Here is a 576,716-nt window from a genome sequence, read left to right as displayed (position 1 = left end):
GTTGAACCTCAGATGCCAGCGGGGTTATCGTCATCTGAGGGCCTAACAGAGCCTGGAGGACCCATCCCCAAGGTGGCCCGCCCACGTGGCTGACGGTGGCTGCTGTTGTTGCTTCCTCTCCAGGTGAACATTTGTCAGGCTGGTGCTGACTGCCTTCCTGACGTGGCAGCTGGCTTCCCCTAGAGCCTACAATCCAGGAGACCATGAAGGAAGCTGAAAAGGCCTCTATGATCAAATCTAACTCCAGGGCATCAGAGTCCCACATCCTCCTGCCACGCTCTGTCGGTCACACAGGCCAGTCTCAATTCACTTGGGAGGAAACCATACGAAGGTGTGAATACCAGGAAATAAGGACCATTGGAGCCATCTTGGAGACTGGCTACCACAGGGGTAGTTTGTCAATGTGACACCCGTGCCTGGATACCTGGTTGGCATTCAAAAAGCATGAGTTGAATCTGAATGGACATGTATGTTGCAGTGCTAAGTATCACAAAGAACTCAGACCCTGCCTTCAAGGAGCTGGCCTCCTAGTGGAGGAGGTAAGATACATAAAGAGACCTTTATGAGTCTGTGTTCCATAGTGGGAGATGGTCTAAAAATTCCTGGAAGGTGTCTTAGTCTGCTGCAGGCTGAGATGAGGGAAGAGTTCCTGGAGTGGGCGACGTGGGCAGAGTTCTGAAGCATGAGTTGAAGTACGCAGGGGAGAAGGAAAGGAAATTCCAAAGAAACAAAGGGAGACGGAAGGAGGGTGAAAACAGATGTATCAGCAGCATCGTGTTTATCCCCCTTTTATATCCATCAGACTTTCATTTAGTTCCCTTGCCCATAGTAATAATATACAGCATTGTGTGTGCGCTTCTCATCAAGACATGTGAAGCACCACCCAGGGAGCAGGATCTGTGCTAAGTGCAGGGAATGCAAAGACTAATCGTGTGGATGGCTCTAAGAATGTGAGAGGATGGGGCAAAGGCACGTGCCTTTGAAAGTACAGTAGTTTGTAAGGATTATGATGTGTTTCAGAATAGGATAAATTCCTCGAGGCGTGTGGCAAGGACTTGGAGTGCTAAAAGGAGTTGCTACTATAAACATTTGAAGGAAGAACCCGCTGAGAAAATCTGAGACCAACCTGATCCCATGGTCAAGAAAGATGCCATTTTTTTTTCCAGACTGATTCAGTCTCTTGCAACACCTCTCCTGCATGCCTTCACCACCCCCAGCCCCTGAGGGGTTCAGGGGAAAGATGGGCTGGGAAGGTAGTGTGTGGCAGGGGAGTTGTGTGGGGGTCTGGACATCCCATTGTATTTCCCAGGTGGCACTAATGGTATAGAACACGCCTGCTAACATAGGAAACTTAAGAGACCTGGGTTCAATCCTTGAGGTGGGAAGATTACCTGGAGTAGGGCATGGCAGCCCACTCCATTGTTCTTGCCTGGAGAACAATGACACAGATAGAGAAGCCTGGCAGGCTACAGTCCTGGGTTGAAAAGACTGTAGGGTTGAAAAGAGTCAGACATGACTGAAGGGACTTAACACGGGTGTCCCATATGGTATGTCCCACTGCATCTTGGACAGGTTCTAGTCTCACAAGACTCTAGAGGATTCAAGGAGTTTATATCCTTATTTTGAATATTTCTTCATTTTGCTTCTCCAGTCTTAGTTGTGGCATATGGGACCTTTAGTCTTTACGTGTAGCATGTGGAATCTTAGTTCCTAGACCAGGCATTGAACCCAGGCCCCTTGCATTGGAGGCTCAGTCTTAGCCACTGGACCATGAGGGAAGACCCCACAAGGAATTTAGAACCCAGAGGACTGCAGCTAGTTCTTCCCACCTCCCCTGAGCTCCCCATGGTCTCAGGGCAGCCACTCCCCAGGCTCTGAGGCTGCCCCCCACCCCTTGCACAGCCCAAGGATATCAGCTGACCATCCATGAACTCTTCTTTACACTAAGGGACATTAACTTCACCCTAACCATGATGGCCAACACCTCCAAGACACTGAGAAACCTCCTTTCCAGGCCGCATGAATCAGTCAAGCCACAGCCCACACAGTGATAATCTCCATAGAGCACATTCTGTCCCTGCCCTCACCCCTGGTGACAAACAGGACCAGGCATCAGCAAAGCATGAGGAGGAAGTCAGTTCTCCGAGAGGTGGGAGCAAGATCACTCTGGAAAGGCTTCATGGCAGAGGTGTCCTTTAAGTTGAACCTTGGGAGATGTGTCTGCCAGACAGAGTGGATGGGGAAGGGTCTTGGGGAAGGAAAAAAGCTTGAACAAAGAGCAGCGAGACCCACCGGCACCTTTGAATAGCTATGGGAGCCTCTGGGGTGGGTCAGAGGGGAGCACGGGTAGTGGTAAATGCAGCGGGAGGCAGAGCCTGAGTCACAGAGGACCCCGTGGCCAATACGAAAGTGTGCACACTGCCCGAAAGGTCAAGATTCGCGAAGTTATTTTAGGGTTCTGAACCAGAGAGTTATCACTGGAGCAGGCTTTCCCTTTCAATGACATGTGACTCCAGATAAGATACTTAACCTCTTCGTGCCTCAGTTTCCACATCTGTGAAATGGGGATAATGTGAGTATCTTTTTTTTGTTGTTATTTTTTAACTTTTGGAGTTAAAAAACAAAACCCCTGTCTGGGCCCTTCCCTTCCTGGAGCTGTCGGCATTCCTGGGGAGACATGCTGTGAGGCCAGGATGGAGAGTCACCAGGGACCTCACCTAACTGTCCTGGTCACTGATCCCTGGGGTGGTAACAGCACCACAGAGCCTGGTAGTGAAGGGCAACTCCGTCTCCAGCCCCATGGCGGGCCCTCAGTGGCCAGCTGTAGCTCCATTTGCCAGGCTGGATGGAGCTGGCTCTTGTTAGGTCTCCGCATGTTTTCTAGACCACTGCTGTCTGAAATTGCGTGGAAAAGGGCTATGAACTCAAGTCTCCGCTCCTCCTTATCCCAGATCATATCCTGCTATGACGGAAACCTCTCAGGAATTCTCCTTCTGACTATAGTGTCCCTCTGGTGGACTTTGCCGAATGAGCCTCTAGCACTTCCTTCTACCTTGCTGGTAGTTTTCCTGCTCTCCCCTTGTCACTATTGACATTTTGGGCCGGATCAGTCTTTGCTGTCGGGACTGACCTGTGCATTATAGGCTATTTAGCAGCATTTCTGCCTCTACCCAGTAGATGCCAGTGGTACCATCCCCTCCAGTTATGACAACCAAAAATAACTGCTGCCATTGCCTGATGTCCCCTGGGCAGTCTCCACTGCTTGTGAGTCTTTGAGGGTGGGGTTCATGTCTAGGTTGGCTTCTTATCTCTTCCAGCGCCTTGCACAGTGCCTGGCACCTGATCAGTGTTTATTTGGTGACTGTGAGGGAACTTATGTGTGATTGTTCACGTTTGTGGATTCAGGGGATGGAGAGCTCGTGAGATGGGGATGTAGAATGTCTCCCTCTACTTGTCTTTCTTCCTCCCACACAAGTGTGTAGCAGGCCCTGGGCTTCTCTGTCGCTGCAAAGACTTGTGCCCAAACCCTCGTTTCCAAAGTCCATGAAGGTGAACAGGATTTGAGAATAAAATGATTTTCCTCTGGATTTCCTTTTTTTTCATTATTTGACTGCAGTGGGTCTTAGTTGTGGCAGGTGGGCTCTTCGGTGCCTCCTGCGGGCTCTTTTCATGGGGGCGCATGGACTTTCTAGTTGTGGGACACAGGTAGTTGGAGCCTGTGGGCTTAGTTGCTCCTCAGCCTGTGGGATCTTAGTTCCCCCATCAGAGGCAGAACCCACACCCCTGGCATGGCAAGGCAGATCCTTCTGCACTGGACCACCGGGGAGGTCCCTTTCCTCTGGTTTTAGAAGAGATTTCCAGAGGCTCGGACAGGAGGTAAGAGAAAAGTCTGTGAGTCCCAAGGCTGTGGCTGGAAATTGTGAACCAAGAGATGTGATCGTAGGCAGGGACCCATGGGCTCGGCCACGACTTTGGGTTCCAGGTGTGGGCACAGAAGTGGCAGAGCCCACCTGGCCCGAGATAATGGACATCTGAGGGAGATCTGGGGGTGCTGGTGACTGGTGGGACCCTCTGGAAACCTGAGCATTGTGTAAGATCTCAGATCCCTGGCACGAACTCTGGAGGACTCAGGGAACAGAAACTCTGAGAATGACTGAGGCAGTGTGAAACTGGAGATGAAATCAAGTTGATTTATTGAAAACAAAAAGATGCCACTATTTCTGACACACCGGACCTTCTAGCTTGGTTTTTGTACTAAGTGTGAAGGGATAAAATTAATAATAGCTAATATTTATTGAGTGCTTAATATGTACCAGACACGGTTCTTTCAGGTTTTGGTGAATTGTCTCTTTTTAATTTTCGGGGCATCCCAGATGGTTCTAGTAGTAGAGAACCTGCCTGCTAATGCAGGAGACAGAGATGCGGGTTCGATCCCTGAGTCTGGAAGATCCCCTGGAGGAAGGCATGCAGCCCGCTCCTGTATTTGCCTGGAGAATTCCATGGACAGAGGAGCCTGGCGGGCTACAGTGCATAGGGTCCCAAAGAGTCGTACGCGACTGAAGCGACCTAGCACGCATGCATGCGTCCTCTCTTAATTTTCACAGTATTCCTATAGTCGGTCCCACTGTAATCACCAATTGAGGGATGAGGCACTGCTGATATAGTCTAGCTGGACAACTTGCTCCAAGGTTTAGCTCTACCTGGTGGAGGCAGAATATTTAGTAACAATAGCAAACACACGTAACACTTATTGTGTCAGGCACCATGTCCTGAGCTTTACATGAGATGATTTACTTAATCTTTACAACAACCTAGTGAGGTAGGTGTTACCACCACTCCCATTGTATAGAGAAACAAATGGAGAAATAAGAGATTAATTTGCTCACGTCTCCCAGCTCATATTTGGCAGACTTTGAATTTGAACTTGGAAAGTGTGGGTGCAGAGTTGTGTGTCCAATCCTAATACAGTGCTTCTGAAACTTGCAGAAGAATGCAAGCCCTTAACTCTTAACTGTACTCTGTTGGGTGGGCACCTGGATATTCACAAATGATGAAGTATTTAAACAGGCTTTTGGGGAGGAACCAGAGGGTGGTTAGAATCAATATGTCTTATGTTCCAACGAGAAGAATCAAGCGAAGCTTTGAGTTATTGGCTGAGCTCTGGAATTTTCAAATAATACTGAACTGGAGATCGTAGCACCCAACCATCAAGTCATTGGCTGTCTTTATACAGAATGGCCATGATATTCTTTAGACTCTGGAGAAAATTGGTTAAAATGAAATATTTTTTTTTTCCTTTGAAACTGCAAAACCAGTTGTTTTTACATATGCAATTAAAAACAGCTAGCTTGTTAAAATGGGCTTTCCTGGTAGCCCAGATGGTAAAGAATCTGCCTGCAATGTAGATTTGGGATACCTGGGTTGGGAAGATCACCTGGAGAAGGAAATGGCAACCCACTCCAGTATTCTTGCCTGGAGAATCCCATGGACAGAGGAGCCTGTTAAAAATGCCTGCCTAGGAAAAAACTTGAAGTTAACCTTTGCCAGGGCTTCTCTCGTGGCTCAGATGGTAAAGAATCCGCCTGCAATGCGTGAGACCTGGTTCGATCCCTGGGTTGGTTGGGAAGATCCCCTGAAGGATTCTGTGGACAGAGAAGCCTGGCAGGATACAGTCCATGGGGTCACAGAGTCGGAGACAAAGCAATTTGACACATAATAGGGACATCAGTGCTGATTTGAGGCTTAGTAATTGAGCTTAGCAACTCCTTGTAATATGTCTACCAGAGACATTAGCCATCTATAGTATTATAAGAGGAGAATCCAAGTCACAGAGGAACAACGGAACGAATTGAGAATGTTCACCTTGGAGAAATCTGAAGGGAACACAGATGTTTTCAACAACCCTGAGGACCTGGGGTCAAACCAACCAGGAGTCAGGCTATCCTGATACTTGCTGGTTTGTTCTCAGCCACCCAGAGTGCTTTGGGTCATGCCTGATCAGTTCATGTCCCATAGCAGGTTCCCCCAGATACAATGGGCAGACTTTGTTTAGTCCCTGATTTTGAACTAACAGTAAACACAGTCATTGGGATCTTTTTTCTGTTTGTTTTTGTTTAAGATAACCAGAAAAATATAAACTTAGGAATGATATTGGGTAATAACAAATTCATCTTATTGTTTAATAGGTGTGATAATAACATTGCAGTTATGTGAGAAAATGCTCTGTCAAACCCCACCTACTTTTTTTTTTTTAGTGTACTTTTAAAAAAATTGAGATAACTTACTACGTGGAGTTTGCTTTAAAATACTTCTGAAAAAATAGGTCGGCTGGATGAAACAAGTGTGGCAGAATGCTGATGGTTGTTGAAACTGGGTGATGACTCATAATGCCCTGTAGTCTATATGTCTTAATTTGGAAGCTTTTTATAATAAAAAGGAACAACTGTATTCATGTGTAAGTTTTACCCATAGATATTTTGACAGTTAAGGAAGATGGGTCAAGTGGCTAAATTTGATGCTGAGGTTTCTTAATGCTTCATTTAATAGACTCCAATTACCAACAAAGGTAAAAGGCAGAGGTTTGGGTCTATCTCACTCCTACACTCATTTCTACAGTACTTGCTTAAACCTCACTTGAGGCATTTTATGAACACATCCCAGGCAGGTCAAGGAGCATTCTCTAAAGGAACTTTGTCTCAAGCAAACTGCCCCACCCATTATTTCCTTATCAAGTACATCTCATTCTTGGTGACATGAAGGCTTCTTGGCAGATACATTATCCCCTGAGATAACGCTTTCATCAGAAATCAAATTTAGGATGGCCCTCAGTCACATGGGAGAAGTCAGCCATAGGACTGGAGACCTTGAAAACTTAGCGTTGAGTCATGTCTTACAGTGGTCTTTATTATCTTTGAGGGCAGACATTCTTAGTGCCTTCAACAGAACTTTGTGTGTAATAGTCACTCAGACACCCCAGTTACTGCAGATGAAGTCCTTGATTTTAGATATACACAACAGTGTTTATAGTATGGCAACTTTTGTATAATAAACAGGGTAATAAATATTAGTAAATATATATATATATAAACATGTATAAACACAAATATATTTTCAAAGAGAATGAAAGGATAACCCCCAAACTAATGAAAATGGTTATCGCAGAGGGAGGGAACAGGATGGAGGGATGAAACTGAGACCTCTTTGGCAGTACCAGCTACTCAGTATTATGTTTTATTACATGATTAAGAAACAAAATTAAAGTTTGGAGTTTGCTCAGACTCACGTCCTTTGGGTCGGTGATGCTATCTAACCATCTCATCCTCTCCCAGCCTCTTCTCCTTTTACCTTCTGTCTTTCCCAGCATCAGGGTCAGTCTTTTCCAATTTACACAAGTCTAAAAACTTTTGAGTAAAAAGCAGTCTCTAGGCTGCAGTCCGTGGGGTCGCTAGGGGTCGGACATGACTGAGCGACTTCACTTTCACTTTCCACTTTCACACATTGGAGAAGGAAATGGCAACCCACTCCATTATTCTTGCCTGGAGAATCCCAGGGACGGGGGAGCCTGGTGGGCTTCCGTCTATGGGGTCACACAGAGTCGGACACGACTGAAGTGACTTAGCAGCAGCAGCAGCAGCAAAACCTGAAAACCACTGAAATAAACAATCCTAACTATATACCAAGTTGGTGACATAGTCACAGAGAGAAAAGAATCTAACTTGAAAAGATGTTAAACTCAGTGTTTTGACTGTGTATCCCACGAACAGCAGTCTTTAGCCTAAGGTAATTACGCCCTTCCCCAGTGGATATTTGGCTCCATCTGGGGGCATTTCTTGTTGTCAGAACTGGAAGGTTTCTACTGGCCTCTTGAGGGGATAGAAAGTAGAAGCTACAATGCACAGGGATATTCCTAAATAAAGAATATATCATAAAGGCAAGAAGAACCAAAAGTTTCCTTTTCAAGATCACACTGTCAATGTTCTACTGACAATATAGGCATTGAAATGATTATAGGTACCTTCTAAAGGTACCTATAAAGCACGTAACTGATTATGTCATTTGTCATTAGGATTCAAGATTTTGAGCATAAAAGAGATACAAGTACAAAATCAAAGATATTAAGTTAAAACCCTGTAGCCTTAAAACATATATATTTAATTTAGAGTGTTACTTGTGGCACACGGAATACGACATGTGAGATCTAGTTCTCTGACCAGGGAAGGATCCCAGACTTCCTGCAGTGGGAGCAGGGTAGTCTTATCCACTGGACTACCAGGGGAGCCCCCAAATTCTGTAATCTTCCATGTTCCTATGTATGTTGGCTCAGTGGTCCTTGGCCTCTCTCTCTCCACTGGTCAGTTCATCCTGCAAAGTGGGTTTTGGGCTGCTCACAGCAGAGTGGTCTCAGGGTGTAGATGAGCTTCTTACAAAGTGGCTGGCATCCAAGAGGCAGAAAGCAAGGCCCCCAGGCCAGTTAAGGACTGTGTCTGAGCATGGCATAGCATTGCTTCCACTGTGTTCTAGTAGTCAAAGCAGTCCCCAAGGCTCCTGGCTTCAAAGGGGTGGGTGGTGAAACACGCCCCACCTTTTGATGGGGGGGGTGGCATGATGGTGGCACAGAAGAGTGTGCAGGATGGCAGATGCTGCGTGGCCAACTTTGAAAACCATGATCAGTCATAGTAAGTTGGTGGATGATGACCCGCAGGGCTCAGACTCCCCCCACTGGTGGCTACAGACAGGGCTTCTGGGTCCAGGCACCTCAAGGAATATCAGGTTCCCAACCCATTTGACCAGTTCCTTCACCTCCAAAAGCTGCCAGGACTCTCTAATCTAGGAATGCTGGTGAAACTTGCCTGAGTTAGAATGAACCCAGAGGGCTGCAGAACCGACTGATGGAGAGGGACTGGGGGAGAGGGATTTGACAACAACATGTGTGAGTGCCTAGTGCGGCCCTGAGTAGCTTTAGCAAAACACTCAGACTTTGTCCCAAGCCTGTCCCAGGCCCCACTGTTCAGAGTTCTCTGCCAGAACTAAAGATGTTGCCTTTCCACTTAAGCCTGTTTATCTGGCTGGGCTGCAGACAGCCACACTGAGGTTTGAGACCCAAGGGCTAGGCAGAGCGTTGGGGTTTGTAGGCTAAACCTAGGCCAGACCAGATTGTGGCTGTAGTTCTTTGCACATGAAATGAATTGGAAGGAATTAGACAAAAGCCTACTTGTGGTTTCCTGGGGAATTTTATTGCCTGGAAAACTACCATTCTGCCCTTTTAAAGCCCTTGACCTTCCAGCCTAGACCTGCAGGAGGGAACTGTGTCTCCAAGAGGGGTATGACCTTGAACGCTATTTGAGATGAACCAGGCAGAACCTTCCAAAGGGAAATGTCAGAAGCCACAGTGTGTCAGCCAAGGGTGGTTCCCCTGGAGGGCAGAGCCGGGGTGGCCAGATGGAACCACCAAGCAGTTTACTGACAGAGACAAAAAGTCTTTCCAGTCCTTGCCTTGTACGATTTGATCATTGCTGCAGCCCAGCGACTTGTGTGTTTTCTTTTCACCCGCCTTCTGAATGGAACTTAATACTGCACTTTTCCTGTTTCTATGCAGCTGTTGTATATTGGGTGTAGAAGGGCTGGGGGGTGGGGACCACTTGTCTCTTTAAGTGGTAGTACCATGAGCTACACCTGGCTCTCACTGTTTGTTGGATCAGAAGCTCCTGGTCTTTGAGCTGAATCAAAGCACTTGGGATTTGGGGCTTGTCTTTCTTGGACCATGGGGGAGATGTGTCTGTATGTGAGGAGTGCCTGCAAACATTTGGTGGCCCAAAACTTGGATGATGGCAGACATCCTTGGACCAGGTCTAGATCTTAGACTAAGACCTAGACCAGTGCTAGGTCTCCCCTTCTTTTAGACTATAAGGCACTTAATTCTTGTCTGGGCGCCTGGCCAGCATGTTTCCAGCCTCTCTTGCTGCTAGATACAGGCAAGTTCCCGAATGAAAATGAGTGGAGCAACCTTGGGGTCATGCCCTTAAAAGGAAGGGGCGTATCTCTGCTTCCCTCCCCTCCCCCCGCCCTGCTACTGGCATTCAGAAGTGTCTGGGAACCATTTTGGACCATGCAATCTAAGGGTGATCCTAGGAGTGGCCAATCTGTGTCAAAACCTCAGAACCTGTCAAAACTCAGCTGACCAGAAGTCATATTCTTTTCAGTTTTGAGGCTTTTATAAATGCAGTAACTCTTAAAGTACAGAAATTGTATCCTATAAACATTACTGTGGGGGTAATGGATACATGTTGGGGAGAGTGGATGCATGTCTGTGTGTGGCTGAGTCCCTTCTCTGTCCACCGGAAACTATCACAGCGCGGTTAATATACTGAATCCCAATACAAAATTGTTTTGGTGTTAAAAGAAATTAAGTTTTTAAAAAATTACTGTAATACTGGAAAGGTATAAAAGTGTTAACCTTGGGAAGTTATAAAATTAAAAGATGAAATGAAGAAAGTAAAGAAAACTTAAATTCCTGGTATTAGCTCTTTTACAGCTGATTTTAATAATGCAAGTGTATTAGCTTTTCAGGTGGGCTGCACTGATGGGCGACCAGTGAAAGTGAAAGTTGCTCAGTCATGTCCAACTCTTTGCGACCCCATGGACTATACAGACCATGGAATTTTCCAGGCCAGAATACTGGAGCGGGTAGCCTTTCCCTTTTCCAGGGGATCTTCCCAACCCAGGGATCGAACCCAGGTCTCCCGCATTGCGGGCGGGTTCTTTACCAGCTGAGCCACCAGGGAGACCTAGGAGACCTTTCCTGTTCTCACTCTTGTTGCCCGTCTCTAAAGTTCCTCATAGAGTTAGCCAAAGATGCAGCACGTTATTGGAAGTCTGGGGTCATAAAGAGTTGGATACATATCTAAACACATCTGTCATGCAGCTCTTACCACCACCACCCCACCCCCCAAAAAAACACGTGTCCCTCTGGAAATCCTGTGTTCAGGGTAGGAGACTAACAGAGTTGAGGTCACTTCCATAGTCTCTGCTGTGGGAATATCTTGCTATGGAATTGTATAATTATTTCCAGAAGAATCTGTGCCAGCCACCTATGCACTCAGTTGAAAATATGCTCATGCGTGCCTGTGTGCTAAGTCGCCCCAGCCTTGCCCGACTCTTTGCAACTCTATGAACTGTGGCCCGCCAGGCTCCTATGTACATGGGATTCTCCAGGCAAGAATACTGGAGTGGGTAGCCGTGCCCTCCTCGAGGGGATCTTCCCAACCCAGGAATCGAACTTGGGTCTCTTAAGTCCTCCTGAATTGGCAGGCAGGTTCTTTACCCCTAGTGCCACCTGTACTAGTACGTGCATGCTAAGTCTTGTTCAACACTTTGCAACCCCATGGACTGTAGCCCACCAGACCCCTCTGTCCATGGGATTGTCCAGACAAGAATACTAGAGTGGGTTGCCATTTCCTTCTCCAGGGGATCTGCCCAACCCAGGAGATGGAACCCGAGTCTCCTGCGTTGCAGGTAGATACTTTATCATTAGTGCCACCTGGGAAGTCACAGATACGTTCATAGACCTCCTAAGCTTCTGAGCTGTACATCACCAGCACGTCCTCTCCTCACACAGAGGAGAAAGCAGAGTAGTTTCCCTCACATCTATGACCAGTATCTGTCCCTTGGCTTCCCTGTATCTCAGGAAACATTCCCTGGAGTATAGTCATTTCTGTAATCAAAGCGACATGCTGTGCATGTGTTGTCTCCTACGTAAGGTGTTTAGAGCATGTGAAAGAATCTCATTTATTAGATTCACAGTCTTAATCATCTGTTTATATAACAGCTTGATTACAAGTTTGTAGTCAGTGTTTAAAAGTCCGGGGAAGTGTAATGTTAAGTTTTTAGGTTTTGGTTATGTGTAAATAGTGAATAAATATTTAGAAATGTGAATGCTGAATATTAAATGTTGTTTTAGAGGTTAATGAGTTAGTACATGCACTAAATAAAAGGTGAAATTTTCTGTTAATAATCACTTAACACGGCTGAGCGACTGAACTGAACTGAACTGAATCACTTAAGACATTAATGCTATGCGTAGTCAAGAATAAGGTATATAAAAGTTAATTTGTTAACTTTTATGAGTTTCAGTTTCCTTATCTATACAGACAAGGGGTTGGATTCCCATCATTGCTAAGGTTTTATCCATCTCTAAGATACTGGATTATTAAAATTCAGAAACTCTTTTGCTCATGTTTATACCAGATTTTTTTGCCATCTCAGAACAATCAACAACACAGGTAAATGGAAGTCAGATCCTCCATATAACAGCTTATAACGCCAGCATGCTTTTCATTCTTTTATATCACGGCTGCCTCTGTGTAAAAAGACTGTCAGCATTTCATCAAGGCACATGTCTCATTGATAGGTTTGCCAGGCACTCTTACACTCAAAACCCAGCCCATCTCACAGATAATTACCAGCTTCAGCACATCTTGGCTGCTTTCAGTTTTCTTATGCTGTGCACCAGCTCCGCACAGCAGTGGAAGAGAACAAACACTACTACCCACTTCTTATGACATTTTCCATTAAATTTTTGCAAAGGTCAAACATTTGAATAGTGCTTGGCTGTTTACAGAGCAACTTCCATTTCTCACAATTACCCTTGTTTTATAGATTTAGAACTAAAACTTGGAGAAGGCCAAATGACTCCTCAAAATCACGTGGCTAGTAAGTAGCAGGGCAGAGCTCACACCCGGGTATGTCTGACTTTAAGCACAATGGCTTTTCCATAAAAGTATTCCCAAGTGAGAGCAATATCTGTGTACCACACAGGGTGGTCACGAAAGTTGTTTTCCCACTTGGGAAAATAGAAACACTGAGTAACATTGATTCCACAACCTCCTCTCCACTATATTTGTTCTTAGCCAAGGTTGACTTTAAAGGCTGGATAGAAGGGAAAAAATGCCCATGGTTTCCATTAAAATGAATCAATAAAGAGAACTAAGAGGAGCTCCAAAAAATGTCGATGCCTTTCTTCCTTCTGTCTGTGCCTGGCGCTTAACTCTGGTATAATTCCGTGGAGGAGTGTGTTTTTCCCTCCCAACTGTTAACTGCCAGCTGTTAACTGATAACTGACCAAGGTTGCCTTGCTGATGTCACGCCTGGTCATGTGACTTGCTTTGGCCAATGAAATGTGAGCAGAATTGACATGTACCTGGTACCAACAGAAGCTTTGAAGAGCTAGCTACTCTGTTATTTCCACTCTCTCTTTTTTCCCCCGTGTCATGAGATCAGCATCTTCTAGATACAGGCTAGTCCTACTAACTTGGTTCCTTAATGAAGAAATGGAGTAGAGTTTCAGGGAACCTGTAGAGATTCAAGTAATGTGATAAACCTTCATTGTTGTCAACTACTGGGATTTTGGGCACCATTTGTTATTGCAGCATAGTTTACACTAAGCCAACAGGTTCAAGCATTTATGCCATTGTATTGCAAATAATTGTCACCTCCAAGGGACACTAGGCTGCTCCAGCAGATGCTATTCATTAACCATCTTTCAATCTCAGAGCCCAGCAGAGTGCCTGATGTATGACAGGTGATAAATGAATCTTTGATGACGGATGAATGGGTGGAAAGAGGGATGGATGACCAGTAGGATCATACCCTAAGAGTTCAAAATGGAGCACAGATTCCTTAGGCCAGACCACTCACTAATAAAACTCACATGGATACTGATGTGAGCTCTGATTTCATCAATTCCACTGCTATCCAAAATAATAATGTAGGACATAGCTGATTACCTTGAATTGTAATATTCTAGCTCTTACTATCCAAATCTGCATTTCCTAAAACTTCATCTCTAGATCGTGCCATCTGTGACTCCATGAGTTAGCAACTTCTGTTGACTAAGCAGTAAAACTCAATAGGAAACATGACAAAGTAGCTATCTGCCCTGACCTCCCCCCTACCATGCCACTGTGAGTGCGAGACAGGCAGGTTCAGGCAGCAGCTCTTGGCCCAAGTACTCGCCAAGTAGACAGTGATGGTCCCTGTTTCTTTCACTCCCTGCTGTTTTCTGCATGACTCCATGCTAACAATAGAGCACAGTCATTCAGAGAATAGTCTTGATAGAATCAGAAAGGCCTTGATTAAACCTGAATTACACTATTCACATGGCATTGATGCCATTCAGAACTCTGGAAGTAGAATGACCCTTCAGGGTTGTCCCGAGTTCAACCAGGATGAGCAGACTAGTGTAGAGAGACCCATTTCTTGAACCCTTTCTTTCCCCTCCAAAACTCATTGTCACATTTGCAGCCATTCAGCCTGTTTGCCGTGACTCTGAGCTCAGAAATGTGGCTGCACCATAGTCTGAGAGCCTAAATATGCGAGCTGAAAGAACTTTCTAGGAGACTTCTCTTCTTGCTCCTCCTCTAGTTCTGACAATAGACCAATGCATTTCTCCAGAATCTGCTGTAAAAAACCTGACCTGAAGCTGTCAGGATATGTTAGCTGTCACCTGCTGTATTATAGTCCTTTAAAGTCCTGTCAAAGTCCTTTAGAGTCATCAGGAGTTTTTCTTCCCTGACACCTGCCTCCTAAATTACAACCCAGACAACTCTGCTATTCCCAGGGGACGGAGAAGCAACTATTCACCCAGTTCGTTTCCTTCCCACCCCCACATGATCAATTTCCAGCATGCTTTTCTCCTCTGGAGCTGTTCCAGGTCAGGGCCAACACCTGTGCATTCATCCACCCCTTTGCTCTGAGGAATCTTTTTGACAGAATGTACAAGACGATGCGCCCTGATGCACAGTGACTAGGTGTTCCTCATGGTTGACACTTTGACCTAAAGTTGGCATCAAGTTCCTCAGACTGCCTTTGTTCTTTGATGGCTCCACAGAGTTGTATGAGGAAGCTGTTCGTGCAAAGCCCCTCAGAGGTTGCCCTCTACTGGAGCTGGTGTCTCTCTGGACCCCTCTCAACTGCTGCATCTACTGCAGGCGGACTTTCTAGCAGCTGGATGAGGGAGAGGCGCAAGCCTCACCGGGGACCACCACCCTCCCTGGAAGCCACAAGGAATCATGTCCCGTGTTAATAAGTGGCAGTGGGGTTGGGCTGGTAAAAAGTAGGGAAGCATAGAAGGTAATGACCACTGGCCTAAAACAAGTCTGTTTTTTAAGAGAGATATATATATATATATGTATGTATATTTATTTTTAGCTGCATTGGCTCTTGGACTTCCCAGGTGGCTCTAGTGGTAAAGAACCTGCCTGCCAATGCAGGAGATGTAAGAGATGCAGGTTCGATCCCTGGAAAGATTCCCTGGTGGAGAAAATGGCAGCCCACCCAAGTATTCCTGCCTGGAGAATCCTACGGGCAGAGAAGCCTGGCGGGCTATAGTCCATGGGGTCACAAAGAGTCAGACACGACTGAGCGACTAAGCACAGCACACACAGGTTGAGTCTTAGTTGCAGCACACAGGATCTTTCATTGCGGTGCACGGACTTCTCTCTTTAGTTGAGGTATGTGGGCTTAGTTGCCCTGTGACCTGTGAGATCTCACTTTCCTGACCGGGGATTGAACCTGCAAGCCCTGCGTTGGAAGACGAAGTCTTAACCACTGGACCACCAGGGAAATCCCCACAAGACTATTCTTATAAAGTTTGTTCAACTTAAATGTTCAGGAACTTCATTGGAAATTCTGACAATGACCATGTTTTTCTAAGAAACAGAAACACACATCCAAGAGGCAATTGTCAGGATGGGAATTCCACGACTTGTTTCTACCTGAACATTTTCAGGTGGTTTCATTCTTAGAAACATGGGGAAGTCCCAACGTGGATGCTAAAGTGGGTGCAGGAGGAGGAAACCTAACACGTATGTGCCAGACCATTCTCCGCACTTTCCCCATGTTAATTCCTTGAAATCTCCCAACACCATATGAGATAGCTTTTATTTGATCATTCCCCCACATGGCTAGTGGGGAAACGGAGGCACATGGTATTTTAAATAGCTTGCCCAGGTGATTGCAGAGTGGCCAAGATGGGTGTCACATGCTATCACTATTTTTCTGTGTGCAAAATACATTGTCAGTTGAGTACCTTCTCAAAATCCTAGGTAAGAGTTATCACCTTCTGTTTTACAGAGAAGAAAGCTGAGACTCAAAAAAAAAAAAAATTAAAAAATTCAGTGTCACAATGTCACAGAACTAGCAAGCCAGGATTTGAATGCTGAGGTGGAATTCCACCTTTTAAGGTGGCTAAACAACAGAAAGATCCTACTTTCCAAAGGCGATAGGAGGCAGTGGCTGTTTTCTGCACTGTCGTTCTAGGACAGGCTTGTGGCCAGAAGTGGGAGGTGGGCACTGCCTGGTACCCCAGCAGATGGCTGCACTTGGGCTCCAGAGCTTTGGCCAGCAGCCCGTCCATCTTCATGCCATGACCTGTTTTTGTTCACCCACTGAATTCTCTGGCCTATTTCTTTCCTGAAGAATAATTTCATAACCTCCACTGAGTAAGTGTCACATGCTGAGCATCAGTTCAGTTCAGTTCAGTCGCTCAGTCGTGTCTGACTCTTTGCGACCCCATGAATCACAGCACGCCAGGCCTCCCTGTCCATCACCAACTCCCAGAGTTCACGCAAACTCATGTCCATCGAGTCGGTGATGCCATCCAGCCATCTCATTCTCTGTTGTCCCCTTCTCCTCCCACCCCCAATCCCTCCCAGCATCAGACTCTTTTCCAGTGAGTCAACTCATCACATGAGGTGGCCAAAGTATTGGAGTTTCAGCTTTAGCATCAGTCCTTCCAATGAACACCCAGGACTGATCTCCTTTAGAATGGACTGGTTGGATCTCCTTGCAGTCCAAGGGACTCTCAAGAGTCTTCTCCAGCACCACAGTTCAAAAGCATCAATTCTTCTGCAGTCAGCTTTCTTCACAGTCCAACTCTCACATCCATACATGACCACAGGAAAAACCATAGCCTTGACTAGATGGACCTTGGTTGGCAAAGTAATGTCTCTTCTTTTTAATACACTATCCAGGTTGGTCATAACCTTCCTTCCAAGGAGCAAGCGTCTTTTAATTTCATGGCTGCAATCAGCATCCTCAGTGATTTTGGAACCCCAAAAAATAAAGTCTGACACTCTTTCCCCTGTTTCCCCATCTATTTGCCATGAAGTGATGGGACCAGATGCCATGATCTTTGTTTTCTGAATGTTGAGCTTCAAGCCAACCTTTTCACTCTCCTCTTTCACTTTCATCAAGAGGCTTTTGAGTTCCTCTTCACTTTTCTGCCATAAGGGTGGTGTCATCTGCATATCTGAGGTTATTGATATTTCTCCTGGCAATCTGGATTCCAGCTTGTGCTTCTTCCAGCCCAGCGTTTTTCATGATGTACTCTGCATACAAGTTAAATAAGCAGGGTAACAATATACAGCCTTGACGTACACCTTTTCCTATTTGGAACCAGTCTGTTGTTCCATGTCCAGTTCTAACTGTTGCTTCCTGACCTGCATACAGGTTTCTCAAGAGGCAGGTCAGGTGGTCTGGTATTCTCATCTCTTTCAGAATTTTCCACAGCTTATTGTGATCCACACAGTCAAAGGCTTTGGCATAGTCAATAAAGCAGAAATAGATATTTTTCTGGAACTATTTTGCTTTTTCCATGATCCAGTGGATGTTGGCAATTTGATCTCTGGTGCCTCTGCCTTTTCTAAAACATCTTGAACATCTGGAAGTTCACGGTTTGCTGGGAGCCAGCGAGGGAAATCCTATCCGTGGCGAAGGTCAATTGGGGAAGAGGCCTGACGGGCAAAGGCTAATCAGGACTCGAGAAACCCCCTGGACTTACCTGAGCATCTACCCCAAAGAAAACCGGAGTCTGACTGCCTTACTATCTTACGCCTCTTACCAAGTCTTCTAATACTTACGGGGGCTTCCCCCCAACCATCTTTCTCTGAAAACATTAATTCAGAGCTGTAGTTAAAAAGTTCTCCTCGGCTTAATAGGAGTGTTCCAATCCAAGCCCCTCTGATAGCTTTCTAACTTGCATGACAAGTTTGTCCGGGCTCTTACAACTACGAATGTGACTGTTTACAGCCTCCCAGCCATGCAAGGACAGAAAGCCTAATATTCTAAAATACAGGAATTTGTTGAAGAAGTTAAAATCATTAGAATAGTACTAAAAAAGATTTCATTGTTGAATCAATGCTTGCTGCAAAGTTTCCATATTTTCTATCTATTGTATCCTTGGAAATATATTAATCACATATAGAGAAAATAAGTAGTAGCCTTTGATTTAACCATATCAGATCTAAGTTGTTAAATTCCTTTCTTGTAGCTCACTACACCCTTGCCTTAAAGGAATGTAACTTTGTCATGTATCTTTGGAGAATAGCACCTGACTTTAGGAAAATCACCTTAAAAGAATATAAAACTTTTTCTAGATAACTAACCTTTGTTAGGAGAGAGGGCCATAAACTGTTAGCAGGCCTCCTGGCCAGAAGATGATGTAAACCACCTAAAACTTTTGTATATCACGAGACATACAAAAATAAGCCCTGATCCTGATAAGGGTCAAGACTGCTGACCCCGCGTGATTTTGGCATGACTCTGTACCTCCCTTTCTCTTTTTTTACGTGCACAACTTAGGGTATAAAAACAGCACTGGAAAATGAAGTTTTGGGCCTTGCTCACTGAAGCTTGGTCTCCCCGTGTCGTTCTTTCTCTTTTTCTGTCCTTTACTCTATTCTCCTTTTTCTGGTTGAGATCCTTAGAGTGCTGGGCCCTCTGCGTTTACTTATCTGCCTGGGCTTCTAAGACCCACTCGAGGGGGTGCCCTGGTGGGGTGCCTCCAGTGATTCGAGAGGGCGCCTGCGGCCTACGTAAACAGAGCACACCCCGTGCTGGGGTTTTATTGGTTTCCTGCATAAACCAAGGAGTCATCAGCCCGTCTCTCTCTCTCTCTCTCTCTCTCTCTCGCTGACACCGATGCCATTCATCCCGAGGATACCCTGGGCCATATCGAGGCTGGTCCCTGATAACAGTTCACATATTGCTGAAGCCTGGCTTGGAGAATTTTGAGCATGACTTTACTAGCGTGTGAGATGAGTGCAATTGTGCAGTAGTTTGAGCATTCTTTGGCATTGCCTTTCTTTGGGATTGGAATGAAGACTGACCTTTTCCAGTCCTGTGGCCACTGCTGAGTTTTCCAAATTTGCTGAGCATAGCATTCATGAACTTGGAGATGAAAACAAAATGTGCCTTCAGAGGACACGGAGTAATATTCACAATCCAGGCCGAAAAACCAGTAGGAAAATTGAGAAGACTCGAACCTTGCCCTTTCCCTTGCATCCAGGTTGGTTCCCTTTTTATACCAACCGACCCAAGTCATCAGCGACTGGGGGCCTGGCTTGCTCGACCCACTTTTCAGCTGGTCCCTCTGCATTCAGAAATCTCCACAACCTATTAGGATAAATTCATTCTCCACTTTGGTTTTCAGCACTACATTTTAAGTACCTCAAGTTGGTTCCCTGTCACCAATAAAACCCGCTGCCCCTGTCAGATCCTGCTGCCAAAATGAAGCGAAGAGTCAAATGTGAGCAGGTGACGTAGAGGTGTTAATCTGACAGTGTGATCGGATACTATCGGAAGAGCTGGGCTAAGGTGCTCTGACAAAAGGGCTGCCTATACAATTAAGTGGGTGTAATTAGATAGTGAAAGTTCCCTTTTTGTCTCCTTGCCTTTCTGTTTCTCAAGCCCAGACCTGCTGGTTCTGGTGTTTCCTTTTTTTTTTTTTGACTGCAGACTCTGGGGCCTTAGCTGCTTTTCCTCCCCTTGGCTAGCTGCCTGCTACTCCATTCCTCAAGATATCTTATCTCCAGCTCCACCTTATTGCCTCACTCTCCAAAGAGAAATCCATGAGTCTTAGGATTTTATGGAACGTGGGGTTACAAAAACAGCAAGCACAGGGAGTTAAGAATCCCACAGAGTCCTTATGGACGTGACTCCTTGTCATTAGCTCCTGGCTCCCTCGCAAATGTGGACTGGAAGCCCCAATGAAACAGGACTCTGCTCTGAAGCTGGGGCTCACCTATAGTCTCTCCTGGCCTGACTCCCACCCTGGGATTTCAACATTCATATCGGAATGTCTTACTCCTCCTGCTGGAAACTCTCCCCTGGATTACCTGTGCTTAGAGCAAGCTCTCTGCTCCTTTACCTGCACCTCCTGGCCCTTCATGATTTTGGCTCTGTTTCTCCACCCTCCTCTTTACTACTCTCCTCTTCATCCTGTGCTCCAGCCCAGTCTGGTTGTCTAGCTGTGCTTTGAACACTTCCAAGTCTGTCCATGGCAGGAGCTTTGCACTGGCCAGTGCTTGTCCTTGGAACCCCTCCTTATCTGTGGGCCTCAGCTAAATGCAGCTTGTGATTCTGAACTGGGTTCTTTTGTTGGCATCACTGACACGACTTGAGTAGAGTTTTGAGAATTAGATAGTTGCTGTCATCAAATGTTAATGTCCTGATTTAAACACCTATATTTTGCTTATGTAGAAAATTACTAAAGAGTCGTCCTGACAAGGAGAGGTGATTACGGCAGCTTGTCTCCAACATGGCTGACCACCATGCTTTCCTTCTCCCCTCTACACACAAGCCAGAGTTGCAGCCTGTTCCACTGCCCCCTCACACGTGGCCTGACTTATGACTGCTGTGATGAACAGAATACTACTGAAGTCAGGCTGTGCGAGTTCTGAGGCTAGGTCCCAAGGAGCCTTGCAGCCTCTGCTTGTGTCTCTCAGAGTGCTTGCTCATAGAGAAGCCAACTGCTGCGTAAGAAGTGCAAGTACCCTGAAACCACCATGCTGCGAGGAAACCCACGCTAGTCACATGGAAGGATCAGGAAGGAAAAGATGTCCTCTGACCATCAGTATCTGGGGCACACCAAGAACTGCTGCACTGAGCCCTTCAGGCCCAGAACTCTGAAAAATAATGATAAATTGTTTTAGCCACTGTATTGTTCAGTTCAGTTCAGTCGCTCAGTCGTGTCCGACTCTCTGCGACCCCATGAATCACAGCACGCCAGGCCTCCCTGTCCATCACCTATTGTAGATTTGTTATAAATTTTTTTTAAAGGTTTATTTAAAGAAACGTGAAGAACTGATGCCACAAAATACAAATCTTCTTCAGCACAGTTTCCAACCAGATGCTTATATGATAAAGCAAGATTAAAACTTTAGATCAATTTTAGGATCACCTCCATCAACGTAAGTCAGATTAGGGTCTAAAAACTAAACTGCAGGTGCCAGCAGTTCAAAAACAGTAGCTTTTAAAAATAACGAAAAAGGAATATCTCTTCTATCTTTATATTTCTTGAAAAAAGGAGAAGGTGGTGTTCTTCATGTTTCTTTTTTATGTGTTTAAAATCAATCATTAACTTCCAAATGAATGGAGAATTTACTGTTTTTGAGCTATATAGAGGGCAAGTGTGCTTGATTAGAGCATGAACTGTACTTTCACAGTAGCTGATGTGCTTTGCACTCTGCTCTTGCAGATTTATTCTGTTTACAGTAGACTGATATCAAGTTTTTGTAAATAATTTTTACTTAGCACTTCAACTATGATTGTACAAACTGATTTTAAATGTAGCGATTGTATGTTTTGGTTATAAATTGGAAATTTGTAATAAAAATTAAATGATTTGTTCTCTAAAAAAAATAATAAAGGTTTGTTTATTTTTTGCTGTGCCGGGCTTCTGTTGCTGCTGCAGGAGGGGCTGCTCTTCTGTGGCTGACGAGGAGGGGCTGCTCTTCGCTGCGTCACCCGGGCTTCTCACTGTGCTGCTTCTGTCGTGGAGCCACGGGCTCTAGGCTCGCAGGTCTCAGTGGTTGCGTCGTTTCAGCTCAGTCATCCTGTGGCATGTGGGATCTTCCCAAACCAGGAATTGAGCCCCTGTTCCATACATTGTCAGGGAGAGTCTTCACCACTGAGCCCCCAGGGAAGCCTATTACATGTTTATATAGAACAAGAACAGTAGTTACATTTGAATGGTAATGGAACCATGATGGATGTAAGTTTCTTATGTTTCTCTCTCTTTTGCATTAAGCATATGTTAATTTTGTAATTAAAGAAACAACTCATTTCCCCCAGCACTGTAGGTTAAGAATAGCATTACTTAGTGAACATCCCAAGACAGTGGCGGCAGCTGCTAGACAGTGGCTTCCTCCCCGTGATAGCCATAGCATCTAACACAAATGGTTGGATACATTAGGTTCTTTACATTTATTGAATAATTTATGTATGGGAGTATATTGAATAAATTCCTCCAGGATGAAAAACTATTTATTCATCCATTTATTTACTTAGAGACATTTATGTTAGTTTGGCAACATGCTTTTTTTTTTTTTTTTAATAACTAGCTGTATGCTCTCTTTAAAAGACCCTTTTAAAGGAGCTTGCTGCTGCTAAGTCACTTCAGTCGTGTCCGACTCTGTGTGACCCCATAGACGGAAGCCCACCCGGCTCCCCCATCCCTGGGATTCTTAAAGACACCAAAATTTGAGGCATGCGTTTAAGATATGATCTATTCTCTTCTCCACAGTACATTTGTCTCCATGTGATTTTCTCATCTGCTTCCTTCTGTAACTTCCCCATTCTGTGTGGACATTTTGCCACCATACCTCTCCCTTTGTACATGTCTAAGAAAAGATACCGCAAAAATAAAATTATAAACAAATCTCTTTTGGAATAAAACTGAGATGAAATACCAACAGCTCAACTATTATTAGTATATAAGCAGACTAATACTTATGATCCAGTAGGATTAATTTCAAGAATAAAAAGGTAACATAGCACTGGAATTGGTTAGGGGGCGGGAGGAGACGGGGATGACAGAGAATGAGATGGCTGGATGGCATCACCGACTCGATGGACATGAGTTTGAGTGAACTCCGGGAGTTGGTGATGGATTGGGAGGCCTGGTGTGCTGTGATTCATGAGGTCGCAAAGAGTCGGACACGACTGAGCGACTGAACTGAACTGAATGTTTTGTAGATCACAGAAGAAAATATGATCTCCTAATTAAAAAAAATTTCTTAGTAAACTGTATCTTGAGGAATGCTTCCTTAACATGATAAAAAATTAATATTAAATGAACACTTACTGAGATATTGTGTATGCAAGGCACTGCATTAAGTTTTATGGACCATAAAACATTAAATAAGGCAAGTTTCTGCTTTCAGGAACCTAAAGCATATACTATTTGATCACAAAACATTACCAGTCTCCTCTTCTACAAGTGAAACTTTGATTTCACAACTGAGAATTAATCTAAAAAATGTATTTCAACTTAAGATATTTGCATAATATTCATTGCAGTATAACTTTTTAGTAGCAAAACTTCTTAACCTTAATGTCCAATAATAGGGGGATAGTTATGGAAATTTCTTCATATTGACTCAGTGGAACATTACTCATTCATTAACGTCTTATTCAGTACCCACAATGTGCCAAAAACCTAACACATAGACTAAATTAGTTCAGAGACAAGGCAGTAATATTGAACACTGTATATACAGTAAAACTAGGTTTATAAAGTATGAGAGAGTTTCTCAACGTTTGTATCAGAGAGTACTTTGCTGGGGGGTGTGGTTTTGTCCTGTGCATTGCAGCGTGTTTAGCAGCATCCCTGGCCTGTACCAGTGGGCCTGAAGCACACCCTCCCTCCTGCCTTGTTTTGACAACCAACAGAGACACACAGTGCCACATGTCTCCCAGGGAACAAATTTGTCTGTGGTCAAGTATAATACATTTTCAACACAGAACACAATTTACCTTATACAGTTTTGTCTACAACTGTATAAAAACCTGGGCTTCCCTTGTGGCTCAGTGGTAAAGAATCCACCTGCCAGTACAGGAGACATCAGTTCAATCCCTAGGTTGGGAAGATCCCCTGGCGAAGAAAATGGCAACCTGCTCCAGTATTCTTGCCTGGGAAATCCCATGGACAGAGGAGTCTGGTGGGCTACAGTCCATGGGGTCACAAAAGAGTCAGACACAACTTAGTGACTCAACAACAACAATATACAGAAACCTATATGTTAAAAACCCTCTAAATAAGCGAATAAAAAATGGAAGAAACAATGAAGGTTTAATATTTGCTATGATTATTGGTGGAATTCTGATTGCAATTTCTTTTCTCAGATTTTCTAATTATTATAGCAGTAAATATAGCCCATTTTTAAGATGAGCCTTTTAAACAGATTTAAGAAGAACTTTCAGCTCAGGAACGTCAGCAGTTCTCTGTGGCAGTGCTAGTTCCCTTGGTGGGCTGATGTGTGGTCCTCATTTCCCTTACGTATCCCCTGAGTTCTAGCCCTCCACAAAAAGGCCTTGGCTAGCTATAGGTTTCCCTGCATGTGTGTTTCAGGAGCAATGATTTCTGCCTAGAGCAGTTCCCAAATGACTCTCTTTGTAGTTTCTGGCATATCTATAATACCAACTGTGATGGATGGTTTTACCTGTAACTTGATTGCACTACCGGGTGCCTAGATATTTAGCCAAACTTTATTCTGGGTATTTCTGTTAGGGTGATTTGGATAAGTTTCACATTTAAATCAATAGACTGAGTGAAGCAGATTTTTCTCTGTACTATGTGTAGGCCTCATCCAATCAGTTGAAGGCCTGAAGAGAACAGGGCTGACCCTCACTTGAGTACGAGTTCTCTCTTCTGGGACTTCCTTGGTGGTCCAGTGGTTTAGAATCCAGCTTCCAATTCAGGGGACCGTGGGTTCAATCCCTGATCAGGGAACTAAGATCCCACATGCTGCTGGAAAACTCAGCCCATACGCCACAACTAGAGAGCCCATGTGTCACAAGTACTGATACCCATGCGCTCCAGAGCCTGTGCTGTGCAACAAGAGACTCTCACACACCACAGTGAAGACACAGCACAAAAAAAAAAGAAGAGAGAATTCTTCTACCTGACAGCCTTGCACTAGGACAGTGGTGCTTTTTCCCATCTTGGACCCGAACTGAAACTTGGACCCAGACTTCACTGTTCCTATGTTCCAGGACTTTAGACTGAGACTGAAACTAAATCATTGGCTCTTCTGGGTCTCCAGCTTGCTGAATCTGTTTGCAGATCTTGGGACCTGTCAGCCTTTAGGACCAACAGGAGATAGGTAGATAGATAGATACATACATACATATATAGTTATTATAATAAAAGGAATGTGTGTGTGTATATATCAGTTCAGTTCAGTTCAGTCGCTCAGTCATGTCCGACTCTCCGCGACCCCATGAATCACAGCACGCCAGGCCTCCCTGTCCATCACCAACTCCCGGAGTACACTCAAACTCATGTCCACAGAGTCGGTGATGCCATCCAGCCATCTCATTCTCGGTCGTCCCCTTTTCCTCCCGCCCCCAACCCTTCCCAGCATCAGAGTCTTTTCCAGTGAGTCAACTCGTCACATGAGGTGGCCCAAGTATTGCAGTTTCAGCTCTAGCATCAGTGCTTTCAGTGAACACCCAGGATCGATCTCCCTTAGAATGGACTGGTTGGATCTCCTTGCGGTACAAGGGACTCTCAAGAGTCTTCTCCAACACCACAGTTCAAAAGCATCAATTCTTCGGCGATCAGCCTTCTTCACAGTCCAACTCTCACATCCATACATGATCACGGGAAAAACCATAGCCTTGACTAGATGGACCTTTGTTGGCAAAGTAATGTCTCTGCCTTTTAACATATTATCAAGGTTGTTCATAACTTTCCTTCCAAGAAGTAAGCGTCTTTTAATTTCATGGCTGCAATCAGCATCTGCAGTGATCTTAGAGCCCAAAAAAATAAAGTCTGACACTGTTTCCACTGTTTCCCCATCTATTTGCCATGAAGTGATGGGACCAGATGCCATGATCTTTGTTTTCTGAATGTTGAGCTTCAAGCCAACCTTTTCACTCTCCTCTTTCACTTTCATCAAGAGGCTTTTGAGTTCCTCTTCCCTTTCTGCAATAAGGGTAGTGTCATCTGCATATCTGAGGTTATTGATATTTCTCCCAGCAATCTTGATTCCAGCTTGTGCTTCTTCCAGCCCAGCATTCCTCATGATGTACTCTGCATATAAGTTAAATAAGCAAGGTGACAATATACAGCCTTGACGCACTCCCTTTCCTATTTGGAACCAGTCTGTTGTTCCATGTACAGTTCTGACTGTTGCTTCCTGACCTGCATACAAGTTTCTCAAGAGGCAGGTCAGGTGGTCTGGGATTCCCATCTCTTTCAGAATTTTCCACAGTTTATTGTGATCCACACAGTCAAAGGCTTTGGCATAGTCAATGAAGCAGAAATAGATGTTTTTCTGGAACTCTCTTGCTTTCTCCATGATCCAGCGGATGTTGGCAATTTGATCTCTGGTGCCTCTGCCTTTTCTACTGGAGATCAGTGGAGGAGTAACTCTAGAAGGAATAAAGGGATGGAGCAAAAGCAAAGCCAATACCCAGTTGTGGATGTGACTGGTGATAGAAGCAAGGTCCGGTGCTGTAAAGAGCAATATTGCATAGGAACCTGGAGTGTTAGGTCCATGAATCAAGGCAAATTGGAAGTGGTCAAACAGGAGATGGCAAGAGTGAACATAGACATTCTAGGAATCAGTGAATTAAAATGGACTGGAATGGGTGAATTTAACTCAGATGACCATTATATCTACTACTGTGGGCAGGAATCCCTTAGAAGAAATGGAGTAGCCATCATGGTCAGCAAAAGAGTCCGAAATGCAGTACTTGGATGCAATCTTAAAAACGACAGAATGATTTCTGTTCATTTCCAAGGCAAACCATTCAATATTACAGTAATCCAGGCTTATGTCCCAACCAGTAACGCTGAAGAAGCCGAAGTTGAACAGTTCAATGAAGACCTACAAGACCTTTTAGAACTAACACCCAAAAAAGATGTCCTTTTCATTATAGGGGACTGGAATGCAAAAGTAGGAAGTCAAGAAACACCTAGAGCACGGAATGAAGCAGGGCAAAGGCTAGTAGAGTGTGTGTGTATATATATATATATGTATGTATGTATGTATATATATGGTCTTCCCTGGTGTTTCAGTGGTAAAGAATCCACGTGCTAATGCAGGAGACACAGGTTTGATTCCTGGGTTGGGAAGATCCCCTGGAGAAGGAAATGGCAACCCATTCCAGTACTCTTGCTTGCTTGGGAAGTTCCATGGACAGAGGAGCTGGTGGGCTGCAGTCCATGGGGTCGCAAAGAGTCAGACATGACTTAGCGATCAAACAACAACAACATGCATATATATACACACTGTTTATTCTGTTCCTCTGGAAAACCCTAAGACACTGGCAAAGTTTCACCTCCAGGTCCAAACTGTACCTTTCCAGAGAAGCCCACAACAAGATATCACCAGCCTTGTAAATTCATCAGAATCAAACATGAGACCCCGCTAGTCTGCTTTCCATGTCTAACTCTCAAGGCTTTGATCTTGGGCTCGCCCTCCGTATTGCTTATCCCTACTCAGATGTGACCTCTCTCAAGGGGTGCACCCACACTGAGCCTTTGTGCTCAATGAAAGGTGACCTTTCCCTTTGCTTTTCCGTTTACTCTAAAGACAGACTATTGGTAAACTGTCTCCGTATACCCCAGAAACAACTTCAGTTTGCTTTTGTTTGATTTCACTTCTTCATCTCCACTTTCAGTGTTGGGAAATGATAGACATCAGGACTCAGCAAGAGACTGCAGTGCGCTCCTGTGTGACTGAGAGAGGACAAACCTTTCCTAGCCCATGGAGTATTTTTTTTTTTTTTTTTTAAGAAATGCAGCAGGAATGTGTTCTGACAGATGCCTTTGGTTCCCTTTGCAAACACAGCTACGGAGAGTGGGCCCAAAACGGTGATGGGGTTTTTGCTTTCACTGCACTGGTGATGGAGAGTGAGTTAGGCTGCAGTGCACACTGACACGGCCAGTCACCCCATCACATCGTGGCCTCAGGATGCCCCTGAGCTTTTGAGGGCAGGCAAGCTTGCTTCAAGGTTCCAAATAGCTAAGCGTCCCCAGGGTATGTTACTTTGGGAAACAGGAGGGAGTTGTTACTGAACCAGGCTCCTTTGCCCACCTCACAGCAAGCCAAACCCTGAGATTTCTAGCTGAAAAAGAGTTTATTCACAAGGCAGCCAAGCAAGGAGACAGGAGAAGGAGTCACAGATCCACCTCCTGAAAGGTGAGGAGCTTGAGATTTTTATGGGCTAAAGAAGCAGGCTGGTCTTTGACATAAGGAGAGTGGGTTGGAGGAAGGGAAAGGGGAGGTAATTGGTGTTCTGTGTAGACATACCTGGTTACAGCTTTCTTTCTGGGATGCATGTTCAAAAATAGAGACACTTAGCACTATCTGAGGGTGGAGTTTTAAGCCCTCTGATGTCAAAAGTTCACTCATGGGACGACTATTAACCCCCCATTGTGGGGTTGGTGGTCCCAACGAATCTTAGCTGGCTTGAGCTGGGGCAGAAGGTGACTCCAGTTTCTTGGAAAACAACTTAAGCCTTCTCCTGTCCACTATTACAGTGAACCATTTGTCAAGAGGCCTTGTCTATAAGGGTGGTAAGAAGTCTGGTGATATACTACCTGGGCTACATGAAGCTTGGAGGGTGTGCAGTTTAAGAAAGGAAAAACAACTAAAGCAGGCTCGACTAAAGACAGGTTACAAGCAGAGGGGTTTTAACATGCTGTTCCATTATCTGCTATTCTGTAAGACACAGGCAAGGACTTCTATTAAGGCACCAGCTTCTGTTAACCCTATGGGGTACGGTTTCAGAGTCTGTACTTGTATGCTAAAATTATGGGCTCAGAGGACGGAAGATACTGTTCTTAGCTGAACCCAAAGAATTCTGACAAGGGTCATGCTGTTGAAACTGATAGGCTGGGTAACAGTGGAAAATAAACTTAGCCAAGCCGTGCTTAATTTTCTTCTCTGTCATATCTGGCCAAACTATTTTGTAGGGTGTTTGTGAAAATCAAATGAAATAGTAATGACAATGATAAAAGAAAATACTTACATAGTATTTATTACGTCCTAGACATTGTTTAGGAGAAGGAAATGGCAACCCACTCCAGTGTTCTTGCCTGGAGAATCCCAGGGATGGGGGAGCCTGGTGGGCTGCCATCTATGGGGTCGCACAGAGTTGGACACGACTGAAGTGACTTAGCAGCAGCAGCAGCAGACATTGTTTTAAGCACTTTTACATGTATGAACTTAAAATAGTAGTAAAAAGTGTAAAAATTATAAAAGCATTCAGCCAAGGGTATGTGTGTGTTGGTATTAGAAATGTAATTGCTAATCACTGTTATCATGTACTTTAAGAATTATTTATTTGGCTACACCAGGTCTTAGTTGTAACAGGCAGGGTCTTTAGTTGCAGCAATCAAGCTCTTAGTTGTGGCATGTGGGATCTAGTTCCCTGATGGGATCCAACTCAGGCCCCTTGCATTGGGAGTGCAGAGTCTTAGCCACTGGACTACCAGCGAAGTCCTTGTCATACACTTTTGTATAAGTAACTATATCCGGAAGCAAGTTGTTGCCATAACAGATATTGCAGTGACCACTGAGATATTGATGGTGACCAGCAATCAAATGATCTAGCCAGCCAGATGGGGCAGTCTGTGCTCACTCTAGGAAGCCCCATGGTCTTATCCATATGACAGAACCTGCCTTTCCCAGTCGAAGGACATGGACACTGATAATACCCAAGCTGCTCGCTCACAGCTCTCACACTGTCCACGCTGTCCTCTTTTTTCATCAGCCTCTTACTCTGTCCCGCAGAAGCCGTATCATCTATTTGTTTCTTCCTTCTCCATTGCATCTTCCAAGTACTGATTACATTTCTTGAGCTTTGGGGTCCAAACTGATTAGACACAGTGGCATAAAACAGGAGAGAACTGGTTCCTCATTACTTGACCCAACCAGGTCTGTTTTTTTCTTTTTTTGTGAACTGTATTTTTCTGAACTGAAAACAAGTTTTTTGAACTTGTGTTCAGAAAAAGAGATGAAGATTTATGTCTCCTGACAAAGAAAAAAGATGAGTAGGGCAATGTCCAGGGTACTCTGCACAGGAAGAGGAGTCTGCCTCTCCCTATGATTAAGGCCACCATTCACCCAAGTATTCTTGAGACAGTCCTGGTTTCCAGTTTTGTCTCAGAATAATCCTTCATAGAACTGCTTTCACTTGCTGAAGCGTGCGGGTTTGGGTGATAAATCATATGGTTACTTTATTTATGCTGCTTCCTGAAGCAGTGCAAGACACACGAAGAGTGGGGGCTGGAAGACCAGAGTTCTAGACCCACCTACACCCCTGGGCCATGGGCCCAGGCAACTTCCCTTACCCTCTCAGAACCTCAGTTTTCCTGTCTGCAAAATAGACGTGGTTCCTGCTCTGTTCTCTTCGTAAACTTGTAATGAGGAATAAATGACATACTGGTTTAATAGCACTTGATCAGCTTTGCACTAGCACACAGCTGAAAGTTCTTTTTATGATGACAGTATAGATCAGTTCAGTCGCTCAGTCGTGTCTGACTCTTTGCGACCCCAAGGACTGCAGCACGCCAGGCCTCCCTGTCCATTACCAACTCCCTACTCAAACTCATGTCCATTGAGGCACTGATGCCATCCAACCATCTCATCCTCTTCCATTCCCCTTCTCCTGCCTTCAATCTTTCCCAGCATCAGGATCTTTTCCAATGAATCAGTTCTTCGCATCAGGTGGCCAAGGTATTGGATTTTCAGCTTTAGCATCAGTCCTTCCTTTAGGATGGACTGGTTGGATCTCCTTGCTGTCCAAGGGACTCTCAAGAGTCTTCTTCAACACTACAGTTCAAAAGCATCAATTCTTTGGTGCTCAGCTTTCTTTATAGTCCAACTCTCACATCCATACATGACTGATGGAAAAACCATATCTTTGACTAGACAGACAAAGTAATGTTTCTGCTTTTTGTTGGCAAAGCAATGTCTCTGCTTTTTAATAAGCTGTCTAGGTTGGTCATAACTTTTTTTCCAAGGAGCAAGTGTCTTAATTTCTTGACTGCAGTCACCATCTGCAGTGATTTTGGAGTCCCCCAAAATAAAGTCTTTCACTGTTTCCCCATCTATTTGCCATGAAGTTATGGGACTGGATGCCATGATCTAGTTGTCTGAATGATGAGTTTTAAGCCAACTTTTTCACTCTCCTCTTTCACTTTCATCAAGAGGCTCTTTTTTCTTCTCTTTCGGCCATAAGGGTGGTGTCATCTACATATCTGAGGTTATTGATAATTTTCCTGCCAATTTTGATTCCAGATTGTGCTTCATCCAGTCCAGCATTTCTCATGATGTACTCTGCATGTAAGTTGAACAGGCAGGGTGACAATATACAGCCTTGACGTACTCCTTTGCCGATTTGGAGCCAGTCTGTTGTTCCATGTCCGGTTCTAACTATTGCTTCTTGACCTGCATACAGATTTCTCAGGAAGCAGATCAGGTGGTCTGGCATTCCCATCTATTGAAGAATTTTCCACAGTTTGTTGTGATCCACATAGTCAAAGGCTTTGGCATAGTCAATAAAGCAGAAGTAGTGATTTTCTGGAACCCTCTTGCTTTTCTGATGATCTAGTGGGTGTTGGCAATTTGATCTCGGGTTCTTCTGACTTTTCTCAATCCAGCTTGAACATTTGGATGTTCACGGTTCACATACTGTAGAAGCCTGGCTTGGAGAATTTTGAGCGTTACTTTGCTAGCGTGTGAGATGAGTGCAATTGTGCAGTAGTTTGGGCATTGCCTTTCTTTGGGATTGGAATGAAGACTGACCTTTTCCAATCCTGAGGCCACTGCAGAGCTAATATCGATCTGGAACAATTATTTCATCCTATTTTCTAGTACCTCACTAGGAAGTCTCTCCTTTATGCAGGTGAAGAGAATCCATTTTAGAACAAGGACTGTCTTAGGTAACAAATGACTTGTTCCGCACATGATCTTGATATTATGCAGATGTCATATGGTAAGGGGCCACACCCTTTGTGGATCTTCCCTCCTTTCTTCCCTCTCCCATCCTGATAAATAATCTCCACTGAATTCATCCCAAAGGATCATGATTGATTTTTCTGGCTACTAATAAACAAAGAATCTGATCATCCACATGCTTTGTCTGAATCCACATTCTTGATCATTAGGCCTGGTGTCTCCTAAAACATTTATTCTTTGTGGCAAAGAAAAGTCCCAGCACTCGTTGCCCAAAATTGGTGATCTGAACACAGGATTTCGTGATAAAATTGCTTTCTAGTTCAGAATCCTAACTTCATCTTTTTACTCATACATGCTCCCCACAGAGGTGATGGAAAAGGAGGTGTGATGTCCTTCAGGGATGTGACATGATTCTCTGGGCAGCTCCACTAGGATTTAGGACCCATGAGGTTCCATTACTGAGAAAGGAAACCTTTCATCATTCATGGAAAATATCCCCAGGTTTGCTTGCCAGAAACAGGCAGGCATCTAGGGCATCAGCTTTTTTTTAATGTGTACATTCTGAACAATTAGTGGCCCAGTGCCATTAGAGATGTCATTTGTCACAGTATAAACTTTGCAAAGGAAGACAAGGAAGCAGAATGAAGAGAGGAACAAAGAGCTGTTAGGAGACGCTTCTTCTTTCGATCTTTACGTATGCAGTTTTATGAAGTTCTCATGATTTCCTCAGCAAGCAGAGCAATTCAGTGAATGAATTCAAAAGCTTTAAAAAATATCCTCTAAAATTATTTATTCTTCTCTCTCTTTGGATGTGAAATGGAGATGAAGAGAAAAGAAGACACATTCATTCCATTCAGTAAATAGTTATTGAGCGGCCAGGTACGTTTCTGATGCTTGGAATACAGCAGTAGTGAAATAGACAAAGAACTGCCTCTTGCAGTTGACATTCTAATCATAGAGAAAAATGATAAGCAAAGAAACAAGTACAGAACAGAATGATCATAAGTGACTGGGGTGCAATTTTTAGATGGGAGGTTGGGCCAGGAAAGGACAGAGTGGGTAATAACTCCCTGCTTCTAGTGTGACTCTTTTCAAACTAAAGTTCTTGGTCTTCAGCCAATGGGCTTCATATTCTTTCTAGAACTTCCAAGGAAGAACTCCTTTGCCTGAGTCCCAGACCAGGCCCTTGATACACTAAAGGACTTTAAAAAAATCCTCTCTCAAGACAAGAGCTTAGCAAGGAACGCAATTGTTGTCTTGCAGCAAAATCTTATTTTTGAATGTCAAAAGCTAAATGTTATCCCAGTCTATCTTTTTAGTCTCTCAATAATAAGTTGTATATCACCCTCAAGCAGAAGAATGGCTCAGGTGAACTGGAATAAAGAAAGGTAAAACGCATAAGCACATGAATAATTTGAAAGATATCACACCCTCATGATTACTAAGATCCTACTGAGTGCCAGACACTGTGCCAACACCTGACGGAACAATGTAAATAAAACAAGGTGCTTTGCCTCAAAGACAAGTCTAATGGAGTCATCTGTAAGATGAACAGTTGGGACCAGATTGGTGTTTCTCAGTGTTATTTGCATTTGAGACAGGACAATATTTTACTATGTCAGTTTAGTCGCTCACTTGTGTCCTACTGTTTGTGACCCCAAGACTGAAGTATGCCAGGTTTCCCTGTCCATCACCAACTCCCAGAGCTTACTCAAACTCATGCCCATCGAGTTGGTGATGTCATCCAACCATCTCATCCTCTGTCGTCCCCTTCTCCTCCTGCCTTCAATCTTTCCCAGCTTCAGGGTCTTTTCCAATGAGTCAGTTCTTCACATCAGGTCACCAAAATATTGGAGTTTCAGCTTCAGCATCCATCTTTCCAATGAGTATTCAGGACTGATTTCCTTTAGGATGGACTGGTTGGATCTCCTTGCAGTCCAAGGGACTCTCAAGAGTCTTCTCCAACACCACAGTTCAAAAACATCAATTCTTTGGTGCTCAGCTTTCTTTGTAGTCCAACTTTCACATCCATACATGACTGCTGGAAAAACCATAGTTTTGACTAGATGGACCTTTGTCGGCAAAGTAGTGTCTCTGCTTTTTAATATGCTGTCTAGGTAATACCAAGCCATCCTGCACTTGGTAGGGAATTTAGCATTCCTGTTCCTTGCTGTCTTAGTTTGCTAACAAAATCTCTCAGGCTGGATGGCCTAAACATCAGAAATGTAATTCTCAGCATTCTAGAGTCTAGAAGTCCAACACCACAGTGTCGACAGTATGATTTAGCCTGAGGCCCTTCTCCTTAGCTTACAGATGGTCGTCTTCTTGCTGGGTCCTCCCATGGCCTTTTCTTTGTATGCCCACATCCCTGGTGTTTGTCCCTTCTTGTAAGGACCCTGGTGTTTGTCCCTTCTTGTAAGGACATCAGTCTTATTGAATCAGGACACCACCTTAATGAGCTCATTTAACCCAAATTACCTACTTAAAGCTCTGTATTCAAATATAGTCACACTGGGGGGTTAAGATTTCAACATATGAACTTCGAGGGGAGACAATTCAGTTCATAACACTTGCCCAACTAACTACTGGTAGCGCCAATCAAAGATAACCAAAGATATTCGGATCTATTCACAAATGGATCCTAAGAGGATGGTCTACAATATTGAGTATTTTCATAGCTACTTTACTTGATTACAAATGCCTGTTTACCTACCAGTTTTCGCTATCATCTGATGACAGGTGAGATGATTCTTTGCAAAAAGTGCTTTTTAGTTTTTGGCCATGCTACATGGCTTCTGGGATATTAGTTCACCAAGCAGGGATCAAACCTAGGCCCTTGACAATGAAAACACTGAGTCCTAACCACTGGACCACCAGGGAAATCCCAAAAAGTACTTTCTGGACCAACTCCCAGAGAAATCCAGTGTGGTACTTCTTTCATGAGGTAAAGCTGATAATATCACCTCTCTTTCAGAGTTTGCTTATCCTAAATTAATACACTGTGAAGCATAGGCAGAGAGACTTAGAGTTATCTATATAGTCCTCCCTAGATTGAATAGACTTTTTTTGACAAATGAATATCATAAAAGTCAATAGCATCTGTTCTGAGATCTAAAATGAATAGGATTTTGGAGCAGGAAATGGCAACCCACTCCAGTATTCTTGCCTGGAGAATCCCATGGACAGAAGAGCCTGGTGGGCTACAGTCTGAACAACTATAGTGCTATAATCTCTCTTTGGATTAGCAGTTAACAAATCTTTCACACATGTCAGCCTAAATTCAGAACCCAAGCTTCTCAGGTAACTGAATCTTTGTTTTTCGGAGCATTGAATTCTGCAGGGGTTTTTGATGAATTGCATCCTGATTCATTCTTTTAAAAAAATGATTACCATACGACCCAGCAATCCCACTGCTGGGCATACACACCGAGGAAACCATGATTGAAAGAGATACCTGGACCCCAATGTTCATCACAGCCCTGTTTACAATAGCCAGGACATGGAAGCAACCTAGATGCCCATCAGCAGATGAATGGATAAGGAATCCGTGGTCCATATACACAATGGAATATTACGCAGCCATTAAAAAGAGTACATTTGAATCAGTTCTCATGAGGTGGATGAAACTGGAGCCTATTACACAGAGTGAAGTAAGTCAGAAAGAAAAACACCAATACAGTATCCTAATGCGCATATATGGAATTTAGAAAGATGGTAATGATAACCCTATATGCAAGACAGCAAAAGAGACACAGATGTATAGAACAGTCCTTTGGACTCTGTGGGAAAAGGCAAGGAGATCTGGGAGAATGGCATTGAAACATGTATATTATCATATGTGAAACAGATTGCCAGTCCAGATTTGATGCATGAGACAGGGCGCTCAGGGCTGGTGCACTGGGATGACCCTGAGGGATGGGATGGGGAGGGAGGTGGGAGAGGGGATTCAGGATGGGGAACACATGTACACCCATGGCTGATTCATGTCAATGTATGGCAAAAACCACTACAATATTGTAAAGTCATTAGCCTCCAATTAAAATTAATTAAAAAAAATAAAATAAAATGAATAGGACTTAATGAAGAATGTAGAGGGAAGAAGTCTCAGGGGGATTAAAAAGTGATTTCTAGATAGAGGGAGAAGACAAGGCATGACCCTCCAGCTGAGCTGCAGTTAAGATATTAAACATGGTAACCGGGAAGTCTTTTGCATGTGATTTCCATATTAATACCATGTATTGGAGTAGGAAATGGCAACCCACTCCAGTATTCTAGCCTGGAGAATTCCATGGACAGAGGAACCTGTAGGGCTACAGTCCCTGGGGTCGCAGAGTCCTGAGTGACTGAATACACACCTCCCCACACACTCACACACTGAGTAGTTATAGTGCCAAGTATGGTAATATGAGCATTTCACATATGCTATTATTTGGTTTAATATTGTTAAAAATCAACTAACATAGGATATTTCTACAGCCTCAACTTTTTCTCAGCCTCCCCCCTTCACCTTCCACACACATACCTCTTGAGCCAACTAGGAGTCAGAGATACCGAGAATAAGAAATGATGATGCCCTGGCCTAGGGAAGTGATGGTGGGAGAGCTGAGGCGTGGACACGTTTGAGAGCTGTTCAGGAGGCAAGATCAGCAGAATTTAGTGACTTTGAATTGGTTATGGGCTAAGGGAAATGAATAGTCTTAAGTTGGTGCTGGGACCAACTTTCTGCCTGGGGATGGCATTCACTGCAGAAGAATATCCAGGAGAAGGCATGGGTTCATGACTTCGAAAGAGATCTATAGGGTTGCCATTGGGCAGGACAGGTTTTGTTGAGGGCCTCCACTCCCTCAGCTTCTTTTTTTCTTAAGCTCTTTGTGTCAGTTTCCTCAAAATGCAAAAAGCTGGACAACTCACCCCTTCATCGTGCAGGATGGCTGTGAGGATCAGGTGAGAGAATGGATATGCCAGTGTCTGGGCCACAGAAAGCCTTGCACAAATATTATTCTCCACCTTCCTTCCTCCTGCCAACTCTGGGTCTGTGATTCTACAGATGCTACTCATCCTGACCCGTGAGTACATCAGCACCTCTAGGGATGGGCTGAGAAACAAAGAGTAAAATGAAGAGGCTGGAGGAGGTAACATCTCGTAGGTGGTTATTGTTTATTCAGTAAGTCGTATCTAACTCTTTGTGACCCCATGGACAGTAGCCTACCAGGCTCCTCTGTTTCCCAGGCAGGAATGCTAGAGTGGGTTGCCATTTCCTTCTCCAGGGGATCTTCTTGACCCAGGGACCAAACCCATGTCTCCTGTATTGGCAGGCGGATTCTTTACCATCTGAGCCACCAAGGAAGCCCCAATATCTAGGAGGGGTGCTGACTATTGGTAGATTGGTCTGAAGTTAAGATGGCAGGTGCACAGTTGGAGACAGGAGTCTGGCATCCAAGAGAGCAAGTGGAAAGATGTCCTGAAGAAATTCCCCTGCTTTCATAGTTCTGACTGGTAATCACTCTGCCTTCCAGCATTTGGTGTATTTAGAAATGAATCAAGTGCCCTTTGCCATAGTCCAGGCTTCATAATGTGTACTTACACCTCTGGTTTCAAGATGGTGTCCTTCTGGGTTCCTGAAAATTTTGAGACCAGTTTTGCAATTTTCTACATCATTCAGCTCTGTGGCTGTAAAATAGAACTGGCCCTAAGAACTGGCATTCTCATCTACATCCAGATTGAGGCCTGCTTCATCTTGATCCTCTGTCTGCTAGAGGGTGACTAGCTTGCAGTAGGGTAGGAGCCAGAATGGGAACATTGGGGACAACTAACCATAGAGAAACTCTGGCCAAAGAGAAGGGACCCTTAATATTCTGGAGACTGGTGTTTTGCACCCAGCAAAATTCTCTCTGTCTCTGTCTCGTATTTAATTCCATATGGTTCCTGTTAGAGAATATCCATGCTTATACTCCTTTATTACATTCAGATTTTACTTTTGTTAAATCACATTGCTACAAATGTCATGTTTGTTTTAAGATTATACTGGGATGTGTTAATCTGCAGCATAATTTTCATTTTGTGGCAGTCTCACCAAACAGCTGCCTCTGGAGCCACCTGCTGACACAGTTTAGAATTCTGAGCATTTAATGTGACTAAGAAAAGAGCATTCCAGGTTTTTATGAGAAAGGGCCAATCTAGACTCTGAGCTATTGATGCCCTTTACTTGCTGTACCAGAATAAAATCCATACAGACATTTCTTTTCCTTCCCAACCCAAACACCCATCCCTCCCACCCACTTTGAAAAAAGATGTTGCAGTTTCTTTGGCACCTGTTTCAATAAAATGGTCCTCTGCCTTGGAAATTTATGGTTTTTGGTTTCTGATATCTTTGGCGCTCTGTGCCAGCTCATATATATTCCTTAAACTGAATCTGTATTCCATTAGAATCCACCCTGGAGGTGCTGAGTCATGGGCACTTGGAGCAGGGATTATTTCAGTAGAAATTCTTGGCACATATTCTCAGGCCAAATAATGCAGGGAGAAGTGGGAGGAGAGATGATGAAAAAAAAAAAAGAAGCCAAAGATCTGCTGAAAGCATTGGAAAGCCCACCACTAAAAATAAGTAATCTCAGACCTGGGAAGATGCATATCATCATACCCAAGTCACTGTGGCTGAGGTTTGATCTGTTTCCCTGGTGGCTCAGAGGTTAAAGCGTCTGCCTCCAATGCGGGAGACCTGGGTTCGATCCCTGGGTCGGGAAGATCCCCTGGAGAAGGAAATGGTAACCCACTCCAGTATTCTTGCCTGGAGAATCCCATGGACGGAGAAGCCTGGTAGGCTACAGTCCATGCGGTCGCAAAGAGTCGGACACGACTGAGCGACTGAACGGAACGGAACGGAAGAGTCACAAATCTTGTACGTGAGGCAAAGAACTTGCCGATTAGGACATCATGCTGCTTCTCATGACATGGCCTTGCCCCATCTGCCAATCAGGGATTCCATCTTTTAAACCACCTTCTGGTTTAAATATCCCTGCAAAGGATAAAACCGGACAGTGGACAATTTAGTATGAGCTGCTCTGCTCATATAATCAGATCAAAAAAATACCATATATCCTGGGTGGCTTAAACAACAGAAATTTACTTCTTTATGGTTCTGAAAGTTGAAAGTCTGAGTTCAGGGTGCCAATTTGTGGCTGCCTTCTGTGCCCTCACATGGTATGGAGAGAGAGGATGCAATGAGGGGAGAGGGGAATATCAGTCTTTGGTGTCTTTTCTTATAAAGGCATTAATCCCATCATGAGGCACCCATTCTCATGACCTCATCTAGACCTAATTACTTCCCAAAGGCCCCACCTCCTAATACCATCACATTGGGTGTTTAGGGTTTCAACATATGAATTGGTGGGGAGGGGCACAATTCATGCCATAGCAAATACCAAGTTTATCTCTCAGACACATGAGTATTCCTGGGCTGTGGAAAAGAGCAGAGAGGAGTTTCTTCCTCTGGTGGTTGTGGTGGTGGTGATGGTAATAGTGGCAGAGAATCAGCAGTGGTGGGGGGGGCACTTTTCACCATCTGAGGCGATTGGAAGGATGCAGGAAAGAAGGACTGGATTGGTTCCTGTTGTATAACAAGAATTTGGCTGGTCTTTGTCCCTGGGTCCTGGAAGTGAGGGGCTTCCCAGGTGTCTCAGTGGTGAAGAATCCACCTACCAATGAAAGAGACTCGGGAGACATGGGTTCAGTTCCTGGGTTGGGAAGGTACCCTGGAGAAGGAAATGGCAACCCACTTCAGTATTCTTGCCTGGAAATCCCATGGAGAGAGGAGCCTGGCAGGCTACCATCCATGGGGCTGCAGAGTCAGTCATGACTGAGCACACACACACACACACAAAGGCTTGTAAAAGACAGGACTGACTAGAGTTGTTGGAGGACAGTGAGGAGAGTGCAGTGTCCCCTCAAAAGAGTGTTTCTAGAATAAAGCAGTGTCAAAACTCCTGAAAGAGGACTTGGGAACCAAAAAATACTAATGTGCTCAGAATGCAGATTTTATTTAGGTCATATCTGAGTGGTCTAGTGGTTTTCCCTACTTTTTTCAATTTCAGTCTGAATTTGGCAATAAGGAGTTCATGATCTGAGCCACAGTCAGCTCCTGGTCTTGTTTTTGCTAACTGTATAGAGCTTCTCTATCTTTGGCTGCAAAGAATATAATCAATCTGATTTCGGTGTTGACCATCTGGTGATGTCCATGTGTAGAGTCTTCTCTTGTGTTGTTGGAAGAGGGTGTTTGCTATGACCAGTGCATTCTCTTGGCAAAACTCTATTAGCCTTTGCCCTGCTTCATTCCGTGCTCCAAGGGCCTGTGTGGATCACAATAAACTGTGGAAAATTCTGAAAGAGATGGGAATACCAGACCACCTGACCTGCCTCTTGAGAAACCTGTATGCAGGTCAGGAAGCAACAGTTAGAACTGGACATGGAACAACAGACTGGTTCCAAATAGGAAAAGGAGTACGTCAAGGTTGTATATTGTCACCCTGCTTATTTAACTTATATGCAGAGTACATCATGAGGAATGCTGGGCTGGAAGAAGCACAAGCTGGAATCAAGATTGCCGGGAGAAATATCAATAACCTCAGATATGCAGGGAGAAGGAAATGGCAACCCACTCCAGTGTTCTTGCCTGGAGAATCCCAGGGATGGGGGAGCCTGGTGGGCTTCCGTCTATGGGGTCACACAGAGTCGGACACGACTGAAGTGACTTAGCAGCAGCAGCAGCAGATATACAGATGACACCACCCTTATGGCAGAAAGTGAAGAGGAACTCAAAAGCCTCTTGATGAAAGTGAAAGAGGAGAGTGAAAAGGTTGGCTTGAAGCTCAACATTCAGAAAACAAAGATCATGGCATCTGGTCCCATCACTTCATGGCAAATAGATGGGGAAACAGTGGAAACAGTGTCAGACTTTATTTTTTTGGGCTCCAAAATCACTGCAGATGCTGATTGCAGCCATGAAATTAAAAGACGCTTGCTCCTTGGAAGGAAAGTTATGACCAACCTAGATAGTATATTAAAAAGCAGAGACATTACTTTGCCAACAAATGTCCATCTAGTCAAGGCTATGGTTTTTCCCGTGGTCATGTATGGATGTGAGAGTTGGACTGTGAAATAAGCTGATCGCCGAAGAATTGAAGCTTTTGAACTGTGGTGCTGGAGAAGACTCTTGAGAGTCCCTTGGACTGCAAGGAGATCCAGCCAGTCCATTCTAAAGGAGATCAATCCTGGGTGTTCATTGGAAGGACTGATGCTAAAGCTGAAACTGCAATACTTTGGCCACCTCATGCGATGAGTTGACTCACTGGAAAAGACTCTGATGCTGAGAGGGATTGGGGGCGGGAGGAGACGGGGACGACAGAGAATGAGATGGCTTGATGGCATCACCGACTCGATGGACATGAGTTTGAGTGAACTCCGGGAGTTGGTGATGGACAGGGAGGCCTGGCGTGCTGTGATTCATGGTGTCGCAAAGAGTTGGACACTACTGAGCGACTGAACTGAAGAACGCAGAGTTCATTGATGATCTTAGTGATTTATTGTTTTTTACTACAGGAGAAATGAGTTAAAAGATGAGTGGGAAATGATAAAATGGAAACGTCAGGCGTTAATAAAAAAGAAAAACTGAAGGACTATATGGGGATGGTGGTGGGAGAGTCAGGAGTTCAGCTGATAGTGTAAGGATTCCATGAAGGTAGGAAGTGACCGGCAGTGCAGGGCTCCTTTAAAAAGCGAACTACCAATCCGCTGTTGTAATTGGAGGGAAGAGATGGTTGCAGTGCAGACTTAGATTGATGTGGGGAGATGAAGGGATTGATTTCTAGTTTCTCTGTAATGAAAGAGGAGAGTTTGTTTCACCAAATATTATTCATAAGGTTGCCTCGTAAACTAGTTGTTTTATATGTGGATGGATGCCTTCGCTCCCTGTTTCACAGATGGCTAAATATACCTCCCAGTTCACAGCGGTGGGAACAGAGTCTGCGCTTAACAAATACTCGCTTCATTTTAATTCCAGTGATGATGAGAAATCTGATGATGCCCCGATGGCAAGGAAAAGCATCAGCTCCAACTGGTCCCCTATTATAAGGTACTTGATAAATGTGAGGGATGAGAATCAGAGTCGGCAAACGTGTCCACAAGGAAGAGGAATACCACCGGCACACTCCTGCTTGTCCGGGACCCTAAGGGTTAAGATCAACGAGAGCCAGCCATCCTGTTTTCTAGAGAGGCTCCATCAAGCCCACTGTGGGAGAAGGGGGAACTTCCTGTTTCTGACTTCCGGGTTTGAGAGGTTAGGACCCTCGGTTGGTGGGGTCAGAAGTAGAGTGGGCTCCTAATCCCGGGCCTGCTGGGGGTGCCGGGCGCCTAGTATGTAGCCCCCTGAACAGTGAGTTCCTTCTCGGGGAGGGGGACGGAGCCGAGGGTTTCGGGCAGGAGGAGCGGAAGCTGCGTCCCCCAGGCTGCAATGTTTTTCCTGCAAAGGACTGCCGCTTCTGGGAAGGGCCAAGGCCCAGCGTCTCCAGCAGCTCAGGCCACCGCGCCTCCCTCCCCTGCGACGTCCCTGGAAGGACCGTGTCGACTGGAGACGATCCGTTCCCCTGGAACTTACCCGCAGTGTACCCGACCTGTGCTCCCTGCCGGCGCTTTTTAAAGCTAAGCTTCAGGCAGTGCATTTTCTTTGGGAGTCTTTAAGCCGAAGCACTGCCCCGTTCCTAATCACCTTTTTGCTCTAGGCAGTAAAAACAGCCTTTCTCGGTGGCGTGACATCTTAGCGACAGCTTTTTAATACCGACTGTGGCCTTAAGTTTGCTACCGTTTTGCTGAGCCAGTGTTCCTGAGAGCTCCTCTGTTACCAAAATTAGTAAGTTTCTTAGCAGGGAAAATGGTAGCACGGGTATCTTACGTGGACTAATGCTTCTTTTGTAAGGGCTGTGATAGAAGTATGTAACTCCGATGGTAAAACATATTACTCCATTTGAACAACTTTTTTTTCCCGTTCAGGTGTATGTTTTTTTCCCTACACAAACATTGGGCATACTTGTAATTTAGACAAATTTCATATATATTGAAGGTACTTAGAGAATGCCAGCTTCTTTTGATAGAAAGTCTAGGGATATAAATTGGTTTTCTAAAAATGCAGTCAGTATAGGAATTCTCTGGCAAGCCAGTGATTAGGGCTCGGCACTCTCATTGCAGGGCCTGGGGTTCAATCCCTGTTTGGAGAATTAAGATCCCACAAAGGCTTGTGGTGCAGGCAGTAGGGGAGGTGCTGGTGATGGAAGTCAATATATTACAAAATAAAAGTCCTGATCATTTGCTGGTTGGAATTTTGCCCAGTTTCTGCTTTCTTCTCTAGTTGTTTACTATAATAGACAAGAGTATTACATTCAGTGTTCAACATATATGGGACTGAATCCTGCTCTACTGCGTTCTGGTTGTTTGACCTTGGGCAAGTTTCTGAATGTCTGTTTTGTTCACCTATAACGTGCTGGTACCTGTTTATACAAGGCTTTCCTGAGGGCTCAGTGGTAAAGAATCTACTTGCTAATGGAGGAGATGCATGTTCTATCCCTGGTTTGGGAAGATCCCCTATAGAAGGAAATGGCAACCCACTCCAGTATTCTTGCTTGGGAAATCCCATGGACAGAGGACCATGGTTGGCTAACAGTCCATGGGGTTGCAAAAGAGTTGGACGTGACTTAGGAACTAAACAACAGCAACAATATTTTTATACACTTCAGGGAGCTCTTATAAGAATTACGTGAGAAATGTTATGTGTAAGGTATCTGGTTCACTGCATGACACATAATAGGCAGTAACAGATTGAAAAGTATTAGTCTTTTATTTTCTATGTGTGTGCTTTTTAAGCTCTCATTTTTCTTGAATTGTGCTATTTTTTTATATCCTGAAATGGATGCCAAGTCCATATATAATTGCCTTCCAGTCCCTCAAGTAGGTTAGGGGTTGTAATTGGGTCCAGAAGATAAAGCTTAGGCTGAAAGGAATATTGTGATTATGATAGTAAGAGACAAGGAAGAGGTCACTTGTTAGCCTCCCTTTTATATTTAGAAATTATTGGCTGTGATGATTTTAGCTCTACTTTGTCTTAATTTATTGTTACTAGTCAAGTAAATCCTAACTTTTGTTTGAAATTAACTTCAAAGGTTTCGTCCTTCTGTCAAGGATCCACGTATTTTAAACAGTTTCTCTTTAGCTGCTTCTTATACCTGCATGTCGATTCCTAAAGTCTTACTATTGATGCCTTTTCCAAAAAAACTACTTCAGTTTTTCAACCAAAAGTGTTTCTGAGTTCCAAGTGGACAGTATTAATGTTTATTCTATTTTTAAACCTTGATCCTCAGACTTTGTTGCAAAGGTTTAATTTTTAAATTATTTCCCTGGGAAAGGTAAATTGGGTTAATGCTTAATCCTAAATAACTTGAATCTAAGGTTAGATGTTCCGAAGGATTTCAAAATCCCATGTTTCTTATGTTCAGTATGGTCCGCAGAACATTGAGTGCTTAACAGTTGTTGTGTTGCAGTGGTTGGAAGGAAGGAAGGAGAAATGTTAACAAATGCCTTTAAACATAACTTGTTTCCTTCTGCAGGATTTCTGATCCCGAATCTGACTGATCATTGTGATGGAACAAGAGCAAAAATTATTGGTCTCAGATTCTAATGGCTTCACAAAGAAGGAGCGTTTGAAAAGCACTATTACAGGTGAGAGATCTGAATCCTTTGGGAATTTGTTTTAAGACATGCTGTAGAATGTATAGAAAGATCAGGGCATTAGAATGAGACAGACTTTTAATTTGATTTCCCCGGTCTGTCACAAGCTATGAAAACTCTTTTAGCCTCAGTTTTCTCATCTTTAAGAAAGGTGAATGAGAATATGTCTCACATATTTTTTTAAGATACTGATACACTGTATGCAAAACTACCATTCTTAATAAGTAGTGGGTATCATTGCTATTTCTTTGTTTGCTAAGATTTTAACTAATATTTTTGTCTAGTTTTTACCTCAGATGGTGTTCTATTCACTTTCTCTCTTACTTTTTAAAGTCTTCTAGAGTAAAATTCAGTGAACTTATTTTTATTAATATTTTGATATCCACCATGGCAATTGGTGAGAACTGACCAGACACTTCATTACTGTTGTTATAAATACAGAAAATTCACCTGCTTCTGATGAACACATTGAGTAAAAGAAGTAAAACTAACTGTAAACACATTTTCCCCCCCAACTAATAATTGTTTAATATTCTTCTGGAAACACTTTAAAAATCTAAAACATTTTACAAGGTTTGAGTTTGTTATTCCCTGTCTTCCACTGTAATTGAGAATTTCTTCCCCCTGGCAGAGACTAGGGAATGTTTAGAGTATTTGTTTATTCCTGCAGGAGATGAAGGTAAGAATAATTTGAAAACTGTTCAATACAGTAACTCCAAGGCAGATAAAGAGAGAGCCTCAAAATGGTCTAGAAGTGATGACCCAGAAAATTGTAAGGATGAAGACACAAAAGAAATACTGTTGACAGGGTCCCAAAGAGGTAAAACTGAATGTGATGATTCCTATGAGAATGATAGCAACTTGGAGAATCAGGAAAATTGTACAGAAAAAAAGGAGGAACAACCCAATCACTGGGGATGGAGCCCAGGAGAACATACCAGGCCTGCTGGCCAGCAGAACCCATCCTTTGGGGACAAACCCTACAAATGTTCTGATTGTTGGAAAAGCTTCAGTAATAGTTCTCACCTTCGAACTCACAAGAGGACCCACTCAGGAGAAAAACCTTACAGATGTTCTGAGTGTGGGAAGTGCTTCAGTAACAGCTCTCACTTGATTCAGCACCTGAGGACGCACACAGGCGAGAAGCCCTACCAGTGTGGTGAATGTGGGAAAAGCTTCAGCAACTCTTCCCATCTTATTATCCATGAAAGAACTCACACGGGGGAGAAACCCTATAAATGTCCCGAGTGTGCGAAGAGTCTCAGCAGCAGCTCTCATCTTATTCAGCATTACCGGTCGCACACAGGTGAAAAACCATATGAATGTCCAGTTTGTGGGAAATGCTTCAGCCATAGTTACGTGCTCGTAGAACATCAGAGAACCCACACTGGAGAAAAACCATACAAGTGCCCCGACTGTGGGAAGAGTTTTAGTCAGAGCTCAAGTCTGATTCGTCACCAGCGGACCCACACTGGTGAGAAGCCCTATAAATGTCCTGAATGTGGAAAAAGCTTTGGTTGTAATTCTACTCTAATCAAGCATCAGAGAATACATACAGGAGAAAAACCCTATCAGTGTATGAAATGTGGGAAGAATTTCAGTCGAAGTTCAAACCTGGTTACACATCAGAAAATGCACACAGATGACAAAACCTATCAAAGTTCTGAATATGGAGAAAGTTTGAGTCAGAACTATAGCCTGATAGAAGAATGCAGAATCCAGCCAGGAGAGAAGCCATATAAATGTTGTGAATGTGGAAAGAGTTTTGGCCTCAGCTCTCATCTCATAAGACATCAGAGAACACATACAGGAGAAAAACCTTACAGATGTTCTGAGTGTTGGAAAACTTTTAGTCAGAGTTCCACCCTGGTGATTCACCAAAGGACACACACGGGAGAGAAACCTTATAAATGTCCTGACTGTGGTGAGTGCTTCAGTCAGAGCTTTAACCTTATCAGACACCGGAGGACCCACATGGGAGAAAAACCTTACAAATGTACTGACTGTGAGAAATGCTTCAGCCGAAGTGCCTACCTCAGTCAGCATCGGAAAATTCATGTAGGAAAATCTTTTGAGTTTCCTGAAGTGGAAGATTTTCCTCATGAATGGACTTGGAAAAACTATTCTGGGGAAATAGCACTCATCCCTTCATTTTCGATCCCAAGTTCATCTCCCTCCTGAGTCCTAAAGTCTGTTTCTTTTTCTTTTCTTATCAAAAATTACAATTAAGATGTTCTCAGATCACACTGTTGCAAAATTTGTTTGGTTTGTTTGCCAAAACATGTGGGAAAAGTCAACTTCCCAGCTTAAAGGTTGGGAAGACCCAGATTATCAGGTCACCAAATTTGCCCAGTGAGAGATACTGCCAGTGATGGAGAGAAAGAATATTTTTTATTTAAGGTAAGACAGTAATAGTTTTAAAGGAAAACCTGGAGAGAAATCCTGGGAGACTAAAGATGAGATTGTCATTGAATCTTTTTTCCTGTTGCCTGACTGGGTGGTGACAGATCATTGCTGTCCTATGGGTTTGCCCAGAGAGAGATTTTTTTGAACAGATAATGTGATTTCCTGGCTGTTTTGTTGAGTCTTAAGGAAGAGAAGACTACTTTTTTTCAAATATGTTATTTGCTGAAAATTAACTTTTAGAACTGCATTGTTTGGTGCAACAGCCACTCACCACACATAGATAGTTAAGTTTAAATTGATTAAGATGAAATTTAAAATGGAGTTCTTTAGTCAGGTAAACCCCTTGCTGAATGCTCAGTAGCCACTGGGGGCTGCTGTTTTAAATAACACAAAAAATTCTTTCGAGATCATCGTTCTTGACGGTTCTTATAAGACTGTAGGAAATGTGCTCTGGGGATTCTGTTCTCCAAGAGGAATTACAATATAGTCTAGGAGTAGATAGAGTTTTGAAGGCACTAGGTCTAACAGTTCACTATTTTGATGATTGTGTGTGTTAGATTCAACCGTCTCAGTTATCTAGAGATATGATCCCATTGTCTTGGTCAAAGTCAGATTAAGAGGTAGGATTCATAATTCTGTTTTGAATTTTTCTGTCAAGTGGTCCTTTTCCCTCAGTTTTCCTATTATATAATTCTTCATCAGATCAAAGACACTGGGTTCTTTTTCTATTAGTTAACTCACTGAGTCTGAGCCAGTGTCCAGGGACAGTTTGCCACTGGAGCTCCAGATTCCTAAGTTCCAGTCTCGGCAGTTTGCTTTTGCCTCTTGACGTACATGGTGTGTGGATCTGGTAACCAAGACACTATTCTCCCTGTTCATTTGTCCAATGGGAATGGTGTGTTGTAAAGGATTAAGATATTTCCTCTGTCCCCACCTCCATTTTTTCCTGCCACTGTAAAAAGGTAGATGTGTAGGAAGGTCAGGACTTACCCAGGATTTCATCTTCTTTTTTTTGAGTCAAAAATATACTTTTTGAAGAATAAGTAGAGATGTATATTAGGAATGTGGAGCCAGAAGGGGCCAATTACAGCTTGGGCAGAGGGCTCTCTGTAGCTGGTGGGTAACTGAAGTCCATGGGGATTTTCTTTTGTGACTGTGGTGCACCTGATACTGGCAAGGCAATTGTGTCTTTTTATATTGTTTTGGGATTTCAAAATGAATCAAAGCTGATAATTAATGGTATTCAAGAAGTCTTTGGGGGTGATTTTATGCTTTCAGAAAGGGGGAAAACCTTATGGGCATCTTTGGCTTTAGTGTGACTCTTACTCAAGCATCCTGTTGCCTTTGTATGTTAGGCAGTGTTACCCCAATTGTCCTAACTGTCGTATCTGAGGATAAGTGTTTCAGTTCAGTTCAGTCGCTCAGTCGTGTCCGACTCTTTGCGACCCCATGAATCACAGTACGCCAGGCCTCCCTGTCCATCACCAACTCCCGGAGTTCAGTCAGACTCATGTCCATAGAGTCGGTGATGCCATTCAGCCATCTCATTCTCTGTCGTCCCCGTCTCCTTCCGCCCCCAATCCTTCCCAGCATCAGAGTCTTTTCCATTGAGTCAACTCATCGCATGAGGTGGCCAAAGTATTGGAGTTTCAGCTTTAGTGTCAGTCCTTCCAATGAACACCCAGGATTGATCTCCTTTAGAATGGACTGGTTGGATCTCCTTGCAGTCCAAGGGACTCTCAAGAGTCTTCTCCAGCACCACAGTTCAAAAGCATCAATTCTTCGGCGATCAGTTTTCTTCACAGTCCAACTCTCACATCCATACATGACCACGGGAAAAACCATAGCCTTGACTAGACGGATAAGTGTTTACAGTACTCTTTTTTTTTATTTTTTAATTAATTTATTTTTTAATGGAAGGATAATTGCTTTACAGAATTTTGTTATTTTCTGTCAAACCTCAACATGAATCAGCCATAGGTATACATACAATATTCTTTATTGCAGACAACTGAGAGTTTGATGTTTGATGAGCGTCTGATTAATGATCATTTGCAAAGAAGCAGCTGTTGGGGTGGTTCACAATCGTGGAGCCCATTATGTGTGGCAAGTAACCACTCTGAACTTGGTTCCTCATCTGTAAAACAGAGATGATGTCTACATTGCACGGTTTTGGTAAGGGTTAAATGAATGTTTGCAAAGCAGCTAGCACAGTGCTTAAAATATGGGTCTAAATAAATGGTAATTAGTTATTATTAATTTAAACAAATTGAAAAATATCCTTCATTTTCAGAAGCAACAGTACAGTTCCAAACTTTCCTACTTGTGGATTCTTTATGATCAGCCTCAGGAACCCCAAGGAATAAGGTATTATAAAAGCACAAGACTAATGTGTTTTAGTCTGCAGACTGTCGAAAGCACTTTTATTTCATTTGGCTTATTGAATTTTGTTGTTGTTCATGAAAGAAAGGACTCAGTTTAAGTCAAGAAAGAACAAAACTGCAAGTTCAATTTTAGTTAACTTGCATCTGAAGAGATTAACAACTGTATAACTTGTGTCCTATTACTGTCCCTGCACTGTGTTTTATGACTGCCCACAATTATATAAAACCTACTTCACAAACCTTAATACCTGTAGAGGCATATATGTTCACATTTTAGATGGATTTAGATGGGCTTCATTAGTAAAATAATTTGGCAAGAATCTGTTTGAGTTGAAAATTCAGAAAACCGAAGAGAGATTTGTCATTTAACAAAGGAGAATTTAATGTAGTCAGATGTAATCCTGTTTGATGCCTTTGCCTCACTTTAATGAGTCAGCAAATAGGTTCTTTGTTTAGCTCCCCCAAAAGTAAGTATTCTCTGTATTCTGTTTTTCTTGCCAGCACAAAGGATTTAGCACCTGAATAAATAAAGCATTCTTACTAACAAGTGATGTGTTTCATAGTTTCTTCTTAATTAAAGAGAAGACTCCTTCCTGTATTCATTTTTTCCTACTCAAAGTAGGGGCTTAGATATTTTAGCCCTAACAGTGAAATGGGGAAATTAATGTTAATGCTTATGTTCACAGATGTAGCAGGGAAGTCACTCCCCAGTTGCATTATAGCTTACCAGAAGTATGCAAGCATAAATATCTGTTATAGTACCTGAGATAAAACTTTGCTTTCATTGTTCTAAGCCATTCAAGTTTAATCTACCAGATGGTCTTCTCCTTGGTGCTGTAGAAGTTTCCTTACTGATGATGAGAAAGAGAGGATTATAGTCTGTGTGACAATTGCTCCTATACATTAGTCCCCACCTTTGCCAGTAACCATTGTAATGACAAACTTATTGGTTTTTACTCTGTATTTGAGTTTGTGTAATTCCTTTCAAGCAGCATAATCATTTGTTCAACAAAAATTTACCTGATACCTAATATGTGTTTATCAGAGGTCATATAGCAGTGGGAAGCAGAGGTAAGGATAGACTAATAGAAGGAAAATGTATAGCCTTTCGGATAACTCCTTTCTCCTTGGCAGTTCTTTATGTTTATTATGTTGACCCCTCCATCATCAGATTTAATAATTGGATAGTCTGATGACCTTGAGATAACTGTACATCAAAGTGGGTTAGATTTGCTGTGAAAATACAAGCTTGGTGAAGTTTGACACAATACTTGTTTTGCACGTAGTAGTGCTTATTACTGAGTAGTTGTCATGTGCTTTTATGTTTTATGCTAATGTCCTAGAGTATGTCCTTCCAGGATATGTGTTTCTACTAGACTGAATTCCTTGAATCAGAGAATGGATTTCATTTTTGTAATCCTAAACCCTGACACAAAACCTGGCATATGAAGTGTTTATTGATTGGTTTCGGTTGAGGGATAAACGTCAACCAAACCTTTACCAATGGATAAAGTCTACTGAGTTAGGCTGTATATGCTCAGCATGCCCCCAGGTCCCTTTAACACCATTGTTTATCCAGTCCACAGAAACTGGGCTGACTTGGAAATGAAAGTGACTGCCTTGAAAGGCTGGATCTGTCATCACGCTAACCCTCAGTTCAGTTCAGTTCAGTTCAGTTCAGTCGCTCAGTCGTGTCCGACTCTTTGCGACCCCATGAATCACAGCACGCCAGGCCTCCCTGTCCATCGAGTTGGTGATGCCATCCAGCCATCTCATTCTCTGTCGTCCCCTTCTCCTCCCGCCCCCAATCACTCCCAGCATCAGAGTCTTTTCCAGTGAGTCAACTCATCGCATGAGGTGGCCAAAGTATTGGAGTTTCAGCTTTAGCATCAATCCTTCCAATGAACACCCAGGACTGATCTCCTTTAGGATGGACTGGTTGGATCTCCTTGCAGTCCAAGGGCCTCTCAAGAGTCTTCTCCAACATTCCTGTTCCTAAGTATACTCTAATGACTGTGTAACAGTACTCACGGATGTACATAGTTTACTTAACCTTCAACTGTCATCATTTACATTTTTACATAAAACAACTTTAAATAACTATCTTTATGCATAAATTTGCAGGCTTCTCCAATTATTTCCTTTACATAGATTCCTCAGTTCAGTTCAGTCACTCAGTCGTGTCCGACTCTCTGCGACCCCATGAATCACAGCACGCCAGCCCTCCCTGTCCATCACCAACTCCCAGAGTTCACTCAAACACATGTCCACAGAGTTGGTGATGCCATCCAGCCATCTCATTCTCTGTCGTCCCCTTCTCCTCCCGCCCCCAACCTTTCCCAGCATCAGAGTCTTTTCCAGTGAGTCAGCTCGTTGCATGAGGTGGCCAAACTACTGCAGTTTCAGCTTTAGCATCAGTCCCTCCAATGAACACCCAGGACTGATCTCCTTTAGAATGGACTGGTTGGATCTCCTTGCAGTATAAGGGACTCTCAAGAGTCTTCTCCAGCACCACAGTTCAAAAGCATTGATTCTTCGGCGATCGGCTTTCTTCACAGTCCAACTCTCACATCCATACATGACCACGGGAAAAACCATTGCCTTGACTAGATGGACCTTGGTTGGCAAAGTAATGTCTCTGCTTTTTAATATACTATCAAGGTTGGTCATAACTTTCCTTCCAAGGGGCAAGCGTCTTTTAATTTCCTGGCTGCAATCAGCATCCGCAGTGATTTTGGAGCCCCCCAAAAATAAAGTCTGACACTGTTTCCACTGTTTCCCCATCTATTTGCCATGAAGTGATGGGACCAGATGCCATGATCTTTGTTTTCTGAATGTTGAGCGTCAAGCCAACCTTTTCACTCTCTTTTTTCACTTTCATCAAGAGGCTTTTTAGTTCCTCTTCACTTTCAGCCATAAGGGTGGTGTCATCTGCATACCTGAGGTTACTGATATTTCTCCCAGCAATCTTGATTCCAGCTTGTGCTTCTTCCAGCCCAGCGTTCCTCATGATGTACTCTGTATATAAGTTAAATTAGCAGGGTGACAATATACAACCTTGACGTACTCCTTTTCCTATTTGGAACCAGTCTGTTGTTCCATGTCCAGTTCTAACTGTTGCTTCCTGACCTGCATACAGGTTTCTCAAGAGGCAGGTCAGGTGGTCTGGTATTCCCATCTCTTTCAGAATGTTCCACAGTTTATTGTGATCCACACAGTCAAAGGCTTTGGCATAGTCAATAAAGCAGAAATAGATGTTTTTCTGGAACTCTCTTGCTTTTTCCATGATCCGGCGGATGTTGGCAATTTGATCTCTGGTTCCTCTGCCTTTTCTAAAACCTGCTTGAACATCTGGAAGTTCATGGTTCACGTATTGCTGAAGCCTGGCTTGGAGAGTTTTGAGCATGACTTTACTAAAGTGGGAGATGAGTGCAATTGTGTGGTAGTTTGAGCATTCTTTGGCATTGCCTTTCTTTGGGATTGGAATGAAGACTGACCTTTTCCAGTCCTATGGCCACTGCTGAGTTTTCCAAGTTTGCTGGCATATTGCATGCAGTACTTTCACAGCATCATCTTTTAGGATTTGAAATAGCTCAACTGGAATTCCATCACCTCCACTCTCTTTGTTCGTAGTGATGCTTTCTAAGGCCCACTTGACTTCACATGCTATGATGACTGGCTCTAGGTCAGTGATCACGCCATCATGATTATCTTGGTCGTGAAGATCTTTTTTGTACAGTTCTTCTGTGTATTCTTGCCACCTCTTCTTAATATCTTTTGCTTCTGTTAGGTCCATACCATTTCTGTCCTTTGTCGACCCCATCTTTGCATGAAATGTTCCCTTGGTATCTCTAATTTTCTTGAAGAGATCTCATCTTTGCTATTCTGTTGTTTTCCTCTATTTCTTTACATTGATCACTGAGGAAGGCTTTCATATCTCTCCTTGCTATTCTTTGGACCTCTGCATTCAAATGGGTATATCTTTCCTTTTCTCCTTTGCCTTTTGCATCTTTTTTTTCTCAGCTATTTGTAAGGCCTCCTCAGACAGCCATTTGCTTTTTTGCATTTCTTTTCCATGGGGATGGTCTTGGTCCCTCTTTCCTTTACAATGTCATGAACCTCCGTCCATAGTTCGTCAGGCACTCTTTCAGATCTAGTCCCTTAAATCTATTTCTCACTTCCACTGTATAATCATAAGGGATTTGATTTAGGTCATAGCTGAATGGTCTAGTGGTTTTCCCTATTTTCTTCAATTTCAGTCTGAATTTGGCAATAAGGAGTTCATGATCTGAGCCACAGTCAGCTCCTGGTCTTGTTTTTGCTAACTGTATAGAGCTTCTCCATCTTTGGCTGCAAAGAATATAATCAATCTGATTTCGGTGTTGACCATCTGGTGATGTCCATGTGTAGAGTCTTCTCTTGTGTTGTTGGAAGAGGGTGTTTGCTATGACCAGTGCGTTCTCTTGGCAAAACTCTATTAGCCTTTGCCCTGCTTCATTTCATGCTCCAAGGCCAAATTTGCCTGTTATTCCAGGTGTTTCTTGACTTCCTACTTTTGAATTCCAGTCCCCTATAATGAAAAGACATCTTTTTTGGGTGTTAGTTGTAAAAGATCTTGTAGGTCTTCATAGAACCGTTCAACTTTGGCTTCTTCAGCGTTATTGGTTGGGGCACAGGCTTGGAGTTTCCTGGCTGTGGGTGAGGTTGGACGGGTGGCTTGTCAAGGTTCCCTGGTTAGGGAAGCTTGTGTCTTTGTTCTGGTGTGTGGAGCTGGATTTCTTCTCTCTGGAGTGCAATGAAGTGTCCAGTAATGAGTTATGAGATGTCAATGGGTTTGGAGTGACTTTGGGTAGCCTGTATATTGAAGCTCAGGGCTATTTTCCTGTGTTGCTGGAGAATTTGCGTGGTATGTCTTGCTCTGGAACTTGTTGACCCTTGGGTAGTGCTTGGTTTCAGTGTAGGTATGGAGGCATTTGATGAGCTCCTATCGATTAATGTTCCCTGGAGTCAGGAGTTCTCTGGTGTTCTTAGGATTTGGACTTAAATCTCCTGCCTCTGGTTTTCAGTCTTATTCTTGCAGTAGCCTCTAGACTTCTCCATCTGTCACTTCCAAGGTGGTTCCCTCTGTTTTAGCTTCTGTTTGCTGGTCTCTTCAGTGTCTAATTTCCTCCCTGACACTAGGGGGTGGTGGTGGTGGACACTTTTTAAGGCTCACTTGTTCAGTCCTGTTCTGGGAAGGAAGGAACGCTGTAGACAAATATCTCTGGCGTCTGTGGGGAGTGCTCGCAGTGTCTCGGCTACACTGGGTTTGCCCCTGCTCACGGCATGTGTGCTGTCCCAGTCTACACTGAACAGGGTCTAGGTTAGTCTGCCGGGAACTGTCTGAGGCCGGCGCTGGGTTGCATGCACATCCCAGGTCTAAGCTGCTCAGGTTCAGGTACTCGGGTACTCCACAAAGGCTCAGACTCGGTTGGGCCTGCGTTTTGTGCCTTCCCCGGTCCGAGCAGCTCAGGTGACCAGGTGTTTGGTGAGCGTGGTCACTGCGACTTATTGCCTCCCCGGTCCCTGCTGCTCGGTTTTCTTGGTGTACAGCTGGCGCACCTTCTCAGGAGGACGTTGACCAACCAGAAACCCAAGAAGTTTTGGTTAGCGACGAAGCCTGCCTGCAGTTTGGTATCGGATGCCTCTCTGGGGCTGCGGTTGCCCCCTTCCGCCTCTGGCTTCCCTCCCTGCCTGTCCCGGCAGGGGATGGGCAGTCCACAGCCAGCTGGACCTGCTCAGTCCTTTGTTGTGTGAGCAGGGCTGGCGGAGTCTTAGGTTAGGGTTTTTCACCTTTTCGTGGGTTAGTTATCCCACAGTCTGCCCCGCTATCCCCAGTTAGTTCTCTCAGATTGCCCTCGCGGCATTCAGGCCCAGTCCTTTCTCTAAGCAGTTCTGCCAGCTCCTCCCTGCCCGGCCCCCGCTTGCTAATGGCAGATGCGGGCGTCTGCGCTGCTTCTCCCCTGGGAGTTACCGTTGGGCGCGTAATCTGTGGGTTTTAATTATTTCTTTCTTTTTCTCCCGGTTGTGTTGCCCTCTGAGGTTCCAAGGCTCGCCACAAACTCGCCAGTGAGAGTGTTTCCTCGTGTTTGGAAACTTCTCTCTTTTTTAAGCCTCCCTTCCACTTACTCCTTGGAAGGAAAGTTATGACCAACCTAGATAGCATATTAAAAAGCAGAGACATTACTTTGCCAACCAAGGTCCGTCTAGTTAAGGCTATGGTTTTTCCCCTGGTCATGTATGGATGTGAGAGCTGGACTGTGAAGAAAGCTGATCGCCAAAGAATTGATGCTTTTGAACTGTGGTGCTGGAGAAGACTCTTGAGAGTCCCTTGGGCTGCAAGGAGATCCAACCAGTCCATTCTAAAAGAGATCGATCCTGGGTGTTCATTGGAAGGACTGATGCTAAAGCTGAAACTCCAATACTTTGGCCACCTCATGCGATGAGTTGACTCACTGGAAAAGACTCTGATGCTGGGAGGGATTGGGGGTGGGAGGAGAAGGGGATGACAGAGAATGAGATGGCTGGATGGCATCACCTACTCTATGGACATGAGTTTGAGTGTACTCCGGGAGTTGGTGATGGACAGGGAGGCCTGGAATGCTGTGATTCATGGGGTTGCAAAGAGTCGGAGACGACTGAGCGACTGAACTGAACTGAGTTAAATTCACCCATTCCAGTCCATTTTAGTTCACTGATTCCTAGAATGTCAACGTTCACTCTTGCCATCTCCTGTTTGACCACTTCCAATTTGCCTTGATTCATGGACCTAACATTCTAGGTTCCTATGCAATATTGCTTTTTACAGCACTGGACCTTGCTTCTATCACCAGTCACATCCACAACTGGGTATTGTTTTTGCTTTGGCTCTGTCCCTTCATTCATTCTGGATTGATTTCTCCACTGATCTCCAGTAGCATACTGGGCACCTACCGACCTAGGGAATTCCTCATTCAGTATCCTATCGTTTTGCCTTTTCATACTGTTTATGGGGTTCTCAGGGCAAGTATACTGAAGTGATTTGCCGTTCCCTTCTCCAGTGGACCACATTCTGTCAGCCCTTGCTGCTGCTGCTGCTAAGTAACTTCAGTTGTGTCCGACTCTGTGCGACCCCATAGACGTCAGCCCACCAGACTCCCCTGTCCCTGGGATCCTCCAGGCAAGAACACTGGAGTGGGTTTTCATTTCCTTCTCCAATGCATGAAAGTGAAAAGTGAAAGTGAAGTTGCTCAGTCGTGTCCGACTCAGCGACCCCATGGACTGCAGCACAAGAGGCTCCTCCGTCCATGGGATTTTCCAGGCAAGAGTACTGGAGTGGGGTGCCATTGCCTTCACTGTCAGCTCTTCAGTTCAGTTCGGTTCAGTTCAGTCGCTCAGTCGTGTCCGACTCTTTGCAACCCCATGAATCACAGCACGCCAGGCCTCCCTGTCCATCACCAACTCCCGGAGTTCACTCAAATTCTGCCAGGTATAGGCTCTGATCATGGAAATGTTTAATCATTTCTTGGATTGATTGTTTCTTGGCTTCTAAAATAAAGATATTAAGAACATTTAGTTCATGGGTTTGTTAGGATCTGAGATAATGGATGTAATATGCTTGGTGGTGGTTTAGTCGCTAAGGCATTTCCAACTCTTGTGACCCCGTGGACTATAGCCAGCCAGGCTCCTGTGTCCATCAGATTTCCCAGGCAAGAATACTGGAGTGGGTTGCCATTTCCTTCTTAGCATTGCTGATACATAGTAATCACTCAACGTTAGCTGTTGTTACCTTCATAAAGTAACATAAAGAGACCACCGTGGATCTTTGGATTATCTTTGAAAGATTATCTCAGAGACATGGGTGTCCCCTTGAGCCAGTAAAATGGTGCAGTCCTTTTGGTTTTGTTTACCTCATGAACATGAGGGGGCAAATTGGGAGTGTATATAGTAAGCTCAGTATGTAGGCTAATAAAGTAGCACATCATTATTACCAGTTTAGTTCAGTTCAGTTGCTTATTGTGTCTTAACTCTTTGTGACCCCGTGGACTGCAGCACGCCAGGCCTCCCTGTCCATCACCATCTCCTGGAGTTTGCTCAGACTCATGCCCATCGAGTCAGTGATGCCATCCAACCATCTCACCCTCTGTCATCCCCTTCTCTCTCCTTCAGTCTTCCCCAGCATCGGAGTCTTTTCAAATGAGTCATTTCTTCGCATCAGGTGGCGAAAGGATTGGAGTTTCAGCTTCAGCATCAGTCCTTCCAATGAACACTCAGGACTGATTTCCTTTAGGATGGACTGGTTGGATCCCCTTCCAGTCCAAGGGACTCTCAAGAGTCTTCTCCAACACCACAGTTCAAAAGCATCAATTCTTTGGCACTCAGCTTTCTTTATAGTCCAGCTGTCACATCCATACATGACTATTGGAAAAACCATAGCTTTGCCTAGACCTTTGTTGGCAAAGTAATGTCTCTGCTTTTTAATATGCTGTCTAGGGTGGTTATAACTTTTTTTTCCATGGAGCAAGCGTCTTTTAATTTCATGGCTGCAGTCACCATCTGCAGTGATTTCAGAGCCCAAGAATATAAAGTCTGTTACTGTTTCCACTGTTTCCCCATCTATTTGCCACGAAGTGATGGGGCTAGATGCTGTGATCTTAGTTTTCCAAATGTTGAGTTTTAAGTCAACTTTTCACTCTCCTCTTTCACTTTCATCAAGAGGCTCTTCAGTTCTTCGCTTCCTGCCATAAGGGTGGTGTCATCTACATATCTGATGTTATTGATTTTTTTTTGGCAATCTTGATTCCAGCTTGTGCTTCATCCAGCCCAGCATTTCTCATGATGTACTCTGCATATAAGTTAAATAAGCAGGGTGACAGTATACAGCCTTGATGTACTCCTTTCCCTATTTGGAACCAGTCTGTTGTTCCATGTTCAGTTCTAACTGTTTTTTCTTGACCTGCATACAGATTTCTTAGGAGGCAAGTCAGGTGGTCTGGTATTCTCATCTCTTGAAGAATTTTCCAGTTTGCTGTGATCCACACTGTCAAAGGCTTTGTTGTAGTCAATAAAGCAGTAGTAGATGTTTTTCTGGAATGCTCTTGCTTTCTTAATGATCCAGCAGATGTTGGCAATTTGATCTCTGGTTCCTCTGCCTTTTCTAAACCCAGCTTGAACATCTGGAAGGTCACCGTTGAAGACTGGCTTCGAGAGTTTTAAGCCAACTTCATGTACTGTTGAAGACTGGCTTGGAGAATTTTGAGCATTACTTTGCTAGCATGTGAGATGAGTGCAATTGTGTGGTAGTTTGAGCATTCTTTGGCATTGCCTTTCTTTGGGATTGGAATGAAAACTGACCTTTTCCAGTCCTGTGGCCACTGCTGAGTTTTCCAGATTTGCTGGCATATTAAGTGCAGCACTTTCACATCTTCATCTTTTAGAATTTGAAGTAGCTCAACTGGACTTCCATCACCTCCACTAGCTTTGTTCGTAGTGATACTTCCTAAGGCCCACTTGACTTCACATTCCAGGACATCTGGCTCTAGGTGAGTGATCACACCATTGTGGTTATGTGGGTCATGAAGATCTTTTTTGTACAGTTCTTCTGTGTATTCTTGCCACCTCTTCTTAAGATCTTCTGCTAGGTCCATACCATTTCCGTCCTTTATGGAGCCCATCACTGCATGAACTGTTCCCTTGGTGTCTCTAATTTTCTTGAAGTGATCACTAGTCTTTCTCATTCTGTTGTTTTCCTCTATTTCTTTGCACTGATCCCTGAGGAAGGCTTTTTTTTTTTTTATCTCTCCTTGCTATTCTTTGGAACTCTGCATTCAAATGGGTATATCCTTCCTTTTCTCCTTTGCCTTTTGCATCTTTTTTTTTTCTCAGCTATTTGTAAGGCCTCCTCAGACAACCATTTTGCCTTTTCGCATTTCTTTTTCTTGGGGATGGTCTTGACCACTGCGTCCTGTACAGTGTCATGAACCTCCATCCATAGTTCTTCAGGCACTCTATCAGATCTACCCTTGAGTTTATTTTTCACTTCCACTGTATAATTGTAAGGGATTTGACTTAGATCATACCTGAATGGTCTAGTGGTTTTCCCTACTTTCTTCAATTTAAGTCTGAATTTGGCAATAAGGGAGTTCATGATCTGAGCCACATTCAGCTCCCGGTCTTGTTTTTGCTGTCTCTATAGAGCTTCTCCATCTTCGGCTGCAAAAGAATATCAATCTGATTTCGTTATTGACCATCTGGTGATGTCCGTGTGTAGAGTCTTCTCTTGTGTTGTTGGAAGAGGGTGTTTGCTATGACCAGTGTGTTCTCTCGGCCAAACTCTGTTAGCCTGCTTCGTTTTGTACTCCCAAGACCAAATTTGCCTGTTACTCCAGGTATCTCTTGACTTCCTACTTTTGCATTCTGGTCCCCTATAATGAAAAGGACATCTTTTTTTGGTGTTAGTTCTAGAAGGTCTTGTAGGTCTTCATAGAACCGTTCAACTTCAGCTTCTTCAGCATTCCTGGTCAGGGCATAGACTTGGATTACTGTGATATTGAATGGTTTGCCTTTGAATGAACAGAGATCATTCTGTCAGTTTTGATACTGCATCCAAGTACTGCATTTCGGACTCTCTTGCTGTGATGGCTACTCCATTTCCTCTAAGGGATTCTTGCCCACAGTAGTAGATATAATGATCATCTGAGTTAAATTCACCCTTTCCAGTCCACTTTAGTTCGCTGATTCCTAAAATGTCAGTGATCCCTAAAACTCTTGCCATCTCCTGTTTGACCGTTTCCAATTTGCCTTGATTCATGGACCTAACATTCCACGTTCCTATGCAATATTGCTCTTTACGGCATCAGACTTGACTTTTATCACCAGTTACATCCACAACTGGGTGTTTTTGCTTTGGCTCTGTTTCTTCATTCTTTCTGGAATTATTTATCCACTGATCTCCAGTAGCATATTGGGCACCTACTGACCTGAGGAGTTCATCTTTCAGTGTCCTATCTTTTTGCCTTTCCATACTGTTCATGGGGTTCTCAAGGCAAGAATACTGAAGTGGTTTGCCATTCCCTTCTCCAGTGGATCACATTTTGTCAGAACTGTATTAACTAAAAAAGATGTACAACTTGAGAGTTGTGAGTTAAGTTTTATTTGGGGCACAATGAGGACGCAGCCCAGGAGGCAGCATCTCAGCTAGCTCTGAGAGACTGTTCCAAAGTGGCAGTGGGGAAAGTCAATATACAAGGTTTTGGTGAAGGAGGAGTTCAATACCATGAAGCACTCAATTTATAAAAGGTTTTTTGTTAGTCATGAGGGTCTGATATCACCATGAAGGGATGTTAATGCTTCTCTAGATATGAAAAGATGCAAGGATTGAGATCATAAAATCTGTTCCTAAAAACATCTAAAGGCCTGTCCCACCAGATTCCCTGGAGCATAGAGTGCCTCACTCCACCCTGAACTCCCTCAGGGATTGTTGAAGGTCACCAGCTATGGCAGCATGGTGTTCAGTCTCCATAGAGGCAGGTGGCTAATGCCTTTGTTGTTCAGTCATTGGCAATGCTCTTGGTAAGTGCCAATTTGTAGTTGACATCTCCATCATGACCCATCTGTCTTAGGTGGCCCTACATGGCATGGCTCAGAGTTTCATTGAGTTAGACATGGCTGTGGTCCTTGTGATCAGATTGGGGGCACTGAGTGCAGCAGTGCGTGCATGGGACCTTTTGAAGGAGGTCACCATTACCTTCATTGCCTCCACCATAGTTTGGTCTCAGGTCAAACAACAGGGAGGGAACACATCCCTGCCCATCAACAGAAAATTGGATTAAAGATTTACTGAGCATGGCCCCACCCATCAGAATAAGACCCAGTTTCCCCCTCAGTCTCTCCCATCAGGAAGCTTCCATAAGCTTCTTCCCTGATGGTTCAGTTGGTAAAGAATCGGCCTGCAAGGCAGGAGACCCCAGTTCAATTCCTAGGTCTGGAAGATGCCCTGGAGAAGGGATAGGCTACCCACTCCAGTATTCTTGGGCTTCCCTGGTGGTTCAGCTGGTAAAGAATCCACCTGCAATGCGGGAGATCTGGGTTTGACCCCTGGGTTGGGAAGATCCCGTGGAGAAGGGAAAGGCTACCCACTCCAGTGTTCTGGCCTGGAGAATTCCATGGACTATATGGACTCGCAAAGAGTTGGACATGACTGAGCGACTTTCACTTTACATAAGCCTCTTATCCTTCTCCATCATTCTTATAATATGGCAGATACTTGGGCAACTGCTGCCTTTTCTGTTTAAAAATTATCCTTCCTTTCACTCCCCTATCTCTTTCACTTCATCTTTGTTCTCTTTTACCTCTCTCTGGCCCTAATCTCTCCTGCTTTGTCCATCGGTATTCTAACTCAGGCTTTTTCCTGCCCTTTATTTTCTTCCCCTTCCTTTTTCCTCCTTCCCTTCCTAGTGAAGTAGGAATCAAGTCAAGACTAAGGGTGGTTGAAATGTTTGGTTATAAAGATAACAGAATCTTATATTCTGGCAACATAATCTTGTTATGGAAACAGAATCTTGGTAATCATGACATTGTGGACATGTAGTCACTTACAAACAGAGATAGCTTATGGGTTCTGAGACAGGTAAGTTGCTGATCTAATATTGCTTGACTGGTAAAATCAGTACATATTCTAGGATTTGACACAGTGAAGGATTAAGTGGAAGCCTTGGGTGCAAATTGATCATGATTAATTTTGACCCATGCTAAGTCATACAAATATATGGTTAAAGAAAATATTAGCTGGTGAGACTGGTAAACACTGATAAAAAAATTTCCTGTTAAAAAGTAGCTTACCTTCTGATCATTAAATTAATACTTGCTAATTGTAAAATATACAAAGAACTATGGACTTCCCTTATAGCTCAGTTGGTAAAGAATCTGCCTGCAACGCAGGAGACTGGGGTTCGTCTCATGGGTTGGGAAGATTCCCTGGAGAAGGAGATGGCAACCCACTCCAGTATTCTTGCCTGGAGAATCCCATGGATTCAGAGGAGCCTGGCAGGCTACAGTCCATGAAGCCACAAGAGTTGGACACAACTGAGAGACTAAACCACCAGCATGAAGCAGGAATGTGCAGTGTAGGGAATATAGTCAGTAACATTGTAGTAACTTTGTACGGTGACCGATGGTAACTAGACTTATGATGATTGTTCCATTGTAGGTTGTACACCTGAAGCTAATATTATATGAGAAGTATAATTCAATAGTAAAAGAACGATCTGATTTTTCCCTTGTGCAGCGCTAGGCACAATTCCAGTACTTGTTACTGGCAGCTGTTATAAGAACTAGGCCCAGAGCCTGGAAGTAAGTCCCATGGTTGAGGAAAAGACTGGCGCAGTTAGTTCCCTATTTTCCCCTGATTCAGAAAATGAAGTGCATTCCAGATCCAGTATGCTAAGGTCAATTCAGTTTCGGCACATTGATGAGGATTCCTTTGTTTCTAAAATTGATATTGAGGAAAAAACAGAATGGAGGCTTATGAAGATATCCAGTCAGACTGTTCAGAAGAATAGACTCCTCCTCTTTACCATCCTACTGCTGTCAACCAATCAGTGAAAAACTTGTATTGTCTGCTGCAGGCATTAGTGTTTTACTAAGAGAAGAAAAGGGGGAAAAAGTGTGAGAAAAGGAGAAAAGAAATGTAAGGTGTGGTTATTGCCACTTACAGTTAGAGGTCATACCTGGTTATTCCTGCTAACCATTCTTTATTTCTTATGTTTATTTGGCTGTGTCAAGTATAAGTTGTGACATATGGGATCTTCATAGCGTCATGGGCAATCTTTCCTTGCGTCGCCTGGGCTTAGTTGTTCCACAGCATGTGGGATCTTAGTCTCTGGACCAGAAATCAAACCCACGTCCCCTGCACTGCATGGTGGATTCTTAACCACTGGATCACAGGGAAATCCCATTCTTACTTTCAACCTTCAGCTTAAAAGTAACTTCTGTCAGACCTTCCTTGACCCCTAGGTTAGTTTATATCTTCTTACCCTCCAGAGCAACATGTACTTCCCTTTTTTTTGGACATATATGACACTCATCTCACACGCTAGTAAAGTCATGCTCAAAATTCTCCAAGCCAGGCTTCAGCAATATGTGAACCATGAACTTCCAGATGGTCAAGCAGGTTTTAGAAAAGGCAGAGGAACCAGAGATCAAATTGCCAACATCCGCTGGATCATGGAAAAAGCAAGAGAGTTCCAGAAAAACATCTATTTCTGCTTCATTGACTATGCCAAAGCCTTTGACTGTGTGGATCACAACAAACTGTGGAAAATTCTGAAAGAGATGGGAATACCAGACCACCTGACCTGCCTCTTGAGAAACCTGTATGCAGGTCAGGAAGCAACAGTTAGAACTGGACATGGAACAAGAGACTGGTTCCAAATAGGAAAAGGAGTACGTCAAGGTTGTATATTGTCACCCTGCTTATTTAACTTATATGCAGAGTACATCATGAGGAACGCTGGGCTGGAAGAAGCACAAGATGGAATCAAGATTGCTGGGAGAAATATCAGTAACCTCAGGTATGCAGATGACACCACCCTTAAGGCTGAAAGTGAAGAGGAACTAAAAAGCCTCTTGATGAAAGTGAAAGAGGAGAGTGAAAAGGTTGGCTTGAAGCTCAACATTCAGAAGACAAAGATCATGGCGTCTGGTCCCATCACTTCATGGCAAATAGATGGGGAAACAGTGGAAACAGTGTCAGACTTTATTTTTTGGGGCTCCAAAATCACTGTGGATGCTGATTGCAGCCAGGAAATTAAGACGTGTACTCCTTGGAAGGAAAGTTTTGACCAACCTAGATAGTATATTAAAAAGCAGAGACGTTACTTTGCCAACAAAGGTCCGTCTAGTCCAGGCTATGGTTTTTCCCGTGGTCATGTATGGATGTGAGAGCTGGACTGTGAAGAAAGCTGATCGCCGAAGAATTGATGCTTTTGAACTGTGGTGCTGGAGAAGACTCTTGAGAGTCCCTTGTACTGCAAGGAGATCCAACCAGTCCATTCTAAAGGAGATCGATCTTGGGTGTTCATTGGAAGGACTGATGCTAAAGCTGAAACTACAATACTTTGGCCACCTCATGCGAAGAGTTGACTCACTGGAAAAGACTCTGATGCTGGGAAGGATTGGGGGCGGGAGGAGAAGGGGACGACAGAGAATGAGATGGCTGGATGGCATCACCGACCTGATGGACATGAGTTTGAGTGAGCTCCGGGAGTTGGTGATGGACAGGGAGGCCTGGCGTGCTGTGATTCTTGGGGTCGCAAAGAGTCAGTCACGACTGAGAGTCTGAACTAAACTGAACTGAACGACATCTTTAAGCCACCCTGAGGTGGCTCAGTGTTTACAAATCCTTCGGCAAGGAAGGAGATGCAGGAGAGGCAGGTTCAGTCCCTGAGTCAGGAAGATCCCCTGGAGGAGGAAATGGCAATCCATTCCAATATTCCTGCCGCAACAATCCCATGGATAGAGGAGCCTGGTGGGCTATACAATCCATGGAGTTGCAAAAGAGTCAGACATGACTGAGCATGCACACATGCCTGACATCTTTTATTACCTGTTTGCTGCTGTCATCACCATTAAATCCTGTGCTGTGCTCACCACTTTACTCACATCAAGCATAGTGCCTGACATAAGTTAGCTACTTGATACATATTACCTACACTGAATTGGCTTGACCTGTACTCTAATTATGGCTGGATGAGCTGTATTCAAGGAGAGAAAAAAGGTGGAGGCAAAATTCCAAATTAATATAATTGGCTCCATCATTTGCAACTAGAATTTGCAAAAGATTACCTAAGTGCTGAGGGAATGTAGAACAGTTAAGTGAGTGGCCGAAGTCTTTTTGGACAAGGTGCATGGTGAGCAAGAAAGTTTTGATCTTATGTGTTTCTAATGTGTTACAAACCATTAGTGAAAAGGGAGTTGTTCAGTTTGGTACAAAAAAAAAAAAGATGGAGTAAGGAAAGGTTGTATTCAATACATTGAAAAATGTGTATTATATACCATGTGCAGAGAATACAGCTGTGAATAAGACGGTCCTTGCCTTAAGAACTAAATCTCTTGAAAAGGTGTAAGTCAATAATTGCAATACAAATTATTGACTGTTATGACAAACAGGTAATTATGAAAACTTGAAGAATAAGAGATATTAATTAATTTGGGTCTTAAACAATGGATAATTGAAGAGAGGAGGAAAAGGCTTTTTCCTGCAATAAGAATAGCATTTGAAAAGGCAAAAGTGTAATAAGCCTGTCAGGCCAGATGGCGCCAACGGAGATTCCAGAGGTGATTAAGCAATGAAATGAAAAGACCAAGTGTGCTTTTTGTTTGTTTTAAAGATTAAATCTTTACCTTAAAGGAGAAAAAATTACATTCTGGTCAGACATCGGTAGGTTCTTGAGGCAGACTTCCTGGGCTTGGTTTCAGGCTGTGCTTTCTATTAGCTGTGTGACCACTTCTTTGTACCTCAGTTTGCTTGTTTGTAAAATAGGGTTAAAAATAGCACCTGCCTGATAGTGTGGTTGTGAGGACAAAATTAGCTACTATATGAAAAAAATAATTGTAGAATGCTGCCCAGACTGTAAAAGTGTCTCTGGTGATTTTGAAAGTAGTATTACTTTCTGCCAGTCAGGGTGTGATTTTGTCATATTTCATTGCCTTCGCCTCAGGCTTGAGTGACAAATTTTTGTTTCTGAATAAGTGCAGCCAGGCCAAGGACTTCCCTGGCAGCTCAGTGGTAGAGAACCTGTGGGTGAATGTAGGAGATGTGACTTCGATCCCTGGGTCAGGAAGATCTCCTAGAAAAGGAAATGCAACCCACTGCAGTATCTTGCCTGGGAAATCCCAAGGACAGAAGAGCCTGGTGGGCTGCAGTCCATGGGGTTGCAAAAGAGTTGGATACGACTTGGCGACTAAACAAGCAGCAGCAGCCAGGCCAAGATGCAAACATACCTAAGTGATGGTTATGTAACATTAAATTTGGAAAGCACTGTTTTTCAGAATGTGCCCTATGTGAGGATCACAAATGCTCTTTTTGCCTCCAGGTTGAAAGTGGATTTTGGACTGTACACATATGGATAAGGTGACTTTCAAAAGATTAAAAAATTACCTACTTAAAAAAATTTTTACTTAATAAGGAAAAAAAATCCTCATGATAATTTCTAATTAAGTAGCAATCATTCTGGTGATAACTGTATTTGCTTCTACAAGAGTCAGCTGACCAAGCCTTCTGTCATTTTAGCAGTATAGGAACTCATAGTTACCAATAAGCAGTTAAGTGAAGAATTATCTTCAGGAAAGCAATTTCCCACGTTAAACTGATTTTCTTGAGTTCTTTCTAATTCCATGTGTCTTTCAAGCAGCTGAATTTGTTGATAGCAGAGAGGAATTGTCAAGGAAAGTCTTGGTTTTATAATGGAAGAAAGGTAAAGTATATTTACCTTGTATATTTACTCTGATCTTTCAGAGTATTGGGGAAACAAGATTTGGAGACCAGGAGTTTAGCTTTTGGTTTCATCACTTATAAACTGTGATTTGGCCAAGCCACTTAAACCTCTTTAAGTTTCATGTTTGTTATTTTTACAATCCAGGTAGTGAAGAAGGAATTCATAGGGCTTGGACTCTTAGGCCTGTTCATGCTGATCATGCTCGGCCACCTTTCCAATGGACTCTCAACTCTTGTGTTTAGTGCCTAGAAAACGACAACAGAAGGATAAGACCCCCTCCAGAGAGGGGAACCTTGAAGATCGTATCTAGGTTACTCATCGCCTAAGAGAAAACATACACTAATCACCCCTTCCTCCAGACAGGCGGTAAATTTTTCTGTATCTATCGGAGTGTAACCTTGGGCTTATTATTGGCTGACTGTTTGTTTGAGCACATGAGCACATAGAACGTGAATGATGGGGTTATTACTGGGGTTGTATTTTCCTTGGCTTATGTAAGTCTCAAGGAATTTGTAGTGGTGGGTTCAGACACATACACATGAGGTATAAAAGATTTTCACAAATGTTGGTTGGGGTCCTTGGCTAAGAGGAGACTCTCCCTTGGGCCTGCATGTGTAATAAACTGCACTTTACTATCTGCATTGTCCTTCTGAGTGAGTTTCTTTCCTGGAACGTGTGGCTACAACATTAGTTTTGAGTGTCAAATGATCCCCGTGAAAGTGTTTTGACACATAATTATTTCATTAACAGATAAAACATATTTGGGTTGAAAAATGGTGACAAGTACTATACTTGTATAAACTCAGCAAACTGCCAGGAACTTTAAATTTCATGAAGATATTGCCCTATCCCTTCAGAGATTTGACTGACTTTTGACTTCTTCAAGGTCCCGAGCCTGGTTAGTGGCAGTCAGAGTCTAGGTCTTCTGATTTCTAATCACCTAGTCTTTCCACTGTCATTCACCGTTCATTCAATATAGCTTTATGGACGATAAATGCAAAAACATTGTGCTAGCTGCTGTGGGTGATTGATTTATCAGATGTAGATTCTCCTCTCAAAGAACACAGAAACTAGTGGGGTAATAGCCATAAATGTATAGTCAGAAGCTGGGACGATAAGGTATGAATAAACTATTATGTGATATGGTGAGGATCAGTGGACCCTTGGTAGAAGAGGTGACAATTCAATTCTGCTCCAAAAGGCAGAAAGGATTTGTACATGTCTTAGGGTTTAAAATAGGCAATCCAGGGTAAGGTGAACAAAGGCACTGATCTTAGCCCTCAATAAATTCTAATAATTTTTTTTTTTTTATCGTAACAAGGTCCGTCTCTCACCTGTGAATCTTGCAGACTTTCTACTGTTCCCTCTAGAATGCCTGTCCTGGACAGACTTCATGTAATTTGCCAGAAGGCCTTGCTTCACTCCAGGCAGCGTGAAGGTCTGCCTCGCGTTTCCATGGTTCCCTCCCCGCCCACCCACTTTTTCAGGGCACTTCTGACACATCTCTGTTTATTTTACTTCTTTACCCCGCACCCTTCACCGTTTCTGATTTTGAGGAAAAAAAGGGCAGCGCGCATAAGTGTATCTTCAGCCTGGGTACAGTGATAAAGTGCAAGTTGCCTCACAATTTGGGGTAAAGGAAAGGAACACCTGGCATATGGCATATCCTCTCCTTTCTTCCTCTGCCAGACGCCTGCCCACACCTTCTTGCAGATTCAGCCGTGAACGTCACGATCTCCATGTACCTGTAGCTTTTTCTACCGCCCACTCCCACACGGCAGGCACAGGCCAGAAAGGCTGTGTCTGATTCCTCTCTATGACACCTGCGCCCGGCACGTAGCGACCCGTCCACAGAGCGGCCAGATGAATGGAGACTTGCCGAGGCGGCGAAAGCACCGCGGGGTTTCCTCGGAACCAGCTCCACCTCTTTCTGGGTAGGATCCCAGCGGCTGGGCCCGTGACTCTCCGGGCATGACGCCCACCAGCCCCACTCCCTCCAGAGCCAGCCCGTGGCTTCCCATCCGCCCATCCGGCGGCCGGCCGCCATCCCCACGCCCCCGCCCGACACCACGCAACCTCGTCCCAGCGCCTCTCTGGGCGTCACCGCGCGAGCCGCGCCGCCTGCGATTGGCCAAACACGACATAGCGCCATCTCGGCCTACAGCGCGGCGCTCGCTCTCATTGGCTGGCGGCGGCAGGGGCCGGGGACGGTGGGCGGAGCCCCGCCCTCTGGTTCCTCGGCGGGGTAGAGCCCAAACGCCGGCGAGGCTCACGCGGCCGGGCAAGTGATAAGGCGCCAGACGGTTACTCTGGTTACTGTGGAAGCGCTGCGCTGCCGCCGCCCGCTGGAGATGCTGGCGATGAGTCGGTCGGGAGCCGCCGCCGCAGCTGCTCTCTGACGGGGGAGCGCCCTGGAAAGTGCCGTTCAGCTGGGTGAAGGTTCGGGGACCGGTGCCTCGGGAGCCGCGGGGAGGAGGAAGTCTGGGCTACGCTTCCCAGTCCTGGAGCCGCAGACTCGAGTCCAAGGCCGTCTTTGGTGGGTAAAGGCTGCCCCGTCCGACCTTTCCTTCTGAGCGCGGAGGTCCCGGGCAGGAGAAGGAGCTCTCTCCGCGCTGTCTCAGCCCTCGAGCTTTCGGACCCGGTGAGGCCGCAGTTGCCCAGCGCAAGATATTTCTTTGATGTTTGTCTCCCTGTTGCTCTTCCGAAAGGACACCTGCTGCTCGTGAGCGCGAAGAGCAATTTCAGTGCACTACAAGCCAACAACAAAATTAATACATTATCCGGAATTCACCCCCCAGGACCCCCAGCACCCCCCACCCCCCATAGGTGGATTGTTTGAAAGGGGAGAGTCTGATCGGGAGCTGTTGGAGATTTTTAAATACTCTTCTTTAAATCCTGGAGAACGTTCCCGTCTTCACGTACTTTTATACCAACTTTATATGATTTTTGTAAATTTCTCTGATTTGAATTGTAATCCCACGACGGTGTTTCCTGGACTTTAACCGGTCCCCCGCGCTCCTTTTTGGCAACACATTTTGGGGAGAGCATCTAAACATCAAAACCCTACCAGGGGGAAAAAAAGGGATCCCCTAACGTTGATCCGGAGTCACCAAAGAAGCCTTTAAACCATGTGGACTTTTCTCGGCATCGCCACTTTCACCTATTTTTATAAGAAATGCGGAGACTTCGTCTCTCTGGCCAACAAGGAGCTGTTACTGTGCGTCGCTGGGGCTCGTGCTGTCTTATCACTACCGGAGCGGGGCCCTCCTCGGGCGCCGGCAGAGCGGCTCCCAGTTGGTGGGCTTCTCCTATATTCTGTCAGCCTTGCCTTTCATTGGCTTCTTCTGGGCCAAATCCCCCGCTGGATCAGAAAATAAAGAGCACCTGGGGTCTAGGAGGGTAGGTTGAATTCGAAGTGGGCACATGTATGAGTGTCTTGTATTAAAATTAGGACTGCGATCACCCAGATGTGATTTAAAGGGAGAAAGGCTGCAAGTTAGATATTCTGGTACGAATTCTGACATAGATGATTTTGGTATTTTTGTTTTGTGTAAGCCCTTGACTGTTCTTGACTGCATCCTTGGCTGTCTTAGAAATGATGGAAAACCTTTGTTTAATTTAGTGTGGTGGTGCCAGAGCTAAACGAACTCGGTTTGATTAAGGAAAGGTGAAATGTTCAAGTCAGTAGGACAGAATCACTATCTGTGATGGAAAAATAGTTTTATTTAAATCCTTTGGTAAGGATTATGTTTGAACCTGGGAAGAAAGAAGAAAGCTGCTGCTGCAGGTAAGCCCGTTGCTAATAAGAAGGGACAGCTGCCTGGGGAAAGTCACAGAACAGCTGGAAGAACTGGCAGAGTAAAAATGCTCAGTGTTTTAAAGTCTGGGGCAAAACACCCTCCTCTCCCCACATCAGTGGAGCCTTGAGTAAATCAGTGTCCTAGGTTAGGTGTGAATAATTAATGTTTGGTCCCTGCAGAGACAGTAGAGGAGGACAATGGTGAGAGATATGAGAGGCGGGAAAGATCGTTGAGGCCAGAATATTTAGGGCCTGTTGGCCTTGGGTGTTTATACTTTTCCCCAAGAGCATTGGAGGATTAAAGTATGCGAGTAATGGTATTTGATTTTTACTTTTTATTTTTTATTATTTTTTTAAGTCTTTATCGAATCTATTACAATATTGCTTCCATATTGTGTTCTGGTTTTTTTGGCCACAAGGCACGTGGAATTTAGCTCCCCGACCAGGGATCAAACCCACATCCCCTGCATCGATCGGAAGGAGAAGTCTTAACCGCTGGACTGCCAGGAAAGTCCCTGACTTTCACTTTTTAGAAAGAACATTCTGTGTCTGTGTGGAGAATGGATTGTAGGAGGACAAAAATGGAAGCAGGGATGTGGGCTGAGAGACTCTCGCAGCAGGCCAAATAAGGGATGATGGCGACTTGACATAAGTGAGTGTGACCTGCACAGTAATTCACTCCTTCAGGGTTCCGGAGCCATTTCTTCTTCCCCGTATCTGCAGCAGAGATCAACACAGTTTAAGAAGAGAGGGGGTTTGGTTTAGAAGTTTTGCTCCATCACTGCTGCCTGTGAGACTCTGGGCAAGTTACTTACTTTCTGGAAGATCAGTTACCTCTTCTGTTAGGTGGAAACGGCGCTAACCTTGCTGGTAGTTAGCGAATTAATTGATTGATTTAATGTTTGCAAAATGCCTGGTACATAACTGTCTGGTAAATAGTAGTTATCCGTATTAGTCTAGGGGTAGTCTCCATCTGTTAGGAACTTTTGGAATGTTGCTGAATTCAGTGATGGGGTGGATCTGGGTTGGAGGAATCGGAGGGTAAGGGAATCTTTAATCTTCAGTTAGAAGTCTTTGCTACTGTTACCTGAGATGATGTCCCTCAGGGCCACTGAGCACTAGTCCAGGAGGCTAGAATGCCATCACACTGAAGAGAAATTTGGCGGTTGGAAGTTGAATTACAGCAGTCAGTATTGGTTCCATTTTGCAAATACCCTTGGCTCTCTGCTTGTTTCCTTAATACCTGGGAGTTGGTAGACTGTATTAAGTTCCCATTAGTGCTTCACCTACTGACCAGGCTCTGAAAGGCAACTTTCTCCAGAGTTCTCCTTCCAGGATTGTGTATGTGTATTTGTGTGTAACAGGGAACATTTAGAAAGAAAGACTAATAAACAATGGCTAAAATGACATGTGAAAGTGGCTCAGGTGTGTCTGACTCTTTGTGACTCTGGGGACTGTAGACCACCAGGCTCTTCTGTCCAGGGAATTCTCCAGGTAAGAATACTAGAGTGAGTTGACATTTCCTTCTCCAGGGGGTCTTCCTGACACAGGGATCAAACCTGGGTCTTCTGCATTGCAGGTAGATTCTTTACCATCTGAGCCACCAAAATGACAGAAGGGGTTTTAAATATAGTCAGTTGTTCTGGCTGTTAATACTGAGAGAAAGAGTAGGTTCTGTTGTGAAAGTGTAATTTTTCTAAGAGAAATGATTAAAAAAAAAATAGTGGATAGGGCCCAGGTCATTATAGAGGCCAGATGAATATTAGATCACAGAGATTTAAAATTCTAAATGATTTTAGGTTTTATCTCCTTCCTTTTTGCCTGACAAAAATGTTTGTTCTTTTCCCTAAACTGGAGGGCCACTTGTTTGACCAGGTTCCTTTAACAGTATCGGGATGGGGGAAAAGGAAGGTAAATGTGTTCTTATATGTCAAGGACTAAAACTGCGAACAGGTTGAACTCCAAGGGACAGGATGAGTTATTCTCTTGGAATTGTAAGGTATGTATTCTCAATTAATAGATCCCTGGCCAGAATTTGACAGTCTTTTTGTTATATAAAAAGTGATTTTAGATTAAGATAGATTTTTCAGATGAAAATCAAGAGGGAGAAAATGAAGACGAATAGTGGAAATATCTAAAGGGTGCATGAAATCATAGCAGAAACTGTACATGGTTTGTATCTGGTGGATGCTCAGAATGTATATGAAGAATTGAGTAAATAAGATAGAATTTTCCCTGTAAGACTTAGAAGTCCCTTGTAAACATATCTTATAATTGGCCTATTGTATATTTCTAAATATGTGACAGCTTTTTCTAAATATATTTGGAAGATGGAACGTAAGTTTAATTTTACTGGGGTATTGTTATCCATTTTTGTTTAACCAGTATTTAGATATTATTGTTTTTTATATATGATCTGGATTTAAAAATATAACCGTTCATTTGGTTTAATAATATTTAAGGTATAGTTTTTACCTAAGATGCAAGCATTCACTGTGCCTGTATAGTAGTAGTAGTATGATTTAAAGACAACAAATGTGGCTACATAATTCATTTTTTTTTTTTAAACAGTGCAAAAAAGGGACCAGTATTTCGGAAACAACTTTAGTAGGAACAGCTGCCTCTACACTGACCTCCTCTCAAAATGATCCAGAAGTTATCATCGTGGGATCTGGCGTCCTTGGTTCTGCTTTGGCCACAGTGCTTTCCAGAGATGGAAGAAAGGTGACGGTAATTGAGAGAGATTTAAAAGAGCCTGACCGGATCCTTGGAGAATTTCTGCAGCCAGGTGGTTATTATGTCCTGAAAGACCTCGGTCTTGGAGGTAGGTTCATAGTGATTTTTAGGAGTTAATGTGGCATAAGCAAGCACTCTTTGCTATGACTGGTAAAAGGGTATTCCATTTTATTTTCATGTATAAAGGTTACACATTTATCAACAAACTTTCATGAAAATGAAAGCAAAGGAGAAGATAAGCATGAGGAAACATGAAGTAGCCTTTGTGAGATAAAAGTGGCTAAAAAATTGTAATGGTCAAAGTTGAAGACTGGAAAACTTCAACTTGGAGTGAGGAATGAAATTTAGTGAAAGGTGAAGTGAACTATCATTTGTAGAGTGCCTGTGATGTACCTGTTTTAGAACCTTTTGTTTAAGGATCATTCATCCATTAATCCAGTGCTTTTTAAATACTCTTCATTTAGGAAGTATTTTTGCTGTTTGCTTTGTATGAGGTGCTATACTGGGTGCTAAGGATAAAATGGCAAATAAGATCAGCGATCCAGTTGTGGGGTTCGGAGTGCAAAATAGGTCTGGAAATTGAGAGAGAGCTTGCTTGTCATTTAGGGTGGGCATGATGTTGTAATTACCAGCATTGATTCTGGCACTAGATTGCCTGGGTTTGAATACAGCTTAGGCATTTAAAAAGCTGTGTAATCTTGGCTAAGTTACTTAACCACCTGTGTGTTTGTTGCTGTTGTTTAGTCTTTAAATCTGACTGTTCATGACTCCATGGACTGTAGCCCACCAGGCTCCTTTATCCATGGGATTTCCCAGGCGAGAGTACCACAGTGAGTTGCCATTTCCTCCTCTAGGGGATCTTCCTGACCCAGGGACTGAACATGTGTCTCCTGTTTTGGCAGGTAGATTCTTTACCTCTGAGCCACCAGGGAAATCTGTATTAGTTTACTTATGTGTGAAAGAGGCACATTTAGAGTTCTTGACTTATAGGTTATTAAGAGGATTAATTGAATTCAAGCATAAAGATAAAGCAGTCAGAACAATCCCTGGTATGTAGCAAGCACTATGTAAATGTTTGCTGTGTTACTCGGTGTACTGAAGAGAAGCCCAGTGTGGTCAACAAGTAGTGGGTAATGGGGACAGGAGTGGAGCTTGAGATTGAGATTGGAGAGTTAGGACTTTGAAGGCAGTGGAACAGGAGTATGACAGGATCCTGTTTATGCCTCTAAAGGCTTCAGACCTTTGAGAAGTCTTCACAATGACGAACACTTCTTATATCCTGACTCAGTACCTATGTGTGTGCATGCTCAGACACGTCCAACTCTTTGCGACAATGTGGACTGTAGCCCGCCAGGCTCCTCTGTCTATGGGATTCTCCAGGGAAGAATACTAGAGTGGGTTGCCATTTCCTGTTCCAAGGGATCTTCCTGACCCAGGGATTGAACCCACGTCTCCTACATTGCAGGCGGATTCTTTACCCACTGAGCCACCTGAGAAGCTGCTCAGTACCTACATACATTCCTAAATCTGACTGAGATTTATTTTACTTTTTAAATACTTGCATGATTTTACCCAGGTCTACAATTCGCAGCTTGAAATTTCATTTCACAGTTTTTTCATCCTGCACTTAAAAGTACTTAAAAGCCACAGCAGTGATAGAGACCAGCTCAGGAGTGTGTGCACTTTTCTAGGATGCTATTTTGAAAGAATATGTGGATATTGTGTGGTGAATACACTGCAAGGCTGTGGTGGTGGGATAGCAAGAGTCAGTGTAAGGAGTCTAGTGGGATCTTACTGCCAAGTCCAAATGGCGTCTGATGGTGGTTTGGACTAGCACGCTAGCAGAGGATGTAAAGAAGTGGACAGGTTCGTGACCAAGTTAAGAGACAGGAATGGCTTGACTTAGTAAAGGATTGGTGTGAGGTATGAGAAGACAGGGTATTGAAAAATGATTCTTAACGTTTTGATTTGAACAGCAGGTAGATGCAATGCCATTTGTTGATAAGAACACCTAAAGAGGACCAGCTCTGGGAGGAAGTCGGGGGACCATGGAGATAGACAAGTGGACTGTTTAGTTGAGAATATGACTCTCAAGTGCAGAGGAATGAGTGCTTTGAGCTGGCTGGGGGAGGTATTTCAGAGATGTCAGCGTGTTTGTAGTACTTAAAAACCACAGAATGATGGAGACCAGCTGAGAGTGTGCAGAGAAAAAAGAGAAGACGGAATAAACCAAGTCCTGGGAAACTGACGTTTAGAATTTCGGTGGAAGCAGAGAAGCTTGCTGGAGGACTGAGAAGGAGCCTGTAGAATGACAGGAAAGAGCTGGGAGCGTTTGGTGTCCTTAATCCAACAGAGGAAAGTGTTTCTTGCAGGATGGGATGGGTACATATCAAGAAAGGAAAGCAGCCACATCATGGTTTGTTAATGAAGGGTCATGTCAGAACAGTGGATAGAAAGTGCCGTGGGATTCGGCCATTTGGAGGTTGCTATGAGACTGACAACTTGTTTCGGTGGAGTTTAGACGAAACCTGGACTGAAGTGAATGGGAGATGAAAAAATTTGAGGCTAGAAAACTACTTTCGCGGAGTTTCTCTCTAACAGAAAACAGAAATGGGGCAGAGGTGACATGTAGGTGTGAGGATACGAGAGGGGTGTTTTGATACTAGATAGAGCGTGTTTGGGGGGTAACGGAGAAGATCAGGTAGGGAGGGAGGTGACTAAAGGGGTGACATTTATTCTTTCATTTAACATACTTATTAAGCATCGGCTATATTGTAAGTACTGTTCTAGGTGCTGAGGCTACAGTAGTGAACAGAACAGGTTCCAGCCCTCACAGAGCATACATTCTAGGTACTCGTGTAGAAGATGGCGATAAAAGCTGAATGAATAAAATTTAGAGTATATATTATGGTTATAAGTGCCTCAGAGAAGAATCAGAAAAGAGAGACAGGGAGTGTACTTCTAAATGACGCAGTCGGGGGCGGGGGAAGGGAAAGCCTTACTGAGAAGGTGCTGTTTGAGGAAAGGACTGGAGGGAAGGGGAAGGAGAGCCCCAGGGCTGTCTGGAGAAAGAGAAGCTCTTTCCAGGCAGAGAGCGCGTCATGGGGTGAAGCCTGATGGGGAGGAGTGAGCCTGTGGCCTCTCTGAAGAGCAGGAAAGGAGAATTGTGTTGAATTGAGTGGTTTGAATTGGAGAAAAGGTCAGATGGAGAATGGAGATTGGATTCCCTGGTGGCCCACTAAATGGATTAGATATTTATTCCAAAGGGAAGCCATTGGGGAATTTCAAGAAGAGGAAGTTACTAGATTTCACTTCATAAAAGTATCAATTTAATGTATTCTTGTTAATGTGTAGAAGAAAAAGTCTAGATCATGAAGTGCAAGTCAGAAGCAGGGAGACCTGTTAGGAAGTTACTGCGGAAACTGTGAGAGTTAATGGCTTGGACCAGGGTCATGGCTGTAGTGGTGGGGGACGTGGTCACATTCTGGGAATACGTTTGGAAGGAAGAGTCTGTAGGACCTGCTGCTGCTGAAGGAGATGTGAGGGGTGTGAGAAAGAGAGGAGTCATGGTATTTAAAGAAGGCTGGATGGCTTTGCCAAGAAGAGGCCCAGGACAACGCCGGGGGGACTCTGAGGTAGAGAGGTCAGTGAGAGCAGGAGCCGAATAAGAGGATTGAGACTGAGAAGGGGTAGATAGAGAGGAAAAGCTAGAGACAGCAGGGCCCCGGGCCCCAGTGGAGAGGGTGGATTGTGAAGAAGGGAGACCCGCTGCCTCTGTCCTTTTACGTTCCCTGACCACCACCCTCCCTGAGAGGGTCACCAGAGACAGGTAGGACAGTACCCTGAGGCAGGATTTTGTCAGCTTTATCATTGAACATCAGGTGTGAATTTGATTGAGGTTTAGGATGCCATCTTCCTGCCTGCCTGCTTAAGAAAGTGAAAGTGCCAAAGTCTATCATATTTGATTTTACCAATCAAATTGTGAGAGGCAGGTGTTTCAAATCTTAAATTAGACCTTATTTATATACTTTGTCTTAAGATAACTTACCCAAGGAAAAATTTTACTGTGCCACTACTGTATACTTTTTACATGTTCTGGTGTGTTCTAAATTGGCCAGTTTTAGCACTGAGAAGTTCTTCCATAATATGAGTTAAGAAAAATAAGTTTATTTCAGTAGCTGGACAAAACAAAAGTGGAAATAGTAGGTGGGTTTCAAACGTGGAGGCCAGTAAAGATTGGCAGTTTGCCGAGATCCAAATTGAACACACTACTAATTGGCAGCTTCTATGGTATCTGTGTACTTTTCTCTGATTGAATTTTAGCTGGAATAATTTAGAAGTCAAACCAAAAAACTAACTTATTTGGATCCTTGGTGGGACGTTTGACAAGTATTTATCCAGCTTGTCCCTGACTGGACTTTAAGTGTAACTAAAAAGCATATCAGAAAAAAAATGATTTATTTTGATCTTAGCATAGATGTGTGGTAAAATTGTTTATTATAAAGTTTTCCATTCATCAGAAATGAAATCATTTTAATAGACTTAATCCTCAATATTATATTTTAATGTATTTAAATATATTTATAGCATGTGACTTTTAAAATACATGCTAAAGTCAACTTGCTCACAGAAACATTTCTAATACTGTTATCCATTCTTTATCATAATTTTAAGCCTGTTCATAGTATTTTCTCAGTTAATACTTTGTACTTTACCTAACTTATATTCATATTTAGGTTATTTGCAATTTTTTTTACATTTATTCTTTATTAGAGGTAACATGACTTTTTGTATATAGTTTCAATAATTACTAAAAATATGAATTGTATCTTTAGGATGAATATCTTAGATGGATAAAAAGACTAATATTACATTAAAAGGTGCTAATTTCTTCTTGGTTCTTGATAGTTATTGCTGTACTTATTTTCTAAAATGTTATTAGTTTATGATATGACCAGTAATATATATTTATCCATTTTATCATCATTTCACCAGCAACTTTGATAGATTTGGTGTCTTCTTATTTCAGTTTTATTTCATTGATTTTTTAAAAAAGTCAAGTTTTGAACATTGTTTTCCTGACATGTTCAATGTTTCTTTGTAGTATGAATCAACATTTTCCCTGTTAGGGTCTGAATATGTTTCCTATGAATTTTAATGAATAAAGTTTATATGTAAATATTTACCTTTTATGATATGACAAATTTGCTAAGACTACTGTCTTCCAGAAGCATTAAGGTTTCTGAAATAGTTATGTTAACATCCAGTCCCCAAGATGGTTTCGTAGCTTTATGAACACAGAAACTCATTTTCCACATCCGCGTCCGCTTGGTGCTTAGTGTAACTCTGGGCATATTACAAAAAACTGACTTTTTTTTATAAACTGTATTGTTTTGCAGATGCAGTGGAAGGTATTGATGCCCAGGTTGTAAATGGCTACATAATTCATGATCAGGAGAGCAAAACAGAGGTTCAGATTCCTTTCCCTCTGTCAGAGAACAACCACGTGCACAGTGGAAGAGCTTTCCATCATGGAAGGTTCATCATGCGTCTCCGGAAGGCAGCCATGGCGGAGCCCAAGTAAGGCTCAGCTTCCGACACTTGATGTTAAACATGTTTAACTTGGCCTTTGTACAAATACTGTTTTATCCATTTTCATAAGTGTTTTGGTATAGGTTAGAGCATAGCTGTTGTACTAGAATAAACCATAAGTTAGAAGAATGTCATTCTTTGTTAAGAATATCATATAGATCGTTTGAATGATTAGAACTATTGAGAATTTTCCTATGACTTCAATGTGTGATTTTTATGTGGTTCGAATTGAGAGGATGCAGTCACTGTAATTAAGGTTTAAGTTCATATGTGCCCATTTGGGAGTTGGAGTTTGTGGTTATGGGGCTTTTTATTAAAAGTCTGGACAGAGGAGTTCAAAGAGAAAATCCCTGTTGCATTCATACTAAGGACCTGGACTGACAGGACTGCCTGGGTGTCCCTGTCTCTTTTTTTGAGTTATAATTGATGTACAATAGTATGTAAATTACAGATGTACAGTATAGTGATTGACAGTTTTGGAGGGCTTCTTTTAATTATTAACTTATGTTTACTTCTAGCTCTGTACACTATAATTGCAGTTTAAATTTTAAACATGAGAACCCTCATGTCATTGACAAAGGCTTGAAAGTGCAAGTACAAGTTGCTCAGTCGTGTCCGACTTTTTGTGACCCCATGGACTGTATAGTCCATGGAATTCTCCAGGCCAGAATACTGGAGTGGGTAGCCTTACCCTTCTCCAGGGGATCTTTTCAACCCAGGGATTGAACCGAGGTCTTCCACATTGCAGGCAGATTCTTTACCATCTGAGCCACAAGGGAAGCCCAAGAATACTGAAGTGGGTAGCCTATCCCTTCTCTAGCAGATCTTCTGACCCAGGAATTGAACTGGGGTCTCCTGCATTGCAGGCAGATTCTTTACCAACTGAGCTATCGGGGAGACCCTGATAAACGCTTAAATGCTTAATGTTGGCTTTAATGTTGACAAAGCAAAAGGAGAAATGAATTGATTATTTTAGAACTTGAAGAATTTGCTATCTATGAAAGTAGAATATATTCATGTTAGAAAAATAGAAAAAGGAGATTGTAAAAATTATCCATGATCCTTCTAACAAATTCTGTGTATAAACTTTTGTTGGTATGTGAAATTTTTCTGCATGTATTTTATTTTTTAATGGATTGAGATAAAACCTCATGTTACTTTTTAAAATGCTTTTCTGAAAAGTCATTACATTAGTTACATATATTCCATCTTAAAAAATTAGAAAATTATAATCCCACCTAATTCTAGAACCCATTGATGTTTTTGCTTTTCGTCATTCCAGCCCTTTCTCTATGTACATGTGTGTCCAGTTTAGGGTAAACTGGAGATAGGAAAAAGGAGTTTTTCATTCCTTGTTTAAATTTTTCAGTTATGCTACCAGAAATTTGTTTATCTTTTAGTGCAAAGTTTATCGAGGGCACTGTGCTGCAGTTACTAGAAGAAGATGATGCTGTGATAGGAGTTCAGTACAAGGATAAAGAGACTGGAGACATCAAGGTGAGAAGTAGCAGATATTAGCTTTTCCTGAGAGTTTTTTTATTTTCTTTTTCTTCTACTCCTTTAAGAAAAGTAGGCCTACAAATTTATTATTCATCAAATGCACTGAGATCCCTCCAAACTCTGCCCTAGATTGCAACACATTGTTCTTTAGAGCACTGCAGAATGCTGTTCAAATAACTTTGGAAACAAACTCCATGATGTTAACTGTATTAAAAACTCAAATGAGAAATGTAGCCTAGCGGAGAGAGAGAGGGGAACTGGAAGATGGAAAAAGGAAGGATTCAGCATGAAAGAAATAATTAGAATAAAATGAACTATTGTTGAAATAAGAAAGGCAAAAACTAAGAGACTCTCTGGGGAAATAGCTGAATAAAATAGTTTCCAGTATTTGCTCATGTTGGTTTAGAACAGAGGAGAAAGTCAAAAGCCTATCCGTTGATTCTTTAATAGGGTCACTACCTCCTAGGAATTACACTCTAATGGGGGCGATTGCAAGGTAATATAAGTATATACGTCCGTGTGTACAAAAATTCTTCTGAGCCATAGCCATTGATTGAAAGCACTATGTGGGGTTAAAAAATTCTAGAATAATAGAATGTGGCTAGTCCTTGGGATTTGTAATGTGTCAGTTTTCTGTGGGCTGTGCTTGCTTGTCACAGTTTCCCCCGGTGTCCATCGAAGTGACTTAATCCCAGGTGGTTTGGAATGGTAGGACTTTGGTGAAAGGTGATCTCAAGGGGAAGTGTCTCTAAAAATGGGTCATTCATTAACCTCAGCCCATATGAGAGCTCCTTCACGAGAGCATTATCTCCAGGTACTCTGTGATGTCCAATAATGTGTTTAAATTTGTTTATGTACACTTTAAAAGAACAGTCTTTTCACTGTGTATTTCTCAACACTTAGCTGAGTGTTCTTTGTTTTTATTGTAGGAACTCCATGCTCCATTGACTGTTGTTGCAGATGGACTTTTCTCCAAGTTCAGGAAAAACCTCATCTCCAATAAAGTTTCCATTTCTTCACATTTTGTTGGCTTCCTTATGGAGGTATGGTAGAAATGCAATTGTAGAAGATAAAAGCAACTTGAAATTTGCAAGTTATTAAAAATATTGTATTTATTTATTTTCCTAGGATGCACCGCAGTTTAAAGCAAATCATGCCGAACTTATTTTAGCTAACCCAAGTCCAGTTCTCATCTACCAAATTTCACCCAACGAAACTCGAGTACTTGTGGACATCCGAGGAGACATGCCAAGGAACTTGAGAGAATACATGAGTGAAAATATCTACCCACAGTTACCTGGTAAGAAGTAGTGTTTTACTGCCATTGTAATCTAGTCTGTAAATAAGTCTCACAAAAGACTCTCCATCTCCAATTCTCACTAAAGCTTTGTCTAAACTAGGCTGAAAGATGAGAATGGCAGCTGAAAAATTTCATCTAATCAGTCAGATACAGTGGAGCTGAATAAACTATTTAAACTGCACATAAAAAAATCTCCACAGAAAATAAAGAAAATAGTTTCAGTGTATTTTTTCATAGTAATAATGAAAGTGTAGTTTTGTGAATAGTCATTAATAGTGGCATATATGGTATTTTTTTTTAAGGTAGTCTGGCTAGCAGTCTAGATATCTGAATTCTTGAAATAGCTCTTATACATAATTACTTTTTGCTTGGTTTTTGTAGAAATGATAGCTGCTATCTATCGATTGTCTACTATGTAAGAGGTGTTTTACAAACATAATTTAATCTACACAACCACCCGAGGTAGGCATTATCATGATCCTCATTTAGCAGATGAGGAGACTAAGATTCAGAGGAGTTAATTAGCCTCTCCAAACATACACCTTTAGTAAGCGGCAGAGCCAAGGTCGAGAGCAGGTCTGGGTGCTCACGCGTCCCTGCCCTGGGAACACAGGGCTCTAAGGGGTCTTAGAGAGCTTTTAGTTTTGAGTTGAGTACAGAAAGGCTTCATGAGATTTCAGACATCTTTGTTAAACCCTCATTAAAACTATTTTTTGAGAATGGGAAGATGTAAGAAGGACAGGTAACAGAAATTATTAAGAGTACTGATAAAATTGAAAGGAAAACTCTGCTCACCAATTATGATTATAGTAATAGCAGATTATCCTGCATGTGAGTACATTTGTTTAAATATTCTGGTTTTTCAAGTTAGTTTTTAAACTAAGGAACATTATTTTTTAAACTAAGCAACAGCACTGTTTACTGACAGTATCAATAGAAATTAAGGTAGACATGGACCAATTTAGATTTTTAATAATGACATTTTCAGTACTTCAATACATTTTCACTCAGTTAAGCCATTTTGAAGCTTTTAGATGAAAAGAATGAGTTATGTATATTTAGGAAGAGGATAATTAATAATGTGGTATTTTTAGCATTTTTTTTTCTTTTAGATTGTTTTTTTCCCCCAGTCCAAAGCATGGCTGGAGAAGACTGCCCTGTGATCAGAGAGAGAAACGTTTGTAGGTTTATGTTCATATTAGTTAGGTTATGGAAATTCTGTTCATTGGAGGAAGGAAGTAGTTTCAACACAGTCATATTCCCAGAATACAGTGGGAATTGTATGAAAAGCAAGTTCATTTTCTATAAAGTGGAAGCATGAAACTTTGAAATTGGGAAATGTCACAGAGATGAACTAATCTGTTTCATTCTAGGTGAAGAAACTAAAGCTCCTCAGAGAGAGAGCACTGTCTACATCTAACCCCCCCCCTTTTTTTTTTAACTGTACACATACCCTCCTGTTGTTTGTGAATTGGTGGTATATTCCGCCTGTTCTTATAGAATATGGTGGTGACAGTAAAATAGGTGTTAAATATATACCTGTTGGTAATCATTTGGAAGAAAGGTGGGTGGTTTTTCTCCTTGTCTTATCATCTCATCTGGATTTCTTCTTCTAGGTTTTTGTTCATACAGCTCTGTATCTATTTACATTAATTTTTGCTTAAATTCCTTCCCATCCCTTAGCAGGAACAACTATCTGCTTAATGAACAGTTCGTTAATAATTAGTTCTCGATTTTTCACAAGGGATGTTTGTAACAACCGTCACAGATGTGTAGTATGTATTTGTGTATACTTCATAAGAAAATGTGATAATTTGAAATTGGAATGTTATACACCATTTATTTGGTGGGGTGGGCTTTATTGCAGATCACCTGAAAGAACCATTCCTAGAAGCCTCTCAGAATTCGCACTTGAGATCGATGCCAGCAAGCTTCCTCCCTTCTTCACCAGTAAACAAACGAGGTATTATCTTATTGAACCAGTTTTATAAAAGATATTCCAAATATTCTAATTCAGTATTCCAAATGACATGTATGTGGTACAGTTTATAATGTGGTACAGAAAATAGATTATTATAATTAGTGCATACCAAAATTAGTTTTATGATATTTATTATTTAGTATTGAGTATACATAGGTCACTGTTTGAGTTATTGAAAATAAAAGTTAATTAAATACAATCCTTAACCTGGAGAAGGCAGTTTTCCAGTGAGAGATATAAATAATTTCAGAACACTGCTGATAAATGCTGTAATGAAAGCCCACTCTTGGTACCCCAGATTCAGTGTGAAGGCGTGGGGTGTACAAGGCAGGAGCGAGCCTGTGAACTGGGAAGGGTAATTAGGGAAGACGTTGCTCTGAAGACAAAGCTGGACAGTGAGATGAGGGACTTCTGAGTAGGCAGAACAACATCTGCAGAAACCGGGATAGCTGAGAAATGGTGGCACTTGTAAGTGAACTCAAGTAGTTTCCTAGATCCCTGGAGCATAGGAGAGCTGGCAGAGTGGTAGAAAGGTAAGATATTTAGTTTTAATCCTCTAGACAGTGCAAAGTCATTGAAAAGTTCTTTTTTGTTATAATATCTTTATTGAGAGAGAATTCATAGATCACACAGTTCACCCATTTAAAGTGTACAGTTCATTGGTTTTTAGTATGTTCATAGGTCTGTGGAACCATCACCACAGTCAATTTTAGAATGTTTTTATCATGCTGGAATGAAACCGTGTAACCATGTCACTGCTCATTTCCTCCCAAACCCCAGACCACCGTTTATTCACTTTCTGTCTATAAACTTGCCTGTTCTGGACATTTCCTATAGATGCAATCATACCGTGTGACCCTTTGAAACTGGCTTCTTTGAGGCGTGTTCGTGTCGTAACATGTGTCAGTCTTTCATTTAGTTTTACGGCCAACTGCTCCATGCTCTTGACTATCAACTGATAGACATTTGGATTATTTCCACGTTGGTTCATACCTGTGTATGGGTTACTGTGTGGACATTTATTTTCATTTTTCTTGGTTATATTCCTAGGAATAGAATTGCTGGGTCCTAACTCTCTCTAATGCTTTGAGCAACTGCCAAACTGTTTTCCAAAGGGGCTGATCCATCTTCCATTTCCATTAACAATATATGAGGGTTCCAATTTCTCCACATCCTCGACAACATTTATTAGTATCTGTCCTTTTGCCGTAGCCATCCTCGAAGGTATAAAGTAACAATAAAAGCAGAAGGCAGTAAAAGGATTTTAGTGACATCTAGGATGTAGAATACATGAGACTGAGTGATTAATGGTAATAAGAGAGCGAGGTCTCTTGAAGGATTCCGGGTTTCAGGCTTAGGTATTCTGCCATCTATTTGCTGACATTGGACTTCGGGAAGTGTGGGGAGATAATGAGTTCATTTTTGGACACAGTGATGTGGTGGCTGGGAGGTCATTTGAGTGGCCAAGTGGAGGCCCATTGAAAACAGGAGCGTGGAGCCTGGAGAAGTGGAGGCCCATTGAAAACAGGAGCGTGGAGCCTGGAGGAGAGGTGTGAACGAGAGCTATTGATATTCTGTGGCTCCCGAACATAAACAGCTGTTGTTTGCTATGGAGAGAGATGCATCATAATGTGCCAGTCATAGAAATAAACTATAATACAAAGCACAATGAAAGCCAGTGCCGAACTGATGCAAAGAGCATGCTTTGGGAACATATCCCCATTGGTGGAATTGGGGATGTTCTGTGGAGGAGGAATAAAAGCTGATTATAGCCAGTGGTTTCTAGTGAAGGTATTACACTAATACATAAAAAAACTTGGATTAAAATTTACAAGCTGCTTTGTCATAAATAAAGGTGTATTCTATAATTTTATAGTGTGACATTACAGAAAAAAATGATCCATAATTTTGCCACCTTACCACTTTTATTATGATTGTTTTATTCCCCTAAGAGAGAAAATTAAATACATGCTTTGTTTAACTGTTCTCTAAGTCATGGGTCATGAGCCAGGCTGACAATGGGCGGGAATCTTAAAAGAGTCGGGGCCGCAGTCAGGAGGTGCTGTACCTCGAGTCAGATTGCAGAGCTTTCTGCTTCTGTGGTTTTGATGCAAGGGGCCAGTTCAATCAAGGTTTATTCTTCTAAATTAACTTCTGATGTGCTTGTAATATCTGCATATTCCCATAGAACCACATAGATCTCTATAATATGCAGGCAGCAATTACTGTAAAATGCCAACAGATGCTTGATATTTTTCCCTTGTAAAAGACTTGCTTTTTATGCATGGATGCCTGTACATTGTTTTTTTTTTTTTTTCATGGAAGAGGCCTTACACATATTTTGACATTGTCTGACTGAACCTTAGATTTGCATGTGAGTTTTTTAAGGGCAGGGATCGCATCCCTGTTTTCACTATATCCCTAGCATCTGGCACATATTAGTTACCCAATAAATAGTAATTGAATCAACTCTTGAATTTTTTGCCTGAGTAAATTTTAGTCGTGGTTTAGTACTAGTATTTTAATTGGTTTAGTATTTTAGTATTCTAATTTACTAGCTGACGTAATGTTTATAAATTATTAATAGAGTAGGTTTTTTTGAGGGGTGTTGTTTTTTGTTTTCTTTGGATCTTAAAGGATGCTCCAGAATGACGTCATGATCTCAGTTCTCTTTTTACAGGTGTTCTTCTTTTGGGAGATGCATATAATATGAGGCATCCTCTTACTGGTGGAGGAATGAGTGTAGTTTTTAATGATATAAAACTGTGGAGAAAATTGCTGAAGGGTATCCCTGACCTTTATGATGATGCAGCTCTTTTCCAGGTAAGATATTCTTTGACAAAAATATCTCAAAATAGATTTCTTTCTGGGGTCTAAGATGAATGGGCCTTTGCGGAGGAGATCTGTACTTGGGAGCAATGGTCCTTAGTAGTGATTCTTAAACAGTCTTGTTCAGGATTAAGAACATGACTTGCAACCTGTGAATCTTCTAGAATTTCTGGTTTGGAGATTACATGGGCCACTCGTTCCTCTGGAGATTTTTATTTTTTTGATGGGAGTATAAATGTTGAACAAGACATAATTTCTAGTAGATAGTCCTCAGGGTATCAGTTTAGGGGATTATAAACATTAGTTTGTGCTTTTTTTTTTTTTTTAAACCCTTACCATATAATAGGTGATCTTTCTCTTTTTAGGCCAAAAAATCATTTTATTGGACAAGAAAAAGGTCTCACTCCTTTGTTGTGAATGTCCTTGCTCAGGCTCTTTATGAATTATTTTCTGCCACAGATGGTAAGTACAGCTATGTTTGAATGACTGTTACTAAATTATAGGTTTTTAGCACAGGAAGGGAACTGAATTACAAAAAGTTAGTAATTAGGCCAGAAATAGAAATGTTTCCTGAGTTTGCCAACTTCCAAGTCAATAAGTCCTTTACAATTTTGGCTAATCATCATGTATCCACCACTGTATGTGGGAAACCGTTCCTGTTACTGAGGTAACAGTACCTCAATCATGTGTCATTATTCATTCCTCTGGTCCACATCACATCACACATTCCCCAAATGCAGAAGATTGTGATGGAAGATCTTTCTGACCGTGAATTAAAGGCCAAGGTAGTGTTAATCCTTTTTCTTCCCAGACCGTAGTTTCTTTTCGATACGGTATTTTGTAAAATGAAAATAAGCTTTGTGTCAAACCTAGATTTTTGTCTCTTATTAAAATGCGCAAGCAGAAGGTATCCACCTTTTACTTATGTGAAATATTCCCACTTTACTACTATAAGGCTTTTGTTTCTGTTTCCGTATGGTAGAGGGTGATGGTCAGTCTAACATGAAGGAAAACATGACTTAGCAGAAACAGGGCTAGAGATGGAGGAAAAGTCACCCATGCCACTTCCCAGCCATGGCCATATACACATTAGTGAGCGGTGGGTTAGTGAAACGAGACCTTTAGGTTTTCAAGAATAAATGTAAGTCCCAATACAAAACAAAAAGTTGTGTTTTTTTTTTTTTAAAGAACATAACTCTAATCCCATTACCTTGGGTATTTATAATACAAGAAAGCTATTTCTGTGACCTGGCTGGGGTGCTAGTGATCCTTGCTTTGGTGATCTGATTACCAAGGATGACACAGTACAAATACTTCATGCAGCCCCTCTAATCGTCATTCGTGCAGGCCCTCTAATCATCATTCTTGCTAAAAGACAGTGTGTTGTGATTTGCCAAGCAAATCTCTCTTGCTAGTTGAGCATGGAAGTTACAGTGGCTGGTTGGGCAAGAAGAGAACTAAATTTGGAGTTTTTCTAAGCTCTTCTTTCTAAGTTTTTCTCAGCTTTTGAGTTTCTTAGAGTTTGAATCTACCTGCAAAACAACAGAGCTGTGAGATAATGAAGGAGGAATGGGCTTTATTGGAGTAAAAGTTTACCTGTTGTAATCTTTTTTATCTGTTGTAAAGAATAATCGAGGTATACTTGAACATTAATTCTATACTATTAAAAAAAGGTTTCTGATTATACTGTGTTGTGAGGGTTTAATGAATCATTTTGAAAAGTATAATAAAATTGTACAGATATAAGTAAGGCATTATTATTCACTTGATAACTTACTGCTCAGAGATATGCCCCAGGCATCTTAGAGACCATGATTCTGGTTTCTAGAATTGTGTTTTTGTAAGAAAAGAATGTACAAAATATTTGGCATCACTTAAATGAATTGGCAGCACAGTCAAGGAGATAGCTTTTAAGGAACTCGTAACTTCCGAGGCCTACGTGTTCAGTGATTATTTACTAGCAGAAAAAAGTTTATTCACTTGTGAAACTATGTAGTATTCATTATGAAATTTAAAAGAAATCTTGGGTGGCTAAAATGCTAACACTAGATTTTTAAGAAATCTATAAGGTGTATGTTACATATTCATTTTTTTCTGACATATCATTAGCACCCCACGTAAATGTGTGAGTATTTTGATTGAGAGTAATTTTAAACTTTTATTTTAGATTCCCTACATCAACTGAGAAAAGCCTGTTTTTTTTATTTCAAACTTGGTGGAAAATGTGTTGCAGGTCCGGTTGGGCTGCTTTCCATGTAAGTTGTTCTGATGACACAGAGGAAACAGATACTCCAGATTTTCTTAGGACTGTTTGGTTTATGCTGTGCTGCTTAGTCACTCAGTTATGTCCGACTCTCTGAAACCCCATGGACTGTAGCCCACCAGGCACCTCTGTCCGTGGGGATTCTCCAGGCAAGAATACTGGAGTGGGTTGCCACTTCCTTCTCCAGGGGATCTTCCCGACCCAGGGATCGAACCTGCATATGTCTCCTGCATTGGCAGGCGTGTTCTTTACCACTAGTGCCACCTGGGAAGTTTGATTTATGAATCACTGCTAATCGCTTTACCTGCCGCATGTCATCATTTTATTATTGATTAGTATCCCAATCAAAATGTTCCCAGAGAAATTAAAAAAGGCAGTGTTCAATCCTGCGTTTTAGTTCTGGGCAACAGTGTTGATCCTGAGTTGTTGAGTAGATGAGCCTTAAAGCCTTGATTAAAAGAGCAGCTTGTATTTTTGCCTGTGGGTTTATGGCTCTGACCTGATATATGGGAACCATGAATAACAGAGAAGTTTATGTTTAACATTGAATTCTGTTGACGTGTGGGACTCATGAAACTCAGTTCTGACAGTGCAGACACATGTAGAATTATTCTTAGAAAGTCTGTAAAGTGAAATTCCTTAAGGCTTTTCTCCTTTGTCCACTTTCTGAGTGTCAGCACTGTTACCTTTTGAAAAATCTAGACTCCATAGGCCAGGCTACTTCAGGCTGAGATCTCAAGATTAATGAAAGAAAACAGCTCAGGACGTACAATTCATATAAACTAAGATAAGTGACTGGCTTCTCTGACAGGAGTAAAGTCTAAGTAGTTTCTTGTAAGAAAACATTCTTTAATTTGTCCCTTGACCAGCAGATACAAGCTTGTTAAGCCCCCTATAATTTTGAGTGTATATTTACCTTTATAGATGATACACAATTGGAGTCTCTTTTATGAGTCAGTTTTCATTTTGGGGTCTTAATTATATGTATATGTATTTTTTCCCATTACAGATTATCTCCCAATCCTCTGGTTTTAATCGGACACTTTTTTGGCGTCGCATTGTATGCCACCTATTATTGCTTTAAATCAGAACCTTGGATTACAAAACCCCGAGCCATTTTCAGAAGTGGTGCTGTATTGTACAGAGCGTGTTCTGTAATATTTCCTCTGATTTACTCAGAAATGAAGTACTTGGTTCATTAAGCTTAAAGGGGAACCATTTGTGAATGAATACTGGGAATTCGCCAGGTCTGCAGTGACTTGGAAGACAGTGTATATAGCACAGTACTCCTCCTGCTTCTAAAGTGGGAATTCTCGGACCAAGATTGGGATTATTTGTTTTTGAAGTTATTTTGTATATAAACATACATGTAAATATATACCTTAGTTTGCAATTTCAAATGAAGGGTAAAATAAGATAGATATTTAAAAGAAATGATTGTTACCATAAATTAGTGCTAACATTGAGGAGCTGAGGTTTGTCTTTTGAATTCAGTATTTGGGATGAGTCACTGTGGGACATGGAAATAAAATGAAGAATGAACTCTCATGTCTTTCTGGTTTTTTTTTTGGCCACACCCTGAGGCATGTGGTATCTTAAATCCCTGACCAGGGATCCAACCTGAGCCCCCTCCATTGGAAACAGAGTCTTAACCACTGAACCACCAGGGAAGTCCTCTTCTTTTTGTCTGTTGCTGTGGGCTTCTTTATATAACTTCATGAAAAAGAAAACCAAAGTGGGATGGAGAAATGCAGAGGGAAGCCTTTTCTGTTAAACAGCTCTTGACATTGGGAAAGTTGCCTTAATATATCTGCACCTCATTTTCCTCATGTATCCCTCTATCTCCTCTCACTTATCCAATTGGATAAGGTTCTGAGTTCCTGGAAAATGTCACATTCATATAAAAAGGGAATCAAGGGCTTTATATTAATTCCACTGTGTAACATTAATAAGCCAGGCTAGGCTTATTTCAAGGAACAGCGAACAGGGATGTACATTGGAGTGTATAACTAGACTGTACATTGGCCTGTACACTGGGCTGTACATTGGCCTGTACACTGGATGTACACGAGTGTATATTGGACTATACCCTGGAGTATAAACTAGACTGTACACTGGGGTGTATACTATACACTGGGCTGTACACTGGACGTACACAAGTGTATACTGGATTGTACACAGGACATACATGAGTGTATACTGGATTGTATGTGACATTCAAGAGTGTTCACTGAACTGTACACGGGATTGTACATGGGCTGTACACGTGACAGTACCCTCAACTGTACATAGGATGGATGGGGCACAGGTTGTGCACTGGATGGTAGACTGCACTGAATACTGGGAGGTCCCCTTGGACTACCCCAGGTGTGCATTGGACTGTACACTAGATGTGTCCAGCTGTGTTCCAGATGCGCGCCAGCTGTGCATGTGGACCATACACTAGATGTGTCCAGCTGTATATTGGACTGTACACTATACTGTACACTGGACATAGACTGGTGTATATTAGACTATGTACTGGATGTACACTGGACTATAAACTGGATTGTAAAGAAAAACAAGTACCAGCATGATGTTTTCTGGTACATCATGGGCACACATCCTTTAAACATACATATGCAAAATGCCAAGCTCTAATGATTTTGGGATTTAGTTTCTTCTGACTTTTCTTTGAAGTCCAGGTAGACAACATCAATTTCAAGATGCCAAAAAAATTTAAAGGTTAACTTGCTTTCATTTTATTACAACCAAAAAGTGACTAATTCTAAATTATATAATGTATGGCTCAAAACCCAAATACCCCACAACTGAATTTGGTACAGATGTACGTTTTCTACCCATAACTAATATTTTCCAAGGAGAGAGTTTAAACAGTTGTAAAGAGGTTCTCACACAAGTAACAATGCTTTTGAATCCCTTGTGTTTCTATCAAATTTCCAATACATGGCCCCAAACTAAAGCCATTGGGAAACAGATGATGTCAAAACTAGTGAACAATGAAGAGATACTTTCTGTTCATCTAAACAAAAGAAACAGTGAACAAACCAATAAGCACTTCCAATAAGGGGGGGCATTGTGGGGACTTGGGGTGGGGTTCCTCAGGGGTGTTGAGGGAGGAGCAGCTGAAGTTGGCGAGTCCTACAGAAGGGAAGCAGGGAACCCCTGAGGTATCTGGGGTTGGAAGAGGACATTGAGCCTCAGACATTAGTAAACTTTCATGGTATGTAGCCCATGGATTGTGTGATCTCTTCCCCTGGTACCAGTCTTGCTGTCACCATGTGCCTGCCAGCCTGTCATGGATGTGACCATGGATACAACATCGGACCTACCAGGCTCCTTTCTTACCTTCCAGGCAAGGTTTTTTGCTGGGTGAATATGTTGTTTCTGAATAACAGGCAGAAAAATGACTTCGGGTACTGGCAATACTATTTTACTGAAAATCTGGAGTTGCACAAATAGTTCTTTAGAACATAAAACTAAGTGGATTTATACATAACAATTATAGTCAGCATTTATACGAGGCAGTATGAAAATGTGTTCTGCTTCTGCATGATATAAATTGTACATAATACCACGATTTAAACAATATTAATTATATTAACTCGTTCAGTGGATACATCTTACTCAGAATGTCTGATGTTTCCCACAAGAAAGGGAAAAAATGCAGTTCTCCGAGCAGGTGGGTTTCTTTTCATTTCCAAGTTCATTTTAGTAATGGTGGGAAGATTTAAGGATAATCTTTTCATTGAAGAAGCAGAAGTCAAGAAAAGTTACAGGACTGTTCTGAACTCATCAAAAATGAAATTAGGCACATGTGCTTCAGCAACCTAAAAAATGAAAACAAAAGAGTTAACGGTTTCATAGTGTAAGAAGACCAAATTCAGCAGTGGTCCCTGGTAATCTGTCCTAGACAAAATAACATGGAGTGGCGTAGTTTTAAAATGAAAATGAAATGCAGAGTAACATGAATATATTAACCTATGATATCTATTATATGCTATTATATTGGTATGTATTAAAAAAATTCAAAATTTTCCATATGAAAATTAAAGAGAAGACATCCTTTGGAGCAAGGTGAATCACTGGGAAATATTGAACCACTAATTGAAACCACCACCTTCTTTTTCTGGCATTTCTACCACTGATATTTAATTTCTTGATGCTGCTGACATCTGAAGGGGTGCAGTACAGTCCCTTCCCCAGCCCTCCACTGCCCTGCCCCTAGATGAGAAGACCCCCTGGCTCTTAAAGGCACTTGGATCTGCAAAAATGGACATGCCTCTGGGAAGTACTAAGATTGGTTTCAGGTCATCTCATAATTAACTAATAACCAACTAGGAAGAACAGGACATCTAGTGCTGGAAATTGGTAGTCTTTAAAAGCAATGTTTAATTTTTTTCTGACTATAAAGTTCAGTTAAGTAGCTCAGTCCTGTCCGACTCTTTGTGACCCCATGGACTGCAGCATGCCAGGCCTCCCTGTCCATCACCAACTCCAGGAGTTTACTCAAGCTCATGTCCATTGAGTCGGTGATGCCATCCAACAATCTCATCCTCTGTCGTCCCCTTCTCCTCCTGCCTTCAATCTTTCCCAGCATCAGTGTCTTTTCAAACAAGTCAGTTCTTCGCATCATGTGGCCAAAGTATTGGAGTTTCAGCTTCAGCATCAGTCCTTGCAATAAATATTCAGGACTATTTCCTTTAGGATGGACCGGCTGGATCTCCTTGCAGTCCAAGGGACTCTCAAGAGTCTTCTCCAACACCACAGTTCAAAAGCATCAATTCTTCGGTGCTCAGCTTTCTTTATAGCCCACCTCTCACATCCATACATGACTACTGGAAAAACCATAGCTTTGACTAGATAGACCTTTTTATCACTTGCTAATTTGAGGAAAATTAGAAAATGGAGAGGGGTATAAAAAGGAATAGTATCTGATCTTAATTCCCTAAAGGAAACTAAAAGTGATAATTATTTTGTATTAAATTCTTACAATTCATACATACACACACTTAAAACTAGGACCACGTAATCTTGTGTCCTTTGCCTCTGCTAAATGTTATGTTCTGAACATCCTTACACAGGTATCTTGATGAACTTTTGTCATTTTTGGAAACCATGGTTGTACACTTCAACCATGGAGGGAACTTAGCCAAATGGGCTGCAGGAACTGGGTTATTTTGGAGATGAAGAAACAAACCACACAATCATTCGCTACCCTGGCCTCTTAAGGAATTCTCTCCTGGAGTGCCCATTTTATCTCCTGAACAGGGTGACCTGCAGACTGGAGGAGGACATGGTAGTGGGTGAGATGAGGAGGGAAGTTGTGTTCAATCATGCCTTCTCACAAAGCACTGAGCATGCAGAAGAGGAAGGAACATCTCCGAGCCGAGCCCTGGGGCAAAGCAGGGCGAGGTGCTCAGAGGTGTCCACAGGGAATGAGCTTCTGGACTTCATTCCTCATGAGTCCAGGGCCTTTCTTCAAACCATCTTCCTACAAAAAGGGCATAAATTTTTTTTGTTTTTTTTTTTTGGCCACACTGTGTACCATGCGGAATCTTAGTCTCCCAACCAAGGATGGAACCCATGGCTCCTCCTGTGAAAGAAGTGCGGAGTCTTAACCACTGATTCTCAAGGGAGGTCCCAAAGGGGCATCAATAGTGTTCTTTATCTATTGCTTACCCTCCGGGGTAGCTTTGTGTACCGAACATAATCCTCCAGAAACAGAAGGGCGCCCACAACATCGGCAGGCATTTCTGGTATCTTCTGGCTGCAACACAGAACAATCTGGATCAATAAACTGCTTTCGTATGTAGACCCTTAGTCAAAACAGTGAAAGACTGAAGAAAAACGACAGATGACGAAATGAAGCCAAAGAAGAGACACACATCTACAGACTCTCCTCTGGATTATTGCACTGAGCCGTATCTTGCTGGCTGATCTTCAGCACACAGCCTGGAGCAGGGAATCGAAACTTCTCTGAATGGTCTACATGGCCCCTTTACGACGTAGCCCCTGCTGACCCTTTAGGGTAACAGAGGAGACTCAGGACCCAGCATCCCATGCAAATACATAACTTGTTCTATCCCAGAAAAGCCGCACTTGGGGTGGAGGGGAGGAAAAACTAAAGGTTTACAAGCTTTGTATCAAGTAGGAGCTTCAGTGTTTCATTTGTTTGATTTCACACCAGGACCTTGGGCTGTGCTGACAGTGGGGTGGCTCCCCGCCTCCCACTGAAGGGTGGAGCCGCCCCTGGGCAAGGGGCCCAGGGGGAGGACAACGGGCTCACTGAGGTCCGAGCACAGCACCCACGATGGCAGAGGGGCCGGCCTCTACTTTCTCCCCGTGGGGCTCGCGCATGGTGCTCGTGACTCATTCACAGAGGCGCTCCCAGGGGACTCCCAGCGACTCCTGTGGTGTGACTAAGGATGGGCACGCCTTTAACTGCCCCAAACAGTAGATGTGCCCAGACCTGCTGTAAGGGCAGGGTGAGCAGCCAGTCCCCGGCTCTACTGGGGGATACTAAGCGGAGGAATCTGGCATGTGCGGTTCCCGGCCCATTCTGGAACATCAAGTCCACTGTTTCCTGGCTGGCCTTCTGTACCTTGTGCACTGCTCCACTGTGGAGCGGATAAACTGGCCGATCAGCGCCAGGAACTGCTCCGTGTACCGGGAATGAAACTGCTTCAGCAGGGTGAGGAGCCCCAGCACCAGGGGTGGCCAGTCCACGGGGTCGGCGGGCTTTCGGCAGACCATTCCTGCGAGAACAGACAGACCACAGATTACACCACGGAGGGACGTGCTGGCCTTTTGCAATGTTCATACAGGATGAATGTTCACGAATGTCAAGATGCTGGGGCCCATGTGATCTCTGGCAGATGATTATCTGGAGGGAATGACAATCCAGGACTAGATTTCGAACTGATCCAGGATTGGTGGAGTCTTCTAGTGGTCTGAAGGATTCAACACCCTAAAACGGGTACTAAATTTTATAATTCCCATCATTGTTTCTTTAGGATTTTGTAATTAATGGATGCAATGGTAGAAAGTATTATAGAGAGTAGCATTTAAACATACACATTACCATATGTAAAATAGATAGCTAATGGGAAGCTGCTGTATAATATAAGGAGCTCAACGTGGTACTTTGTGATGACCTAGTGGGGCTGGGAGGAGGTTCAATCAAGAGGGAGGGTCATATGTCTACTTAGGGCTGATTCATGTTGTTGTATGGCAGAAGTCAACACAATGTTGTAAAGCAATTATCCTCCAATTAAAAAGAAACAAAATCGAGACAGATAAAATGTTACACAACAAAAGAATGTGCAGAAGTCAGGACAGTGGAAGAAGGAACTATGCCAAGTGAGTGAGTGAGTGCCAAAGCTGGCCTTGTCACTAAGGGTTTCTGCCCCAGTATGGAGACCTTGACCTGCCTGAATGGCTGCTTGGGGAACAGGAGACAGAGCACAGTGCTGGGGAAAAAAAAACCCCACAAAGTTGGAAACTTTCGTTGCCAGATTTCAAGACTTATTATAAAGTTACAGTAATCAAGACAGTACTGGCATACGGACAGGTAAACAGATCAATGGAACAGACAAGAAAATACAGAAACAGTCATACCCTTAAAGGATCAACTGAATTTCCATGGATATCCACACTATTTAATGGAGAAAAGAGAAATCTTCTCAATAACTGATGCTAAAAATAGATATTTTTATGGGGGGGAAAAATGAACCTTGAGCCCTATTTCACATAAAAAGTAATTTGAAATAGACCACAGACATCAATATAAAAGCTACAAGTACAAAGTTTCTAGAAAAAAAAAAAAGGACAATCTGTGCCTTTGGGATAGGCAAAGATTTATTAGAGGATAGAAAGGACTAATGATAAAGGAAAAAAATGGATAAATTGGACATCATCAGCAATAAAACTTCTCCTCATTATGGTCACAAGTAAGAAAATGAATAGGTAAACCATTTCGCGAGAAAAAAAATTTACAGCATTTATATCAAAAAAAGGACTTGTATCCATAAAATAAATAACTCCTACAACTCTGTGATAAAACAGCTATCAACTCAATTTAAAAACAGGCAAACCAGCTGAACAGATATTTAGCAAAGAAAGATAAACAAACAAAAACTATACAAAGAATGGCCAAAAAGCATTTGAAAAAGTGCTCAACATCATAACTCATCAGGGAAAGGCAAGTTAAAACTATAATGAGATACCCTACATATGCATTATAATGTTTAAAAAGACTGAGATGGCCAAATGATGGTGAGTTGTAAAAATGGAACAACCACTTTGGGAAAGGACTGGCAGTTGATTAGAAAGTTAATCAACCCCCACATTTGGGTTCTTGTGAAGAGTGAGAAAACTTATCTAAGATGCCAAAACAAGCTATCGTGATTTACATAACCTGCTGCTTATTTACATAAGTTGCTTCAGTCCTGTCTGATTCTTAGCGACCCCACGGACTGCAGCCCACCAGGCTCCTCTGTCCATGGGATTTTCCAGGCAAGAGTACTGGAGTGGGGTGCCATTGCCTTCTCCATTACATAACCTAGGCCTTGGCAATTCCAAATTATTCAATGCCCACTGTAAGACACTAGCTGTATTCAGAACATGGAGAGAGAATCCTTCCCAGGTAGACAGCAAAAGTGATGTTTACAACAAAGACTTCTCTGAATGGAGCACCACAGAGATTCCTTTTTAAAAGACTGACCAAAGCAGCTGTGCGTTTCTTAGATCAGTCTTGATAACAATGCTCACAAGGTTATTATAAAAGCTTTCAGGTATACTACATGCTGATGCTCCTTTTGAGGGTCTGCTTTTTCTTTAGTTTAATCCCCAACTTAACACACTGACCTGATTTATGAAAAGGACTGTAGTCAGGTACAGGAACTTTCTAAGACATTTCACAGTTTTATTTCAAGATCTGGGAATTCTGTGGCATAGTGACATGCTTCTCATAAGCAGCTGTACAATCAAGGAGCCTGACCTTAACCCCATGCAATGAAATGGTAACAAAGGATGAGACCAGTGAGCAAACAGTCTTAATGAAAAAACGGTATCTTCATGTGCTGAGCACGCCTTATTATAAAGAAGCATACATTCTTATTTAGTCATAAGAGAGAGAGGTCATGGATCTCAATCTTGAGATGAACTTTTAAGTCCATCTTGGGATAGTTCTTTACACTGATTCTGACCAACATCCAGAAAAGGATTTAGCATCAGGTAAGCACTTGCTCCGGAGAAGGCAATGGCAAGCCACTCCAGTACTATTGCCTAGAAAATCCCATGGATGGAGGAGCCTGGTGGGCTGCAGTCCATGGGGTCGCTAAGGGTCAGACATGACTGAGCGACTTCACTTTCACTTTTCACTTTCACACGTTGGAGAAGGAAATGGCAACCCACTCCGGTGTTCTTGCCTGGAGAATCCCAGGGACGGGGGAGCCTGGTGGGCTTCCGTCTATGGGGTCACACAGAGTCGGACACGACTGAAGTGACTTAGCAGCAGCAGCAGCAGCAAGCACTTGCTCTGTGAGAGGTACCGTCACAGGTATTTTAAAATTCTAATTGGCCCACAAGTTTAAGTATCTTGGCCAAAGTCACACAGGTGGTAAGTTGTGAAGTCAGAATCCAAACACACATTTGTTCCCTCCATCCTACAGCCAAGGTTTACTGGGTGCCACCATGCCCTGCATTGGAGGAGGAAATGACAACCCATTCTAGTATTCTTGCTGGCAGAATCTCATGGACAGAGGAGACTGGTGGGTCACCGTCCATGGGGTCACAAAGAGTTAGACACGACTAAGTGACTGAGCTTCCCTGGTGGCTCAGATGGTAAAGAATCCGCCTGTAATGCAGGAGACTTGGATTCAATCCCTGGGTTGGAAAGATCCCCTGGAGAAGGGAATTGCAACGCACTCTGGTATTCTTCCTTGGAAATCCATGGACAGAGACTATAGTCCATGGGGTTGCAAAGAGTCGGACACAAGTGAGTGACGAACACTAAGTGACCGAGAACCATGCCCTGCACTCTGCGGCTGTGACAAATACTGTTATGGGGGCTGTGTCTGGAATAAAGGAACTTTTTTGAATGAGGAAATTAAAAACCTTAAAAAGAATGCACATCTTTATCCTAAAAAACTTTTGAAATAGGAAGGGAAATACTTCAAATAAGAAATACATTTTGGAACTGCTGGTTAAAAAAAATATATGGTTACATTTATAGAAAATACTTTTAAAGTATATTAAACTCTATAACAGACTTTAAAAAACTCTACTTAGATATAAAGTTTGGAGACAGAGGAAATACCTGGGAATCTTATAAAAATGTTTAAGATAAAGTCAATGACACATAAAAAATTGGGTTACAATGCTGGATAGGACAAATATACTGATAGCCTTTGGAAACTATTGTTTGCATCAAGTATTTTCAGAACTAAAGTAACAGATATCCCAGGGTAAAGTACCAGAGGACTAGTCTCCTCTCTGCAACTATATTGTTACTCTTCATACCAAAGCTCCACAGTAAGCACATGACAATTACTGAAAGAATAGGACATTAACCAAAAGAAGTTTCTTTCCCACCAAAATCAGCTCCTTTAAAGAAAAGAGAGAAGCAAAGGTCCCACACATTTTACAAGTTGGATAATCAACCACTGTAAATTAAAGATGGATTATATTTGGTTGATATTAAATCCACTGTCTTCATGATATTTCAGAGGCCCAAGGACATGAATTTTTATAAACATGTAATTACCAAGAAAGACCTCATATGTGACATAGCATTCTCTACCAAGGGATGTTTGGTTAGATGTTAATCTACCACCATTGTTCCTTATTGTAAAGAATAAATGTCATATAGTACCTAGATTTTTGTTGTACTGAAGTTTTGGCAGCTGGGCGATCAAAAACAGAAAGTTGACCACAGGGAAGTAGGGTAAGCGCTTTGTCGTTATGTATATCTGGAAAGAGAAAGAACACAGTTTCACATGGAAAGCTGCCACTTAATTTCAGTTTGCTCTTCTGACTACTGAAAACGAGGGTGGTTCCATTAATTCGCTGCCTTCAGAGTTTTATTTAACACCACCAACCCCCTCTCCCTCCAAACACAGACACCTACTTGACAATTAGCCCTCTCGGGGAAGGAACAATTTTGCTTAGAGATTAGCAGTTACTCCCCTCTACCCCCAACCCTCTTTTTCTCCCTCCAATCCTCTTAATGTCAGTAACAAAATGAGGGGGCGGGGGGGAGGAAGATGAGCAAGAAGGTCAAGGCCAAGCCGGAAGGAGGGCAAAGAGAGGGAAAGAGAAAAGAGGCAGAAAGAAAGGACGATCCACACAGCACTGCATGGCAGTGCGTAAGCAGAAGGCAAGCACGGGTCCCACTGCCATTTCCTTTCCCCCGAGCAATGTCACAGAGCAGTCTCCTGCCCAGTTCACAAGGCAGAAAGCACAGATAGGCCACACCCAGCCATCTCCCCGCTGCTAGTCATCCTGATTCCCTGGGAGGCAGGGTGGCATCCTGGCCAGCAGCACCAACTCTGGTCAGACTGCCTGGCTCCATCGCTGGCTACTGTGGGGCCCTGGGAAGCTAACAACCTCTACACCTCAGGTTCCTCCCCCAACAAGGGCACATTTCATGCGGCTGCTGTGAGATTAAGCGATAGCACCCATGGTCAGGATTAACACAGTGCAGGAGGAGAAGGGGACGACAGAGAATGAGATGGCTGGATGGCATCACCGACTCTGTGGACATGAGTTTGAGTGAACTCCCGGAGTTGGTGATGGACAGGGAGGCCTGGCGTGCTGTGATTCATGGGGTCGCGGAGAGTTGGACACGACTGAGCGACTGAACTGAACTGGCACATAACTCCTCGTAAAATGTTAGGTGCTATTTATGTTCATCATCTTACCGCAAACCCAGGGGATCATATCGATTTCAGAATTTCATATTCCAATAAAGATCTTAGGTAGGCAATACAGTGTAGGGTAACAGACTATAAGCAAAGTTATCTGTATTTCTGCAAAAACATGACAATTCACAGGAGTATAAATAGCCTCAAGTCAGTCTGGGATAGGTTCTGGCACTACATGCGATCTGGCACTAACTTGTGACTGGCACTAACCAGTTCTCAGAGGTTTATGGAGATGAGAACAGCAGAAGAGAGCCTGTCTCCCCAGATTCTGACTGTGATTACTGTTAGCCAAGGAGGGAAGGGTCTTTGGGCAAGAAGGATCAATGCCACCATTTAGCAGCAGTTCAAATACCAAACCCCAGAGGAACCTAAAACTCATCTCTTACTGATACAGCACTTGTCACTCAGTTCTGACAAACACTGTTATCACTCTTAACTCCCACAGCCCTGAGTCAGGCAGGGGAGGCGTGATCATCTTCATATTACACATAGGGAATGGGAACTCAGAAAGGGTGGAGGATCACGAGAACAGAGGTTCTGGGGTTGGAACCAGGGTCTTCCAATATCAGACAGAGCGTGGGGATCTGCTACCTGGGCCAGATGGCCTTTGGTCCTACCCTGTCTCCCCTGACACCATTACACTATATGTTAGTAATCATAAACCTTGTTCAGTGGGTTGTGGATGCCAGCTGCCTCCAGGTAGGCAGTGATTTCATATAAGAGTGTGTTATCTTCTTTGGGGTAAGGAAGTGAAGGGTCCTGATAGTGGGCTTCGATATCTGCTAGGAGAGCCCTGAATGAAGAAAAACAACAATAGTGATAAACGTTAGAGATAAACTGAATACAAACAACAGTGAACACAAGTTATGATACAATCTTCCAGGGATTCAGTGTACTCATCTGTACAACAAAGGCTTGCTCCCTTCAAATTCCCAATTTCCATACCTGTGATTGGTGATAAGTGGGAAATCTAAACTTGAATTACGTTTTCTTTTATAGTTCACTCAAATCAAATGCTTTCACCACTTAAATTTTTATGAGTTGACTGAACTAGTTTCAATACCTACTTTGTCAAAAGCACACTGACTTTGTGACCAAGAAGCAGGAGGCTCGAAATGAGAGCAAGCTGCTGGTCAGGTGGAGAGTGTGACTGGATGCTAGGATATGTGTCCACAGCCACGCCTGGTCATCAAGGTGCTTCTAATTCCCCTCAGGAGAATCAGGGTTTCAGTTCTGTGGAAAGTCAAGTGTGGATTCTGGTGATAATTGCTTTCTCAGTCTGGGCAAGAATCTAGCAAACTGTCTGATGTGTATTAAGTGATGAATACACGTTGGCTGAAATGATTCCATCAAAAAAAAGAGACAATACTGAAGTGAGAGGCTTCTGAAGATCGATTTGATTACCTATGGGAAGGAAGCCTATAAATTCAGAGAGTGTTCTCACTCAAAAAGTGCTTAAAAGAGTAGGTGCCTGCATGCATGCTCAGTTGCTTCAGGACTGTCTGACTCTTTGCAACCCTATGGACTGTAGCCCACCAGGCTTCTCTGTCTGTGGGGTTCTCCAGGCAAGGATACTGGAGTGGGTTGCCATGCCCTCTTCCAGACGATCTTCCTGACCCAGGAATTGGACATGTCTCCTGCCTTGCCGGTGGATTCTTTACCACTCAGCCACCTAAACACTGAATGTATAAAACAGATAACTAATGAAAACTTACTCTAGAGCACAGGGAACTCTACTCAATGCTCTGTGGCGACCTAAATGGGAAAGAAATCCAAAAAGGAGGGGCTATAGGTATTACGTGCAGTTGCTTCACTGTGCTGGACAGGAGAAACTAACACAACATTGTAAAGCAACTATACTCCAAAAAAAAAAAAAAAAAGAGTATGTACTGAAGACACTGGGAAGTTAGCTGACAATGAACAATCTAGGCCCAGAGGTGGTTGCTTCAAACGCCAGCACTTACTTATTGAGATTCTCCAGAGCAGCTGCCAGGTGTTTGGAGTCAAACCGACAGGCATAATTTAATTCATTGGCGATCTGTTGTCTCAGAATCTGCATCTGCCCAACCTGTGAACAAGCAAGAGAAAGAACAGGGAAAAGCTGATGAACAAAAAGATGACAAGTTTTTACTGAAACGTTCACAACATTCTACAGAAAAATTCAAGGATTTCCTGGACTTGTTTAATGCCTAAGACCAGCATCACCCCTGATGGAGCACAAGGGACCCTTCAAAAAATGCCTTCAGAAATTCTGTATGCCAACCTCAACAGAACCCTGAAGTCTAATACTGAACCTAATAGTCTAAAAGTGAACCATTAATGTTCTTGTTGTCCGTGGATTGAAGTCATGTGTTCTGAAGCTCTATTTTTGATCTTTTAGAAGAAGTTCTCATGTTCAGTAACCACTAATGAGAAGCCCTACTTTCTTTATCTGTCCTAAATTGAACTTTCTCAAGCCCTAAGGGTGCCAATTCATCTAATGGTCAGTATCAGTCTGTCTACATCCCTCAGGATTACAGATCATGAAATAATCAAGGTGATAAAATAACCTACATACAATCTTCCAAGAAGGTCCTTCTAACAATGATAGCCCTGGAAACAGGGGTTCTTCATGTTTTGTTGGCACTTTGGACCTCTTTAGAGAGTTGGAGAAGTCTATGGATGCTGTCTCAGAATAGTTCTTTTGAATGTATGAAATAAAACACAGGATAACAATGGAAGCCAATTGTAACAAAGTGTAATTCTCAAGTAATTAAAAGAACAGATTTATAACTTGCTTCCCTTGTTATTCTGGCTTAGGGCAAGTCAGACCTATATAACAAGAGGCCATCTAGCAGAGCCAAAGGCTTTTATTCAATTTTAAGTTTCCAAATTAGAACAAAAACTCAATGAAATGATGAGAAATATACTGTGAATTGGGCTGAGACACCAACAACTCCTGTGAGCAACTTACATAATTGGGAACAAGAGAACGGGACTGCTCCAAATTCTGTGAGGAGTCTAGACTTCTCCTTTGGTATCTGATACTTTTAATAATCAGTCAGTTTTCCACCAGGAAATCTACTCTTTCCTACTGTACTGTGAGTAGGCTTTCCAGGGAGACAGCCAGCTTCCTTGAACTCTGTCTTACAGCAACTGAACATGTTCTGCACCCACAAAAGGGTGTTCAACAAAGGGTTACTGAATGTCTCAGATCATCAAGTGATGAGAGAAAAATATGCAGAAGATACAAGGTGTCTCTGGAAGCCAACACCACAGTGTAAAGGCAGATACGTGGATTCTAAAGTAACCTGGATTTCCATCTGACAAATCACAGGCACACCTTGTAAATTCTGGGTTTGGCTCCAGATCACCATAATAAAGCAAATATTGCAATAAAGTGAGTCACATGAATTTCCTGGTTTTCCGGTGCATATAAAAGTTATGTTTACATTATGTTATAGTCTATTAAGTGTATAAAAGCATTATGTCTAAAAAATAATTTGAAAATACTTTATTGCCAAAAAAGCTACACGTCCTTCAGAGTGGCGACAAAGGTCACTAATCCCAGATCATTGCCACAAATATAACAATAATGAAAAAATTTGCAGTACTGCGAGAATTCCTGAAATGTGACACAGAAACATAAAGAGAGCAAAAGCTGTTGGAGAAATGGTGTTGAGAGACTTGCTCGACACAGGGTTGTCACAAATTTTCAATCTGTACAAAATGCGATACCTGCAAAGTGCAGCAAAGTGAAGCGCAGTAAGATGACATGTTCCTACAATCTCCCCATCTGACTTTCTCACTCATTTCCAAAGACACACGTTCTAGTCACAGTGTAAGGATAACATGTCCAAAGGCACCTGGACATGTTAAAAACCTTTCTAGTTTTTGTGCAGACACTTAACTACTCTAAAGGCTGAGATCAGGGCGGCAAACTGACAGCAGTTCATTAATGAACCTGTCACATAAGGATGGGGGATGACTGAGGAAGGAAAACTCCTATTTCCTTGAGTGAAAGCACCTCTTGCTTAAAGGAATTTCAAAATGAAAGTTTTCTTCAGTGAAAGAAGCACAATAAATGGGCCAATGAAAAGCGCAGTCCAGAACAGTCAAAGAACAGACTCATTTAGAAATAACGATAAACCTGAAGTGATGTATTTTTGGTTTGATGGCCAAAGAAAGAAGAGTGGCTTTCTTGGGGTAACCAAGTTACAAGAAATAATTTAAAAAACCATAGTGTTGCTTCTCTCACAACGTACCTTCATGATAGCCTCGAGATAAGCGGTCCAAATCTTCTGGGTTTTGGCAATGGCGGAAAAATAAATTTTATTCGAATTTGCTGAAAAGTTAAAATATGAGTTTCTATTTAGTAAATTTGGAAAGACTACAGTGTTCTCTTTACCTCAGGCTCATTTTAGAACACTTACCTACAATGCTTTTTAGGGGGCTGACGGCATTCATGAGGGTTTTTAAAGTCTCCTGCACAGTTCTGTCTCTCAAGATAATTTTCTGAAACATGCTGAGGAAATTCTAAAACGAGAAAGCATGATCAAAGAACAGAATATAATGAATAAAATGAAGAAACGCTCCAGTTAACTCAAAGGCTACACAGAACACAGACAAGCCTCATTCACACAAAGCTACAAATAAGACGATGGGAAGACACAACTTCCAGTTCCCATCAGAAACATCCCCTGCTGGGAGGAGCTGCTGGTTTCCAAGATGAAATTCACAAAAACTGTCTACTGGTAAAAATACTATGCTGGCCAAAGAGATTCTAGTTTATTCTCAGTTCTTCTATATTTAACAGGAATTATATACATATGCCTGATGTCAGTATAGGAAAGCATGAAAGAAAAGCTAATCTACTCCCTTCTTCCCCAGGATAGCAGAATACACACGTGGACACCCAAAGGCTCACCTGTAACTCTTTGACAATCATAAAGCACAGAAGCCTGTCTAACCCGTTCAGACCGAAAGTCCCCAAGGTGTTTTGGATTTCTGAGAAAAGGCGGCTGCTGGTCACTTCTTGATGGGTTTTCATATCATACCAAGTGTTCAGCTGGTCAATGTGACACGTCATTCTAAAACATAAACAAAACAAACTCAAAACCCAAAAGCAGCTCAGAATTCACCCTGAAAGGATGAGGGATGCAATAGGATTAGGGGCATCGGATAGGAAGAACAATGGTTTCATGATCTGTGTTTTAATAACCCCTGCCTCTGGGCACCCAAGACATCTCACGGTAAATGTCCAATAGGCCAGGAAGGCAAAATTCAGTTCAGTCACCTCTTCCTGCCCTTGCTATGTCACCAGTTTGAATGATGCATTTCTACTGGGTTGGGTAGCTGAGTCATGTCTCAAGGACAAGGCTAGATTCAGTCATCAGCCTGGAAGACTTCAGAGCCCCATTGCCTCTCTGCAGGGTCTTTCTATAAATATCCAGAGACTGTGGATGAAACAATCTCTTGTGCCATTTCCACCTGGGTAAGAAAGGAACTTTGAATCCTCATGCCCTCATGTCTGAGGCCATGATGACAGAGCCATTTCCTCTTTCCTCCTAGTCCTTGTCATCGACCAACGATTCCCTTTTAGACTCAATAGTGTGACGATGGCGATGATAAAAACTGACAACATTTACTGAGGACTGCCTATGTGTCAGGCACTGGGCCAGACCTTTCCGAGCGCTCTCTCTTCATCCTCAGAACAGCGCTGTGATGTCCAAGCTGCTTGACTTTCATTTTATACATGAAATAACTGAGTCTTAGACAGGCCTGATTCTAACACCACACCCACAACCACCAAGATTCTCAAATGTTTGCGTGGGGACCTTAAAGCAATGGTGCAAGTATGTGTTTTCAGTTGCTTCAGTCATGTCAGACTCTTTGAGACCCTATGGACTGTAGTCCGTCAGGCTCCTCTGCCCATGGGATTTCCCAGGCAAGAATACCATGGGTTACCATGTCCTCTTCCAGGGGTTCTTCCCGACCCAGGGATCAAACCCCCACCTCCTGTGTCTTTTGCATTGCAGGCGGATTCTTTACCCACTGAGCCACCTGGGAAGCCCTAAGTCAATGGTAGAACATGTTTAAAAAAACAGATGTCGAGATCCCATTTCTGGAGGGTTGGATTGGGTATGTCTGGGGTAGAAGCCTAGCCTCTACTTTCAACAGCCCCCACAAAATGATATGGCCCCAATCCTAAGAGACAATACATATCTTTACTGAAATGAAGCTTGGGAGGGAATTAAGAGACTCAGGAGCTAGGGAATTTTAAATTTGGAACTAAATGAAAGAACAGGATGGCTTCCAGAGCGGCAGTCTACTTTCAGGCTTCAAAGCGTCCTGCTTCTGCCATTCAGTGTGGGCACTTTGAATGTGTCGCCTGAGAGGCTCCCAGTTTTGATGACATACAGGACATGGAAATTCCAGTCATGCTTAATCCTGTCTGCCAGAATTAAGCTGGCCCTAGGTGAGTGCGGCGGACAGGTTTCTAGGAGGGCTTCCGAGACCAACCCATGGGGACTGAGAAAGGAGAAGTCCCAAAACGTTTTGGATCGTTTAATCTTTTTGGCCCATAAGTCACAGACCAAACTCATTTCTGCCGAAGGTGACATAAGGTTTGTCAAGTTTCTTAAGCTGTGACAGACAAAATCAGCCTCACTGTGAAGGCAGTGTAGAGAAGACATGTCATGAGGACATTTACTTGCACAAGTCAACATCACCCACACAACTGGACTAAGAAAGAAGAGACACCACCTTTCCCTGGGTAACCATACTGGTCATTCCACTGAGCAGGCACAGGCCCAGGGGTGAACACGAGAACAGACAGGAGCCTGCTCTCCCCTTAGTAGGGCTTAGTACCAGCTGTTTCATCAGAGGCTCAACTGAAGAAAAATGAGGACTCAGCTGGTCTTACGGAGACAGACAGCGTGCAAGTCCCCACTGTGGTGCCCACCTGTAATATTCTCAGTGGTCATTTTGATTACGTGAGGGTTTCACCCACATGACTGTATACACAATCTGTAAGTCACTGTTGCCCTTGAATGACACAGGCTTTAAGAGTTGGGGTCCAGAGTCAGAGGGCCTGGTATATACACTGGGGCCACCATTTATTAACTTCTGGGCAAGTGCTGAGCTTTTCTGTGGCTCGGTTATTTTGAGAGGCACAGGGGATGAATAACAGTGCCTACCCCTTTAGACTGTTGTGATGGGTAAGCGAAGGAATATGTGTCAGGGCCCAGGGGGAGCGCACAAGGCAAGGGCTCAAGAAAAGCTGGGTCTTCCGCATGAATGCCTGAGGGTGGGGCTGAGAAACAAGAAGGTCATCTTAGAAGTGCAAGGTGTGAGCTGGCAAGTGCAAGGCCAGTGACTGCAATGCAGGACTAGGTAGACCCACAGGAGCAATTTGGAATTTAAAGTTTTAATAAACTAGGTAGTTCACAGACCCAAGCAATGTTAGCTTGAAAGAAACAGAGGCATAGACTAAAATAAGAGGTGGCTGAATGGACCTTCTAATTGTTTTCATTTATATGTCTTTGGACTGGGGTGACCTCAGTCACACTCAGGAAAACATGCAGTCCCAGAAAAAGTAAACTTAATCAACCCACGAGAAAGGCTCCAACGATGGCAGGAACAAGGATATGATCTGAGTAGAGGTCAAGGATATATGATTGATATGTTTAGAGACTTGCTGTCCATGATGTTCAAGGCCCAGTGGGATTGAGGTACACCTACTTTGGGTCTGTGATTCGCAAGATTTCTCTGCAGAGTCGACCAATAAATGTTACAGATTCGTCCACAGGGGTAAACTTTGGTATTGGAATATGAGTGGACTGGTACATACTTTGCCAATCTTGAATCTAGAAAAAAAAAAAAGTACCCCAAGGACATAAATATTTAGTGCATCTCTGATAACTTAACCTAGTTATCCTTTTCTTACATAGTTTTACAAAGATAATGTTGCATGAATAGTGAATATAAACGGCTCCTCGATTTTTGAGAAGAAATTTTAAAAACTGTAGTAACAGCCTCCCAGAAACACCACATAATATTTATTAAAAAAAAAGAAATAACTGTGAAAAAGTGAAGTGATTGCGGAGAAGTGGAAAAAGACAGGAATTGCTTACTTTCTGTCTTATAAGTTGACATGTATCGATGTAATAATAAACATTAAAAATATAGGGCTGGGAGATACATAATCTTTTGAAAATGTTACCTGAATCACGGTCAGTTCCCTCATTAAAAACGTGTGAGTGACTCCTTGTTAATTACTAAGATCAGTCTTCTCAGCTGTGACACTTAAGAATGTGCTCAATTAATCCAATAAAAAATAGGCAAAGGACTTGACATTTCTCCAAAGAAGATATAACATGGTCGATAAGCACATGAAAAGACGATCAACACCATTAGTCATGCTGCTGCTGCTGCTAAGTCACCTCAGTCGTGTCCGACTCTGTGCGACCCCATAGACGGCAGCCCACCAGGTACCCCCGTCCCTGGGATTCTCCAGGCAAGAACACTGGAGTGGGTTGCCATTTCCTTCTCCAATGCATGAAAGTGAAAGTGAAGTCTCTCAGTCGTGTCCGACTCCTAGCGATCCCATGGACTGCAGCCTACCAGGCTCCTCCGTCCATGGGATTTTCCAGGCAAGAGTACTGGAGTGGCTTGCCATACCATTCAGACTCACTAGGATGGTTACAATTAAAAAGAAAAAAAGAGGGAATTAACAAGTGTTGGCCAGGATGTGGAAAACTCAGAACCCTCAGACACTGCTGGTAGGAATGAACAAATGGTTCAGGCACTGTGGGAAACAGTTTGGTGGTTTGTAAGTTAAATGTAGAATGACTAAATGACCCAGCAATTCTGCTCTTAGGTATATACTCTGATCAAACCCAGATGAGCTCTTAAGTCTTTGGAACTCCTGAGTACCTGTTTTATAATGACTATACCAGACGGTTTCATTCTGTAGCCATGTAATTAAGTCTGCTTTCTCCTAAGGACAGTAAACTTGGAGAGGTCAGGTGTCACCGAAACCTTTCTGCAATTCTCACAGCTCCTAAAGTTACTCTGAAGGTATTTCTGCCTCTGCAGTGGTTACGGAATTTTAGTAATTGTTTAAACAAACTTTGTTGTTGGCATTTCTGAGGTTGGGGGCATGTCAGAAGTGATATATAGTCAAGAATATTAAAATCTGTTTAGATACCTTTGTTCTTAAGAAGTTATTACACTCTTGTTCCACATTGTAATTTATGATACGAGATACTTCTTCCTGCCAGATCTTCAGACCATAAATGTTGACATAGTCCTGAATATATTCAAAAGAACGATGGAATCCATCCATGGTGGCTCCCAGCTCTTTCAGCTTGGGCATCAGTTCACTCGGCTGCATCAAAGAAGAAACAGAAACCTGTTAGACTGGCATGTCTGCCAACTGCTAATGCCTACATGCGACTGTCAAGGAAATCCCAGTGACAGTGGAAGACAGCTCTGGAAATACTTATTCCTACCTCATTTAGAGTGAGTGGTAATTTATGCCAGGCCTCCAATAAAGAATATATTTCATTCATTTGGGAAGAAAGCCTCATATAAAAGAATATAAAAAATGAGTATCAATGATTTCTCTCATCATTTGACGACTCTAACCTCAATTTTTAAATTGAATTTACTGATATGATTTCAGATGTAAATTTCAGGCCTGCTCTTTCTGTTTTGAGAAAAGTGATCATGTTCTCTAGAATATGACCAAGCAAAAGAAAAAAACTACAGCCTTTGTAGTTTCTGTCTGCTTTAGGCTTAACAAATTCTTTTCACTATGAGAAGGAATCTGGAATCATAAACATCAGTTTAATTCTTAAACTTGAAGTGAAGGAAAGGGCTGATTTTAAAAAGGGTTTTCCTATAATATGAATGCTTATAAGATAGGATCAAGGGTGGGATGGGGTGGGAGGTAGGAGGGAGGTTCAACAGGGAGGGGACATATATCTATCTATGGCTATTTATGGTTGATGTTTGGAAACCAACACAATTCTGTAAAGCAATTATCCTTCAATTAAATAAATTAGTAAAAAACCCCACGGGGTGGGGGGAGATAGGATCAAAAGCGTATCAGCTGATTGTACTGCACATGATACAGTAGATATATGGTAGATAGGAAGAAAGGTCTTGCTCGTGTTCAAAATGACATTCTAGAACATTCTGCAAGCTGAGTCGAGGGCAAGGACAGACTCATTCTGGTGATCGGGTACCTTGGCTCGGGGGTTGAAGATCAAACCCCTATGAAGGGCAAAAGCAACACGCTTAACCAGCTCCTTCCTGATTCCATCCTCCAGCAGTTGTTTCGGATCCACCTAAATGCAAATTGAAAAGCATTAAATGTCAGTCAGGAAAACCTCAGTCTAGAAGAAACACAGAGGAAAGACAGTCTCCAGAATCTGTAGGGGAGCACTTCCCTACCTCAATCCTAAATTTTTTTCCCCCTGTCCTGCCCCTCTTTGATCTTGTGCAGCTTGGATAGAATTATTAAAACCTGTTACCTCAGTAGGACTTAGTTTATCTCAGCAACATTCATGATAATTTTACATGTCACTTCAAAGATGGTGGGTATGGAAAGTTTTAAATGGCCTCTCATTTTGGTCATTTCATTAAAAGTGCCTTTTCTTATCACCAGGAGGAGGTAGTGGAATGAATGGCTTGCATTGAAATTTAGTGCACATCTCTCATCTGGAAGTTATCTATAGATGCTCTCATCTATAATCATATGAGCAAAATCAAGCTTGGGGTTGGACCTCTGCAGATTCAACAATTCTTTTTTCTTTCAGCATTCTCAGGATGCTGTTTGTAATTAGGGAGATAAAATAGGAAAGAAATCTGCTATTTAACTCTATAGCTTATTTTGCTGATTCTTTTTCTCTATAGTGAGAAAGTTTTTGTTATTCCCTAAAAGTCTGCTAACCAAATCCGCCTAGTCAAGGCTATGGTTTTTCCCGTGGTCATGTATGGATGTGAGAGTGGGGTGTGAAGAAAGCTGATCGCCAAAGAATTGATGCTTTTGAACTGTGGTGCTGGAGAAGACTCTTGAGAGTCCCTTGGACTGCAAGGAGGTCAAACCAGTCCATTCTAAAGGAGATCAATCCTGGGTGTTCATTGGAAGGACTGATGCTAAAGCTGAAACTCCAATCCTTTGGCCACCTCATGCGATGAATTGACTCACTGGAAAAGACTCTGATGCTGGGAGGGATTGGGGGCAGGAGGAGACGGGGACAACAGAGAATGAGATGGCTAGATGGCATCACCGACTCGATGGACATGAGTTTGAGTGAACTCCGGGAGTTGGTGATGGACAGGGAGGCCTGGAGTGCTGTGATTCATGGGGTCGCAAAGAGTCAGACACGACTGAGCGACTGAACTGAACTGAAAAGTCTGTCAAGTCTATAAAACATGAAATAGTTTTAATATAGTCCTTTGAATTCTCTAAGACATGTTTCTTTTAATTTCTCAAGACTTATTATTTAAAAAAGTCATAAAGACAATTGACGGGTTCCATCTGGATTTGAGGATATTTAAACTTTAAGGAAGATAACTGCAATGAAAAAGTTCCTGAAAATACAGAAGCCAGAGGAACTTGTTGGACTACACTGTGATCAGGCAGTCATCGAAAGCCAGACCGAGGAGAAACAACAGGTCAAGACCTTGAGTTCTTTAACAGACAAACTGTAAGGAAAGAAAGGAATGAAGGAGGAATCTGAGGAGTAAATCAGTCTTAAAAGACATACATTTTTAAAAAATGGGCAAATCTGAACTAACATGTCTAGAGATTTACTTCTGGATAATAAAACTACAGAGACTGGGATGAGGTCAGGGCCCACAAGGAGGATCCTAGGGTGGGAGCTGGCTGAACTGTATCTCTGGGCTTGAGAGGTGGTGAGGATGAGTGGTTTATCTCACACTAACCTATCAAGCTAACCTATAGCTTTAGGCATCTATGCTGTATTTCACAAGAAAAGGGTAAATTATAAATAAATACAGTCAATGAAAACAAATTCAAGCAGGTAAAATGGAATTTCCAAAGAAACAGCCCTTATAAAAACAGATTTCATAAAGAGTTTAATGTTTCCATGAATCTCATGGTCTTAAAGGGCCATTCCCAGTCTCCCCAGACTTCCACCAACCAAGCTGTGGAGTGCTCACAGGGAAGGGAAAGACCCTTCCGCACAGCTCCTTCCTTGCAGCTGTCTACCTCCTGCGGTTAACAACAGTTACCAGTTTGCACACAGGACCTCCAGACCCTCCTCTATTAATTTATCTATGTATTTGTTCTTAAATGTATTAATTCAAAAATCTAAATGGCCACGTAGCAGTTCCATTTCTAACGTTTTACAGGATCTCCATAATGTTCTCCATGGCTGCATGGCCTACATATCTGCAGGGAAGCAATGAAGAGCAGATGTGGAGAACAGACTTGGGACACAGCGCAGCAAGGAGGGGTGGAAGGAATGGAGAGAATAGTCTGGAAACATACCATATCTAAAATAGCAAGAGGGAATTAGCTGTGTGACACTGGGAGCTCAACCCATGGCTCTGTGACAACCTAAAGGGGTGGGAGATGGGAAGGCAGTTCAGAAGGGAGGGGACAGATGCATATCTGTGGCTGATTCATGATGATGTATGGCAGAAACCAACACAATATTGTAAAGCAATTATCCTCCAAGAAAAAGTCTAAATGGGATCAAAATATTGGGTTGGCTATAAAGTTCATCTGGACCAATCTAGTCCTAGGATTTATTTGTAAGAGGTTATGAAAAATTTGAATGAAATTTTTGGTTAATCCAATATGAACATATATATACTACATGTTGTTCTGCAATTGCGTTTCCACCTTACATTTTGGAAATTTCCTAGTGGTAAGTTATTTTTGAAAGGCAGGAAAGTAATCCACAGTGTGACTGCACAATGATATATTCAGTCATTCTTTCACTCATAAAATGCTTAGGCTATTTCTATTACTTTGGCTACATCTAACAATGGGCATTATATGTGCATCTGTGTATCTCTCACTTGTTTTAACTCATATTAACTGAAATGAATTAAAACTCTTTGAAAGGGTTTGAAATAGATCCATAGCATTCAAAGATTACAGATTACTGAAGGCCATGGGATCCCACATAAAGTTCTGAGTTGTTAAACCGTCAGAGACAATGTTAGCTTAAAGGATGTCAAGATGACATTCCTTTTGCACTTATTGGTGCTTCTCTGGTGACTCAGATGATAAAGAATCTGCCTGTCCTGCGGGAGACCTGGGCTCGACCCTTGAGGAACGGCAACCCACTCCAGTATTCTCACCTGGGAAAACCCATGGACAGAGGAACCTGGCGGACTACAGTCCATAGGCTGCAAAGAGTCCGACATGACTGAGTAACTAACACTAACATACTTGTGCTTATTAAATGAAAGATTCTGGTAAGAGATTTACATTTTTCTTAAGCAGTCCTTCCTTTGATAATTATTGCTAATTACTAGGTTTTATTACATCTAACTAGTCACTTTGCATTTAAGACTAATCTGGTCCTAGGATGTATCATCACATAAAGATGAGTGAGAAGTGATAACCTGTCTATGTACTCTCTGAATATCAACTGACTTAAACTCGCATCAGGCCTAAAGCAAGTTTAATAGAGTCCATTAATACTACAGGGCTAGAATGGTATTTCTTTACTACATTTCTAGAAACAACATAGTAAAGTTCTGTTTCTGTTTAGGTTCAGTTCCTATATTTTCTTGGATTTCATTAACACAAATGTTATATCCAGCAATTCAATGAAAATTCTTTAGAAAATTGAAAATGTTAAGATTCTACTGATGTCAGATAAATGGAAAAATAAATAACAGCACCACGAACTGAGTGGGTGCATCACTAGTCATTCTAGGATTACAAATTATTATAAAACAGCAATGATATACCACTTTAGACCCGTTTAGAGAACAAAAATTAGGAAGCGGATCATGGGTAGTGTTGGCCAAAATGGGGGTAGATACACAGGAAATAAGTCATGTGAGGAGGCAATCTGGCTGTACCGAGACAAATTAAGTACAAATGTGCCCTAAGACTCTGACCCACTCCTGGCCAGGCAGACTTCAGCGCAATTCTTGCACTGGCCTACGTGGGGACATGCTCAGAGATGCTCATCTAGACATTGCTGATGATATCAGGAAGCACAGGTTTGAAAATGAGCAGCATCTGTGCCCTGGGGAACAGCTAAGGAAAATGTGGAATTCTCTGCAGCAGTAAGTGGTAACCAACTACCTCACTACAACATAAATAAATCCTGAAAGCAATAACTAGTTAGAAATGTTAGAAAAAGAATGAGGCTTTGAAGCAGAATATGATTTAGAGAAATAAAAAATGTGTACACATAAAATACTGCTGCTGCTGCTGCTAAGTCACTTCGGTCGTGTCCGACTCTGTGTGACCCCATAGACGGAAGCCCACCGGGCTCCCCCGTCCCTGGGATTCTCCAGGCAAAAACACTGGAGTGGGTTGCCATTTCCTTCTCCAATGTGTGAAAGTGAAGTCGCTCAGTCGTGTCCGACCCTTAGCGACCCCACGGACTGCAGCCCACCAGGCTCCTCCATCCACTACTTGCTAAAAATGAGGAGACTTGCATATTTATGGACAGAGAGCAAACAGAGTGGGTGCCATGGGGTCTGGGGGTGGGTATCAGGAGAAGAGAAAGAAAAAAATAAGAGAGGAGCTTGCATGTACTGGTGATGGCAATGGCCTGTGGTCAGAGGTTTACCATGCTCTCAGCTCTCTGCACCTGGGGTGTGGTATAAAAACATTAAAGACAAAGAAAGGTTGCAGGCAAGGAGGAAAGAGACAGTAAGTGATCAAGCAAGCAAGCTACTTTGCCTAAGGGAACTGAATTATTGTTTTGTTATTACAAAAATTCAACAAAGTTTTTTTCTTAGCATTTAGGAATTCCTGGGTGTTATGAAAAATGAGGATAGTAATGCTTTCTCTCTCTCTGTTCATAAGTGAGTAAAATGAAAATCAAACGCTGCAAGTGAAATAGTGAGGGGCATAAGATGATGACACTACCCCCACAGGGTAAATTCCACAACAATCCAAATGACGGAGAGGCTTACTACGAGGCCACAGAGACCAGCATTAAGACCATTACCTTGATGATGCCGACCAAAGTTGTCTTCATCATTAAGATGCCTTCAGTAAAAATGGAAATAGCATGAGTAAGCTTGGCAACCTTCAACAAAGAAAAAGAGGTTAATGAAGTACTTCTCATAAAAGACCCATCACTTCTACGGGAAGCTAAAATAATTGGTAATAGTTCTGAAAAGGCAAAGCCAAGAGAACAAGCATGTAGCTTGAAGGCACCTGCGTGTACATGCCCTGGTCAGAAATGAGGCTCTGCGGTGTTGACCACTGTCAGACCTACCGGGTGACTGAGTCAGAAGATGTTCAATCATTCCTTACCCTCTGATCAGTCACTTCCCCTTCTTTGGGCCTCAGTATTTCACACGTTAGATGAAAGCAGGACTCAGTGATATAGATGACACCTTCCAAAATCAAAAGGCTCATGGAGACACTGGAAAGGTAATCTCCCTTTTACTGCAGTCCACATTCTTTGCAAACAATGCTGGGAGACGCTGAAAAGGCTGACTGAGGCTATATTCTTGAGTTAGAATCAATGTGGAAATCCTGAGCTTGATGCGGCTCAATGCCTAATGAAACTTCTGGAGTTGTGTCAAAGGATGTGAAATTGATGCTGGTTATCACATTTTCACATTTTACTTGATTTTATTTTTCAGGTCTCTAAGTTCAGGGAGAAAGAAAAGCAGAGGCATTTGGGAAGAACTACTTCTGAGACTGTTTAATTATGGAATGGCCTTAAATATCTGCCTACTTGAAGTGGTTTATGGAATATGGATTACTTTGTTCATGGAATATGGATTATTTTGAACCACAGAGTCATGAACCAAGAGAACGTTCAGGCAAGTGAGGCCTTGAATGATACCAGGACATTGTAAAGAATGAAGGTAAGATTGCACTAAAATAACAAAATCTGGTTATCATTAAGCGTGTAGAAAAATAAATCAGAACTGATCCGGGGGTCTTGCGGATATGGCAGGTGACACAGTTGTGCTATTTCATGGTTTTGGGGGTTAAAAATCAAAAGGCAGATGTTAAAGGGACACACCACCTCATATCGTGGGCCAAGCTGAGCGTATTCCCTCAGCTTGTCTTTGTCCAGCCGGGTGGGCACTTCAATGATATCGTGGGTCTGAAGCTTTATGATCTTCAGAAGGGAAGTAAACATGCTTTCTGGAATAATCTGCAACACCTTTAGTGAAGAGGGAAAAGAGGAAAAACAAGTGAACCTCCTGTTTTCTCTTAGTTGACAGATGCTAGGACAACAGTAAAAAGGGTGTCCATTTATTAAAAAAAAAAAAAAGCCCTCCACCTGCAGGAAAGGATGCTGGGGGCTCTCACAAGCATCATTTTAGTAACTTCTCCCAGGCACAGGGCTATGTTCCTTCAAACACGAATTGCTCACAGGAGATAAAGCTAATTCTCCTAGAAATGCTGTAAAAGATGTATCACTCCCACATCATAAATTTTTCAAAAGCTGAGATTCAGAGATGTTAAGTTACATGGCTGTAGAGCCCTCAGCTAGAATGTGACACAGGACAATTTTGAATCCAGGCTTGTGTGGCTCTAAGTTACACTATAAGTTATTGAAACAAGGACCAAAATTCTCCTGAAAACTTTAAGTTCCAATTAGTCACAGTTACCAACGGTGACTTTGAAGAAGCTACCAAGATCTATGTTTCTCAATCTCTACACCTATAAAAAAAAAGAAGAAAAGAAGAAAGTGAAGTCACTCAGTCGTGTCCGACTCTTTGCGACCCCATGGACTGTAGCCTACCAGGCTCCTCCATCCACGGAGTTTTCCAGGCAAGAGTACTGGAGTGGGTTGCCATTTCCTTCTCCAGGGGATCTTCCCAACCCAGGGATCAAACCCAGGTCTCCTGCATTGTAGGCAGACACTTTACCGTCTGAGCCACCAGGGAAGTCACCTATAAAATGGGGGTTAATTACCATCATCATTTAAAAAATAAGTATAAAAGTTCTTTGAAAGTAAGAACATATCTGCACACCCACAGTGCCAGTAAGAATAAATTTATTTTCAGGTATTGAAAATTTCTGGAATCAAATTAAGAATTAAAGAAAAGTATTTACAACTACTATGATTACAACAGATAAACAACAGGACCTGCTACAGAACATGGTCTTGTAATAAGCTATGCAAATGTATAACTGAATCACTCTGTTGCACACTGGAAGCTAATGCATCAGAAATTAAGTACACTTCAATAAAAAAAACGGAGTAAGGAAAAGGAATAACAGGTGTACTTTTTTTTCAGGGCCACAAGCACATTATTTGTATTTAAAATAGCAGTTAGTTTGCCATTAAAATAAGTATTACCTTGATGCATTTCTTACCTTTCTCACATAGGACACCAATTCACCAGAATAGTATTGAGACACGCTGAGAAGGTCAGGGCTATTTGCTTGATTAATACGGAGAAGGGGCAGGTCAAGGGCAGAGGCAAGCTGGAAGGAAAGTAAGACACCACTGTTTCTGTTTCAAAAGTCCTAGAAATCTCTCTTTCTAGAAGCAGTAACATACAACGAAGCTCCTAGGCTTCGCTCTAAAGACAGCAACAATGACTGAACTTCATCAGTTCACAGTTTCTGACAAGGACATAATGTAGAATGATAGGTATCAGCTACGGCAGTGGCTCTCAAGTTGTGGTCGCTGGACCAGCAGCGTCAGCATCACCTGAGATCTTGTTAGAGATGCTGATTCTCGAGCCCCACGTAGGTTTACTTCATCAGAAGCTCCGGGGGTGGGGACCGGCAATCTGGGCTGTGACACATCTTCCAGGTGATTCTCCTGCACGCTCAAGTCTGAGCCACTGAGCTATAGCAGGCAGCTACTTCTCTATGGAGATCGGACATTCTGATTGATAGACTACTACATTGGGTCTAATCTAAGATGGCATGGCTTGTAAGAAGTGCCATTATTTGATGCACTGCTAAAAAAAAAATGCCCCTCAGACTTGATATATATGGTAATTTCATCAGAAGACATTGAGTAAATTATTTGTTCATTTATCACTAAATGAAATTACCTTGAGAGAAGGGTCAATTCATGCCTGTTTTGTTCACCATTATTACCTAACCTTTTTATTTTTATTTCTTGGCTTTTTAAATTTTATTTTGTGGCATGTGAGATCTTAGTTCCCTGACCAGGGATTGAACCCATGTCCCCTTCAGTGGAAGCTTGGAGTCTTAACCACTGAATCACCAAGTAAGTCCCCTTCCCTAACCTTTAGAGGAGATCCTAGAATATAGCAGAAGCTCAACAAGAACTTTTTTAACTGAATAAATAAAAGGATTTTATTCATGTCTAGGGAATAAAGGATGTACATTTTTAGTATATTGGTAAAACTTATAAAAATCAATTTCTTCATTAAAAACAATTTTTGTAAGACATTCCAACATCTATTTTGAATTTAAACTTTATTTCTCACATCTTTTGCCAACTACACTCTTATGAAAAATTTGCTAAAAGTTTGCTATAAAATTTTGCTATAAAAATACTTTAAATTGTCCAACTTTCTAAAAGGATAAGATCTTGGACTGAATTAATGAATGAGGTAAAAATGAAGGTCAACGCTTGCTCGGAAACTGCAAATGTGATCTTACTGTTACTTGCTTACCTTGAGGAATGTAGCTCTGAGTTTAGTGACCATCGATGGGTTCACCTTTATGCTCTCCTGCATGATAGACGTGAAACTGCAAAAAGATGTCAGTGGTAAGATGATGTTTACAGTGGCTCCCATCAAGGACTACTGTCAGGTTGTCCACATTACCTGTCAATTAACTGCCAAGCAAAAGAAAGGTCCCCAATGATCTGCATTGTGATCAGGACCTCCTCTTTGATGTTAATGGTTCGGATCATTTGGTGGAGAAACTTGCGAGTATCAGCAAGAAACTGACACACTTGGAGATTTGATTCGAGCTGGTGAAATTCTTGAACCTGAGGTACATAAACACACTGGATTTTAACATTCTTTACGGCCTGCATGGTGTTCATTTTTCTTTGAAAACACTTCAAATAAAACATACTACTTAACTAACATTCTTGGAAAAATTTTAATTTCAAATTGTAATTTCAGAAATGTACAAGCCAAGTCAGAAAACAATGCATATATTTCTAGAATTAGAAAATGTTCCACTATTTCTCATTCCATACATATATAACATAACAAGCCAATACTCCCATTTTCCACTTTAATATCAATAAATATATATTGGAAAATTCTAATTCTGCAGATTTGCTGGCTTGCTAAAAAACAAGTCATGCCACAACCAAGGAGTGGGCAATTGTACATTTTTAAGTTCTTTTGATGAACTCTTTAATAAATAATGATTCCACAGTGTTCTGACATTTTAAAGTGTATAATTCAATGGGCACGGGCTACATGCCAAAAGAAATAATGCAAAAGAGAAAAAGCACCCCAGATTTATAAAGTTGTTTATAGTTGTACTATCGACTAGAAAATCCAAAAACAACCAAAATAGAAACAGCACAAGTGAGCAATTGTTCCGGAATGGTTATGGAAACTGGCATGCTAACAATGGAGCATTATACTGTGCTGCCGTAATAGTGGCCATCCTAAAACCCTTGCAAAAATAAGAAAGAGCTTATAAGAAAAGGATTAATGCATACATATCAATTGGACAGGGTTCCAGGTGAGGATGGATGATTTTTTTTTTAGATAATAGACTATATGCTTATTGTTCTGATGCTTTTGTTTATTTTTCTGGTTAAACATACAAGTTTTAAGAGTGTGGAGGTAAGATTTTCTTGACAATCATTTTTCAGTAGATAAAAAACAAACTTTTCTTTTCCAGAAAACAAAACACATTATTTTTAAGCATATGATCATTATACAACTATTTTTATTTTTGTGTACCTTTTTCTAGGTTTTCCCCCAAGGCACACATTTTTTACAAACCTAAAAATGGCGCATATAATGGAAATTTGCTTTTGCTTTTACCTCCTTATCATAGTTTTCCCAGTGTCTCTATACTGTCTTCATGATTAGTTTTTCAAGACTACATACATGTTTCTGCAAGTTGAAATATCATAAATTTCACTAAAATTCTCTTTATTATTATCATTTAGTTATTTTCCCAACTTTAGGGCACTGTATATAACAGTGAACATATTCACTTACATTGCTTTTAGTTTGATGAAACAGTCTCTTAAATATGTTTCCAGGACTGCTGTGTAGGTCAAAAGTATGGTTCATGATCCAAGAATTGTCATTTAAAGACTTTCCTTACCTCTTCCAAAGCCTGTATTAGCTGCACAGTTTTTCTGCCCGCAGCAGTAGAATCATCATAATTTAGTGATAATATTTGTTTTGAAATCTCTCTGAACCAAGCTTGAAGATTTTCTATTAATATAGAAACAAGAAAAGACTACTGAAATCCCAGAACACCTGTAGCAGTGGCCATGACTTTAACAATCTTTCACAAGTCCAGTTCTTACAAAGCTTTTACTATGTATCTATCAATTTTTCTCAGGAATTCTCCAAATTGTAACAACAAAAATGCCTGGGGCATGTGACCTAGTAAAAATGATGAAACATTCTACACAAAGAGTTTATAACACCTGGCAGAAAGGGTACATGTAAACTGATGTGTGCAAAGATGGCAGTGGGAGAGGCGAGGAGTCGGGGAGGAACTGAAGGATTTTCACAGAGCTGGATGGGTGAAGGTCTGCAGGGGCAGAGCGGGGAGAGGGATTATTTGTCTCTAGACGAAGAGACAGATACAGCAGAAACTTTGGGGCAAAAGGGCAATGGCACATTTTGGAGGGCAAAATGGGACCAATGTGTAGGAGAGTGACGTGTGAGTGGTGAGCTGTGGGGAGTCTGAATGGATTAGGGAGCACTATTTGCACTCACACACCAGTTGGCATTTCTTAAGGCAGAGATGGTGAGTACTGTTAACATACTCTGAGACCCTCAGTGTATCAGGCAAGGGTTTAAGCTTCGTTTCATCTTACCTTCACAAAAATCTATGGAGTGGAATTAAAAGCCGTTTCTCAGATAAGAATGCTGATACCTGGAGATATTAAGAGCCTCTGTGGCTTAGAGTCACTTAATGGAAGAGCCAGGGTATGCAAACTGTTCAGAGTCAAAGCCTTTGCTCTTCTCACCTCACCAAGTTAAAGAAGCTAAAGGTTTTTCTGTGTGTCATCAATGGAATAATTTCACTTTAATAAAAGCACTAAAAGCTTATATTCTATGTTATTTTAAGAACTGACATCTGGGTTCCCTGGTGGCTCAGTGGTTAAGGATCCACCTGCCAATGCTGGAGACGTGAGTTTGATCCTTGATCAGGGAAGATCTCACATACTGAGCAACTAAGCCCACGCACCACAGCTACTAGAGAGTAGCCTCCACTCGCCAAACTAGAGAAAAGCCTGTGCAGCAATGAAGACCCAGCATAGTCAAAAATAAGTAAATAAAAGTATTAAAAAAAAAAGAATTGACACAGGGTGGGAGGGAGGTCACCAAGGGAGGGGATACAGGGACACATAGAGCTGATTCACTTTGTTGTATAGCATAAACTAACACAACATTGTAAAGAAATTACACCCAATAAAAAAAACTGACATGAAGAAAACTAGTTGCAATTTTAAACTTTTTTTTTTTGTAGGACCAAAGGACAGCTATGCTATAGAAGAAAGAAGAAAGAATTTGGAGTCTGCGGTGATGGTTGAGATCCAGGCTTTGTACCTTTGTTACTCTGGGCTAGTGATTGCTTTTTAAAGCTTTGGTCTGTGTATATATAAAATAAGGATAAAGATGTTTATCTCACAGGGTTGTAAGGATCAAACAAGAAATATTTGTGAAAATACTTCCTACGCTGAAGTAAGCTATACAGCCAGAAAAAGTACAGTATATTGTTTTGAATGATCTTTGAAACAATGCTTATATTTATAAGAACCTAAAAGAGACTAAAATAGAGATAAATGTGCCTGATTTTAGACAACTTATCTGGTTAGATTGGTACCGGAGGTTCTTTTTTAAGATACAGTATGGTGATCTGTGAAACCTGTTGCCAATTTATATCATATCATCAAAAACTGGCCAACTTTTTTCAATAAGAGGGAATAACTTTCATGATCTCAGAAGGCTACTTCTCCCAAGAATATTAATAACCACTAACACAGATGATATCTAAGAGTCTTGTGTTCCAATCCTGGTTGGTTCTTCTTCACTAACACACCTGCCATCTAGTGGCACAAGAGGGGACCTGCAGACTGCTTTGAAACAACCTGTGTGGGTGTGAACTCATTGCTTAATCTTCGTGACCCCATGGATTGTAGCCTGCTAGGCTCCTCTGTCCATAAAGTTTTTCAGGGACGAATACTGGAGTCAGTTGCCATTTCCTGCTCCTTGGGATCTTCCTGACCCAGGGATTGAAGCCAGGTCTCCTGCACTGCAGGCAGATTCTTTAACATCTGAGTCACCAGGGAAGCTTCAGTAGGAATAATAACATAATTTGGAAATATACTTTGGATTGATCATTCAGCATAAATAAATCAACAAGAGCCAAATACAGTAATCACAAGTTTATACTGACTATGAACAGCAGAGTTATATTTTTTTAATAAAAATCTATACTACTAACCAATCTACTGTATAATTAACTTTATCAGAAATAAATTTGACAGTTGTGACTCAAAGCTCCAATTTAGCCCCCAATTTCTTATTTCATATGTAAGAAACATGAAGTTGAGAGAGAATATGAGATTTCCCAAGGGAGCACAGGGCTAGGGCAGCCAAAATGAAACTTCTGATCTTCATCAGCAACACCCCAGCCCACAGTGATGACATAATAATGACTTTTACTCAGCTGGTTTCTAATAAACTGTGAACACCTTTCAAATACACTGATGTTTCCTCTCCAGCAATTACCATTTTTCTCCACTCTGGTTAGGGGTTTGACTCCTGAAAAGACATCAGCAAGCTCCGTCATCCGCTCTGAGCCCTCCTTCTTGTAATGCTCCCATTTGGCCTGCTTTTCTGAAAGCATGTGCTTGAACATCTGTTGAAGAGACAGATGAGATTTACTGATTTTAAGAGAAAATCCAGCTTAGGCAGTTTACTAAGAAAGCCTGAGTGAAACCCGGTTTATTATAAAAATAGGTACCTAAAATCAACATCATTCTGATGCCACTCTTAAGCATCACTACTTTATACAAATTGGGGGATAAAAAAGCTAGACCTTCTCTCAGATGGTGGCTCTCAGACTAATTAAGGCAAAGTGAGTGTTGGTTCTGAATGAGCTTCAAGGTCTGCGGCTAGTTCCAGAGGCCACCTGATCCAAACCCCCCAAAGTTTCTGTAGAACCTGGACACCCCCAGGTGTCTGCCATTTTTATCATGCCCATGTGCTGTGCTCAGTCGCTCAGTCATGTCTAACTGTTTGCAACCCCAAGGACTGTAGCCCATCAGGCCCCTCGATTCTCCAGATAAGAATACTGGAGTGGACTGCCATGCCCTCCTCCAGGGGATCTTCCCAACCCAGGGGTTGAACCCAGGTCTTCTGTATTGCAGGCAGATTCTTTACCATCTGAGCCACCAGGGAAGCCCAATTATGCCCATGGAGCCTTTTTAAGGAGTAAAACCAGCACAGAATTTCCTTTTGTGAACTCAAATCCCTTAAAGTCCTTCAGTCAACCTTGTTTAAATGTAAACGACCATCTTATTTAGGCCTTTCCAATAGGTTTTCATGGCTTTTAAGATGAGACTAATATCCTGCAAGGCCCAGCACAGGCGGGCCTCTGCCCACCTGTCAGTCTCGCTTCCTAACACCTTTCTGTTGTATTCTCTCCCCTCCAGCCAGCAGATCTTTCAGGCCCTTGAACTGGCCAGGCTCTTCCCCACCTGAGAGGACTGAGACAGTCAGTCCTCCCTGTGCTATGTTCTCCATCAAGCTCCCCATCTTTGCCTTACCTAACTCTGGCAGGTCCCTTTCTCAGCTTCCTTCAAAAGCTCCTGCTGCCCTTCTCAGGGAAGACATGAAAGCTAGGACAGGATCCTTTCTTTTAGGTGGAGAACTATGTTCCTCTCCTTTAGAGCATACACCTCAGCTTTTATTTACATTTTCATTTGTGTAATTCTCTCTTTACTATCCACATTCCCCATTAGACCATAATCTCCATAATCTGGGGCATTTTTTTCCCCATCACTGTATCCCTAAATGACAGTAGAGACTAAATGCCTGTGAAATGCTTAATCCTATCCTTTTAATATAAGAATTCTCTCAGACAGCTAGAATCTTTAGCTTGAATCAAAGACACTAACACAGTTAGTTACAAAATCCTAATTTCTAAAAAAAAAAAAAAAATTTAAGCATTAAGAAAAGATTTTGGTGGTTACTTATTCAGTATTTTTACCTCTTTGAGTATAAACTCAAATTGTGCAGTATCCAACAGCAATTGAAAGAGGATCTTGGGATTGTACCTACAGTCTGTTAGAATCTGGTCCTTGATTTGACGAAGGCGTTTGTTGTTTGGGTCACAGGCTAGACACGGGGAGAAAAGAGTTTCCAATTTACTAAATGTGTAGAAAATACCTATAATAAGTAAGATGGATTCTGAAATACTTTCATTTCCCTTCTTTTAAGCATTTAAAAAGTAATGAGCAAAATGTATATCAATGATGGATGGTAAAATAAATTATATTACATCTATGCTAGAGGAAGTACAATTGAACTGCTAAATATAACATTGAATCTGACATAGAATGTCATCATGATATACTGTTGAATGAAAAAAAGCAAAGTGAGAATAGTGTTTCCAAATTTTGTAAGTATCCTGTGGTTGGTTTATTATTGACTGTCCATGGGTCAGTGCCTTTGTCACAATGATGGGTGGAGCCTTTTGGCACTATTCCCTAAGTAGGTGGCCTCCTTGTGTCCTGTCTGTTTGAAGTTGCTTTCTGTTGGGCACTGATCTCTGCCATTCAGCTATGGACAGGTGTGCAGAAAAGATTTAACACAGCAGGCCTGAAACCGCCATCTTCAAAAAGGCCTGTTTGCAAGGTTGGCTCTTGGCTGGCATTTGGGAATTTGGCTTTTGGAAGGGTTCCCACCATTTTGAGAACTGATAAGAGTGGCCCACTATGCTTTAACTCTTCGTACAAACAATGTGCTTTCTTATGTGCACCTGCTTTCCTTCTGGGAGTCTGGAATGTTGGTACCTGCCAGGTAGAGGCTGTCTTGATGAGCATCCCCTGCCCCCAGTAAAAACCATGGACACACAGTTTCTAATGGGCTTCCCTGGTTGACATTTTACACATGCTGTCACAACTCATTGCGAGGGGAACTAAATGGACCCTGTGTGACTCCACTTGGAGAGAACTCTTAAAAGCTTGTTCCTCGTTTCCTCTAGACTCCACCCCATGCACCTCTGCCCTGTGCCGATTGTGCTTTCTCTCTTTCTCCTGTTGCAAATCACATCCTTAAGTTCAGACGCTGAGCCTAGTAAGCAGTGAACTTGGGATGTCCTCGGGGACCACCGACACAACAAGGGGAGCAAGGTCACCACACAAAGATGCGGCACTTTCAGACCAGAAGAACCAGGCCTGACACCATCCTCATGCTCTTTGTAAAGGCATGACTGATACTCAGAGCTTCCTGGATTATCTACCACCTAGACCTGGAGAGTGTATGGCTACTAGGCTAAGGTCACAAAATTAGGCAGTGATTGACCCAGGCATAAGTCACGAGATGTTTTGATTTCCTGGTCAGTGTATCAGTTGCCAAAATAAATAATTTCAAATAAAATAAACATATTAAAAATATATAGAATAAAAAATAATGATATCTGTTGAAAGTGATTTATGGGGTCAATTATTTACGCAAGAAAGAAAAAGAAAAATAGGATAGGGCAAAATATTTACATGTAAAAACTACTTAGACTGCAAATAAAGTCAAAATAAAGTCTTTAAGACAATAAACACTGTCAGAAAGTTCATAGCTATTAAGGTACCAGGTCCCTCATAGTTGCTCTGGTATCACCGTGCTTGTTCAGGCTTTCTGAGCCCTCCTACCGGCACCTTAGGAGGTCCAGCACGTACAGAATGACCACACTTTACAAGCACATATCACGGGTGTTTTTGGTGCTTCAGTTATGGTAAAGCTTGAGCAAGGTTATTTTATATATTGATTTCCAAGTTACTCTATCAGGAAGAGACTCATGACAACCTGGAGAAGGGCTCAGTTTTCACGGGAAACTGCAGAGTTCTGATTTACCAAACATTCTCCAGAACTCCCTAGGAAGAAATATATCGGAACTGATGACATTGATCACACAGAGACCATTTTTCAGCTTCAGGTTTGCCTAACTTAAAAAACAAAAACAAAACAGGAAAAAAAACAAAAACAACAACCCAACCTGTAAGGAGTTCCATTTGTTTTTATATTAATTCTAATTCAACATGAAATCTGATATTAATTTCCTTTCATTTCTGGAAGGGAACATTACTGAGCATTAACAATTAGCTCCAGTGGGTTACCAGGAGGGAATATGAGAAATATGCCTTCCTTTCTGCAAACCGTGACCAAAACAGCATAAAAGCTAAATAAGCAGTTACTTTTCCCACATATGACTCACAACCAGACAGGCAAATCATTTGTTTCTGGTAAATTCTGACCTTGTGCAATCAGATCAGATAATTGCCAGCTCAGAAATGGAAAACAGATGTGGCTGAAGATAAAATCATAGAACTCTGGCAAGCTGAGCCGGTTCCTGGCAGGGGCACAAATCCAGGAGACCACTGGCTTCCAGAACACAGGCATGGCTATTAGGCACAGTCGTCCGGAAGACGAAGAGGAGGCTGAGTCACTAGAAACCCACAGTTGGCTTTACGATGGGATAAAGTGAGGGCTTGAGTTGTTTACATGTTTCTGAATGTAAGACTTATGGTAAAGAAGATTATAAGCTGAGTCAATGTAGTGAAATTCTCAAATTAGGACTGGATTTTAAGTAAAACATAAACTTGACTAGTTAAAGATTAGTCCATGAGATGATTAAAAACTTTGGCCCTGATATTCATGCTGTGATTAAATGGTAAATGGAGAGAGGTCTAGGCCTAGAAGCAAAATGATGAAAAACAAAAACAAAACTGGAAAGCAGCACTCGTGTGAAGGATTTAAGAAGCTGGTCATTTCTAGTGTGAAGAGGGAAGGCCGAGGAGAAACTTCCCATGTTTTCAAAGAGCTGAAGGATGAGGAAGTCCACCTGCTATTCTCACTGCTTACCACTCACAGGAAGCAGAGACAGGTGGCAGTTAGAGGTAGTGTCAAGAGCATCTTGCCTGGAGGGCTTGGGAGACAGATCTACCGTGTTACCCAGGGAGGATGCAGGAGGGCTTGGGAGACAGATCTACCGTGTTACCCAGGGAGGATGCAGGATTATCTGGTGTGGATGGTTTTTTTTTTTGAGAGACAATCTCACCTGAAAAAAAGTACAAGAAGGTATTGAAAGTAGGACTAGGGTAGATGCTCTACAAAAATTTGTTGAGTGAAAAACAAAAATGAGAGCTCTGGCTTTCCAGGACTGCTGAATGACATCACTCTTAGGTGAAGGAGTGTGCAATTCCAGATGAGGGAACTTATTAGTAATTAATATTGATCAAGCATTTATTCATACTAAGTATAAGGAACTGTGTCGGCTCTGAATAAGCTCAGGTGTTGATCCAACGTAAGTAGGACTAGTAAACCAGCGGTTTCAAAGTTGTGGGCTTATGGATTCTGTGGAAGTGTTTTACATGATCTGTGAAACTCCCTTGACAGACAAAAGGATATCAAACAGGACTAACCATGACCCAGAAAAAATTAAAATCTCATCTATCTTAATTAAGCACCCTGATCTAGCCAGTTCCTCAGCAAAGTGGGCCCACATTTTTCTGTCCTTCCTTCTGTCCTTTCTTTGGTCATTTCTCCAGTCTAGAATTTCTCCTGCTTTTTACTGTGAAATCGTACCAAGGGCTGGTCAGCTCCTGCCTTCCATGAAGAGCCTGCCTCCACTCCTCCACCCCAAGCAATGTTTCTCTCCTGGTCTGGACTCTGGACTCAAATCCCACCAACTGTCTGTTTTACACATCTGACCCTTAGGTGCTGGCCTGGCCCTTTAGCTGTGTTAGCTTCTTATCGCTGCTGTAACAAATTACCATAAACTTAGTGGTTTAATATGATACAAATTTACTCTCTTATAGTTCCATAGGTGAGAAATCTGACTGGGTTTCACTGGGCTAAAATCAAGGTATCAGCGGGGCTGTGTGATTTCTGGAGGCTCCAGGGGGAAATTGTTTCCTGGTCTTTTTCAGCATCTAGAAGCTGCCTATACTCCTTGGCTTGTGGCCCTTTCCATCTTGAAAGCCAGCAGGGACCTACTGAGTCTTTTTCATGGTGCCATTTGTCTAGTTCTGACTCTTCTGCTTCGCTCTTCCCAATTTAAGGATACCTGTAATTATGCTGGGCCCACTGGGATAATCTCCTTACTTGAGGGTCAGCTGAATATAGAAACATCAATTCCATTTGCAACTTGAATCTACTTTGCCTTGTAATAAAACATGCCCACAGGGTCCAGGGACTAGGCCATGGACATCTTTGGAAGGGTGAGGTGGGAAGGCTTTATTCTACCTGTACCCGCAGCTACACTTTTTCACGGGGAGACACCTTATCTCAGTCTGACCAGTGACGAGCTCCTCGAGCCTGGGAGACAGGTGTCCTCATATTCCCAAGCACCTAACAGGACCTGCCTGGCACAGGGGCTGTTCAGGTGGGCCACTGCTCTGTCCAAACTGGCACAAAAAAGACCATTTTACAAAAGCAACTTGATTCTCACTCAAGGGCTAAACCACTTGGCATCACACGGCAGAGCAGGGTTTGGCATGTCTATGTACGGAGCGACACATATGGTCACGCCTTTTGTGTTACCTGAGTCCGCAGTATGAAGCATCAGCCATCGGATGGCGACGTTGCCATCTCTCAGGCAGTTCAGAAGCCTCGGGATGTTGTCCAGAACCAGCTCCTCCCTCAAGTAACCTTCTTTCAGGAATTGCTGCACTTGTGTATGCACCCTTTCACTGACAGTAGCGTACCTGCTTGCCTGTGAAAAGGAAAAGAAAACTTGAATAGCATTTCAAAGAAAGAATCACCTTGAAAGTGAATCATATTCAAATGAATCCCTCGATGAATAATAATATTTCTATATGAGACAAAAAACATACAGGCTCCAAAATCACTGCAGATGGTGACTGCAGCCATGAAATTAAAAGGTACTTGCTCCTTGGAAGAAAAGCTATGACCAACCTAGACAGTGTATTAAAAAGCAGAGACATCACTTTGCCAACAAAGGTCCGTCTAGTTAAAGCTATGGTTTTTCCAGTAGTTATGTACAGATGTGAGAGTTGGACCATAAAGAAGGCTGAGCGCTGAAGAATTGATACTTCTGAACTGTGGTGTTAGAGATGACACTTGAGAGTCCCGTGGACAGCAAGGAGATCAAACCAATCAATCCTACAGGAAATCAATCCTTAATATTCACTGGAAGGACTGACGCTGAAAATGAAGCTCCAATACTTTGGCCACCTGATGTGAAGAGCTGACTCATTAGAAAAGATCCTGATGCTGGGAAAGACTGAAGGCAGGAGAAGGGGACGACAGAGGATGAGATGATTGGATGGCATCACCGACTCAATGGACATGAGTCTGAGCAAGCTCTGGTGATAGTGAAGGACAGGGAAGCCTGGTGTGCTGCAGTCCATGGGGTCGCAAAGAGTCAGACATGACTGAGCGAATGAACAATAACAACAAAGGCAAGTGGTTTATTGAACACCTGGGGTTTCTTTCTTATTTTTTTTTTTTAAATTTGTTTTTATTTGGCTGCACTGGGTCTTATTTATGGCACACTGTAGCGTGGGGCAAGCACGATCTAGTTCCGAGACCAGGCCTCTGATATTGGGAGCCACCAGGACCACCAGGAAAGTTCCCATTGGAAGTTTTTGAAAAAAGCCCTGGACTTAGAATTGAGAGGCAAACATCTAGAAATACTGGTGTGACTTTGGATTTAATCTCTGAGCACTGGCTTCTTCAAATGTAAATTAGAAAACTGGAACATTTTTTTCCTGGCGTTGCTTCTCTTAACTTGGATGTGGAGAGACACAAAGGCAGAAGTTAAATTACTTGTTCTACCATTATTATTGACGAAGGAGCTAGAGCAGAGCAGAAACACTCAAAAGATGAGTCTGTACACACAAGAGCTTAATAAAATACACCTCAGCGCATCAAAATTGACCGGCCTTGTGTGGAAATCTGTTCACTCTGCCTTCCTGAAGCAAGAGTTGAATGGCAAACACCATCAACCTAAAATTAGCACAAGATGTGTCATTAGAAGCCTCTTAAGAACTCGCAATGTCATGGGTGAGAAGATGCGATTTTGGAAAGGAAGTTTAGTCATGAAAAATTAATGCTCTGAGGCCGGAAATCATGGAAGCGCCACTTTCTCTAATATATTTCTGGGAAAAATATGCCAAAATTGAAATTATTTTGTGCATTATTTATGGAATTCGATTTGTCTGAATAAAACATGCTGAAGTTCCTTGAGTCAGTGTCATTCTATCCATACTTGGAAACTCAAAAACTCAGACAGCCAGGTTGAGGAAGACATCACTGTTGAGAAGTATCAAGTATGTGCCCCAAGAAAAAGATTTTGATTCTTCTGTTTACTTAGGTTCCTCCTTCTGCCTTGGTTCTCATCAGAGAGACAGAAGGTAGCCATTTCAAATTTAAGGAGATAACTGTCTCTATTTTGGTTTTGGTGCTTACTTCACACACCAGAAATGATGACTATAAATTACAGTGAAAGGGTTGACTGTCTACATCCAGTTACCATCTTCAACACTCAACCCTACTGATGAAAATATTAAAATGCCAGCTTCTGGGGAAGGGAGCTCTGTCCACGAGGACACAGTCTTTAAGAAGAGTACATGAAGTCACCTGGGGCCAGATGTCACACTAGCTCATCTTAGAGTGTTGAATCTTCCTTAGGACCCAAATCTCCCATTTATACAGCTCACATAAGTTAAAAATCTGTTACTTCAATGTTCAAAATTCCCCTTTCATTAATCATTGCACTAAAATGTCTATGCAGGCATCTTCCAAATTGTTTTGGAAATCTACTTAGCTCATTTCCCACCCCATTACATCAAGCATGTAGTTGAGAACCCTCCTGATTAATCAGAACCTACCTGTTCTCTGACATTTGAAAGGTCCAGGGTGTTGTTTAAAGCAGTTTTTGCAGCTTTGTAAGGTTCCCAAGCATCTGCTAGATTAACCGTGATCCCCATGTAAATACTAATTACCTGAAAGAGGAGACCTTTATTCAGTATTTGTTAAATACCTACTCACTCCAAGGCAAGGGGCTGGGAAAATACAAAGTGATAAGCGACACCAACCAATCCTTCAAGTTTAAATGCCATTCCAGTGAAAAACCAAGTCTTTTCAAATATACAGGGAAGTGATTTTACTTATGAGTAAAGCACTTATGAGTGCTTGGAAACAAGAGTGACTATTACATGCTACTATTCATGGGAAAATAACGAAAACAAGGTTTTCTTTTCAAACTGCTATTTGTAAGATTCCTAGATGAAGAAAAATGAAAGGGGAGAGAAAAACAGAGACTCTGACCAGAGTAGTGGTTTTCCCAATTATTTTCATCTCACCTTTATACTCTTACAAATCGAACTAAACTTGTCTCAAAAATTTTTGTGAGAAGAGTGGCATTATGTTTCACATTTCTTTTAAAAATTATATACAATCCCTCTTTATCCCTATTAATATTTTTGTTTAAAATTCTTTGCAGTATAGTGTTAAACTTTTTGGCTTTTTATGGGCATTATTTTTAAAAAATGCTTTATTTTCAGTGTGCCAGGGTGTCTTCTCAGGAATGTATCTTATAAATATCATGTAATTGGACTTTGACCTTCTTTAATGCTAAAAGTGTTTCTGAGTATAGTATTACAGTCAGAACTTCTTTGTTAACACTTAGGCAAATGAAGCCAGACTCTCTCAAAAGTTTTCCTCTTGGCTACTCATCTCCCAGCTCGTGGGTATGATTCATTTGTGGACAGGAAGCATCATCTTCTAATTGTAGGCTGTTCTTCTCGACAGTAAAACTCCTCAATCAGGTCCCTCATTACAGCCTGTGGCTCAATAGTTGGTAAGGAGTGAAATAAAACCTGGTCCCTGAAAATGTGATCCAACTCACTACGCTTTGTTCAAACCTCTATGAGGAGAGATAATATTTCATACATATTAAGTACACTTAGTTTTAAACTTTTAGGAATTATTATTTTGAAGTGAAACATGTTTAAAAAGTTATAAGCTCATCCCTACAGTTAACGTGAACCTTAAGGGCCCACATTAGCTTACAGATAAAACTTATAAAAGCGCAATCCCTATTCACAAAATGACATTAGATAAATTCGGCTGGTTTAGATTTGTAAGACAAACGCTTATGTAACTTAGTTGCACTCTCCATAGCTAAAGGAAGATCCATCTTAACACATGGTTGTTCTACCTTGAGAGTATTCATTTAAGGAAAAAAACACATATAAATAGGTGCTTCAGGAAATTTTACTGATTCATTCCTTCATGCTATGATTTGTAATATTCTCAGCATACTTAAAGTAACTTTACTTAAGGGAGTTTATGTCTCATTATTTCAACATTAGGTTTATAGGCAAAAGAATGGGAAAAAAATCAGTTCTCCAATAAGTGTATTATAGAGAACAAAAGACTAACAGCAATACTTGCCCAATTATCTGGAAAGTATTTGTCCACTATCTCTCTCATTTTTGCTTGATGGGTATGGAGAATGGAAGGTTCAAAGTAGAGAATCACGTACAGCATGGCAGCCTGATTCGCCAGAGCTGTGCTGCGATGTTCCGGCAATGGGTATGCTGAGACCTGCAAGGCAGAGACCAGAACCAGGAGAGGCAGATGTTAGTGACGCTGAGTTTACATGTGCCGAGTAAACGACCCAGTGCTAACACACATGAACCTCTCAAAAGTCCACCTCTTTGAGGATCCTGGGCAATCTGGAAGCAATTCTCAGATTAAGGCATCAGTAACCAGGACCTTCTTCCTATTTCTAGCCACATGACATTCTCTTGACTGTCCTTGACTTTGCTGCAATTCTCTTTTCCCTTAAAAAAAAAAAAAAAGTAATAATCCTGTATCTCTTACTGTCCAATTTGGAGTCTCTTCCATCACAGAGAAGCTCTTATAGAACTGACCGATTCTGCACTCACTGGTGCTTTTACTTCCTGTTTATTTTTCAGCTCAGGGCTTCCCTGGTGGCTCAGAGGTTAAAGTGTCTGCCTGGAATGCAGGAGACCTGGGTTCGATTGCTGGGTCGGAAAGATCCCCTGGAGAAGGAAATGGCAACCCACTCCAGTATTCTTGCTTGGAGAATCCCATGGAGGGAGGAGCCTGGGCATTTGACCTCCACCATCACCTCAATGGAGTTAAAGACCCTGATGCTGGGAAAGACTGAAGATTAAAGGAGAAGGGGGTGGCAGAAGATGAGATGGTTAGATGCCATCACTGACTCAATGGACATGAATGCCGGAGACAGCAGAGGACAGAGGAACCTGGTGAGCTAGTCCATGGGGTCACAAAGAGTTGGACATGACTTAGTGACTGAACAACAACAACACCTATCACCTCAATGGAATTTCCTCAGGTCACACATAACCTCACAGTCATCCATTTCAATGACCTTTCTAGCACTCTCACTTAAATTTCCTGAGGACTGAAATTCTCTCCTTTGGTTTCCCAGACATCAGTCTCTCTTCTCAGTCTGCTTTGCTGGGTGTTCTCCTCCCTGCCTTTGAAATGCTGCCAAGTTGCAGGGCTCCACTGCCTCAAGTATTAGAAATCTTTGGCTGCACATAGTAACATCACCTTGTGGACCGGGAGCAGAAAGGGAGGCAATTATTAAGGATAGACATAGCAATGTTGCATGGAATCTGGAGGCAGGAATGTGGTCAGGTCTCAGGAAGGGCCTGGAGCTGTGAACCAGAAAGCCTTCATTATTTCTCCCCTGGATGTGAAGCTCAACTGTTTCTTCAGCTGTTTTCCATAAGACGGGACTGAGGTGGCCCCAAACTCCAAGTTTTGCATGCTGTGGGTAAATACATGTCCAGAAATTGTTTTTCAGGCCCAATTCCATATTACCTGGAGACAGAGAATCTGATCTATCTTGGGTCAAGTGACCTGCCCTGGTCCAATCAGCCGGGCACAAGGGAGGTGCAGGGCAGGGAGAGGGGTGGATTCACAGCACAACCACAGCTTAATCCCTGTGTTAATAAAAGTCACAGGGCAGGGAGAAAATAGAAATACACTGCCTTGAGACATCGACAAAATGGACCATCTAGGAGGCAGAAGCCTTAACAGAAGGATTAATAAGAGACAGTTAAAGAAACAGCATGGGCTTTGAAGTCATACAGGCCTAAATTAAAATTATGGTTCTGCCACCTACTTATGTGACCTTGTGAAAAATTATTTAAGCTCTCTAAACCTTATTTTTCTCCATAGCACCATAAGGATAATGCTCTTTTGCAAGATTATGAAAAACAGAGAAAATCATATACGGAAAAAACCTCCTACGATTCTGGCTCATACTGAATTCTCAATGCTGCTGCTGCTGCTGCTAACTCGCTTCAGTCGCATCCGACTCTGTGCGACCCCATAGACGGCAGCCCACCAGGCTCCCCCGTCCCTGGGATTCTCCAGGCAAGAACACTAGAGTGGGTTGCCATTTCCTTCTCCAGTGCATGAAAGTGAAAAGTGAAAGTGAAGTCGCTCAGTCGTGTACGACTCTTCGCGACCCCATGGACTGCAGACCACCAGGCTCCTCCGTCCATGGGATTTTCCAGGCAAGAGTACTGGAGTGGGGTGCCATCGCCTTCTCCGGAATTCTCAATAAATGGCATCAAATATTATGGAGACCTGGCATCTGCAGGTAGCTCCTGATTTGAGCTGTCTTAAGAAAAACAAACTAAAAACTCTTTATGGACACTTAACATATTCATACAAAAAACTAGCAGTCTACCTAGGAACTGTATAGAACAGGTGGGCTCTGTAATAGACGATATCCAGTCATTACAGGTCCAACTCTTCACTCTCTTCTAGTAAAAAAAGAAACAGATAATATATAAAATTGTGTTTTCTTCAGGAAAAAGAAGTCAAATGGTAACTTTCAGTTGTATCCTTTTAGGTACGTGAATAACACACATACTGGAGAGGAAAGTGAGACTTTTCAACCCTGCTCATGCTCCTTCCTTTACCTGGGTGGCCCAAACACCCCTTAGTCATCTGGTGCAATCTTGCTGCCTATTAGCATGCTTCGTGGCACTCTGTGCTTCCCCTAATACCCATCTTGCTTTACTCTAATTCATTTGTCTGCCTTCTTTCCTCAGCTACAAACTCATTATGAGTAGGGACCATGGCCTGCCTTCATCAGCAGTGGATCCCTGAACACACGACAGCCACAAAGTGCATACTCAGCAATCATTTCTGAACTGACGCCTGAAACAATGCATCTTCTTTCCAAATATAGTTCAGATCTCATTTCCTTCTTGAAATCTCTATTTCAAGAGATATTAATCTCTTAATCCCAAATTAATATCCCTCTTTTCTGTACAATTCCAAAGCACAGCCTAGAGGTTTTAAAAGGTTTCTTGCTGTTTTTACTCTTCTGAGCAAGAAGGAAAGAAATAATTGAGGAGGAAGGTAAAATCTATAAAGATAAACTAAACTACACTTTTAAACTATTAAGATAGGTTTAATAATAGATTAAATTCCTACCTGGTTGTAAATATCATCAGATCTCAGCCGACCAATGACCATGCTGATGAAGGTCTCGTTGATAGGTACCCTCTGGAAGTAACTCTCAGGATAGTTGGGTGGTCTTTTGGCCCCTGGTTGGCTGGAATAACCTGTACTTCGAAGCAGCTTACAAATATCATCCATATTCGAATCAGCAGAAGATCGGGCAGCACTGAGCCATGTTCACAATGGGAAATAAAGGGCCAAACAAACCATATATATTACAAATAAGAAGTCCAGCAAAGCAGAATTTCAGTATAAATTGACTTTATAGTTTTAGATATGAGTGGATCAATTTATATCCTTAAGATTCAAAACTATAATTTCAAAAAGCCTGTAATATAGCAAACTTTTAAGATGGGTTCTTGTATGTATGTACAGTTTTATGTAAAGGTCCATGACCCCTTTCCCAAAATCCTTGGGGCAGGATTTGTTTTGGAAGACAGCAATTCTCAAATATAAGGAAGTAACATGATACATACATCATATATAATACTTCAGCAGGGTGGCAGATGGCATTCCATGATCAAGACACATTAATGTTTCTACAGTAAAATCTATGAACATTCACACAAATGAGATAAATAAAGACTGTCCATAGCCTCATATATGTGCCAATCAGGTTCTGACTCCAAATTTCAGATTAGTTTAAGTCTTGCTGCCAAAGTAGTTACTCTGTGTGCGTGTGTGTATATGCATATATTTCTGTTGGAGCTCTTTGGATTTCAGAATTGTGGATAAAGAATGTGAACCTACACCAACATTTCATATATTTAAAAACAATTTAAAAGATAAAGTCAATTTCAAGTGGGATATACCAACTGTTTTTTCTTGGCAAGGTGTACCTTCTACAGAGATTTAATCAAAACATCTGTGATTTTTCTGGTGGTTTGAAGGAGTAAATCTCCAAAGAGACTCAATCTTAGACTTGAAGATGACCTCCTATCTGATGTGAGAATCTCCTTTACTTTAGCTCTGACTTGAAATTGTCTGGTGTCTCTTCAATAATGGATCATCACATTCTCATCAATTAGCTGTTGTACCCAAAGGGACAAAGCTGGATTGTCAAAGCTGGACTTGATGAGCAAACCTTTTTCTTCTTCTTCATGTTACTGTTTTTGTTTTTTCAGGTACTTTCAGGAACAGAGTCAAGACCATTTGAAGCTCATTTAAAAAAATATGGATAGTAAAGGAGCTCATGGTTAAACTGATGTGAATGAATTATGCAGCCTCACGCCCTGATAGAGCTGAAAGGGAACAGGTGAGCTGAGTAGCCTGATTTACTGCTGAGAAGGCAGAGTACCAAGTGTGGCTGCAAATACAACACTGCCCAGACAATCCCTCTCTGTTGAGGATCTAACTCTCTGCCCTGTTTATTCTGTCCTGATTTGTAAGTTTGAAAATGTTCATTCTAGCCCACGCTTCTGTAGCCCAAGTTCCTAAATGATTCCTGCTTCTCGGCTATTTCTTTCCTGAATCTTAACTATTTCTAACATTGACCTGGTGTCCAGATTTTGACTCATTATTTCAACAAACTGAAAAACGTGTGTTAGGGACTGAAATCACAATTAGTTAAGGTAGGTCCTGTTTTTAAGCCCTTACTTTTTGAAGTCACATCTCACTGAAAAACCCAAATGAACTTTTTGGCCAACCCAATACAGTATTTATGAGTGAGAATTCACTTTCAACCTGGCCCTGAATGATAACTTTTCAAAATGAATCAATCTGAAAATGACAACAGAAGGTTCATTTGTATCCTTATATCTACCAAGGACTAATGTTTGAAAACTTAAAAAAAAAATTCATTAGACTTCCCAAATTTTATCTTTAAGGTAACAGAAATTCAGATTGCTCTTTTAAAAAACTGAGTACCATCACAGACATGATAATCCATATATCTCTAATAATCTATAATAAATTATTCCATACATAATACATAGATTATATGATGTATAATCTATTATGATGATATAAAACACAGATTTTTATATTTCCACATTATGTATTATGTTCAGCAGTGATAAGAATCTTATCTTCTGCATTCTATATGATATTGCTGCTGTTCATAATAAAAGGAGGATAGGAAATCTACACTGCTCTTTACCAAGAGCAGTGCTTTTGGAGGGCATGGGCTTAGCTCAGGGATACCTGTATCGATAGTAAGAGACCAGCATTCTCTCTCTAGTTTCTCCTTCAATCTTTTGGTCGATGACCAGAAGCATAACTCCGTATAAGTACAGCGCTTCACACTATAAGAGAAAAAGAGAGGAGCCATGTCCACGGGAGTACACAAGCTTATGCAGTACAGTTAATGATGGGTAAAACGAGCCCTTCGCTCTCATTTCTCCTAAAAGCTTTAGATTGCAAGGAGAAAGCAGGATCCTCCCCCAAAGGGTCTCATTCTGTACAGAATGGGCTTGAAAACATTTATGCAAAGTTTAATTTACAATGACTATCTTTCAGCTGGTCTATTTTTCATATTTTGCTTGGGATACCAAAATAGAATCCCAAGATTATGAATACCTCTAGATCATTCATCTATTTTACAAACATTTCCTAAGTGATTACCATGTACTAGGTACCAGGCTAGATGTCTAGAATGCAAAAGATAAAGAAGATAGGACTGTTACACTGAGGAAGTGCACATCGTTCACATAATTTTCTTTTACTTGAAATTCTGTTCAAAGTCTACTCTAAGTTCAGACAAAGACCTGCCAGTTAGATGACGGTTATCAGTTTATTTAGCTTCTCTTTAAAGAAGGATACACTGTATGTATTTGTGACTCACAGGGAAAAAAGTAAGTTTGACATTCTTGAATTTTTTATTTTAAATGGTCACTACTTACTAGAAGTTGTTTGCCATCTTCATTGAGAAGCACTGTTTCTAAGGTTTGCTGAATATAAACACCTTCATTGAGATCATCTAGATACCTAGAAAAGAAACCCCAGAGCAAGTTATCCATTGAAAATGAAAGGTTAATATCATTGAAGAAGGCCAGTAAAGATGTTTAAAAGATTAGGCAATATACCAGGTATTCTGGCCTTCAAATCATTTGTTTCCATTCACGTGCTTTGAGAATAGGTTTGTGAGTAGGAACTCATGATTAGGGCCACAGGTTATTTATGGCCACTCCAAGTAAAAGGAAACTCCTTAGTCCTGATTTATGAATTACAGAAATCTTGGAAATAATGGCATAAGAACATGGACTAGTTAGCTTAAAAGCTAATGAGTAATGAACACTGAAGGGCTAGAAGGAAGACAATATTGTATGGTCACAGATAAGAAGGAAGGTTATGGGTACCAATGCTACAAAAATAAAGTTTTTTTTTTTCCCACTTCTCATATTCAATAAACTAAATTAGCATCAAGACTGAAAGCCAAAGATATGGTATAAAGCAAGATGATTAAATACTACACAAGAGCAGGAAATGATAATGAAATTCTACAATACTTAAGATGACTAGTGCCACAGGAAGGAAAAGAAAATTGCCTAGGGTATAAGTTAGTAAATTTCTTAGTAACTCAGAAAGATATACATGTTCTAGTATGTCCCTTCTCCCTCTCCACTATTTACTATCAAAATTAGCTATTACTAAATTAGTCAATACCTGTTTAAGTCTACAATATATTTATGCACACTTTGAAATGCTAAATAAAATCTGGTCACAATTTCTATGTTGTTTTCCCGAAATTCTTCATCTAAATCCTGTAGCTCTGGCTTAGATTCCAGTTTGCTTTCACATAATTCTGGACCCTAAGAAGAAAAACACATCAAAGAAAGAGTCAAAAGAACAATACAATTGCGGGTAACAATTTCTAAAGAATCTTTGAAAAATGTATTCTTATTTATGCCTCTAAAGGGATATCAAAAATTGAAAGCAGAGGAACAGAAAGTAAAGAAGATAACAGAAGCCTAGAAATAAAATCAATCCCCTTGAAGGAGATGGCCTTGAACTGAACCCAAAATTTGCATGCTTTTAAGTGTGGGGGATTTCAATGTGAAATACATCATACCAAAGTTATCTTTTAAAAATTTGATTATATTGTGTTATATTAGGGCTTCTGCACAGTACGTTTATATCACTTTTCAAATTAGCTGATATTAAATTTTGTTGAAAAGCTTTTCTTTTTAACTCTTTCTCCATAATTACTTAACATCTCAGAGTCTCCTGATTTCCAGAGAAAGCACACTTTTGTAGAAAAGATTGGTAAGAAAAGCTTCGAGGAAGATTACCTTAAAATAGCTGAAATCAAATATGATATCTCCATATTTCTGTTGATCAGCTCGGTCTTTTAATCTGAATACTGCAGGAATAAACTCAGAGAGCCTCAAAAGTTCAGCAATGATGGCGTTGCCACAGGAAACAATCCTTAAGATTGCTTGGCCACACAGGTTATTCTCAGCCAAAAAATCTACCATTTTGAGGAAAATCAACTACTCTGGGCCTGGCCACAGGGAATGTGTGACTAGCTTCAGAGCTGGGGTCTGTAAGTCATCAAATGAAACCAGGTCTGTTGACACATTGGCCACTCCATTAAAGGACCTGCAACCAAAAAAAAAAAAAAGTATGAAAAATCTCCAGTCCTTTGAAGGAAGGATGTGAAACACATACACAGTATTTTTTTTCCAAATTCACTGAAAAAAACTATAATACATAATGACTTCTGATATGGAGGAAGAGCATTTATTTTCCACTCTACATGTTTTCCTTGTGGAGGGACTTCGCTAAATTATTACTCTTGGCCTCTTTCTCAACACTTTATTCATTTCTCTCCATGAGAAAAGATGTGATGCAGCCGATCCCAGAGCTTGGGAGAAGGTATCATAGGGTATGCGTGGGTCCAAGGGAAAAGGTAACTATGTCCTAAAATTTACTAGAATTAGGTGAGGGAACAATCTTTAAAAATGCTTTTTTTCATATGTCAAGTTTGGGAGGTCCCACTATTGAGACTAATACATGCCTGAGAATTGTGATAGGGTGATTCTAAAGGAAGGACAAATATTTCACACTAAGCAGTGGAGAGGTTCTGATTAGCAATGTATCTTGAAATGATATCATCAAAACTTATGAAAGTTAAGTTTTATGCCCAACAAAATTGAAAGTGAAACTGCAGTAACTCTGTACTCAATGGACAAACCAAGAATGAGTGCAAAGTTGACCAAGTGCTGGGGAAGGAAAGAAGCTAAATTCTTATTGATGTTACTGATTCCTTGATTCAACTGTGGCATTACCTCTTGTAATCCTTGTTAAATGGACTGCTTTTATGGCTTACCTACTGTTAACTGGGTTTTGTATTATTTGTAGATGAAAGCATTCTTAATAATATAGATTCACTTGTTCAACAAATATTTATCCAGTGCCTTCTATGTGCGAAACACTGTTTTAGGACCTGCGGCTATGGTAGTGAACACAACTAAGTTCCTGCTCTCATGAAGCCTACATACTACTGGGAGTGGGAAAGAGATAAATAAATTATGTATCAGGCTGTGACAATGCGTAAAGAAAAGCATGGCAAAGGGATGGAGTGTGTGTGATGTTACACAGTTTGTAAAAGTGTCTTTGGTAAGATGATATTTGAGCAGAGATCAGAAGCAAGTGAGGGAGCAAGCTGCAAGGGTATCTGAGGTCTCTAAGATGGTCCTCCCTGTTCATGCCCTGTGTAGGCCTCTTTCCCTGAGTGTGACTTACTGATTCCCTTCTAAAGAAGAGAATATGGAGGATGTGAAAGATGCCATTTCTGAGATCAGACAGAAAAAAAGACTGTGACTTCTGGCTTGAGAACCCTTTTCAGCTTATGTGTCCTGGGAGAAGCAAGTTGCCAGGGTGTTTGAGAGCCCTGTGGAGGGAGCCCATAGGATGATGGAGAAGTCTGCCACTCACCACTTGAGTAAGCTGCCACACACCATGTGCCATCCCCCCACCTCCCACCCTCCATCCCATCTCAGTTTGTGTTCACAGCTTGACTGCAACCTCCCAAGAGCCCCTGAGCCAAAGGCACCAGCTAAGTCACACAACTGACTCCTGACCACAAACATTAATTAGACAATAAATGCTTACTTTTTTTTTTAACTCTGTAATGGCTTATATGGGAAAAGAACAGAAAAAAAGAGTGGATATATGTATTTGTATAACAGATTCACTTTGCTATACACCTGCAATGAATACAACATTATAAATCAATTACACACCAATAAAATTAAAAAAGAAAAAAAATGTTTAAAAATGTTTATACTGTTTTAAAGCCACTAAGTTTAAAGGTAATTTTAGATGATGATCTATGAGAAGGGCATTCCAGGAAGGAGTTACAAGGAAGTACAAGTAAGGCCCCGGGGTAGGAATGTGCAAGGAAGAACAAGTAGCTGATGTGCCTGGTGGGGAGTAAGCTGGGGACAGAAGCAGAGAGATAGGAGAGGTGGAGCTGGGGCCCATAGCAGGGATTACAGAGGAGCCACTACAGTTATCCAGAACTCTCTCACGCAAGGGTTGTCTATAATTTACATTAAGGCAAAAATTATTAACATGTCCCTTCAGTTTTCTTGGTGAAGCTTGCTTGTAGAGTCACACTGATCCCTAGTAGGCTGAATTTAAGATAATTTCATTCCACTTCTCCTACTGAAATGGTCTGGCTTGGAAAATGAGACAAGCAGAAAATAAAGGAAAATGGGAACAAAAGTCACTTGAAGTCCTCTGAAGAACACCAAACTAACTCAGGTTTCAGCAGGATGAAATTCTAGACTCAATTCAGAAGCGGGGAGCCTACAATGAACAGGCCTAACTGCTACCATTTGGATACCAAGATAGGACAGTGTGGCCAAGAGAAAACAGCTTAAAGCAAAGCAACATAACCCGCCTTCTTTCCCAACAAACAGACACACTGGGCACATGCATTCACGTGGTCAAGGAGGCTTAGCTTAGACCTGGGATGACGTAAGTCAAACCTTCAGTGTGCCTGTGTCTTATTTAAATCCTTTTTACCCAGTGAGTTACACTGTAGGCAACTTCATATTTGACTAAAGTTTTTGGTAGGCCTCCCTGGTGGCTCAGTGGTAAAGAACCCATCTGCCAAGATAGGAGACATGGGTTCAATCCCTGAGGTGGAAAGATCCCCTGGAGAAGGAAATGGCAACCCACTTCAGTATTCTTGCCTGGGAAATCCCATGGACAGAGGAGCCGGGCGGGCTACAGTCCATGGGGCCTCAAAGAGTCAGATTTGACTTTGCGACTAAACGACAACAGTCTTTGGTAAATAGCCCCATTGTTGGCTGAAAAACTGTCCTAAAGAACAGAATTTAAGAAGCATCATTAAATATGCCTAATCATGTTGCAGTGATCTCAGAGGTAGGTGGCTTTACAGATGTTAAGATTTAGTTGAGACAAAAAAAAAATCACTCTAGAATGAGGTGTGAATAAGCAGGTAGAAGAAACTACAATATATTAAATCTTCCTTTTAGAGGTTCTCCTGGTGCTAGGAATGAAGACAATTCATAATGACCACTTATCTCAATGTAGGCTGTCTTATTATTTGCCATGAAATGAAACCAGAAATTCCACTCAATTTTCTGTTTCTTTTTATAAGGCACCCAGAAAAGTGGCTGTAACCTCATTTTAATGAAGCGATATGGACCTGTGATTTTTAGTTTGGAAAGTAATTCTAGACAAAAGACAACACGCTTTCAAGAATGAAGCATGGCAGCATTATACCAACTGCCCAAGGAGTACAGAACTGAATTACGAAAATTAAAGTGCCCTGGGAAGGATCATTCTTTATCCTACACAGAGGACAAAAGAAGATTGATCTAGTTTAATCCTTTCATACCTCAGTTACATAAAGAATGGAGCACTAGTCTCCACCCATCCATTATCAGGAATAAACTGTAGCGGTTGTTGATCAAGATAAAAGCCACGGGCGCATCTCTTACAGGAAAGTTCTACAATGAGCCTAATCACTTTAGTTTGATTCATGGATCCTGAAACAGAATAAAAAAAATCGGAAGGTGTTCCTTGCAGCGGACAAAGGCAGTGAAGACTCTCCCTCCTCCCAGCAACCATCCAGGTTGGAGGAAGCTCCACGCACTTAGAATCTATCCGGAGACCCAGTTCCCTTATCAGCTCTGTGTTTTCTATTTTTCTAACTGTACCCACTCTGGTATTCTTGGGCTTCCCTTGTGGGTCAGTTAGTAAAGAATCCGCCTGCAATGCGGGAGACCTGGTTGGATCCCTGGGTTGAGAAGGCCACCTGTAGAAAGGAAAGGCTACCCAGTCCAGTATTCTGGCCGGGAGAATTCCATGTACTGTATAGTCCATGGGGTCGCAAAGAGTCGGACATGAGTGAGCGACTTTCACTTCACTACTTTACTACCACAGACAAATTAGGACCCTCAGAATTTTTTTTTTTAATGCAAAGGACTTTGGCGTGTCACAGGTGAGGCAATTAAGGTGCAGAGAGCAGCAATGATTTGCCCAAACTCAGCCCATGCCAAAACTAGAATTCAAACCGAGGTCCGTCAGACTGTAAAAGCTTCCACCAACCACTCAGATTTCTCGAGAGTAAATGGAGGAATCACGATGTCCACAAAGCTTTACTCCCGGAAACCTGGAAGGATCAAATGCGGACCAAGCAGCTGAACATCATCACTTCTTAAAGCGCCAAAGCAGCGTGGAAAACTGTTTCCAACCTGAGTGGAGACGCGGAGTCTGAACTGCCGCCGCGGCTCCAGGAAAACCCCCAGCCCTCTTACGCCAGGCTCCCCCATCCAGACCCCACTCCACGCCGCAAACTGCCCCCCGCCCCGAGGCTGGGCCAGCGCGGCCCAGCCCCGGGGCGGGGGAGGGGACGGGCGACGTGAAGGAGGCGGCGCGCGCACCCTGCCCCGACTCACCTGGCACCCGGGCCGCGCCAGAGCGCACGCGCAGGGCCCGCGGTCGTGCGCGGAGTCTGCACGCCGGCCCCCACCCCTCCGTCTCCTTGCTCTTCTATCCCCAGCTCTTCTCCTGAGCCGGCCAGACCCCGGCTTCCGCCCCCGGGCCCTCGGCCGTCACATGACAGGGGGGCGGGGAGCGGCGGGGCGTCATGTGACCGCTCGCCGGCGACGACTGATGACGTCTGAGCCCGCGCTGGCCGTTTCAGCGACAGGGGAAGGGAGCGAAGGAAGGAGTTGGGGTCACGGCCTGGGGAATCCGGGCGCCGCCGGACTAGAGCTGCATCCTGCAGCCAGGTAAGGCAGGAGCGAGGGATGGCGATGGGGAGGGTGACGGGGGGTGTCGCTTCCGTCCCAGGCTCTCCGCGGGTGCCCGGACCTGCGATCTGAGGACCTGGGTTATGGTCGTGGTTCTTTTAACGGTCCCAGCGGGTAGGCTGGGGCCCGTGGACCTCACTCTCCAAGACGCCATCTCTCCATCCTTTGGCTCTAAAGGTGTGGATAATGAATTATTTTTTATTGAGATATTGTTCGCTTACAGTGTGTTAGTTTCAGTTGTACAACAGAGTGATTCAGATATATATGTGTATATTTATATATTTCAGGTTCTTTTCCATTATAGATTATTAAGATATTGAATATAGTTCCCTGTGCTTTACAGTAGGACTCTATTGTTTATGCTTTTATATAGTAGTGTGAGGTTCCTAATTCTTGATCTAAGTAAATCTGGTTTGAGCTGGCTTTCAAAGCAGGGCCTGGGGCAGACAGTTGAAATAAACTCTCCGGGCGTCAGTTTCCTTTTCTCTTCTCGCCTGTAAATGGTTGTGAGGATTAACTATAATGAGAACAAAGCTTAGGGACACCAGTTCATGGCATGCTATAGGGGACATAGAAATGGTTTCTGTTATTGATGTAACTCTTCCAGATTTTTATTGGTCGCCTATTTTGTGTAATGGGCTGTTTTATGTAGTGTGGAATATGTCAGAATTCTAGTTTAAGTTGCTGGGAAGGTGAAAGAGTGGCAGACATGTGAGCAAGTAGTTGTGATGAGTTTTAAGGTAGAATATGTGCGTGTGGTTGGGGGAGGGGAATAGTAGTAGCATGAAGAAGAAAACAAGCAATTGCTTGCATGGATAAGAGAACGCTTCATAAGGATGTAACCTTGCATATTGAAAAAGAAGGTACAGCTCTGGTGGCTGAACTTGTATAGGGCCCTGTGGATTTAAAGGTGGTCAGCACAGTATCTAGGTTATTTGGGTGCTTACCACTTGCTCGACACAAAGATGAGAGGAGTATTTTTATTTTCACATTAGCTAATTATTGGCCACCCCATCTACAGAGAATCTTAAAGACCTGCTGTGGTCTGAATGTTTATATCCTCTCTCACCCCACCCCCAGTTCGTATGTCGAATTCCCAAAGCCAAGATGATGGTAATTAGGCGCTAGAGCCTTTGGGGAGTGCTTAGATCATGAGGATGGAGCCATCCAAGTAGGCTTGATACCTTTATAAAAGAGGGTCTGGAAAGGTCCCTTACTCCTTCTACCGTGTAAAGACACAGAACTCGAAGGCCTTGGCCATGAACCATAGGAAGAGGGCCTTCAGTAGAACGCGACTGTGCTGGTGCCTTGACCTTGAACTTCATAATCTCCAGAACTGTAGAAATGTTGTTTATATGTTACTGTGTCTGTGGTATTTTGTTAGAGCAGCACCAACTGATAAAGATAAGGCCTGTTAGGGAAGGCAACATAATATGCTAGGGGGAAAAACTCAGAAAGTGGGTAACTGTGTTTTAAGCTTTCTTTGAGACAATAGGTATAGAGAACAAAATAATCACTGTTCCCTGAGGAAGGCTTCAAGAAGTGGTTAGTTTACACCAAGGTTTCTCAACTACTGCACTGACATTTGGGACCAAATAATTCTTTGTTGTGGCAGGCTGCCCTGTGACTTATGTATGTATGACTTAGCTGTACTTGCATGCTAAGTCACTTCAGTCGTGTCCAACTCTGCGACCCTATGAACTATTGCCTACCAGGCTCCTTTGTCAGAGATAGGGAAAAGCCACTTCTCTTTGCTTTTGGATCTGAATCATTCCTCTTGGTAGTTCAGAATTACAGAAAGATGTTTTCCTCACCTGTCTGCAAGTGTAAAGTTTCACTAGAGTAATGTGAATTTTGCATTCATATAATAAGGATGGCTGATGCTAAAGCTGAAACTGCAATACTTTGGCCACCTCATGCGACGAGTTGACTCACTGGAAAAGACTCTGATGCTGGGAAAGGTTGGGGGCGGGAGGAGAAGGGGACGACGGAGAATGAGATGGCTGGATGGCATCACTGACTCTGTGAACATGAGTTTGAGTGAGCTCCGGGAGTTGGTGATGGACAGGGAGGCCTGGCGTGCTGTGATTCATGGGGTCGCGGAGAGTCGGACACGACTGAGCGACTGAACTGAACTGAACTGAATTGAACGTGTAGTAGATGCTTTCTGTTTGTCCTGGATTATATTAATCCTTGTGAAGGTGAAAAAGTGAAAGTGAAAGTCGCTCAGTTGTGTCCAACTCTTTGCGACCCCGTGGACTATACAGCCCATGGAATTCTTCAGGTCAGAATATTGGAGTGGGTAGCTTTTCCCTTCTTCAGGGGATCTTCCCAACCCAGCAATTGAACCTGAGTCTCCTGCATTGCAGGCGGATTCTTTACCAGCTGAGCCACAAGGGAAGCCCAAGAGTACTTGAGTGGGTAGCCTATCCCTTCTCCAACAGATCTTCCAGGTCCCGGAATCGAACCTGGGTCTCCTGCATTGTGGATTCTTCACCACCTGAGCTATCAGGGAAGCCCTTAATCCTTACATACATTGTGTCTTACTTCAGGCTCCTGTTAAAAATTATCATAGCCTGATGGTTTAAGCAACAAATTTATTTCTCACAGTTTTGAAGACTAAAAGTTGCTGGTGTGGTTGAGTACTGGTGAGGGCTCTCCTCCTTGTTTGCAGATGGCCACCTTCCTGTATCTTTACATGAAGGACAGAGAGGCGAGCCCTGTGTCTCTTCCTCTTCTAATGATGCCAATCCCATCGTGAGGGCTCCCCCCTCATTTAAACCTAGTCATCTCCCAAAGGCTCTATCTCCATATGTCATCACATTGGAAGTTAGGGTAAACATGAATTTTGGAGGGCACAATTATATCAGTGTTCACCATACCTGAATTATTTAGGGTGCTTCATAAAAATATCGTTTCCTCAGAGTGTTCCCTAGAGACTGATTCCGTAGGTCTGAGATAGTATCCATTAATCTGTATTTTTAGAAAGTATTTCAACTGATTCTTAAGATCAGACAAGTTTGAGAAAACTACAAAATGTAATTTATCCTTACAATAATGCTGTAAGATAGATGTGTTTATCTCCTTACACGGGGGGCAGGGTGGGGGGAACCGAAGACGGAGAAGTTAAGCTGTTCAACCAGAGTGATGCAGTTTTGAGTGGTGTGGACAGGTAGAGTTTCCAGGCATTGGTGTCCAGGGTCCGTTTCACTTATGCACTATTCTGTATTGTTGCTCACAGTGATGATTAAGTCAGTGGTGATATTTGTTCTCATTTTAAAAGATGATTTGTCAGGCATTGTTCTGAGTGTTTTGTTAAACAAGTGAACTCATTTAGTCCTCCCAGTAACCCTTGATACTGGCACTGGATCATCCTCCTGTTACAGAAAGGAAAAGGAAAGCATTGACAGGTTAAATAATTTGTCGCAAGTTATTCAGCTACTTTAATGGCAAAATCAGGCTTTGAACTCACACAGTCTGGCTCCAGAGGCTACATGTTGAACCCCTGCTGGAGTTTTTAGTAGTTTACTCCTACTAGTATTGCCCCCATGTTTTACTCTATAACGTAACTAATGTTTGTTTTAATATAAATGTGTTTCATGTTTTCTTTAAGTAAAATTGATATTCCAGGAAGATATGTCCTGTTCATCCTGTGACTAGCCTAACCCCTAGTATGTGTGTATGTGTGTGATATTATATTATACTTTGATAATTGTATTTCTAGAACGGTGCTGTCCAGTGCAGTAGCCACTAGACACATGTGGTTGTTTAATTTTTTTTTTTTGCATTATTTCTACATAACAGAGCATTGACAAAAATAATAATAGGTAACTTACTTGATAAGTTTGGTTTTATAAAAGATATTTTTTGAACAGAGATCCTCTGAATAGAGGCAGAAATAGGTAAAAATATTAGTGATGAAATATTTACATATATCTATTTGAAAATTGAGAATAGAATAGAAAACATTCTCCATTTAGAAGTATTACTTCTGAGCTTCACAGGTTACTTGTAATATTTTACAGTTAAAAAAAATTGTCTTCAGAAAAGACTCATTTGAAGGTGTCAACGGCTTCACATTCATAGCATGACATGCAGTTTTGAAGAGAATTTCAGGAAATCCTATGAAAAATTAAAATAATAAGAGCACATTGAGATAATACATCTTCAAAAACACACATGTCATAGTATTAAAGACAGATATGGCTAATAAACTGATTAAAGAATGTGACTGTGTACCAAGAATAATTTTATTTTTTTTTAAATTTTGGTATTGATATAAAAAGACTTCTAAATCTGTTTCAATGTGGATATGTTACTATTTTTTTTAAAAGTATAGTTGACTTACGGTATGGCTATTTAAATTTAAATTGATTATAATGAAATAAAATTTAAAACTCAATTCTTCTGTCAGGCTACTGATGCTATTATGACCATCAGTAATCACTGCTAAATAATAATCACACCGCATGGTGGCTTCCGTATTGGACAATGCAGACTATAGGAGGAACATTTTTGTCTTTGAAGAAAGAAGTGTTTTTAGATAGTGCTGTTCTAGACAATTTAGACTTACACTAGAATCAAGATTGACCCCCCCAGATAACTGAATACTTGAACTATATCATTTGATCCTTGCAGGGTTGTGTTTTTTGAACAACAGTTGGTGTTATAATAATAGATGTACCCCCAAATCTAAATGGCTTTGCAAAACTGAAGTTCTTTTCAATTTCTTTCATGCATGGAACCTGACTGGTGGGCAGTTTTCCTCCAAGCAGTGATGTGGGAACCTAGGCTCCTTCCATTTGGTGATTCTCCATCTTCAGTATGTGACTTCTAAGGTCATTGCTTGTCTGTTTCAAGCTGTAAAATTGGATGGTGTATATTCGTTTTTTATGCCAGGGCCTGGAGGTGGCTTCTAATTCATGAATGCTTCTAATTCTAATGCCTTGAAATCAGTACTCATATGTCAGATAAGTTAAAAATTGCAGGTTTTGAAAATTCCTCCTTATTAAACTGTTTTTTTGCTACTATTTTCTTTTTTTGGAAAAATGCATCATATGAGCAGTCGACTGCTCAGCAGGTTTTTAGGAACTGAGCTCTTGTTGAATTCTTTAGAGAATCAGGGAATCTTTTGGAAGAGGGTATTATCCTTCCTTTAAAAAATGAGAACACTTACCTTCCCTGTATATTAAAGGGCAGATATTGTGTTTGGTGGCCCAAATGATGGCACAATGCTTTGATATCCTTTCAAGGGATATAGAATAGTGTAGCATTTGTAGAGATACTGGATACAGTGTTATGGATATTTCTAGTGGTTCTGTTTTCCTGTGCAGTTATTATTCTTATTCATATATCTCATTTCACTGTGTTTGAAAACTTAGGTAATACTTTCAAGATGTCGGGGCGTTCCTCTTCAAGTTCAGGTTCAGGTTCAACTGGTTTTATGTCCTTCAGTGGTATAGAATCTGCACTCTCCTCCTTGAAAAACTTCCAATCGTGTATCAACTCCGGAATGGACACAGCTTATAGTGTGGCTTTGGATCTCGTGGAAACTCAGAGTAAGTAATCATTAAAACTTCTTTCTTTTGTGTCTGTTTTGAGGTAACCCTGTGCGGTGGCATTGCTCTAGGCATGTGAGATACCACTCACCTTTTGGGTGAGCTTGGGACACTCATTTAAGCCTCTGGGCATCTGTTTTCTCATTTGTTGTGTGTATCCCGCGTAGTAATGTACCGAGGATGAGATGAGATTGACCCATGTGTATGTGTTCAGACCCTTATGTTCAAACCACTAGAAACTGCATTAGAAATTTTTGTGCTGAAACATGAAGATTTCTGATCTCAAGGAGCATACAATCAAAAGTATGTGATATTTGTGAACTGTATGGTATACAGCATTGTGATAGTTATTTTTCAGTAATTTAACTATATTTTGTTCGTGCTTAATTACTCAGTAGACAGACTAACCTGATGCTAGGGGTACTGGTAAAGGAAGGCCTCTACAATAAAATGAGAAAAGTTCAGTTTTCCTGAACTTGACCACAATTTTTTGATCAGAAGATCTAGGAAGATGTTATTTGCTTTGTTTGGTTTAGATTTATTTTTATTTTATATCTCTCACATATAGAAGCAGGGGAGCAACATAATGTTTCTTCTTTCTTTTTACTATCACTGTTTTTCAGCAATTTGATTGTGATATGCCTTGATGTGATTTTCTTTGTTTATTCTCTCTGGTGTTCTTTGAGCTTTATGGATTTGTAGACTTATGGTTTTGATCAAATTTGGAAAAAAATTTCTGCTACTATTTCTCTCCTTTCTCCTTCTGGGGCTCCAGTCACATGTATGTTAGACTGCTTGGTAATGTCCCATAAATCAACTGAGGCTTGGGTGATTTTTTTTCAAGCCTTTTTTTTCTCCTTGGCTTCAGTATGAATAGTTTCTTTTACTGTGTCTTCAAGTTCATTAGTCCTGTCTTTTCAAGGGTCTAATATACTAAGTCTGTCCAGGGGACTTTTAATTTCAGACGTTTTTGAGCTTTCAGTTCAGTTCAGTTCAGTTCAGTCGCTCAGTCGTGTCCGACTCTCCGCGACCCCATGAATCACAGCACGCCAGGCCTCCCTGTCCATCACCAACTCCCGGAGCTCACTCAAACTCATGTCCACAGAGTCGGTGATGCCATCCAGCCATCTCATTCTCCGTCGTCCCCTTCTCCTCCCGCCCCCAACCTTTCCCAGCATCAGAGTCTTTTCCAGTGAGTCAACTCGTCGCATGAGGTGGCCAAAGTATTGCAGTTTCAGCTTTAGCATCAGTCCTTCCAATGAACATCCAGGATTGATCTCCTTTAGAATGGACTGGTTGGATCTCCTTGCAGTATAAGGGACTCTCAAGAGTCTTCTCCAACACCACAGTTCAAAAGCATCGATTTTTCGGCGATCAGCTTTCTTTACAGTCCAACTCAGCTTTAGAAGACATAAAATAGAATTAAACGGAATCTTATTTTTCTCTTCATTATGCTCATGTTTTCTTTTGTATTCTTGAGCACATGAAGTGTATTTGTAATATCCTTGCCTGTTTTTATATCCTTGTCTGCTGATTCTGTCAGCTCTGTCCATTGCTGCTTAAGTACATTATGTTGTTGAGTTTCTGGATTTTATCATCTTCCTTTGAAGAGTTTGACCTTTGTTTTGGTTGGCAGCTAAGTAATTTGTGGATTAGGTTGATTCATTCCAGACTTGTTATTTAACTTCATTAGGACAGGTCTAGTGTAGTTTTCTCTTCTTGAGTGGCTCAGTGGTAAAGAATCTGCCTACAATGCAGGAGACACAGGTTCAGTCCTTAGGTGGGGAAGGTCCTCTGGAGAAGGAAATGGCACACTGCTCCTATATTCTTGCCAGGGAAATCCCATGGACAGAGGAGCCTGGTAGGCTAGAGTTCATGGATTCTGAAAGAGTTGGACATGACTTAGTGACTGAGCATACAGAGTGTAGCTTCACTTAGGGTTAATTTAGCTTTTAGGAGGAATCTCTGTATAGATTCCTGAAGGGCTTTCTCTGTATACCTCCCTCACTGTGCTCTGTCTTGCAAAACCCCTAATGCTCAGCAACTTGAACTCCAGTCTAGTCCTTCCAGACTGCTGTGCCCACTTAAATTCTTCCTCCTTTCTGCAGGGAGGAGAGCAATAGAGGACTTACCTCACTTGAAATCACAGGAATCCCAGTTCTGCTCTGCCTGTTGTCTCAATGCCTGAAAGCAGTTGTTCCCTATGTTTTGCCCAGCCTTATGGTCACTCATGGCAGGAAGGTGAGCTCCATACTAGATATTCATTCACAGAAGGCAGCAGAAGTCACCCATCTTTAGTGGGTATTCTCTAAAGGTCTTAGCCCTGTCCAACCTGATTTGTAGTCTCTTTTTGACGCTGATGGAGATTTGGCTTTGGTAGGTAGTCCTGGGGAAACTCATAATAAAATCTTAAACCATGAGAGAAGAGGTGTTACATAACCTCCTGGAGGGTTGTATCAGTTTTTGTTTCAGGATTTGGTTTGAAGATTTCTGAGTGTTTTTAATGCAAACTTCATTTTTGTTCTGTTTTTTTTAATAAGATGTATATTTTGAAGCAAAATGCAGCATCTTCTGTGTCATTTAAGAAGAAACATAAGCATCACTTTTTGAAAGATTCATGCTCTAAAGCAGAAATTGGCAAAGTTTTTCCATCAGGGGTCAGATAACAAATACCTTAAACTCTGTGGGCCATGTGGTCTCTGCTGCAGCTACTCCGTTGCAGGTCTGACAGTTATTATGAAAATAGTTTTGATCCTGTGGATCTTATGGAAGGGTCTCGGGGACCACACCCTGAGAACAACTGGTTATGAACCTGAACTGGAGTGCCTGTGAGCAGGATTTAGGTGGCGGGAGAAACTCCATACAGAGAGGAGGCCAAGAATGACCCCCACTGGAGTAATTGAGCAAACACTTGTTAGGAGAGCAGTCTTCATGTGGCACCAGACTGAGGTGCTGTCCAAGGACCCAGAGAGTAGAAGAACACCTAGCATTTAAGTAAATTTGATGCTAACTCAGTCTCCAACAGTAGATGAAAGATTTGTAAGAGACAGAGCCAAAATTGCCACTTAAATGAAGGACTTAAAATCAGCCTGATATGGGCTTTAGTCCCAGTTACAGCCTTAGTTCTGTAACTTGCTCAAAGATAGGTAATTTTCTTTGAATTTTGAACTTATAATTTTTTATCTGCGAAATATCTGATTCTTACTGAATATGTCAGGAACATTTGGAAGAAAAGAATAAAAAGATGCATATTTATATTGCCCAAGCGTTGAATAGATGAGAAAATTTTGATGGAGAGCTTTTGGATTTTACTGCTCTATACTGCTTTCTTTCTGTGCCTTGCTGAAAGAAGCAGAGTAGAAAGACTTTAGTTATTAAGGTCAGGCAGGTAACTGGATGTCTGTTGAATTATGCCAAGGTACAGTGGTGATGGTGATGGCCATACTGCTCTTAAAGATAAGAGCTGGATTTGGTACATGCATCAAACGTGTGCAGGTGCTGTGCGGTTTCTACAGGTGCTGTCTCACTTGGTCCAACCTGCAGTCCTGCAAAGTAAGGACTGTTGTTATCCCCACTCTGAGCCACTGAGGCTTAGTGAAGCTGAGTACCTTCCTAAGCTCACACAGTTTCAGCAGGGGGAGTTGAGATTTGAGCATAAGCGATTTGACTGCAGTTTCTGTGCTTAACCATTACACTTTATTGAAAATTGATTTTGTCCTTCAAGTGGCATTTGTAGCAGTTGGATAATATTAAAGTAACATTTAGTGATATTTAGCTCAGAAAGTTTTGGTTATTTTGTTGAGGTTTACAGTATCTGATTTTCCTTTCTTCTCCCTCTCCCTTTTCCTCTTCTTTTCCTTCTCTCTTTGAAATTCCAAAGTGAGGTTGCACCTTTTTCTGAAACAGCCCATCAGTTTTTGTCCTTTTCTGCAAGTGGAGTTTTCAACAACTTCCCTTGGACATTTGTGCATTTCCTGGGCTTTAGCGTCTTCTGTTTACAAAGGCAGAGTTGAGTCTGGTTTCGGAAGGAAGAAGCTGGGATCTTTTGGGGTCATTGTGCTGACACTGGACTGTCTATTTCTGGACTCATAATGGCAGGAAAATCAGTTCCTTTTTGGTTAAACGATGGTGGACAGGTTTCCTCCCCTTGCAGCCAGTGCATCCTGACTGATGGAAGTGACACGGTGAATTGGCTGAATGATAGTCGATTTTCTTTCTTGTATCCAGAATTTGTATTCCAGCTAAGAATCATCACCTTTTAAAACCTGATTCCTTTTCTTTTTCACAGCTTACTCCTTCCAGGCAAGAAACAGAGTTTTCACTTTGTGACAGTTTCTTTAGAGTTAATGATGAATAAAGAACAGTGGTCAGAGTTAAAAAATTGCGTGGTCTTGGAAGTCTGTGCTCTTCATGATTAACTGAAGTTTTGCAAACATTAAGCATTTAGTTGAGTGCATATTTCTCAATTTGAATGCTTTTGGGGGTAGTATTCTAGTTTTCCTCCTGAAATAAGGCATTCCTAAATCTAAAAATTGGACGAATAGAAAGAAAAAGAAAATTATGACCACCTATAACCCTCTCACTCATCATCTAATTTTGTGAAAAAGGAGTGATTATTTTACTTAAATCCTTTATGTTAAATTTATTTTCAGAATTACTTAATGGTTTGAGAAGCCAGCACATACTGACGTTACATTCTCAAGACTTATTTTCTTAGGAAGATCTGAATTTTCATTATATTGTAATAAATTTCTCTGTCTAAAGAACAGCTTCTTACAGCCAGGAGTCTAGTTATGGGGAAGGTTTCTTTTGGGCCTCACTCTTATACTTTATTCCATAATTATGTTATTGAGTAGAAGCAGTAATTAGAAGAAAGTAAAGATGGTGGGGTGGTGGCCAAAAGACAGTAGAAATTACAATAACCATAAGAAGCCAACGTTTGTATGTTTTACATCGCTTTTGTAACTGAAGCCAATTATACAAGCAAGAGATTATTATAACTTAAATAAATGAAGACTATTGAAAATTATGGTTTCTGTAGTGTTAAAAGTATAAAGGTGTGGCGTACAGAATATTAAAAATCCAGGTCTCTAAAAGACCTCTGTTATTTTGCCTGTGTCTTCATATTTCCCAGGTGTAGGGAAAACTGCACTGTCTCTACTCTGTTACTCAACGCTTCTGACACTTCTAGCTATCAAATGTCTGTGTGTTTTCCCCACTCTAAGCAGTTCTCCAAATCTCTGCAGCCACCAGCTGGGTGTCCTAAAGTTCAGTTCGGTTCTAACACTATACCTGGAGTTAGTGTCAGATCTTACAAGCTATGGACTCAGTCCTGTAAGTCTGCCCTTCAGGTTCTATTGATATAATTAGCTGGAGCAGCTCACAGAACTCAGGAAAGTAGTTTACGTCCTTGATTGCTAATTCATTATAAAAGGGTACATCTCAGGAACAGCCAGGTGGAAGAGATGCCAAGGGCAAGGTGAGTGGGAAAGGGCACTTTTCTGTGCCCTCCCCAAACCTGCCACCCTCCCAGCACCTCTGTGTGTTTACCAACCCGGAAGCTCTCTGAACCCCACCCTTTTGGGTTTTTACAGAGGCTTCATTACATACCCAACAAAGGCCTGTAGAATCAAATGCTATGGTTTTTCCAGTAGTCATGTACGGATGTGAGAGTTGGACCATAGAGAAGGGTGAGCACTGAAGAACTGATGCTTTTGAACTGTGATACTGGAGAAGACTCTTGAGAGTTCCTTGGACTGTATGGAGATCAAACCAGTCAATCCTAAAGGAAATCAACCCCGAATATGCATTGAAAGGACTGATGCTGAAGCTGAAGCACCAACACTTTGGTCACCAGATGCAAAGAACTGACTCATTGAAAAAGATCCTGATGCTGGGGGAAAGATTGAAGGCAAAAGAAAAAGAGCACAACCGAGGATGAGATGGTTGGATAGTATCACTGACTCAGTGGACATGAATTTGCACAAACTCTGGGGGAGCATACTTTTATCACTGGAATAGTCACTTTATTTGTTATCTGTCTGTCCTGTATGTAAGCCTTTCTCTCAGCTGGTAAAATTCCATTTACTGTGACTTGTGTCTTGGAGATACATATGAGATACTATTAAATGTATCACCACCATTATTGTATTGTTTAGTCTTGATCTGGGAACATGCCTCACCTCCTGATGTAAGAGTTGAAGTTGAAGAAAAGGAAGCTGGGAGAGCTGACTGTGGGCCGATACTATTAAATAAAGGTGCGTGCAGTGAAAATCCCACGCGGTGCAGTGGTAAAGAACCTGTCCTGCCAATGCAGGAGATGCCGGTTTGATCCCTGGGTCTGGAAGGTCTCCTGGAGGAGGAAATGACAACCCTCTCTAGTATTCTTGCCTGGGAAATCCCATAGACAGAGGAGCCTGGCAGGCTACAGTCCATAGGGTTGTAAAGAGTTGGACACGACTGAGAAGGCATGCAGACAGGCAAGGTGGTGAAAATCACTGAACGGGGTAGTCTTATCCTCAGTCTATAGATGGGGAAATGAGGCTTACTGAGTTGAAGTAACTTACCACAGGGCACACACGTAAGTGACAGCTAGGGTATTTGAATTTAAAACCAATTTGGCCTGATTTCAGCCCCTTGACCTAGATTTTCTGGTGCCGCTTTCTGATGACCCTCAGTGGATGGCAGTAATTCTTACCAGCCGTTAAGTGATGTCAGAGGCATTTGGGGGGTGTATTTTCTCTGTCTCTTGTTGCAGTTCCTTTATATTTTATGCCATCGATATTAATGTCTGTGATGTTACCTGTCGTATTTGAGGCTTGGTTTTGCATGGTTAACCTTTCAAGAGTTGATTTTTTTCTTTTAAGTGATAGATTTGTCATTTAAGCCATGGAGTGAAGGATGGTATATATACTTAATTGTGACTCTGTGGACCAGTAGTCATATTGGACATATATCTCTTGATCCAGTTTTTTTACTTCAAGCATATTACTTTTAAATTATAAATAAACAGATACTTATTAAAGATTAGTTCCCCCCAGCAAAGAAGAGCATAATATCAAGCTGAATTTAAGGGAATGCAAACAACTAGATGCATTGTGGAACTTCTCTTAATGAATCCCAGTTGTTTTAAGTTTAAAGTAACCAAGTTCTCCTCTAAGACCTGCATAGAAAATAAAGGTTCAGCAAGGCTTTCTCTTGATTCCTTTGTAACGTTGCGTAGGAGCAGATATAAACAGTGGACCTTTTTTGCAGTGTCTGTTGTTATCGGGGTGTCATCATCAGTGTGCTCTCCGTCACTCAGTCATGTCCGACTCTTTATATCCCCACAGACTGTAGCATGCCAGGCTTCTCTGTTCATGGAATTTTCCAGGCAGTAATACTGGAGCAGGTTGCCATTCCCTTCTCCAAGGGATCTTCTCAACCCAGGGATGGAATCTGTGTCTCTTGCATCTCCTGCATTGGCAGGTGGGTTCTTTACCACTGTGCCACTTGGGAAGCCCTTTAAATGACTCTTTATTTAAAAATCAGCAGTGTTCTACCACCTTGGCTTTTCAGGTGGGCCCCCTTACGAGGCCATAACCTGATATCCTGATAACAATTAATGCTTTTTCTTAAGGTGGCTCATGTGGTGAAGACTCTGCCTGCAATACAGATCTGGGTTTGATCCCTGAATTGGGATGATCCCCTGGAGGAGGGAATTGCAGCTGACTCCAGTGTTCTTGCCTGGAGAATTCCATGGACTAAGGAGCCTGGTGGGCTACAGTCCATGAGATTGCAGAGAGCCTGAGCGACTAACACTTTGACTTTCTTGGGCTTGGCTTCCTTGGTAGCTCATCTGGTAAAGAATCCACCTAAAATGCAGGAGACCCCGATTTGTTTCATGGGTCGGGAAGATATGATGGAGAAGGAATAGGTTACCCTCTCCAGTATTCTTGGGTTTCCCTGATGGCTCAGCCGGTAAAGAATCCACCTGCGGTGCGGGAGATCTTGGTTCGATCTCTGGGTTGGGAAGATCCCCTTGAAAAGGGAACAGCTATCCACTCCAGTATTCTGGCCTGGAGAATTCCATATACTATATAGTCCACAGGGTAGCAAAGAGTAGGACACGACTGAGCAACTTTCACTTTCATTGTATTTTTGTTTTGTTATGTGTTTGGCCTTTCCTTTGTACTGGATTTCCTTGGGACATAGACCTCAGGGTTCATTTAGGATATTTTCAGAGACTGGGGCTATCAAATTTTGGATGTATATTAATGTGTTAGTAAATGGCTTTTAATGCAGTTCCTTAAATATAGATATTTGGATTCAAAATACAGAAAAGGAAATTTCTTTCCAAAATTGGAAATTGAGCACTTTTGTTTATTTTTGAGAACCTAATTTTTTTGACTCTGCACTTAATTTTTGTGTCAGTACTGATTAATCCAGTTGTGCTCACACATGGGAGGAATTACCTTAGAGGGCTTGTTAAAACAGATTCCTGGGCCCTAGTACTAAAGTTTCAGTAGGTCTAGGATACGCTGATGTTGCTCCTGCATCGGCCAAGAACCCTAGTCTAATCATTATTTCCCCTTTGATGGGAAGCATACACCACTAGGTGGCACCAGAACACTTGTTAATCAGGTAGCCATTGGGCCCCTACTGTGTGTGTTAATTGCAGTTTCAAGACTGTTTAAAAGGTATAATCACTAAGTTACTGAAATTTCATAACTTGGAACCTGAGTTAGTCTATATATATAAGGATACAAAAAATGTGTTGATTCTATCAGAACAACAGACAGGTAGGGCTATTAAGGTTAAAGGTCACCTCTTCCAGGAAGGAATGAGGACTGTAGCTCTCCTTTCCACTGGTTTTATTTCTGTTTATACAGGTTACTCAGTTCATTTACCAGAGATAGATGCTGGCCCTGTCACAAAATAGAAGAGTACATCTCATATTTACCATTCTACCTTACCATTCTACCTTAGTGAATCTTGTTGTTGAAGATAACATTTAAAAACCACTTTTAAAAAGTTTATCTGTACTGTTTATACAAATATGAACAGTGTGAACAGTTCTGTCAGTGGGCCACCTGTAGTGGGGACAGTTTGGGGACGTTAGAAAGAGTGAAATGTGTTTTCCTCTCCTATTGCTTTCCTTAGTCAGAAGGCGGGTTGTTTCCTTTTTGAGACCCACAGAGGAAAGTCTGGGCAGTCGCTGGCCTCACCTCACCTCGTCTTACTGTGCAGTCTCACTCCATAAATTTCCAGCCATTTCAACACCTCCAGATTCTCTTTCTTCCCCTGACTCCAACAACCTGAGAGTTGGCATGGTTTCTACACATGGTGGAATGTGTGGAAATAATTGCTTGCTGTGCTCTCCTGTTTGCTAAGCTCTCCCATCCACATTGGGATGTTACTTTTTGAAATAGTAAATGAGTCATATTTTAGTTTTTAAAGCAGTTTGTATAGTACCTCAGTATTGCCTGGGTTTTTCTAGATGCTGGAGAACAGTCATTGTGTTGATTCTACTTTTTAAAAAATCTCTGAAGCAAAAGCATGGGTTTGGTTTCAAAGACCTAACAGGTGTGAAAATGGCTATCACAGAAAAAACTGAAATGGAGTCACTCGATCAGATTTAAAAATTAGATTGGCACTTTATCATGTATCTTTGATCACTGAAAAGAAGGAAGTAAGACTATTTTAATTTTAGGAAAAGGAGACAGTTCATAGCAGAAGTAGAACAGACTTTAGAATCATTTTTGAAACATCAGGTCCTTTTTAAAAGACATAAAAGTTTGTCTTTCAGTAACCAGAAAGGAGGTTTTATTAGATTGGTGATTAAAAGATGAAACCAGTTTGATTATTCTACAGAAGATATTTATTATCCAGATCCATTTCTCCCTCTTTCTCTACTTTACACCTGAAATTACGTATGTGTGCGCTACATAAATGTGTTATTTATATGGAGTAGCACTGTCCAGTAAAAATATGTGAGCCACATGTTTAATTAAAAATTTTCTAGTATCCTCATTATAAAAAGTAAGAAAAAAGAGGAGGCAATAATTTTAGTAATATTTTATTTAATCTAAGGTTGTCTAAAATATTACCTCAACATATAATCAATATGACAATTGAGTTATTTTTGTACCCACATTCTTTTCTTAGTCTGGACTAGCCATGTTTCAGATGCTTAATAGTTCCATGTTAGAAATGGCAGTTGTCATAGCAGCAAGTACAGAGGGCATTTTAGTTTCCAGTGACTCTCAGAGGAGGGCAGGAAATTGTAATGGGACTTGAATCAGTTAGTTTTGCAGAGTTTTTAAAGTAGTTCTGATGAATATTCACATTAAACCAGTTGGTAAAATAAGGTAATATATTATGTGTTGATTTTTTTTCTCTTTTTTTATTCTTATCAGTACTCTACTACTGGTGGGATTGGTATTTTAGGTTTTTCCCAAAATTGTTTAACTAGCTTAAAATTACTTACTTCTGCAGATCCTATTAATATTTGTTTCTGTTTGGAATATCATATGCTGATTTGACTCCACACCTACAATATTTTCATATTTTGTAGTTGATGTGTTAAATTAGTTTCTTGCTGGTGTTGAGTGAGCTTGAGAGGCTAAGCCTCTTAACTTCAGCAGCCAGAATATCCTGGTTGCTGTAAACCATTAGGCCTGTCAGCAATTGACCTTGGAAATGCTAATTTGCTTGTCCCTGGGTGCTGCTCCAGGCACTGACTTTCTCTCTGTGGGTGGGAGTTATGAACCCAATTTGGAGAGGAACTAGAGGCCCTTGGGGCAAACAGATGTGCTTCTTGCTTCACTTTTGCATGTGACCAGCTCTCAAAGAGGCATTCCTTGCATGAATTTCTTTAAAGGCATTTTTGAGTTGGCACTTACGCCTAGACTGAAGTTGAGAGGAGGCTTCATTACCATTTGGATCTGCTCTTTCCCTGATTCAAGCAGCATCTGGGCCATAATGAGGTTGATTAAAAATGATCTCATTGCTGTTTCATTATTGCTCTTGATGGGATTTTACTTAGGATAACCTAGCTTTCTTTTAGTCCCCTCCCAGTTAATTGCCCTATTTTTTTATGGCTAAATAGTATTCCACTCTTTGGATATACATTTTCTGTGCGCACTGATAGACATTGCTTTGTGGTTATTAATTGTTATTTGTATATTATTAAGAAATGCTGTTCTGCACATTTGATTTGCATTTCCCTGATAAGCAGTGATACGAAACTTCTTTTCATGTTCTTTCTGGACGTTTGTGCATCTTCTTTGGAGAAATGTCTACTCACATCCATTCCCCATTTTTGTATTGAGTTATTTGTTTCTGAGTTTTAAGAGTTCTTTATGTTTTCTAGGTATCAGTCCATTATCAATTAAATGATTTGTAATTTTTTTCCCATTCTGCACGTTGTCTTTTTACTTTCTTGATAGTAGTCTTTGAAGCATAGAAGTTTATTTGATGAAGTGCAATTATCTGTTTTTTCTTTTGTTGCCTGTGGTTTTGATGTCATACCTAAGAATTCATTGCCAAATCTAAGGTCTTGCAAATTTATTCCTAGTTTTTTCCCAGGAGTTTTAAAGTTCTAGCTATTACATTAAATTTTGAGTGAATTTTGTATATGGTTTGAGTTAGTGGTCCAGTTTCATTCTTTCGCATGTAACTGTCCAGTTGTCCTAGCACCATTCCTTCTCTACTGAATAGTCTTCGTTCCTCTTTGTTGAAATTCAGTTGACCATTGGCATACATGATTATTTTTGTTCTCTCAATTAATTCTGTTCCATTGATAGAATTCTGTAGTCCTTTCCTTATGCCTGTACCGCAGCGTCTTGTAGCTTTGTAGTAAGAGTTGCAGTTGGGAAGTATAGTCCTCCAACTTTGCTCTTCTTTTTCAAAATTGTTTTGGATCTTTGGGATCGCTTGTAATTCTATACGAATTTAAGGATCAGCCTATCAGTTTCTACAAAGATGACAGCTGGGATTCTGATGGGATTGCATTTATTTAAATCTTATTTAATTTCTGTCAACAGTGTTCTCAGAGCATTAGTTTTACATTTCTTTTTTTGATTTATTCTAAAGCATTTTATTCTTTTTGGTGCTATTGTAAATGGAATTATCTTCTTAATTTCATTTTCAAATTGTTCATTGCAAATTGTGAAAATACGATTGATTTTTATTTGTTGCTCTTATATCCTGCAACCTTGCTGAACTCACTTATTAGTTTATATATATATATATGTATATTGTGTGTATATGTGTGTATTTTTAATGGATGTGGTAGGATTTTCTTTATGCAAGATCATGTCATCTGTGAATAGAGATAGTTTTATGTCTTCCTTTCCAGTCTTTTTATTTCTTTTTCTTCCCTGATGCTAGAAGCTGCGGTAAATACAGTGTTGAATAGAAGTGTCAGGAACAGGCATCCTTGTTGTTTAGGCAACCCCATGGACTCTAGCTCGTCAGGCTCCTCTGTCCCTGGAATTTTCCAGGCAAGAATACTGGAGTGGGTTGCCATTTCCTTCTCCAGGGGATCTTCCTGACCTAGGGCTCGAACCCGCATCTCCAGCATTGGCATGTGGATTCTTTACGACTGAGCCATTTGGGAAGCGCAACAGGCATTTTTATTGTGTTCCTTATCTTAGGACAGAAACATTCAGTCTTTCATCATTAAGTGTGATGTTCTCTGCAGAGCTCCTTTCCTCCTGCAGTGTCCTCCATCACTACCCCCATTGAGAAAGTTTAACATTCTGCTCACTGTAAGGAGAAATGCTTAAAGCAACTTCATTGATTACCACAGAGCATGTATAAAAAGATAAGCTTTGAGCTGGGAGAGGCAATAAATTGATAACTGGCACAGAACACAAATGAGTAAGTAGAATAAAACTTTAAAAGCGCTGTGAGAATACAGTATGTTCAGTAAACAATGGGGGCACTATGTGGTTAGTAGTAAATTCTAGCTGAGGACCTTAGGAGGAATTTCATGTAGAAGATGATGACCAAAAGATGAACAGTGGCTTCTGTAGAGTGGGAGAGGGTATCTCTGAGGAAAGCAAAGGTGAGAGGTGGTCCAAAGAGTTTGGTGTCAAGATCTGTGGAGGGTCTGGGGTTTTACCCTAAGTGGATGCTATCAAGTTAGCCTGCCACGGTTGGATGGATGCTGGCAGAGAGCAGGAGACTCCTGAGTCTGAGACAAAGGCCTTTTCTGTGGTACATCAAGCTTTATGATTCTACCTACCTCCTGTAGGTTCACTCCCAATCTGAGTCCTTTCAGGGTTGATAGGGAAGAGCTCCAGGGGGATACTGCAGTGGGCTTGTGTTGGAGTCGAGGAACCTTAAGCTTGGGGAACTCAGATGTTTTTAGTAGGCAGTAAACCTGTCTGACTTTTGCTCTGGAGTGAGACTCTTGCTCTGTCTCCAAAGCTTTGTTCATTATACAAACATCTTTGAAAGATAGTCTGGGACAAAAGGGCAGTTCATGCTTCCAAACATTGTGCAGAGATGTGTGAGGCACATGAAGAATTGCTTCCCAACACCTGACAGATCCAGGGAGGTGCAAGTAGTTCACCTTGAAGACGGGCTGCAGTTTGGCCCTTCTCAGATTTTTAGCACCATGTATTAGAGCTTTAGTACCATTACATCAAGATGATGTAGTACATTTCATCTTGCAGTAGTAAGGCCTTGGTTACTGCCACTTTTCCTTTTTGCCCTATGGGGCAGCAAAATACCTTGGTTGGCTAGGTAGAATAATTTAGGACTTTTAAGAACCAGGTCTGAAAGTTAATAGCATGGAGACTTGAGGTTTTGGCTTCCTCATCTGTAAAATAGGATAATATTGTCCTCATATCTAATGAGTATTTGATTGTGGACCCACAAACAGCTCCTTTATTCCCACCTTTATTTAGGGTTGATGTGAGAATTGAATATATATAAAATGCCCTCCACAATACTTGGCACAAAGCACTCACATTTTATTGGTCAATTACCTTTTTTTCCAAATTTTTGAACACATCCTTTCATTTATTTGTTTGCTTGTTTTACTGTTAGTTATAGTTTTTATTCAATCTCCAGAGTCCACAGAGCTGTTTTCATTAGATTTTTTTTTTAATTGAATAATCATTGTTTCACAATGTTATGTTATTTTCAGGTCAATTACTTTTTGGCCACTGCAGGTAAAAAAAAAAAATTTTTTTTGTTAATAGTTATTTGGGCCCTTTGCAGAGGGGAATGATCGTTTGGAGCTCTTGGTTGAGAATTAGTATTGTATAAAGTAAATGCTGTACAAATTTCATATTGTACAAATAGCCCTGAGTTAAAATGCAAGTTCTGTTATCTGTGTAACTTTAAACCAGTTATTTCAGTTCTTTGCGCTGCTTTTTCTTTGTGGGTAAAATACGGCCAATATCTCCTTTTCACAGTTGTTCCTAGTTCGAAACAATTTATGCACTTTGTCATGCCAGATGACAAAGTAGCTTGGCTTGTCAGCCTGTAAACACTTACCTTGATAATAAAGAGGATTAGTGAATAAACAGCTGTAAAGTATATACCTTCCCATTGGAATGAAGAATGACACTGAGAAAATGTGTTGTGATGGCCAAGTGTATGTGGGGGAAGGGGCCTGGGAATGGACATCATCTTCTCAGTAGGAACAAAATGACGTCTGTGACACTTGCTGAAGCAGAAACGTGTTCTAGTTTCAGAAAAATTAGTATGGGGTTTAATTTCAAGCACAGAGGATTGGAGTGCCTTTGGGACAGACTGAAATAGATATTTAAACTGGTTGCAAAAAAAAGATTATGTGGTCTATTACACAGAAGATGCTGCTGCTGTTAGTACTCTCTACTCTCTTAGAATGGAGCCTTCCAGAGTCCTTGGTTATTTTGGAGTTTGTTGAATTTCAAAGAATTACCCTGTATCTGCCTTATTTTTCTAAGGTACACTATGCACCTGTGTTTAGATACTTAATAACTGGGAAGGAAAATACCAATAATAGTTTACTAATGAACCCTACTAAATTCATATATCAAATCCCTAATAATACCCAGAAGCCTTTTCATAGATCCAGATGAACTCAAGAGATTATCATGCGAGTCCAAGAGTTGCTTCATATGACTGACTGTGAAACAGTTTCTCTTCTTCATTCTTTTCCCTTTTGATTAACTGATGGCATGTTCGTGTAATTTTTTGTTCATCCAGTTATTTAATGATATTAATATTTGCATTTTCACTCCAGTGATCTTGTTTTTGCTTCTTATCCTTACTGTTCTCACCAGTGGAGGAACTTTGCAGAACATAAGCAAATTCCTTCACATTCTAATACAGTTAGAGCACAAGTGAAGCAGATGACTGCCTTGTGAACAAGGATTTTAATAAACTTTTGTTCTGGGTTTCTTTAATGGATTTCATTGGTCCCAACCAATGAGCACCATGGGAATGGATTTCTCAAGAACCTTTACAAAGGATCCTTGCCAAAATTTGAATTTCCTGTCAGTGTTTAAGAGGTGACTGATTTAACTTCTCTTTTTCATTAAGACTGCATTTTAACTGGATCTGGAAAAGAAATTAGGTTTTAAGAGCTAGGATAGGTACTCATACGTTTATTAGAGGTGTTGAGTATTATAATTGGTATTTGCTTTAATTAGTATTTGCTTTAATTCTTTGGCTATATTGTGGGAAGTGGTTTCCTAGGAATGAGCTGAGGGTAGACCAACCATCAGGAGACTGTTTGGTCCCAGGCATTAGGTAGCAGTGACTTGGACTAGAAAGGTGGTATGAGGTTGGTGAGAAGTAGACAGATTCATAAGAGACAAAGGGGGGATAGTTGATGATACTCAGTGATCTACTGAATATGGAAATTGAGGGAAAAGGAAGAAGTCAGCACTGATACTCGTTTCTGACTGAAGCATTCCCCGTTAAGAGCCAGGGGTATCATTTTGCTGTTTCTGTGGAACAGCTTACCAGAGACTTAGTGGCTTAAAACAACACAGTTTTATTCTCAGACAGAGCTGGAGGTCAGGGGTCTGAAGGTTAAATCCCTGGGCTAAAATCTGCGTGTCAGAAGGGCCGTGTTCCTTGGTGGAGGCTCTGGGGGAGAGTTGTTCTCTTGCCTTTCTCAGCTTCTGGGGGCTGTCACATTCCTTCCATCTTCCTGTGTAGCGGTGGCCAGTCCGGTCTTTCTCATCCTGCATCACTGTGACATTGACCCTCTTGCTCTCCTTCACTAATAGAGGCCCTCGTGATTGTATTGTTAATAGGTGTACCCAGAGTAACCCAGGATAATTTATCTTCCCTTCTCAAGGTCAGTTGCAACCTTAATTCCCTCTCTCCATGGAATGTCCCTACTCACAGGTTCTGCAGATTAGGAAATGGAACCTTTGCGGGGGGGCCTTTATTCTGCCTACCACAAATGGGAACTCAAGGACTAGTGTTTTGAGGGAAATGAATTCAGTTTTAGATATGTCTCCAAGTGGAGACGACCACTAAGCAGTTGGTCTTTGAGTTCGGGATAAAAAAGGTAAGTATTTGGGAACAGCGTACCCAAGGGAATTGAAGCCATGCAATGTGTATTTGTTACTTAGAATATGTGAAATGAGCAGAGGGTCTGGGCCAGCATCCTGGGTTCTGGGTAAAGCTACAGACAGATGAGATAGAGGAGGGGCTGAGCACATCTAGCAGGATTTGGTTTCAGGGAGGTGGTTCTGTCTTCACCCAGAAAGGATCCTAAAGCATCTTTTTAAACCTCCTTCTATTACAGATCAGGAAACTGAGGCCCAGAAAGATGAAATAACTTGTCTAAGATAGTTGAACTAGTTAACAGATGTACTTCTTGATTTCTTCTTCAGTTTGTCTGCCACACTGCATCCAAGTCCATTTAATCTTTTCAGTTTGAAGATGGTGTTGAGAAGAGATTTCATATGTGTGTGTGTGTTTCGTAGGTGTTCTGAATACCAAGAAAGTAAGTTGTAGTAATAATGTTATCTGGCTAATGCCTTACTTACATGCAAGTAAAATTCTTTACACCAAATAGCAGTTAAGAATTATTTTTTTTTTAATCATGTAGACTTTTCTAAATGCAGCTTCATCTCTTTTTTCTGTCTCCCTTTCTGCTCATTTGGTTGTTCTGTGCTCTCTGTCTCTCTCTTTTAAATAAACTTTTTATTATTAGTTTTACAGAAAGTTGTAGAAAACTCAGAGTTTCCATGTACGCTCACACAGATCCCCTACTTGTTGAGATATTGCATTCCCATGGTATGTTTGTCAGAACTAAGAATCAACATTGGTGCTTTACTATTGACTAAAGCAAATGGTACACTGGAGACCTTTCAGATTTCACTGGTGTCTTTTTTCACGACAGTGTCCACGATCCAGCCCTGGCTGTCACGCTGCATTCAGTCACCATCTCTTGTCGCATCTTAGTTTGTTTCTGTTCTTCTCCATTTTTTTTTTCTTGGTTTTTATAACCTTGGCAGCTTTGAGGAATCCTGGTTAGATATTCTGTAGAATGTCCCTGAGTTTGGGTTTGTCATAGTTAGAGTGAGATTATGTGGTTTTGGCAGGAAGACCATGAAAGTCAAGAGCCCTTCTCATCACATGTTACCGGGGGTACCCATCATCAACACATCAACATGTTTGCTGTGATACAGATTTTTGGCACCTGGCCCCAGGAGTGTTTATCAGGTTTGTATACTGTAAAGTTACTTTTTTCTCCCTCTACATACTGTTCTTTGGAAACAAGTCATTAAATCTACCCACACAAGTGAGGAGAGTTAAGCTCCGCCTCTTAGAGGGACAAATATCAACATACACAGTTGGGAATTCTTTGGTAAAGAATTGTGTTTCCCCTGTCCCAGTTCCTAAATCATCTGTTTCTCCAAGGCGTTCTGGTTCCATTTATCAGAAATTGATATTTAGAAACTAAGATCTGGGCTCTCGGTATGCTTATCGGTGGCACTCGTGGTAAAGAATCCGCCTTTCAGTGCTGAAGACTCGGGTTTGATCCCTAGGTTGGGAAGATCCCCTGGATGAGGCATGGCAACGCACTTCAGTATCCTTGCCTGGAGAATCCAATGGACAGAGGAGCCTGGTAGGGTACAGTCTGTGGGGTCGCAAAAGACTCTGACACAACTGAAGAGACTTAGCATGCAGCAGAATGTCACTGCTTCTAGGCCCTTTCAGTAGTCAGAGATAGGAAGTGTATGCATGAATACTAACAGATATGAACACATAGCTGTCATTGTTTCTGTATCTGTCCATCTGTATCTGCATTAAGGTATCCGTGTGTTCATGCTGATGTCTTGAACTCTTATCTAGTATCACATGCTAAAATTGTAGTCTTCTTCCTTTGCTTATCTGTAACTTCCCTCTTCAACATTAAGAGACTTGGTTCCCACTGTCCACCATCCAGATACTTTTTTTTGTAAAGCAGTTTCATAATTGTTAGCCCATACCTCCATGATGGACAACATTATAAGCTAGCATACAGTGTTTATGTACAGTTCTTTTTTGTCTGTAGTATTAAACAGTTTTCAGTTAAAACACCATTCAGGGTTGCTTAAGTCAGCTCCCTTTCCCTCCAGCTTCCTTCAATGAGCTTATGTCAGATATCTGTAATGCAGGTAAATTCCTCTGTCATAATCTACATTCCATCCCGGGATCCATCAGGTCCCTGATTGTTGCTGTGTTGTGGTTCACGTTGTTTTGTATACATGAAGGTTTTGTGAGTTAAATTTGTATGGGTTTTGACATTCCAATCTCTGTCTGAAAATGTGTACTATACTGAAGACATGTTTACTAGCAGCAGTGTTGGAAGTGTTATTCTGAGAGCAAGACTGTGAATGAGACCATAGTCAGTTTTGTAGGTCGGCAGTCAGGGTTAATGAATCTTCTGTGTTCAGAGGTCAGAAATAGTTCATGAATCAGGAGCCTTCAGTCATCGCATGTTTGGAGGTGTTGGGGTTTAGAGGATTAGGCATATTTCAAATACAAGGTAAAGAGTTATGTTATATCACTCAATCAGGACACAGGTATTGGAACTTAAAAGTGACAGCAAATGAAATCTACATAAAAGGACATAGGTGTATGTGGTACACAGCCAACAGGAGCAACATGGCAGTAGCTGCAGTAAGTTCTGAAGTGGAAAAAATGCTTGGGGATTGTTAGTACTTGAAGGGAAAGGTTCTGTCTCTTCGAAACCCCTATAGAAATGTTTCTCAAACTGCCGTCCTCAACAGCTTGTCATAGAAACAACTGGAATGCTTATTTAAAATTTCAGAAGCCAAGCCCAGGAATCTGTGTTTTAAAAAAGCAGCCCAAGTAGTTCTGATTCCTCCTGAAGTTTGAAAACCTCTGCGCATTGTAGTGAGAGTGGGATGCCTTGAAGGAAGTAGCTGTACGCTTGTGTTTACTAAGTGAGTTCCACATATGCCTTCTGATCAGAAAGCTGATTTTGCAAATACTATTAGAAAAATACCTAATGCTTATTGAGTGTCCATTCCGTGCTGAGTGCTTTTAGTAGAGCAGCTCATTTAGTTTCTGTGGAGAAGATACTATTATTATCCTCTTAACAGAAGATTAATAAAATTAAGGTTTAAGAAGTTTGGATAATTTTGACAAATAATTCTTTACTGGTAGGTTCAATTCAAACCCGGGCATTCTACCCACAGAGCCCATGTTGTTAATTATGTTTGAAATCTTTGCTTTTGGGGGTTCATGCCATGCATCTTTATAGTTTCGGAGATAAATTAGCCCATCTAAGACAGAAGAAGAGACTGTTAAAGTCACACTGCTATTTTGGTGCTTCAACAACTAAAAGTTTACATATGTTCATATTTTATTGTTCATATTCAGCTCTCAAGGAAGTGGTGTTATAGTGATATTCCTGAACCCTAAGAAGAGGCATGTATCCTAAAACAATTTTAAAACTGTTAAATGGTACTTAAAATAATATGACAATGTCACATTAACGTAAAAGTACAGTACATGGAGCATTAGAGTAAGATCACAGATGTACAGACCGTTAGAACTGAAATGGACTTTAAGGTCATCAGTTCCCTCTTACAACAAGGGAACTGAGACCCAGAAGATGAATTTATTAACTCCAAGTCTCTGAGCGAATTACCAAGAGCCCGTTGTCCTGATTGAGTTGAAGACCATTTCTACTTTTGTTCTGTTTCTTAACTATCTTTATGAAACAATTAAAAAATTTCTAACTGGAATTGTTTTTAAAATCCATTCCACTTAGTTGGACCTGATTAAAAGTTGCGTAGATGTTCACTGGGGGATGACAATCTATGGCTGAAATTAGAAGCAAATATAGTAAATTTGGAAGGAACATTGGATACATTTACAAAAATAGATATTTGAGTAAATGACTAGGATACTTAAGCCGGAAAGTTTGTTTTAAAACAAAGGCTTTTGTAGAAGGTATTATTTATGTGATCTTATATTCAGTTCTGGTTTTCTAGTCTAATAAAGAGGCCTAAAATAATTCAGGAGTATAAAAATAGGAAAACAGCTGGCTGAGTTCTAGATTTGTTGAAAACATAGATTTGAAGTAACAGTTCCTTTTTTGTCTTAAAATTCTTTGAATTCAGAAAGTCTCTCAGAGAAAAGCAACTTACGTTTTAACTGTAAAACATATATTAGAACTGTGCACCTCTGGGACTTCCCTGGTAGTCGAGTGGTTAAGACTCTGCTTCCACTGCCAGAGGTGTGGGTTCAATCCCTGGTCAGGGACCTAAGATCCTACATGCTGCTCTGTGCAGCCAAAAAAAGATTTCTGAGAACAAGGCCCCTCACAGTTTACTGGGCTTCAGAATCCCCTTTGAGTATAGTGTTAATCACACAGTTGTGTCCAACACTTTGCGACTCCAAGGACTGTAACCTGCCAGGCTGCTCTGTCCATGGAGTTTTGCAGGCAAGAATACTAGAGTGGGTTGCCATGCCCTCCTCCAGGGGATCTTCATGACCCAGTGAAGCCACCTTCACCGCTGAGCCACCAGGGAAGCCTGAGGACTTGTTAAAATACAGATTGCTGGTCCCCACCTCAGCATTTCCAATTCTGCTAGTTATTTGGTGTCGGACCTGAGAGTTTGCATTTCTAGCAAGTTTTCTGGGGAATTGCTGATGCTGCTTCTCAGACAACCACACTTTGAGAACACGGAATTCGAGAAAACGGTTTATAATGAAAAGCAATCATACTCTGGTGAGGTAATTATAGACTAAAAGCTGGTTTCTTTGGTATCTGTTACATAAAAGATTTCTGTTGATTCATGTTTCCATACTTTACTAGTAAAACCATAATGATGACAGTGAGAGACATTAAAATGTTGTGAAGTCCCATCTGAGTCACTGTGATTAAATTAAATTAAATGTGGTTTAAATTATATGGTTAAATGTACTTTTTTGGTAATGTAGTTGTCTGAAAATTAGGAATTTGTGTGTGGAGTCCATTAAGGGGATATTTACATTTATTTATTTTGGGGTACACTGGGTTTCGTTGCTTTGCTTGGGCTTCCTCTAGTTGCAGAGAGTGGGGCCTTCCCATTGTGGTGGCTTCTCGTTGTGGAGCACAGGCTGTCAGCACATGGGCTCTCAGTAGTTGTTACTCTCAGGCCCTTTCAGCAAGAGGACTCAATAGTCGTGGCACGTGGGCTTAGTTGTTCTGAGCCATGTGGGATCTTCCTGGACCAGAGATCGAATCTATGTCCTCTGCATGTGTATTCTTATCCACTGTGCTATCAACAGTGTTTCAGTTTGCATTTCCTGGATGACCAATACTGTCAAGTACCTGTTCATGTGCTTTTTTTGGCATGCATCTCTCATGAAAGTGAAAGTTGCTTAGTCGTGTCCAACTCTTTGCAACCCCATGGACTATACAGTCCATGGAATTCTCCAGGCCAGAATATTGGAGTGGGTAGCCTTTCCCTTCTCCAGGGCATCTTCCCAACCCAGGGATCGAACCTAGGTCTCCTGCATTACAAGTGCATCCTTGACCAGCTGAGCCACAAGGGAAGCCCAGGAATACTGGAGTGGGTAGCCTATCCCTTCTTCAGCGGATCTTCCCGACCCAGGAATCGAACCGGGGTCTCCTGCATTGCAGGCATATTCTTTACTAACTGAGCTATTAGGGAAGTCCTACCTCTCCTGAAATATCTATTCAAATATTGTTTCCAGTTGTTTGGGGCTGTGTTCGTTTGTTTGAGAGTTCTTTTTATATTCTGAGTACAGTTCTTTATCAGATATATGATTTGTGAATATCTTCTCCCCATCTGCACTCCTAGCATTATTTCAAGAGTGGAAGTTGTACATTTTGATGACTCCAACTTATCCACTTGCTCCTTTATGGATTGTGTTTTTGGTTTTGTATCCAAGAAATCTTGGATACAAAATCCAAGTCTAACCCAAGTTTGCAAAAATTTTCTAATTTTTTCTGGAAGATTTATGGTTTTATGTTTTACATTTAAGTCTGCAATCCATTCTGATTAAATTTTTGTGTTTGGTGCAAGGTAGGAGGTATAGCGGAGAAGGCACTGGCAAGCCACTCCAGTACTCTTGCCTAGAAAATCCCATGGATGGAGGAGCCTGGTAGGCTGCAGTCCGTGGGGTCGCTAAGGGTCGGACACGACTGAGCGAGTTCACTTCCACTTTTCACTTTCACACATTGGAGAAGGAAATGGCAACCCACTCCAGTGTTCTTGCCTGGAGAATCCCAGGGACGGGGGAGCCTGGTGGGCTTCCGTCTATGGGGTCACACAGAGTCGGACACGACTGAAGTGACTTAGCAACAGCAGTAGCAGCAGCAGGAGGTATAGATCAAAAACAAAGATTATTGTTTTTTTCTTTTTGCATATGATAGACAGTTGTCCCAGCATCACTTGTTGAAATGACTGTCCTTTCTCCATTTCTCTTTGCTTCTTTGTCAGATCAATTGTGCATATATGTTGTGTGTTGTTACTTCTTGACTCTATTTTGTTCTTTGGGCCTGTCTTTATCCCAGTACCATGCTATCTGGATTACTAAGGCTTTATTACAAGTCTTGAAATTGGGTAGTGTCAGTCCTCCATCCTTGTCATTTTCACAGTTCTTTCAGCAGTTCTAGGTCCTTTGTATTTCCATTTAAATTTTAGAATCAGTTTCTACAAAAGGTCAGTTCAGTGCAGTCACTCAGTCGTGTCCAACTCGTGTCATGTGACCCCATGGACTGCAGTGTGCCAGGCCTCCCTGTCCATCCATCACCAACTCCCAGAGCATGCTCGAACTCATGTCCATCAAGTCGGTGATGTCATCCAACCATCTGATCCTCTGTTGTCCCCTTCTCCTCGTGCCTTCAATCTTTCCCAGTGTCAGGGTCTTTTCCAATGAGTCAGTTCTTCGCATCAGGTGGTGAAAGGATTGGAGTTGCAGCTTCATCATCAGTCCTTCCAGTGAATATTCAGGACTGATCTCCTTTGGGATGGACTGGTTGGATCTCCTTGCAGTCCAAGGGACTCTCAAGAGTCTTCTCCAACACCACAGTTCAAAAGCATCAGTTCTTTGACTTTCTCAGCTTTCTTTCCAGTCCAACTCTTACATCCATACATGGCTACTGGAAAAACCATGGCTTTGACTAGATGGACCTTTGTTGGGAAAGTAATATCTCTGCTTTTTAATATGCTGTCTAGGTTGGTCATAGCTTTTCTTCCAGTGAGCAAGTGTCTTTTAATTTCATGGCTGCAATCACCATCTGAACTGAATTTGGAGCCCAAGAAAATAAAATCTCTCACTGTTTCCATTGTTTCCCCATCTCTTTGCCATGAAGTGATGGGACCGGATGCCAGGATCTTAGTTTTTTGAATGTTGAGTTTTAAACCAGCTTTTTCACTCTTTTCTTTAACTTTCATCAAGAGGCTCTTCAGTTCCTCTTCACTTTCTGCCATAAGGGTGGTGTCATTTGCATATCTGAGGTTATTGATATTTCTCCCAGCAGTCTTGATTCCAGCTTGTGCTTCATCCGGCCCAGCGTTTATGTACTCTGCATATAAGTTAAATAAGCAGGCTGAGAATATATAGCCTGATGTACTCCTTTCCTGATTTGGAACCAGTCCATTGTTCCATGTCCGGTTCTAACTGTTGCTTCTTGACCTGCATACAGATTTCTTAGGAGGCAGGTCAGGTGGTCTGGTGTTCCCATCTCTTTAAGAATTTTCCACAGTTTGTCGTGATCCACACAGTCAAAGGCTTTGGTATAGTCAATAGAGCAGAAATAGATGTTTTTTGGGGACTTTCTTGCTTTTTCTATGATCAACGGATGTTGGCCATTTGATCTCTGGTTCCTGTGCCTTTTCTAAATCCAGTTTGAACATCTGGAAGTTCTCACTTCACATACTGTTAAAGCCTTGCTTGGAGAATTTTGAGCATTACTTTGCTAGTGTGTGAGATGAGTGCAATCGTGAGGTAGTTTGAATATTCTTTGGCATTGCCTTTCTTTGGGATTGAAATGAAAACTGACCTTTTCCAGTCCTTGGCCACTGGTGAGTTTTCCAAATTTGCTGGCATACTGAGTGTAGCACTTTCACAGCATCATCTTTTAGGACTTGAAATAGCTCAACTGGAATTACATCACCTCCACTAGCTTTGTTCATAATAATGCTTCCTAAGGCCCTCTTGACTTTGGACTCCAGGATGTCTGGCTCTAGGTGAGTGATCACACCATCGTGGTTATCTGGTTCATTAAGCTCTTTTTTGTATACTTCTGTAGTTTTATATACAAAATGAGCAAGGCAAAGGCTAACAGAGTTTTGCCAAGAGATTTCACAGAGAAGACTCTGCACATGGAAATCACCAGATGGTCAACACTGAAATCAGATTAATTCTATTCTTTGCAGCCAAAGATGGAGAAGCTCTATACAGTCAGGAAAAACAAGACTGAGAACTGACTGTGGCTCAGATCATGAACTTCCTTATTGCCAAATTCAGACTTGAATTGAAGAAAGTAGGGGAAACCACTAGACTATTCAGGTATGACTTAAATCAAATCCGTTATGATTATACCGTGGAAGTGACAAATAGATTCAAGGGTTAGATCTGATAGAGTGCCTGAAGAGCTGTGGCCGGAGGTTTGTGACATTGTTTAGGAGGCCATCCCCAAGAAAAAGAAATGCAGAAAGGCAAAATAGTTGTCTGAGGAGGTCTTACAAATAGCTGAGAAAAGAAGAGAAGGTAAAGGCGAAAGAGAAAAAGATATACTCATCTGAATGCAGAGTTCCAAAGAATAGCAAGGAGAGATAAGAAAGCCTTCCTCAGTGATCAATGCAAAGAAATAGACGAAAACAATAGAATGGGAAAGACTAGAGATCTCTTCACAAAAATTAAAGATACCAAGGGAACATTTCATGCAAAGATGGGCGCAGTAAAGGACAGAAATGGTATGGACCTAACAGAATCAGAAGATATTAAGAAAAGGTGGCAAGAATACACAGAAGAACTATACAATTTCTGTAAAATGTCTGCTGAAAATTTTTGTTTGTTTGTTTGTTTTGATTGGTATTGTGTGCCCTGCAGCCCGGAAACTCCCTCATGATAGTAAGATGGGCTGTTACAGGACCTTATGTGTTTTCAGTCACTGTCCTTCCTTCCTTCTTGCATATGTCTGTTGTCTTGCAAACAGCTTTTCATTTATTTCACTTTGAATTTTTGGGGTGTCATAGGCAGAATAATATATGTGGTTCTCATGATTCTGTCTTGGCCAGAAGTGGAAGTACTATGGTAGGCTTTTGAAAAACAAGAGTAACATCTCTTGAGAAGGAGAATTGATACCAACATAGAAGGTGGATTGGAGCAGAAAAGATATTGAAAAGGGACGTCATTAAGGAAGCAAACTGCTAATGTGAGAAAGAAACAAGAAAGATTGAAATTAAGGCAGCTGTAATTGGGAAGGAGATAAAAGTTGAGTTAATCAGGCAGAGCTGATAGAACTCGGTAACTAGTTCAGTGTGTGTGTGTTAGTTGCTCAATTGTGTGCAACTGTTTGTGACTGGAGCCCACCAGGCTCCTCTGTCCGTGGAATTCTCTAGGCAAGAATATAGGAGTGGGTTGCCATTCTCTTCTCCAGGGGATCTTCCTGACCCAGGGATCAACCTGGGGTCTCTCGCATTGCAGGCAGATTCTTTACCAGCTGAGCCACCAGGGAAGCCCAATATGAAAGTTCAGTGTGGAGGATGCTAAAGGGAGAAGTCAAGATGACGTCAGGGGTTAGGTCTTGAATAACGTTTATTTCTGTTGCGGTGCAGAGACTGGGTGCCTGTGTGTGGGATGTGATTGATTGGGCCCTGCCATTTTATAAATACTACTGCAGTGTTCCAGAACCGGTTAGTTACTCATTTAATATTAATAGTTCTTTATTTCTTACTTTGCAGTTCACTGTTGTTGTCATCCAGAAATTGATACAGTAGTGGGTGATAATTCCTATTACAGAAGTAGTCTACTTCATCCAGCAAAGCGTTCTCTGAGACACTTCCAGTCAGTTTAAGTGTTTATAGATGATCCTTTCTTTGATAAAGAAGCTTTTAAGAAGGCACGACAGAGACAGTATTCGGAGTCACTACTGATTTAAGTCTGGTAAAGTGAAGTCAAAGAAAACAAATGTTAGAAATGATGAGATAAGTAGTGAGAAAAATAGGAATCATAGTATAAAATCTCAGAGACATCTTTTCAGGATCTTGCACTATTCGGAGTTACAGACCTAAGGAAAGATGCTGATTAGCTAGTACAGTTACTAAAATGTGTATGGTAAGTTGTGATAGATTTATTTTTTGGAGCTGTCAATGATTGAAGTTTAACAGATTGATTTGCCATTGTTTTTACGAAATCAAATATATTTTTATTTTCTGAAAGTAAATAGCATAGAATTTATCCTCCAACAGATAGGATTATGGAATATAGTTGTTCCCTCCTTCTGTAGTGGTGGCCCTTCCACTCTTGAAGAAATGTTTCTCAGAAGAAAATACTTCTCATTTAGACCAACACTTGATAGGTAAATGAGAGAGATTATAGTCCCTGTCTCCATAGGTCTTATGATCTAATAACTTCTTATCTCCTCAAACTTACCTTTATAGTTTTTGTGGACTTAATTTTTATTTAATTAAAGTGTTCCTTAATTAACTTTCTGTTTTAAAGTAGGCTGACCCCATTTGTATTTTTTTTCTTGGTTTAAATTTATTTGGAGTGAGTATGGTGATAGGCTGGTCTGAGGTAGTTGCTGTTCATTAACATCATTTTGAGTAGCCATCTCATTTTATGAACTTACTAGATGTTTTTGTTCTTGATCGTTATAGTTTTTCTCCACTCCTCCGTCCCCTGTGGGTTTTTTTTTTTTTTTGGACTAGAGTGACTGCCTTGGTATGGTAGGGATGGTTTCTAATCTAGTGTGCATAGATCTTAGGAAGACATTAGACAAAGTCTTCAGTTCAGTTCAGTTGCTCAGTCGTGTCCGACTCTTTGCGACCCCACAGCACGCCAGGCCTCCCTGTCCATCACCAACTCCCGGAGTTCACTCAAACTCATGTCCATCGAGTCAGTGATGCCATCCAGCCATCTCACTCTCTGTCATACCCGTCTCCTCCCATCCCCAATCCTTCCCAGCATCAGAGTCTTTTCCAGTGAGTCAACTCGTCGCATGAGGTGGCCAAAGTATTGGAGTTTCAGCTTTAGCATCAGTCCTTCCAATGAACACCTGGGATTGATCTCCTTCAGAATGGACTGGTTGGATCTCCTTGCAGTCCAAGGGACTCTCAAGAGTCTTCTCCAGCACCACAGTTCAAAAGCATCAATTCTTCGGTGATCAGGTTTCTTCACAGTCCAACTCTCACATCCATACATGACCACGGGAAGTCTTATGACTTGGAACATAGGTTATGCCCAAAGGTTGATGATTATTGAGGTAGTTAGCAAAATGGACTCTGTTGCTTAATCAACCCTGATTTGAGTCTTCTCTTTGCAGTTTGTTATTTGTATGATATTGGCTCAAGGTTCTTTACCTCTTGAGCTCATTTTTTTTTTTAAAGTTTTTTCCTTCCATCGAAAGAGGAATGACAGTGTCTTCTCCACAGTTATTGCAAGGGTTGAATGAAATGATGCATGTAAGTTGCTTAGCATAATGTCTGACATAGACAGTGCTCAATAAATGTTAGCTATTATTTCATTTAACTTCTTGAAAAAATAGAAAGAAAGAGGGGTTGGATTTATGGATCATAGAAGATAGGGGACGCTACCTGTTACTTAGATGACATTTTAAAATTCAGAAAGACCTCCACCTCCTGAATGAAATAGAATGCCAGATTTCAGAAACATAAAATCTGACATCTTAAATTTTGAATATTAGATTGAAAAATTCAGTGGTACTAATGTAGGAAGGGAGAGGTCTACTTTAATAGCAGTTCCTGTTGAAGTTTTTTTTTTTTTTTTGACAAAGTCAACCCAGGATCACAGTGGTACACATGGAATAATTGTATTATCATAGTCTCAATTGGTTAATGTGTCATTGTAATTACTGTTTTTTTTTTTTTTTATTCTGGAGTCCATCTTTAAAAAGGAACATGGGTACATGAAGGCAGGAACTTGAGGCTCAATTATTTATTCTGATGAAGCAAAGACTTGCAGAGTGGGAGACACTGAGCAGCCACCTTAAGTAGTCCTTCCTGTCTTTGAAGGACTGTAATCTGGGAGAGTTGACTCTGTGTGTCCCCAGCAGGTGCTCTTCTGCAGCTCTGGAGTTGAGGACCAGGGTTTAAGTTCTACATCTGACACTGAGGCATGACTTCAGTGGCATCACTTAACCTCTCTGAGCCTCAATTTCCTCAACCATATAAAACAGAGAGTAAAATCACTCCATAAGGAGGTTATGAGGTGTCAGTGAGTTAATGTGTGTGAAAGAGCAATTCAGATTTATGGTTGTCATTGCCTCGAGTTGTTCTAGAAGGCGCTGAGTCAGCTCTTTCTTTGGAATGATTCTAATAATTAGAGCCATTTGATGGAGAAATGAGCTTTCACCTAATGCCAAGGCCACATCATCATATGAGGGCTTTTTAGAAACTTCTGTGTAGAATGGAAATTTGTAAGCATCCTTTGAGCGGATATAGGGTGTTTACCTTGTTTATTGCTCTCTCCAGGGCACCCAGCACCGCGCCAGGCACATGGTCTGTGTTTGGTAGGTGTTTGTTCACTGAGTGAATGGAAATTTCCCCCTAACACTCACATTGTGTTCTTTGTTTAGCATCACTCTTTCCTGGTATTTAATGTTCATGTTCTTCTCCCAGATGTTCTTGTTTACCTTTACATATTTTAAAATGGATATTTTGACAGTAAACTGAAGCAGCCACTCATAGTTCTTTCTATTCAGGCACATTTACTGAAGACTAGGGCAGAGAGACGGAGAGGGCAGTGGCACCCCACTCTGGTGCTCTTGCCTGGAAAATCCCATGGGCAGAGCAGCCTGGTAGGCTGCAGTCCATGGGGTCATGGCTGAGTGACTTCACTTTCACTTTCATGCACTGGAGAAGGAAATTGCAACCCACTCCAGCGTTCTTGCCTGGAGAATCCCAGGAACGGGGGAGCCTGGTGGGCTGCCGTCTATGGGATCGCACAGAGTCGGACATGACTGAAGCGACTTAGCAGCAGCAGCAGCAGGGCAGAGAGAAAATATTTATGCAGTTGTCAGTGTGAGGCATTGTGAGAGCTGTTTTTCTAAAGTTTGGCCATTTAATAAAATTTCTTGTTTCTCTACTTCTGTATGTGTTTTCTGTAAGTATCTGCTTCTGTAAGTATATATAGACACTTTTAAGAGAGGACGCCTTATACATCTTCTCTTAAGAATCCACAACCTTATACATAAAATATTTCCATGGGATTACATTCCCAAGAACCTCATAGCAATGGTTGCCTCTGAGGAGGGAATTTGGAGATTGGAGACACCACGTTACGGTACTGGTTGAATTTTTCAACTATGTTTAGTTAATTTCTTAACTATATACTTTATTACTTTGAAAAAGTGGGATGACCCAGAGAGAGAGAGAGAGAGAGTCACTCAGTCATGCCTAACTCTTTGCGACCCCATGGACTGTAGCCTACCAGGCTCCTCCGTCCATGGGATCTTTCAGGCAGGAGTACTGGAGTGGGTTGCCATTTCCTTTTCCAGGGGATCTTCCCAACCCAGGGATCGAACCCAGGTCTCCCTCATTGCAGGCAGACACTTTACCATCTGAGCCACCAGGTAAGCCAGGAGATAACCTAATGATGGATAATTCAGTAGATACTAGGCCATTTGAATAAGCTTTTCAGAGAATTTCTGCTTATATCTGTTTGCTGAGTTTTTCATGGGACAGTTTGTCTTTTTCTTGCCACATTGTATTTAAAAAAATTTTTTTTGTTTCTTTCAAATAGATACTGGTTTAAGTGAAATAGAAAGATTTTACTTGGGGAATATTGCAAAGTACACAAAAGTTAACTGTAAATTAACCTTTGTTTATTTAGAGTCCACTATGTTTAAGACATCCTGTGGGGTGCTTTACCTACATTTTTTCAGTGGTTACGTGAGGTTTAAGCCTCGCTGCCTTTTTTGTCTTTGCTACCATAAATTCATGTGAGAGCTTTGATGTTGAACCAGAACTCAAAGCCAGGCTTTGTTCTTTAAGCCTCCTGAGCTTTCTTCAGCCCCCAAACTATTATCTAAAACTTGGGCACAGCCAGGGACTTGAAAACCAGTGAGAAATGGCAGTCACTGAAACTATGTTGACTGGGATGCTGCTGTAAATATTACATAGTGCCTTGAATTAACTGTTTCTTTCCAGTCTGCTGGGGATTAGATAGGAACAAATGGACAGGAAGGGTATAAGAAAAGGATCTCAATCATATAAAAGACAGACTTAAGGACCTTATAATAGCTAGCCAAAAGACGTCTATGGATATGTTTTAAAATGATAGATACCCGTAGCCTGGGGTTCATAGTGCTTTTGTTGACTGGTAAAGATTAAGATTGTATCCAGAGGTTGAGTTCTAAGTTTTATTCTCCATAGAATGTACTTCAAGCAATATTTTGGGTTATGCCTTTATCATGGTGGTTTATAGATACTGACTACACATCCTAAGGAATATTTATCTATATAATGAAAGGTGGTCGCCATTGCTTTGGGGTAGAATAAGTTAGGCTCTCTTTGACTTTCTCTCACTCTTAGAAGAAGGTAATGTTTAGGAGAATTTCTTAGACCAGAGAACCAATGTATCTTTATTCCATGACTTTTGCATCAAGTGTATTTTACTTATTTGTATGTAATAGTTCAGACACTATTGCACATGCCTTCCATGCTCTTAGTCAGACCTGAGGTCAGATCCTAACTCTACCGTTTATTAACTGTGTGACTTGGGACAAATGATTTAGCCTGAGTGAGCATCAGTTTCCTTGTCTTGAAATGATATTTACCAAGACCTCATTTACTCTGTTGTGACAGAGGATGAGGAGTTTGTTCAAAGTGCCTGGCACGTGGTCAGTGGTCAGTGAAGAGTTAATCTATGTCTTCTCTGTTCATTCTCAGGGTTTTTGTGTGACCATTTAAACACTATAGAGGTGGAGAGGACTGAGGGCATTTGTTTAGCCTCTACACAAACTGGTGAACATCTGATGCACACTAACGCTTCCAGACACAAGTCACATTTACCCCCTTGCCTGTTAAACCTTTCCTCCCTGACGTGGGCAGTGATAGCCACTCCTTCTTGCTTCAGAGTGTATCCACCTCTGCCTGGCTTGTAGTAAGTGCTTGATAAGCATTTGCTAGGTGAGTGAGTTTTCTGGACAGTAGTGTGTGAGTGGTGGGTGTGTGGGGATGGGGGTTTGTTGGTAAAGCTTCTCATAGCACGTTGTAGTCTTGTGGGTTTATATTAGTGCTTTGGTCTCATGTTGTCCGAAACCTCTGCGAGAGTTGAAACAGTGAACTTCACTGGATACTTTTTAGTTCTAAAGGCAAAGTGCTTTCAGCATTTAGGCTAACTACATTTGTAGTGTAGTTACCCATTCTGTAATTATTATAATGATAGATAATATTTTGTGAGTGCATACTGTGGGCCAGGCCCTGTGCTAATCAGTTTAGCTACATTTTCCCACATAGTCCTCATATTAGCTTTGTGAGTTAGGTACTGTTATCGTACCCATTAGACAGAAGAGGAAACTGAGACTCAGAGTTATGTGCCAAAGACTCACAGATAGCAAGCAACATAACCTGGATTTGAGTGTAAAGTGACTCCAGAACTGTCTCTTTGAGTTACTGTATTATACAACTTCCCTCTTCGGTATTACTATGATAAGAAAATTGTATAGATGGGTATAGATGATTGTAAAGGTCAATATTTCACAAAGATTTCCCCAATATTCCCTAAGCTTGTGAAAGAAGCAGTTGCTTACCAGTTGATATCATAAACAGTTAACACTCTTCACTATAATTTCTGGTGGGAAGCAGTTATGTAATGTGGATTCCATTTTAATTTTACCACAGGAATATCTGTGAGGAGGAATAATGGTGTTTAAGGTACAGTGCAGTGAGAAGTAACCAAATTTCTATTAAATATTGCTCAAGCAGTGAGTAAGTCATTAAATTCGACTTTTGATGAATATATAATGATTGCTTAATACTAGCCTGCCAGGAAACAAACACACACACACCCACTCATAGAGGTAGGTGTGTGTGTAATATATTAATATGTTGCTGGAGATAGTTGGAGCTGTATTTTGAAAGAGGAAGGGGCTTTTTTTTTTTTCCCAAAGAGGGAGGAAGAGGCAGTCTGGTTTATACTGTCATTTATTTGAGTTTATCCAAAAAGAAGATATTTCTTGCTTACAAAATAATGGAAGGATCAATTTTAATTTGAAGAGATTAGGAAATATTTATTCCCTATTTCCTGTTTCAGAAAGTAAAATCTCTCTATGTACCACCTGTTCTAGGAAATTTAAAACATAAACCAGGCCATTCTCTGCCTCCTTTTCTTCCTTCCTCCTTGCCAAATGGACACATGTACTTTATGGCACTGAACGATTATCAGATCCTTCTGAGTGTGTGGTTCATGTTGAACTGGAGTCAGCAACCCCCGTAAAACACTGAATGGCTGCTTTGTCTTGGTATTTTACTAATAAAATGCATGGCGTTGAATTTTATTCAACTCTATATAATTGGTCTTGTTCCTGTTCAGACATGCCTATACATGACTTGATAGAATAAAAAAACACCTGATGCTGCAGTATTTGTTTGTTTAGGACAAAATTTCAGGAAACAACTTGAGCATGGGCAAAAGTGCTGTTGAATCATGGCAGAACGTTGGAAGGGATAAGTAGGTGAAACTTGTCTTGAGGGTGTGCCTCCCAAGCCCACCCGCTGCTCCCCTACACACACCCACATGTGTCCTTGTTGTAAAGGTAAAGGGGTCTCATGGACCAAGAAGGCATGAAGCATTTGGTCCTGTTCTGGAAGAGGACCCTAGGGCTGGAATCATAGAAGAGATATCTGGTGGTGTGGGGAGGTGGCCTAGAGATGAGCTGGGATGGATGTGCTAGGGGAGGGAGGAGGGCAGGAGTCTGCTTTTTCATGTCTGTTTTCACTGAAGGCAGTTCTACTGAAGACTTGAAGGACAGTGAGGGAACTTATTTGACTCTGGGTGCTGTGTGCTATCAGACTTTTTTCAGCTGTGCTTCCCAAACCTTGGGGCTAGGCCTCTGGGAAGAGAACTTACTTCTCTTCAGTACGTTCCTTAGGCTGCTGCTGAGGACGGCTGTGGCTTGGGAGGGGCCTTGTTTAGACCGTGAAGCTGCATCTCTTAGTGGCATCACTTCACCTTCCATTCTTGCTGAACTGGTCACTGGTGTGGAAGGAAAGCTTGACCGGTCTGTTGACCATGCACATCTGGACCTGGGGAAGCCAAGACAGAGAATCTTCTCTATCCCTGTTTTTTCACCAGTGGCCAAGAAAGTGGTATTATATGGAGGAATAAGGTGGGAATAGACACCAGACAATCTTGGAACTCACCCTGGATAAACTCTCATGAGTCTGTATTGTGCTGCATCCAGAATTACCATATTGTTAAAGGCTTACAACCTACATTGTTTAGCCACAGAGGACCTGGAATTTGTCTCACCTGAGTCTGCTGACATCTGTAAAAATAGCCAGTCGGTCTCCTCCCTTCCTGTCCTCCCTGAGACCTCTCTGTTCTCCCTCATTTTGCCCCAGTCTTTCACTTTTGAGACAACCCTCACTGATTGCTGGTTTTCATACAATTATTTTGCTTGGATACTTGGTTCCCATCTCGGCCGTCATCTTCTCATTGAAATTTCATGAATTTTAAGTTGAATTTGATTGCAATACTACATCACCCATTTCTGCTTCATGTACTTTATGTAGCATGTAACTTCAATGCCTTATCCATCACTTCGAGAGAGAATAGTATGGTGATAGTGTTGCTGTTAGTGCATTCTGACATTGGGTAACAGGTGACGTGTCTAATGATTAGCGCGGCTGCTGAGATTGCATAATTACAGGTTTGTTTGACTTTAGGGGAATCATATACAGGGCAACTGCCTCCATTCAGATAAACATTAGATAGATATCAGAGCTCTTCAGCCTAAAAAGAAGCCCTCATTCAGCAATTGTCACTATTTTTCTAGGGTTTGCCAATGAACCGGAAAATGAAACAGAAACTGTCTTTAAAGAATGGACTTCATCCTGTGGTCCTTCCTGGTCTGCATAACACTTGGTCAGTTCTTCGAGTTCTATTAGCAGTCCATAGGACTTAATTAGTTGTCCATAGTGATTGGGATTGTGCTGAGCCGGATCACTGGGTATGAACAAGGCTGATTTGCAGGAGGCCAGCCACTGTACTGGTGTACTTACAGGAACAGTTATAATTATCTGTGCCCTCTGGACTTAATTTGCAGGGGCAGGAGTAGGGGGACAAATTTCAGCTAGTTCTTGAAGTAATTTCTTGGAGTAGTTTCTTAATTGGTATGCCAGAAGTGTTACATGGGACTCACCAAGTCTCCAGGAGACCTCCCCACCTATTTATTGGCTTGTAAATGAATGTTCAAGTGTATTGCTTAGGTTCACTTGATTAACACAAGCACGAGTTGATTTTAATACATTAATGCTCTTTCAGTGGCACATCTAAGAAATGTTAGACTCCCAGACCCCCGCTTGGCTAGGGAGGACGGTGGCAAGAGTAACGGAGCAGAACGGGTTGCAATTTCCTCTTCCAGGGGATCTTCCTGACCCAGGGATCAAACCCAGGTCTCCTGCATTGCAGTCAGATGCTTTACTGTCTGAGCCACCAGGGAATCCCCATCAAAGACTTGGAGTAGAAATAGTTTTGACCCTGGGCTTCACTCAGAAGTATGCCTGCATGTTAAGCCTTCCCAGGTTCTTCCCTCCCCGAAACAGTTCTCTGCTGCTGCCGCTTCCTGCTGTGTTGCTGCTGGTGCTCTTGGCCTGGTTCTGGTGGACTTAGCAGCTGCTAGAAGAGCTGACTTAGGTACTCTCTGAGCATTCAGTGGGTGACTTGGTTGCTTTTATAAAGCCCCTCCAATTAGCCTTGCTGTTGGGAAAGATCACTCTCTTCACCAGTGTTAAAACTTCGTAAGGGGAGGATCATTTTCTCTTTGTTACCGATTTCCTCTTCCAAGGAGTTTGGGAAAGCTTTTCCCTGACCAGGCCCAGTCACATTTGAATGACCTTGGCCAGTGTCCTACTTGGAACAGGCCACCCAGAGCTGAGATGAAGCTAGCTGGGGGCCATGACTTTCTCCCCAGTCCCTCCGCCCCCAGGATTTGTTCCCCAGATATTCATGGAGAGGTTAGAGGTGCTTGGTCCTTCTCATGTTGAAGCACCTTTTAGCACAGGAAGGCTAGTGTACATACTTTGCAGCTGGAAGGTCTGCGTGCCGAGGCCTGACCGTCACTCACTACCATGTGTCCTGGAGTGAGTTATTACTTCAACTGCATGGTGCTTCAGTTTTCTCATACAAAGTGGAGATAAAACTACCTTTCTCTTAATATTGCTGTGAGGTTTAATATAAACACAGTGTGCTGAGTGCATCTTGGCTCATAATGTAAGTGCTTACTAATTATTAGCTACAGCTATTATTATTACATATATTTTTATCATTGTAGTTACTTTCCAGGCTTGCAGAGGTGTGGTACAGTAATATTTTCCTCTCTGAGCTATGTCATTTAGTGAATTTTAACATCATTTTTGTAATGCCCCTGCTCCCCACCCTGCTTTGGGGCCAGCCTTTTTCCTATGGAAAAATCACAATGAAAATAGAATAGGCAAATACATTTATATTACCTATCTTTCCATTTGAATTCAATTGAATATCAGGGCAGGAAACTTTTTAGTTTGGTGAAAGTTTTAATTTTCAAATTTATTATATGATGGTTGTATAAGAACATTGTTATATTTCTTTGTTGGATCCCAAGAACACTAAGGCTTTGTTCGTACCCTCACATGGTTTAAAATCTGTTTGGAAAAATGAGACAAATTCATATAGGAAGACAAGATTGCTCATGGTTCAAAGTGCCAAAATATCAAGTACAGTTGTGAAGATAAACGAGATCCTTCTAGGCTGGTAGAGTTCAAAAGTAGGCAGGGCTTGAGCTCAGCCCTTGAAGGGTGGGTTGGATTTGGTTGGTGTCGGTTTTTAGGAAGGGCAGTCCCTGTAAGAGTGGGAGAATTTGGATAGCGGAATTATATACTGTGGAATAAAGGATCAAGGGACTTCTAGCTATTCAGTCCTTCTGCCCCTCTCCATTCCCCAGCCACTTTTTAGTACACAGCCCACTCCCTGTCCTGTGTTTATCCCTCTTTTCCTCCTGAGTTCTTCGGGGCTTTATTTAGTCTTTTTCATACAACACTATGCTTTTTCCCCACCTCAGTTCTTTAGTAGAACAAGACACATTCTGTATACCTTTCTTTGCCTGGTATTTCTGAAGCATGAACACAAAAAAGAGGTTATTATTGTAATAATAAGGAAAATGGGGGTTAACAACTGCTTGATATGGATGTTTCTCATGGCCTCCCTTCCAGATGCTGTTGTGGGAGTCTCTTCTAGTTCTTATCTACTGTCTCTGGTCTCTCCAAGCCCTTTTCTCCGGCAGGTCAAAACATTGACTTGAGGCTGAAGTTATCTGACTGAGCATCACTTCCAGGTGTGGCGTGGTTCTCAGCTCTTTTCAGGAGTAGCTTCCTGCTCTCTTCCGGTGTTTTCTCTTTGTTGCCTCGGGCTGCATTCATCACTTAGGTTCTTTAGCTTGTCCCAACATTCTTGAGCCTTAGTGGAGGTGCGTGTGCCCAGTTGGCCTCCTTAGATGCTTCCCCTAGGCTTTATGCCATCAAATCCTGGCCTAGTCATCATCACTTAGGTTCTCCTTTGCAGGGAAGGTCTCCTTGGCCTTATGTTTTAAATTGTTATCTAATTCATCTTACTATTATCCATGGGCCCTTGATAATAAGAGCATCATCCTGCTTACTTTGCAAACTTGAATGTCAAAAGCACATTTCTAAGTGCTTTCAAAAATTAACTCAATTCCAGAGGAAGGTTGCCAACGTTATGTCAATTCCTGCTGCTTTAAGCCCCTGACAGATTTTTATTTCTTGTATTTGTCCCCGATACATTCTTTAGAGAGTTTCTATTTAGGTTGAAATTTCCATTAATTGTTGAATTTTTTTAGAAAGCAGTTTATGCTGTTAGTCTTTGCTCAGGTTACCAGCTTTACCCACTTTTTTCAGTGGTCCCAAAATAAGAATCCATTACACATAAAATACACTGATTTCTTTAAGAAAACAAACAAAAATCCTGCACCATTATTTCCTTTAATTAGATAAAGCTTGTATGAAACCAGGGGCCTATTTCTCTCTTTTTAAAAAGATTTTCTTTTTTTGTATTTTTCATTACTTTAAATGAGAAAAAACTAAAAAAAGAAATTTAAAAACTGAAAAAAAACCTAAATTATAGATCAATTCTAAACTCCTAACCAATTTGCTGAAATGTAAATATATACAGTAAAATACTTATGTAAGTCACAACCCATCATCATTAGGATGTAGATTGTTTAAAATTCTCTTTCTGATCATCAAGCAATTAATATGATTTTTTAATAAACAGTTGCTATATTATGGCAATAGAGACACGTTGGTACCAGCAACAGCTAAGCAACATGTCTCTTTCATTGATGTTTGGACATTTTTGAATAGTCTTACAATTTTATTTGGTATATGACTTGAGACCTTTCTCTTATACCATTTGTTTAAAATTTGTATTTAATTTTGTGAATGTAAATACAATTTTTTTCTTATATAAACCCTGCTCCTTCCCACTCCTCAAAAAAGAAAAACAAAAAACTTATGTAGAGGTATACATATATTCTGTGAAGTCTGGGTGTTAACAAGCCAAGAGATACTCTACTAAAAGCATGTTAACCCAGGAGATATTTTAAGGAATGTGTTTATTATTGACTATTGTAAAACCAAAGCATAATTTAGAAGTCTAGGAAATAATTTCTTAAAAGCCAAATGTAAGTGGGTTTTACATTATTTTATAACTTTGAGCTAGACAGTTGTATTGTTCTTCAGGGGAGACAAGGAATACTGACATTGGTCTGAGTTACTGTATTTGAATGAAGAATCTTTGAGTGTGTGCGTCCCCAAATATGATTTAAGGACACCAGTTTTATTTGCATTTCTTTCAGGTTTTTAAATGCTAACATTTTTATTATCCTGTGTTCTCTATCTTTTCCTCATCTGTTAAATTGTGTGTCTAGAGCTTGGGGAAATTTTTTCTTTTAAGCACTTTTAATATTATCTCACTTTTGTAGTCGACTAGTCACTTTTTGTAACCCTCTTGTTCCCTGAGGGTTTTTTAATTTTTAAATACAGTAAGCACAGTTGTTTCATGCTCTGACCGATTCCTGAAACATTTGGGAATCTATTTCTGCTGTGGCTTGTTGTTACAGTTTTTCAGAAAACGTTTGTTGTTTCTCTCTCTCTGCCCTCTGTTCGGCTCAGTGGCCAAGGCCAGCCTCCCTATAGCCTGGAGGAGCAGGGTGGGCTTATTACTCTAGTTCATCTTTATTCTGAGGAGTGGGGACCCTCAAGTTACTAGGGGAATGTATGCAACTTTGGTATCCTGCATTCTGCTTCTGATTTGGCCCTGGTTTTTCTTACTATCTTGTGACTTTTGTTTTTAAGATCTCTTTTTTTCCTGTTTTATCCAATCATCTTAGTTGTCTTCAGTAGGAGGATTGGTCTGCATAACCTAGCCTACCATTACTAGAAGTGAAAAATCTTCCTTATTTGATCTTTAGCGATACTGTGAGGTTCATGTGCAGATATATAACTGGGCTGCTTTAATGGATGATGGAACTGAGGCTGAGAAAAGTGTAGTGGTTGATTTCAGACTCTCCAGGTAGGTGGCATAGCCTGAGGCTCGTGTGTCTGAGTCTACATTTCCACCTTCGAGCCTTTTTCTGTTGGCCATCTTCTTCAAATTTTGAATGAACCAGGTGTATATTGAAGACATTTTAAAAGATGTAATACTTTTGCAAAATCATTTACATAGACCATTGACTAATAATTATGTTGGTACAGTATTTCCCAGATATGGCATTTTAAGTAAAAAACAATAATTTATTTCCCTTTTATGTTTCAGCTGAAGTGAGTAGTGAATACAGTATGGATAAGGCAATGTTTGAATTTGCAATGATGGATCGGGAACTAAACCATTATTTAGAGGCTGTGCAATCTACAATAAACCATGTAAGTTTACACCACTCACCTGGTTATATTTGGTTACAAGTGACTGACTTAGAAATAGAAACACAAAATCAAAATTCTTCTCTAACCTTTAATATTTTCTTATCCTTTCTGTGGTAGCTATTAATCTCTTAATCAGGAAGTTCATAGAATAGGAATCTTAACTATTTTCCTAAATAGGTCACCTAGATTTAATTAGGATATTACCGTTTAGATTTCCTTGCATTTTTTGGTCTCAGATTTTGTTAGTCTAAGCCCCCTTTGAATGTGAGTAGTTTTTTATAAAAAACTAAAAACTGCATAGAGCTTGTTTTTATTGTTATGTTTGTTTAAGCATACAATTTAGACTAGGTTTGGTTACTCATTCTCCAGCTATAACTAATATGTAGCTATTGCAAAATTCATAGAATCAGATAATAGGGAAGAGTTTTAGAGCAAGTTTAAAAATAAAGCAGCTTGGCATTTCGTTTTTTTCAGAAGCCAGACTTAACTTTGTTGGCTCCGGCTATCACAGGAACAACACATAAAGCTGTTAAGGTGGGAACATAGCAACATCCTTTTCAGCAGTACTGTGTTGAGTAAGAAATGAGCAATATGATTGCAGTAATGTTTCTGAGAAGTGCTTTGTCCTCTGAGCAGTGGAAACTCCCCTTTGAACTGATTTCATATACCTGTGTAATAGGATGTCTTGTACTTCTGGTTTCTTTATTTGCTTTTTCTTACTTATATCTATGGGAAAATTCTAAAACTCAAATATTTTACAAGATTAGGTGCTGTTCAGTGGAAGAGAAATTTTTGAATATGATTTAATGGTTAAGCTATATTTAAGTGAGTATTACATAGTTATATGTTTGTGATTATATGCCGTTTTCTGAGTTTTTTCATCTTTAAAATTTTGTTTTCTCCTTTTTTCTTTTGATGGTTAATATTTACTAAGTGTAGCATTTGTGACTATCTTAAGGATGTCTGCTTATATGCAAGTAATACACTCATTCAGCTTATACAGTTCTGGTGTTTCTAACCATCATGACTATCTTTAGACTGTGAATATTTCTTCCATAGGAAGCTATGAAAATGGTATCATGTCTGGTGTTTGAAACTGTTAGCAATGACTTTCAACTCCAGCTGACCCTTAGAACCAGCCAGTCCCTACTCTAAGCTAAAGAGATTCTGATTTCACCAGTCTGTCTGGAGCAGGATTGGAGCACCTGTATTTTTAAAAACCCATTCTATTATGTATCCAAGGTTGACAATCACTGCCTTAAAAGAAAAAGGCTGTTTTTATAGAATAAAGTGAAGTGAAGTGAAAGTCGCTCAGTCTTGTCCAGCTGTTTGTGAGCCCACGGACTGTAGCCTGCCAGGCTCCTCTGTCCATGGAATTCTCCAGGACAGAATACGAGAGTGGGTAACTGATCCCTTCTCCAGGGGAACTTCCCAACCCAAGGATTGAACCTAGGTCTCTGGCATCGCAGGCGGATTCTTTACCGATTGAGTCACTGGGGAAGCCCAAGAATAAAGTATGTTTGCTGCCAAAGATCAGAGTTAGACCTATGATATGGACCGGTCCAGCATTGACCCTTACATTCTGTGGAGGGTATTTGGTAGGCTTTTCTGCTTTAACCTTGATGTTTTGCAAAGGAAACAGCACAGTGTGCATTATAGATAAGAAAACAGATTTTGAAAGTTGAAGAACTTAATGTGAATTTTTTTCCTAGTAAACCTTAGGATTCACAGATACACATGATATTTTTATATAAAGAATCGGACTTTCCCCTCTTCAAAAAACTGAGTCACTCATAAAGAAAAAAAAGGAAAAGCAACCCTCCCCTCACACATATTCAGTAGTAAACAGCATTTCTTTCATCTTGAGACTTCATTCCATTATCCCCACCCTACTAAAAAGGAAAGATGATGCTTGGAGTTTTATCCAGCTTTTCAGCCCTAACCTCACCCTGCACTATGGAGCAACTTGGATTCAGTGATTCTAATACTTGTCAGGAAGGTCCCTGATCTTTCATAGAGGAGAAAGCATGTTTAGTTGCAGTTTTTTCTTATGCAAAGTTGTGCTGTCTATATAAGCTTGATATGAGAATAACAAATCATAATTTTGTAAAATTTCTAAGACCTAAAACCATATAGAGACATAGTGGGGATATGACCATTATTTTGAGGGGAATATTTTATCCTCTTTATGTACTATTCACTCTTTACACAGTATGGAGTACTGTCTTACTGCCATTTGATTTCTTGTTTTGGTGAGGGATAAAGAATGAATAGCAGCTTGAAAGGGGTCAGAATGGTATAGTTCTTTAGGAATAAAAAGGGTCTAGGGATCAGAAACTGTTACAACTCTGGGACTCCCATTTTCCAAGTTATGATCATGGGTCAAGAAACTTAACCTCTTGGAACCTCATGGTCTTCATCTATAGAAGTCTTCGCCCGCCTATTTCATAAGATTATTGTGTTAATCAGATTAGATGCTGTGTATCAAACACTTTGACATTCATAAAATTTGATAGAGGTAAAGATAGTGTGTTATTACAAACCTGGATTTCCAAACACACTCCTGAGAAAGGTGGAATAGGATCTTTCTTAAAAACAAGTCCTTTGCTCACTTTATTTCAGGGCTTTGAATTAAAACTTTTATTGGCTTTAACCTGTCCTCCTTTGGAATCCAAGAATCATATAGGATTAGATTTTAGCTGATTGAGTTACAATATGAGGTGTTTATGATCTCTAAAACAAAGAAATTGTTTTAAATCAAATTATTAAGAAAGAATGGACTTCCCTGGTGGCTCAGTGGTAAAGAATCCACCTGCCAATTTAGGAGATACAAGTTTGATCCCTGGATTGGGAAGATCCCCTGGAGAAGGAAATGGCAACCCACTGCAGTATTCTTGTCTGGAGAATTCCATGGACAGAGAAGCCTGGTGGGCTATGGGGTCACAAAAGAGTTGGATACGACTTAGTGACCAAATAATAACAACAATTAAGAAAGAATACAGATGATAGGAACCCCTATGAGTCCTGTTTCACTTCTGCTCTGTCATAGACTTTTAAGAGTTGCAGTACTGCCATTCCTGTATCCTTTGCCAAGATTCTGGTCTACTGTCTGGTCTTTTCTGTTAAAAAAGTTTTTTTTTAATCGTCAAAGAGCATTGGAATTTCTTATTTAAATGAAGATCTCTCATCTGCTCTCATCTTCACAGAATTCTGAAGGTTATAAACCTCTGAAAATGTTTTCGAAGTTTACTTTGGAACCTTAAAGGTGTGGCTCAATTTACCAGCCATCGCTGGGAACTCCCTTTGGCTTTTAACAAAGCACTCAGATCGCCTTTCTTTGTCCTTTGAGAAAATAGAGCTGCTATTTTCTACAATGCTTGAAGATTTTATTTGGAATCAGTATTTATTTCAGTGCTCTGCTGTTGTGTAGAGGGAATATTATGCAGTGAACACTAAAAAAAACAAAATTCCCAGACAGTCCGTAAGTCATTTATAAAAACCTTCAGGGTAAATGGGTTATATACCTGTCACAACTCTTTAAAACATGTTAAACCACAAACAATTCAGTAGGAACTCTACAGAGATTTTCAGTCATGAGACCACACATGTGATGAAAGTGTTTTGAAAGCTATAAAATGGCACATAGATATAGTATGATCCATTTACTTCTTTTATCACTGTGACTACTGAGGAAAAACTTTTCTCAGTTTCATGCTGAGAACAGAGTGATGTTCTGAACATTTTGATGACCTAATGTTCCCTTTCTTGATTTCTAAGTTTTTATTATTTAAGAATCTTGAAGGGCACCATTGGCTGGCTTTTTGTTCTCAAACGTTCACTGAACACATGTTTTCTAAACACCTATATTCCAGATACTTCTCGGTGCTAGAATCTGAGGTCAATCAGCAAAGCCCACATGACCTCACCTTCAGAATGTCTGAAGTCTAGAGAGGGAGACAAACATTTAACAAAGAGCAGTACAGTCATTATTTCATGATTGTTGTGCTGTGTACTGCAAAGGGAAAAGTTTTTAAGGAGAGTTATTAACTCAGGGGGCATAATATCCTCTGGGCAGTAGGTTGGTGGTTAGTGGACTCCTTCCTGATAAAGTGATATTTAATCTAAGATGAAAGTCTGATGAACTTCAGCATGGGGATCACAACATATAACTTCCCCTGTCTGTGTGACTTTTTGCATGAAATGGAAGCATCTTTTTTTTTCTTCCTTCTCCTTGATGTCAGAGTTTCAAAGTGCCTTGATCAATCCGAAAACTTAATTTGAGAAAATTGTCAGAGAAAGCCTGCTTTTATACATAGAAAGGTTAAAGTCTATAGAGTAGCCGAGTAACCCTACCTAAGGTTGGTCAAGGGTTCATTTATCTGCAGACGTGAGTGCCTGCCATGAGCCAGGAACTGTGCTTATTAGTAAAGCAAGTTATGGCAGTAGTTGATTTATTAATAAGAATAATTTCATTACTGATACTCTGCTTCTCAAGCTGTTTTACTGGTCACATGAATTATCCCTCTTGAAGTGAGACTCTTTTATCATATATGGAAAAGTGAAAGTGAAAGTCACTCAGTTATGTCTGACTCTTTGCGACTCCATGGACTGTACAGTCCACGGAATTCTCCAGGCCAGAATACCGGAGTGTGTAGCCTTTTCCTTCTCTAGGGGCTCTTCCCAACCCAGGAATCGATCCCAGGTCTCCCGCACTGTAGGTGGGTTTTTAACCAGCTGAGCGACAAGGGAAGCCCAAGAATACTGGAGTGGGTGGCCTATCCCTTCTCCAGGGGAATCTTCCTGACCCAGGAATCGAACTAGGGTCTCCTGCATTGCAGGTGGTTTCTTTACCAACTGAGCTATCAGGGAAGCTGATTCCATGATCAGGAAGCCTTATTCCATCTGTCAAATAAGCAGTGGTAATACTGTATACTGTGTACTTATGGTTCTGGATTTGTGTGATGGTTTTAAACTAAACCTGGAGTCCATCTTGTGGGCTTCAGAGTCCAGAAAGTGGGTAACAGCTTGATCCAAAGAGTCCTCAAATTGATTCACAGGTAAGTTTTTTTTCAAATAAGAGATGATAAAGAGTCCAGCTGCTATTGTGGGGGTGGTCTTTGTAACTTTTATATAACCTTAATTCTCATAGTGAAAAAGGAGGCCCCCCCACCCCTGCCAAGCTAAATAACAACTAGCCTAAGAGGTTCCTATTAGTTACTGATATTATTAACAGTAGTGAAATATTCATTTTCTGTGCTTTTTTGATGAGCAGTCTAACCCTGGAGTTTAGTGAAAATACCTAAAGCTTAAGATTCACATTATACTTTGCATTTTTTTTTATCATGATACTTAACGTGCGGTTTTACTGTAACAAACTTCAAATCTTAAGGGAAGTGTCAGATTTTACCGGTGTATGGTTCTTTCAGTATGTGCTGCTTGAACATCTTACCTTATGGAAAACCCAGAGCATTTGTATTTTCTTCACCTCCCTCAGCTGTTCTCTTTTGTGCTACATGCATCTTAAAGATTATCTAAGATTTGAAAGCATTTATGTCAGTTTGCTACCACATGTTTCTTGCGGTTTTTAAAATCAGTTTTTTTATAACAATTCCTACCAAGTATAGAGAAGGAGGCTATTTTTCTTCTAATGAGAGGGGTAATTAGTTGCTGGATTGGCTTCCTTGGGTTGTTCCTTATAAATCTGTTCAGGGAGATGCCCTATGCACTGTGACTTTTTTACTTGATAAGCTAACACGAACATTTTATCTGCCTTTGAAAGCTAGTATGTTGAGAGTTAGAAGAGTGGACATATACCTCGTGTAAGTTGTTGAAACCAATACAATCTTATATATAATAAAAGAACAAGGTGGGTCAAAGGTATAGCTTACCTCGGCCTTGACATTATGCAACTAGTTTAGAATGTTTTTGACATATCACTTCCCACTGCCTCCTTACCCTTCACCCTTCATCACCTGGTAAACTTTCCCTTTTATAGATCTTATTTTAAAGTTACTTTAATATATTCTCCTTTAACATGAAATCTTATGGGGTATCTTGTAAGCTGGGAGTTACTTCTTTGGTTATTCCAGATTTGGGGAGCCTTTCTCACAGAGAAAGCTTATGGTTTATAGTATCTGAAGAAACTTGCAGGGCAGAGGATGTGATTTATTGACTATGACCACTTGGTGACTGGATGTCAGAATGTACCTTGCACTGTGACTCACTGACAAAGGTAGAAGGAGGGATTGTAACACTGGAGCAGAAGATTCCTGAGCATGGGAGAAATGACTCTTGTCAGGTAAGGGATGACAATGGAATCAGTGAAGAGCTCCTAGAACCAGGTGGGAAAGTACTGTGAAATCCTCCACTAGCCCTCCAGAACAGCGTGTGGTGCCTTTCCGTCCACGTTAACAAATGCTCCTTTCATCTCTAGGGATATTGCCCAGATGTGGTAATTAACCAGGGGAGAAGAGTTGATGTAGAGGGCTTCCCTCTTGGCTCAGTGTTGAAGAATCCACCTGCCAAAGCAGGAGACACGGGTTCGATCCTTGGTCTGGGAAGATCTCACATGCCATGGAGCAACTAAGCCCAAGCACCACAACTGCTGAGCCTCTGCTCTAGAGCCTGGGGGCCTCAGCTACTGATAACCATGTGCTGTAGAGCCCATGCTCTGCAACAAGAGAAGTCACTCACCGCACACCGCAACTAGAGAGTTGTCCCTGCTCACTGCAACTAGAGAAAGCCCCTGTGCAACAACACAGACCAAGCACAGCCGCACACACACACAAAAGTTGCTGTAGATATTCACTGTTCAGCCTCTTGGTCCCAGAATGTGTCTCTTACTGTGATTACTGGTAATTAATTTCTATTGCTCTAGAACTCCTTCTGCATTGTGTCTAATACACAGAAAGAGTAGATCTGTGTATAGTATTTCACTAATTGAGTTGCCTCTATAGGAAGGAATTGAGATATAAAACTCTTAGATTCCCAAGTAATGTAGCTGCTAATTGGTGAAATTTCTGGTCTGTGTTGTGTTAAGACTGATTATCATGGGTGGTTTATAGAAATCTGTCTTTGTGTTTTGTAGATATCAAGTGTTGGATTTTATTCAGAGTTCTAAAACATTTACACTCTACTGGGCCTCTCTGTGCCTCTCATGCAGCGTTTTCAAGTTCGTTCCATAATGCTGATTAATCAGGATGTGAATAAGTATAATAGGAACAAAAGGATTTTGTGGTCAAATAAGTTTGGGGAATGCTTGATTAAAAGAATTTCCTTTAAGACTCCAAAGCCTTTAAGGTGCTTTTGGGCATTGTGATTCTCCAAAGGAGGGTATTTAGTTATTTCCTAAACTTGTTTGAAAACCTCTTTGGGGAAGAACTAATACTTTACAGAACCCCCTTTGGAAAATGCTTCTATTGTCTCAATCCCTGTTCCTTATGGAGGAGGCTGAGAGATGATGGATCCAGCAGTGTGTGGTTCAGATTTCATGGCATCCAGGGATCTAGGGAGTACCTCACACTCCCTACATGAAGTGGACCTGCAGGATGTTTCCATGCAGAAAATCAGGAACAGGCCAGACCTCTGAAAAGACTCTGCATTATTCCAACAGTGAAAAGAGGAAGGAACAGCTCTTTTTAAAAACATGCAGTGGGTACTTGGCCGTCAGAGCCTTTCTTTGAAGCAAACAAGACCCCATGTGTGGGGTATTGATTCAGAAAAGTGGTGGGAAGGAAATGTTCTCAAGGAAGAGAGGAAGGGATAGTATAGGCAGAAAGGACACAGCAGCGGTGTGGACAGGAAAAGCACACAGACTCTGAAAACCTGGTTCAGCACAACCCTCAGTGCTTATTGAACACCTCGGCCTCGGTGGTACTGGGCAATGACTTGACTTCTTTAAATGATGTGAATATTCTTTAACACAGCACGCTTGTGCTCGTTTCTGACATTGGGCGTAGTCCACAGTTAGCATCAAACCCTTATTTTAGATAATCACTTGAGCCTCCTTCCACATCAGACTTTTCACCATTCTTGGTAAGTGTTACAGACCTTGAGATGTTGGCCTTTCCCCACTGTTTGGTGCTCGTGAGCATGGGAAGAGAGATGGGGGAAAAGACTGAGCCACGGAATTGATCACCAAATGCTAAGACTCACTATACAATGAATGCATTTGCCAAGTGTGGAGTTGAAACAGCTGCTTGTTTATTAATCTCATCATTAAGTTGTTCAGTTAGTGCCAATAGGATGCTTAGTGTAATGAAGATATAAAAGCCTCTTGGCGTGGGTATATAAAGTAGGCTACAAAATAATATTAACAGTGAAATAGTTTGACACAGATAATACAAACATGCTTAAGAAATTCAGAGTAAGGGAAAAGAGCCTTTGCTTAAATTCCGGCTTTTCTACCCTTTAAGCCTCAATCTCTTTTTAAGTGAGGGTGATCAAATACAGGTCAGAGAGTTCTGGAAACAATGAAATGTGATAGCGTGAAAGCAGCGAAAACAATTCTGTCAAGGCTCATTTATAAAGTTGCTCAGAGAGTTCTGTAAAGGAGAAGTCATTTCTTTTGATCAAATTTAAACAGTATCTGAAGAGGAAATTTGAGTTAACATTTAGAGAGCGGAGTAGGCAGCAAGAAACCACTGGGAAAGGCCAGAGTTGATTATGTCCTTGAGACGGTGAAGGAAGGTCCTCTTTCCTTAGGAGGAGTCTTCTGGTAATGGGGGCGGAGAGAATGATGGGGGGAACTTGGTGCTTATAGTGTTGTAAGTGGAAAGGATGGGGTGGAATCTGGGGGACCAAGCCAGTGAGAAGCATGGCCAGTTGGATGTGAAGTCCCTTGGTCAGTAAGTCTACTTTTGTCTGCAGCAGTGAAGAAGAGATTGTGCCCCTTAGCACATGCTGGTTAATGGCAGAGGGGGCCCTGCCAGAAATAAGGACCAGCTGTGTGTTCTGTGCTCAGTCGTGTCTCTTTGTGACCCCATGAACTGCAGGGTGCCAGACTCCTCTGTCCATGGAATTCCCAAACAAGAATACCAGAGTGGGTTGCCATTTCCTTCTCCAGGGGATCTTCCCAACCCAGAGATCAAACCTGTGTCTCCTGCTTGGCAGGCAGATTCTTTACCACTGTGCCCCCTAGGGAAGCCCTATATAACATAGTAGGAACAGGCTATAGCACGGACCAGACAACTAAGTAAAAACTTTGGTAATTCAGGATTAATGTTTGATGTTTCCTAAAGTAAACAAAAATTACTTAACGATGTAAGCCAGATAGTTCAATAAATAGCATAATTATATACCCATGTGCACAGAGAGAACTATTTCTTCAGTTACATTTCCACCGTTAAGTAGTGTTTGTTAATTAGCGCCCATTTGAACAAATAGTTGGGAGAGAAAACTGTGTTGGATTTATTCCTCCGGTGTATCATTATGTATGGGTTATCACCTCTATTTCAAATGTGCAACCTATATAAATTGTTGACAGATGAAAGAAGAGAAAGTACATACGTGGAGAGAATGCAAATGCACGTGAGTTAGCAGTTGTACTGTAAGGAGAGCTCTTTGATCCTGCAGCGAGCCAGTGCCCGGGGAATTGTCACTGAGAAAATGGCGAGAATTTCTTTTTGCTGTTTCTCTCTTAAAGCATGAAGCTTCTAGCAATAGTGACTTTCATTCTTTTGTATCATGATCAACCTGATATTTTAATCACTTGAGCTTTTTGATTTTTATTTCTTTTGAGGCTTTTTTTTTTAAGGAAAATTAGTGTCACATATAATAGGATTCTTTTAAAATAGTGAAAATCCTTATGCACACTTCTCATAGGCTAGAGTAATACACCAGTTTAATTATTTCTTCTCTCCTTTATTTGATCTTAAAAAAATCATTTAATTATCTTCTGATTGAAAACAGTCTTTATAAAGACCATGCCCAGGTAGCTCAACTGGCAGAGCATCAGACTTTTAATATGAAGGCCCAGAGTTCAAGTCCCTGTCCAGGTGCCAAAATAAATTGAAAAAAAAAAAAAAAATAGACTTTCCTGTTGGTTCAGTGGTTGTCACCGCATTCCCACTGCAGATCCACTGCAGGGGGTGAGGATTCAATCCCTTGTCTGGGAGCTAGGATCCCTCATGTTGTGCAAAGCAGCTCCACCACCTCCCCCGACCCCCCAAAAAGACCAAGTCGTTGTTACTTAAAATTGGAAGCAAAACCAGGAATAAATTTAACATGATTGCATCACACAATTGATTTCCAGATGTCCTGACTTGCTTGCTTTTAACTTTCCCCTTGACCGACACCCAAGGGTCTCACGTGCTTCAAGTGCCTTTCAGTCACCTCATCTATTTGTGATTCTTAGAATGTCACTGGTACCAAGGAGCAAACCCACTCCACCCATCAGGTTACTTTCTGTCACACTGAGGATTATTTTAGCCTCCACCATGACACAGAAGCCAGTAAAGCCGCATGAAGTACTAAATCGGAACTCTAAATGAACTAAATCCTGGGTGTATTCAGAGCATCCCTCTTACAAAATCAGAAAATAAATATGGCTCATGAGGTGTGGTTACACTGTGTCTTAAAAAACCTCAGCAAAAACAGAAAAAGCCCCAATTTTTTTCTTGGAATAAGTTCTTACCATATTATTTAAAGCACCCATAAATAATATAGGAGAAGTTAGAATGTCATGCGATATTGTCTATAATAGGAATGGTATTGCTCAGCCAAAATATGGAATTAACATGTTTTACCTTTGTGAAATGCGTCCCCATTACAGTAGTAAATTGTTCAGTGTTACTGTTCAGGTTAATTATTGTGTTTTTGTCTATACCTATCTACTGAAAAGTTGTGTTGACCTTAAGCAGGTTTGCAAAATGAACTCAGTAGTATCTGCTGCTACCTCTCACAGAGCGATTTCTTGATTAGGAAATGAGATAACCTGTGCGAAAGCGCTTGAGAGGTGAAAGTGCTGTATAAAGGCGAGGGCTCAGCGCTCTGGCCTGTTAACTTTTAACTTCTTTTCTCATCACGAAAATGTCTGCCACATGCTGTTTAAATTGATACACTGTTCTAAACCCCCTAAACTCAGAATAAATGTATTGCCATTTATAGGTGGCTTGTGCTTTGTTTCCTCACGTTTATTTTCTCATGCCACAGCTTAAACTGGAAGGAAAAAATGTGTAAGTTTTACATTCACTTTTTGTCCTTAATTTAGTCATCTTTTTGGTAAATGCTTATTTCTACAGAAATCTCATGTAACAGTTCAACAAGTGACTAATGCAGATTGGGCTTACTTAGTCTCTGAGTCACTTTATTATGAAACACTTGAACATCGATCGGTAGCAATGAGGAAATAATATGAGACAATTTATACTTTCTGATCTGATGGTTTTAGTGACTAACTCATCAGGCAACACCAAAGAAGGAAATTAATGAAAATTCATAAAGCCAGATGAAATTAGTCTAAAAGTCAAGTCTCAGTAAATCATAGTCACCTTTACTACTTTCTCCCCCTTTCTTAGCAGTTGGCATTTCATTGATAAGAGTGTTGGGCTGGGAAGTAAAGATCTAACTTCTCATTCTTGTTCTGCCAGGCTGTGACCTTGGACAAGTCACGGAAACTTCTGTGCTTCAGCTTCCTCGTTTCTAAAATGGGAGTTATCACAATATTTGCCCTACATCCTTCACTGGGCAATTGTGGATGAGATGAGATTATAAACAGGGATGTGTTATTATAAATAGGAATGTGTTTTGGTCCTCCCTCCCCCCAAAAAGTGAAAGGTGGTAGATAATTATTATATCCTGACTGTCCCCGTCTGACGTCTCATATCTGAATGGCCACAGGCCCTAAGAGTGAAAGAGACTTCCTGAATCTGCCTCAGAGGATCAGAAGGGAGTCTCTGTTAGCTGTTGGAGCTGGAAAGAGATAAGACACATTCCCAGTGTTTGGATTTCTGAATCGACTCATGGAGTACAGTTTCCCATAGAACATTCAGTAACTAGGTTTCCAGGCTAGCCAGTTTTTTTAATGGTTTTATCATACACGGTTCTTTGTAATCCGATTTCCATAAAGCTATAACAAGGCCTGTTTGTGCTCTTGGTGTCAGTTTGGTGTTTCGGATGTTCTGGAGGACTCAGCCTAGTGGGTGAAAGCAAATTAACTTCTCCTCTGACTTCCCCAGTTACTTGATATTTGTCTACAGGCTGTTGATGGTTTACTGAATCCAGGTTTAGAAATAATCAGTTTCTTTTCTTCAGTCCCCTGGCACTTGACTAAAAGAGTCTGAAGCCAACTTATTTTGCCCCAGGTAAGGGGTGAGGAGCCCTCTGGAATCCCTGCCCTCTTTAATGATCACAGAAACCTTCCAAGTTAGGTAAAGTGGATGTGATGGACTCTGAGCCTCTGCACGGTTAAGGGACATGATCAGGTCACGTGCTCAGTCTCAGGAATTGAGACTTGAACCTTAGTTTTTTGATGTGGCATTCAGTGCTCTTTTCATGACGTCTCCGTGCCTCAGGACAGATGTAATTCATTGAATTCAGTTTCATTTGGGAGTAGGAGTGTTTTTATCTGGTCTTGGTTATAAAATATGCTTTTACACACATCTTATTATAAATTTCCCAAATGTAAAATTTTAGTCTAAATGAGTAGTGACTCTTCACACTGCCTTGACATGCACAGGGAGGGATTCTGTTAGTATTAAAGAACTGCTTGAGGAATATTGTTATATGGAACTGTTATATTAAAAAGATGGGATACTCAGTCTTTCCATAGTAACCGTAAGCCTAGTTAACATTTCGGTAGTGCTTGGAGAAGGAAATGGCAACCCACTCCAGTGTTCTTGCCTGGAGAATCCCAGGGACGGGGGAGCCTGGTGGGCTTCTGTCTATGGGGTCACACAGAGTCGGACACGACTGAAGTGACTTAGCAGCAGCAGCAGCAGCAGTGCTTGCTGTGTGCCAGACAGTACTCTTAAGTTGTATTGGTTAATTCAGGTTGAGAAACATTTTCCTTCTTGCCAGCTTAGACTACAGATTTGCTCATGATCAGTTTTTAGAAGCAGTGAGGGGGAAGTCTCTGCGTGGAAGAAGGCCGAGAAATGGTCAGTAAGTGGCATTTCAGGGAACATGTAAAGGGTATCTCTCTGGGGTAGTGGAAAGAATACCACGGTTGGAATCAGGACATGCCGGTTCATCCTTGCTTTTCCACTGCCTGTGACGTTGGTCCTCTGACTTATCCTCCAAAATCTTCAGTTTTCTTATTTGTAAGAAAGAGGATAATGACACCTCATGGGGCTTCTGCACAGATTAAGTGCAATAATGTAGGGAAAGCACTTAACTTCGTGCCCTCACAGGAAGTGAGGCTTCATGAGAGAATGTTAATTGCTTCTTTTTTTATTATTATTATTAAAAACATTTTTTTTTTGGCCACATCACACAGTATCCAGGATCTTAGTTCTTCCCCTACCTCCCCGCCTCTGATTTGGGGAAATAAGAACCTCTGTACCCAAAGTGGAAGCATAGAGTCTCAGCCACTGGCACACCAAGAAGTCCCAATTGCTTCTTTTAGTCTCCGTGCACAAGGTGGTTGAGAAGTTAAATTGGAGAATGGACTATGAAGCCTAGTTTATAATATTTTTAAAAATATCATCCAATTTAAAGATGGTATTTTCCATTGACTGCTGCCTTCTTTTTTTTTTTAATTTTAATTGGAGACTAATTACTTTAAAATTTTGTATTGGTTTTGCCATACATTGACATGAATCAGCCATGGGTATACATGTGTTTCCCATCTTGAACCCCCCTCCCACCTCCCTCCCCATCCCATCCCTCTGGTTCATCCCCGTACACCAGCCCCGAGCATCTTGTATCATGCATCGAACTTGGACTGTGATTCGTTTCACATATGATAATATACATGTTTCAGTGCCATTCTCCCAAATCATCCCACCCTCGCCCTCTCTCATAGAGTCCAAAAGACTGTTCTATACATCTGTGTCTCTTTTGCTGTCTCGCATACAGGGTCATCGTTACCATCTTTCTAAATTCCATATATATGCATTAGTATACTGTATTGGTATTTTTCTTTCTGGCTTACTTCACTCTGTATGATAAACTCCAGTTTCATCCACCTCATTAGAATTGATTCAAATGTATTCTTTTTAATGACTGAGTAAAACTCCATTGTGTATATGTACCACAGCTTTCTTATCCATTCGTCTGCTGATGGACATCTAGGTTGCTTCCATGTCCTGGCTATTATCAACAGTGCTGCAATGAATGTTGGGGTACACGTGTCTCTTTCAATTCTGGTTTCCTCCGTGTGTATGCCCAGAAGTGGGATTGCTGGGTCGTATGGCAGTTCTAGTTCCAGTTTTTTGAGAAATCTCCACACTATTCTTCATAGTGGCTGTACTAGTTTGCATTCCCACCAACAGTGTAAGAGGGTTCCCTTTTCTCCACACCCTCTCCAGCTTTTATTGCTTGTAGACATTTTGATAGCAGCCATTCTGACTGGCGTGAAATGATACCTCATTGTGGTTTTGATTTGCATTTCTCTGATAGTGATATTGAGCATCTTTTCATGTGTTTGTTAGCCATCTGTATATCTTCTTTGGAGAAATGTCTGTTTAATTCTTTGGCCCGTTTTTTTATTGGTTCGTTTATGTTTCTGGAATTGAGCTGCAGGAGCTGCTTGTATATTTTGGAGATTAATCCTTTATCAGTTGCTTCATTTGCTATTATTTTCTCCCATTCTGAAGGCTTCTTTTCACCTTGCTTATAGTTTCCTTTGTTGTGCAGAAGCTTTTGATTTTAATTAGGTCCCATTTGTTTATTTTTGCTTTTATTTCCAATATTCTGGGAGGTCATGGAGGATCCTGCTGTGATTTATGTTGGAGAGTGCTGCCTTCTTGAGTGCTTCAGAGTAAACGTGCAGGGAGTCAAGGAAAACAGAATCTGGAGAATCTGGATTTTACAGGGTCTCCATCAAGTCTGGAACATAGGTGAATACACGATAAATGGCTTAATGGTATCCCCTGTTATGAAATTGTATTGTATGCTTTACAATATGAAATTGTAAGTTGTATGAAATTGTATGCTTTCAGACTTGGTAGCCACCTTGTAGTTTTAGCTTTATCACCTGTTCAGTGTTTGGTTCAAGGAAGTTATTTAATCTCTTTGGACAGTGAGAATCAAATTATATAAATTATTCTAAAAAGTGCTCTGTATGCTATGAATCACCTGACTGGTTCTTGTTTTATTATTTTTGCTTGTGGTACAGTGGCTTTCAATTCGATTAAATTAGAGAGAAGTCATTGTCATGTGCTCAGAAAATTTTTTTCATAAGTGACAAAATGTAAGGTGAAAGTCAGTTTGATAGCTTTAGTAATAGAAAGTCATTTCAAATAACAGGAAGCTGTATGAATTATAGAGAAAGCAAGAACAGACAGTTTGATAGGCTTCTAGATGAGATTGAATGGACCAACCTAAGGAGAAGGATTGACCACTGGATTATTAGTAATTACACGGTCTTTATTGTGTTGGATAAGATGTAAATGAAAGAAAGAGCCATCCTGATATCCTTGAATTACCCTCATTTTGTGCTATAGACACCTGGTATGATATAAAGACAAGGGACCTGAAATCAGACTCACTGTCTATCAGAATGTTAGAAGATAACTTATGGATTTTTTAAAAAATGTAGTATTCACAAAATAGATATTTTGCTTCTTTTTCAGACTCTATAGTCGCATAAACTAAGTTTTCTGATGTATGCTTGGCGAGAACAGAGGAAAGAACAGTGAGCGTGTCTCTTTCTGTTTGGTTAAAACAGAAATGGTAAAAGTTTGTTCCTTTGGTTATTCAGATCTTCTAGTTCATGGAGGGTGACTGGAGGACCCAGGAAAGACATGGAACACGAGCAGGAAGTCCTCACCATCCATACATCAGCAACCATGTAGTGGCTGGGGCCACTCTCCAATGGCCTAGGTGCTGAAGGCTGGTCTGTCTGGTCTCGAATGTTACATGATACTGAGCATTGTCCCTGTGTCCTCCTGGGTCTTTTCCTTTCATCAGGAGAGAGAGCACCACGTGTGTATGTCCCTCCCTCTAGCATCTCCCCTTCACATGCACTCACACGTATAGACTGGAGCAAGAAATAGCTTCTTTCATTGTTCAGATTCTAAAGCAGGATAAGCTTCTGTATCACCAGCCACTGCTGAGTTGAATGGAAAAGTTTATCTAAATGAGTGTAAGAAAATCAAGTTCCCCATTAGTTAGGACTTTCTTTGGAGCCTTGATTTTGTTGGATATAACACAAAATAATGAGGCTTCCCAGGTGGCTCAGCGGTAAAGAATTTGCCTGCCAATGCAGAAGACAGAGGTTTGATCCTTGGATTGGGTAGATCCCCTGGAGGAGGAAATGGCAACCTGCTCCAGTATTCTTGCTTGGGAAATCCCATGGACAGAGGAGCCTAGCAGGTTACAGTTTATGGAGTCGCAAAAAATCTGAAACGACTTAGTGACTAACAACAGCAACACAAAAATAAGCAGATAGGGAAGTGACTATAATGTAGGCTTTGTGCATTGAGAACTTCATAGAGAGAATTCCTAAAGCAAAGAGGCTTTGAAAGGAATTATGCTAGAAGGATGGAAATAGTTTAGATATGAAAAAAAAAAAAACAATGGTATTTGTTTTTGTAAAGCACTGTATTTTTTTCCATTAGAAAAGCAAGCAAGTTGGATATAGTTTTCCCAGTTCCACCTGCCCCCATGTCCTTGAGGAGGTGAGAGCAGGAAAGGACAGAACGTTAATCCTTGACAGGAAAGTCTATGCCATCTGGGAAATTTCTTGATGACTATCATTTCGTCAGTGTCGAAACTAACCTGAAAGTAAGTTCAGTTGTCCAAAGGTCTCCTTAATCATGTAGTTAGAATGTTTCATTTGATAAACATTACCTGGCTTATCGTGTTAAAAACTGTTGGAAAAAATTTTGAAATCACTGGTCAATAGATTTGGTTTCTACAGAACATTTATTTATTTGGGGACTGCTCCTGAGTTTAAGCTGCCCTTCTTAATGTAACATCTATATCACCAACTTATGATGACTGTGGTAAATATCTTACTGACACAGTTTTTTGCATAATTACTAAGATATCCTTGGTCATGCGTGCTCAGTTGCTTCAGTCATGTCTGACTCTCTGTGACCTTGTGGACTGTAGCCCACCAGGCTCCTTTGTCCATGGGATTCTCCAGGCAGGAATATTGGAGTGGGTTGCCATGCCTTTCTCCAGGGGATCTCCTGACCTGGGATTCAAACTTGTGACTCCTGCATCTCCTGCATTGCAGGCAGGTTCTTTACCCATGGAGCCATCTGGGAAGTCCAAGATATGCTTAAAAGTTTCCTTTGACAGGCTCTGGGGAATTTCTGCTTTATAAACTGCATTTAAGTGGGGAGAAAGGGAACACTGGGAGAGGGGAGGGAGAAAAGGACAAAGTCTGTAGTTTTTTTTTTTATCTCTTCTTTGCTAATTTTCAAAATTCATAGTGTACTCCCAGGCCATTGGTTCCACGTGGTTTCATGCTTTCAGCCCCCTTTCTCCTTGTTAGACCTGTCAGACATCCCATGAAATGTGGGGCACTGAGAATAGAGCATTTTTTTAAGTGCCTAGCATGTCTGACAGTGTACTAAATACCTGGTCTGCATCACCGTGTATCCTCACAAAAACTGGGTACAGTGGGAACTTTAACGTTCTTGCATAGATGAGGATGCTGAGGCCAAAAGAATTGCAGAAATGGCCCGAGATTCCACACCTGGTGAAAAATTCAGAGGACATTGTTCAGTTGTTCTCTTATTTGACTTTGACTTTGCTACTGTGGAGGACTCCCTCCTCCCTGAATTGTTCAGTTCAGTTCAGTTCAGTCGCTCAGTCGTGTCCGACTCTCCGCGACCCCATGAATCACAGCACGTCAGGCCTCCCTGTCTGTCACCAACTCCCGGAGTTCACTCAGACTCATGTCCACAGAGTCAGTGATGCCATCCAGCCATCTCATTCTCTGTCGTCCCCTTCTCCTCCCGCCCCCAACCTTTCCCAGCATCAGAGTCTTTTCCAGTGAGTCAACTCGTCGCATGAGGTGGCCAAAGTATTGCAGTTTCAGCTTCAGCATCAGTCCTTCCAGTGAACACCCAGGATTGATCTCCTTTAGAATGGCCTGAATTGTTATGTGCCCTTAAATTTCATGATAACATGTCTGATGTTTCTTCTTGCTTTCGGCCACACTTCCATAGTCTCCTGGTAGACCCAGCTTTACCTCTCCAGCCATGAAATCTTGGTGTTCCTACCTGTTCATAGACTCTCTCCTTTGCACTCTCTTCCTGAACTTTCAACTTGAATTACTGTCTTTGTGCTGTGTGTATGCACTCATTTGGTTCTGATTCTTTGTGACCCCATGGACTGCAGCCCGCCAAACTCCTCTGTTCCTGGGTTTTTCCAGGCAAGAATACTGGAGTGGGTTGACATTTCCTCCTATAGGGGAACTTCCCAACCTGGGGATGAAACCCATGGCTCTCTGATCCTGCATTGGCAAGCAGGTCCTTGGGAAGCCCATCTTTGTGCTGCTGAGTTCCAAATCCTTATTTCCATTCCAGATCACATGTCTGAGAATCACACACGTCATCTGTTTGATCTTTCTGCTTCAGTGTACCCCTTAAATTTGGCATGGCCCATGGAGTTTTTTCCTTGATTTTCTTCGGAGATTCTGTAACTTAGGAAATGGCAACATCCTATACCCAGTGGCCCACATCAGAAACCTGATTATCATCCTCACTTCTCCTAGCTCTCATTCCATCACCAGCTTTTACTGACTCTCAAATGATTTTCATCGCCATTTTCATAATCTCTAGTCTCCCTTGGAGAGTTTGCTGCAGAGAGTTTTGTTCTCTTCTAATGTGCTTTCTGGGCTTGCCAGGTGGCTCAGTGGTAAAGAACCTCCTGCCAATGAAGGAGACACGGGTTTGGTCCCTTTGTTGAGAAGATCCCCTGGAGAAGGAAATGGTAACCCATTCCAGTATTCTTGCCTGGGAAATCCCACGGACAGAGGGGCCTGACAGGCTACAGACCATGGGGTCACAAAGAGGCAGATGCAACTTGGTGACTAAACAACACAACAAGTATGCTTCCTATCAGTAGCTCAAGAACTCTGTTTAAATTGCAGATTTTGATTATTTTACCTGCCTTTTTCAGTTATTCCTGATTACCCTCAGGATTAAATTCAGATGTCTCTACCTGTTCTATACCCCTGCTTAACTTGGTAGCCTCATTTTTACCATTCTTTTATGCTATTTCCAGGAATGTTCTTTTACTTCTGGGCTGAGTCCACATTATTCTTTCTGGTAGAGGTGCTCTTCTCTCCCTTTCAGATCACTGTCACCTTCCTGCCCTTCATAAACTTAGTCTGGCTCCTTCTTCACAGCCCTCCCTACGTCACCCAGCCTCTGTCCGCCAGATGTATCTTGTGTTCTCATAACACCACACACTTAGTCATCTTTCATAGTGTTTACAGCTATAACCCTATCTTTTCTCCAAAACCATGTCTCAGACATACAACTGTCTCCTTTTCATTCCCACTTCATTTCATTCCCATAGGCATTTCACATTTAACTTTCTAAAACTAAACTCTTGTTTTTTTTGTTTTTTTCTCCAAAACCAGCTGTTCCTCCCGACTTCCCCTTCTCAGGAAATGGCATCTGTACCATTTCATCTAGTCAGGCCAAACCCAAAGTTGTCCTCAGTTCGTTAATGTTTCACAGCCCACATCCACAGGGTTCATCAATAAACCCTGTTTTTCTACCTTCAGAATATGGTTAGAATCTGACCACCTGTTGGTACTTCTGCTGTCACCCTAATCTGGGCCACCGTCTCCTGGGCCAGCAGATGCCTACTGACTGGTCTTCTTCTAAATGGTCTCCTGCTGCAGCCCTTCCTCCCCTAAAACCTGATCTCATCACAGTAGCCAGAGTGATCCTCTGAAAAAGGAAACCAGATCTTCTCAGTCCTCTGCTCAGCCCTTCCCATCTCTCTTAGAGCAGGGGCTAAATGCCACGCATTGGCCTCCCCACCGTACAACTCCATCTTCACTTCTGTTTCTATCTCCTTCTACTCCCCGCTGCCCTTTTTAATTTTCTTCCGGTCTCTGTTCAGATGTCATCTTTTCAGTGAAGGCTTCCCTAACCATCCATCAGAGAGGAGCTCACCCACCCTGTTTAATTGTTCTCCATAGCACTTATTACCATCCAGCTGATTATATCTTTTCTGACTGTTCTTAACTAGAACGTGGAGGCCATGAGGGCAGAGTCTTGGTCTCTTTTATTTCCACTGTATTCCCAGCGTTTATGCAATGCATGGCCCACTCAGTAAATCTGTAGGGAAATGAAAGTGAAGTTGTCATGAATTTAAGTAGTTTTGCAAACCTGGCAATCCAATGAGCTGCACATCCCATACTGATGAGCATTTTAAGTGCTCATAGTTATACCTAACTCCTTGGCCTCAGTTTCCCAATCTGTAATATAGGGATGTTCTTACTTCTTGGATTGTTTATTTGTTTGGGAAGATTAAATAAAATAGCTCTGTGAAGTACTTAGCTCAGTACCTTGACCATAATAAGCTATAAATTGAGAGAAATTGTTGCAACTGATACTCTGCTGATTCTTGTCAGAAGACCTCATTTAATTGCATGTCCACCAGGTTTTAAATTCAACTATATCTTAAACTTGCTCTTGTGACAGTAATGATAACGTGGTTGCCAGAGTTGAGGGGAAGGGATGAAGGAGGGGGATTGGGTGAAAGTGCTCAAAAAGTACAAACTTCTAGATGTGAGACAAAGAAGTTCTGGGGATGTAATGTAAAATAATAACAACGATGACAATACTAGTTAATAATAATAGTGCTTACTAAGTGCCAGGAATTCTGTGAGTCAGCGCTTTTCAGTAGAACTTTCTGCAGTAAAGGAAGTGTTCTATGTAAGCACTGTAGAAAGGTAGCCACTCACTACCTGTGGCTTTTGAGCTCTTGAAATGTGACAGCATGACTGAGGAACTATTAGGTTGGTGCAGAAGTAATTATGGTTTTTGCACTGTTGAAATTTGCCGTTTGATATTGGAATATATTCTAAATAAATGTAGTTATGTTATATATCATTTTAATATGCATTTCTCATTTTATGTTTTTTTTGTGAAAGGCTTATTACTTGCTGTTTACTTTATATTTATTTTAGACTATGGAAATGATGTTAGACAAAAAGCATATTGGAACAATTTTCTTATTGAGTTCAAAATGGGTGGGAAAGCAGCAGAGACAACTTGCAACATCAACAACACATTTGGCCCAGGAACGGCTAACAGACATACAGTGCAGTGGTGGTTCAAGAAGTTTTGCAAAGGAGATGGGGCCTTGAAGATGAGGAGCATAGTGGCCAGCCATCGGAAGGTAAAAACAACGATTGTGAGCTGTCATCGAAGCTGATCCTCTTACAACTACGTGGAATTTGCCGAAGAACTCAGTGTTGACCATTCTACAGTCTTTTGGTCTTTGAAATTGGAATGGTGATAAAGTTCAATAAGTGGTGCCTCATGAACTGACTGGGGATTTTTTAAAAATTTCGTTTTGTAGTGTCTTCTCTTATTCTGTGCAACAACAGTGAACCATTTCTCGATCAGATTGTGATGTATGATGAAAGTGGACCAGTGATGACCAGCTCAGTGGTTGAACCAAGAAGAAGCTCCAAAGCACTTCCCAAAGATAAACTTGCACCAAAAAAGGTCATGGTCACTGTTTGGTGGTATGTTGCTGGTCTGAATCCTAGTGAAACCAGTAGATCTGAGAAGTATGCTTAGCAAATCGATGACATGCACTGAAACCTGCAATGCCTGCAGCTGGCATTGGTCAACAGAAAGAGCCCTATTCTCCACAACAACGCCCGACTGCATGTTGCATAACCAGTTCTTCAAAAAGTGAATGAATCTTGCTATGAAGTTTTGCCTCATCCGCCATATTCACTGACCTCTCACCAACTGGCTACTACTACTTCAAGCATCTCAACAACTTTTTGCAGGGAAAACACTTCTGCAACCAGCGGGATGCAGAAAATGCTTTCCAAAGAGTTTGTCAAATCCCGAAGCAGAGATTTTTGTGCTACAGGAATAGACAAGCCTGTTTCTCATTGGCAAAAATGTGTTGACTATAATGGTTCCTATTTTGGTTACTAAAGATGTGTTTGAGCCTAGTTACAGTGATTTAAAATTCATAGTCCAAAAACTGTAATTACCTTTGCACCAACCTCATAAATTTTTAATTGTATTTAATTTTAATTAATTTAGATTTGAATAAGCACATGTAGCTAGTGGCTACTGTATTTGGATTCCAAAGCCCTACCATCTTTAAATGCATTAATTCATCTAGTATTTATGACAATGCAGAGACTTTTGTAGAGTTAGAGATGAGGAGATCAGGTTTCTCAGAGGTTGCCTAAGACTTCACAGCTTGTCTGAAGCAGAGCTGGGATTTAAAGGTTAAATCCTTGGGTAATCTGGTTGCAGGGGCTCTGCTGGCACCTCCTTTGTGTCAGTCTCAATAACTGAAGTCCCACAGGCCAGGGGTCAAGCTGACATGTCTGTGTTCTTCTTGCGTGGAAGCTGAGGAAGTGAATTTCTGGTTCCTGCCCTAGTGAGGTATCACTCATAAAGTGAGAAATTCCCCAAACAAAGGAAAGGTTCCTAGATTATCAACCAGTGAGCTTGGCCACTCAGCCTCTGTATGCACTTTCCTTCCAGACTCAAACTTGCTAACAGTGCAACAATAGGAAATTGCTCCATTCTAATATGTTGCAGCTCTCTCATAAAAGTGAAAAATATGCTCTCTCTTTCCCCCATACAACATCTTAAGTGTCTGTTTCCAAATCTAGGATATTTGGGACACATTCTTTTACGTCCCTCCTGTTCCATTATGGTCCTTTGTAACTAGTGAGCCACCAACTTACTTTTTGTAAAATAGGAGCAGGAAAAGAAAGGAAGAAATTAGTTAAAAACATAAATTTGTACATGTCAGACCAAGGAAGAAATATGACTGGATACTTAGCTTTTGCTATTGATCCTGAACCCATAGTTGGTATCTTAACTCCCTTCTCTAGTACCTGTTGTATATTCACTTTGCCCTCAATAGACTCTCAAAGGATGTAGGTTTTTACCTGACTACAACAGCAGTTCCCGGGGTCTCTGTGTTCTTGGTGATCCTGTCTGTATGGAGTTGCTTTTGACTCTCATTATCTTTAGACAATGATGTGGCAAACCGAGGCGGTTGTCCAGGTTCCAGACACACAGCTCCTTTTCCTCACTTTGTAGCAGTAATCCTGTTTACCCTTGGTAACTAAGATTAGTTGCACCAACCAGTTCTGTAACCTCCATTTTTGTCTGTCTGGTCAGTGTCATGAGAAGCTCAAAATTGCTAGGTTGCTGTTTAAGCTACCAAAATCACTGAAGGCACTGTTGAGTCCCTAGGTGAAATCAGTCTTCTCTTGGATACTAAGACTGTTAGACCTGCAGAACTCGAATTGCAATCATGGCAGAAAAAAAACTGCAAGTTGGTCGTTAGGTATAAGTGAGGGAGAGGGAGGAGAAGATTCAGAGCTAATTCAACTTTTGTCCCTTGGTTGGTGTTCTGACTCTTGGAGAAACACTCTCATATATTATTCACTGGTTACCTGCATGCTGGGGGACATTAACCTCTTGGGGTATTGTTTCCCCAGCAGCAGTGGAACTGGATCTTCAGCAGATGATCTAACATTTTTAGGAGATTATCTTCCTGGATAATGGGGTACTTGGGAAGCCCAGTATATCCCATTAGCATCAACCTATTGCTGTCCTTTTTTATTCTAAAATCTTGAGTGAGATATTGTAGTGATAAGTAAGGCATTGAATAATTCTGTAGATTTTGACAGAGGCTTAGTGGATAGGAATGCAATTTTATTAAATTCAGAATAAATGTCTTTTCATATGAGAACTAACAAATGACACTGAAGGTGAAGGATATCTGCCTGAAATCAAGTATGCTTTCATAAAGTTAGGATGAGTTATGAAAGTTCATTTTGAGTTGGCACTTGGAGGCACATGCAAAGCAAAATTAAGTTGAAAGGAGGTTTGAATGAGTTGCAGTCATTTGTCACTGACTCAGTATGACCCTGGGCAAGACGCTTAATCACTGTGAACTGCCCATTTCTCACATCTGTCAAATTGGGATAATGATACTTGTGCATAGAAGGCTTTGAACCACTCAGATGAAAGGTTTTGTGCAATTGCAACGTGTTTGTTAATAACAACAGTAAAAATCCTCATCTCACTCTCCCCTCAGCCTGACCTGTGTTTAAATTGAGCAGTACATAAAAAGATTGCCTGTGAAATGATGTTCTCGGCATTTATGTTGTTGCATGCTCTCCTAGCATCTAATACATTTCCTTCTCAGCACTTCTCACAGCTGATGATAGTGTATGCTGACTCTTTGAATAGTACTGTTTTCCTCCACTATACCCCAAACCCCGACCAACAGGGACCAGGTTAATCTGTTTACTAAGGAATTTCCAATGCCTAGCACAGTGCCTGCATGCAGTAGGCATTTGGTAAATATTTATTGAATGGGTGAAGAAATAGAATAGGTCAATAATGGCTATTTCTATAAGTTCTGCCTAAGAAAGAAAGAAAAAGAAAATAAGAAAATAATGCAAACAACAAAGCCCAGAAGGCAAATCAGCAGTTTGGTTCCTTTACCCGTCTCCCTCACCCCCCCCCCACCATATTGGAATCCTGTAACAAATATGTCATTCCTGTTGATCATAGTCTTACAGTGGGATTGGTGCCATGAGGAATGATTGGAGTAATTTTCAACAGCAGAAATGTTTAGTAACAGATGTACATAGATGAGGTTGCCTCATTCAGCTGCCATCTGTGGGACAACTGTCTATTCCAATAGGACGTGTCCATTAGAACTAGACCAATGGCACTTTCCCACAGGTTTAAATTTATTCGTTTTCAAATTTTTTCTGAAAGGCTTGAAGAGGGAAAGATGTTTCCATGTCCAATAATGGTATGTTACAACACCTGGGCAAACTGAGACGTCCATTCAGTGTGTCATAATGTTCAACAAGGAAGTGTTCCTTCCCTCTTAAGTGTTTCTGTCAAAAGTCAAACTAAATAATGGCACTAGGAAACTCACTCAACTGCAAATAATTGAGTCCAACAGAGTTCAGTGCAGATTGTGCAATTGACAACAGAAACTGGCTTGAGATGAAGGGTATAATCCATGCTGGTCATCATTAGTGTGTGTGATATATGTGTTTTTGTTGCCTTTTTTTTTTTTAAAGGTCATGGGCAGTATAGTAAAGTCTCTAGAAAATATAATGTGTCTCCATTGTAATTAGGTTGTAGTCAGTGAAAGCATAGTGATTCGTAGCCTGGACATGCCTTTCAGTGAAAACTTCTGCAAGCTTTTTTGCTCTGTATAGGTGGAGACAGTGTTGGCCTATATAAATTTACCCAGTTCATGACCAGTTGGGTTGGTGGTGTGTTGTAAGTTTGGGCCAACCTCCATAATGTCTCAGCAATTATGCTAAGTGCATTATACTGCCTGGTATCCAGTTGGGATTCTGTAAATATTGTTGAATGAATGTTCTAGGACCAGTTGAGACAGTTCTCTCTGGATTCCCAGCATGAAAGTAGGTCTCACAGCCTTAGATCATGAATTGGAGCTTGGAATACTTAGCATACTGAGCAGAACACAAAGCATATTGCTTATCACCACTGTGTACCCATAATAAACTTCTCAAGGCTATGTGATATCCAAAATATAAATCATTAGGTATATGTTCTTTTGGGAGCCAAACATCTAACAGTGGCTGTTTTGGAGAGAGCAAATCCATCTTGAGTCTTGGTTCAGTTACAAGAATGACTAATTTTATACTAGATTCTCACATGATTCAAAAGTGTGTGAGTGACTCAGCCCATTAATATCCTTCACTCCTGTGATCTTCTCTCCCAGTGAAATAATAGCTATAAGGCAATAATGATGATTGGAGGAGGAGACCTTGACTTTGCCCTGTGGCAGTAAAATGACACACTTTGAGTAATTGCATATGTGTACAATATTGTTTGAAAGAAATGAGGTGTGTGATCATCATATAAATATTATAAATTTTAGTTTAAAGCGTGCTGAAAATAATACGTAGTTTCAGTATGGGTAAAGACCACGAGTTTGCCTTTTGTTCCTACCTTTCTTTCTTTTTCTGAAACAACGAGCCTCTGTTCATAGGGACAAGCCACCAGAGATCTGACTTCATTGTTACAGTCAGCTCCTTAATTGCCTTCCCTGGCTGACATAAGACAAATACTAAAGTCACAGGAATGTTGGGTTCCAATTAAATGTAGCCAGACGTTCTCAAGTGCTTTTGAACTCAAACTGAGCAGTTAGTGGAGAGTCTCTGGAACATTTGGCAGTGTGTGTTTTGTCTTCACTGCTCCATCATTTTGAAACAATTCATTCAACGAAAATCTGTGTATTTTGAAGTCAGCACTTTGTGCATATCTGGATCTTGCTAAAGTCCCCAGTGACCCAGTCACTGAGTCCAGTGGACACTTCTCAGTCCTTCTTTAGCTAGACTTCTGTGCAGCATTTGACAGATTTTGAAACATCCTAGACTTTTGGGACACTGTCTTTTGGTTGTCCTCTTAATTCTTGCACTTTTTATTTCTTGACCCTTCAAACTACCCCATAAATTTAGTGTTCTCCAGAGTTCTTGCCTTACTCTTTTTTTTTTGGTTTCTGTTTATTTCCTCTCCTTGGTAATTCCATTCATTTCCAGGTTTCCATTAAAATCCATGCTCTGATTTCTCTACGTGGGTGTTCATGTCAGTCTGTGGAGCTGCAGGCCTGGGTATCCAGCTACCCTGGAGATACATATAATGATAATCACAACAATAACACCTACTTCTCACTGACTGTTCTCTATGACAAATAGCTCACCAGAGCTATATTGCTTCATCCCAGCTATTCCTGTCCGCAATATCAGGAGGGAAATCCTGTTATTATTTCCTGTCTACAAGTGAGGAAACTAAGGTTAGATGCATTTAGTAGCTTTTCTAACGTTATTCAGTTAGCAGAAGAGCCTCATTTTTAATCTCAAGTCTAGAGCCCAAGGTTTTCATTAATACTTGGGATTAGCATGTCAGAATGGAATCCTTCACTTTCCTGTCTCTTCCCCACACTCTCCTTTCCCCGTTATTCTCTGTCCTGTTTGAAAGGACCATATTTTATCCCTAAAGTAGATGTCTGGGTGTTGCACTTGACCCCCAGAGATTGTGGATCACAGTAGTACTTTGCTTTTTTGTGTCCAAAATATTGACGTCTTGTTTGCATTAATAACGTTAGGTTAGGTTTCAATTCCTGGCTTCAGGCTGATAGTGTATTGTTTTGTCTATATGTTGTTTTAAAGACCAGGAGAAAAAAAGATCTCACAGAAGTCTAAATTTGTAACTTTTCCTTAGAAACCTGGACTTGCTGTCACATGGCAGTCATCCGCCAGAGCTGTGGGGCGGCTTCGTCTCACCTGGGGCTGCTGCTGGCTGCTTCAGCGCGTTGCTCACCACTCCCTATTGTCCTGTACTTCTTGGGGGTTTCCTCAGGTCCGTGCATGTGCAGCCCTGTGGGCAGTTAGGACCCCTGGTAAAGACTCCCGTGCTTCTGCAGGTGGTCTTCTTCCCTCTCTAGTTTTTGCCCTAGTACTTGAGGTGAAGTGAAAGTTGCTCAGTCGTGTCCGACTCTTTATGACCCCATGGACTATACATACAGTCCATGGAATTCTCCAGGCCAGAATACTGGAGTAGGTAGCCGTCCCCTTCTCTGGGAGATCTTCCCAATCCAGGGGTTGAACCCAGGTCTCCTGCATTGCTGGTGGGTTCTTTACCAGCTGAGTCACCAGGGAAGCCCCTAGTACTTGATGGATTTCCTCAAATGAAATCCATTACTTGCTTTCTGTTAGTATTTCTGATTTATGTTCCCCCACTGGTTCCTTCTCAGTCTGCAAACATGTTGAAGGCTCTGTGCTAAAGTTGGAAGGAAAGAATTAAAAAAAAATAATATGTTCTGTGCGCCAAAGTTAAACACAAACGTGGCATATTTAAGTCTTCATGGCATTGATGGCATTCCCAGTTTCTGATTAAGAAGTGAGAGAAACCAAGGCCTAGAAGGATGGTCCCCAAATCCACAACTTAGGGACCCAGACCTGTCTGATCTTGGGTCCATGTTCTTTCTCCACCATCCATGTCAGCTTCACTTCAAGCTACTGTTGACCGCTGTACAGATAAACAAGCGTCCTTTGCTCTCTCTTTCCCATGATCTGCTCTCCATCTCTTTCTCCTTCCCTTGCTGCCAAACTTGATTCACTTGCTCATACGGTACCTGCTTAGTCCCTCTTCTCACATTGCTAGAGTAGAATTTGCCATCTCTGTAATTCACTAGTTCATCAGTGTAATTTGAGCACCTGCTGTAACATGGATAGCATACTGGGCACCATGAAATGATCCTTGCCTGAGAGACGCTTTGCAGGCTAGTAGGTTAAAACAGATAAGTAGTTACAGTGCAGTGTACCAATGCCTGGTAATTAAATCCAGTGGTTTCTTTTTAGCCCTTATCTTACTTGAGCCCTCCTGCATCATTTTTTCCAAAGGACAAGTGTTTCTTAAGCAAATTCTCTCTTTTCTTTTCTTCTTGGACTTGCCTTAACTCCTGGTTTTCTTCAAAAAGAAGAATTTTTTTTTAAGAATTCCTGTTGCATTTCTCTTCTTTTTCTTCACGTGCTCTCATTTTAAATGTCTCTCCAGCTGCTCACTAGATCTTTCCACTTAGATGTCCAGACGTTCAGGATTGCCCTCTCTTTCCTCAAGAAAATTTTATTTAATTAGTTGCACATATTAAAAATCTTGAAGTCATCATCAGTTTCGTGTCTTCCTCTCACAAAATGACTCAGTAATTCTGCTTCGAAAATAGCACTGGAATTTGATCAAGTTGCCAGCCCCTCTGCCATTAGTTAGCATAGTCTAGTAACTTCTTTTTCCTTTCCTGTCTTAATGCATCCTCGATGCTTTAACTACAGCAATCTCTTTTTTTTTTTAAAGAAAGAAAACTGTCGTGGTATTATCACTTTATTTGTTAGAGTATTTTAATGTCTTTCCCTGCTGCCTATCAGATCAAGCCTCACTTTCATAGCCTGACTCCCAAAGCTGTTCACCACCTACTCCTGATCACAGCTTTTCTGGTCTTCTTTCCTATTTAGCTACACAGAGAAGGCACTTACTTGATAAGTAGGCACTACTTAAAAACATGACCTTTTCTTTCCAGGACAATATTATATTCCCATTCTGTTAAATATGGTATCTGCTAAGTTTACTTCTCAGTTAGTTTCTATCATTTAAAAAATATAATGGCATAAAGATTAACAGTCTATAGGCTATTTTTAAAATTCTTTCTTAAAATTTCTTTAACCCAGTGTATGAAAACTGAACTGTGTTCTGCCACCATTCATACGTTGAAGGCCTAACCTCTAGTATCTCAGAATGTGTTTGGACATAGGGTCTTTAAAGAGATAATCAAAGGTAAACTGAGGTCATTGGGGTGCTTCCTTTTAATATGGTGACTGGTGTCCTTTCAAGAGAAGAATATTTGGACACAGACACGTACAGAGAGAAGACCATGGCACAGGGAGAAGATGGCCGTCTACAAACCAACCTTGCTATCACCTTGGTCTCAGATTCCTAGCCTCCAGAACTATGAGAAAATACATTTCTATGGTTTAAGCCATCTAGTTTGCGTTACTTCACTATGACAGCCTTACCAGACTGGTACACCCAGTGACTTAAAACTCAGGTTTTAAGTCTTGAACCCAGGCAGTTTATCCTTAGGAAAAGGACGGACCAAGGCACTAATAGATCCTCTCCTCCCCCTCAGACTTCTTGGAGGTATTTTTATGTTTGTCTTAGGAAAAGAGGGCCATCATTACTTTTTTCAGACTGTTCTGTCCCGTCGCTCAGTCGTGTCCGACTCTATGCGACCCCGTGGACTGTAGCCTACCAGGCTTCTCCATCCATGGGATTCTCCAGGCAAGAATACTGGAGTGGGTTACCGTTTCCTTCTCCAGGGGATCTTCCCGACACAGGGATCGAACTCGGGTCTCCCGCATTGGAGGCAGAAGCTTTAACCTCTGAGCCACCAGGGAAGCCCTTTTTCAGACTAGGTAACACTTATGATCAACTAACAAGGAATGGCTTTTTTCTTTCCTCATTTGGGATTCTGTATCTCTTTATCTCGAGAATACAAACAATGCAAGAAACCATTAAGAAATAGAGTTAATCTCTATTTATTGCATTGATTTAAACAGATAATGAGTTTAATATTTTCCAGGCTCTCATTTTGAGAGCTGGAGTACAGTAAGTTCTCTTTGCAGTGGATAGCTATGTCAACTGCAGCATGAAGTTTCCAGAGAAGGTATTTGCTGCAGTGAAATTGTGTGCTTTATAGCACGTCTCTGGAGGTTCTAGCTGTGGGGGAAGAAAGTACTCTGAATCGCTAAATTTGATGGATTCAGATTTTCCTAGTCATACTTCAAATTGCTGCATTGTCAACCCCAGAATGCCTCCATCCCCTGCCCCCACACTTTTCTACCCAACTCCTCAGCAGTGGTTGTATTTGATCTGGGGAGATTAAGTATGTTGAGTGGGTTAGAGACTTTGTTGGAAAAGGACATCTGCATTCACTGATATCTGCTCAGATTAGCTCTTTTCTGATCATGGAAGATTAAATAATAATTTCATACTAATCAAAGACCTTGAGAAGCTTCACATGTATGCTTTTATTTTATGAATCCAGAAAGGGAGCCCCTTATTCTTTTCTAAGAACTCATTATTTATTTTCTGTGTCTGCTCTGTGTCCTCTTCTTACTGCAACCTTGAACTTGTCTCATCTTGTTCTCTCCAGTGTAGAGATAGAGAATAACTAGTCACCGGGTACAAGTACTGTTGTTTTTGTGATATTAGGCATTATTCTATTGATTGTCTTTGTACCTTCCAAACTGAGCTTTGTTGTTTCTTTAGCCTTATAGGACTTATTTTAAATTTTTAATTACATGTAACTTGTCACTAAAGCCTCACCACGTTCTTCACACCTTTCTTTGATGATGGATCCAGCACTGGTTGAGCTTCATCAGTACAATGAAAAGACAGTTCTTATACTCTGTACTTTACATATAGATTTAGGTATTTTGATTTCATGCTTAATTTTTATTTTTGATTTGGCTAATGCATAGCATGTATAGAGGTTAAACAAAGGAAGATTGTCTAATTCTTTCCTCCATGACAGAAGATAATCAAAGCAGAGGACTTAACAGATAATCTTTGACTTTGAATGGTAAAATATGATGCTTTCAACGTTTTTGCATGTTTGAAAATTTTATAATAAAATATTGGGGGAGGGGAAAATAAAGATTGAGAGGTTAGCCTTGCTAACAGACTAGGGGCACTTATTCCTGGTGACCGCAGATGGCGGAAGTTCAAGGTTAAAGAAAGTCTCCACTCATTTTGTGAAGGAGGAGCCAGCCTCACCTGCCGGGGCCGAGGACCAGAGAAGAGGAGTGCTGGAGAGAATGCAGGACAGAGTCGAGAGGAAGGAGAGGGGGCCGCACAGACCTAAATGAAAAGAAGGCGCCATCATGCTCAGGTTCCGGGGAAGGTGGAGGACACAGTTGCACAGTAGTTGTCTGGACACGGCAAGTCAGCAGGGCAATGAAGGGATAGTGTAAGAAACCAAAGGGTAAAACGGGCTAAATGAGTTTCTCTGCTGTTCACGAGCAGTCTGTTTCTGAAACAGGGCCCTGCCTCCCTGGTTCTCTGTTGAAGGAAATTCTGTTTTCTGCCTCTATATTTTTATTTGAATAAAATGCGAGAAAAATACTGTTACAAGACTGTGTCATTGTTAACATTTAGCTACAGTAATTTTATCCTCCTCCTCAGGTAAAAGAAGAACGTTCAGAGAAAATACCTGATCTAAAATTATTAGTGGAGAAGAAGTTTTTGGCTTTACAGAATAAGAATTCTGATGCAGACCTTCAAAAAAATGAAAAATTTGTCCAATTTAAACAACAGCTGAAAGAACTAAAGAAGCAATGTAAGTCAGCATGCTTTGCTTTGGTTTGGCTTTTTTAAATTAGGGAACTGACTGGATGAACAGTCCCAGAAAACTGATTTTTGTACAGTTTGCTTATCTGCTTGGCTTGATCTTCTTTCTAAATCGCTTTTTTATTGTTGTTGCAATTTTGTATTTTGTCTAACTTTTGGTTCACATCAGCCTGTCCATTTCTGAAAGCCAATGGTTTCCACAAAGTGCTAAGAAAATTCCCCAGCAGGTAGAGAAAGTTACACTGTTATTGTCCCACTGCTGGGAAAGAAATTGGGAAAATAAAACTGAAAGCTATTTTATTAAAATAGCAAAAGTATTTTTCAAATTTTAAACTGCTGTGCCAAGCTTTAAAATAACTGTATCTTGATTCTAGTTTTGCTGTTTTAGAGTAGTAGGAGCAATGTTTTCTCAATATGAGACCAAAATTCTCTTGATTTCTTCTATCTTGGTAGTAGTAATAAATTCCACATGATTTTAATTTTTTTTTTTTTTGCTTTCCTAGGAAACTTTATTATACTCAGGTTTTTAATGCACATAATTTTAATTTAAAAATGAGAGTAGAAAAATTATTAGTTGTACTCCCAAAATCTTGAAGACAGTGTTGGCAGAAATGTATGTTTTTTATACGGTGAAGTACATGTCCTTTTTTTTCCCCTCCCTTTTTTCTCATATAATCCACATACCAATTTTATGTAATTTTTTGTTTTTACACTAGCATCAGTTGTTGTTCTTTAGGTTTGAGGCTCTTCTATTCCTTAGAGAATTGAAGCAAGTAATTTTTTTTTTAAACTTTGGTTTCATATCATCTTCATTTACCTATACATGGGATAGGAATGCATGATAGAAGATAAATTTACTTCATGTTCATATTTGTATTTAGCAGAAGGATTCCTATATTTAAGTAGGCCTTCTTTTAAATATAAGCATTTTCTTTAAATTGATGCTGAGATCTCAAAAAATAACTGAGGAAGCAGCTTTACTTTTGTCTATTTTACAAATAACTTAAGTTTCACAATTTGGAATGTTTTGCAATCATGATGAGACTTTTGCTCTTACTGTAAATTTAAATAGTAAGCATTTCCCCCACATTTCAAATCTGTGTTTTTTGTTGTTGTTCATTGAACAGCACAGCTCCCAAATCTCTCTAAATTAATTTGTACTGTTTCCCCAGATGGTTAACAATTCTCCAAATAAGTAATAATTTACTAGTGCCTTTCTTGTCTAGATGCTAGTGAATTGAAGTTTTCGCTTTGGTCAAAATAACCAAATGTATTTTATTTTTCTTCTTGGAGACAATAATCACAAATTATGGCAGATCTAGCATCTGATTATAATTCTTGATTTTTTTTTAGATATTTTATAGTACAGATTAAGGGACAGATATTCAAAAACAGAAATTTCTTCCCACTTTGTTATTATTTACAAAGTCATTATCCCATAAGAGAAAACTATAAAGATCTTTAGAATCATATACTCATGTGAAAGTACCTTCTAATTAATAGTGTGTATTAATCATTGGGATTATAGTATCATTTCCTTAATTCTCTCTAAAATGAGGAATGTTTCCCCAGGCCAGCAGTATACATCATTTGTCTGGACAGTTAAACCTTACTACAGAGTAAATTTATATTTAAGAAAACTTCCTTATATAGGGTTTCCTTACATATGGTAACACTAGAATTAAGAGAACTTTCCTTTTATGTCTCCTAAAGTAATCTTTAAAAAAATTTTAAAATATCAAATGGTAAAATAAGCAAAATATTAATACTCTTTTAAGATACTCTGTAAGATGTATATACTTTACTTGCAAAAATGTGATTTTTAGTGCATTATTATTAGCGCTATCAGTTAAACTGGTGCCATTGCTGGATTTCATTTCTTTAGATGTAACTCTAGTGAGGATGCTGGTTAGCACCAGGCTTGTACAGTTTTGTGGAGCCAGGTCAAAGAGACTGTGATTTATAAAGAAGCTGGTGAATCTGTTTATTTTGAGAGATGTTCTGAAGGCAAGGAATTACAATAGTAGTTTGTGGATTTTTTTTTTTTTTAAGATTGGAAAAGACAAGCCAGGGAGAGATACTTGAATCTAGTTACCTGTTCTGACAAAGGCTAAAGCATTTTTATGGTCTGCACATGGTAGAATAGTTCTTTCAATGAAAATCACCCCACATTTTTACCAACTTTATTATTCAAGAACATAAATTGCATGGGATTACATTTTCCAAATAAGGATTTAATGAAAGAAATACCAGGAAGCTCTTAGGCGGGAGGAAATCAAGAAGGAGACTGAAATCAGGAGGTCTATCTGGTGCCCTGACCTGAGGAGGTGCCCTTATTTCTCAAGGTGGCTCTGCCTACAGCAGTTAATCCTGCTGCAGCTCAGTGGCTGGTTCTCAAAGTGACTGGTCTCAAGAACCCCTTACATTCTTAAATTTACTGAGGGCCAGGGACTTCCCTGGTGGTCCAGTGGTTAAGACTCTGTGCTTCCAGTGCTGAGGATGCAGGTTTGATCTCTGGTTGATTAGGGAGCTAAGATCCCGTGTGCCATGGGTGTGGCCAGTTTACGTGTGTGTATGTATAAACAGCATATTTTTAAAAAATATTTTTTATTTAGGGCCCCCAGACAGCTTTCTTTCTTTTCATGGGTTGTAGCTGTTGGCATCTAAATAGAAATCAAAACTGAGGAACTTAAAAAATATTAATGCACTTAAAAAATCAATCTTAAGTCCATTACATGTTAATATAAAGAACATTATGACGTATAACTAGGTATTTTCCAAACAAAGAAAAATTAGTGGGAAGAGTGGCATTATTTTACATTTTTGCAAATCTTTTCAATTTCTGGCTTAATAGAATGCAGCTGGGTCTTCATATTTGCTTATGCATTTAATTTGTTGTACATTGTTTTGATTGATGATTGATTTTTTTTTAACTGTTTTGGTTGATCCAAAGAAAGTCCAGCTTCACACATAGGTAGTTGGACTTGCTGAAAGGTTCTTGCCGACCACCTGAAATTCTCACTTTGAAAACCACAGATTTAGGCCAGGGGTCAGTACGTGTGGACCCATTGGCCAAATCCAGCCTACACCCTGTTTCTCTATGACCTGCAAGCTAAGATTTTTTTTTTTTAATATTTTTTAATTGTTGGGAAAAAAGTCAAGAGAAGAATGTGATGTGAAAATTAAATAATTCAGATTTTAGTGTTCATACGTAAATTTTTGTTAGAATCTAGACACATTCATTCATTTACATGTTGTCTATAGGTGCTTTACATCATAATGGCAGAGTTGAGTGGTTGCATCAGAGACCATCTGACCCACAAAACTTGTTTTTACTATCTGACTCTTTCCTGAGAACATTTATGACTCTTTTCTAAATGGTAATTAGAAATAAGGGAAGATATTTTTGTTGTTGTTAACTTTAGATTTTTTTCCTGCTGCTGCTGCTAAGTCGCTTTAGTCATGTTCGACTCTGTGCGACCCCGTGGACAGCAGCCCACGAGGTTCCTCTGTCCACAGGATTCTCTAGGCAAGAGTACTGGAGTGGGTTGCCATTTCCTTCTCTGAGATTTTTTCCTAAGTACCATGCATTTGTCTCAGGTATATTCAGAACACCTTGTGTGCTTGCTCTATATGAATCTTAGCAGCTGGTCCTCTGAGATCAAAATAAGGCAGAGTTCCAGGACCTGGAGAAGATAATATATACAATTCTGGTAGAGCCATGAAAGCAAATATCCAAGCAAAAGCAGAAACAAAATGTCAAAAACAAATATACAAGTGGGCCTTAATGGAGAGAGAACAGGAATGCAGATTTTATCTGTGTTGGTTGATAGGGGTTGCCTGGAACTTTGTGTTCAAAATGCTTTGGAGGCTGGGTTCAGGCCTAGCAAGAAAGAGTGTGCTGAAGGATTGTGGGAAAAGAAGAGAAGCAGTGCAGATATCTGGTATTTACCATCTCTAGAATATAACAGCAGCAGATGAATTATACTCATTTGAGGATATGCTTACTCTGAAGGTCGCATACTTCAGTTGTACACAGTAAGGTTTTTAGTAGTTATTTGTGTCTTGCTGATATTGCCAGGCATTCGATCCATCTTCTTTGGGCAAATCGTTTTATGTGTGGGTACCCAGTGTCTTAAGTATTAGAGATATGTCTGCCTCAACTTCCTAGGATTATTACCAAGGTTAAATGAGAGTAAATCTTTGCAAACTCTGAAAGACTTACTTTACATTTAAGTTATTATTGAGAAAGAGCTAGTAAAGCAAAGTGGAAAGAATGAGTTTAGCAGCCAGAAGACCTGGGTTTGAGTCAATGAATAAGTAGCCTGATCTCCGTACCAGTCCCACCCGTTTTTCTTAGGGCTAATTTTTAGAGTCATACAAATCAAAATTGTGATTGAAGATAATTTTTATATTTGGTGGCAACTAATTTTTAGTCATACAAATCAAGATTGTGATTGAAGATAATTTTTATATTTGGTGGCAATGATGATAAATGAGCCAGGAAATAATTTTCATAGAAGAGAATTCTGTTCCCCTAAATGGTAATCATAGTCTTACTAACCCAAGTTGTAGAATAAACAATATGACTTGGTTTAGGGCAGACAGAACCAGACCTAGTTGGATAAAATTATTTTAACGTATCTGAACAATATATTCATATTATAGTATTCTGTCTTCCTTGTCTCTTTAACTTAAACAGTTTACACTGTGGCAACTCATGGTTTCCTGTGACTTTAATGTCAGGAGAACTTAATTAGAACATGCAGACACCTCTGTATAAATGGGCTTCCCTGATAGCTCAGCTGGTAAGGGTTAGGGTTGTTGCTGCTGCTGCGGCTAAGTCGCTTCAGTCGTGTCCGACTCTATGCGACCCCATAGACGGCAGCCGATCAGGCTCCGCCGTCCCTGGGATTCTCCAGGCAAGAACACTGGAGTGGGTTGCCATTTCCTTCTCCAGTGTGTGAAAGTGAAAAGTGAAAATGAAGTCGCCCAGCCGCGTCTGACTAGTAGCGACCCCGTGGACCGCAACCCACCAGGCTCCTGCGATTCTCCAGGCACGAGTACTGGAGTGGCTTGCCATTGCCTTCTCCAAAGGGTTAGGGTTAGGTAAAGAATCTGCCTGCAATGCCAGAGACCCGATTCAATTCCTGGGTCGGGAAGATTGCTGGAGAAGGGATCAGCTACCCACTCCAGTATTCTTGGGTTTCCCTGGTGCTCAGACGGTAAAGAATCCGCCTGTAATGTGGGAGACCTGGATTCGATCCCTGGGTTGGAAAGATCCCCTGGAGAAGGGAATGGCAACCCCCTCCAGTATTCTGGCCTGGAGAATTCCATGGGGTTGCAAAGAGTCGGACACGACTTGCATTTTCTGTATAAACACTTTGTCAAGTTATCAAGTAATTTTTGTGGTGTCCTTTATTCACTTACCAATTGTGTAATCAGGAGGCATCGAAAGTTTTAGTATAGGTCAGCAAGGCAAAAATTGAGGGCATTTGACAATAGTTCATACTTAGAATCCTTTACAATTTAAGAGCTTCACTTTGTTGTCAAAATGTGAATCTGAGAGCTTTAGTGTTAAGGTAAATAATAGGAAATGTAATTTTGATGGTACCTTTAAAAAGAGCATGTCTTTTTTAATGCAAATCTGCTAATCTGAAGATGTTCACCACAAATTTAGCAGTATATTTAGGTCATATATGAGATATGTAGAATACAAGGCACAGAGATCTTTGAATCCATGTGTGAAACTCAGAAGTCAATTTAAGTGATACACATATCTGGACACAAAAATCATCATCACTTCTCATAATACCATTTTTCAGTGTGTGCGTGTACACAACATAGGAATTCACACTATAATCTTGTAATTATATGGGTTTAGAAAATAACTGTGTACCATCACTTGAAACATGCTCATCATAGAGCCCAAAACTGATAAAATAGGGAGTGGCAATTCACTTCACAAAAGGATTTGCTCACAGATTCTGTTGGATAGGGAGTTCCTTAGGAATATTAGAATACCTTTACTGTTCCTTGTGGGTTGCTTGTGGGAGTAACCAAAGTGTCAAAGCCACAGTGTCATTCCGTGTGAGCAGGGCCTTCTGTGTTTTGCCTACTGCTGTATTCCTTCCTAGACGGTACCTGGTATGTATGGCACAGATCCTTGATGGCCGCAAGAGTCTTCAGGAGAACTGTCATATACTTGAGAGCTTGTGCTTAGTTGCTCAGTGGCGTCTCTTTGCAGCCCCATGGACTGTAGCCCACCAGGCTCCTCTGTCCATGGAATTTCCCAGACAAGAATGCTGGAACGGGTTGCTGTTTCCTACTCCAGGGAATCTTCCCGACCCAGGGACTGAACCCAGGTCTCCTGCATTGGCAGGAGGATTCTGGGAAGCCCACCCAAGAGCTTATGCAATACCTACAGGAGATGCCTGCAACCTGGCTAATCCCTGCTGCTATAAGGGAGGGTGGACAGTGTTACCAGATCTTCAGGTTTTTGGAAAAACCCAGAAGTTTAGCTGATTATTTTTCAGTTACTAAATTTTTGAAACACTGTGCAAACAGAACTGTCAGTTTGTGAACTTTGATTTTGCCTTCTCATAATACCATTTTTCAGTGCCTTGTTAAGCACTTAACAGGGGACATCAGTATTAATTTGGCCAATTAACAGTAGATTATGATTTATTCAGTGAAAGGGATGCTTTTGTTTCAAGATACTTCAAAGACCAGAGTGTGCATTTCATGCCATTGGGGAATGTGGAATAGGAACCCAGTGGATTCTGTTGAAAAGCAGGTGGAGATTTTATGTTGAGGGGCCAAGTAGGGGAATCCCTACACCAGTTGCAGATGAATAGCGGAGTTTTAGAGAAGATTAGCTCTTTTGAGGATTGGAAAGGTGTATGTGAGTTTTGAAGCCTACTGGAAGGAGAGAGGTGAGGAAGAAGCAAAGGAGGTGCTTAGAAATATGTTGAATGCGTTTAAACTACACCAGGTGTTGACCAACCTGACTTAATGCTGATCCCCTTCAACCTATAAATCTCTTTGTCGTGCAATATAACTGTCTATCCAAACAACATGTATTGCTGGCCTGCAATTAACCAAAGCCCAAGACCCTTTAAGGTAGGAATAGTTTCTCATTCATCTCTGTGTTCCTTTTGTTCCTTATCTATTTAGAGCTCAGGTAATATTTATGGAACATTATTATTCAACTAGAAAAAGAGGGTCAGCATCTAGTTAAGGTAGTCTGATGGTAAAACGTCTTTTCCCTTCAATTCTGTGCCATCAGTAGAAAAGAAAAAAAGAGGAAGAAAATTGGCATACACGGCTTTGGAATCTAAAATCAACAGCAGAGGGTTAACAACTATATTGTCTTTGACAATCCTTTATTTTTTTAATTACTCAGAAAATACAACATACATGGTTCTGTGTTATAACATGTTATAGTGATATGTTGGTGTAAATGTATCGTATATGTAGCAATACATAGTTTTTAACACCACAGTAGCATCATACTCAGGAATTGATGCTCACTTATATATGACTGCTTAGAACATTTAAGCAAATTTATAAAAGTTTAAGCTTTGTGACTCTTCTATAGACAATTTTATCATCTCTGTGGCCCTTTATCTTCATTTTTTCTTTACTATTGATGACACCATCACCATTCATTTGCTGGATGACCACTAATTGTTGGGAAATGGTAAAAGTCGTAAGTTTCACAACAGAGATTGACTTTTCCACAGTGGATCACATCCCTGGCCTGAGGACTCATGCTCATTGAATGAAATTTACGCCCTGTGCAAATGTTTTATTCTTTGTGTATTTGCCTGTCTCCTTCTTCCTCTTTGAGTCATTCTGTCTGATTCTCCCGTGGCTCTTTCCTCCCTTCTGCTTTCTTTGTGTTTCCCATCCAGATGGTTTCTCTTTCCCGTAGGTCTTTACTTACATCATGGGTAGCTAAGTGCTACCATTCCCGTCTTAATGATGAAGCAGCTTCCGAGAGATTAAGTGATATGCCCAGGGTTACAAAGCTCATAAACAGTGGAACCAGATGATAGGAGATGCCAAGGGGAGAGAGAGTATTAGAAAGAGATGTAACTATCCTCTCTCTGCTGTTTCATAAAGTTATTTCCTAGGAAGTTTTACACTTTAAAGCAGATTTGGGGTTCAGTTCAGTTTAGCTGCTTAGTTGTGTCTGACTCTTTGCGACCTCATGGACTGCAGGACACCAGCCTTCCCTGTCCATCACCAGCTCCTGGAGCTTGCTCAAATTCATGTCCATCAAGTCAGTGAAACCATCCAACCGTCTCATCCTCGTCCTCTTCCCCTCCTGCCTTCAATCTTTCCCAGCATCAGGATCTTTTCTAAGGAGTCAGTTCTTTGCATCAGGTGGCCAGAGTGTTGGAGCTTCAGGTTCAGCATCAGTCCTTCCAATGAATATTCAGGACTGATTTCCTTTAGGGTTGACTGGTTTGATCTCCTTGCAGTCCATGGAACCCTCAAGAGCTAGTGAAACTAATTCAAATAAGATTGATTCTGTTGTGGTGGAGTTTTAATCAGGGCATTAAGCTATCAGGGAGCTCTTTGGGAGTGAAAAACTGGCTTTTCTACATGCGTGTTGTAATAAGCAATAAAAGATGCCCATATACTCCACCTTCACACTAGAGTTTCCACTAGTCTTTTAGGAAAATAGTATTCAGTTCAGTTCAGTCGCTCAGTTGTGTCTGACTCTTTGCGACCCCAAGAATCACTGCACGCCAGGCCTCCCTGTCCATCACCAACTCCTGGGGTCCACCCAAACCCATGTCCATTGAGTCGGTGATGCCATCCAGCCATCTCATTCTCTGTCGTTCCTTTCTTCTGCCCCCAGTCCTTCCCAGCAGTAGGGTCTTTTCCCATGAGTCAGCTATTCACGTGAGGTGGCCAAAGTATTGGAGTTTCAGCTTCAACTTCAGTCTTTCCAATGAACACCCAGGACTGATCTCCTTTAGGGTGGACTGGTTGGATCTCTGTGCAGTCCAAGGGACTCTCGAGAATCTTCTCCAACACCACAGTTCAAAAGCATCAATTCTTCAGTGCTCAGCTTTCTTCATCGTCCAACTCTCACATCCATACATGACCACGGGAAAAACCATAGCCTTGACTGGATGGATCTTTGTTGGCAAAGTAATGTCTCTGCTTTTAAATATGCTATCTAGGTTGGTCATAACGTTCCTTCCAAGGAGTAAGCGTCTTTTAATTTCACGGCTGCAGTTACCATCTGCAGTGATTTTGGAGCCCCAAAAAATAAAGTCTGACACTGTTTCCACTGTTTCCCCGTCTATTTCCCATGAAGTGATGGGACCAGAGGCCATGATCTTTGTTTTCTGAATGTTGAGCTTCAAGCCAAGCTTTTCACTCTCCTCTTTCACTTTCATCAAGAGGCTTTTTAGTTCCTCTTCACTTTCTGCCATAAGGGTGGTGGCATATGCATACCTGAGGTTATTGATATTTCTCCCGGCAATCTTGATTCCAGCTTGTGCTTCTTCCAGCCCAGCGTTCCTCATGATGTACTCTGCATATAACGTAAATAAGCAGAGTGACAGTATACAGCCTTGACGTACTCCTTTTCCTATTTGGAACCAGTCTGTTGTTCCATGTCCAGTTCTAACTGTTGCTTCCTGATCTGCATACAGGTTTCTCAAGAGGCAGGTCAGGTGGTCTGGTATTCCCATCTCTTTCAGAATTTTCCACGGTTTATTGTGATCCACACAGTCAAAGGCTTTGGCATAGTCAATGAAGCAGAAATAGATGTTTTTCTGGAACTCTCTTGGTTTTTCCATGATCCAGCAGATGTTGGCAATTTGATCTCTGATTCTTCTGCCTTTTCTAAAACCAGCTTCAACATCTGGAAATTCATGATTCACATATTGCTGAAGCCTGGCTTGGAGAATTTTGAACCTTACTGTATTAATAGAAGTAATAACCAGGCTTTGTACGATGACTACTACATGTGGTACTTAATCAGTGCTAGTTGAATTATTAATGCACAGGCATTGTTTGAGGGCTTGCCTATAAAAGGTATTTGTATACTTTATATACATTATTGTTTATTTCTCACAATTCTACAACTATACCCATATTATAGATTAGAAAATATGCAGAGAGAGGTAAGATGACTTCCCTAAGGTCATAAGTGCTGAAATTCAAACCCAGGTTTAGGTGACACCAGCGTTCATGTTCTTTCCCTTGTATACCACATCAACTCTTGAAAACCTTTCCACTTTTTTTTTTTTTTCTCTTCTCTCAGTTCATGTATCTCTTTAAAAATTGGTGTGTCCTGGGACTCTCAAGTAGTGAACAGTGAACCCCTATTATGGATCTCTGTTGATGCCCTCTGGTGACACTGGTGGAATCTGCCTCATCTGGCTGAGAACCTCTTGCTTAGTCACTTGTGTTGAGCGATCACATCAGGCCTTATATGGTACTTTGTGTGTGCTGATATTGCTTTCAAAGCAGTCCCTAGAGAATCCCTTTGTAGCTGAGCACATTTTATAAAGAAGTGAGACTCAAAAGGCGAGTAGTTTGGTCAAGGTCACAAAGTAAGTTTCAGAGTGAAACTGAGTCCTCCTTTTCCAGATCCCATGGTTTTCGCAATGCATTCAGTAAATAGTGCATGAGAATGCCTTTTCTGGTGTGAATAGTTGCCGTGCTAGGGAGAAAGGAATAGGATGTTTATTACACCACAAGTTTAGAACAAATTCCATGAAATATACTTCAAGCATAACAGCAGTAATCCCATGCACATCCATCATCCCTTTTAATCTTTGCAGCATCCACGTGCCGGCAAGGAATGCGTGGAAAATGCAGGTTCTGTTTTTAGCAGACTGGTTCCTGGAGGTGACATATTTACCCAGTGTCTCACTATCAGGAGGTCAGAAGGATAACAAATACATCTCCGAGGAGAGGGGAAGCTTTAGAATAAGAGAGACTATAATTAAAGTTATTAGGAAAGAAAGGTTCAGGTATCAAGGGAGGAATGAGTCAGCAGCAAGTTTAAACAAACTTTGGACTGCGGGTGTTTCTCTCCTGGTGGCTTATTTTGAGAGAGTGTGATGTCATTCGTGCCCAGAAAGCAGCCTGACCCCAGAATAGGAGTAAGTGTCCTGGAGAAATGCACATCACGCTTAATAATTGTCTTGTTGAGGTACTAATTCCTGAGATTGGAAGGATCTAGTTTGTAAACATTAGATGTATATAATGGGTACCCATTTGTAGTTGACATCTGGCTCCTACCAGCCCCTGGGAACCACTGTTTTTTTTTTTCCTCCATATAGTTTTGGCTTTTCCAGATTGCTGCATACATGCAATCGTACAGGATGTAGCCTTGTAAGTGGCTTTTTTCCACTAAAGCAGAATGCGTGTGAGTTTCATGCAGTTTGTTGCATCGTGTTGCCGTAATAGTCCATCATATAGATGTACCATAGTTATACGCTCTTCTGTTCAGTCACCAATTCAGGGTCGTTTCAGTGGTGTCCAACTTGGAGCCATTATGTTTAAAGCTATTCCAAGTGCTTTTATGTGAATGTAAGTTTTAATTTCTCTTGGATAAATATCTAGGTGTGCGAATGCTGGTTTATATGGTGAGTACGCATTTAACTTACAAGACACTGATAGACTGTTTTCCAGCATGGTCCCACCTTATATTCCCGTGAGCATTGTATTACTAGTTGCTGTGTACCCTCACCAGCCCTTAGATTATTTTGGTTTTGTTTTTAATTTTAGCCATTCTAGTAAGTCTGTAATGTTACCTCATTGTAGACTTAGTTTGTGTTTTTCTAATGACAGTGATGCTGAACATGCAGTTCCTTTTTTGTACTTTGATTTCTCATATGTTGTTCGTGTTTTTCTATTCATGTATCTCCCACATTTATTATTTAGTTTATCCAAGAATCATTTTAGACGGTTTGTGGAGGTGGTTCTCACTCAGTCTGTTCCCACACCAGCAGCCGTCAGCATCACCTGGGAACTTACTGAAAATATAGATTTTTCAGATGCACTCAAGAGCAACTGAATCAGAAACTCTGGGGGTGGGGCTGAATTTTAACAGGCCCTCCAGGTGCTCTCCTCTAAGCCAGAGTTTGAGGACCATTGGTTTGCGGTAGTGGCGGGTACCTGTCACTCGATGTCAGTATCAGCTGCGAACCTTAGAAGTGACATTAGAGTCCAGTTCCAGCCCCCAGAGATTCAGGATTAATTAGTGGAGTCTCATGGGGCTCTGGGCATTTGTTTAAGTTCTCTGGGTGGTGCTAATGTCCAATCAAGGTTGAAAGCAGCTTGTCTACCAAAGGTGGTTTAGCTCGGCCTTGTAGAGGACACAAATCTGACTTCTAATTCCAGGTCTCATGTAGCTTGTTATCTAAAAGGGAAGGTCCAAAAATACATAGCATATTTACAGGCATATATAAATTACTCAGCAGTTACCTAATAAATTAAGTTGTACTTGGTGTCCCGGCTTTGAATGTAATCTACCTTTAGATATAATTCTGTATCTGAGAGCCTCAGTTTTGTATTACCTGTTGTACTTCACATTCATTCATTCAAGCAGTGTTTATTGACTATGCTGAGAATGTAGTCGTGAATAAACTTGACAAACCCCTAGCTTACATTGGAGCTTACATTCTGGTCTTTGGCACCTAGGTAGCCTCTACTCACTTTACAGTCTTTAGGTGGAATATAGTACACATCTTACTAGCTGTAAAAGTAGTCTGTTCATGTGCAAAATTGATAGCCTTAATAATGATCATATTTTTGTTACATTCAGGTATTGTCCTGCAGAGATATTTGCCTTGTATTTGTTAATATTTTAGTCATGAAATCTTTTTTCTTGATAACTTTTTAAAGCCATGTATTCAATCATCTCCATTAAGAACACTGTTAAGGGCAGAGACTGTCCAGCCCATGGAAAGATCCTAGAATTTGGGATCAGAAAATATGCATTGAGATTCTGAATAATAGTTTGTGGTTTTGAACAAATAAATATTCTGTAAAGTATAGGTAATATAATAATAATGCTTCTTAGCCTCCAGAGTTGTATAGGGATTAAACCAGATATTTTTAAATGAAAAGTAAAAGTGTTTTTATAAACTGTAACATACTCCCTCAAATAAAATCCAACCAGTCCATTCTAAGGGAGATGGATCCTGGGTGTTCATTGGAAGGACTGATGTTAAAGCTGAAACTGCAATACTTTGGCCACCTCATGCGACGAGTTGACTCACTGGAAAAGACTCTGATGCTGGGAAAGGTTGGGGGCGGGAGGAGAAGGGGACGACCGAGAATGAGATGGCTGGATGGCATCACCGACTCTGTGGACATGAGTTTGAGTGAACTCCGGGAGTTGGTGATGGACAGGGAGGCCTGGCGTGCTGTGATTCATGGGGTCGCGGAGAGTCGGACACGACTGAGCGACTGAACTGAACTGAATCTTTTTTTAACTTGCTTAAAGGCATTAATTTTAATAACTTTTATTTGAAAAGTTAAATATTTTATACTTGATTAGCAGTTGGCATACGTCCTTAAGTACAAGGAGACAAAATATTTACTCCTTTTGTAAAAGTGTTAAGAGATTGTAAAGAAGGATAAAATAGACTGTCAAGTAGTTAAGGAATGTTCTGTCATTGACAAGGGTGTGAACAAAAAATGTTGATAAGGTGACAAATCATTTTTCAGTACAGTATTGGTTTTGGCAACCTTTTCTTGATAGGAGGCAGAGAGTGAAGTGTCGAGAACAGCCCTAGTCACATAGCGAGCCATGCTGCCCCTGGTGACGTGTGTTCATTATGAGCAGATGCATTGGAGCTGCCGCTGTTCATCACTGCTGTGCATGGGCCTTCACTGTGTTAGGGATTCTCTTACAGATCAGCATTTCACTGCGGAGGACCCCCTTTGTGTCTGAATCTGGCTATTTAGCTTTTCTTTCTTTTTTTTAAATCCCCCAGTGACTTATTTCAAATTACATTTTTTAGTGAATTAGCACCTCTGATAATGCAGAACACAAGGCTAAACACCAGGACCACAGACAAGTAATTCATGTTTTGGGGAGTGAGAGAAAAAGCAAACTGGTCAGTTGAAATGATGGGGCCCTAGAACTTGACTCAGAAAACTTGAAGAGACGAGAGTCGGGTGGGGAGGTTGATGAAAGATGTTGAGTAGAGTTTTCCAGGATAAATGTAGCTAATTTTTAAAAATAAAATACTGAAGTTTTCCGGGGCAAAAGAATCATTTTGCTTTAGTTGTGGGGTGCTTTGTCTTTATCAGGAAGTTTGCGTTTGGTTGGAACATCTACTGAGTGAGGGCAGGCACAGCACATTGTCTGCGGCACCTAGGACAGCACCTTGGCATGGAACCAGCGCTTCCTGTATATTTGGGAAGTGACTGAAGACCTATAAAGGAAAGGGTTAAGGGGAGGGAACCATTTTTTTTCCCACAGGACAAATATTCCATGGCAGATCCTTTGACGCACACTTGTCCTTGGAATGAGAGCATAGGGTCAGGCGTCGTGTCCCTTTTCATCCAAGTCCCTTTGGCAGACTCAGGCAGAACCGTGCACTAAGTACAAAGTGTGGCTGCCAGTTGGCTGGAGGTGTTCCCAGACTTTCTGGCAGCCTTCCTTGCCCTGTTTGACCATTGGCTGCTTACTGGTGGAAAGTACTTCCTTCCTCTTTCCCTAGGGGGACACTGTTCTATGACTTCACTTCAACTCCTTTAGCAGGAAACTTATAAGTTACCCTTAAGAGTTTTTAATTCCTTCCTCAACCATCAGGCTTAAGTAACCTCCATCTCTCCTGTTATACAGTAGCATTGATTTTTCCACCCACACACAAAGCATTAAGCTGACGATGCTTCTTACATTTGAGAGTATTACAGAGTTAAAAAAAATATAGTAGTTGCTTATGTAGGTATATTTTCCTTCTGCTTCAGAGCATAACAATTTTATTTTTACATTTACCAAAAGCAAAAAATTATTCCTACCAAGAGATGTGTAAAAATGTCCATCCAGTCACCAAGACGTACTGTCTAGTCCCATTCCTAAAACCCTCTGCCAAGCCTTTCTCCATTTCTTTCTGCTCTTGCTGCTCCATTACTCTCAGTCTCCTGTGTGTTCCCTGTTCCAGGAGTTGCTTCTTGTCAGTTTTTGCTAGAGTGAGTGATGGTTCTAAAGCAGAGATCTGGTCATGGTTGTCCACTGTGTGTCTTTCAAAGGCCCTCCCAACCCTCCTGGAATAAAGGTTGTTCTGGCAACCAGACTTTTTTTTCTTTTCTTTTTTCACTTTCTCACCACTTTTCTCTCTAGCCCTTTGATCCAGACACTTGCAGTTCCCAGAAAGTATTGTGTTCTCCTTCACCTCCAGGCTTTCACACTTAGTAATCTCTTCATGAAATATTCTTTGTACCCACCCCTCTCTTCACTTGGTTATGAAAATGTGTACACGTCTGCCTTGATACAGATATCATGGACTTCATGGAGTCCTCCCCAAGGTAGAATAAGTGCTCAACTATAATGTGGGACCTTTCAGTCAGTTCAGTTCAGTCTCTCAATCATGTCTGCCTCTTTGCAACTCCATGAACTGCAGCACGCCAGGCTTCCCTGTCCATCACCAGCTCCTGGAGCCTACTCAAACTCGTGTCCATCAAGTTGGTGATGCCATCCAACCATCTCATCCTCTGTCGTCCCCTTCTCCTGCCTTCAGTCTTTTCCAGCATCAGGGTCTTTTCTAGTGAGTCAATTCTTTGCATCAGGTGGCAAAAATATTGGGACCTTTAAAGAAGCTTTAATCTGGTGAGGGATATCTGATGGTGAAGATTAGCATATGAGATTATTTGACAAGAAGAGGAATTTGAAGTAAACTTTATAGTGGCTTTGAAATAGGCCCTTTTGTTTAAAATAGTGTGCAAAGTGGAAACCAATATTGAGATACCCTATTTATAATATGATATTTCAACATCTGTGCATACCATCCTTTAAAAGAAAATGTTCTCTGTCCACTGCTTTAGGCGATGGTACATGCCAGCACAGACATACTGACTGAAATATATTAACTTTCTCATCTTGACTGACTCATTTGACTCGAATAGCAAGTTCCCCTATGACCCCACGTCTAAAAATAGAAAGTATATTATTATGTTTTCAGAATTCCAGGCTTTGAGAAGCAGTAAGCTACTCTGTTTTGTTCTGATGGCCATTGGCCTTCAGCTGAATTCTGATAGTCACATGAGCTAGAGACTGGAGTTTGAAGTTGGAAGAGAGGTGGAGGCCCCAGAGGCGCAGAAGTTTGGAAGAAGCATGTTAAAATTATAGGTTATAAATACCAACGTTGTTGTTAATAAAATATGCAAACTGTATGTGAGGAACAAACTTCAGCTTTGATAATACAATGATAATTTAAGATAATTATAAAAACTGAGTATTAAAGGTACAAAATATATAATGAGATTCTTTAAAATGTTTTCCTGGTAATTGTGCTTTGGGGGAATCAACTCTAACAAAGATACTTCTCAGTGATATTTAGTAGGAAAATTTGGAGACAAAGAGATGTTTAGAAAATGTTTTTTCATATAATATTGAATTTTAAAGCAGTATGCATATGGATTCTGATCACCGTTAGTGGGTAAGAAGCCATGAATAGAAGTAGAAAAATGTCCAAGAGACATATGGGTCAAAATATTAAAGGGAGAAAGAGTTGTTTGCTTATTTTAGTTGAATTTCCTATTACATTCAGGAGACCTGGGTTCAATCCCTGAGTTGGGAAGATCCCCTGGAGAAGGGAAAGGCTACCCACTCCAGTATTCTGGCCTGGAGAATCCCATGGACTATATAGTCCATGGGGTTGCAAAGAGTCAGACACAACTGAGCGACTTTCACTTTCTTTTTTCACATATGCACAAACTTCTGTCTTAATCCAAAAATTAGCCATATTTCAAAATTCATAAACTAAATTCCATAAAATAGTAAGATAGGGAGATGGAGTTAGCTATAACTTTTGATTTTCTGTGTTTCTCCTTGTTGTTAGTATTGATTGACAGTTTGCTTCACTTCTTTTGCAATAAAGTGCAGAAGTCACACCAGACTTCCCCTATCCAATTTTGAAGCAAGAAATCCATTGTGTAGATTAAAAAAAATTCTCATGTTGCATAAAGAAATAGAGATGACAGGTACTCCTTTGTCAGAGAATAGATTTTTTAAGTCAAAAAGCCAGCAATTACTTTTTATTTAGAAATTGTGCTTTATTGATAATTGGAATACTTTATTCAGTTATAATTAGATATACAGAAATGATTTCTGTTGGTTCTGAAGTTCAAAACTGCTGTGGGATAGCAGTTGGCATTGTGACATCATCCAAGTGTTCAGTTTTAAATTAGTATTGGGTTTCCAACTCAGTCACCTTGTGGAATGAGCCACCCCAGAACTTAGTGACTTAACTAACCATGTATTTGGCTTGTGCTTCTCTGGATTGGGGGCTTCCCTGGTGGCTTAGACGGTAAAGAATCTGCCTGCAATGTGGGAGACATGGGCTGGATCCCTTAGCTTGGTGATACTGCTGCTGGTGTGACTGGGCTTGCTCACACAGTCACGGCCAGCTGCCTGGCTGACTGGGAGCTTCTTGATCTAGGGTGCCCTGAATGAGGACAGCTTGTCCCTACTCCATGTGGTCTGAGCCTTCAGCAGACTAGTTTAGGGTTTTCCAGGTGGTGGCGAAAGGGAGAAAGAACAGAAACAGAAGAGCTCTTGAGGTTTCGGCTTAGAAATCACACAGTGTAACTTTTGCTAGGCTGTTGGTCAAAGCTGTTGCCAAGTAGCCCAGATTCAAGGGATGGTAGAGTGGACCCTGCTTTTTTGTTGGGAGCAGACAGAAAGTATTGATACTATGGCCAGGTTTTCAATGAAATAACAGTTTTAAACTACTGAAACAACAGTTGGTGTGTGTGTGTTACTAACCTCTCCTTAACGTGTGTGTGTGTGTTACTAACCTCTCCTCAATATGCAACCCTCAAAATAAGGGGTAATTGAAGTAGGCTCATCTTTTTGAGTCATCCCTTTGATCAAGGACGTGTTTATTCGGATATCAAAGCAACTGAAGAGATAATTTAGCATAAGTAACATTAAACTACAACTGGTTTACTTATATGGTATGTGTTGAATATGGGCTTCCCAGGTGGCTCTGGTGAATAATCTGCCTGCCAATGCAGGAGATGCAGGTTCAGTCTCTGGGTCAGGAGGATGCCTTGGTGGGGGAAACGGCAGCCTACTCCAGTATTCTTACCTAGAAAATCTCATGGACTGAGAAGCCTGGCAGGCTGCAGTCCTTGGGGGTCGCAAAAGAGTTGGACATGACTTAGCAACTAAACAACAATAGCATGTTGAATATACATTCAACAAATGTATGTTAGAAAATGGCTGTTTAGTGCCTGGGTAAAGAATCCACCTGCAATGCAGGAGACCTGGGTTCGAAACCTGGGTCAAAAAGATCTCCTGGAGAAGGGAATGGCTCCCCACTCCAGTATTCTTATCTGGGAATCCCATGGACCAGAGGAGCCTGACGGCTATAGTCCACGGGGTCGCAGAGTCGGACACGACTGAGCAGCTAACTCATATACTTTCACATTAGATTTAGTATCTAGGAATAGAGAAGAAACAAATGTGACATATTCTTTTCTTTCAAGAAGTTTGTGTTCTTACAGAATGGGCAAAATTTATATCCATTCAAACCAGCAAGCATCTGTTATTGATGTGTCAGAGACTGGGCTTTCATCAAAGACTGTGCACAGATGACTCTGACTTTGTTCTTTTGGTGGAACAGAGAATAGATATTTAAAGTCACTGTCATTCAAAACAAAATAATAAGTGCCATGAGAGAAATATAAACTGAGTGCTGCTGAATTAGAAGAATAGTAAGAGGAGGCAGATGATCCACTGCCAGAATATGCGATTCATATAATTAACACCTGAGAAGGGAGAGATCTTTGAAATCAGAGGGTGATGGCTTCATGGGGAAAATGAGTTTTGAATAAGACTTTGAAGAAGAGGTAGAATTTGAGTTAAGTGGAGAGGTGAGAATTCTATTTTCAGTTTAGGATTGAGTTGTGTTCTCCCAAGAAAGTATTTAATTAAAGAGAGCCTTTCAAAGTGGCAAATATTAAAGAGCATGAGATAATACTGTAGAAAGACTGTAGAAAACATTTTATTGGGAAGATAGCAGGCAGTTGTTTTCTTCCCCCCCTCCGGTTGTGCCTAGGTTCAGTTTCCTTTCATCAGATTTTGTGTACTTTGGTTGGAAAACTGAGTAATGAATATTTATCTTACTTTGTAAGTGCTGTGTGTCCTTCATTTTCACTTAGTAATGCATACTTTACTTATATATTGATTTGAAAAATAGAAATAAATATCGTGTGTCCCCGCTGACAAGGAAATCCAAAATTAACAAAAGTAGGGAAACCCCCATTGACTGATGTCAGACTAGCACTTTCTACAAGCATGCCTGGATCTATTTAAGATCTACGTAGGTAGATATTAATTGGGGAATTTCCTTTCCTAAATTTGACAAACTTTCTGTTCTAGTTTGTTCTGTTTAAACAACTTAAACTATTTAGAGGAGGATTGATTAAAGTGTATTTTATTGAAATTATGACTGAATGCCTCTAAGTCAGAATCCTACCATGTTAAAAAAAATGCATTTTATTCAATGCTAATTGAATAGTATCATATCTAAATCAATCACCAAAGTGGTCAACATAATTTATATAATTAATAATAGAATTTAAGAATCATAATTTTTATTTTAGTAAATCAGAGCCAGTATTTCACTGTTTAAGTGGCACTTAAAATATATAAATCCCATTGTTTAATCTGTCATTGCCTTGTCCTCTGAGAGCAGTGATGGTTGACTAATACTGTCTTAACATGAACATTACCACTTGATGAATTCAGATAGATGTCTTTAAAGCTTTTCTACCTCTTCAGTTATTTTTCAGTGTTGAGAATTTTGAGAATTTATAATAGCTTTTATTATTTCATTTATTTTAACAGCTGAAATGTGTGTTCATTTCAAAGAGAATGTATCAGAGGGCTATTCTATATTGAAAATGAGATAACACATGAAAGTATTTTGTAAGCTGCAAAGTCCTATGCAGATAAATGTAAGTGTGTGAGATGGTACAATTATTTTGAGATCAGCACTAATTCTTTCAGGGTCACACTAGTAGTTCATAGCTGAGTTCTAGAGTCACACTTTTTGAGTTCAAGTCTGGGTTTAACCCCTCACTGTGTAACTATAGGTAAACAAACAAACAAAACTCTGTGCCTCAGTTTCTCTATTAAAGTGGTATAAAAAGAGTATACCCACTTTATAGGGTTGTTGTGAAGATTAAATGAATTAATATATGAAAGTCCCTTAGAAGAGTATCTTGCGCACAGTAAATGTTATATATTAGCTCTTATTTTCATCACCAACATCATTATTACCCCATCATGTAGAATGGGTAGATATTAGTAGCTGCCCTTCAGTTCAGTTCAGTTCAGTCGCTCAGTCGTGTCCGACTCTCTGCAACCCCATGAATCACAGCACGCCAGGCCTCCCTGTCCATCACCAACTCCCGGAGTTCACTCAAACTCATGTCTACAGAGTCGGTGATGCCATCCAGCCATCTCATTCTCCGTCGTCCCCTTCTCCTCCCACCCCCAACCTTTCCTGGCATCAGAGTCTTTTCCAGTGAGTCAACTCGTCGCATGAGATGGCCAAAGTATTGCAGTTTCAGCTTTAACATCAGTCCTTCCAATGAACACCCAGGATTGATCTCCTTTAGAATGGACTGGTTGGATCTCCTTGCAGTCCAAGGGACTCTCAAGAGTCTTCTCCAACACCACAGTTCAAAAGCATCAATTCTTCGGCGATCAGCTTTCTTCACAGTCCAACTCTCACATCCATACATGACCACGGGAAAAACCATAGCCTTGATTAGACGGACCTTGGTTGGCAAAGTAATGTCTCTGCTTTTTAATATACTATCAAGGTTGGTCATAACTTTCCTTCCAAGGAGTAAGCGTCTTTTAATTTCATGGCTGCAATCAGCATCCACAGTGATTTTGGAGCCCAAAAAGATAAAGTCTGACACTGTTTTCCACTGTTTCCCCATCTATTTCCCGTGAAGTGATGGGACCAGATGCCATGATCTTTGTTTTCTGAATGTTGAGCTTCAAGCCAACCTTTTCACTCTCCTCTTTCACTTTCCTCAGGAGGCTTTTGAGTTCCTCTTCACTTTCTGCCATAAGGGTAGTGTCATCTGCATATCTGAGGTTATTGATATTTCTCCCAGCAATCTTGATTCCAGCTTGTGCTTCTTCCAGCCCAGCGTTCCTCATGATGTACTCTGCATAGAAGTTAAATAAGCAGGGTGACAGTATACAGCCTGACGTACTCCTTTTCCTATTTGGAACCAGTCTGTTGTTCCATGTCCAGTTCTGACTGTTGCTTCCTGACCTGCATACAGGTTTCTCAAGAGGCAGGTCAGGTGGTCTGGGATTCCCATCTCTTTCAGAATTTTCCACGGTTTATTGTGATCCACACAGTCAAAGGCTTTGGCATAGTCAATGAAGCAGAAATAGATGTTTTTCTGGAACTCTCTTGCTTTCTCCATGATCCAGTGGATGTTGGCAATTTGATCTCTGGTGCCTCTGCCTGCTTTTAGATACAGGCTAATCAGGTTTTTCTCTGTGGAGTTTTCCTTCTACTCTGTGACTTGCATTTTCATCAGAGAGTTTATTGAGGTCGCGGACTGAGTTTCATCCATTTTCATGTCCTCAGCATTGAGCATAGTTCCTGGCTTATAATAGACACTCAGGAACTGAATGGATTATATTGTATAACCACACACATGACTTTTTCAGAGAGAGGTACTCTAGGAGAAATGTGAGAAAGTTGGTAGCATTCGGTGTCTGCATACTGTTAGTTTCTCTTTCTGATCTACCTTTTCTTTGCAGAGAAAAAATGGTTTCCTCTTGTTCCTTTTTGCCTGTCCAACCTGCCCTCCTGGAAACCTCCCCATCCTCAAAGTAACCATTCTGGTGCCTTGTAGGAAAGCTTTGTTGACCACTGCCACACAACACACACACACACACACACATAAACACACACACACTCCCTGGCCACTGCCACAACACACACACACACACACACACACACACACTCTCACTCCCTGGCCCTCTTTAATGTTTTTATCTTTTGATTTTTGAATGCACAAAATTCACAAAGTACAAAAGACTATGTGGTAAAAAGAAGGGTGTTTGTCTCCCTAAGAGGCAGTTACTGTTGCTGCTTTCTCATGTGTGCTTGTTTGAAGTGTGTGTGTGTGTCTGTGTATGTGCTGATGGTAGCATATTAAACACTGTTTTACTTGATTTTTTTATTTTTAATTCATTTAATAGATTTTGGGTGTTCTTCCACATCAGTACCTTAGGGTGTTCTCATTCGTGTTAATGGCTACATAGCAGCTCATCATGTTAACCAGTTCCCTGATGGTGGGAATGACTGTTTTTTGTCGCCAACATTATTGCAACGAATATTCTTAATGTATATAAAACTCCACACCAGTAGGCCTGTATCTGTGAGATAAATCCTGGGAAGTTGCTGAGTTAAAGGATATGTGAATTAAAAATGTTTTATAATTTGGAGGACAAATTGCCCTTCATAAAGATTATATTAATTTTGATTCCCATCAAAAATGTCTGGGAGAGCCCATTTCCTACATACTGGCCAACTCAGGTGTTACTAAACCTTTTTGGTCTTTGCCATGTACATAACCCAGGGAAACTGATTTTATTCCACTTATTGTTATCCTTAGAGTATTTCTATCTTACATACGTTATCAACTCTTTGCAATCTTGAATAATCTCATATTTTCATTGTGTTTCTTAACTTTTAGAAGCATTCTGTTTTCTGATGTTCTTTTCCATTGGCATTTGCTTGTCAGACCATAGAGCCCGAGTTTTGACATGGAAAATACACTCGCCCTTTTGTGCATCTTTGCGTTGTTTTCCCTCTCAGTTACTTCCATGTCATAGTGCTCTGTCATTGTTGTCCTAAATGGGCAGAATCTGCTTTTGTAATTTATTTTATACTAGTTGGGATTCCCAACTAGTAGCTCAGCTGGCAAAGAATCCACTTGCAATGCGGGAGACCTAGGTTTGATTCCTGAGTGGGGAAGATCCCCTGGGGAAGGGAAAGGGTACTCACTCCAATATTCTGGCCTGGAGAATTCCATGGGCTGTATAGTCCATGGGGTCACAAAGAGTCAGACACGACTGAATACCTTTCACTTACTGGTTCCAGCCTTTGTGTTACATATTTTAGTGAATATGGCCAGTGTCTGTTCCTATATATATATGACTCATTCTGAGCACTCCAACCCGGCCTGTTTACTAGTTCTGGCTTCTGCCTTGTCAGAGATGCTAACACAAATTCACTTAAAGATAGCAATAAGATGTTATGACTTATTTCCTAGTAACCCCAGAGAGAGCCTTTCTGGATCTGCTCTGCAGAGCTGCGTGAGTTAGTGAAAAGAATCTCTTAAAAGATGGCTGTCTTGGGTAACGAAGAAGCTCAGGGACTTAGCTGAGCCAGTGGAGTGCCCTGCAGAGCCGAGGCCATGAGATCCAGACAGCTGTGCAGGGGGCCTAGTTCTTAACCAGACGGTCACATGCACTCCTCCAGGGAACAGGATGAGAAAAGTAGAGTGGGCAGTGACATTGTTAGCCAGGCTGAAGATTGAAGGGGGCAAGTGTGGGGGGATTCAGGTAAGTGGCTTAGAATCAAATCATTGAAAGTCATTGCCAGGGTATGATTTATTTTGATACTTTAGGTAGTTTGGAAATTTGGGATTGTTAATCAAGAAAGAGACACAGTGGGCTAGAAAGTACTGACTCAGAATCGAAATAATTCCTTTATTAAAATAGCATTTCTAACCATGCAATAGGAGAGGTCTGCTGTATACAGTTGTATAGTTTATTATACACTACACAAAAGCACCTGGCTGAGGTGGCAAGGGGTGACTAAATACCAGCCTGTGTTCTAATCTCCAAGGCATGCACCCAGAGTGCCTGGAGGAAAGGCTGCCTTTTGGTAATTCATCTGCTCATTCAAATGCTCAGGGTAGGCAAGCAGAGGCTTTGTTCCATTTATCTCATGTCATGGATTTAATGTGAAGAATATTCTCTGATCTGTCTTTAAAATCTTGGGATTAAAATGTAATAATATTTTCTGGTCCAAAAATTGCATTCAGCAGGAAATGATAACAACTGGTCTTAGTTCAGTTCACTTTTATGAAATGAGGATAGGAAAGAAGAGAACGTAAGTATTTGGCTTTGAAAGAGTAGACTCCTTTATGAAAAAGAAGTCTTGGACGTTTGTGCTCTTTCTTCTTTTTAAGCCTCTATTCTCATCCATATCGTTTTCTGTTTGAGAACAGTGACAGCAGAGTGCATTGGGCCTTAGAAGAATGTCTTTCAGCCTTTATCAAATTATCTCCATCCCAACAATGTGACGAAACTCTTCCTGTTATTAATTGCATTCTCATTTGGCCGGCGGGTTAGCCATTCTGAAAAGTGATTTGACTGTCCATATCCTTCCCAGGCCTAAGCATCTCTCTGGTATTTTGATAAATAAACATTTTTATGGACTGATCTGGCTTACACTTCGTGGCATAAACCAGAGAGTCTACATAAGGCCTTCACACTCTCCCTTTCTTTCCCTTTCTCTCTCTCTTTCACTCTCTCTCTCTGTATAAAATGCTGCAAATCACGTAGAGCTCTGGAGGTCTGTAGGCCACATTAGCCTGAAATGTGAGTTTGGTTTGGCTTACTCACTGTTGTGATTTGACACAGTGTTGGTTTTAAATGCATTTAGATAAGAGTTGTGCTTCTTAGTTAGTCACTATTCTGACCATTCCCTTTTGTCTTGTATCTGGTATACTTTAACTGTGTTACCTTGGTAGGTTTTTAAGTTTGCAATTTAAAATCCTTAGTAGGATATAAGTTTGCCATCCTTGCTTTACATTTAGGATTCCCTGTGACCATAGAGTTAAAGCAGGAAACTAGAAGATAGACTAAAATTCTGCCCCTGAGAGTTATTTAGAGAAGCATTTTACATTGAATAAATAATATTTTTACTTCTAGTTTTTAAATGTTTTTGAATATTATCATTTCACACTGATATCATACCCCAAGCATTCCTCATATTGAATTACCATTAACCTGGGCTGGGCCTGATAGCAAGATAAACATCAGGTTGGTAGAATTAGAATACTGTATCAAGGTTTAGAGTACCAAGGGTCAGTAGTAGCCCAGTCACTTCCAGCCAGAATATGCACAAACAGTGAGGTCAAGACAAGTCATAGGTCAGAGCAAAGTAGACAGACTGGAAAATCATAATAGCCTCCAGGGCTCATGGGAAAAGGAGAACCCAGATTCTGGACCGCTAAGGATACCAGGAAATACACGAACATGAAAGGGATGAGATCAGAGTTGGCAGAAAAGGAGGCTGGAACTGAGCAAAGTGGCTAAGTGGTGGGGGCCTATGGTCCAGACAAAGGGACTAAGGGTCCTTGATAAGGAAACAGATCACTGGGGGAGTCAGTACAGGCCACGATATCACAGAAAGGAGTCTGCCACAGAGCAGCCTCATTTGTTTAGATTTTTCTTTTTAATTAATAGACATTTTTAAAAAGAGCAGATTTAGGTTTACAGAAAACTTGAGCCTATAGTGCAGAGATTTTTTGATATGCCCCGCCCCTGAAGTTGCCATTTTTAACATATTGCTTTTTTGTGTGTTATATCAGTTATAGCTGATGAACCAATGTTAACACATTCAGTTCAGTTAAGTCACTCAGTTAAAGCACGCCAGGCTTCCCTGTCCATCACCAACTCCCGGAGTTCACTCAGACCCATATCCATTGAGTCAGTGATGCCATCCAACCATCTCATCCTCTGTCGTCCCCTTCTTCTCCTGCCCTCAATCTTTCCTAGCATCAGGGTCTTAAAGTCCATCATTTCTATTAGAACTCAGTCTTTGTATTATACTGTTCTATGGGGCGTTTTGATGTAACATGAAACCTATCATTCCAACCATTTTTCAGCCTACAGTTCAGTGGCATCAAGTTTGTTCATCTTGTTGTACAGCCATCGTGACTATCCCTTTTTCACACCTCGTCATTATCCCACACTGAAACTACACCCATTATATGTGCCCCTTCCCACTCCTAACTCCTGGTAACCACTGTTCACTCTGTTAGATACCTCATATAAGTAGAATTATACAATACTTGCCATTTTATGTCTGGCTTATTTCATTTAGCACAGTGTCTTCAAGGTCCATGCTGTAGCATGTATCCGAATTTCATTCCTTTTGAAGGCTGAATAATATTCCATTGCCTGTATATACCACGTTTGTTTATCCATTCAGCCATCAACAAATACCACCTAAGAACACTAATACTGCTAATGGACTCTGGTATGCAAATGTGTTTTTAACTCCTGCTTTCAATTCAACTAGAAGTGGAACTGCTGAATCAAATGGTCTGTGGGTGTTTGATGCATAATGTCATGTATCTCCCAGTGTCATATAAAGAATGGTTTCATTGACCAGAAAATCTACTTCAACTCTTTGTCCCTGCCCATTTTTTTCTGCTTAAATTTTACAAATGTTCCTTCTGTGAAGATTTAATTACTGTTTATACTTCTCTTAATATGGAACTTTCAGGTAAAGATGAGTAGAATCCCTGGGATTAATAGAATTAGTGATCAAGGGATCAAGGGAGTCAGAAAGCAAGAAATTCTGATAGATTATTTTTCATCCTTTAGGCTTTTGATTGTGAAACTTACCTATACAATAAACACAGGGATAACAAATACGGAGCTTTAGAATGCATGAGTTTCAAATAAGATGTTTTATGGGGAGATAGTTTTATAATTTACCTGTTTATTTCAGAGAGCTATATTAAGCATCTGCTGTATGTCAAGCCTTGAGCTGGATGCTTTCTTTGGAAGTTAAGATGCCATTCATGCAAGTCAGAGGCGATGTTAGGAATTTCCACCTTTTGCATTGACTGAGCAACCCCTTCACAGTTGTTCCCCAAGAACTGTATTGCGAAAGATGTCTGTTATGTAACTACACTTGCACTAGGCTTTTTTCAGTTCACTCTCAATAGCTTTTGAGCCCCCATTATAATTTTCAGGGAGTTTGCGTTTTCTTGGCATCTCAATAGGAGAACTAACTGGTCAGCTTTCTGACTCAGAGTGACTGTCCTTGTACCCAGTGCTGTCGTTACAGCTGTGCTGAGGTGCTCTGTGCGGCTGTTTTCCAGACTTGCCTCGCTCGGATTACCATTTCTCTGTCTTCTCCAGTTGCTTGCTGACCTAGGCTTTTCCACTATACTTCCTTTGTGCTGGTGCCCCATTAAAACGTGGGGGGGAAAAGAGCAAGCATTTACTGAGATACAGTGTGAAGAGGAGAGGGTTCCATGCTTCAGGTGGCTGTGCTTGTGATAACAGTGGTCTCCATGCTTTATATTGTTTTCTTCTATGGGGAGGAGCACACCCTTCTGATATTTTATTTATTCATTTTTATACGTGGCCTGCATAATGTTGATTCGTACATTACTAGTCTTAATGAAACCTAGTCTTACCCCCCCTCATTGTTTAGACAGAAGTTCATTTTAAATAAAAATTACAAGAGTTTGCATCCTGGAGCGCATGCTTGTTACTCTGAAAACCTGGACTGGGACAGCGAGCTGTAATATTTCTTTGCTGAGCATAACAGCTAACCACTGTATACAACTGCAGCGTTGATTCTGTAGATAAAACTAAGGATTCTAACAACTTTATCTAGACTTAGACTTCTAATAGCTTCAAATAGACAGGTAGCTTTAATTAGAGAAAAGTCCTAGCATCTATTCTGTAGTCACTGTGCTACTCAAGTGAGTAGCTGTCGCACTTTTCCCTTCGCTAACATAGGTTTGTTTTCTGTATCTGTGAGTCTATTTTGTAAATTAAGTTCATTTATATCATTTTTTTAGATTCCACATATAAGTGATATATGATGTTTGTCTTTCTCTGTCTGACTTACTTTCAGTTAAGTTCAGTTCAGTCACTCAGTCGTGTCCAACTCTTTGCGACCCCATGAATCGCAGCACGCCAGGCCTCCCTGTCCATCACCAACTCCCGGAGTTTACCCAAACTCATGGGCATTGAGTCAGTGATGCCTTCCAGCCATCTCATTCTCTGTCGTCCCCTTCTCCTCCTGCCCCCAATCCCTCCCAGCATCAGGTCTTTTCCAGTGAGTCAACTCTTCGCATGAGGTGGCCAAAGTATTGGAGTTTCAGCCTCAGCATCAGTCCTTCCAATGAAAACCCAGGACTGATCTCCTTTAGGATGGACTGGTTGGATCTCTTTGCTGTCCAAGGGACTCTCAAGAGTCTTCTCCAACACCACAGTTCAAAAGCATCCATTCTTCAGCGCTCAGCTTTCTTCACAGTCCAACTCTCACATCCATACATGACCACCGGAAAAACCATAGCCTTGACTAGACGGACTTTTGTTGGCAAAGTAATGTCTCTGATTTTTAATATGCTATCTAAGGGAGATCGATCCTGGGTGTTCATTGAAAGGACTGATGCTTAAGCTGAAACTGCAATACTTTGGCTACCTCATGCGATGAGTTGACTCACTGGAAAGGACTCTGATGCTGGGAAGGGTTGGGGGCGGAAGGAGAAGGGGACGACCGAGGATGAGATGGCTGGATGGCATCACCGACTCTGTGGATATGAGTTTGAGTGAACTCCGGGAGTTGGTGATGGACAGGGAGGCCTGGCGTGCTGTGATTCATGGGGTTGCAGAGAGTCGGACACGACTGAGTGACTGAACTGAACTGAACTGAACTGAACTAGGTTGCACTTACCTTACTTAATATGATAATCTCCAGGTCCATTCATATTGCTTCAAATGACATTGAATCATTCTTTTTTATGGCTGAGTAGTATTCCATTGTGTATATATACTGTATCTTCTTCATCCATTGATCTGTTGATGGACACTTAGGTTGCTTCCATATATTGACTGTTGTTAATAGTGCTGCTATGAATATTGGCGTGTATATATCTTTTTGAATTAGAACAATTAATATTCTTTAGACAGCCTGTGAGTGTTTGTATTCCCAGACTCTGACCATTCAATGGGTGTGATGCTGCGTAATGATTCGTTTAGTATCTGTAGTCCACATTCCCTGCTGGTTTTGCTGGATACTTTTTAAGCACTTTAGTTCCCTGTGGCTGCACCATCAGCAGGTTGTGACTCTTAATACAAAGCCAAATAAAATCCATGAACAACAATCCACTAAAGGTACTTTAATGGTACAAACTTTTATATGAATCATTAACAGGATCCTGTCTATGTAGTTGCTGTTTGGGGTCTGGAGGGGCGGACAGTCAGAAGGAGATGAAAGAATAAGTTGCATTTAGTGTTTCCAGTGTTCCAAAGCTTGGATGGAAATAAAAGATGATCATTTCTATTTAATTTATCTGGCTAGATTCCTGTGCCTAATGGCTGCATATATACCATAAACACTGTGAAGAAGCAACCATGGAAACACTTGTTTTCTTGTTGGGCTAAATTTACTCTGGGTTGAATATTAGCACAGTGCCTGGCAGTACTTTAAAAGCAAAAATAGCTTAAGCGTGACTCACTCTGAGTCATTTACTGCTAGTGGGGCTATACTGCCTAGAGCTTGACATTGAACGAGTTGGCAGCCTGTATTGCTACATTTTTTCTAGGAACTCTGAACACATTTCATTCTTGTGAATTCGCTTGTGCAAGATATTAAATAGAGTAATATGTTTATTTTGTTTCAAAGTCAAATGAATTTGAGAATGGTGAAACTGAAGTATTTTTCTTGGGCTTTCTGGAAAAGTCAGATTCTCAGAATTCTCCTGTGGTTAAGGACTTACTTTATTTTATAAAGAATTAATCAGATGTCATGGAGATTTTGTTTTAGATACTTGGGCTTTTCTGATCAAAAACATCAGACTGCCACGAAACCCACTGCAAAAAACAAGCCTAAGCATTACTACCAAGTCCGATTCATTAATTTTCCAACATCACCTGACAAGATGGATTGTGCCATTCAGACAACTTTTTCTTTTACTTTTTCTTACCACTTCTTTAAAAAAAATAAAAATACAGTGAGGCACACAGCATAGCTTGCCTTGGGTTTCGTTGGGTGTATGACTGTAAACTTCTCTCTTATTATTGAAGGTTATATAATGGAACGTTCATTGGTTTTGAAAGGCAGACCAAACCCACCCACAGGATTTCTATTGGCCCTTTAAATGCATTGCGTGTCTTTCCCTGGGTAACCCCTGTGGTTGAGGAAGGAGTGAGTGGCTTGTTGGCTGACTGCAGGAAAGCCTCTGAAGGTTCCAGCTGATTTCATCTGGGCTGGGGTCAGAAACAGCTAGGAATCTAAAATACATATATGAGGATGCTTTTCCCTTGATGTTGCAATCTTTAACATGTTTTTGTGTTTAGTTTCTGGAGTTGCCTAACAATATAATTTCAATTGAAGCTTAGTTTCAGCTCTTTTATTATAATATGAACTGTGAAGGAAGAGGATTTCTTTTCTTTTTTTTTTTTTCTATATAAGGGCACTATCATTTTGCAATATAATTCAGTGATTTGTATAGAAAGACAACCTAAAACCAAAATGAGCCTAAGCTAATGCTTGATATTATTTTGAAATTGTTTTACCATAAAATTCTTACAAGAAGAAATGTAACTCTGGCAGAGAATTTCAACATAGTTGCATAAATGGTGTTTCATATTACAACTTGTTCTCTGGTTGACTTCATTGAAATTAATAAAAGGACTCTTTCAGAAGGATCTGGTGAGTTAGCATCATTATTTTTTAAAAAAAGGAAAGGACTTACTCATAATGTATCCTGTGTTGCTAAGTTTTCAAAGTTAGCTATCTCGACCACACCCAGAAAGCCCTTTCATAAGCCTGAAATCCACTTATTCATTTATGCTGGCTTAGAATTTTCTTCCCAGTAAAATAAGAAGTAGAAGAGCTGAGATCAATGTGAAGTTTCTCTGAGATACAGGATGGTTTCATGAAGAACTAACATTTGGAAATTGAGTTGCTGCCAAATCTTGAATGTAATATGTGGTTCCTTATTCTGTGGTTAAAGAGATCCTGTAAAGCTGGGGTTTCTGATTTGGGCCTGCTGGGCGCTAAAAATATCCCAAGGTGCTTTCTGTACCCCCAGAGGGGTGCTATCACCCTGCTGTAGATCTAGAAGAGAGGATGCCAGTCCAGGTGTAGCCTTGGCTTGTGTCTCAATCATATGGTCTCTCTGCTGCTACATTTTGGCAGCATATAAATGGTTAGTAATTTGTGTAGCTTGAAAATTAACTCAACAAATTTTAGTTAACCAGCCTTTTCTGGGTTGCAAACTGAGGGGACCTATTCTAAATGGGTCTCAGCATAGCCCAGTAGCCACTTTGTTATGCAGTTACGTAGATGTGCTTTGTCCATAGAAGTGTATTAATTAAAACAACATAAAGACTTCACGCAGGGTCTAGCACAAAGTAGGCACTTAATAAAAGCTCATTAAATCTGAATTTATTTATGCGGCAAATATCACAGCCTTATTTGGTCCACAAAGCTTTGTTCTTTTCCTTTCATTCATTCCTGTACTCAAACGTTTATGAACTCTTATTATATTCCAGAAACTATGAGATATTTGAGACAAAAAATTAGTAAGTCTTCAAGAAGTATATTCTTAACTTGGAAAGGCAAGTTATTAAATACATTAGTCATATGCTTGCTTTCTTTCAAGTTTGGTTACAAGGATTTTGTTACCTTGCAGTTAACTTTAAAAAAAAAAACACACACAGTGACAGTCATTGGCCTTCTTTAAGCACTTCCTGTGTAGCCAGCTCTGTTCAAGGTGCTGTGAGCTGGGTAGTGGTGTCATCTTCATTTTACAGAAGGGGATATGGAGCCTCACAGAAGTTGAGCAACAGGCCCAACTTCATATACATGATTCAAACCCAGAAAATCTGGCTGCAGAGTCCATGCCCTTAGCCGTTACGTAAACAGCCTCTTGGTGACTGTCTTTGTTGAGGAAAAAGAAAGAACTCTTTAAAAGTAGGAAAAAAGGGGGAAGTCAACACACCAGTGATAATATGATCTCTTTTGTGAGACGTGAGTTTTTTTTTTTAATTCATGATAATTTTGGAGTTCTGTTGCTGAAATGGAAGTGGCCTCTTAAGTGGGCAACATCTTTGAGAGAGACTGATCGCATATCCAGCATATCTTAGGCCATGTGTGCTGATCCCTAAAAGGAGCTGAGTCTGAAAACTTCATATTCTTTTACATTACCTCAGAGACAAAAACCAGCTCTTAAACCAGTGCTGGGTTCTGGAAACAACCTGGCTAACAGTGAAGCCTCTTTCTTCAACGGAAGGCAGAGCCACTTCTCATCTTGTGGCTCTTTTAAGCTCTCTGACATCCTCTTTCTTGCCCTTTCAACTCCATTCATTTCAAACCCTTCGATTGTTTTTTTATAGTCAACACTATTAAACAGTTATTCAGAGCCCCACAGCTCTTGTTTCTTCCTTGGCTTTGTCCAAGTTCCTGAGAGCTTCGGAAGGGGAGGAAGAGTTCACCCTGTTCCCACATCCAGTCTTTCACCATCATCTCCCTGCAATGCAGAGTCTAAAGGTACAGTGAGTGAAGAAACTTCTCCAGGGAGGTCCCTGATAGTTTATTTGTTCGTATTGTGCATTTGGGTACATTTGCTTTTATTTAGTAAGATGCTCCCTTTTTTATTTCTTGGTTCATTTTTACAGGAAAGTATTCTCTTAACATTGGGAGCAGATTACACTTATTTGCTTAACAGAGTTGTTTGCATGGATGCTCGAGTTTTCACTTCAGGCAGCACTGCTTTTGGCAGTTGTAAACAAATTATCATATTTTTTTGGTAAGGTATAAAATAACACACTTTAACTTGAGGTTGAATGCATTTCCCAGTACAGTATTAGCATTTTCTTATTCTTCAAGTGATGATTTCCAAAAGATGATTTTTTAGTAGAGTTGTTAGTTTTTAATCCAAGTATATCCTTCTGTCCAAGTTGCCCCCACTCAGCACCCACCTATGTAGCACTTTATTGGCACTTTTGATTCAATGCAACCTTTATATTTATTTGTAAAAAAGAATTCATAAACTTCTTTCAAGACAACCAGAATCAAGTATTTCATCCTGAGCTTTTCCTTGACACATTAAACTGATATATTGGGAGTCAGTACTTGGGAAATAAAGGCAGTCCTACCCCAGGCGCATTATAATTTTTGACTGAATATTCTTGCGGCCCAGTCTCTGTGTGCTCTTCCTTTTAAACATGTCCGATCCTGACATTGTAAAATAACATTTCATAAATTTGCCAGGAAGGGAAGGTGACCATACAATTATCAGATGGTAAATTCTACTCATGGGACATTTGCATGGGTCTTTTGTAATTGAAGACAGTGCATCCATTGTAATTGAAGATAGTGCAAATGAGGACATGGAGTGGCCTGGAACAGAGGATAGGGAGGTGAGCAGCTGCTCTGTGCTGTGCCCTCGACCCTGACCAATGCCTGCAGCTGGAATCAGTTCTAGATCTTACCCTCGATGCTCGGGGGCCCTTGAGGGTTTGGGAAGCCAGTTTAGGCATTGCCGGCAACTCTCGATTAGCGTTTTTCTAGGTTTTCACTTTCTGACTTCTGGAGAAAGGAATGCCACTTGTCGGAGAGGGAGTAGGAATGAATCTTGAGAATAAGAGTATGGTTTTGGAAGTGGAGTTGGGGTGGGTACGTAGAAAAGAGGGAGAAGCAGAGGAATAGACACAAATGGGGGAGAAACTTTGGGGAGGAAGACAGTGGAGAGGAAGAGACAGCTTTCTCCCCACTTGCTCCTCCCTGTTTGACAATCTGGTTATTTCCGCTTTCTCCCTTAGCTTCCTCTTTTCCCTGCCCCTTTGATGGCACTATCCTCCAAGACTTGTTCTCTCCTCCTTCTCCCTCATCTGTTTCTGTCCTGTCAGTCCCCTGTCTCCAACCCACTCATCCACCTCCATCAGCTTCCTGTTAGCTGCCTTGCCCCACTTTGCAGAGGGGTCCACCTGGGAGTTCCATGGTCACAGCCAGGCTGGTGCAGCTGGAATAACTTAGGATCTGTTTTCTTAGAATCAGCCTTGACAATCCAGCAAGCGTAACCAGCCTTTCGGGTTCCCTTCAAGTCAGAATGAAACCCTGTTCTCATCTTTGTCCATCTTCCAGTAAGCCTGGACAGTTTCCAGATCTGAGACACAAGATAGGAGAAGACCTGCCATGTCCTAGACATTAGGGTGGGGTTCTCGTTAACAGCATCCTCATTGGTCCTGCAGAGAACATTGAGGGACCTTGGGGGTTTTCCCGCATCTGTGCTGCTCAGACAGGGCAAGTCACACACCGCTGACAAGCAGCTGACCTGGATGCCAATTCAGCTGCCCCTCCAGAGCTGGTGCTTTGCTGCCTGCTAAATAACTGGTCAAAGGTGTACTTACTCTATTTAAAATTCAGGAAAACTTTTATTAACATCTTCTAAACTTTAGCATTCGGAGAAGGCAATGGCAAGCCACTCCAGTACTCTTGCCTAGAAAATCCCATGGATGGAGGAGCCTGGTGGGCTGCAGTCCATGGGGTCGCTACGAGTCGGACGTGACTGAGCGACTTCACTTTCACTTTTCACTTTCACACATTGGAGAAGGAAATGGCAACCCACTCCAGTGTTCTTGCCTGGAGAATCCCAGGGACGGGGGAGCCTGGTGGGCTTCCGTCTATGGGGTCACACAGAGTCAGACACGACTGAAGTGACTTAGCAGCAGCAGCAGCAGCAAACTTTAGCATTAACTCTTGGTGTTGAACAATGTCTACACAAATATATTGCAATTAATATTAAGAATCAGAAAGTCTTTTATTGGGCTCATAAAACTTCTTTCAGTTCAGTTCAGTTAAGTCGCTCAGTCGTGTCCGACTCTCCGCGACCCCATGAATCACAGCACGCCAGGCCTCCCTGTCCATCACCAACTCCCGGAGTTCACTCAAACTCATGTCCACAGAGTTGGTGATGCCATCCAGCCATCTCATTCTCGGTTGTCCCCTTCTCCTCCCGCCCCCAACCTTTCCCAGCATCAGAGTCTTTTCCAGTGAGTCAACTCGTCGCATGAGGTGGCCAAAGTATTGCAGTTTCAGCTTTAGCATCAGTCCTTCCAATGAACACCCAGGATCCATCTCCCTTAGAATGGACTGGTTAGATCTCCTTGCGGTACAAGGGACTCTCAAGAGCCTTCTCCAACACCACAGTTCTAAAGCATCAATTCTTCGGTGATCAGCTTTCTTCACAGTCCAACTCTCACATCCATACATGACCACGGGAAAAACCATAGCCTTGACTAGACGGACCTTGGTTGGCAAAGTAATGTCTCTGCTTTTTAATATATTATCAAGGTTGGTCATAACTTTCCTTCCAAGGAGCAAGCGTCTTTTAATTTCATGGCTGCAATCAGCATCTGCAGTGATTTTGGAGCCCAAAAAATAAAGTCTGACACTGTTTCCACTGTTTTTCCATCTATTTCCCATGAAGTGATGGGACCAGATGCCATGATCTTTGTTTTCTGAATGTTGAGCTTCAAGCCAACCTTTTCACTCTCCTCTTTCACTTTCATCAAGAGGCCTTTGAGTTCCTCTTCACTTCCTGCCATAAGGGTAGTGTCATCTGCATATCTGAGATTATTGATATTTCTCCCAGCAGTCTTGATTCCAGCCTGTGCTTCTTCCAGCCCAGCGTTCCTCATGATGTACTCTGCATATAAGTTAAATAAGCAGGGTGACAATATACAGCCTTGACGTACTCCTTTTCCTGTTTGGAACCAGTCTGTTCCATGTCCAGTTCTGACTGTTGCTTCCTGACCTGCATACAGGTTTCTCAAGAGGCAGGTCAGGTGGTCTGGGATTCCCATCTTTTTCAGAATGTTCCACAGTTTATTGTGATCCACACAGTCAAAGGCTTTGGCATAGTCAATGAAGCAGAAGTAGATGCTCTTCTGGAACTCTCTTGCTTTCTCCATGATGCAGCAGATGTTGGCAATTTGATCTCTAGTATTTGCAAATCAGGTTAAGCTTTAATTAGAATTTCTTGATATTCAGTCCTTTTTAAAATCACTTTTCTAACTATGCAAATGTTTATGTCATAGAAAATTGAAATAATACAAAAGATAAAAATCACCTCCAGTCCCACCACATAGTAATGGCTTCTATAGTTCCATAGTCTTTTTCTTATAAAACATGTCCTTGCAAGATTGGGATCAGTTTTGTGTTCTGATTATTTCCCTCACTATAGTGCGAGTTCATAAAGTATCTGAAAATATGATTTTAAATTGATATCTAATATTCCACTTATGTAGCATGATTTTCCTCTTTGAGTCATTTCTCTCTGTTAATATTCACTCACGAGTAGTCTCTCAGTGGATGATATCAGTTTAATGGTTTAAAAATATCTTTTTCTTTGCACTGAGTCTGAACTATCAAAAATTTACCATTTTCAGGTCATTTCTTTGTTGTTTTTAATTTATATATTAGATTAGTAGTATATTTTTCAAGTAGACGTTGTTTTCTAAAAATTACTTCAGAAGTTGAAACAAGTGATTGGTGTTTTGTTTTGGTAAAAATTTACTCATTTTGAAAATGTTTTGATACATTTATTCAACCAGCAGACTTTTATTAAATCCCTCCCAGTACAAGGTGCTAGTTGCTGAGAAGCATGCTTTCTGCCTTCAAGAAACTTGTAATTCACACAGGTAACTTATATGAGATAATTTTATATTTAAATATAATAGTAATATTATAACAGAAATAAATACAAAAATAAAGCTGTAAGCAGTGTGCATGGAGAACACAAAGGAAAAGAGGTTAATTCTGGCTGGCAGAAGACTTCCTGGGAGAGTTGACATTTGAGCTGGGCCTTGAGGCATGGGTAGAATTTCACTTGAGATGGCAGTTGAAGGACATGTGAAGCAAGGGCATAAAACATAGAACCACAGAGGCCTGAGAGCACGTGTCACATTTGAGGAAGTCATGTCTCCCAGGTAGGCTGGTGCTTTATGTGCCAGGGTCGTGGGGTCAGGTGTCATGGGAGTGAGACAGAGGGCAGTAGTAGCATCAAACCTAGAGCACGAAGGGATCAAACAATTGATGATCAATTAGTGTGTGTCTGGCGGCTCAGATGGTAATGCGTCTACCTGCAATGTGGGAGACCTGGGTTCAATCCCTGGGTCAGGAAGATCCCCTGGAGAAGGAAATGGCAACCCACTCCAGTACTCTTGCCTGGAAAATTCCACGGATGGAGGAGCCTGGTAGGCTGCAGTCCATGGGATTTGCAAAGAGTCAGACACGACTGAGCAACTTCACTAGTAGTGTGTGTCTGACTCTGAGCTGCGTTCCCTCATTCATAGATGATCTCATTTGATTTATGTAACAATTTTGTGAGGTATTAATATCACCACTTTGGAAGATGGAAATAAAAAGCTCAAGAAGCCTAAGTGATTTCCCCCCAAATCACAAAGCTTTATCAGAGGCAGGACCAAAACTCAAACCTAGGCCTGAAGGTCATGCTTTTTTCCGCAGTACAAGTGTAGAGAGTCGTAAAAACCGCATTCCAGTGTTTGGATTGTTGTGTAAGTAGTGCCTTTGTGTTTTTTTTAATGGAGTATAGTAGCTTTACAATGTTGTGTTAGTTTCTACTGTACAGCAAAGTGACTCAGCCGTACATATACATGTATCCCCTCTTTTTTGGATTTCCATCCCACGCAAGTCACCACAGAGCACCAAGCAGAGTTCCCTGTGCTGTACAGTAGGTTCTCACTAGTCATCTGTTTATACACAGTATCAATCGTGTGTGTGTATCAATCCCCGTCTCCCAATTCATCCCACCACCACCACCACCACCCTTGCCCCTTTGATATCCTTTTTTTTTTGTATGAGTGATATCTGACTAATGAAGGTACTTCTAGTGGCAGAGCAAAGAAGAATTGAAAAAGGATATTGCAAGAAATGAGATAAGCTGGAAGACTCTTGCAGAAATCCAACCAGGACATGGAGAAACTGAGCTACTGCAGAAGTGGTAGGAATGAAAGAAAGCGGTGGAAGAGGTGTAGAATGGAAGCCTTAGTAGACTGATGATGTGAAGGCAGTTAGGAGGTCTAGATTAGTCATCTCGACTTTTTAAAAATCACGTACTCTTTTTTTTTCTTTTACTTTAAGCAAAATCCCATGTATTTGGAAATTAAATGTCCACTTCTAAATGATGGTTATATGGTTGTGTCTAAGAAGCCATAACAAGGAAAATTAGAAAGTATTTGTAATAGAATAAAAATGAAAAGAGAATTTACCAGAATTTGTTGCATACAGCTGAAGCTGCTTAATGCAATTAAATACAATGTGGAATCTTGAATATAGTATGAAAACTAATAATAGACACTAGCATAAAATTTTGTGAAATTTGAGCAAAATCTGTACTTTAGTTAATGATACTGTATGACTTGTTAATTTCCTGTTTTTTTTTTTTAACAACATAGTATTTCTTTATATTCTCAGAATTGAATTAGAAGTTTCACTCCTCATTCAGAAAGAATTTTTATGATCACTAAGATTATAAATTTTCTAGATATTTAGCGGTAATGCTCGATGCCAAAATATATGAAGCTATATAAAAGTTTTGAGTGAATATAAATTAGAAAGAAGTCTATCATTCTGTTTATGATAAGTCAAACAAGGGGACTCAAAATGTCATAATTTTTCTAGCTAGGCAAAAATTCATACATTTTCTAAAAAATGCATATTATACATACTATATACATAGATGTATACAAAAGCTTTTTAACTTGGCTTGGTAAAGGCTTGAGAAAGAACAGCAGCAACAAAAAGAGACCACGAAACTGGGAAACATGAACTAACTGAAATGGGAACGCTGAATACGAAATAGAGAAAGTAGAAATCACATACCCTTAATGAATACTTTTGAGCATGAATCCAGTATGAAAGTTTTCATGTTTAATCCCTTCTCCTGTGGATTTTTCCTGTCAATACTCATTTTAGGGATTACTGGAATTAATGAAGAAGAATGGGTGTTCTGGGAGATTGGCAGGAAAAAAGAGTAGAATTGAATTAGAGTTGGTTCTGGACATGATGGGTCCAAGATACCTGAAGCAGTGCAGTCATTTGAAGATGCTTCATACACAGTTGAAAGTGAGTCCTAAAGATTGTAGAAGGAAAAAGATACCAAGCTTATGTTGGTGGTTGATTGTTTTAATGTTTTATCATTTGATTCTCAACTAAATACTTACAGCATTTTGAAAATGTTATACTTGGCGGTCTAAATTAAAGAGTGAGTATTCTTAAAATAAATCTTTTGTGTAGCCTAAAACATGAAGGTCTTTTGGATTGTAATTCATTCACCTGTTTAGATTTCTTAGAATATTCAGAGGTATCGGCTCTAAACAGGTCTTCCAAAGCAAGAGATTCTCCAAAGCTCAGAGTGTCTTACGAATGGCTTATGTTTTTCAGTGACTTTCTCAAAACTATAATTTTCATTTCCTTCTGGCCAACCCTCCATTACTGAGTTAATACCTATAAAACCTAACCTAGAATTTACTTTCAATTTACTAAGACTCTGCAGTTATATGATTAAAGGAACAAATGCTGGTTGATGTTTTTGGTTTGGTTCAGTTTGGTTTGATTTTATTTTATTTTAATTAAGAGTACTTCAGCCCACAAAATCTTTTATCGTGATATTCAAACCATGTTTCCCTTTGGGGAAGAAGGGATAAGAAACAGCTGTAGTTCCTCTATATTTCATGAAGTCCAATTAACTTTCTTCCTTTTGTCTATTTTCTGTTTAGTGTCAGTATCCGTATCCTTGATGAATATTTATTGAATGCCCAAGGAATAGTAGCACTGTTGTAAGCTGAGCACAGGCTAATGTGGAAAAGCACCTTTTCTCTTTTATTGCTTACTGGATAAAAGGCCCAAAGAACTATGTCAGGTTCACAAAATGAGTCTTTCATGCAAAATAGATTCTCAGAACAAATGGAAACCTTCCTATTGGGCAAAATAACAAAGCACAGTCAAATCTACAGGTCTCTGTAATCTTGCCCCTCTCTCTCTTCGACGGCAGGGGGCAGCGGCATAAGATATGAATGGTTGCTACCCCTTCTGTTCCCTGCACCCTGTACACAGCAGCCACAACTGACTGTGTGGACAGCAAGCTTTTGAGGCTGAAATAGAAGACTAAGGCCTTGAACAAAATCACAGATTAAATCAGTGGTTGATGAAAATTGCAGTATCTGATTTTACATCTAACACATATTAGCCTGATCTCTTGTCTTCCAGAGAAGGTCTTCCAGAGAAATTTTGAGGAAACAGATATTTGGGACTGTTAGTCATAGAGTAAACTTCATAGTCTCAGGATGTTTATAGTTGTCTTACAGGTAGTAGCAGGATGAGCCAGTAGACAGGAAGTGCTGTGCCACATAGTAAAGAGTTAGTAAATATGAACGAATGATTGCCGACATCCCTTCAGGAAAACAACTTGTTTCGGTAGCTTTTCAGTGAGTTCACAGTGTGTCACTGCCGTGTCTTTGACCAGCGTGCGACAGTACAATAATTTCAAGAGCAAGAAGTCTCTTAGGACCTTTGTTCTGGTTCTGCCATTTTGGTGTTATAAGTACTCAGAGACTGACCTCTTTCATTCCCTGAAACAGTCTGTATTTCTTTTTGTGTTGCCACAGAACTCCAATCATACTCATCCTGACACTTTTGTACACTGTAGGTCACACCCACTAGTGAATAATGAGATGTTGTAAGCAGCAACCTAGTTGTAAAAGGTTGTGACCAGCATTTTATTAAAAAAAGAAAAGATATAGAATAGGGTAGATCAGAAAATAGCCCAGAGCGAATCGTGTATAGAAAGAGTCATGTTTCATAAAACTTCTGTTTCACTTAAACTTGTTTGTTTATACTGGGTTGCAGTATAAAATGTATTTCTTTAAGTCGTAGTTTAAAAAAATTTTTCTTGAAAAACACTTTGTTGCAGTATAAACCATGTAATTGTTTTATAAATCCGTCCCCTCTGCTAGACTATGCACCTCTTGAAAAAAGCAATCACATTTTCTTTGTCTCTTAATTTCTAATAGCTAGAATAGATTTGCCTAATAGGTGTTTAGTGTTTGTGGAATGAATGAAAGAACTGAAATCTACTTAACTTCTCTGAACCTCATATTTTTCCTATGTTAGAATGTCACCCACCAGATCTCACAGTGTTCCTGTGTAGAGTGGTTGAGATATGGATGTGAAAGTGCTTTATTGTAAGGATGATGTGCAGAATAAGGATTATCATCCAGCATAAATTTTGTTATTGTTGCTGGGCAGATAAGCTTCAGAAAATCTTAAACTCTTAAATCAGTGTTCTAAAGATGACTTATTTATTGCAGTACTATTAATAGTACTGTATTATCCCTTTTTAGGTTACAAGTTAGGAGACAGTCTTGAAAAATTAAGTATGTGCTTTTTCTTTTTCATTTTTACTTTTTAAATTATGGAATAGTTAATTATAGAACATACAAAGTAGACACAGTATAAGATGAACTGCTGTGTACTCAGCTCCACCTTCTACCAACAGGTAGCAACTCAGAGCCAATTTTGTCTCATCTGCATCCTCTCCTATCTCCCGCTTCCTGCGTTACTGTGAAAGGTTTCTTTTCTTCTCTCCCACTCTTCTCTCTCCCCCAACCTTCTTCCCTCTTTTGCTTACCTTTTCAAGTATGTAGAAATATTCTTAACATTCTTTTAAGATAGAATCATCAGTGCCAAGCTATGTAGGTTGGGGATTTAGACTAAAGTAGCGCAGTAGTGTGTGTGAATGAGCTATTCTATGACAGGAACTAGCAGGTAAACAAGATATTTTATTTCCCAAGATTTTCATATGATGGTGACCAACTCCATTGCAAAACAATGATCACATTCCAGAGTCGTAAGTAGTTCTGGAGGCTTAGTTACACAATCACCAACTCTGTCATCTTCCTCAGAAATGTGACCTTACAGAAAAGTAAAGAGTCTGAAGCATGACAGGTCACTTTTTAAGCTTTTTGAAGTTTGTTTTCTATCATGTAAGAATCCTCAAGCTTTTGACCTCTAGCTAGGCAAGAAAAAGTATCTGACAAACTTTTGAAATACTGTAAAACTATAATAAACTCCACTTTAAGACTATAGCCCTGGGCTGTAATATGTCACTCAGAAGTTAAAATCTACCTGGAAGAAAAAATTTTAAGCATCACTTGTATTATTAATTTATAGTAATCTTTTTTTGGTTTTCATAATTTTGTGATTTGGGCCTTAATGTGATAAATATATAGATCCAAATAATTTGAAACCCTCAAGATACTTAATTCTGTCAAATTTTACTTATTTAGAATTTTTCTTCCTTAAAGTCAAATGTAGAGACTTTTTCTATTTTGAACAAGGTATTGCTAAATTTTACCCACTGCAACAATTGAATAGTCCAAAACTGTGCTTTTCTCAACTTAGTAAAAACCAATTGTTATTAATCTAACACTCCGAACTGCCAGGGGTTTTTCTCCTTTGATCTCATTCTGCACAAACTACTCCATTTGACAAGTATCCTCGTATTGACTTCTATTTCCCATCAACCCAATTATAAACTCAATATTGATGACATTTCACCATTTTAGACCCTGACTCTATGTCCGTTTAATCCTGCCTCTCAGTGTAAACTGGAGTTAATTTTAGCCAGGTGAATGCACTTCCTCATGGCCTCTCTGGGTGCCATTCTAACTCCTTCCCTGCTGTCTGATCACAGCACAACTCTCGTTCATCAAGGCCACTTCCCCCCCACCATTCCTCTTCTCTAACTTATGCCCTGCCAATCCTACATGACCCATTTCAAGTCCTACCTTTTCAAATAAGCCTTCCCCAGTAATATCCATCTTCCTGGCTATTTTTATTTTTTGAGGGAAGAAGTATGACTTTATTTGGAAAGCTGACAGACTGAGAAGATGGCAGACTAATGTCTCAAAATAACCATTTTACTGGGGTCTGGTTTCTGGCTGTTTTTAGTTCTTGATTTCCTGTGTCAGGTATGTTTGCCCTTGAATATAATTTGAAAATTTCCCCCTACTCTAAAAGTAATATATGCTTCATGTAAAATTATTACATAGGATATTTGAAAGTGAAAAGATTGCTCCTGACTTCCCAATTCCAATCTGCAGAGATAACCACTGGTATGTGTCTGTACTGTCTTATTTCTGCATATAAGCAAGAATATACATGGCACATGTTACACACATACATGTTTATACACATGGAGATAGCTATAGATTTAGATATATTTTACACACATATACCATCTTATAACTTTCTTTTTCCGTCTGATGATGTATCTTGGAAATCTGTCCATGTCAGTGAATATAAGTGATTTCATTTAAACATCTCTTTATTGTGTCAAATTGTTTTATATATATATATCTCATCTTCCTTCGCAGAAGGAAAATGGAAACTCCTCAAGGGCAGGATAATAACATATTCCTTCTCTTCCATTTGCTTATTCTTTAGTCTTTGTGCATTTATTGTGTGTTTCACTATTCATGCTATGGGAAATCATGATGTTTACTTCTCATTATCCCTAAGGGGTCAGGATCTAGTAGATAAGAATCTACATTTATTCTTAGAACTGTAACACAGGAAGAAATTAAGAAGTGTCACCAATTTTTGTTACTAGTAATATGACTGATTAAGTTATTTGAACAATTTTCTTGCCGAAAATTATTGAAGTTGTTGAATATGTACAAGAAAACATCCTCAGAGGAGCAAAGACCTGAAATTCTAAGGAACTGTAAGGAAAAGCAAGAGTTCAAAGAAGCTTAGACAGAAAAACCTTTTGACAAAATTCAGCACCCATTGATGATAAAAACCCTCCAGAAAGTGGGCATAGAGGTGAATATTTCCAACACGATAAAGGTCATATATGACAAACCTACAGCTAGCATCATACTCCATGGTGAGAAGCTGAAAGCATTCCCTCTAAGATCAGGAACAAGACAAGGATGTCCTCTCTCACCACTTTTGTTCAACATAGTTTTGGAAGTCCTAGCTACAGCAGTCAGAGAAGAAAAAGGAGTAAAGGGAATCCAGATTGGAAAAGAAGAAGTTAAGCTGTCACTGTTTGCGGATGACATGACTATACATAGAAGATCCTAAAGCTACTACCAGGAAACTGCTAGTACTCATCAGTGAACTTGGTAAACTTGCAGGTTCCAAAATTAATACACAGAAATCTGTTGCATTTCTATACATTAACAACAAAAGATCAGAAAGAGAAATTCAAGAAGCAGTTCTGTTTTCCATTGCATCAAAAAGAATGAAAATTCAGAACTAACACTGCTTTTTCCTTGAGGGCATTTGCTACTGCAGGCAAATTTGGACTTTGCCTGCATTGTGGGTAGTAACATTACATAGAAAGCTAGTAAATGATTACTTTTAAGATTAGCATAGTAATTTGGGGGCAGTGCAGAGTTTCTGGGGTACTCAGAATCCTGTTTATGGACCTGGTGGGAGCTCAATAGGGTAATTTATTTTCTAAACTAGGCATTTTTGTTTTGTGTACTTTTCTGTGTACGCATTATAATTTAAAACAAAAAATTAGATGTGAGAGAACAAGTTATAAAACAATAATCTGATCTCACACATGTGTACATTATATAAATGTATATGTGCATGTGTGTCTATGTTCTATGAATAGAATGTGTAATATATAAATTCCACACATTGATAAAATCAGAAATTTTAAAATATATGTGTTTGGGAATGCAAAAGTTTATGTGTGTGTTTCATATACACAAAAAAGATGTGAAAGAGTATTTTCCAACTACTGAGGACAACCTTGAGAGATAGAATAGGGGTGGGGAAGAAGCACGAAAGAAATTTATTATAGTTTGTGCTTTAAAGCACTGTTAAATTTTGTAAATATTCATTATTATTTAGTATTTTAAAAAGCAGATTAAAAAGGACGGCTTCTGTTTCTGCCCTTATATTAAAAATAAAGTGTTCCTTCCACCAGGCTCCATACCATTTGGCACAGTACCTTTTGTTTTTTAAATGTCTTGTTCCTTTGCTAGACTGTAAGCTCTTAAAGGGAATAAGACAATTTTTATTTTTATATTTCTTATATCTAATTAATCCTCATATATAGGAGAGGATCTATAAATGCTAGTGAAAAATGAATGAATAAATGTACCTTAAAAAGAATTTAGGACTATAGGTATCCAGTAGATACAGTGTTTACTTGGAGTCTTTCATTATGCTTTTGAATATTATTTTGTATCTGGCACAGCAGTGGGTGTAAAGTTGGCACAGTGAATACAGGTTGATTTGAATTTAACTGACACTTTGTGGAACCTGTAGGCAAATGTGGAGTCTGCCATGTGGTGCCCCTCTTGATCCCAGAAAGCAGAAAAATGCAAATACTCTCTGAAAATTAAACTAAGAAATGAACATCTAACTGATTAAAGTCAAGAAAGGCAACATGATCTTATGAGACATAAGGACTCTCTGGGAGCAGAGATTTGACTAACCTGATTGATGGTACTGACGTCTTTAAAACACTCAAACATAGAAGAATGCTCAGGAGAGCATTTTCTTTCTCTTCAAAACAGAAGAAAAGAAAAACTCTTAATGAAATTGTCACGATACCTAACAAAGCATTGTCTGACCAATAGCACCTGCCAGGTGGAGGCAAGCATTCAACCTGTCTAGCAGGTGGATAGCCCTGTGGTACAGAGCTGCAGAGCCTCATGCCATTTTGCACTGGAATCCTGCATAATTAACTCCACTTGCTCTGCTTCCGTATGCACCAAGCTTCCCTCTGGTGATTTGCCTTCCCAAGGAGATAATGCACTATCAGGCTGATGCAGAGTCATCACTATCAGACTGATGCAGAGTCAGTATGGCTGATTCTTCTGTTGTTCACTGTAAATAATAAAAGTCGCCTTCTTTTTATATATATATATATACATCAGTGTCTTGTGAGTTTTGTTAGCATGAGTCTGCATTCCTGGGTCCAGTCAGTGAGATCGGGTATCAGAGTCTGCAAGGCTCATCAAGGTAAATACTGCCTTGTTGGAGCGGACTGCTGGATTTTCCAGGTGATGCCCATCCATGTCATCTTGCTCCATGTTCCCTTTCCATTCCACACTTCATCAGAAAAAGCCTTCCCAGAAGTAGTACGTTAGAACATCTTAATGTGTGCATTTCAGCTGAAGAGTACCAGATAATACTGTGTCAATGATAGTAGACCCTTATCCTTTGGGTGAGTATTATTGGTTTGGTGAATTTCACACCCATTTGGGTAAATGGAATGAATGGTGTTATGTAGATGCCACATGCTGAGAACACCCCACAACTCATTTCCAGTTCTGGCTTCACAGCCCCTTGCGGCTTCACTTCTGGCTCTCATCTCATTGTCAACATCGATCCTGGCGTCATACTCAAGTCACTTCCTAACCCGGGTCTCTCTTGCAGCAGTGAAACCGAAAGAAGATGGAGGACACAATGAGTTCGACAAGATTAAGGATAAGGATGCAAGTAGAGCAGGCAATGAACGAGGTTATAGAATTTTTTTTTCTTCCATTCTCATCTTTCTCTTTCCTCCAAACAGTCCCAGTAGCATTTTGAAAGGGTTTCAAAATTCCACACACTGCTATGGAAAAAATAAAGCACAAGTTCTCAACTCCATGTACTGCTTACCAATAACGGAACATAAACCAGATTTCAATAAATCATTAATAGCAATACCTTGTCAAAAAGGATATCACAGTAGATAACAGGGCAAAACTCACTATAACTCTCAAGTGTATCCTGGAATTTTTAAAAAATTGATTATTGTATTACGTAAGTACACTATCAGGTGGGACTTTGGTAAATGGAAATTTTTCCTCTTTCTCTCCTGTTCCTCCCCTGTCACCCCAACTTCCAGCCAGAATAATTGATCACTACATTTCACTGTAAATTTAGCAAGAAGGTACCTAGAGCAATCCTCAGTTATCAATTTGATTTAAAATAATCTGTATTTTATTGGTAGATTAAGACAAAAAGATCTCAAATAGGACAGAAAAATACAGAATCTTTAAGACTTACTTGGTTCTTTAAAACTATTGTTTTGACAATCACAATTTTGTCTATTTTATACAGTGGAGTTCTGCCGCAAAATAAGACACATGTAAAATTTATGAGATCGCTGTCTCTGTATATCAGTTATTCTTGTAGACTGATGTTAAATGAATACTATGGGGATGAATTGCTTTATAGGTTTGTGGGCCATTCCTGATTATTTAGATGCTGTTAACCAGTCAGTTATCAAGACCAACCTTGATAGTATATTAAAAAGTAGAGACATTACTTTGCCAACAAAGGTCCGTCTAGTCAAGGCTATGGTTTTTCCCGTGGTCATGTATGGATGTGAGAGTTGGACTGTGAAGAAAGCTGATCGCCGAAGAATTGATGCTTTTGAACTGTGGTGTTGGAGAAGACTCTTGAGAGTCCCCTGAACTGCAAGGAGATCCACCCAGTCCATTCTAAAGGAGATCAATCCTGGGTGTTCATTGGAAGGACTGATGCTGAAGCTGAAACTGCAATACTTTGGCCACCGCATGCGACGAGTTGACTCACTGGAAAAGACGCTGATACTGGGAAAGGTTGGGAGCGGGAGGAGAAGGGGACGACAGAGAATGAGATGGCTGGATGGCGTCACCGACTCTGTGGACATGAGTTTGAGTGAACTCCGGGAGTTGGTGATGGACAGGGAGGCCTGGCGTGCTGTGATTCATGGGGTCGCGGAGAGTTGGACACGACTGAGTGACTGAACTGAACTGAACCAGTCAGTAAATTTTTCAGGCTTTTTGACCAGATTTACCATCCTCTGGCTTTTATTTCCTTTGGATGAAAGATGATGATAATGAGGAAAGGATCCATTTTTCATTCCCTTGTGAACAAGATGTGTTTCACAGTCTGAGACAGGCTGCATGTAAGTAAGACCAGTAGCTATACTGAGGACCCGACAGGAGGTCCATAGTGGAAGTTAGCCTGGGTGGCATCAAAACACTCAAAACCAAGCCTGCCACCACCTCTGAAGTACTTGTTGTACTTCAGTGAATCAGTAACAGAATCTTATGATACAAAAGTTAGCATCTACTAAAGCAAACCAGGATGTATAGTATGTTACATGCTATATGGAAATAACTTCCCCTCTGCCAGAAAAGAAAGAAAAATCATATTTCCTAGTTTCATTAAATGTTTAACTAGTGAGTAGAGGCTAACCATGGTCAACATTTATTTAAAAAAAAAAATAAACACAGCTCTCAAAACTGCCTGTATTTTTTCAGAACTTAAGTATATTTCCTTACTTTACCAAAGTACATGATATCTTGTCAAGATTCTTGCAAATAAGGAAGTACATAAAGTATACCCTAAGTAAAGACAAAGGAATAGAGTGAGCCAGAGAAAGATGGTTACCTGAAAAGTAATGAGCATTTGACTTACTCTTCTCCCTGTGTCTCTTTTCTCATGAGCCCAGGCAACTGCCTGCCTTTTTTCTTTCCTTTTGTCGAAGGTCAGTGTCAAGACAGAGATTCACTGGACAGAACTGAAAAGACAACTAGACTGGTGAGACAGAATTATGCTGAAGTTGGGCAGCATTATGGCAAGCTGAAGATGCACTTCTCAAAACTATACAGATATCTTCAGACTTGGGACATCCTTTGTAATGAAGCCCTAACCTTTCACAGGCTGGCTACATAAGGAGCCTATATGAAATGACAGAATAGACCAAATTTCCTTTTCGTTCTCTATTCTGTCTTTCTAAATTTTTTTTTCTGGCATCGTCTGGTTTTCTTCAGTCCTGCTACAGCCCTCTTAACTTTCTGATTCTTGTCCCTTTCCAATAAAAGATTTACCGTAAGCCTTGATATAATTAAGTCAGTCTCTGTGTATGTATATTAGTGTGTCTGTGTGTTGTGTTTATATATTTATGTTTTGTTTTTGTTCATCTGTAATATACTTTAGCAAGTTTCTTTCTAACCAAATAAACTCCAACAGGGATATTTTTTAAGTTTTTAGAATTATTGACTCTTCACACAGTCTGAAAACTACTCTCAGAAAATGTTGGGTACAATTTCATGGTGTTTATGGCCTCTTAGTATTTATTTATGGATCCCATTGGGTTCAGTCCCTGTGATGAAATTCCAGAATTACCTACTTCCCTGGTCACTGGTGATATTCACCAGACACTCATCGAATGCCTTCTCTGTTCCAGGCACTGTGCAGGGCATTGAGATACAGGGAAAAGGACATTGGCCCACCTATCAAAATGTATAGTGTAGTTGAGACAGACAAGTAAACACACAGTTGTAATACAGTATATGTACAGTAGTAGGAAAAGAACAGGGTACTTCAGAGAGCACATCAGATGAGTGTTTAATTCAGCTTTGGGGCATCAAGAAATTCTCTTTACACTGACCTGAGTTGTTCTAAGTAGAAGAAATGCTATGTACAAAGTGAAGAGAATTAGAGACATATATCTGTTGAGAAATGTGGGTTTGCTGTTAAAGGACCTTAAGTTGAGGGATGGTAAGAACTGATCTATAACTGAAAAAGATAACTGACTCTAGCACGAAGAATGGATTGGGAGAAGCAGGACTTGAGGCTGGGAGACTGCACTAGTAGCCAACAGATAATAATCGTGACATTAACTAAAATTCTGACAGTGCGAATGTAAAGAAGAGGATGAGTCGAAAGGATATGAATTGGAAACCAGAGTAATTAGTGATTGAATTCATTCCTTCAGCAGATACTCTTTGTGCTGCTTTGAGTTAGACACTCTGTGAGATGTGGTGGTGAACTGTACCATCTGTATCTTCAAGTCTAGTGGTTGTGATGCCCAGGCCCCTGGAGTGGACAGCTCAGTGGACGGTGGGTGCTGTCCTCCACAGATGGAGCAAACATGTGTCTCCAACTAAAGGTTCCCAGACAAGTGCTTCTTGAAGCTATAAATGTACCTCCTGAGATTTCAGAATGTCCTTGCAGTTGTGAATTGCTGTGTCTGATGAGAGATGCTACTGATGGAATAAAGCTTCCGCAGAAACAGTATTCAGGGAGGGGCTTGAGAACCACTGGTAGAGATGGCAGGTGGAGCCCCAAAGTGGATGAGATTACCCAGGAAGAGCGTATAGAATGAGAGAGGAAGGGTGAGGATTGGACCTGGCGAAACAGTGGAGAAGAAGAGGAACCTGGTGAGAAAGCCGGGAGTATGTGAAGAATGTAAAGTGTGTTCCGAGATGGAGCCAGTGGAACAGAAGGGAGGAGGCGCAGTGTGGCAGCAACAGTCAGCTTCAGGGCCTATCAGATAGGCCTCTGGTAACCCGAGCTTATATATTAAATGTCACAGGTTCACCGCCACTGTAGCTGAAGGGAATCGTGAATCTTGACATCAAAGGTGGCCAGCAATAAATAATGAGGAAATTCTACGCTATGTGAATTATATCTCAAGAAAGCTGTTACTAAGAGAGTAATAATGATGAAAGAATTCACTCTTTATTCTAACAAAATTGTTGTATTTTAAAACAGTGAATAAACTCTAAACATCACGTGTGGGGGTGGCATAGAGTGGAGTGAGGGAGAAGTTGTTATCCATATGAAAGAAGGAGAATAAATGCATATCCAGTTAAGTGGTAGTACTGTATGCTAAAAGCAACAGAGCATCACTTTAGATATCAACAGGAAAGAGTTGTTACTCAAATTTTAGGGCCAGCTGAGCCATCTTGAAAGGGCAGCACAGAGATCATCATTGACAGTGAATGACTTGCAAAATATCCCAGTCATGTGCTTGCCCTGGGGGGGGAAATTATGCGAAGACTTCCAAGAGCCAAATAAGTAGAAGGAATAAAGAACCTGATAAGGGGAAGAAATGATAGTAGGGTGCTTTTTTTTTTAAGTGGTATGCAATTAATTGTGAATAAGAATTGTTAATGTAGTACTAAGTCAAGTCATAGGACTTCCCTGGTGGCTCAGACAATAAGGAGTCTGCCCGCAAAGCGGGAGACCTGGGTTCGATCCCTGGGTGGGGAAGATCCCCTGGAGAAGGAAATGGCAACCCACTCCGGTATTCTTGCCTGGAAAATTCCATGGCCGGAAGAGCCTGGTGGGCTACAGCAGTACACGGGGTCGCAAAGAGTCGGACACGACTGAGCAACTTCACTCACTCACTCATAAGACTAATGATAAATGAGTTCTCAAAAAAAGAATACTGAAACAGACTTAAACAGTAATGGGGATCTGCGAATACAAAATCTTTCAGTAGTTTGGCAGGCACAGGGAAGATGGAAGAGTGCAAGGAAATTTTTAAAAAATGTTCTTTTCTTATTGACATTAATTAAGCAATAACAGGATCAAGAAAGTAAAGTCAAGCAGTGCTTGAGTAGAAATAGGGTGAATAACTTCCTAATCAGTTGGCTAAGAATGAGGGGGAAAGCAGAAGTTTTGGAAGCATAAAAAACAGGATACAGTTTAAAATTAAACCTGAACTTTCCACACAGTGACTACACTGTTCTGTTAAAAGACAAGGATTTGATTTTTTTTTTTTAATCTAACCGTAATATTATCCTGAGGCACACCTTTAAAAGGAAAAAAAAAAAGGTTTGTAACCATAGATGCAAAGGGAATTTTTTTTAATGGATTTGAAAAGAGTAATATGTTTAACATTGCAGCAATGAAATAAGTCTGCAAAATGAATGGCCAAAAGTAGATTTAAAGCAAAAATAACCAAAATGGACTCAGAATGGTCAAAACTGTGAATGACGTTTACAAAAATAAGATTAATGGAAAGGTCCTTTCCTCCCCAAACATAAAAATCCTAGACATATTGTTAAATTTTGTCAGATCTTAAAGGAATGGATATTTTCTGTGTGAGCTCATCTGTTTTACACCTTGGGAAAATAGGGACCATTTCCTAGTTTATTTTAAGAAACTTGGGTAACTTATGACCAAATTCCATGTTTTGTCTTTTTCTTAAAAGTTAAGAACACTTTCACATAAATCTACACTTATGAAATCTTAAGTAAAATATTAGCAAATAAAATCTGCCAGCATATTGAAAGAATTGTACATATGATAAATTTGGGTTTGTTTCAATAATGTACCATTTATCATTAGAAAATCCATTAACCCTGTTGAAGTCGGGAGAGGAAACCTCTTCCAGCCGTTTATTTCTATCAGCAAGGCACTACTCTGGTGATTAAATGACTAACCAATGTAATCAAGCCCCTTTTTCCACTGAGAAAACAATAAGAAATAAACAGACAAATATTGTAATAAGCACATGTGAAATTTTGGTGTGTGATTTTCAGATCATGGAGAAAAGTTGGTTTATTCAAGAAAAAAAAAAAATATTTGGAACCATTGGCTAATGCTTTAATGACACTACTTAAATCTGAAGTTTCTCCAGGGGATCTTCCCAACCCAGGGATCAAACCCAGGTCTCCCACATTGCAGGCTGATTCTTTATCATCTGAGCCACCAGGGAAGCCCTTATATTCCACATTAAAATACATTCCAAATGAATTGAAGTTTTTAATGTTAAAAATTGAAATCAAACTATGAGAAGAAATAATCAGTGAATATTTATATTGCCTCATATTCAGTTTCCCTGGTGGCTGAGTGGTAAAGAGTCCGCCTGCCAATGCAGGAGATGCGGGTTTGATCTCTGGGTTGGGAAGATCCCTTGGAGAAGGAAATGGCAACCCAGTCCGGTATTCTTGCCTGGGAAATCCCGTAGACAGAGGAGCCTGGTGGGCTACAGTCTGTGGATTCAAAAAAGAGTTGGACACGACTTAGCGACTAAGCAGCAACAACATATTCTGTTAGAACTTTTCAGTCAACAGGAAAAGTGCTTAGAAAGATTTATGAACTGAAGGATAATGTTACTCTGTTTCTGAGACAATAAAGATAAAAGCAACTGCTTCAAACTTGCAAGCATTCAGCAAAGCATAACATTTGGAAGATGTTTTTCAAAGTTTTATATACAAAGAACTGAAACTTCAAGGGGTGAAAGCCAACTTCACTACAGTACTTCATACGTTAAGTGTTTGCAGCCAAAATTCAGCTGTACTAATAAGGCTCACAAACATTTTTCAAGTGCTTCTTGCAAGCTAGATGTTTTTCTGATGCCTTATGTGTACTATCTCCTATACTGCTCAAAACAGTCATCTGAAATAGGTACAGATAGTATTTTACATATTTTACAGATATGGCTACTGAGGTACAGGAAGTCTTAGTAGCTTGCCCCAGGGCGCCCAGCTAATAATTGGCAGAACCAGCTTTGCAACTCAGTCTAGTGCCAGAGTCCACTTTGCTAAGCATTATGTTGAACCAAGCCTCTTAATTTTCTGACTTACTGAATTTCTCAAAAAAAAAAAAAAAAAAGGGCTCAGGGAGGGGATAAATTTAGCTTAATCTGTGTGAAGAATAAATTTGGATGATAGCTTTTCGGCTCACAGCTGAAAATCCATTGAGAGCTTTCTCACCTGCATTCAGTCTTTGCTGGAAGGGCCTTGTGGCAAGTGTTTATAGCTGAAGTTTTATTCTGTTGCCAAAATAACTTCTAGAAAAATCACTTTGAAGAATTTTAAATAAAATATTTCCCTGTTTACAACAAAACAAATTAGTGGACTTTGAATGTTCCTCATTCATCCACAAGGCTGGTTTTTCTCCATCTGTGACTAAAAAAGCAAAGCGGTTTGATCAGCGTGGCCCACGTTGAATTCTTGTTTTGTACACCACTTAGGCTGGAAGGCAAACATTTTCATCAAGCAAGAATACTCAGTGCTGCTGTTGATCAAAGCTTTTAAGCAAAAAATTGTTTCCCTCAACATCAAAAACACCCAAACCAATTATAAAATGGGCAGAGACTGAGGATACATTTTTCCAAAGACATACAGATGGCCAAGAGGCACATGAAAAGATGATCATCACCAGTCATCAGAGAAATGCAAATCAAAACCACAGCAGGACAACACCTCACACCTACCAGAATGGCTGATATCAAAAAGACAACAAATAATAAGTGTTGGCGAGGATGTGGAGAAAAGCGAAGCCTGTGCGCTGTTGGTGGGAAGGTAAATTGGTGCAGCTATTATGGAAAGCAGTATGGAGGTTTTTAACAAAGTTGGAAATAAAACTACCATTCAATCCAGCAGTTCCACTTCAGGGTATTTTTCTGAAGAAAATAAAAACACTAGTTCAAAAAGATATATAAACCCCTATGTTTATTGCAGCATTTTTTACAATAGCCAAGATATGGAAGCAAACTAAGTGTCCATTGGTAGATGAATGAATAATAAAGAAATTATATATATATGTATATATATATAAACACATATTCACTATTAGCCATAAAAAGAATGAAATCTTGCCATTTTCAACAACATAGATGAACCAAGTGAAATAAGTCAGACTGAAAAAGATATATACCATGTGATTTCACTTATATGTAGAATCTAAAAAAGAAAACAAATGAACACACATAACTAAACAGAAACAGACTCACAGATACAGAGAACAAACAGGTGGTTTCTAGAGGGTTAGGGTGTGAGGGGATGCGTGAAATAGGTAAGGGAGATTAAGAGGCAGAAACTTCCACTTACAAAATAAGTGAGTCATGGGAATGAAATGTACAGCATAAGGAATACAGTCAATAATACTATAATGACTTTGTATGGTGACAGATGGTGACTGGACTTACTGCGGTGATGCTTTTGTAATGTATAGAAGTAGTGAATCACTGCGTTGTACACCTGGGACTAACAGTGTTGTCGGTCAATTCTACTTCAATTAAAAATTTTTTTCCTCCAAAGTCTGCCATTGTTTTAATATTTTAAGTTTGGGATTAAAAAAAAATAAGCATTAAAGGCAGGATTGAGTTTTGTGTTTTTTTTTTAAGTTTCTTTAAAGGTGGCATGCACTTTTAAAAACATTGAGGAAAGTACTTTATATGTATGCCTGTTGGTATGGAAATGTAAAGGCGCTCACAATGGATTTTCCAAAAACAGCATGCCTTCTACATCCTCTCAGGTTTTTCTAGCCCTCTCACTAATCAGAAAACTGAGATGCTGAAATCTTATAGTACTCTTGAATTTCTTTTTATCCTTCTCTTTTTGAAAGTAAATGTGATATATCTCAGTTGATAGCTGTTGAAATGTTTATAGCATGAGTCTATTATTTCCTTATAGGTGAATAGTCATTAATTTAAAATCAACCCACTTTAACTTGTTTCATTTTTATTCTCAAGAATTCAGGTTTACCTGAAGTTATTATAGCTATAATTTCTTCTGATTATCATTTATTTGTCATGTTACTTCCAAACATTTATTAGTTTTTATATTTTAAATCAATCTGAATCTTGATCTTTAAATAGTGAAGCTTATGTTGATAATAATGTTGTTTATAAATGTTTATGATTGGGCTTCCCTCATAGCTCAGTTTGATTCCTGGGTTGGGAAGATCCACAGGAGAAGGGATAGGATACCCATTCCAATATTCTTGGGCTTCCCTTGTGGCTCAGCTGGTAAAGAATCCACCTGCAGTGCAGGAGACCTGGGTTCGAAACCTGGGTTAGAAAGATCCCAGGGACTATACAGTCGATGAAATTCTCCAGGCCAGAATATTGAAGTGGGTAGCCTTTCCCTTCTGCCTGGGATCTTTCTCAATTTAGGTTCCTAGGCAGAAGAGGGTCTCATTAACTAATAATAGCTGAATAACAACCGTTTATTGAGGGCCTATTATGTATTAGACCATGTGATAGTTATTCCCATAAATTAGCTGAATTAATCTTTACTACCATCTGAAATTTATTAGCCCCACTTTTTAGATAAAGAAGCAGACTTTTTGAGGAACAATAAATCATTTGAGTAAACTCTGACAGGGGGCTGTGTCAAAGCTTGAGATTTGAACTTGGACACGAGGTCTAAAGTCTTTTCTTCAGTATATACTCCAGTATGCCATCACCACCAGATAGACCTTGGAAGGAGAAGCAGGCTTTGGATAAAGAAAGTGAGTTTGACTTTTTAACATACTGAGTTTAAGAGATTAACACACTCAGTTTGGAGGTAAACCATTGCAATTATGGTCTGAGGAAAGACAGCTACAATATCCTTACCAGGTGGTGGTTGAAACGTTGCAAATAGATGAAATTGCCCAGGGGAAGAGAGTAATTAGCAAAAAAAAAAGAGGCCGGGACTAATTCTGGGAACACCCACAATTTAGTAAGTAAAGAGAAGCTAATGTCTGAAACTGGAAAGGGACAGTAAATAGGAACAAGTAGGCAAAATCAGCACACTGTATTCCATCAGTGTGTGCATTCCATCAGTGTATGTGTATTCACTGAGTTGGCTGTGCTGGGTCTTAGTTGTCCACGTGGGACCTTTCGCTGCTGTGTCTGGGCTTCTCTTTAGTTGAGGTGCTCAGGCTTAGTTGCCCCATGGCATGCGTGATCTTAGTTCCCCAGCGAGAAACTGAACCTGCGTCCCCTTCATTGGCAGGTGGATACTTAACCCCTGGACCATCAGGGAAGTCCCTCATCAGTTTTAAGACAAGTATTTTCATGTTTTAATATCTCTAAAATTGGTACATGTCTTACTATCATCTTGTAACTGGCAGCAATTTTTTTTTTCTGCCTAGTGTGGAAAATAATGGTGCATTTTTTAACTGAAGAAACACAGTTGACCCTCAAACAACACATTTTTTAACTACGTGGATTCACTTATACTCGGATTTTTCACCTGGCTAGAGGGGTCAGTGTCCCTAAACCCCATGTTGTTCAAGGGTCAGCTATATTTTAATGTCGTTAATGGTTTGAAAATCAATTGTATGAGTCTGTTTCTAAATTATTTTATAATAAGAGCACATGTTTCACCTATATGGTTTATGTAAGCAGTACCTAAATTAAATGAACAATTACATGTGGAGTGAGCAGTTCATAAGTTCAGGACTCAAGCTCTGGAGCAGAGCAGGGGCTGTTCAGATCACCCTCACCTGTCCCTTGAGCAGATCTCTTTACTGCCTTGAGCCTTGCTTTTCTTTACTGTAATACAAGGATTCACAAGTGGAACTTTTTATCTAAAGACTGTGGTGGGGAATAAAAGTACACATATAGCACCTAATATTGTGCCTGACAAATGGTAGACTGTCTGTCAGCTGTAGCTATTATTCCTGAGTTTTTTTGTATTGCTATTTCTGGTGGCAAAGAAATAACTCGCCTTCCCTTTTCACCCCAGAGTAATGCCACGTCTCTTTAAACTAGGTTCCATCTGAAAGAGGCAAATATGTTGGAAGATTATTTAAGCTTATGTGAACTCCATGTTGCCTTGTCTTGAAGGATGTTGAACTATTATCTGTTAGAGAATCTGAATTAGCAGGTGTACACAGATTCTGAATGGTCTTCTCCAGTGGCTCAGGTGTAAAGAATCCCCCTGCATTGCAGGAGGTGCAGGAGATGGAGGTTTGATCCCTGGGTCAGGAAGATCCCCTGGAGGAGGGCACTGCAGCCCACTCCAGTGTTCTTGCTGGGAAAACCCCATGGACGGAGGAGCCTTGTGGGCTACGGCCCATGGGGTCACAAAGAGTCAGACATAACTGCGCATGCACACATGAGCACACACAGATTCTAAACCGTTTTGTGACCAATGTCTTGCTTATAGTTGGTACATAAAGTACTGTGATAATGATTAGCCCCTGGGGACAGTCTTTCTTTCTGCTGTAAACAATAAAGATGCAGGCTTTGTGGATGGGTGTTTGGAAATTCCTACAGTATGTTTCAGATGGATTGCAAGAGTTTTGGATTTTTTCTTTTTCTTTCCAGTTTATCTCTGATCTGTTACTAAGGATCTTGTTTTTTCTCAGTTGTTATATTGGGCAAGACGTAGTCACTGCATAAACATTGGGTAGGGAATGCAGATAATGTTATAAATATACCTCTTAGTTTGTCTAGTGAAACCAGCATCCCATGTGACTTACCTTTACTAGAGAACTGCTAAATTAGTGTTGTGCCCTTCCTTCTGATAGCTTAAAATGGAGTTGTATAGGCAGTCTGATTTATAAAGTAACTATTTAGGAAGTTACCTTTCCTCAGCATTCTGCCACACAGGAAAGAATTCTGAGGGGGAGAAAAGTTCATTCCCTAGGGGAAAACTGATTTTACTTTCTTGGTAAAATGCTTCTATGTGTTCAGTGAATTGACAATCCCCACCAATTTGGGAGGGTGGGGGTATTTACAATCATTATAACTTCTCCTGTAAGAGTATCTAATGTTTTGAAAACTCCTCAGAAAGCCTGAAATAAATATTTTCAAGTCTAAATGTGTGTTTCTAAAGCTATAATTAGTTTTCTCTCTGTAGTCAACAAGCTGATTTTTTAACAGTTTGTTCAGAATTCAACTTTTTAAGTAGGTTCGTAACTTGAACCTTGTAACGTCAGACTGTGTCTTTTCCTTTGACTCTGTTAATTGAATGACTCACACTCCCATTCCTCTACTGTTCACACTTGTGTTTCAGTCATGTTTAAAGGTGCCTCATAACTGGGATCTTGTGCATCCTCCTGTGTTCTAGTTAATGCTGGATGCATGTCAGTGCATAGTGTTTGAGTCACTGATGTGCCACCGAACATTTTACTCAGACACATAGTGCATCATCAGATGATTGAATTACAATGGTAGTTGTAAATGGACCCAGCTCACAAAAGTAAATAGTGTTCCCCTTTAAAAGAAAGAAAATGAACAATGCTCATCATTCAGACTCTGAGGTTTAATTAACTGACTTGCTAAAGGAAAGAAAAGGAGCAAATAAATCGCATATACTTCCCGTATATAGTGAATTATGAATCGCTTTTTTATGTAACTGACCCACATAGAGTCTTTGCTGTATTCTTTTATCTGTGCACCTCAGGTTTTTTGTTTGGTTTGATTTGGTAAAATGAAAGACTATAATTTGATTAGCTTATAATAAATCCCTCCAACTTCTAAAATGCTGTAAGACTTTCAGCCTAATTTCCTTTGAGCCTCAATCCTGTTGCTAATTGATAAATGGGTTGTCTGGAATCAGCCTCCTTGGTGCAAGTTAATGTGAAGTTCTATGATGGTAGTTTGGTCCAGGAATGAATAAATTTGTTTAGCAAACATAGCATGACCTTGAGTTCCTCAAAGAGCTCATAGTCTAATAGAAGAATATAGTGGTTTTAAAACATGGCCCCCCAAAGTCTCTGACACGCCTCTCGTCAGAAGGTAGGACTCTAACCCTCCTCTCCTTGAATCTGGGCCCTGTGCCTGGGTGACCATACATTATAGCAGAAGTTTGTTCCATTTCTGGGCTTTCCCAGTGGCTCAGCAGTAAAGAATCGCCTGTACTGGAGGAGCCACAGAAGACATGGGTTCCATCCCTGGGTCAGGAAGATCCCCTGGATACATGGCAACCCATTCCAGTATCCTGGCCTGGGAAATCCCATGGACAGAAGAGCCTGGCAGGCTGCAGTTTATGGGGTCGCGAAGAGTCAGACACGACTGAAGAGACTTAGCCCACATGCATGCATACATTCCATTTTTACACAGAAACTGTATCAGTTTCTGGACTCAGGCCTTAAGAACCTAGCAGCTTCCACTTCCTGTCTCTTGAAACACTTATTCCTGGACCAGCTACCATGTCATGACGAAGTCTGAATGGCCCCAATCAAACACCCAGGTAGAAAGGAACTAACAGCCAACACCTGCTTGTCAGCTCTGTGAATGAACCGAGGGAGTAGCTTCTCCGGCGTCAGGAGAGCTGCCCTGGCTGACACTGCGTGGAGCAAAGACAAGCCCTTCTCACCAAGCCCTGCCCAGGTTGAAGATTTGTGAGCAAAATATATGACTAATGTGTTAAGCCACTAAGATTTTTAATCAGAACAAGGAGGTTAGCGATTTTGAAGCAATTTAGATTTGCAGTGATGGCAACATGCACTATCACAGGCACACTGAGGAGAGACACCTAATCCTTCCTGCGCCATCAAGGAAGACTTCCTCAGGGAGATGACGGGTCAACTGAGTCTTGAGTGAGGAAGGGTTAGCCAGGTCAGGGGGGAAAGAGCAGTGTGTTCTGTGTGGCCAGAAGTGGAGGCACGGAGCAACGTGGTGAGTACGGGGAGTCTGAGCACTTAGTAGTTACTGTGGCATAAAGCTGGGGATAGGAAGTTACTGATGATGTAGCCAGCTAGGTGGGCCAGGATTGGAATGTGGCGGGCCAACAGGGAAGGCATACTGTGACTAGACAGTTTGGTGTTTCTGTTATTGTCCTAAGTAATACTGGAGCAATCTAATTAGATTTATGTTTTATACAGATCCTTCTACCACTGTGAAGAAAGTAGATTTAAGGGTTTTAAAACTGGGAGCAGGAAGACCAGCTAGATGGTCATGAAAGAGGTATAGAAAAGGACAGTGAGGGCCTGAATTGATACTACGGTGGTTGGAGTGGGGAAGGAAAAACGGATTCAAGAAATATTTAGGGGGTTAAAGATAAGGGCGTATTTGGGAGGCAGAAAGGATAAGACTTAGTAACTATGGAGAGAGAGAGCAGAGAAAGACTTAGAATGCTAAGGTGACTGGCTAGATGCCAGTGCCAACAAAAGGGAGCAAAGGAGAGTGTAAGGGAGGATATACAAGTCAAAAATTAAAGGAGATTCAAGCTATATGTCACAAAGGTGGTACTAGAAATTATTAACTGATGAGCTCCAGGGGTGAGGCCCGAGGAGTACCTTGAGGTCTAAAAGATGGTCAGGGACTTCCCTGATGGTTCAGTGGTTAAGACTCCATGCTTCCATTGCAGGAGGCATGGTTTCAATCCCTGATCAGGGAACCAAGATGCTGCGTGCCACAAGGCATAGCCAAAGGAGAAAAAAAAAGAGATGATGAAAGGAAAGGGAGCTCACAACAGATTCCAGAAGTTCCAAGAAAGAGTTGAGCCAGAAACCAAATGAGTAGAGCTTTAAGGATAAGGTGATGTTGTTTGTCAAATGTAATCAACCAGTCCAGTAAGATGAGTATAAGTAAGAAGTCAGTGATGACTTTAACCAGCCGGGGCAAAGCCAGTTATCAGTGGATAGAGGAATGGGAAGTAAGAAGATTGACACAGATGGTACAGGGAAGGGATGAGAAGTAACTGGGGAAGATCACAGCGGCACGAGAAGATTTGGTGCTGGTGCTGGTGGTGGTTTTCAGTTCAGTTCGGTAGCTCGGTCGTGTCCGACTCTTTGCAACCCCATGGACTGCAGCACGCCAGGCCTCCGTGTCCATCACCAACTTCTGGAGTTTTCTCAGACTCATGTCCATTGAGTTGGTGATACCATCCAACCATCTCATCCTCTGTTTTAGGGGGACAGAAAAATAGATTAAATTCCCAAGGAACTCATGCCAGTAAAGGGGAAAAAATAGAAAAGTGATGATGAAGAAGGCATGAGGCCTTCTTGGGAGAGGATTGGGAGATTGGGACTAACATATACATACTACCATATATAAAATAAATAATAAGGACCTACTGTATAGCCCAGGAAACTCAATACTCTGTAATGGTCTATATGGGAAAAGAATCTAAAAAAAGTGGATGTATGTATACCTGATTCACTTTCCCATACACCTGAAACTAACACAACATTGTAAATCAACTATACTGCAATAAAAATTAAAAAGAAGAGAACTTGTGATCCATGCAGTAACCTCCAGTTGGAGATAAAAGGGCAGAGAGTCAAGGACAGTCCTTTGAGACTGGAGGAATACCATAAACGGAGTTGTACGTCGTGATATACAAATTGGACAGGGTTGCCACAGGCTTTGCGGTTGGAGTGCCAAGAACCTTGGCTGGGTCTCCCCAGAGAATTATAGGATAGCAGCATTTTAGTCCTTGCAGGTCTGCTCCTGTTAATGCAGTCATTGTCTGACTGTTTGTGACCCCATGGACTGAAGACCACCAGGCTCCTCTGTCCATAGAATTTTTTAAGCAAGAATCCTAGAGTGGGTTGCCATCTCCTACTCCAGGGGATCTTCCCAACCCCGGGGCCAAACCCTTTTCTCTAGCATCTCTTGCGTTGGCAAGCAGATTGTTTACCACTGCACCACGTGAGAAGTCGTATCATGAAAATAGTAGCTATGTTACTATGGGCTTTGTAGTTTTTAATCTGGTGCGCTCAACAACTCTGATAGAAGGTAGGTAGATCATGTCATTCTGGTTAATAGTCTAGAAAGTGGGAATCTCAGAGGTCAAGCTCATGCAGCTAGTAAGTGGCTGAGATGATCATAGAAATTAGATTCTTCTGACTCCTAACCTTTTTCACCTGTGCTCACTGCAGTCTTTAAACCTAGGTTGGGTTCACTGAACCCAGCCTCCCCTTTTAGAGATGAAGCAGCTGAGGCAGCACAGTAAAAAGAATGTGGATATTGCAGTCAGGTTTGCTGGGAAGCCAACCCTGAGGTGGAGATGAGGATGAAGAAGTCTGTCAGGGAGTGCTCTGGGGCCCAGCACCCCTGGAAGGGAGAGGAAGGAAGCAAGACTGGGCAGAGGAAAAGGTCAGGCTGTAGGACATGGCCTCAGCAGAAGCTGCAGGCAGTTCTGAAGGTGGAGGACCCTTCAGAGCTATCCTGAGTTGGGGATGTGGGGCCGGGCATTTATACCTTGTGGACCAGCCATTGGATGCTGGTCACCCCAGGACGAGGGCATGAGCTTGGGCAAGGTGACTCTCTTCTGCTAAAGTGGTCCCCAAAGGAGGCTGAGAGCAGAGGGCTGTCTGTCAGCGGTGTTCTCAGCCACCTCATTCCTAAGGAGCGTCTTTGCAATCAGTCCCACAAGGCTTTGAATCCTGTCTCTACTGCTTCTGAGCTGCTCAGTTAGCTAGTTACTGTGAGGTGGATTCTGGGTAGTATCCTTAAGCCTCAGGATCCTCTCCTGGAAAATAGAAAAAATAATGTGAGAACTCACCAAGCCTTGATTTCCTTATTTGTGAAACAGAATAATTGGACCATCATTTGAGGGGAGCTTGTTAAGAGGATCCAGTGAGGTCATAAAGTTACCAGAGTACCGGTCACTTTTAGAAAATTAGTTGTTATTATCACACCATAGTTGGGTGGCAGGTACATAATACTTGCCATGAAAGTTACTCCAAAAATATTTTATTTAAAAATGTTCCAGAAAGACACAGTGACTTCCTAGAGGCCAAAGTCTGTACCAGAGCCAGAGTTGGAATACATCATACTCTCAAGTCCAGAAAAAGGAGGAGGTCTCTGTGTGGTGAGTCAGAGTGTAGGGTAAGGAATGGAATGAGACTTCACCTGGGAGAGTCATTCCTTAGGCTGGTCACTGGTGGGAGCCCAGTGTGCAAATGTGTGCTTCAGAATGGAGCCAGGAAGATGAGGCAAAAGATGGAGCCAGCTGAGTAGCCGTGCTGCACTGAAAGAGCACTGGCGAAAAGATTGTAGTCTGTTTACTGTGATTCATTGGGGCTAACTAAGAGGATATCATATGCGTGCTGTGTTGTTATGTTAGTCTCTCAGTCATGTCTGACTCTTTGCAGCCACGTGGACTGCAGCCCACCAGGCTCCTCTGTCCGTGGAATTCTCCAGGCAGGGTTACTGTAGTGGGTTGCTGTTCCCTTCTCCAGGAGATCTTCCCTATCCAGGGATTGAACCTGGGTCTTCCCACATTGCAAGCAGATTCTTTACCAACTGAGCCACCAGGGAAGCCCATATAATATGTATAAATATATATATAATATGTTACATCCTCGGGCTTCCCAGGTGGTGCTATTGGTAAAGAACCAGCCTGCCAATGCAGGAGACATAAAGAAACCCGGGTTTGATCCCTGGGTCGGGAAGATCCCCTGGAGGAGGACATGGCAACCCACTCCAGTATTCTTGGCTGGAGAATCCATGGACAGAGGAGCCTGAGGGGCTACAGTCCATAGGATCTCGAAGAGTTAGACACGACTGAAGCTACTTAGCATGCGTGCATATACTCTATATTATATACTATTATATTTAGCCCCAGTGAATCAAAGTAAACAAACTATAATCTTTTTGCCTCCCATGGATTGGGAAGTCTGGCAGATTGAAGTCCAAAGTGTCGCAAAGAGTTGGCCAGAACTAAGCGATTAAGCGCAGACACACATATATGTTTATATATATATGCATACATATATAACACTGAACAGCAACAAAAATATACACGACTGCATTTTTGTGCATCCCCAGCAGATCTGGATTCCAGTCCTGTGGGCTCCCTCGCTTACTGGATCCTGGACCAGGGATAATTCACTCCCCTTCTCTGGTCTGGAGTTTCCTGTATAAAATGAGAATTTGGATCTAGGAGAGCCCCTTACTATTCTCACATAGTTTAATTCTTTCCTTCCAAGTATACCATACCACACAGATAATGATGCATGACAGCAGGGCTGTATTAGCCCATATGTGAATGGTCTCACTCGTTTCATGTGAACCAAGGAGCACAAGGAGCTGAAGGACGCCTGCAGACAAAAGAGCTGGCAAAGAAATCCTGATATTTACATTTCGGTGAAGAAGGGGAGAAAAACCTGTGTTTTATGTGTCAACCCAAGTACTTCATGGGCTTTGCAGATGGCTCAATGGTAAAGAATCTGCCTGCCAGTACAGGAGACCTGGGTTCGATCCCTGGGTTGGGAAGATCCCTGGAGAAGGAAATGGCAACCACTTCAGTATTCTTGCCTGGGAAATCCCATGGACAGAGGGGCCTGGCAGGCTCTAGGTCCATGAGGTTGCAAAAGACTCGGACACAACTTAGCAACTAAACAACAACAAGCACTCTATAGTCATCGCAGAATTAGGTCCTTACCTGCGATTTTTTTGTGTAGTTATCCCAATCCATTGTTTGACATTTATTGACAGTCATTATTGTAATGGATACTGTGTGGAGCAAGTGTATGTAAGCTGTACCTCTGCTTTGTTATCTGGGGAGGGCATGCAAGGCTGACCCAGTTTATAAGGTTGGAAATGCTTCCCTTCTGGTTATCTATCTGAAAACAGCATTAGGTGCTCAAGTGTAGTCTATATCCAACATCATAAAGCCTTCTTTGTTTCTAAAAGCATCTATTTTTCACTTTTTCAGTTTGGCTGCTGTGTTCTACTGTGAACTCTTTTCATGTAATTGGGTTTATGACTTTAGTAACTTAATGGCACCTAAACTCTTTTTGGAGATTCATTGCACTGAACTCCTTTTTTTTTTATCTTGAATTCTGGAAATTTAGTCAGTTTACTCTCATTGTGGATTTTTTCTTGCCTTACCCATTATGCGTTTTCACAGAGCAAATATTTATTTAATCCTTACAATTTTGTAACCAAGGGATTTAAAGATTAGCTTTGAAATAGGTCAGAGAAAACCGTCTACTTTGGTTTAAAGCTAATCAGGTCAGGAAGTTTTAAAAAAGCAGTTTAGAAGCTTTGGAAAAGCGTTTGTGAAATCAGTTTTATGTAACTTTATGAAAGCTGCTGCCTATATAGCTGAGTATAAGTTAAACCTTCATTTAATTTGTCCACTCCTCCTCAATCCATTTATTATAATTCATCTATCCATTTTTTGTTTGTTTGAATTTTTGGCCGTGCAGCATAGCATACAGGATCTTAGTTCCCTAACCAGGGGTTGAACTCATGTCCCCTACAGTGGAAGTGTGGACTCTTAACCACTGGACCTCCAGGAAAGTTCCCATCCATCCATTATTTATTCCTTTCTTCACCAAATACTGCTTTAGACCCAGGGATAATGATAACAGAGATAAATAAGACAGCCAGGGTTTACTAAGTGCCAGTCTGTGCCAGGCACTTAGAAACCTGAGGACTCAATGCTTATAGCTCCACAGACTGGTGTAATGAGATGAGTCTTAGACCAAGGATCGGTTGTTTTCCCAAACTCTCTGGTAAGCTGTCTGACTTTAGGTGGGACACATTCTATGTCCGTTTCTTCATCTCTGAAATGATAGTGCTCACCCTGTTTACTTTGTTGCTTTGATGTAAAAGTCAAATAAAATAGTGATTGTGAAAGAACTTTGAAAAGTTTCAGGCATTATATAAAGACAAGTAGTAATTTTGAGACCACGGTAGTGGTTATGGTCATTTCGTTGCCTCTCCGAAAAGGGCTGAGGATGAGTACGTGTTTGTTATTCTCTGGAACTAGAGCTGTATGTTTATGATAGTCAGCCTTAGCCATTTCCTTTACACACACAGCCACCCTCCTTTCTGTCCATGGGGTGGAGAATTCATAATGAAGTAACTGGAGGAATGAAATCTATAGCTAATAAAGCTTATTTGAAAATATTATTCAGTCCATGGTACTATATTAAATCAGCAAGTGTTAAGACTGAGCAGAGAAAGGGGCAATAAGGTATGAAGTGGCATCCTTCTTCAAAAAGCCTAGACTTGGATTTCAAAATTCAGCATGGCCAAATATAAATCATTACCTTAGTTGTGGTTTTCCAAGCTTCCTGGTTGGCTCAGATGGTAAAGAATCCACCAGCAACGCAGGAGACCTGGGTTTGATCCCTGGGTGGGGAAGATCCCCTGGAGGAGGGCATGGCAACCGACTCCAGTATTCTTGCCTGGAGAATCCCCATGTACGGAAGAGCCTGGTGGGCTCCAGTCCATTGGGTTGCAAAAAGGGTCTGTACAGGAATGTCCACTTGGTCCTATAATGTTTGGTGGGGGGGTTCTCTTAGACATTGGAGTGCCCAGTAATCCCTGTTGGATCATGGAATAGGTCATTATATAAGGAAACTGAAAAATTACTTCTAGCTTCTTGTTTGATTTACTGTTAGGTTTTAGGTCTACCATGTGTATGTTCTAGAATGCCATAAGAGGTCAGAGCTTTCCTAGAACAAACTCAATCCTAGGTTCACTCAAGGATCCCTCTCAGATGTTGGCTGTAGAGTATAATGTTTTACTTGTTGCTGTGTCCCCTAGTTCAGTGTCCCCTAGTTCAGTGCTTAAGAACTTCTACTCACTGAAGTGTTAGTCACTCAGTTGTGTTTGACTCTTTGCAACCCTGTGGACTGTAACTGGCCAAGCTCCTCTGTCCATGGAATTCTCCAGGCATGAATACTAGAGTGGGTTGCCATGCCCTTCTCCAGGGGATCTTCCCAACCCAGGAATCAAACCTGGCTCTCTCACTGCAGGCAGATTCTTTACCACCAGGGCGGCCTATTCACTAAAGATCTCCTTAATAAATGAAAGCCTCCATCTGCCTACCATGTAGCATTCTGAACTCTGATACCCTCAGTTAGATGGCTTTTTGAAGACACGAGCTAGACTTTGTCTCTGGTTTTGCAGTATCTGGCCCATAATTGGTGTCCTGGATGCTGGTCAAAGAATAGGTTCACAGTCCTGGATGAGGACCACGATGGCTGCCGCAAAATCAGGACTTTCCAGTTTCTCCCTTGAGTTTGCCCTGAAAGGAAGAATGGAACTTAGTCTCAGAAAGTCTGAGGCAGAGCCCAGTGGCCTGCTCCAACTGTTGTCATTGAAGTTTCTCTTCATTTTTCTGTTCATTGTAGACTTTTTATCCATCTATCTTCTGTACAGACTTTGCTCTTCAGTGAAGTTTCTTAAATAATGAAAGCAATACATGATCATAAAGTCAAACAGTATCATCTATGTTTGCCATCCATGGGAAGAGAGTTCATAGAACTATCAATTCAGTTCAGTCGCTCAGTCATGTACAACTCTTTGTGACCCCATGGACTGTAGCATGCCAAGCTTCCCTGTCCATTACCAACTCCCGGAGCTTGCTCAAACTCATGTCCATTGAGTTGGTGATGCCATCTAATCATCTCATCCTCTGTCATCCCCTTCTCCTCCTGCCTTCAATCTTTCCCAGCATCAAGGTCTTCTCCAGTGAGTCAGTTCTTCACATCAGGTGGCCAAAGTGTTGATATATACTTAATAGAACTATTTGAAGGTATAAATGATCCCTTTATTAAGATTTTGTTTTTCTGATGTATCCCTGGGTCTTTTTATATAGTTAGGAAGAACAGAGAAAGAAAACTCTGTCTAACTGATCACTTTCCTTACACTTGGTTTCTGAACAATTTATGGGCATCCTTGAGAATTTCAGGTCCGCAGTTGGGGATACACACAAAAAGAAAGTGCTGGAAGTTTAAGATTAGAAATAGAAGGAGAAAAAAGAAAACAACAGTAGATTTTTTTCTTTCCTACTGAGTCTTAGCAGGGGTAAAGGGAGTTGAGGGCAGGGAAACAGACCTTGGAATTATATTCTGATATTTATTCAGAAGGATGAGGAGAAATGTCTCTGGGGATATCATAAGATAGAAACTCAGATTCATAAATAAAGGACACTGAATATTTTCTTTGAAGAACAGACACAGAAGCAGGACAAGGTTCCTTTCCTAAGCATATGTTCTTTTTATTGCTTTTCTTTAATGAGAATAGATCTGTGTAGAGGCTTTCATCCTTATGGTATTTTGATGGAAGATTGTGAGAAATGAGACCAGAAGTTCAGGACCAAACTCCCAGGGTAGGTGAAAGCTAGGCTAAGAAATCAATACTTTTATCTTCAGTTCAGTTCAGTTCAATCGCTCAGTCGTGTCCAACTCTTTGCGACCCCATGAATCACAGCACGCCAGGCCTCCCTGTCCATCACCAACTTCCGGAGTTCACTCAAACTCATGTCCATCGAGTTGGTGATACCATCCAGCCATCTCACTCTCTGTCGTCCCCGTCTCCTCCTGCCCCCAATCCTTCCCAGCATCAGAGTCTTTTCCAGTGAGTCAGCTCTTCACATGAGGTGGCCAAAGTATTGCAGTTTCAGCTTTAGCATCAGTCCTTCAGTGATTTTGAACTATAGAACTTTTGAGTGGGGGAGGGCCTAATTGAATTAATATTTTAAAATGTTCAACTTGGTGGCATTTTGGAGAAAAGAAACTGGAGTCAGGAAGAGTGATTACATTTGTGTTAAAACAGTTAAATATCTTTGAACAGTATTTTTTGGTTGGTAAGATTAGAAATGTAAGTAAAGTGTTGCTAGGAGATGTGGCAGAGGACACTGGAAATTAGGCACTGGAGCTTGCACTGGTTGTTAGAAGGAGTATGAGGTTAAAAAAAAATTACCTCAAGGTTTTAGCATGAGTACCATAGAGAATGTCAGTCCATTTCCAAAAAATGCAAAAAGAACTGTTTGGGCTACGAACGAACAGTTTCAAACATGTTTTCTTTGAAGCAGTGGTGTGATGAGCAATTGAAATATCCCTTAGGTTGTTGAGGGTGCAGACCTGGAACTGGGAAAACAGATCAAGGCTAAAAATGAATTATTTGGAAGTTGCATATCCAGATATAATGTTGGTGTCTTAGCAGGAACAACGCTGAGGACTGAGATGGACATACATCCACTGGCTAAAAAGAGGAAGAAAGGTCGTAAGGAGGAATGGTCTGAGATGGAGGAGCTGCAGGGTTCCATAGTAGCGCAGGAGCCAAGGGAGGAAGTAATTTCAGGAAGAACGATGTGGCCAGCAGTGCCAGAGTCTGCAGATCAAAACTAATGAGTAATCACAGGAGTTGTCTTAAGCTTAGAAGATGAAAATTGAGATCCAGGAGGAGGAAGAGTGTCGAAAAGTAGGAAGCTAAAATAAGAGGTGGTTCTCTTGGATGACCACTGTGTGAACTATAACAGAAGTTAACTCAATGGATGGTGTTATTCCTGGATGACTGGTGGACGTTTACATCGCTCACATTTTATCAGCTTCGAAGACTTTTTTAAATTGGCAGATATCGGGGTAGAGATCGTGTCTTATTTTTATGTATTTTTAAGCTTCATAATTCTCTTTTTTATTTCCACAAAATATGAGCTTCTTGTGCACAGCTGTCTTTGCTCATTCTCCAAGATGATTTACGACAGATTTGGTGCTCCTACTTTGAGTAAGAGAAGCTGGTTTCCATAGGACTCATTTGGGTTTTCTGTCCCAAAGCATACCCAAGCAGGGAAGTAAAATACTGTTTTTCTTTCACTTTTTCTCCTGTATCTGGGGAGCAGACAGAACCATACCCCTTTAAATGGCACTCCTCTTTATGCCACTCACTGTTTGATTTATTTCTTGTCCCCGTCATAACTTTGATGAAGAATTTTTCTTTATAGCAGGGGTTCTAATAGGTGTGAACATTCTGTGATCACAGCTTTCTACAAAATCATTAAGGCTCTTGTATTATGTTTCAAGTGTTTGCTTCTTGGCAATAGTTCATGGAATCTGACCAAATCTAAACGCTTAAAGGGCAAACTTGCATGATTGAGGTCTGCATTACAAAGTATAACTTGGTTCACTTGAGTCTTAACAACAAGACATTCTGCACCAGTTACCATTATCATCAACTGTATTTAAAAACATCCATCAAATTAATTGCTCAAGATCCCTTTACCAAGCTGAGAGTGTAACAAACAAACAAAAAAAGACATAACTGGTTACCATGTCTTCTGAAAGCCTCTGTGCATTCATTCATTCATTCACTTAACATTTATTGGGTACGTATGTGGTTTATGGCAGGTTGAAATAAAGGCCAGTCATTGCCCTTAGGGTTCTTCAGGACTAGTATCTTTACAAGTAACAAGAATATCAATATAGTGTAGTAGGTATTGTAGTAGTAGTGGTAAGCAAAGAGAGAGTGACTGGAGGATGATAAGGAGAGAGGTCAAAAAGAAAAATGGAGTTGGAGACAGTGTAGAAAAATCCCTTTATCACCTGCAAAAGAATCTGAATTTTATCCTGAAAGCAATGGCCTGCACTGAACTGTTTTAAACAAAAGCAAGTCCTGGCCAGCATTATGTTATGTGCAGGGGTCGGATGATGACCAGTCTATTTAAGGGGGGAGGGGAAACTGAAGCAGGAGGCTGATCTCAGACTGTCGCAGTCACTGGGGAAAGTGAGGAGGTCTCCTTTAAGGCTCTATCAGGATGGGCAAAGGGAAGAATTTGGGAGCGATTTGGAGGATGGGGGATGTAGGGAGCATTAAGTCAGGGACAAGTTCCCGACTTGACTTCCCTGGGATGGTGGGGGAGGGCGGACAGGAGGCAGAGGTGTCTGCCTTTGGCTTTCTCTAACGGGAGGGAGGCTACAGCCGCCGAGCCAGCCCGTTACAGGAAGCCTACCTGTTCGTCTGGGGAACCAGCCCTGAAATGGCTTTGGCCTCTTAACATTGAGACCTTTGGAATAGTGCTGAATAGGTATGAATCAGGTTTCATAGGTGGGAACCCTGGAGTTCCTGCATTGGGGTTCGGGAGAACATATAAAAATGCCTTATTTGATTGCAGTGGGATACGCTTCTGATAGTGGCTTTCGGTCCTGCTTTTTTTAATTGCAGGATATTTGCTTTACAATATCGTGTGTGTTTCTGCCATACATTAACATGAATCAGCCACAGGTATACAAATGTCCCCTCCCTCTGGAGCCTCCCTCCCATCTCCCACCCCTGTAGGTTGTCACAGGGCACTGGGTTGAGCTCCCTGTGTCACACGGCAAGTTCCCGCTGGCTGTTTTCCATGTGGTAGTGTATATGTTTCCACTCTTAATTCGTCCCACCCTCTCCCTTCCACACAGTGTCCACAAGTCTGTTCTCTCCATCTGCGTCTCCATTGCTGCCCTGCAAATAGGTTCATCAGTTCAGTCCTGCTTTTTAATACTCTGTAATCGTATGTTTTACATTTCACACAGGGAATTCAAGCACATTAAATGATCTGCATGATATCCCTATGAGTTACTACCCCATTTTCCAGATGGGAAAACCCAGAGTTACTCAGGGACTTGCCCAAGGCTACGCAGGCTCACAAGGACAGGACTGAACTTTGAGCCTGCAGCTGCCTTTATCTTATCGTACTCATTGTACTAATAAATTTACTGTCAGTCTTAACTTATTAGATCATGTTTGTTGCTTCACTTATTCAAGAATCTCATCATTTAGCTCTCGAAAAGGGTAGGATACAGGAAAGAGTGAAAGTGACAAAATGACTAAGCCCTGCAGGGGGAGCAGGCGGGGGTGGGAATAGTAATTATAACCAAGTCTCAACTCTGGTATAGCCAGGGAAAGAATTTTCATTTTCCAGTGACATCCAATGAAGTGACATTTGCGGCAAACAGACCAACCAGGCATTGTGTCAGGGAGTCTCCTGTGGCACTTTTGGTGTAACTTTAGCAATACACACAGCAGCAAGAAAACAGTTACGGAAATCACCTTTTTTATATAAATATAGAACTGTGTGGTATGGTGGAAGGAAAATAGACTTTTCACCTAGAGCAAGACAGACCTGGGTTGAAACCTCTCCCAAGGCGGAGCTGAATGACTGTGGGCCAGATCCTTGTCCCACAGCAGGTAGGAAGAATTGGATGATGATGTATGTCAACTGCCTGGCATGGAACCTGACAATTAGGGCTTCCTTAATGCTTGCTGTTATTTTTATCCTCATTCAGAAACAAGAGGTAATGCTCTGAGGGCCCTTTGATTTTTTTTTTTTTTTCTATTGAATGACTGGACCAGGTAAAGTCAACTTTTGAGGAATGACAGCCTCTTAAGCCAGTGAAACATTTTGATCTTGAGTCAGCTAGACACAGTATCAGCCCTTGTTCACTGACAAATATGGGAAGGTAATTTTGGTAGGTCAGTCATCAGTGGTGCCTTCCAAAACATTATAGTCATGTTACAGTAAACTTTTTATATTTGTTGCGTCACAAAGATTTATTGAAGTGATAAAAGTTATTATGGAAAACAGTGTGCAGTAACTATGGTAACAGTTATTTGATCTCACAGTAATTAGCTAAGCATTTAGTTGCACAATACTTTCACAATGCCTTCCTGGTTAGTTCATTAAACAAAATTAGCTTTTGTTTGAACTGCCTTGCTACAGCGTCCTAAATTTGATTTTAGTTCAAAAGATTTGGAAAGTGTATTTTAAAACTACCTTTCCAACTTAGAGTTTATGGACATATTTGAGGTTGCAACTGGTTTTTATTTAATTCTTTATTTATTCCACAGTGTGATCGTGATTCATCAGCTTATCCTCTCAAGTGTGTCTTTCGGTTTAGTAGAGTGGGCTAGGATATGGGGTGATGTTGGAGACCAGGTTCTGAATTCTGGTCCTGTTTCTGACTCAGACTGTGGTTTGGGGTCAGCTGGTGCCCTTATGACCAAGTTTCTGTACCTGTGAAATTGAAGTGCTGTGTTTCAAGTGTTAGAACCCTGAGATCTCATGAAGGTGGTCATTTCTTGATGGCCTGCGAGTCCTCCAATGGGACCTGGAGAAGATAGATGCCCAGGTTTTCTCAGGCATCCCCTCCCCATGGCCTCTTCTGCCCTGTTCAGCATAACTCCACGCTGCGTTCAGGTTCCTCTCCTTTTGCAAGATAGATTGTACCACAGATGAGTCACCGAAATGATGATGTCATTCTCAGAGGACTTCCAGAGCTCTTAAGACCAGGCCCTCTCAAACTGTGTTCCAAAAAGGCATATCTACTCTACGTCCCTCCCTGCTCAGCCCCGGTCTCCAGGCAGGACATAACCCAAACCGTTTGGCAGGTGAGAGACCCTCAATACAAAGGAAGGCTTTGAGCATTCAGGATTTCAAAACGACAATGAAAATGAAACCAAAAATATATTATAACTTATTAAAACTGAGTTCCAAAGTAAATTTGTATTAATTCCATTTTAGTTCCTATCAACTTAATGATTTTATTTTTTAGTTCACTTTTTTTTTTTTAAGACAAGACTGGCTTTTAAAAATCAGTGCTTTCTGAGTTGTGAGGCAAGCTCTTCTTCTCTCAACTGGATGTCACCTACCACTTTTCCATTGGGCACATGTCCCAGGGGCCATGACTTTTCCAGTTCTGTGCCTATTTATTTGCCTCATTAGATTGATTTCTAGGTAGGATATATGCAGCTTTAGTTTTGCCAACTAGGGTTAGAATTCTAATGATAAAAATCTGCTTGTGATTGGTTGCTCTTGAAATTTCTTTGGCCAATCTGAAGACAGTAAGAATAAGGGACTTTCCTGGTGGTCCAGTGGTTAAGAATCTGCCCTGCAATGTAGGGGACTCAGGTTCAATCCTTGGTCAGAGAACCAAGATCTCATATGCCTCCCAGCACGTGCTGCAACTACTGAGTCCTCAGGCAACAGAGAGTTGGAGGGCTGCAACTAAGACCTGGGGCAGGCAAAAATAAATAAATTAATTAGTTAGTTAAAATAATAATAGAATAATAAGTTATCCCTGGTAGCTTGAGCACCTAACTCATTTCTTTTTTCCCCTTCTTCCCCATTTCTTTATCCGATATGACTTGAGCATCTAAGCTGGATAGGACTCATCACACCTCTGTTCCCTTTCACATATGCTTCCTTCTTCAAAGAATAATCTCTCTCACCCCATTTAGAAAAAATGTGATGTCCTTTGATGCAGCTCTCATTCCCACCCTCTTCCCTGTTCTCTGACTCTCTCTCTCATGTCATTTGTACCCAAATTCTTGGGCCTACTTAACATTGTACATTATAACTTTGGGTGAAAACAGTCCTCCTTTGTGTTAACAATGAACTCCCCCAGAGATAAACCACTCTGTATTCCTCCCCATATCTTCCCACGGGATCCAACATGTAAGACCATGCCCATGGCCAGCCAGCCAGTGTATTAGCTCCGTCTCACCACTCCCTGAGTTCCTAAACCCTGGTCATCTGTATTTTCTCTTTTGTTGCCAAGCCCAGGTGGTACTCCTGATAGCTCAGTTGGTAAATAATCCACTTACTCTGGTTCGATCCCTGGGTTGGAAAGATCCCCTGGAGGAGGGAAAGGCTACCCATTCCAGTATTCTGGCCTAGAGAATTCCATGTATAGCCTATGGGGTCACAAAGAGTCAGACACAACTGAGCGACTTTCACTTTCCAACTTGTACTAGTGGTGAAGAACCCACCTTTCAATGCAGGAGACTAAGGACTCGTGTTTGATCCCTGGGTCAGAAGATTCCCTGGAGGAGGAAATGACAACCCATTCCAGTATTCTTGCCTGGAAAATACCATGGACAGAGGAGCCTGGTGGGTTGCAGTCTGTGGGGTCGCAGAGAGTCAGACACAACTGAGTACACACACACATACACTCACACCACCCTGGATATTTACCCTCCAAATTCTCAAATTTTTAACTTCTTTTCTCTAGACCTACAAAATTTTCTATGTATTGATCTCCAGTCACTTCAGGAAAAGAGGAAGGGCCGTACAGTTTATAGAGCTCCCATGTGTTTTAGGTCCTATACAGTGTTTTAGTCATTCCCACAAACATGTGAGGTAAGTTTTAATATCCCATTTTTTTTATGAGAAACTAAGGTTCAGAAAGATTAAGTGGCATAAGAAGCTAATTTTATTGGAAGACCTAGTATTTGAACAGAGGACTCACTGTCTCCAAAACCCAACCTCTGTCACTTTTTCTAATCCATTGGCTCCATTTTGATGACTCATCCCAACATGAATTCTGCACTAAGCCAGTTCATTAAAGCAGTCACCACCACCCTGTATTCCTTTGATCTCTTGGCCTTCTGCTGTGCTATCAGTCAGCCAGAGGTCTCCACCCACTTTGGGTTTCCTGTCCTGCTCTAGTGCTCTAGATCTCTGCTAAAGAAGTCACACAGATTCTTCCAGACAAGCCTTTTTACAGAGACAGGCTGCCCAGTTTCATTTAGACAAAGAACGCCTAACCCACCCCCAGCTCCTGCAGTGCCCATGGTGGCCCTTGACAGTCATGAGTGCCTTCTCAGTACAACCTTCCAGGAAGCCATTACTAACCAATGAGAATTGAGATAGGAAATAAAACCTATTTGCCACTTTGATCTACTCCCTGACTTGCTGTTGCTGAGTCATTTTCCCACTCTGTTAGTCTTACCACTAACGAAGGAACTTAACACCCTAAAGCCCTCTTCTTTACTCCTGGAAAACTGGGTGCCTGATTGTTTTCTGGACACAACTTTGCATTGTTTTTGCTTTCGCTGATTCTTCTACACGGCCCACCATGTGGCCCACCTTCCTCATGTCTTCCTGTCTGTAAACTAATTCGTAATTGTAGTCCCATTTTATTGTAAGTTTCATTGAAGGCAAACACGTGTGTATTGTCCCACGTTGTATTTACAGTGCCTGATAGAGTATCTGACACATGGTAGAAACTCAGCAAGCATCTGGATAAAGAAAGAAGGAAAGAAAAATGGAAGGATGTATTTGGCACAAATGTACTGCACATATATCTTTTCATTTCCTCCAAATAACCCCAAGAAGTCAGTGTTATTATCTCTATTCCAAATGAGCAAATGGAAGCCCATAGAAGTAACTCTGGCAGTAAATGGAAGAGCCTGTGAAACATCTCTCACAGACCTGCCCAAATGTCATCTCCTCTGGAAAGCCTTTTGTTATCCCCTCAGCCAGGACTGCAGCACCACACACCTATGGGGGACCCCACTCACATAGATGGCACTGCGAATGGCGCCCCCTGGAGTCATGCCGTTTGGTGGCTCTTGTGATAGCTCCCTGCTCTGTGTTTTCATGGTGCTTGCTGTTATTCAGTTGCTGTCATATCCAACTCTTCACGACCCCATGGACTGGAACACACCAGGCTTCCCTGTCCTTCATTATCTCCCAGAGTTTGTTCATATTCATGTCCATTGAGTTGATGATGCCATCCAACCATCTCATCCTCTGTCGTCCCCCTCTCCTCCTGCCTTCAATATTTCCCAGCTTCAGGGTGTTTTCCAGTGAGTCAGCTACTCAGATCAAGTGGCAAAAGTATTGGAGCTTCAGCTTCAGTGTCAGTCCTTCCAATGAATATTGAGGATTGATTTCCATTAGGATTGACTGGTTTGATCTCCTTACTATCCCAGGGACTCTCAAGAGTCTTCTCCAGCACCACAGTTCAAAAGCATCGATTGTTTGGCGCCTTCTTTATGGTCCAACTCTCACATTCGTTACATGACTACTGGGGAAAAAGTACATGGTACTTGAGGTCTTGCTTACAGCAGTTTTCATGCTTTGCCTTACATCCTGTATTAAAGTGCTGTATCCCCTAACCTCAAAGTTATAAAAATCTTGAGGGGCAGAAAAGTGCTTTGTGCATCCGTGTCTCTCTCTCTCTTTTTTAATAATTTTATTTTTTTATTTTTATTTTTTCTCTGTGCTAGGTCTTCGTTGCTGAGGCTTCCCACTGTGGTGGCTTCTCTTGTTGCAGAGCTCGGTCTCTAGGGCACCGCAGGCTTCAGTAGTTGTGGCTCCCAGAGTGCAAGCACAATAGTTGTGGTGCACTGCTTAGCTGTTCTGTGACGTGTGGGATCTTCCTGAATCAGGGTTTGAAACCTTGTCTTCTGCATTGCAGGCGAATTCTTTACCGCTGAGCCACCAGGGAAGCCCTGCATCTGTGTCTCCTGTGGGATGTACACTGAGTGACTGTTGAATGGTCAGCCATCCTGTCTCCTGTTTGCTGAGTTTGCACCTTTGTGACATGAGCTTTGTGACATGAGTTAGCCACTCTCTTCCTCCCTCCGTGCCCCTTCCTCTAAGCTCAGCCTGTATCTTTCCCGCCAGTTCCGGAGGAAGGTACCTCCTCTTCAGATGACCTCTCCCTGGCTGTTCGGTCAAGGCCATCGCTCTGTTCATTAGCCACGAGAGGCGCAATGACTAAATGCTATTGTAGTTTGCAAGAACCTCAGAAAATGTTGGCAATCTCGAAAGAAAAACTATTAGCTCCAAAACACAAAAAAGTACAGTGTCAAAAATAAGCAAACAAAACCAAATATTTTATCGTCTTCATAAAATGTTACATTTAGTGGTGATTTACTGAGAAGTCAGCAAACTGTAAATTAATTGAGTAGCTGATGGCCAAATAACTTAAAAAACAAAACTACAAAACTTCTTGCGTAACTGTTTTGACCATAAAATTATTTTTAATTTGGGTTCTGAATACAGCTCTTAATGTGTTTGATATGATGTTTTGGTGGGAGGGGGTTCCAAAAAACTAAACATACTTGAGATTTTAAAAATAAATTGTCTGGGTTTGCAATGCTGAGCACATAGACCTAGAAGTATTTGCTGGATTTTAATTGATTGCCGTTAAATGATGGTGATTTTTTTGTTACGGAAGGAAGGAAGCGTGAATATTTTATCTTTTATTCTGTTGTGTTTTACTTTATCTTACTGATAAAAAAAAAAAGAACGAAGGGAATTCTCCCCTCTTGTGCAGAATGAGTGCCACATTCCTACGTGCATACTGAGCAATCTTTGGGGCCCTTGAGACTTCATGAATGTTGTGTCACAGCCCTGGTCTCAGGTTTACTTGCCATCCTTCTAGTTCCTTCTGTGAGTGTAGGACGTTGAGGGAGGCACACAAGACTTGAGGGCAGAAGGCTGGAGCCAGTGCAGCAAAGGGATGCTGAGTCCAGGACCTGGGAGCAGCGTGAGAGCAGAGGCACATGAACTCACAAATGTGGGAACTGACCTCTCCCTTGCCCTTCACTGTAGGGGGGACTCAAAGTGCTGCCCTGGACCCTGGTTGTTTTTAAGATTTTTTATTTGTTCATCTTTGGCTGTGCCGTGTCTTTGTTGCTGCGCATGGGCTTTTCTCTAGTTGCAGCGAGTAGAGGGCTACTCTTCATTGTGGTGCACGGGCTTCTCATTGCGGTGGCTTCTCCTTTGCAGAGCGCGGGCTCTAGGCAGATGAGCTTCAGTAATTGCAGCGTGTGGGCTCAGTAGTTGTGGCGCACAGACTTAGTTGCTCTGAGGCACGTGGAGTCTTCCCCTACCAGGGATCAACCCCATGTCCTCTGCATTGGCAGGTGGAATCTTAACCAGTGGACCACCAGTGAAGTTCCTGAACCATTGTTTTGGTCGCTGATTATTTGGCGACCCTGTGGACAATATGGTAGAGATATTTCCTCAGCAGTGAGTGTTGAATATTTAAAAGGCAGGTAGATTTCAGCATGCTTTTGCTTCAGTCAGGAAGGTTTCCCCCCCTCTCTGGTGAATGTACTTTTTTCATTTCATAATATAAATTGCCATCCCAGAAGCTGATGTTTGCTTTAACCTGTTCGAAAACTGCTATAGATTTCACCAGCTTTCACTCATTCCGCCTATTGTTCTTATGTTATTGATGCTGGAGGTTCTTACCTCCAGCAAGTAATGCTACCTCCTTACTAACTGTCCAGCAAGTATTCGGCTCCCCGAGAGAAGTGGGCTGGGATTGGAATTGAGGAACAGTCAGCTGGAGGTCAGAGCCATAGTCCAGGGTGAAAGTGTCAGGTCTGTTACTTGCATTATGCGTTGATATAGTTATTTGGTTGTTTAGTCGCTAAGTTGAATGCATCAACTGTAACCACCATGAAGGGAGTTGTTTTCGTTTTTAAGTAAGTGGATTCCTGTGATCTACAGTTTCCAAAAGTTTATAGTTGCTGGTTAGATACACATGTTTTTCTCAAAGGAAATCATCAAAAAGGACATTCCACTCTTATTACAAAGCTAATTTGGGGGTAAATATTTTGATAGATGTGGCTCACTGCACCTGGGAGCTGAGAGAGCCATGGCCGAGCCCAAGGCAGTTAACGCACATGCCACACTGAGATAGACCAGGGGTTGTTTTTTTCTCCCCATTTATACCGCAAATGGTTGATTGTGGTGGCGTGACTGTTAACATTTTCTTTGCCACTGTCAGCAAAGTAGCTTCCTTATGAAAAATGGTCTTGTTATTTAAGAATGATGATGACCATACTAAGACTTCTCTCAGATAAATTTACCACAGCGTAGATGACAAATATAAACATTTTAGGTAAGAGACCTACAGTCGTTAGAATCAAGGTGCTGCACTGGGATAAATAAGGACTGCTAAATTTAGCCCAGATAACCCTAAGTGTTTAGCGCTGGAACATTACCAGCCATATGGCCAGAAAGATGCTTTAAGAGGGGTGGATTGCTACTTTGATTTTTCTCTCTTTTTTTTTCTTTTTCGAAGCTTAGAGTTGGAACACTAAGCAGAGTTAAATCATAACTTATAATGTATTAAAATAATCAAGTACATTATCCAACTTAGTTGTTAGCAAATAAACATGCACATTTAAAACGGTGACTGCTTGCCTGTCTTCTGGCAGATCGGTTGCATTAAATAACATTTTAAAATTGTAACACTTTTTTTTTCCTTTGAGCTAGTCTTGTCTTTCATCAGCCTTAAAAAAATTTGCCCTTGTGAAGGTGGCATTGTTTATTTGCAGAGAAATAACACAGTACACTGAGCACAGTCTTCTGCACGCTTCATGAATTAGCAAGCAGTGCCTTGAACTCTGTACCACTGAGCATGTATTTCACTTGTCACTCTTTGTTTTCCTGCTGGAGTATAAATTCCTTGATGCAGGAAGCATCTTTGTATCCTCATCCAGAGGGGACTGAATAGAAGTTGGTTTATTCTAAACTTAGTCTTAGTCTTGTGTTTCTGCTAGAGAAAAACAGGTCCACGCATTCCTTCAGTGAGAGCCTGCATAAATTCAGTAACTGAATTTGATTTTCCACAGAGTATTTCTAAATTGACAAAATGTCCTTTTAAAACCATTTACCTAAAATGTTCTGATTGCAACATCTGCTAAGCCTATTATATTCTCTTATTAAACAGTTTTACTGTTCTGTGTGCAAACTGCCTGTTCAAAGCAATAAAACTGAGTTGACTGCAGGCTTTCTAACAAGCAGGATTTTTTTTTTTAATAGTGAAAGAAACGGCATATTTCCTATCATTATATATAATAGTAAAACCAAAAAAAAAAAAAAAGAAATTCAGAAAGGATTCTGTTAACCTCCTTAAGAAAAAGAAAGTCACTATTTGAAGTCTGGTGGATTTCAATATGAAATGATAGTGAATGTGTAATTTTAGCTATCCTTTTGGCTCCTTAAATGTTTTTTAGGTTTTTGATTGGGACCTAAACAGAAGAAAGTCCTTCAGTGTCTATAGATTCTTTATTTAAGGCACAGAATTCAGTAGCAATTCACTGACTAATTGAGGAAATATTCTTATTACATTATAAAATTCAAAACTCAGTAAGGGAAATCTCTTTTTATACTGGTGTAGTTTATCTGTAACTATATTTGGATCAAATAGACATGTTTAAGACTTTCTCAAAAGCATAGTTGCCTCCCTACTTGCTGCTCTTCTGGGCTCCAGGCTACCTAAATAGTCACACAACTGCAGAGACCACAGAATTTGGGGGAAAGAAAATCCTCCCCACCCAGAAGGGGTCAATGAATGCCAGTGTCAGCTTTTTGCCTACGACGCATGTGACAATTATAAGCAGATTAGGATGGCGTTAAAAAAGAATCAGTTTCCACCAGTAGCAGCCTTTCTTCCTTAAAACACATGGGTGAGATATAGTTCGCTCTTTGCCCAAGCTGTGCAGAGGACTGCACAACAACAGCACAGGCCACTTGACCTGGAGCCAATGAAAGGATGCTGGCCCAGTTTGTAAATTTTATGATAGTGCTGTAATGCTGGAGACATTCTAAGTTTGGAGACAAGTAAGCCGTGTTGAGAGCAAGCTGTTGGTTTATCTGCAGTAAAGATGAAATCTCAGTCACTAAATGACTAAAAATGTTAATGTACTTTACAAAAAGGCTGGCCGAGTAGTCTATTTGGTATATCAAAATGGTAATTTAAGAACCTTAGAAGGCTCTAATGCCCTTCCAAATCTTCTTTACACTTGTATCTAGCTCATAGTTTACAAACTCAGAATCGGGTAGGGGCCACGGAAGAAAATAAATGGATAAATCTGGTCCCATGGAAATTGGTGAACTAGAGAGCAGATGCCCTGTCTAGTGGCATATCTTGCAGTTTTTCTAGAGAATTTGAAAATTGGGACTTTTGAAGGAAATCTCTTAGTTTTTAAATACAGGCTGTTGAGTGGAAATTTAAAAGCAATATGTAGCCAAACAAAATTTATCTGCAGGCTGCATGTGATGGGTGCATATTATACCTACTTCACTGATTTCCTTGATTTGAGAGTCAGAATTTATCCTTTTGATTTGGGGCTCTTGTCTATTAATTTAAAAACACAGCTATAGGGGCTTCCCTGGTGGCTCAGTGGTAAAGAATCTGCCTGCAAGTGCAGGAGACATGCTTCGATCCCTGGACTGGGAAGATCCCACATACCATGGAGCAGTTAAGCCTGTGTGCCACAACTATTGTGCCTGTGATCTAGAGCCCCCGCTCTGCAGCAGAAACCACCACAATGAGAAGCCCGTGCACTGCAGTGAAGAGTAGCTCCTGCTCGCTGGAGCTGGAGAAAACCCCACACAACAGCAGAGAGCGAGTACAGCCAGAAATTTTTAAAAATAAATAAAAATTTGCATCTGGTCCCAGCACTTCATGGGAAATAGATGGTGAAACAGTGGAAACAGTGTCAGACTTTATTTTTTTGGGCTCCAAAATCACTGCAGATGCTGATTGCAGCCATGAAATTAAAAGACGCTTACTCCTGGGAAGGAAAGTTATGACCAGACTAGATAGCATATTAAAAAGCAGAGACATTACTTTGCCAACCAAGGTCCGTCTAGTCAAGGCTATGGTTTTTCCCGTGGTCATGTATGGATGTGAGAGTTGGACTGTGAAGAAAGCTGATCACCGAAGAATTGATGCTTTTGAACTGTGGTGCTGGAGAAGACTCTTGAGAGTCCCTTGTACTGCAAGGAGATCCAACCAGTCCATTCTAGAGGAGATCAATCCTGGGTGTTCATTGGAAGGACTGATGCTAAAGCTGAAACTGCAATACTTTGGCCACCTCATGCGACGAGTTGACTCACTGGAAAAGACTCTGATGCTGGGAAAGGTTGGGGGCGGGAGGAGAAGGGGATGACTGAGTGTGAGATGGCTGGATGGCATCACCGACTCTGTGGACATGAGTTTGAGTGTACTCCGGGAGTTGGTGATGGACAGGGAGGCCTGGTGTGCTGGGATTCATGGGGTCGCAGAGAGTCGGACACGACTGAGCGACTGAACTGAACTGAACGGACACGACTGAGCGACTGAACTGAACTGAACCCTAAGAAAGTCAGCCTTTGAGTGTGTCCGTGAAGACTTGGTAGTTTCTGTTGAGTTCTGCTCAGCACATGGTTCCTGTGCATCGTCTGTGGGTCATACACTGAGCTCGGGCACACCGATGACAGTGATCCCCTACCGCCCACGCCTTCAGAGTATCTGCCTCCTGTGCCAGAGCAGGATGCCCTGTGTTACACAGGACTTGGAGCTCCAGTGCAGAGCCGTATTAGGCAACCTTGGACTCTCCTTCTTGCACAAATTTTGCCTGCATTATAGATAGAAATTATGAAAACACTTGATGGAGGCAGCTATACTATCATAGGAAGAAGGCCCTTTAGCGTAGATGTTGAAAGATCATGTCATAAAGCAAACTGCCTGAATTAGAATATGGATTGTATGTCTTGATAATTGTGGGACCTTGGGCAAACTCAGCAGTGGCCACAGGACTGGAAAAGGTCAGTCTTCATTCCAATCCCAAAGAAAGGCAATGCCAAAGAATGTTCAAACTACCGCACAGTTGCACTCATCTCACACGCTAGTAAAGTCATGCTCAAAATTCTCCAAGCCAGGCTTCAGCAATATGTGAACCATGAACTTCCAGATGTTCAAGCAGGTTTTAGAAAAGGCAGAGGCATCAGAGATCAAATTGCCAACATCTGCTGGATCATGGAAAAAGCAAGAGAGTTCCAGAAAAACATCTATTTCTGCCCCATTGACTGTGCCAAAGCCTTTGACTGTGTGGATCACAATAAACTGTGGAACATTCTGAAAGAGATGGGAATCCCAGACCACCTGACCTGCCTCTTGAGAAACCTGTATGCAGGTCAAGAAGCAATAGTCAGAACTGTACATGGAACAACAGACTGGTTCCAAATAGGAAAAGGAGTGCGTCAAGGTTGTATATTGTCACCCTGCTTATTTAACTTCTATGCAGAGTACATCATGAGGAACGCGGGGCTGGAAGAAGCACAAGCTGGAATCAAGATTGCTGGGAGAAATATCAATAACCTCAGATATGCAGATGACACCACCCTTATGGCAGAAAGTGAAGAGGAACTCAAAAGCCTCTTGAGGAAAGTGAAAGAGGAGAGTGAAAAGGTTGGCTTGAAGCTCAACATTCAGAAAACAAAGATCATGGCATCTGGTCCCATCACTTCACGGGAAATAGATGGGGAAACAGTGGAAACAGTGTCAGACTTTATTTCTTTGGGCTCCAAAATCATTGCGGATGCTGATTGCAGCCATGAAATTAAAAGACGCTTACTCCTTGGAAGGAAAGTTATGACCAGCCTAGATAGCATATTAAAAAGCAGAGACATTACTTTGCCAACCAAGGTCCGTCTAGTCAAGGCTATGGTTTTTCCCGTGGTCATGTATGGATGTGAGAGTTGGACTGTGAAATAAGCTGATCGCCGAAGAATTGATGCTTTTGAACTGTGGTGCTGGAGAAGACTCTTGAGAGTCCCTTCGACTGCAAGGATATCCAACCAGTCCAATCTAGAGGAGATCAATCGTGGGTGTGTTCATTGGAAGGACTTATGCTAAAGCTGAAACTCCAATACTTTGGCCACCTCATGCAACGAGTTGACTCACTGGAAAAGACTCTGATGCTGGGAGGGATTGGGGGTAGGAGGAGATGGGGACGACAGAGAATGAGGTGGTTGGATGGCATCACCAACTCGATGGACATGAGTTTGAGTGAACTCCGGGAGTTGGTGATATACAGGGAGGCCTGGCGTGCTGTGGTTCATGGGGTCACAGAGAGTCGGACACGACTGAGCGACCGAACTGAACTGAACTGAGATAGTATATTAAAAAGCAGAGACATTACTTTGCCAACCAAGGTCCGTCTAGTCAAGGCTATGGTTTTTTCCTATGGTCATGTATGGATGTGAGAGTTGGACTGTGAAGAAAGCTGATCGCCGAAGAATTGATGCTTTTGAACTGTGGTGCTGGAGAAGACTCTTGAGAGTCCCTTGTACTGCAAGGAGATCCAACCAGTCCATTCTAAAGGAGATCAGTCCTGGGTGTTCATTGGAAGGACTGATGCTGAAGCTGAAACTGCAATACTTTGGCCACCTCATGCGAAGAGTTGACTCACTGGAAAATACTCTGATGCTGGGAAGGATTGGGTGTAGGAGGAGACGGGGACGACAGAGAATGAGATGGCTGGATGGCATCACCGACTCTGTGGACATGAGTTTGAGTGAACTCCGGGAGTTGGTGATGGACAGGGAGGCCTGGCGTGCTGTGATTCATGGGGTCTCAAGGAGTCGGACACAACTGAGCGACTGAACTGACTGGGCATGTTATACAGGGCTTCCCTGGTGGCTCAGATGTTAAAGTGTCTGCCTGCAATGCAGGAGACCTGGGTTTGATCCCTGTGTCAGGAAGATCCCCTGGAGAAGGAAATGGCAACCCACTCTAGTACTCTTGGCTGGAAAATTCCATGGCTGGAAGAGCCTGGTAGGCTACAGTCCATGGGATTGCAAAGAGTCGGACATGACTGAGAAACTTTACTGGTTCACTGGGCATACTGTGGGCTTCCCTGGTGGGCATACTGTATAATCTCTCTGTGGTCCCACGGTGTATGTTCTGTAAGTGAGGACAGTAATCATATCTGTTGTAGAATTATGATGATGATGAAATAAGGCAATGTTATATTTGAAGCTCTGAGCACAATGCCTAGCACATGGTCAGTTATTAACTACTGCAACTATTGTTCTCAGAATCAAGAGAACTGACTTGGGGCACCCATTCTGCCTCTTTCAGTAGCTGTGACCAACTGGAAATCACTTAGCCTCTAAGTGAATATCACTAAGATTAGGATAATGTGAAGATTAAATGTGATTATGTATTATAACACATAAAGCGATACATAGATGAAAAGTATTGTTTGATAATGGGAAAGGGCTGTCAACAGCATGGGGAGGGCACAGGGCCCTAATGACATCATGTAATCAATATGTAGATCACAGAGGAAACCCAAGACCGATTTTTGCCTATTTCTGAAAAAAATTTTTTTTAATTTTGGGATACTTCCCCTTTATTAAAAAAAGAAAAAATACTCCCTTAAGGAGGGAGTATTTCCTCAACTCTCACAACTCCTTTATTCAGCTTGCTTTATAAGAGTTGCAAACGGTGGCTAAGACTCGAGATGACACGCAGGTGCAGAGCAAGGCTGTAATCTACTTCAGAGCGGGAGACACCCAGCAGAGCAGCCCAGGATCTCGACACCAACCAATTCATTAGTTAGAAATGAGCAAACAGGATGAGAGAGATTCCACCCAGATCCAGCACTGTTGAACCAGTGATCTTTGCACCACCTCAAGATACTTAGATTCCGTCATTGTTAGGATTTCAGCTGCCTCTCTGACTTCCCATGGGTTTTGAAGACAGTGTTCCAGTGAGTTTTGGTATCTTTAAATGTCTTGAGGAGGAAAATGATGTCATGGATACAGGAGCAACTACAGAGCTTCTGGGCTATGCTCAGTGACTGTTACTTGAATCTGAATTCTAAAGAACTTTACTGCTTCACTTTATTCTGTGGTAATGTTATCAAAACTACTAACAACAACAGCATCAAAAGGTGTAGTACCACAGTCCAGGGAGCACTGTCTTTTTGTTTGGTGGGAAAAAAAAAATAGCTTAATACAACCAGATGAAAATCGGTTGATCCAAACAGTGAAAACCCTTTTCCCCTCTTGGAGCTTGTGGAGAGAGAGCTCATTTGTGTGTACTCTTTTTATAGCTAATGTGCTAATTGGCCCAGAGATAACACCTGTGTGATTTATTTTTAAAAATCTTACTGAAATCTCTATCTGGGTAAGATTCTAGGAAAGAATAGCAACAGCTGGCCCCACATGTGCTTGAATGATGCCATGTGAAAAGGATTCTAAATATAGTTGGAATTGGAGTCCAGTGTACCTCGGTGCTGTACTACAGGATATCAATGGAGCTAGCTCTGAAGGAGCTTATCATTAAAATAACCTAAAACTAAAATGGTGTGATTTGCTCTGGAAAGCACCAAATATTTACCTCAAGTAATCTCTGTTAGCAAACTTGAACTGTAACTGGTCCATTCCCACTTTCCAGATGGAGAGAAATACCAGAGCTCAGAGAAGCAAAAATAATCACACAGGTCCAAGAAAATAGCTTTTTATAAGAAATCTTTGTCACATTTGATACCTCAGGAAGGCCTTTTTCTATTTTTCTCAGCCCTTGAATTTCATAGCACCTGAGTTAGCAGCTCTTGACATCGTAAATTCCTTCCCTCTCTTTTCCCCTCCGTTCCTCTCATCTTCCTTTCTTTCCTTCCTTCCTTCAACAGATATTTCTTAAATGCACTCTCTGTGCTTAGTACTTTATTACACTCTGGGGATCCAGAGAAAAGTAAGTAGATACAGCTTTTTACTCTCAACAGAGTATTTAAGTGACATAGTGGATTTTATGCTTTAAACATGGAGGCTTAGATAACACTATACCTGTAAAGCTCTTAATAAATAGCAATAAATAACACCTATACAAGATTCTGGGAAGTCTGTAACCACAGGTCCAATATAATAGCTACCATTTATTGAGCACTTACAATATGCCAGGAATTCCATACACACAGACACACACACACACATACATAATTACCCAGTGTTGTACATGCTAAGTTGCTTCAGTTGTGTCTGACTTTTGCAACCCTATGGACTGTAGTCCACCAGGCTCCTCTGTCCATGGGATTCTCCAGGCAAGAATACTGGAGTGGGTTGCCTTGCCCTTCATGGAATTGAACCCATGTCTCTTAGTCTCCTGCATTGGCAGGTCAGTTCTTTGCCACTAGCGCCACCTGGAAGCCCTAACATTCTGAAGGTGGATGGTATTATCCCAATTTACAGATGAGAAAACTGAAGCTCAGTGAATGAGATTGGATTGTCCAAGATTATATATGGTTGATATGTAACAGCCAGGATTCAAACCCAGGTCTGTCTTGACTAAAACTTGAGCCCTTTACCTTTAGGATAGGCTTTGAAGTCTTACTTGTCCAGTCTCCACTCCCTGTGACACCCGCACGCAGGCACTCTGCCACTGGCAACACTAGTTCCTCGCCTCCCAGTGCCTGGAGTAACTAATGTGTACTTCCCTATCAATATCTAACCTCCTGGTTTCTTCTTAGAATCACAGACCTACCTGAAAATCAAAAGGAATTAATCATCACCAAAAGTTGAAGGTCTTTGCTTTAACAGTTTCTTTCCTTTGTATTGATGTGACTTTGCAGTGGTAATGACAAAACCTATTCAATCAGCCATATCTTTTAGATTTGCCCAATTTTCAGAGACTCCAAATAACATGATTAAAAGTGCATCATGCACCATGTATTTCCAGAGAGCATTATATTTTACTAAACACTTTCATGTCTAAGAACTTGCTTAAACCTCACGTTCTGGGCTATAGCATCACCCAGGCCTAGAGCACAGAAATTGTCCCAAAGTCAGTAGTTTCTAGCGAAGCTGAGATTTCAGCTCACTCTGACTCCTTTGCTGCCCCCCAAATCACATTGTATAGAGATTGTAATCCTCTGGATTGAGGGATAGTTTTCATTGTTTATTCCAGAACTTCAGGAGACACCGATGAGAGGATAAACTTTCTAATCCCACTAGCAGTGTTCTCTGTGGGGCTTTATCTTGTTTTTCTTCAGACTGATAAGATTTAGAGTTTGTCTCCTGCTCTCTGATGTTGCTTCAAGCCCAGTTCACGCTGCTACTGCTTCCCACAGATCCTGTGACATGTATTGCTTGACAACTTTCCTGGCTGAAGACAATTAGAAGCTAAAATTTGTTCACGTTGATTATGTAATTAGGATAGCTTTCTCCTCTGGGACCTTTTCCTTCAGTTATGTCTCTTCCCCAACATCCTCCGTCTCTCCATCTCTGCGGCTTTCCTCTCAGCCTGAAGGCCCACTCAGGTCTTTCCATCTTTCCTTTTAGAATGATTGATGGCTCATAAAGAGAGAGAGGTTGAGGTCTCCCACATTTGCTGATGCCTCTTCCCTCGCGTCCCCTCTTCCAGTGGGCTGCTTCAAAGAGTGGTCTGAATACCCAGGGGCCACTTCCTCTCTTCCATTCACTCCTCCATCATGGCAGCCTGGTCTCCTCCTTCGCACCAGAGAAAACTTCCCTGGAACAGATCTTCAGGTGGCACAGATTTTTAGTCTGTATCTTATTGAGTTCCTTTGCTTCGTTTCAAATCTTTGATGACTTAATGCTTCTAGAAACTCACTGCTTTCTATTCCGTCTCCTTTGTTGAGCTTCCCGACTCCTCTGCCTGCGCCTAAATGATGCTTTGTAGGATTGTGCCATCTGGCCGCTTGCCCTCTTTTCCATTGTACTGACTGTCCTTGTGTCGTGTCAGTTATTGTCTCAGCCCCACCTTTTTCTGCTGGGTGACATCTCCAGCCAAAGCCCTGCCCTGTTATCCTTCTTACCCATTGGGTGCGGAGCACTGCAGTTTCCATGTGCCCTTTTTTCTTAGAAAATCAGCTTTTCCTTTGGCAGTCTGTTATTGGGTTGTCCAAGCCAGGTGGCACTAGTGGTAAAGAACCCACCTGCCAGTGCTGGAGACATAAGAGACACGGGTTCAATCCCTGGCTTGGAAAGATCCCCTGGAGAAAGAAATGGCACCCCACTCCAATATTCTTGCCTAGAGAATTCCATGGGCGGAGAAACCTGGCAGGCTACAGTCCGTGGGGCCGCAAAGAGTTGGACGCGACTGAGCACCACTCAAATAAAACAAAAAAGCCTATATAGTCTTAATAGACTGACTTCCCCCCTTCACTCCCAGTAATCACATCTCAGTTCTTTTGCCTCCTAGGTTAATTTCTCAAATCTGCTCTTTCCCTGTGCCCTGGCCCTTCCTTTGTCCTGGCATTTGTCTTATGCTCTTCCTTGTCTGAAGTGCTTCCCTCACTTTTGATGTCATTGTTTCTGACATGGCCACTTTCTTCTTATTCGTTTTTAAAGACTCATCATAAGCTTTATTGCCTCTTTACTTTATGCACACGTCTTTCTTAATGCTCTCCAGATACCACGGATCTCTCTTCCCCACCAGGCTGAGCTTCTTCAGTACAAATACTGTTCCCTACTATTCCCTGGTCTTACTCATCTTTGTGCTCCCAGAGCCTACAACCTAAAACTTACTAAGACTTCAGTAAATATTTGTTGAACTAAATCAATAAAGTAGCCAGAGCGCGTGAAAAACACTGGGAACAGGAGCTTTGGAGGACAATGTAGGCAATTACCCCAAGCACCTTGTTCACGCACAGGACTGTGTGTACATGCATGTGTTGTCAGTTTCCTCAGTCGTGTCCGACTCTTTGCGACCCTCTGGACTGTAGCCCAACAGGCTCCTGGGTCCATGGGATTCTCCAGGCAAGAATACTGGAGTGGGTTGCCATGCCCTCCTCCAGGGGATCTTCTCAACCCAGGAATCAAACCTGTGTCTCCTGCATTCCAGGCAGATTCTTAACCCACTGAGCCACCTGGAAAGCCCCTCTTACAGGACAGCTGGCTGTTAACACCTAGACCCTCTTCCTCACATCTTTGCCTTGAACATACTCTTTACACACTCCTTTCTCTTAGCATGGCCCTCCCTACCTCTGCTCGCAATCTGCCTGACTCCTGCTTATTCTCTCGGACTGAGCTTATAGACCCCAGGATTGGATGACATGTGTCTCCTTCATGCTGGTATGTCTAGCAGTGGCACTTAGCAGAGGGCATTACGTTTCCTGTCTCCTTGTCTGTCTTTGCCTGTAAACGGTGAGCTCGTTTTAGGACAGAGACCAAGTCTTACTCCTCTTAAGCTCACAGTGCCTGACAGATCTCTGAGGAATAATGAGAGAAGACACTTTAAAAGTAGCAGATGTTTGTGGGTGTGCTGCTGTTGAAATCTCTCAAGTATATCCACCCGCCACCCTGCCCCAACCTCCCGCCCCACAAACAAAAAGCTTAAGTTTCTTTTTCTTGAGTAGGACCTTATAAAGCCATGCATTTTAGGTGTGTTCAGATTCTGGTGTCTCCAGTTAAGAGTTGTTAATCAGACTAGCTGATCAACTACTGAGCTTTAATCAAAGCATTCATTATCAAAGCCTTTTTGTTGATGAGTACAAATACACCATTGATGTTTATAAGAAGAATTATTTTTTGCCTTGCATGTTAACTAGCCACAAAAGCTGGTGGACACATGTGATAGTGTTTTTCGCAGAGTTTAAAGAATGTTGGCCTTTGATGTTCTGCCCCTGAATGGAAATGAGCCTGCTTTTTAAAATCACCGGTAAGGAAAATGGGAAATTTCGAGGCAAACACCTTAGAAGCATTGTTAGCATTCCCAAGTATTAAAATCCAACAGATGCGTTGTTTATAACAGAGGGGAAAGCTGCTTTTCTGGAGAATAGCTCCTATACTTGATGCTATGAAAATGAATGAGATTCAGCAGACTCTATTAATATTTCATATTAAATAGAAATGTCTCAGTATGATTGAAAGCAAAAGAATATAATATGAGATAACTTTACCAAAAAAAAAAAAAGCTATAAGGAAGTAAGGGTTTTTATGGGAAAAGGGACTAGAAACAAAATATGAAGTGGATTTTTAGGACTTTCTCAGACTATAAATCTTCCATCTCTATTTCTTCCCATGACTTGTGCTGCTTTCTTTTCTGTCTCTAGACTGGCTTTCTCAGTTTCCCTTTCCATCTAATGGAAGATGTCCATGGCATAGCCCTCTAAGCTGTATATCCTCTTTCCTTTCAACTGAAGAACTCAGACTGAATTAGAATCTCTCAGTTCCAATTCCAACCTCTCAGAAGAGAGAAGTTGTTCTATATATTAATAGTATAGGCCAGAAATCCAGTGTGGTCAAGGCGACAGACGGGATGGGCTAGACAGACAACCCTGACGACCACCCAACATCAAGAAAGCTTGAAGTGAAAAGTACAACATAGTAGCTTTTATCTCAGTATATATCATTTAAGAGCTTATTGCCTGTTTCCTCCGCCTAAGTATCTGCACCTCAAGGCCAGGCACCATATCTTAATTTTGCTTTATCTTAATCTTCAATTATGTTTAATCCTAATATTTGGAGCAATGCCTGATAATTGGTATTCAGTAAATATTTATTAGATGAACAGAAACAGATATAAGTTCTGCCTTCTATGGGAATTACAGTCTGGTAATGAAAGCGGGCAGTAAACAAGAAAATAAGAAGCTATATAGTAGTAAGCATTCAGTTCAGTTCAGTTCAGTTCAGTCGCTCAGTCGTGTCCGACTCTCCGCGACCCCATGAAGCACAGCACGCCAGGCCTCCCTGTCCATCACCAACTCCCGGAGTTCACTCAAACTCATGTCCACAGAATCGGTGATGCCATCCAGCCATCTCATTCTCCGTCGTCCCCTTCTCCTCCCGCCCCCAACCTTTCCCAGCATCAGAGTCTTTTCCAGTGAGTCAACTCGTCTCATGAGGTGGCCAAAGTATTGCAGTTTCAGCTTTAGCATCAGTCCCTCCAATGAACATCCAGGATTGATCTCCTTTAGAATGGACTGGTTGGATCTCCTTGCAGTATAAGGGACTCTCAAGAGTCTTCTCCAACACCACAGTTCAAAAGCATCGATTCTTCGGCGATCAGCTTTCTTCACAGTCCAACTCTCACATCCATACATGACCACGGGAAAAACCATTGCCTTGACTAGACGGACCTTGGTCGGCAAAGTAATGTCTCTGCTTTTTAATATACTATCAAGGTTGGTCATGACTTTCCTTCCAAGGAGCAAGCGTCTTTTAATTTCATGGCTGCAATCAGCATCTGCAGTGATTTTGGAGCCCAAAAAAACAAAGTCTGACACTGTTTCCACTGTTTTTCCATCTATTTCCCATGAAGTGATGGGACCAGATGCCATGATCTTTGTTTTCTGAATGTTGAGCTTCAAGCCAACCTTTTCACTCTCCTCTTTCACTTTCATCAAGAGGCTTTTGAGTTCCTCTTCACTTTCTGCCATAAGGGTAGTGTCATCTGCATATCTGAGGTTATTGATATTTCTCCCAGCAATCTTGATTCCAGCTTGTGCTTCTTCCAGCCCAGCGTTCCTCATGATGTACTCTGCATATAAGTTAAATAAGCAAGGTGACAATATACAACCTTGACGTACACCTTTTCCTATTTGGAACCAGTCTGTTGTTCCATGACTGGTTCTAACTGTTGCTTCCTGACCTGCATACAGGTTTCTCAAGAGGCAGGTCAGGTGGTCTGGGATTCCCATCTCTTTCAGAATGTTCCACAGTTTATTGTGATCCACACAGTCAAAGGCTTTGGCATAGTCAATGAAGCAGAAATAGATATTTTTCTGAAACTCTCTTGCTTTCTCCATGATCCAGCGGATGTTGGCAATTTGATCTCTGGTGCCTCTGCCTTTTCTAAAACCTGCTTGAACATCTGGGAGTTCACGGTTTACATACTGCTGAAGCCTGGCTTGGAGAATTTTGAGCATGACTTTACTAGCGTGTGAGATGAGCATTAAAAACATTTTTTTAAAGGGGAGAGAGACAAAGGAGGAGTTAGTGAGCAAGAATAGAAACTTTCAGAAGGTCGTTAATGCATTTAAACTACCTTAAATCCAAGGTAGCTATACTGACTTTTTTTATTCATCCAAAGAGGCCAGAGACAATAATCATAAAAGATGCCATTTACACTTAATTTCATTTATAACTTTAATACCAAAAAGAAAATTTGATTTACATTAAATCACATGGGCTACAAAAAGATTACTATAAACAGCTATATGAAAAATTATAAATAAATGTGATTAGTGCTCATTGATAGCTTTTAATTTTTATCTGCCAATTTGTAATTATTCAGCTCCTAAGTCAGAGCTTGATATAATTTTTAAATTGATTCTCTGGGATGGTACACAATTAATCAAGTGCACAATTAGAGATCACTTTGGCAAGCTCTACAAAGAGAACTAGATTAAGTTTACAAATAATCCAATGAAAGAGACATGTTCTCTAAAGAAGAGTCTGGCAAGATCAGATGAAGATGTGTTTCACTGATATGATTGAAATGTATATGATTGAAAGATTGTATCTGGTGATCTTAGTAAGAGAGACTAAAGGAGAAGAGAACAAAGAAATGTGTTTTATTAGTATACTTGTTGCCAGTATCTAACAGAGAAAGAACTATTCTGGAAGAAAACCAACTCCCCTGAACAATAGTTAACAAAGCCTTTACCTACCTCTATTAATTAAGAATGACTTACAGGTGCTTCTCTATAAACAACTACAGATCCCCAGTGGTTTATTATTGTGTATTTTTCCCTATGTAAAGTTCATTGCCCATTGGGTTGGGGTAGAGCAGGTCTGGTCCATAAAATTATTCAAGGACCCAGGCTCTTTCCATCTTGTGGCTCCCTCCTCCTGAGTCCCCTCCATTCAGGCTAGTCCGTGGAGAAAGGGTGAGATTGGGCCAGGTCTCAACAACAAAGTGCACATCTCATAACACTCACACTTCACTGGCTAGGACTGAGTCACATGTACCAAACCTACCTATGCTGCTGCTGCTGCTAAGTCGCTTCAGTCATGTCCGACTCTGTGCGACCCCATAGACGGCAGCCCACCAGGTTCCCCCGTCCCTGGGATTCTCCAGGCAAGAACACTGGAGTGGGTTGCCATTTCCTTCTCCAATGCGTGAAAGTGAAAAGTGAAAGTGAGGTCTCTCAGTCGTGTCCGACTGAGTGACCCCATGGACTCAGCCTACCAGGCTCCTCCATCCATGGGATTTTCTAGGCAAGAGTACTGGAGTGGCTTGCCATTGCCTTCTCCGCACCTACCTATGGGAAGGCTGGAAAAACATATAGTTAGGAACCCAGGAGGAAGAGGAAAATGTGGATATAGGTGAATATTCCCAGTGTCTACCACACTAACAATGTGAAGATTCAAGAAGCTGTGGAAAGCATGGCAAAGGAAAATATCATGAAAAAGCCCTTTGTATCTCCAAAAGAATTTTATTGAAAAATTTGAAAATTTTTTCAAACATATTGTCTTTTAAAAAATTAGGGATTTAGGAACTGTCTATCAGAAGGCTTTTACCACTGGTATTATCATTGGCTTCTATAGGCCACTTGTGTGCTTCCCTCTCAGTGATGAAAATACAGAAGAAAATTAAATGCAGACAGATTCTGAAAAGTACCATATCTGTTCACTACTACAATGCAGTAGTTCTCATCTTCCTGTCCAACACACAACTATAATAGTGATATACCTAGCCAAGAATACCATCTCCTCCTCTAGGAGGGTTTTACATCATGAAAAACAAAATTTAATTGTTGGCAGGTCATGCTTGCTAAAAACCTCCTTTAGTTTGGAGTGGCATTTCCCAACCAGAAATTTGGGAAAGAATGAGATTCCGTAGTTTTACGTTTGACTCAGGGAGGGGCTGGTTTATATCTGATACCATATGCTCCTCTCTGTGATAACAACAGCTATGCCCAAATTCTGTTTCAGGGATTCTGCAAATCTAAATATAATAATAGCTTTACACTATTGAGATTTACTATATTCTAGGCCGAAGAATTGATGCTTTTGAACTGTGGTGCTGGAGAAGACTCTTGAGAGTCCCTTGGACTGCAAGAAGATCCAACCAGTCCATTCTAAAGGAGATCAATCCTGGGTGTTCATTGGAAGGACTGATGCTGAAGCTGAAACTCCAATAGTTTGGCCACCTCATGCGAAGAGTTGACTCACTGGAAAAGACTCTGATGCTGGGAGGGATTGGGGGCGGGAGGAGAAGAGGACGACAGAGAATGTGATGGCTGGATGGCATCACCGACTCGATGGACATGAGTTTGAGTGAACTCCGGGAGTTGGTGATGGACAGGGAGGCCTGGTGTGCTGGGATTCATGGGGTCGCAAAAAGTCGGACATGACTGAGCGACTGAACTGAACTGAACTGAGGCATCCTTCAAAGTACTTTACATCTTCACAGAAAGCCCTGTGCCCTGTAAACTGAGGTCCAGAGATAATTGATAAGGACCAGAACTCAAATTTAAACCCAGGCAGACTAGCTCCAGAGATCATCCTTTTAAACATCAGGTTAGATTAGCAGAAAAAAACAAAACACAAAATAACAACAACCACAAATGACTGCCTGGGGATTTCCTGACAATAAGTAGGAAATAAGAGTACTCTCTCATTTTGTGTGCTCAGGGATCTTGTATATATTTTTTTAAATATTTTTTTTAATTATGAAGTATAATAACACATTTATAAGAGACTTAGAAAATACAGAATAAGGTTACCTATAATTCCACTATATTTTTTAAGGAGATAAATTAAGATTTCTAGTTGGAGTTTCAATATCAAGCTCTCAAAAGTTAATAGAATGAATAGAAGGATATAGTAGACCTGAAAAGCACTGTGAATCAATTCAGCATAATTAAGATTTATCCAGTTCTCATACAGCAGTAGGATACAAATTCTATTCTCCTGTAAACTAGGAGACACTGGAACATATCCAGGGACGTAAAATAAGGTGCAAAAGTTTCACGGTCTAAAGGTATTGAAATCATCGAGTCTGTTCTCTTCAGGAATCTTGTGTATTAATATACATCAGAAATAACCCCTGCCTAGAAAGTTCCAGATTTTATCCAGGGAGGTGCTGCCCAGGCAAATGAAGGGCATCAATCTTTTTGTAGCCAGGAATGACTGACTAAAATTTGGGAGAGGAGCCTGCATTTTAGATGCCCCAGGTTTAATTTGGCAAGTAGCTATAGTAGTGCCAGTCAGCTTTCCCCATATTTGGTTTGATTTTTATTTACTGATTTCAGTTGGTTATTTTTAAAATGTACTTGAAATCAATAAATCATTGAGCGTCTCCTATGTGGAAAGCTTTATGCAGGTAATTAATTAATTGTCGCAGGGAATCCAAACAGGAGGAATGCTTAATTACCAAGGATACTGATTAATAGACATGGCAGGATTACTTTAAACATGAGTGAGGTCACTAACATTTGAAAGCCATTATTTAGGTCTTGAGCCTTTAGTGGATAGGTTTCATACTTAATGTTGTGACAGAAGTGATCCTTGCTGTAGTTAGATGACCATATCTCCTTCTATCTGATATGTTAATATTACTTTTTATAACAGCTTTATTGGACATAATTCACATATCATACAGTTCAGCCATTTAAAGTACACAATGCAGTGGCTTTTAGTATATTCACAGAGTTGTGAAACCAAGCACCACGATCAATTTTAGAATATTTTCAGAAAGAAACCCTGTATCCATTAGCATTTCCTTCCCATTTTCCTCCAACCCACCCCCAACCCCTACTCTCATCCCCCCAGCTCTAGGCAACCACTAATCTACATTCTGTCTTTAAAAGATTCACTTCTTCTGGACATTTCGTATAAATATGCACATGTGGTCTTTTGTGACTGGCTTCTTTTACATAACATAATGTTTTCAAGTTTCATCCATGCTGTAGCATGAATCAGAGCTCCATTCTTTTCAGTGCTGAATAACATTTCATTGTATGGATAGACCACATTTTATTTATCCTTTCATCAACTGATGGTCATTTGGGTTGTATCTATTTTTTGACTGTTATGAATAATCCTGCTGTGAACATTCATGTACAAGTGGACTTATGTTTTCATTTTCATTTCTTGTGGTATTTGGGAGTGTAATTGCTGGGTCATATGGTAACTCTATGTTTGTCCTTTTTAGGAACTTCCAGAATGTTTTCCAAAGCGACTGCACCATTTTACATTCCCACCAGCAGTGTGTGAGGGTTCCAATTGCTCCACGTCCTCGTCGACACTTGTTACTATCTGTCTCTTTGATTGTAGCCATCCTAGTGGTTGTGAATTGGAATCTCATTGTTTTGATGTGTGTTTCCCTGATGAATTAATATTGTAATATTTATTTTACCAACCTAAGGCAAGAGCTTCAAACTTTATGCTTTCTTATGCACATAATGGAAACTACCGTACATTACTGAGTTGATGTTCTCAAGCAACACATTTGTTCTGTACAAGATGAATGTCATTTATGGGTTGGAGTTATGCCTGAAAGAATACAAAGTGAAATGACATGGAGTTAAGACTATGAACTCATCTGGGAAATTTGTTTTGCAGGATGAATTCATTCACAGTATTCTGACACCTTTATCTAAGCTACTCAAGTACTCTTATGTGACATTTGCTGGATAATCTAGACAGCACTTTGGTTAAATCCATAGTGTGATGTCATCCGGTAAACACTTGAAAGTGGAGATGCGTGTCTCTTCTGGTTTTATCAGTCTCGGTTAGCAGTGCTTCACAGCACAGTGAACTTTTCTCCTCTGTGATCCATCACTCTGTGTCTCATTGTGGGCCAATAATCTGTCGCCTGAAACTACTTAAAATAGGTTGGACTTTCTTGAATGTCGTGTTGCTGTGATGACATCGGGGTTTGGCTGCACAGGAAGGGAAAACACCGTTTTATAACTTGTGGCTGCCTCCGTATTCCTTGTTTCCAGTAAAAGCACTGTAATTTTTCAGCCTTTGCTTATATGCCTAGACTTTATTCTGTACCTGTTACACCTTTCATCTCTTTACAAACTGAGGCTCCTACTGTGGTTATCTTTGTATCTCTGTCAGAGAAAAAAAAATTGTGGAGCTTAGAAGGTATCAGAGTTTCACTATCTTGATTTCGCCAGTTGGCAGATATGTAGAAAGAGTGTCCACAAAGGCCATTTGATGAGAGAAGAAAAAAATTAAAAGTTGGTCAGAATTGAGAGGATGCTTTCTTCAGAGAAGGTCCCAATTTCTCAGAAAGCACACCCAAAAAAGAGATCCTGATGGTAGCCTGATCATGTTTCCTGACCATAGAGAGGATGCCACAGAGATTCAGATTCTCCCCCAGTGTCTGCATGTCTGTGTCCAGTTAGCACAGTTCAGAATAGGTCAGGAAGGAATCAAAGAGGGAAGGAAAAATAACTCAGAGTGGATAATTAATCCTTTCATAATGTATCATCATATGTTATGCCTTCTTTGTTCCTCAACTTTTAATATGCATTTTTTGTAGTTTGGTTTGTGGTGAGGTTGAGGGAGGCCTGGGAGATTGGAAGTATATGAATCAGGGTTATGGGCAGAGCTTGACTTTTGTCTCCCACAAGGGAAAGGGAAGCAAGAACTTTATACATTTATAGAGCTGGGTTTGTTTTTTGATGCTTTAGTAAATTCTATTTTGAGCATTCTGTTACCTAAAATATTATTTTGACTAATACTCAAGCATGTCATGACACAATGATAATTGTTGCCTCTAATGAAGATCTCCAACTACCCCATAACCCTGCTCATGTGCCTTTAGAACTATCAAAGAAGAACTGAAGTGTGTTTATAAAAGTAGGAATTATAGTTCAGATTCTTATTTTTGTAATAATTAGCTGTTGAGTATAAAAAATAATACTCGCTAGCACTTATTGAGCATTGACTATGTGCTAGGGGTTCTACTAATAACTTTACATAGATCATCTCATTTAATTCCTTCCATAGCTCTCTGAAATAGGTACTGTTATCATATCCCCATTTTATAAACCAAAGTTTAATGAAATGTAGTGCTTGCCCTATCCAGAGCTTGTGTGCCCTGAGCTCTCCAACAAGCAACTTCCCTTACGTACATGTCATATTGAGTCCTATGGCCTCCCCTTTCCTCCACCAAATCACATGCTAGAAATAGTGGAGGGAGTGGAGGGATGGGCAATGGGGAAATGTGAGAGAGAATATAAATGAATGAATGAGATAGCAGGCCTCAAATAGGGAAGCAAATTGATGAGTTTTGCTGTAGTAGAGTTTGGTTTTTTGTTTTTATTTTTGTCATGGTAGTTTTTACTAAAGCTTTTGTGATTTCTCTTATATTCTTGCATATAAACATAAAGCAGTAACTGCTTAGGAGAGGCACACTCAAGACTGGTTATTCAAAAAGGCCAAGGTGTATCTTTTATGAAACAAAAACAGATCAGAGATTTTTGCTTCTTCTTTTCTGTTAAGAAATCAGAATAAAAAAAGAATATTATACTGGTTTTCCTTCAGAAAGCCAAGCACCTCTGATTACCTATTTTGAATTGTAAATACAGAGTAGATGTAGAAACTCAGGAAGTGTTTTCTTTCTGATTGTAAGCATAAAGTTTTTATAGTCACTTATTCAGTTGAATTACTGTGATCACTTCACTGGGCCATTTTACTGTGAGATACACTAAAATCAATGAATTAATTCAAGTCTTACATTCTCTCTCTGTCACACACACACACACACACACATACACATGCTTCCCACACACCCGTTTTTAACAGCCTCTATTTCATACCATTCATGCTTTTTAGTCAAGGTAAGTGTCTGAGTATACCATAGCTGAAGTAACATTCCTGTAAAAGAGCCTTGCCAAAAAGTAGCTCTTTAAGCCAATAATCTTCTCCAGTGTAAAGCAGACTCCCTGGAGTTTATCTCCGTCAGTCCTTCCCCTGTGCTATCAAGGTAGCCCCTTTTTAATCTGCTCTATAAAATCTTCACTAAGTAGTCATCTTTGATTGAGGCACTTCCTGGGACAGGCAGCTCCTTCCATTTTCAGGGAGTTCTCAACGGTGAAAATGGATTTCCTTTGTTGAGCCATATGTTGTGTTCTCTGATGCCTGCTTTTCTCAACACTAACCCTTTCTGGAATGAAACACGGTGGAATATTTTAATTAACAAACATTTATTTGTTAATTACGGTGGGCAATTGTGAAATGTTTCAGAACAGTAGTCTGTGTGTTTACCGTTGACGAGGGAAAAGAGGCATGGGCTTTGAAGTCAGATAAGAGCAAAAATAATGCTGGCTGTATGCCAGGCACTGTTGTAAGCACTTTCTATAAGTTAGCTCATTAATCCTGACCACAACCCTCTGAAATACGTACTACTGATATCTCCATTTCTACAGATGAGAAGATTGAGACACAAAGTTAAGAAACTTGCTCAAAGTCACCGGGCTAGTAGGTGTCAGAGCCGGCATTTGAGATCACATGTCCTGGCTGCAGAGACCGCACTCCCAGCCCCTAGACTGTTGACTTAGTCAGAGCATCCAGTCCTGCGGCTGCACCTTCTAAGCCAGCCAGTGTAGAGAGTTTCCTTAAACTGCCTTCACGTTAGTTTCCTCACCTGTAAAAATGGGCCAGTTTATTGTAAGAGTTAAAGGGAATGCCATTGAACATGACCAGTGGCTCTTAACATCTGAGTGTTTCGTTTTGCCTTTTTGTTTTAAGTTTAGGCCCCACCCGGACCTTCTGATTCATTTAAATACTTTGTGGTATGTGGTTTGCTGTCACCGATTTGAGACTCATGTCAACATTGCTTAAGAATAAGCAGGGTGGGTTTTTTCTTAATCTTCTTGATAACTGCAAAATTCATTACAGCATTAGTCAGCTGTAGAATTCAGTTTGGGGTGATATTAAAGAGTCTGACTTCATAATTCCAAGGGGGTTGTTCCTCAGATACTTTAAAATGCACTTCCTTTCTCCATTTATTGCTGAAATATTTATCTGCATGGATATTCAAGGCAGTATATTTCATGAATAGCTGGTGCTAGTCATGAGGAGTGTGACATTATTTTTTCCCTCTTTTTGATGGCTTCTTTACTCTGACCCAATGAACTATTCTAAAAGTAAACCCTTAAAAATATGAATAGCATCACCTGCAAACATTTTGCAGTTTTTAATCTGTATACGATGAGACTCAAGAGGTTACAGGTATTTTGATTGATGTGGCTTCTCATCAAAAGTGCTAAATCCAGAGGAGATCATTTATCCTTGTGCTGCCTTTTGAAAGAGAAAGGAGGACCCCTAGAGAAAATGTCACAACTCCTTTCACACATTTATTTAAGGAGACTCAGGGGCTAGTTAATTTCATTGAGAACAGAGGGAGGACTTTTGAGTGCATGGCAGGAGAGTGCCACGGAGTTTGAGGATTGTTCTTTGACCCCACAGTTGGGTCACTTCAAGGGCTTTGTCATTCAGGTCTCATTCCGAGCCAGATCAAAGATAACAGGGACGGTTCGGAAGATGTCAGAAGTTTACCTCAGCAGAGTGATACTGTTGGTTTCAACAGTCATCTGTGGAACATTTTTCACAGAGGAGACAAACGTGCAGTGGACACTGTTCCCACACTCATGTGTCCAGCCTGTTGGGAAGGCAGGGGCAGGTGGTTTCAGGACAGTTCAGCAAGCGTTATGGTGGAGGGAGGTACTGGTGCTTGGAAAGCAGAGAAGAGGCTCATCTGGGAAAGCAGGCTTGAGATGAGCATGGGGCTTACCCCAGAAGGCTTCCTGAGGCCTAGAGTGCTGAGATGAGTCTTAAGGATGGATCAACACCAATGAGGTGAAGGGGAATGGGACCTTCCCGCTGGCCTCTCTAGGCCTTTGAGCAGTTCTTTCTTACCTAACCGGCAGCATCAGCTGCAAATAATGTCCTGACTTGCTGACTTCAAATCCCATCCTTATTTGACTGTTAAAGAAAAAATTCATTTCTGGGTCTCCTTGATTAGCTGATTTTGTGAAGTAGAAGCTATAAGAAAAATACAACAAAACGCTGTGGGCCTTTGTGTCCCTGAAATGAACCGTCTGCTTTACCCATCTGGCCTGACCTCCATTGTAGCCTGAGCAGAATTGGCTGGGGAGTGTGCGTGGGTGGGGGAGAGAGGGCCCTGAGGAAGATCACCCACCTGCATGGGTGGCAGCCCAAGAGGACTGTACAGTCAGCGCAAGCCGGACAGTAAGCATCATTCAAAGCAGTCATCAGCCCAAAAGGTTGGTCCCTTGGCCAAAAGTAAGAGTAGCCAATGGCTCCCACTGGCCAGCTTACATCATTTATTAGCTTGGTGACCTTCAGCAAATTGCTTCGCTTTTCAGTGCTTTGTTTTCTCTACAGTAAGGACTAGAAATGAAGGTGGGGATTCAATGAACTAATTCATAGAAAGCATTTGGAAGAGTTTCTTGTTAAGTGTTAGCGGACAGAGTCCAGTTCTCTCAGAAAGGGACCTAAACATACCAAGATCTGTGCAGTTGAGCGAGGTGTTTAGTACCAAGCTTGAATGCTTTGGGGGCTTCCCTGGTAGCTCAGCTGGTAAAGAATCCGCCTGCAGTGTGGGAGACCTGGGCTCGATCCCTGGGTTGGGAAGATCTTCTGGAGAAGGGAACAGCTACCCATTCCAGTGTTCTGGCCTGGAGAATTCCATGGACTGTATAGAACAAGGGGTAGCAAAGAGTCGGACACGTCTGAGCGACTTTCACACTTTGGAATGCTCTGTGAGCTGTTAGTTGACCACACAAGGCAATTTATTCATTCATTGCTTATTCAGGGCATGTCTGTTGGGTGTTTCCCAGGTGTTGGGCGCCGTTCTGAGCACCTGGAAAAAAGTGAGAGGGATCAGTCCATGCAGAGGAAGAGCCCTGGAAGGTCCCAGGAATGACCAAGAGGTCTGTGTAGAATGAGCCAGGGAGGAAACAGGAAATGAGATCAGAGTGGCAACAAGGGGCCGATCTCACAGGGCCTCATAGACCTTTATGAAGACTTTGACTTTGAGGCCAGGATGGAGTGAGAACTACGAGGAATTCTAGCAACTACTACTGATAATGGAGCTTGTAGAATTGCTTCACCTCAGTTATCTGGTTCGGATCAGAGAGAGAGAACAGATTAGAATGTTGATGTAAGGCAAATGACACTGTCCCCAGGGAGGAAGCTGAGATAAGAGGGGTTAGGGAGGCTGCCTGGGGCAGTGTTCGAACCCAGATCTGTGGACTGTAATTGAATGAGCATATGGACATGTTTGGGGCTTCCCAGGTTGTGCAGTGGTAAAGAATCTGCCTGTCAATGCAGGAGACATGGGTTCTATCCCTGGGTTAGGAAGATCCCCTGGAGAAGGGAATGGTAACCCACTCCAGTATTCTTGCCTGGAAAATCCCATGGACAGAGGAGCCTGGTGGGCTACAGTCCACAGGGTTGCAGAGTCGGACACTAGTGAACACATATGCACACACTTATGGACTTGTTGCCACCAAATTGATTGTAGCAGAACTAACTTCAGAATCTCCTTGACCACTGCCCAGGAACTGGTTAGAAACTGGGGGCCCTTGCTTCCAAAGGACTCTGGACATCAGAGATAGACTCGGAGTGCACAGCGCTCACCACACAGACGTGCTTTCCAGGGACACTAAGCAGTAGGACACAGGGTTGAAGCTTTAGCCTCACACCTCCGAGCGTCTTCTGTTTTTCCAAAAGACACTATAAATGTGGTCACTCCATATTTAAAGACCCCAGTATGGGTGAATGCCTTTTCAGGGCAGGGTAGAATCAAAACCCAAAATACCAAAGGTTCAACTTCCTGTTCCTAACCACACTAAACCAGAAAATGAGGCAGTTTTCAGAGCAGCTGTCCCCACCCGTGAACCTGCAGTTCAGCTTTGACTCACAGGAACCCATGGGAACTCAGACTCCTTACCGTGAAAAAAGTTGTTTCAACTGAATGGACACCCCAAAGTCAGGTTGAGTGTTCCAGACCGAACTGCAGTGCAGAACCTGGAGGACAGACAGAAGTTTTGCTGGGAATAAGATCATTTGTTTTGCAAATTGTGGGACTAAGTAAGGACCTACCCAGAAGCCTCTTAATCCATACTCAGCTATTTTGAAATCTTTGATGATTGTTGAAGGAGCTGAACTGTAAAATAAAGAAGCAAGCAGACAAGCATCAGTCACTCATTCATGTCCAACTCTTTGCGACCCCATGGGCTGTAGCCCGCCAGGCTCCTTGGGTCCATGGAAATCTCCAGGCAAGAATACTGGAGTGGGTTGCCATTCCCTTCTCTAGGGGATCTTCCCAACCCAGGAATCAAACCCAGATCTCCTACATTGCAGGCAGATTCTCTACCGTCTGAGCCACCAGGGATGCCCCATGATAAAGAATAGAGGGAGTTAATTTTCCAACAAGTATGTAAATGAGCTGCCTAGTCTGTGCAGATTGTGTGGTCTCTGCCTCCTCTAGATGTTTGAGAGGGATCGGTGATGGTCAGTCACGGTGCACTCTAGGTGCTCTGCGAGCTGTGTATTCCAATTGCTGTACATAAATCCAGCTGTTAGTACTCAGCAAAAATGGAGAGAGACAGTGACTACAATGCAATAGTACAGGTGATGCCTGTCAACTGCTTCATCTTGTGTCAGCCAAAGAAACAGCATTCTTTCTAACGTGGAAAGAGATATTGCTCAGCTTCTCTAAGAAAGTTGGCTTCGAGTCATATGAAACTTTTATATTTGACTTTAGAATTCGTTGGTCAAGTTGGCTTCGAGTCATATGAAACTTTTATATTTGACTTTAGAGTTCGTTCTTGAGATAAGATGTAGATTCATTGTACTGACAGATGTACAAGCTACCATCAAGGATTGTAAATCCCAGTTTCTCTGACTTATTTAGACATAGGCAAATTATTGGACTTCCATTAGTAGCTAGTGAATAGCTTCATTTTACAAATTTATTTTTTTCATTGGCATTGTTGTGATGAGTAAGTGAAAATGGGTATATAAAGATCTGACAGGTCATTTTATATAAGTGGTGCTTCCACCCCATTCCTAAGAAATGTGGATGTGGATGTGGACTGCACCTCTGGGAGCCAGTGAAGGTTTTTAGGCAGGGGAGTGACATGATTCATGTAGGTTTTAAAAACAATGACTTTGGGGTCACTGTGATGTGTGGGCTAAATGTAGAGAGACCTGAAACAAGGAAAGAATAAGCAAATAAATGGTGACAAAGACAAGGGCCTGAGTGGAGGCTGTGACAGCAGAGGTGCAGGACGAATCCAGGTTGGGGAGGTTTTAAAGCAGAATTGAGAGAATTTGAGGTCTCGATGAAGTAAGAGAGATTAAAAGGATTATCAGAAGTAAAGGATGACTTTTAAGTTTTCCAGCTTATGGAGATATTGAATTAACCAGAACAGAGAATAATAGAAGGAGCTATTTTATTGCAGACTGATGCTTTATACTTGACATTGAGCTAAGGCATTAATGTATCATTTGATTTAGTCATCATGCCAACTCTATGGAGTCAGTTATGTTGGGCCATTTTACTGTTGTAAAATTTTTAACTCAGAGAAGTCCGATGCCTTGCAGCCAGTCAGTGTCTCCCAAGGATTTGGATGTAGATTTTTCTGACCCCAAAGCCTCACTTGAAACTGCAGCAAGACACAAGCTTTTACTCCAGAGAAGGGGAAATGGAGTAGGGTTGGGAGGGTGCAGATAAAACGTAGTTCTGGAAACGTTAGCCTTGAGTCACTTATGTCGGGCAGAGATATCTTGAGGGCAGTTGGAACACCAGGCCCTGTAGCTCTGGGGAGGGGTTGGGGGAGATATAAAAATGTGGGCGTTGTTGGCATATGGTTGGCATGGAGGAATGAATGAGATCACCCAGCAAGGGGTGTATTAGTTAAAGAGAAACAGACCCTAAGAAAATGAAGGTTAGAAAATGAATGCTCACCTAGTTTAGAAATTTAGGAACACTCATATACCTATATGGGATATGAATTTTTTTCTGACCAAAGTATAGCCCTGTGCTTTGGTATATAAATTTGAATGCTTTTATTTTTCAATAGTTAGATATTGAGTGTTCTTGCATGCCAGTCATCATGAAAAGTTGGTCCCTGCCTTCATAGAGCTTGTAGTCTAGTGGAGAGCCGTAAATAAGAAAGCAATTAAACAGGAGCGAGTCATTGTCAATTACAGTATAGGCTTCTGGGTTATCATAGGATGTTCTCTGAGGGTCCTGTAAAAGATTGACTCTGAAACTAGACTTGGAAAACAATTGCTGGACCTAAAAATGACTATAGATTCTGAAGAAATGCTTGAGAATGATTACAAGAAAAATTTTCCTTGTAATATACACTGAAATTAATTTGCCCACAGGTTATGCAGGAACCTGGGTTTTTCAGGTGTGTAAGGCAAAAATTAAATCTACGGAAGATGATTCTGCAAGTCCTTGAGGAAGGCAGAGGCACGGTCTCTTAAGTCAGTCTCCCACAAACAGTTTTTTCTCAAGTGTTGCAATTTTTTTCAGTGCGTACCAGATGAAGTAGTTGGCTTGCTGTGAGGAGCCACATTATACTAAAAAAAAAACCACTTATCTTTGAATCACAGCCTTGCACTCCACACAACCAGAGCGGCACAGTAGGAGAGGCACACAGGCAGCTAGGACCACCAAGAGAGAGCTGGTGCAGTGCTCTGTCTGGATCCTGTCTGAGTCTCCTTCTCCCCCCGCCTTGCTTGAACCTCTGCATATAAAATGATGATGTGATGCACTCCACTGCAGCAAATATTAAGAGTCAAATGTGCACCCTGAAATTTCTTAGATTTCTTTTCCTGAATCGCTCTGACACCTGCATAAAATGGGGAAACAGAAAATTTCTTTGTCATCAGAACAGAAAATTGCCAAACCTTCATATTGTACTGTAAGTAGCTCAGTCTCAAAGCTTTTACCTTGAGATCCATTCCTCCTTTTGAGAGGTTATCTAGCCCAGCCCTGGAGCCAGACTGTCTGGGTTTGAATTCCTAGTCCACCAGTCACTGGCTGTGTGACCTTGGGCAAAATACTTAACCTCTCTGTGCTTCAGTTTCCACGTGTGTAAAATGAGGGTAATAATAGTACCTCCATCCTTAGGGTTATGTGAGGAATATGTTAACCTATCTAAAGCACTTAGAATTGTACCTGGCATGTACGTAGTAAGCATGTGTACCTGGCGTATGTAGTGAACAAACCGTAAAGGTTAGGTGCGAGTGTTACTACTGTATTATGCTAGTGGATGAAACAGCATGTGGAGATGGTAGCCAGGCCAGTGAGGCTCAGTCTCCCCAACCCACTGCAAATCAATCACAGGTCAGCTTCCCTGTCACTTAGCATGGAGGAAGAGTCCAGCATTTATTTCCCTCTTCAATTTTAACACTGAGGACCACTGGGCCATGGCAGAATGCAGCAGGTAGTCGATTTCAAGCCCCATAGCCAGAGACAAGGAACTTTCTCTTCTTTAAAATAGAAACCTCCTTCCTTCCAAACACATGTGCAATGGTTATGTTTAGAAATCCTCCAGGAGCAATATGGGAAGATAGCTGAAAGCATGGTGTATGGCGTGATGCCTCGTGGATGATAAGGAAGATGGGCAGCCAGCCAGCTCGCCATCGTGCCTTGTCTGTTCCATAGCGTGTTCTCAGATCAGAAAGGGAATGTGACTCTTTTCTCTGTAGCTGAACCTTTCTGTCAGTCCTGTTCAGCTGCCAACTTCAAGCCCCCGGTTAGCACGTTTCTTGGGCTCATTTGCCTCTAAGAGCAGCAGAGAATAAATTCTAGATGTTTAAACAGGTGGAGTCAGCTGGTCAGACCTCATTGTGAGGCCACCGAACATCTCCCTTCTAAACGTCTTCCCTCGCTTGCCCTAAAATCCTCTGATACCTCCCTCCTTACAAGAACCTGCAAAGTTGGAGACTTTAATATAGTTAGTAGATCATCAACTTCTAGACTTAACTTCTAAACCCCAAATGGTAGAGTTATAAAGGGCCATTTGACTAAGCAGTGGTGTAATTTATTCCCTGGAGGATGTGTCAGATCTTGTTTCCTTTAACTGCTTACGGGTTAAAAACCATGACTGTGGTCACAGAGGTCAGACCCCAGAGTCTGTGCACTGGATCCAGCCCACATATGTGTTTGCTTTGGCCCACGTGATTATGTATACAGATATCAGTTAGTTGCAATATACAACATTTGGGAGATTTCACATAACGATCCACGTTTGCAACTTGTTATTTTAAATATGCCAGAAACAGTCTGCCTGAGTCGGGAAGCAGCCCCTCCACTTTGCGTAGTCCCCACCTGGCCCACAGCCTTTACCAGCTCATTGCCTAACCCCAGAGGAGCTGAAATATATAAATCTCTTAGAGCCTGGTGCAGTTCTCTTTACAATATAACCCCAAATGAAAAGTGAAAATCCTCATTACACTTGGTGACCCAGATGTAACAAGATGCTAAATACTGAGTCTCAGGCCTTTGCTCTCTGATTTAAGACAGAATCTCAAGTAAAACATCCTTTGTGTCATTTATTTAAAAATCACACATTTGAACATTATCCTTGCCTGACGTTTTCCCTGAGTCAGAGAGCAGTTTTTGTCCTTTAACCTTTTTCATGGTAAAATTTTATGCTGTTCTGGTTAGTACCAGTAATACAGGCTAAACGACTACCCAAAGGTGAACCCTCTGGCCTTGTCTTTAGTCATCTGCTTTTGGCTGCTGAGAGATTTGAGGTTATGGGCTGGCTCTGGGGAAGGGAGGGTGGAGGTCTAGAAGGGAAATAAGATACATGTTTCACTTCCACTGAGTCATGGGGCCACAGGACACAAAGGTAATGTGTGCCCAAGTATTTGTTAATTGCTTTCATTGGGAATTTCATTTGCCTTTCTTGCTGAGCTGCGTGGCCAACCCTCGCCCACAAGATTCTACAGCCCCCACCCTCATTCAGGCAGGCATACCTCAGTTCCTGAAATCTGCCCAGTTCAAATTCTTCTTTCTTTGTACCATTTCTTTATTCTGAAGATGGAAGAGTACATTTCTCATACCACCTGCCAGCCACCTGAGGGCAATTAGAGCATGCTACCATGAGGCCAGCGCACAGCAGTTCATGAAAGAATCGTGTCATGAACGTACAAAGCGTGGTTATTACTGTGCAGAAGTTTAATCAGTTTACAAAAATGCATTGAACACTGGGGGCTTTGGATAAAAAAGTCATATGTGCGTATTAGTCATCCATTCCATTGTCATCACTGTTTCGGTCTACCATAGAGATGTTTTATTAGTTCGTTCAAATTCCCATGACTCCAGTTTCACATGAGGTCGTAGATTCCTCCGTTGAAAAGTGTTTTAGTAGCTTTGATAGGTCTGAAATTTCAGAATATTGAGCAAGGCCTGAGCTAGAATATGATCTAATAAGATTGGACTGTCAAAACAAGAAGCGCTAGTCTCTGATTACAAGATTTTTAGGAAGAAAATGTTAAAACTCTGCTGTGAGAACCTCAGAAAGATAATAAAACAGGTTGGAAGCCAGTTTCTTTTTCATGTCTACTCTGATAGGTGGGACATTCGCCTATTTAAGCAGCAAAACTGCAGTGGAATGAAGTGTGATTCCACAGAAACAATAGATAGTATCTTTCTATTGGGAAACTCTAATTGCTTGTGTAATCAGTAAGATGAAGCATCTGAAAATACTTGAAACGTTTTGTTCGAGCTCCAAAGGGTACTCAGAGAGACTAGCTTCAAAACGCCCAAATAGAGAAGATACATCATTGGTTAATAACTCAGATTGGAGTCAGAAGTGAGTTCCATTCCCAGGCTTCCACTGTGAGATTGGAAGCAAGTTATTTAACCTTTTTGCTCCTCAATTTTTTTTTATCCCTAAAATGGGAAATGGAACATTATGGAAATGTCATGGGGATTAAAAAGAGATAATGTGTGGAGAATTCTTGGAGCAGTACCTAGCCTATGAGTGGCCAATAAGTGATGGTCATCGCTGTTTGGTTAAACAGAAATTTGTAATCACTTGTTAATTTGGATATTCAGTAATGGTTTTTTAAATAAAGGCCGATGTCATGGTTTACTTCTAAGTTTTCGATAGTTAGGTTTAAATCCTCAGTTGCTCTCTGCCCCTTTTCGTAGTCTTATGTGTACTTGCCAGTGTCTTGTTCATTCTCCGGTCGTTTTTCACTCTCTGCTGATACCATTCTAATGAGTAAACGCTTAAGACCCAATCTGAATGGAGGTTTAGGCTGAGTCTGGGACTGAGTCACTGATCTATTATTTTAGCCTTCTGGAGGTTTTCTTTTTTTATGTTTGTTTACTTCCTGTTCATTTACTGCAAATTATAATTTTTGCGTCCTACTGCTGAATTACAATGTAACAAATGACAAAATATGTTTATGAAATGCCTTGTGTTTGTAATCACTTAAAATAAAGTGTTATTAAAAAGTATAGTTTATTGATGAATTTATATAGACTCCAAGGGGCTCATGGTGATCTCATCTCTTAGATGTTACAGAATCACTACAACTGAAACCTAATTGATTTTATTACCAGATTAATTGGGGGTCACAGTTACATCTTGTAGTTACTGCCTTCAGACTATCTTCTTTTTGTAACTTGGGGGAGGATTTTGTCCTGGGGACCCTACTGTAGCATTTGCCCTTGCAGAGAACTTGGATCTGAACACCTAAGAGCTAGAAGCAGAAGCACATCATGCCTTTCCTCTACCAAGTAATAGAAATGTAAAAGAAAAGCACTGTCATCATTCTGGATGAAATTAGACATTTGATAAGAATTCCCTTTAGCTCAGTCCTTTGCTTCACTGAAAACCCAGAATCTTTGTAGAAGTCTAGGGGCAGGGAAAAAGTACACAAATTGTTACCTGATTTTACCCATAAAATCTCCAAAGAAGGGAATCCTGTTTTTACCTTAGACTCTCAGAAGCATGGACAATAGAAACAGTTCATTTGCTCTAACATAGTTTATGATGTCACCAGAAATTCTTTATAAAATGGTCAGCATGAGTATGCCATGCAATTCATAAACCATGCTTTATCCATGCTGTGTTGCGTAATATGTCAGCATTTCCCCTTTCTTTCCTGTAAATTGTAACTTTTCTGGTGATTGGCATTTAAAGTCTTTTCCTGATTAAGGAATTGTCAGATGAAATCATCAGGGATTTCCCTGATGATTTGAAAGAAGTTTGAAAGCTGTTTTGAAAGAAGTCTGAAGAATTTAAGTGTTGCTTGGAAATTAAGAAATGTGAAATAGGTTTTGTGAATCTCAGTGGTGAAATAGAATCAAGATGACTGTTTTTCTTGAAAATGAGAGAATTAGAGAATTGCAGACGGAATTAGAGAAATCTTAGAGATAATAAAGTCTTTCAAACATTTAATAAACCTCAGTGTCTCTGTTCTGTGCCTTTCAAATGATGCACATATTACATTTTAGGAGCTCAACTGAAATAGAAACATTAAAATAAAACTTCAGATGCTTGGAAAGTGATTTTTTAATTTAATTTCTTGATATACTTAGAGTTAACAGAAACCTTTTTTAAGGCACTGTTAGAAGACCTTCTGAAGTATCGATCTGTATTGCATCCGTAGTGCCATCAGAATAAAGATGGTGACGGGTAGCATTAAGTGTACTAGACAGGATGAAAGGAAAGAGATCTATTTCAGGTGAAGGGATTATGTAACAAGCTTTCTGCCCGGTGACAGGATGGGGTGGGGTAAGTAGGAGACAGCTGGTGGATGTGATAAAGAGTGGGGGGCCTCTTTGAGAAGAGCGGTTAGAGAAAGCCTCTCAGAGGAAGTGACTCGAGCTGAAGCAGAAGGAATCATCAGGGATAGAGCACAGGGAAGAACTCAGCAGGTACATAGGAAAGGAAAAGCATATTAAAGGGCCCTGGGGCTGGGATGACTTGTTCCAGAAACAATGAGGAGGCAGGTGTAGTTGGAACATAAGGCAGGAAGGGTGGGGTAAGACCTGAAAGGTAGGAAGGGGCAGCCCTGATTTAAAAAAAAGCAAAACAAAACACCCCATTACTGGGTGAAAAGAATTAGCAGTTGGGTTCATTTTATGAAAGCTTCTCACTCGTGTGTTTCAGAATTATTCCAAGTCTAAATATGGCATGTGAAAAACACTTTGAAGAAATAGTAAGGGCCTGTATGCCAAGACTGAAGCAATTGCAGCTTCCCAATTTGTATTTGATAACAGATAGGCTGTACTCTTAGCTCTAAAGTTCAGGACCTCATGACTTGCTAGCTACAGCTCTGTTTTTGTCAACTTTCACATAAACTAAGGACACTGAAACAAATGCTCAGAATCAGTTTTGCCTTGTGACCGCTCTTCTGCATCGGCCCTTAACCCCAGCATTCATGCTACGCGTGTTCTAATAGTTCCCTAGTGCCCCCCATTCCTTCATGGACAAAGTGTGACACAGCTAAGTCTGATGACAAAGAAAGGGAAAACCCCCACAACTTAACTCTCCTTACCTCAACAGGTAAGAGATACTGGTTTTGCAGGACAAAATGAAAAATCCAAGGGACCCAAAATGATGGAACAACAGTTTACCAGCAATTACCACAACCAAATAGTGGCAGAAACTGACTGATGCTTTCTTACTCTTATCTTCTTACTGAGATCTCCCATGTGGCCCTATGTGAGCAACTTCAGTTTAGTTCGGTTCAGTCGCTCAGTCGTGTCCAACTCTTTGCGACCCCATGGACTACAGCATGCCAGGCCTCCCTGTCCATCACCAACTCCCAGAGTTTACTCAGACTCATGTCCATTGAGTCAGTGATGCCATGCAACCATCTCATCCTCTCTCGTCCCCTTCTCCTCCCGCCTTCAATCTTTCCTAGCATCAGGGTCATTTCAGATGAGTCAGTTCTTCACGTCAGGTGGCCAAAGGATTGGAGTTTCAGCTTCAACATCAGTCCTTCCAATGAATATTCAGGACTGATTTCCTTTAGGATGAACTGGTTGGATCTCCTTGCTGTCCAAGGGACTCTCAAGAGTCTTCTCCAACACCACAGTTTAAAAGCATCAATTCTTCAGCCCTCAGCTTTCTTCACAGTCCAACTCTCACATCCATACATGACCACTGGAAAAACCATAGCTTTGATTAGACTGACCTTTGTTGGCAAAGTAATGTCTCTACTTTTTAATAAGCTGTCTGCTGCTGCTGCTGCTGCTAAGTCACTTCAGTCGTGTCTGACTCTGTGCGACCCCATAGACGACAGCCCAACAGGCTCCTCTGTCCCTGGGATTCTCTAGGCTGTCAAGGTTGGTCATAACTTTTCTTCCAAGGAGCAAACTTCTTTTAATTTCATGGCTGCAGTCACCATCTGCAGTGATTTTGGAGCCCCCCAAAAATAAAGTCTGTCACTGTTTCCACTGTTACCCCATCTATTTGCCATGAAGTGATGGGACTGGATGCCATGAACCTAATTTCTGAATGTTGAGTTTTAAGCCAACTTTTTCATTCTCCTCTTTCACTTTCATCAAGAGGCTCTTTAGTTCTTCACTTTCTGCCGTAAGGATAGTGTCATCTGCATGTCTGAGGTTATTGATATTTCTCCCAGCAATCTTGATTCCAGCTTGTGCTTCATCCAGTCCAGCATTTCTCATGATGTACTCTGCATATAAGTTAAGCAGGGTGACAATATACAGCCTTGACATACTCCTTTTCTGATTTGGAACCAGTCTGTTGTTCCATGTCCATTTGTAACTGTTGCTTCTTGACCTGAATGCAGATTTCTCAGGAGGCAGGTCAGGTGGTCTGGTATTCCCATCTCTTTAAGAATTTTCCACAGTTTGTTGTGATTCACACAGTCAAAGGCTTTGGCATAGTCAGTAAAAAGAAATTGATGTTTTTCTGAAACTCTCTTGCTTTTTCAATGATCCAATGGATGTTGGCAATTTGATCTCTGGTTCCTCTGCCTTTTCTAAATCCAGCTTGAACATCTGGAAGTTCACAGTTCAGGTACTGTTGAAGCCTGGCTTGGAGAATTTTGAGCATGACTTTACTAGCATGTGAGATGAGTATAATTGTTCGTAGTCTGAGCATTCTTTGGCATTGCCTTTCTTTGGGATTGGAATGAAAACTGACCTCTTCCAGTCCTGTGGCCACTGCTGAGTTTTCCAAATTTGCTGGCATATTGAGTGCATCACTTTCACAGCATCATCTTTTAGGATTTGAAATAGCTCAACTGGAATTCCATCACCTCCACTAGCTTTGTTCATAGTGATGCTTCCTAAGGCCCACTTACTATGGAGCATTTCCAGTTATTTAGTATAGTGGAAAGTGACTAAGATTGCCTTATGGTATTCAAAGGCATGAGGTCTTCAAAGACTGGTAATTGAATAGGGTAGCAAACATACAGAGATTTGAGTTGGATGGGTGTAGGAGATGCTTTGTTCAAAATAATTTAGCAACTAGGAGCAAAGTCTTAATGCCTGAGTGGATGTTACAGCAGCAGGCCAAGTCTTCTGTGCCATTAAAAGCTCATACAGGTCCCATACATCAGTAATGTGGTTTTCTAGGCTTACAGTTTCCTTTCAAGTAGCCTTACTCAAACCTCCCTGAAAATAACCAAGCCTAGGTGGGTTGCCTGTCCAGGTGGTGATTGTCTGTACAACTCTGGAAGTGGGGTTGTAAACCTGGCAGTTGCTTTCTTTTCAATAGCAAGTGCTATATAGGGACCTGCAGGCTCTCTCTTAAGCTATTGGGTTCCTTCATTGTGCACCATGCCTGAGCACTGTGCCAGCCATTGATGATACCACAGTTAAATAAGATGCTAGATGAGGTCTACATGGGGAAATGGTCAGAGTGTGAGAAGGACTGTAGGAGCAGGGCTGTAAGGAAAGTATTATGTAAGGGCAGAGTCAGAACAACTGATTCAGGAAGGGAGGTGAAAATCAAGGAGGGCCTCAAAGGAGTAAATAACTCACATGGATGAGTTTAAAGGAAGGAGATATAAGTAGGCACAGAAAATAACATGAGCCAAGGCAGACACAGACAAATGACCATGGAGAGCATGGTCCTTCATCATTGACTATTCTAGCGAGACTAAAACCTTTTTGCTTTTTTCTTTTAGTGTGTGTGTTGGGAGCAAATGGAAGGAGAGTTACAGGGATAAAGGGACTGGGACAGTCAGGTGGAGAAGCAGGGGACAGGAGACTCCACATAGCAAACAAGGAATATTTAAGCTTTAGAGTCAGAAAGACCCAGAGGTCCAGTAGGTGGTTACCTCAGCACTCCAGTTTCCACATCAGCAATGTGGGAAAGCTTCTATTGAGGTTGCTCTTGAGGATGACATGAGGTGAATAGTCTATAGCATAGTCAAGGGCTGGACTTGAAGTCAGATAGACCTGCCTTCTTATATTACTCAAGTAATTATGCATGTCCTTGAACCTTGGTTTCCTCACCTGTGCAATGGGAATAGTAGTATCCTCTTCATGGACTTAAGAGGATTCAGTTAGCTAATTCATGGAAAGTGTTTATTAGGACAGTGCTGGGTATATGATAAGCATTAAATGTTAGCTATCCTCTTCCTTCTCCATCACATAGCATAGACCCTCACCCAAAGTTAGTTCCTTTCCCCTAGGAAAATGTGATGGCATGCAGTTTTTCAGTTCCTTGGTAATTTATTCACTCCAACAATGTTAGGAGAGAACTTGACCTTTCTAGCAATTGTATTTTCTTCTTGGAGGGGTCTTCCTTTCAGGCCTCACTCATTTATTTTCCTTTGTTGGACAGCAGTATCATTTTTGTCAAATGCTTGATGATGACAAATGTCATCCCCAGGCAAATAAATAGCATACTATCTTCTCGGATTCTGTTCTAGTTTGGTAGATTCTATAGTTTTACTGCCTTCAACAGCACATGCTTTAAGCTCAGTACAACTCAGCTATAGATATCTAAGCTCAGTACTGGGGAATCGTATTGCCAAGGACCTGCTTTCAAGTGGCTGACTGCCTGGTTGGGAAAATAGAACTTACAGAAAACTTACAGTTAGGCAGTTTTATTAAGAAAGTGTGACAAAGTACAAGTACATACTCTTCTAAGTATGTTTATGACACCAGCAGTAATTATATCGGTCAATGGGAGAGGGAGCAGGGGAGAAATTGCTGGAGTTTTTAGGGGAGGCTCCAAAATTTAGGAACTGTCTTATAACCAACCAACATGTCTTAAAATAATCATCACTTTTGGTTTCATATCATCGCTCAATATTCCCAGCAAACTCTACAGATGAGTCCATCTTGGGGAAAATAAGACTGTGATTTAAAGTCAGTGATTCCCCAAAAGATCCCTTTATTATACCACTACTCTCCTCTATGCTTTGAAATTCTTGTTTGCCAAACTGTATTTACAAGTAATAATCTGTATCTTCTGTGTTTTATTAATCAAAGACAGTTGCCCAACAGAGATCTTGATCAGCATAAAAAACATGAATTCAGTGTAGCAGCCTGTTGCAGCCTGTTACCTAATTTCAGTTTATTGGGGGAAAAAAAAAACAAGTAAACTGTCTCACTTAATTATGAGTTTAAGATATAAACTCCTGTTACTATTGTGTACATATCCAGGAGCTATGAGAAGTCTAGAAAAAGACTGATACATACAGAAAAAGATTGATAACTTGGACTACATTTTTTTTAATTAAAAAATTACTCATGGAGGAAAAAAAAGACCTGAGGAAAGTCAAGAGAAACCATCAACTGACCAAAGGGGGAAATTGTAATTCATATGATAGAGGGTTAATTTCCTGCACAGTTTCTTACAAATCAATAGGAAAATGAAAAATCAATTTTCTGAAAATTCAAAGGACATACATAGTTCCAGAAAAACAACAGTACTGGTCATCAGTAAGCATGTAAGAAGATGTTTAACCTTACAAAAGAAATGGAAATAGAATAACTTTTTTACCTATCAAAGTCGTAAAGATGAACACATTTGATAATACTCAGTGTTCAGAGTGTATGGGAAAGTAGGCATACTCAAAAACTGTTAGTAGATTGGTTGTAAAAGCTTTTTGGAGGGCAGTTGGCAAAATCATTTGCACTTGAAATGCACTTACTGTTTAATCTGACAAAGACACCTTAGATAATTTATTTGACAAATAGAGCCATACACAAAATCAAAGGTGTGTATGCAGTGAGGTATATTGCCACATTTATTATATCAGTCAAAAAGTAGGAGACTTTACCTTCTGATTAAGATTAGGTAGCAACGACCACATTTACCTCCACCTGAAACTTTTAAAAAAGGGAAAAGAAATGAATAAGTTACATGAAATAATATCTCCCAGGACATTGGACATCATGCATCAGAAAGCAATGATCTTTGAAGACAAGAAAAGAAAATGAGCCCCCGATTGCTCCAGTTTACTGCCTGGAGAGAGCCACCAGGCCAGAGTACAGGGAAGAGAACACAGGCAGATTCCTGTTGTCTCCCTAGTTGAAGGAGGTATAGCTGAAAGTCCAAGGAAGCCAAGACAGCTAGTCTAGAGTAGAAAGCTGCATGAAGACAGAAATCTGGAGCACTGAACAGCCCTCCCTCTTGTGTATTGACTTGGGTACAGAGGAGTGCGTGCATATGGCTGAGTGACCCAAGGTCAGAGAGAGAACTGTCTAAAGGATTAGCGAGAACAGTGCCTGGAACTCTATGGAAGGATGGGGGTAATGTCTGTTCTCAACAGCAAAAACAACAAAATTTCATAATTCAGGGATATTAAAGTCTTGCCTCAGTAGTAAAGTTAGCCATAGATTATACACAACTCTGACCCTGAACAAATCTTTAAAACAAGGCCCAAAGGACCAAACTATTTCCAATTAATTTAACTGCATCCCAGAACAAAACTCAAGAATGTTTACGAGAAGACAGAAATAAACATCACTCCACTATGCCTGGCATCCAGTCAGAAATTACCAGGTTAGCATAGAAGCAAAACAATACAACCCATAATGAGGGGAAGAAAACTCATTGAAACTGACTCAGAAATGACATGGATATAAAAATAGCTAGGCAAGGATGTTATAATTGTTATGACTGCATTTTGTATGTTCAGAGAGCTAGTGGAAAGATTGCCTGTATTAAGTAAGGAGATAGATCTTTTCATATCTTTTTAAAGACACAGGTTAAACTTCTAGAGATGAAACCTACAATGGCTGAATTTTTAAAAAAAGAAAAAAAAAATCACTGCAGAGGATTAACAACAGCACAGACATTGCAGGAAAAAAGACTAATGGACCGGATGACATAGCCATAAAAACTATCCATAATCAAACATGCACAAACACAAAAAAGGACTTTAAAAGAATGAAAGGGGCACCAATGAACTGTGGAATTTCAAGGAGTCATATATATGTATCATTGAGGTTCCCAAAGGAGAAGAGAGAGACAGGAAGACTGAAGAAAATATTTTAAGAGATAATGGCTGAAATTTTCCAAATTGGTTGAAAACTTTAAACTCATAGATCCAAATTCAGCAAACCCCAAGCACGAAAACACATGAAAGAAACTACACCAAAGCATATTATAATCAAATTGCTTAAAACAAGTAATAAAGAGAAAAATCTTAAAAACAACCAGAGGGGGAAAAGATGCATTATATACAAAATGACAAATATAAAGATAACAGCACATTTCTCATTTTAAAAAAGAAAAATACAGGCTAGAAAACAAGATATTTAAAGTACTTACTGCAAGGAACAAAACTATCAATCAGAAATTCTTAAAATATCTTTAAAAAGTGATGAGATGAAGACTTTTTCAGACATACAAAATGTGAAAGAATTTATCAGCAAACGTGCATTACAAGAAATATTAAAGTAAATCCTTCAAGAGAAAAGTAAATGATACCAGATATAAAACTAATTCTACACAAAAAAAAAATCAAAGAGAACCGTAAATGATAGCTATATAGGTATATGTCAGTAGTTTTCCTTATTAGTTTGGCCTCTTTAATTGCTAACTTTTAAAAGCGGAAATAATAACAATGTTTATATCAGCTATAGAAGTAAAATATATGATAATAGCACAAAGTCCAGGCAGGGGAAGATGGAAGTATATTGTTTTAATTCTCTTACAGTATACATAGGATAATATAATAGTTTAATAATATCAATTGAAGGTGGACTGTGATAAGTTAAAGATATGTACTGTAATCTAAAACAGTCACTAAAATGCCACAACAATGGATTATAGCTAATAAGCCAACAAAGAAGATAAAGTGGAATCATAAGGAATGCTCAATTAATCTAAAAGTTACTAGCACCACCCCTCCCCCCCCCAAAAAAAGAAAGAAGAGGAAAAAAGAAATAAACAGTGGATGGGACAAATAGAAGACAGATAGTAAGATGGTAAGTTTGGACTCAATCATGTCAATACTCATTAAATGTAAGTGGTCTAAGCATCACAGTTAATAGACAGGGATTATCATACTTTATATAGAAGCAAACTCCAACTATATGGACCTATGAAAAAGCCACATTAAATATAAAGGCACAGACTAAAAGTAAAAGAATGGAAGCACACGCTGACACTAATCAAGAGAAAGCTGATCTGACTATGTTAGAGAAAGTAGATTTCACAGCAAAGACTGTTACCAGGGATAAAGAGAGTCATCTTATAATGTGAAAGAAGTCACTTAATCAAGAGAACAAAATACATTAATGCTTCTAATCACAAAGCTTCAAAATTATTGAAACAGAAAATCGATAGAACTGCCAGGGCAAATAGACAAATTTGCAATTATAGGTAAGAGATTTCCACAATTGATGGCCAGGTGCTCCAAAAACCAGTGAGGATATAGGAAGCTATCACCAAACTTCACCTAACAAGAGCAGAAAACACATTCTTTTCAAGTGCATACGCAGTATTTACTAAAACAGACCATGTCTCAGTGAATTTGAAGGATTCAAGTCATCTAATTTCACTTTTCACTTTCACACATTGGAGAAGGAAATGGCAACCCACTCCAGTGTTCTTGCCTGGAGAATCCCAGGGACAGGGGAGCCTGGTGGACTTCCATCTATGGGGTCACACAGAGTCGGACACGACTGAAGTGACTTAGCAGCAGCAGTAGCAGCAGCAATGTCCTCTGATCACAATGGAATTAAGTTAGAAATCAATAACAGAAAGATATCTGGAGTATTAGATATCAAAAGGAATTTTAAAAGTATTTTGAGCTAAATAAAATGAAAATCTAACATATCAAAATAAATCGAGTACAGATAAAGCAATAGAAATGTGTAGCTTTAAACACCTGCCCGTATTGGAAAAGAAGGAAGTTCTCAAATGAATCACCTCAGTTTCCATGTTAAAAACTGGAAAAGAAGAACAGGTGAAATCAAAGGTAAGCAGATGAAAGAAAAAGAGCAGAGTGGAAATTATAAGAGCAGAGCTAGATAGAAATCAGATAATCAGCAGAAAAACTCAGTGAAACTAAAAGTAGCTTGTTTGAGAAGATGGATAAACCTCCAGCCAGACCAAGGGGGAAAAGAAACAAAGGAAAACAAAAAGATTATATTAATTACCAGCATCTGGAATGAGAGATGTTATATCAAAATAGGTACTACACATAACAGAGGATAAGTTAATTTTGTGAACAACTTCATGCAAATTAATCCAACACCATAGATAAAATGCACAAATGACTTTAATGCCTCAGACTACCAAAGCTCCCTTTGAAGAAAGAGATAAATAGTGCTATAAGAAATAGTGCTATATCTATTAATGAAATTCAATTGTACTTAAAAAGAAAAACATCGTTTCCACAAAGAAAACTCCAGTCCAAGGTGGCTTCATGATGAATTCCACCAAATATTTAAGGAAGAGATAATACCAATTTTACACAAACTTTTATAGAAAATCAAAAAGAGAAACTACTACCCAACATATTCTTTGAGGACGGCATTACTCTGATAACAAAACCAGTTATTATAGGAAAGGTACTAATCCAACATCCCTCATAAGCATACATGTAAAAATTCTAAGCAGATTTTTAGCAAATGGAATCTGAATATATATATTCATGAACTGAACTGAACTGAAACTAAGAATAGAAGTGCTGTGCTAAGTCTCTTTCAGTTCAGTTCAGTTCAGTTCAGTCGCTCAGTCGTGTCCGACTCTCTGCGACCCCATGAACCACAGCACGCCAGGCCTCCCTGTCCATCACCAACTCCCGGAGTTCACCCAAAGTCATGTCCATCGAGTCGGTGATGCCATCCAGCCATCTCATTCTCTGTCGTCCCCTTCTCCTCCCGCCCCCAACCTTTCCCAGCATCAGTCTTTTCCAGTGAGTCAACTTGTCCCATGAGGTGGCCAAAGTATTGGAGTTTCAGCCCCAGCATCAGTCCTTCCAATGAACACCCAGGATTGATCTCCTCTAGAATGGACTGGTTGGATCTCCTTGCAGTCCAAGGAACTCCCAAGAGTCTTCTCCAGAACCACAGTTCAAAAGCACCAATTCTTTGGCGATCAGCTTTCTTCACAGTCCAACTCGCACATCCATACATGACCACTGGAAAAACCATAGCCTTGACTAGACGGACCTTTGTTGGCAAAGTAATGTCTCTGCTTTTTAATATGCTGTCTAGGTTGGTCATAACTTTCCTTCTAAGGAGTTTAGTCTTATCCAACTCACTGCGACCCCATGGTCTGTAGCCCTCCTAGGCTCAGGAGCTCTCTCCTGCAGAGCAAATGTGACGGAGCAAACATGTGGAGGTTGCCTTGACGTTCCCTGGAAGTGTGGGAACCTTCCCTGGATGTCCATGGGATTTTCCAGGCAAGAATACTGGAGTGGGTTGCCATGCCCTCCTCCAGGAGATCTTCCCAACCCAGGAATCTAACCCATGTCTCTTAGTTCTCCTGCATTGTCAGGCTACCTAGGAAGCCCCAAGAATAGAAGGAACCTTCTTAAACCTAAAAAGGGTGTCTGTGAAAAACCTGTGAATCACTTCTCAGCCCTTTGGCTAAGATCACGTGTAATATGGTGGCTTTCCTGGTGGCTCAGTGGTACAGAATCCACCTTCCCAGGCAAGAAACACAAGAGATTCATGTTCGATCCCTGGGTCAGGAAGATCCCCTGGAAAAGGAAATGGCAACCCACTCCAGTGTTCTTGCCTGGGAAATCCCATGGACAGTGGAGCCTGGCAGACTACAGTTCGTGGGGTCGCAAAAGAGTCAGACATGACACAACAGCCATATGATTCAGCCATCCCATTCTTAGGTATATACAGAAGCATGGGAAACATATGTCCATGCAAAGACTTCTCCTACACAGATGTTCACAACAGCTTTATTTATAGTCATTCAAAATGAAACAAATGTCCATCAACTGATGAATGGATAAACATTCTATGGTATAGCCATGGACTGGTCAGCAAGAAGAAAAACAGGAACAAACTTTTGATACATGCAGCAAGGAACCAGAAAAAAAAAACATGCTATATGATTCTTTATATGAAATTCTTTACAAATTGACCTAAAATGGCAGAAAATGGATCAGCTCTTGCCTGGAAGTAGGGATGGGAAGGAGTGGAGGGGAGGGATCATCCAGGGCACAAGGAAATTGGGGGTCCCCTATGTAGATTGTGGTGTTGGTTTCACTGATACATACCTATGTCAAATATATCAAATTATATACTTTATATATTAGTTCATTGTATGTCAATTTATACCTCAGTTAAAGAGGGGAAAGGAAACTACTTAAATGTTATTTATTAGGGGGCTCATTAAGTGAATTCTGGGCTTCTCTGGTGGCTAAGATGGTAAAGAATCCACCTGCAATGCAGGAGATCTGGGTTTGGTCCCTGGGTCAGGAGGATCCCCTGGAGAAGGGCATGGCAACCCACTCCAGTATTCTGGAGGAAATGATCACCCAAATATATTATTAGATATAAAAAACAAGATGCAAAACAATATATATTAACATAGGATCTCTTTTGAATGAAAAATAGACATTGTGTGTGTGTGTGTGTGTGTGTGTGTGTAAGTCATTTCTCGAAGCATACACGAAAACCTAACAGTAGTTATTTCTGAGGATTGGGATTGTGGGTTGTGGACAGGGAGGGAGGCTTTTACTTCTCATTTTGTTCACTTGTGTTGAGTTTTTAACCGTATGTGTGCATAATTTTTAAAAAATCAGTTTAAAAAGAAAACTCTGGTTTTAGAAAAGAGAAGGAAAGAGAAAAACAAAAAAAATGGGAATTACTGATTGAAATATAATCATCACATGAATATAATTACCAATTGAAAAATGCTTGTTTTTTATTCTTTTGAATCACTATAGGATGTTTTCCTTAAAGGAGTTTGTTTTTTTTTTTTTAATTTTTTTTGGAGGCTAATTATTTTACAATATTGGTTGGTTTTGCCATACATTGACATGAATCCGCCCCAGGTGTACATGAGTTCCCCCTCCCAAACCCCCCTCCCACCTCCCTCCCCTTATCCTCCCTCTGGGTCATCCCCGCACACCAGCCCCGAGCATCCTGTAACATGCATCGACCCTGAACTGGCGATTCGTTTCACATATGATAATATACATGTTTCAGTGCCATTCTCCCAAACCATCCCACCCTCACCCTCTCCCACAGAGTCCCAAAGACTGTTCTATACATCTGTGTCTCTTGCTGTCTCGTATACAGGGTTCTCATTTGCATCTTTCTAAATTCCATATATATGCGTTAGTATACTGTATTGGTGTTTTTCTTTCTGGCTTATTTCACTCTGTATAATAGGCTCTAGTTTCATCCACCTCATTAGAACTGGTTCAAATGCATTCTTTTTAATGGCTGAGTAATACTCCATTGTGTATATGTACCAAAGCTTTCTTATCCATTCGTCTGCAGGTGGACATCTAGGTTGCTTTCATGTCCTGGCTATTATAAACAGTGCTGCAGTGAACATTGGACTACATGTGTCTCTTTCAGTTCCGGTTTCCTCGGTGTCTATGCCCAGGAGTGCGATTGCTGGATCCTTAAAGGAGGTTTTTAAAGATTATTCTGGGTTAAGAAATTGATTTTATGGGTTTGTCCAAAATAGCTTAAATTTTTTTGCCTTATTTCCTGGTCAAGTTGAAGCAAGCAAATATTATATTTCAAAAGGCCCTTTATATTGAACTGTGGAACATTCTGAAAGAGATGGGAATACCAGACCACCTGACCTGCCTCTTGAGAAACCTGTATGCAGGTCAGGAAGCAACAGTTAGAACTGGACATGGAACAACAGACTGGTTCCAAATAGGAAAAGGAGTTACGTCAAGGCTGTATATTGTCACCCTGCTTATTTAACTTATATGCAGAGTACATCATGAGGAACACTGGGCTGGAAGAAGCACAAGCTGGAATCAAGATTGCTGGGAGAAATATCAATAACCTCAGATATGCAGATGACACCACCCTTATGGCAGAAAGTGAAGAGGAACTCAAAAGCCTCTTGAGGAAAGTGAAAGAAGAGAGTGAAAAGGTTGGCTTGAAGCTCAACATTCAGAAAACAAAGATCATGGCATCTGGTCCCATCACTTCATGGGAAATAGATGGGGAAACAGTGGAAACAGTGTCAGACTTTACTTTTTGGGGCTCCAAAATCACTGCGGATGCTGATTGCAGCCAGGAAATTAAAAGACGCTTACTCCTTGGAAGGAAAGTTATGAACAACCTAGATAGCATATTAAAAAGCAGAGACATTACTTTGCCAACCAAGGTCCATCTAGTCAAGGCTATGGTTTTTCCCGTGGTCATGTATGGATGTGAGAGTTGGACTGTGAAGAAAGCTGATTGCCAAAGAATTGATGCTTTTGAACTGTGGTGTTGGAGAAGACTCTTGAGAGTCCCTTGGACTGCAAGGAGATCCAACCAGTCCATTCTAAAGGAGATCAATCCTGGGTGTTCATTGGAAGGACTGATGCTAAAGCTGAAACTCCAATACTTTGGCCACCTCATGCGTCGAGTTGACTCACTGGAAAAAGAGTCTGATGCTAGGAAGGATTAAGGGTGGGAGGAGATGGGGACGACAAAGAATGAGATGGCTGGATAGCGTCACTGACTCAATGGACATGAGTTTGAGTGAACTCCGGGAGTTGGTGATGGACAGGGAGGCCTGGCGTGCTGTGATTCATGGGGTCGCAAAGAGTCGGACACAACTGAGCGACTGAACTGAACTGATATTGAACTAAAAAATAAACTTGGTGCTGTGTGCAAGGGACAGCTATATTATAAGAAATCAGGTACAGAATTAAGGAGATTGGAATTCTCAGGTGGCTCAGCAGTAAAGAATCCACCCTCCAAGTAGGAGATGCCTTGGGTTGGAAAGATCCCCTGGAAAGGAAATGGCAACCCACTCCAGTATTCTTGCCTGGAGAATCCCATAGACAGAGGAGCCTGGCGGGCTATAGTCCATGGAATTGCAAAAGAGTTGGACACAACTTAGCAACTAAACAACAAGAAGAACTTTTTATACAGGTATTGGGCATAGAATGTCCAGATATAAAAGCTGTTGAAAGTAACCTTTCTTTAGGAGTATAGATTTGAATGTTTGACCTGAAGCTGTCATTTCTCCAATATGGGTAAGTAACCACAAAATTCATGTATATAATTGTTGAAGGATTTAAAGGCAAAACTGTATTAGGTCATTAATTATCATGGAGATTATCATGAATAGGGTTGACAAAGTTTCTCAACATCTCTAAATGGGTCTGAATGGATTATAAATAGGTAATCTGGGAACTCCCTTTGAATCTTTTGAGATTAGTATGAATTAAAGAGTTCCTTCTCAATGAAAGATTGCCATATTTGAGAACTGTCATAATTATGGGTGAGGTTTTCCAGCACAAGGAAATACACTTTTTAACTGTTTGCTTTAGTAAAACTGACTTTTAAGGAAACAGCAGTGGACGTTTTTTTCAAGTTTGTTAATCACTTCTAAGAGGCAGACATCCCCCAAAGACCCTTCACTGGCCCTTTTTACAGATTCTTTGATCTTTTAAAAAAATACATTGAAATTGACTATGAGAATCCTGTCTGCAAGTAGCAGGTTCTAAACCTGTTAGAGACCTTCATGATGTGTCTCTCTTTACAAGTGTTCGTCAACTATTTATCAGATCATGCATTAACGCAAGGTGAAGTGGAGCCAAGTGTAATAATGATATTCCCCATTTAAAGATCAGTTTCCATGCCTGTCATATCAGCGTCTAGTGAAAAGAGAGTAACATACTTGTGTATAAAAGCACATGGAGTTTACACCTGTGGCTGATTCATGTTAATGTGTGCAGGAAACCAGCACAATATGGTAAAGCAATTCTCCTCCAATAAAAATAAATAATAATTTTTTAAAAAAGCACATGGAGAGCTATGAACCTGTGATTGACTGAGCATATCAAGAGCCAGGACTGGTCTGTGCCGGGCAAAGTGGTATCTTGATGCACATTTTCATCAGAGAAAATCGAGATGCTAAGCCCTGTTGGAGAAGGAAATGGCAACCCACTCCAGTGTTCTTGCCTGGAGAATCCCAGGGACGGCAGAGCCTGGTCAGCTGCCGTCTATGGGGTCGCACAGAGTTGGACACGACTGAAGTGACTTAGCCCCAGCAGCCCTGTTGGTTTGGAAACTTGATTAGCTGCCAAGCCAGAAGTGGGTGATGAGTAGTTCTCTCGTGAAAGCCCAGCTCAGGGATTTTCAAAATGTGGTCTTGAGGATCCTCCGTATGATTCAGAGGTTGGTGCACACAGTTGCAACCTTATTATTTGTTTTCTGGTGTGAATCAGTGATAGGATATCCATCATCACCGTTTCATCAGATACAGCATCAACCCTTCCATTAATTCTGGTCAGCTGGGTTTCCATTTTCTGGTGATTTTCCTTTTTAGTGGCCAGGGAGTTAGAGACTTCAAATATTATAGTTAACAACAGCAATAATATCCCAGGTCATCTAGTTCTAATCCTTTCATAGATGAGGAAATGTCTGGCTACTACATCAAGTGGGACCTGAAGTCGGATCTCCTGACCCCAGCTCATTGCCTTTTACGTCGCACCTGTCCCGTCCAACACACAGTCTGCAGACCAAAGAAAAGTGAGGAGTGTTGTTCAGACTCATCCAAGATTAAGCTATGAGTTTAGATGCAGAGAAAACTTTACTCTGGAATCACGTTGCAGCATCAGATATTCCCAGTGACATCCCCACCTGGGAAACCAAGTCTCAAATGTAGCGAGGTCAGGCTGACCTCAATCCACAGCAGGACATCCTTTCTTAATAGGTTCTCTCCCTGAGATGATAAAGATGTTCTTTGAAGTGTTTGAAAACCCAGCACAGCCTTGCTGTTGCAACTTGGGTTCGTTCAGCCCAGGAACCAGCAGCAGCTCAGTGTTGCAGGAGCCCTCCGCTATGAGCAGGGCTGCTCATCTTGGCTCCTCCTTCAAAGCTGCCACAGAACCTTTGAATTGCCATTGTTTTTTGATATCCTGTTTCCTTTCTTTTTAGTTAACAAAAACATTTCCTTTGGAACAAATATTGTGCTTTGTTTACATTCAGCGGTAGGGATTTATGTGGATTTCTGCTTGGAATCCACATCAGCATTCGATTATAGACAGCTTCATTGCTAGATTATCTTATTCACCAGCAGCACACCAGCTTGTTCCAATATCCCGGGATAAACGCAGAGTCTAGAGGCCATTCTTTATCTTGTGACCCCACTGCAGTATAGAGAGTGTAGCGAGTATAGCCTCTGGGGCCAGACTTAGCAGTGGGATATTGAGCCACTTTACCTCTCTGTGCCTCAGTTTCCTTGTCTGTAAAATGGGTATATTTGTAACATGCATCAGAATGTTGTAGTAAAACACGTAAAGAATTAGGTTAATACACAGTGTTGTCTTCGCACAAGGCCTGGAACGTGGTGAGCCTTCCAAAAGTAATGGGTGGCAGAGGTAGTGATAGTGGTGATATTAGTAGTAAGAATGGTCATTGTTGCTACTACTCTCCAGACCCCTCCAAAAGAACCACAGTTGCCTAAACGGTTGACTTTGGGGTCAGTGAGGTTGGGAGTTAGAGTCAAAAGTAGGTTAGCTGAAGGGGGACGGATGGTGATGTAGGAACAGGAGGGAATGGGTAGCTTTAAGAGCATGTACACGACTGAAGTGACTTAGCAGCAGCAGCTTTCAGAGGGATGGAAATAAAGCAGCTCTTTTCAGTTGGTAAAGAATCCGCCTGCAATGAAGGAGACTCTGGTTCAATTCCTGGGTCAGGAACATCTGCTGGAGAAGGGATAGGCTACCCATTCCAGGATTCGTGGTCTTCCCTTGTGGCTCAGCTGGTAAAGAATCCACCGGCAATGTGGGGCACCTGCATTTGATCCCTGGGTTGGGAAGATCCCCTGGAGAAGGGAAAGGCTACCCACTCCAGTATTCTGACCTAGAGAATTCCATGAACTCTGTAGTCCATCAGGTCAAAAAGAGTTGGACATGACTGAGAAACTTTCACTTCACTTGCTTGGGGAAAACAGAACTTACTCTGTGACCCACCATGAGAACCATGGCAGTCAACTCCACTGCCCTTTTGATAATATCCAACCTCAGGGAGGAGGCTAGTCTCAGAGGAACACAGATCTGCTCCACAGGTTTGAGGAACTCACGGACGAGTGATAAACTGACAACTGGAGGACTCTGGATTTAAATTCCCACCTAATGACATTCATTTCTTCAGCCTTGAATGTATACTAGGTGCTAAATAAGACGATTTAGATCTAACCTTTTAGAATTTCACATCCCAACGAGAAAGGACGGTCCACGTGGGAAGCCTGCAAGTCTCAGGTTTGAGAAGCAGTGGGCATCCTGACACAGGTTCTAAAGAGCGTGAGGCTTGAGCACTCGCCTCTCCTGGTCCCATCTGTAAAGTTCGAGGTTTGGCCTAGATGACCACAGGCTCCTTTCGGTTTTAATGTAATTCTGATTCCACTAAAAGAGAAACCCAAACCTTGTTCCCTTTATGTTTTTAGGTATTATTTTTTTCAGTAGCAGAAAGCTGCAACCATTTTATTATGCTCACGTGTACTGTGGCTAAGAATTTGGGTAGATTGTAGTGGGGAGGCTTCTCCTTCCTGCATGTTGTCCAGGGACTTGACTGGTAGCACACACACTAGTGACTGACTGAAGTGGCCAAAGGCTGAAGTCATCAGAGGCTGCTGTACTCGTGTCCCTTGCGTCTGAGATGGGATGACTCAAAGTATGGGCTTAGTTCTGACTCCAGACCTGAGACCCTACCTGACTTCTTGTATCTTTGGCTTCTCAAAGCATGGCCCCTGTGAGAGGAAGAGTCCTGAGAGTGACTGTTGAAATGATCAAGGTAGAAGCTTGGTCATTTGTCTGACTTGGCTTCAGAAAGCATGCACTGTCACTGCCTCTGGATTCTATGGGTTACAGCTGAATCACTAAAAACCACTCAAAGAGAAGGAAATTAGACTCCTCCCTTTGTGGGGAAATCTCAAGTTTACCTTGCAGAGGAGCACGAGGAATGGAAAATATTGTTGCGATCGCTTTTATAAAAAACAGTCTTTCAAAATGTCCAATAAGTAGTTGATGACATTAATTTAATTGAATCCTCAAGCAAAGGAGGAGGGTAAGCTTCAAGCTTTCATTATGCCTTCATGTAATAGGAATATATCTGACTTTGGAATTTCGTCATGTTCAATTTTTGACTTTGCACAGACCCTCTCAAACAGGTGGTACAATGCTGTATATTAAGGAAGAAAGGTTTACTCCCAATTTTGAACACGTCATGAGGGTTCTATGACTGTTTCCTCCCCTGTGAAGGGGTTATCAGTCCCCAGGCCCTCCCCCATAGGGTGCCTGTGAACGTGAGAGAACAGAAAGATTGTAAAACACTGTGTAAATGTCAGGAGCTGTGTCATGGGAAAGAGCAACCTCAGACAGGGTAGGAAAACAGCATGCGAAAGATGAATGCCATAACTTTTCTTCTTCCTGAGGTTAAAAAATACATGCTTTCCTCCTTGCTTTTTAACAGAAAACAACTGAATGCTTTTTGTACACTTTTCTATTAATACTTTTTGATAGCACAGATTGAGGAACTACCTTCAAAATCAGACCTGTTGTAAGAGTTTACTTCAACAGAACGCAAATGGAGTTTCAGAACCCAGATCCCCTTGGACAGGGGAAAGAATTTGGAAAGAATTTAAGACAGGCTTACTGTGCTCTTTTGAATTGAAGTATCAGTGATGTACAATATTATATAAGTTATAGGCGTACAGTGTAGTGATTCACAGTTTTTAAAGGTTGCACTCCACTTACGGTTATTAAAACATACTGGCTATATTCTTCGTGTTGTGCAATATATCCTTGTAGCTTATTTTATACTTAATAGTTTGTCCCTCTTTATCCCCGATCCCTCCCTGCCCCTCCTCCCTCCCTCTCCCCACTGGTAACCTCTGGTTTGTTATTGTATTTCAAATTCCAATCAACAGTGAACTGGCAGCCTATATAGCTTGCTCCACCTCTTGCTGTCACAGATTTATTTGTGGGGTAAGATTTGGAAAGTTTAGAAAACGATGGAGGAAGTCTGGTGTCTCAGTTCAGTTCAGTTGCTCAGTCGTGTCCAACTCTTTGCAACTCCATGGACTACAGCATGCCAGGCTTCCCTGTCCATCACCAACTCCCTGAGCTTGCTCAAACTCATGTCCATCAAGTCGGTGATACCATCCAACCATCTCATCCTCTTTAGTCACCTTCTCCTCCCGCCTTCAATTTTTCCCAGCATCAGGGTCTTTTCCAGTGAATCAGTTCTTCGCATCAGGTGGCCAAAGTATTGGAGCTTCAGCTTCAGCATCACTCCTTCCAGTGAATAGTCAGGACTGATTTCCTTTAGGATTAACTGGTTTGACCTCCTTGCAGTCCAAGGGACTCTCAGGAGTCTGGTCTCTGAGGTGCTTCTTATAAGCTTCAATCAGCTACAGCATTCAGAAGGACAAATAATAATTCCATATTTCGTTGATTTGGCACCTTTCTCTAAAGAGATCAAAGCTGCTTTGTGTACTTAATTTATTTAATTCTCACAACATCCCCACCATGTAAGTCGCTCCTGTCACCCTCACTCTGCTGATATGGAACCCACAGCAAGATATGAAAACTGCCTTTTCAAGGGTACATTCATGATCAAACCAACATCAAGAACAGGAGTTGGATTCAAATTTTCTAAATTATGTTTTATTATTTTCTTTCTGTTTGTCCAACTTCCTCTAAGTAAAGCATGTTTGTGAATTCCAGAAAAGATATACTTTTGTCTCCAATTCATAGATTCCTAGAAACCTGACCAGTTTGTTGATCTTTGCTATTCAGTGTCAGATATTCAAGAAATTTTGACCTATTGTAGTATTGCATGGTTTGTGGAGTCAAATTATACCTGGGTTTGGCTAGCTCTGTGAACTTCAGTTTTCAATAAAATGTGAATAAGATATTTGAGGACTTCTCTGATGGCTCCGATGGTAAAGAATCTGCCTGCAATGCAGGAGACCCAGGTTCTGTCCCTGGGTTAGGAAGGTTCCCCTGGAGAAGGGAATAGCAACCCACTCCAGTATTCTTGGCCTTGAGAATTCCCTGGACAAGAGGAGCCTGATGGGCTACAGTCCATGGGGTCACAAAGAGTCAGACACAACTGAGCAACTAGCAAGTTACTTGAATCAGAGTTGGTTCAATGAAATGCCATAATGTGTGTAAAATGTTTAGCATGGGGCCTGACACACACAGTAAGCCTTCAATAGATAAGAGTACTCAGTCTCCAAAGCAAACCAATACTTAGGTTCCTTCTTCCCTTGTTAATCAGACTTTCACTAAATCTTTAAGACTTAGTCAAGTAAATCCAGATGTATTACAGGTATTTGTTTTGAAAAGAAACTTCTTAGACTGCTCCCACAAGCCTGCCGCCTTTTCCCTTTCTTCTTCAGCCTTCCACGCTGATTACAAGAAACTTGCTCAGAGAGGAGTTACTGCACTTTAGCTTGGATTTCTGTCAAAACAAGGTTACTTCTTGACTTGACCCCGTGAGTCCCATGAACCAACATTTGATTTCAAAATTCTTTGGGTTCTCATACATGTGGTAAGCTCCCATGCAATATGCTTGGATGTAGTCCAGTTTGGGTTCTTAAGAAAGAAAGAAGGATTAGATGATCTAATGGGTTTGGGAACGTGGTTCCCAAGTTGTCTGAATGGAACACTAAGCTGAAACTCCAATGTCATTTCTTGCTGCCAGTGAATTTTGTTCCCATTTGGAAGCACATACAGAAGGTAAAGTGGACTGGGCCTACTCCAGACCCATGGAGTGGACCTGGGAGTCTAGATTTTGTTTCTAATATCATCTCCTTTGTGGTCCCAATCCCCTGCCAGGCTTGAGAACCACTGCTCAAGGCCATTTTCCAGGCGAAGAAAGTCAGACCCCCAGTGTGCCACCTCCCAGGTCACACACATGGCTAGTGGTGGAGCCTGCTTAGAGCTCAGGTCTACCTCCCCATCAGTCCAGGGTTTTTCCACGACTCCCTCAGGCCCCTGGGTCCACCGTTGACTCAGGAGACACGGACGGAGCTGTCTGTGTCTGCGTTCTCATCTGTGTTCTAGAGATAAAAACTCCTGACTTTACTGGGCCATCGTGAAGTTAAATTAGTTAAAGGGTATTCAGTTCACTTCGTTCTTCACTCAGAATCTGTTCTGTAGATGAGTGAAAGGGTGCTAAATTAAGCCATTTTGCACAGAGGTCTGAGTCATCTAGTGGCAGCTGTCTGTGCCTTACTGGAGGTGCTTTGATCATTGTCATCTAAATGCGTGCATTAAGTATTTCACTCTCTGTGGCACTGCGCTTCAGGCTGTGCTAAGTGAGTTACCCAGATAATAGTCTCTGCCCTTGAGAACAATGCTGAGGCTGAGGGGCCTAGAGGTTATTCACACAGCAGCAGAACAACACAGATAAGAGGACGAGATTGGGCATCCAAATATACCAAATTCAGAGAGTCTAATCTTCCAGCCTGGAAGGAGCTGGGAGACATTCCAGTCTTCCTCCCTGTCTTAGGGAAGCAAGATGCTTTAGCCCAGGTCATATAGCAAGTTGGGAGCAGATTGCCTGATCTGGCCAGCCTTCTTCCCACCTCCCCAGGCTGGAGCAGAGTTGTTTTTCTCAAGGGTTGGAAGGTAGCAGTGTCCATTATATTTTAATCAGGAAAGTTGGGAGTTGGCATTTCTCTTTTCTTTTTTTTTTTTTTTTTTGCTGTGGACTACTTTTAAAGTCTTAATTGAGTTTGTTACAATATTACTTCTTCTGTTTTATGGTTTGGGTTTTTGGCCATGGGCATGTGGGATCTCAACTCCTTGACCCCCTGCACTGGAAGGTGAAGTCGTAACCACTGGACCACCATCTTGGGGTTGGCATCTCAAGGACATCTTGAGATGAGAGAGCTCAGGATGTGGCTTAGGAGATGGTGGGCAGAGTGTGTGTGAGGATTTGGAGCCAAAAATGATCATGAAATATCTTGAACAATCTAGAAAGAAGCCTTGAAACAGTGGATGAAGTTCTTGGGCATGATTTGTACCTCAGAGGAAAGTCACAGTGGGACCCTGAAAGGGAAGCCAGGCACTCAAAATTCCTGCCAATGAAAGGACAGGGATGGAGCGCAATGGAACAGTTTTGTGGTCAGAAGCAGCTCTGGATGTTTAAGAAGAATCTTTTCCCTCTTTTCTTGACAGCTGTCACATGCCAAGGCCCATATTTAGCATTTTACCCCAAATGTTTTTATCCTCAGAGCAGCCCGACCACACAAGTGAGGTTTTCCCATCTATAGATGAGGAAAAACACTCAGAAAAGATTGGATAACCAGCTCAAAAACACAGAGGTACTGAGGGCAGCAGAAGTTAAGCTTATGTTGTCTCCTTCTATGAAGTCTATCTGAGAATATTGGGAGGAAAGTTATGGATATCCAGCCAGAAAGTAACTAAAATTATCCCTTTTTGCCTGTGAACAAAGACGGGAACAATAGAGGGGATATTGCCCAGACTGAGAGGTGGGAGACTGACACAGGCTCTTGCAGTAGCCTGAATCATGCCCTGGAGAGGACAAGTGGAACATGGCTAGAAGTTACTGATTTGACAGATCACTGACTTGGGGCCTGATCAACTGAGACAAAGCAGAGGAAGACTCAGAAAAAAGACAAGCGTATGTCATATAAAAAAAAGAGTTACTGATGACTTGGGGTGTTTAAGATTGAGGACTAGGCATTGCTCAACTGAAGGGAAAATTTCAGAGTGGATACTGGTTGACGGATCATGTAAGCACATAATGTAGTGGCACTGAGTGGGCTAGATCCTCAGAAGACACTGTTTATGGCCCTGTGTGCATATGGCATTGTTCTAAGATGCTGTAACAAGGAAGTGAATAGTCAGGAGTAGGAAAATAGCAAACCAGGAGAGGCCGTGTATCGCCACATGGCACCTTGTAATAGAGGCAGAAGAGTAGGGCATGTTAAGCCCTGACAGGACCCCAATCCCAGTAAGAAAGGATCATTGAAGAAGATAGGAAAGAATTGAAGCAGAAACCAAAGCAAACACATCCAGTCCCCTGGAATCCAAGGGGAGAGAGGGAGAAAAGAGCTGATGTGTGCTTGATGATCCATTTGCTCAAATTAAATCAGGTCTGCAGTTAAATTCTCAGCCCTCACAACAGTCCCGCCAATTGAGTGTTGTTCCATTTCACAGACAAGGCTCTGCCAGGTGGTGCCTTTCCTGCAATCAGAGAGCTAGTGGAGGCAAGTTCCACCTAGATCTGACTCTGAAGACCTTGCTCCTCCCTACTGCCCCAGTCACAGGTTGGGTGGGAGATGGGGCTTGTAGGGTGGGGAGAGGGGACCTGGTTATGTGCAGAGTCGTAAGCTGTGAAAGGATGACGCAGATCAGAACGGGTTCAGAGAAGTGACGAGGACGCTGGGGGTCTCACCGAGTGAGGCTGCCGAGGAGCAGAAACGGGAGGCGCTGACCACAAGGAGATTCACGTGGTCGGGTTCATGATTCACTCGCCACGTGTGGCATTTTACTGTCTGAAACATGGAAGAGTAAATGGTAGCTGCATCCAGCTTGCTCTTTTGGAGAATGTGAGTTGCTTGTTTGCAGATTCTTTGCAAGCCACGTTTTAGTCTACGTGGGAATAAGGTTGGGCTTCCAGATCTAGGCCTCTTCAAATAATAGCTCCAAGAAAAATACTGGCTCCAGTGTGTGGTTTTCATATTTTTAAACTAATAGTCCTGTCAGCTACCTGTACATTCACACGAGCAGGACATCTGGAAGCTATGGGAATCCCCTCCCCCAGCTCATCCAGAGATTTGTCATCCGTGTTCAGTAACGTCCCCAGGTCTGACCTCCTTGCCCTTTTCAGTGACTGAAGGGCACTTCATGTTTGTGAGATTACGGGCTTATGTGAGTTGCAGATGATTGAAAAAATGATTAGAATTTGGGGAAATGGGGTTAATCTGTAAGAGGATTTTGTAATCTTGAAGTATGAAAGAAAAGACTGGGCAAATGTCTTATTTTAAAAGTACCTAATTTTTTAGGTTGCAAAGCAGAAATGGAGACACAGACATAGAGAAAAAAACGTATAGACACCAAGGAGAGAAAAGGGTGGTGGTGGGATGCATTGAGAGATTGGGATTGGCGTATTTACACCACTATGTATGAAATAGATAACTGAACAGAACCTGCTGTATAGCGTAGGAAGTCTACTCAATGCTCTGTGGTGACTTAAATGAGAAGGAAATCCAAAAAAGAGGGCATATATGTATGATTGAAAGTTGCTCAGTCATGTCCAACTGTTTGCAACCCCACAGACTATACAGTCCATGGAATTCTCCAGGCCTAAATACTGGAGTGGGTAGTCTTTCCCTTCTTCAGGGGATCTTCCCAACCCGGGGATCGAACCCAGGTCTCCCTCCTTGCATGTGGATTCTTTACTAACTGAGCTATCAGGGAAGCCCAATATATGTCTGTGTCGGGCTGATTCACTTTGCTGTACAGCAGAAACTAACACAACACTGTAAAGCAACTATACTTCAATAAATTTTTTTTAAATATCAAAAAATAAATAAAAAGATCTAAGTGTCCATGACACGGTAAGAGTCTGGGAAAATGTATTTCAGCCCCTGATTTAATTTCTGTTATTGTTGCTGACTTATAGCCCTACTCCCCCTCTTACTGTGTGTCAGGTCTGAACATAATTCTCCTTTGTAGTCCACTGACTCTTGTAAAATAATGCTGTGATTATAAGGCTTCCTGAACACAGTTTTCAAAATGTTAGTAATAACCGCATTGCACCTACCTGCTATACTTGGGTAACCATCTCTGTTGCTCAATTTATACTTTAACATTGGTCATCGTGAAACATGTTTTCATCACTTGAAATCCAAATTTTATTTGCTAGGTTACTAATGGCCACTTATTTCTGTAACATAAATTAGGATGTTGTGCAAGTTTGGTTTACAAGTAGGTTGACTCTTGAAGGCAACGTTTGCCTTAAAATTAGTGCAAGGAATCCTTTGAGTTGACTACCTAAATATTCATGTAAATCTTTGTTTTTTTTTGGTTTTCAGAGTGTTAAGGTTTGATAATGATTATAAGGATGAGGGATTTTAAGCTAGAATGGATTTTAGAAACTGTAGAACTACCTTCCTACCTAGTGTCAGTCCTTTATTTTCCAGATTGGAAAAAGAACCAGGTTAAGAACATTAGTTTAAGTGGCATGACCTCTGAGTGGCAGAACCCAGAACTTTCAATCACTTCCCTTTCGCTATCTGCCAAAGTACTGCTTTCTTCTAATTGGCAAATAGTTCTTTTGAAGACATTGTGTTTTTCTACCCTAGATGTTGGTTGGGAGAAAAAAAGAAACAATTGCCTTTTACATTAAATCTCTTCAAAATGTTTCTCAAACAATCAGATCAGCAGAACACAAAAGTTTCTGCCTGCCAAATTTCCCCAAGTCCCCTCTGCTTGAATTTTCTTCTCACTTTTCTTTTGAAAAGCCATGTTCCCTTTGCGCTTAGGAATAGTGAATCTTATTTGTTCTGACAGCAGTGTGCAAACATCTATTGCATCAAAGTTCCCAAGCAGAGGAAAAAATGAATACTCCTTTTCTGAATTTCATTAGCAATGGCAGCCAACATTTCATCAGAACCTCAGAAGCAATACAGAGAAGAAAAGAAAAATCAAGTTAGCAATTACATAGTTAACATTATACAAGATGAAAGCCTGAATTAGAAAATCCTAAGTGTTGTAAACTCAACTTTTGAATCTGCCTGCAGGCTGTCTGTCCTTTCAAAATGCAATGCCTCTTGTCAGAAGTAGGATTTGAAATACAATTTGTTACTGGAGTGGTAAATATAGTATAGATGGTGAAACTGAATGTGTATGGAACAGGTTTTTTGATCAGGACAGAATCAGGCCATCACAATGCTTAAGACATCTTTGGATCTGAAATCAGACCAAAGGTTTTTAAGAGAGTCTCTGAAAACTTATTTATAGCTTTAGCCCTGAATTTGCAATTGACCTGAAGGGCAAGAATGAGTAGACAAGCCGGGGAGAACACAGAGTACCTCATCAGATATAACTTATCCTGAGAAATCTTGTCCAAAATGTTACATGTAGGTAATTCACATAGGGAGAGGAAAATTTTTAAGGAGCTCCCTGATGCCTTGCTGCTCTGCAAGGTCACTGCTTGGCAGTATCTGGTGTCATCAGGTCTCCTTACGTCCCATCTACTCCCAGCTTCCTCTCCCAAAATGCATCTGGATCTCTCTTGCCTCTGGGGGGAGCAGGAGCTCCCCACCCTGCTTGGAATCCCCTTCCTTCTCTGGAAACCATTGCTGAGGCTCATAGAACTCACCTCACTGTGTTTTAAAGGCACTCTCTCCCCTGACGCCAGACAGTGAGTCATTTAGGTCAAGGGCTCTGCATGGCCTGGCTGATCTTGGTGCATGGAGGACCTACCAAGATGGCAGGCTCTCAGTCCATGGTGGTGGTGGGTGGGCCGGTGGAAGAGGAAGAACCAAGCAGACAGCGTGCTGGGTAGCTTACATTTTGCTGTTGTTGTTGTTTAGTCACCAAGTCGTGGCCAACTCTGAGACCCTACAGACTGTAGCTCACCAGGCTCCTCTGTCCATGGGATTTCCCAGGCAAGAATACTGCAGTGGGTTGCTGTTTCCTTCTCCAGGAGATCTTCCTGACCCAGGGATCAAACCCGCCACTCCTGTGTCTCTTGTATTGGCAGGCGGATATTTTACACTGAGCCACCAGGGAAGCCCCAGCTTACATATTAGGATATTTTAAAGTAATAATAGTAATACTGGGGGTACTTTCCTGGCAGTCCAGTGGTTAAGACTCCAGGCTTCCAATACAGGGAACCAAGGTTCAATCCCTGGTCAGGAAAATAGATCCCACATGCCGCAACTAAGACTCGAGACCTGGTGCAGCCAAATATAAGAATATTTATATTCTTACACTGCTCTTTATGGTATCCTGACAATGATCAATTAAATTTAATTGCCATCTCTGTATTAATTCTGAAAAGCAAAGGAACTGAATTCGTTCTGAAAAATAAGAGAAACCCATCGTTTTTTCAGTACTTATTCCTTTTTCCAGAGTAATAATACTGGAGAAGTATCAGTAATATCAGAAAGCCTGACTTTAAGATGCTTGTATTGCTTCCTTTATTGTAATCTACATAATAGGGAACCTGTACCCATTACTGGAGTTACTGCTCTTAAACTCATCCACCGAGGATAGTGGACAGCCAACATTCCTTTCTCTCACCTTTTTGCCTTTGCTCATCTCACCTCCTCTTCCTCCAGGGTTCTTTCCAGTGCCACTGTCCCTCCTGTAGTCATGTTTAGAAGCCTCGCTGTAAGCTCCCCCACCCCCCTAAACTCATGTCCATCCTGGTACTCAGCCCCCCAGTATAAAGTTTTATATTTTCTGGTTCTTTTCAACCCCTGGCCTTTGCATCCTCTGCGCCTAGGAAACAGTCTTTGTCAGCAGACATTTACTCAATGAAAGTTACATGAATCATTCCTTGGGCTCCTAAATGAGGAAGAGAAAACAGATTTTCTTGCCGTTTGACTCCCAGTCTATGAGCTTTCAATACTGTAGTCTCTTCTTATGACCTAAAGTTTAACCTATTTAGGGCTGCAAGTTTCAGTGCTCTAACAGCTGTGAGACTGCTGCCAGACTTGAAACTGGGTTAAAATTTGAAAGCTAAGGCTCTTTACAGTGTCTTGACGATAATCAGTTAAGTCTAATTGCCATCTCCGTATTAATTCTGAAAAATAAAGGAACTGAACTCGTTCTGAAAAATAAGGGACACCCGCCGTGCTTTCAGTACTTTGTCTTTTCCAGTTTGCCGTCCTCTGTAAACCTGTTGTCAATCGAAGCCCGCTTGACTGCTTTCTGTTCACCTCGCTTGTTCTCACTGTGCCGGTTTCAGTCTCCTTAGATGTTGAATCATATTTTTGGAATGAAATAGTCATATTCTTTTTTCACCATTAACTATTTTACAATTTAATTTAGAAGAGAGAACAGAATGATAAAATTAAATATGAGAGGCCTTGTGTGTGTCATCAAGTAACCTCATCTACTTTTGGTAACAAAAATAAAATTGCCTTTAAATAATTTCTAGCTCATTCTGAACCAGCTCTGGAGAGATGAATGACCTTCAGACTCTGTGAAGACTATGAGAAACCCATCTCTCCCTCACTGAGGGCCCAACCAAGTTTTCCCTGACAATTAAAATTTTCCTTTTCTTAATTTCATTCCATCGCTCCTAATTATGACCCCTATAATTAGTGTGCTGATTACCTCCCCTGCACAATTTCCCTTCCTCCTTGATGTTCACCCTTTATGTATTTTTAGCCTGCCTCCTCTGTCAGGTCCTGAATACCCTGCTGCCTTTTCCCTCCCGGGGCTGCTGGTTGAGGGCCTCAAAACGAGGGCCTCAAAGCGAGCCAGCTGCCTCGCCATGTTTAACTTTTTTTTTTAATTAATTTTTATTGCTATATGGTTATTTTACAGTGTTGTGTTAGTTTCTGCTGTAAAGCAAAGTGATTCAACTATATGTGTATAGACCTATATGTATATATATATATAGCCCCCTCCTTCCCATTTAGATCATCACAGAGAATTGAGTAGGAGTTCCTTGAGCTATGGCTTCCCAGGTAGTGCTAGTGGTAAAGAACCTGCCTGCCAATGCCAGAGACATAAGAGATGCAGGTTCAATCCCTGGGTTAGGAAGATCTCCTGGAGGAGGGCATGGCAACCCACTCCAGTATTCTTGCCTGGAGAATCCCCATGGACAGAGGAGCCTGGCGGGCTGTGGGTCTGTAGGGTCACAAAGAGTCAGTCACGACTGAAGTCACTTAGCTATACAGCAGGTCCCCATTAGTTATCTGTTTTATAATAGTTGTTCAGTCACTCAGTCATGTCCTGACCACATGGACTGCAGCATGCCACACTTCCCTGTCCTTCACCGTCTCCCGGAGCTTACTCAAACTCATGTCCGTCGAGTTGGTTAGTCCATCCAACCATTTCATCCTCTGCTGTCCCCTTCTCCTCCTGCCTTCAGTCTTTTCCAGCATCAGGGTCTTTTCCAATGAGTCGGCCCTTCGCATCAGGTGGTCGAAGTATTGGAGTTTCAGCTTCAGCATCAGTACATCCAATGAATATTCAGGACTGATTTCCTTTAGGATTGACTGGTTTGATCTCCATGCAGTCCAAAGGACTCTCAAGAATCTTGCCAACACTACGGTTCAAAAGCATCAATTCTTTGGTGCTGAGCCTTCTTTATGGTCCAACTCTCCCATCTCTACATGACTACTGGAAAAGCCATAGCTTTGACTACATGAACCTTTGTCAGTAAAGTAATGTCTCTGCTTTTTAACACACTGTCTAGGTTTGTCATTATCCATAATATCAATAGTGTATATATGTCAATCCTAATCTCCCAATTCATCCCACCCCAGGTTTGGCTTTTGTCTCAAGAGAATTTTTCACTAACGAAGAGAATGGTCCTCAGAGAAATCAGAGAGCTGTGGTATAGCCTTGTCCACCTGTAGGGTTGGGGTGTGTGTGCTAGTGGTTTGGTCCCTCTCACTACTCCCTGCCATCCAGATGAGGGCCACACTGTCGACTGGAGATTGTGCCTCCAGCAGACAGCATCATCGTTATTAGAAGCTCAGTAAGGTAGTTATTTGAGATCGTTTCCTTTCCCTATCGAGTTGGTAAAGCAAGTTCTGCGGTCCTTTTTTCTTCTCTTTTTCTCCTTCCTTTCTTCCTTAGTTTTGTCTCTTCTTCCCATCTGCTCTTTCAGCCCGTTAGTGCTCCCTTCTGGAGCATCAGAATGTTCACAGACTCTAAGCGGCAGCGCTATAACTTGGACCCCCAAACGCTTTGAAAATGAACATGATCAGCCAGTCATTCTGCTCTGTCCTTTCAGAAACTGTCTCCAGGGTTCCCCTTCCTCATGATGTTTCTCTTCCTGCCTGGATGTTGATCAGGTCCTTTTCTCTAATGAAGGCAAAATATTTTATCTCATCTTCACTGTATCCTAATGAAACAGCTGAGAAGAGTGATCGTCTCCAGGAAATTTAACACTTGTTTCCCCAGTTTATTGTGGAACCATGTGGTACCTCGACCTAGACTTAACATACTCCGCCTTACAGAGCTCTTCTCTGGGTCCAAAGCTGAACCACTTTTCTGCAGAAGAACTCAGGCGTGAACAGAGTGACTTGTAAGCCCCCCTTCAGATTGGACCCCAGGTATCAACACTGAGCCCCTAGCATGGGCCACGTGCTGTGTTACAGAGATGATGAGCAAAGGTAGTCCCTGTCCTTGAGTTGCTTACGGGTGAGCCAGGAAGTCAGTGGCAGAAACAGATACCAATGATTTAAATGGGGAGGGGGCAGTGTGGATGGGGGAGCCCCTGAGTGGGAAGGTTTCCCTGAGGAAGGCAGTGCTGCTGGTGAAAGGCTGTCCTGGGCTGCTGCTGAGTTCTGTATGTTTCTACATGGCCTGGCCCAGGTTCATAGCCACCTCAGCCCCACTTCTGCCCCCATCGCGAGCTCCCTCTGAACTTGCCACCTGCCCTGGAATCTGTGAGCTTTCAGTGAGAAAGAAAATCCATCCCTCCTGACATCCCTGGGTATGGATAAGGAAGAGTCAATGTTCCATGCCAAGCATATTGTCAAGCGCTGTGAATGTCATGGAGGAGGAAGTTTTAAAAGTGTGATTTCTTCATGTTTACAAAATGAACCAGTGACTCAGATCTATTGTACACATTCACAAGAGCTGTGTCCTAAGCTGATCCCGGTTTTAAAGTCATGTGTCTTCCTTTGCACGTCGGGAGGGTTTTCTAGAAGGTGAAAAGTGGAGGAGGAGGGGCCGGGGGAGCGGAAGGCAGGCTTGGTGACAGGGACTTGGTTCCAGGTGTGTGAGCTCGGGGGCTTTCCCGGGGCTGTGGTGTGGATGGCGTGGTGTGGTGTGGCGTGGATGGTGTGGACGCCCCGGGGCCCTCAGCCCTTGCTCCCGTCCTCCCCATCCTCTCCCTTCTCTTTCTCCATCTCTCTCTACCATTCCCTCTCACTCTCTCTCATTTTTCTTCTTCCTTCCAGTTGGCAGGGATTCCACCACCACCCCCCCAACTCTGGTATGTTTTCTGTTAGGCTAACTTCAGACAAGACCCTGCAAACTGAAAACAGATGTTGAGGTGGTCCAGAGCGTCTGTCTGCGGGTCCATGGCTCTCGGAAGCCCTGATTGGCTCTGCGCGCTCTGCAGGCTGGGGAGCTGGTCTGTGTTTTGGGTGGCTTCGCTGACTTTGCTGCTGACAGGCTTGTTAAGCCTCACTCGATTTGGTCTCTCAGGCTCTGACCTTTTTTGATTTCTTTCATATGGTAATATTCTTTGGGGATTATTCCCTTTTCTTTTTCTGTTCTTTTTTTCTTTTTTAAACATGACTACATTGTGCCACCATAAAGGAGAATTTTTAAATGGATCAAAAATAAACCCTGATATGCTTCATCAGATACATGGGAAAAGGAAAAATAAGCATATTTAATTAATGCCAGATTCCGGGGCATTTCGTAACTACTGTGCTGGATAAATCGTATGGAGGAACGCATCTGATTAGACTCAGGGCCTGCTCTCAGTTAGTAAGACAAATACTTCCCCTTCCCTGTGCTTTATCCCACAGCAGATGTCTTCTGTGCCTCTTACCTTAGGCTCAAATATATCATTTATTTTGAGAAGCTTTACAAAACAAAGTATGATATTGGTGCTGGCTTTACTCTGTTATTAAAGTCTTGCATTCACTAGAAGAATTTCATTCTTGTTTTCTCTAGAGTTTCGAAATTAGAGATGGAAGACATGATGTTATTTAAATTACATTGTGATGGAACAGATAAGTTTGAAATATTGTAACTGTCGTTAGGATAATAAATCTCAAATGTATCAGGGATGAAAATGGTGTCATAGCCCCTGTCTTACCCAAACCTGAAGTGTTGCAGTTTTCAAGTTGAGCAATTATAAATTTTAAAGTTCCCTTTTGAAATATTATGATCTCTAGACTTGGTTTCATAATGTGTTTCAGTTTGACAAATTGAATAAACAAATCCATCCATCTGCATTGCCATCAGCCCTACTTACTTCTTAAATATTACTTGGTCTCATAAAGAGTACTAGATATAAGAAGTGCAAGCGAAGTAATTATTCTTCAAAAGTTAAAAAATGTCCTTGACTCCTCATTTACTAGCAGTTCACACATACAGTAAGGTCACCGGGACACAGTGGACTGCAGTGTTTTGTCCTATTTCCTTTCAGTCTTTTTTCTGGATACCATTTTTTAAGATAAATTAACCATACAACCTATATAGTTTTCATTTCATTTTTTTTCCCACCTCATTTTCTGATGACAAAGATTGCTTTTCATTTCCTTCAGATTTTGAGTGGTGATGTCACAGTTCATGTAAATTCCCAGTCTGTCAAATATCTAGATTTCCCCAGTGTTTCTGTATTATGAAAACTGTTGTACTTGAATGGCACTGTGTGTACACTCTCTCTAAACCTCAGCAAACTTAAGATGATTTACACATTTTTCACAACTGATGATTATCGTACTTTCCTCTGGACACAGAGGATTTGGGGCAAGGGAATAATAGAATCAGAGATGATACAAAGACATAATGTAGAATAGTTTGTTTCTTAGAATACAACCCCTGTCATCTTGCTTTTTGGTAGTTTGCTTTTGCACAGACGGAACAGAGAATGGAGAGTGGAATGACCCAGACAATGTAATGACCCCCTCCCATCCAGGGGGAAAAAAAGGTAATTAGATCAAAGACCAGATCTAAAGATCTAAAATATTTGCCTTCAAAACAGTCTTCTTCACTGTTTTCATCTTATTTTCACAGTCAGTTTATATATATAACAATATTCAAAACATTCTCTTGTTTTGGCAACCAGTCATTTAATGGACATTTATTAAGTTCTTGCACCTTGCCTGGCACCCTGAGGATATGAAGACAAATAAGGCAGAGTTCCTCCCCTCGTGGAATTCACAATCTAGTAGGGAAGATGGAGAAGTAAACAAACGATTTCAACATCTGCAGAGGCGCTCTGGAGGCTAAAGGAGGAATCACCTCTGCTTGGGGGCTTCACAGAGGAAATACTGAAGTTAACTGAGTTTTGAAGGGTGGTCACACACTGCTAGGTGAGGGGCTGGCAGAGGTGCAGAGCAGCCTGGCAACTGCGAGCTACCTGTGATTAGCTTGAAATGGATACGGGGAAAGGGGCTGAGGAGGGAGGTGAATATACTCTGGGCCAAGTAGTGAAAACTCTTGTCGTCTTGCCGAGGAGGCCATGGTTGGTTTTTGTTGTTGTTGTTTGGGTTTGTTTGTGTGTTTGTTTGGCTGTCCTGTGCCTTCATTGCGGTTGCACGGGCTCTCCAGTTGCAGCTCACAAGCTTAACTGTCCCATGGTGTGTGCCATCTTAGTTCCCTGACCAGGGACCAAACCCACGTGGGAGGCCATGGTTTGAAAAGATGACTAGCTAGAGTGTTGATAAAGATTGGGGAGAGACTGAGGCAAGACATAAAGAGCTTTTGCAAAGTTCTAAATAGGAAGTGCTCGGGACTTGAATTAGGACAGCACCAGTGAGCATGAAAAGGAGACATCTCGAGTCAAGATGGTTTATAGACAGTGGTTGGAAGGCATATAGGAATAAGTCCCATTGTACTGTGTTGGGTCCCTGGATGGGTGGTATTTACAACCCTCTGAAATAAGAAAACGTAAGATGAACCCAAATGGGCTTTCTCATCTTCTGATGTTTACTTGCTTCATACTCTTCTGTGGCTCTAAACAGTTGAGAGTTGTAGACCATCTCCATGCTAGCTAATCAGTTTTCCAGTCATGTGATTTTCTAGTTACTTACCCAAAGCAAAGAAATAGAATGTGTGCATTAGACTGTCTGCTTTTGCTTGGAAACTTAGAGATGAGCATCAAACCTTCTCTGTACTTGCATAAGACGTACTGAATGCATGTACTGAATTTGAGGATATTTTCAGTATTTATTGACTTAACATGGATATTATATGACCACATCTCAAAGGATTGGCTTTTTTGTCCCACCAGTAAAATGCCTTGGGTTCTGATTACTTTAAAACGCTCATGTTTCGACATATGACATATTTTGACAGTATTTAAAGGAATGGATGTGGGAATTCCCTGGCTGTCCAGTGGTTAGGACTTGGCACTTCCACAGCAAGGGGCACAGGTTCAATCCCTAGTTGGGGAACTAAGGTCTCACATGCTGCACAGCATGACAAAAAATAAATTACTAAAGAAAGAAATGGGATCAATTTAGTACATGACATCAGCAGAGGACAAAGAATGTGTCTAAAATAACAGTAGATAACAAGTGTATAATAACATGAAAGGGTACATGTAATGAAAATGTCAGCTCTTTTGGAGGATGTAAGCTGAAACTCTTCATCAGTATACTTTCAAGATCTTCAGAGGGGTTTGTTGAAAGAGCCGTGGAAGTGAACATGGCCGGGAAACCTAAGATGTTGCTAGTGCTGGGTCAGCTAATACTCCAGGGCTAATTTAGGTCTCCCTCTGCCCTGGGCATGGGAGGCTCATCCCATTCAGAACTCCAGTTTGAGCAATGTGGTGGTTTCTCTTCGGGTGATTCCTCAGCATATCATTTTTAATGAACAGAGTATATATGTTACTGGTACCCACTCTGTGCTAGCTCCATGCGAATTCTGGGTAATAATATTAATCATCATAACAGTATTTATTGATCACCTGCTCTTTGCCTGACACTCTTCTAAGAACTTTTCACAAGTTAATCCATTTAATCCTCCTACAGCTCTATGAAGGAGGTACAGTTATAAGCTCCATCTCACAGCTGAGAAGATACAAACAAAGAAAGGTAAAGTAACTCGCCCAAGAGCACCCAGCTACTAAAGTAATAGGACCAGATTTCAAACCCAGGCAGGCTGTCCCCAAGCCCACATTCCTAAACACTAATCCTCACTGCCTGAGTGTCCTTACCTCTTCTTATCACACCTCCCTGGAGAGCCTGGCTTAGTCATCACTCTCTCAGGGAGGTTCACCTCGATTCCTCACCCCACCTTGCAAGAGCCTCTAGGTTACTTTTGTACTTCGTACAGAACAGATTTGTTATTTCACTCATTGCACAAAGTGTAAGTATTTGTCTCTCTCACCACACCTGATTTTAACCCTCTTTGTTTCCACTGGCATTTGTGTAGTGTTTGGCACAGAGCAGGTGTTTAAATTCATGCAACTTGCCTTAAGGTGGCTTGACTTGAACACACACAAGTTATCCTCGAGGAGCTTTCAGTCTACCCCGAAAAGAAGTTTCATCCACATAAAATAACTGAATAATGAGGAAGTTTAAGCTCAAAGAGTATGGTGTATACAGTAGGTGTTAAAGGATTTCAAAGAAAAGAGATTGATTGTAGGGATTGGGTTGGGTTGTATTGGGTTTGCTTGGACTGGATCAGGTTGGATTGAGTAGCACTGGATATGTATAGCTTCTTCAAAATATGTAGAATCTGGGATGAGTATAGATTATAACTAGCCAAAGAAGGAAGAATATTGATCAGAATGCTGACCTGAGGCAGGTGTGAGTGAAATGCTCACGTTTAAGGAGGCGGCAGAGTTGTATCAGACAGTGTGGCTGAAAGAGCCTCCTCTTTGACACATGTCAGCTATGAGCTCCTCAGAGAGGCTGACTCCTGGGAGCTTCTTTCCACAATATCTTGTGTGTGCGTAGCCCACATAAGACTGCTTTGCATTGTTTATATCTGTCCTGTGTGACTGAGCTTCCTGAGGGCAAGGATTATTTTTTGCCAATATCAAGCATAGTGCCTGGCACAAAGTAATGATAAAAATAACACCATGTGTGTGCTTAGTTACTCAGTTGTGTCCGACTGTTTGCAACCCCATGGACTGTAGCCCACTAGGCTCCTCTGTCCATGAGGATTCTCCAGGCAAGAATACTGGAGTGGGTAGCCTTTCCCTTCTCCAGGGGATCTTCCCAACCCAGGGATCAAGCCCAGGTCTCCCACGTTGGAGATAGATCCTTTATCATCTGAGCCACCAGGGAAGACAAAAAATAACAATAACAACAACAATTTACAATCATGTAACATTGGTTTATAGTAAAATATAAGTGTATATATATATGATAAATAACATTTATTGGATCCTTATTATGTTCTTTTCATTGTTTTGATTATTAACTCAATCTACCTTTGTTGAATATTTTCCTGTTGAAATTGTGTCTGTTGAATTTTGCTATCCTATGAAGGTTAAAAATCCTAGGAAATTTTTAATTCTGTCTGCCCTATCTGGACATCATCTGCATTTTAATTCTGCAAAAGCCGTTCACAGACAGAAGAGTCTTAGCTCTTAGCCAGCGTCAAAGTTACCAAAACCAGGATTCCCTCAATGGCAGCTTGGCCCAGCCGAAGCACTAGCATTCAGGACAGGCCACTTGTCTCAGGAAGAAACTAAGAAAAGAGCTGAAAAGTGAAAGTGTCAGTTGCTCAGTCATATCTGACTCTTTGAGACCCCATGGACTGTAGCCGCCAGGCTCTTCCGTCCATGGAATTCTCAAGTCAAGAATACTGGAGTGGGTAGCTGTTTCCTTCTCTGGGGGGTCTTCCTGACCAAGTGATTGAACCCCGGTCTCCTACATTGTGGGCAGGTTCTTTACCATCCGAGCCACCCGGGAAGCCCCAAGAACAAAGCTGGACACCCATTAGTAGCAGAGTGTCCAACACACATGCACACACGCGCGCGTGCACACTCCTCAATTCCAAGCCAAAGGGACTGAGCCTGCTGACATACTTCTTTCCATTCAGAGTCTAAGGTATGTCCAGGTTCACAGAGGCAGCCACTCGTAGCCCAAGCTGTGGGTTGCTGGGTGGGAGAAACAAGTCAGGAGTTGGCGCAGACACATATGCAGACGCTGTAACTATAGAGTTTCCAGCTTGGACTCAGTCTTCTTTTGCAGGGTAGGGAGGGGATCTTCCATGTACCAACTCAACCTCTCCAAATATGCCATCCCAGAATAGCGCAAGTAAAATAATCCGGGCAGTCCAATAAGCATTTCAAGCGGGCAGCAAATGTTTGTAGAATATTTGCTACTAACTTTCAGGAGAAAAGTGCTTTTAGAAAAATGTTCAGACTTAATTGAAAAAGCACATAGCAATCAACTTTTATTCCCAGCTGGCATAAAACTGTCTAACTGTCAGCCAAATTTGGGTTGCCTGAAGACAGACAAGTGACTAATACTAGGGCTGTGTGTGGCCAGGCCCAAGTGTATTTTCTGACCACAAAACCATGTCTGGATTCTCCTTTGTAATTACCACACAGCCTACTATAATTGTAATACTTACATTTACTTCCTGCCTTTGACATGGAATTCAGGGTCCGAGGCTGTACCCTGAGCTAGAGTGAGGTCCTCTCTGTTATTTGCCTAAAACCTATGAAATCATCATTGGGTGAAACGTGTGTGTGTGGCCACATCTGTTAAATATGTAAAGTATATCCTTGTGAAAAATACTCCCACTCCTGCCTTGTTGGATGAAGCACTTCACTAATGAGATGTTTATTGAACACCTACCACTGCATGCCAAGGACATTTTGTGCATGCATGCTCAGTCTCCCAGTCGTGTCAAGCTCTTTGTGACCCATAGACTGCAGCCCACCAGGCTCCTCCATCCATGGGATTCTCCAGGCAGGAATACTGGAGTGGGTTGCCATTTCCTTCTCCAGGAGATCTCCCGAACCCAGGGATCAAACCCGTGTCTCCTGAGTCTCCTGCACTGGCTGGCAGATTCTTTACCACTGAGTCACCTGGGAAGCCCAAGGACATTTTAGAATCTGGGAAGGCCTCCTCTGACATCGTAAGCTGAAGAAGACACCCAGGCCTTCTGTACCCCGCCACTCTGTGTGACTGCACAGCACGTCTCTGTAAGTGCGTCTTTCTTGTCTGTCTCCCTCTCTTCTCTATTCCCCCTCCCCTGCTCTTTTCCCAGAACGCAGGTCAGTGAACAAGTCAGTCAAGTCCTTGCTTTCCTGGAAGAGAGCAGGGGAGGGGGAAAGAAGAAGAGAGGGAGACAGATAAGAAAGACGCACTGACAGAGACGTGCTGTCACACAGAGTGGCGGGGTACAGAAGGCCTGGGTGTCTTCTTCACTAGCTCACAATGTCAGAGGAGGCCTCTCCAAAGGGACAGGATTGAAACTGACATTTTAAAATGACGGGAAGAAGGAGGACAAACAATGATCAGGAGGAAGACCACTCCAGGCAGGTTAGTGTAGAAGTCAAAGATGGGAAGGGGCCTGGCATGTTCCAGAAATAGAGACAAGACCAGTGTGACCTGAGCACAGCAGGCAAGAAGGGGACTGGTCCGAGGAGCTGACCATGCAGGCCCCCATGAGAAGCAGGTCGGAGTGGCGGGGTGGGCAGCGGTGTGCGCATGTAGATGGTGGTCCTTGTTGAAGGAGGGCTTCTAGTTAGGAGGCTTCCAAAGAGGTCTGGGCAGGAAGCCATAGTGGTTTGGACTAACATGTAGTAGAAATCACAAGAAAAGGCTCGGCTTTGATTTAGGGAATATAGTTTAGAACCAGTCACCAGAACTTGCCTGCGGTTTGGATGTCAGGAATGAAGGGAGAGGAATCCAGTGATCAAGAATGATTCCAAAGGTTTGGGCTTGGGGAACCACGAGGGGGTTGATGGACATGAGGATCCAGCTGCTCACTGATGGTCACAGCTGGCCAACCATGAACCCCCATCTTGGGGATCCAATCAATGCCCTCACCAAGCCCCTCACCTTGCATCACTGGGGAATATTCGCTGCTGCTGCTAAGTCTCTTCAGTCGTGTCCGACTCTGTGTGACCCCATAGACGGAAGCCCACCAGGCTCCCCCGTCCCTGGGATTCTCCAGGCAAGAACACTGGAGTGGGTTGCCATTTCCTTCTCCAATGTGTGAAAGTGGAAAGTGAAAAGTGAAAGTGAAGTCGCTCAGTCATGTCCGACCCTTAGCGACCCCACGGACTGCAGCCTACCAGGCTCCTCCATCCATGGGATTTTCTAGGCAAGAGTACTGGAGTGGCTTGCCATTGCCTTCTCCAGGGGAATATTCGCAGACCTTTGGAAATCCTTGCTTGTTTACTTCATTACTATTACAGCATTTTTTGTGTCTTCTCCTTTTGGTTTTTATTTTATGACATCAAAAAAATCCCATTCAAGTTACTAAGTCAACCCTGATACATCCCTTGTGGGTGCTCTATAAATGTTAGTTCATACCCAGGTTTCCCTCCTCAGCACTTCATTTGGGTGCCCTGGGCCCGGACATGGATGTCAGGTGTGGGTCTGAGATCTGCCCATCTGATCGGAAGCTAATAGCTGGCACATATGCTTCTGACAACATGCCTTGTTTATGTACATGGAAAACACTGTGACTCATCATCTTGTCTTTCTCTTCTTAATCAGAAAAATTTTTGTGCTCTCTTGAGTAACAAACTGATTTAATCCACTTATTTCTTTATTATAATGCTGACATTTTCTATTTTTGTCCTAAAAATATTGTGGGGCTTCAGTTTTCTTGTCTCTACAGTGGGGATATCAGTAGAGCTGTTGTTCCTGGGTGTTTGGTGAGTATTAAGTGAAATAATGTATATAAAGTGCTGAGCACAGTAGCTGTATGTAGCAGTCAATAAACTTGAGGTATTATTATTAACAAAACAATTATCTGGGGGAGGGAGGGATGGCTTCCAGAACCTGCCCACTGGTTTTAGTATTCCAGTTAACCACACAAAGAAAATAGAGCCATGTGTTGATTTACTAACTCCCTGCATGACTTTGAACAAAACCTGTAATGTCTTTGGATCTCCGTTTTCTCAATTAAATGAGAGAATCCTTATTCTCTCATTTAAAAACCTTATTTGAGGTTCAAAATTAAACCTCAATTTAAAAACTTTTGTGATTCTAGTAGACGATCTCTATTTTTTCTCTCCAATCTTCCTTTCAGTGGGCTTATCAAAAAGTGTCTTTTTGTGTAGATCAGTATGTGTGTATGTGTGTTAGTTGCTCGGTCATGTCCAACTCTTTGCCGACCCTGTGGACTGTAGCCTGCCAGGCTCCTCTGTCTATGGAATTCTCCAGGCAAGAATACAGGAGTGGGTTGCCATTCCCTTCTCCAGGGGATCTTCCCAAACCAGGGATCAAACCCGGTCTCCTGTGTGGCCGGCAGATTCTTTACCGTCTGAGATTAGTGTGCTGCTGCTGCTAAGTCGCTCAGTCGTGTCCAACTCTTAGCGACCCCATGAACTGCAGCCTATCAGGCTCCTCTGTCCATGGGATTTTCCAGGCAAGAGTAACGGAGTGGGTCGCCATTGCCTTCTCCAAAAAAGTGATACTTATTGCCAGATGTGACCTTTTGTTCAGCACATTGTAGAATCCCAACGTTGATATCATTTTCTATAAATACAGATTTCGGGTGAGGAAATGTTCTAGCTCAAGAGAAGTTTAGCTCTTGAGGCTCTTTCTCTTTTTAGACTCTCAGTTCATGGGCTATTACTCACTGTTGGCGTTCTTCCGCAGCCTCACTTTGTCACCTTCTTCTTTCACGATCACTGCTGTTGATAGCCACCTACAGCTTCTGAGTTCCCTGCTCAGCCTTCCCTGGTGGTTGGTATTGCATCTGAGTTGTGCTTTCTTGCTTCCTCTACCTTTTGAAATTTAAAAATAGAAAGAAAAAGAGAACCTGTAGTCTTTCACATTGTCTGAACTCTGTGATTCACCCAACATATTTTCTGGTGAGTTCCACAGTATAACATCTATAGTCAGAAATGTGCTGTCCGCTCAGAATAAGCCCTGTAAGAAATGGACAAAGAGGTGCTTTTATTTTGACTGTCAAATGCATAATCTGAAAGGGAATCCAGCAGCCCCCAGAGGAGGCTTTGTGAAGTAAATCGAAGAATCAGAACAGCTCCCAATCCTGCCCCTTGACTTTTCTTCTTACCTTCCCAGCTTTCTTGAGACAACCTGAAGAATCACTGGGTCGATAATAGGCCTCTTTTAAGAGTCTGACTCTTGTGCTCTTAATACTAATGATAGGTCCTGGGAAGCACAGAAACCCTTCATAGATCTAAGGAAAGTTATTTCAGAAGCCCCAGCTCATATCACAGCAAGCATACTAAACTTTGGCAACCTCACATTCAATATAATTTTATTGCTGGCAATATTTTTGAACATATTTTTATCCATTCAGTTTTGGTTTGGAAAAAGTTTGGCTCCAAATTAAGTGATTTAGCCTATAATTGGCTATTAATTTCTCAGCAGTTATCTCCACGTACTTGGGAGTTATTAAATTAATACCGAAATCCAGCCTACATATTGCTTCCAAATGAAATATTTTTGATGACCAAATCAACTGTTAATGAAGTTAACCCAACATTACATTTTGTAGACCTTTAAAACTGATAATTTCAGTTTTTTTAGTAATCCTGTTTTGAAGCCAATACGTGGTTTTCAAGGTCTCAGACATTTTTATAACCCCTTGAAAAGCTGAGAGGCGCCAGGCATTGTACCTTAACCACCAATGGTTAAAAGAGAATGTTCCGTCCAGGAAGTCCTAAGCTCCAAGGGCATCCCTCTTGCCTTCTTCAAGGAGTAAGAGCTGTTTGGGGGACCTCTCTCTAGGAAAATAACAGCTGGCGTATAAATAGCACTAGTCACTAAAGCAAAGAGAAACCCCCAGCAGAAAAACCAGAGTAACTGGGGGCAGAATGCCTGAATTTCAGCCATAAGTTCACTAGGTGACTTTGAACAGGTGCTTTGCAGCCTCTCCTGTCCCCAGGGGTGCTTTTCCAGCAGACACTTTATCTGGCAGAAGGGGAAGCCCAGGGCCCGCAGTTCTAGGAACTAAAAGTTGTGTGGAACCATCTCAGCTTAAGAAAAGGATTTCCCTCACACATTAAAAGCAAGGCATTTTTTAATGTCTGTATTATTTTCCCAGAATGAAAGGAGGAAAGGAAGGGAGAAAGGAGAAAAGGAGGAAGAAGGACTGCACTGTCACACTTGTGTTTAAAACACTACTGATCTTTGCTTTCTGTGCAAAATGACAAGTTCCCTTCTCCAAAAATAAAGGCTTTCATGTGAGATTCTGTCAGTACCCCCATTCAAATGTCATGTAGTCACCTAGTTTCCCTTGGTGAAGGGCAAGGACCATGAAAAGTACATACATTTCAGAATCAAATACATTACATTCAAAGCCAACCCTACCACGCGTTCGCTTAGCAGTTCCCAAAGTGTCGGCCATGAGCCCTTTGGGTACTCAGGGAACCTTTCAGGGTACCCATGAGGTCAACACTATCTTCATAATAATACTAAGATGTCATGTGCCCTTTTCACCCTCTTTCTTTTCATAAGTGAATTTTCCCAAGGCTGCATGATGCAATATCATGACAGGCTAGATGCATACACAAATATCAAAGCCCAACTGCCTTCTATTAAGTCACAAATTAATGATATTTTCAAAAATATCTGTAACTTTTTTTGCCCTGGAAAATATAATTATTTTTAATTTTTTTAGATATCATTTATGTTAGCTTGTCATGTGGATATTATTTTTAAATGAATTAATAAATATATATGTTAAAATTCCTCAGTCTTAATAATGTCTAACATGGCAAATCTTGATAAACATAACCCATATTTTAAAAGTGTATTGGCATCCTCAATAATTTCTAAAAGTACAGAAGGGTTCTAAGCTCAAAATTTGAGAATCCTTGTACTATCCAACAGTAATTACCATTTATTGAATGTGTCTTTGTGCCAGGAGCTGTGCAGAGGACATGGAATTCTTCACCTCTTAATCTTTGCAATAAAGTTATAAAGTAGAGAAGTTAAAAAACAAAGACCTTGCTAGCCCGAGGTCTCACAGCTGGAAGTGACAGAGATAATCAAGTCCTTCTGACTCCAAAGCCACATTCCTGATGACTGAACAGTCCTCCCCCACAGAATCATTCTCGGTGACTCTGAAAAAGTTATTTCACTGCTCCAAGTTTATTTCCTTACCAAACATGGGCAGAGCCCCACCTCCCCCTGCAGAAGAGTTAATATGCATCCCAGTGCCTAGCACAGGGGTGCACACCAAAGAGACCCCGAAAATCTGTCAGCCTCCTTCCTCCCACCCCTCCCTGTCCTTGGCACATTAGAGCAACAAGACTCACCAGCTTCCCTTTTCCCCTCTAGATGGTCTTCAATCGGACAGAGAGTCTGACAGCACAGAAGGAGTTGATGAAGATATGATTGTGACTCAAAGTCAGACCAACTTCATCTGCCCCATTACACAGGTACTGTAAGCAGTTTGCTTCGTGGAGGCAAAAAGGTCCCATTTGCTTTCTGACTTTATTTCCTGTCTGGAGTTGACGAGGGAGGAAAGGAAAGTGGTGAGGGTCCAGGAGGAGACCTGGGAAAGAGTTTGCAGTCCATGATGTCCTTAGGGATCTACGAGTATATTCCTGCCCCATTGGCCAGGTGCCATTGAGGCCTCTGGTCTCCCTGCATCCTCTGCCCTGAGAGTTACGTAGAGCCACGAGATGGGGAGGTTAAACCTCGGAAGCCCCAGGTCTAGGCGACAGCCGTACCAAATAATTTGTGACTTGAAGAAGTTACTGGAAGCTGGTCATCATCATTCCTGAAAGTCTAATGTCTTCTTGATTACAGATGGAAATGAAGAAACCAGTGAAAAATAAAGTGTGTGGCCACACCTATGACGAGGAAGCTGTTGTTCGCATGATTGAGTCCAAGCACAAGCGAAAGAAAAAGGCCTGGTGAGTTGCTGCAGGAAGGGAAGTGGCCCTTCCCAGGGGTGGTCAGTCCCAGGTGGTGTGTTTATGCTGGAGGGAAAGCTTCTTTAACCTCCCCTGAAGTCCATTCACCCGGAGGGATAGTGTAAACATAGAAGCCAGTTTTCAGGAAACACAACACATGAGGGGAAAAATTAGTAATCTATTCGGGAAGAAGCTGAAGGAGCTTCAAACACACCTTCAAAATACAAGAAAAGGGAGTTGGATGTAATTCTCATCATTAGATAACAGGAATTTTTATAAATTTGTGTGTGCTATGCGTGCTAAGTCGCTTCAGTCATGTCCGACTCTTTGTGACCCTATGGGCCTCAGCGTGCCAGGCTCCTCTGTCCTTGGGGTTATCCAGGCAAGAATACTGGAGTGGGTTGCCATGCCCTCCTCCAGAGGATCTTCCCGACCCTAGGATTGACCCCACGTCTCTTATATCTCCTGCATTGGCAGGCGGGTTCTTTACCACCAGCACCACTTGGAAAGCCCTGTGTGTGCTATAGCCTGAAAGAAATAAAGAACTGTGATGTGGAGAGATTTCTTTTCCCCTTTCTATATGTCCTAACTCCAATAAGAAGGAATGGTTTAAAAAAATTTTTTTTTGGATTCTGCAATACAGATAGTTTGTTTAAAAAAGTATTAAGTTATCATTCTAAGAATTCATATCCACTGGTCTTTTTTTTTTTTTTGGCTGTGCCTCATGGCTTGTGGGATCTTAGTTCCCAGACCCCGTGCCACCTGCTGTGGAAGTGTGATGTCTTAACCACTAGACCACCAGAGTTTCTGTTGGTCTTGATGATCAAGATTTGATTGTCTGGGAAAAACTTTCATATCTTTAATTACATAAATAACTTTGCAAACAGTTTAAGTAAATTCATGAATGACTTCAATGAGAAATTTTCTTTTTAATTGGAATGTTTAAAGAATCTTTTACATATGTGTATATATATATATATATATTTTAACCCCTTACACACACACACACACACGAATCTTTTACATATGTGTATATATATTTTTTTACACACACACACACACCGCCCCCACCCCCGCCCCGTCCCTGCAATGACATGGAAGCCTGAGTTGGCTAGCCTGGCTTTGACTTGGTTGGCATTTTTTGCGCTCTTATCACAGCTCTGTTGAAGGAATGGAATTGCAGGTGTGACCAGTTCTCAATGGACCTTTGATAACAGTCCCTTTGATGTGTGACTTTGCTTCTCCATCATCCAGAAATTTGCTGTTCCAGACCTAAACTGGAATTCCCCACCACTCCTCATCTGGGTGTGGACTTAGAGATAGGGCATTTGCGACTGTAGATATCTTAATGGTTATTCAGTCAAGTAATTTGCCCTATTTATTCTCGAAAACCTGCCTAATGGTTGCAAAATCGAGATTGTCTGAGTACATTTTTGTCTGTTTTGAGTTTCCACCTTACAATTGAGACGTCCCATTTCCCTCGGGAACCTTCCATTTTCCCTCTGAGTGTAATTTTCTTTGTTTTTGGTCATCTAAGCCTTCTGTGTCTCCTTTTTTTTTTCTATGTTTATTCTCTGAAAAGCAAAATTTTAATTTGTTAACATAACTGCTAAGAATAGGCCTTCCCAGATAGTTCTATTTCACAGCTCTTCTTCCTTAAAGTTTGTGATATTCTCCTCAAGCCAGATTTGGAAGGGACAGGTACTGAAAACAAAGCACATTTCTCCCAAGTCCCAGGAGGGGTGGGAGCGACTCCAGAACAGACTTGCACTGAAACACATCTTCTTGATTACATACTTTGACTTTCTAATGTCCTTTGAATTTTCTGAATTGTAAATGACGTTTGGAAGCTCTTGAGTAACACCCAGCGTTTAGAAAGTGTGGGTATTTTTTTGCCATACTTTTCTATAAGTTGGATGCAGATTGCATGAACACCGCAGATTCTCATAGCTTAGTAATACAGTGAAGTCCAAGTGGAGGACATCTGGGAGGTTTACAGCAAAGGTAGTACTTTTGCTAGGCCTTGAAAAATGAAAAGGATTTCAGAGAAAAGTGAAGAAGAGTCTATCCAGCCAAGAGGCTCGCCACATTCAGAGTCTGTTCCACTTGGGGAATAGTGGATACAGGTGCAATTATTGTTTGTTAGAGGGTGATGGGAAGGATGCTCTGGGCTCTAGTAAGAGGGGAGTGGTGTGTGTAAATTCCCTCTGTTCTGTACTCATCGCAGAGGACGTTAAATGTTATGATTTCATTAGTTTCCTCATCTATAAATTGACGGTCAGAGCTGTAAATTGCCTCCGTGGTATGTTTGAAACTTGAATAAGATATACAGAAAGCACTGAAAGCACCTGTCATGTGGTAAGTAAACATTATCCTGTCCTCCTCATCTTTCTTGCCATCATTGTTCTGTAGGGTTTTGAGGGAATATGTGAGTCAACCTGGGTTTTAGGAAGTTACGCCAGTAGCAATTTAAGGGATGGATGAACAAAGGCCTGAGGTGAAGACGTCAATGAGGATGCTATGGTAGTAGTTAAGTTATAGATCATGAGAGCTGGGATTGAGACCAGAGTCATAGGTGGAAGGGCATTGAGGAGAAGATGATTGTGGAGGTACGATGGACAGAAAACTGAAAGCTGGAGGGAACAAGTGGAAGAATGATTGACATGCCTAAACAGGGTGTCTAGAAGGATGGTGATGTCATTAGCCAATGGAGAGTGTGTAAGAGGAACGCATTTAGGAAGGATGATGAGGGGGTCATGCTAAGTTTGAGGTCCCTAGCAATACAGCCGTTTGGAAGTATCCAGGAGGTGCAGAAAATGTGGGTGTTTGACCTCGGGAGAAGCTCTGAGTGAGATGTTGATTGACAGGTTATTGATACAGAAGAGTCAGACCCACACATCTGCCAGGTGCAGCTCTGGACCAGTTGTGACAGGCAACCGAGAGCCCCCAAGGATGGGACCTTGGCCTGGCTCTGAGCAACGTGAAGCCAGGATGCAGCTTTGCTCTGCTTACTGTGTTCCCAGAGCACCTGATGGGGACCCACAAAAAAAAGCATTCTGCCATTCTGAAAGGGCAGTCAGAGGAAGAAGATTCCAACAAAGCAGCCTGAGACATAGCTGGGAGAGAGTGGAAGAGAGACTAGAGAGTTGAGCTTCGCAGGAGCCAGTGGCTGTGGGGGGGAGTTGACAGGGCCTTGAGGATGAGCTGCACTGCATTTGGCAGCAGGTTGGAACCCAGGGCCTCTTCCAAACCTAGCCCAGAGGTTCCTGATGAAGTATGGATTACTGTCATCTCCCAGGATGCATGTTTGGGCGATGAGCATGTCTGGGCTCCCTTTGTTTAAAAATGTCCATGACACACCCAGTTTGAGAGATCTCAGTTTCTCAGTTCTTCCTCCTTGTTGGTAACTCTGATTTGTTAGACAGGAGTTCCAGGTACACTGTGTTACTAGCACTGACTCCCTTTTACTGTCCATGAGGTCTCTTGACACATCTCTTTGCATGGGCTTAAGTCAGAATAAAACGGCTGAGACTTTAACCCTAACTAAATTCTGTTAATTAAAATGATTTCCTAAAGCAGATCTCTGAATAATCAAGTCTGTTTATTATCTTACTAATAAAACTGCCTTATGATTTCCACATGAATAAGATACTTCCAGTTATCCATAGTCATTTCTTTGCTTTCTGGTTTAAAGAACAGAGACTGTATCAGCAAACAGTCACATTTAAGAGTGTGGAGAGGACAGTTAGGTTCAGAAATGTGTCGTTGAATAGCAGAACTCCAGCAATGTGCTTAGAGGTCCTGTTTAACCATGAACCAACCATTGACCTCTCAGAGTCTCAGTTTCCTCATCTGTAAAATGAAAAGAGCAACATCTCACAGTATTTCAGGATCAAAGGAACAGTGGGGAACTCCAGTCTAGGTCTGCACCAGCAAATTTCTTGGCAGTGGAGAAGCAAACCACTTAGAAGAAAGCTCTTTTTTGGCCTACAGAGCGCTAAACAAATAGCAGCCGGGTTACTGAGGTCGAGACTGCTCATGTTTGTATTACTTACCTCACTGCTCAGTGACACATCATTTCAGACGCAGAGGATGTAGGCTCGAGTTACCCTCTGGGTTTAGGTATGATGAGAATCCATCCTGCTCAGATTTCCAGACCTGCTTTCTAGAGCTGGGTGGACCCTGGAATGCTTGGGCCCAAATCCAGGAGCTCGTAAGACCCAGAATCCTGTACGTTTGTGCTAATGCTGAAGCCAAGGTTCCCCACAGCCTCTGGGACCTCTGAGACCCAGGTCCCTTTGTTCAGTAGACACACGCTTGCCCGCTGCTGCGCTGGAATGTTCTGCCCTGTCAGTGACCTGAGTTCAGGACCCAGCGTCTCCTCCCAGGCCTGTAGGCTTGTCTCCTGCACAGTGATGACGCGAGGGCTTAAGACTGGTGTGGCCACACCTATTCTAGCTTACCAGGATATCGTGGGTATGAATGCACTAATGCTTATAGAGTGTTCTTTCACCAGAGGAGGCGCGCCTTAATTCAGTATCATGCCATTATGAACCTTGTCTTTTCCTCTTCAGTTTAGAAACTGGTGTGTGTTTATTTGAGATGGGGTGAGAAACAAGGTTCTCCTGCATCAACCTCTCCTCCAAGAAGCCTTCCCAGAACCCTCATTCTTGCCACACAAAGTGCCCTGTCCCCATGCTCCCACGGCACCTCTGCATTGTGGCGTGTTGGCCTCCCACCAGCACTGTAGGTGGGGCTGGCTCTCCTCCGCAAATAGTGTCCTAGAGCAGGAACCGGCTTACTGAGCACCTGAGTGAACTCCTGGACCCTTGTCACACGGCGTCCTGCTCATTTCTCGTGACAGCCCTGTGTGCTCCACCTTGTTAGAGGAAGAACCTGAGGCCCATTCCTGATATCACTTGCCCAGAGTGTCACCACCAGGAGGCTGGAGCCCAGCTCTCAGTTACTTGAGCCTATATTTGTGTCTCTAGGCCGTCTGGCTCCCCTCGAGAGGGTTTTTGGGTTAATGCCTCTGTCCCCCGAGTTAATCCCCTAAGTGAGCTCAGACCTCTTTGTCTGACACGGGTAGCCCTGGGATGATGTGCAGCCGGCTCTGCAGCTGAGCGGTGTGGTTAATCCCATCACACATTCTCAGAATGCTCTCATTTACTGACTAAAACCACTGATGTCATCAGGAAGTTCTCCCCACCTCACTCTCCACTTCCCTAAAACAGCTTATTCACTGTCTGGCTATTGGTGTTAAAGACTTTGTCCTGGGGAGGGGAGGTGGCGGGTGGGGGGGCAGGGGGACTCCAGCCAGGCAGGGCAGTCAGAGCACATGATCAGATGAGTTGATAAGCATCAGCTTGAGGGTCATCTCAGCCACTGAGTTCAAGCTGCATCTCCATGTCACAGAAGGTCAAGTGGTGAGAAACGCCTTTTCCAAAGTCAGGAAAGCGTCTTTTCATAATCTCAGCTTATTGACTTTCATACTGAAAGAAAAAACTCACTCTGAGACCTCAGGGTGTTTTAAACCAGTGTAAAGCTCTTCTCAAGCACCTCCAAGCCACCCCCTGATACAAAGCCAAGTCATCATACCTGGTCCAGTCACCCCCATCCTCTTTCCCATGGTCACCTTTCTAGCCTCACATTCTAACACAAGTACCTGACCATACAGGACACATTTCAGTAAATATAAATATTGTTAGCAAGCATATTATTCATTACATTGATTCATGCTCTTCTCATAGAAAGGTGCCTTGGTCCAAAACTCAAGACCAAGAAAAAGTTTCTCTTCTGTGTTACACGGTTGAGCTCTCTACTGCTGGACAGATTAGACCTCGCATGGTCAGCTTTCTTCCCCTTCTGGTTTATAGCTTTTGTCTTGTTTTTGTTATTTTTGATCTGTGCTTTTTGGAGGGTTGTCTCAGATCACTGGGCCAGAGCTCTGTGTGGGGCAGGAATCTGTATTTGCATTTTACGCTGGATGCTTCAAACCCTTCATAGGGCCACTCACATAAGAGGGTCAAATGAGTGCACGAATGCGCACGTCTGTGTCGGAGGTATGCGAGCTACAGGCAGTGAAGGGAATGAACGCTACTGAGCACTGTGTTGCCTGGAGCCCTGTGAAGCTGGGATTCTGTGCCTTCTGTAAATCTGAGGATGCAGAGACTCCAAAAGTCAAAGCAAGCTGCCAGTGGTCTCATAACAAGTGAGTAGGCGGTGGAGACCTAGGTCGGCTTTGACTTCAAAACCGGGCACTCTACTCTACCCAAGTCTGGTTCATGTTGAGAAGAAATCAGGTGACTTCATCCAGCCCACTGCCTTCAGAGGAGACCACATCTAAACAGAACCATGACTCACCCACTGATTTCTTCAGCCGCAACTCTCCCCGAGTCTCCATCGGCCCACTCAGCCTCTCCACTGAGAGGACTGGTGGGCACTTCAGAGAGAATATGTAGCAGCCAGGACTCCTGCCTGCCTCCATCCCAACCTAGTTTTCCAGTTGTTTCCGTGGAGATAAAGGGTACCTCCAAGGCCCTTCAGCTCGGGCCAAACTCTGAACAAAGCTCAGCTCTTTGTTTACCCTCCACACTGGGTCTGTCAGCAAGCCCCCTGGGTTCTACTTCCGGCTGTATCCGGAAGCTGCACCCTCATCCAAGCTGCCCTTACTCTCCCGGCTGCTGCGTGGCCCCCTCAGTTCCTGCTTCCTCTCTGCCTGTGTCCACATTAAACAGCCAGAGTCATGTTTTCTAAATGTAAGCTAAATTTCATCCCTCCCCTATCTCAACCCCTCCAGGGTTTTCATATTTAAAATCCAAAGTCCCACGCACTTCCAGTCAAATCTCCAAATGCCCTCCCTCTTGCCCTGGGCATTCCACCCACATTGACCTTGCTCTTATACCAAGCAGCTGCCTCCTCAACTTCTACACATGCCGCTGCCCCAGCCCCGGCCACATGCAGCCTTTGTTCTATTAATAGATAAGCCCTCCCTAGCGAGCCATGCCTGACCCCTGCTAGATAAGCCCCTCGGCTCACACTCTCTCCCTTGACCCTGCTTTTTTAGCCATTGTGGCACTTAAAGACGCTATACAGCAGGTTAGCAATGGTTTCTCTCCCCCACTGGAAAGTGAGTGCCGTGAAGTGGGCATTGCCCCCAGTGCTGGACAGACCCTGGCTCAGGTGGGCACTCGGTGAACTAGTGAATGAGGGCACATCAGTCCTGATTTTTGCCCCCTTTTTGGTAAAATGTCCGCACTTAAATACTACTCAGCCATAAAAAAAGAATGAAATTTTGCCATTTGTGGCAACATGGATGGACTTGGAGGGTAATTCTGCTAAGTGAAATTAGTGAGAGAAAGACAAACACTGTATGATATCATGGAATCTAAAAATAGAACAAATTAGTGAATAAAAAAGGAAGCAAACTCACAGAGAGGACAGACCAGTGGTTACCAATTGTGGGGGCTGGCATGATAGGGATTGGAGGAAAAAAGGCAGGGGGGAGGGGTTATTATAGGATAATGAGAAATCATCTGTGTGAAACTTTTGACAATTGTAAAACCCTATGGAATTGAAAGAATTTTTCATTCATTTTTTTTTTTTAAGTGTGCTCTTAACATTCTTGCACGGAGAGAAGCTGATTCTGAAGGTGTAAAGGTGAAGCGGCCTGACTTGATTTTCTCATCTCTCACAGTTGCCCGAAAATCGGCTGTAGCCAAATAGACATGAAAATGTCGGACCTTATCCAGGATGAGGCGCTGAGAAGAGCGATTGAGAGCCACAACAAGAAGAGACGGCGCCAGTCCAACTAGGAAACCCCCCTGCCTGCAGGGGACTCCGCAGCCTACCTCCTACCCCAGCCATCCATAGAGAGTGATGCTTGTCAAAGCACTTCGACTGGCTGCATTGCATACTTTGGGGTAAATTTGAAGGTTTTAGTGTATTTGAAAGCATTTTTCTATGCTCCAATAAACATTCAAATCTGTTATATTGTTTATTTTTAAGTGTTCTGTAATTTTAAATTCTGTGTGTGTCGTGTGTGTGTGCCTTCCGAGGTATAGGCAGGGTGGTGGTGGGCTTCTCTGTTTCTCATCCTTCAGACTGTTTTTTATTATAGTTTTAACAAACAAGCAACCAAACAAAAAAATATATATTTTTTGCAAGGGATGTTTGAAATGGAAACACATAAAAACACCCCAATTGCAAGTATTTTCTATCATGATAGTAAAGAATAGCATGAAGGTATAAAGCAAAGCCAGTTTCCTTATTTTACTTTGTGTATTGACAGTTCCAAATATGTAAATGCTCTTATTTGACATTCTGATGAGCAAGGACTGCTCCAGTAGCTGGCTTATCAGTGTGATGATAAGTGATGCCATAATGGAAATGTTGCTGCAGCCTTCTGAGAGCCTAAAGCGTTGTCGGAAGCAGCCACATCCTGGCTGTTCTCTGCCTTGCTCCGTGGCTTTCATAAGTGCCTTTGGCCCTCTGGGCCTGGGGGTCTTCAACCACAAAATAAAGATGTTAAATAAGGTGTTCTCTGCCATCCCTTCAGCCCTGAAAGTCTGTAGACTTATGACCAGCAGGGTCTTTAAGTTGAGTATCATTGATTATATTCTATTTATATGAAAAGGGCTAATCTATTCATAGTGGAGGGACAGGGAAACCTGGCATGCTGCAGTCCATGGGGTCCCAAAGAGTCAGACGCGACTTGGCAACTGAACAACAACAGCAGCCTTTTATCAACTAGAATAATCAATGAAACCCTACGAAGCATGCCCCGACTAGAAAACCCAGAAGAGCTAACAATGGCTAGCATTTATTGAGCACATACTGTGTACCAGGTACTATTTCAAGCACTTCACATATATGAAAATATTAACTCATAATTGTCTCAGCCTGATGAGAGAGATATAGTTATTATTCCCACTTATTTTACAAATGAGTAAAATGAGGCACAGAAATGAAGTGGCCTGTGGAAAATCATAGTACGTGACTGAGCTGGAATGGTTCAGTCATCTGGGTCCAGAGTCTGGATTGTTGGGGGATTTTTTTCCCTCTTAATTTATCGGCTGTGCTGAGTCTTCGTTTCTGGCTTTTCTCTAGTTGCAGTGAGTAGGGGCTGCTCTCTCATTATGGCTTCTCTTGCAGAGCGCAGGCTTACGCTCTAGCGCAAGTTGTGGCACATGGGCTTAGTTGCTCCACAGTATGTGGGATTTTCCTAGATCAGGGATCGAACCCGCATCTCCTGAATTGGCTGGTGGATTCTTTACCACTGAGCTTCCAGAAGCTCAGAATTCTTAATCACATCCTCTCCTCCTCCCTATTGATTTATTTAGGTTCTAAAAATATACTCCAAGTCTGCATTTAAAAATGAAAACTTTTAAAACTAAAAAGAAAAAATAAAAATGAAACTTTTGTAAATAAACAAGATACATGCATTTGTGAAAACAAAAATTACTAAATGCAGGTAATAACTGAATTTGACATCTAATAGGCAGTAATGGCCATGAAATAATAACATATGTTTGAATTTCAAAGCATAGTCTAAAATGGCAGAATTAATTTTGGAAACACTCATGGAATTCAGAAAGGAGTATGACATTCAGTTGTCTACAAACTAAGTAATTTTGAGTTTCTTAGATGCTTTATCTGAATCAGACTTCCTGAGGAAATGATGATGTTTCAGCCAGAACAAACATACTTCTCGTGGAATGTGGTTCTTTTGTGAAATAATTTGTTTCCTAAACAGATAGAGACAAGCATGAAATGTTTGCCTAAGGTTCAATTTGCATTTTCCCCAACTCTTTCTAAAGAGAATTCCAGAAAATTGGTGTAGACATTTATACCAGTTAGAAAAATGCAAACACCATTCTGCTGTGGAAGAGTATTTGTATCCTGTAACATTTTTTCCTTCTTTATTCTTCAGAAACATATATACTTGTCCAGCCAATTAACAAATTTGAAGTTTTGTATATAAAACTTATTTTTATCTTTCACCACTTGGTTGTCATGATCAATCTGGTATATTTGTTAAATTTCCTTTATAAGAATTTTCCCCAAAAGTGAAGCCTTTTCTTCAAATGAGATTTTATTGGTCTTATTGAGAAACCCAATAAAATACAAAAAGTGAAAGGGGAGCAAACAGATGGTGGGGGTTCCATCCCTTTTTCCTAGAAGACCCAAGTCTTTTTTTTTTTTTTTTTTTTTACTGCTGTATTTATTTTTGGCTATTCTGAGTCTTTGTGGCTGCCTTTTTTTCTTTCTTTTTTGTATGTTTTGGCCACACTGCCAAGCAAATAGGATCTTAATTCCCAGACCATGGATTGAACCGGTGCCCCTTGTATTGGAAGTGTGGAGTCTTAGGGAAGTCCCAGGAGCCCCAGCCTAATCTGAGATCACCCAAGAGCCCATGAGTAGCATTTGAAAACTGCACCAGACATTGTAGCAAAATCATTTCATATATGACTGGTTTAGGACTTGGACAATTGTGTGAACATGGCATTTTAAAAAAGTGCTAGTTCCTTTAAGAAATTTCCAGTTGAGTAAGTTTAAAACATGACCACAAGCTCCAAACAATAAGATAATTTCTCATTCACCATATATAGAACTTCAAACATGGAGTGTCCAGCCCGAAGCAACTCCTGCACTGCTCCCAGCTCAAGTTTCCTGTGAGGAGAGAGAAATTGCAGGGCTCAGGGGAACTGAGGCCTCCGGGAACTGATGACTGGCCACACACCAGGCTCAGGGCTAAGTGCCTTAAACATATTACCTAACCAAATCCTCCCTGTAACCCTGGAGGGAAGTGTTATCACCCCATTTTACAGATGAGGAAACTAAGGCTTGGAGTCAGTAAGTCATTAGCCTGAGGTCACTGGCTTGTGAGTAGTGCTGGTAGAGCTTATACTGGGACATAACCAAGAGTGCAGAGGGAGCACTCCGACCCTCTAAGCTTCCTGCCCTGGGGCCATGGAGGATGTCTGACTGGTCAGCGGACCTGCATTGCTATCCCACCTAACTTAAATCTACTCCTGAGACCACTGCATCCCAGGTGAGTCCCATTTTCCAGGCGTTGGTGCATTTTACATAGCCCAGTGCTTCTCCGTTCCTTCCCTCTGCAAACACACCCCACCAAGTCCTGGCCCTCCCTCCTGGCTTCCACTTAGACTGGTCTTCCACCTCGCATCTGCCGCCTCCCATGTTGACCTACAAGAATGCTGATTGGATGATCCTGCATCCTTTTCTACCAAGTGAATTTAGGCCTGGCATTCAGGATTCTACCATAGGGCAGCCCCACTCATCTCCCCAGCTTCAGTTCACCTGCTCTCTTTATGGCAGGGTTTCTTCCAGAAGTAATGGCGTATTCCTGACCAGCACATACAATTGACCTTGGGCAAGTCGCTTTACTGCTCCGGGCCTCAGATGTGTCACATAAACTAAAAGATTTGGACTTCTCCCCAGGGTTTCTTTAAGATTCCTAAGATTCCTATTTGATGAATCGGTCCTATGCAAAGACTATGGCCCTTTAGAAGGAAAACAAACTGACTTTGAAATTAGAATATATTTGAACCCAATGTGTATATTGCATCTTTAAGTATTTATTCAAGAAATGCTTTTTAAGGCACTTTGTGATGTGTTTTGTGTTAGTCTCTTTGGATATAAAAAGTCCTTCTGAGAGGGTTTCCTGTTCAGTTGGGCTAGACAGATATGTACAAAAATAAACTCCATAAAAGGTTATGTAAATGCCATGGACAGTAGGACAGAGGAAATACAGGAAAATTTTTAAGTAAAAATTGAGTTTTAGTAAATCAGGTAACAAAATTCAAAACAAGTTTATCAAAAGCCTGTGAAACCTTTTGGCTGGGAGATGGGGTGAGGGTAAATCCTGAGTGTGGATTACCCAGCAGTACGGGAAATCTGCTATGTTGTGGAAATCTTTTTCAAGCTCGTGTGAAACCTCATGAAGGGGGTTAACTGTTCTGAAAAGAAGGCAGTTAAATCTGATGGGACAGGAATTCTCATACATTGCTGGTGCAGTCACTGAAAATTGGTGCAGTCACTGAAAAGTTTGGCTTTTTTTTTAAAAAAAAAAAAAAAGGTTACACATGAATTTACCACACAACACATTAATTCCAGTCCTAGGGATCCACCCAAAAGAAGTCAAAACTATGTTCACACAAAGTCTTGTGTATGAATATTCACAAGCAACATGCTTTATAATAGCAAAAAAGTGGAAGTGATCTGTATGTCTAGCTGGTGAATGGCTAAACAGAAGCCATGGAGCCATACAAGGAAATACTACTTGTGATAAAAGGGAATAAAGTATCAATGCTTGGAACGTGGTTGAACAGGATCCAATCACAAAGATCTAATAGTGTGTAAATCCACTTACATGAAATGTCCAGAAAAGACAGCTCTGTAAGGACAGAAAGGAGATTATTGGTAGCCTGAGGCTGGAAGTGAGAATGGAATTGCTTTGGAGTGAAGGAAACATTCTGAAACTGGATTGTGGGGACTTCCCGGGTGGTCCAGTGGCTGAGACTCCGAGCTCCCAATGCAGGGGGCGTGGGTTCCATCTCCCGTCAAGGAACTAGATTCTGCATGCCCCTATGCCCTCCTCCAGGGGATCTTCCCAACCTAGGAATCGAACCCACGTCTCTTAGGTCCTCTGCATTGGCAGGCAAGTTCTTTATCACCAGCGCCACCTGGGAAGCCCCAACCAAGACCCAGCAAGGTCAAATAAATCAATAAATTTTTAAAAAACTGTCATGTGATGAGGGTTGCACAGCTCTAGACTTAACTAAGTCACTGGATCCAGCACTTAAAATGGTATATTTTATGATGTATAAATGATTAAATAAACTAAAGAGGGTATTGCTTTACAGGAGAGGGAGAGGAGGGCTTTCTTTCTTGTTACTTGAAATGAGTGGGAAGCTAGAACAGCTACTGGGAACCCCAGTTCAGCTCGAAACCACATGTCTATCAATATTCTAGGAAGCATTTTTGAATCTCAAAGTTTAGAGTGAAATAAAAAGTGTTCTATTCAAAGCCTCATGGAATCCAAGATTAAAAGAAGCAATGCTTAAAAAAAATCTGTTAAGGGTAAATGAGAAGATAAGATTAAACAATGATTGATAACAAAAAGGAACTTGATTTTATCTGTCTCTATGCCTGAATCTCCCAATTGTAGATTCATTTTATCTGCAGTGATCTCTAATAGTGATCAATAGTTCTAATGAGCTACTTTTTAAATATTTTTTAAGTATAATGGAGTGAAAACCGAGGCTAGCTCTTTCCTCTGTTCATCCTGCCATTGGGGAGGATGAAATTCAGTCTGTAAAGATGACCGCCTATAAGCATTCAGGGGGTGGAAGAATGATCCAAACGTATAACAAGATAAAAATTTATGACCACAAAAAGGAACATTTAGTGGGTGGGTTTTTTTTTTTTTCGTGAAGAAATACAGAATTTGTTTTAAAACAAAAAGGAAAAGCAAGATATACTTATGAAAGGGAGCAGCCCAAGGACCATCCTCTGTCAAAACCAGAATACAAACCAGAAGTGCAGTGCTGTTAAAAAAAGAAGTCAGAAGGCCGCTGGGGTGTACGGGAAAGGCTGTCTGTCATTCAGAGTTTCAGGGAAGACTGGCCATCAGGTTTTGCTTGGGACCCTGAGCTGGTTACGGTCACCACAGTTCACAAGGAATTCAGAGACCCTGGTGAATTCACAGAACAGCACAAACAAGGCCCAGGATGATGAAACATAGATACTGTGCTGGAAGGTGTTGGGATGTTTCTGCCCACAGAGAGAAAAAAAAACCAAAAAACTGAGGCCTCTGTTTTATACAAAACGGGATTTTTTAAAGAATTGCAAGGCAATCAGCAATAAACTCCATGAGAGGGCCTATTAAAAGGTCTTTGGTACTCAGAAGAAAAACTTAACTGTTAGCATCCCAGCAAAAGAGCTCTTATCCGGGAAACCATGGATGCCCCAGGAGACTGAATAAAATTCAGAAGGAATATGAATTAGTATGAGAAGAAAAATGGCATCTTTACTGACCTCTGCTGCTGCTCCTGCTGCTAAGTCACTTCAGTTGTGTCCGACTCTGTGCGACCCCATAGACGGCAGCCCACCAGGCTCCTATCCCTGGAATTCTCAGGCAAGAACACTGGAGTAGGTTGCCATTTCCTTTTCCAATGCATGAAAGTAAAAAGTGAAAGTGAAGTCACTCAGTCGTGTCCGACTCTTTGCGACCCCATGGACTGTAGCCTACCAGGCTACTCCGTCCATGGGATTTCCTAGGCAAGAGTACTGGAGTGGGGTGCCATTGCCTTCTCCTTTACTGACCTTTACTAGGAATTTAAGGTTTTCTACAATCTTAATGTAGGCAATGAACTCCAGTAGAATTATCAGTATCTGTGACTTCATCACCAATAAAAAGGACGTTTTCACATAGTGTTCCTGTTGCCACCAAGATGAATTTACACGTATCTCTTAAAATATAGTAATTAATTTGCTTCTATCAATAATGGACTAACAGAAGTTGGATTTAACTCCCACTTTTAACAATTAAGACTTTCCAGGTGGCTCAGTGGTAAATAATCCACTTGCAATGCAGGAGACCTGGGATCGGTCCCTGGGTCGGAAAGATCCCCTGGAGGAGGAAATGACAACCCACTCTCGTACTGTTGCCTGGAGAATCCCATGGACAGAGGAGCCTGGCAGGTTATACTCCGTGGGGTCGCAAAGAGTTGGACACGACTGGGTGACTAACACTTTCACTTTTCACTTTAACAGTTAAAAATCTGGACAATATATGGATGAAATTGTGGTTTTCAGACATTGAATGCTGCTCTTGCTTCCTTCCTGAAGGGTTCCCAGGCCACTGTCGGGGGAGAGGGATTTAGCTGGAGCCTGGTGGTCTGAGTTGAGGAGAGAGTTGAAAATCAGTGGGGTGGAGTAGCTAGAGTCTGCAGAGCAGAGAGCTGCTCAGGGGTTGAGTTCTGGAGACCTACAGAGGGTCCCCCTGGAGTCTCCAGCTGAGTCATCATCAGCTCGTGCCTGTGAGGAAACTACCTGAGGCTGGGAAAGAACCTCCCAGAGGACCGGTTGGAACGAAAACCAGAGCTCACATAGGCCCCAGAATGTTCCTTCTCCCACCAGCCTGAGTAGGGCAAAGTTAGCCCTGGACCAAAGGATGCCTTCATCCTGCTTAGCAGTGTTTATAAGCATGCCTCAAAAGCAAGGATAGGCAACTTTTTGTGTGAAAGGCCAGACAGTAAATAGTCTCAGCTTTATGGATCACTTGGTTTCTGTTGCAATCACTCAACTCTACCACGGTAACATGAAAGCAGCCACGTTTGGTATGGAAATGAATGCTAGTGGCTGTGTGCCAATAAAACTTTATATCCATGTTCACTGTGGAAATGAATGCTAGTGGCTGTGTACCAATAAAACTTTATATCCATGTTCACTGTGGACATGAATGCTAGTGGCTGAGTGCCAATAAAACTTTATTTACAAATACTGAAAATGTAATAAAATTTTCACAGGCCACAAAATATTATTATTCTGATTTTTTCAACCATTTCAAAATGGAAAAACCATTCTTAGCTCGTGAGCCATACAAAAACAGGCAAGAGACGAGATTTGGTCTCTGGGCTGTAGTTTGCTGACGTCTGATTGAAAAGATAGAACTGTCTCTAATTAACTGTGTCCCAGAACAAGGCTCAAAGATATTTAAAAGAATATGAAAGAAATTAAGAAGCCAGCACCCAACAATGTCAAATTCACAATGTCTGGTATCCAATGAAAAAGTTCCAGGCATACAAGGAGGCAGAAAAATATGATCCATAATGAGGAGAGAAATTATTTAATTGAAAGAGACCCAGAAATGATACAGATGGTAGCATTAGTAGACAAGGACATTAAAACAGCAATTGAAAATTTATTCCATGTGTATAAAAAGGTAAAGGAAAGGACAGAATGTTGTGGGGAGACATGGGATATAGAAAAAATACTAAATCAAATTCCTAGAAGTAAAGAATATATCTGCAATGAAAATTACACTGGGTGGGGTTAATAGCAGATTAGATACTGTAGTAGAAAAGACTAGTGGGGCTGAAGATATAGCAATACAGACGATTCAATGGAAACACAGGGAGAAAACAGAAAAAACAAGGCATCAGTGAGCTGAGGGGACAGCATCAAGCAGCCTAACGCACACATAGTTGGAGCCCCAAAGGAAGGAAAGCCGATAGGAAGGAAACAGAAAAAGTCTCTGAAAAAATAGTAAATAATACAGTATCTACTAAACCTGCTGTTAGATCTCATTTTCTGTGTTAAAACCATATCAACTAGATCACAGATTCTTTTTTTTTTTGGTTGCACTGGTTCTTCATAGCTTCGTGTGGGCTTTCTCTAATTGTGGCGAGCAGGGGCTACTCTCTAGCTGTGCACAGGCTTCTCATTGCAGTGGCTTCTCTTGTGGAGCACAGGCTCTAGGCGCACAAGCTTCAGTAGTTAGAGAGCACAGACTCAGTTGCTCCATGACATGTGGAATCCTCCTGGACCAGGGATCAAACCTGTCCCCTGCATTAGCAGGTGAATTCCCACCCTCAGTACCACCAGGAAAGTCCACAAATTGTTTTTAAATGGCTCCATAACTATATTTCCTGGAGAAGGAAATGACAACCTACTCCAGTATTCTTGCCTGGAGAGTCCCATGGACAGGAGCCTGGTGGGCTACAGTCCACGGGATCACAGAGTCGGAAACGACTGAGTAACTAACACTTTATTTCAATACAACCAGTTTCCTTTGTAATCTTATGCTTTTAATAGCGTTGTTCTGAACAGGGGTGGAATATTTCACTCAACCACCCAGGAGCTCAGGGCCCAGTGAAGGTGTACAGCCCTGTGGGCAATTGTACTCACCTCTGTTGTGGGCCCCTCCCATGGTTCTGGGGCATCGTCTGACCGGGTCTGCTGTATTCCACATCCCTAGTCCCTAACACAGAGCCTTGTTACCTCACAGATGCTCACTGATTAGTAAAGAGGGCATGGGGGAAAAATTAATACTCTCTATGTCCTTGGAAGATTAAGTAAGAAATATGCCTAAGTTAATGCAGATAAAAGTTTCTCCCAGACTCATGAGAGTGAGCATCTGCCAGAGTTCATCTGACACATTTCACATACATTATCCCCACTAATCCTCCCAACTGCCCTGGATTCAGATAAGGAAACTGATGACCAAAGATAAAATCGTTTTCCCAGGTCTCTGAGCTTGTGAGTGATGGGGCCAGGGTTGGAACCAGAGCCTCCAAAGCACATTCTCCTGTGTCGTGGCTGTGGCTTGACTGGCGAGAACTGCTGGGTGAAGGAAGACCCAATCCTGGGACAAACCAGGCAGCCGGTGTGTGAAGTCCCTGAGGAAACCAGATCCTCTCAGATGGAGTCCCCAGATTCTTCTAACACGTGGGTCTAATGCCTTTTTATTAAGGTGAAGCCACTGTGGGCCCTCCGGGGTGAGTGGTGAGAAATCAGCTATCATGAGAGGAGGTCCCAGCTCTTGGGCCTGCCTCAGCTTCTCACGAGATCTTCAACTTCCTTCCAAGGATCGCTCGGGACCTCTTTCTTGATTCTGTTGATGAGCAGTAGAGGATGGGGTCTTGGCAAGCTATGTTTGTTTTAGGCAACACCTCACTACTGCACAGTTTCAGAAGAGCACCCAGTTCTTGCCACCCAAAAACTACTTCTGCCTAAGACAAGTAAGGGTTTTCCTACCTGCTATCCTTCACCCAATATGAAAAATAAGTTCCTACATCACTGAAATGAGTCTTCCACTAGATGTAGAAGTAATACTATGAGTACATAATTCACTAGATGTAGAAGTAATACTATGAGTACATAATTCAAGGTTGGTTGGAATACAATACAGCAAAAGTGTGGAAACTTCTTGGAACAGAGGGTCAAGCTTCAGCACCCCTGGGTGTCGGGGATGGTGGTAAGAGTTCCCTGGCACTTTATCTCATGCTGTCCTGCCGCACTGGGTACCTTCTACCTTGTGACTTATTGTAGTATCTTATCTGCCTTTCTTGACTGGGTTCTGAGGGTGGACTCCACATCTGAACCATGTGTAGTCCCCAAGCTTCAAGGTTTCTCCAAGTGAGGTCCAGGAACATCTTTATCTGAGGATCTGAAGAGCTTGTTAAAAATGCAGATGACAACTGAGTCAGAATCCTGGGAGGCAGGTCCAGGAATCTTCGTTTTTACAAGTTCCCCAGCTGATTGTGATTCACACTGCTTGTGAGGACAAGAGGCCAGCTGGCGTACAAGGAAAGACCCAAATGAAATCATGTTGGATTAGTAAAGCCAAACAGAGCAACGTGTGTATACACACTGGAGTTATAGCTATCAAAGCACCACATTTTTATGTCAAATGCTCAAAAGAGTGGGAGAGAGGGTTAGTCGCTCAGTCATGTCCGACTCTTTGCAACCCCATGGACTGTAGCCCCCCAAGCTCCTCTGTCCATGGGACTCTCCAGGCAAGAATACTGGAGTGGGTTGCTACGCCCTCCTCCAGAGGATCTTCCCAACCCAGGGATAGAACCTGGGTTTCCTGCAGTGCAGGCAGATTCTTTACCCTCTGAGCCATGTGGGCAGAAGACGATCATAAGTAAATACAAAGAGTTGTATGTATTTTTCTTTCTTTTTTTTTTAAAATATCATCTGCTGAGGTGAAGGCCTGGTGTCCTGCTTCATCCCGATTCCATGTGTCACACCCTCCCAGCCATTTCAGATTTCACTACGAAGACTCCTTTTTTTTTTTTTTGGCTGTGCTGGGTCTTCGTTGCTGCATGGGGCTTTTCTCTAGTTACAGCGAGGGGGCTACTCTCTAGTTGCTGTGCATGGGCTTTTCATTGTAGTAGCTTCTCTTGTTGGGGATCACAGGCTTTTGGGTGCAGGGGCTTCAGTGGTTGTGGCACTTGGGCTCAGTAGTTGTAGCTACCAGGTTCTAGAGCATGGGCTCAATGGCTGCAGCGTAGGGCCTTCGTTGCTCCGTGGCATGTGGGATCTTCCCAGGTCAGCCATTTAACCTGTTTCTCCTGCATTGGCAGGCAGATTCCTTACCGCTGAGACACCAGGGAAGCCCTGCACAGACTATTTTTAATTGCGCTGCTTGGTGGCATCTGTTCATCCCTATCCCCTAGGGCCCCATATATGGTAAAGTCTCAATTAAAACAAATCAAAACAAACAAAAAAATCCTCCCGCTCACTCTTTGTTACCAGTCTAAGTTTCATACAAGCTGAAAGTTTGGAAGTGGACTGAGGTAGTTCCAGAGAAAGAAATCTCTAACCATCCTCAGTTGGATCTCAGCTTGGTCCATATTTTTGGCATGAATAGTGGATTCTCCAGGAAAGTAGTGGTGTTTTCCAACCTCTAGTTGTTCTAGCTCTTCCATTAGAGTTTCGCTATATCCTCATAACCTGGATTATCATTAATAATCCAGGTGACTTGGTTGCTTAAGTTTCAACCAAGTCACTTAAAATATTCAGCCTCCTCCTAAGCAATAATATATATGAAATTGCAGTTTGATGTGCTGAGTATATTTTAAAATGTATTAAATATGTAATTCTTGAAGTAAAAGAAACAGGTGTCTTGAAGCATCTATAATTATCCTGCGGGGCTCCCTGGGAAATTCTTGCACAGAGTAGGGCAAAGCGTCCATGCCAGGGCCCAGAGCCTTCCCACAGTCACCAAAGACCTCCTAAGAACCTTCTTTCACTGACTGCCAGTGCTGAAATCAAATCCCTTGACAGGACATTGACACCAGCATGAAGTTCTGGCAATTTATCATGGAACTGCACCCGCCTGCCTGCCCGCCCACCCACCACAGTTGGGATTTCAGCAGGGACTGCAGAATAGAGGTCAGGAACCAAGGCCACGCTGACCCACGGACCTGAGTTTCACGTGAGAAATGTGAGCCCGGGGAACAGGGCTTTCTGGGCCCCCAGGGCTGCCTGGCCTGGTTCAAGCTCCCAGCTTACTCGCTTGTTCCATCTGTTTCCTGGAGGCAGGTGACATCCCCACCAGCCGTGGGAGCTTGGTAGGGAGAAGCCAGCTCCTGGTACCCTAGAGCACTTGTATTGCACAAATCTGTTTTTCCTGCAGGTCTGTGTCTGACTTGGAGGCAGTGTTCTGCATCTCACCACATGTCAGAGGTGACTGTTTGATGCCAGCAAAAGAAAACAAGCTTCACGCCGCATGGAGCTAAAGGTGAGGCGACGGCTGGCTGATGGTTGATGATTCACCCAGGTGGACGCTGAACCAGAGGCCTGAAAGGAACTGCCACCCAGGGCCCATATCAAGTCACAGATGAGAAGCCCCGTTTGGCTGCCCCCAGAGCAATGAAGGATTGCGACACGTTTTTTCGCTAACCTCAGCTCTGCAGGGCCGGGCACCCGGGGAGTGAGGTTTAGGGAAGTCAAGCGTCCTTCAGTGTTTTTCCCAGAACAGCTGGGCTTGTCAGAAGACGCCAGTTCCAATTTCACTCTCTTTCTCACCAGCTGTGTGACCTCAGGTGACTCTGTGAAGTCCACTGCGTCTTGCTGGCTTCACCTGTGAGGAGGAGGTTTTTACCCTCTGCCCTTGGGGCTGGCTGTCCAGAGTCAGCGGCACAGCCCATGTAGGAGCAATTAAGCGATAATGGCAAAAGCCTGGTTGGATGCTGCTTGGGGAGCCTGGATGCCTGCCTCAACCCCTGTTCCTGCTTTCAAGATAGTTTGAATGCGTGTGAATGTATGAAAATTAAATAATGCAAAATACCAACCAAATTTATAGTGGGTTGTCTGGAGGCTTGGACTGGGAAGAGACCAGGTTTTAGGGGGGAGTAGTTCATTTTTCTAAAATTCACTTTCCTGGGCTTCCCTGGTGGTCCAGTGGTTAAGAATCCATCTTGTCATGCAGAGGATACTGGTTTGATCCCTGGTCTGGCAGGATCCCATCTGCCTTGGAGCAATTGAGCCCATGAGCCAGAACTACGCAGCCCATGTGCTGGAACTACTGGAGCCCACCTTTCCTAGAGCCTCTGCTCCACAACAAGAGAAGCCACAGCAATGAGAAGCCCACGCACCTCAACTAGAGAGTAGCCCCTGCCGTCTGCGACTACAGAAAGCCCGAGGGCAGCAACAGAGACCCAGCACAGCCGAAACTAATGAAATAAAAGTTAAATTAAAAAATAATAATAAAATACAGATTTGCATTTTTATAATTCATTTTTTCTTTTCTAAGGATAATTCTAGAATCGAATTGTGCCACCAGCTCAGTGAGGCCGACATAATCCTTCAGGATATGAGAGGACTGAGAAAACCTTGTGGGCATCACAGTGGTCAGAAAATACTTTGTGGACCAAGGAGACTTGCCTAGGGCTGTCTCCGATGAGGAAGGGACCAATCTAGGTGGACGGGAGAGAGCAAAGGTCACGGGCACCAGCAGGAGCAAATGCCCTGTGACTGGTCCCAGGGAGGGGAGGTTGGACAGATGAGAACGCAGGTTCATCCTGAGGACTCAAGCCCACAGAGCGAGCCACTCACTGGATGTGGGTCCATACCTATTGACTCTGTGCAAGGCCATTAGCAAATACTAGCAATATGAATACAAAGACTAGAAATGTTAGCCCTTGGGTGCAGTTCAGAGGCATGTCAGGTTTAAAGACGGTGGGGAAAAAGCTAAAATCATAAGCAAAAAGACCCAGGGAGAGTTAAACCACAGAACATGTAGAAAGAAGCTATGCTGAGGGATTTAATAAAATTTCCACATCTTAAAAGTTCATTGGGTGAGGTCTGGGAAGTGAAAGACAGAGTCATTTGTGTCATCCTTTTCTCCCCTAAGGAAACCAACCTAGAGCTACTCAAAATGTGGGCTTTGGCTGATGGAGGTAGTGGTGGGGGAGCAGAGATAAAACCTGACAGCTCCCCTCTCAGAGCCAGGGGCTGTGCAGGAGATGTACCTGGAGCTCAAAGTGGAGACCAAACTGACCAACACCTTTCAAGGGACATGCAAGGGACTGATGGCTAGCATCCTGGGCTGGAGTCCCCCTTCGGGACCCCAAGCCTGGCTTTTGGGATTTGACGTGAGTCCCTGATCTCTCAGCCTCCATCCCTGAGATAAAAGGACAAGAGCCCCTCACACCCTCGAGCAGAGGTTGAAAGGGAGAAATGAGTCAGGATTCTGCTCTCTGCCCTTGTTTATTCACAGTTCAGATAAGACACTTGGGCATGGCTATGCCGTGTTTCATAGGGAAAAAGAATGCTTTTTCTGTAAGATCCCCTGCAGGCAGCCTCCTGTCTGGACTCCAGGCGCCGAGGCAAAATATGAAGCTCTGGGAAGGATGCAGGAGTTAGCAGACTCCCAGGGTAGCCTGGGAACCACAGGCTATGGGAAAGCGCATCCCCATTTCCAGGAGTTCCACCCTAGAGATTTACTGAAAAACTCTTGACACACATCCGTGAGTTTAAGCCTCGTGCCAACGACTTAGCCAACACCACCACTTTGGATTTGCTAATCGGCCCTCTGAATTTGAACATGGAGTCGTCAGAATTTGTTTACTGAGCTATTGTGCGTGTGCACACGATGAGGAGGGATGTGAAAGCACACACACTTCTTGGATATCGTCTATTCTTGGAAATGCTAAAGCTGTCTCCTGAGGGAACCCAACAGTAGAAATTGAAAACCCCAGATCTAACAGTCTGAATCCCAGCTCCACCATTGACTACATGTGTACTTGGAGCAAGTTACTTTACGTCCCTCGGCCTCAGTTTGCACATCTGTAAAATGGGGGTAGGTTGGTTGTGAGGATAAATAAAGGAACGTCTGTAAAGTGTGAAGGCAGAGTCTGGCACATGGTAAGTGCTCAGTATATACGAGCTGTTATGAGCAGTTTTCATGCCACAAATGTTTCTTGAGTGCCTTCTATGTGCCCAGCATCTAGGCTGTGAACAGAACAGACAAGAAATGAGGGAGCTGGACGGTAAGCAGGTAGAAGAGCAAAATGTATTGTGTGTGAATGATGGCAAGGGTGGAGAAAAACAGAGCAGGGCAGGGGAAAGTGTAGAAATTGCAAATAGACTAATTAGGACAGGCCATGGAAGAGCGTGATGTTTTGATAAAGACTGGGAACATGTGAGGAAGCCCTAACCTTGCAGATGCGGATGTGGGGGAAGTGTGGTCCAGGGAGGGAGACCCCCACCTGAGGGAGACCCCCACCCACTGCATCAGTGCTGTTGCTGCAACCCAGGCCTCCATTCCCACTGGGGGCAGGGGAGGGGAGACTGGGTGCTGCCCGGAATACTTCCCCAAGGGCTTTGTCTCAGCACCAGCTGTTCCCCTCAGACGCTGCCCAGTCCATCTATTCTGTCCCCCCTGGCTCTGACTTTCCCCATCACCCTGCCAGACAGAGTGTTCCTCCTTCCCCAAAGCTCCTAAGCCCGCGCCTGTCTGTGACCTGTGCAGGTGCCGCCCTGTCAGCCTGGACCCTTCCCTGCGCCCTCACCGCCTCTCCTTCTCACCGGCTAGCTCCTTCTCCTCCTCCAGGTCTCAGCCTGGCTGTCCTCTCCTCTGCGGACCCTCTCTGGCCCTGCAAGCCCCACCCACAGTCTGCGTGGAGTATTCTGTCTTCAGGTTCCACTGCATCCTGTGCTGTTTCTCCATCCCAGAGCAGACACAAGGATGTGCTAGAAGGTGGGTTCCTTCCGAGCAGGGTCTGGCGCTGCCACATGGAAGGGTGTTTGTGAAAGGAGCACAGAAAAGTGTGTCCTCCCCCCGGGCACTGTCCCATCCAGCCTCTCTTGGGAGCTCTATCAGGACCAACCCCCTCTAGGTCTTAGGTAAAACTGCTCCCTTTGGGTAGCATACTGTAGGGAGTGTTTCCTTTTTCCTCCAGGAGCCTCCTGATAGTATGGGTTGAGGAGGAAGTGCCACCTTCCCCGCTGGGGGTATGGAGAGGGACTTCCTGAGGTGGTTAATCAATTACATACCATCAGTATCAGGGGAACTGGTTCCAGGACCCCCAGGGAATCCTACATATATGCATATGTATGTATGGGCTTCCCTGGTGGCTCAGAGGTTAAAGCGTCTGCCTCCAATGCGGGAGACCTGGGTTCGATCCCTGGGTCAGGAAGATCCCCTGGAGAAGGAAACGGTAACCCACTCCAGTATTCTTGCCTGGAGAATCCCAAGGATGGAGAAGCCTGGTAGGCTACAGTCCACGGGGTCGCAAAGAGTCGGACACTACTGAGCGATGGAACGGATGTATGTATACACACACACACACACACACACACACACACACACACACGGGGTAGAATTTGCATGTAACCTACGCATATCCTCCCATACACTTTAAATCAACTCTAGATTACTTATAATACCTAATACAATGTAATACTATGTAAGTAGTTGTGAGTACAATGTAAATGCCATATAAATATTTGGCAGTGGTGGCAAATTCAAGTTTTGCTTTTTATAATTTTCTGGGATGATTTTTTTTTCCCCCAAACATTTTCAATCCTTGGTTGGTTGAGTCCACTACAGCAGAAACCATGAGTAGTGTTATCTGGTCCATGAACGAGCCAAGGGATTTTCTTTAATCACCATGAGTGACATGAAGGAAATTGCAGAGTTCTAGAATTATCCTGTCTTTCATTAATATCAAGAGGAGCCCTGAGATGAGTGAAAATGGAAAAAATCTAGTGAGAGACGGTGAGAGAGGAAAAGAAATGAAGCCATGGGACACAGCACTGTGAGCAGAGAGCTGAGGTTTACTTCACCTTCAGACACAGGCTGGGGACCTGCCTCGGGCCAGCTGCTGTGAGGTCCCGAACAGGGAGGGCTTGAGAAGACCCTACCCGAGCAGGAGGGTGAGACAGGAATCCAAGTGGGTGCAAATGAGTCCTGTAAAGGGCCCGGAAGGAGTGCTTCTCGATGGTGATACTTAGGCATTAATGTGATTTTTATGGGGTTTCCCTGGTGGCCCAAATGGTAAAGAATCTGCCTGCCGTGTAGGAAACCCAGGTTCAATCCTTGGGTTGGGAAGATGCCCTGGAGAAGGGAATGCAACCCACTCCAGTATCCCTGCCTGGAAAACTCCCTGGATAGAAGAGCCTGGTGCGCTACAGTGCAAAGGGTCATGGTTCCTGGCCGGAGGAGGAACCAGTGATGGACTTGTGGTCTCAGAAATGGCTTCTGAGAGGGTGTTGCTGGGGTTCTAAGTTCGAACCTCAGAGGTCTTATTCCAGGAAATGCTGAGGAACCAAAGAATGTTCAGAACCATCTTAGACCTTGGTTACTGGGTGGGGCGCCAACCACAGGCCCCTCCAGGACCAAGGCAGTCATTTCCCCAGCTGCCAGGAGCTCGAGCCACAGAGTTGAGGCCATCTGTCTTCTCCCAGGCAGCTGTCATCTAAGGACTGGTTGACAGGGCATCACAAAGGGACCAGCTCTGCAGGGCCACCCCACCTCCAGAGCCTCTGCTGCAGGGGCTTGTTCATCTCCCTCAGCCCAATCTGCTCCCTTTGCTCCCCACCGCCCCAACCCACTGCCAACAGATGTGGTTCCCAAGAACGCTCCCCACAACCTACCCACATGCAAATCTCCATCTCAGAAACTGTTCGCAGGGAACCTGATGCAAAGCAAAATGTGCGTCTTAAAACTGTCAGGTACACTGGATGTCAGTTCCCTGAGGGGGTCCCACAGGCAGTATGCGGTGGCCTGAGAAGCCATGGGAATGTCTTTGTATATCTTGGAGAAGGTGTTCAGAGGGCCACACAACTGACATCTAATGGCCTTTAAGGACAGAGAGGGTCCAGATCATCACTGTTCCCTGGGGACATGTGGACCCCAGAATTTCCAAGCTGGAAAAGTTCTCTCTTCCTCTCTTTTTCTTTTTTTTTTTTCTTTCTGGCATTTCTATGCAGTGATCGACAGCCTTCACCATCTGGAATTTCTTCCTTAGTTCAAACTGGAAACCCTTGTTCTGTGATGTATCCCCATTTCCTCTCCCTTTTCCTCTACGGAGCTGTGTTCTTGCCAAGAAAGAAACTTTAAAGGGAACAAAGACATATGGTTTTCCTATTAAGACTGACACCCACGGTTTAGAGAGTCAGAGGAAAGAGTTCAGCATAGGGCAACGGAAATGCATTTGCATGGATGGCACCAGCATCTGAAACTGACTTTTTTTTTTTAAAGGTATCAAAACAGTGAATGCCCATTTTTGTCCAGTTTGTTAAATTCTGGAGTATTAAGAATACCTCCCTGGTGACTCCATCTGTGAAGAATCTGGTTGCAGTGCAGGAAACCAGAGTTCCATCCCTGGGTTGAGAAGATCTCCTAGAGAAGGGAATGGCTACCCACTCCAGTATTCTAGTCTCGACAGTTCCATGGACAATGGAGCCTTGTGGGCTATAGTCCATGGGGTCACAAAGTGTTGGACTGAGCCACTAACAACACAATATTAAGAATCCTTACTGAGACCTTACTCAGTGTGGTGTGGTACAAAGAGTTGTGGATTTGGAATCTGATATCATGATATCATGCATTGAAAACCTATTTGCCACATTTGCCTATTTGCCACCTGCTAGCAGTGTGACCATGGGAAAGGCTCTTTGCCTTCAAGCCTCAGTTTTCCTTACTGTACACCAGTTACAACTGGGTAACAGGCTTGTTGAGAGAGTTCAGCTGAAGGCGTGAAAGAGCCCAGTAAACCAAGAGGCACTATCATTGTGTGAAGAGTCAAAGACTGAAATCTAGAACAATTTCTAGAGCAACAGCTTGATACAAAGTCTGTCCACGTTTTGTTTTCTTTTTGAGAAATTGACAAACTGATACTAAAATTCATATGGAAATGCAAAGGACCTAGAACAGTCAAACAATTTTGAATAAGAGTGAAGTTGGACTAATACGTTCTGATTTCAAGTCCTATTATAAAGCTAAGATAGTCTTTATGATTTCTTTCCTTCTACTAATTTTGGGGTTTTTTTTATATTCTTCTTTTTCCAGTTGTTTTAGGTGTAAAGTTAGGTTGTCTATTCGATGTTTTTCTTGTTTCTTGAGGTAGGATTGTATTGCTATAAACTTCCCTCTTAGAACTGCTTTTGCTGCATTCCACAGGTTTTGAGTTGTGTTTTCATTGTCATTTGTTTCTAGAAAATTGTTTTTATTTCCCTTTTGATTTCTTCAATAACCAGTTTGTTATTTAGAAACATGCTGTTTAATCTCTATGTGTTTGTGTTTCTTACAGTTTTTTTTCTTGTAATTGATTTCTAGTCTCATAGTGTTGTGGTTGGAGAAGATGCTTCATATGATTTCAATTTTCCAGATTTACTGAGGTTTGATTTGTGACCCAAGATGTGGTCTATCCTAGAGAATGTTCCATGCACACTTGAGAAGCAAAAATCCTCAACAAAATTTTAGCAAACAGAATTCAGCAACACATAAAAAGCTCATACACCATGATCAGGTTGGGTTTATTCCAGGAATGCAAGGATTCTTCAATATATGCAAGTCAATCAATGTGATACACCGTATTAACAAATTGAAAGATAAAAATTATATGATAATCTCAATAGATGCAGAAAAAGCCTTTGACAAAATTCAGCACCCATTTATGATTAAAACTCTTCAAAAAATAGTCATAGAAGGAACTGACCTTGACATGTAAAGGCCACATGTGATAAGCATACAGCAAACATTATTCTCAATGGTGAAAAACTGAAAGCATTCCCCCAAAGATCAGGAACAAGACAAGGGTGATCACTTTCACCACTATTATTCAGCATAGTTTTGGAAGTCTTAGCTACAACCATCAGAGAAGAAAAAGAAATAAAAGGAATCCAGATCGGAAAAGAAGAAGTAAAGCACTCACTGTTTGCAGATGACATGACACTGTACATAGAAAACCCTAAAGATAGTATCAGAAAATTACTAGAGGTAATCAGTGAATTTAGCAAAGTTGCAAGATACAAAAATCAATACACAGAAATCACTTACATTTCTATATATTAACAATGAAAAATCAGAAAGAGAAATTAAGGAATCAATCCCATTCACCATTGCAACAAAAATAGTTAAATATCTAGGAATAAATTTATCTAAGAAGACAAAAGGTCTGTACACAGAAAATTATAAGATACTAATGAAAGAAATAAAAGATGACATAAACAGATGGAGAGATATTCCATGTTTCTGGGTAGGAAGAATCAATATTGTGAAAATGGCTCTACTACCAAATGCAGTCTACAGATTCAATGCAACCCCTATCAAATTACCAATGGCATTTTTTACAGAACTACAACAAAAAATTTCACAGTTCATATGGAAACACAAAAGACTCTGAATAGCCAAAGTCAGTCTTGAGAAATAAGAATGGAGATGGAGGAATCAACCTTCCTGACTTCAGATTATACCACAAAGCTACATTCATCAAGGCAGTATGGTACTAGCACAAAAACAGAAATATAGACCAATGGAACAAGATAGAAAGTCCAGAAATAAACCCATGCACCTATGGGTGTCTAATTTTTGAAAAGGAGGCAAGAATATACAATGGGGCAAAAACAGCCTCTTCAATAGATGGTGCTGGGAAAACTGGAGAGCTACATGTAAAAGAATGAAAGTAGAACACCTCCTAACACCATACAAAAAGATAAACTCAAAGTGGGTTAAGGACCTAAATGTAAGACCAGAAAGTATAAAACTCTTAGAGGAAAACATAGGCAGAACATTCGATGACATAAATCAAAACAAGATCCTTTATGACCCACCTTCTAGAGTAACAGGAATAAAAACAAAAGTAAACAAGTTGGACCTGATTAAACTTAAAAGCTTTTGCACAGCAAAGGAAACCAGAAGCAAGGTGAAAAGACAACCCTCAGAACGGGAGAAAATAATAGCAAATGAAACGACTGACAAAGGATTAATTTTGTCAAACTATACAAGCAGCTCATGCAACTCAATCCAAGAAAACCAAACAGCCCAATCAAAAAGTGGGAAAAAGACCTAAACAGACATTTCTCCAAAGAAGACATACAGATGGCTAACAAACACACGAAAGGATGAGCAACATTGCTCTTTATTAAAGAAATGCAAAACAAAACTACAATGAGGTATCACCTCACACCGGTCAGAATCGCCATCATCAAAAAGTCTATGAGCAATATATGCTGGAGAGGGTGTGGAGAAAAGGAAACAGTGAAAGTGCTCTTTCGCTGTTTTGGGGAATGTAAATCGATACAGCCGCTGTGGAAGATGGAATGGAGATTCCTTAAAAAACTAGGAATAAAACCACCATATGACCCAGCAATCCCACTTCTGGGCATAAACCCTGAAGAAACCAAAATTGAAAAAGACACAAGTATCCCACTGTTCACTGCAGCACTATTTACAATAGCTATAACATGGAAGTGACCTAGATGTCCATCAACAGATGAATGGATAAAAAAGTTGTGGTACATATACACAATGGAATATTACTCAGTCATAAAAAGGAATGCATTTGAGTCAGTTGTGATGAGGTGGATGAACCTAGAACCTATTATACAGAGTGGAGTGAGTCAGAAAGAGAAAGATAAATATCATATTCTAACACATATATACGGAATCTAGAAGAATGGCACTGAAGAATTTATTTACAGGGCAGCAATGGAGAAACAGACAAAGAGAACAGACTTGTGGACATAGGGAGAGGGGAGGAGAGGGTGAGAGGTATGGAGAGAGTAACATGGAAACTCACATCACCATATGTAAAACAGATAGCCAATGGGAATTTGCTGTATGGCTTAGGAAACTCAAACAAGGGCTCTGTATCAACCTAGAGGGGTGGGATGGGTTGGGAGATGGAAGAGAGGTTCAAAAGGGAGGGGATATATGTATATCTATGGCTGATTCATGTTGAGGCTTGACAGAAAGCCACAAAATTCTGTAAAGCAATTATCCTTCAATAAAAAATTAAAAAAAAAACTACAATAGTCAGGGCAGAGTGGGATTGGCCTAACGATAGACAAACAGTTCAATGGAACTGAAAGAGAGACATACCTACACATGGATGAATAAATGATTTTAAAAAATAAGGGTGCAAAGGCAGTTCTGTGGCGAATGGATAGTCTTTTTGCGACAATTGGGTATCCATACGCTGGAAAATGAACTTGACCATACCTGCGCCATATAGAAGATTTAACTCAGAATGTATCATAGGTCTCAATGTTAAACCTAAATGATAAAATTTTTAGAGTAAAATACGTGGGAGAAAACCTTTGTGTCCTTGTGTAAGCCAAAGATTTCTTACTTGGTATTTCAAAAGTATAATCCATCAGGAATTTCCCTGGGGGTCCAATGGTTAAGACTCTGCTTTTCCAGTGCAGGGGGCGGGGGTTTTGATTCCTGGTTGGGGAACTAAGATCCCATATGTCACTTGGCCAAAAAAAAAAAGAAAAGGTGTAACGCATGAAGTAAATGGATAAATTGAACTTCATCAAGTTCAAGACACTATTAAAAAAATGGTGGTAAGCTAAACCACAGACCAGGAGAAAATATTTGCAAATTATGGATCTGATAAAAGACTTGTATCAAGAATACATAAAGAACTCTCAAACTCAGTAATTAGAAAAAAAAATGGGCAGAAGATTTGAACAGATCTTTTATCACCAAGGAAGATAAACAGATACCAAATGAGCACGCTGAAAGATGCACAATGTCATTAATCATCAGAGAAATGCAAGTTAAAACCACAGTAAGATACCATGACTCATATATTAGAATGGCCGTCACGGACTGAATATTTGTTTGAGTCCTCTGCAAATTCATACGTTGAGGACCTAACTTCCAACATGAAGATATTTGGAGGTGGGGCCTTTTGGGAGGTAATTAAAGTCTTGAGGGTGGAGCCCCCACAATGGGGTTGGTGCCCTTATAGAGGGAAGTGACCGAGGTGCTCTCTCTTTCTCTCTGCGAAGTTCAATCGTACCCATCACGATCCAGCCATTCTCTCCTAGGAATTTGCCCAGGAGAAATGAAAACAGGTGCCCACACAAAGACCTGTGCACACATCAGTTCAGTTCAGTTCAGTTCAGTTGCTCAGTCGTGTTCGACTCTTAGCGACCCCATGAACCACAACACGAAAGGCCTCCCTGTCCATCACCAACTCCCGGAGTTCACTCAAACTCATGTCCATCGAGTCGGTGATGCCATCCAGCCACCTCATTCTCTGTTGTCCCCGTCTCCTCCTACCCCGAATTGCTCCCAGCATCAGAGTCTTTTCCAGTGAGTCAACTCGTCGCATGAGGTGGCCAAAGTATTGGAGTTTCAGCTTTAGCATAAGTCCTTCCAATGAACACCCAGGATTGATCTCTTCTAGAATGGACTGGTTGGATCTCCTTGCAGTCCAAGGGACTCTCAAGAGTCTCACATACTCATTGAAAATATACTAGTAATCACCAGAAAATGCAAACAACCCAATTATTCATCCACATCCCTCTGGGCAGTGGGTCAGAGGCCCATTGCTCAGGGTGGAGGCCTCAGGGCCTCTGGCCAGTGATGTTCCAGGAAGGCTGACTCTCTGACATTGAGATGGTCCAATCTTACACACCTGGACCTCAGGGACTGCCAGGCCCTGGAACAGAGGTGGCAGCTGGTGGAGGCTTGAAGCATGGATCTGAATACTGACCTGGCCATTGCTTGCTCTATGATCCCAAGCTGATCTATCAGTCTTTCTGGCACATCAGAAATGTGATTCTAACTCAGCCTAACTTCCTCTGGGATTCCCCTTGACCCCCTGACCCTCTCATCAGAGCCTTCCCACTCTGAACTGTGTCTGCCTTTCTACCAAACTCTGGACTCTGTCTGCCTTGCTACCGAGTGTCTCCATGAGGGCAATGACCTTTCTTGTTCACCAGCAGCCTCCCCAGGAGCTGGCACACAGTAGGTGTTCAACACGTGTTTGTCAATTGATAGAAGCAGCCCCTCTGTGCAGTTCACTTGGCATATGACAGCTTGTTTAATTTTCTAAACAGTCTTGCAATGAGGGTCTCACTGCCCCCATTTTAGAGATGAGAAAACTGAGGCTGAGTAAAATGACTGAAGTTATCCAGAAACACAGGGGTATGAAGAGGTGGTGCTGGAATGTGAACCCCAGCTTATCAGATTCCAAAGCTCTCAAGCCACATGGGGCTCCCCCAGCCTCTGATGAGGGGCCAATGAGGGTATGACATTTTCTGTCCTATCTCTGAGCTGTCTGGACCCCATGAGCCAGAGACTAGAGAGTGCTTGGCCAGGATCACCTCACCCTGAGCAGGGTTGACCCCAAGAGAGCTCTGTGGCCGACCAGGGAGTGAGCTCAGCGTATGGAGAGGGTTGTGGAGGGTTGGTGACCTAGAGTTCACCAGACTGGTTCATGTTTGGGTGTGCCACTTGCGAGCCTGGTTGGGTTTCTCGCAGGTTCCCACGGAGCTTGGCTTTTTCTGGGAGGTATCCGCTGCTGCTCTTCCTCACTGGCTGACCGGGTGATGACTCCACTCACCCCTCCAGAAGCCTCATCCTCCAGCCCGACTGAATTACTCAAGGGAAGTCAGAGCTCATCCTTATTTGACTAATCCTCATGTGGCAACACACTGGCCACTGTTTTTTTAGCATGAGGCAGGGCCCGAGTGAGAGCTTTCTCCTGGCAGCCTCTGGATCTGCAGGCTGGGAGTAGGGCGCTCCCTCCCTCCTCAAGTCTGAAAACCTGCATCACCCCATGTGTTAGTCTCCTTGTTGTTCAGTCGCTCAGCCGTGTTGGACTCTTTGGACTGCATGGACTGCGGCACACCAGGCTTCCCTGTCCATCACCAACTCCTGGAGCTTGCTCAAACTCATGTCCATTGAGTTGGTGATGCCGTGCAACCATCTCATCCTCTGTCGTCCCCTTCTTCTCCCACCTCAGCCTTTCCCAGCATCAGGGTCTTTTCCAGTGAGTGAGTTCTTCACATCAGGTGGCCAAAGGATTGGAGTTTCAACTTCAGCATCAGTCCTTTCAATGAATATTCAGGGTTCCTAGGGCAGCTCTAACAAATAGCTACAAACATCGTGGCTCAAAACAACAGAAATGGTTTCTCTCACTGCTCTGGAGTCCAGAAGTCCAAATTCAAGTTTCTAGCAGGGCTCTCAGAGAATCCCTCCTTAGATTTTCCAGCTTCTTGGGGCTCTAGGTATTCTTGGCTTGTGGCTGTGTCACCTCCATCTTCACATGGCCTTCTCCTCTCGCTCTCTCTTGTCTTATTTTCCATTTACTTTTTATTATTGAAGTATAGTTGATTTACGAGGTTGTGTTAGTTCCAGGTACACAGCAGTGATTCAGATATATACATATATATTCAGATATATATATTCTTTTTCAGATTCTTTTCCATTATAGGTTATAACAAGATATTGAATATAGTCCCCTATATTATACAGTATGACCATGTTGGTTATCTGTTTTATATATATTAGTATCTATCTGTTGGTCTTCCCTGTTGGCTCAGTGATACAGAACCCACCTGCACTGCAGGAGGTTCAGGAGACATGGGCTTGATGTCTGGGTGGGGAAGATCCCCTGGAGGAGGGCATGGCAAGCCACTCCAGTATACTTGCCTGGAAAATCCCATGGACAGAGGAGCCTGGTGGGCTACAGTCTATAGGATCACAAACAGCTGGACACGACTGAAGCAATTTAAGCATGCATGCATGCAGTATATATCTGTTAATCCCAAACTTCTAATTTATCACTCTCCCACTCTACCTTTCCCCTTTGGTAACCATACATTTTTTTTTTCTGTCTGTGAGTCTGTTTCTGTTTTATAAATATGTTCATCTGTGTCTCTTCTTCTCTATCACTTATGAGGACTCCTGTCATTGGATTTAGGACCTATTGGGATAATCCAAGACAATTTCATTTGAAGATGTTTAATAACATCTCTAAAGACCCTTTTTCCTAATAAGGCCACATGGGCAAGTCCCCGAAGACAAATGTCTTCGGTCGGGGGGGGGGGTGCCCATTCAATCCACTCCATCCCAGAGGTCACCTCTGCCAGAGACAACTAATGGCACAGATGCTTCCCCCCTTGCTAGGTGCGTCTCTCATTAGTCACTTCCTCTCCCCTCCAACATTGCTGTCCTGTTCGGGCTCTCTCTTGAATTGCTGAGACAGGTGCAGTAGACTTGTAACCTGCCCCATTTTCATCTCTGCCTCTCAGTCTCTCCATTGCTCCAGGGGATTTTTCTAACCCTCAAAGTACCCGGCATCATTCTTATTTCAGACACTTCAAAAGGCCAAGGCCAGTCTCCTCGGTGCAGTGCTAGACGCCCTGACCAGCCCTCAGCTTCTCGTCCAGGTCTTTGCCTGCACCTTCCACTCTGACCCATTAATGCTGTAAGGCCTTTAAGCAAACTTTCCTCTCACCGTGAAATGTCTTTTGCTTCTGCTCAGTGCTCAGTGTTTACGTGGCCAGCCGGAAACTTGGGATGGCCTCCTCCAGCCCTGCCACGTGTCGTGGGCCTCTTCTGGGCCACAGCACTTGTCAACCACCAGCATCACCCACTGACGTGCCCACGGCCTCCCTCAAACGAGCAAGAGCCCCTCGGGAGTCAGAAGGGCACACCCTTTACCTCTGTGGCCACCGCCATGCCCAGCACGAAACTTCACACAAAGCAGGTGCTGGTTAAGTTTAGTTGTGTAAGTGATATAGTAAGTCACTCAAAGGAAGAGACCCTGCTTACCTCCTTGGTTTAATTCTGACAGCATCTTCTCCTCCCCCACCCCCATATATCTTAAAGTTATAGGAATTGAGCCCCTACGAGGCACAGCGGAGTGGCTTGAAAGATCTTGACTTTTGAAATCAGATATACTCTACAGAAAACCTCCTTGGTCACTTTCTCTGTACAACTGGGAGGGTCACTGGACTTTCTGGAGTCTCTATTTCTTATCTGAAAATTGGGACTGATTTTGCCTCCTGCAAAACAGTGGCAATGTGAACACAGAATTATATCTGACCTGGAAATTCCTAGGTGTTTACGCGTGAGAAATGTGTTCACACAAAAACTCATACATGAATGTTCCCAGCAGCATCATTTGTAACAGGTGAAAGGTGGAAACAACACAAATGTGCATCAGTGAATGAGTGGATAAATGAAGCAGTCTATCCATACAACAGAATATTACTCAGCAATGAAAAGAAATGAGGTACAGATACATTCTACAGCACGGTGAACCTTGAAAACGCTGGGCTAAGTATGAGAAACCAGGTGCAAAAGACCATGACATATGATATGATTCTATTCATTCAGAATGTCCAGAATAAGCAGATCTATAGAACTAGGGCCTGCTCCCCTGCAGTTTCCTAACATACTTTTCCCCCAAGGTTTACATAAGGGGCCCAGGGTTGGGTTATAGTGCAGAGCCTGTGTGACCCTGGGCAGGTCACCTCTCCATTTTCTCATCTGTAAAATGGGAATAGTCATGGCTGCCTCGACCCTCAGGAAGGTGGTCACAAGCGGATGGGATCACAGAAGGAAAGGGCCTTAGAGCCTGTAATTACCATCTTTGCTAAGACTCCACTTCCCAGAGAAGTACCCAGGAAGACATCTGTGCCCAGGAAATGTGATAGTTCCATGTACCTGTCTACTTGTTTCTGCATCTCCATGTCCAGTCTGTAGGCTCCATGAGGGTGAGGACTGGGTCTTTCTTGGTCATTAACGGATGTTCAGCCTGGCAAGGTGCCTGGCAAGTAGTGGGTGATACAGAAATACTTGGGAAGAAAAGAAAACCTGAATGACTGTGGAAAAGAGGATCAAAAGAAGGAATGCAAATCGTTCAATATGTCCAAATGGTGTCTAAGCCACAAGCCCCCTGCGGTATGGTCACTGTGTCCCAGCATCTTCCCGCCCCGTCAGAGTGTGGCTGCTCCCCACCCACCTCTCTGATCTCCCCTCCCTGTCTGCCCTCTGGCTGCCCCTCACCGTCTCCATTCATCCACCAGCTCTCTATTTGCTGGGCATCCACCACGTGCTGAAATGAGCTTGACATCGGTAGATATGCAGATGGCTTTCCTAAGCCGTCCCCTTGTCTTCAGCGGATGCTCGTCTGCACTGCCCCACATCCTCGTCAGGGTTTGATGACAGTGGGCCTCCCTTTGTCGTTGTTCAGTCGTCCAGTCGTGTCCAAGTTTGCGACCCCATGGACTGCAACATGCCAGGCCTCCCGGTCCCTCATCATCTCCCAAAGTTTGCCCAAGTTCATGTCCATTGCACTGGTGATGCCATCCAGCCATCTCATCCTCTGGCGCCCTCTTTTCCTTCTGCCCTCAATCTTTCCCAGCATTAAGGTCTTTTCCAATGGCTGTTCACATCAGATGACCCAGGCTTTCCCGAGCTCTATCTCTCACAGTGGACACTTGGGAAGTAGTGGCCCAGCCCTGCACAAGCACAGGTAGACCTTGGAGATATTGTGGGTTCGAGTCTAGACTGCCGCAGTAAAATGAATATTGCAAGAAAGCAGGTCACACAAGCTTTTGGTTTCACAGGGCGTATAAAAGCTATGTTTACACTCTACTGTGGTCTATTACATGTACAATAGCACTGAGTCTAAAAAAATAGTATATATCTTAATCTAAAAATACAAAACAACAACAAAACAACTGCAATAGTAACGTTAAAGATCACTGATCACAGATCACCATGACAAACATAACAAGGAAAAAGATGAACTACTGCAAGAATAACCAAAATCTGAGACACAGACGTGAAGTGAGCAAATGCTGCTGGAAAAATAGCACGGATAGGCTTGCTTGATGCAGAGTTGCCACAAACCTTCAATTGGTAAAAACAAACAAACATAGTATTTGCAAAAGACAATAAAACAAAGTGCAATAGATTGAGATATGCTAGTATCTTGAGATTTTTCATCTCCAGCCCCGTCTCCTGACACAATCCAGAAAATGGGCTTGTCCTCCAGTTAGGGGGCCAGGCTCTTGGCTCCGCAAGCTGGCAGCTGTGCTTTCCTGGGCCCCCTGCTCCTCACTTGTCCCTTCTCACATGAGGCACCCAGATCAGGGTCCCCTTCTCTCTGACTTCCACCTTGCCAGTGCCACTGTCTTCATAGGACCCTGGCCCTCCCCTCCTAGCTGGCCTCTGCAGCAGCTCCGAAGGACATCCTTGCCTCCAAGAGTCCTACCCTTTTCTGTCCATTGTCCATTCGTGAGAGGTAGCTAGAGTTAGACCTAGAATCACAGAGCTGGCTATCCCTCCCTCCCGGCCTATTCCCCAAGACCTCGGGACAAAGTCTATAACTTATATTCAGGCCCCTTCAAGTGTGGGTGTCCCCATTTTCTCGTAATCCCCTCCCCCTCACCAGGCTCATGTGTCTCCAAGCCTCTGTCCAGACTGATCCCTTTGCCTGGAATGCCCTTCCCATCTCTGTGTGATATCCAGAATACAGCTCAGCTATCACCTTCTCCAGGAAGCCTGCCCTGATCTCACTTTTCCTAGACCCATCTCAACTGGGTTTATTAGGCACCCCCTGCTCTGTACCTTCAGGGTCCCCTGCTCCTCTCCACAGTCCACTGAACTCATCTTCAAATGACTCCAGGCAGCCTGGCTGTCCAGTCTGTCTCTATGCCCCAAGTCTGGCATGTTGAGTCCGGTATGTCCACAGCAGCACTGAATTGAGAACTGAAGCCCTCTCCTCTGCTCCGGGATCTGACCTTACGTAGGGCTCCAAAGCTGGAGTAGGAAACATGTTGTCACCACCGCCTGAGGGACACAGGGGCCAGCCAGGCACAGGGTGGTTTCTCAGGGCCAGCAGGGAGGGCATCCTTAGCAGCTAGCTAACTGGAATGACTTTGGGCGGGCAGGCGCACGTGGGAAATATGATTGGTATGCAGGCTCCAGGCTTCCCCCCACCCACCCCCTGCATCTCAGTTTACACCAGTCTGGCTCTGGGGGGGCAGGCAGGGCTGGACCCCACACTCCCTGACAGGCACTGTGAGGGCCAAGAGTACTGATTTTTCATGTTGTCACAGAAAAATGTCCATGACGCTTAGAGTATTTATTCTACTTTGGTCCACGGTGATGAACTGCATGTTTCATCCACAGAGGGCTCATGGGAATGGCCAGGAACAGGGCAGCCGGCAGGGGTTTTAAGACTGCCTGGTGAAGGGCGGGGTCCTCTCAGCCCCTATGGATGCTGGATGCAAGGCCTTGGGCAAATTAAACAGACTAGAGAGTCCTGACCATGAGTGCTTCCAGGAGGCCAGGAGTTGGTCTCTGAACTCTGGGCTAGGGACTTGCTGCATCCTTCTTCCTTAAACCTCACAAAGCAGCTCCAGGTGTTGGCTGATCATTTCAGATTCAGGAGGCTGGGTCAGAGAGATTAGGTCAGCTGCCCTGCTGGAAGATGGCAGAAAAGACTGGGCCACTTGACTTTCAAGTTCTGTCCTTTTTAAGATGCTTTTTTTCTTTTTTTAAAAACTTTATTTTGTATTGTGTTATAGCTGATTAACAATGCTGTGATAGTTTTGGGTGAACAGTAAAGAGAGTTAGCCAACGTATAGATGTATCCATTCTCTCCCAAACTTCCCTCCCATCCAGGCTGCCACATAACAGTGAGCAGAGTTCCCTGTAGGTCCTTGTTTGTTATCCGTTTTAAATACAGGAGTGTGTACGTGTCCATCCTAACTATCCCTTCCCCCAGGCAACCCTAAGTTCTTTCTCTAAGGCTGTGAGTCTTTCTGTTTCGTAAGTCCATTTGTATCATTTCTCTTTATATTCCTCACATAAGGGACATCACACGGTATTTCTCCTTTTCTGTCTGATTTACGTCAATCTATGAAAATCTCTAGGCCCATCCATGTTGCTGCAAATGGCATTATTTCATTCTTTTTAATGGTTGATTAGTGTTTCATTATGTATATGTAACACATCTTCTTTATTCATTCCTCTGTTGATGGACATTTAGATTGCTTCCTGTGGTGGTGGTTTAGTCACTAAGTTGTGTCTGACTCTTTGCAACCCCATGGACTGTAGCCTACCAGGCTCCTCTGCCCATGGGATTTTCCAGGCAAGAGTACTGGAATAGGTTGCCATTTCCTTCTGCAGGGGATCTTCCCAACCCAGGGATCGAACCTGGGTCTCCCGCATTGCGGGCAGATGCTTTACCACCAGGGAAGCCCAAGGTTGCTTTCATGTCTTGGCTATTGTAAATAGTGCTGTTCTGAACATTGGGGCGCATGTATCCTTTTGGATCACGTTTTTCTCTGGATATACGCACAAGAGTGGGATTGCAGGGTCATATGGTAGCTCTAGTTTTAGTTTTTAATACGCTTTTTAAATAAATAGGACTCGTGGTAATATAGCCTTGTCAAAAAACAACAGACTAGTATGCATATCTGAGAAGAAGCCAAAAGCAGGGTTTGATTTTGAAGAGCTGCTGTAAATTTCTTCCTCAAGAAACGGAAAGAACCACCCAGCCCACCCCACCCCAAATTCATGTGGCCTACAACCCTTTCCCATCAGGAAACCTCCGCACAGGTCACTCAGTGAAGGCCTGCACTCTGTGGCCAGCCTCCTTCAGGTGTAAGAGGAGGCTCCGGCTCCCAGGGCCATCTGCCACACCAGGGACCGCCATGGCCACATCACCTAGGATGTGGAAACCCAGCACTTCCTATCTTGGAAACGGGGTTCCTTGGTGACTCTGCCTCTAAACTGGTAAGTCCCGTTACATCTCCAAGCCTCAGTTTCTGCATCTGTGAAAAGGAGGGTAGGACCATCTGTTGCATCCACCTCAAACAGTGGGTGTGAGGTTCAAAGGCAGGGAAGCGTGGGAAAGCCCTTGGCAGATGGAAAGTGATGGACAAAGGGGGAAGGGCACTGATGTCAGTATCACCCTCTGAAGCCCCGAATGCACTTCCTGGTTTCACCTGGCTTCCGGGAGGTTCCCTGGGAGTCTAGGTGGTTCATCGCTTAAATGAAGGCCAAAGCACTGAGGTTCTCATAGGGTATTAGAAACACAGTTAATTGGGGAAATATGTAACTCAGAGGACGCCTGCCCCACCCTTTGGCACCCTGATGACTCCCAGGTGGCTGAGCAGTTGCTGGGCCTCTGAGCCACTCAGACTTGGGGTGCCCTGTGCCCACAAAGCCACCAACAGCAGGACCAACTCGTCTGCCTGGTGCAGGACACCCAATATCTCAGGCCCAGGAGATTTCTAGGGGCCCATGAAAATGGTTCAGTTTTCTTTTCTTTTAAAAGTCTGAAGGAAAAAAATGAATATGTTCATCATTATATCAATGTAGTCATAAAATATAACTTTTATTTAGTAATTAAAAAAAATAATTAATTAACTTGGCTGCATAAGGTCTTAGCTGTGGCATGCAGGATCTTCAGTCATAGTATGTGGGATCTGATTCCCTGACCAGGAATCAAACCCAGCCCCTCTGCATCTTAGCCACTGGACCACCAGGAAAATCCCAACTTTTATTCAAACACTCATTCATTTTATGGAGGAAGGAGTCCATGGAGGCCAAGTGCCTAAGGCCCGTGAAAGTCACCAGTGAGGCCCTGACAGAGAGTGGGGACTGGGGAACAAGGTGAGTCCTTTCCTTGTTTGGGGCCACTCAGCTGGGGACAGTGGATTGTGAAAATGGCCCCAGTTCTTGGCAGGGCTTCTCACTACAAAGGCAGTCTGTTTTCCCAGCCCTTGAGTCTAGGCTGAGCCTCACACTAGCTTTGGACAACAGCTGTGCCTCTGGTGCCCTGGCCTGAGTTCTGAGTGAGGCTGCCAAATGTCCTGCAGCTTGCATTCTTTAGCTTTTGGAGTCTCAGGACCACCGTGTGAATAATCCTGGGCTTGCCTGGTGGGTGACAAGGGACACAGACTTGGTTTCTCTGTCACCCTGGCCACGGCCAGCCAAACCCCAGAGTCAGAGCTGCCGAGCTGACTGTGAACACTGAGTACAGTCAGCCAAGATTGAGAGAAGAATGGACCAGCTGAGCGTGGCCCAAGTTGCAGACTCACAGAACTGTTAGCTAAATAAACACTTGTTTGAAGCCACTACATTTTGGGGTGGTTTGTTATGCAACAAAAGCCTAATTAATGCAGCTCCCTCTGCTCTGAGGAAGGACTTTTAAATGAGGAGGGATGGGTTGTTGTTCCATCTTCTAATCTAAGTGGGACAAGACCTAAGTATTCAGCTAGACCAGTGTTGTCCAAAGGAGGTGACAGACAAGCCACAGATGTGAATGTGCATGTAATTTTATTTTATTTTGGGGAGTTTCCTTTTTTCAATTGAAGTATAGTTGACTCACAGTGTTATGTTATTTTCAGGTGTACAGTTATATATATATACATATGAAAGTGAATCAGTTATATACATACATATATATATATAGACATAGATATCAATATGGATATAGATGTTCCTTTTCAGATTCTTTTCCACTATTGCTTATTACAAGATAGTGTATATAATTCCCTGTGCTAAATGGTAGGTCCTTATTATCTATTTTATATATAGTAGTATGTATCTGTTGGAGAAGGAAATGGCAACCCACTCCAGTATTCTTGCCTGGAGAATCCCAGGGACAGAGGAGCCTGGTGGGCTGCCGTCTACAGGGTCACACAGAGTCGGACCCGACTGAAGCGACTTAGCAGTAGCAGCAGCAGGGAGTATCCGTTAGTCACTCAGTTGTGTCCAACTTTTTGCGACCCCATGGACTGTATAGCCCACCAGGCTCCTCTGTCCATGGACTTCTCCAGGCAAGAATTTCTGGAGTGGGTTAGCCATTCCTTCTCCAGGGTACCTTCCTGACCCAGGGATTGAACCCAGGTCTCTCGCATTATAGGTAGACTCCTTACCGTCTGAGCCGCCAGGGAAGCCTGTTAATTTCAGACTCCTAATTGATCCCTCCCTCGCTTACTCCTTGGAAGGAAAGTTATGACCAACCTTGATAATATATTAAAAAGCAGAGACATTACTTTGCCAACAAAGGTCCGTCTAGTCAAGGCTATGGTTTTTCCTGTGGTCATGTATGGATGTGAGAGTTGGACTGTGAAGAAAGCTGATCGCCAAAGAATTGATGCTTTTGAACTGTGGTGTTGGAGAAGACTCTTGAGAGTCCCTTGTACTGCAAGGAGATCCAACCAGTCCATTCTGAGGGAGATCAATCCTGGGTGTTCATTGGAAAGACTGATGCTAAAGCTGAAACTCCAATACTTTGGCCACCTCATGCGACGAGTTGACTCACTGGAAGGGACTCTGATGCTGGGAAAGGTTGGGGGGCGGGAAGAGAAGGGGACGACCGAGATTGAGATGGCTGGATGGTGTCACCGACTCTGTGGACATGAGTTTGAGTGAACTCCGGGAGTTGGTGATGGACAGGGAGGCCTGGTGTGCTGTGATTCATGGGGTCGCGGAGAGTTGGACACCACTGAGCGACTGAACTGAACTGAACACCTCTTCCTTTCCCCTTTGGTAACCATAAGTTTGTTTTCTGTGCCTGTTTCTATGAGTCTGTTTCTGTTTGGTTAATAAGTTCATTTATATCATTTTTTAGACTCCGGTATGTGTGTAATTTTAAATTCAATAGGAAACATACTGTTGAAAGTACAAAGAAACCAGGGAGATTACTTTTTATTATTTATTTGTATTTTATTTTATTTTAAAATGTTATTTCTTTTTTGGCCACACTGCATGGCACATAGGGATCTTAGTTTCCTGATGAGGGGTCGAAGTCGTGGCCCTTGCAATGGGAACACGGAGTCTTGACCACTGGACTGTTAGGGAGGTCTTTGTATTTTGTTTTATTTTTTAGTTATGTAGATCTACATTTATTCAGGTGGAAACAGTGGACTTTGTTATGCTTGACAAAGACCTTACACATTCTGGTGGATGTTCTAGGAAGTAGCATTGGGCCAACCCGCTGACCATCCACTGTCCCTCCCCCTGGCTTCACTCTGAGCCGTGGACCAGCCATGGGGGTCCAGCCGGGCGTGCCACCCTTAATGGCTGTGTTTTCTGTGCCTACAGGGGGTGCACCGATCACTCAAGTTCTCCCACTTCTGGCAAGTGGCAGCCCCTGCGCTGAGATCTCAGTTCAGTTCAGTTGCTCAGTCGTGTCTGACTCTGTGAACCTGTGGACTGCAGCACGCCGGGTTTCCCTGTCCATCACCAACTCCCGGAGCTTGCTCAAACTCATGTCCACTGAGTCGGTGATGCCATCCAACCATCTCACCCTCTGTCATCCCCTTCTCCTCCCGCCTTCAATCTTTCCCAGCATCAGGGTCTTTACAAATGAGTCAGCTCTTCGCACTGGAACCTGGGCTGCCTTATTTAATCCTGGTGGCCACTCACACATGTTCCCGCCTTGTGGGGGCGGGCTGGCAGGGTGTCGGGAACACCTGTAAATCTGGAATCATTCCTTCCTTCCCCAGTACATCCATCCCCACAGGCCCTCCCTTGCCCCAGAGATCTGCAGTCTCCATCACAGCTGCTTCTCAACCCCGCCCAGCAACCTCCTTGTTTTCCCAAGTCCCCTCTTTCCTGCCCACAGAAGTGATTTCAGATCTCTCTCCTGCCCATCAGGCTTCTGAATCATCTCTGCCAGTCTCCCACTCTTGCACCGTCTCCCCATGCCTGGCACGTGGAGGGCGGTTGGTAATACAATTTGCGGGGCATCCTTGAGAACTGGGCAGAGGTCCCCGACTCTCTTCTTCTCTCTGCCCCTGATGAGGTGGCGCTCAGGCCTCCGGCCCCGGAAAGGGACACCTCATGTTCCTGAGATTCCCCTTCTGTCTCTGTGCCCCTGCCCAGGACCTGCCTCCTCTCTGTTGGGCAGTCACTCACACTCACTCACATGCGAGCGGGAGAGCACCACAATTAACCCAGTGCTCTGTGGGAGGAGATGGCTGAGGGCCGTGAGCCATCCTCAGGGCGGATCCAGAGAATGCTCAGCCTCCCCTGCTGCCTCACAGGGGATGGAGGCGGGGAGCGCCTTCAGGCCCCACATCCTGCCTCTCCCTGGGAAGAGAGGCAACAGGGTATGGGGACTATAAGAGGTAAAACTCGGGCTTTGCAGCCAGATGGATACTAACACCTCAGGACAAGTTCTGGGCTTCCCTCATAGCTCAGTTGGTAAAGAATCTTCCTGCAATGCAGGAGACCCCGGTTCGATTCCTGGGTCAGGAAGATTTGCTGGAGCAGGGATAGGATACCCACTCCAGTATTCTGCCCTGGAGAATTCCATGGACCATAGAATAGGACACGACTGAGCAACTTTCACTTTCAGGGCAAGTTCTAACTCTGTTACTGATCAGCTGTGTGAGCTGGGCCGCTTAGCTTCACCACTCTGCAGCTGCTCAGGAAGGAGGGACCACTGAGTCCAGCTCACCGGCCTCAGTGAGATCTACATGTCTTCATGCCCACAAAGGACCTGCCGCATCCAGGGCACTCAGGACAGGAAGGCGATGCAGACATTGGCAAGGATGATGACAATGCAAACGGCGATGTAGATGGTGTTTGGGGCCGTGCCCTGTGGACGTGGGAGGCCACCAGATGCCCGAGGGACGGCTGGGCATGTTCTCTCCCCACATCTGGTTCCTGCACAGGCTCAGGGGTCGCCATGGAAACAATGGCTGCTCTGGGGAGGTGACTCGGGCGCCTTGGGTACCTTCCGTGGAAGGGACAGAACCCGCCCAGGGGCTGTGAAACACCAGGCAAGTGGACTCCACAGGCTGGTCAGAAGGCAAGGTGGAAGGAGGCTCTTCTTGAGGGAAATCCCTGCTGTAGTCCCTAGAGAGAAAGTGCAGGGGCGCCTCCTCTGCCATCTACCCAGGGGGTCCACAGACTCCCCCAGTTCCCACCGAAGCACCTGCTGGCCCTGGTGATGTTGCTCATTCCCTCCCTGGGGCAATGATAGTTGACTCTCACCTCAGAGGGTGTTTTTTGCACAAAGACAGAAGATGCCTTATTCTACCTCAGGTTTCCCTGTCCCTGACTGTAGGCTTGGGGCGTGGAGAAGGAAAGAGAAATTGGCAAGAAGGTGGGCATTTGAGCAGCTCTATAAAAAATGTTTATTGTGTTCAGTTGGTCATTTAGACAACTCTGTCACAAGCCCATTTTACAGAAGAGGAAATTGAGGCTTAGAAGTAAGGATTTGTACCAGTGACAGAATTTGGGCTGACCTCTGGTTGGGTTGATGGAGAAATTGAACTCCAGCTTCAATCTTCAATGAAATGACAGAAAAAAACAAAGAAAATTCAAAAGCCAAAACCCAGAAACCCTCATATTCATTGGAGCTATCCCTTTGAAATCCTGGTAATTTTTTTCTTAAATAATTTAGGTTTTTATTTTTTTAATTTTCTTTAAAAAATTTAAAGTGTTTTTTATTTTTTTCTTCCTGTTTTATTGAGACATCATTGACATACAGCACTGCATAAGTCTGAGGCCTATAACGCAACGATTCTACTGACATGAATCAAGGAATAATTACTACGATGGGTTTAGTGAACACCTATCAACTCATATACATTGAACATCAAATAAAGAGAAAAGAGTTTTTACCTTGTGATAAGAACTCTTAGGATTTACTCCCTCAACAGTTTTCAGTTATAATGTACAGCAGTGTTAATTCTGTTTATCAGGTTTTGCATTGTATCCCTAGTTCTTGTTTATCTTATAGCTGCAAGTTTATACCTCTTGACCACCTTTGTCCAATTCCCCCTCCCCCACCTTCCGCCTCAGTAGTGACAAGTCTGGTATTTTTTTTCTTTCTGTAACCGAGTTTGTTTGTTTTTGAAGTATAACTGACCAACGACACTATGTTAGCTCCTGGTACACAGCATAGTGATTCAATATTTCTATGCGTTTCAAAATAATCACCATGCTTAGGTCTAGTTGTCATCTGTCACCATACAAAATCACACATTAGTACTGAGTATGATCCCCCCACTGTGCATTTCATTTCTGTGACTCATCTATTTTGTAACTGAGAGTTTGTGCCTCCTAATCTCCCTCACCTATTTCTCACTTGCCCCCTCCCACACTCCTCTGGCAACCACCTGCCTGTTTTCAGGATCTATGACTGTTTCTGTTTAATTATGTTTGTGCATGTTTTGTTTTTCAGATTTCATGTGTAAGTGAAATCATACAGTATTTATCTTTACTTGACTTATTTCACTCAACATAATATCCTCAAGGTCAAACTATGTTGTCATTAATGGCAGGATGTTATTCCTTTTTATGGCTGATAATCCATTGCATGTACGTATGGCATCCTCTTTAGCCATTTATCTATTGACAGATCTATCTAGGTTGTTCCCATATCTTGGTTATTGTAAAGAATGCTGCAATGAACATAGGGGTGCATATGTCTTTAGGAATTAGTGTTTTCATTTTCTCCAGATAAATACCCAAAGGTGGAATTGCAGCATTGTATAGTAATTTTATTTCTAATTTTTTGAGGAATCTCCATACTGTTTTTCATTGCAGCTACATTTACATTCCCACATTACATTACCAGGGTTCCCCTTCCTTCACATGTGCCCCGGCACTTGTTGTTTGTTGTTCTTTTGATAGTCGTCATTCTGACAGGTGTGGGGTGGTATCTCATTGTGGTTTTGATTTGCATTTCCCTGATCATTAGTGATGCTGAGCATCTTTCCATGTTCCTGTTTGCCATCTGTATGTCTTTCTACTTTTTTAAAAAAACTTTTCAGATTTTATTTTGCCTAGTTAATTAAATTTATTGTTTATTTTAATCCTTTATCTATTCTTTAAGGGAATAAATTATGAGAGTTTCAGCTATATACCCCTTCCCTCTTCCCCTATGTTTATCTTCTTTTACTAGACAGTATTTCAGCCCAGTTCAGTCTCTCAGTTGTGTCTGACTCTTTGCGATCCCAGGACACCAGGCCTCTCTGTCCATCACCAACTCCGGGAACTTACTCAAACTCATGAAAATAGCTTAAATAAAACTATATGCCATGCCGTGTAGGGCCATCCAAGACGGATGGGTCATGATGGAGAGTTCTGACAAAACGTGATCCTCTGGAGAAGGGAATGGCAAACCACTTCAGTATTCTTGCCTTGAAAACCCCATGAACAGTATGAAAGACAGTATTTATCTATAAGCATTTTTTACCATTGTTTTGTTTTGCAATTCACGTCAATGAATTGAGGACACATTACTTTTCATTTTTCTTTTTTTTTTACTTAACAAGATGTGAAGGTGAATTATTTGGGTTGATGTGTAAGGACTTGGTTTACTTATTTTAGTTGCTATAAACATGCCCATCATATAACTAGAGTTTCTTTATCCACTCCTGGTGGAGGCCGTCTTCTACTAACTCCCTTTGAAAATAGGGCTCTAGTGAAAAATCTTTGTACACATGTTCTCTTGTTTGTTGGGAAGAGTTTCTCCAGGGTCTTGCAGCCTCCTTGAGGACAGAGATTATAGCCCTTCCCTCCCCCAACTTTGTCCAGAAATGGGCACACAGCTGATTTTGATATTTGGATGTTTATTTGTTAAATGAATAAATTCAAGAAGTTCAGAGCCACCCAGACAACATACCAAGGGCAAACTTTGCTAACTGCCTCTTTAAATCCCTTCTCGTTTCCTTGCTAATGGAACACACCCACCAAGTAGAGGATTGCCATTCTTGATGTTGTTCAGTCACTAAGCCGTGTTCAACTCTTTGAGACCCCATGGACTGCAGCAAGCAGTCTTTCCTGTCCTTCACTGTCTCCCAGAGCTTGCTCAAACTTATGTTCACTGAATCGGTGATGCCATCCAAACATCTCATCCTCTCAGCCCCTTTTCCTCCTGCCCTCAATCTTTCCCAGCATTAGGATCTTTTCCAGTGATTTGGCTCTTTGCATCAGGTGGCCAAAGTACTGGAGCTTCAGCTTCAGCATCAGTCCTTCCAATGAATATTCAGGACTGATTTCCCTTAGGATTGACCAGTTCGGTCTCCTTGCAGTCCAAGGGACTCTCAAGAGTCTTCTTCAGCACCACAGTTCAAAAGCATCAATTCTTCGGCACTCAGCTTTCTTCACAGTCCAATGCTCACATCCATACATGACCATGGGAAAAACCATAGCTTTGACTATACAGACCTTTGTTGGCAAAGGGATAACTCTGCTTTTTAATGCACTGTCTAGGTTGTCATAGGTCTTCTTCCAAGGAGCAAGTGTCTTTTAATGTCATGGCTGCAGTCACCATCTACAGTGATTCTGGAGCTCAAGAAAATAAAGTGTCACTGTTTTCACTTTTTCCCCATGCCAGTATGAAAATGCAAAAAATATGACACCGGATCATCAGTAGCCTAAGCCAATCATAAGAATCTTGTTCCTGCTTTCCCAGCTCCCCCAGTGGCTGGGAGTGGCCATGTGACTGGGTTCTAGCCAATGAGATTGAAAGGATGTCTGGTTGGGAATCCGAGGGAAGGCTTTGCTTTCCTGATAAAAGGAGGCTCTGAAACCGTTGGTTCTTTCCCAGAACTTTGAAGCAAACTCTTGTACTCTTGCTATCCTGAAACCACCATGCAAGGAAGCCTCAGCTAGCCTCTTGGAGCAGGCAGGGGCTGGCAAGGTATTCTTACAAAGGGCCAGATAGTAAATATTTTCGACTTTGTGGGCCATTCAGTCTCTGTCACAATTCCTGTGCTGTTGCAGCATGAAAGCAGACATAGATAATAGGGAAGGACATGTATGTTCCAATACAATGTTATTTACAAAATCAGGCAATGAGGCCACAGTTGGCTAACCTGTAACTTAGAGAATGAGACTGCAACGGAGGGAGATAGTTTCTTATTGCTGCTGTAATAAGTGACACAGCACATTTATTCTCTTACAGTTCCTGAGGTCTGAAGTCCAAAACTGGTCTTACTGGGGTAAAATCAAGGTGTTGGCAGAGTTTGATTTTCTGGAAGCTTCAGGGAGGAGTCCACTTCTTGCCTTTTCCAGCTTGCAGAGGCCACCTGCATTCCTTGGGTAGTGGTCCCCTTCCAGCAATGGCATCACTCTGACCTCTGCTTCTGTCATCACATCTTAAGAGCCAGCAGCAAGTACCAGAAACGTGATACACAACTTAGGCTCTCTTGGACTATATAGCCCCTACTGAGCCACCAGCTGCTGTCACTGAAGGAACCCATTAGACCAGTAGAAGAACTGCCAGCTGATCCCAGCCCAAACTCTGATGCTAAGAAACACGAATTAATAAAGAATTGTTGTTTAGAGCCACTAAGCTTTATGATGGTATTTTAAGCAACAACTAATGACTGATAAAGAAATATTCAACACCAATAGTGCCACTATTTTGTGCTCTTCCCTCCTTTTTCAGCCTTGAGGGCAGATGTGACATCTGGAGCTGCAGCAACCGTCTTGCAACTTGAGGAAAAGACCAGCAGAATCATGGTGTGTATGGCTTTGACATCACTGAGCTGCCAAAACAACAACAGTCCTTATTCAGTTTTGAATTTATTTTTATGTGAGAAAATAACTCCCCCTCTTTATATAATACTATAATTCTAGCTACTTGCAAATGAAAGAGCATCTAACTAATACATGGCAAGGTGCCAGGCCTCTGAGGCAGCTGGGAAAGTGTCAGAGATAATTAAGAATTAAGACAGAAATCATGTTTCATGGGGGAAATTTGAAACCTGGGTCCCAGCTGTGTTCTATTTCCTTTTCTGCTATCAGCATAAACATCCAGAGAACCTCTTTCCAATAGAGAGAACTTGGAAATGACCAAATGAAAAAAGTCTGAAAGACACCTGGGTTCAGCCTCACTGATAAAATTTGGAACTCTTATGCCTTGGCCCTGTTTTCTGCGAAGAGAAGTGACTCAGGGCAGTTGTGAAACTCTGAGGCCTGCATGTATTTACATTTGGGCCCTTTCACTGCTCTGGGCAGGAAGATTTCCGGCCTGAGGTTGTTCTCTCAAAGGAATTGTTGCTGGGACTGGGGAGTGGCTGGAAAGAGGCTGCACTTGATTCACAGCAAAGAGTCGATGAAGCACAGAGGTGAAGGCCAGGTGGTTGTTCACTAGGAAACATCTCAAAGCAGGCCCAGGGCCAGTCCAGGTCCCATTCTTCTGGTTCTTCTTCCTTTCTAGAAGGTCCCAATTCCATTTGTGAAGAATGCACTTCCTTTCAAACACCTCCCCACACACATACCTCACCCACATACACCAGGAATGGGTTATCTCCTTTCATCCCCAAAGCTCTTTTCTTCTCCATCTTGCAGATAACAATAATGGCTCATTATTTTTGACTGCTTACCATAACCTGGGCCTGTGCTAAGAGCCTCACTAGTATTAGCTAAGCAAATCTTCAAGCCTATAGGTGGGTTTAAAAATGTTCATTTGACAGACAAGGAAATGAACACAGAGAGGTTAAGTGACTTGTCCAAAGTCACACAGGTTACACTCAGTGGTGTCCGACTCTTTGCAACCCCATGGACTGCAGCCTACCAGGCTCCTCTGTCCATGGGATTTTCCAGGCAAGAGTACTGGAGTGGGTTGCTATTTCCTCCTCCAGGAGATCTTCCCGACCCAGGGATCGAACCCAGGTCTCCCGCGTTGTAGGCAGATGCTTTACCATCTGAGCCACCAGGGAAGTCATAAGTAGTGCAGCCAGGATTAAAATCCAGGCATTCCGACTCCACAGCTCAAACCCTTAACCACAACCCTCTCTCACCCACAGAGGAGGAAAGTAAGGCTCAGAAAGGTTAAGTAACTTGCCTGATTTGCAGGGCCAAGATTTGTACTTGGGTCAGTCTGGCTACAGCTTCCCGTACTTGCTCTCACCTTGACACCTCCGTTTGCCCCTGAACTCTCCTGACAGCATCACCCATCATCCCCAACTATGGAGAAATGAGCACTAGAGCTAGAGTCTGGAGGTCAGGTCTGAGTAAGTCTTCCTTCTGTCCTGTCCACATCTGCTGACCTTGAGCGAACCCATATTGTTGGCGGTAAATTGAGACTTGTGTTTGCCCCACCCACCTGAGCGAACTTTGTTGGTCAAACGTGATTAGGAGTGCTGGAAAACTGGATCCACTGTGCGGTTATTGGTGGTGTTCTGGTTGGTGTTTCTAACACCCTAGCCTCGGGGTAACTGTATTCCTGGACTGGCATTTGACCTGCAGTGCCTTGTTCTGGCAGCCGGGTGAGTTTGGGGTTTCCTGCTGCTGTGCAAAATTACCACCCTTCATAAAATGCTCAGGGATGCAAAGGTTTTGCAATCAGTTATTGCATCAGGAAAACTCTCTGAATAGCGCCATTCTGCCCTCTTCCCCGCCCAGGTGCTGGCTCAGCCAGCTGGAGGTCAGACACAGGGGGAGGGATAGGTATTTCCTTTCCCCCTACCCAGAAGGTGCCTGCCAGACCTTGGATCGAGCCCAAATACCCCCAGGAAAATGCTGGTCCTCTGGGAGGGATATGATGAGAACCAAAGCTGGCGTGGGGAGTGGGGAACACAGATGACCTGGGCAGCAGTCCCCGCCCCACCCTACTCCAAAGAGTCCAAAGTCCTGCCCAGCCACTAACCAGCTGTGACACAAGGCAAGCCGCACACCCTCTCTGAGCCTTGGGTTCCTTATCTGCAGAATGGGGGCCATAATTCACCCCAGTCGCACAGTGAAGTCAGCGTGTCTATGCACTCTTTAAATGAAGTCCTCGATAAGCACTAGCCATCGTCATTGTCAGTATTACTCTATGACTCGGCCTGGCCTGCTTGACCCCAGAAGCACCATGGAAAACCCACCGCTTTTCAGTCACCTCGGCTCTGCCGCCGTGACCTTGAGACCATTCATCTGACCTCTGTGAACCTCATTTTGGGGACAGGACTACGCCCACCAAGTCTGTGTGGGTGGTGCTATGAATTCAATGAGAAAATGGGTCTGGAGGGCCCGGCCCAGTGCCTGGTGCAGAGGAAGTGCCCATCAATGGTGGCCTTTATCACGAGTCTGGTTTGCATGGGACCCTGAGGGAAGCGGAGCTGGGGAACAGAGGAAGCAATTGTACAGAGGTGAGTGGGGGAAGGGGCCTCCCCGGGGGGCGGGCAGTGACAGTCCTGGGCTGCTCGGGCCTGGCTGAGCCCTACTTCCACTTTATTCTCTACGGTGGCATTCATCCTCTCAGCCTGGGAACATCGAGGGAGGGAGCCCTTGCAGGACACAGCCCAGACACCCTCAGGATTTTCTCATGCCTGCTCATGCTCACAGGTTCCCACCGGGGCTAATAAAATATTTTTAACTCTCTCCTGCCCCAGGAGATGTTTTCCAATCATCAGGGACTGGACACGCGGACAATACCAGGACTCCTTATTGTCATCCCTGAAGGTGACAGGGAGGTCTCCCTGGGTACCACTGGACTGGGGTTGCCACTGTGTGCCATCTCTTCCCAATTCTGTGCTCAGGGGCCTCATGTGGGTCCTTTAGAATGGACCATGTTGGGTATTTACACCACGGAAATTGACAAATACAGCAACACTAAACAGGTTGTTAAACATTCACCAGCATCCCTGTGTCCCCCAACAACTGGGAAATGAGGCTGTTGTAGAATAAAAGTAGGATTGGTCTTCAGCGGAGGAAACCAGGTGGCAGACCATAGCGATGTGGGAGAAGAGCTGGGTGACACCGTCCCCACCCCAGCCTGGACCAAACTCCTAGCAAAATTGACTGGAGTAGCTGTTAGAAAGAGAACTGGAGAGTGATGATAAGGGGAAGCAGAAGTCTAATGAGATGACTGGACTGATGTCTGTCGGAGAAAGTCAGCAGGGGGATGGTGTGCACAGAAAGGGAGCTGGTCTGAGAAGAGGGGTCAAGCCGCAGCTGTGGGGGTGGAGGGCAGCCTTGCCGTTCATCACAGGCACTGTCCCTGGATCGCCCAGCATCCTCCCATCAGCTTGCTTCTCCAGAACCCACCCTCTCCCAGGAGCTGTGTCTCAACCGACTGCACCCCAGGAGTGGACCAGATTGATCCATTCTGATTGCCAGCTGTACCAGCTAGCTAGGGCTACTTGACAAAACACCACAGACAGGGTAGCTTAAATGACAGAATCTTATTTTCTCACTGTCTGGAGTTCAGAGTCCAAGTTCAAGGTGCTGGCAAGTTTGGTTTGAGACCTTTCTCCTTGCCCTGTGGATGGCCACCATGTCTGCATATGGTCATCCCTTGGAATGTGTGCTATCTGTGTCCTAATCGTCTTTTCTTAAAAGGACATCAGGCATATTGGATTAGGGCCCACCCACAGAACCTCATTTTCACTTAATTACCTCTTGTAAGGACTTTGCTAGTGGTCCAGTGGTTAAGAATTCACCTTCCAATGCAGAGGACAGAAGGTCAATCCCTGGTCTGGAAAGATTCCACATGCCGAAGAACAACTAAGCCTGTGAGCCACAACTACCGAAGCCCATGCGCACTAGAGCCTATGCTCTGCACCATGAGAAGTCACTGCAGTGAAAAGCCCTTGCGCAACTAGAGAGCAGCCCCCATTGACTGCATCTAGAAAGAGTCTCTCATGCAGCAGTGAAGGCTCAGTGCAGCCAATAGGTAAATAAAAGTAAAATACTGCCTTTTTTAAGGCCCCATCTCCAAATATGGTTACAGTCTTAGGTGCTGGGGATTGAGGACTTCAGTATGTGAATGGTGCTGTAACAGCAGTCATTGTTCCAAAATGGGCACGTGGCCCAATTCAGGTCAATGGTATACTAATGGATACTTGCTGGAGGTGGAGTGGAGTCTCTGGGGAAACTCTCTTCTCACCTAAGGCAGAACACAGAGAGAGATGCTCTCTTCTTCCTTTGAAAACTGTCATGTTGGAATGTGATACCTAGGCCTGGGGGTACCCAGGGTGGATACTGGGAACTCTCCAGGGTTGAGGTGGTGTATCAGCCAGCCCTGGAATCAGCCCAAAGTTGTCCTGTGGGTTGAAGCTGGTTTAAGTTAAGGTTTTGTTTACACCTGGAAACACCCTAACTGCCATTTGAAGCAGAGATAGTTAGGGTTCCACCTACACCTCCTTTCTCTACCTCCCTGGGCTCACCGTGGGACATAATTCATTTCCCGGCTTCCTCTGGAGTTGGGTGGGACCATGTGACCAAGTTCTACCGAAAGGAATGTGAATAAATCCGAGCGCAGGGCATCTGCCATCTCCAGGCTGAAGGGGTTTGGCTCCTTCACCAGCTCCTCCCCTGCCAGCCAGAGGGGATCTGGTGTGGCTGAGACCTGGCCTTGATCATGTGGATGACGTGCTAGAGCCCCAACATGGAGGGAACCTGGGGCCCTAAAATCTGTCAATCCAGAATGGTCACCTTGGAAAGTCAGAGGGGAGACAGACAGTCGATGTGTTCTTCATGGGGCTGCTTTCTGGCGATCTTTGGTGGCGCAGTAGAGCTTTGCTTTAATAATGATACCTCATCTTTATTCTAAGGGTGGAGAGAGTTTTACCAGAGCAAAGATGATGGCGAATGTTTCCTGCAGAAGACTTTCCTTTCAGGGTCAGAGATGGCTTCAATCTACCCGGGCTGAAATAGACGTCTTAATATCCGCCAAGTCCCCTTTGTGGAATCTATTTGTGCAAGTAACCTTCCGATAATGTGGCTTCCTGTGGGCGCCTTGTCTGTCAGGCAAAGGGAATGCTTTCATTGATCTGCTGATGAGTACGTCCTGCCGGATGCCTGCTTTTATCAACGTAGTTCTCACTATGTATCAAGTTCCCGGAAGCCGGTCTGAGTGAATCTGCCTCTGACGTGTATTCAGACCCTGCCCAGGAGAACGTCAGGTTCCAGCCTGGTCCGTGAGGAGCCTTCTGGCAGAATTGACCTCTCCTTCCCCTCTGCCCCTCTTCTGGTATCTGTTTCATCCGCTCAGACTGCGGTCTCCGTGCCACCGCCTTCCTCCCCATTCCTCCCACTGGGAGCTCCCGGAGGACTGGGCTGTGCCCCACCGCGGTGTCTAACGTGATGTCTGGTGCCCAGCAGGAGCTCAGTAAGGATGGGCCGAATGAAGACTGACTCTGACCAAGGACAAAGGTCCCTTCCCAAGCCCCAGTCCAGGTTCAAGGCCCCAAACAGGAATATTTTCCAAAGGTCTTTAAACAAGTTTTAAGTTGGATTGTGTTTTCCACGCACTAGGTAATCTCTCCGTCGAACCCACAGGTGAAACCGTAGTAGTCTCACCCTATATAGGTTAAGCAGAAGTACTTACTCTATGGTTTCCTCAGGAGAAGTGGAGAGAGTGTGGGAGGGAGACGGAGGAGCAAAGGAACGAGGGAGGGACAAATGCCCGGAGGTGGTCCAACCTTGGATTGAACCCTGGCTCCTAAAGTCGCTAGCCGTGTGACTTTGGGCAAGTTACTTAGCCTCTCTGGGCCTCTCTTGCCTCTGCTGACAAGTGGAGATGATCTTACCAATCTGTAGCACTGTTGTGAGGATAAATGACCCAAAATATGCAAAGCACACGGGGTGGGGATTCAGGAGAGGTGGGTCTCCTTCCTCGAGAAAGGCAAATCCCCTTTAACTGACAGCGTCCCGGCAAAGGAGGCTGCCTGAATCCACGGTGTGGACGACCACCCCTCCGCAATCTTCCACAGAAAGCCTGACTCTTGTCTACCAGGTTTGCATAAGGTGAGGCATAAAGTCTGCAGACCCCTTGACAGCTGCCCGTACTGAACTTGCAGTTGCCAGTTAGACTAAAGGGGAAAAGACCTCCACACTGAGAGCCAGAGCTTACCACAGGGCTGAAATAGCGCTCCCACCCCCTGCAGTTCCCGTGACCCAACGTGATCTGCACCCAGCTCCCTCCGCCCTTCAGTTCTTGCCTAAAGCCTTCCTCAGAAATGCTGCAAAGGAGGGTTTTGTTTTTTTTTTTTTTTAATGAAAATCTCAGAAACCAAACAGTCTTCTGCTTGGGGCCAGGCTTCCTTTGAGAATGAAGGGAGATGGGCTTGGCTGGCTGCCACCAGAGTGAGGGAGAATGTTTGAAGAGGCAAGATGAATTACTTCAAGATAGCCTGAAGATCTCACATCAGATCAGGGTAGGGTGGAGTTTTTTTTTTTTTAATGAGAAAAGGGAAAAGGCAGCCCAAAGGAGGCGTGTGTATGTGTGATGAATTTTTACATGTTGAGATGACTTACTGTGAGGCAGAGCTAGCAAGGTCTGAGGATAGGGGGCTTCCCCAAATCCTGGGAGATGCTCAAGGAGATTATGGGGCAATTATATGAGTTTTGAGAAAATGCCTTCCTTCCTGTCAGCTCGGCTCACGTGGATGCCAGCAGAAGAGAATAAAGTGTCTCTGGTCAGCAGAGCTACCTGGCTGTGAGATCCAGCCTGGATTCTGATCGCCGAGCCCTGTGCCAGGCGTTGGGTGGGTCCCCCTTCAGAGGATGCAGCTGTATTTCTTAGTCAGCATCTGGAGGTGTCCTATGGGCTGGTGAGGTCCTGTCTGTCAGACCTCCTGATTTATCCAGAACGGTTTCAGGATGTTATTCTGGTCATCCATTGCTGTGTAACAAAACCACCCTAAAACTCTGAGGGTATACGATTCTGTGGGTCGGGAATTCAGGAAAGCCAAGGTAAGGGTGGCTCTTGTCTGCACCGAGGTGTCTGGGGCCTCAGCTGGGAGAAGCAGGTGGCTCAGGTTGGAGGGTTGGCTCCTAGTATGGCTTCCTGACTCACCGGTCTGGGCTGCGACGGCTGCAGGGCAGGCTCAGCTGGGTCTTTCACCGGGAGGGTCTACCTGTGGCTTCTCCAGCAGTGTCCTCAGGGCAGACGGAATTCTTAGCTGGCCACATGTGTGTGTGCTCAGTCGCTTTGGTTGTATTCGACCCTGTGGGACCCCATGGTCTGTAACCCTCCAGGCTACTCTGTCCATGGGCTTCTCCAGGCAAGAAAACTGAAGTGGGTTGCTATTTCCTTCTCCAGGAGCTCTTCCTGACCCAGGGTCTCTTATGTCTCCTACACTGGCAGGCGGGTTCTTTACCACTCGCGCTACTGGGTTCCAACTGCAAGTGTCCTGCAGAAAAAGACAAGCAGCACAGCTTTTTACGACACAACCGTGGAGGCCTCAGAGTGGCACCTTTGTTGCATGTGGTTGGCCAAAGCCGTCCTGAGCCTGACACAGATGAAAGGTGTGGCAAATCACTCAGAAGAAAGTGAGGGGTGTTTCTCTGTTCCAGCTAAGGCAGCTGTGGAGCTGTGCTTATCCCAGGATCCAGGAAACTTCCAGTCCATCACCCTGACAAGTGCATTTAAACCCTGGAGAGGCCGCCCGTGGAGACAAGTAATAGATCGTCAGCAGTCTTCCCTGGTGGCTCAGTGGTAAAGAATTCACCTGCAATGCAGGAGACATAGGAGACACAGGTTTGATCCCTCGGTTGGGAAGATCCCCTGGAGTAAGAAATGGCAATCCACCTCAGTATTCTTGCCTGGAGAATCCCATGGACAGAGGAGCTTGGCGGGCTACATACAGTGCATGGAGTTACAAAGAGTCAGGGACAACTAAAGTGACTTAGCACGCAGCATGCACATAGCACGTGTGGTCTTCTGAGGCCACCTCTTCCGTGAAGTCTGCCCTGATCCTTTCTTCCTCTCCCTGACAGACTCCCTTCTGCACTGGACTGCAGTCATTTGCTTCTATTTCTGTTTATTCTGCCTTTTCCACACAGGCTCATTCCTGACGCTCAGGGATAATGCTAATTAGAGATCAGGTCATTGGACGAGCATTTAAATATCTATTCCTTTGCTTGCGTGCGTGGGTCTGTGCTGCAGCACATGCGGTCTTCATTGTGCTATGTGGGACCTTTCACCATGGCACATGGACTCTCTCGTTGCAGCACGCGGCCTCAGTAGTTGTGGTGTGTGGGCTGAGGCGTTCCTTGACAGGTGGGATCTTTGTTCCCGACCAGGGATCAAACCTATGTCCTTTATATTGCAAGGTGGATTCTTAACCACTGGACCACCAGGGAAGTCCCCGGAAGAGCCTTTTAAATTTAGGCCAGAGGCAATAGTGAGTATGTGAGGAGGTGGGAGAGAAGGTCTTCGTGGAGCTTCCAGGAGCAGTGCTTCTCTCTTAGACCCCAGGGGATGTGACCTTGCCTTGGCCTTCTGCTAGTTGCATCCATCCCCACATGGCCCAGGTGGTGTGCCTTATATAGCGCCTGCATCTGCTGGCCTAGACCAAATTCCAGGTACCAGAATGGGGGAATCCTCTGCCCCAGTGCCCCAAACCTGCTTCTTGTGTCCAAGAGTCACTTTCCCGGGTCTGTTTTCCCAACAAGATCTGTTGTAGGTATCTCCAGGACTGTGGGTGGTCAACAAGAGACCAAGGGCAGCACCCTTGTGTGGATGCTGGCACGGCTGGGGCATGTCCTGCATACCCTACGGGGGAGGACAGGAGCTGGGGCAGAGGGAGTGGGCAGAGAAGGGACATCAGATCACAGACTCTCATTTTCACATCCATCCAGGCCCCCACAGACGTCAGGGGGAGGCCCGAGAGGATCTAAGGCTTCCTGTGCTCTTAAAATTAATCATTAAAAAAGAAAAAAAAGATGTAGGAGGAAACTTTCGGAGGTGATGGATATGCTAATGGCATAGATGGTGATGGTTTCACAATATATACTTACCCCCAAAGTCATCAAATTGTATAGATATTTACACCTTTATTGTTTACCTCAATACATTTTTTTTTTTTAGTTCAGTCCCTTAGTCATGTCTGACCCTTTGTGATGCCATGGACTGCAGCACCCCAAGCTTCCCTGTCTATCACCAACTCCTGGAGCGCGTTCAAACTGATGTCCATCAAGCTAGTGATTCCGTCCAACCATCTCATCCTCTGTCATTCCCTTCTCCTCCTACCTTCAATCTTTCCTAACATCAGGGTCTTTTCCAATGAGTCAGTTCTTTGTACCAGGTGGCCAAAGGATTGGAGCTTCAGCTTCAGCATCAGTCCTTCCAATGAATATTCAGGACTGATTTCCTTTAGAATTGATTAAATCATCAGGCAAAGTCAGATTTGAGGTTCTATCATGAATCTTAATTTTCTATCAATGTATGTGTGTGCCTGTGTATGTAAATGTTTGCTGGGGGAGGGTAAGTTCTTAAAAGGTAAAGATTTTTACTGAACTTAAAAAAAAATTAAAGGGAAGAAATGTTTGGATAATCTTCCTCTTCATTGGGAATTTGGGTGGCATATAAAGCTAAAAGATCCAGGTTTGAGGTCAACCGGAAGAGGGTTCTTATTCTAACTGGCCACCTTCCAGCTGTGTGACCTTAAAAACAAGCTAATCAACTTCTCTGAGCCTTCTTGGGAATCTGGAAAATGGTTCATGAGATAATTTTGAATGCTAAACAAGATAATAGATATAAAGTTCTACCATATGGGAGGAACTCAATAAATGTTCAACTCTTTTCCAGTATTTGGAACCTTATTGTAAATACTAGTATTGTTTTTCTTAAATATGTCCCGATTTTTTTTTTTTTGGTGTGTTTCAGTTCAGCTCAGTTGATCAGTCGTGTCCAACTCTTTGCGACCCCATGGACTGCAGCATGCCAGGCTTCCCTGTCCGTCACCAACTCCCAGAGCTTGCTCAAATTCATGTCCATTGAGTCGGTGATGCCATCCAGCCATCTCATCCTTGGTTGTCCCCTTCTCCTTCCACCTTCAATCTTTCCCAGCATCAGGGTCTTTTCCAATGAGTCAGTTCTTCGCATCAGGTGGCCACAGTATTGGAGTTTCAGCTTCAGCATCAGTCCTTCCAATGAATATTCAGGACTGATTTTCTTTTGGTGTGTTTACTGGTTTAGAATTTGAAGTTAGGGAGCATAACACATGTCATGTGTGGCTGCAAAGCCCTGTGTACCCTGAAGCCAAATGGTGGAATCTGGAGTCCTGGCTGCTCTGAGACTTTTCCTGCATTTTGGAATGGGTAGGGCTTCCCAGGTGACACTAGTGGTAAGGAACCCACCTGCCAATGCAGGAGAAATAAGAAACGAGGGTTCAATCCCTGGGTTGGGAAGATACCCTGCAGGAGGACATGGCAACACCACTCCAGTATTCTTGCCAGGAAAATCCCATGGACTTAAGAAACTGGTGGGCCACAATCCATAGGGTCAATCCATAGGGTCGCAAAGAGTCTAACACAACTAAACAACTGAGCACGCATGCAAAAGGCACTCAAAACCTTGCTAATGGTGTTGCCAGGCACCTACCTGGGCATGAATGAAAATGAGTCAAGCCTGAGCTCATCAGTAGCCTAACTTTATCCCCCAAAATCAATACAGATTTCCCCATATTACGTAATGCAATATGTGCTTTCCTGAGAAGTTGGAGGTAAATCAATTTTTTTCCCCTAGTTCAACTTGTCATCTGGTGAACTTCTGGTGTCAGCCTAGTATTGTACTGAGGCTACAAAGGGGACACACACCACACACACACATGATCTTGCTTTCAAGGTACCTACATTTTACCAAACCACACCATAAATGTGCCAAAGGAGCTTGCTAATGGCATCACGTGGGAGACCCTTTTATAAGGCAAAGAACCCTTTTAACGCAGGAAAATATGACCTAGTCCACATATCCTATTTACTTGTATATTTGTATCTGTCAATTTGGATTTTCATGGTAAAGGCCTTTTCTGATTCTGGCATGTGGCAAGCTGATAATGAATATTTGTTGACTAAATGCACTTAGTTTAAAATCAAGGCATACTCATATTTGATCATCACATCTGTATGGGTAGATAACTCATAAGGACTTTTCACATATTTGCAGCTATTTGTTCCCATGAGAACTTTGCTGGGGAGGAAAAGCAGCCCATCTCACAGGTGAGACTATTTAAGCCTATAAAGAGCAACTGGCAGGCTTCCCTGGTGGCTCAGTGGTAAAGAATCTGCCTGCCAATGCTGTGGGGCAACTATTGAACCTGTGATCTAGAGCCCACAAGCAGCAACTGCTGAGCCCGTGTATTGCAACTAGAGTAGCCCCCACTTGCTGCAACTATAGAAAAGCCCGCACAGCCAAAAATAAATAAATAAAAATAAAATAAAATGTAAAAAAGCAACAGGCTTACTCAAATCAGTATCTGAAAAGTCTGATGGAAGTTCAGTCCAGACTTGGCCATCAGGAAAAGCCCAGCAATGAAGTGATGACAATTTTCGCTCACTTGTCCACTTGGCTATCTTCATTGCATGCCAAGGGGACAAGTCTGTCCTCCCAGGCATCCAGGCTGGAGGCCTCTAAAACTTACTTCAGCCCCTCCCCCCTTTTTCCATATCCTGTTTCCTTCCAGGGCTAGACATTCAACTCTTAACTCTGTGCCCTATTCCCCATGCCCCTGCCTTGGCCCAAATGCCCTGTCCCTCATTTCAGGTCTTCCTTTTGGATAATCTTCTGCCCTTGAGTACATTTATTTGGTTGTCACTTAGTAAGCTCTCCCTTTATAATAGACACTGGGCTGGGGATGGGAGATACACAGCTAAATAAGACATGGTAACTGCCCACTGGGACATAGCTGAGTGGACAATGCCATGAAAAAAGGCTAGATGGAAGGCTCACAGTGCTTGGGATGACATTGACATCTGACAGCAGTGCAGGGGAAATCTGGGTGGGGTTTTGAAGGATGAATAGGAGTTCATCCTATCGGCGGGGGGGAGGGGAGAATTCTATTGGGAAAAAACACCACAGGCAAAAATGCAGATGTGTGAATTAGCAAGATGTGTTTATGTCCCTACCAGGATCTGGCATAGGTAGGATGCTGGTGAGACAAGAAAGGTAGGGCTAGATAGGGAAGTAGGGCCAGAAAAGAGGGTATTTTGATTTTATCTTCTGATGGCCCTGGCCAAGTTTTTAGGCCAGGGCCTGATGTGATCAAATTTAAATTTTAGAAAAAGTACTCTGATAGCTGTGTGGGGAATGGATTAAAGAGCTCAAGGCCACTTTTGGTTTTGTGCACCATTGTAATTCCAGCATCTAGTAGGTGCACTGGCAGAGTAGGTGCTTTTGTATGCTAAAAGGATGAATGAGTGACCCAGTTAGCAGCTTACTGCAGAAAGCCAGGAGAAGGTCCTGAACTAAGATCATGAGAGTGGCAAGGAGTGGATTGACTTGGGAGAGGTACAGGGTTTGTATCAGACAGGAAAACGAAACCTAGGCCAGGAAGTTCAGTGGAAAAAATTAAATTGCGGAACTAGCTATAAAGGTATTAGACAAACAGAAACAAAAATAGAACAAAACATGGTATGGTGGGCAGCCCGGAGATGAGCAACACATCACGGAGGAAGGAAATTGGTGTCTTTTGAATCCCAGGAGCCAGAGCGCCTAGAGTGAGCTAGGACCACAAAGCGGCAAAGGGCACTATGGTTGGGTCCCCCCAGGAGGCAGACTCAGAGATAGAGATTAGAATGCAGGAGGTTTATTATGGAAATGCCTTTGGAAGGGGAAGGAAGGAATAGGACTGCGTGGAGAGAAGAGCCAGGCTGGAGGCAATCTCAGGAACAAACTCAGTGGACCCTAAATGGGTGGGCTGAAACTGGGATGCCCTTCAGAGTTGGCTCAAATTTGGGCAAGGAGGCTGGACCTGTTTACAAACACCTGTCATTGGACCTCCTGGGAATAAGTGTGAACTGGGCAAGGTAGCCCTACTCAGTCAAGGCAATTTCCAAAACTCCCAAAAGGCACTCTCAGCGCCCCCAGAGTAGAGGGTGGGGTGGGCGTGGGTGGATAAACCCTTCAGTCCTATAGGGAGATACTGGCAGCACCTGGCAAGAGCCACATACAGAGGCTGGCTGAAGGCGGGTGGGGGTGGCTGGGCCGCAGAGGAGCTGCAGCCAGGGCCCAGAGCAGCACCTTCCCGTCTTCCTCCAGGGCCTCACTCTGGGCAGAATGGGCTGGAAGCCAGTGCGCAAGGGAGTATAAGAAAAAGTCTGTGCTGGGCAGCCCCAGGGAGCAGAGCAGGGGACGGCCAGGGGATGTCTCTGACAGCAAGCAGGAGTAGGACTGGACCCAGTGACAACCCAGCAGGGGACAGGAAAAAGGTGGATTCAAGGGGAAATGACTGCCAGGGATTCTGTCCCCAGGGATGATGGTGGCGATGCCTTTCTCTTAGAAGAGGGAGTGAAGGAGGTGCACACCTTGGACAAAGAGGCTGATGGCCTTTGCTGAGTTTGCCATCCAAGTGATGATGCCCAGTGGGCAGCTCAGTCAGTTTCAGTTCAGTCACTCAGCTGTGTCTGACTCTTTGCGACCCCATGGACTGCAGCAAGCCAGGCCTCCCTGTCCATCACCAACTTCCGGTGCTTGGGCAAACTCATGCTTATCGAGTCCTTGATGCCATCCAGCCATCTTATCCTCTGTCGTCCCCTTCTCCCGCCTTCAATCTTTCCCAGAATCAGGGTCTTTTCCAATGAGTCAGTTCTTCATATTAGATGGCCAAAGTATTGGAGTTTTCAGCTTCAGCATCAGTGGATCTTAAATAACTGGCACAAAATGAACTTTAAAGAAGGAAAACCTCGGGTGGACTCTCTCTTGGTTACAAGATCAAGTGCAGCCTTCTCAGCAGGCATTGGAGATTTTCTCGGATGATTTCTGGAGGTTCAGCTCCACCCTTGTAGTCAACCTACCTGGCCTCTTAACTTCAACCTGATCCTTCCCCACATCCTGCCTTACCTGCCCCGCCCACCTCCCCAACCCCATCACTCCAAGCAAATCTTTTACAATCCCAAATATCCCTCCAGGTCAAATGCTTTCTAGATGGAATCCAACCTAACTCCATAAATTGTAATCTCTACTTTGAGTCCCCACAAGTGTTTTAAGAGCTTGAATGCATTCAGTAGCGAATTTGACCACAGCAAGTAACTTAATCTTTGCAGGCTTCTCTGTGAAAAGGGAAAAAAATAATTCCACTGGGTAGTTGTAAAACTTCAGTGTGTCAAGCGCTAAGAACAGAGCCTGCCACATTACAGAGTTCAATTAATGTTAGCTATTATTAATTTTCATTTTCCTAATCCTCAGCCTCTAGCTTAGTAGATGCTTCATTAGTACTTGCTGAAGACTTAATATGGAAAAGGATTTATCCTTGGGGCTCGACCTGGTTTTAGAAAATGAAGCATTTAGCAGAAGTACAGAAGGGACTAATAAGTTATCTATGTTCGGTGTCCAGGGGCTCCGAACTGACCTGGTTCTCGAAAGAAAAACGACAGCGTCTAGGTTTTTTCATGGAGCTCTGTGCAGGGTCTGACACATCTCGCGCTCGCCCAAATCAGGTTGCACGAGTGCATGCACACGCCCTGGCAGGACTGCCTGGGTGTAGGCAGTATCACTATCTACCCGGTCACCAAGGAAGCGGGTTAGCCCCGGGCCTCTAGACCCTGCTGCGCGTGTGGAGGCTGCGGAGGAGGCACGGGGAGGGGACAGGAATTCGGCGACGGCCACGTGGGCCCCTTCCGCCCTCTCCCCACATCCTTTGTTTCCCACCGGCCGAGGCTCAGGAAGCTCTTTCTGCGAGTCACCGCGAAGGGGCGGCCGGGGAGCCGGGAGAAGCTATTTCAGTGTAATCCGGGCGGGCGGCAGGCGCGGGAGGGGCGTGGAGGTGGAGGAGAGCAGAAGGCCTAGTGTTTGCTTTTATTTCATCCAACAGAAGGTTCTATTTGTGGAAGCGAACAGACGCTGGGGATTAGAGCTGGGAGGGGGCAGGAAAAGGGGAAAAAAAAAAAACCGTCACATCCACTACCACGCATAGGTCTTCCCCGGAACTACCGCGTGGGGGTGAATGAGTGATTCTGGAATCCATCACCTTCTCTTTCCTCCCTTCCTCCGGCTACCGCCGGGTCTCGGCGACGCCTACGGCTCCAACCCGAGATCCCCAGGCGCGGGGCGGCGAGGGGATCCCCGGGGGCAAAAGGAGTCACCCTGCGCCCGCAGCGAGCGGCGGGCGCTGGAGCGCTGGTGCGCGCGCCCGCAGTCCATTGTGCTCCGAGTGAATGAGGAGCGCGCACCAATCGCCGGTCGCTTCACCTCCCGCGGCCCCTCCCCTCCCGCCCACTTCCCCGGCACCCTGACGTCACGGGAACTTCTCCTCCGCCTCCTCCCCCGGCTCCCAGCGCCGAGTCCGCGGCCTGCGGGAGGGCGCGCGCCGCCTCCTGCCCAGACCAGCCTGTTGGAGGGGCGGGGGGAGCGGGGGGAGCGGGGGAGAACGTGTGCGCGCGCCCCAGCGGGCTCAGAACTCACCACCTGCGCCGGAGCGCGCTCAGCCCGGAGCATCCCAGCCCTCGGGCCACCCCCTCGCCCCCGCCGACCCAGCTCCACCTCTCCTTCCCGCCGCACCACCTCCCCCCGTCCTCCCCCTCCGCTTCGGTGACTGCTCGCCCGGCGGCAGGGCCGGAGTCGTCGCAGCCACCTCATTGCACAACCCGGCTTCCCAACTGTTTACACAGCCCGGCCTGTGAGTGTGTGTGTATACAGCGTGAGTCACCGGGAGGCGGAGGAGGTGGAGGAAAAGGAGAAGGAGGAGTGCACTGGCCGGGATCGGTGCGGCGCACACACTCACTCACACTCAGTCACTCTCTCCGAGAGCGTCTCCCTCGCGCACACTCACGCCGGGAGCCCAGGAGCGCGCCTGATCCCGAGCGCCGCGGAAAAGTTGCTCCGGCTTTCGCTGCGAGACTTCTTGCTTTGGGAAGTTGTGTTTGCTCCGTGGCTCCAGCGAGCCTGCGGAATCCTGTGCTCGCCGCTCTGAACCTGGGAAGGCCGGCCGCCTCTGCCTCCCCGACTGTCGGCAGCTTCGACAACAATAGCGGCGGCTGCACCCACTCTGCGAGGCGCCCCGAGCCGGTACCCGCGGGGATCCGGAGACCCAAGCCGGCCTCCGCGCCCCGGACGCGCTGCCAGCGTGGTCCCCGCGTGCACCAGGAGCGGCTCCAGCTTTGCCCCCGGTGGGGGCAGAACCAAGCTTCGTCTGAAACTCCATCCCCCGGGCTGGAGTAAGTCGCGGCGTCCGTCGCGCCTTTCCGCGCGGATCCGAGGACTTACAAAGCCGGGGCCGCCCCGGCCCGGGTCGGGATGCGGGTCGGTCCCGTGCGCTCTGCCATGAACGGCGTCTCGCAGCCCCGCACTCCGGCCTTGCTGCTCGCCGCCGGCCGGGGCACCCCGGCCAAACGCCTGCTGGACGCGGACGACGCGGGGGCCGTGGCGGCCAAGTGCCCACGTCTCTCCGAGTGTTCGAGCCCCCCGGACTACCTCAGCCCCCCTGGCTCTCCCTGCAGCCCGCAGCCTCCGCCCGCCGCTCCAGGGGCCGGCGGCGGCTCCGGGAGCGCGCCTGGGCCCAGCCGCATCGCCGACTACCTGCTGCTGCCCCTGGCTGAGCGCGAGCATGTGTCCCGGGCGCTGTGCATCCACACCGGCCGCGAGCTGCGCTGCAAGGTACGCACCCGGGGGGCCGGGACCCGGCGGAGGTCGCGGGTGAGGGGGGGCACGGTGGCAGGCAAAAGTGTTTGAGGTCTCGCCCGCCAGCGCCCGGGAGCCGAAGGTGCCGCCAGCGCTTGGGCTTGGGGCAAGGCGGTAAAGTGGGTTTGAGCCAGGGAAGGCAGCATTTGACCAGGATCTCCTTTCTGGGAATTGTGAGGTTCGGATGGAGTGGTATAATTCGAACTCGGCGGTCAAGAGGGAGTGCGGTGCTTAATTGCTTTATATCTATTAGATATTATTTCCTTAGCGCCCAGTTTAGTGCGTGGCACTCCATATAAGTTGTGGAATTGAAATGGATTCCAGGGCCATGCCATTCCCCTTTTCTCATTCTCCTCGGTCCCCCCGCCCCTCGTTCTGGAAGGGCGCCCTGCAGTGGGTGCTTGCTTGGAGCAGCTGGCAGCTCTCTCGCCGGGACTGCGAGGCACCCGGGCTCAGCTGTGGGTGGTCAGGGGGCGGGAGGTCCGTGTCGGGCTCAGGTCTTGGGGATTCCGGCTGGAACCCGCGCTGGAACCGGAACCCCGTCTTCCCGAGAGAGCAGTCTGGGGTGTGGGGGTTTGGGGGTCTTCCAGCCAGGACGTGGGGATTTGGCTGGAATGGAAATGTTGGAAAGCCCGCACCGGCTAGGAACCCTCGCTTCCATTCATGTCTTGATTTTCCGGCCAGCGATTTTCCTTTGAACATAAGGGATGCCATCCAATTGGAGGTACAACTGGAAACAGGATTCCCTGCGCTCGTAGACGCAGAACATTCCCACAGTCCTTCTACCTTTTGCGAGCTGGACACCCCGGTCTCAGACATTTCTGATAATCCTCTGGGCTGCTCCTTTTCTCCTGAAAGATAGGTTCACCCCTCAGATTCACTCTTGGGTTTTCTGCAACTCACCTGACCCCCAAACTTCCCTGGGCTCGCTGCTGCCACCTACTGGCCGACCCGAACGAAACTTCAAATGCATGATCAAGCCCAGTTTTAAAGGGGGGGAAACTTTTCTTCTGGGTCGCTGGGGCTAAGAGCTCTTTCGGGAGGAGTATGAGTGTGGGCTGGGGGTGGGAGGAGGGGGCCAGCGGAGAGATTTCTTCGAGCTGGTGACAGAGCAGCCAGGCCTCAGAGGTGGGGTGGGTCTGGTCATTGTGCAACCCCTTCCAGTTCCTCTGAGCGGATAATAGCTGAATCCAGATGGTGACAATCCGTGTGTCACCGTTTCCAGTTGAGTCTAGGATATGAGTAACCGGACTAAACAAAAGGCCCTTAAAGAGACCAGTCAGCTTCTTAGAGGAGATGCTACTGGTATCCTGGGTGAAGGTGGGGGAGGGAATTGGTGGGGGAGAGGGAGATAAAGGAATCCCCCCTGCCCCCAGGATCCTGTATCCCTCCTGTGGGAATGTTACTTCAAGACTGCTTATACCTGAGTCAGCCCAGGCAGGTTGCTTAGGGCTGTGTTGACAGACTTGGGGTCGTTTGTTCCTTCCCGGTAGTGACGGAGTTTCGTGTTCTCCAGCCCCTTGCTTCCACTTGGAGCTGCATAGTCACCACCTTCTGTGCCCTTCCTGGTCTGCAGGAGGTCATGCCTCTCCAGGGACTACTCCTGCAGATACCAGAGGGACCTCCGTCAGCCCCTTGGCACCCACCAGCGAGCAAGAGCCACAGAGGGTGGGGACTTCGGGGCTTAGCTCTCTGGAGCTTGTGGAAGGCCATACAGAGAAGACTCTTTCGAACCATCCATATGGTGGCTCTTTGGATATTTACTAGCCCAGAGCCCTAGACGCTTCTGGTTTGGGGGTGTTCGAGATAGCTGTTGAAGAGCTAATGGGGGTGTGTGCGTGCATGCTAAATCGCTTCAGTAATGTCCGGCTCTTTACAATCCTCTGGACTGTAGCCTGCCAGACTGCTCTGTCCGTGGGATTTCCCAGGCAAGAATACTGGAGCGGGTTGCCTTGTCCTCCTCCAGGGGATCTTCTCGACCCAGGGATATAACCCCCATCACTTAGGTCTCCTGCATTGACAGGCGGGTTCTTTATCATTAGTGCCACCTGGGAAGTCCCATGTCAACCAGAGTCCCCAGATTGAGAATTGCAGCCCAGCCCAGGAGCTGGAAGGCAGCCTCTGCTTCTCTAGCCTCCTAAGCGGGTCCACTTCTCTCTGCAGGTGTTCCCCATTAAACACTACCAGGACAAAATCCGGCCTTACATCCAGCTGCCATCACATAGGAACATCACGGGCATCGTGGAGGTGATCCTTGGGGAAACAAAGGCCTACGTCTTCTTTGAGAGGGACTTTGGGGACATGCACTCCTACGTGCGCAGCCGGAAGAGGCTGCGGGAAGAGGAGGCTGCCCGGCTCTTCAAGCAGATTGTCTCTGCCGTCGCCCACTGCCATCAGTCAGCCATTGTGCTGGGGGACCTGAAGCTTAGAAAGTTTGTCTTCTCCACCGAAGAGAGGTGAGCGGCCCCCGCAGCCTCTCCTGTGCCTTTTGGAAGCGAAACGAGGGTGCAGGTTGAGCAGTTAGGGGTGGTGCGTTGGCTCAGAACATCAAGGGCTCAGTTGTCCCAGAGTTAGTCTTGAGAAGTCTTCTCTCTGAAGGAGCCAAGGCCACAGCTGGATTTCCTGCACCCTTGTGGATGTGGCCTGGGGACACCTGGATGCATTTGTGGGATGTCACGTGAGGACAGGTTACCCTCCCCACTTCTACCCCGGGATCAGGTTTATTCCCCATTGTTGTCAGAAAGGTCAGTTCTTCTCCGGTACAAATGTCAGCCTGCCCTTCACAGCATCGATTCCTAGAGGACGTTTTAAAATCCTTGTTTATACTGAATGCCTTTTTTTTTTTTGGTACCTAGGAAGTGTCACAGAACTGGTCAGACTTTCGTATTTGCAGAAACCTCTCCTTTTCCTTCACCCCACACTTCTATTCTGTGTCATGCTTGGCCCCCAATATTTTCTCCACTTTGTCCAGTGACTTTTTAGGCATTTTGTTTGGCTACATCTTCAGAAAATAGCCACTGTTGAATAAGAAATGGAAGCTGGATGGAATTGGTTGCTAAATATAGATCATGGCTTACCTCATAAAAGAACAAGATGAGCCTGATAAGACAATAATGAGACATTAAGATTCAGAGTTGAGGTTTCAGACAAGAGAATTCAAGAAGCCGCAGGAGATAAACCTTACCTGATTTTAGGAGGTGGGCCACATCCCTCGTGGAAAGATTAAGAGCAATACCACTGTCTAGTTGCACAGGAGGGTGTGCACTCCTGTTGTAGCTGTTCATGCAGGGCTCACCCATCTGTGCCATTTTAGCCTTAACTCCAGATCCTATGAAAATGTACAGGGTTGTTGAGTTGCCAGAAAACCTGACTTTGTATCTGACCTTGCAAGAGTTATTGGAACATACTGATTAGCAAAGAAAAGCAAAGTGTTGGCAATGAAGAAGTTTCCAGTTCCTGGAACACTCTCCTTTGATATGGTGATGTATTTTCTGAAACATGCCTTACACACCTCCTTGCTTACTTTTGAAATCCACCATTGCACAGGCAAATGTCATGTGCATGGAGTTTGGCAACCCAAGGGTTAAGCAATGGCAGGCTGACGCTAGCCCAGTAAGCAGCACAGGTGCAGGGTTTTCGTACTATAGGAACCAATCAGCGGCAGACAGTGTGGGTTGAGTCATATTTTCCGTTTACAGAACCAATGGGTATTTTACATAACGCCTGGGGAGGTCAGGCTGAGGACATCCCGAAGTTAGCACATGTATACTACACTCCAGGGAACAGGAAGGCAGGAAGGAAAAAAAAACAACTAGACCTTTAAGAGGAAAAGGAATTGACCCAGTAGCCTGTACCAAATATTTGCGTCCTTCTCAACCAATGATTTACTGAAACAGGGTTATTTCAGAGAAACTGGTGGGGGGGCACAGTGGCCACCAGATATTGGAGGCTCCCCACATGGCTCTGGACTTTGGAGGAGCCCAGGAGGCTTGAGTGGCTGGATCTGAACAGGGAGGCACCTGAAGCTTCATCCGAGAGCTTTGACTAAAGATGTTTCAGTTTAGTTGTTACCTGAACAGATGAATCCCTATCTGGGTAAATGAGCTCAGGTGTTGCTATGCCATCCTAGGGTGTGTGTGCCTGTGTACACGTACATGGGCATTTTAGGCGTCCTGCATCTTTGAAACCCACCAGCGCTTTCTTTGTCTTCTTGTCCTGGCTAAGCATTCTTTGCAATTAAATATCCCAATACACGTAATTAACAATTCCTCATACTTTTCCTGAGTTGAGGCCATTGTGGGCTTGGGCTCAGGTGTGTATATCCATGTGAGCAGTGGTGCTGACAATCCATGTGTAATATCAGTGAGCTTGGGTTCCACGTTCTGTAATGTTCTGTATTGCCAAGCATTGCTGCTAGTGACCCTGGCAGTCAGTGGCATGATAAGAGATAAGATCGCCTTATAGGATGCTCCGGCTCTCCCTGAAGCAGTAGGATAAACTGTTCTTCCCTGATAGCTTTTGGAGAAATGTCAGCATTCTCCTGACATGGGCTCCCACTACTGCAATGTGCACTTTGTAAATTGTGTAACCCCTATTAGGATATCTCTTCTAAGCTCTAGCGTCATGAATAGTATTTGGGGCTTTGCATCATACCCTCCACCCCAGGCGCTCTCTCAATACTTTGCTAATTTTTATTGCAGTTTGTATTGGTTTGTGAAATCCGGAGTCCTCCTGGGTAGGTTGCAAGGCAGTGCTTACTGGATGAAGGGGTAACTGGCATTCCTTGGGCCTTCGTGTTGAGTGCCTGTGGGCCCTATTATTGGGAAGGAAGGCCTTGTTTTTCATAGCAGCTGGATCTGGAAGTAATGGCTTGTTTCATGTCTTCTATAGAACCCAGCTCAGACTGGAAAGTCTTGAAGATACACACATCATCAAGGGAGAAGATGATGCTTTGTCAGACAAACACGGCTGCCCAGCCTACGTGAGCCCTGAGATTCTGAACACCACGGGGACCTACTCTGGAAAGGCGGCAGACGTGTGGAGCCTTGGGGTGATGCTCTACACCCTTTTGGTGGGGCGCTACCCCTTCCATGACTCAGACCCCAGTGCCCTTTTCTCCAAAATCCGACGTGGACAGTTCTGCATTCCTGACCACATTTCTCCCAAAGCCAGGTGCCTCATTCGCAGCCTCCTGAGACGGGAGCCTTCAGAGAGACTCACTGCCCCAGAGATCTTACTCCATCCCTGGTTTCAGTCTGTCTTGGAACCTGGGTACGTCGACTCAGAAGTGGGAACTTCCGACCAGATTGTTCCAGAGTACCGGGAGGACAGTGACATCAGTTCCTTCTTCTGCTGATCCCCAAACCTCAGAAACCTCACGATTCTCACACATGGCATTTTCCATTTCTAAAGATGGACAGGCCAACCAGACAGGTGATGGCGTGGAGACTGTGGCTGCTGAATTCAGCACGGCGCCCCTTCTTTCTCATCTTCTGGATGTGTGACTGAGGAGGTGAGCAGCGTACACTCTGATTGGCTGCCCTGCAGAGTTGTTTTCCTCAGGGAACCTTCGCCAACGATCCCTTTGTTGGATTTGGGGGTTCCACCTCTTTTCTGGGTGGCACGGAGTATGAATATCCTGCAGCGTGTGATGGAGTGAAATGAACTTTCTAAAGGGAGAGGAAATGAATCATACAATGGCATTTTGGGCAATAACTATATTTTTAACAGGGTGACAAATTACCTGGGCCAATAAACCTGCCATCTTCAAACTGATCTTTGGTAGCCAGGCTTTCGCTACCCCCAAGCTTCTCTGATTGGAAACTTGTTTTTTTCTGGTTTGGTTTAACACTCGCTCTTTCTTCATGTTTTTGGAGCAGACTGTTTCAGGGGCATAGGAACCTGCCTGAACCATGAACCCAGAATCATCTCTCCTCTGTGTCCTGCCAAGACCCCATTTGCACTAATGCCTTCTTTCTGACCTTGAAATGAGCCCCTTCCCCTTTCACTAGAAAAGCACTTACCAGCTAACGGTGGAAGAGTATCACAAAAGATTCAAGCTCCTGGCTGTTTCAGAACTCTGAGCTCAGACAGAAAGACTGGAGACTTTTAAAAAGAATTTGTGCACTTGGAAACCATTAGCTGTTTTGGTTCCCTTCAAATACGTTAGCATTTATCTTTTCCTTTTTTCCCCCAAGACCATCTCAGGGTGGAGCATTTTGTCTAGGAGGAGAAAGATAAGAAGACTCCTCTCTCCCAAGAGCAAATTTTTGTACTTCAGAGAAAGTAAATTTTGAATAGTCTTAGATGGCTCTCAGACTAACTTCCAGAATTAGTCTTTAACCACCCCCTTGGGTCTGGTGTGCAGTTTTGCATGACAGGTTGTTAATATTTCATCTCTGGTGTGGTTTATGAATGCATCTGTTTCATCAGTATCTGGAATGAAATAGCAAACCCCAAATCTTTAAGGTCGGAAGGGACTTTAAAAGTCATCTAGTCCAACTTCTTTCCTTTCTCTACCACCTCCTAGTGTAGAAATCCCCTTCCTCCCCCACTCCCCCCAAATTCTTTCACAGGTGGGACTCCAACCTCTGTTTGAATGCTTCCAGAGATGGGAACTCACTACCTACAGAAGATAGAACTTAACAGAGAAACTGCCACTTGCATTAAAAAAACAGATGAAATATCAGTAAATGTCTCAGACAGTACTGAAATCTGGTGGTTAAACGGGTAAACCAAACATACTGTATTTTGAGAAATGGCGCAAAAACAGGCAGTCAGTCACCTTTAAGGGCTACGCCTTAGGCAAACTACTAACATGCATTGTGAGAATACCGTGTATACCTCACGTACTGTGTACTCTGTACATATATTGTACCTTTTATACATTTGTTGTTGTTGTTTTCACTCTGACACTTGTTCTGTTGTCTGTGTCTGTCTGAATAACCTGCGTGTCTAAGACCACGTGAAATGTGAATGATCATCGGCAATATTACCTTGACAGAATCATGGGACTTGGAGAAGAAGGACAGAGATCTCTGTCGCACTAACGCTGTCGTGGCTGCTTGAATGTTTTATCTGTGATACATGACCCGGCTAAGGACTCTGGGTTTGCTGGGGCTTCGAAACACTAGACCCTTCTTGTACATGTGTATATATGTTGAGACGGCCATTTCCGACTTGTAGAGAGATTTTAATAAATCTGGTTTCGTAAATAGGTGCAGTGACTTTCTTTGGAGTCCAGTCCACCGTTACCTGGTGTAGTTTCATGCTGGGGATGCAAAGGTCGCTGGCTTTGGGCCTGAAATCTCAATGGGGAGATGAAGAAGTAAACAGCTGATGATTATATATGACCTTTGATAAAGCAGAACCCATTCACTTTTTCCATTGAAGTAGACAAATTCATTTTGACGGGTGAGACCAATTTGGTGAATCAGGCTGATGAGGGCCGTGGGTTGAATCTCAGAGTTGAGAAACATTTGAAGAGGCCTGTGCATGAGAAAGTCTTGAGTTGTCAGAGTCCCTCTCGCTTACGGTCTTTCACAGACCCTTGAGAATTTGATGAAAACTGTGGACACTTCTCAGAAAAACGCCCATGTGTATCCAACAGAATTCCGTTGTAATTTCAGAGGTCCACATCCATCCCTGCAGGTATCACAGGGCCTCCTGTTGAGAGCCAAACTCCACCCTTTCCTCCCCCATTAGACTTAATTAAAATGGTTAGTTGAGCCCCTTTTTTTTTTCTGTAAAAGTGGAACTAATAGGAGAGTTAAAAGCATTATTTTTGATTCACAAATACAGAAATTGGAATTGATTAGGTATAAAACTTCACAATAGAATAAAATCTATTCTAAATAAAGTCAGCATCCAGAGTGATTTTTAAAAAGTTTGTAAAGTGTAACACATATACAGAAAAAATAGAAGTGTGTGATTCTGAATTTTCACAAACCAAACATACCGGTCTAACCTGAAGTCAGGTCAAAAAAAAGAAACATGGCTAGGACCCTGGGATCTCCCTCCTACCCCTTTCAGTCCCACCTGACACCCTCTCCAGGGGTTACCACCATGCAAGTGAACATGTTAGTCACTCAGTTGTGTCTGACTCTGCAAAGCCATGGATGGTAGCCTGCCAGGCTCCTCTGTCCATGGGATTCTCCAGGTAAGAATACTTCAGTGAGTAGCCATTCCCTTCCCCAGGGGAATCTTCCTAATCCAGGGATCGAACCTGGGTCTCCTGCATTGCAGGTGGATTCTTACCGTCTGAGCCATCAGCGAAGCTATGGGACACAAATTTAATTCCAGATTCTAATGGTAAAAGTTAGAATAAGGATTAAGCCATCCACTCTGGGCTTAAATGAAAAGGCAAACAAATTACAGATGACACAACTGCCCTTTTCTAGGACTCAGACTGAGATCACCCAGGAAAGCAGACCTATGACACCAAAGTTGCACCTCAGGCCTCATGACCCAGGAACTTGAGAAATGGAAAAAGCATGAAGCAAAGAACAGGCAGATGCCTGAGTAGTTATAAAACGAGGAAGCTGAGAGTTGAGCTAGGGTCATCCCGTGAATAAGATCCTTAAACCCCGAAGTTCCTGGATCCTCAGGACATACAGTGCAACTTCTCCCTGCCCTGATGAACCCAGGCGAGGCTCAGCACGACTCCTTGGGCACACAGAAGGCTAACACTTTGGACTTCACCAAGCTTTTTAATCTAAGGATTTCAAAACACTTTGCAAGCAATTAAGGTTACAACACCTCTTTGTACTGTTGTTACATGAACCAAGTGGAGGGAAATATGGGTCAGGATTGGCTGGGATGACATGTGATGCCACAAATCCATAAATTTAATCTCTTCAAAGGTTGAAACAAATCTGGGGCAATCACAGCCAGTTATCAGTACTTACAGAAGATTGGAAGGAGAGTGTGCCACGTACTGGTTAAAAAGCGGATCGCTTTTATTTTCCCTTACATCCTCAATATAAATCATTCAAGTGACATTTCAGTAACCGTTTATTCATATCATACTAGAAGTTTCACTCTTTTCTTCCCCTGTTCCTTCTCCCTCTCCCTCGCCTCTCCCCTTTAATAGTCACAGCAGCCAAGAGAAACAGGCAAGGCAAATAGTATTTGCTCCATTTTACAGACGAGAAAATGGTCTCAAGTGTCTTTCAGCAGCTACTTAGGAGTAAGCAGCTAAGGGCTGGGACCTGATCTTGGGTCTTTGTACTCCTTGTCTAATGTTGTGACTATGTCTGCACGTGGCCGTTTAACTTCTGGTAAGAATGACAATTGGAGAAGATGGTTCAAGACAAATACTTCAGCCCCATCAGAGTCTTCAAAACAATTCAGTATATCAGTTATAAAGGTGGGAGCATTACTGAAGATGAGAGATTCATTATTCAAAAAACGTATACTATTCTCCTCCCATGTGCTAGATCGTTGGGAAACACATGGCCAAGACGCAGTCCTTGCTCCCTGATAGAAAACTCCATGAAGTCAGGGACTGTGATTGTCTTCATCTCCCTGGCTTCTAGCACTCAGCTCAATGTCTATCACCGGAAGGTGTCCAATGGCAACATGGATGGATGGATGAGTGGGTGGGTGGGTGGGTGAGTAGATGGGTGAATGGGTGGGTCATTGGATGGATGAGTGGGTGAGTGGGTGGATGAGGGGATGGATGAGTGGGAGGTGGGTGGGTGGGTGAGTGGACTGGATGAGTGGGCGAGTGGGTGGGGGAGTAGATGGGTGAGTGGGTGGGTGATGGGTGGCTGGGTGGGTCATTGGATGGATGCGTGGGTGAGTGAGTGGGTGGGCAGGTGGGTGGGTGGGGGAGTAGATGGGTGAGTGGGTAGGTGAGTGGGTGGATGAGTGGGAGGTGGGTGGGTGGGAGAGTGGATCATTGGATGGGTCAGTGAATGGATGGGTGTGTGGATGAGTGAGTGAAAGGATGTCCTCCAGCAGCTCAGAGCCTATTGGGCCTCCGAGTCAGAGAGCCAAAAACACAAAAGCATGCATCTTGTGATTGGGGTCTCTTCCTATCTCTGAAGCCCTTCCACTATTTGACCTTCAACAAGCAGATCTGCAACTCTGGTTCTCATTTGCTCATCTTTAAACAGGAGCAAGCTCTGGGAGCTGGTAATGGACAGGAAAGTCTGGTGTGCTGCAGTCCCTGTGGTCGCAAAGAGTCAAAGGGTCGGACATGACTGAGCGATTGAACTGACTAAAATAGGACTGATGCTCTTTGATTTCTTCAGCCCCTCCAGCTGCTCTTCTGTAAAAACAGACTGATTCTGTGATTCTGTGAAAACAGGCCCTAAGACAATCTTCGTCAGAGGGACCACCAGGGTAGCTTTACGCTTCCTTTTAAAACTAGGCACAGACAGCGTGAAATTAGGATGAAAATTTCATTCTGGATGAGAAAAGACATTGTAGCAATGAAGATTATGGAAATGGTTTTTCAGCATAACTTTGGCTGGGGGAGGGAGGGTAATTTGATTAATCATGGTCCTTCTCTAAAAAAAAAAAAAAACCCAAAAGACACAAAAGGAATTTCATCACCAGCCCCTGGGAACTGCCCACATCAGAGTTCAGTGGATTCTTTGAAGATCCTGGTAGCAGTCAATGACTTAGTGGTTCCTAGCAGAGGTAGGGAAAGGGAAAGTGTTAGTTACTCAGTGGTGTCCAACTCTTTGTGATCCCCTGGACTGTAGCCCACCAGGCTTCTCTGTCCATGGAATAGGCAAGGATGCTGGAGTGGGTAGTCATTCCCTTCTCCAGGGGATCTTTCCGACCCAGGAATTGAACCAGTGTCTGCTGCATTGCGGGCGGATTCTTTACCATCTGAGCCACCAGGAAAGCCCAGGAAAAGACAAGTTCAGTTCAGTCACTAAGTCATGTCTGACTCTTTGCGACCCCATGGACTGCAGCGTGCCAGGCTTCCCTGTCCATCACCAACTCCTGGAGCTTGCTCAAACTCACGTCCATCGAATAGGTGATGGCATCAAACCGTCTTATCCTCTGATGTTCCCCTCTCCTCCTGCCTTTGATCTTTCCCAGCATCAGGGTCTTTACAAATGAGTCAGTTCTTCACATCAAGTGGCCAAAGTATTGGAACTTCAGCTTCAGCATCAGTCCTTCCTAATCAGGACTAATTTCCTTTAGGATTGACTGGTTTGATCTCCTTGCAGTCCAAGGGACCCTCAAGAGTTTTCTCCAACATCACAGTTCAAAAGCATTAATTCTTTGGCGCTCAGCCTTCATTATGGTCCAACTCTTACATCCATACATGACTACTGGAAAAATGGAAGATTTGACTAGATGGACTATTGTCAGCAAAGTAATGTCTCTGCTTTTTAATATGCTGTCTAGATTGGTCATAACTTTTCTTCCAAGGAGCAAGTGTCTTTTAATTTCATGGCTGCAGTCACCATCTGCAGTGACTTTGGAGCTCAAGAAACTGCAGCCAAATTTCACAGCTCAGTCCTGCTAGAAGCTATACAGTACACATCTCACTTTGTTTCAGGAACCCTGTAAAGTGAATCATCTGTTCCCATTTAGCAGATGTGGAACAGTGTGGCTGAACAGTGAGTTCAAGTTCACAGAGTGAGTGGACTGGACCGTAACCTGGGCCCATGTGGCTCCAGATCTTTGCATTTTCCAGTCCTGTGCAGGCCACTTTGTGTTTGATGTGCTAGACCACCAGCACAGTTTCTTCTTTTTGGAGCATCTCTTGTGCTGGGAGATGTTTTGCCAGGAGGTGTATAGTATTCAGGGTTAATCCTGGTTTTGGTCTAGGATTTCTACTCACTGAGATTTATCAATAGAGTGCTGATGGTATACTATGAGCTGTGCTAAGTGCTTCACATGAATTAACAAATAATTACCTCATAGTATCCCTATAAAGAAGTATTGGTATCATTCCCTTTGAGGGGATTTACCCAAAGTCACACAGCACAGCATTCATCCAGAGTCCTTAAACATGAAGGCTTCCTGCCTCTTTGTTTTCAGAACCGGGAGACTTTGTAAATGATTCAGTCCTAAATGCAATGTGGTATCCTAGAACAGACAAAAAGACATTTGTGGAAAAATGAGTGAAATCCAAATAAAGTCTGGAGTTCAATAAGTGATAATGTGCCACTGCTGACTTCTTAGTTGAGACAAACGTACCGCAGAGATGTAAAATGATATCATTGGGGGAAACCAAGTGAGGGATATTTGGCAACGATCGGTACTATCTTTGCAACTTTTCCGTAAATGTAAAATTATCACAATGTAAAACGTTTACCATAAAGAAAGATTTAGTCCACACTTCTCTCATTTTGGTGGGACACCAAGCCTGAGACTGGGGAAGCCTCTGTCAAAAGGCCACTCTTGACCCAGCTGCCACCATCAGGCCTGCCACCCACCGCTCAACATCCTGGGTGCTGGCTGGTTGCTGTGCGTGACCTTCTAGAAGGTGTCTGGAGCCAAATGAGGTGAATGTCAGGCACTTCCATGGAAAGTGCCAGAAACATTTTGGACCCAGGACGTGGCATTTTGAAGAAGTAGGTTCTGAGGTCTGACCTTTCGGGTGGTGACTGAAAGTGTCCCAGCAGTTTTCTCGTGTGGCCGTCACGCTTCGTCAGCACAGCCGGCTGAGCCAGGCCCAGGGCTATGCCCCTCAGTTACGACCTCAAGGCCACACCTTGAGCTAGAAGGCGGCAGAAGCAGGCTGGGGTGAGCATTGCTGACAGGAGGACTTGGCCTCAGCCAGAGGGGCTGGGCCTGTGGGGTCAGGGTTCAAGTGCACGACAAACAGCTTTTGCATCTCTGCTGCTCCTTGTCAAGAGGCTGTCTAGCCTCTGGGAGGTGAAGAACCACCAAACCTGCTGCCTGTGGAGCTGTAGCCCTCAGCAGTCAGGGGCCAGGTTCGCCCACCCTCCAGCTCCCCATTTTATGGTTGGGGAAGCCAAGGCTGAGAGGGGAAAGAACAGCCAGTTCGCAGCCAACGCTCGTCTTGTATTTGAAATTTTCTTTCTCGATAGCTGCAGTTAGAGTTGGTTTCCAAGTTCCCGCTGATCGGTATCATTCTCACTTCTTCACTGGGGAAGTGAATTTGTGGATTACATTTCACAGGTGGCCCCCAAACGCTTCTCACTGTCTTCGACACACCGCTGGATACGCTGTGCAAATTATGAATGCAGAAAGAGAGTAATCCAAAGGACAGTGGTGATAGGGACCCAGATGGACTGAGTACTCTGTAATTCCCCAGCACTGCCTTAGCACTTTATAGGCACAGCTTCATTCTGTTCTTTTTTCCTTTTTCAATATTTATTTATTTATGACTCTCCAGTTGTGTCCGGAGAAGGCAATGGCAAGCCACTCCAGTACTCTTGCCTAAAAAATCCCATGGATGGGGGAGCCTGGTAGGCTGCAGTCCGTGGGGTCACTAAGGGTCGGACACGACTGAGCGACTTCACTTTCACTTTTCACTTTCACACATTGGAGAAAGAAATGGCAACCCACTCCAGTGTTCTTGCCTGGAGAATCCCAGGGACGGGGGAGCCTGGTGGGCTTCCGTCTATGGGGTCACACAGAGTCGGACACGACTGAGGTGACTTAGCAGCAGCAGCAGTTGTGGCGAACGGGCTCTGGAGATTGGTGGACTTAGTTGCTCTTTGGCATGTGGGATCTTAGTTTCCTGACCAGGGTTCAAGCCTATACCCCCTGCACTGGAAGGCAGATTCTTAACCACTGGACCACCAGGGAAGTCCCCTCATTTCATTCGTATAACAAGTCTGTGTGTAAGGGATTCTTATTGGTCCCATTGTACAGGTGGGTGTGTGAAAGCCCAGAGAGGGTAAGTGACTTGTTCTGGTCACACAGCTAGAATATGAAATCTCAACACAGGGAGTCTCACTCTAAAGAATATGCTCTTGACGTGTGGCTAATCCACTCCCCCATTTTGGCAGATGTTCATCTTTTATATTTATTCCCACAAATAAATACAGAGTTCTATCATGTCAGTAAACCCTGGACTCTCCTGGGGAAACCTGGAGAAAGCTTTTTATATTTGATACTTCCCAGGGCTGGAAGGAGAAAGAGTTTGAACTACAGGGTGAGAGAAATCTGACAGCGAAACCCAGCTCTGCAGCTAACTAGCTGTGTGACCCAGACAGTTCCTGGGACTGCTCTCTGCCTCGGTTGCAATGATAACGCCATCTGCCCCCAGAGGTGGGGTGGTAAGGATTACGTGAGGTAAGCCTATTCAGAGCCGGGTTCAAGGTGCCACCTCTGTGAAAAGAACCCAGGCTGGGGAGTCAGATAGACTTGGATTTGGATCCCAGCCTTGCTCCTTCCTTATAGCACTTCCCTGGTGGCTCAGTAGTAAAGAATCCGCCTGCCAATGCAGGAGACACATGTTCGATCCCTGGATTGGGAAGATCCTCTGAAGGAAGAAATGGCAACCCCCTCTGGTATTCTTGCCTGGAGGATCCCATGGACAGAGGAGCCTGGAGGGCTACAGTCCATGGGGTCACAAAGACTCAGACATGACTTAGCGACTGAACAATAATAACAACTTGCTCCGTGAAATTTAGCAAGTTGCAAGGTCTCTCTGAGCCATCATTTCCTGATGTATATAATGGATACAAAAATAAGTGTTTTTCAGGTATGCAGAAATGCCAGGGTGGTGGTGCTCAGTGGAATTGCAGGATTGCAGTGTTTTGAGGAGTTGCTGGGTTGCAGGCAGGATGGGTGATAAAAGCACGAAGAGCCTGTCCTGGGATTTCAGTCAAGATGAGCGTTCCCTTTGTCATGGTAGTGCATGCACGTCCTCCTCTTTCCTTTTTCGTACATGTTCTTTTCCTTCTGGGTTGCAGGCTCACCAGGTCAAAGTGTTGACTGTTCTAAGGGACAGTTTGGAGGGGAGGACCAGTCTCAGGGAGCAGGCCAGTACCCAGACCATCAGCCTACCCAGTACTTGCTGATTGGGGGTTGCTGACGTTGGTCTTAGTGCAGGTGAGCAGAGAGCCATTTGACTTCTCTGACTTGGTTCAGCTGGCCAGCTTCTCCAGGGTCTCAGAAACTCACCTTGGGGGCCAGGGAGGACTTGAAACTGCCATTTCACAGACTCTAAGAGACCTCACTGGGATCCCACAAGAGGAGAGCAAGGAGTAAACAAATTAACCCATGGCCAGTTTGTGCAGAGGCAGCGGTAGCTTAGTCCCAGTTAGCAGGGTGGCAAAGTGAGGAACCAGGGTCGCAGAGGCCCAGGGTTTGCAGTGTGGCTCTGGAACTTACCTGTGGAGGGAACTCACCCACCTCAGCCTCAGTTGCCTTATCTGTGAAATGGGGTTGGGGAGAATTCTCACCTCCTGAGATGGTGCGTAGGTAAGGCCATGCCTTTAAGCCATTTCCCACGTGCCTGACGTGCGTCAAAGTCTCAGCAAATGTCGGCTATTAATTGTTCTTTTTGTTCAGTGGCTCAGTCGTGTCCGACTCTTTGCAGCCTCGTGGACTGCAGCACGCCAGGCCTCCCTGTCCATCACCAACTCCCGGTGCTTCCTCAAACTCATGTCTGTTGCACTGGTGATGCCATCCAGCCATCTCATCCTCTGTCGTCCCCTTCTCCTCCTGCCTTCAGTCTTTCTCAGCATCAGAGTCTTTTCCAATGAGTTGGCTATTCACATCAGGTGGCCAAAGTATTGGAGCTTCAGCTTCAGCATCAGTCCTGCCAATGAATATTCAAGGTTGATTTCCTTTAGGATTGACTGGTTTGATTTCCTTGCAGTCCAAGGGACTCTCAAGAGTCTTCTCCAACACCACAGTTTGATAAATGGGATCAATGATGGCCAAGAGCAGTAAATCTATTCATTTAAAAATATGCTTGATGGTGCTTCTCATGCGTGGGGGCAGGGATCTTGTTAAGATGCAGATTCTGTTCACTGGGCTGGGTGGGGCCTGAGACTCTGCATTTTCGATCAGTTTCTGGGTGAAGTTGATGCTGTTGGCTAGAGAAACATGAGATTGGAACCCATTTCCAAACAGAGACCTGTTAAGTCTCAATTAAATGAGCTTATTCCTGAAAATGAGTATATGAGTGTGTAAGTCTCTTCAGCTGTGTCCGACTCTTTGCGACCCCAGTCTGCTGCTGCTCTGTCCATGGGCGTCTCCAAGCAAGAATACTGGAGTGGATTGCTGTGCCCTCCTCCAGGGGATCTTCCTGACCCATGAATAGAACCTCCGTCTCTTATGTCTCCTGCATTTTCAGGTGGGTTCTTTACCACTAGTGCCACCTGGGAAACCCAAACCAGGAGAGGGGAGTGGAGAGGAACAAATATTATTGAGTAGCTGCCTGGCATTGGATGTGTTGAATGAATTATCTCTTGCAACCCTCACAGCATATCTGAGGAATATTATCATCCTCTTTTTTTTCTGGATGGGGAGCAGAGACTCAGATGTCACGTGCTCAGGGTCACAGAGCTCAGTAGAGGACAGGACTGAGATATGGACTTGTCTGCTTACCTTCAATCCCATCCCCTTTCTCGACCTCAGAGGCCATGGCCGGAGCCTGAGAACACAGCTGCAAAGGCCCTCGGTTTCCCGGCTGGCAGAACGAGTGGCCTGGGTGTAAATGTCCTCTGAGTTCCCTCCGCAGCCTCCTGCTGGAAGCGTTTCTCTACTCGCTCAGCACTCACTTGGCTGAATCCCCACGCAGCTTCCTAATTTGGTGCTGACGCTCTGCTTACTGACGTATCCATGTCACCCTGTCAAGCTGGGAACACCACGGAGCTGCTGGGGCCGCTCATCTTCCTAACAGCCGGCCAAGCAGTGCAGCAGTGACCAGAATAAACTTGGCACCTGGGCCAAACAGAACATTCTTCCACACCCCCAGAGATGAGCCTTTCAGCGTCCCTCAGGTAGAGAAGGCCACTTGCAGCAACTGGAAGTCCTGCAGAGTCCAATTTCACCTTGGAGCCCAGTCTTGGAGTCTTAACCCTGCAGGGCCTGGGTGCTAAAGGGATTTGTTTGAACCTGTAGGTGGGGAGGGCTTCCCTGGTGGCTCAGTGGTAAAGAAACTGCATGCCAATGCAGGAGACTTGTGTTAGATCCCTGGGTTGGGAAGATCCCCTGGAAAAGGAAATGGCAACCCACCCCAGTATTCTTGCCTGGAGAATCTCATGGATAGAGGAGCCTGGACGGCTACAGTCCACGGGGTCACAAAGAGTCGGACACGACTGAGCAAGTAAAACAACAACTTAAGTGGAGAGACAGGCAGAGAAACCTACATACCTCAGGAAGGCTCATGCAAACCTCCTGAGCTCATAGAGCAGAGGTTCTGAGAACTGGGCAGGTTTTCAGAAGGACGTGTTGGCCAGAGCTAAAATCTCCAGGTTCAAAATCCTGGCTCTTCCACTTTCTAGTATATGATGTTGGGCGATTCATTTAATCTCCCTGAGCCTCTGTTTCCTTTTCTGTAAAATGGGTCTAGTGGCAGAAGTTGTCTGGTAAGGATGTGGTGAGAACTGCTTGAGTTAATACACAAATAGCCCTTAGAACTGGCACATGGCAGTTCTAAGCATGCATCTCCCTAAAATGTGAAATCTGTCAGAACAGGGACTTACTTGTCTTTATTGTTGGATACCTGGTACCTGGAAGAATGCCTAGAATGGTGAATACTCATGAATAGCTGTACAATGGTTGAATCAGAGAGTGTCTAGAGTGGTGGTTATCCAACTGTGTTCCAAGGAACCCTGTGGTGCCTGGGGCCACTGCATGATGAGATGGAGGGAGTGTGAGGGACAAAAGCTGACTGAGGGGAAGTCAGCCTCGTTCTGTCCCTTTTCCCTGCCCAGAGCCTCTCCGATTTATGTGCTGGATATATGATTTTCTACATAAGATTATATTTGGAAGAAGATTTTTGCAGCTGAAAAATTATTTGAAATTATCAATATTCAAAATTTTGTCCCTAGACTGTTCAGTTGTCCTGGGTGAGGGTTAAGAGTGCTGATTTCCTGACTTTACCAACGATTGGCTGAGTTGCATTTTCTTGGGAAAGGTCACGCATTTTATTTTGTTAGTTATTTAATAAAGCTACTGTATTGTTCATTTATTTGTGTATTTTTGGGTGCTCTGGCTCTTTGTCGCTGTGTCTGGGTTTTGTCTAGTTGCAGTGCTCGGGCTTCTCTTGTTGCAGAACAGGGCTCTAGGTGCACAGGCTCAGTAATTGTGGCACATGGGCTTGGATGCCCTACGGCATGTGGAATCTTCCCGAAACAGGACTGAACCCGTGTCCCCTGCATTGGCAGGAAGATTCTTAACCCTGGACCACTAGGGAAGTCCCAGGGCACACACTTAAGTCTGTTTCTTGGTGGATTCCTATTCATACTAACGTCCAAAGAACACGCTTCTATTCATTTTACAACTGGGGAAGTTGAGACCTTGTCACATGAAGTGCCTGGGTCAGGGTCTCCTAGGCTGGTGTAAAGGGGGTCTTCACTTCAAGACCAGTGCTCTTTTCATGCTGCAACTTCTGTGAGTCTTAAAAGGTAAGGTTCTTGGAGAAACCCTGTCCCAGATTATGAAAGTGGGTGCTGGAGGGAAACAGGGCCACTCCATAAAACTATCCTGGTTTTATGGGAAGTTTCTGCCTCTAGCAGCTTTGCTTTGCCTGCACACACTCCAGGGTAGGCACATAGTGAGTGTTGGAATGAAAGAAAAAGTGAACGAAAAATGAGATTCTTATGGAGAGATAGAAACAAAACATTAACAGTGTCATGGCAGGTGGTCTAAGCTCTAGGAAGAAAATCAAACTAGGTAAGGGACTGAGCGACTTCACTTTCACACATTGGAGGAGGAAATGGCAACCCACTCCAGTGTTCTTGCCTGGAGAATCCCAGGGACGGCGGAGCCTGGTTGGCTGCCGTCTATGGGGTCGCACAGAGTTGGACACGACTGAAGCGACTTAGCAGCAGCAGCAGCAGCAGCAAGGGATACAGAGTGATAGGTTGAGGGACTCTTCTAGACAGAATGGGGACAGAAGGTCTCTCCTGAGGAGGTGACTTTGAATAGAGACCCAAGGGATATGGGGGAGGGAGTTGCCTAGTAGAAGAACCTTTCAGATAAAGAGAAGAGCAAATGCAAAGGTCTTGAGACAGAGAAGTGCTTGGTGTGGTTGAGTACCTTTAAGGATTGTTTGAAGCTTAAATAAAACAATGGGTGTAAATTTCTTAGGCTAGTGGCTGCTACACACTGGCTGTTACTATTACTGATGTCATTTTACCTTCATGATGAGGACAAGTTTCAACAGATTTACGTTTTATTTTATTCTAATTTTTGTTATGTTTGTTGTGTTTGGGACTTCCCTGGTAGGCTGGTGGCTAAGTCTCTGTGCTCCCAATAGAGGGGGACTGGATTCAATCCCTGGTCAGGGAACTGGATCCTACGTGCTGCAACTAAGAGTTGGCATGCCACGACTAAAAGCTTCCCCCATGCTGCAACCAAAACTTGGTGCAGTCAAATAAATAAAGTTAAAAAATAAAAAGTCATATTCATTGAGGTATAATTTCCCTACAGTAAAATTCACCCCTACCTAGTAAACACGGGAATGAAATTTGACAAATGCTTCCCCTTGTATGAGTCCCACCACAATCAGGATTTCAAACATTTCTGTCACCGTAAGAATTCCCTTGTGCCTTTTGCAGCAAATCTTCTTGTTTTTCCATTGCTGTCGTTCAGTCGCTCAGTGTATCCAACTCTTTGCGACCCCGTGGACTGCACACACCAGGCTTCCCCATCCATCACCAACTTCCAGAGCTTGCTCAAACTCATGTTCATTGAGTCGGTGATCTTATTCTCTGTCATCCCCTTCTCCTCCTGCCTTCTACCTTCCCCAGCATCAGGGTTTTCACATCATGTGGCCAAAGGATTGGAGCTTCAGCATCGGTCCTTCCAATAAATATTCAGGACTAATTTCCTTTAGGATGGACAGGTTTGATCTCCTTGCAGTCCAAGGGACTCTCAAGAGTCTTCTCCAACACCACAGTTCAAAAGTATCAATCCTTTGGTGCTCAGCCTTCTTTATGGTCCAACTCTCACATTCATACATGACTACTGAAAAAACCATAACTTTGATTAGATGGACCTTTGTCAGCAAAGTAATGTCTCTGCTTTTTAATATGCTGTCTATTTAGGTCATAGCTTTTCTTCCAAGGAGCCAGCGTCTTTTAATTTCACGGCTGCCGTCACCATCTGCAATGATTTTGGAGCCCAAGAAAATAAAATCTGTCTCTATTTTCATTGTTTCCCCATCTTGTGCTTCATCCAGCCCAGCATTTCACATAATGTCCTCTGCATATAAGTTAAATAAGCTTTGTTTCTCAATAGCCCCTAGCAATCATTAATCTATTTCTGTCTCTAGAGATTTGGAATCATGTAGATGTAAACTTTTGTGTCTGCCTTCTTTCACTTTGCAGAATGCTTCTGAGATTTCTTTATGCTGTTGTATGTCTCCTAGTTTGTTCTTTTTTTTTGGCCGAGTAGTATTCCATTGTGTGGATGGAAACCTTTTGTTTATCTCTTTGCCAGTTGAAGGACACCCGGGTTGTTTCCAATTTGGGGTTATTATGAGTAAAGCTGCCATCAATATTCATGTACATGTCTTTGTGAAATGAAACTGTTGGCTCATTTGCTTCACTTGATAAGGAATCACTGAATTGCTTTCTATAATATTTTGCATCCCCATTAGTAAAGTATGAGCATTCCAATTGCTCTGCATCTTCACCAAGACTTTGTATTGTCATCTAACTAGTTAATTAGTCAATTAATTAATATTTTAGTCATCCTAGTAGACATGTAGGGGTAGCTTGCCGTGGTTTTAAATTCCACTTCCCTAATGTCTAATGAGGTCTGGCATCCTTTCTAGTGCTTATTTGCCATCTCTTCTTTGGTGAACTATCTGCTCAACTATTTTGCCTATTTTTCAATTGGGATGTTTGTTTTCTTACTGACTTGTAGGAATTCTTTTCATATTCCAGATGCAAGTTCTTTATCCAATACATGTTGTGCAAATACATAGTTCCTCTCTGAATATAACTTGTCTTTTCATGTTCTTAAAGAATGTTTTTTGAGGAGGTGAAGTTTTACATTTTTTTAAAGCCCAATTTATCCCTTTTTTCTTTTATGGTTCATGTACTCTCTAAGAAAAGTTTTGCCTAGCTCAGTGTTATAGAGATTTTATCCTACTTTTATTTTCTTGTAAAAGTTTTATAGTTTTAAGTTTTATATTCCGGTCAATGATCCATCTTGAGATTGGGCGAACTTTCATACATGATGTGAACTAAAGGTTAAGGCTTTTTTTTTTTTTTTAATTTTGATCAGCCAATTTTTCCAGCACCATTGATTGAAAGATCTGCTTTACTGAATGATGTAAAACTTTGCCCACCCTTCCATGTAGCATACTTTTTAGTCCAGTGTGAGTGATGACTGAGAAGGGCTGAAGGTACAGATTGGGGTAGCCTCGTGTAAGAAGTGGGGCTCCAAGTCACGTACCAAGTAGCCCACGTGGTAACGAGCAGCAAGTACCTTCAAGATGAAATTGCCAGCTCCAAAGCAGGGCGCAGGCCAGCCAGGGAGGTGCCTGGTCCGTGTTTCTCTTGGTGTTTCTCAGAGATTTGTACTCGTCTTGCGTAAACTGCAGATTAGGAAAGCGTTAGGTAACAAGAGGGTGACTGGAGAGTATTACACAGCAGCCTGGCATGGGGCCACGGAATGCAGCCTGCAGGGACGGCCATGCCCAGCAAGTCAGATAGAGCTGCAACCGAGATGGGATGGCTTCTCCTTTTTTTCCTGCAGCCGCAAGGCAGCCTCTGCTGGGTCTGGCTGTTCTCTGGAGCTTCAATATCTCACAGCTTCTGGAGGTGACAGTGGGACAGGAAGGCCTTGGGAGCTGTGAAGTTCATTCCACTTTAAGGAGGTGAGGAAAACATTTAGAAATGTAAGAGAAATTGACAAATTGACCAATATAGTTGGAGTCATTAGCATCCCTCTCTGATCGATAGATCAAGCAGGCAGAAAAATCATTAGGACAGAGGTGATCTAAACAGAACGGCCCATCAACCTGTTGTGATTATTAATGCAGTAATACTACCCTCATATAATGAATTCAGAAGTGCTCCTCTGCTTTTATTTTTTGGAAAAAATTGTGGAGAATCTGTATCCTTTCTTCCTTTAATGTTTGGTGTAATTTACTAGTGAAAGCATCTAGTGACCCTGGTGATGTCTTTTTTGGAAGATTTTTGACTATTGACTCAATTTTCAAAATGAATATAGACTTATTAAAATTATCTATTAAAAATAAAAGAAGGAGGTATGGTGCAGAGGCTTTGCCCAGAGGAAAGTTAGCAACAAATAAAAATTTATTCCAGTCCTCCTGCTTGCATCCTGCCCCTCACTCCCAGTCCCCACAATGCTGCCCTTCCTCAGACTACTCAGATATCTGGTGCTCAAATATTTGGGAAGCATCTGCTTCGAGCTCCCAAAGTCTCCAGGGCCTACATATGATCCCTGCCCTCTAGGTTTTTACACTCAAACCATGGAGGATGTGAATTCACCTGGTTAAAGGTGAAAAGGAGACTGACCTTCATTGAGGGGCTCCTCTGTACCAGACACTGTGTCAGGGGGTCCAAAGGTTATTGGGTTTGTTCCTGCAGCAACTCTGTGAGGCTGAGATGGTCATCCTCATTTTCTGTTGTGACAACTGGGGCTCAGAGAAGTTAAGTCATTTACCCAGGATTGCACAGCTAGTCGTGTCAGAGCCAGGGTGTGAATCCAAGACAGTCAGACCCCAGAGCCTGTGGACTTTCACTAATCATGTTGCCACACTATGTGCCAAGAACTCAGCCGGGGCCTGTGGGGGTCACAGAGCGGAACGAGCCTTGGGCTCACCTACAAGCCCTTGGTATCTGGTGAAGGGAGGACAGATTTAACTATGATGTTGAGATAAAGTAGACAGCACCATGGGGCTCTGGGGGGCTCTGGGTAGCATTTGTGGTGGAGGTGGCATGTCAGAGGGGTCCTGAAGCACAGAAGCCTGTGCTCTGCAGATACAGGGCTGGGGAAGCAGATACTGGAGGGAGAGAACACGGAGGGAATCATAACGGCACATCATTCTATGGCAAGACCCGTCATGCTTTGCGAATTTGAACTCATTAAATCCTTACAGCAGTCCTAGGAGGCAGTACTTTTATTATCTTTGTTTCACGGAAGGCCAAAAAGGTGACATAGCTTGCCTGTGGTCACACAACTGGCAGATGAAAGAACAGGTAGAAACCCAGGCTCTGGAGGGGGAAGCGAAGTCAGCCAGGAGTGTCATATTTGTGGGAGCAGCAAGGCAGAGGGTCAGATTGAAAAGGGAGGCTGGGGCTGACTCCCAGAGTTCACATGCCAGGCCGGGGAATCTGGCCTTTGTCCTGCTGCCTTGGTGAGCTCAGGGAGGCTTTGAGGTAGGGGAGTGAAGTCAGCAAGCTGTGTTTAGGCAGATGACTCTGGTGGAAGGCTGTGGAAGGCGTGAGAGGAGGAAAGGCTGTAGGTGGGTGGTGGCTTGGGAGGCTGCCATCCTTACTCCGGAGGGCACCGAGCCTGCATCAGGGCTAGCCGGGGCAGAGGGGACTTGCCCAGCTGCAGGCTGTCCTCGGAGACGGGTGAGCTGTGACGTGTGCTCAGACCATGAAGAGCAACAGTGTGGCACTAAAGGTGGTGCTGCGTGTGTGTACCAAATCACTTCAACTGCGACCCTATGGACGGTAGCCCACCAGACTCCTCTGTCCATGGGATTTTCCAGACAAGAATACTGGAGTGGGTTGCTGTTTCCTTCTCCAGGGGATCTTACTGACCCAGGGATCGAAACTGCGTCTCTAACTTCTCCTGCATTGGCAGGCAGATGCTTTACCACTAGTGCCACCTGGGAAGCCATGCTGTGTGGTGTCCGTGCAAATGCCATCCCTGGCCTGGAGATCAGACCCCTGTGGGCCAGACTGGCTGAAGACAGCTTCAAGGCAGAGGACAATCTCCTCGGAGGATGGACAGATGGAAGGAGGAAGCTGTGTATAAGGGTTTCCACTGTCTTTTTTTGTTGTTGTTGTCTTTTTTTTTTTTTTCTGGCCCCAAAGCCCTCCTGGTGCGTGGGATCTTGGTCCCCCAACCAGGGGTCCGAACCTGTACCCCCTGCAGTAAAGTGTGAAGTCTTAACCACTGGACCGCCAGAGAAGTCCTGGTTTCCACTGTCTTGCTGGCCTCATCCGCCCACTGGGGATGCTGCCATCTGCCTGCCTCAGAGGGTTCACAAGCATGCTTGGAAGGCCAAATGAAACAATGCTTGTAAAGTGCTTGAGGAGTTATTGTCTTGTGCCCACATACTGAAGGGGCTTGGTACAGCTCCCCTGGGGAGCTGGGGAGCATCTGGCAGCTGAGGGAGGTTCCTCACTAGCAGACACACTGCCTTCTGGTGACCTGGAAGGGTGACTGCTTTGCCCTCTACTGACGGCAGGCTCACTTCCTTTCTACAGGAGCTTTCTACAGGTCTGGAGAAGGGCTTTCCACTTGGAGGAGGGGAAACCTAGATGCTCCAGGCCAGACAAAAGAACTCTCAGTCTTACTTAATTCACCAAACCTTGAGAGCAGGATGCCAGGTTGGGGGGTGTGGCTTTGACTCTTGCCAGGTCTTTGCCTTCCAGAGGCTCTTGGTTTATCAGCAGATACAACCCAGCTGGGATAGAGTGCTCCTGTCCTCTTTTAGGAAAATTGCACATCATTGCCCACGTTTAACACCCATGGGACAGTTTCACTGTTTTTGAACAATTATCATTGAAAAGGATGAATGTGTATTACTTCTTGGTGGAAGTAAAATACCTTATTAAAAGTCAATACCTTATTGAACATGATTTTCTTTTCTCTTTCTCATGACGACCAGCAATGTTCCCAAAATGGGATGCACTGTCCAGTTGGGTTCCAGAGTGAAGCTGACCAGAGGAGCAAGCAATCCTTGCTGGACACGTAGGGTGAGTAGAAAGTAAGTCTGGGTTCTTGTAAGGCACTGAGAATCAGGGGACGCTTGTTGAAGCAGCATAACCTAGCTCAAGCTGACTAATACATCAGGAAACAGTCTACCACAGTAGAGCAGGAAGTTCTGGAAATTATTGTGTTCCATGGGAACACAGAGGAGGCAAGGAGGGAACAAAGATTAACCCTGTAGAGAGAAGTCTCTGATGGTTTCTACTTTTGACTTGGTACTTATTTATGCCTTCTAATACATTTGCAAGGTAGGAAGAGTTATCCTCGTTTTTCAGGTATGGGACTTTCAGCTCAGAGATGTTAAATTTCTCAGTGTCATTCAGCTTGCCATGCATGGAGATGTCATTAAATTTAGTTCTCCCTGCTACCTACACCCTATCTTTTTCTTTTCCTTTTTACGGTAACCCACTCCAGTATTCTTGCCTGGAGAATCCCATGGACGGAGAAGCCTGGTAGGCTACAGTCCACGGGGTCGCAAAGAGTCGGACACGACTGAGCAACGGAATGGAACGGAACGGAACATATAGTTCCTCTCATGGGCAAGTGTCTAATGGTGTCATAAGAATTATGCTTGAATGAATATCAGTTAATCTTTATATCAAGCCTATGAGTAGGTATATTATAAACCGTTTTATAGAAAAGGAAATGAAAATCAAGTGACTTGCCTCATGTCACACAGCTGACATTTGAAGCCCAGAAGTCTGGGCCCTGAATCCAGGTTCTTAACCACTGGACTGTGCTCAGCCTGGCTCTTCTATGCCCAAGGGTTAGATGGATGAGCCCTCAAACAACTCCTTACTCTATGTTCCTTGCTTAGGTGATCTCACCAACACCCGTAGCTTCAACCGTTGTATGCCAACCGTGGACTCAACAGTTCTCCTTAAGCCTCCTTTCTCATTAAACCTCCCTTCCTGGATGTCTGGCAAGTATCACAAACAACTAGTTGCAGTCCTCACAGGTCATCTTCAGACTCCAATCTGCAAACTCCAAACTGCAAACCTCCTGCTGAAAATCCCCGTGTCTTCTCAATGTCTCCCCGTAGCATCGGTGCCATGGCCATTCCTCTCTCTTCCATCCAGTCTTTCTTCATCTTCTTCCCTTTGCTGATCTCCGTTTCTAGAATATTCTTTTCTGACTGACTAACCCTGCTGCTGCTAAGTCACTTCAGTCGTGTCCAACTCTGTGTGACCCCATAGACGGAAGCCCACCAGGCTCCCCAGTCCCTGGGATTCTGTCCTTTAAGACTGAGGTCAGTATTATCTTTACTCTCGACAGCCCCAATCTGGAAGCAACTCAAGTGTCCATCAGCTAGTGAATGGGTAAAATGCTTGCGGTCCATCCCTAAGGAAGAACACTGCTTAGCAACAAAAAGGACTGTACTGATACCCAGAATGTGGATGATTCTCAGAGGCAGGAGGCTAAATGAAAAGGGCCAGAAACAAAAGACTGTGTGATTCCAGGGAGTTCTAGGAAAGGGAAAACTATAATACTAAAACTGATCAGTGGTTTCCAGGGATTGGGGGTGGGGGAGACAGGGAATGAGTACAAAGATACTAAAGGAAAATTTTTTTTTTAAAAAAAGAAGGAAGTAAAACTCTCTTTATTCACAGGTAGTGAAAGTGAAAGTCAATCAGTTGTGTCTGACTCTTTGGGTCCCCATGGACTATACAGTCCATGGAAGTCTTCAGGACAAAGTACTGGAGTGGGTAGCCTTTCCCTTCTCCAGGGGATCCTCCCAACCCAGGGATTGAACCCAGGTCTCCCACATTGCAGGCAGATCCCTTTACCACTTGGGCCACAGGGGAAGCCCTATTCACAGGTAATGACTATACAATCTGCAAAAGGGCTTCTAGAACTAACAAAGGCAATTTTTAAGGTGATAAAATGGCTCTAGATGATACTTGTGATGGTGGTTCCACAGGCATGTACATACGCCAGCCTCATTGACTCACTCATGTGTTTAGGAACACTTAAAACAGATGCATTTTACTTTTGTCAATGACACCTGTTGATTTATTTTGCCACACCCCACAGCGCGTGGAATCCCTGACTTGGGGTGCCCCCTGAATTGGCAGGATGGAGTCTTAAACTCTGGACCACCAAGGAAGTACCTAAAGTTGATATTTAAAGAGCATCATTCCTGGCTTCTGGCCTGGGGAAGGCTTGCAGGTATCTGTTGCTATACTGCAGCACTCCTCAGGCTGTATTTTCTCAGCCTGTTTTCCGGTTTGTGTCTCACGCTAAGACTTGGGTCTCCGTGAGACCTATCTTGCAGGATCACCCTCACTCAGCACAGTGGCTGTTACTCAGTGGACACTCAAGGAGTGTTTGTCTAATGAAAAGTTGCTAATGACTTGCTGAAGTAATGGGGGTGCCTGAAGACATTTTTCCTTGCCTTCGGGGCCAAATTCGAGCCCCCAATCAGTTGGGCTGATAAAATCTGTAATCTGTATGCTGCAGGCTGTATCAAACCTCAGTCAACCATCTCTCTGGTCCAAAGAGAGGTCAGGGCAGCGGGTGCCGATGGTACCTGACCACCTATCACTGCACCTGGAGCAAACCCTGAACAGAAGGTCTCTTGGTCCCTACCATACCCTCATCCCCTCCCTGGCCCAAATGTCTATCATGCATCCTAAAATGTAACCTGCAGTCCCAGGAGAGAAGAATCTGCTTCTCTCTTTCTCATGGATATTTCTTGGTGCTTGGCATGCAATAAAATCACAATAGTTTTTATACATGATAAAATTGTCAAGTTTGGACACCTGGAATAAGTAAATTGTTAGTTTGCAGGTAAGCATATTAAAATCATTTTCATTTTTGAAGTGAAGGAATGAAGGCAGTGGTTGTTTTCCCATCCTACACCGACCCCCAGTTGTCTTTGACCTTACATGAGTGGTGGTCTGGCACTTTGGGGTTAGAAATACAAGAGAGGTGGCATCTCTGAGGTGTTAAAGTCTTGATGAACAGGCACATTTTGGAAGGGAGTGGAGAGTAGGACTGGGTTACTGACATTTTGGACAATGTTCTGCAGAGAAAAAATTTTTAATAAGCTTCAGTTTTTATAGGATAGTTTTAGAGTTACAGATCAATTGCAAGGATAGTTCAGAGAGTTCTCATGTACTCTACACCCAGTCTTCTCTATTATTAATATCTTATATTAGAATGGGCAAAATGACAGGATACTGAATGAGGAATTCCCCAGGTCGGTAGGTGCCCAGTATGCTACTGGAGATCAATGGAGAAGTAACTCTAGAATGAATAAAGGGATGGAGCAAAAGGAAAACCAATACCCAGTTGTGGATGTGACCGATGACAGAAGCAAGGTCCGGTGCTGTAAAGAGCAGTATTGCATAGGAACCTGGAATGTTAGGTCCATGAATCAAGGCAAATTGGAAGTGGTCAAACAGGAGATGGCAAGAGTGAACGTAGACATTCTAGGAATCAGTGAATTTAACTCAGATGACCATTATATCTACTACTGTGAGCAGGAATCCCTTAGAAGAAATGGAGTAGCCATCATGGTCAACAAAAGAGTCCGAAATGCAGTACTTGGATGCAATCTTAAAAACGACAGAATGATTTCTGTTCGTTTCCAAGGCAAACCATTCAATATTACAGTAATCCAGGCCTATGCCCCAACCAGTAACGCTGAAGAAGCCAAAGTTGAACGGTTCTATGAAGACCTACAAGACCTTTTAGAACTAACACCCAGAAAAGATGTCCTTTTCATTATAGGGGACTGGAATGCAAAAGTAGGAAGTCAAGAAACACCTGGAGTAACAGCAAATTTGGCCTTGGAGCACGGAATGAAGCAGGGCAAAGGCTAATAGAGTTTTGCCAAGAGAACGCACTGGTCATAGCAAACACCCTCTTCCAACAACACAAGAGAAGACTCTACACATGGACATCACCAGATGGTCAACACCGAAATCAGATTGATTATATTCTTTGCAGCCAAAGATGGAGAAGCTGTATACAGTTAGCAAAAACAAGACCAGGAGCTGACTGTGGCTCAGATCATGAACCCCTTATTGCCAAATTCAGACTTAAATTGAAGAAAGTAGGGAAAACCACTAGACCATTCAGGTATGACCTAAATCAAATCCCTTATGATTATACAGTGGAAGTGAGGAATAGATTTAAGGGACTAGATCTGATAGACAGCGTGCCTGATGAACTCTGGACAGAGGTTTGTGACATTGTACAGGAGACAGGGACCAAGACCATCCCCATGGAAAAGAAATGCAAAAAAGCAAAATGGCTGTCTGAGGAGGCCTTACAAATAGCTGTGAAAAGAAGAGAAGCGAAAACCAAAGGAGAAAAGGAAAGATATAAGCATCTGAATGCAGAGTTCCAAAGAATAGCAAGGAGAGATAAGAAAGCCTTCCTCAGTGATCAATGCAAAGAAATAGAGGAAAACAACAGAATAGGAAAAACAAGAGATCTCTTCAAGAAAATAGAGATTCCAAGGGAACATTTCATGCAAAGATGGGCTCGATAAAGGACAGAGATGGTAGGGACCTAACAGAAGCAGAAGATATTAAGAAGAGGTGGCAAGAATACACAGAAGAACTGTACAAAAAAGATATTCACGAGCAAGATAGTCACGATAACGTGATCACTGACCTAGAGCCAGACATCTTGAAATGTGAAGTCAAGTGGGCCTTAGAAAGCATCACTACGAACAAAGCTAGTGGTGGTGATGGAATTCCAGTTGAGCTATTTCAAATCTTGAAAGATGATGCTGTGAAAGTGCTGCACTCAATATGCCAGCAAATTTGGAAAACTCAGCAGTGGCCACAGGACTGGAAAAGGTCAGTCTTCATTCCAATCCCAAAGAAAGGCAATGCCAAAGAATGCTCAAACTACCACACAGTTGCACTCATCTCACACGCTAGTAAAGTCATGCTCAAAATTCTTCAAGCCAGGCTTCAGCAATATGTGAATCGTGAACTGCCAGATGTTCAAGCAGGTTTTAGAAAAGGCAGAGGCACCAGAGATCAAATTGCCAACATCCGCTGGATCATGGAGAAAGCAAGAGAGTTCCAGAAAAACATCTATTTCTGCTTCATTGACTATGCCAAAGCCTTTGACTGTGTGGATCACAATAAACTGTGGAACATTCTGCAAGAGATGGGCATACCAGACCACCTGACCTGCCTCTTGAGAAACCTGTATGCAGGTCAGGAAGCAACAGTCAGAACTGTACATGGGACAACCGACTGGTTCCAAATAAGAAAAGGAGTACGTCAAGGCTGTATATTGTCACCTTGCTTATTCAGCTTATATGCAGAGTACATCATGAGGAACACTGGGCTGGAAGAAGCACAAGCTGGAATCAAGATTGCTGGGAGAAATATCAATAACCTCAGATATGCAGATGACACTACCCTTATGGCAGAAAGTGAAGAGGAACTCAAAAGCCTCTTGATGAAAGTGAAAGAGGAGAGTGAAAAGGTTGGCTTGAAGCTCAACATTCAGAAAACAAAGATCATGGCATCTGGTCCCATCACTTCATGGGAAATAGATGGAAAAACAGTGGAAACAGTGTCAGACTTTACTTTTTTGGGCTCCAAAATCACTGCAGATGCTGATTGCAGCCATGAAATTAAAAGACGCTTACTCCTTGGAAGGAAAGTTATGACCAGCCTAGATAGTATATTAAAAAGCAGAGACATTACTTTGCCAACCAAGGTCCGTCTAGTCAAGGCTATGGTTTTTCCCGTGGTCATGTATGGATGTGAGAGTTGGACTGTGAAGAAAGCTGATCGCCGAAGAATGGATGCTTTTGAACTGTGGTGTTGGAGAAGACTCTTGAGAGTCCCTTGGACTGCAAGGAGATCCAACCAGTCCATTCTAAGGGAGATCGATCCTGGGTGTTCATTGGAAGGACTGATGCTAAAGCTGAAACTGCAATACTTTGGCCATCTCATGCGACGAGTTGACTCACTGGAAAAGACTCTGATGCTGGGAAAGGTTGGGGGCGGGAGGAGAAGGGGACGACCGAGAATGAGACGGCTGGATGGCATCACCGACTCTGTGGACATGAGTTTGAGTGAACTCCGGGAGTTGGTGATGGATAGGGAGGCCTGGCGTGCTGTGATTCATGGGGTCGCGGAGAGTCGGACACGACTGAGCGACTGAACTGACTAACTGACTGACTGATTAGAATGGGACTTTTTTTTTTTTTTGTACAATTAGTGAACCAATATTAATAATTAAATATCCAGTTTATTTCACTTTCTTTAGTTTTATTGAATGTCCTTTTCCTGTTCCAGGATCCCATGTATGATAGCATGTTACACTTAGTTTTGTGTCTCCTAAGGCTCCTCTTGACTATGAAAGTTTCTAGAATTTTCTTTGCTTTTGATGACCTTTTGAGTTTGACCTTTTAATGAGGTTTGAGGAGTAACAGTCTGGTATTTTCTAGACTGTTCCTCAATTGGGATTTGCCTGATGCTTTTCTCATGCTCAGTTCTGGAGTTATGGGTTTTGGGGAGGAAGACCATGGAGGTAAGAGGTTGTACTTACTTTTAAGATCTAAATTCAGTTAGTTTAGATGAAAATGTGTTGTGGTTGACACTCTATGCTTGTGAAATTACCATGCTGATAAGAGATAAGGGTGAAAACAAAACAAAAACATTACACAAACAAAAAAATTACACAAACTTTTTTTGTACCTAAGTTCACCCTCCCCTCCACTTCCTGCCCACCCAAAGCAAAAATTACTGCAGTTTCTGAATCTTGATAACTTTTTCTAAATGGGCTCATAATGAACCAGGAAGCCATTGCCTTTCACACTCGAGATCAGCCTCTTTCTGCTTCAGGGTTTTCTTCCTGAACAAATCTTCTTTGGATCAGAAGGCGGGGAAATGACTCTGTTCTGAAAGGTCTGCCTGACCAGGGAGGCCCTGACTCTCTCCGTTCCTTCCTCAGGCATTTTTCAGTCCCTATTATTAAGTTCCAGGAGCTCTTCTTGGGCTGAAAAGACAACCAAGCCCTAAAGCAGGACTGATGCCTGCAGAGAGCTGAATTTGGAAGGACAGACACACAATGAATGAAGGCTGTCAAACCACTCATGTCCTGAGAGGTGAGGATGTCCTGATACCTGAGACTGAGTGGCCCAACGGAGGGAGGGTGTCAGTCTTTCAGGTTTGTATGAAGCTTGCCAATCAAACGTAACCCAGCAGCATAGGAGGCAAATAAAATGAGCATGTTAATAAGCTGGATAGGCTCTGCTTGTCAGGGCCCAATGAAAGCCAGGATTTAGCAAGGATAGTCTCTCCCCATACACCATCAACCTTCAGGTGAATGAGAGATGCCTTTCCTTTCCATGTTCTGCCTGCGTGATGGCAAATGGTTTGCTTTCTACCTGGCCCGGGGGGAAGTAACCTAGTTTGTCTAGAGGCAGTGCTATGTTGTACCAACCCCTAATCCTTAAGTCTTGGGCTTTTTTCCCCCACAAAACTAATGTCAAACTGACCCCCAGGAGTGAGCAGCATGGTGCTTTGCAGAACACTCTGAATCTTAAGCCAGAAAGTTTGGGTTCAGTTTTAAATGGATGAAAATTGCCTCTATTGGAGGGCTGTATGAAAAGCCAGCTCCGATACTAAATGCCCTGTGTATATTGCATCATCCGATCCTTCTAACAGTAAGAGATAATGCTACGAATGGGAGTTACAAATTATCGAGCATTTATTATGTGCCAGAGCTGTTGAAAGAGCTTGCTGAGGGTGCCCTCATTTAGTTTTCATAACAGCCCTCTAAGTGCATGCATCTCAAGCGTGGAGCTTGATCGGTTTTTACCTCTGCGATCACCCAGCACCCACATTGAGATAGATACAGGCCATTTCCCAGCAGGCTCCCTCGTGTTTTCTCCCAGTTTTTACCATCTCCCCACACCCAAGTGATCTCTCTTTTGACATGCATCCCTGAAGATGAGTTTGGTCCATTAAAAAATTGTATTTAATTAAGGTGAAATTCACATAACAGAAATCACCACTTAAAATGCGCAATCCAGTGATGTTTAGTTCATTCACAGGGTTGTGAAACCACCAGCTCTATTTAGTTCCAAAACATTTTCAGCACTCTGCAAGGAAATCCTATGCTCATTAAGCAGTTGGCTTGTTTTTGATCATCAAATATAATGAATCACGCAGCGTGGCCCTTTGGGTTTGGCTTCTTTCTCCCCACATATGCTTGTGAGTGTTACTGTGTTATGTGTGCCCTGGGTACCAATATCATCCCCTCTTTATAGAGGAGACTCAGGCACAGAGAGGTTAAGTAATCTGCCTACAATCACACAGCTGGTACATGATGGAGCTGAGCCCCCTGGCAGGGTGGCCCCCAAACTCTGTTCCTGGAGCCTGCGCCCTCTTGCAGGGGAGGAGACGAGCTCCAGGGAGTGAGGTAATAAGCTGAGCGCAGCCAGCCAGGGTTTCAGCGAGATTCCTCTGACTGCAGAGACCCAAGTGTTGATAACTAGGCGATGTCCCCCTCAACTAGCTATGTGACGTGGGGCACTTCTCTGGGCCCCCGTTTCCTAGTCTTGGTAAAGCCTTCTGAACCTTCCTTGTTGGGCTGTGGGGGGCTTGATTGAGAGCCCTTGTCAACCTCGGGGTGCCATACAAACCCAGTCATTAGGATTTAGTTGATTCTGTGCTGTCGTGGTTCTTTGGAACTTGGCAGGGGCTGGTGGGCCCTTGAGGAGAGCCAGTGCTGCTTGATGGGGAAGGGTGTGGGCGACGGGGCAGGGGCCAGTGGGAGCCCAGCCTTCCTTCTCTCTGAGAGATCTTGTAGAGTTTTAGTATTTCCTGTGCGTGGCTCCATCCAGAATTATTTTGCCAAACCCCGAAAATCCAGGGTCTCCTCACAAAAGAAAGTTCATTTTCAGAAATATCCTGACAGGCCCTGCTGGAACTCCATAGGATGGCACTGTTATCTTTATGAAGGTAATCGTCTGTTGGTCCAGAAGTCAGTTTAGGAGCAAAAAAGTTAAGTCAAGTGACCAGGTGTAGGGCAGTGCTCTCCAAGGGGTGGGTGCTTTGTTGAAATGAGTCCCACCACTTACTCAGGGCCAGAAAGTGCGCTTGTGGTACAAAGTGGACTTTTTTATTTTTAATTTTATTTTTTAACACCAAAACCATCTTGTATTAGGGTGTAGCTGATTAACAATGTTGTGATAGTTCCAGATGAACAGTGAAGGGACTCAGTCAAACATATACATGTATCCATTCTCTCCCAAACCCAGCTCCCATCCAGGTTGGCACATAACATTGAGCAGAGTTCCCTGTGTTATACAATAGGTTTTTGTTGGTTATCCATTTTAAATATAGCAGTGTGTACATGACTTTCCCAAAGTCCTTAACTGTCCCTTCCCCCTGGCAACCGTGAGTCAGTTTTCTAAGTCTGTGAGTCTCTTTCTGTCTTATAAGCTCATTTATATTATTTTATTTTAAATTACACATACAAGCAATGCCATATATTTCTCCTCTGTCTGACTTATGCAAAGGGGACTTAATACTTTCAGTCTTGTCAATGAATAAAGTGATGTCGTATCATGAAATGTCATACTCCTGAATAACAGTTCTCATGTCATCACCCTGCAGTTCCTGTGAAGTTTCCAGTATTCCTCTCAATCCAGCAGCCGTTCTGTGTGCACACTGGGAAAAATGAATTCAGGTTGTGGTGGCTTCCTCTGTCTGCTCTGTTATCCCTTTGGGCACCATGTCTTCCACTGGAGCCTTGTTTAAATCCCAACGCTTCCCTTTCCAAGTGGTTTCTAAGGGGAAACATAAAAAGAACGTTCCAGAAGGCTCTGCTGGCTCAGGGGTGATTTGCCAGAGCAGTTTCCTGGATTACGACCTCTTCCCCCATCAGCAGATCATGTGAAACAAACTCCCGTCAGCTGTAAACCCTGAATGTGGGAAAAAGAGCTGACCCACAGGGCGCATTTTCGTAAAGTTGACATTTCTCATGAATAGCAAATTCCTGAATGTGGGCTGTTGACCAAGCCCAGGAATTCTCATTAGCTGGTGATAATCAGGCATGACTCTGGCTGCGGAAGGGAGGAGAGGTCATCCGTGTGGGCAGGGAGCGCCTGCTAAAACATGAAAATGCTCTGTAGGGACTTCTGCTTGCTTTGACTCCCCCAAGACTCTGAGCCTCCCTGGGGACCCCCCACACCCCACCAGTCAGCAGCGAAAGGGTGAGTGCTGAGCCGACAAAGGCCTTCCAGCCCGGGACTGGCTGGGGTCTGTGCCTCGTTTGGATGGCTCTGTGGCCCACTCGTGGGTAAATAGAGTACATGCCCCTCCTGGCTGCGGGGATACTAGTTCCTTCCTCAGGCCCCAGCCTTCTTCCTGCTTCCTGAGAATGCGACCTTTGATACCAGCTCTTCAGAGTTGAAGGACATCTAGGAAATGAGTTAGGCTGGTTGTTTCCCATGCAGAAGTCCAATCCCACTTGTCTCACATCCATGCTCCCTGAATAGTCATCATTAGCTGTTTCTTTTTCGCCTACTCTCATCTCTGCAGCATTTCCTGGTTTTCCCAAACAGAGTTAGTCACTTCCTTCTCTGTGTTCCCGTCATACTCAGAAGCCACCATATCTCTATGGTCCAACTTTTGTAAAAAAATTTATTTACTTATTTGGCTGTGACGGGTCTCAGCTGTGGCAAGTGGGATCATCACTGCGGCATGCCAACTCTTAGCTGTGGCATGAGGGATCTAGTTCCCTGACCAGGGATCAAACCTGGGCCCTCTACATTGGAAGCTCCAAGTCTTAGCCACTGGACTGTCAGCGAAGTCCCCATCTGTGGTCCAGTTTTATTTTATGCACACTATGATTTTCTCTTATGGACTTATGAAAGCTTCTGAATATTTCTTTTTCTACTTTGGCTTCTGGGAAGCTCAAATCCCAATTTGTAGCTGCACCTGATTAAGTGATTGATATGTATATATTTTGTGAAATGATTTTCCCCCGGCTTTATCTGACATTAGGTGTTTCTTTCCTCCATTTCTTTACTTATATGTATTTGGATTATCTCCATCTGTGTGACCCAACACAAATTTAAAAAATGTTCTTTTTCACGATCAACTTTAATGAGGTATAATTGACATACATAAAGTACATCCATTTTAAGAAAAGTTTAGTGAGTTTGACAAGTGTATACACCCATGTAACCACCACTATAATAACGATAGGGAATATATTTCTATGATGCCAAAGTTACCTTGTACCTAATCCTGGCTACAACTGATCTGTTTATAACCACAATATATCAGAGTCACCTTTTCCTCGAATTTCATATAAATGAAGCCATATAGTATGCGGTCTTCTAGGTCTGGCTTTGTTTACTCGGCATAATGTTTTTGAGATGCTTCCAGGATTTTGCATGAACCAACAGTGGTTCCTTTTTATTGCTCAGTAGTATTCCATTGTATGGATACATCACAGTTTGTTTGTCCATTCTCCTGTTGATAGACACATGAACTATTTCCATTTCTGGGTTATTGTGAAAATAACTGTTCTGACTCTATATACAAGTGTGTGTAGGAAACAAAAAAGATAGCTGATGTATTATTCAAGGTCCTCCAGAGAAACAGAGCCAATAGGATTTATCTGTCTATCTACCTGTCTATTATTTATTTATTGAAATTGGCTCACATAATTATCTAGGCTCTCAAGTTCCTAGATCTGCAGGTGGCAAACTGGAGACCCAGGAGAACTGATGTTTCTGTTAGAGCCTGAAGGCAGTAAAAAAAAAAAGCAACCTCAATGCTCTTACTTGAAGAGAGTCAAGCAGGAGGAATTCCCTTTGTTGGGGGAATAGCCAAGATTTTGAGCTAGTCAGGCCTTCAGCTGATTGGATTAGGCACAGCAGCATTAGGCAGGGCAATCTGTTTTACTCAGTCTACCTATTTAAATGTTAATCCTATCCAAAAACATCTTCACAGAAACAACCAGAATGGTGTTTGACTAAGTATCTGTGATCCAGTCAAGGTAACACATACAATCGGCCATGGCACCTGGTATCAGTAAACACACAAATAAATAGAATAGAATAGAATCCACTTGGATTATTAGTTTTGGGGCGTGCCTCACTGAGTGGGCCTGTTTATCAATTATAATACATTCATCTGCGGGTAATAGGAAGTCTAGCACCAATGGCTAGAGTAAATAAAGGTTCTGTGGGGGATGCAGGTATTGGTTCAGCTGTTCAACAATGCTGCCAGAGGCATGAGTTCTCTTCATCTTCCACATCCTGGTGTTGCGGTCTCATGGTTGCAGGATGCAAGGTTGACATCCCGAGGCCTCATGTCAAGAGTGAGGCAGGAGAAAGGTGACTAGGGAAGCAGAAGGAAACGGGGGGACACAGCTGAGCCTGTCCTTTTTTCTCAAGAAAGTAGAGGGGAGCTCCCTGGCTGTCCAGCACTGACTCAGTGGTTTCACTGCTGTGTCCTGAGTTCAATCCCTAGTCAGAGAACTAAGATGGCCAAAAAAAAATTTTTAAAGTATAGTCTTCCCAGAAAGCCCACCTGGGGAATTTTTCCTTATACCTTGTTGGCCAGAAATAGGTCACTTTACACCTTTAAGCTGCAAGGAAACTGAGAAGCAGGATTGTCATGTGCTGTTTGGTCCAGTCAAATACGCATTGTTACCTCAAATTAAATCAGAGTTCAGTAGCAACAAAGAGTGTGGAGTAGGTGTTGGGCAAACAACTAACACGTCTGCCACTCATGAAATTCATTGTCAGTGCCTTCACGTGGTGCCTAGCACACAAGAGTACTTAAGAAATGCATGTTTGATTTCAGAAGCACCCTGGTAGGGGGAGAGTTGAACCGTGAATCACAGAAATAGAGGTCTCCATCCCAGCCCTTTCTTGGGCTCCACAATCACTGCAGCCCCACTGTGTGATCTTGAATAAGCCAACTGCTTCCCAGTTCTGTACAATGGAACTAATCCTTCCAAAACTAAAATAATACCCGTGAAAGTACTTTGCAAAGGACAAGGGAGACTTGAGTCCCAACCACTATTACCCAGATCCCCAGATGACGGCGCTTTCTCCCCAGATCTCACAAGTCTCTGCTCCTCCTCCTGTTCTGCTGTCCCTGATGGACCATGACCTTCACAGATTCCAGCGAGGAGTGGAGATCATGTCCACCCTTATGATCCAATTTAGGTCATAGAAAAAGCAAGAGAATTCCAGAAAGTCTTCTGCTTCACTGACTACACTAAAGCCTTTGTGTGGATCCCAACAAACTGTGGAAAACTCTTAAAGAGATGAGAGTATCAGACCACCTGACCTGCCTTCTGACAAATCTGCATGCAGGTCATGAAGCAACAGTTAGAACTGGACGTGGAACAGTGGACTGGTTCCAAACTGGAAAAGGAGTATGGCAAGACTGTTTATTGTCACCCTGCTTATTTAACTTATATGCAGAGTACATCAGGCAAAATGCTGGGCTGGATGAAGCACAAGCTGGAATCAAGATTGCTGGGAGAAATATCAATAACCTCAGATATGTAAAGGACACTACCCTTATGACAGAAAACAAAGAGCAACTAAAGAGGCTCTTGATGAAAATGAAAGAGGAGAGTGAAAAAGCTGGCTTAAAACTCAACATTCAAAAAGTGAAGGTTATAGCATCCGGTCCCATCACTTCATGGCAAATAGATGGGTAAACAATGAAAACAGTGAGAGACTTTATTTTCTTGGGCTCCACAATCACTGCAGCCATGAAATTAAAAGACACTTGTTCCTTGGAAGAAAAGCTATGACCAATCTAGACAGCATATTAAAAAGCAGAGACATTACTTTGCTGACAACAGTCTGTCTAGTCAAGGCTATGGTTTTTCCAGTAGTCATGTATGGTTGTGAGAGTTGGACTATAAAGAAAGCTGAGTGCCGAAGGAGTGTTGCTTTTGTACTGTGGTGTTGGAGAAGATTCCTGAGAGTCTCTTGGACTGCAAGGAGATCAAACCAGTCAATTGTAAAGGAAATCAGTCCTGAATATTCATTGATGCTAAAACTGAAGCTCCAATCCTTTGGCCACCTGATGCAAAGAACTCATTGGAAAAGACCCTGATGCTGGGAAAGATTGAAGGCGGGAGGAGAAGGGGACGACAGAGGATGAGATGGTTGAATGGCACCACCTACTCAATGGACATGAGTTTCAGCAAGCTCCAGGAGTTGGTGATGGAGAGGGAAGCCTGGTGTGCTGCAGTTCACGGGGTCATGAAGAGTCAGACACAACCGAGTGACTGAACTGACTGAACTGAACTCATAACTGGATCATCCTTCTGAGCAGTCCATAGACAAACACAGTGACTCTCCAACTTCCCCCTGCTCCTAGCACCTTCTGGAGATTCAGGTGGAATCCCAGGTACACACTCCATCCCTGGCCCAGTGCCATGTCACAGCGTCACCAGGGCTGTTTACCACCCTGACCTTGCTCTCTATCACTCAGGAATCAATGTTGTGCAAGTTCATCCAACAGCCCCCTGTGAAGGGTTTCACCAAACACTGCGGTGACCTGGACGTTGGCTTCCCACACTGACCCTGCAAAACTCCTGGCTCCTGATGTCTTTCTGTCCTTATCTTCTCCCTTTCCTTCCTGTGACATTTTGATGCACCAGATCTTCCTTGTCTTGACATTATGACTTAACCCTACCGACTTTAGTATTTTTCCCTCTTTTAAGAAGTCTTTAATGAATTGGTTACAGTATTGCTTCTGCTTTATGTTTTGTTTTTTTTGCCATGAGGCGTGAGATCTTAGGATCGAACTAGTATTGAAAGGTGAAGTCTTAACCACTGGGCCAGTCTAGCTTTATAATTGTAGTTCCTTTTTTCCCCCATCATTTTCAACTTAGACACAACTTGTACCTGACTACCTCATGGTTCCACCACCTTTACCTCCATCTCTTCCCTGAAATAAATGAGCTCCTGAGTGTCAAGTGCCCTGGGGATGTATGAGATCTTTTCTCCCTAGTGCTGTGTGGCTTCTGCATTTCACTGGGCACTTACTGGACCCATTCTTCTTGTTTCCTTCAACTTTCACCCTACCCTCCAGCTGACCCTTGAGGCCTCGTGTAATCCCTGTTCTGACTTCACTCTGCTTCTCTTCTTGGAACACACTTCACTTAAGCAGCTGCTTCTGCTTTCACTGTTGATGTTGCCCAGATCAATATTCCAGCCCAGGTTTCTCCCTTCAGAACACTCTTTAAAAATATGAAAGCTGGAACACATAGAGGTCATACAATACGTCCATGTTCACAAGTCTGGTTGATTTACAGTATTGTGTTAGTGCCAGGTACACAGCAAAATGATTCAGTTATTTACACATATATACATATTTTCAGATTATTTTATTACTTTTTTTCAGATTTATTTTATTACTATTATTGCAAGATATTGAATGTTTTCCCCTGGGTTATATAGTAAATTCATGTTGCTTATCTATATTTTAAATATAGTCGTTTGTATCAGTTAATTCCTAAACTCCTAATTTATCCCTCCCCTTCCTTTATAAATTTGCTTTCTATGTCTGTGAGTCTGTTTCTGTTTTGTAAACAAGTTCATTTTTTATCACTTTTTAAGATTCCACACACAATATTTATTTGCCTTTCTCTGTCTGACTTACTTTACTAAGTATGATAAGCTCTAGGTTCATCCATGTTGCTGCAAATGGCAATATTTTTTCTTTTTACAGCAGAGTAGTAGTCCAATGAGTATACACACCACATCTTAATTTGTCAGTTGATGGACATTTAAGTTGCTTCCATGGACAGAGGAGCCTGGTGGACTACAGTCCATGGGGTTGCCAAGAGTCGGACAGGACTGACCGACTTCACTTCGGTCATTTCACTCATTTCATACTTTATCACTGGAGAAGGAAATGGCAACCCACTCCAGTATTCTTGCCTGGAGAATCCCATGGACAGAGGAGCCTGGCGGGCCATGGTCCATGGGGTTGCAGAGAGTCCGACATGACTGAAGTGACTGAGCACACACGCATATCTTGGCTATTGTAAACAGTACTGCTATGAACACTGGGATGCATGTACTTTTTGGAATTAGAGTTTTTGTCTTTTTCAGATATATGCCCAGGAGTGGGATTGCTGGATCATATAGTAGCTCTATCTTTAGCTTTTAAAGGAATATCAATACTATTTTCCATAGTGGCTGCTCCAACTTGACGTTTGAGGGGGCTGAGTATTAACTCTAGCTGTTTATTTCACTGACTTGCTCTCCAACTATCTGTAGGGGAAAGAAGAGAGAGGGGCAGCGAGGGGACTCATATTTACTAAGAACTCTACTGTGGGCCAAGGGCTAACTGAGCTGGGCACTTTCGCATCATTACATGTACTCTTTGTGATTTCATCAATTCCTGTTTTATAGGTGAGGAGACTGAGGCTTCCCAGGTGATTAAAACAATCTGCCTGCAATGCAGGAGACGTGGATTTGACCCCTGGATCAGGAAGATACCCTGGAGAAGGAGAGGACAACCTACTCCAGTATTCTTGCTTGGGAAATCCCATGAACAAAGGAGTCTTGCAGGCTATAGCCATAGATTTTGCAAAGAGTTGGACACAACTTAATGACTAAACAACAAACTGAGGACCAGGGAGGTGGAATACACCTTGCTTTTGGTCACACAGCTAGTAAATCTGGCAAGTCTATCTCTAGCCTTCCAATATCAAAGTTCAGGGACTTTCTTTTTTATTACCCAGTGTGTCTCTTTCTTTAAAAATCCAGATTTAGACAGACAGCCTTTTACTTTCAATGAGTCCAGACCATGTGACCTTCTGTGCCATTTTTTTGGGACAAGCCCTGATGGGAATGGCTACGGAATGAATCTATAACACAGCAGCAGGCACGGATGCTGTCTCAAATTAGCCCGGGTCAGCAGTTGTAGGCTTGGCAGCCACATAATGTCAACCCCGAAATTCCTTGGGTTGGCTCCAATGGGCTCTGCAGCCAGTAGGACACTGCAAGAGCCATGGGAAATCTGTGATCTACTGTTGGCCCCTCCTGCTACACTGGGACTCAAATTGTTCCAGAATCATCTGACTGGTTGTAATAGCAGGGAAAATAGCGAGTTAATCCTCCTGCCTGGGCTGTTTGCAAGAAGTTGTGTGCTTTGCTTATTAAAGTCTGCCTAGCATGAAAGGGAATAAATGGCCCTTCCAGGAGGGAGCCTCGTTGAGCAGTAGAAATCATTTTCTTTTGGTCAAGTGCAGGTTGTGGGTTGGAGACCTGCCTGCAGGTTTCAGGTAGTTTGTGCCAGGCCCGTGAACCTTGTTTTTGTGTTCTGCTCATTTAGCAAGACTCCATCCTCTTTTACCTCCTTAATCAGGCTTCTGCTAAGAGAATCTAATGCTCACAAAACTTCTAACCTGCCTTTTCGAATTACCCTATTATTTTTTCTTTCTCATTTGGTGATTAATGTCATTAGCACAAATTTCAAAAAGTCACAACACACCATATGAAAAGTCAGTTACTCCCTCCCTACTCCCGCCCCCCAAATAAATCTGATGTGTAAATTTAGCCTTCTAAAATCATCCCATTTCATCTTGCAGAGAAAATTCTCTGGATGAGGCCTAAACACAATTTTAAATCTTATAAAAAAACTGACAGCACAGAAAATACAAACCATAAAAAAATGACAGCACAGAAAACAAAAACCATAATAGAAAAAAATGATAAATTCTACTTCATCAAAATGAAAACGTATGCCCTTTGAAAGACACTCTTAAGGAAATGAGATGATAAGCCACAATCTGGGAGAAAATATTTGTGATGAAAATAGTCTAATTAAGAAATGGACAAAAGATTATATTTTTATAAACACTTTACCAAAGAATATGTACAAATGGCTAGGAGGTCCATGAAAAGATGCTCTGCACTGTTAGCCATCAGGGAAATGTCAATTAAAGCCAAAGTGAAATATTAATATACAGACACTGGGATGACTAAAGTTCAAAAGACTGACAATGCCAACTGCTAGTAAAAATTGGAGCAACTGGAATTCTTACACATTGCGGTTGAGAATGCAAAATGGAGTAAGATAATTAAAAAAACATATTATATTTAGAATTAGCCAACCAAACTCAGGTTAGATGATCACAATTTCCCCCCCCCCCCACATCCAATGTACTATAGGCAGGGATTAAATGCACACTGCTTTCTCACTGTGAGAGCTGGTCAGAGGGTTGGCTGGTCAAGGCAGTAGAGCTTCTCCACAGTGTGTGTGACCTCACACTTATTGACCTTGATATCATCCTTGGTGAACACCAGTGTGACCTTGATCTCTATGGTCAACTTCATGGCCAGACCAACTTGACGGTCCAGGGGTCAAGCTTGTTTCTCCTGGGGATGCTTGTCCTCCATTAGTTGGGCTGCCTCTGGAACCACAGTGTTTTGGGCTCCTGGAAGGTAAGTGGCATGTGGCTCTTCATTGTGTTGATGTCTTTGGACACATTTCAGCACTGTCTCCCTGGTTATTAAAGCTTTTGCTTTGGGTTATGTTTTGGTTGAAACAAGGGCTTCATGTTTCACTTTTGGTGCCATGTTCGTAAAAATCTGGGAAATCACTTTGGAAAATGCTTTGGCAGTTTCTTATGAAGGTAAACATATACTTTCTTTCTGATCCATCAGTCCCCAGAGAAATGAAAATGTAAGTCCACCCATATACCTGTATGTGAATATTCATAGCAACTGTACTTGTAACAGCCCTGACTTGGAAAAAACCCAGATCTTCATCAGCTGGTAAACAAATAGTGGTACCTCCATGCATTAGAACACTTCTCAGAGAAGGAATAAGCTCCTGCTATATGAGACAATGTGGGCAAATCTGAAAATCATTAAGCTTAGTGAAAGAAGCCAGACTTGAAAGGCCACATAGTCTGTGATTCCAGAAGTACAGAGACAGAAATCAGGTGAATGGTTGCCAAAGGCAGGGAAAAGAGGGAATAAATAGAAGGAGGCTGACTGCCAAAAAGCACAGGAGACCTTTTGGGAATGACAGAAATGTTCTGTATCTTGATTGCGTTAATGGGTACATGACTGCATTTATCAAAAGTCATGAAACTGTCCTCTTAAGAAAGATCAGTTTTGTTGCATATAACTAATACCTCAATAAACCTGGCTAAAAGACACACAAGAGTTATCTGGAACACAGGTGGATCTGGGTTTGAACCCCTGCATTCCACATTATCTTTGTTACACTGAACAGATGTCTTGACCTTTCTGTGTGCCCATAGCCACACTTATAAAATAGAGTGTACTGCTTAGGATGGGCTAACTGTGGTAACAAATAGGCCCCAAACATATATGGTTTAAGAAAGGGTTTTTGGTTCATATTACAGGTTTCAAGTTGGCGCTAGCTGTTCTCCATCTAATCATCTGGGAAAACTGATGTAGCTCCTAAGGTCACCCTGGAGGTCATTCTAGCCATCCCTTTAACCAGAAGTTAGAGTACATGCAGGTCTTATGGGCCGGCCTGAGTAATGTCTCTATTCATGTTACACTGGAGAGGACTCAGTCCCATGGCCATACCTGGCTGCAGGGGAGGCTGGGAAATGTAGTCTAGCTGTGTGCCCAGGGTGAAGAGAAGAACACTGGTTTTGGTGAGCAGCAAGCTGACCGGGATGAAAGGATGTGGCACATAACACAGCCCTATGAGTGGCATGATGGGTGGTATGACTCTCTGTTGTAACATCTAGATAGTGGTACTCAGCCTCAATAATAAGTATTACAATTGATATTAAAGAACAGGGGCCCAGACTCAAATGCCTACAGGGGCCAAAAATATAAAATAATTGTGAATTTGGCCTGGGTTATAAAAACAAGGAATGGAAGGTCTGTAGCTGAGCTGGAGAGACAGTATCCTGTCTAATGGCTTATCAACTCCCGCAGATTGTAAACTGCTGGGTTGAGCAGTATGCTTCTGTGAAGCACCTATGGTGACTAGCAACAAAGTCTCATATCCTGCAGATGCTTGATCGTCAGCCAGGGAGGCAGATTGATGAGTTGGCTTCCAAGAATCCATTCTTCCATTTGTCCTGTTATTAGGATTGTAGCTGGGCTTGTAGCTAGTCAGCTAAATTGCATTTCCCAACCTTCTCAGCAGTTAGATGTGGCCAAGGACCTGAGTTTGGGCTTCCCAGGTGGCACATGGTAAAGAATCCACCTGCCAAAACAGGAGATATAGTTTCGATCCCTGGGTCGGATAGATCCTCTGGGAAAGGAAATGACGACCTACTCCAGTATTCTGGCCTGGAAAATTCCATGGACAGAGGAGCATGGAGATTTACAGCCCATGGGGTTTCAAAGAGTCAGCCCCGACTGCATGACTGAGCACACGCACACAAGAGTCTGAGTGCTTGCCAGTAGAAGTGATATGTGCCACTTGTGGGTCTGAGACTTGGGTCACTGGACAAAGCCCTTCTTTACTCTGAAGACTGGAACCTAGCTGTGATGGTGACTCAATTTGAACCAGGCAGACAGCAACAATATTCTAGCATAGGGGATGGTGGAGCAACAGGACATTGGAGTTTGAGTCCCTGAACGACTGTATGGAGCAGAGCCTCCTTGATGACTTGGACAGCTCACCTCAGGGCTGTTTCATGAAAGAGAATTCTCCATATTGTTTAAGCCATTGCATTTTTGGACCTCTTTGTTAGAGCAGCCCAGTCTTTACCCGACTAATACGGTCAGATTCATTTGCTAAATGACTTGCCCTTCTTGCCATCTTTATGCTTCTGTAATTCTAATTCCAGACTTCAGCTAAATTCAGAGTCACTACCATGTTAGAGGCCTTCAGAGCTGCTCATGCATGTGTGCATGCTAAGTTGCTTCAGTTGTGTCCAACACTTTGCAACCCTATGGACTGTAGCCTGCCAGGCTCCTCTGTCCACAGGATTCTCCAGACAAGAATACTGGAGTGGGTTGCCATGCTCTCTTCCAAGGGATTTTCCTGTCCCAGGGTTTGAACCAATGTCTCTTATGTTTCCTGCATCGGCAAGCAGGTTCTTTATCACTAGTGTCACCTGGGAAGCCCCAGAGTTGCTCATGGATAGTCAAAACTACGATTGTGGAAAATCAGTTCAGTTCAGTTCAGTCGTTCAGTCACATCCGACTCTTTGTGACCCTATGAACTGCAGGACACCAGGCCTCCCTGTCCATCACCAACTCCCAGAGTTTACTCAAACTCATGTCCATTGAGTTGGTGATGTCATCCAACCATCTCATCCTCTGTTGTCCCCTTCTCCTCCCGCCTTCGATCTTTCCCAGCATCAGAGTCTTTTCCAATGAGTCAGTTCTTTACATCAGGTGGCCAAAGTATTGGAGTTTCAGCTTCAGCATCAGTCCTTCCAATGAATATTCAGGGCTGATTTCCTTTAGGATGGACTGGTTAGATCTCCTTGCTGTCCAAGGGACCCTCAAGAGTCTACTCCAACACCACAGTTCAAAAGCATCAGTCCTTTGGCGCTCAGCTTTCTTTATAGTCCAACTCTCACATCCATACACGACTACTGGAAAAACCATAGCTTTGACTAGATGGACCTTTGTTGTGGAAAACACCAAACATCTAATCAATCAATCAAAGAACATGTTTAGAAATTGTTTATTTTCAGCCTGGAACAAGAAGAATGCATCTCAGAAAAAGGAGAGGGAAGGGAAACTCCTTCACTGTGCCTGTCTAATGGGCCAGGTGCTGGACTAGGCATTTATAGATGGAATCCCAGGTTCACTCTTATAAGAGTCCAACCACAGAACTGCTGTTACTTTACATTGTAGATGAAGAAATTATGGTTCAGAGAGATAAAGTAGCTTTGTTAAATCATAGCATGGAGTTAAAGGAATGGGCTCAAACTGTGGTGATATAAAGGAAATAGGCCTTGCATGGCTGTGAGGTGCCCTTAACCTTCTGCAGACTCCCTCTTGGAGATAGGAGCTCAAGGAAGTTTGGGACGTTTATGAAAGCAGATAAGTAGAGCTTCCAAAATTGTAAACCTGATCATGTGGTTCTCTCATTTATAACCCTTCAACAGGTCCTCATTGCTCTCTGGATAAAATCCCCAATTCTTACCAGCTTGGCCATCAAGACTTCAGTCACCTGAGCTCTATTTTCTAGCCTTCAGTTCAGTTCAATTCAGTTGCTTAGTCGTGTCCGACTCTTTGCGACCCCATGAATCACAGCATGCCAGGCCTCCCTGTCCATCACCTACTCCCGGAGTTCACTCAAACTCATGTCCATCGAGTTGGTGATGCCATCCAGCCATCTCATTCTCTGTCGTCCCCTTCTCCTCCCATCCCCAATCCTTCCCAGCATCAGAGTCTTTTCCAGTGAGTCAACTCGTTGCATGAGGTCGCCAAAGTATTGGAGTTTCAGCTTTAGCATCAGTCCTTCCAATGAACACCCAGGATTGATCTCCTTCAGAATGGACTGGTTGGATCTCCTTGCAGTCCAAGGGACTCTCAAGAGTCTTCTCCAGCACCACAGTTCAAAAGACTCAATTCTTTGGCGATCAGCTTTCTTCACAGTCCAACTCTCACATTCATACATGACCACTGGAAAAACCATAGCCTTGACTAGGTGGATCTGTCAGCATATCCCTTTTATATATTTCAAGGGCTCTCTTTGTTCCTCTGATCCTGCCTTGACTGTCCATTCTTCTCACATCTCCTCCCCTTTGCTGACTCCTCCATATGTTGCAAGATGCAGACATCACCTCCTCCAGGAAGCCTTCTCTCCTGAGGTTAAGTAACTTGCTGAAGTCACTCTTTGTAAGTAGCAGGGCTGGAATTCAAACACAGACTGTGGGACTTGAAGCCCACGCAGGAGCCTCTGTGCAATGCTATCTCAGGTTTTCCAGTCCAAGTTAGCACTTCAATTACTCAGCACTTTTCTCCTGGGTACCTCCTGGCAAAGGCGTTGTGCTGATACCCGGATGCGGTGATTCCCAGAGTAGGGAATAAAGGAGAACTGCACACGGTCACTGGCCATCCGTAACATCGATGCAGCATTTATTGTATGTTAAGTGCAAGTGCTGTTCTAGAGACTATACCCATGTTAGACTTCTTTAAGTCTCCCAGGGAACCTTTGTGATAGGTGCTAGGATTACTCCCTATTTTACAGGTTGGGAAACTGAGGTTTATAGCTTGCATAAGGGCAAATAGCTCCTAAAAAGTTGAGCTTGGATTTGCACACAGAGTTATTCCCTAGGCATGGTGCAGCCATGATGGAGGTACATTTGGATGGGCTTCAAAAGAGAAAAGGTCGAGGGGAGATGTGTTCTGCTGGGTACCAATGAGTAGGTTTCCAGCTAACCCTTCCAGACTCAAAGTCAGTTCATATGGTAATCCACGACTCACGCTGATACCATCTCTGGGAACGGACTTGGAACACCCATGAGAAACTGAGCACAGTAGTTGAGCAATGCAGCTTCATCTCTTAGGGGATGGAAAATTCCGGAAAGGAAGGTTCTGGGAGTTCGGCAGAGCCACCGGTCTGAGAGTCCCTTCCATGTTCTCGCCATAACCTCAGTTTACCTGGCCTTTCTCCCCCTCTGAGCCTTTCCTGCTGTCTCTAAAATGTACCCTGCTTCCCCCACTGCCCCCCTTCCAATCCCCGTCTTCCCTGAAGGTCCCTCATCGCCTGTGACAGTTGTATGCCCTCCCATCTTCCCTCCTCAGTGCAGAGCCAGCCAGCTGCGGCACCTTTATCCACATCGTTCTTGTTACCCACTAAGCCTGGGTAACATCTGGGCAATGGAGGCAGACCCGCCTGCACTGCCACTGGTAGAATGATGAAGCTAGGACTTAGCTAGTCCTGGCCTTGCCCAGGATTAAAGGTTCAGAGAGGGAGAGTAAATCTCCTTAGGCCATGTGGAGAATTATTAGAGAATTTCTGTCCTGGTTCTCTTTAAAAAAAAATAATTTTATTTATTTTCTTTTTGGCTGTGCTGGATCTTTGCTGCTGTATGGGCTTTTCTCTAATTGCAGCAAGCAGGGTCTATTCTCTGGTTGCGGTGAGCGGGCTTCTCACTGCTTGGCTTCTCTTGTTGCAGAGCACAGGCTCTAGGGCACAGGAGGGCTTCAGTGGTTGTGGCTACTGGGCTCTAGAGCACGGACTCAGTAGTTGTGGCTCCTGGGCTTTATTGCTCTGCGGCATGTGGGATCTTCCCAGACCGTGGATCAAACCCGAGTCTCCTGCACTGGCAGGTGAATTCTTTACCACTGAGCCCCTAGGGAAGCCTTTCAAATGAGGGGAGTGATTCCTTTATGGGTGGTATTTCCCTCTGTGCTCAGTCATTGTAGAGGCTAGCCCTACTCCCCACCCACCTCATTCATCTCTTCAGTTAGATGTGTTTTCTTTTATGAAATGGTAGGACATTGGATTGGAGGTCAGAGGGTCTTCCTTAGAGCATTGCAGTAGCCTGGAGGGTGTCTTGCCCATACAAAAAGGCTCAAAGGATGTTGCTTAACAAAACAGCCTTTCAAAGAATATCCAGAGCCAGAGTGAGGTCCAGACTCCCTGGGGCTGTTTTGGCATTTCAGCTGCCATGTCAGAAAAGTGCCCTTGTGGTGCATAGAGGTCAGTTTTCCTGAAAAACCTGTTCTGGGGACAGAGTCCAGCCCAGGGAAGTAGGGTGCTAGGCAGACATCCCAGAGTGAGACCCCATTAATCTTTGCTCAGCTGGTTGGAAGGGAGCTGAATAATCATTTATGTGCTCGTTGCGACAGGCACCTGGGCTCCAGGTTGAGACAAGTGGCCTCAGGTCACCTCGATATTAATGTGGCTTATTATGTACATTGCTTCACTGGGAGATGGGAGATATGCTGCTGCCTTGGGAGTCCCTGCGGGGAAGGCAGGCTTTGTGGAACCCAGCCCTTGGAGTGCTCATCGATGCTCTGTCTGGGAAAACTGGGGTGTCCGAGCCAGTTCCTGGAGTGGCCGATCTTCACAGCTGCTTTCCCTGTGACAGTCTGCATCTCCAGGATGATCCTGGTGTGGCCACTCACGGAGAGATGGGCCCTCTTGGAAGGAGAAACTCCGGAGCCAGATAGAGTGGTACTGATAGATGGCTCGATAATGATCGAAAGGTACACCTCCCAGGTCTGGAGGGAAATGCCGCCCCCTGGAAGTAGGGAAAAGAAAAAAGAAAAGCTGCTGAGGACAAGTTCTTGCAGGATATTTGATCCCATAGAAGGGTGAGTCTGGTTTCACTATTGATCTTGGCTTGACTATTTCTGGCTCTGAAGGGGATAAAAGCGTAGGCTCTATTTCCCATTCTCATTGATTATAAAATGCTATATTGATTTAATAGCAACTTCTATTTATTTGTGCTCAGTTGCTTCAGTCATGTCTGACTCTGCGACCCCAAAGACTATATAGCCTGCCAGGCTTCTCTGTCCATGGGATTCTCCAGGCAGGAATAGTGGTGTGGGTTGCCATGCCCTCTTCTAGGGGATCTTCCCAACCCACAGATCGAACCCAGGTCTCCCCCATTGCAGGCAGATTCCTTACCATTTGAGCTACCCGGGAAGCCCACTGATGGACACTTAGGTTGTTTCTATGTCTTGTTTGCTATAAATAATGCTGCAGCATAATTTTATGCTGAAAAAACTTAATTTTATGAAAATGGGGTGCAGATAACTCTTCTCAAGTTAATGATTTCATTTCCTTTGAACATATACTCAGCAGAGGAATTGCTAAATCGTATGGCAATTCTGTTTTTAATTTCTTGAGGAACCACCATGCTGTTTCTTATACTGGCTGCACTACCAGCTGTGCACGAGTGTCCCCTTTTCTGCTCACCAGCATCCGTCATCTCTTGTCTTTTTCATAATAACCGTTCTGACAGGTGTGAAATGGTATTTCATTGTGGTTTTATTTGCATTTCCCTGGTTAGTAAATTTGAGCATCTTTTCACATCCCTGTGGACCATTTGGATGATTTCTTTGGACAGATGTCTATACAAGTCCTCCGCCCATTTCTTAATCGAATTATTTGTTGTTTGTTTACTGTTTCACTTAAGACACCTTGGAGGCACCTCAAACGAGACATCCCTAAGATTGCCGCTGAGTTTCTTCTCTCTTGATTCCCTTTCTTCACTGAGTTTGGGGCCAGTTAAAATGCTTCGACAGTGTGGCTGGTGCTCAGGTGTCTGGCCAGGACCCAGTGGCATCTCCTGGCCTCCTGACTGATAGCTGAGGCCTCTCCTCCCCCATATCCCTGGGGGATATGAAAAAGGGTCAGGAGAATGGGTTCTCCTCAGGCTGCGGATGTTTTTTGGGCTGTTTGAGATTAGGCTGATCGCAAAATGGAAATTGGGAAAGGGTGCGTGGGGGGCAGGGACCAGGATCTTAGGGCTGGGGGTGGACCCTGGCAGACCCTCCAGCAACAGCCAAGTGCCCTTCCTGCTGCAGTGACAGGTGATCCTTGGGTCCCAGTGCTTCTGAGGGCAGCCAAGATCTAAGAGCCCGTAGAGCCCACAGTCCAGGTGATGCCAGGCTTAACACTCTTAGAGGTACACCTGGCACACGATATTCAATTCATGTTAGTTGCTGTGATTACTCCGAACATCATGCTTGGCATTGCTGGCCTCTGGCCCCTCTGTTCCAATGAACCCTGCCTCCTCCCTTGGTAACTGGTCCTACCATCCACCTATGAGGGTGGAACTGGCCCTCTGGACATCCAAAGAGAGCCAGGAGGGGCTCTCGGTCCATAACCAAGCTGCCAGGCAAGACTGGACCTGTTCCCTTTAAGACCAAGGATCCATGGGGCCCTCTGCTGAGCCTTACACCAAGCAGGTCAACATGTGTTTCTATATCCCAGACACAGGTTACTAAAATGGCAACAATATACACAGACCAACGGTGGAAGCGGGAGGCAGAAGAGGATGCTCTGAGAAGCTAAGAGGCCTGGAATTACATACTGATCATATAATTTTGCACCTCAGCCTTTTCATAATGGTGATCACAGTTTCTGCTGAATCCTTCTGAGGGGTCTTGGAAAGAGCCAAATGAAGTGAGGGGCAGAACCTGGTGGTGAGATTCCAAGGTCTGCCATTTATTAGCTTTGTGGCTTTGTTGTTGTTTAGTTGCTAAGTCATGTCCGATTCTTTGTGATGCATGGACTGTAACCTGCCAGGCTCCTCTGTCTATATGCTTTCCCTGGCAAGAATACTGGAATAGGTTGCCGTTTCCTTCTCCAGGGGCTCTTCCTGACCCAGGGATCAAACCTGTGTCTCCTGAAGCTCCTGTATTGGCAGGAGGATTCTTTATCACTGAACCACCAGGGAAGCCCTTGTGGCTTTAAGTAAGTCACTTACATCCTCTCCCAGCTCAGTGTTCCTTCCTGTACAATGGGAATTATTACGCCAACCACCGGAGCTGCAGATTCTAATCACAGCAGTGCACGTGAGAAGGAGGGTGGAGGGTGTGGCCAGGGTCTGCAATGGGCATCCTCACATCCAGTTGTGTGTTCTCTGACCCCTACTCCAGAAATGTGGAGTGCACACTCTGTTTTCATCCAACAGCTGAGTGTGAGGTCTTGCTCTGCACTGTTCTTAGAACCTTCCTGGAGGGACTGTCTTAACCCAGAAACCCAGAACAGTGTTGTGCAGTAAACCATAGTCTGTTAAGAAGGATATGAAACATGTGTATTATCATATGTGAAACGAGTCACCAGTCCAGGTTCGATGCATGATACAGGGTGCTCGGGGCTGGGGCACTGGGATTAACCAGAGGGATGGGATGGGGAGGGAGGCGGGAGGGGGGTTCAGGATGGGGAACACATGTACACCCGGGGCGGATTCATGTCAATGTATGGCAAAACCAATACAATATTGTAAAGTAATTAGCCTCCAATTAAAATAAATAAAATTTAAAAAAAAGGATATGCTGCTAGGTTGTGCTTGCGTGCTGTCAATTCAGTCGTGTCCTGCTCTTTGCAATACCATGGACTGTAACCCACCAGGTTCCTCTGTCCATGGGAATTCTCTAGGCAAGAATACTGGAGTGGGTTGCTGTGCCCTCCTCCAGGGGATCTTCCTGACTCAGGAGTCCTACATTGGCAGAAGGGTTCTTCTCCACTGAGCCACCCAGGCTGCTTGGGGTCAAGTCCTGGCTCCTCTTCTTCCTAGCTGTGTGCAGTTGGGTAACTCAGAGAGCCTCTTAGTACCTTATTTCCTAATCTCTAAAGTGGGGATCATAGCATTTTCCTTTTCTTGAGCTATTTTGAATATTGAAATGAGTTAATTTCAGAACACTTAGGGTAGGTCACATCAGTGCATATAAATAAAATAAATGACCACCCATCCTGGGCCCTTCCTGAAGGCCTGACTCCCTATGTCTGGTCATTGTCAGGAGACGTGGACGGGGAGAAAGCAGGTTTTAATATTCCTCTTCCTCAAATGCTCAAATGAGAAGAAAGGTCGAAATCACCTGTCTGTTTTGAGTTTCATATAAACTGAGAAGTGAGGTCTGTTTTCTGCATCTACCACTTCGGGGAACATCTGTCTTTTGACAACAGATAACCTGAAACCAGAAATGATCAAACCAGGGCCCCTGCCCTGTGCCATTCCTCTCCCACCCCACCTCCATCCTGACCTCTGGCCCTCTGTCCTGGCAGGCAGAAAACACTTCCACAAAGCACAGAGCAGGGGGTCCCCTGCCCAGACTCTGGAGACTAGCTGCAGGTGGATGGAGCATGGAACTCGGAGCCTGCAGAACTGGTTCTCGATCCAGGTCTGGCTTCGGTTCCGGGGCACAGTCTTGAAAGATCCCTGAGCTGCAGTCTGCAGTTTGGTAGAATAGGGATTGTCCTGAATGCACGTAGGAGACAATAGATGCAAATGTGTGTTGTGAACAGGAAAGCTCGTTGTGTCCTGGAACAGTGGGTAAGGGATCATCATTGAGTGAAACTGCCAGTGTGTCTGGCAACTTCCACCAAGAGATTCCTGCACAGCCTATCCTGGAGGTGGCTGTGTGTGTGTGTCCAAACTCAGCTCACAGTGTGGAGGCTCAGGAGAATCCCATGGGCTGGTGGCACTTAGCTGTCAGATGACCAGCTGTGGGCGTCTAGAGGTGTGGCCATGTCCCCGACCTGCAGTCAGGACACCTGAGCTCCCCGCTGGTTTCTGTCACTGTGCTGCTTTGGGCAGGTCACTTTCCTCCTCTGGGCCCTGGTTTCACCTTCTGTGAAACGAGAGGATGGGGACAGGAAGCAGCACAGTGTGGCAATGCGTAGACTGACAAGGTAACTGACGTGAAATACTTTTCAAACTCTATGCATTACAGCATAGAAATAGTGCTGGCTAGGCGTTTGGACTCTAGGCTGTCCTCTGGAGCAAGCATGCTGTGTGACCTTGGGCAAGTCACTTCTCTCTGAGCCTTGTTTTCTTCATCGGATAATGAGTATCTAGGGCTGGATCAGTAGTTCCAAACCAGCTACATGTTAGAATCAATTTAGGGGATGGGTATAAAGATGACCTACCCTGTCCCAGACCAACTCAATCAGAATATCTGGGTGGAGAGTCAGGATCATTTTCAAGCCACCCATTGGTTGCCAGTGCTCAGTCCAGGTTGGGACCATCTCTCTAGTCTATCAGGAGGGCTCCTCTTGGCTTGAGCTTGTCTGATTTCTCAGAAGTTGGTGAGATATGGTGGTCACAGGTGTCCCCAACACAGGGGCCACCATCCTCATGGCTGAGATGGGGGATTCTTGTCCGGCTGCAGACCCTCTGTTCTCAGCTCTGGCTGAGTCCAAGAGTTTCCTTGGGGAGTTTTTAAAAAATTTCCATGACTGGGTCCCACGGAGAGCAAGTGAATACGATCTCTAGGGGCTGCTGCTGCTGCCACTAGGTTGCTTCAGTAATGTCCGACTCTGTGTGACCCCATAGATGGCAGCCCACCAGGCTCCACTGTCCCTAGGATTCTCCAGGCAAGAACACTGGAGTGGATTGCCATTTCCTTCTCCAAGGCATGAAAGTGAAAAGTGAAAGTGAAGCTGCTCAGTCGTGTCTGACTCTTCGCGACCCCATGGACTGCACCTACCAGGCTCCTCTATCCATGGGATTTTCCAGCAAGAGTACTGGAGTGGGGTGTCATCGCCTTGTCCGTCTCTGGGGGCAAGACATTCCTATTGTATGAGTTCCCCAGGTAGTTCTAATGTACAACCTGAGCTGAGCTGAGAGCCACTGGTTAAAAAAGGGCCAGCAGGGACTTCCATGATGGTCCCATGGTTAAGAATCTGCCTTCCAGTGCAGGGGAACTAAGATCCCATATGCCACAGGGCAACTAAGCCCAAGCCCCACGACTAGAGAGAAGCCCTGGGTGCTGAAACAAAAGATCCTGAGGGACACAGAGAAGATCCTGTGTGCCGATACTGAGAACTGATGCAGCCAAAAAACTTAAATAAATAAACATTAAAAAGTAAATGGCCGGAGAACCAGAGAAAGCAGAGACCCCTACCTCCTGACCCCTTCCTTTCTTTGCCTGGAGTGCTCATGGCTCCTCCTGGCTGCGATGGTTAGCTGTGAGTGAGGCAGGTGGTCTGAAGGCTAAGGGCATGGACTCTGAAGCCAGGTGGCCTGGTGAATTCCAACTCTACCTCTTTACTGGCTGTGTGACTGGGTTCAAACCACATGATCACTCCGAGCCTCAGTTTCAGTTTTTGTAATCTGGGGCCCGTGAGGGTACCCACCTCATGGCATTGTCGAGGTTGAATGAATTAATGCATGAAAGGGCTACAGAATGGGGGGAGAGCATGGGGGCTCTAACTTGGAGGCAGGGACCGAGTCTTGTTTACTCTAGACTCCAGTGCTAGAATCCAGTAACCCACCAGTGACCTGTTGCCTGCCTGCCTTCTCAATCACTTCAGTCGTGTCCAACTCTTTGCGACCCCATGGTTTGTAGCCCTCCAGGCTCCTCTGTCAGTGGGATTTTCCTGGCAAGAATATTGGAGTGGGTTGCCATTTCCTCCTCCAGGGGATATTCCTGACCCAGGGATTGAACCTGCGTCTCCTGCATTGCAGGTGGATTCTTTACTGCTGAGCCACTGGGGAAGCCCGGTGACCTGTTAGGTTGGATTAAAGAGAAGCTTCTCTATAAACAATGGGCTCATTGCCCATATTTCTCAAGTTCCTGCCTTGATCTTTTTGCCCTTAAACTTGTTAACTAATTCAGTGGTTCTTAACCATGACTGTGGATCAGAATTACTGGGAGAATTTTTGAGAATGCAGCTCAGTGGGCCTAATCCTCTGCTGCCCCACCCCCAATCACAGTTCCTATTCAGTAGGTCTTGGGGTGGGGGTGGAGGTCCAGGAGTTTGGGATTTGCCTTTCAAGGGACTTTCATATTCAGCCAGGGCTGAGAAAGTCTGCCCTCAGTGTGACATCGTGGGAGCCGGTGACTTACCTTTGTATACACACTCACGGATCAGACGGAAGTTCTCTTCAGTCTAGGTGTCTGGAGTTTTGATTCAAGAAAGTACACCTTGGCAAAATTATTTTCTAATAGTAAGGAAGTCTTTCCATGGAGCTATTTATATTTTCTCACCTTGTGGTACATTTGAAAAACATGTTTTTTCAGCAACTGCTATAAACAGGAAGAATCTATCTCTTGATTCCTAGAACCTGAGCTGATTCTGGGGAGTCGCTTGGACCAGCAGAACGTGGTGGAAGTGAGGTTGTGTGAGTTTTGGAACCGAGGCATCCAGATGCTCTGTGGCTTTCACCTTTGCCCCTTGGGATGCTCTCCCGAGACCCCACATAAGGCAGCCAGTAGTTCACCAACTGAAAGATGAGAGGCCACATGGAGAAGGACTGGGGTGCCCCTAGCAACAGCCAGTACCATCTACCAGACTCATGAGTGAGGCCATCTTGGACCTTCCACTCCAACTGACCTTCCGGTGGACCCAGACAAAACCAGCAGAGGAACGGTCTAGCCGACCAGCAGAACTATGAGAAGTCACAGTCATTGTTTTAAGCCATGATGTTTTGGCCTGATTTGTTACATAGCAATAGAGGGCTAAGATACATCTTGTCCATCTCTTTCAACTCAGGAACTCTATCATCAGGACAAGTTCCCAAAATAAGGGCAAAAACTTACTCCCCCAAACCCCTGGGGGTTGAACCTGGCCCCCAGGTTTAGCCAACTTGCTAAACAGCCCCAGAAGAGGCCCATGTGGGGGTTATTGGGGTCAAGGTAATGCAGACCCCTGGTGGCCTGCTTGTCTTTGGAGGCCTCCTCCTGTAGGTGGCCTGAGGCACCAACTGTCCCCATCAACCTCTGTTCGCGTTGTGGCAATATCCATTCTGTGGCCCCGGAGCCTTGGGAAATCCTGGCGCAATCATGAATGAGTTAAATGCTATCTGATCAGAAGCCAGAGGGCCTGTTTTCATTTTCAAAACTCTGTGTGTCAGTGACTCTAATGCAATGTCCAGCAATGTCTTGAGCAAGTGACCGGCAGGGGACATAGGATGCTATTTACTCAAGATAGCCCCATCACGCAAAAGCAACTTGCCTAACCAGGTTTGTAAGCGATTGTTACGAGACCACCATTGCAACAGGGATGGCCCCGGGTGATGGTCTCAGGAAGGGGTTGATCCCTCCCTGCAAGGCCAAATTTGGGGCCATCTCTCTGTTTTTGGAGTTCTCAGGGCCCTGGGTCTCTGGCAAAAGAGCAGAGAAAAAGCACAGTTGGGAAATCTCACTCAAATGTGGAGTGGTCCTTTTAAGGATGGATGCTCTGCGGAAGAAAGCTTCTTGCTACCTTGAAAGGATACAGCTGCTGGACCAGAGGAGGCTGGAGGGGTGGCTGAGACTTGTGGTTGGTGAGGATGATGTGGTATGGCTCATAAGCCAGTTGCTGAGGAAGAACGAGGCTGCTTGGGCTTTTGAAAGGATTGGTTTGGGTAATAAATCTACAGGGTTGGGACAGGGTTGGGGCGGAGTGGGTCACTCTCCAGCACCAAAACCATGGTGATTAGTGGTCACAATCCTGCCTGCCCTCAGGGCTGGCTTTATGGTTGTTTGGGGAAGGTCAACGGAGAAGGCAATGGCAACCCACTCCAGTACTCTTGCTGGAAAATCCCATGGATGGAGGGGCCTGGTGGGCTGCAGTCCATGGGGTCGCCAGGAGTCGGACACGACTGAGCGACTTCACTTTCACTTTTCACCTTCATGCCTTGGAGAAGGAAATGGCAACCCACTCCAGTGTTCTTGCCTGGAGAATCTCAGGGACCAGGGAGCTTGGTGGGTTGCTGTTTATGGGGTCGCACAGAGTCGGACATGACTGAAGTGACTTAGCAGCAGCAGCAGCATCGGGGGAAGGTCAAATTATTAAATCCATCATTTGTACCTTTGTTCGCTTGGCTGAAATCTGAGTACTTTCCACACCTTCATCTGAATAGCTCTTATGATTTCAAAGTATTTTCATACATTCTCTCAAACAATCCTCACAACAACCCCAAGAGATAGGCATTATTATACCCATTTTACAGTTGGGAAAGTTGAGGCTTAGAGAAGTTAAATGTCTGGTACAAGATTCCAAGTCGTGTGTCCTATGGAAATATAAAGCAAGTCAGAAATGGGACCTGCATACATAATTTAATTCTGGCAGTTACATTAAAAAGTGTAAAAATAAACAGGTAAAATTAATTTTAGTAATATATTTTTAGCCCGCTATATCCATAGTCACTTAAATATGCAATCAATATAAGCATTATTGAACATTTTTATGTTCTTTTTTCGTATTATTTTTTTTTTTCATGTCTTTGAAACCTGCAATGTACTTTCAACTTACAGCACATCTCAGTTTGACTTGTCACATTTCTGATGTTCGGGAGGCACTGATGACCAGCGCTTCTGTGTTGGACGGCACAGTTCTGGAACCTCTGACTCTCTGACTCTTTCTCCTTCCTCACAGCATCTGTCTTCCTGTACTATGCACCGTTTCCCCCGTTTCTAAAGGAGGTGCTTGAACCAAATTATTTCCAAGGGCTTTTCCAGCTCCGAGGTTTTCTGATTCCAGAGTGAAGCCAGGATTCTGTCCAGGCTTCTCACAGACCCAAGACACAGAGGATCCAGGAAACATGAAGAAACGACTCTGGAAACCTGCACATAGCTTGGTATGTTTCTTTCTCTGTGGCCTGCAGGGATACACAGCGACAGACAGACATAGGGACATTAAGATACACAGGCACAAAAGACAGTCTCATAGGCAGAGTTTGCCCAGACCCCTAGAAAACAGATGCAAGACACACAGTTACAAAACCAAACACAGAGACATAGCTCCCACGATGGAGGCTGAGGAAGAGGGGAGGTCGGGTGACTCAGTGCATTCCTGGTGTTCTTGTGAACAAAATGCTCACATCACCAGGGCCATCGTGCCCCATGAGATCCAGATAAAATTACTATAAGCACCCCAAACCGCAACCTGTCACTTCCATTTCTTTTCTCTCTCTGTGTGTGTGTGTTTGCATGCGTGTGCACAGGTCACTCTCTGCACATGGATGCTGGGTGACTGTGTAGGAAGTATTTCCAGCCACAGATTGTGGTTAAGCAATGTCGGACACCCATCTTCAGGAGGTCCTTGTGGCCCTGACCAGACATGTCTGAATCCATCTCCCCAGCCCCTTGGGATTGTGCCTCCATTTCTCCAATATCCAAATGCTGTTTTCTTTCCTTAGGGTCAACCGTGCATTTCTTGCCTTTTTGATCATCTAGTTTACAAATCCTCGGTTCCCTCTGCCTGTGGAAATACAAAGTGCTCCCCAACTTCTGTTACTTCCAGACAGGGTCTCCGTCCCGCCTCTCATCTTCCCCAGCATGTCTTAGACCATCTCTTTACTCTGTACACCACAAGTCTCCAAGCTCTTGAAGCTAGGAGATGCTCCTGAAGATCTTTGGGGGCTCATAGGGAGGACCCATTTCTTCTCCCCAATCGCCCACCCTCATCCCCTGCTTGCTCCCAAATCTTACCATTTTTAAGGCAAAACACCTCCCTGCCACTGGTCATCCCCCCAAATCCCTTCCTAGTCTCATCCTACTTTGCAAATCAGTTCTCTCCTTCAGAGGAATCCTGCTGTCAGCTTTCACTTATATACTTCTCCTGTCTTCAATTCATGGATTGAGATTATAACTGGGCAAGACCTTTAACCCAGGGTCTCCCACTCTCCAGCTATTTGCTTATCTCACCTTTCACGAGGGTGAAGCAGGTGTCTCCCAGGGAGGTGAGACCTTTCTGCCACTCAATGTCTTTCCCCTGTTGCTGTACCTAAATGCTCACATGCCCCGGGGGCTCTTCTCAGTGTTTTGTATAATCTCTTTGAATTTTCAAAATAGTCTTAGGAGGTAGATACTCTTATTATCCAGATTTTACAAACAACACAGCTGAGACAGAGCAGTTAGTGACTTGCCCAAGATCATGCAACTCCACGGCCCTGGGAATCTGCCCTGGTGCTGACCTGCTCTCCAGCCCGCTCTTTGGGGCTTTCTGGTCTGGGTTTGTGCCTGCAGGCCCCTTCTCTCTTAGCAGGCAGAGCTGTGGGTAGGGTGACAAAACTGTGCTGTAGGTGGGTAGAAGTTTAGATCGAAATCCCAAGGGATGGGATATTTACTGATGAGATGCTGTGGTGTCAGGTGGGGCTGCTACCCACCCCCTGCCAGTGCACCCCAAGGGCAGCAGTACATTCTGCTGTCATCAGGGCAGTGGCCTTAGAAAACAGGGTGCTTTCTCAGGGTGTCTGGACTCTTCCTCCTCTTTCTCCTATTCCTCCGTTCCCCATCAAAGTGACTGAGCCACTTAGCTGCTTTGAAGCTCTTTGCAACTCGAGTTGCTCATTCTGATGGAGGGATGTTCCTGAGACTCTCTGTGGGCCCCTGGAGGCATTGCCCAACACCATGTTTGTCAAATGATCGACATGGTCTGGTGTTTTGAAATAAAGTTCTTAAAGAGAAGGCAAAAGGTTTTTTTTTTTTTTTTCTCCCCACAGAGGAGAAATTCTTTGTGCTGTGGAAGGGGTGCATGATTCTAGATAGAGAAAGAAACCTGTCTAAACTCAGGAAGTACAAACAGGACTAGAATCTCCATTGGTCTTCAGGAGAAATCCGTTTTCTTCCCAGAGCAACTGCATGATGGGGGAGGCAGTTTGCAAAGTTTGAGGGGGAGAGGCGATAGTGAAGGAAGAGGCGATGACTGCAGGGTGAATGGTAGGGAGGTGGATCAGGGAGCAGATGATGGAATGAGTTGGTCAGCCCCCTGTAGGGAAAGGCATGTGGTTTAATAATGTGCATGAGTACAGGCTGCAGGGGTTGGGGTGGGTGGGCTGTTTGGTGTAGTGTAAGAAGGAAGGAGAGTGATTATATGGGTCCATAGTATTAAGGGATGCTGCTAAGGAGGTGCTTAGGGGTATGTATGTGTTTTGTCTGGAGTGTAGGATTATGACTTGAATAGTGTAGTAAGAGTGCATTGGGCAACATGTAACAGAAAACTCAACCCATCGTGGCTTCAATAAGAAGGGGATTATTTTCCTCACAAAACAAGACTTCTGAATGGGCAGGCAAGAGCTGGTGTAGACACTCAACAATGTCACCCAGGTCCAGGCTTTCTTGATCTTCTCGACCTACCATCTCGGTGTGTTGACTTTCGACCTTCTGGTTGTGAGATGGGCATCGTGCCCATCGGCCAGGCAGGAGGAAGGAGCAAGAGATCACACCAGCTGGGGCTGTTTACTTTTTATTGGGAAAGTCATAAACTTTCCCAGTTGCCTCCCCGCTTTCCAGCAAACTTCTGCTTAGATTTCACCGGTCGACCACAATTGTGCCATATGGTGACCCCTTTAACAGCAAGGGAGATGGGGAAGTGAGTTATTTGCTTTTCCCACCTGTCTACTAGAGGAAGTTGTGGGAGAAAGAGGTGGGCGTGGGTGTGGATTGGTCAATCTCTGGCGCTGCCCTAAGTGGGAGACTGAAATGATGTGGGAGTGTGTTGCAGGGTGGGTAAGTAGGTAGTTGGGAAGGTGGGCCTGCAGAAGGAATACCACCCTTTTTCTCAGGCATCATGTAGTCCAACTCTGCTAGCCACAGAGATCTTGGCTAGCTACTTACATTCTCTAAGTTTTCCTGGTAGGGCATGTAAATGCCCAGCACAGGACACAGCACTTAGTGGGTGCCCAGCCAAAGGGAATTTAACTGTGTGAAAGTGTATGGAGAGTGGTGGGTTTTCAGCCAGGAGGGCAGAGATATTCAAAGTCTACTCCTCCATCCCTATCTCGATCAAAATCTTGCTCTAGTACAAGCTCTAAGTCTCGGGTCCCTCCCTGTTTGTGTTTCAGGTCGAATCTCTCAAAAGAGCTTGTTGGGTCGGTGATGGGGTTTGGTTCCTTCAGGGCAGAGGCCCAGGGAAGGGGGCAGCCGGAAGGTGTGGCGTGTGGGAGTGGGGGGCCAGACGCATCCTCCCTTTAGAAGGAGTGGGTGGGGCTTCCCTGGTGGCTCAGTGGTAAAGAACCCACCTGCCAATGCAGGAGACACAGGTTTGATCCCTGGTCTGGGAAGATCCCACGCTGTGAGCAACTAAGCCCATGTGCCACAACTACTGAGACTGCGCACTAGAGCCCGGGAACCAAAACTTCTGAAGCCCACACGCCCTAGAGCCCGAGATCAGCATCAAGAGAAGCCCTGCAGTGAGCAGCGCCCACACTGCAGCAAATAGCCCCTTCTCAGCAACAGAGACCCAGCATGGCCGAAAGTAAATAAATAAAAATGTAAAGCAGGAGTGGGTGCGAGGCAGGCTGTCTAGCACTTTCCCCATGGTCTCACTGAGGTACCCTCGAAGGTGGATACCCCAGTTTGGAGTATGTGTGGGACCTGGGGGCTGGAGGAAATCCCAGGGCATCCTAGGGGGTGGGTGTGGGTGGAGAATCAGCCCGGCTGGGCCTCCTGGCGGGGGTGGGCAAGGCAGCCTGTGAGTGTGAGAAGGCAGGCTCCCAGCTCCACAGCAGCAGGCCAGGGAGACACTGAAGGGCTCTGCGGTGATGAAACCTTTGTGACTCATTTCTACCTGGCCCAGTGGCTTTTCCACTGAGCGTGCTCTGGAGGCCAGGCTGCCCCCTGGGGGGTTGGGGGTGGGGGGTGAGGGGCTCCGAGTATCTTTCCAAGGCCTCCCTCTCATTTGGGGGCTTTTGTCCTTGAGCTTTCACATGTGTCATTCTGGCTCTCAGCTAGTCTTCTCTCTTCCCCACTGAGGGCTGCTTTCACAAATGTGGCCCCAGTCTTACCTTCTCCAGGAAGTCTTCTCTGATTGCCCCCACCCACCACACACACCTGCACTTAGAGGGCACTCAACTTCTGTAGGCGGGCCCCACTTTGCTCACTATGAAAGTGCAGATGCTCAGAGCAGGCAAATAAGGGGGACTGTTCTTCACTTTACAAGTGTCCCAGTATCTGCCTTTGTCAAATATCAATATGTATCAACACACACTAGAAATGGATTTGATGTGCAGAAATTAGATTTAAGCCCAGACCACTGTTAAGACCTACAATAAAGGACACTTGGGTTCAGATTCAATCGTTTACATGTTTTATTTTTTGAAAGACGGTTGAATTCACTTGCCCTCCCCTGTCTCTTTTTGATGGGAAAACAACATAAAAATAACACTAAAGATTTCTTTTTTTGGAAGAAAGAGGGAAAAAAAATCCTTTCCACCCATCAGCCCTCTTATTTTTGAACATTCCACTCTCTGTTCACATGCATGTAGACTGAAATAGCCACAGTTCTGGAACTTTGACTTGACCGCTGGGCCGTGAGCTTCCTGGGAGGAAGCAGAGACCCCTGTCATTCACCTGGAAGCCAGCAGAGTGCCAGCCAGTGGTGGCAGACACTGGCTGCATGCGTGCTAAGTCCCTTCAGTCACGTCCAACACTTTGTGAGTCTATGGGCTGTAACCCACCAGGCTTCTCTGTCCGTGGGATTCTCCAGGCAAGAATACTGGAGTGGGTTGCCATACCCTCCTCCAGGGGATCTTCCTGACCCAGGGATCGAACCCGAGTCCCTTAAGTCTTCTGTATTGGCGGGCAGGTTCTTTACCACTTGCACCACCTGGGAAGCTCAGACACTGGCTACAAGAGTTATTGTCACTGTTGCTGCGGCTTCTAGCATGGTTGAGTCAGAGGTCAAGATCACTGCCCTCATTCGGCAATTTTAGGTAATCCCCTCCTTCATTTGATCCTCACAACCATCTTGCAAGGCAGGTGTTAGTCCCTTCCTTTTACAGAAGATGAAAAAGCTGCTTACCTGCCCAGAATTATAGAATTACCAACTGGCTGAGCTAGGATTTGAACCTAGTACCTTTGAGCTTACCACCTATAGTTTTGTTTTCCTTCAGAAAGATGTATTTATTTAAGTTTTGCTTGGTCTTTGTTGCTGCACACAGAGATTCTCTAGCTGTGGCAAGCGGGAGCTACTCACTAGTTGCGGTGCATGGGCTTCTCACTGTGGTTTCTTCTCTTGTTGTGGAGCCGGGACCCTAGCAGCACGGGTTCCAGTCTTTGCGGCCCAGGTTCAGTTAGTTGCCATGAGCCCTGTGGGATCTTCCCAGAGCAGGGATTGAACCTGTGTCCCCTGTACTGGCAGGCAGATTCTTTGAACCACCAAGGAAACCTGAGCCTGTAGGTTTTTCATTGCACTAGGGCTTCTCCAACACAGCACTATTCATATTTGGGGCTGGATATTCTTGGCTGGGTGGGGGCTGTCCTGTGCATTATAGGATGTTTAGCAGTGTCCCCAGGCTCCACTCACTAAATACCAGCAGCCCTCTCTGCCCCCTCCACTCCTCCATCGTAACAGCCAAGCATGTTTCCAGACATTGGCTAATGTCCTCTAAGGCACAAAATATCCCAGGGCTAAGGAGCACTGTTGCACAGTAAGACCAGCAGACCGTGTAGCCTGTTTCTTTCATGTCCTTTCCCGGAGTCCAGGGCGGCATATACAGTAGCTGCCAATGCCTGTGGCTGCCTGCCAGGGCCCCTTGCTGCCTGCGTCTGTGACTGGCCCACAGGCAGGTTCCTGATGTTTAAGAGGCACAGAAATGAGGATTTGTGTCCAGTCTCTGGCTCAGCCTAGCAGGTCCTGGCACCCTGTCCAAGAATCTGGGATTTGCTTATCCCTGGCTACACCCAGCTGTGTTTGGGAGACTTACCTTTGGGGTGAGGCCTTGGCTGCTGCGGGCACACCCAGCAGCACTGTACAAATTAGGAACATGCACCCATTCCTTCTCCCTGTGCCAGGGCATGAGGCTTGGTGAACAGAGCCTGGGCTGGATTTCTACTGCCGCTCACCCTCTTGGATGTTCTTATAGAGTCCATAACCCGAACGACTTTTCATAGCAGCCTCAACGAAGAACATTTTGCTAACTCTCTCTCTCTCCTTCCACGCCATGGAGGCAGGGAAAGCTCATAGATGAAGCCTAAACCTGCCTTGTGACCTGAGACTGGACCTTTTTCTCCCCGAAATGTGCCCTGGACTTGCTCCTTTATCACTCAAGAAACACATAAGACATCTACTTTGTGCAAGGACGCGTCTAGACAACTGGGTTTGGAGCCCCAGAAATGAGGTATATGATACGATGAAGCTCAACGATTCTACAAGTCTGGTTCAGGGACCCTTGCAGGGGGTCTGTGAGACGCTAGGATTTTCTTCATTATGCTTTAATCCAAACCATGTATTACACAGTCCTCAATGCAGAAGAGATGGAAACCCAGCTGCTTTCTCTTAAGCTCGGCATGAAGGAGATGTGCCAGATACAAAACAGTGCCACCCTTCTCAGTAATTTTTGTTTTGTTTTGGAAAATAGGGCTATATTTTTTTGTGAAAAATATATAATATCTTATATATTTCATATTTATGTTAAAGTGAAATAGGTTTCTTATTATTTCAGCTGAATTAATGAACATTAAAATTAAAAAAATTTTGGGATTTCCTTAAAGGTTCATTGGTTAAGACTTCGCAGTTCCAATGCAGGGGTTGTGGGTTTGATCCCTGGTCAGGGAACTAAAATCCCACATGCCGTGGTGTGGTCAAAAATAAATTAAAAAAAATTTTTAGTTTCTATTGAAGCAAATATCAGTAGATAGAATCCGCAAAAAAGAAAGCTTGCTGGGGGCCTGCATAATTGTTAAGACTGTAAAAGGTGCCTGAGGCCAAAGGTCTGGGGACTGCTTATGTGGTGGGGCAGAACCCTGGGCTTGAAGAACTGAACTTCAATACCAACCCAGTTCTTCGTTAGCAGGTTGTGAACTCTGGGCAAGTCCCTTAACTTTTCCGAGCCTCGGGTTTCTCATCTATACAATGGGAGCCTAATGGCCTCCTCAGAGGGTGATTGTGAGAATTTTGGGTCGCTCGCTGGAGCCTGTGATCTGTGGAAGGCGCTACAGGTCCTGGAGCTGAGCTGTGGGCGGTGTTGAGGTGCTCCAGGGGGACATGTTGAGTGGACAGTGCCATGGGGGGAGGGGATACCAGTTTCCCCCACAAGGTAAATATGTGAGGATTGGGAAAGTTGGTCAAAGGAAAGGAATTCAGTTTGTGAAATAGCTTCAAAGGGGAATTGGAGGCAATGTGTTTTGCCTTTGATTATTTCGATTGTAGCCACTGTTAAGTTTTGTAAACTTCTGTTCATGGTTCTCCTCTCCCTCTTTTCAACAGACAGAAAGGTCTTCTTAAGGTGCAACTAGCTGTCCCTTGCTGGGGTCCACTCAGGGGAGGTAGCCGCTGTGTCTGCTGGACACAGAGCCCTGGGAAGTGGCTTCAGAGAAGTGCAAAGGCCCATGAGTGTCAAGAGGGGACCAGGCATTAGTCCTGACCGGGCAGCTGAGGAGGGGCTTCACCACCAGACTTGCCATGTTGGGGGCAGCAAAATGGCCCTTCCATCAGCCTGTCATGGTGCTGAATTTCTGCCACGTGAGATTTCTTCTGTGCCCTCTGGTTCTTATTTACCAGGAACCTTATTCTACCTAAGTATGCATAACAGAACAACTTGTCACTGGACAACGAATGCCTCATGGTGGCCTTATTTTTTTGATAACAGAAAGCAGGGCTTTGGGATCACGACCTGGAGAACAGGTAAATGTTGAATGTCACAGCCCCTACTGAGCTTCCAGCCTCTGCGTCTTAGCCCTTGATTCTCCTGGGGCCCCTGGAACCAGTTGTGGGTTTAGGACCACTTCTGTCCTGGAGAGGATGGGTCTCAAATCTTTAAACACCAGGGACTTCGCATTCTTCCTCCCTCAGCTCCCTTTTGCCTTATCTCTTCCAATTCTGGTTCAAGTCTTTTATGACCCCTACCTAACAAGGCTCTACTAGCTTAAAGACTGAGAAATATCAAATTGGAAATTTGTATGATATTTAGGAGCTTGTGTTGGCCCTGAGATCGCTGTCTTCATCTTGATGATGTAGCTTAACTACTGTTCTTCTAATGAATTTCTAGTGGCTTCATTAAAGTCTCTAGTGGGTGGAGTTCGCAGAGTACTGCTTCCTCTCCTAAATGTCCACATTCTGATTCCTGGAATTGGTGAATATGTTGCCTCACCTGGCAAAAGGGACTTTGCACAAGATGTAATTAAGTTAAGGCTCTTGAGATCAGAGATTATCCTGGATTATCCGGAGGGCTTGATGTAATCACAAAGGTCCTTAGGAGAGGGAGGCAGAAGGGTCAGAGGCAGAGAAGGAAAGGTGATGATGGATGCAGAGGCTGGGCTGATGTGGTTGCTGGCTATGAAGATGGAGGCAGGGGCCCTGAGCCAAGATTCCAGCCTCAAAAGCTGGAGAAGGCAAGCAAATAGATTTTCTCCTTGAATTTCCAGGAAGGAGTACAATCCTGCCAATATGATCCATTGAAACCCAGTCTGGACTTCTGACTCCTAGGATTATAATACAATAAATTCTTGTTGTTTTAAACTGGTAAGTCTGTGGGGATTTATTATAGTAAAAATAAGAAACAAGTACAGCTGGGAATAAGGACTGTCAGAAACTGATCAAGCGGTAGGTAGATACCCCTCCGGATGCAAGAAGATGTCGTGGTATAAATAATGCATGTTGATGTTTGGTAGAAACCAACAAAATTCTGTAAAGCAATTATTCTTCAATTAAAAGATAAATTAAAAAAACAAAAACCATGTGGTAGCCTTATTAAAAATTAGAAAAAATAAAGCATTACTATTCCTTAAAAAAAAATAATGCATGGATTCTCCCCTCTAGGAGCTGACAGTCTAGCAGTGGGAACCAGACTTAAGGCAAATAAGTCTAGAGTGATGAACACTAGGGTGAAGTTGCAGCTCAAGCACAGGCGACTGAGATGCTGCTTCTGCTCAGTGAGTTCCTGGGAGGATTCCAATCAGAGGTGACATTTGGGTTGGTCCTTAAGGGAAGGATAAGATTCCCATGAATGGGCAGAGGGAAGAGCATAAGCAATGGCTCAGAAGTGGGAAAGCACAGCATGATCCCAGAACTCAAGGAGAGTTGGGTTTGGAGCCAGTGATTTTCTCAGGATGTTTGGCTCTGAGCAACAGACAATCTCAAGTCCCTTCATACGGAAGAAGCCCCAAAGTAGGGAGCATCTAAGTTCACCAATATGGTGCCTCCACGACCTCTCCAGTGACCCTTGTTTTTGCTCCTCTGTTTTGCACCCTCATCTCACAGGGTTTGCTTTGGCCATCCCCCGCCCCACTCCTCAATCACAGGAGGGCTGCTGCTAATTCAGGAACCTAGTACAGACCTGACAGTGTCTAGGAGAGGGCTGGGGACGCATTCTTCACACAAATATCTACTGATTGGCAAAAAAACTTTCCCAAGAAGTTACCATTCCTCTTTTTCTCTCTATGTCTCCAAGGCCAGAATATTATCTCCTGCTTATACAAGAGGACTTGTCTAGAGAAGCATGTGTGTAGAATAGAATAGATTATCAAACAGCTTTGGTGTTCTGTTAACTCAGAAGATGGGGAGATGCATTTTGGATAAGCAACCAAAAGTGTGTGCTGCCAGAGATGTGGAATTGGGGATGAACGAGGGAGGATGGGGAGGACTTGGATGCCAAGTGGGCATTGTCAGTTCGTTTTTCTGGTCTTTGGGAGCCATGGATGGTTGTAGAGCAAGGGTGTGATCTGACCAGAGCTGAGCTTTAGAGAGATCACTCTGGCATTGTCATGGAGTGGAGAGATAAGTTGGAAGCTAATGCAGTCATCCATGTAAGAGGGCAGTGGTGCTGTGCTCAGTTGTGTCTGACTCTTTGCGACCCCACGGACTGTAGCCCCCGGTTCTTCTGTCCATGCGATTTTCCAGGCAAGACTACTGGAATGGGCTGCCATTTCCTTCTCCTGGGGATCTTCCCAACCCAGGGATCGAACCCTTGTCTCCTGTGTCTCCTGCACTGGCAGGCGGGTTCTTTACCTTTGTGTCACCTGAGAAGCCCTGTAAGAGGGCAGTGAGTGTGAAAGGGAGAATGGAAATGAGAAGCATCATGGGAGCAGAATGGATGGACCTTTAGGCTGATTCTGTTTCTCCCCACGTCCCATCCATCCCCAGTCCTGTTGGCACGGAGCTCCCCATTTTCATACCTGGTGCTCTGCTTCCCGTTGCCTGCTTCTCCCACCAGGTTTACTACTGTCCCCACTTCCATTTTGCTCCCCTCTAATCTAGGGGGAACACTTTATTTTTGGGAGGCTCCAAAATCACTGCAGATGGTGACTGCAGCCATAAAGTTAAAAGACGCTTGCTCCTTAGAATAAAAGTTATGACCAACCTAGACAGCATATTAAAAAGCAGAGACGTTACTTTGCCAGCAAAGGTCCATCTAGTCAAGGCTATGGTTTTTCCAGTGGTCATGTATGGATGTGAGAGTTGGACTATAAAGAAAGCTGAGTGCAGAAGAATTGATGCTTTTGAACTGTAGTGTTGGAGAAGACTCTTGAGAGTCCCTTGGACTGCAAGGAGATTCAACCAGTCCATTCTAAAGGAGATCAGTCCTGGAAGGACTGATGCTGATGTTGAGACTCCTATCCTTTGGCCACCTGATGTGAAGAACCGACTCATATGAAAAGACCCTGATGCTGGGAAAGATTGAAAGGGGGAGGAGAAGAGGGCAACAGAGGATGAGATGGTTGGATGGTATCACCGACGCGATGGACATGAGTCTGAGTAAGCTCCGGGTGTTGGTGATGGACAGGGAAGCCTAGTGTGCTGCAGTCCATGGGAGTCACAAAGAGTCGGACACGACTGAGCAACTGAACTGAACTGAACTGCATCTACGGGGTGGTCTCAAGCTGAGCACTAACCAACATTTTGGGTCTGACAATTCTGTTGTGGGAGGGGCCTGTCCTGAACACAGCAGGGAGTTTGGTGGCATCCTGGCCTCCACCTAGGATGGGTGATAAATGCCTGTAGCACCCTCACCCCCAGTGTTGACAACCAACCATGTCTGCACGTGTGCCATATGTTCCCTGGGGGCAAAGTGCCCACAGTTGAGAACCACTGTCTGACGATCTTTAAAGTGACAAACCTGATAGAGCTGCTCCCTTGCCTCCCATCTTCAACGTCTCTGGAGGTTTCTGGCTGCACTCCTTATGCTGCTGGTTTCTGCACACCCTTTGAGCTTCACCCCCAGCTACCCCTCCCTTCTCTAAGCCTGCTCCGGATATACTGGTCGTTTCTCTACTCCTCAAGCCCTTCCCAAGAGTTGGGTCTTATATCTGAAATGTTCTCCCACCTCTTTGCCTGGCCGCACCTGAGCATCCCTCAGCTCTTGGAGCCAATGTGACTTCTTCCAGGAAGTCTTCCTGGATTCCCCCCAATCCAGATTGAATCCCCAGTTATGAAATACCCTCTCGAACACTACCTTCTTGATTCAACTGAGGGGCTAAACCAGAAGATGAGTGAGGGGTTGTTTCCCGTGAGGGGTCTGAAATCTGGCTGGTCAAGTGAGGGCAGTTTTTGTGACCAGAGGCATCACATGGAATGTGTCAGTCTGAGGGGTCATGCTGCATCTGAAAACTGCACGTTATCCTTGTGCCTTCAGAGAAGACACAGCTGGGTGCATGTAGGAGTGCTTGGGGTATGGATACAGGTGGGAAGTTCTCGCTGGTCCAAACAGACCTCTTGGTTGTGAAAGTGTGCTAGCTTTCGTATGAGTTGGGTGGCATGGACACCTCAGTTCATGTTTCTGAGACTCATTTTTACCATCTATAAAGTGAGTATACATTCACAAACTTTTACCAAGTGGGGCCTGTTTTATAGAGTTGCAATTCAGTTAATGACAACATATATAAAATGTTTGGCACGTCTTAAGTACTCAACAGGTGAATCAACTGTTATTGTACTTGAGTGGGGAGTCTTAGCTCCCTGCCCCGGGGCTCCCTCAACTGAGTATGTGCGTATGTGCATGTGTGTCTGTCTGTGTGTGCGTGTATCTGTGTGCATGACTGTGTGTGTCTCTGTGAGTGTTTGCACGTGTGTGTCTGTGCATGAGTGCATGTGTGTGTCAATCTGGGGAGGGGGCTGCCGGCTCTTACTCCGCGGGAAGTCGGAGTACTCCTGACAGCTCAGCACCCCGCCTGCCCTGGTCACAGGCACCTCACCCCAGGTGGTTGGAGGCGGCTGGTTGGCAGTGGTATGGGTTTTTCACAATGACAGTTTCCTGAAAGTCACCCTGACTCTGGGCTGGGCATTGCTGGGTACCGGCCAAGGGGGGAAACATAGAAAGAGGAAGGTGCTTCCTGTTAGAAAGCAGAGGGCTGGGAGGTGAAACAAGGGGAGCAGGCCCCAGAATCGAGGTGGGACTGTGGAGTGGCCTCAGTCAACGCCCAGGACTCTCAGGGCCCGGGAGGTGGAGGGGCTGGCGGGGCCTCCCGTGGTCGGTTCTGCCCAGGCCTGGCCAGCCCTGGGCCAGGTTGGTTGGCAGACCTCTCCTGGGCCCTGCCCTGGCCCAGTCGGCCTGGGGCCCTGCCTCTCTCTGCCCTGACTGAGCTTGCTGCTTCCCTCAGCATCCCCTCTCCTGCCTCTCAGGCCCGGGACTACTTTGCTTTCGAACCTACTTAGAAAAAAAAGGAAGGAAGCTGAGGGCTTCCCTCCCAGAGAGGCCACCACCTAGCGAGGCCAGGCTGCACGTGGCGGCTCCTTCTAGCTCCCCTGCAACTCCAGCAATGGGGCCTGCTGGCTGTGCAAGACCCCTCCTCTGCTCCCATTCCCATCCCCGGGGCCCTCTGCCACCCTGGGTTGCCTCGGGCTGCTCTGTGGGGAAAGTTATACATCTGTCATATTCCCCGCTTACCACAAGCACTGCCCGATCACAGTGGACGGAAATCCCCACATACCCTACAGAGGTGACTGTGCCAGCTGACCACTCGCCTGCTTTCTCCTTTCTTCCCTCAGGACCTGGATTCCATACGCTCACCCCCTTTTGCAGCTACCTGTAGACCGGGGGATTCTGAGCAGGTTTTAGTACCCCCTGAGCCTCCTCAGATGGAGGTATAATACTAACAACCCCCTGTCAGGGTTGACATGATGATGCGGTGACCTGGAAATCTCTCACTGTGGCTGGCGTGTCACAGGCTCTGTGACCCTGTGTCCTTTTTCGCCTGGGACAACCTGGTTTATGCCAATTTTCCTAGTGCCATTATTTGGTTGTTTATATTTTGGCAGCATTGTGCAGCATGTGGGTGCTTAGTTCCAACCAGGGATCGAACCCCATTCCCCCTGCCATAGCAGCATTGAGTCTTAACCACTGGACTGCCAGGAAAGTCCCTAGTGTCATTATTAATAGACACCCTTTTTAATTCCCAGAAGTGTCCCAATTTGAACACTGAATGACACAGCCAGGGTCTGTTCCCCTCTCCTAACTGTTGGGGTCCCTCTTCCCTCGGTGGCCCATGGTGGGCTGGGTTCTCATCCCAGCTCTACCACCAAGCTCAGTACAGCCTCGGGCAAGCTGCTGCCCTGAGCTTCGGTGTCCCCAGCTGTGTGGCTACTGTCGCCCGTTGCCCTGGAGGGCCCGGACGTGTGCTGTTCTGGTCTGTACCCTCAGTGCCTGGCACACAGTGGGTGCTTTGCTGGCTGGATGACTGACCTGCTCTGACTGGGGAAGACACCTCTGCCCCACTTCAGACTCCCAGGGATGCTGGAGCCCGAATCAGGGCCAGCCGCCACCTGTGGTTGGAGCCCCGGGACTGCTGGCTCGCCTCCCCTGCCTCCCCGCCCCAGGCGGGATGTGGGCCCCAGACGGACTCCAGCTGCTCCAAATCTCCTCCCCGATTCCTCAGAGCAACCATTTCCTCAGCTTTGCGCTGGGAGATTGGGCAAGACGGGGTGTCAGGCTGCTGCCAATGCCAGCTGGGTTTCTGGCCGCAGGGGCCACACTCCACAACGGGCTTGCGGGACACCACGGCCACGGTGAGACCCTGGCTGTGCCCCTCGGTCTAGGTGTGACCGCAGGCAAGCCGCTTATCCTCCTAGGCCACCTTTTTCTCAAGGGAGCAAGGGGGGAATCTTTGGCTGCGGGGCGGAGTCAAGGAGAGGCCGACCTGGTTTGCACAGTGCAGGGGTCCAAGTAGGCGCAACATGCGTCAGCCCCTCCCGCCAGGCTTCACTTGTGGAAACGCAGCCTTCCCTCCCCTCCACCTTTCCCTGACGTCTCCCCTGGGCAGCCAAGTTGGGACCAGTGTCCCAGCTGGACGATGGGAACTGGTCACCCTTCACCATACAGTATCTGAGTCCAGAGAGGTATGAAAGAGGCTTAATGACAATGTAACCAAGAGGAGACTGGGCATCCCTGGTGGCTCAGACGGTAGAGAATCTGCCTGCAATGCAGGAGACTCGGGTTCAATCTCTGCGGTTGGGAGGATGCCCTGGAGGAGGAAATGGCCACCCACTCCAGTATTCTCGCCTGGAGAGTTCCATGGACAGAGGAGCCTGGAGGGCTGTATAGTCCACGGGGTCGTAAAGAGTCATACATGATTGAACAACTAACACTTCTTTCAACTGAGAGAAAGTCAAGAAACCTCGGTCCCTGAAAGTGTCCAACATGGACGTGGTCGGGTAGCTCACCCATCACAGGCTGATTCCTTAGGGAGGAAGCAGGACGGTCCCAGGTGCATGTTTCCTAAGCACTTATTAGGTGTTGGAATGTGCACTCAGGTGATGCATTTCATCTCATGCTCTTCCGGGAAGGAGGCCTTGTTACTCTGACTTCAAGACGGAAATGGCATTGCTTTCCTTGCCTGATTTATTCTCTGGCTAACTTATTCTCAGTAGACTTGCTGAGGAGACTTGAGCCCAGGTGTGTGTATCAGCCAAGCCTGTGTATCTTCCATCGCCTTCCCCATCCAGGCCCCCCAGGCCTTCGTTCCATCCCCTCTCTCTATCACAGTTGCGCTTGCCTCTGGGGATGCCTCAGTTTCCTCCCTCTCCATCAGCTGAGCCCTGCCTCCCACCCACTTCTCAGGGCTGCTTTGAAGACAGATCAGAGTGTGTTTTCCCAAAGCTCCCAGGGCCCTCCAGGGCCTCACCAGGGCAGCGTGTTATTAGCTAAAGCACAATGACAGCAGCAGTGTAGCCATAATGAGTGTTCTGCCAGCATCCTGTCGCTGAGGCAAGTGGCAGGCGTCATTAGCCCCATTTTAGAGATGGGAAAGCAGAGGCCGAGATCATCATTTGTGACCTGCCCACGGTGCCATGATGAGTCAGTGGAGGCTCCTTGCAACCTTCCTTTGTTCTCTTCCCCTATGGAGAAAAGGAGGGTCAGAAAAGAGAACTGCCACCTTGGGAACATCAGACTCATCTTTAGAGAGGAAAGGGGTACAGCCAGACTCTGTGGCTCCAGCCTGGCCTACGATGGGAGTGGAGAGAAATGAGGATGAGGGTGTCCAGGATCCCTTCCTCACTGGACACAGGCTCTGGGAGGTAGTGCTGGGACAGTGTCCCCCAAGTTTCTCCAGCTGTTGCTGCTGCTCAGTCACTTCAGTCGTGTCCGACTCTGTGTGACCCCATAGACGGCAGCCCACCAGGCTCCCCCGTCCCTGGGATTCTCCAGGCAAGAACACTGGAGTAGGTTGCCATTTCCTTTTCCAGCTGTTACTTTGAGGCTAAAACCATGGCCAGGAGGTGATGTCTATGTGTCTGGTTCTTCTAGCCCAAAGGGGAAGAAACTGACATGGAGGGGGAAGATGAGGAGGAAGGCAGAGAGCTCCCATGTGCTCGGCACCTTTCATGTGCCACACATCTTACATTTCACCCCCATTCGACAGATGGGGCGACTGAAGCATTTCCTAAGGGTTGCATAGCAGGTGGAAAACAGATCTGGGATTCCAGTCCAGGCTTATTTAGCTGGAAAGCTGTTGTTTCGGAAGCAGCCCACATTGCTGCCTTTTTGGCAGAGGTGGGGTCTACACAGGGTTGGCTTCATGCGTGTGGGACTTGTGTGATCACACAGGCTCCTGCTTTTACAGGGACCCTGCCATTGGTTTAATTGGTCCTATTGTCACTGTCCTTGAAATTCTTAATAAATTTTGAATAAGGGTCCCTGCAAATGGTGTGGCTAGTCCCGGGTCTAAGCACAAAATTTGCAGAGGGCTTTGGGTTGGTCATTTTGACTAAGTGTCCTGACCTGCATTGTAGGAAGCTGAGTGACAGGACCAGGCCTTGTGAGCATCACATTCATAGCGCTTGAGGGTTTGGTGAGGACCTCTTGTGGGAAGAAGGACCTTGATAGAGAGAGAAGCTGGGGTTCAGCCTTGGAGGACCTGGTACCTGGTGGAGTTTTAGAGTGACAGGTGCCAGAAAACAAAGAAAGGGGAACAGGAGCTCCCCGGGATGCTTTGGGTTGGTCGAGGGCCTTACTTCAGCTATTAGTCCAGTAAGTTGCTGAGAAACTGTTGATATGCTTAATCGTGAATCCAATGGTCAGAACCAGAAGGGAGGCACGATTTGGTTTTTCTTTCAAATAAACACTTGTAGAATATTTTCCGAGTTTTCACCAGGGGAGACTGTGGACTTATTCCAATGACATCACTGGAGTGACTTTTTTGCCCTGAGCACATCCCAGCCAACTCTCCATTTTAGCTGCACCTGTGGTGGGTCAGGGGCTTCCCTGATGGCTCAGTGGGTAAAGAATCTGCCTGCAATGCAGGAGACACAGGAGACACAGGTTTGATCCCTGGCATGGGAAGATCCCCTGGAGGAAGAAATGCAACCCACTTCAGTATTCTTGCCTGGAGAATCCCATGGACAGAGGAACCTGGCGGGCTATAGTCCACGGGGTCACACAAAGTCAGACATGACTGAGTGACCTAGCACTCACTCGCCTGGTGGGTTGGATACCACTTAACGACTAAGCAGCAGCAGCAGCATGGTGGGTGGATGGTTCCATGTGAGTTCTGACTCTTGCTCACAGCTTCCTGCCTCAGATGCTGGACACATGACTTTCTGATTTCTGTCTTTGGCCCAGCTCGGGGAGCCCACTTAGCCCGGTGAAGGAGCAGCCCAGAGGTCAGAGGTCTTGGAAGACTCTTGTTCCTATGTGTACAAGGGCGACTTTGAAATCACATCCTTGGATTCACTTTCCTTCTTTTTCTGATTCATCTCCCTTCCCTCTCATTCTGGTATTTTGGGGCTGCCTCCTAATAAGCTACACTTACCCTTGTCTTTGCCTGAGGCCCTGCATTTGGAAGAACACAATCTGAGATAGGTGGTGTCACAGCATTGCCAATCTCTCTCCTGGACTACTTTCAGAAGCTGAGGCCCAGTCTTTTGTTTGTCCTTGAAGATGGCAGGCCTTTCATCTTCTAGGAGGGGGAGTTTCCTACCAGCAGCCATACACGATCCAGGACAAAGCTTGGTACAAAAGCAGGTGATAAAATCATACGTGGTGTGGAGTGGGGGCTGGCTGGAGGCCCTGATAGAAGATTGGCTTTTGCTGAGAGTTAGCTTTAAGTTTGATCTCTGTTGTGGCTCAGATGGTAAAGAATCTGCATGAAATGCAGGAGACACCAGTTCGATCCTTGGGTCAGGAAGATCCCCTGGAGGAGGAAATGGCAACCCACTCTAGCATCCTTGCCTAGAAACTCCCACGGCCAGAGGAGCCTGGGCTATAATCCACGGGGCCACAAAGAGTCAGACATGGACTAACACTTCCCCTTTGTCACTGATCTTCATTGTGCCTTTGCTGTGTGACTTGACTTCTCTGGGATCCAGGACCTTCATCCAGAAAATGAAGGCCTGTAGCACTCAGCTCCCAGGTTTGCTATGAGGATCGAGCATATTTGTGAAGTCATTTTGTGATTGATAAACAGCTGTACATATACAAATTACGAGTGGTTGAAGACAAGATGAGGGGTGCAGTTCAAGAGCTTGGCACCAGTAAATTGTGAAGGCCAGTGTCCCATGGGAGTCTGAATGCATTTGAGTGGTGGAAGCATCGTTAGAAGGGCCTCCCACGAGGCTTCTGGACCAGGACAACTATTTTCTGGCTGTGATCACCCTGGTACGCTGGTTATGCAGCAGCTCTTGGTCCTCTGTGGGCGTGTCTTGGAGATACTGTTTGTACGAGAAACAGTGTTGGTTCTAAGCTTGCTTTGTGTGCATTCATAAACTAGTCGTTACAGAAAAACATGTGATCCTGGGGCTTGGCAGAGGACGCGCTGGTCTGGTGGGTGTGGGTCAGGGTATTGGTGTAGGTGTGAACCCCAAACTGGGTTGTCCATTCATTCAGCAAATAGATTTATCAAGCCACTGCTATGTTCCGGTCACAATGCTGGTGTGTTGGGGGTACAGCAGGAAGCCCTGCTCCTTCTGGGACCACATTCCAATGGAGGATAAGGTAATAAACAAATGTGATGAAGGATGATAAAGCAAAATGAGAAAATGGAGTGGCACTGAGGCATGGATGCTGACTTAGAATCTTGAGGGATCTGGGGGTAAAGGCAGGGGTAACAGGCAGTGCAAAGGCCCTGAGGTAGGAGAAAGAGAGAGGAGAGAGAGGATGAAGAAGGGGAGGAGACTGGGGAAGGAAGAGACTGGATGTAAAGTGAGAGAACTCGGAGAGGTCGTGGGGACATGGGAGACCAGGTCATGCAGGGCTGTGTAGGCCAATGGAAAATTCAAGTCCAATGACTCCTTATATGCAAAGTGAGAGCTTGGACTAGGCAAGTAGTTTTCAACTGTAAAACGTCTGGCTTTAAAAAGCACCAATGGGGAAAAAAAAAAAATGTACCAGTGCCCAGGCCCCACCTAGCATCTCTGGAGACCAAACCCGAGTTTATTACTTCTCTCCCCTGCCCCCACACCACCACCTCCACCCCAGGTGACTTTGTAGGCAGCCAGAATTGAAAACCACTGGACCAATATGGCTTCAGGGCCAGCAGGAAGAGCTTCCGATGGGGACACCTCCTTGCCTTCTGTCCCTCTGGGCATCCTCCTTAGGCTGAGACCAGCTCCAGCCTCGGCCAGTAGCCTGTGTCTCCATCAAACATCCTGATTTGCAGGAAAAGAAGATGAGCCATGTCTTCTTCCTATCCAGATACCCGGGGACCAGAGGGCACAAGGCAGCAGCCACCCTTGGCCCGGGAGATTTTGTTTACTGAGCACATTTCACTTCTATAGGCCCCACAGCTGCGATCTTGCCTCATCGCAGTTGCCAGCAATGGGGGGCGGGCTTCACCCCGCCTGCTTGTCTCCCAAGTTCCTCTTTTGGGCATGTGCCTGCCCCTCCGTGTTCCCGTGGCTGCGTGGAAGTGGACCAAGGCCCAGAGGGTGACTAAGAGGGGAAGCCCCTGCGCCGAGGCTCCCAGCGGCTCCTGGATTGCGTAAGGGCTATTTCTGAGGCAATTGCAGACCATCTGATGAATCATAGCAAACACACATGGCTCTGGCGGTGGGGACAATCCTTCCTCATGAAGCTGTGGAAAGCGGAGCTTCTCAAAATGAATCAGCAGCAGCTGAACCCCATGTCCGTGGGAGGAGGAGAAGGCTGCGAATTACACATTTCCAAAGTATAGGGGTGCGGCCTCTGGGGGCCTGGGAGTGGGGGCTGCAGGAACCCAGGTCTGTGGCTTCCTCTGAACTCCAAGGGCCCCCCTCGCCCACCTGAGTCCACTCTGGAGCCCAGGGATCTCCATCATGGGACACAGTCCTTGCACTTACCAAGGAGTTGAAGACTAGAAAATCTGAGCAGGTGCTAGTGTAACTGGTTGATGGTGACACCCAGACTTTAGATCTAGAAACCCCAGAGGCCTCCCCTTGACTGGGTGACTGATGTGAGAAGTTCTTGACCATAAGGAGCAGGCTCAGACCACTCTGGAGATGGGGAGGCCCTCCTTGCTTCCCCAAAGCTCAGAGGAGTGTGAGCTGAGGGGCAGAGCTGTGTGGTGATGGGGACCTCAGATTCTGAGAGTAGATAATACTGGGTTTGATGTCCAGTTCCGATATCGCGACTGGGTGCCCATGTCCAGATATAGCTGAGACTCAGCTTTCTCGTTTGTAAAATCAGGAAATACTATCTGCCTGGAAAGACTGTCTTTAAGAACACATGAAGATTGCATGAGGCAGCACATACAGATGCTAAGAACTCAGACTGAAAACCTGGAGCTTCAGCCCTTGCTCTGCTACTCATTAGCTGTGTGTCCTTAAGCAGGTGACTTAACTCTTCTGTTCCCGTTTCCTCACCTTTAAGGAATGGGAATGATAGGATAATAGCATCTTTCTCATAGAATTGATAAACAAGCTAATACAGGTAAAATTGAAAGAAGGATGCCTGGTATGTAATGAGTTCTAAATAAGTGCTAGCTATTATTATATAAATGATTATCATAGCATATTATTGTAGATTTTTTTTTTAACTGCCAGAGTGCAAGAAAGCATAGCTGTCATTCATTATCATAGTTACTTTTTTTTTTTTTCAGAGAGCTGGAGTGGTTTTGGATAAAAGCTGGGGCCTGAAGGGGCACTGGAGAGAGGAAAACCTGAAGTCAGGAACAAACAATCCAGAATTGAGTACGGAACCACAAAAGACCCTGAAGTCAGAGCAATCTTGAGAAAGAAGAACGAAGCTGGAGGCATCATGCTCCCTGATTTCAAACTATATTACAAGGCGACAGTGACTAAAGCAATATGGTAATTGATGTTGAAATAGATACATAGATCCATGGAACAGAATAGAGGGCACAGGAATAAAGCCATGCATACATGGCCAGTAAATTTATGACATAGGAACCAAAAATATACAGCGGGGAAAAGACAGTCTTTTCAATAAGTGGTTTTGGAAAAAATGGATGGCCACATGCAGAAGAATAGAACTGGAGCACTCTCTTATGCCTACTTTAACCTTACAAAAATTAACTCAAAATGTATTAAAGAATTGAATTTAAGACCCAAAGCCATAAAATTCCTAGAAGAAAACACGGGGTGAGCCCCTTTGAGATAGGTCTTGGAGTTAATTGTTTGAGTCTGACTCTAAAACGCAAAAGCAATAAAAGTAAAAATAAACAAGTGGGACTGTATCAACTTAAAAGTTTCTGTGCAGTGAAGGAACTCATCAACAAAATGAAAAGGCAGCCTATGGAATGGGAGAAAGTAATTGCAAATCATATATCTGATAAGGGGCTAGTAAGCAAAATACATAAAGAACTCATACAACTCAATAGGAAAACCCCTAACAATCCAATTAAAAAATGGTCAAAGGCCCTGAATAGATATTTTCCCAAAGACATACGACGGCCATGGATACAGGAAGATGCTTAACATCACTAATTATCAGAAAAATGCAAAACAAAACCACAGTGAGATATCACTTCGCATCTATTAGAATGGCTATTATCAAGAAGATAAGAAATAAGTGTTGGGGAAGATATAGAGAAAAGGGACCCTAGTATACCATTGGTGGAAATGTAAGCTGGTGTAAACACTATGGAAAACAATATGGAGGTTCCTCAAAAAATTAAATATTGAATTACAATATGATCCAGCAATTCCACTTCAAGGTATTTATCTGAAGAAAATAAAAATACTAATTTTAAAAGATATATGCACTCCCATGTTCATTGCAGCTTTATTTACAATAGTCAAGATGTGAAAACAAACTGTGTCCATTGAGGGATAAGTGGAGAGAGAATATGTCACACACACACACACACACACACACACACACACAGAAGAATATTATTCAGCCATAAAAAGAATGAAATTTTGTTATTTGCAACACCATGGATGGACTTCGAGGGCATTGTAAGAGAGATATGTCAGAAAATGAATGACAAATACTAAATGACCTCTCATATATTTAAAAAGCAAATAAATCCTAAAACAAACCAAGCTCAAAGACACAGATCGGTGGTTGCAAAAGGTGAGTGGTGAGAGAAATGGGTAAACTATTTTTTTTAATGCTGCTGCTGCTAAGTCACTTCAGTCATGTCTGACTCCGTGTGACCCCGTAGATGGAAGCCCACCAGGCTCCCCCATCCCTGGGATTCTCCAGGCAAGAACACTGGAGTGGGTTGCCATTTCCTTCTCTTTTAATGCTAGCTTACATCAAATTGGGAGAAGGCAATGGCAACACACTCCAGTATTCTTGCCTGGAAAATCCCATGGGTGGAGGAGCCTGGTAGGCTGTAGTCCATGGGGTCCCGAAGAGTCGGAGTGGATACTACTGAGCGACTTCACTTTCACTTTTCACTTTCATGCATTGGAGAAAGCAATGGCAAGCCACTCCAGTACTCTTGCCTAGAAAATCCCATGGATAGAGGAGCCTGGTAGGCTGCAGTCCGTGGGGTCGCTAAGGGTCAGACACGACTGAGCGACTCCACTTTCACTTTCACTTTACATCAAATTAAATACATTGAATTAAAAAAAATCTAAAGTCAGGAAGACTATGGAAGTCAGATTTTGGGATTCCTTTATAATTTTGCAGGCTTCCTATGTAGCTCAGTCAGTAAAGCATCTGCCAACAATGTGGGAAACCTGGGTTGAATTCCTGGGTGGGGAAGTTCCCCTGGAGAGGGAAATGGCAACCCACTCCAGTATTCTTGCCTGGAGAATCCCATGGACAGAGGAGCCTGGCAGGCTACAGTTTATGGGATCGCAAGAGTTGGACATGACTTAGTGCTATCTTCTTCTTATAATTTTGCTTGCTTTTGTTCAAAGCAGAGGGAGATGGCGATTAGCTGGACAGTGGGAGAAAGACAAGGGGCAGGTCTGCCTTGAGTTCCTGGGTGGACCCTGTTTATCTCGCGGTAGAGATGGAACAGCTTCAGAGAGTGCCCAGTCCATACTGTGCAGAGAATAGCACAAAGCTACTTCAGCAGTCCTCCCAGCCCCCCGGCAGAATTGGCCACTGAGGTTCAGATGAGAGTTTCCACTCATACATTTGTCAGAACAATGTTCAATACTGGGCAATGGCTGAAAATTCAAGAGGTTTTCTGTAGTTGCTGCTGGTGCTCACGTTCCCTTACAGATATGCTGTTTGTAGGGTTCGAGGTTCTGGTTTGTAACTCTTGTGCAGAGGCCTGATGGCTGGGTTTGAGGTTAACCTAGTTTCTGTAACTAGAAAGTCCTAATAGAATAGTTCTCACTCTGGGATGCAAATTTGCACCACATGAAAAGCTTTAAAAAATAATGGCGCTTGGGCCCCTCGCCAGACCAATCCAATCTGAATGGCCATGAGTAGGTCCAGGCATTGTATGGTTTAAAAGCTCCCCGGGTGGTTCCAGTGTGCACTGAGGGTTGAAAAGTCACTGTTCCAGTCCATCTGCTGCTCTGAATTGATTTTTTTCCTGCTTCCTTTCATCTTGAATTACCTGCCCCTCCCTACCCCACCCCACCCCATCTCAGTCCGGTCCACTTTTGCCCTTTTATGTTCCACTCCACTCCACTTTATTTCATTGTGATCCAGTCTATTTGAATGCATTTCAATGAGGTTGATTGGCTGAATGATTCAATTATACAAAAAATATTTATGGAAGGTCCACTGTATATCTGATGCTTGAAGGGCAGACAACAGCAGGAAGCAGGAAGGGACAAAGTTCCTGCTGCCGTGGAGTTAGAAAGAGAAATAAACCAATAAATAGAGGCTGTTTCCCTGGTGGTTCAGACAGTAAAGCGGCTGCCTACAATGCAGGAGACCCGGGTTCAATTCCTGGGTTGGGAAGATCTCCTGGAGAAGGAAATGGCAACCCACTCCAGTACTCTTGCCTGGAAAATCCCATGGACGGAGGAGCCTGGTGGGCTACAGTCCATGGGGTCACTAAGAGCCGGACACGACTGAGCGAATTCACTTTCACTTCACTTCCACTTCACTTCGTTTTTCAGTCGCTCATTCGTGTCTGACTCTTTGCAACTCCATGGACTGCAGCCAGCCAGGCTTCCCTGTCCTTCACTATCTCCTGGAGCTTGTTCAAACTCATGTCCCTGGAGTTGATGATGCCATCAAACCATCTCATCCTCTGTCACCCCCTTCTCCTCCTGCCCTCAGTCTTTCCCAGGATCGAGGTTTTTTTCCGATGAGTCGGCCCTTCGAATCAGGTGGCCCAAGTATTGGAGCTTCAGCTTCAGCATCAGTCCTTCCAATGAATATTCAGAATTGGTTTCCTTTCAGATTGACTGATTTGATCTCCCTCCAGTCCAAGGGACTCTCAAGAGTCTTCTCCAGCACCACATTTTGAAAGCATTAATCCTTCAGCGCTCAGCCTTCTTTATGGTCCAACTCTCACATCTGTACATGACTACTGGAAAAATCATAGCTTTGACTAGAGGAAACTTTGTTGGCAAAGTGATGTCTCTGCTTTTTAATGCTCTGTCTAGGTTTGTCATAGCTTTTCTTCCAAGGGACAAGCGTCTCTTAATTTCAAGGCTTCAGTCACTGTCCTCAGTGCTTTTATTTACAGATGGAAATTAGAAAAATAAACTAGGGAAGAAGGTGTGGGAGTGATGGGCGGTCAGAGAAGGTGACATTTGAGCAGGGACCTGAATGAAATGAGGGAGCTGCCATAAGGTTATAGAATGTTCAAGAAAAAGAAAAGAAATGCAGGCCTGAGAGGGGAGCACCTTCCATTCCAGTTCATTCTATCTACACATTACATTCCATCCTTTTATTTACTGTCCACCCCATTCCATTCCTTTAAATGTTCTCCTAGTTTATTATTTCAGTCCTCACTTGTTTCTTTTGGCTTGGTTTAACCAACTGGGTTACTAGTCTAATATCAGGTAACAGGTAGAGATGCAATGACTGCTAATTTGGAGATCAACCAGTAGAGATGTTGCTGTCTCACTGGGAGCTCAGCTCATGTCTAGACAGATGTTCTGCCCAACCACCAGGTTCAGGTTTAGAAAGCAATTAGAAATTGGTTGCCTCAGATACACTGGCCCAAGTATAGCCCTGCTGATCTCATGGATTTTTTTGTTTCATGATATATTCCAAATATAAGTCCTTAAGTAGACATCATCAACCTATCTGGATTCAAAATGCATGCCCTTATCTCATTTTCTTACATGCCACAGTGTCTGAAATTGCCTTCTTTGGGTCATTTAGTGGGGGTCCTTCTAGAGATGAGCAAGTTTAATGGGGCTCAGGGGTCCAGTTATTCTGTTAGGGTCCTTTGGGGTCTTGTATAGACTGGGATCTTGAGGGAATGGGACATAGAGCAGGTGTATTAGTCTTCTCAGGCAATCATAACAGAATACCATAGACTGGATGACTTAAACAACACACTTATTTCTCACAGATCTGGAGGCTGGAATTTCAGGATCAAGGAGCTGGCAGATTTGGTATCTGGTGAGGGCTCTCTTCCTGGCTTTAGACGGTTGCCCACTCACGGTGTCCTCACATGGTGGGAAGAGAGACAGAGAGCTCTGATCTCTTCAACTCTTCTGATAAGCACATTAATCCCATCAAGGAGGCCTGATGACTTTGTGTAAACCTACTTACTTCCCAAAGATCTCACCTCCAAATACCATCACACTGCGGATTAGGGTTTCCACATATGAATTTTGAGGGGAACAGACATTCAGTCCATAACAAAAGGCAAGGTTTGATTAGAGAGGAGAAGAAAGAGACCTGGTAAAGCAGGGGATACATTCCAGGAGAGTGTGAGGGCCCTGAGGCTGCGGACATGGGGTAGACAGGGAAGGCCAAGGCCACATATGGTATGTCAGTGTTCTACCGAGGGCCAGGCTCATGCCTTGTGTGGCAATTTTAAGACAAGTCTGCCAGCTTATTGATAGAAATCCCACCGAGAGGTGAGGTTGATGTTTCTCTCTGCGCCATAGCTTAAATCTGAGTTGGTCTAAGTGACTCACTTGTAAGCAGTAGAGATTTTGCCACATGATTTTTAAAGCTAGGTCCTAAAAGCCCATGGAGCTTCTGCCTGGTTCTCTTGGGTCACTTGCTCTGGAGGAAGCCAGTTTGGGCATGTAAAAAGTCTGAGACCACGGTGGTGGAGAGGCACATCTGAGCATCTGGACAAAAACCAGCCTCAACTATCAGCTCTCTTGGGCTGAGATCGGATGTGACTGAGCTACCTGGGAGGTCCAACCCCACCGAGCCTTCTGATGAATGCAGCCCTAGCCGTCATTGACTCCAGTCTTATGAGGGATCTTAAGCAAGAGCTGCCTGGTCAAGTCACTGCCAGATTCTCAGTCCACGGAAACAATTTTATCTCGGTACACAAAATAAAATGGCAGTTCTTTTACACCACTGAGTGTTGGGGTAATTTATTTCACAGCAGAGCAACCAGAACATCTCGCCAGCTCTTTGTGGCCCACGTTGACAGACCAAAAATCCAGAAAAATGACAATGGCAGCACAGAAGAGGCTGCCCCAGGTAGCTGGAGGGGAGAGAGGAGAATAAAAAGGGGCTTATATAAAAGAGGAGTTTATGGACTGGGAAATGATTTTAGAGATTATCTTGTCTGACATTCTTCCTTTGAGAAGCTGAGGGGAAGTGACTTGCCCCAGGTCACCAGGAATGTACTGAGAGATCTACGGACTGGAAACCAGATCCCCACGTCCAGACTCCTACTTTCCTTCTTCAGATTTTCTGGGTCAGTACAGGACTTTGAGTATAAGGGAGTGGTAAGGTGGTTGATTCTGGCTTCCCTGGTGTGAGTTTGTATGTGCTCAGATGCTCAGGCATGTCTGACTCTTTGTGACCCCAAGGACTGTAGCCCACCAGGCTCCTCTGTCCATGGAAACAAGACTACTGGGGTGGGTTGCCATTTCCTACTCCATGGTAACTTCCCTCAGAATTGAACCTGAGCCTCCTGCATCTCCTGAATCGGCAGGCAGGTTCTTTCTCATTGAGCCACCTGGGAAGCCCGGTGTGAGTTTGGGTGTGACTAAATGAAACGCCACCCTAGATCTCCCTGGAAGTGACTCTTCTTGGAATTCTATTGCCTAGAATGTCTGCCTTCACCCATCTTCCCCAAGTCATCTTCATTTTGATGCACTCAATGACCTAATAAATATGTATAAGGCACTTCTTATAAGCCAAGAGCTGTATTGGGGTCTGGGACTCGCTTGTGGAGCAAGATAAACATGGCCGCTGTCCTCAGGAGACACCCTGACCTCCCCACTTGGGAAAAAGCAGCTCATATCTGAAACTCCAGGCCTGGTATCTTCACTCTGCGTAGGACATCACCCCTCTGTGTAATAACTGGATTTGTGACTCATCTCTGGAATTGAAGCTCCTCCGGGGCAGCATTCGTGCCGATTCATAGATGTCGCTTCTAAAGCATGTGGCTCGGCACCTGACCCAGATGCCCAGGCTGCTCTGTAAGGTCGTCAGTCCTCTGTCACTGTAAGCGTGTGGGAGGGAGGACTCGGGGGTCAGAGGGTTAGACCGGGGAGCCTCATCCCTCTGGCGGAGATTCTCAGGTCTTCAAGTGACACTGTGGTGATACCTGCCATTCACTGAATGCTCTCACTGTGTCCTGGTGTGGTGCTGCAGGGTTTATGTCCATTTAATCCATACATCCAGGAGGTGGTGTTATTTTAATGCCCACACCTGCCCCAGCTGGGAGCTTGTTCCATCAGCCGGACCTCTCATTATTTTAGGATATGTTGATTCATTTATTTCCACTCTTGAAGCACAAACACATTGACGTGTTTCCAAAATTGGATGCAGGGCAGGTGGTTGTAACAGGAGCCACAGGATGAGGGAGGAGTAGGGAAGTCAGTTCTTACTCTGCCTTTTCAGGCTGTGGGACACGGAGCATCAAGGCAAGCAGAGTCTCTTTAGAGACTCTTAATTTTATAGATGAGAAAGCTGAGGTCCAGAGAGGGGAAGGGAAGCCAGATGGACCCAGACCAGTCCCTTTCCTGGAGCTGGGTTCTGCTGGCAAATGAAGGGGCATAGGCTGCTGTTGTTAATAAAGGTGTCTTCACACAGGGTCTTCCTACACCTCTAGAGGAAGCAAGGTTCAGGGCAAGGCAATCATGCTGCAGTCTGCTAGTCACACACAAACCACAGCCTCATGCAAGAAGGAACAAGACTGGGCTTTCTAAACCAGTGCGAGTTAGGCTCCTGCAGCCAAAGCAGAGGGCAGAGTCATGGAAAAGAGCCACAGTTCTTAGTTGGACTAGAAATAAGTTGGCAATGCCCCTCATTGGCACGCTCAGCCCATCTGGAGCCAGAACTTCAAGATGAGAGCAGTGGGGAGCTTTTTCCTGGGCTGTTGTTGGCAAGGCACGTGGACAAGTCACAGGAAGAACTGGCCCCCAAATAAATAAGATCATGTTGCCTAGACTTGAACAAATGCACAGGAAGAAGGATCTGTGGAACGTCCGAGCTGGAGGGAACTGTGAGAACATCTTACTCAGTGGTTCCCCAAATGGGTTCTGTGGCACCTCAGGGGTTCCCATCTCCTTCATCAAGGGCAGATCTACTTCAGGGATATACAGTGTGATTCTCCCACTAAGGTTTTCCATAGACTCCACGCAGCATCTTTTCCCCCTTAGATTTGCCCTAATACCATACGGTCTGCCCAGGTGGCACTAGTGGTAAAGAACTCGCCTGCCAATGTCAGGAGACATAAGAGATGTGAATTTAATCCCTGGGTCAGGAAGATCCCCTGGAGAAGGAAATGGCAACCCATTCCAATATTCTTGCCTGGGAAATCCCATGGGCAGAGGAGCCTGGCAGGTTACAGTCCATGGGGTGCAAAGAGTTGGACATGACTGATGCAGCTTAGCATGCCTATGTTTATATGTTATAGGGTCCGCCAGGGATTAATGCTCAAGTACTGTAACTCTTTGTACCTTAACCATAATCTGCTTCATGGTACTTCTCTGTTTCAGGCTCCATTCAAACTTGGCAGTCTTCTATGTCACATGGAAATTGGTTTGGAGCATTACTCTCATTAAAAATATAACTAAATAAGATCCACTGAAAATAATGAAAAATGTAGTACAGATAACGTTAACCAATTGTAGCCATAGCCGTAACATTTTTTTTTGTGAAAAATACAACTCTTAGGGAAATAAAATGTACAACTGAAAAATTTTCCAAGTGAAAAGCAATGTAAAAGAAAATACTTCCCTTTGAGTCAGGGAAACGAGTATGTTGTCTTTTCATCAAGATGTTATCTGACACAAAAAGCAGTCATAGAATTACACCAATTCCATATCCATTTTCCTGAACATGTTAAGAGTAAAAGGAGTTTATAAAGCAGAGTGCACTTTCTGAATTTTACATTTGAAACGGATGGCATTCTCCTACAGAATGTCATATTACAACAGATCCGTTTACAGACTGTACAATACTTTCGTTTTGTGGCCAGACATGAATATGAACATATGGTTTCTGCCACCTCTCTCATTCTGCTGTTTGTCAGAGTCAGGAAAAAATAATGAAGTCACTAAAGTGTTATCTCTCTAGCAATAAAGAAAAAAAAATTCAGTGCATGCTTCATCATTTGTCAAAAAACAATTCTGAAAAATAAAACTCATTTACCCAGTGGCTTACAAACTAGAAAAATCATTCACTAGGAAACGCTAAATCCTAATGAATGATTAGTTGAATATGCTCACTCCAGAACCAAAGAGGCTCTCCAGGTGTCGTGCTTTTTCTTCAGTAGCGTAGGGAGTCGGGTACAATAATTTGCCCTTCCTTTTGGAGGGAACATTCTGGCCTTTCTCACAACCCATTAAAACTGACGTGGCAGGACTCTGCCTCCTCTATGGGTTTTATCTCTCACCCTCTGGAGGGTCTGTGTCTTATCAAAACCTCCAAGGTATTTGCCACTCATCACTTACTGATTAATGTGAAGTCATTAATGTGGTCAACCAACGTGCCATTCTGTGGAATGTCCAGATGATCCAAAGTCCACGCTACAACCAAGTGTGGATGAGTCAATGTAGTCCTAGGGGAAGATGGTGTGGTGTAGAGCGCTGTCCATTCCACACGAGTATGAGCTGTTCCCAGTCCTTCCTGTTGAGAGATTTGAAAAGATACCTTCATCAGCTCAGCCCAGTGGCCACACTCCATCCTAAGCTGTTCCCCTGTTCAGCAGAGATACTACCTACAACACAGCAGTTACAATCAGAACAACTGCTTGGTCAACATCCATATCAACCTCTAGATCCTTCTAGGGCATTTTTAGTGGCCAGACTAGCAAATTAAATGGAGCTATGTTGGGAACTGTGTTTGTGTGTGTGTTTTAGACACTCAGTTGTGTCCGACTCTTTGCAACCCTATGGACTGTAGCCCACTAAGCTCCGCTGTCCATAGAATTCTCCAGGCAAGAATGCTGGAGAGGGTTGCCATTCCCTTCTCCAGGGGATCTTTCCAATCCAGAAATCGGACCTGGGTCTTCTGCATTGCAGGTAGATTCTTAACTGTCTGAGCCACCAGGGAAGCCACTATCTCTATAACCTTTAGATCTGTAAGGGTGGCATTTATCTCTCTCTGATGAAATACTGATTTTGATTTACTATCTTATCTGCTGTGGGGGAGAGATGGGTGGAGGCCGTTTCAGAAGTTTCTACCTGTTCTTCCACACTTTGATAGTTCCGACTTCACAGGCCAAGGAAACAATACGGAAGTTCTGCCAACTATCAAGGCAGAACTTGATATATAACTACAACTATTCTGGTTGCATATTGAGGGACTGACCGGGGAAATGACCACTGAGGGACAGGTCTGAGCCTGGACTCTACTTCTTACCGGGCCCCCTGGACATTCTCATTCTAACACGAGCAAGGGAATGTTTTGTTTCAACTCAGACCTTAAATACAACAGTACTCAAAGTTCCTGGGTATTTTTCCCTTCCAGAGTGAAACCCTAGAGGTCACTTTGACATGGTGGTGCTGAGTCCTTCCTGGGGCGTTGGTTTTTCCTTCAGTCAATGGATTTCACGTCTGAAAATGGGCTCAGGTCTGGGAACTTGGCAAGAGATCCTGATTCTCGATTTTTTTTTTTTCCAATTGTTTGGAATTGAGCAATTCCTCATCTAACTTGACTTCAGGGATTCTGTGTTCTGCTAACCATCTCCGCGGCTGGTGGTGGGTGGGTCAGGCCCTAGCAGCCTGTGACTCTGCAGCTCCTTACGATGTTTGCATTCATCTTGCTTCTGATGGCTAAGTGCCATCTGGCATCTATTATGCCAGGATCCTGTCATTCCCATTCCTGTCTGGGAAGCCTCGCAAACCCAGTGTTTTCTGACTGAATAAGGTTATAACTTCACCTTAGACATGGATTTGGCAGTCAGAAGGTGAGGTGGGAGTCTAACTGAGTGGGGGTTGGGGGCATATGACTTTTTGCAGCAGAGAGAAGGGGAGATAATTTCCTGCATCATTTTAAAGCCAGGCAGGAGTTCTTATATTTGGTCGGCGTCCTGGCCCCCTTCTTCAGGCTTAGAGAGTTCTGGAGGATCTGGGGCTTCAGTGTTCTTGAGCGCATCCACGCTCACGTCCCTATTCTGGGTGTCGGGACCCCACTTCTTTCTAACTAAAGTTCTGACTTTGGCATAACAGATTTGCCAGGGTTCAGAATTTTCTGGTGCTCTGTTGCCTTTATAATGAAGACATGGGCCTTATTTTCAGCCCTTTCTATCTTCTGACTGCAGGAGATGAGGACTCTTTAGGCATTCCCAAAGTGGCCTTCTGACCTTGACACTTCGGAGAGCCACCCAATTTTATTGTCATTATGATTAGTACCTCATCTAAACGTCTCCAAGGGCTTCCCAGGTGGCACTAGTGGTAAAGAACCTACTTGTCAATGCAGGAGATGTGAGACTTCCCTGGGTTGGGAAAATCCTCTGGAGGAAGGCAAGGTAACCCACTCTAGTTTTATTGCCTGGAGAATCCCATGGACAGAGAAGCCTGGAAGGCCACCATCCTTGGGGTCGCACAGAGTTGGACATGACTGAAGTGACTGAGCATGCACGCATGCACAAACCTCTCCAAAGCCTGAGATGTTGCACCCACCTGTTCATTCCCATCTGCAGGTCACTGATTCCAGCTTGTTGCCAGTAAAAGGCTTCATGTTTCCACATTATATCATCCCAAGGGCTGTGCTTTCTCTACTTACCCTCAACTCACCCCCAGTGCCAGAGCACCCGCTGTCAGCCAGCTGGAGAATGGGTGAATCAGCTTCAAGATCCACTGCAGTCTGCTGCCTTCCAGCACCCACTTCTGGGACCAACTCTCTAGAAACTGATTCTGGGACAGAAACTTGAATTCAGGGTGTTTCACGGGGAGTGGTTTGGGGAACAACACCCGCAGGGCTGAAGCACACAGGAAGGCGGAGGGAGACTTTGAATTCTGATTCAGTTGCCATGGAGGCCTCAGCCAACCCCATGTGGAGCTCTGAAGCTGAGCTGGCCCTGCAGAGCTGTTCCAAACAGAGGCCCTGGAGCTTCTCCATTGACCTGTAGTGGGCCGCTCACAGGATGGGGTGATAACTCCGGGTGACGCAGTTCCCTTGAATTAAGAACAATTTCTGTGGAGGGCCAATTCCTGGGCAAGCGAAGGCCTCAGTCCTAAAGTGTTATCTGGGACTTTGTGGTAGTATGGTGAATAAGAATCTGCCTGCCAATGCAGGGGACCAGTGTTCAACATGTTGTGGAGCAACTAAACCCATACGCCACAAAAATTAAGCCTGTGCTCGAAAGCCCAGAAACTGCAACTACTGAAGCCTGCACACCTAGAGTCCATGCTCCACAACTAGAGAATCCTGGGCAATGCAAAGAAGAATAGCCTCCGCTTACCGAAACTAGAGAAAGCCCGACAAAGACCCAGTACAGCCAAGAATAGATCATAGAATTATTATTTTTTTAAAAAGAGTGATCTGGGTGGAGATCACAGTTTCCCCTTTAGCAGTGGTTCTTAAAGTGTGGTCCCCAAACCATCAGCATGAGCATCACCTGGGAACTTGTTAGAAAAGCAAGCTCTCTGGCCCCACCCTGAACCTGTTGGCTCAGAAGCTTTGGGTGTAAGACGCAGCAGCCTGAGTTTTAATAAACTCTCCCAGCTAGTCTGTGCAGTGGAAGTCTGAGCTATGGTACCATGCGGAGCTGGACCTAGTGGGTCATTTATGAAGAAAAACCCTTCTGCCCTCTGTCAGTCTCAGGGGACATTCAGAGAGGCACGTTTGATGATGGGATGTGTATGTATAGTGAGAACTACTTGTAAGTGGCTTCTCTGATCTACTTTAAAAACCGTGTTCATGTGTTTCTCAGTGGACTGATCCATGAGGGCTACTGGCTCACTTGTCAGTTGTCACCTAGTTTGTTTCATTCATTTGCTTGGGCTCTGAGGTGTTTCCCAAAGAAAGTTCCAGCAGTTTTTAGGAAGTACCTGGGAATACTGATGTACATTTTAAAACATGTATTTATTTATTTAGCATTTTAAAAATTAATTTTTATTGGAGTATAGCTGCTTTTAGTGAATTTTTATTGGAGTGTAACTGCTTTTAGTGTTGTGTTAGTTTTGGCTGTACAGCAAAGTGAATCAGCCATACGTATACATAATATATATCCCCTTATGTTTGGAATTCTTTCCCATTTCAATCGCCACAGAGCACTGAGGAGAGTTCCCTGTGCTATACAGTAGGTTCTCACTAGCTATCTATTTTATGTGGTGCAGTGCTAAGTCGCTTCAGTTGTGTTCGACTCTTTGCAACCCTATGGACTGTAGCCCGTCAGGCTCCTCTGCCCATGGAATTTCCCAAGCAAGAATACTGGAGTGGGTTGCCATGCCCTTCTCCAGGGGATCTTACCAACCCAGGAATCTAACCCGTGTCTCCTACATGTGCCTTCTATATTGGCAGGCGGGTTCTTCACCACTAGCGCCACCTGGGAAGCCCTTATCTATTTTATATACAGTATCAATAGTGTATGTATATGTCAATCCCAATCTCCCAGTTCCTTTCACCCTCCCTTTCCCTTCTTGTTGTCCATATATTTGTCTCTATTTCTGCTTTGCAGATAAGATCATCCACACTATTTTTCTAGATTTCACATCTATGGGTTAATACAGGATGTTTGTTTTTCTCTTTCTGACTTACTTCATTCTGTATGGCAGTCTCTAGGTCCACCTACATCTCTACAGATGAACACATTTCATCCCTGTTTATGACTGAGCACTATTCCATTGTGTATATATATACCATCCAGCCATCTCATTCTCTGTCGTCCCCGTCTCCTCGTACCCCCAATCCCTCCTAGCATCAGACTCTTTTCCAGTGAGTCAACTCATCGCATGAGGTGGCCAAAGTATTGGAGTTTCAGCTTTAGCATAAGTCCTTCCAATGAACACCCAGGATTGATCTCCCTTAGAATGGACTGGTTGATCTCCTTGCAGTCCAAGGGACTCTCAAGAGTCTTCTCCATCACCACATGTCTTCTTTTTCCATTCTTCTGTTGATGGACACTTAGGTTCAAACAGCCCAGTGGAAAGGGTGTGGGCTTTGGCATCAGAGGACTCTGGTGGGCCCTTGGTGAGAAGACTAAATGGACATTGCACATGGTAACTGCTGAGCATGTAAGCTCCACTTTCATTTCCAGCGGCCCACATCCCAGTTTCTGCTCTGTCATAGCCCCTCAGTGTGATCTCAGAAACATCCCTTCCCATCTCAGGGCTGTCTCCTCCATCAACAGCGTGGAGGGCATTAATCTGTTCAAATGACTATGAGTGGGAGTCCTGTTGGTCACCTTGTCCTGCAGGCATGTGGGATCAGGAAGGGAAGAGTCCTCCAGGGTGTTGAAAATCTCCCTTGGAATGAAGTCCTCTAACCTCTACTCTGGCCTGGGGTGTCCTACCTTTGTGACCTGGTGTCTAGAAGCTTCTCAGGCCTGCCCTCCTTCCCATGCTGCGTGCTCCAGCCAAACTGTCCCTTCCTGTCTTTGAGCAAGTCACATGGCCTCTGCATGTGCAGCTCGCTCTTCTGGAACGTTCCACCCCAGTTCCGCACGTGGCTGGCCCCTTCTCATCTTCCCGGTCTCTGCTCATTGTCATCCTCAGAGAAACTTCCACTAATTACTCCACTAGCTCAGTACCTTCTTCCCTGCTCAGTTCCTAGCACACCCACCTATGTGTTTACCTCAAAGCATTTTTCACAGCCTGACGCTCTCTTGCTTTGCCTTGTTGCGAGTTTGTTTGGCCATTGTGTGTGCCGTCCACGCGAATGGACAGCTCCGTGAGGCTGGAACCTGTGATGTGGCCTGACTCAGTGCCTCTACCTAGGACTACAGCACATAGTCAGTACTCAAAAATGTCTTTGAATGGGTGAGGGAGTGGAGACATTCCTGAGAGCTCAGGCTGGTGTCTGCTGTCTCTCTCCTTGACCAGTCCTCTTTGGTTCTCATCACCGAGAAATGGGTTTCAACAAGCAGGCCTGTTTCCTCATGCCACCACGTTGCTGCACTTGTGGCTCCTGCCATCCAGCCTCGGGAACTGAACAGGATGTGCTGGGTGGGTTGGAGCTGGCATCCTCTGCCGTGAGTGCCCCCTCCCAGCTCCTCCACTCTCAGAAGCCAGGAGGAGAGAGAGAAAGTAAAGAGTAAAAGGGGCCAGACTTGACTTTGTCTTCCAATGAACCAGCACACACACACACACACGCAGCATCTGGTTTTGAATTTCAGTGAGGATGTGTGAGCAGAACCTGGGTTATGCCAGCTTGGGGAGGGCGGGGAGGGACACGGAGGCGGGTTACGTCACTGGTGAGTGTGGTGGTGTAACGTGGGGTGACAACATCACGCAGGCCCGAATGTGGTGTCAACAAGCACAGCATGAGCGGGGCTGCTGGTTGGGAGGTGGGGAAGCGCTGGGGTCACCCATTCGGGAAGGGAAGGGAAATGGTATTTTTCCGGGCTGGTCAACCAGATACCAGGTGTGCTCGTGTGAGAAATTCCACGGGTATTCTTACACTGGCCAGGCAGGGCTCACACTCCTGATGCATTTACACACATAAGTTTATTGATTTATTAATCAATAAACACATGTAAGTTTACTGATTTACACACAAATTGAGTTTATTGATGGAATGTGTTCAAGATCATTTGGCCTAAGTACAGTGGGGGCATCCAAAGACTGTTCTGTTAGACCCCAACCCAGCTTCGTTGTCCTCTTCTTAGTGACTCTGGGTGGATGTGGTGGCCCGCCAAGTTCCTCACCTCATAGAGAACATGCCCGTATCCCATAGGGCTTCTTTGTTCTCTGGGATGAATCCTTGGCTCCTTTCTTCATCAGTTCAGTTCAGTTCAGTTGCTCAGTCGTGTCCGACTCTTTGTGACCCCGTGAATCACAGCACGCCGGGCCTCCCTGTCCATCACCAACTCCCAGAGTTCACTCAAACTGATGTCCATTGAGTCGGTGATGCCATCCAGCCATCTCATTCTCTGCCGTCCCCATCTCCTCCCACCCTCAATCCCTCCTAGCATCAGACTCTTTTCCAGGGAGTCAACTCGTCGCATGAGGTGGCCAAAGTATTGGAGTTTCAGCTTTAGCATCAGTCCTTCCAGTGAACACCCAGCATTGATCTCCTTTAGAATGGACTGGTTGGATCTCCTTGCAGTCCAAGGGACTCTCAAGAGTCTCCTCCAGCACCACAGTTCAAAAGCATCAATTCTTCGGCAATCAGCTTTCTTCACAGTCCAACTCTCACATCCATATTCCCTTTTATTTCCAGCTACTGTAGTCAAAACATCTGAAGTTGCTGGCTTTTCAGGTCATAAGCAGCTGGATTGTTCCAGTTTTACATAGTTTAGCCTCTTTCACCCTTCTGCTTGCTAGCTCCTTCTATTTGGATTCATCCCCTGGAAGACTGTGAGCTCACAGAGGGCAAGGCCTCAAAGGATGCTAAGGTTGATTGGCTTTGAATGGATAGGGAAAGAAGATGTTCTTGGGAGTGAAAGGAAGGAAGTTTTTATTTACTAAGCTGGATGCTTTCTGGGTGCTTCTACACATATTCTTTAATCTCCAGTGCACTATGAGGGCTTCCTAGGTAGTACTTGTGGTAAAGAACCTGCTTGCTGATGCAGGAGATGCAAGAGATGTGGGTTCAGTCCTTGAGTCAGAAAGTTCCCCTGGAGGAGGGCATGGTAACCCACTCTGTCATTCTTGTCTGGAGAGTCCCATGGGCAGAGGAGCCTGGTGTGCTACAGTCCGTAGGGTTGCAAGGAATTGGACACGGCTGAAGTGACTTAGCACAGCACAGAGCACTGTGAAGTAGGTCAGATTCCTACATAGAGAGTGTATAGAGGACTGAAATTCCATTTAGAGACTGAAATTCCAAGTGTCTTTTTAAAATTAATTTACTTTTTATTGAAGGATAATTGCTTTACAGAATTTTGTTGCTTTCTGTCAAACCTCAGCATGAATCAGCCATAGGTATACATGTATCCCCTCCCTTTTGAACCTCTCGTCCATCTCCTCCCCATCCCACCCCTCTAGGCTGATACAGAGCCCCTGTTTGAGTTTCCTGAGCCATTCAGCAAATTCCCGTTGGCTTTCATTTTACATATGGGAACGTAAGTTTCCATGTGACTCTCTCCATACATCTCACCCTCTCCCCTCTCCCCGTGTCCATAAGTCTGTTCTCTATGTCTGTTTCTCCAAATAAATTCTTCAGTACCACTTTTCTAGATTCTGTATATATGAGTTAGAATATGATATTTATCTTTCTGACTTACTTCACTCTGTATAATAGGTTCTAGGTTCATCTACATCATTAGAACTGACTCAAATGTGTTCCTTTTTGTGGCTGAGTAATATTCCATTGAGTATATGTACCACAACTTCTTTATCCATTCATTTGTTGATGGACATATAGGTTGCATCCATGTTCTACCTATTGTAGGTAGTGCTTCAGTGAACAACAGGATACATGTGTCTTTCTAAGTGTCCTTGACACTTAGCAAAATGGCAGAGTTAGACTTAAGGCCAGACTCAGCCAACTCAAGAGTCAAAGTTCTTTTCACATGAAGAACTTTGATAATTTAAAGGATTCCATTAAGTGCATATTTTAGTATCATGTATTGCAAGCAGGAAGCTATCTAACTATTCATCTGTTTATTCATTTCACAAACACTTGTGAGAATTCCTACTATGTTGAACACTGTAAGAGGTTCAGGATAGAGGACCAAAACAGCCATGATTATTGGTCTCATTGAGACTGTAATTTAACTCCTTAATTTTCCTCTAAGAAGCTATGAATTTATTCAACATTTACTCACTGTTGCATCAATCCGTTCATCCATCAATCCATCCATCTATCATTCATGTATCCATTCAACTGACTCACACATTTATGCATTCATTTTTTCCACAGGCTCAGTCTTGTACTCATTTAATCAGTTTTGTTACTTTCCTCTCATTTATTCATTCAAGCACTTAGAAGTTTATTCCTTTATTCACCTAGGTTCATTCTTGTATTTTCTTCCTCCCTTCACTGATCCAGTTTTTTTTTTTTTTGGTTTCTTTAGTCACTCAGTCCTGTCCAACTCTTTGCGACCCTGTCCATTGGATTTTTCAGGCAAGAATACTGGAGTGGATTGCCATTTCCTCCTCTGGGGAATCTTCCAGACCCAAGGACTGAACCAGCATCTCCTGTGTCTCTTGCGTTGCAGGCAGATTCTTTACCCAGTGAGCCATCAGGGAAGCCCCGTGATCCAGTTAATAATATCTAATTAATTTACCCATTCACTCATTCTCACATTCATTCATTTGTTCCAACTATTTCCTCATTAACCATTCATTAGGTCTGTTCTGGGGGCCTTGTTATCTCTGAGTTGCACAGAGAGGCTGTCTTTGTCGTCTTTGATAAGCCAGTGAAGAAAAGTCCTCCATGCATCTTTCTAGTGGGAGCCTCCAGGAATGTGGAGGTCAAGGGCATGTACTCAGATCATCCAGTACTGTTCCTAATCTGGGGAGCCTCTCAGGACAGGCAGCAATCTTCATACAAAGCGTCACCTAAGGAGTGATGAACTGGGAGAAGCCACCAGTTTCCAGGTTTCTGTCTTTCCTCCCTTCCCCACAGAGAAGAGGCCCCTAAAGTGTTTGGTCTTCCCCGACTGGGCAGGTGCTGAGGAGTGACTGAAAGGGTGGGGGCAATGCCTGGGGAGATACGAAGCCTGTTCCAAGAAGCTTATCTCAGACGTGTGTGGCAACAGAAGACAGAAGCCACAACAAGAGGAGGAGCTTGGCATTGATCTCGTCAGCAACTGTTTGTTTTGTACTTATCTGAAGATGGGGGCGAGGTAGGGAATGGGGCTGAGTTGTGGCAGAAGGAATTTAGAGTAGATACCTGGAAGAATTTCCCAGCATCAGTGCTGTGAGGTCAAAGGGAGATACTGGGGCTGATATTTATCTTGTATCCAAGGTATAAATATTCATGGATAGGTCTTCAAAATGTGCTTACTGAACACATAGGACTGGGAGTCTGGAGACTGGTCAAAAGCCTCTCTCTGCCATTCATTCCCCCTGGGGGCCATTTCTTCTTTAGAATTCACCTCTGGGACCCTCTGTGTCCGTATCTTGCAGGATTATTTGTTGTCGTTTAGTCACAAAGTCATGTCCTACTCTTTGCAACTGCATAGATTGTAGCCTGCCAGGCTCCTCTGTCCATGGGATTTCCCAGGCAAAAATATTGGAGTGGGTTGCCATTTCGTTCTCCAGGGCATCTTCCTGATGCAAAAGGATTGAACCTGTGTCTCCTCCAAGTCTCCTGCACTGCAAGGTATTCTTGACCACTGAACCACCGGGGAAGACTTGTAGGGTTATGGTGAGGATTAAATGCCACAGTATGTGAAAGTGACTAGTCTGGCCAATGCCTGGCACTGAGTATGCACTGAGAAATATCTGAATTCTGAAATTCCTGTGCCTCATGGTAGTACAGTAAAAATAGATCCAAAAAATCATTATGTGTTTTAGTCGCTCAGTTGTGTCTGATACTTTGTGACCGCATGGACTGCAGCCCTTCAAGCTCCTCTATCCATGGGATTGCCCAGGCAAGAATACTGAAGTGGGTAGCCATTCCCCTCTTCAGCGAATCTTCCCAACCCAGAGACTGAACCTGGTTCTCCTGTATTGCAGGCAGATTCTTTACTGTCTGAGCTACCAGGGAAGCAACACGATTTAATTTATAGGGGCACAGAATGTTTATTCATGTTGGCTATCAGCCAGCAGGTTTTGGAGTGAGATAGACCTGGGAAGTACTTAGAGCTAGGTATGGAGGGTACAGTAGTTTCAGGAAGAAGAAAAAATAATGGACTAGAAGAGACAATGAAGATGTCAGAAGAACACTTACTCTAACTTCGGACCCAGTGAGAGAAGAGGGTTGGGAGGAAAAAAAGTCGCCATTGAAGAGTTTAAAGATCTTCCCTCTACCTTGTGTACCTCTGCTTCAGCACCATCCTTCTCAGTGGCAGAAGAGGTTCCAGACAGTTCCAGTCGTCAATAGCGTCCCCTCTTGTGGCCACACTGATCGTCACTTGCAGAACATCTATTATGCCTGCTGCATCGTGAGCTCCTTGGAGCACCTAGCATGGGGCCCTGCCCATTATGCGTGAAATGACATTTTGAAAGTAGTGTTGCTTGTTCCTCAGTGAATGAACAAACAGGTGGATGAGAACTTCTTCAGATCACTACAAGACATCGTTCTACCTGCACCTTTGAAAGAAGGGAAAGCAGGTTCCCCCCGCCGTCCCCCGCCAAATGATGCCATATGCAATCCTGAATGATAAGCTGACATCTAAATGCATGGTTTTGACTTTGCCCTTTTGTCTCTCTGACACAGAATAAGAAAATGATGAATAGCATGGGCTTTAAAGTCGGAGGCTGTGGATTTGAATCTTGGCCCTTGCTCTTCTCCCTTGGGCAAAGATTTACCTCTTCTAAGCCTCTGTTTCCTTATCTGTACAAGAGGTGCATGAATAGATCCACATATAGTAGAGTGATTAAATGAACTAGAACTGGACTTCGGAATTCAAATCCCTGTTTTATCACTTAGAAGCAGTGTAATCTTGTGCAAGCAACTATTCTCATCATCTTCATCTTCAAAATAGAGATAAATATTGGGTTGGTTAAAAGTTTTTTCCAGATTTTTCTCTAACATCTTATGGAAAAACTCAAAGTTTTTAGTCAACCCAATACTTACGTTATGGGACTTCTGGGAGGATTACATGTCCAGAACATAGCAAGCATTATAAAAATTTAGCTCATATTTTTACCCACCTCAGAGGGAATATGGAATAAGATAACACATGTAAGGTGCATCCTTACATGTTCCTGGGCTGTCCCAGTGGTTCAGTACCTGTTCACTGCTATTATTGTTTCATGCTTTAGCAGTTTAAATACACATTCTTCTCCCTTTCTATCAACTCTGAAAGCAGGCTGCTTCTATCAGTCACATTGAGAGGGAGGCACTCATGATTTTGTTTTCACCACCTGCTCTTCAAATTTGGCAGAACGATGTCAGAAGCTTGGAGGAACACCCCAGAGATGGCGCTGGGGACCACTGCTGCATCGTTCCTGTGATCGTCCCTGAGCTCCTGCAGGCACAGAGGTTGACCTTGAGGGGAAAACTGTGGATGTAGACGATGCTTTTTCATTCTTAGAGGCATCTCTTATGATCACTGGCATCTTGAATAGTGGTGTGTATACTCACCTGCCAATCCCTGTGGTCTGAGAAGCCAGCCTGTTGTAGCCAGTGTTGTGGGGTGAGAGTCAGAGGTGGAGGGGAAGGGAAATAGAGGCTGAGGTCCCTGGTCCCTTTGTGGAACTGGCCAGGGATTGTTCCTGTGGACTGGGTCTGCCCAGGTATCCCCTGTTCTGTGCAGAGCATCCTGCTGCCAAACTGACCTGCTTTGTCTTTCCACGGGTGGCTCAATCCTGGCTCACCATCAGCTCTCGGGTAAGTCAGTTTGCTTCCCCTGCACACATTGCAACCATCTGGCTGAGCCTCTCAGGTGACTGTACAAGGACAGGTCTGGGTCGGGCAGTGAAGTAGGTCTGATAAGGATGATGGGGCAATTTCTGAAGACACCACCTTATGAGCAATCTGGGCTTTCCCTCCAGGGCTCAGGGCACAGGCAAGGGAAAGAAGGGTGGGGACCTGAACCCAGTGAAAGTGACGGGCCTCTCTGGATATCAGTGAGAGAGAGCAGGACAGTCTCAAAAGTAGGCATGTCCTCCTGTTTCCAGGTGCCCGGGGCTTATAAGAAATGAAGCTTCCCTTCTGCTAACATGAAATTCTCTAGGCTTTTCCCTTTAGTGTTTGGAGGGTCCTGCAGGGAGAGGAAATTTGTTTGTCAAGAAGGGCAGGTGTTGATCACTCAGTTTGGTGACACTGGGGTCCAGGTGGTGATGTGATGTCAGGGAGGGAGGGACCCAGAATGGGGTAGGAGGCTGGATGAGATGAGTGGTTGTAGCCAAGGCTCACACTGTATGTGGGGGCGCATTGCGAGCACCCACCCCTTTCTGAAAAGTATTCCCAGGGTGTGAGTATGTATGTGTGTGTCTTTACTTCCAAGTCCAGTTCCCTGGCTAATTCATGATATTTTGAGCACATCATACACCTGTGGATTCACCTCCCAGGAAAAGGATAGTTGGTTTGGTTTGGCTAGTTTTAATTTTAAAACAATAATATAAAAAAAGAAAGAAAAGAAGAGAGAAAGAAAAAAAGAGGAAGAAAAAGAAAAATGAAAATCACAGGAGACAATTCTTTTCTGTTGTAATACAACTGAGGGATCTTGCTACTTTGTCATAATTGATGTATTTTTGGCTGGTTTTTGAATTAATCAATCCACTGACCAAACATTTATTGAATGCCTAGGATGAGTCAGGTGCTAAGAATAAGGGGCATATTAGTAATGAAACAGAGCGTTCCCGGCTTCGGGAAACTTCCAAAGTAGTAAATAAGGAAACACTTTCGATATGAAACATTTGCTTGAGTCACATAATCTTTATAACTTCCCTTTGAAGCAGGCATTATCTCTTTCACAGATAACGAAACTGGGACTCCAGGAGGTGAAGAATCACAGGGCAGATAGAGGACTGAGTTCAGAGTGGTGAGGAGTGGTTTCCATTGGGGAGTAGTCTACAAAAGCTCTGCAGGGGTTGGCCTTTGAGTGTTGAGATGAAGGCAGAACTGGCTCATAGCAGTTGAAAGACAGGGCTACCAGCTCCAGTCCTTGAGGCACAGCTCAGGCAATGGTGAGAAGAGGGTTAGCTTCTTAGAGGGCAGCCAGTGAGGCTGTTGGCGAAGTGTGGGCCTCTGGGAACTTCCAGTGGGAGAAGTTTCAATTCCGTGAAAACAGGTCGACACCCTCATTAGACGAGGAGTAGTCATTGCAAAGCTGCAGCGCATGGAGTCACACAACTCCAGTGGGGTGAGCAGCTGTGTTGGGAGGATAGCTCAACCCTGTGAGGAGCGTAAGCAAGTCTCCTCTGAGCAAATCAGCACAGCCCCAGGGGCCCCGAGCCCATGGAAACCAAGGCGGGCACTAGAGAAGGCCAGCTGTGGGCAGAGGACTCAACAGACGCTGTGGCTGCTATTGTCCGTTCGTTCATTTGCTGTAAATATTTACTGAGTACCTACTCTGTGCCAGAGGTGGTGCTAAGAATTATGACAGCATCTTGACAATCAAGAATTCAGTCTAGGGACTTCTCTGGCAGTCCAGTGACTAAGACTCCATGCTCCCAATGCAGGGAGCCCAAGTTCAATCCCCAGTCAGGGAATTAGACCCCACATGCCACATCTAAGTGTTCACAGGCTACAAAGCATAACCAAAACCAAACACAAATAAAATTCAGTCTGGTGAAAGGATGGAACAGAAAACAGTAGATTACTATAATGATGCAGCCAGGAACACTTGCTGTGTGTCAGACATTGTTTTATGTGCTTTGCAGATGTTAACTCTTGGGTTCTCCACAACAGGCTGATTATGTTATTCTTATTTTGCAGAGGGAGCGATGGGGACACAAAGAGATTAAACAACTTGCTCAGGGTCATAGAACTCATACCTAAGAGGCAGAGCCAAGATTTAAACCCAGGCCGGCTGGTTCCAGAGCCCAGGCTTTGAACTGCCATGCTGGACCACCTTTTGTTTGTACAATCAAATCAATCGTTTTTTCAGGGCTGGATACCTAGAGGCAGCACAGGATGCTACGAGAACCCAGGGATGGGGTTCCCCATGCAGTTGGTGGAGAGGGTGCAGGGAGGACTTTCCGGAAGAATGGGACCACGTGGAGGTCTGAAGGAGGAGAGGTGATCTCCCAGGCTGAGGAGAGGTTAGGGGAAGGTTCTAGGCTGTGGAGTGGGACCAGAAAGAGCTGCTAGGAATAGGGAGCACAGACCAGGAGGAGCCCATTATGACTGCAGAGGAGGAGGGGAGAGTCCGAGGTGGAGGAGGAGAGAGGCAGGGGTTTGAGAGGAGCTGGAAGTGGCCCCTTCTGAACTGGTGATCCCCTGGGTTCCCAAGAACTCCAGGGACTGTAAACATATCAGTCACACACTGGCCCACCCAGAGGACGATTGCCTTTGTGTAAATAAACAATCCCTTGTACAAATCCCTGCACACTGAGTGACAAAGGTCCATACTGAGGCCATTCCCTAAGGAAACCAGGAGTGTGGTGACTTCACTTTTCCGAACAGCAGTTTTATCATCTATAAAATGGGGTTTTGTAATAATCTCAGTCAAGGTGGAACCTGAGAGGGTGTTTGTAGGGGACCCAGATTCCCTACCTTTGTTTTCAGCAGATTTCTGTAAGAGGTGGCTTCCCTCATAGCTCAGTTGGTAAAGAATCCACCTGCAGCGCAGGAGACCCCGGTTTGATTCCTGGGTCAGGAAGATCTGCTCGAGAAGGGATAGGCTACCCACTCCGGTATTCTTGGGCTTCCCTGGTGGCTCAGCTGGTAAAGAATCCGCCTGCAATGTGGGAGACCTGGGTTTGATCCCTGGATTGGGAAGACCCCCTGGAGAAGGGAAAGGTTACCCACTCCAGTATTCTGACCTGGAGAATTCCATGGACTGTATAGTCCACAGGGTCACAAAGAGTCGGACATGACTGAGTGACTTACATTTTCACTTTTCTGTATGAAAGAAAGTTCATCAAAACAAACGAGGTGCTTTGTAAGAGATCTTAGAGCAATAGCTTTCAAATGAGGTTTCTAAAAATCTTTGAACATGCAGGAATATGTTAATAAAAACAGCCTGATGATTTTTATTGTGTCACCATCCTTTCTCAGGAACAGTGTCTAATTGTTATCAGGGTAGTGTGCCTTCAAACTTAGATTTCAGGTTTGGATGTTAGCCATGACAATCTACCAGGCAGGGTGAGTAATTCTGATAGGTGAGATTGGATCCATCAAATATCATCTGCCTTTCATCTTTCATGGTCAGTTTCTCCAAACACCACTGGTTCTTTCCTTCGAGGTCCATCATTTTGATCACGGAGTCCACTCTTAATAACCATCAAAGGCTAGTGCTCTTCACAGTATGATTTAAGATGCTGTGGAAGAAGAATAAGCATCCTTGTTTTCTCTAGCATTTGGATGTGAAACAAAATACAATGGTTAGGGGCATCTGTAGGATTCTTGTGAAAACCACGTGGAATAACCCGTGTTGGTTATGTTGAGGCAGTCGTAAGGGAAATTGAATTTTGTATGATTCTTAGAAAAACAAAGCTGTGGGACTATATGCCCATCATATGCACATTTATATTCTTGAAAACTTTTGCCTGCTGTTTCATTTAGTTCTTTATACTGTATATGTAAATATTTGTGTGTGTACAAAATCTCAAAAGAGACTTCTGTGTTCAATGTTCCTTTTTAAAACTATTTATTTATGGCTGCACTGAGTTTTCATTGTGGCATGTGGTTTCTCTAGTTGAGCCCATGGCATGTGGGATCTGAGGCCCCTTCCAGGGATCAAATCTACATCCCCTGCATTGGAAGGCAGATTCTTAAGCACTGGACCACCAGGGAAGTCCTGTGCTCTTATTCTTTTCTCTTTTTTTTTAATGTTTGTTTATTTTTGTCTGTGCTAGGTCTTCGTTTGGTCTGTGTATGGGCTTTCTCTAGTTTCGAAGAGCATGGGCTACTCTTTAGTTGTAGCGCGTGGGCTTCCGCTGCAGTGACTTCTGTTGTAGAGCATGGGATCTAGGGCGTGCGGGCCTCAGTAGCTGCTGCACATGTACTCAATACTTACACCTCGCAGGCTCCAGAGTACAGGCTCAGTAAGCTGTAGCATGCGGGCCTAGTTTCCCTGCATCATGTGGGATCTTCCCAGATCAGGGATTGAACCAGTGTCCCCTGCATTGGCAGTTGGAGTCTTAACCACTGGACCACCAGTGAAGCCCTCTTATTCTTAAAATGTATATTTAAATGTAGTAAATGAGACTCAGGTTCTTAGGAAATAAACAACACTAGTATATTGTTTTCTGAAAAAAAAAAAAAAAAAAAAGGGACTTAAATTCCCAAATCTTTTTTCTTTCAGGACTTTTTGGTATTCATTTGAATGAATGATTTTTGAACTATGAAACTTTCTGTGATTATTTTTTGGCATGACTCTTCTACCCCATCTTAAATAGTTTTGAAATGTGTATCATTTTACTTGGAAGATAAACAATGAAGAAAGAAAAAAGAAGTGATTATAGATCATTTTATTTTGCAGCCCTTTGAAAGAAATTCCTGAAATACTTAATATGTGATATGTTACAGACAAAAGATAAACTCAGAGTTGGAAGTTAATCTCAGTACACTGCTCAATTTATCAGACACTTGATTTTTCAAGAATCATTTTTTACAGTTTCCTAAATTCTATCATCTCTGAAAGGACGTAAAACCCAAATGAACACAAATTACACTGTTGGAGAGCCCAAAGATATTTTCACGGAAAAACACAGCTTCCCATTTGCTGCACCTTCATTCTGCATGCAAATGCTTTCAAGAAATCATCAACTTTTTCTCAGATGCATGAGTTGATGGTATTGAGAAATTTTCAGAGTTCTTTTACTTCTCACTCACATCAAAACTTATTACTACTGAGCCTTCCCCCAATGTTGGCTCAGCAGGTAAAGAACCCACCTGCAATGCGGGAGACACAGGAGATGCGGATTTGATCCCTGAGTCGGGAAGATCCCCTGGAGAAGGAAACAACAACACACTCCAGTATTCTTGCCTGAAAAATCCCATGAACAGAGAAGCCTGCCGGGCTACAGTCCAAAGGCTTGCAAAGAACTGGACACAACTGAGCAACTCAGCACACACGCACGGAGTCTCAAACCTCAGTGTAACTTTGTGTGTATGAAATGCCTGGCTCTCTTTTCACCAGTCTTGCTTCAAAGCCATTCAATCTCCTGCTCTTGTTAGCAATGCTGTGATAGACCTGGCCAGGAGTTTTGTTCAGATCAATTCCGTGCCGTAAATCTGTTTTTGCAACCACGTGCAGATTAGTTCATGTTTTCCTTTCAACCTTAATGCATCCTCACAGCCTGTCTTTGTTTACAGTGGCCTTGAGGTCTTCTTGTCCAGCTGATGATTGATTCTTCGTCGCACTGTCAGCAGGCTCATCCCATCCTACTGACTAAGCCGAGGAAACACTGATCTCATCTTTATGCCCTGAAACATTTCATTTTTCATTATTCTTTGAAAGATTTCATTTACAAAACGTGCACGTTTTGCAAGTAGGATCAACTAGGAAACTCCTCAGCTCAGGTAAGTTCTCTGAGGGCAAGGCCTTTTATCTGTTCTTTAAAAAAAAAAAATTTAGGGCTTCCCTGGTGGTCTAGTGGTTCGGAATCTGCCTTTCAATGAAGGGCACACAGGTTTGATCACTGGATCCCCATGCCGCTGAGCAACTGAGCTCGTGAGCCACAATTACTGAGTCCACCTGCTACGATTACTGAAGCCGGTGCCCGGCAACAAGGGAAGCCACAACAGTGAGAAGCCCTCACACTGCAACAAGGCGTAGCCCCGGTCACAGTAACTAGAGACAGCCCATAGGCAGCAGTGAAGACCCAGTCCAGCCAAAAATATAATTGATTAATAAAAATTTTTTTTTGTGCAGCTAGACACAGAGTAGGTACTTATTAAATATTTATGGAATGAACAAATGAAGATTTTTTTTTCTTTCACTCTGATTTCAAATATACTCCCCAATACTCCCAATTTCCAGAAAACTTCCTTGATGTTTTAAACCAGAGGTTGGCAAAGTTTTTCTGTAAAAGTGCGACAGGCTTAATATTTTACGCTCGGTGGGGCATAAAGTTTCTGTCACAAGTATTCATCTCTGTTACTGTAGCAGAAAGCAGCCCAGACACTATGTAAATGAATGAGTGTGGCTGTGTGACAATAAAACTTTATTTATAAGTCTGGCTGGTGGAAGGTCAGATTTGACCTTTAGGTCATACTTTGTTGATTCCTGTTTTAAATTCTTAATTAAAAAAAGCCTGTTCTCTTTTCTTCAACTCATTTTTTGCTGAGCAGGTGACACTTTTCTCCAATGGTTTCACCACAAATCAATACTAACCCCAGTACTTGTGGTATTATTTCTCTCATAAATTCTGGAAAATTTCAGGTTTTTTTTCCCTCTAATAGAAAGTCCTCTTTGCACTGCTAAATGTTTCTGGCTGCACAATCAGTCTGAGAAGTAGAATCCTATTGAGCTTCAGCCTTCAAAAATCTGTTTTCCGGAATCTTTACACTTTGTAATTCACCCGCTCAGAAAGTACTTTGAGGGCCCATTTTGATTGAAGCAGTGCAACTGTTTATTCGGTTATAAATTTCAAATCACATTCAGGATCTTCGAGATAGCACTGTATCCTGCTTCTATACTGGTCCTAAATGTCCCATGATGCTTTATCTGTGGTAATGAAATTTGCTGTCATTCCACATTACCGTTATCTGTCCTCCCACTTGATGGGCTGTGTAAGCTTTTAGAAAGTTTTGTGAAGAATAATTATATAGGCTTTCAAATAGTTACAGGTATCAAGGAAGAAACCACAGTTTATCACACCCAAAGCATCAAAGTTCCACAGAATTTTTTTTTTTAATAATGATTTTCTATTTAATTAAGGGCTTCCCCAATGGCTCAGCAGTAAAGAATCCACCTGCCAGTAGAGGAAACACAAGGAAACACAGGTTCGATTGCTGGGTCAGGAAGCTCCCCTGGAGGGAGAAATGGCAACCCATTCTAGTATTCTTGTCTGGAAAATCCCATGGACAGAGGAACCTGGCAGGTGACAGTCCATGGGGTTGCAAAGAGTTGGACACAACTGAGTGACTGAGCACATTTAACTAAAGTGGATGTTTACAAGCAGGTTTGTTTCCACCTCCCTTTTGAATGCATTTGAGTTGCACCTTTGATGCAAGTGGGATCTTAGTTCCTAGACCAGAGATTGAACCCATGCCCCCTTCAGAAGTAGCACAGAATCTTAACCACTGGACTGCCAGGGAAGTCCCAAACATAGTTCTCCCCACCCCAGAATATTTTATTTATCTATTTTTTTTCACAGTTTTTTTTTTTTTAATTTTAAATTGAAGTATAATTGCTTCACAGGCCTCCCTGGTGGCTCAGCAGTAAAGAATCCACCTGCAATGCAAGAGCCGCAGGAGACTTGGGCTCTGTCACTGGGTTGGGAAGATCCCCTGGAGAAGGAAATGGCAACCCACTACAGTATTCTTGCCTGGAGAATTCCATTCCAGAGGAGCCTGGTGGGATACAGTCCATTAGGTCACAAAGAGTTGGACACGACTGAAGCAACTTAGCATGGCACAGCACATAAATGCTTTTACAATGTTGTGTCAGTTTCTTAGAAAGTTTTTTAATTAAAAAAAACTTTTGCTGAGAGAGGCCAAGTGATGGTAGCAATTTTCAAAAAGCATGATGGCACAATAGGAGGGACAACACCTAGGCCTGTTCAAATGTCATCATTTGTTGACCTGTGTCCATATGATCATAGTTTTTGTTGCTGTGGTGATGAAAAATTAAGTTAATACTGTCATAGACTAAGTAAGACTATGATGTACAGTTCACAGTTTAGAACTGATTTTGTATAAGACAACAACAAAATAGTTACTGTTGTTGGGTATTTACTTTGAGCCAGGAACTGTACTAGACTACATGGATTATCTCATTCAATCCCTGAGACAGTCCTACCAGACAGGCCTTTTGTTCCCACTGAGCCATGCCTTGGAGACATTATTACCTTGCTGAAGACCATGGAGTTAGCACCTGTGAAGCTAGTATGTATGCTTATGATGAGCACAACTTTCTTTTGAAAAATTTCATTGGGGGAGACAGAGTAAGGGGTGAAGAACAGGGAAACTTCAATTCTAATATTTATTATTTTACAAGTTTTAAGTCTTTTAATCAGTCTTCCTTTTTTTCCTCTTTATTCATTTTTGGCTGTGCCGTCTCTGCTGGTGCACGTGGACTTTCTCCAGTTGCAGCGAGCAAGGGCTACTCTCTTGTTGAGGAGCATGGGCTCTAGAGCGCATACTTCAGCAGTTGTGGCACATGGCTTTGTTGCCTCAAGACATGTGGGATCTTCCTGAACCAGGGAATGAACTTGTGTCCCTTGCATTTGCAGGCAGCTTCTTAACCACCGGACCACCAATTTTTGTTTATTTATTTCGACTGCACTGAGTCTCAGTTGCAGCACACAAGGATCTAGTTTCCCAACCAGAGATTGAACCCTGGCCCCTTGCATTGGGAGTTTGGAGTCCTAACCACTGGACCACCAGGGAAGTCCCAAACTTCAACTCTAAGTAGACTCTTCACTGTATCCTGTAGCTTAACCCCTTGTTATGCTCTGAACTGGCCACTTCTTCTGCAAAGATTAAATAAACCAGAGGAGAAAGTTTCAACCGGGTTGTGGGGGGTGAAGGATTGGCAGGAGCAGGAATGGAATCAGTTATATCCCAGGGAAGGTGAGGAAAGGGTGGCTGAGAGAGGGGAAGACATTGGAAGTTGTGTTGGGAATGTTGCAGATTGGTCAAGATTTGGGCAAGCCAAGAGATTTAGAAAGTTGGCTTATTTAGACTTATTTAGTAGGGTAATCACTCATGTTTGGGTGTGTAGCATGTCTTCAGTGGGAAGAGAACACCCAGAAAAGATGCTCTAAGAGTGTATTAGTCAGGGTTCTGCAGGAAAAAAATCATTAGGACATATATTGATACAGAGAAAGAGAGATTAATTAAAAGGGGTCGGCTTATAGATATGGAAGCTGTGAAGGCCCACCATCTCCAATCTGCAAGCGGGAGGCCCAAGATAGCTGTTGGTTCCAGTCTAAACTCAGGTCTAAGAAGACCTGAGAACCACAGAAACCAACAGAATAAATCATGATCTGAGTCTGAAGTCTTGAGAACCAGGCATGCTGAGGTCTGAGGGCAAAAGAAGATAGAATCTCGGCTCAAGCAAAATCACCCTTCCTTTGCTATTTTGTTCTATTCAGACTCTCCACAGATTGGATGATACCCTCCTGCACCGATGGGGGTGATCTTCTTAGTCTACTGATTTAAGTGCTGATCTGAGAAACACCTTCCCAGACACACTTCAAATGATGTTTTATCAGCTCTCTGGGCATTCCTTAGCCCAGTCAACCACCACACTGCAATGCAACCGTCTGCATCCACTCCACTTAGTAGACAAGAAACTCAACACTGAGAGAGGTAAAGTGATTTGTCCAAGGTCACACAGCTAGAAGAGGCAGAATCAGTATTGAAAGACCAGGCAGAAGAGATCCTGGTGATTCTCAGGCACGGATCCCATTTGATTCTTTATTGACTAGTGACTGGCCAGGGTGTGGCCAGCCTTGGGTTGACTGAGGTGAGGTGGGTAGGAGGTAATGACCTTTGTTTCCTTAGCACTGGGTTTAACATGCCTTAGTTTCACTACCGGTAATTAAGAGCAGTAACTGCTTAGACCTGGATTGTTAAAAAGCACTTTGACACCTGTCATTACATTTAATCCAGGCAAATCTGTGATGCAGGTCTATTTATTGTTCCCTTTTTACAGATGAAGAAGCTGAGGCAGGAGTTCCTTCCAGGTCCATGTTTCTGTTGAAACAGAAATATCTCAGCATTGAGATATTTGAGCCAGGCCCAAACAAAAAAAGATAAATACATTGTCAAATATATATATATATATATATATATATTTTTTTTTTTTGCCACCCCACATAGCATGTTGGATCTTAGTTCCCCAACCAGGGAATGAATCTGCATCCCTTGCATTGGAAGCACAGAGTCTTAACCACTGGACCACCAATGAAGTCCCTCAAATATGTTTGAGAGCTGTAATCTGAGGTCAAATGCCTGGGTTGAAACCCTGGTCCTCCCACTTCTCAACTGTATGGCTGGAGGAAAGATAAGGGGATAGGACAGGATTTGGGAAGAGGGGAGAGGACTTTCCAGGCAGAGAGAAAGAGGTCCTGCCTAAAATGGGCCACAGGTTAATAAGAAGGGGCTTCGTTGATTTGCACTTGACCTTGCTTCTTATTAACTTGGGATACCTCCGTTCCGTTCCGTCGCTCAGTCGTGTCCGACTCTTTGCGACCCCGTGGACTGTAGCCTACCAGGCTTCCCCCTCCATGGGATTCTCCAGGCAAGAATACTGGAGTGGGTTACCGTTTCCTTCTCCATGGGATACATCAAATGTGGTCAATTAAACCCATCACCCAGGGTGATGGTTCAGTCCAGTTCAGTTCAGTCGCTCAGTCGTGTCCGACTCTAGTGAGCCTCAAATGAAAGAAAAGAGCTTAACTCAGTGCTCAGCCTGAGTCTGAGCCCCACGACATGGAGGAGTGGTCAGGGTTGGGGTTGAAATAGGGGAGGGCAGTAGAAGCTGGCCTGGGTGACAGTTTGAAGCTATTGGTACCTGGGGACCTGACATGTCTCATGGGCTCTTGGACAGGGATGACTGAACTATAGATGTCCCTTTAGAAGCCATACCTGGGCTGGAATCACCGAGCCTGAGATCCACCATCTGAATGGTTGCCATGACTAAGGATTCTCTTCTGGAGACCATGGACAGAGCACTCCTGGAGTTCCTTTCCTTTACTCTCTTCTCCTGCAGGCATCTTCATGGGCTTTATTCACTCCTGGCAAGACAGTCTACATTATTTACGGAGCCCAGTGAAAACAGAAACAGGAGACCCCATGTTCAAAATGATTAAGAGTTTCAAGATGGCATCAGTAGAACACTGAACCAAGTGGGGAGGACATTTCTGAGCATGAGACCCTGTGCACACAGCCACGTGTACAGGGCACACAGCCATGAAGGTGGTTTTGACTCTTGGCCCTGCCTGTCTCCACCTGGACACCTGAATAAACTCTGAAAACTTCAGTCAATTACCACGCACCCTAGACCACACATCAGGACACGTGGGCGTTGGGAAATGTCCGTTCTTTAATGTAGTCTCTTTTCAGTCATTTATTAAATGCATAGGGAGGCATTGGCAAGACCAATGTTTTCTTCAAGAAATTCAGTGTCTAGTGGGAGATACAAATACACATAAACACAGTAATTAACAAAATGATTATTCTATTCATCTAGGCAATACACAAATATTATTACATGCTACATGCCAGGCTGGGCATCAGAGATACAAAAATGAATCAAATACCATTAACAGCACTGAATTCGAGGCAACATTGTTGAGGTTAAAATCCCGATTCTACACCTTTTTAGCTGTATGACCTTGGGTGAGTTACGGAACCTCTCTGGTCCTTAAGCTCCTGATGTGTAAATTGAGGAGAATCATAGTGCTTTCCTCAGAGATTTTTTTGTGAAGGTTCATTGAGTTGATCCTCATATTGAATGAGCTAACCTGAGATTTTCAGAGCAGTGCCCAGCGCAAGGGCATGCTATGTAAGTTATTTACTCAAGAAATTCAAAGTCTAGGGGCAGAGAATCACACATATATATACTCATGCAATACACATCATGATTAATTAAACAAATAGCTAATCATATCTACCATGTCCCAGGTTTCGTGTGTGGCCCTGGGGCATGGGAGCAGGAGTGGAGTTAGAGAGCAAATCAGGATGTGGCCTCTTTCCCACCCCCACCTGAGCCTACAGTCCTTTGGGTGTATGATGGCAGACCAGGACCCTGTTAGGACAAAATGTATTGCTATTATTTCCCTATTTCACGCTTCATATATTAGTCGAGGGAGAGCAGATGTGCAGTGGGGGAGTTGACCAGGTGCTGGGAGAGTGCAAAGCAAAGTGCCGCCCGCTGGCCAGGGAGGACAGGAGGGGTCAGCGAGTGTGGAATAGTTTCCCCTCTTCATCAGGGACCCCGCTGTCATGAGGAGTGGACGCAGCCCTTGGCATCTGGCAGCATGAATGGCAAGACGGAGCAGAGCACAGCCCCATATTTGGCCAGGGAGACGTTCACTTGACTACACGCCCTCTGACTCACCCACCCAGCCCTGCAGCCGGGGGGCTGAGCTCACAGGCCCTCTGACTCAGGCGGCACCGGGGCGTCCTCACCGGCGGGCAGGGGAGGAGGACGTCTGTGTCCCCAGCCTCCATCCTGCAGCCCCTCCTCCTGCCTTCAGCAGCCTCTGGTCTCTCTGCTGCTTGCAGGTTAATCGCCCTCCCTGCACCGGGACTTCTTTCCACAGAGGGCCGCCACCTACCCCTCTCCAGAAGCTGGTTTGACAAGAGCTGACTGCTCTGGAGTGGATTTCACCGAGCCGAGCCTCACAAAGTGATCTGGGAGGTGCAATTTGAATGCGTGGGTAAAGTCACCTGTCGTGGGAAGGCAACGCTGTGGGAAATGGCAGAGAGCCGGGTGCTCCGGCTGCTCTGTGTGACCCGGGGCTGCTCACTGCCCGTCTCTGGGCCTTGTTGCCCACGAGGCTCCAAGGAGACAGGAGCTGTCCGGACGAGCCAGCTCCGTTGGCTCACATGCTGATGAGGCGCTGTCTTCTGGCCCCTTGCCGCTCACTGTGTGGTCCTTGGAAATGAGTGTCAACATCACCTTGGAGCTCGTTAGCAACGCAGAACCTCAGGCCCCACCCTGACCCTCTGAATCAGAACCTGCCTCATCTCCTGATGATTCACATGAGCATTCAAGTTTGATTCTATTGGGCCGAGGTGTGTCCTGGGCACCTCCAAAGTGCCCCCAGATGAATCAAGGGTGCAGGAGCCATGCTCTTGTGCATCAGGATGATGAAGCTGGGTCCCACATGCCAGTAAATGCACACAGCATCTGGTCAGGCATAGAAATGAGTCAGACAGGCTGGGGTCAGGACATGGGACACCTGGTGTGTGTGGTGGGGACTACACAGGATGCAGGTGGGCTGTTGCCAGGGGGACAGGACCCAGCAGCTATTGTTGCCATGCATGAATGCATAAGAAGATCTCCCCCAAATACAGCTCCTAATGTGATATGCCTTCTGATTTAACAAAAAAATGTATTTATTTCTAATTGGAGGATAATTGCTTTACAGTATTGTGTTGGTTTCTGCCATACATCAAAAAGAATCAGCCATAGGTATACACAGGTCCTCTCCCTATTGTACCTCCCTTCCACCTCCCACCCCATCCCACCCTCCTAGGTTGTCACAGAGGACTGGTTTGTGCTCCCTGTGTCATACAGCAAATTTCCACTGGTTATCTATTTTAGCCCTCTGATTTTTAAATGTTGGTTCAACTTTATTTCCAAGCACTGTGTAGTCCAAATAAAATGGCCTGGGCGTGGCCTGTGGCCTGCTGGTTTGTAACCTCTGTCCATTCATCCTGGTTTGCTTGGGACTCGCCTGGCTTTAGTGCTGACAGTTCAGCATCTTTGAAAGCCTCTTCGTCCTAGGCCAACTGAGATGGTAGGTCTGTGCAGCTCATTGGTTTAGGAGTATCAATTTGGGGCAATTTTCCACAATGGGATCCTAGCTCTGTCTCTCGTTTGCTGTGTGATCTTGGTCACATCACTTAATTTTCATATGCCTCAGTTCCTTCATTAGTAAAATGGGGATAATAAGAGAACCTACCTCAGAGGCTTGCTGTGAGAATGAAATGAATTCATGTGAGCAAAGTGCTCAGAATAGCATCTGGCATTCAGCAAATGCTATGTGACTGCTAGCTATTATTATTTGATAATTGGATGTTCAGTGTAAACCACCTAACTCCACCAAGTTTAAAAGTATCCCAAAGCATGGGCTGTGATGTGATAAAAATGAGAGAGATGGGGGCAGAAGTCCTGGCCTTGAGGCTCAGCTTTGCCCCTGTGAACTGAGTGACGTTGGGCAGGTTGCTTGACTTCTCTGTGTCTCGTGGCCTCAGTTAAGTTGGAATAATCACTGTTCAGGAACGCTGTGAGGAACAAATGAGGTGACATGTGTGAAGGTGAGATCCACCTGGCAGAGATGTGTTCTTGTTAGAGGGGTTGCTGCTGCCTCTTCATGCCTCAAAAATGCTCAAAAGGAAAGATTCAGGGTGATTTTTAAGAAATGAATTCATCGGAAAGCTATGTAAATGTTTCAAGAAATGTAATAGATCATCTAATACTACTTATGGCATCATCTCAAAAGGAAGTCAAACATACAACAGGGTGAGCTTCAGCTGTTTGTGGTGGAAAAGTGGGAGCCCTTATTATATTATGCTATTATATACACAAGAATATAACATAGTATTGTGCTGTGCTATGTCGCTTCAGTCGTGTCTGACTCTGGGCAACCCCATGGACTGTAGCCCGCCAGGCTCCTCTGTCCATGGGATTCTCCAGGCAAGAAGACTAGAGTGGGTTGCTGTGCCCTCCTCCAGGGAATCTTCCCACCCCAAGGATCGAACTTGTGTCTCTTAAATTGGCAGGTGGGTTCTTTACCATTAGCACCACCTGGGAAGCCCCTAATATATTATTATATAATATGTAAAATATAATATTCTTGTGTCTGTTATCCTTTACAAAAGGCAGCCCTCAATTTGATATACTTTCATTTTAAATAAAAAGTTCTTTTTGAATAGTTGGTGGTAATTTTGCTCCTGGGTCTTGACTTATTTTTCATCTGGCAAATCACATACAGTTGAGTGCTTTGTTTAGGAGTTAAGTGACTAAAATAACTTGCATCAGTTATCTGTTGTTGAATGACAAACCATAAAGCACCCTAAAACTTCATGGCTTGAAATAACAGCTGTCTGTTTAGCTCGTGATCCTGCCAGGTGGTTCTCTGGTCTAGGTCGGGCTTGGATGAGCTTGGACCACATGCACTGGCTCACGTGTCTGTGGTCGCTCTGGTCTCAGATGGCTTCACACATGCCTGGCAGTTGGGTGGCTGTTGGCTGGTGGTGGGAGTGGACAGACTGTCTCTCAACATTCAGCTGGCTAGCCTGGGCTCCTTCACGTGGTGTCAGGGCTCCTCGACCTCCAGTGGGCAAGTGCTTTTCAAGCCTTATTTTTGTCACATTTACTACTTTTCCACTGACCAAAATCAAGCCACAGGGCCAAGTCCAGAGGTGGTGTTGGGAGAGCATTACCAAAGAGTACAGATTTAAGGGATGAAGCAATTACTGAAATCAGAGATCAAGTTATGGAACCAGTGACTTGAAGACTGGAGACAAATTCTAAAAAATTTCTTTGAATCGACTATGATGGTGCCATAACTAAATAATTAAATGTAATTAAAATGTCTGCTTTTTCTTGTTTTACTACATTATTGATGTTTATTGCTTTCTACCAGGCTCCTTGATTTTAAAAGGGTGAAGCTTTCATAATCCTGTCATTCCAGAGACAACCCACTCCAGTATTCTTGCCTGGAAAATCCCATGGGCAGAGGAGACTGATGAGCTGCAGCTCATGGGTTTGCAGAGTCGGACATTACTGAGTGACTGAGCATGCGTATATATTCTTTCAGTTTTTTTCCTTCTGTGTATATATCAGCAAATGCCACAAACACTAGTTTTTGTTGTTGTTGTTGTTACAGGAATTAATTCATTCAATAGCTCTTTGTTGGAAACCACATATGTATCGAAGGGTACATATTAGTGAACAAAGCAGAGTTCTCACTGAAATAAGAAAATATCATAAAGATAAAGAGAATTTGTCTCTTTCCTCTTAACGTGTCTTAAATATTTATTGATGGGAGTGTAACTATCATTTATTTAATGCTTAGGTTATGGCAGGCACTGGGATAAGGACTTTGTATACATTATTTCATTCTAATACTCATTAGAACCCAATGAAGAATGTACTATCATTATTTTCATTTTATGGGGAGGAAATTAAACAGAGAGAAGTTAAGGAATATGACACAGCTAGTAGGTGCTGGAGCCAGAATCTGAACCAGATCTAACATCTGGTTCCAAAGCCCAAACTTTATCCAACTAACATTTGCTTCCAATCGAACTACCTATTCCTTGTAGGGGTTGCGTGTGTGTGAGAGCTCAGTCATGTCCAACTCTTTGCGACCCCATGGACTGTAGCCTGCCAGGCTCCTCTGTCCATGGAATTTTCCAGGCAAGAATACTGGAAAGGGTTGCCATTTACTTCTCCAGGGGATCTTCCTGACCCAGGGATTGAACCCATGTCTCTTGTGTCTCCTGCATTGGCAGGGGGTTCTTTACTGACTGAGCCCCCAGAGAAGTCATAGGGGTTGCATACAATTACATTATGAGATCACTTTAAAATCATAAGTATTCAAAGCATGTGTTCACTGTGGTTCAAACTATTTATACCCATCCATCCATATTGTTCCATGAACTGGATATGTTTTGCTCTTTATGCCTGAAAACTCCTTCCTTCTTCCTTGCAATTAACTCCTATTCATCCCTCAAAACCCTCCAAAAATAGCACCTGCTCCAGAAAGTCTTCTTCAACCTACCATCTATGTAGGTTGCCATCCTCCATGGTCCCATAATATTTTTCCCTCTTGTCAACAATTATTTGGCTGGCTCCCCCACTTGACAGTGAGCTCCTAGAAGGCAGGATCTACATGTTACTTGCCTTTGTGGATTTATGTAATCCCAGGATCAAGCTCTTATCTGGGGTACTATAAACCCTTATCAATGTTAATTAAATAAATTCATAAATCGACTTTGTATTCATGGCAAGGGGCCTTCCCTGGTAAAGAATCTGCCTGCCAACGGAAGAGATGTGGGTTTGATCTCTGGGTCAGGGGATGCCCTGAAGAAGGAAATGGCAAACCACTCCAGTATTTTTGTCTGGAAAATCCCATGGACAGAGGAGCTTGGCAGGCTACAGTCCACGATGCTGCAAAAAGTGTCTGACACAACTTAGTGACTGAACAACAAGGGGTAACTAGACTTTTAGTTTCTTTGCTTTGGCTGGCATTAAATTACCCATGCTGGGTGTCAGATGCTGAGATTGGCTGTTGATGACATCTTGGGTGTTTCTGGAAAATTATTAGCAGATCAAGATCATGGTCGTCACGGTGCCAAAGTGAGTGTGTCCAGTTGCAGATCTCTCTCTCTCTCTCTCACACACATACACACCCTCTTGATTAAGAAAAAGTGGTGAAATGTATTTGTTATTACTCAATAAGTGCAATTTGTTTGTTTGACAAAATCTTTCAAAACATGAAGTCCAAAGGGGAAAATTATGAAAGGGGCCCCTGGGAACAAAAAGTGTGGGAATTGCTGATGTAATCCAGTTGTCTGATGGAAAACTTGATTCTCAATAAGTCCATCAATGATCAGCCTCTGTTTGCCTTCTTCCGGTGGTAGGGAACTCACTGTTCCCTGAGGCCAGGCTGGGCAGATGCCTCACCTGGGTTCAAGGCCCTTGGTTTCGTCCTTCCCCACTCCACACACACTATCTAGTTTTGGTGATGCCAATTTTCTTCCCACCTCTGTTGCTAATGGCTCTGTGCTTTGGGAAACTTAGTTACAGGCTTTGATGCTCAAAATCGTCATCTTTATGAAGACAGAATTAGACCATGTTTGGCATGGGAGAGACTTCTGAAGTTCACCAACATCCAGTTCTCCTCTCCTCCCTGACCACATGAATAAGGCACATTCTCCAGCCTCCTTTGCATCTATGAGATGTCACGCAACTTATTTTGCCCAATGGAGTGTAGGTGGAAGTCATCTCTGACATTTCCAGGCTTGGCTGTTTACATTATACAATATCCAAGGCTTTTACCCTCTCTCATGACCGGATGATTCCAGGTTGCCTTGGAAGCCACATAATGGTAGAGACACAATATGAAAGCAAACTGGGTTCTTGAGTCACCCTTTTATAGCACAATCCCATGACCAGAAACATCATCATTGGACTTTGTAAGATGAGAACTAAAACATTTATGATGTTAAGACATTGAGATTTGGAAGTTGTTCATAACAGCTGTCAACATTATACTGATGGACTGAAATAACTCATTCCTTCTCTTGAATTCAGAACCAAAAGGGAGATGGAGATAAAAGTATCAACTTTTTAGCTGATAAAAGTTGGGTTGAAGGATGTGGAACAAGTGTGTGATTACAGTGAAAGGGCTTTGTAATGCTGCTCCCTGGAGTCAGACAGAGTTAACCGCCCCTTCAATGGAAACTCTGGACATCCCTAGGCTTCTCCCACATGGACATGATCCTACAGGCAGATGCTAAGGTGGATCTTAGAGAGAAAACCCAGACAGGCTTATCCGTTTCTGCTCTCAAGCTCAGATCAACTAAGTGGCTCCACCTCTCAGGAGGAGTGAGCTTCATGGAGGAAATGAGATGGAAAGTGTTACCCTGGATTGGTTCCCTCCACATGGAAACTTGAAGCCAAGAAAGCAAGGTTCCCACCAAGGTTATTTCAAGATATAAGTTCGGGGGTATCAGTTAAATGTAAGCTTCCTGAGGTCAGGACCCACATCTCTTCCTGTGCCAGCCCCCATGGCACCTAACACAGTGCTAAACACAAAGAGGGATGCTGAGCTGAGGCTTCTGATCAACTGATGACACTTCACGAGCCCATATGACATTTCCCCCACTGGGTGATCCAGAAGGAGAAGAAATTGCTGTGGTTTGACCCCTCACACTGCCAGTCCTTGCCTAACCCAACAATTTGAGTGTGAAAGGCTAAGCTGATGACCCAATCCTTCCTTGGGGAGATACCAGTGCTCTCCTTCTACCCACCAAGCCCTTTGCTGGGCACCGCTCTTGACCCTGCCAAGTTCCTCCTGGATAACCCATTGCCCTGGGGGTCAGTGGTATGTCTGAATCTCATTACTGGTTGTAAGTTTCTGAAGTCAGGGACTGAATCTTACTCAAGGTATCCTTGAGAAGTACCTTTAGTAGGTAGTGTATGAAAAAAGATAGGGGTTTATTTTTCTCTCTAATAATATATATCTGATTTAAGAAGAAAGTCCTGGAAATGATAATTGTGACATCATTGATGTTCCATCCTCAGATTTTTTTTTTTCTTCTTTATTTGTTTTTGACCACATTTTTTGGGCTCCAAAATCACTGCAGATGGTGATAGCAGCCATGAAATTAAAAGGCGCTTACTCCTTGGAAGGAAAGTTATGACCAACCTTGATAGTATATTAAAAAGCAGAGACATTACTTTGCCAACCAAGGTCCGTCTAGTCAAGGCTATGGTTTTTCCCGTGGTCATGTATGGATGTGAGAGTTGGACTGTGAAGAAAGCTGATCGCCGAAGAATGGATGCTTTTGAACTGTGGTGTTGGAGAAGACTCTTGAGAGTCCCTTGGACTGCAAGGAGATCCAACCAGTCCATTCTAGGGGAGATCAATCCTGGGTGTTCATTGGAAGGACTGATGCTAAAGCTAAAACTCCAATACTTTGGCCACCACATGCGATGAGTTGACTCACTGGAAAAGACTCTGATGCTAGGAAAGGTTGGGGGTGGGAGGAGAAGGGACGACCGAGAATGAGATGGCTGGATGGCATCACCGACTCTGTGGACATGAGTTTGAGTGAACTCTGGGAGTTGGTGATGGACAGGGAGGCCTGGTGTGCTGTGATTCATGGGGTCACGGAGAGTCGGACACGACTGAGCGACTGAACTGAACTGAACAGCTTGCAAGATCTTTCCCTTGATGCTGGGAAAGATGGAAGGCAAAAGAAGAAGGAGACAGCAGAGGATGAGATGGTTAGATAGCATCACTGACTCAATGGACACGAATTAGAGAAAACTCTGGGAGACGGTGGAGGACAGAGGCATCAGCGTGTTGTAGTCCATGGGGTTGCAGAGAGTCAGATATGAATTAGTGACCAAACAACACCAACAAAGTTCCCCAACCAGGGATCAAACCTGGATGCCCTGCAGTAGAAGCATGGAGTACTAACCACTGGATCACCAGGGAATTCCCACATCCTCAAGGCTGACTTACAGTTGTAAGTCAGCCCTATGTTCATATTCCAGGTAGCAAGAAAGAGAAGGGACAGAGATATACTAGGTCCCCTAGATAAGTCCACTCATTCTTTACAGGAGTCTTCTTGGAAATACTACCCAACAAAGAATGTCAATAGCATTCCAGCCAGAATATAGCCAGATGGTCACATCTCTCTGAAGAGTACCTGGGTAATACAGCTTTTCAGCTTGCTCCATTGTTTCCTGGACAAAATCAAGATTGTGTCACTAAGTGATAACAGCAGGCAACTGAGAGTCTCCACCTTACCCATCTCTTCCCTGCAGCACTGACCACACAGTGGGAATGTATGTGTGTCAAGAGTCTATCATTTCTATCAAAAACTATCCACTGAGTATCAGGGTAAGGCATATGTCTATTCACTGAGGAAAAGAACAATACAAAACAAACAAATAAAAGTATAATATAATATTCAGTTCAGTTCAGTTCAGTTGCTCAGTTGTGTCCGACTCTTTGGGACCCCATGAATCACAGCACGCCAGGCCTCCCTGTCCATCACCAACTCCCGGAGTTCACTCAAACTCATGTCCATCGAGTCGGTGATGCCATCCAGTCATCTCATCCTCTGTCGTCCCCGTCTCTTCCCGCTCCCCAATCCTTCCCAGCATCAGAATCTTTTCCAGTGAGTCAACTCGTCGCATGAGGTGGCCAGTATTGGAGTTTCAGCTTCAGCATCTGTCCTTCCAATGAACACCCAGGATTGATCTCCCCTAGAATGGACTGGTTGGATCTCCTTGCAGTCCAAGGGACTCTCAAGAGTCTTCTCCAACACCACAGTTCAAAAGCATCCATTCTTCGGCGATCAGCTTTCTTCACAGTCCAACTCTCACATCCATATGTGACCACGGGAAAAACCATAGCCTTGACTAGACAGACCTTGGTTAATAGACATTGATTAGTCCCTCTCATTCTATCCACCATGTGTTGTTTTCTCTCTATAGTGCACTGTGGATAATTCTTTAAGAGTTCCTTTTTCTTTTACTAATTTTCCCTTTTCCACTAATTTCGAAACATTGTCTCAGCAATCCATTGGGTTTCTAATTGTATTATAATTAAAACATCTAATTTTATTGATTACACTTTCTCACTTCTAAAGGTTCTATTTGGCTCTGTTCCAAACATGTCTGATTGGTTTTTTATTCCTTTATCACTGTTTCAACTTTCTCTTTTATTTCATTATCTGCACGATTGTTTTATGCGTTGTATCTACTAATTCCAACACCTGCAATTATGAGGCTGAGCCACCGTTTGTTGATTCTGCTGCCTCTCTCGTGAGGATTTGTTTATTTGTGTGCTTTCGATCCTTAATTATGAGCTTATGCTTCTTGGAACAATATCTGCGGCAATTCTTTGAGGCTTAGTTCTGAAGTACACTCCTCCAGGGAATACTTGTGGTGTGCTTCTGGTAGGTACCCGAATCTATTTAAGTTGTGTTGGGCCACATAAGAGACATGAATATTGGCCCCAAATTCTATGAATTTGGGCTTGTGGTTAGGAATTCTTAAGGAAATAGTTTTTTCTTTGTCTCTGCATCATTCAGCACCATAGCAAAATTCATGCTGTAGATGAATTTTTATTCCTCATTCACCCATTGAGGTTGTCATTCTTGGGAGTCCCAACTTTTTATGGGAATCTCCAGTCTGACCTCTCACCTTGCTAGGGCCCCATGGCTTGTCTTGCTTCCTGCCCATGCCCTTTCCCCCCACAATGCACAAGATCCACTGATACCTCATTTCTTTGCCTCTGGGGACCACTCATACCCTTGGGCACATGTGAGCTCCACTGTTTGCCTATCCCTACAGACTCAAGCTTTCTCATTGTTTCTGATATTTAAGGGATTCCTTTTCTGTTTTACTAGCTTAGTCATTCATTAAGGAATACTTTTTTTTAAAGACCTTTATTCTGCTAACCTGGGTGGGTTTCTGCAGTATTTTAGGAGAATCACATGACTATATTTATATTTTAGAAGTACAGTCCGGCTGTTGTGGGAAGAGGGGATTGTAAGTAGAAAGATGTCACGTTGGGAGACACTTCTGATCCTATTGCCATTATCTAGGCACAAGATATGGTGGCTTAGACTAGGGAGATGGCGGAGCAGTGAAAAGGAATTAGTGGGGGTGGGGGAGGTCTATTTTAAAGTTGCTGACCAGAGTACTTGATGATGGTTTGGATATGAGGTATGAGAAAAACAGGAGTTGAAGACGATTCCGAAGTTTTTGGCCTGAGCTCCTTTTTATAAAAAAATATTTTTATTTATTTATTTGGCTGTGCTGAGTCTTAGTAGCAGCATGAAGGATATGGGTTGTGGCATGAAGGATCTTTCAATTGCTGCATGAGGGATCTAGTTCCTTGACCTGGGATGGAACCCTGGTCGCCTGTATTGAGAGCGCAGGTCTTAGCCACTGGACTACCAGGGAAATCCCAGCCCGACTTTCTGAGTTAAGGGTACATCTCTGTGAATCAGAGAATGGATAAAGAAGTGACTTGACTGTGGACACAGGTGGTTGAAACTCTTTTTCTTGGGTCTAATCTTCCCTGGCTAAGCTGAGCAATGAGCTTCTAGACCCACAGCGATGGGGATCAAATGTTGGAAGTGTTGAAAAGCTCCTGAGGCCTGAAAATCATTCTCCATTGTCCCATTTCAATTTGGTTGGTTCCCCTCTTGTTATCCAGGCTTAAATATAAGCCACAAAAAAGAAGTCCTGGGTAGGGTGGGGAACAAGTTCCGAGTCACTTAAGCATGTGCACAGACAGCAGCAGTTGTTCCCAGACCTTTGGATTAGGCCGACTTGCAACTTAAACCGAGTACCAGCGATGAATGAGGGATAAAATGTGATACATACATACAATGGAACATTCCTCAGCCTTACAGAAGAAAGAAGTGCTTCCACACAAATGAACCTTGAGGGAATTATGCCAAGTGAAATAAATCAGATACAAAAGGACAGATATTATACGATTCCATTTATAGCGGGCACCTGAAGCAATCAAATTCATAACTACGGAAAGTAGAACTGAGGTTGCTAGGGGCTGAGGGACGCGGGTGGGGGTGGGGAATGGGGAGTTGTCATTCAATATGTATGGCGTTTCAGTTTGGGATGATGAAAAATTTCTGGAAATGGGTGGTAGCGATGGTAACAGAGCAACGAGAATCTGTTTAATACCACTGAATGTTACACTTAAAAATGATAAAAAATAATTAAGTCAAGCAAACCAATGTCATAATGTTGTCAACTTTTGTGTCCATTGAAGGCATTAAAAACAAACACAATTTATTATAACCATCATGTCATCCAAAGAAGGGATACTTTTAAACCTTAAGAAATTAAAAAAAAATGGTGTTCTCAAGACATAGGACAAATGAAAGGGGGCAGTGCTTTATAAAAAAGCTGAATAATAAAATCCATTGTGCTCACTTCTTTTACATTCCTTGGTGTGTGGTCAGTATCCCCTAAGCCCTGGTATGACTGGTGGCCCCTTGTTGGGGAGGATGAAGAAGACTCAAGGATCACACAGGAGGGCTGGATTTAAGCCTCTTCAAGCTCATTTGCTCAAGGGGATGGATGGATGGTTGGAAGAGGGGCTGTAACACGCGAGACCACACACCTCTGTACTTGCTGCTCAGGACTGTTCTGGTTTGTGTGCTAAATGGTGTGTTCACCTTGACTGTTGCCTCCTGTGTAGGAGGAGTACCTGGCATGGGAGAATCTTTTCAATGAGTCCATGTGACACTGTTTATAAAGGGCCTTCCTAGGATTTGGCAAGAAGAGAGTTCTTGATAAATGGCAGTCATTTTTATCCAGGCCATCAGAAAAGTCACTGGCTTCCTAGTCTTCAGATTTTGGGTCGAATCCTTGTTTATTAGGCCTTTGACCTTCGATGAGTTACTTAAATCCTCTGAGCCTCAGTTTCTTATCTGTAGTGTCAATGAAACCTTTCTCATAGATTGTGTGGAAGCAGAAATTAAATATAACAGTGTTTCATAGTAAGTGTAAAGTATCTCATTTGGTGCCAGGCACATAGTAGGTGCTCAAAACATAGCCATCTTATGGTCCTTCCTTCCTTGTTTCTTTCATCTTTCTTATTCCTTGCCCTCCTGCCTTTCTGCCTTCTGTAGATGGAGGGCATATCTAGCCTCTGGAAGCCAATCCCTTAGGTTCCTTCCTAGGCCCAGCTGGGGCAACCTTCTAGAACCTTCTAGATTGGCAAGGAGAGATTCATCCTTGTCAAAGTGTCTACCTTTCCTGTGCAGAAAGTCTTGTCTTAGTACTCTGTTAGTCCATTTGGGCTGCTATAACAAAGCACCACAGATTAGGTAGCTATTAAATAAATAGCAAGTATTTCTCACATTCTGGAGGCTGGGAAGTTCAAGATCATTGTGCTGGTATATTCGGTGTGATGACTGTTGAGGGCTCACTTCCTATTTCAAGTATGGTGCCTTCTCTCTGTGTCCTCAAAGGTGGAAGAGACAAGGGATCTCCCTGGAGCCTCTTTTATAAAAGGGCTAATGCCATTCATGAGGGCTCCACCCTTATGACCTAAGCACCTCCTAATGTTGTTCATTTGCTCAGTCATGCCCGACTCTTTCCAACCCCATGGACTTCAGCATGCCAGAATCCCCTGTCCTTCACCATCTCTCAGACTTTGCTCAAATTCATGTCCATTGAGTCGGTGATGTCATCCAATTCATCCTCTGCTATGCGCTTCTCCTCCTGCCCTCAATCTTTCCCAGCATCAGGGTCTTCTCCAATGAGTTGGCTCTTCATATCAAATGGCCAAAATGTTGGAGCTTCAGTATCAGTCCTTCCAATGAATATTTAGGGTTGATTTCTTTTTTGGACTGACTGGCTTGATCTCCTTGCTGTCCAAAGGACTCCCAAGAGTTTTCTCTTAATGGCTTATCTCAACATCTGAGTTTGGTGAGGAGACACAAGCATCCAGTACATAGCAAGTACATTCTGCACTAAAACTATGGATGTCCCTGCTAAGAAGTTAAGTGAAAAGATGGAGAAAGTGAGGGATGGCTACCCAGACAGAGAAAGCACAAACGTCTTCTATTCTTGGGGGGCTTGCAGCTTCTCTGGGTCCAAACACCAGCTCACGCTTGAAACAGTCCAAGAACATTTTCAGCTGGAGTTCTCAAGGGGGATAAATGCTCTCCTCATCCCTAATTCTATCCTTCATATTCTATGGACTTTTAAATACAACTATTCGGTTTGGCACCCAATTGAGGACAAGATCATTGGTTCTTGGAGCATAAGTTGGGGAGTCTCTTAGCGTTCTTAGCTACTTTAGGCTACTCTTTGGACCTCTGTAAATGTCTTTTGGTTGGTTCATGAGGAGGCTGCCCCTAAATTCATGGCTTGAGAAGAGATGCTGAATTAGGCGTTGATTAAAGTCAGAAAAAGATTTCTGCAGGATAGACACTTTTGAGCTGGTGTTTGAAGGGAAGGCAGATTGGGGCCCATGGGGAAGGTGGGAACAGAACTCTGCTGGAATCCCCCTACATCTATCTCGCCCTCCCTGGCCAGCGCTGGCATTCCCTCTGGTACCCAGGAAACTCTCCACAAACACTACTTGAACAGAAGTCATCCTATGAGGCCCGGTTCAGTGTCTGCTTCTTCTGAATCCTCCTGGGATCACCCAGACAGAACAAGTCACCCCTCCCTTTGGGTTCCTGGAATCCAGAATCGGTGCACATTGCGGCGCAATTATACTGTAATTTTCCTCGAGGGCAGAGGCTATGTCCTTGCACCTCTAGCCCCAGCTTCTGATATTTGCTGGGTGACTGAGAACCACGGGTCAGCCTGTCCTGCACTGGGAATGATCAGTGGGGTCTTGAGGAATTAGGGGTTAACTGAATACTGGGGACCACAGAGTATCAGGCTCTGGGGCTATGTTCTGTTTTGCACTAACGCCTTTCCACATTTCCCAGAGATTGTTCTCGTAATACACAGGCAGCATGCCCAAGCCAGGCTCTGACTAGTTCCTAAAACAAGTTAAATCTTTCCTTTTGGGACAATTCCATCAGCAGGGCAGATGAGCATACTGCTTTGGCAACCGTGGCTTTCTCAGTCCTGATTGTTGGGTCATTTCCACTGATTTCTTCATGGCCCCCTTGCAGCAGCCCTGTTATCCTTGGCTGGGCTTCTGACTGGTGAGGAGATGAGTTAGGTCTTCCCAGATCTTGAGGTGGAAGAGAGCTCTCTCCACACCCCCACCCACAGCCGCCTGTGTGCGGCTGTGATGGAAACTGGCTCCTCATGCAACAGATCTCAGTGGAGATTGGAAAGTGCTCGTCGGAGGACGGAGTTGTGTCATTGTTGGTACGTGGATGGAAGCCAGGCTGCAAATGAGATTACAGTCTTCCCAGGGCCCTTGCTTTCCACCCTGATAGAAGGACAAGGCCAGCTTCAGAGAGCCTGGGCTTTATATGCCTGGGCTCAACTGAGTTTCATCAGATGAGGGTTGTAGAGGTATACCCTATGATGGCCAGATGATGGAGGGTGGAAGTCTCTGTGGGGAATTCACAGTTCTAGGCAGTCCCAATCTACAGGATGGTGCATTTTAACCCTTCAAGTCCTTCCCCAAACGCCTGGGGCAGGAGCATGATTTCTGACACATACATTTGTAAATTAGCCTAAACCTGAGTCATCTCAACCATCTCCACCCTGCACATGATTTGTGGGGAGCCTGAGAGCTGAATCTCAAGAGTCCTTTGCTGAATTTCGTTGACTTCGGGATGCACAAAGGGTCTCCCTGTGATAAATATGTCTGGGAGGTAGTACACAGATAATTTAAATCTCTCACTGAAAATGAAAGCACCAATTTAGTTGAGCAGCAGAATTGAGGGACAGCAAGAGCACTGGATTGGGGTCAGTTTGCCCCAGTTCTGTTCACTTGGGCTAATTGTGTGTTTTCTTTTTTTTGTTCTAAAATTCATTTCACGTGATTAATAGAGTATTTAAATGTGTCATGAATTATTGTTTGTGTTTTACAAATATTAACTCACTTAATCTTTTTTGAAAATTTATTTTTAATAGGAAGATAATAGCTTTACTCATTTAATCTTTGTAATAATCCATGATGTAGGTATAATAATTAAACTCATTTTATAGATGAGACAAGTGAAGAACAGAAATGCTAAGTAACTTGCCCAAGGTCAAACAGCTACTAAGCAATGGAGGAAGTCTGAGCTCTCCTCAGAATCCTCATCTGGAATATGGCGATAAAGCCTGTTACCCTTCCCGTCTCAGCATTTAGTTCCTTCGTGCTTCCACAGAGCTTCACTTGTACCCCTGTGGCTTCTGGAATAGAATCTTAAAATATAAGGTGGATGAGGGCTTGACTCTGCACTTTGCTCACTGATCACTGGTGCAAATGAGGAGGCGTCCCTGATGGGCTCAGTGTCTTAGTGGCCCAGTCATGTCCGACTCTTTTCAACCTCACGGACTGTAGCCAGCCAAGCTCCTCTGGCCATGGAATTCTCCAGGCAAGAGTACTGGAGTGGGTTGCCATTTCCTCCTCCAGAGGATCTTCCCCACCCAGGGATCAAACCCAAGGCTCCTGCATTGCCAGCAGATTCTTTACTGTCTGAGCCACCAGGGAGGCACTCAGTAGATTTTGATAAACGAACGAATTAACCGCATCACTCTGCTGTGCACTTCCCCAAACATGGTTTTATGAAGGGTGGACTATGTCTTATTTATCTGTGGGTCTCTAGACCCCAGCCTATTCTTGGCACAGGCAGATGCTCACACAGAATAAATGAAGCCACATCACTGCCCTTTGCCTTAGGTTGGAAGTCACCCATTAGTCATGAAGGAATGAGCTCACTTAAATGCCATAAGCCAATGAACATTGACACCTGTGAGCTATGGAGTAATCTTTTGTGGTGAAAAAAGATAAGGTGGAGGAAATGGGGTTCTTTCAATTGCTGTATAATAAATCACTCTAAAGTATAGAGGCTCAAAACAACAGCGATTTATTATTTCTCCTGAT

At 43.2% G+C, this 576,716-nt stretch overlaps 5 protein-coding genes and 4 long non-coding RNA genes across 26 annotated transcripts; 7 read left to right on the top strand and 2 right to left on the bottom strand.

The window, feature by feature from the left end:
* Window positions 1-42,242: 42,242 nt before the first annotated feature.
* ZNF572 (zinc finger protein 572) lies at window positions 42,243-50,078 on the top strand. Its single transcript, XM_055407332.2, has 3 exons — window positions 42,243-42,873; window positions 44,621-44,732; window positions 45,412-50,078. The coding sequence occupies exons 2-3, from the start codon at window positions 44,654-44,656 to the stop codon at window positions 46,920-46,922; spliced, it is 1,590 nt and encodes a 529-aa protein (XP_055263307.1). The 5' UTR covers window positions 42,243-42,873; window positions 44,621-44,653; the 3' UTR covers window positions 46,923-50,078.
* Window positions 50,079-69,322: 19,244 nt separating this feature from the next.
* Window positions 69,323-90,592, top strand: SQLE (squalene epoxidase). Its single transcript, XM_088844877.1, is given in 12 exon segments — window positions 69,323-70,261; window positions 70,263-70,443; window positions 73,415-73,667; window positions 78,979-79,159; window positions 80,572-80,668; window positions 81,601-81,714; window positions 81,800-81,971; window positions 83,839-83,934; window positions 86,633-86,775; window positions 87,147-87,243; window positions 88,949-89,036; window positions 90,054-90,592. Coding segments are annotated over 12 exon segments (1,704 nt in total). The 5' UTR covers window positions 69,323-70,172; the 3' UTR covers window positions 90,247-90,592.
* A 1,869-nt stretch (window positions 90,593-92,461) lies between these two features.
* On the bottom strand, window positions 92,462-146,047 carry WASHC5 (WASH complex subunit 5). Of its 4 annotated transcripts, none has more exons than XM_088844874.1 (29): window positions 145,911-146,047; window positions 141,264-141,573; window positions 140,638-140,783; window positions 139,875-139,959; window positions 139,177-139,277; window positions 137,008-137,200; window positions 133,951-134,103; window positions 132,384-132,497; window positions 130,072-130,243; window positions 125,525-125,652; window positions 124,042-124,171; window positions 121,394-121,506; window positions 119,914-120,080; window positions 119,761-119,836; window positions 118,478-118,588; window positions 117,174-117,314; window positions 116,136-116,216; window positions 111,204-111,305; window positions 110,162-110,341; window positions 108,694-108,818; window positions 105,878-106,040; window positions 105,384-105,486; window positions 105,216-105,295; window positions 102,936-103,039; window positions 101,635-101,764; window positions 99,921-100,017; window positions 95,649-95,802; window positions 94,727-94,814; window positions 92,462-92,874 (listed from the first exon to the last, which is right to left on the bottom strand). In XM_088844874.1, the coding sequence occupies exons 2-29, from the start codon at window positions 141,447-141,449 to the stop codon at window positions 92,818-92,820; spliced, it is 3,480 nt and encodes a 1,159-aa protein (XP_088701000.1). In that variant the 5' UTR covers window positions 141,450-141,573; window positions 145,911-146,047; the 3' UTR covers window positions 92,462-92,817. The 4 variants fall into 4 exon arrangements, 3 of the variants coding, with proteins under 3 accessions (XP_088701000.1, XP_088701002.1, XP_088701001.1); XM_088844876.1 differs by lacking the exon at window positions 145,911-146,047 and adding an exon at window positions 145,707-145,727; XM_088844875.1 differs by lacking the exon at window positions 145,911-146,047 and adding an exon at window positions 144,848-144,985.
* Window positions 146,048-146,090: 43 nt separating this feature from the next.
* NSMCE2 (NSE2 SUMO ligase component of SMC5/6 complex) lies at window positions 146,091-388,338 on the top strand. 14 transcript variants are annotated; one of them, XM_088844889.1, is made up of 12 exons: window positions 146,091-146,246; window positions 151,028-151,089; window positions 151,649-151,825; window positions 157,984-158,082; window positions 176,683-176,815; window positions 191,525-191,631; window positions 192,106-192,165; window positions 223,725-223,878; window positions 270,641-270,724; window positions 379,770-379,870; window positions 380,244-380,350; window positions 388,047-388,338. In XM_088844889.1, exons 6-12 carry the CDS (start codon window positions 191,548-191,550, stop codon window positions 388,162-388,164), a joined length of 708 nt encoding a protein of 235 aa, XP_088701015.1. In that variant the 5' UTR covers window positions 146,091-146,246; window positions 151,028-151,089; window positions 151,649-151,825; window positions 157,984-158,082; window positions 176,683-176,815; window positions 191,525-191,547; the 3' UTR covers window positions 388,165-388,338. The 14 variants fall into 14 exon arrangements, with proteins under 14 accessions (XP_088701015.1, XP_088701016.1, XP_088701005.1 ...); XM_088844890.1 differs by lacking the exon at window positions 157,984-158,082; XM_088844879.1 differs by lacking the exon at window positions 176,683-176,815.
* A 2,570-nt stretch (window positions 388,339-390,908) lies between these two features.
* LOC129560307 (uncharacterized) lies at window positions 390,909-401,555 on the top strand. The gene is made up of 4 exons (XR_008686738.2): window positions 390,909-391,403; window positions 400,172-400,331; window positions 400,524-400,628; window positions 401,319-401,555. It is a non-coding gene; the product is annotated as an uncharacterized LOC129560307 (long non-coding RNA).
* A 30,567-nt stretch (window positions 401,556-432,122) lies between these two features.
* On the top strand, window positions 432,123-439,881 carry LOC148775263 (uncharacterized). 2 transcript variants are annotated; one of them, XR_016039316.1, is made up of 3 exons: window positions 432,123-432,433; window positions 434,840-436,034; window positions 439,102-439,881. It is a non-coding gene; the product is annotated as an uncharacterized LOC148775263 (long non-coding RNA). The 2 variants fall into 2 exon arrangements; XR_016039315.1 differs by having other exon boundaries at window positions 437,377-439,167.
* A 5,811-nt stretch (window positions 439,882-445,692) lies between these two features.
* Window positions 445,693-454,061, top strand: TRIB1 (tribbles pseudokinase 1). The gene is made up of 3 exons (XM_055432092.2): window positions 445,693-446,823; window positions 449,011-449,303; window positions 451,738-454,061. Exons 1-3 carry the CDS (start codon window positions 446,464-446,466, stop codon window positions 452,201-452,203), a joined length of 1,119 nt encoding a protein of 372 aa, XP_055288067.1. The 5' UTR covers window positions 445,693-446,463; the 3' UTR covers window positions 452,204-454,061.
* Window positions 447,649-448,378, bottom strand: LOC129560160 (uncharacterized). Its single transcript, XR_008686707.2, has 2 exons — window positions 448,271-448,378; window positions 447,649-447,698 (listed from the first exon to the last, which is right to left on the bottom strand). It is a non-coding gene; the product is annotated as an uncharacterized LOC129560160 (long non-coding RNA).
* A 14,599-nt stretch (window positions 454,062-468,660) lies between the features above and the next one.
* LOC148775262 (uncharacterized) lies at window positions 468,661-489,490 on the top strand. Its single transcript, XR_016039314.1, has 3 exons — window positions 468,661-468,802; window positions 471,797-471,884; window positions 488,300-489,490. It is a non-coding gene; the product is annotated as an uncharacterized LOC148775262 (long non-coding RNA).
* Window positions 489,491-576,716: the final 87,226 nt, after the last annotated feature.

Source organism: Moschus berezovskii, chromosome 16 (assembly GCF_049115385.1).
Source record: "Moschus berezovskii isolate FMDL1 chromosome 16, NW_MosBer_1.0, whole genome shotgun sequence".
Classification (NCBI taxonomy): domain Eukaryota; kingdom Metazoa; phylum Chordata; class Mammalia; order Artiodactyla; family Moschidae; genus Moschus; species Moschus berezovskii.
This window is presented reverse-complemented; position numbering and strand designations above follow the sequence as displayed.

Coding starts and splice junctions, on each gene's coding strand:
- WASHC5 (XM_088844874.1), bottom strand. CDS start 141,449: ATGGTAGATTTTTTGGCTGAGAATAACCTGTGTGGCCAAGCAATCTTA. Junction 139,278..139,874: donor AAGATGGCAAACAACTTCTA/GTAAGTAGTGAC, acceptor TTTCTCTTATAG/TGTGAAGCGCTGTACTTATA. Junction 119,837..119,913: donor GCTTGGCAGTTAATTGACAG/GTAATGTGGACA, acceptor ATCTTTTTGCAG/TTTCACGTCTATCATGCAGG.
- TRIB1 (XM_055432092.2), top strand. CDS start 446,464: ATGCGGGTCGGTCCCGTGCGCTCTGCCATGAACGGCGTCTCGCAGCCC. Junction 446,824..449,010: donor GCCGCGAGCTGCGCTGCAAG/GTACGCACCCGG, acceptor TTCTCTCTGCAG/GTGTTCCCCATTAAACACTA. Junction 449,304..451,737: donor GTCTTCTCCACCGAAGAGAG/GTGAGCGGCCCC, acceptor TGTCTTCTATAG/AACCCAGCTCAGACTGGAAA.
- ZNF572 (XM_055407332.2), top strand. CDS start 44,654: ATGGAACAAGAGCAAAAATTATTGGTCTCAGATTCTAATGGCTTCACA. Junction 44,733..45,411: donor TTTGAAAAGCACTATTACAG/GTGAGAGATCTG, acceptor TTATTCCTGCAG/GAGATGAAGGTAAGAATAAT.
- NSMCE2 (XM_088844878.1), top strand. CDS start 151,663: ATGTCGGGGCGTTCCTCTTCAAGTTCAGGTTCAGGTTCAACTGGTTTT. Junction 151,826..157,983: donor GGATCTCGTGGAAACTCAGA/GTAAGTAATCAT, acceptor TGTATTGTTTAG/TCTTGATCTGGGAACATGCC. Junction 379,871..380,243: donor TCATCTGCCCCATTACACAG/GTACTGTAAGCA, acceptor TCTTGATTACAG/ATGGAAATGAAGAAACCAGT.